The sequence below is a fragment of the Corylus avellana genome, chromosome 3 (genome assembly GCF_965113065.1).
Source record: "Corylus avellana chromosome 3, dhCorAvel1.hap1.2, whole genome shotgun sequence".
NCBI lineage: Eukaryota > Viridiplantae > Streptophyta > Magnoliopsida > Fagales > Betulaceae > Corylus > Corylus avellana.
In genome coordinates this window covers 669,872-1,229,145 of record NC_142492.1, presented here as the reverse complement: position 1 = coordinate 1,229,145, position 559,274 = coordinate 669,872, and the positions used below count along the sequence as shown (strand labels likewise).

Genomic DNA, 559,274 nt, shown 5'->3' with positions numbered 1-559,274 from the left:
AATTTTTTCCTATAAAAATTTAAGGCCTCTAAAATAAGGCCCCAATATAATAAACTCATTGTAAAATAAGGTCAATTAACCCCAAAAAAAAAAAACAAGTATGCACATCAATTTTTTGGGCAACTAGTTAAAAGTTGGGTTAAATACCTCAGACCCCCCTGGGGTTTGTTAACTTTATTTTTTTTCCCCCTAGGGTTTCATTTTTATTACAGGAGGTCCTTGTGGTTTTGATAATAGACCAAATTAGTCCTCCGTCAGTTGACCGTTAGTTGACTTAACGAAATTCCACGTGGACCAATCAAATGTTGACACGTGGCACATATTTAATTTTTTTAATTAAAAAAAAAGTATTTTCGAAAAAAAAGAAAAACAATTTGGGGTGGCCGAGCCACTCCCTTGGCCATTTGGGGGTGGCCTTTGGCCATGGGGTGGCCAATGGAGCCTAGGGGGTGGCTGAAACCACCCCCAACCGAGCCACCCCCTAGGAGCCAAGAGGATGGCTTGGCCACCCCCATCCAGCCAGATGGGGGTGGCCGAGCCACCCCCAATTGTTTTTCTTTTCTTTTTTTGTTTTTTTTTAAAATACATTTTTTTTTTAATTTAAAAAAAAAAAAAAAAAATTAAATAGGTGTCACGTGTCAACATTTGATTGGTCCACGTGGAATTTCGTTAAGTCAACTAACGGTCAACTGACGGAGGACTAACTTGGTCTATTATCAAAACCACATGGACCTCCTGTGATAAAAATGAAACCTTAAGGAGGAAAAAATAAAGTTGGCAAACCTCAGGGGGTCTGAGGTATTTAACCCTTAAAAGTTAACCTTAAACTTAAAAGTCATGAAACAACAATGGGAATGAAAATAATAATAATATTATTAAAATAAATATTATTTAATTAATATTTAAATATTAAAAAAAATAAGGTCAAACTTCAAAATTTCGCCTAAGGCCCCCAAATACATTGAGTTGGCTTTGTGAGATTCACCTATTGAAAATGAGTTTGAGCTCACACGTGAGGGGAGAGTGTTAAAGAAATAATTAAGTGATTACATTTACTTCTTCCTATAAGCTTAAGCTTTTGGAATAACTGTTAATTTAACATCTGTCAGCTATAAATTTTGGTCGAGAATTGGGATTTTTTAGGGTAGTACTCTTCGAGTGGTGTAGGGCGCTGAAAAAAGAGGGAGAAAATTTGAGCTAGTATGGACATCTAATTGATGAGAAACTAGGGGGATTTTGAACTCTCTACATTGTTGGAAGGTCAACCATGTCTAGCGAACTCTGAATGGTGCGGCCCAACGGCTTGCAAAAGAAGCATTAAACCCATCAAAATTGATTCTTTTCTTTCAGCATAATGGATAGTGGATAGAGAGCAAGAAAGACACATAAAATTTGAAGAGGAGTTAACGTCGTTGATTACCTTAAAAAACTTAAATATGGTATTTGCCGGATCTTTTGTTGATGCGGCCAATTCTTTCGTGGCTTTGAAGACACCAATACTCCCTCTGTTTTTGAATGATCATCCTTTGTTTCCAATTTTCTCGCCAGAATGATAGCATCTTGAACAAATTAACGTGCTATATTATTAGAATAATCGGCTACTTAAAGGATGTGATTAGAAATATTAAAATCTTAGGTCAAAATTTTTTTAAAAGAAAAGGGATGCAGGTGCTTTTTTTTTTTTTTTAGGAGAATCTTTCATATTTATTCATTGAAAAAAGATTAACAGCATAAAGCTTTGATAAATTATATGTTCTAGACAGACTCAGTCTAATACATAGGCAGCTCATATCCCAACTTTTTATTTTATCGGCTATAAGAGCAAAATTCTCACGCCGAAACTAATCTTCCTTGACCCAAAGATCAAGACAAAAACCTTCATCCCAACGATCCACATATTATATATGTGGATCTTGGTTTGACGAATAAAATACTTTTTCAAACCAAAAATTAAAAACGCTTCATAAAACATTTTAACAAATAAAGCTTTAGTAGTCGGTTCAATACATGATGATTGACTTTAATACCGTGTTAAATCACGATTTGTCTCAAAAACTTAAGCTAATTATTTAACGGGGAGGATGTAAAATGGCATTAGATAGTTCAAAACCCAAAAGAAATACAAAGTTCAAATCTTATTCCAATTTCCAACTAGGTTGTATATATATATACTAGCTATCTGCAGAAGAAGGAATTTGGTTGATGCTGGAGCTTGCTTATTCAACAGGCTAGGGAGTATAAGCAATTGGAATCAACTGCAGATCCTCCTTTCTTCCAACTGTGGCGCCAGCAATATCAGTCATGTCCAAATCTTCAGGCTTCATTCCATTGGGAAGTTTCCAATCAAAATGGTACAAAAGCAGAGCAATTGCATACTCAACAATGACAAGGCCAAAATTGGTGCCAGGGCATACCCTCCTTCCAGCTCCAAAAGGAAGATATTCGAAATTAGTCCCCTTGAAATCAAGAGAGCTATCAATGAATCTCTCTGGCTTGAAACTCTCAGGGTCGGTCCAATATTTGGGGTCTCTTGAAATTGCCCAAGCATTAACAATAACCTTTGTTTTTGCAGGAATTTCATACCCTTTAAGTTCACACCTCTCACTAGATTCTCTAGGGAGTAAAAGAGCAGAAGGAGGGCGGAGTCGCAGGGTCTCCTTAACAAGTAACTTCAAATATTTCATCTCATTAACTGCTGTTTCATCAATCACCCCTTTTGCGTTGAAGACTTCCCTCACCTCAGCTTGTGCCTTCTTCATCACTTCTGGATTTTTCATCATTTCTGACATCGCCCAGATTATGGTTATGGCTGATGTCTCACTCCCAGCAGCAAAAATGTCCTGAAAATGGTCAGAAAGTTTGAGTTTGAGTTAATTAAGCAGTTATAACCAAAAAGAAGAAGAAGAAAAAAAAAGAAGCTTTTTAGTTGAGCAATAAAAAGAAAGTGCCCTTTACAAGTTGCTGATAAGTTGAGATAGGGAAAAAAAAGAAAAGAAAAAAAAAGCATGGTACGAGAAGAAGGGTGAATATAATTACCAGGATTACAGCCTTGATATTGTTAAAAGTCAACGAAAATTCAGTGTCACCGGCCTGCTCATGAAATTTGAGGAGAACATCAACCAAATCTTCTTGATCTGCTGCTGCAGCAGCCTCCCCTGCTTTTGCTGATGCTGCCTTTGCCATATGGTCATTGATGATTTTTTGCATTATGCTATCAGCCTCCTTGTGCATCGTCTCAAGTCTAGGCCTCACCCCACTGATCACATGAAGAACTTTAATAGAAGGAAAGAAATCTGCAATATTGAAACCTGCAGCAAACTCGATAACTTCCTTCACAATCTCTATGAATCTCTCTTGTTCTTCACACTTCTTACCAAAAGCCGCCCTTGAAGTAATCCCATAAACTATTGAAAACACTACGCTGGAAAGATTGACAGTAGATCCAGCTTTTGAACCAATCAACTTTATGAGATTTGACAGCTCTTCTTCTCTGAGTGATTTGTAAGATTCAACTCGTTTTGGACTCAAAAGCTCAAGAACACAGATTTTTCTAAGCTGTCTCCAGTAATTCCCCAAGGGTGCAAAGCCAATGTTGGTAGAATCATAAGACAAGATCTCTGACGAAAGAACAGTTGGTCTATTTGCAAAGATTGCATCATGGGTTTTCATCACTTCTTTTGCATACTCTGCAGAAGTAACAACAAGAGTGGAAACTTCTCCTAGGCGAAGCATCATCAAAGGTCCATGCTTCTTTGCCAACTCCCTCAACGCACGATGGGGTGGGAGGCCTGAGGCAAAGTTGTGCATGTTTCCAAAGATGGGAAGCTTCCATGGCCCTGGGGGAAGGCTTAAAGAATCGTGGGTTTTGAATCCCTTCCATATTTTCAGCACCATTAACATGAAAATCAAGAAGGAGAAAAGGATTGGGAAGGATAAGGCTTCGAGTTCCATTTTGGAAACTCTTTTTTTTTTCTGTTTTTTTTTTTGATGTTTTAGGAGAACAGATAAACAGACAATAACAAGAGATTTCTTCTTGCTTGGTTCGAATGTTATGCAGTGTAAGCATATTTATAGCTCAAAATTAATGACTAGGTAGCAAGGGACGGAGCCAAGAAATTTTATGGGAGGGGGCCAACCAAATTTTTTTTTATAAAAAAAAATTATTTTGGTTGTTTTTTATGAACTAAAGACTACCGTAAGGGTCAAAAAAAGTGAACATTTGAAAGTAAGGGCAAAAAATAAAAAAACTTAGTAGGTATGAGCCAACAAAATTAAAAATAGGGCCAATTTTTTTTTTTTTTTTTGAGGGGGCCAAATAACTAAAATTAAAACTTTAACTTTACTTTTTTTAATTTTTTTATTATTTTTTTTACTTATAATATTTTTTTTCCTTAATTTTGGGGGGACCATGGCCCACCCCGGTCCCCCCCTCCCTCCGTCTCTGTAGGTAGCTATCCACGTCGATCCCTACAAGGGTGAATATTTTATTTTTTTTATTCCCCATCAATATATATAAAAAAATTCAACAAAGTCGGCCAAAGAAAATGGTCGTCCATATTAGTTCATGCTCACATCAAAATTTCAAGCCATACATGATACATCAACTTATCAACACAAATTTTACTAAATTTAATTATTTAATTAAATTTTAATAGCATAGTTTATTTTTGAATTTAAAAGCTAATATGACAAAACATCGACGACAGTCATGACATAAACCTTATACACTAGCAAATAATATATGACAAAAAGTATAATCAAGTTTTTAATCCAACTCATTTCAGTCCTGAGACAGCACCTATCATTGGTTTGGTTTGTAACGTATGAAATTTCTTCACTATATATATATATATATAAAACACACATTATCACTAAAGAAATTATTGATTTAGACCCTAAGTTGTGACAAGTATGAGTAATTTTAGAAGTCGCTCTTGTGTCCGTTAAAAAATGACGTGGCTTTTAAAAATCATCATTTGATCAAAATTCAATAATAATTAATTATAAGCTTAATTGTGATTTTAAGAGTCACATTATTCTTAGAAGGACACAAAAGTGACTTGTAGCATTACTTGACGAGCCGTGTATATCTTGAGTAATGCTAGAAATCAGTCTTGTGTCACTCTTATATATATCCCACAAAAAATGTGATTTTAAAAGCCACCTCATTTTTGGAGGGATATAAGAGAAATTTTTAGAATTACTCGTATATCTCAATCATAATAGCAATAAAGATTAATTAATTAATCAACTTTTATTGGAAGAGGAGTGCTAGGGAGTCAAACAAATGAACCTAGAAAAATTTTCAAACTAACGTGAAAAGGGCTTTTAAATTATAAAAATGCAATTTCCTCTTCCTTGTCTGCCACTCACAGTCGGCCACGTCATTTTGAAAATTTTTTTGGGTTCATTTGTTTGGCTCTCTAACACTTCCCTTATTGGAATAACTTGCTCAGTTTTGAATACACCAGATAAAACAAGTAGAAATAAAGCTAAAGACCAGGTTAAATGAAATATTCAAAAAGCGTTATATTGTTAACAACCTTCTCTTTGATTTAAGTTTCAAATATTTGCAATTTGTATTTCAAAGCCAAGTATATATCTTATAATTTGTTATAAATAGAAGTATAGACAAAGTCGTCATTGAGGCATTACAAAAACCTATCACCTTTATTATAACTTTGAATCCAACAACCACATCTATATTTGGTTCTTTAGCACATGATATGTCTCATTTTTAGTTAAATGTATCTTATTTTGGCCACCACCATATACATACACAAGTGTTATTTCTCCGTTTCTTTATAGTAAGAGTAATATTAAATGTCACCCTCATGTCTTCTTAAAATTGACGTGGCTATTAAAAGTATCATTTGATTAAAATCTAATAATAATTTATCACAAATCTAATGGTAATTATAAGAGCCACATCAATTTTAAAAAGACACAAAAAATAAAATATAAGTATTTCTTTTATGATTACTCCTATAGAAACAAAATCTCTTTTATAAAGCAATATGTAGTGACAAAAAAATGCTCTCAAAAGAACAACAGAGAACAAAATAAAAGAAGTCAAGAATATTCACGTTAATTAATTACTAGATTTTAGATTTGAAATAATTTTATTGAATTCATAAAGGTAATCATGAAAATGATTTACTTTGCGTCATATATATATATATATATATATATATATAGTTTCAAGATACATCTGTATCACTAGAGATTTACTCATATTCTTTCAAATTTTTTCACAGTGCAGACTTTTCTTTCTCAAATTTTGTAGGCAACATAAAATTAGCGAATATGATTGAAAAGTTTAACTTTAACTAAATAAATTAAATTATTGTTAATTTATATACTCTTATACTCACATTTTGATATAACTAAAACTCGATACATATCATAAAAACTCATTTGACAACGACAAGCAAATCTGACAAATCTGACATGTATACGGTGGTTGTATAATTGTTCCAAGCATGGCTCACTCGACAACAACTAATGAAAGACCCCACCAGAACCAAACAAGTGGGAATCTCCCTTATGGCTATTTTTGGCATTACCAAGGTTGAAGTTAGGAAGTTTCAACTTTTTGCGGCACTTATTTTGGATATTGTTTGGAGATGTAGGAACCTTCTTATCCATGAAGGATTCGTCTTAGGTGCGGTAGTTTTGAACTACCGCACCATGCTGTAGCCAAAAACGACCCAGTTTAGGGTCGTTTTGGACAATAAAAAAATAATATTTTAAAGTAATAATATAAAATTAATTAAATATTAAAAAATTAATAATTAAAAAACTAAAATTATTAAAAAAATAAAAAAAAAAAACTCATCGTCTCCATCTTCTTGTTGTTCCTCTTCTTCTTCTCCGGCTGGTTCATTTCTTTTCTTTTCTCCTTTGCTTTCTTTGAGAGGGAGAGAGAGAGAGTTGACGAGAGAGAGACCCAAAGACGGAGAGCACGAGAGGGAGAGAAGGCGAGATTTTTAGAGAAACAGAGGGTAGAGAGAGAGACGGAGCTATGAGAGAGAGGGTAGAGAGAGAGACGGCGCTGTGAGAGAAATTGCAGAAAAATTTTGATTTTTGATTGCTGTTCTTGGCTGGATTTGGGTTTCTGATTAGTGGGTTTTTCTGTACATTTTTGTTTATGTAGCGCAAAGCGTAACAAAGCCGGCTCTCTCCCCCTTTGGCCAGTATGGGGTGGCCGAAACCACCCCCTTGGGGTGGCCGAAACCACCCCCTTGGGGTGGTCCGGCCACCCCCAAAACCCAATTTCCTCTCAGAGAAAGCAAAGGAGAAAAGAAAAGAAATGAACGAGCCGGAGAAGAAGAAGAGGAGCAACAAGAAGATGGAGATGATAAGTTTTTTTTTTTTTTTTTTTATTAGTTTTAGTTTTTTTATTATTAATTTTTTAATATTTAATTAATTTTATATTATTACTTTAATTAATTTTTTTTTATTGCTCAACTGGGGTCGCTTTGGGCTACAGCATGGTGCGGTAGTTTTGAACTACTGCACCTAAGCCGGATCCATCCATGAAGGGGTGCAGCCTATCCCCAGTAAAGTCTTCTTTGAAGTCTCTAGCTCTTTTAATAAGCATCTTTCAGCTTGGTCAGAGATGGCTCTTCCCTCTTTGTGGATCCCTCCTGTTGCTGGTTGGATAAAAGGCAACTTTGATGTTGCTGTGAAGGGATCTTTTGCAGTTGCTGCTGCTGTGCTTAGTGATGAAAAGGGTGCTATTGTAGGTGCTGCCACGCAGAGGTTAAATTGTCTAGATGCCCTTCAAGGAAAGGCCCTTGCAGCCTTGCTGACCACTCGACTGACAGCCTCTTTTGGTTGTAATTTTCTTTCTTTGGAAGGAGATGCTCTTCTAGTGGTGTTAGCTATTAATAACCCTTCCCTTTTCTCTTCTTGGAATTTTGCTAATTGTATTTCTGATATTAGTGTAGTTTTAGCTCATTTTCAAAGTTGGAATGCTTTGAAGGTTTCACGTAGTGCCAACTTTCGGGCACATACTCTAGCTAAATGGGCCGCTTCCCATCTTGTTTTTGGAAGCATTCCCACAGGATCGCCTATTCTCTCTTCCATCCGGATCAGAAATGGGAAAGATCCTCCCCTGTAGTCTTTTTCCTTCATTCAATTAAAAAAAAAAAAAAGTGGGAATCTCAACGCTGCAATATATTTACATGATCAGATAAATTTGAGGTTTGGTAACGTGATATGGGATCGCCCTCTCCATGTTTGTGGCTTAATGCAAAAGGCTATTTTTTATTTTTTTTTTGATACGAGAAATTACATAAAAATAAAAAACAAGACGGGTTAAAGCAATAGGAATAACCAATAAAGGCAATAAAAGTATGCAAAGTTTCTTAAACGGAACAAATTGCGGACAAGCAAGGAATATTGAGAATGAGCATAACCGTCTTGAGACCTTTTAACCATTTTCGGATCCTCAATGAAGGGAATCCAAATAAAAGCATAACCCTCGAAATACCCTTTAACCTTCCTTAAATCTCATTTGGATAAACAACACAACCGTAAGTAGTCGGTTGAAGGGGGATAAGTTTTAGAGTGTGAAGAATTGAGTAATGTTAAGAATAAGATTTTTGTCTTCTGTTCATTTCAAGGTGATGCGACTTTTAAAATTATTATTGGATTTAAAATGGATCACTATTGAATTTTGATAAAATTATATTTTTAAAAGTTACATTAACTTTAAAAAAAATAAAAGAAAAAATAATATATATTTTTTTTTTTCTAGCATTACCCCTAAAAAAACCAGGCAAATGGGGATTGGACAACCAAGGATGGATCCACGTACCTACCCATACAAAAAAAATTCAAGGAAGCAAACAAAACATGAGGCGACCTTTCCAATTTCTTTGCATTATTGAAAAAGTTTTAGGGTTATATATATATATATATATAACAAAATTTTAATTTGAGGAAGATATTGCAAATTATGTGATAGTGAGGATAATATTATAGGTGCTATAACAGATTAAAATGAAAAATAAAATAGAGAAAAGGACAGAAAAATCAGGGACAGCCAGTAGCCACATAGAATAAACTATTTACGAGGTTTGGTACAAATGCTTCCGTCTTCGAGGGGTGGAAATTATTAGAAGAAATTTCACTAATAAAGTATCAAATATTAAAAAAAAAAATTAAAAAAAATGGTGAAGAACACTTGAAATACCAAACCGAAGTACGTACACCTAAAGCCTACCTACCTCATAAAAATATTATTAGAAAACCACAAAAAAAAATCAACTTAAAATTATGTTTAATTAAAATATATAGATATTTTCAAATCGGGATAATCATAAATAACATCCAATAATACATTTAAACTACCCTGACAAAAGTTCAATCATAAATTTATCTTCTAAGTTCAACTAACGTGACAAATTTAACACGTCAATAAAGTTTATTCAAAAAACTAGTCAATTTTCATTTAGTGCCCATCAATTTCACAGGGTCCGCCAACAAAATTCAACTATACATTGCACGAGCAACACATTGAAATGGTGGCATTGCCCATGTTGACATGTCACTAATTAATAACGTGGAAAAAAAAGTGGATTATTGTAGATACAACAAAAAGTCCCCTTTTTTTTTTGTAGTGTTTAGAAAAAAGGGTTTCACACCTAAAATCAACTTTGAAAGTATGAAAAACTTCAACAAAGCTCGCTATCAAATAAGCAATGGAGATCAAATGAGGCCTCAAATTGGTTGAGAGGCACCCAAAAAACTAGTCAATTTTTATTTAATGCCCATCAAGTTTCACAAAGTCCACCCACAAAATTCAACTACACATTGCATGAGCAACACATATTGAAATGGTGGCATTGCTCATGTTGATACGTCACTAACTAATAACGTGGAAAAAAGTGGATTATTGTAGATACGTCAAAAAATCCTTTTTTTTTTTTTTTATTGTAGTGTTTAGAAAAAAAGGTTTTTCACCTAAAATCAACTTTGAAAGTACGAAAAACTTCAACAAAACTCGCTATCAAAGAGGCAATGGAGATCAAATGTGGCCTCAAATTGGTTGAGAGGCACCCAAAAAACTAGTCAATTTTCATTTAATGCCCATCAAGTTTCACAAAGTCCGCCCACAAAATTCAACTACACATGCATCAGCAACACATATTGAAATGGTGGCACGGCGCATGTTGATATGTCACTCTCCTTTGACCCAATTTAAATGGTTATGGTCACCTTAATAATATAAGGAAAAAGAAAGAAAGAAGAGGATAAATATTAATAATATAAGGGAAAAAAAAGAGAGAAAGATAAATCGAACTGATAATGAAATGACTGATTGTATGTTTATGATCATGACCGAACATTTTTTATTTATATAAATCCATTGCTAAAGTTTGAAAAGATTCTTATAAATATTATTGCAATTTGAATAATGCATTGCATTAATCACATTTTGGGTCAAATGTGTAATTTCTAGAGTGAAATTTTATGCTGGTTAAGAAAAAAATGATTTTGAAGTAAGATTTTAAAGTAATACTATTTTGGGTCAATTTATATATATTTGTAATTTTAAAAGTGCGATTTAAAAGTGAAAAATTGAAAATGTGATATTTAAAAACACAACTAAGTGTTTGGCCTTTAAATCGTACGCACTCCCTTATTTGCGATTCCAAAAAGGCAAATGTGTCTACGTGTTCAATTCACAATTTTTTTTAAAAATTTAATCTCAAACGATTCACTAGTAGACTGTTATATGATTATCATTCTACTCGAATAACATAAACATGAAAATTAATTTTTGGATTAACAAGGGTTTTTAAAAAATGAAAATTAATAGCTGATTTTTATATTACTTTACCCTAATTATATAAAAGTCGCATAATAATCTACTTCAAAATTTCAAATTTCACATAATTTTCAATGGTAAATGCTATTTAGTACTAATATTATTGTTCTCTGTTTGGTAAAAGCCTTTGTGCTTTTTTGGCATTTTTTTTAACAAAAATTGATTGATGTGAAAAAAAAATTAATAATATATATAGGGACAGGCTTACCTGCGGTAGACAAAACTACCGCATATCTGCGGTAGTTTTGTCAGAAGGCTGGGATTTTAAGTTGGGCTTTTTTAACTCCAAAGGCTAACGTGAACTTTAAAAAAAAAATGCCGTTAAAAACAAACGTTTTGGCCGTGAACACCCATCCAAATAAAAAACCCGAACATGTAAAAGATTCAAAGCGATGAAATCCAAACAAAAAACCCACTGGATCTGCTCGTTAATCGCGGCCTCACACTCGTCGGAGTAGTTCTTGCGAGAAAGCGAGAGGTGAGGGACGGTGGGATGAAATCGAGCTCCTTCTTGGCCTCCTCGAAGGGTTGGAACACGACGCCAGTGGGCGGAAGGTCGTTCGGACCCTTTGACCCATCCAATACTTTTTCTACACAAATCCTTGGTTTTGGGTAGAAAAAGAAAACAAATCTGGTCAGTTTTGGGTAGAAAAAGAAAAAGAGAGAAAATAATGCAAAAGAAAACAGAGAAAATAATGCAGAAAATAATCAACCTTTGGAGGAGATATGCGGCTGGTAGAGGTTCAATCCTAGCTCCTTGACCAAGATCCTCAGCCCTGGTGGCTACTACAGCCAATGGAGCGCTGGTTTTGGGTATGGTGAGAAAAAAGAGAGGGAGACGGTTTGGGTAAAAAAAAAAGAAATTGAAGTTAACGGAATTTTTTACGGCTTTTTTTTTTTTTTTTTTTAATTCCACGTTAGCCTTTTGGAGTTAAAAAAGCCCAACTTAAAATCCCAGCCTTCCGACAAAACTACCGTAGATATGCGGTAGTTTTGTCTACCGCAGGTAAGCCTGTCCCATATATATATATATATATTTTATAGTGATTTTTTTATTTAAATAGTAATAAAAAAATAATTAATATAAAAAAATTAAAAGATTGAGAGTTAAATATTTTTGATGAATAGTCTTTCACCGTCACCAATCATGCCATTGTTCTTTACAGTGGCGACAACTGTTCTTGTCATTATCCACACAGTTGTCACTTATCCCTACCATCACCATCACCATCCAATGTGAGTAGGATTCTGACAAAATGTAAGCTGAATAATCTTATATGAGCTCAATAATCCAATTAGCATTTACAATAATATAATAATCTAATTAGTCACAATATAATCATTACACCTACCGTATTATTTTGATTTCTTCATTTTTTTAAAATATAATTATCTAATTTACAAAAGAGCAATGCTATTGTTTCTGGTACCGGTTTCATATCGGATCTCTGGTCATGTTATAAGCAACTTCTTTAGTATGTCAGCCGATGTAAAATTATTGTATAAAGTAGCATTAATCTTTATAAAAATTTAAAGAGAATAAGTAATTAAATTTGTTGGAGACCGGTATTGAGGGTTTAGAGGTGGGTGAGAGAGCCTAGGAGGTTTAGTGTATTGAAACAAGAGTTACAATAACTCGAGAGACAATAAACTTAAGAGTTAAGAGTTGCAAGAATTCAAGAAACAAAGTTACAATACTCTATTTATACAGAAAGAGTATGAACGTTATAAATATTTTCTATTTTTACATTAACAACAATAAACTTATTTTATAATTTACAACTTTTGTCTCTTGAGTTAAATTTTTTGTCTTTTGAATTATTGTAAGTCTTGTCTTAATACGGTGATAGATGACGGACGTTGAGTTAAAACGAATGAAAAAATCTCTAAGATTGATTTGAATTAAAAATACAATATTTTTCATCTCCATTGTAAATTCCATCAATTTGAAATTTCTAATGTTAGAATATATGTAAAATATATTATATTTTCCATATATTCCATAATTATGGAATATATGGAAAATATAATATATTTTACATATATTCTAACACTGATATTGAAATATTCTCTATTTATGGGTTAAATGTAATTATATATTGAGATTGTAATCAAATCAAGGAGATTTGATTACTAAACTTGTATTTAGACATTACCCTATAAATAGGGACCTTTGTATTGTAGACAAATTAAGTTAATGAGCACAATGTAGCTCTTAGGGGTATTCTGAGTGGTGGACGTAGGTGTCTAACACCGAACCACCCGAAAGTTTTTTGTGTTTATTTTCTCTATATTGCTTCCGCATATTCCCTCATAGAAAGTGGCTCTGATACCATGTTGAAATAATAAATATGAGAGAATATGCGGAAGCAATATAGAGAAAATAAACACAAAAAACTTTCGGGTGGTTCGGTGTTAGACACCTACGTCCACCACTCAGAATACCCCTAAGGGCTACATTGTGCTCATTAACTTAATTTGTCTACAATACAAAGGTCCCTATTTATAGGGTAATGTCTAAATACAAGTTTAATAATCAAATCTCCTTGATTTGATTACAATCTCAATAGATGATTACAATTAACCCATAAATAGAGAATATTTCAATATCAGCATAATTATGGAATATATAGAAAATATAATATATTTTACATATATTCTAACATCTAAAATTCCTAAATAAATTAAATTATTCGTCGAGACAAAAACATAATAAATTGTGCCCATAAAAGGAATAAAAAAAAAAAAAAAAAACCCACAAAATCATTGTAGGTAAGCGTATGAATCTCCAAGATGGATCTAGAAGCAAAAATAGTCGTTTTTTCTACCATTTAGATAAAGTCAATTGACCATTAGCGGTAGACCAAACCGACAACATATTCGTTCAATGATCCTCTTGATTAATGAAAATGACAACTGTTTTTTTTTTTTTTTTAATAAAAAAAAAAAAGAAATTTGCCAAATAAGTTTTAATAATTCATAAAGTGGATGCAGAACTTTCTCAGCAAACAAACATCAACCAAATGCTTTCATAAAGGGAGGCCAATACTATTCCTGCCACGGAATAGTCTTAATTAATGATATTGACCCTAATCTTCAATCCTAAGAAGAAGTAAACAGAAATGTAACCCCCTTTTTCCTTCTTCTTCCTTCTTCTGTGTTGAATAGGATAAAAAAAATAATAATATATTTTTTTATTATAAAAAATGGATATTTTGGAAACGTTGAAAAAAATTAACGGAATAAAATAATTTAAAGAAATTGAAAGTTAGAAATCCTTAACGAAGAGATTTTAAACTTTTAAGGAGGTTGTGTCAAAAAGAGTGAAAATTCAGGGAAAATATTTTGAAGTTTCCCCATATTTTGAAGTGTTCATCTTCTAATATTTTTGTTTATGTAATACATTTACATCTATTTCTTTTTATAAAAAAATAAAAAATAAAATAAAGAGAAATTAAAGGGCTCATTTAGAATAATAAAGTAATTAGCATTATGGACTTGTATTTAGGGGATCCCGATCCCTTGGAATTCTTAGGATTTTATTAGTAGTGAGAAACGTGATAGGATAATGGTTCTTTTTTTTTTTTTTTTTGACATATCCACACAAGGGAATGAGGAGGGAGGATTCGGACTAGTGACCTCCGTTTCATTAAACGTAATTTGCAGCCGATTGAACTATCTCTTAGAGATAATAATTCTTAGATAAAAATAAATAACTACGGTCTAAAATTTCACAAACTAAAAGTCCCCAAAAAAAAAAAATTTCAGGATCCGAATTGGTGTTTAGGGTTAGGTGAATGATATTTTGTCGCACATTGCTGCTGCCAAAGAGGTGCAGGTACGGCATCATGTCAATCCACGACCACTTTGAATTAATTATTCAGAAACAAAACAAAACAACCAGAAGAAAAGTAAAGTTTAGACGTATTACAATTTCTTGGTAGACCCTTCTATTTTTGGATCTCATTCCAGAATCAGCCATAAACAGTTGAGCCTCTTAATGGCCGGCCCTGAAAACTTTGAATCTTCATCTTGCCCCAAGTTAAACCAAATTTCCTTATTGGAGGAGGTCAAACCCGACCCTAACATTTTATATGATCGTAAACACGAAACGAAAGAGATAAGGTTAAAAGATTTGACGGTTAAAATTGATTTATATAATATTATACTTATATTATACGAATTATTCCACTCATAACTAGGGTCATCCCCTCAAATTTTTTACAAATTTACTTAAAATATACCCATTTTATAAATTTATCTTCTCAAAATAATATTTTTATCCCCCAACAGAATATTTGTGACGCATTTTTATTCATTTTTTTTATGTTCCCCTCCAAATAATATTTGTGTCCCCTTTTAATTCTTTTTTTGGTTTACTCCCTTTTTCAACATAAAAAACATAAAATATCCCATTTATTTTGTTTCCCTTTTATTCTAGTTCGCTTTTAACTAGAAGCTCAATTTGGTTTGAAATTTTGATTGAATATAAAAAAGAAAAAGTTAAATGATTTGTGTTATTTGAGTGGCTTTTAACCAACAATCAGTTACTATTATTTGGCTTGACTCTTAGCATTGTTGTTATTTGAAACTTCAGGAAATTGTTAGAAGAAAAAAAAGAGTATACACTCAAATGTACCATTTTTCTTGAACCCTATAGATCGTGTTTAGTTTATTTTACTAGTTATTTATATTATTATGTGTTTGTGATGCCATGCGATTAAATGTAAGACTTTTATACTTTTATTTTATATAAACACACACAAATTACACGCATATAAAGATATTATATGTATAGATCGTGTTTAGTTTATTTTACTAGTTATTTATACTATTATGTGTTTGTAATGCCATGCGATTAAATGTAAGATTTTTATGCTTTTATTTTATATAAACACACACAAATTACACGCATATAAAGATATTATATGTCTCTATGTGTTTTTAAATTTATATAAATGTGTCCATCACCCCAAAAAAAAAAAAAAAAAAAAATCATAGTTCCGCTCTTGCCCGTAACAAAACATAAATGAAGAAAGTCAGGTTTAGTTTATATAAAATAAGGAAATATTTAAGGTCATGATAATAGACCGGCCACCGGCGTCAATGTCCGACCTAACATTAATAAATTATTGAGTAGTGTGTTGATGCACGCCAGACAAATTTTTTTTTTTTTTTTTTAAATAAATTAAAATAATAAAAGCGTAAGTTCTATCACTACTCAGGCAAATTTTTTTTTTTTTTAAAAAAAAATAAATTAAAATAATAAAAGCGTAAGTTCTATCACTGCTCTAAATTATTATGGCGTTGGGTGTTATGCGTAGGGAAGGGTGCAAAACCATTCTAGGGAAAAGAAATGCTTTTAATATTTGTGCAAAGTAGAAAAATCCAGCTACTTGGTTCCGGTTGGTGCGGTGGCCTTTTGTTTTCTTCCTATTTTTAAATTAAAGTAACTATCAAATGTAAAATAAATAAATAAAAATGGATTAACAATCAGTAAAATAATAGGACAGGTGTATGTCACCTGTTCCACACTTATTCGGATTGCTCGTATATCCATACTTTATTACGTTAGAATAAGATAAATATTTTATAAAAAATAAAGGAATATTATGGCTCTTTTGGGTATTATTTTGATTCGATGTAGATATTATTTAAAATAAAAGAAAAAAAAAAAACTTAAAACACACTGGTACCTCATTTTATTTTATTTTTTAAATAATATACACGTAGAAGAAACCTAACGGTTAAGAAAAGAAAAATAATAAAAAATATGAACGTTATGATAAGATAAAGATTAAAAAATATGAATATTAGAGAAAGAATAAAGAAATGGTTAAAAATAAAAGTAAATAATTAAAATGAGGTTGAGTGTGCTTTTAAAAAACCAACAAAAAAAAAAATAATAGTTAGGTAAGATAAATAAATGTTGTTTGTTAACTATTTTAATTAATAAATTTGGTGTGACGCTCTAACCATACATATACGGTCTATCATCACTAGACTAAACTAATTATTTTATTTTTTAAACGTTGTTGACTAACACGTACGTTCGTGTCAACAACGTGAAGTACAATGCAGATTCTGTGAGTCTGCTTTGCGTATTTCATATTTTGGTACTAAACTGCAAATATTAAAAATATATTTCGGCAAAGACCGTGGACCGGACCGGACCCTTCTCTGCAAAATTGCAAACAGGTGTCAGTCAGCAGTTGACCAATGATTGGTCCCCACTCCACTAATGGCAACACAAAAAACGTAGTAAGAACGCGTGGAGTTTGTGTTTTTGTGCAAAATGGTCGTAACGTGTTTTTGTTGAAAGTGTGTAAAGTGCGTGTTAAGTGGGGTTTTCAATGTGTTTTGTGGAGAAGAAGGATTCAAAGCTTTGGGTTCATGGTCTTCAATGGTGTTTCAACTTTGAAGGAATGACTAATATCATTATTTAGTAAATTGTTGTGCAATTGAGATGAAAATGATGTTACCAAAAAAAAAAAAAAAAAAAAAAAGATGAAAATGAGCTTTTGAATTAGTAAGAGTATGTGGAATGAATAAATTACTACTTATTTTAAAACTTTAAGCAGAGAAGAATTGATGAATTCAATCATTTAATCAATATTTTATCAGTAGTGTTGGAGTATCATGGTATTAAAAACAAAAGTTCTAAATTCAAACTTTCTCTTTGTAGTTTGAGCCTATACGGGGGAGTGTTAAAGTAATGATTAAATTTACATCTACCTGTAAGCTTAAGCTTTTGAGATAACTGGTAATTTAACATGGTAACAGAGCCAAAGGTTCTAAGATCGAACCTTGACTCCGTCATTTCACCCCCCATTTTCAATTAAATACTCTACATGTTGGGCTTGAGGGCTTCACCTATTGAAAATGAGTTTGAGCTCACACGTGAGGGGAGAGTGTTAAAGTAATGATTAAATGATTACATTTACTTCTTCCTATAAGTTTAAGCTTTTGGAATAACTATTAATTTAATATCTGTCAGCTATAAATTTTGGTCGAGAATTAGGATTTTTTAGGATAGTACTCTTCGAGTGGTGTAGAGCCCTAAAAAAAGAGGGAGAAAATTTGAGCTAGTATGGACATCTAATTGATGAAACTAGGGGGCTTTTGAACTCTCTATATTGTTGGAAGGTCAACCATGTCTAGCGGACTTTGAATGGCGCGGCCAAACGGCTTGCAAAAGAAGCATTAAACCCATCAAAATTGATTCTTTCCTTTCAACATAATGGATAGCGGATAGAGAGCAAGAAAGACACATAAAATTTGAAGAGGAGTTAACGTTGTTGATTACCTTAAAAAACTTAAATATGGTATTTGCCGGATCTTTTGTTGATGTGGTCAATTCTTTCGGGGCTTTGAATACACCAATACTCCCTCTGTTTTTGAATGATCATCCTTTGTTTCCAATTTTCTCGCCCGAATGATAGCATCTTGAACAAATTAACGTGCTATATTATTAGAAGAATCGGCTACTTAAAGGATGTGATTAGAAAAATTAAAATCTTAGGTCAAAATTTTTTTAAAAGAAAAGGGATGCAGGTGCTTTGTGTGTGTGTGTGTGTGTGTTTTTTAAGGAAAATCATTCATATTCATTAATTGAAAAAAGATCAAGAGCATAAAGCTCTGATAAATTATATGTTCTAGGCAGACTCAATCTAATACATTGGTAGCTCATATTCCCAACTTTTATTTCTCGGCTATAAGAGCAAAATTCTCACGCCGAAACTAATCCTACTTGACCTAAAGGTCAAAACAAAAACCTTCACCCCAAAAATCGCTCATGAAAGCAGATATAAAGAAAAGTCAAACCCTTATTAAAAAACAACAAAAACACAATAAAAAACCAGCGGATTGAGGTAGTGTAGCATAAGCAAATGGATGGCCAAAGCAAACTGGATTGATCAAAAAAAAAAAAAAAAAAAAAAAGAGGAAGGGGTAAGAAAGGAGAGGGGAGTAGGGGGGAGGGGAAAGAGGAGGTAGCACAGTTTTTTCTTTCTAGGTTTTCTCTAAACCTAGGGCCGGCTTCTTTGTTCACTTTGTAGGTGCTTTGTGTTAGGGTGAATGCTAATGACAAATACATAGCTGTTTATTTTTTACTTTTTGCAAATCAAATAGGCTAATAACAACTTTTAGCACCAAAATTAGCTCACAAACATTGCAGAAATAATTAAATCAAGCACCCACAAGCAAGATACTAAATTTTTACAGGGAAAACTCTTCAATGCGAAGGAAAAAATCATGACACTTAGTTCAGTTGAATCTTTTATTATCAACAGTAATGGGTAAAAGTGGAGGAACCTAATCAGATAAACCAAAATCTACTTGGATCTCAATGACGTCATTTTGGGTAGGAAGAAGAAAATATGCAGAATCAGATAGTGCAAGCACTGCTTAGAAGGAAAAAAAGATAGTGCAATTAAGCACATATTTCCAACTCTCAGATAGTAGTAGCTATTGCTCAATCAGAAGGCTTGGACTATTTTTCCATTTGATGTGATTGAAGCAATAAAGAATTTGTTTGCAAATGGTGTAAGCTTTTGGGAGAGGTAAATGTAACAATCATTACACTTGTTCCTAAGGTAAAGAGAAAGAGAAATGGAAAGCTAGATGCACTTTGAAAGTAGACATTAATTATGAAATTAAGAGAATTAAGTGTATGACTCTCTTAATTGGGTTTCATCATTCATTGAGCTTTATAAAAAATTCTATGAAATTTTTAAATTGATTAATCATTTTAAGGTGTTAACGCAGATGTAGCTAGCGATTTTTCCTAAGTTGTTACAGCATTACTAACGTTCCTTTGTCTACTTGGGTTCTTCAAAGGAAAAAAAAGATTTGCGTCAGGGTGATAAATTGTCACCTTATCTCTTTCTTATATATAATGGAGGTTTTGACAAAGTTAATGACTAAGGCAGTGGAGGGAGCAAGTTTGTTCAAATTTCATCCCTAAGTACTCAAATTTACATATCACTCATTTTCGTTTTGCAGATGATTTCTTAATGTTAATCAGATGATGTGAAATCTTTAGCTGTTATTATTAAGGTGTTTGATCAGTTTAAGAGGCTAACAGGAAATATTCAGAAGAGTACTATTTTTCTATGTTGGAGTTTCAAATGAAGTATGTTAGGTGTACAAAACTCTGCTTGTATAATCTCTTCATCACCTAAGTATTTGGTGTGAAAAAAAAGATTTATATTTTGTAGTTTTTATGCTTATCGTCAGATGAACGTCATGACGTTCCTTGTTTGAAGCTCTAAAAAGCTTTGCGGCGCTCAATTGTTAGATGGCCGTCAAGTAACCGTCCTGACATCGAAGTCGTAATAAGTTTTGAGTAATGCTATAAAAAGGACTAGAGAGTTCTCATATTTAACACATCTCTTTTATATTTTGAGATGCTTGTTTGCATTTGTTTTTTAATTTGCAATTGAATGACTTATGTTGTCCAAGTGGAAGATTGTTGTATTTATTTCTTTCGTTTTTTTGGCTTGGGCCATTTTTGGACACAGAAAAGAAGCCCATACTCTCACCTATATAAAATAAAGTTAGCCCAATAAATTCTATTATGAGTACTAGATTCCTCCACATACAAAATACACTGTTTCTTTCTCTGACAGCTACCAACACAGAGGAAATCAAGCTGCTTAACTTAACACATCAATGAAGGGCCACAACAACTGAGGTGTACTTGTTTTTAACACAACTTCTTACACATGATGTGAACTAAAAGAGAGTAAATTTTTCATAAATCTCACAGTTCATGCCTGTGATTACTCAACTGGCAAGGGATTATATATAATTAAGCAATTGGAATTAATTGCAGATCATATTTTGTTCTTACTGTAACTCCAGAGAACTCAGTAATGTCCAATTCTTCATGCTTCATTCCATTGGGAAGTTTCCTGTCAAAATGGTACAAAAGCAGTGCAAGTGGAACCTCAACACTAACCAGGCCAAATGCCATGCCTGGGCATATCCTCCTTCCAGCTCCAAATGGGATAAACTCAAAATTAGTCCCCTTGAAGCCAATAGAGCTATCAATGAATCTCTCTGGATCAAAACTCTCAGGTTCAGTCCAATATCTGGGGTCTCTTCCAATTGCCCATGCATTCACAATGACTTTAGTTTTGACAGGAATTTTGTACCCATTAATTTCACATTTCTCTCTGCACTCTCTAGGAAGTAACAGAGGAGCAGGAGTGTGTAATCTCAGGGTCTCCTTAACAACAAGCTTCAAATATTTCATCGCATCAATGGCTGTCTCATCAACTCTCCCTTTTCTGTTAAAGACTTCTCTCACCTCTGCTTGTGCCTTCTTCATCACTCTTGGATGCTTTATCATTTCCGACATTGCACAGTTCAGGGTTGTGGCTGATGTCTCACTCCCGGTGGCAAAAATGTCCTAAAAGGTGTTAATCAATCACCACTTATCTCAAAAGTTTAAGTTTATGCTTATAGCAAGAGATGAATTTAATCATTTAATTTATATTTCATCACACCCCTCACAATGGAGCTCAAACTTCAGTGTTTGAATTCAGAACATCAGCTTTGATATCATGTTAAATCACTGCTTATCCTAAAAGCTTAAATTAATAAGAAGAGATAAATGGATTGATGAAGAGGTTTGAATGGAATTATGTGGAAGTAGAAAAGCATGATATATCAGCAGAAGGTGAATGAGATTACCATGATTACAGCCTTGATGTTGTCGTTAGTTAAGGAAAACTCACTGTCACCATGCTCCTGAAATTTTAAGAGAACATCTACCAACTCTTCTGCTGTTGCTGCAGCCTCTCCTGCTCTTGTTGTTGCCTTTGCTTCTTTGTGTTCATTGATCACGTTCTCCATTATATGAGAAATACATCTGCAATATTGAAACCTCCAGCCAACTCAATAGATTCCTTCACAATTGATATGAATTTATCTTGCTCTTGGCATTTCTTTCCGAAGGCAGCCCTGGAAGTAATGCCAAATATTGTTGAAAACACTTTCTGGGTAAGATTGATTGGAGATCCAGCTTTCGAAGCAATCCATTTGATGAGACCTGACAGCTCTTCTTCTCCAATTGGTCGGGAAGATTCAACGTGTTTTTGACTTAAAAGCTCTAGTATGCAAATTTTTCTTAGTTGTCTCCAGCAATGACCATATGGTGCAAAGGCAATGCTTGTAGAATCATAAGACAGGATGGTTGAAGCTAGGATACAAGGCCTTGATGCAAAGATGGAATCATGGGTTTTCATCACCTCTTTGGCAAGCTCTGGAGATGAAACAACAATGGTGGAAACTTCCCCCAGTCGAACATGCATCAAAGGTCCATGTTTCTTGGCTAAGTCTCTTAATGCACGATGGGGAAGAGAGCCAATGAAGTGGTGCATGCTTCCTATTATAGGTAGCTTCGATGGCCCTGGGGGTAGATTTAAAGTGGATCTCGTCCCTTTTTTCAGGACCATTATAAACATCATGATCATAAACAGGATTGGGAAGGATAACAATTGGAACTCCATGATATGTGACTTGGAGGGTTACTGCTCATAATGGTGACATTGCATCTCATATTTATGCATTCTGTGAAGCCTTAGTTCTAGTTAGAGCATCATTTGTAAAATATTCTTTTCTTATTTTAAGTACTTTGGTTTTCGACTTTCTAGGTTGGAAATATTCTCTCCTCATAATTTATGTTTTGTCTTCTACTAGGTTGTAATCTTGCCACTTTCTAAAAGAGGAGCTTCTTGTGTTAATGCTATCCTTGCTATTGAAAAAATGTGATTTTTACATGCTCAAAGAATACATGTCATTATTATTGATTAGGTTGGAAGAAATCCTTTTAAAACCCAATTTGAAGAAAAACTTTATCCTAAAAGGAAATGGACGTCAATCTCACTACACTTTAGCAGATACAACGTCCACTTCACACTATTTTCATCCTTCTAGTTCTATAGGAGAAGCCGCTGAACAATTATTTTTATCGTCTCATTAAACTAACGACATTAAAAGTGACTATTGACTTGCACCGTATCCAGTAAGTTGTGCCAAAGTGGCATAATTTTCCCATACGATGTTGCTGGTGAAGCATGTGAGGGTATGTATATTAGGAGGTATGTATATCTCGCACATGAATGGTTATCTCTTATCATATATATATATATATATATATATATATATATATATATATATATACACATTAATGTTGAAGTGATGAAATATTTAAATACACGAAAATCAAGGGATATAGCTGCAAAAAAACATTTTACAACATCCAATCCCTCTCTCCCCATATTTGTCTTTTAATGCCTTTCAACATTCAAAATTCTTTTTTTATGCATGCCTTCTAGATTTTACAACCTCTAAATCACTCCACGTCTCTCTCTGTTTTGTTTATTTTATATATCATTCTTCAGGTTAATTAGTGTGTTTTTGTTTGATTTCTATTTCGTAATTGAGTACTATTTATATTCAATAATAGCACAATCCTCTGCAAAAAATTGTAATGGGGCTTATTTACTGTATTTGCATGTTCATATTTTTTTTGAAATTGCATAGGATTAAATTAAGAGTTTTTGAAATTTAAGGAGTCTTTTCAAAACAGGTGGTAATTCAAGTAAAACAAAATAGCTGCTGACGTATGCTGCTGGTTTTGGGACCATAGAGAGATCCTGACATATGCTGCTGGTTTGTCTTTGGCAGAACAAGATAGCTGTATGATGTTTTTAATGTACTTCACCTAGGCATGTAGCAGTTCTCTTGCTTCATATGTCACCAACACCCTATAGCATTTTTTAATACACTGGTCACCTTTATTAGCAATGCATTATTTAACTCAAAGAAATCCCATAACACATTGCAATAGATTTGTACATGATATGGCTATGATAAAGATCCAAAGAGCAATGAAACATCTATATATCTTCCATTCTTGAGCATAATTATTCAACTGGCAACCGGATAATATGGAGTGGGAATCAAGTGCAGATCTGCTTTTCTTCTAGCTGTGAGGCCTGAGGTCTCAGCCATGTCCATGTCTTCATGCTTCATTCCATTAGGAAGTTTCCAATCAAAATGGTACAAAAACATTGCAAGTGCAAACTCAACACTGACAAGCCCAAATGTCATCCCTGGGCAAATCCTCCTCCCTGCTCCAAATGGGATAAATTCGAAATTTGTCCCCTTATAATCTATAGGGTTATCAAGGAATCTCTCTGGATCAAACTTCTCAGGTTCATTCCAATATTTGGGGTCTCTTCCAATTGCCCAAGCATTAACAATGACTTTAGTTTTGACAGGAATTTCATACCCATTAATTTCACACCTCTCTCTAGATTCTCTAGGAACTAGCAGAGGAGCAGGAGGGTGTAATCTCAGGGTCTCCTTAACAACCAACTTCAAATACTTCATCTCATTCATGGCTATTTCATCGGCCTTCCCATTTCTATTGAAGACTTCTCTCACCTCAGTTTGTGCCTTCTTCATCACTGTGGGATTCTTAATCTTTTCTGCCATTCCCCAAGTCATGGTTGTGGCTGATGTCTCACTCCCAGCACTGAACATGTCCTGAAAGGGATCAATGAAGTTTGAATCATGCACTTCCAAAAAAAAATCCCTTTAAATCAATAGAAAGAAAGATATCTGAGTGATCACTCCAAGTAGGTTCTGAGAGAAAGAAGAAAGAGAACACAAGGAGATAAAGATTTACGGATTGTTCGGTATTAGACACGTACATCCATCATTAGGGAAGAGCTCAAAAGAACTATATCTTACTCTTATTTTTTCATGAAGTTTATGATACAAAAAAACTCGAATTTATAGGATAATTGGGGTCAGTGAAGATAATGATAATTATGGTAATCAAATCAAAATTCGGTGGAAGTACAAAATCATGATATCAGCAAAAGGTGAATATAATTACCAGGATTACAGCTTTGATGTTGTCGTTAGTTAAGGAAAACTCACTGCCACCGTGCTCCTGAAAGGTTAAGAGAACATCTACCAAATCTTCTATGGCTGCAGCAGCCTCTCCTGATTTTGTTTTTGCCTTGGCCTCTTTATGTTCATTGATGATGTTTTCCAGCACGCTGTCAGCTACTTGATGCAACCTCTCAAGTTTTATCCTCATCCCATTGATCAGATGAAGCAGTTTCACAGAAGGAAAGACATCTGCAATTTCGAAACCTCCAGCCACCATAAAAACTTCCAGCACAGCCGACAGGAATTTGTCTTTATCTTTGCATTGCTTACCAAAGGCTGCCCTTGCAGTAATGACAGACATGGTTGAAAACAATTTCTCTGTAAGATTGATAGAAGATCCTGCTTTTGAAGCAATCCATTTGATGAGGTTTGACAGCTCTTCTTCTCTAATTGGTCGGAAAGATTCAACACGTTTTGAGCTTAAAAGCTCTAGACACAAATTTTTCTTAGTTGTCTCCAGTAATTGCCATATCGAGCAAAGACAATGTCTGCAGAATCATAAGACATGATTTCTGAAGCTAGAATGCTAGGCCTTGTTGCAAAGTTAGAATCATGGGTTTTCATCACCTCTTTGGCTAACTCTGGTGATGAAACTGCAATGGTGGGAACTTCTCCCAGCTGAAGATACATGAGAGGACCATGTATCTTGGCAAGGTCTCTCAATGCACGATGGGGAAGAGAGCCAACCAACTGGTGCAAGTTTCCTATGATAGGAAGCTTCCATGGCCCTGGGGGTAGATTTGAGGTTGAGTTGGTTTTGGATGATCTCTTGCTTATTTTCAGTGCTGCAAAGATAAAGAGAAAGAAGGTGAGCAGGATAGGAAAGGGGAACATTTGGAGCTCCATGTGAGGAAAGTAGCTAGTTAGAGCTGTGGATGAGAATTACTGAACATTTGGAGCTCCATGCGAGGAAAGTAGCTAGTTAGAACTGTGGATGAGAATTACTGCTTCTCTCATGCATCCATATTTATGCCTTCTGTGGAGCCTTGGTATCTTGATTTCTGGTTTGTCTTCTACTTGATTGGTATCCTAAATTCTTCCTACTAGAAAGAGCGGCATATTGTTGATGCCCTTTCCCGGAGAAATGCTACGTACACTTTTAAATGCTTACTCTTAAGTACACTTCTTGATATGATAGTAAAAATTACCATCAAATCTAAAATTTAATAGTGATTTTCACTGTAGTGCATGTAGCATTTCTCCATTCCCTGGCTACTTTGTCTTTGTTAAAATTTTTATTTTCTGTCTTTCAAAGTTTTTACAAATTTGCTTAAAATATACCCATTTTATAAATTTATCTTCTCAAAATAATATTTTTATCCCCCAAAAGAATATTTGTGACCCATTTTAATTCATTTTTTTTATGTTCCCCTCCAAATAATATTTTTGTCCCCTTTTATTTCTTTTTTTTGTTTACCCCCTTTTTCAACATAAAAAACATAAAATATCCTATTTATTTTGTTTTCCTTCATATTCTAGTTCGCTTTTAACTAGAAGTTCAATTTGGTTTGAAATTTTAATTGAATATATAAAAGAAAAAGTTAAATGATTTGGGTTCTTTGAGTGGCTTTTAACCAACAATTAGTTACTATTATTTGGCTCGACTCTTAGCATTATTGTTATTTAGAGTTTCACGAAATTGTTAGAAGAAAAAAAGAGTATATACTCAAATGCACCGTTTTTCTTGAACCCTATAGATCGTGTTTATTTTATTTTGCTAATTATTTATACTATTATGTGTTTGTGATGCCATGAGATTAAATGTAATACTTTTATGCTTTTATTTTATATAATCACACACAAATTATACGCATCTAAAGATATTATGTGTATCTATGTATTTTTGTATTTATATAAGTCTGTCCATCTCCTTAAAAAAAAAAAATCATACTTCCGCACCTTCCCGTAACAAAACATAAATGAAGAAAGTCAGGTTTAGTTTATATAAAATAAGGATATAGGGAGTTTGGTCCCAACCGGCGGAAGATGGTGGACAGCGGCAGGTGAGTATGATAATATTTAAGGTCATGACTCATGATAATAGACCGGCCACCGGCGTCAATGTCCGGCCTAACATTAATAAATTATTATGGCGTTGGGGCTAATTAAATAATAAAAGAGTTTTATGCGTAGAGGGAAGGGTGCAAAATCATTCTAGGGAAAAGAAATGCTTTTAATATTTGTGTAAAGTAGAAAAATCCAGCTACGTACTTAGTTCCGGTTGGTGGCCTTTTGTTTTCTTCTTATTTTTAAATTAAAGTAACTATCAAATGCAAAATAAATAAATAAAAATGGATTAACACTCAGTAAAATAATAGGACAGGGGTACGTCATCTGTTCCACACTTATTCAGATTGATCTAACACTTAGCAACTCCAATCGAGGCTCTCCTACACTCGTATATACATATTTTATTACGTTAGACTAAGATAAATATTTTTTAAAAAATAAAGAAATATTACGATTCTTTTGAGTATTATTCTGATTCTACGTAAATATTATTTAAAAAAAAAAAAACCTTAAACACACTGGTCCCTCATTTTATTTTATTTTTTCAATATGAACGTTATGATAAGATAAACAATAAAAAATATGAATATTAGAGAAAGAATAAAGAAATGGTTTAAAATAACAGTAAATAATTAAAATGAGGTTGAGTGTGCTTTTGAAAAACAAAAAAAATAATAATAATAAGAGTAGTTAGGTAAGATAAATAAATGTTGTTGGCTAACTATTTTAATTAATAAATTTGGTGCGATGCTCTAACCATATATATACGGTCTATCATCACTAGACTAAACTAATTATTTTATTTTTAAAACGTTGTTGACTAACACGTACGTTCGTGTCAACAACGTGAAGTACAATGCAGATTCTGTGAGTCTGCTTTGCGTATTTCATATTTTGGTACTAAACTGCAAATATTAAAAATATATTTCGGCAAAGACCGTGGACCGGACCGGACCCTTCTCTGCAAAATTGCAAACAGGTGTCAGTCAGCAGTTGACCAATGATTGGTCCCCACTCCACTAATGGCAACACAAAAAACGTAGTAAGAACGCGTGGAGTTTGTGTTTTTGTGCAAAATGGTCGTAACGTGTTTTTGTTGAAAGTGTGTAAAGTGCGTGTTAAGTGGGGTTTTCAATGTGTTTTGTGGAGAAGAAGGATTCAAAGCTTTGGGTTCATGGTCTTCAATGGTGTTTCAACTTTGAAGGAATGACTAATATCATTATTTAGTAAATTGTTGTGCAATTGAGATGAAAATGATGTTACCAAAAAAAAAAAAAAAAAAAAAAGATGAAAATGAGCTTTTGAATTAGTAAGAGTATGTGGAACGAATAAATTACTACTTATTTTAAAACTTTAAGCAGAGAAGAATTGATGAATTCAATCATTTAATCAATATTTTATCAGTAGTGTTGGAGTATCATGGTATTAAAAACAAAAGTTCTAAATTCAAACTTTCTCTTTGTAGTTTGAGCCTATACGGGGGAGTGTTAAAGTAATGATTAAATTTACATCTACCTGTAAGCTTAAGCTTTTGAGATAACTGGTAATTTAACATGGTAACAGAGCCAAAGGTTCTAGGATCGAACCTTGACTCCGTCATTTCACCCCCCATTTTCAATTAAATACTCTACATGTTGGGCTTGAGGGCTTCACCTATTGAAAATGAGTTTGAGCTCACACGTGAGGGGAGAGTGTTAAAGTAATGATTAAATGATTACATTTACTTCTTCCTATAAGCTTAAGCTTTTGGAATAACTATTAATTTAATATCTGTCAACTATAAATTTTGGTCGAGAATTAGGATTTTTTAGGATAGTACTCTTCGAGTGGTGTAGAGCCCTGAAAAAAGAGGGAGAAAATTTGAGCTAGTATGGACATCTAATTGATGAAACTAGGGGGTTTTTGAACTCTCTATATTGTTGGAAGGTCAACCATGTCTAGCGGACTTTGAATGGCGCGGCCAAACGGCTTGCAAAAGAAGCATTAAACCCATCAAAATTGATTCTTTCCTTTCAGCATAATGGATAGCGGATAGAGAGCAAGAAAGACACATAAAATTTGAAGAGGAGTTAACGTTGTTGATTACCTTAAAAAACTTAAATATGGTATTTGCCGGATCTTTTGTTGATGTGGTCAATTCTTTCGGGGCTTTGAATACACCAATACTCCCTCTGTTTTTGAATGATCATCCTTTGTTTCCAATTTTCTCGCCCGAATGATAGCATCTTGAACAAATTAACGTGCTATATTATTAGAAGAATCGGCTACTTAAAGGATGTGATTAGAAAAATTAAAATCTTAGGTCAAAATTTTTTTAAAAGAAAAGGGATGCAGGTGCTTTGTGTGTGTGTGTGTGTTTTTTTTTTTTTAAGGAAAATCATTCATATTCATTAATTGAAAAAAGATCAAGAGCATAAAGCTCTGATAAATTATATGTTCTAGGCAAACTCAATCTAATACATTGGTAGCTCATATTCCCAACTTTTATTTCTCGGCTATAAGAGCAAAATTCTCACGCCGAAACTAATCCTACTTGACCTAAAGGTCAAAACAAAAACCTTCACCCCAAAAATCGCTCATGAAAGCAGATATAAAGAAAAGTCAAACCCTTATTAAAAAACAACAAAAACACAATAAAAAACCAGCGGATTGAGGTAGTGTAGCATAAGCAAATGGATGGCCAAAGCAACTTGATTGATCAAAAAAAAAAAAAAAAAAAAAAAAAAAAGAGGAAGGGGTAAGAAAGGAGAGGGGAGTAGGGGGGAGGGGAAAGAGGAGGTAGCACAGAGGGGAAAGAGGAGGTAGCACAGTTTTTTCTTTCTAGGTTTTCTCTAAACCTAGGGCCGGCTTCTTTGTTCACTTTGTAGGTGCTTTGTGTTAGGGTGAATGCTAATGACAAATACATAGCTGTTTATTTTTTACTTTTTGCAAATCAAATAGGCTAATAACAACTTTTAGCACCAAAATTAGCTCACAAACATTGCAGAAATAATTAAATCAAGCACCCACAAGCAAGATACTAAATTTTTACAGGGAAAACTCTTCAATGCGAAGGAAAAAATCATGACACTTAGTTCAGTTGAATCTTTTATTATCAACAGTAATGGGTAAAAGTGGAGGAACCTAATCAGATAAACCAAAATCTACTTGGATCTCAATGACGTCATTTTGGGTAGGAAGAAGAAAATATGCAGAATCAGATAGTGCAAGCACTGCTTAGAAGGAAAAAAAGATAGTGCAATTAAGCACATATTTCCAACTCTCAGATAGTAGTAGCTATTGCTCAATCAGAAGGCTTGGACTATTTTTCCATTTGATGTGATTGAAGCAATAAAGAATTTGTTTGCAAATGGTGTAAGCTTTTGGGAGAGGTAAATGTAACAATCATTACACTTGTTCCTAAGGTAAAGAGAAAGAGAAATGGAAAGCTAGATGCACTTTGAAAGTAGACATTAATTATGAAATTAAGAGAATTAAGTGTATGACTCTCTTAATTGGGTTTCATCATTCATTGAGCTTTATAAAAAATTCTATGAAATTTTTAAATTGATTAATCATTTTAAGGTGTTAACGCAGATGTAGCTAGCGATTTTTCCTAAGTTGTTACAGCATTACTAACGTTCCTTTGTCTACTTGGGTTCTTCAAAGGAAAAAAAAGATTTGCGTCAGATTTGCGTCAGGGTGATAAATTGTCACCTTATCTCTTTCTTATATATAATGGAGGTTTTGACAAAGTTAATGACTAAGGCAGTGGAGGGAGCAAGTTTGTTCAAATTTCATCCCTAAGTACTCAAATTTACATATCACTCATTTTCGTTTTGCAGATGATTTCTTAATGTTAATCAGATGATGTGAAATCTTTACCTGTTATTATTAAGGTGTTTGATCAGTTTAAGAGGCTAACAGGAAATATTCAGAAGAGTACTATTTTTCTATGTTGGAGTTTCAAATGAAGTATGTTAGGTGTACAAAACTCTGCTTGTATAATCTCTTCATCACCTAAGTATTTGGTGTGAAAAAAAAGATTTATATTTTGTAGTTTTTATGCTTATCGTCAGATGAACGTCATGACGTTCCTTGTTTGAAGCTCTAAAAAGCTTTGCGGCGCTCAATTGTTAGATGGCCGTCAAGTAACCGTCCTGACATCGAAGTCGTAATAAGTTTTGAGTAATGCTATAAAAAGGACTAGAGAGTTCTCATATTTAACACATCTCTTTTATATTTTGAGATGCTTGTTTGCATTTGTTTTTTAATTTGCAATTGAATGACTTATGTTGTCCAAGTGGAAGATTGTTGTATTTATTTCTTTCGTTTTTTTGGCTTGGGCCATTTTTGGACACAGAAAAGAAGCCCATACTCTCACCTATATAAAATAAAGTTAGCCCAATAAATTCTATTATGAGTACTAGATTCCTCCACATACAAAATACACTGTTTCTTTCTCTGACAGCTACCAACACAGAGGAAATCAAGCTGCTTAACTTAACACATCAATGAAGGGCCACAACAACTGAGGTGTACTTGTTTTTAACACAACTTCTTACACATGATGTGAACTAAAAGAGAGTAAATTTTTCATAAATCTCACAGTTCATGCCTGTGATTACTCAACTGGCAAGGGATTATATATAATTAAGCAATTGGAATTAATTGCAGATCATATTTTGTTCTTACTGTAACTCCAGAGAACTCAGTAATGTCCAATTCTTCATGCTTCATTCCATTGGGAAGTTTCCAGTCAAAATGGTACAAAAGCAGTGCAAGTGGAACCTCAACACTAACCAGGCCAAATGCCATGCCTGGGCATATCCTCCTTCCAGCTCCAAATGGGATAAACTCAAAATTAGTCCCCTTGAAGCCAATAGAGCTATCAATGAATCTCTCTGGATCAAAACTCTCAGGTTCAGTCCAATATCTGGGGTCTCTTCCAATTGCCCATGCATTCACAATGACTTTAGTTTTGACAGGAATTTTGTACCCATTAATTTCACATTTCTCTCTGCACTCTCTAGGAAGTAACAGAGGAGCAGGAGTGTGTAATCTCAGGGTCTCCTTAACAACAAGCTTCAAATATTTCATCGCATCAATGGCTGTCTCATCAACTCTCCCTTTTCTGTTAAAGACTTCTCTTACCTCTGCTTGTGCCTTCTTCATCACTCTTGGATGCTTTATCATTTCCGACATTGCACAGTTCAGGGTTGTGGCTGATGTCTCACTCCCGGTGGCAAAAATGTCCTAAAAGGTGTTAATCAATCACCACTTATCTCAAAAGTTTAAGTTTATGCTTATAGCAAGAGATGAATTTAATCATTTAATTTATATTTCATCACACCCCCTCACAATGGAGCTCAAACTTCAGTGTTTGAATTCAGAACATCAGCTTTGATATCATGTTAAATCACTGCTTATCCTAAAAGCTTAAATTAATAAGAAGAGATAAATGGATTGATGAAGAGGTTTGAATGGAATTATGTGGAAGTAGAAAAGCATGATATATCAGCAGAAGGTGAATGAGATTACCATGATTACAGCCTTGATGTTGTCGTTAGTTAAGGAAAACTCACTGTCACCATGCTCCTGAAATTTTAAGAGAACATCTACCAACTCTTCTGCTGTTGCTGCAGCCTCTCCTGCTCTTGTTGTTGCCTTTGCTTCTTTGTGTTCATTGATCACGTTCTCCATTATATGAGAAATACATCTGCAATATTGAAACCTCCAGCCAACTCAATAGATTCCTTCACAATTGATATGAATTTATCTTGCTCTTGGCATTTCTTTCCGAAGGCAGCCCTGGAAGTAATGCCAAATATTGTTGAAAACACTTTCTGGGTAAGATTGATTGGAGATCCAGCTTTCGAAGCAATCCATTTGATGAGAGCTGACAGCTCTTCTTCTCCAATTGGTCGGGAAGATTCAACGTGTTTTTGACTTAAAAGCTCTAGTATGCAAATTTTTCTTAGTTGTCTCCAGCAATGACCATATGGTGCAAAGGCAATGCTTGTAGAATCATAAGACAGGATGGTTGAAGCTAGGATACAAGGCCTTGATGCAAAGATGGAATCATGGGTTTTCATCACCTCTTTGGCAAGCTCTGGAGATGAAACAACAATGGTGGAAACTTCCCCCAGTCGAACATGCATCAAAGGTCCATGTTTCTTGGCTAAGTCTCTTAATGCACGATGGGGAAGAGAGCCAATGAAGTGGTGCATGCTTCCTATTATAGGTAGCTTCGATGGCCCTGGGGGTAGATTTAAAGTGGATCTCGTCCCTTTTTTCAGGACCATTATAAACATGATGATCATAAACAGGATTGGGAAGGATAACAATTGGAACTCCATGATATGTGACTTGGAGGGTTACTGCTCATAATGGTGACATTGCATCTCATATTTATGCATTCTGTGAAGCCTTAGTTCTAGTTAGAGCATCATTTGTAAAATATTCTTTTCTTATTTTAAGTACTTTGGTTTTCGACTTTCTAGGTTGGAAATATTCTCTCCTCATAATTTATGTTTTGTCTTCTACTAGGTTGTAATCTTGCCACTTTCTAAAAGAGGAGCTTCTTGTGTTAATGCTATCCTTGCTATTGAAAAAATGTGATTTTTACATGCTCAAAGAATACATGTCATTATTATTGGTTAGGTTGGAAGAAATCCTTTTAAAACCCAATTTGAAGAAAAACTTTATCCTAAAAGGAAATGGACGTCAATCTCACTACACTTTAGCAGATACAACGTCCACTTCACACTATTTTCATCCTTCTAGTTCTATAGGAGAAGCCGCTGAACAATTATTTTTATCGTCTCATTAAACTAACGACATTAAAAGTGACTATTGACTTGCACCGTATCCAGTAAGTTGTGCCAAAGTGGCATAATTTTCCCATACGATGTTGCTGGTGAAGCATGTGAGGGTATGTATATTAGGAGGTATGTATATCTCGCACATGAATGGTTATCTCTTATCATATATATATATATATATATATATATATATATATATACACATTAATGTTGAAGTGATGAAATATTTAAATACACGAAAATCAAGGGATATAGCTGCAAAAAAACATTTTACAACATCCAATCCCTCTCTCCCCATATTTGTCTTTTAATGCCTTTCAACATTCAAAATTCTTTTTTTATGCATGCCTTCTAGATTTTACAACCTCTAAATCACTCCACGTCTCTCTCTGTTTTGTTTATTTTATATATCATTCTTCAGGTTAATTAGTGTGTTTTTGTTTGATTTCTATTTCGTAATTGAGTACTATTTATATTCAATAATAGCACAATCCTATGCAAAAAATTGTAATGGGGCTTATTTACTGTATTTGCATGTTCATATTTTTTTTGAAATTGCATAGGATTAAATTAAGAGTTTTTGAAATTTAAGGAGTCTTTTCAAAACGGGTGGTAGTTCAAGTAAAACAAAATAGCTGCTGACGGTATGCTGCTGGTTTTGGGACCATAGGGAGATCCTGACATATGCTGCTGGTTTGTCTTTGGCAGAACAAGATAGCTGTATGATGTTTTTAATGTACTTCACCTAGGCATGTAGCAGTTCTCTTGCTTCATATGTCACCAACACCCTATAGCATTTTTTAATACACTGGTCACCTTTATTAGCAATGCATTATTTAACTCAAAGAAATCCCATAACACATTGCAATAGATTTGTACATGATATGGCTATGATAAAGATCCAAAGAGCAATGAAACATCTATATATCTTCCATTCTTGAGCATAATTATTCAACTGGCAACCGGATAATATGGAGTGGGAATCAAGTGCAGATCTGCTTTTCTTCTAGCTGTGAGGCCTGAGGTCTCAGCCATGTCCATGTCTTCATGCTTCATTCCATTAGGAAGTTTCCAATCAAAATGGTACAAAAACATTGCAAGTGCAAACTCAACACTGACAAGCCCAAATGTCATCCCTGGGCAAATCCTCCTCCCTGCTCCAAATGGGATAAATTCGAAATTTGTCCCCTTATAATCTATAGGGTTATCAAGGAATCTCTCTGGATCAAACTTCTCAGGTTCATTCCAATATTTGGGGTCTCTTCCAATTGCCCAAGCATTAACAATGACTTTAGTTTTGACAGGAATTTCATACCCATTAATTTCACACCTCTCTCTAGATTCTCTAGGAACTAGCAGAGGAGCAGGAGGGTGTAATCTCAGGGTCTCCTTAACAACCAACTTCAAATACTTCATCTCATTCATGGCTATTTCATCGGCCTTCCCATTTCTATTGAAGACTTCTCTCACCTCAGTTTGTGCCTTCTTCATCACTGTGGGATTCTTAATCATTTCTGCCATTCCCCAAGTCATGGTTGTGGCTGATGTCTCACTCCCAGCACTGAACATGTCCTGAAAGGGATCAATGAAGTTTGAATCATGCACTTCCAAAAAAAAATCCCTTTAAATCAATAGAAAGAAAGATATCTGAGTGATCACTCCAAGTAGGTTCTGAGAGAAAGAAGAAAGAGAACACAAGGAGATAAAGATTTACGGATTGTTCGGTATTAGACACGTACATCCATCATTAGGGAAGAGCTCAAAAGAACTATATCTTACTCTTATTTTTTGATGAAGTTTATGATACAAAAAACTCGAATTTATAGGATAATTGGGGTCAGTGAAGATAATGATAATTATGGTAATCAAATCAAAATTCGGTGGAAGTACAAAATCATGATATCAGCAAAAGGTGAATATAATTACCAGGATTACAGCTTTGATGTTGTCGTTAGTTAAGGAAAACTCACTGCCACCGTGCTCCTGAAAGGTTAAGAGAACATCTACCAAATCTTCTATGGCTGCAGCAGCCTCTCCTGATTTTGTTTTTGCCTTGGCCTCTTTATGTTCATTGATGATGTTTTCCAGCACGCTGTCAGCTACTTGATGCAACCTCTCAAGTTTTATCCTCATCCCATTGATCAGATGAAGCAGTTTCACAGAAGGAAAGACATCTGCAATTTCGAAACCTCCAGCCACCATAAAAACTTCCAGCACAGCCGACAGGAATTTGTCTTTATCTTTGCATTGCTTACCAAAGGCTGCCCTTGCAGTAATGACAGACATGGTTGAAAACAATTTCTCTGTAAGATTGATAGAAGATCCTGCTTTTGAAGCAATCCATTTGATGAGGTTTGACAGCTCTTCTTCTCTAATTGGTCGGAAAGATTCAACACGTTTTGAGCTTAAAAGCTCTAGACACAAATTTTTCTTAGTTGTCTCCAGTAATTGCCATATCGAGCAAAGACAATGTCTGCAGAATCATAAGACATGATTTCTGAAGCTAGAATGCTAGGCCTTGTTGCAAAGTTAGAATCATGGGTTTTCATCACCTCTTTGGCTAACTCTGGAGATGAAACTGCAATGGTGGGAACTTCTCCCAGCTGAAGATACATGAGAGGACCATGTATCTTGGCAAGGTCTCTCAATGCACGATGGGGAAGAGAGCCAACCAACTGGTGCAAGTTTCCTATGATAGGAAGCTTCCATGGCCCTGGGGGTAGATTTGAGGTTGAGTTGGTTTTGGATGATCTCTTGCTTATTTTCAGTGCTGCAAAGATAAAGAGAAAGAAGGTGAGCAGGATAGGAAAGGGGAACATTTGGAGCTCCATGTGAGGAAAGTAGCTAGTTAGAGCTGTGGATGAGAATTACTGAACATTTGGAGCTCCATGCGAGGAAAGTAGCTAGTTAGAACTGTGGATGAGAATTACTGCTTCTCTCATGCTTCCATATTTATGCCTTCTGTGGAGCCTTGTATCTTGATTTCTGGTTTGTCTTCTACTTGATTGGTATCCTAAATTCTTCCTACTAGAAAGAGCGGCATATTGTTGATGCCCTTTCCCGGAGAAATGCTACGTACACTTTTAAATGCTTACTCTTAAGTACACTTCTTGATATGATAGTAAAAATTACCATCAAATCTAAAATTTAATAGTGATTTTCACTGTAGTGCATGTAGCATTTCTCCATTCCCTGGCTACTTTGTCTTTGTTAAAATTTTTATTTTCTGTCTTTCAAAGTTTTTACAAATTTGCTTAAAATATACCCATTTTATAAATTTATCTTCTCAAAATAATATTTTTATCCCCCAAAAGAATATTTGTGACCCATTTTAATTCTTTTTTTTTATGTTCCCCTCCAAATAATATTTTTGTCCCCTTTTAATTCTTTTTTTTGTTTACCCCCTTTTTCAACATAAAAAACATAAAATATCCCATTTATTTTGTTTTCCTTCATATTCTAGTTCGCTTTTAACTAGAAGTTCAATTTGGTTTGAAATTTTAATTGAATATATAAAAGAAAAAGTTAAATGATTTGGGTTCTTTGAGTGGCTTTTAACCAACAATTAGTTACTATTATTTGGCTCGACTCTTAGCATTATTGTTATTTAGAGTTTCACGAAATTGTTAGAAGAAAAAAAGAGTATATACTCAAATGCACCATTTTTCTTGAACCCTATAGATCGTGTTTATTTTATTTTGCTAATTATTTATACTATTATGTGTTTGTGATGCCATGAGATTAAATGTAATACTTTTATGCTTTTATTTTATATAATCACACACAAATTATACGCATCTAAAGATATTATGTGTATCTATGTATTTTTGTATTTATATAAGTCTGTCCATCTCCTTAAAAAAAAAAAATCATACTTCCGCACCTTCCCGTAACAAAACATAAATGAAGAAAGTCAGGTTTAGTTTATATAAAATAAGGATATAGGGAGTTTGGTCCCAACCGGCGGAAGATGGTGGACAGCGGCAGTTGAGTATGATAATATTTAAGGTCATGACTCATGATAATAGACCGGCCACCGGCGTCAATGTCCGGCCTAACATTAATAAATTATTATGGCGTTGGGGCTAATTAAATAATAAGAGTTTTATGCGTAGAGGGAAGGGTGCAAAGTCATTCTAGAGAAAAGAAATGCTTTTAATATTTGTGTAAAGTAGAAAAAATCCAGCTACGTACTTAGTTCCGGTTGGTGGCCTTTTGTTTTCTTCTTATTTTTAAATTAAAGTAACTATCAAATGCAAAATAAATAAATAAAAATGGATTAACACTCAGTAAAATAATAGGACAGGGGTACGTCATCTGTTCCACAGTTATTCGGATTGATCTAACACTTAGCAACTCCAATCGAGGCTCTCCTACACTCGTATATACATATTTTATTACGTTAAAATAAGATAAATATTTTTTAAAAAATAAAGAAATATTACGATTCTTTTGAGTATTATTCTGATTCTACGTAAATATTATTTAAAAAAAAAAAACCTTAAACACACTGGTCCCTCATTTTATTTTATTTTTTCAATATGAACGTTATGATAAGATAAACAATAAAAAATATGAATATTAGAGAAAGAATAAAGAAATGGTTTAAAATAAAAGTAAATAATTAAAATGAGGTTGAGTGTGCTTTTGAAAAACAAAAAATAATAATAATAATAAGAGTAGTTAGGTAAGATAAATAAATGTTGTTGGCTAACTATTTTAATTAATAAACTTGGTGTGATGCTCTAACCATATATATACGGTCTATCATCACTAGACTAAACTAATTATTTTATTTTTTAAACGTTGTTGACTAACACGTACGTTCGTGTCAACAACGTGAAGTACAATGCAGATTCTGTGAGTCTGCTTTGCGTATTTCATATTTTGGTACTAAACTGCAAATATTAAAAATATATTTCGGCAAAGACCGTGGACCGGACCGGACCCTTCTCTGCAAAATTGCAAACAGGTGTCAGTCAGCAGTTGACCAATGATTGGTCCGCACTCCACTAATGGCAACACAAAAAACGTAGTAAGAACGCGTGGAGTTTGTGTTTTTGTGCAAAATGGTCGCAACGTGTTTTTGTGGAAAGTGTGTAAAGTGCGTGTTAAGTGGGGTTTTCAATGTGTTTTGCGGAGAAGAAGGATTCAAAGCTTTGGGTTCATGGTCTTCAATGGTGTTTCAACTTTGAAGGAATGATTAATATCATTATTTAGTAAATTGTTGTGCAATTGAGATGAAAATGATGTTACAAAAAAAAAAAAAAAAAAAAAAAAGGATGAAAATGAGCTTTTGAATTAGTAAGAGTATGTGGAATGAATAAATTACTACTTATTTTAAAACTTTAAGTAGAGAAGAATTGATGAATTCAATCATTTAATCAATATTTTATCAGTAGTGTTGGAGTATCATGGTATTAAAAACAAAAGTTCTAAATTCAAACTTTCTCTTTGTAGTTTGAGCTCACATGGGGAGTGTTAAAGTAATGATTAAGTGATTAAATTTACTTCTACCTGTAAGCTTAAGCTTTTGAGATAACTGATAATTTAATATGGTATCAGATCCAAAGGTTCTGGGATCGAACCTTGACTCTGTCATTTCAATCAAAAATACTCTACATGTTGGGCTTCTAGGGCCGGCTCAATGGCTAGGCCACTGAGACCGCCTAGGGCCCCCTGTTAATAAGGCCCAAAATTTTTTTTAATAAGGCCTAAATTTTTTTAAAAATTTTATTTTAAGTTAAGGCCTAATTTTTTTATTTTTTTATTTTTTAAATAAGGCCCAAAATTTTTTCCTATAAAAATTTAAGGCTTCTAAAATAAGGCCACAATATAATAAACCCATTGTGAAATAAGACCAATTAACCCAAAAAAACAAGTATGCCACATCAATTTTTTGGGCAACTAGTTAAAAGTTAAACTTAAAAGTTATGAAACAACAATGAGAATGAAAATAATAATAATATTATAAAAATATAATAATATTATTAAAATAAATATTATTTAATTAATATTTAAATATTAAAAAAAATAAGGTCCAACTTCAAAATTTCGCCTAAGGCCCCCAAATACATTGAGCCGGCCTTGTGGGCTTCACCTATTGAAAATGAGTTTGAGCTCACACGTGAGGGGGGAATGTTAAAGTAATGATTAAGGCCTCGTTTGGTTCGCGGATTGTCTAGTCCATTGGAAAAGGATTAGCTATCACTGGGATTAGCTACCACTGGGAATAGATTAGCTAGTCCTATTCCTTTGTTTGGTTGTAACGTTGGAATAGATTACCTAATCCTATTCCTTTGTTTGGTACAGTGCAATATGTTGGTGAATGAAATTGTATTATGATCTTATTTTCTAAAATACCCTTATAATATAAATACAATTTATATTATTAAGGACTTTCATTCTTTTTTTTTTTTTTTGAAACATAAACAATTTTACTATAATTTTTTTTTTTTAGTTATGTCATGTATATATAATTTTATATATATATATATATATATATATATATATATATATATATATATATATAACTGAATTAAAAATCACACTAAGAAAGTATAGAGAAAGAGAGATGGAGAAACAGAATTAAAAAAAAAAAAAAAAAAACCCTAAACAGAATCAAAGAGAAACAATACAAAGAATCAAAAGAAATAAAAAAAATAGAAGAAAAATAAAAAAAACTCAGAAACGTTTTGGGTACATATATATACACACACACGCTTGAACAGGTATGAATAACCTGTGTTCAAGCGTGTGTGTGTATATATATATACGCTTGAACAAAGGTTGTACGCTTGAACATAGGTTATATATATATAATTGAATTAAAAATCAAACTGAGAAAATATAGAAAAAGAGAGATGGAGAAACAGAATAAAAATAAATAAAATTTTTTTTTTTTAAATTTTTTTTTTTTTTAAAAAAAAAAAGCCTAAACAGAATCAAAGAGAAACGATACAGAGAATCAAAAGAAAAAAAAAAAAAAACAGAGAAACGTTACAGAGAAAAAAAAAAATCCAAGAAATAGAGAGAGAATGAAATAACCAAGAAACAAAGAAGAGAAATCGAAGAGAAGAGAAGGGGAGAGAGATCGCTTGCGCAGAGAAGAGAGATCGTTGCTCTTTGAGAGATGGAGATCGTTTTGCAGAGTCTCCTTGAGAGATGTGGGTGCTAGAAGGGTGGGGTTTTTGTGGGCAATTTACACGATAATTTTAATCCCACAGGAAATGATTAGCTAAGCCACTCGTTTTTTAGTGGCTTAGCTAACCCCGTGTATATAGGATTAGTAATCCCATGGGAATAACTATTCCTAGGAATAGAGTGTTACCAAACAAAGGACTAGCTATACCTAGTGTTAGCTAGTCCAATCCAAGGGTCTAATCCGCGAACCAAACGGGGCCTAAGTGATTACATTTACTTCTTCCTATAAGCTTAAGCTTTTAGAATAACTGTTAATTTAATATCTGTCAGCTATAAATTTTGGTCGAGAATTGGGATTTTTTAGGGTAGTACTCTTCGAGTGGTGTAGGGCGCTGAAAAAAGAGAGAGAAAATTTGAGCCAGTATGGACATCTTATTGATGAAACTAGGGGGGTTTTGAACTCTCTACATTGTTGGAAGGTCAACCATGTCTAGCGGACTCTGAATAGCGCGGCCAAACGGCTTGCAAAAGAAGCATTAAACCCATCAAAATTGATTCTTTCCTTTCAGCATAATGGATAGCGGATAGAGAGCGAGAAAGACACATAAAATTTGAAGAGGAGTTAACGTCGTTGATTACCTTAAAAAACTTAAATATGGTATTTGCCGGATCTTTTGTTGATGCGGCCAATTCTTTCGTGGCTTTGAATACACCAATACTCCCTCTGTTTTTGAATGATCATCCTTTGTTTCCAATTTTCTCGCCAGAATGATAGCATCTTGAACAAATTAACGTGCTATATTATTAGAATAATCGGCTACTTAAAGGATGTGATTAGAAAAATTAAAATCATAGGTCAAATTTTTTTTTAAAGAAAAGGGATGCAGGTGCTTTGTGTGTGTGTGTGTGTGTGTTTTTTTTTTTTTTTTAAGAAGAATCTTTCATATTCATTCATTGAAAAAAGATCAAGAGCATATAGCTCTGATAAATTATATGTTCTAGACAGACTCAAACTAATACATAGACAACTCATCTTCCCAACTTTTATTTCTCGGCTATAAGAGCAAAATTCTCACGTTGAAACTAATCCTCCTTGACCCAAAGGTCAAGACAAAAACCTTCACCCCAAAGATCACTTATGAAAACAGATCTAAGGAGAAGTCAAACCCTTATTAAAAAACAACAAAAAAACAATAAAAAACCAGCGGATGGAGACACTGTAGCATAAAAAAAAAAAAAAGGAGGGGTAAGAAGGAAGAGGGGAGTAGGGGGAGGGGAAAGAGGAGGGAGCACAGTTTTTTCTTTCTAGGTTTTGTCTAAACCTAGGGCCGGCTTCTTTGTTCACTTTGTAGGTGCTTTGTGTTAGGGTGAGTGCTAATGACAAATACATAGCTGTTTATTTTTTACTTTTTGCAAATCAAATAGGCTAATAACAACTTTTAGCCCCAAAATTAGCTCACAAACATTGCAGAAATAATTAAATCAAGCACCCACAAGCAAGATACTAAATTTTTACGTGGAAAACTCTTCAATGCGAAGGAAAAAATCATGAGACTTAGTTCAGTTGAATCTTTTATTATCAACAGTAATGGGTAAAAGTGGAGGAACCTAACCAGATAAACCAAAATCTACTTGGATCTCAATGACGTCATTTTGGGTAGGAAGAAGAAAATATGCAGAATCAGATAGTGCAAGCACTGCTTAGAAGGAAAAAAAGATAGTGCAATTAAGCACATATTTCCAACTCTCAGATAGTAGTAGCTATTGCTCAATCAGAAGGCTTGGCCTATCTTTCCATTTGATGTGATTGAAGCAATAAAGAATTTGTTTGCAAATGGTGTAAGCTTTTGGGAGAGGTAAATGTAACAATCATTACACTTGTTCCAAAGGTAAAGAGAAAGAGAAATGGAAAGCTAGATGCACTTTGAAAGTAGACATTAATTATGAAATTAAGAGAATTAAGTGTATGACTCTCTTAATTGGGTTTCATCATTCATTGAGCTTTATAAAAAATTATAGGAAATTTTCAAATTGATTAGTCCTTTTAAGGTGTTAACGCCGATGTAGCTAACGTTTTTCCCTAAGTTGTTATAGCATTACTAACGTCCCTTTGTCTACTTGGTTTCTTCAAAGGAAAAAAAAAGATTTGCGTCAGGGTGATAAATTGTCACCTTATCTCTTTGTTATATATAATGGAGGTTTTGACAAAGTTAATGACTAAGGCAGTGGAGGGAGCAAGTTTGTTCAAATTTACATATCACTCATTTTCGTTTTGCAGATGATTTCTTAATGTTAATCAGATGATGTGAAATCTTTAGCTGTTATTATTAAGGTGTTTGATCAGTTTAAGAGGCTAACATGAAATATTCAGAAGAGTACTATTTTTCTATATTGGAGTTTCTAATGAATTATGTTAGGTGTACAAAACTCTGCTTGTATAATCTCTTCATCACCTAAGTATTTGGTGTGAAAAAAAAAGATTTATATTTTGTAGTTTTTATGCTTATCGTCAGATGAACGTCATAACGTTGCTTGTTTGAAGCTCTAAAAAGCTTTGCAGCGCTCAATTGTTAGATGGCCGTCAAGTAACCGTCCTGACATCGGAGTCCTAATAAGTTTTGAGTAATGCTATAAAAAGGACTAGAGAGTTCTCATATTTAACACATTTCTTTTATATTTTGAGATGCTTGTTAGCATTTGTTTTTTAATTTGCAATTGAATGACTTATGTTGTCCAAGTAGAAGATTGTTGTATTTATTTATTTCTTTTTTTTGGCTCATAAATGGGTTGAGCCATTTTTGGACTACAGAAAAGAAGCCCATACTCTCACCTATATAAAATAAAGTTAGCCCAATAAATTCTCTTATGAGTACTAGATTCGTCCACATACAAAATACACTGTTTCTTTCTCCAAGAGCTACCCAACACAGAGGAAATCAAGCTGCTTAACTTAACACATCAATGAAGGGCCACAACAACTGAGGTGTACTTGTTTTTAACACAACTTCTTACACATGCTGTGAACTAAAAGAGAGTAAATTTTTCATAAATCTCACAGTTCATGCATGTGATTACACGTGACAAATTTAACACGTCAATAAAGTTTTTATTGATATGACACTCTTTGTCACGTCACTAATTAGTAATGTGAACAAAAGCAGGTTAGTGCAAACACGTCAATTTATTTTTTTGTAGTGTTTAGAAAAAAAGGGTTTGACACCTATAATTAACTTTGAATGTATGAAAAACTTCAACAAAGCTCGCTATCAAAGAGGCAATGGAGATCAAATGAGGCCACAAATTGGTTGAGAGGCACCCAAAAAACTAGTCAATTTTCATTTAGTGCCCATCAATTTCACAAGTCCGCCCACAAAATTCAACTACACATTGCATGAGCAACACATATTGAAATGGCGGCACTGCCCATGTTGACACGTCACTAATTAATAACGTGAAAAAAAGTAGATTATTGTAGATACGTCAAAAAGTCATTTTTTTTTTTTTTGGTAGTGTTTAAAAAAGGGTTTTACACCTAAAATCAACTTTGAAAGTATGAAAAACTTCAACAAATCTCGCCATCAAAGAGGCAATGGAGATCAAATGAGGCCACAAATTGGTTGAGAGCTACCCAAAAAACTAGTCAATTTTCATTTAGTGCCCATCAATTACACAGGGTCCGCCCACAAAATTCAACTACACATTGCATGAGCAACACATATTGAAATGGTGGCACTACCCATGTTGACACATCACTAATTAATAATGTGGAAAAAAGTGAATTATTGTAGATACGTCTAAAAGTCTTTTTTTTTTTTTTTTTTTGAAGTGTTTAGAAAAACGGGTTTCACACCTAAAATCAACTTTGAAAGTATGAAAAACTTCGACAAAGCTCGCTATCAAAGAGGCAATGGAGATCAAATGAGGCCTCAAATTGGTTGAGAGGCACCCAAAAAACTAGTCAATTTTCATTTAATGACCATCAAGTTTCACAAAGTCTACCCACAAAATTCGACTACACATTACTTGAGCAACACATATTGAAATGGTGGCATCGCCCATGTTGATATGTCACTAATTAATAACGTGAAAAAAAGTGAATTATTGTAGATCCGTCAAAAAATTCCTTCTTCTTTATCTTTATAGTGTCTAGAAAAAAGAGCTTCACACCTAAAATCAACTTTAAAAATATGAAAAACTTTAACAAAGCTCGCTATCAAAGAGGCAATGGAGATCAAATGTGGCCTCAAATTGGTTGAGAGGAAGTCAATTTTCATTTAATGCCCATCGAATTTCACAAAGTCCGCCCACAAAATTCAGCTACACATGACATGAGCAACAAATATTGAAATGGTGGCACGTGTTGATATGTCACTCTCCTTTGACCAAATTTAAATGGTTATGGTCACCTTAATAATATAAGGAAAAAAAAAAGAAAAGAAAAGAAAGAAGAGGATAAATATTAATAATATAAGGGAAAAAAAAGAGAGAAAGATAAATCGAACTGATAATGAAATGACTGATTGTACGTTTATGATCATGACTGAACATTTTTTATTTATATAAATCCATTGCTAAAGTTTGAAAAGATTCGTATAAATATTATTGCAATTTGAGTAATGCAGTGCATGAATCACATTTTGGGCCAAATGGGTCAAATGCATTGCATTAAAATCATTTTATGCTAGTTAAGAAAAAAATGATTTTGAAGTAAGATTTTAAAGTAATACTATTTTGGGTCAATTTATATATATTTGTAATTTTAAAAGTGCGATTTAAAAGTAAAAAATTGAAAATGTGATATTTAAAAACACAACTAAGTGTTTGGCCTTCAAATCGTACACTCCCTTATTTGCGTTTTTCGATTTGAAAAACGCAAATGTGTCTACGAGTTCAATTCACAATTTTTTTTAAAAAATTTAATCCCAAACAATTCACTAATAGACTGTATTATGATTATTATTCTACTCGAATAACATAACCATGAAAATTAACTTTTGGATTAACAAGGGTTTTTAAAAAAAGAAAATTAATAGCTGATTTTTATATTACTTTACCCTTATTATATAAAAGTCGTATAATAATTTACTTCAAAATTTCAAATTTCACATAATTTTCAATGATAAATGCTATTTAGTACTAATATTACTCTTTTCTGTTTGGTAAAAGCCTTTGGGCTTTTTTGGCACTTTTTTGTAGCAAAAATTGATTAATGTGAAAAAAATTAGGAAAAATTTCAGAAAGCCCCCATGAACTTTCAGCTAATTTGAAAAAAACCCCTGAATTTTCAAAACTCTCATTTAGGCCTCCTGAACTTTGGTTTTCTCTCACTTTGAATTCTTTTAACATTAAACTACGTCATTTTGTGTCATAAAATTACAACACTTACCCAGCCCAAAACGACGTAGTTTAATGTTAAAAGGGTCCAAAGTGAGAGAAAACTAAAGTTCAGGGGGCCTAAATGAGAGTTTTAAAAATTTAGAAGGAGGTTTTTCAAATTAGCTGAAAGTTTAAAAGGGTTTTCTGAAGTTTCTCCACAAAATTAATAATGTTTAGTATGAAAAAAAAAATATATATTTTATAGTGATTTTTTTTTATTTGAATAATAATAATAAAATAATTAATATAAAAAATAAAAACATTGAGAGTTAAATTTTTGGATTAATAGTCTTTCACCGTCACCAAACATGCCACTGTTTTTTACAGTGGCGACAAGTGTTCTTGTCATTATCCACACAGTAGTCACTTCTCCCTACCATCACCATCACCATCCGATGTGAGTAGGATTCTGACAAAATGCAAGCTGAATAATCTTATATGAGCTCAATAATCCAATTAGCATTTACAATAGTATAATAATCTAATTAGTCACTATATAATCATTACACCTACTGTATTATTTTGATTTCTTAATTTTTTATAATATAATTATCTAATTTACGAAAGAGCAATGCTATTGTTTTTTGCACCGGTTTCATATCGGCTCTCGTGTCGTGTTATAAGCAACTTTGATATTGAGGGTTCAGAGGTAGGTGAGAGCCTGAAAGGTTCAGTGTATTGAAACAAGAGTTCCAATAACTCAAAAGACAAAGAACAGAATTGCTAGAATTCAAGAGACAAAGTTACAATACTCTATTTATACAGAAAGAGTATAAACGTTATAAGTATTTTCTATTTTTACATTAACAACTATAAACTTATTTTATAATTTGTAACTTTTTTTTCTCTTGAGTTAAGTTTTTTGTCTTTTGAATTATTGTAACTCTTGTCTTAATACGGTGGTGGGTGACGGGGTTGAGTTAAAACGAATGAAAAAGTCTATAAGATTAATTTGAATTAAAAATACAAGATTTTTCATCTCCATTGTAAATTCCATCAATGTGAAATTTCTAAAATTCCTAAACAAATTAAATTATTCGTCGAGCCAAAAAACATAATAAATTGTGCCCATAAAAAAAAAAAAAAAAAAACCCACAAAATCATTGTAGATAAGCGTATGAATCTCCAAGATGGATCTAGAAGCAAAAATAGTCGTTTTTTCAACCACGTAGATAAAGTCAATTGACCACTAGCGGTAGACCAAACCGACAATATATTCGTCCAATGATCCTCTTGATTAATGAAAGAGTCAACTATTTTTTTATTTTTTTAATAAAAAAAAAAAGAAAGAAATTTGCCATATAAGTTTCAATAATTCATAAAGTGGATGCATAACTTTCTCAGGAAACAAACATCAACCAAATGCTTTCATAAAGGGATTTCAATACTATTCCTGCCACGGAATAGTCTTAATTAATGATATTGACCCTAATCTTCAATCCTAAGAAGAAGTAAACAGAAATGTAACCCCCTTTTTCCTTCTTCCGTGTTGAATAGGAAAAAAAGTAATATTATAAAAAATAGATATTTTGGAAACGTTGAAAAAAATTAACAGAATAAGATAATTTAAAGAAATTAAAAGTTAGAAATCGTTTTTTAAACTTTTAAGGAGGTTGTGTCAAAAAGAGTGAAAATTCAAGGAAGATATTTTGAAGTGTTCATCTTCTAATATTTTTGTTTATGTGGTACATTTACATCTATTTCTTTTTATAAAAAATAAAATAAAATAAAGAGAAATTAAAGGGCTCATTAAGAATAATAAAGTAATTAGCATTATGGACTTGTATTTAGGGGGATCCCAATCCCTTGGAATTCTTAGGGGAATTCTAGTTTCTAAAATTTCAGATCCAGGCCATCTATTTTCATTAAAGAGCCATTATCCTGTCACGTGTCTTACTACTAATAAAATAATAAAATAATAATGGGACACGTGTATTTTATTATTTTATAATAAAATAATAAAATATTAATATCATTAAATATTTTATTAGTACTGAGAAAGGTGGTAGGATAATGGTTTTTTTTTTTTTTTTTTGACATATCCACACAAGGGAATGAGGAGAGAGGATTCAAACTAATGACTTCTGCTTCATTAAGCGTAATTCACAGCTGATTGAACTTCTCCTTAAAAATAATGACTCTTAAATGAAAATAAATAACTACGATCTAGAATTTCATAAAATAAAAGTCCCCAAAAAATTTCAGGATCCGAATTGGTGTTTAGGGTTAGGTGAATGGTATTTTGTTGAGTAATGCTACGGAGCAGCATTATATCAGCAATCCGTCCGCATTTACCTTGGGTTAACCCAACCTGGGTTAACTATTTAATATATATATATATATATATATATATATATATATATATATATATATATATATATCAAAAACTAAATCCACACGTAAAAGTAAACCCACACGTAAAGCTTATTTCATTTTCCGTCCCTCTCTGCAACATCTCCCGCCTCTCCCACCCTCTCCCACCTGCACCGGCCCTTTCCCCTTTCCCGCCCACTACTGTCGCCGCCCACCACAATGGACGAGTCCCAGCACGAAGTAGTAGCGCCGCTACCCACCATGGCCTTTTCCCCTGTAAGAAACTCTTCTAAAACTTGAAAAAACTTTTTTATTTTCTTGTACAATAAAATTTTTGTGTGTTTGGATGGAAGAAATTGCAAAAATTGTGGTGGAAAACCTTTGGAAATGGAACTTTTGAACTTATGTACATACCCAAATCTGACGCCCATACTGAGTGCAGAAACAACAATAATTTGTTTGCCCTTAACTTGCCCACCCTCAAAACTCTCCACCACTAATTCAGGGGCACCCCTAGGATCCTTCAGCTATTGACGTTCGACCAGCAAATTTGTTGCTGCTGTTTCAATCTTCACTGTTTAGAGTCCTTAGTAAATTAAAACCTAGATGAACAATTGAACAAAGAAGGAAAATCAGCCTTCAAGTCTTTCAAGAACAAGCTCAGAAAAGAAGAAGAAAAGAAATTCTAGAACAAAGAAAGAGAAACTTACTTCAATCTTCAAGTTCAAGAATAAAGAAGGAAGTGCCCAAAAAGAAACAAGAACGAAGAAGGAAGAGTGTTTGGGATGTCTTAAAGTCATTAAGGAGGTGTTTGGCAACAGCCTTGACCCAGGCCTCAACACTGTGTTTGTCTTTTTCCTTATATGTCTTTACACTTTTGCCCTTGATTTTATTTCTCCCAAACAAGTCCGTGCGCAGCATCCGTTTATCCCCAGCTTCTCAAAATCCTCCAGCCCGCTCCCCATCTCCGTGGCTTCTCCTGAACGACTAAACCCATCCCCCTGCGAATATTAACAGCTGCCGTTTCACCCCCCACCCCTTCCGAAAATACAGCCTCTCGTTCTCGTTTCACCGTGGCTTCGGATGTGAGCTCTGTTTCGAGCAGAGGGAAAATCAGCGCGCGACAACAAGGTAAGAGCCTGAATTTCCGTTTCTTTTTCTCCCCCTATGTCGTTCTTTTTTGAATTCCTTTCGCTTTGGTTGCTTTTTCCTCAGAATTTGGGGCCATTGTTTCTGGCGTTTCGGTTGCTGTTTGGTGTCTTGTGAAGGTTCAAAAATTTTAGGGTTGGTTTCCATTGTAGTTTAAACGGGGTTATACCCATTGGATGAGGGTTTTTGTTTGGAAATTTCGGATGTGTTGTGATTTTGTTGATTTTGGGTTTCAATTATTGTGGTTGGTTGTAATGATTTCGGTTGTTGGTGCTATATTGTACCTACATTCAGTTTTATGATAGGATTTGAAGTTGTTGATTTTGGGTTGAAATTGGTGTGGGTTTAATTGTGATTTTGGTTGTCCATTTAGCTAGATATTTGAAAACTTGGAACCTGTGATTTGTATTTGTATTAAAGGAATGAAAGGACGCATAGCGGAGAGGTCGTGGATTTTGTGCAATGCTTGATTCGTTGAAATTCTTGCTGTTCTCTATGTTTTTTGTGCCTGGCCGTGTTGGTTTGGCTGGTGGTGGAGGAAGTTTAACAAATTGGTTCGAATGTGGTGGTGGAAGAAGTTCATGGTCTTCAATGGTGTTTCAACTTTGAAGGAATGATTAATATAATTATTTAGTAAATTGTTGTGCAATTGAGATGAAAATGAGCTTTTGAATTAGTAAGAGTACGTGGAACGAAGAAATTACTATTTATTTTAAAACTTTAAGCAGAGAAGAATTGATGAATTCAATCATTTAATCAATATTTTATCAATAGTGTTGGAGTATCATGGTATCAAAAACAAAAGTTCTAAATTCAAACTTTCTCTTTGTAGTTTGAGCCCACAAGGGAGAGTGTTAAAGTAATGATTAAGTGATTAAATTTATCTCTTCCTATAAACTTAAGCTTTTGGGATAATTGGTAATTTAATATTGTATCATAGCCAAAGGTTCTGGTATCGAACCTTGACTCCGTCATTTCACCCCCCATTTTCAGTTAAATACTCTACGTGTTGGGCTTGAAGGGCTTCCCCTATTGAAAAGGAGTTTGAGCTCACATGTGAGGGGAGAGTGTTAAAGTAATGATTAAGTGATTACATTTACTTCTTCCTATAAGCTTAAGCTTTTGAAATAACTGTTAATTTAACATCTGTCAGCTATAAATTTTGGTCGAGAATTGGGATTTTTTAGGGTAGTACGTGACGGTGATGCTCTTTGAGTGGTGTAGGGTGCTGAAAAAAGAGGGAGAAAATTTGAGCAAGTATGGACATCTAATTGATGAAACTAGGGGGTTTTGAACTCTCTACATTGTTGGAAGGTCAACCATGTCTAGCGGACTCTGAATGGCGCGGCCAAACGTCTTGCAAAAGAAGCATTAAACCCATCAAAATTGATTCTTTCCTTTAAGCATAATGGATAGCGGATAGAGAGCAAGAAAGACACATAAAATTTGAAGAGGAGTTAACGTCGTTGATTACCTTAAAAAACTTAAATATGGTATATTTGCCGGATCTTTTGTTGATGCGGTCAATTCTTTCGGGGCTTTGAATACACCAATACTCCCTCTATTTTTGGATGATCATCCTTTGTTTCCAATTTTCTCGCTAGAATGATAGCATCTTGAACAAATTAATGTGCAATATTATTAGAATAATCGGCTACTTAAAGGATGTGATTAGAAAAATTAAAAACTTAGGTCAATTTTTTTTTTAAAAAAAATAGGATGCATGTGCTCTTTTTTTTTTAAATTTTTTTTTAGGAGTATCTTTCATATTCATTCATTGAAAAAAGATCAAGAACATAAAGCCTTTACATCAAAGAGCATAAAGCTCTGATAAATCATATGCTCCAGATAGACTCAATCTAATACATAGGTAGTTCATATTTTCAACTTTTATTTTCTCAGCCATAAGAGCAAAATTCTCACGCCGAAACTAATCCTCGTTGACCCAAAGGTCAAGATAAAACCTCCACCCTAAAGATCACTTATGAAAGAGATATAAGGAGAAGTCAAACCCTTATTAAAAAACAACAAAAACACAATAAAAAATCAATAAATAGCTAAGAAAATTTAAAGTCTATTCTGGGGAAGCAATTTAGATCTCTGCTATGGTTTCATCTTTAGCAGAGAGTGTCGTCAGAGGGGGAGAACCCCTGTTCTCCCCCTTCCCCCCTCATCCCCCTCATCCTCTTCTCCCGCCGCCCTAGAGTTAGCCTATTTACTTGATGTCTCTTGCTCTTTGGGCGTTTTCTTCCTCTCCCTCCCTCTCCGCCCCTTTTCTGATTTTAGGGTTTTTTTCGAGGCCGATCTTCCGCCCTTTTCCATCTGCCGTGCCGGTTGCTGGGTCGGGTTTAGCTCTGGTTCGTGTCGTCCCTGCTCGATCAACCGCTCATCGCCTGGTCCACCCGACGCGTGCTCCACCACTTTGCTACTAGGATTCGCCAGTGCCCATCACACCTTTTGCACTGGATCCGTCTCTCCGGATGTGGTTCGATTTCGGTTCTCTCCGACTGTTTTTTTATTTCATTTCGGGTTGTTTTATTTCCTTTCCTTTATGTCTGTCTTTTGCTGTGTATTTTGTTGTGTTGTTTTTGTTGCATTTCCTGTTTATCACACTTTGTAGGTGATGCTCTTGGGGGATTCATTCAAACTCCCTCCCAGTTTGTTTTGTGTGTGACGCCAATTTCCTCCACGCCCGCTATGCCGCCCACCGTCCGTTGTCGGGTCTTTCCTCGTGTCCCCCCGCGATGAGCTTCAACACCACCTTCAGCATCTGTTTCCGGCCAGCACGCGATTGGCTTCCTTCCGGCTGCCGTTTCCCGCTTAGTGTGATTCTTCGGTTTTTTCCCTGTTATGTTGGTTTCCATTTGTTGTTTGACCCTTTTTTTCTATTCTGATTGTATTTTTGTTTTAGTCCCTTTATTTCCTTGTATGCTTTTATTTCCTATTTTTGCTTGTAATAAGGCTCTATCCCCTCTCGATCTGCATGCGTGATGCCGTCTGGGTTATTTGCTATGGTCCAAACTTTTGGGTTGTGGATGTAAACGGTATCCTGGCTTTCGGGTCGAAGAGGAAGAGTTTCGGTTGGGGGTTTGTCTACCCTCAATTCCGATGAATAAGCACTACATATGCATTAGTTTGAGTTTGTTTAGCACAAATCAATTTTTTAATATGAAGATTAGTCATGGGTTAGTAGATTGGTTTTGGGTCTGGAATGTAATACGTCATCTGTGACGCTTGTAACCTTGTAGTTTTGGCTATGGTTGCTTGTAAGAGCTTTATGCTCATGATTTCTATGAATGAGACTGATATGGAATCCCTTTAAAAAAAAAAAAAAAAAAAGCTAAGAAAATGAGCATTTGAATTAGTAAATTGTTGAATACCTTAAAAAACTTAAATATGGGTCGTTGATTACCTTAAAAATATGGTATTTGCCGGATCTTTTGTTGATGCGGTCAATTCTTTCGAGGCTTTGAATACGCCAATACTCCCTCTGTTTTTGAATGATCATCCATTGTTTCCAATTTTCTCGCCAGAATGATAGCATCTTGAATGAATTAACGTGCTATATTATTAGAACTAGCACATAACCTTAATATTTTATATTATTTCTCTCAAAATCAACCTTAATATTTTTATTTTTTACATTACATCAATAATTTTTTATTACTATTCAAATAAAAAAATCACTACAAAACAATTTTTTTTTTTTTTTCACTTTTTCATACAAAACATTCTTACTTACTTTTTTTTTTTTTTTTTTTTTCTTACATCAATCAAATCTTCTACAGTTTCGGTCCGCTTCATTTTTCAAGTTCTTTAGCAAACATAGCCTTCAATATATGAACAACAGGACTCAATGATTACAGGGCTTAATTAAACAACTTAGAACACTTTTTTCTATCTGAGGAATTCATCACCAACACAAAATACTAAACAGAAGTACAAGTTTTTTGATCTAATAAGTGATTTGCATGTGCTGTGCTGCATGCATTTACCTCATTTTGATCATAACTTTATTTAATTTTATGAACAAAAGCTGTCGATCGACATGACAATTTTGCTGATATTCTTCTTGTGATGAACTGTAAAAGAATATGCCATTGCAATTTGGAGCTTTATGATTATGACAGTATTTTCTGTCTCAGTAGATCTCCAGATAAGCTTTGCAAGGCAGCTTTATGTTTAATCGAATACGACAATTGTTTACTTTCCCATAATGGAAAAAAAAAAAAAAACAAAAAAACAGTTTAACTTGTACATATTATATATGTGGATCTTTGTTTGACGAATAAAATACTTTTTCAAACCAAAAATTAAAAACGCTTCAGAAAACATATTAACAAATAAAGCTGTAGTAGTCGGTTCAATACATGATGATTGACTTTGATACCGTGTTAAATCACGTTTTGTCTCAAAAACTTAAGCTAATTATTTAACGGAGCAGATGTATCATGGCATTAGATACTTCAAAACCCAAAAGAAATACAAAGTTCAAATCTTATTCCAATTTCCAACTAGGTTGTATATATATATACTAGCTATCTGCGGAAGAAGGAATTTAGTTGATGCTGGAGCTTGCTTATTCAACAGGCTAGGGAGTATAAGCAATTGGAATCAACTGCAGATCCTCCTTTCTTCCGACTGTGGCGCCAGCAATATCAGTCATGTCCAAATCTTCAGGCTTCATTCCATTGGGAAGTTTCCAATCAAAATGGTACAAAAGCAGAGCAATTGCATACTCAACAATGGCAAGGCCAAAATTGGTGCCAGGGCATACCCTCCTTCCAGCTCCAAAAGGAAGATATTCGAAATTAGTCCCCTTGAAATCATGAGAGCTATCAATGAATCTCTCTGGCTTGAAACTCTCAGGGTCAGTCCAATATTTGGGGTCTCTTGAAATTGCCCAAGCATTAACAATAACCTTTGTTTTTGCAGGAATTTCATACCCTTTAAGTTCACACCTCTCACTAGATTCTCTAGGGATTAAAAGATTAGAAGGAGGGCCAAGTCGCAGGGTCTCCTTAACAACTAACTTCAAATATTTCATCTCATAAACTGCTGTTTCATCAATCACCCCTTTTGCGTTGAAGACTTCCCTCACCTCAGCTTGTGCCTTCTCCATCACTTCTGGATTTTTCATCATTTCTGACATCGCCCAGATTATGGTTATGGCTGATGTCTCACTCCCAGCAGCAAAAATGTCCTGAAAATGGTCAGAAAGTTTGAGTTAGAGTTAATTAAGCAGTTATAACCAAAAAGAAGAAGGAAAAAAAAAAAAAAAGCTTTTTAGTTGAGCAATAAAAAGAAAGTGCCCTTTACAAGTTGCTGATAAGTTGAGATAGGGAAAAAAAAGAAAAGGAAAAAAAAGCATGGTACGAGAAGAAGGGTGAATATAATTACCAGGATTACAGCCTTGATGTTGTTAAAAGTCAACGAAAATTCAGTGTCACCGGCCTGCTCATGAAATTTGAGGAGAACATCAACCAAATCTTCTTGATCTGCTGCTGCAGCAGCCTCCCCTGCTTTTGCTGATGCTGCCTTTGCCATATGGTCATTGATGATTTTTTGCATTATGCTATCAGCGTCCTTGTGCATCGTCTCAAGTCTAGGCCTCACCCCACTGATCACATGAAGAACTTTAATAGAAGGAAAGAAATCTGCAATATTGAAACCTGCAGCAAACTCGATAAGTTCCTTCACAATCTCTATGAATCTCTCTTGTTCTTCACACTTCTTACCAAAAGCCGCCCTTGAAGTAATCCCATAAACTATTGAAAACACTACGCTGGAAAGATTGACAGTAGATCCAGCTTTTGAACCAATCAACTTTATGAGATTTGACAGCTCTTCTTCTCTGAGTGATTTGTAAGATTCAACTCGTTTTGGACTCAAAAGCTCAAGAACACAGATTTTTCTTAGCTGTCTCCAGTAATTCCCCAAGGGTGCAGCGCCAATGTTGGTAGAATCATAAGACACGATCTCTGAGGAAAGAACAGTTGGTCTATTTGCAAAGATTGCATCATGGGTTTTCATCACTTCTTTTGCATACTCTGCAGAAGTAACAACAAGAGTGGAAACTTCTCCTAGGCGAAGCATCATCAAAGGTCCATGCTTCTTTGCCAACTCCCTCAACGCACGATGGGGTGGGAGGCCTGAGGCAAAGTTGTGCATGTTTCCAAAGATGGGAAGCTTCCATGGCCCTGGGGGAAGGCTTAAAGAATCGTGGGCTTTGAATCCCTTCCCTATTTTCAGCACCATTAACATGAAAATCAAGAAGGAGAAAAGGATTGGGAAGGATAAGGCTTCGAGTTCCATTTTCGAAACTCTTTTTTTTTTTTTTTTTTGATGTTTTAGGAGAACAGATAAACAGACAATAACAAGAGATTTCTTCTTGCTTGGTTCGAATGTTATGCAGTGTAAGCATATTTATAGCTCAAAATTAATGACTAGGTAGCTATCCACGTCGATCCCCACAAGGGTGAATATATATTTTATTTTTTTTATTACCCATCAATATATATAAAAAAATTCAACAAAGTCGGCCAATGAAAATGGTCGTCCATATTAGTTCATGCTCACATCAAAATTTCAAGCCATACATGATACATCAACTTATCAACACAAATTTTACTAAATTTAATTATTTAAATAAATTTTAATAGCATAATTTATTTTTTAATTTAAAAGCTAATATGACACAACATCGACGACAGTCATGACATAAACCTTATACACTAGCAAATAATATATGACAAAAAGTATAATAAAGTTTTTAATCCAACTCATTTCAGTCCTAAGACAGCACCTATCATTGGTTTGGTTTGTAACGTATGAAATTTCTTCACTATATATATATATATAGTGAAGAAATTTCATACGTTACAAACCAAACACACATTATCACTAAAGAAATTATTGATTTAGACCTTAAGTTGTGACAAGTATGAGTAATTTTAGAAGTCTCTCTTGTATTCGTTAAAAAATGATGTGGCTTTTAAAAATCATCATTTGATCAAAATTCAATAATAATCAATCATAAGCTTAATTGTGATTTTAAGAACCACATTATTCTTGGAGGGACACAAAAGTGACTTGTAGCATTACTCGACGAGCTGTGTATATCTTGAGTAATGCTAGAAATCAGTTTTGTGTCACTCTTATATCCCTCCAAAAATGTGATTTTAAAAGCCACCTCATTTTTGGAGGGATACAAGAGGAATTTTTAGAATTACTCGTATATCTCAATCATAATAGCAATAAAGATTAATTACTTAATCAACTTTGATTGGAAGAGGAGTGCTAGGGAGCCAAACAAATGAACCCAAAAAATTTTTCAAACTGACCTGGCAAGGGTTTTTAAATTAAAAAAAGAATACAATTCCCTCTCCCTTGTCTACCACTCACAGTCGGCCACGTCATTTTAAAAATTTTTCTGGGTTCATTTGTTTAGCTCTCTAACACTTTCCTTATTAGAATAACCTGCTCAGTTTTGAATACACCAGATAAAACAAGTAGAAATAAAGCTAAAGACCAGGTTAAATGAAATATTCAAAAAGTGTTATATTGTTAACAACCTTATCTTTGATTTAAGTTTCAAATATTTGCAATTTGTATTTCAAAGCCAAGTACATATCTTGTAATTTATTATAAATACAAGTATAGACAAAGTCGTCATTGAGGCATTACAAAAAAACTATCACCTTTATTATAACTTTAAATCCAACAACCACATCTATATTTGGTTCTTTAGCACATGATATGTCTCATTTTTAGTTAAATGTATCTTATTTTGGCCACCACCATATATATACACAAGTGTTATTTGTCTGTTTCTCCATAGTAAGAGTAATATTAAATGTCACCCTTATGTTTTCTTAAGATTGATGTGACTATTAAAAGTATCATTTGATCAAAATCTAATAGTAATTTATCACAAATTTAATGGTAATTATAAGAGCAACATCAATTTTAAAAAGACACACAAAAAAACATAAATCTTTCTTTTAACATTACTCCTATAGAAACAAAATCTCCTTTATAAAGCAATATGTAGGGTGCATTTGGGAGTGCATTTTAAAAAAAATAATCTGCGGTTTTAAACCAAATCGAAATTTTATGGTGTTTGGGATTGCAATTTTAAAAACACAAATTTTAAAATCGCAAAAAAATCTGCGATTTCCATAAGCTGATTAGAGTGTGCTTATTTGAAAAAAGTGTGAATTTAAAACAAAATCATGATTTCTATTAAAAAGATATTTGACGCAATAGTTACATTTTTTTTGGGTGGGAATAAAAAAAATACCAAGAATATCTACCTAAAATATATTAATACCCTTATTTTCTCTTCTTTTTCTTCATCCTCTGTCTTGTTCATCATTTCTCCGCCCTGTAGCAGTATGCGTCGCTGTTGTCCATCTCTCTGCCCCTCTACCAGGTAAGAATCTCACCTTAATATTTTCTTTTTCTCCATATAACTCATTTCCTTTTGTAAAACTTTCCACAGTTTGGTGTTTGATGTTGTTTTATGCGGTTTGTATGATAACTTTGCCTTTTTATATATTCGTTTATGTTTTTCGGCCATTTCTGCAGAGTAAAGTTGTGATTTTTTTTTTTTTTTCAAAATTTTATTTAAATTACCGTGCATGCATAGTGATTTGCAATCCATCACAATATAGCCCGATCAGTTTGTGGGCTGTAAACAGTGCTTATTATTTATGTTTTAGGCTAATTTTTAATGCCCTTTTAAGTTTTTTTTTTTTTTTTTTTTGTGATTTATCAAGTACTAATTTAAATTATTGGTAAATTATGTAACAATTAAATTTGATAAACATTATTAGTTTAATTTGATGGATTGTTCTTCTATTTTTTATTATATGTCTGTTTGGAATATGTTTCAAGAAATAAAAAATACAAAAACAAAAAAGCGTATAGAAACAAGTAATATAGCAATATATAATTGCTAAGTAGAAAACTCAAAGTTAATGTCAAATTATAAGTCATACTTTTGTTTGCATAGGTGTTAAAAATAGAGGCTTATAGACAATGTTAGTTATTTTACTGTTATAAAGAAATGCTCTTATTGCTAATTTGGTCATAAAACTGCAATTATATGCTAATGTTATCCAAACATTCAATTAATAAAAAAAAAATGTAATTTTTAGCATGTTTTACCAAACGCCTGTACGATTTTAAAAACACAATTTTTAAAATCGCACTTATTGAAAGCCAAGTATATATCTTGTAATTTGTTATAAATAGAAGTATAGACAAAGCCGTCAAGGCAGTACAAAAACCTATCACCTTTATTATAACTTTGACTCCAACAACCACATCTATATTTGGTTCTTTAGCACATGATATGTCTCATTTTTAGTTAAATGTATCTTATTTTGGCTACCACGATATATACACAAGTGTTATTTCTCCGTTTCTTTATGGTAAGAGTAATATTAAATGTCACCCTCATGTCTTCTTAAAATTGACGTGGCTATTAAAAGTATCATTTGATCAAAATTTAATAGTAATTTATCACAAATTTAATAATAATTATAAAAACCACATCAATTTTAAGAAAACAAAAAAAAAAATTTAAGTCTTTCTTTTAACATTACTCCTATATAAACAAAATCTCTTTTATAAAGCAATATGTAGTGACAAAAAAATGCTCACAAAAGAACAATAGAGAACAAAAAAAAAAGAAGTCAAGAATATTCACATTAATTTCTAGATTTTGGATTTGAAATAATTTTATTGAATTCATAAAGGTAATCCTGAAAATGATTTACTTTGCGTCATATATATATAGTTTCAAGATACATCTGTATCGCTAGAGATTTACTCATATTCTTTCAAATTTTTTCACAGTGCAGACTTTTCTTTCTCAAATTTTGTAGACAATAATAATTGTTCCAATCATGGCTCACTCGACAACAACTAATGAAAGACCCCACCAGAACCAAACAAATGGGAATCTCAACGCTGCAATATATTTACATGATCAGATAAATTTGAGGTTTGGTACGTAACGTGATATGTGATCGCCCTCTCCATGTTTGTGGCTTAATGCCAAAGGCTATTTTTTTTTTTTTTTTTTTTTTTTTTTTATGCGATACGAGAAAAGGAAAATGAGAAATTACAAAAAAATAAAAAACTAGTCAGGTTAAAGTAACTGGAATAACCAATAAAGGCAATAAAAGTACGAAAAGTTTCTTAAACGGAACAAATTGTGGACAAGCAAGGAATATTGAGAATGAGCATGATTGTCTCAAGACCTTTTAACCATTTTTGGATCTTCAATGGAGGGAATTGAAATACGAGTATAACTCTTGAAATATTCTTTAACATTTCTTAAGAGTCTGTTTGAGATTGTGTTTGAAAAATAGAGCTTTTAAGTCAAAAAGAATTTTTAGGCAAAAGCTTCATTTTTCAGCTTTTGCCAAAAGTATTTTTTTAGTCATTTTTAGGCTTTTTAGACATTTAAAAGCGCTTTAAATTTTTTTACTAAACGAGTACGTTTTTTTCCAAACAGGTTTTTCTAGTGTTAAAAGCACTTTTAGATCCCTCAAACGCAATCTCAAACAGACTCTAAATCTCATTTGGATAAGTAACACAACAGTCAGTAGTCGATTGAAGGGGAATAAGTTTTAGAGTGAGAAGAATTGAGTAATGTTAAGAAGAAGATTTTTGTCTTCTGTTCATTTCAAGGTGATGCGACTTTTAAAATTATTATTGGATTTGAAATGGATCACTATTGAATTTTGATCAAATTATATTTTTAAAAGTTACATCAACTTTAAAAAAATAAAAGAAAAAAAATATTTTTTTTTCTAGCATTAACCCTAAAAAAACCCGACAAATGGAGATTGGACAACCAAGGATGGATCCACGTACCTACCCATACAAAAATAATTCAAGGAAGCAAACAAAACATGATGCAACCTTTTCAATTTTTTTGCATTATTGAAAAAGTTTTAGGGTTAATATATATATATATATATATATATATATAACAAAATTTTAATTTGAGGAAGATATTGCAAATTATGTGATAGTGAGGATAATATTATAGGTGCTATAATATTACATATATTGTTACTAGATTGAGTAGATATACTCATAATCATGGTATTGAGCATTGAGATGCTATCTCTAAATTGTTGAGAAACTTTAAAGGCACAATTAATTTTGGTTTGTCATGTTGTGATTATCCTGTTATATTGAAAGGATATTGTGATGCTAACTGGATTTTTGATTCAGATAAGCAAAGCCTACTAGTGGCTATGTGTTTACTCTGGCTAAAGGAGTTATCTTTTGGAAGTCCTTAAAAAAGAATTGCTTAGAAAGGTTTACTATGGAGTCAGAGTTAATTGCCTTGGAGAAGGCAGGAACTGAAGATGAATGGCTAAGAACCTATTGGTTAATTTATTTGTCTTTATAAGCTAACACAGTTCCACCTATGTGCTTATTGTGATTTTCAGGCTGCCAAAGCTCGAGCAAATAATTTATAATAAGAAAGTGCACAATATTGTAAGGCAGCTTATTGAGACCGGTATATGTCCATGGACTTTGTGAGGTCATAAAAGAATTCTATAGATTCTTTGACCAAGCCACTAGCAAGAAGGCTAGTGAGAGAAGCATCGAGGGGGATAGGACTGATACCCAAATCATGACACTGTGATTGATACCCAACCTCTGTGATTGGAGATCCCATGAATGAGGTTTAATGGGAAACGAAGTCACAAGTGAAATGAGGTATGGTACTGTCAATTTATGTTTATTAACTATCTTGTTGAAAAGATTAGTTATGAGTCAATCCCTATGGTGTAAGACAGTACAAGATGCAGAGTGATTAAGGATGAGCTTAAAGCTCTTAATGGATCCATAGTCTTTACCTTTAAAAAAAAATAGGATGCATGTGCTCTTTTTTTTTATTATTTTTTTTTAGGAGTATCTTTCATATTCATTCATTGAAAAAAGATCAAGAACATAAAGCCTTTACATCAAAGAGCATAAAGCTCTGATAAATCATATGCTCCAGATAGACTCAATCTAATACATAGGTAGTTCATATTTTCAACTTTTATTTTTTCTCAGCCATAAGAGCAAAATTCTCACGCCGAAACTAATCCTCGTTGACCCAAAGGTCAAGATAAAACCTCCACCCTAAAGATCACTTATGAAAAAGATATAAGGAGAAGTCAAACCCTTATTAAAAAACAACAAAAACACAATAAAAAATCAGTAAATAGCTAAGAAAATTTAAAGTCTATTATGGGGAAGCAATTTAGATCTCTGCTAAGGTTTCATCTTTAGCAGAGAGTGTCGTCAGAGGGGGAGAACCCCTGTTCTCCCCCTTCCCCCCTCATCCCCCTCATCCTCTTCTCCCGCCGCCCTAGAGTTAGCCTATTTACTTGATGTCCCTTGCTCTTTGGGCGTTTTCTTCCTCTCCCTCCCTCTCCGCCCCTTTTCTGATTTTAGGGTTTTTTTCGAGGCCGATCTTCCGCCCTTTTCCATCTGCCGTGCCGGTTGCTGGGTCGGGTTTAGCTCTGGTTCGTGTCGTCCCTGCTCGATCAACCGCTCATCGCCTGGTCCACCCGATGCGTGCTCCACCACTTTGCTACTAGGATCCGCCAGTGCCCATCACACCTTTTGCACTAGATCCGTCTCTCCGGATGTGGTTCAATTTCGGTTCTCTCCGACTGTTTTTTTGATTTCGTTTCTGGTTGTTTTATTTCCTTTCCTTTATGTCTGTTTTTTGCTGTGTATTTTGTTGTGTTGTTTTTGTTGCCTTTCCTGTTTATCACACTTTGTGGGTGATGCTCTTGGGGGATTCATTCAAACTCCCCCCCAGTTTGTTTTGTGTGTGACGCCGATCTCCTCCACGCCCGCTATGCCGCCCACCGTCCGTTGTCGGGTCTTTCCTCGTGTCCCCCCACGATGAGCTTCAACACCACCTTCAGCGTCTGTTTCCGGCCAGCACGCGATTGGCTTCCTTCCGGCTGCCGTTTCCCGCTTAGTGTGATTCTTCAGTTTTTTCCCTGTTATGTTGGTTTTCCATTTGTTGTTTGACCCTTTTTTTCTATTCTGATTGTATTTTTGTTTTAGTCCCTTTATTTCCTTGTACGCTTTTATTTCCTATTTTTGCTTGTAATAAGGCTCTATCCCCTCTCGATCTGCATGCGTGATGCCGTCTGGGTTATTTGCTATGGTCCAAACTTTTGGGTTGTGGATGTAAACGGTATCCTGGCTTTCGGGTCGAAGAGGAAGAGTTTCGGTTGGGGGTTTGTCTACCCTCAATTCCGATGAATAAGCACTACATATGCATTAGTTTGAGTTTGTTTAGCACAAATCAATTTTTTAGTATGAAGATTAGTCATGGGTTAGTAGATTGGTTTTGGGTCTGGAATGTAATACGTCATCTATGACGCTTGTAACCTTGTAGTTTTGGCTATGGTTGCTTGTAAGAGCTTTATGCTCATGATTTCTATGAATGAGACTGATATGGAATCCCTTTAAAAAAAAAAAAAAAAAAAAAAGCTAAGAAAATGAGCTTTTGAATTAGTAAATTGTTGAATACCTTAAAAAACTTAAATATGGGTCGTTGATTACCTTAAAAATATGGTATTTGCCGGATCTTTTGTTGATGCGGTCAATTCTTTCGAGGCTTTGAATACGCCAATACTCCCTCTGTTTTTGAATGATCATCCATTGTTTCCAATTTTCTCGCCAGAATGATAGCATCTTGAATGAATTAACGTGCTATATTATTAGAACTAGCACATAACCTTAATATTTTATATTATTTCTCTCAAAATCAACCTTAATATTTTTATTTTTTACATCACATCCAATAATTTTTTATTATTATTCAAATAAAAAAATCACTACAAAACAAAATTTTTTTTTTTCACTTTTTCATACAAAACATTTTTACTTACTTTTTTTTTTTTTTTTTTTTTTTCTTACATCAATCAAATCTTCTACAGTTCCGGTCCGCTTCATTTTTCAAGTTCTTTAGCAAACATAGCCTTCAATATATGAACAACAGGACTCAATGATTACAGGGCTTAATTAAACAACTTAGAACACTTTTTTCTATCTGAGGAATTCATCACCAACACAAAATACTAAACAGAAGTACAAGTTTTTTGATCTAATAAGTGATTTGCATGTGCTGTGCTGCATGCATTTACCTCATTTTGATCATAACTTTATTTAATTTTATGAACAAAAGCTGTCGATCGACATGACAATTTTGCTGATATTCTTCTTGTGATGAACTGTAAAAGAATATGCCATTGCAATTTGGAGCTTTATGATTATGACAGTATTTTCTGTCTCAGTAGATCTCCAGATAAGCTATGCAAGGCAGCTTTATGTTTAATCGAATACGACAATTGTTTACTTTCCCATAATGAAAAAAAAAAAAAAAAAAAAAACAGTTTAACTTGTACATATTATATATGTGGATCTTTGTTTGACGAATAAAATACTTAGTAGTCGGTTCAATACATGATGATTGACTTTGATACCGTGTTAAATCACGATTTGTCTAGAAAACTTAAGCTAATTATTTAACGGAGCAGATGTATCATGGCATTAAGATAGTTCAAAACCCAAAAGAAATACAAAGTTCAAATCTTATTCCAATTTCCAACTAGGTTGTATATATATATACTAGCTATCTGCGGAAGAAGGAATTTAGTTGATGCTGGAGCTTGCTTATTCAACAGGCTAGGGAGTATAAGCAATTGGAATCAACTGCAGATCCTCCTTTCTTCCAACTGTGGCGCCAGCAATATCAGTCATGTCCAAATCTTCAGGCTTCATTCCATTGGGAAGTTTCCAATCAAAATGGTACAAAAGCAGAGCAATTGCATACTCAACATTGGCAAGGCCAAAATTGGTGCCAGGGCACACCCTCCTTCCAGCTCCAAAAGGAAGATATTCGAAATTAGTCCCCTTAAAATCATGAGAGCTATCAATGAATCTCTCTGGCTTGAAACTCTCAGGGTCAGTCCAATATTTGGGGTCTCTTGAAATTGCCCAAGCATTAACAATAACCTTTGTTTTTGCGGGAATTTCATACCCATTAAGTTCACACCTCTCACTAGATTCTCTAGGGAGTAAAAGAGCAGAAGGTGGGTGAAGTCGCAGGGTCTCCTTAACAAGTAACTTCAAATATTTCATCTCATTAACTGCTGTTTCATCAATCAACCCTTTTGCATTGAAGACTTCCCTCACCTCAGCTTGTGCCTTCTTCATCACTTCTGGATTTTTCATCATTTGTGACATCGCCCAGATTATGGTTATGGCGGATGTCTCACTCCCAGCAGCAAAAATGTCCTGAAAATGGTCAGAAAGTTTGAGTTTGAGTTTGAGTTAATTAAGCAGTTATAACCAAAAAGAAGAAGAAGAAAAAAAAAGAAAGAAGCTTTTTAGTTGAGCAATAAAAAGAAAGTGCCCTTTACAAGTTGCTGATAAATTTCACACAAAGGACTTTTACTTTTGCTGATAAGTTGAGATAGGAAAAAAAAGAAAAAAAAAAAGCATGGTATGAGAAGAAGGGTGAATATAATTATTACCAGCATTACAGCCTTGATGTTGTTAAAAGTCAAGGAAAATTCAGAGTCACCGGCCTGCTCATGAAATTTGAGGAGAACATCAACTAAATCTTCCTGATCTGCTGCTGCAGCAGCCTCCCCTGCTTTTGCTGATGCTGCCTTTGCCATATGGTCATTGATGATTTTTTGCATTATGCTATCAACCACCTTGTGCATCGTCTCAAGTCTAGGCCTCACCCCACTGATCACATGAAGAACTTTAATGGAAGGAAAGAAATCTGCAATATTGAAACCTGCAAAAAGCTTGATAACTTCCTTCATAATCTCTATGAATCTCTCTTGTTCTCCACACTTATTACCAAAAGCCGCCCTTGAAGTAATCCCATAAACTGTTGAAAACACTACTCTGGAAAGATTGACAGTAGATCCAGCTTTTGAACCAATCAACTTTATTAAATTTGACAGCTCATCTTCTCTGAGTGATTTGTAAGATTCAACTCGTTTTGGACTCAAAAGCTCAAGAACACATATTTTTCGTAGCTGTCTCCAGTAATTCCCCAAGGGTGCAAAGCCAATGTTGGTATTATCATAAGAAATGATCTCTGAGGAAATAACAGTTGGTCTATATGCAAAGATTGCATCATGGGTTTTCATCACCTCTTTTGCATACTCTGCAGAAGTAACCACAAGAGTGGAAACTTCTCCTAGGCGAAGCATCATCAAAGGTCCATGCTTCTTTGCCAACTCCCTCAACGCACGATGGGGTGGGAGGCCTGAGGCAAAGTTGTGCATGTTTCCAAAGATGGGAAGCTTCCATGGCCCTGGGGGAAGGCTTAAAGAATCGTGGGTTTTGAATCTCTTCCCTATTTTCAGCACCATTAACATGAAAATCAAGAAGGAGAAAAGGATTGGGAGGGATAAGGCTTCGAGTTCCATTATGGAAACTCTTTTTTTTTTTTTTTTCTTTTCTTTTTTGTGTTTGATGTTTAGGAGAACAGATAAACAGACAATAACAAGATATTTCTTCTTGCTTGGTTCGAATGTTATGCAGTGTAAGCATATTTATAGCTCAAAATTGATAGCTAGGTAGCCACCCGTGTCGATCCCCACAAGGGTGAATATTTTATTTTTTTTAGTCCCCATCAATATATATAAAAAAAAATTCGACATAGTCGGCCAAAGAAAATGGTCGTCCATATTACTTCACAGTCACATCAAAATTTCGAGCCACACATCACCTTATCTACACAAATTTTACTAAATTTAATCATTTAATTAATATTTTAATACATATAATTTATTTTTGAATTTAATAGCTAATATCGCATAACATCGACGACAGTCATGACATAAACCTTAAGGACTATCAAATAATATATGACCAAAAAGTATAATACAGTTTTTAATCCAACTCATTTCAGTCCTGAGACAGCAAGTATCGTTGGTTTGATTTGTAACGTATGAAATTTCTTCACTATATATATATATATATATATATATATATATATATATATATAACACATTATCACTAAAGAAATTATTAATTTAGACCCCAAGTTGTGACGAGTATGAGTAATTCTATAAGTTCCTCTTGTGTCCGTTAAAAAATGAGGTAGCTTTTAAAAATCATCATTTGATCAAAATCTAATAATAATCAATCATAAGCTTAATTGTGATTTTAAGAGCCACATTATTCTTGGAGGGACACAAAAGTGACTTGTAGCATTACTCGACGAGCCGTGTATATCTTGAGTAATGCTAGAAATCAGTCTTATGTTACTCTTATATCCCTCAAAGAATGTGATTTTAAAAGCCACCTTATTTTTGGAGGGATACAAGAGAAGTTTTTATAATTACTCGTATATCTCAATTGTCAGATTAGGTGACTTGAATTAGTTCATCAACCTTACCGTGGGCGCCAAAGCATTACGGCATCCCATACTTTTTGACTTGTTTTTCTCTCCCACATGTCCATTTTGCTCTCCATTGATTGAGCTTCCGCTAGAAGCTTTGTGAAAAGGCTGGCTTTGTTTTATTATTGAAGCCATTCGGTCATCAAGGAGGAGAGGCAGAAACTTTAGTTGAGAAAATAGAGACAAAGAAAAACTGAAGTTGCCGTGAAAAGGAGAGAGACTTGTGCTGTAGAGAAAAAGAGATACACCATTTTTTCTTCATTTTGATCTCACTTTTGGAGTGCTGAAATGCTTAGAGAATTTTAGAGAATATTTTTCTCTTTTGTATCTAATTCTCTTTTGAGTGGGATTGGGGTGTATTGGGGCTTTTGGGTTTGAGTGGTTTTGTTTGTACTACTCTTTGTACTCCACTTTTTGTTAGTGAATTTCTCCTGGATCGTCTCCGCCAGTAGATGTAGGCTTGTTAAGCCGAACTACTTAAATCTTGGTGTTTTGTGTGGTTGTGTTAATTTTTCTATTCTATACTTTTCTACTTCTTTAGTGATCTTGGAATTTGCATTTGTCACAACATCAATCATAACTGCAATAAAGATTAATTAAGTAATCAACTTTTATTGGAAGATGAGTGCTAGGGAGCCAAACAAATGAACCCAGAAACATTTCTAAACTGATGTGGCAAGGGTTTTTAAATTTAAAAAAAAATGTAATTCCCTCTCCTTTGTCTGCCACTCACGGTCGGCCACGTCAGTTTGAAAATTTTTTTGGGTTCATTTGTTTGGTTCCCTACCACTTCCCATATTGGAATAACCTACTCAATTTTGAATACACCAGATAAAACAAGTAGAAACAAAGCTAAAGACTAGGTTAAATGAAATATTCAAAAAGTGTTAATTGTTAACAACCTTATCTTTGATTTAAGTTTCAAATGTTTGTAATTTGTATTTTAAATAGAAGTATAGACAAAGTCATCATTGAGGCATTACAAAAAACTATCACCTTTATTATAACTTTGAATCCAACAACCACATCTATATTTGGTTCTTTAGCACATGATATGTCTCATTTTTAGTTAAATGTATCTTATTTTGGCCACCACCACATATACACAAGTGTTATTTCTTCATTTCTCTATAGTAAGAGTAATATTAAATGTCACCCTTATGTCCTTCTAAAATTGACGTGGCTATTAAAAGTATCATTTGATCAAAATCTAATAATAATTTATCACAAATCCAATGGTAATTATAAGAGTCACATAAATTTTAAAAGAACACAAATAAAACATAAGTCTTTTCTTTTAGCATTACTCCTATAGAAACAAAATCTCTTTTATAAAGCAATATGTAGTGACAAAAAAATACTCACAAAAGAACAATAGAGAACAAAATAAAAGAAGTCAAGAATATTCACATTAATTACTAGATTTTAGATTTGAAATAATTTTATTGAATTCATAAAGGTAATCATGAAAATGATTTACTTTGCGTCATATATATATATATATATATATATATATATATATATATATATCGCTAGAGATTTACTCATATGGGGTTCTTTCAAATTTTTCCACAGTTCAGACTTTTCTTTCAGATACATCTCTGTTGTTACTCATATGGGGTTCTTTCAAATTTTTCCACAGTGCAGACTTTTCTTTCAGATACATCTCTATCGCTACTCGCTAGAGATTTACTCACATGGGGTTCTTTCAAATTTTTCCACAGTGCAGACTTTTCTACTCAGATTTTGTACGCAACAAGCGAATATGGTTAAAAAGTTTGACTTTAACTAAATAAATTTAATTATGATTAATTTATATAATCTTATACTCACACTTCAATGTAACTTAAACTTGATACATAACATAAAAACTCATTTGACACGACAAGCAAGTCTGACATGTATAAAGTTGTTGTATAATTGTTCAAAGCATGGCTCACTCGACGACAACTAATGAAAGACCCCACCTGAAGCAAACAAATGGGAATCTCAACGCTGCAATATAATATATATTTACATGATCAGATAAACTTGAGGATTGGTAACTTGATATGGGATCGCCCTCTCCATGTTTGTGGCTTAATGCAAAAGGGTTTTTTTTTTTTTTTTATTCGATACGAGAAAAGGGAAATGAGAAATTACATAACAATAAAAAACAACGAGTCGGGTTAAAGTAACAGGAATAACCAATAAAGGCAATAAAAGTATGCAAAGTTTCTTAAACGGAGCAAATTGCAGACAAGCAAGAAATATTGAGAATGAGCATGACTGTCTCGAGACTTTTTAACCATTTTCGAATCCACAATGGAGGGGATCCAAATAGGAGCATAACCTTCGAAATACCCTTCAACCCTCCTTAAACCTCACTTGGATAAACAACACGATCGTCAATAGTCAGTTGAAGGGGGATAAGTTTTAGAGTGTGAAGAATTGAGTAATGTTAAGAAGAAGATTTTTGTCTTTTGTTCATTTCAAGGTGATGCAGCTTTTAAAATTATTACTGAATTTGAAATGGATCACTATTGAATTTTGATCAGATTATATTTTTAAAAGTTACACCCACTTAAAAAAAATAAAAGAAAAAAAAAAAAAACCTTTTTTCTAGCATTACCCCTACAAAAACCGACAAATGGAGATTGGACAACCAAGGATGGATCCACGTACCCACCCATACAAAAATAATTGGAGCAAGCAAACAAAACATGAGGCAACCTTTTCAATTTTTTGCATTATTGAAAAAGTTTTATATATATATATATATATATATATCACAATTTTTTAATTTGAGGAAGATATTGCAAATTAAAGTAATGATTAAGTGATTAAATTTACCTCTTCCTATAAGCTTAAGTTTTTGGGATAACTGGTAATTTAATATGGTATCAGAGCCAAAAGTTCTGGGATCGAACCTTGATTCCGTCATTTCACCCCCAATTTTCAATTAAATACTCTATGTGTTGGGTTTCACCTATTGAAAAGGAGTTTGAGCCCACACGTGAAGAAGAGTGTTAAAGTAATGATTAAATGATTACATTTACTTCTTCCTATAAGCTTAAGTTTTTGGGATAACTATTAATTTAACATCTGTCAGCTGTAAATTTTGGTCGAGAATTGGGATTTTTTAGGGTAGTACTTGAAGGTGATGCTCTTTGAGTGGAGCAGGGCCCTGAAAAAAGAGGGAGAAAATTTGAGCCAGTGTGGACATCTAATTGATGAAACTAGGCGGGTTTTGAGCTCTCTACATTGTTGGAAGGTCAACCATGTCTAGCGGACTTTGAATGGCACGGCCAAACGGCTTGCAAAAGAAGCATTAAACCCATCAAAATTGATTCTTTCCTTTCAGCATAATGGATAGCGGATAGAGAGCAAGAAAGACACATAAAATTTGAAGAGGAGTTAACGTCGTTGATTACCTTAAAAAACTTAAATATGGTATATTTGCCGGATCTTTTGTTGATGCGGTCAATTCTTTCGGGGCTTTGAATACACCAATACTCCCTCTGTTTTTGAATGATCATCCTTTGTTTCCAATTTTCTCGCCAGAATGATAGCATCTTGAACAAATTAACATGCAATATTATTAGAATAATCGGCTACTTAAAGGATGTGATTAGAAAAATTAAAAATTTAGGTCAATTTTTTTTTAAAAAAAATAGGATGCATGTGCTCTTTTTTTTTATTATTTTTTTTTAGGAGTATCTTTCATATTCATTCATTGAAAAAAGATCAAGAACATAAAGCCCTTACATCAAAGAGCATAAAGCTCTGATAAATCATATGCTCCAGATAGACTCAATCTAATACATAGGTAGTTCATATTTTCAACTTTTATTTTCTCGGCCATAGAAGCAAAATTCTCACGCCGAAACTAATCCGCCTTGACCCAAATGTCAAGATAAAACCTCCACCTCAAAGATTGCTTATGAAGAGATTTAAGGAGAAGTCAAACTCTTATTAAAAAACAACAAAAACACAATAAAAAATCAACAAACAGCTAAGAAAATTTAAAGTCTATTATGGGGAAGCAATTTAGATCTCTGCTAGAGTTTCATCTTTAGCAGAGAGTGTCGTCAGTTCTCCCCCTCCCCCCTCATCCCCTCATCCTCTTCTCCTACCGCCCTAGAGTTAGCCTATTTACTTGATGTCCCTTGTTCTTTGGGCGTTTTCTTCCTCTCCCTCCCTCTCCGCCCCTTTTCTGATTTTAGGGTTTTTTTGGAGGCCGATCTTCCACCCTTCTCCATCTGCCATGCCGGTTGCTGGTTCGGGTTTAGCTCCGGTTCGTGTCGTCCTCTGCTCGATCAATCGCTCATCGCCTGTTCCACCTCGACACGTGCTCTACCACTTTGCTACTCGGATCCGCCAGTGCCCATCACACCTTTTGCACTAGATCCTTCTCTCCGGATGTGGTTTGATTTCGGTTCTCTCCGGCTGTTTTTTTGATTTCATTTCTGGTTGTTTTATTTCCTTTCCTTTATGTCTGTCTTTTGCCGTGTATTTTGTTGTGTTGTTTTTGTTGTCTTTCCTGTTTATCACACTTTGTGGGTGATGCTCTTGGGGGATTCATTCAAACTCCCCCTCAGTTTGTTTTGTGTGCGACGCCGATCTCCTCCGTGCCCGCTGTGCCGCCCACCATCCGTTGTCGAGTCTTTCCTCGTATCCCCCCGCGATGAGCTTCAACGCCACCTTTCGCGTCTGTTTCCGGCCAGCACGCGATTGGCTTCCTTCCGGCTGCCATTTCCCGCTTAGTGTGATTCTTCGGTTTTTTCCCTGTTATGTTGGTTTCCATTTGTTGTTTGTCCCTTTTTTTCTATTCTGATTGTATTTTTGTTTTAGTCCCTTTATTTCCCTGTACGCTTTTATTTCATGTTTTTGCTTGTAATAAGGCTCTATCCCCTCCCGATCTGCATGCGCGATGCCCTCTGGGTTATTTGCTATGGTCTAGACTTTTGGGTTATGGATGTAAACGTTATCTTGACTTTCGGGTCAATGAGGAGGAGTTTCGATTAGGGGTTTGTTTACCCTCAATTCCGATGAATAAGCACTACATATGCATTAGTTTGAGTCTGTTTGGCACAAATCTGTTTTTTAATATGAAGATTAGTCATGGGTTAGTAGATTGGTTTTGGGTCTGGAATGTAATACGTCATATGTGACGCTTGTAACCTCGTAATTTTGGCTATGGTTGCTTGTAAGAGCTTTATGCTCATGATTTCTATGAATGAGACTGATATGGAATCCCTTGAAAAAAAAAAAAAAAATCAGATAAGAAAATGAGCTTTTGAATTAGTAAATTGTTGAATACCTTAAAAAACTTAAATATGGGTTGTTGATTACCTTAAAAATATGGTATTTGCCGGATCTTTCGTTGATGCGGTCAATTCTTTCGGGGCTTTAAATACGCCAATACTCCCTCTGTTTTTGAATGATCATCCTTTGTTTCCAATTTTCTCGCTAGAATGATAGCATCTTGAACAAATTAATGTGCTATATTATTAGAACTAGCACATAACCCGCGCTATGCGCGGGATTCTTCATTATAATTTAATTTTAAAACTTAAACGCATCCTATCTTACTTTTCATTATAAGTTAAAATAGGTGTGTAAAAATACATACTAAAGGTTATACACTAGTAAATTACTGAACATGTATTTTTTTTTATTTTTATTTTTGAAATGTACCATACATCTACTTAATGAAAAGTATAAAAGAAAAAAAAAAAATAGTAAGAATGACACTTGAATTCTGATGATCAAAATATTAATAGAAAAATAGCTGGAAACTCTGATATTGTTGATGTGATACTTATTATATTGTAATACAAATAAAACCCAGAAAGTTCTAATAATTTTAGAAAAAATAGAGAGTAAAATAAACAAAAGCTTCCCTCTTCTCTTTAATACAAAATAAAACACACATTTCACTCAATATTTAATGCAATCAAATAAATTTCTTTCAACACTTCCAAAAAAATGCTAGAAAATTCGAGTAAATCAAAAAACGAAAAAAAAAATATATAATAAAATATAAGACCTCAATATTTTTGTTCTCTCTATCTCTCTTTTTTTCCTCTCTCTCAACGTCTCTCTCTCTCTCTCTCTCTTTTTCTCTCCAAGTCGTTCCACATCTCTCTCTCTCTCCTTTTTCTTTCCTCTCTCTCCATGTCTCTCTCTTTTTTCTCTCCAAGTCTTTCACTCTCATTCAACATCTCTCTCTCTCTCTCTTAATTTCAAAAAAAAAAAATCTCTCCCCCTCCACTCTCCAACATTAATATCTCTCCTCTTTTTTCTCTCCATCTCTAGATTTCTCTTTCTCCACTCTCCAACATTAGCAAAAACATCTATTGGCGTAAAAATTCAACTTGGAGGTAATTATTCTTCTTAACCTTTTTTTTTTTTTTTTTTTCAGACCAACAATGTTTTAACATATTCTAATTTATGTAAATTAAACTAAAATTAAAGGTCTTATGTTTTAGTTCATTTGAATGTTTGTGGATTTTTTTTTTTTTTTGGTGTAATTTACTCGGATTTTCAAGTATTTTTTTAAGGTTTTTTTTTTTTTTTTTTTTTTCTCTACTTTTGAAAGCAATATTATTTTGCTTATTTTTCTTTTAATATTAGGAATTATATAGGTTTTATTTGTATTAAAATAAGATAGATGATTTATTTGATTGTATTAAATCTTTATTGAAACATCAATTTTTTTGAAAGACTAAACCGATTTTTTAACTCATTATTTAAAAAACTGAACAGTTAAAAATTGAACGGTTCATATTTTTGTTCTCTCTCTATCTCTCTTTTTTTCCTCTCTCTCAACGTCTCTCTCTCTCTCTCTCACTCTCTCTCTCTCTCTCCAAGTCATTCACTCTCATTCCACATTTCTCACTTGAACTGGTTCATATCTCTCGCTCTCTCTCTCTCTCTCTCTCCTTTTTTCTCCTCTCTCTCCACGTCTCTCTCTCTTTTTTCTCTCCAAGTCTGTCACTTTCATTCAACATATCTCTCTCTCTTAATTTCAAAAAAAAAAAAAAAACATCTCTCTCCCTCCACTTTTCAACATTAATATCTCTCCTCTTTTTTCTCTCCATCTCTATCTTTCTCTTTCTCCACTCTCCAATATTAACAAAAACATAATCTATTGGCCTAAAAATTCAAGTTGGAGGTAATTATTCTTCTTAACCTTTTTTTTTTTTCCAGACCAACAATGTTTTAACATATTCTAATTTATATAAATTAAACTAAAATTAAAGGTCTTATGTTTTAATTCATTTGAATGTTTATGGATTTTGTTTTTTTTTTTTTTTGTTTTTTTGTTTTTTTTTTTGTGTAATTTACTCGGATTTTCAAGCATATTTTTAAGGTTTTTTTTTAAGATGCGTTTAAGTTTTTTTTTTTTTTTTTTTTTTTTTGACTGTAGTTTAAGTTTTAAAATCAAATATAATAAAGAACCATGCGCAGAGCGCGAGTTATATGCTAGGGTATCTATGTATAAATAGATACATAGATACTTCTTCTTCATATTTGTAGAGGTAACCAAAAAGAATTTTCCTTTAAAAATGCTTCTTCTTCATTTTTGTAGAACACTTATCATATCATTTTTGGATTTATCTTTGTGTATCTATATATAAATTTTTCACGACTGTAAATTAATTATTTTTATGTTCGTTTCTCTAGAAAGTTTCATTGTATTGAAATATAATAGGTATCACACCAATAAGATTCTATGTTTTAATTCATTTGAATATTTTATTAGATTTTTTTTTTTTTTTGATTTACTCGAATTTTCTAGCATTTTTTGGAAGTGTTGAAAGAAATTTATTTGATTGCATTAAATATTGAGTGAAATGTGTGTTTTATTTTGTATTAAAAAGAAGAGAGAAGCTTTTGTTTATTTTACTCTCTATTTTTTCTAAAATTATTATAACTTTATGGGTTTTATTTGTATTATAATATAATAAGTATCACATCAACAATATTAGAGTTTCCTACTAATTTTCTATTAATATTTTGATCATCAGAATTCAAGTGTCATTCTTGCTATTTTTTTTTTCTTTTATACTTTTCATTAAGTAGATGTTTGGTACATTTCAAAAAAGAAAAAAAAAAAAAAAAGAATACATGTTCAGTATTTATTGGTGTATAACCTTTAGCATGTATTTTCACACACATATTTTAACTTATAATGAAAAGTAAGCACCATAAAACTTAGGTCAATTTTTTTTTTTTTTTTTTTTTTTAAAAAAAGGGATGCAGGTGTTTTGTGCGTGTGTGTGTTTTTTTTTTTTTTTTTGAGGAGAATCTTTCATATTCATTCATTGAAAAAAAATCAAGAGCATAAAACTCTGATAAATTATATGCTGTAGACAAACTCAATCTGATACATAGGTAGCCCATATTCTCAATTTTTATTTTATCGGCCATAAGAGCAAAATTCTCACACTGAAACTAATCCTCGTTGACCCAAAAGTCGAGACAAAAACCTTCACCCCAAAGATCGCTCATGAAAGCAGATCTAAGGAGAAGTCAAACCCTTACTAAAAAATAACAAAAACACAATAAAAAACCAGCAAACAGCTACACAGCTGAGGAGAAGTAGGCGAAGCGCACTGGCCAACACGTGGTAGATAAGGGCGGATGGAGGCAACACAACATAAACAAATGGATGGCCAAAGCAATTGGACTAGTCGAAAAAACAAAACAAAAACAAAAAAAAATGAAAAAAGAAAGGAAAAAACAAGAAGGGGAGGGGGAGGAAAGAGGAGGGGAGTAGGGGGGGAGGGGAAAGAGGAGGGAGCACAGTTTTTTCTCTCTAGGTTTTCTCTAAACCTAGGGCCAAGTTCTTTGTTCACTTTGTAGGTGCTTTGTGTTAGGGTGAATGCTAATGACAAATACATAGCTGTTTATTTATTTATTAATTTTTTGCAATTCAAATAGGCCAATAACAACTTTTAGCTCCAAAATTAGCTCACAAACATTGCAGAAATAATAAATCAAGCAAGATACTAAATTTTTACGTAGAAAACTCTTCAATGCGAAGGAAAAAATCATGAGACTTAGTTCGGTTGAATCTTTTATTATTAACAGTAATGGGTAAAAGTGGAGGAACCTAATCAAATAAACCAAAATCTACTTGGATCTCAATGACGTCATTTTGGGTAGGAAGAAGAAAATATGGAGAATCAGATAGTGCAAGCACTACTTAGAAGGAAAAAAAGATAGTGCAATTAAGCACATATTTCCAACTCTCAGATAGTAGTAGCTATTGCTCAATCAGAAGGCTTGGCCTATTTTTCGATTTGATGTGATTGAAGCAATAAAGAATTTCTTTGCAAATGGTGTAAGCTTTTGGGAGTGGTAATTGTAACTATCATTACACTTGTTCCTAAGGTAAAGAGAAAGAGAAATGGAAAGCTAGATGCACTCTGAAAGTAGACATTAATTATGAAATTAAGAGAATTAAGTGTATGACTCTCTTAATTGGGTTTCATCATTCATTGACCTTTATAAAAAATTCTATGAAAGTTTCAAAGTAATTAGTCATTTTAAGGTGTTAACGCAAATGTAGCTAGCATTTTTCGCTAAGTTATTACAGCATTACTAACGTCCCTTTGTCTACTTGATTTCTTCAAAAGAAAAAAAAGATTTGCGTTAGATTTGTGTTCGGGTGATAAATTGTCACCTTATCTCTTTGTTATATATAGTAATGGAGGTTTTGACAAAGTTAATGACTAAGGCAGTGGAGGGAGCAAGTTTGTTCAAATTTCATCCCTAAGTACTCAAATTTACATATCACTCATTTTCGTTTTGCAGATGATTTCTTAATGTTAATCAGATGATGTGAAATCTTTAGCTGTTATTATTAAGGTGTTTGATCAGTTTAAGAGGCTAACAGGAAATATTTAGAAGAGAACTATTTTTCTATATTGGAGTTTCTAATGAAGTATGTTAGGTGTACAAAACTCTGCTTGTATAATCTCTTCATCACCTAAGTATTTGGTGTGAAAAAGAGATTGATATATATTTTGTAGTTTTTATTCTTATAGTCAGATGAACGTCATGACGTTCCTTGTTTGAAGCTCTAAAAAGCCTTGCGGTGCTCAATTGTTAGATGGTCGTCAAGTAACCGTCCTGACATCCGAGTCAAAATAAGTTTTGAGTAATGCTATAAAAAGGACTAGAGAATTCTCATATTTTACACATTTCTTTTATATTTTGAGACGCTTGCTAGCATTTGTTTTTCAATTTGCAATCGAATGACTTATGTTGTCCAAGTAGAAGATTGTTATATTTATTTCTTTCCTTTTTTGGTTCATAATGGGATGGGCCATTTTTGGACACAGAAAAAGAAGCCCATACTCTCACCTATATAAAATAAAGTTAGCCCAATAAATTCTATTATGAGTACTAGATTCCTCCACATACAAAATACACTGTTTCTTTCTCTAACAGCTACCAACACACAGGAAATCAAGCTGCTTAACTTAACACATCAATGAAGGGCCACAACAACTGAGGTGTACTTGTTTTTAACACAACTTCTTACACATACTGTGAACTAAAGAGAGTAAATTTTTCATAAATCTCACAGTTCATGACTGTGATTACTCAACTGGCAAGGGATTATATATAATTAAGCATTGGAATTAATTGCAGATCATATTTTGTTCTTACTGTAACTCCATAGAACTCAGTAATGTCCAATTCTTCATGCTTCATTCCATTGGGAAGTTTCCAGTCAAAATGGTACAAAAGCAGTGCAAGTGGAACCTCAACACTAACCAGGCCAAATGCCATGCCTGGGCATATCCTCCTTCCAGCTCCAAATGGGATAAACTCAAAATTAGTCCCCTTGAAGCCAATAGACCTATCAATGAATCTCTCTGGATCAAAACTCTAAGGTTCAGTCCAATATCTGGGGTCTCTTCCAATTGCCCATGCATTCACAATGACTTTAGTTTTGACAGGAATTTTGTACCCATTAATTTCACATTTCTCTCTGCACTCTCTTGGAAGTAACGGAGGAGCAGGAGGGTGTAATCTCAGGGTCTCCTTAACAACAAGCTTCAAATATTTCATCTCATCAATGGCTGTTTCATCAACTCTCCCTTTTCTGTTAAAGAGTTCTCTCACCTCTGCTTGTGCCTTCTTCATCACTCTTGGATGCTTTATCATTTCCGACATTGCACAGTTCAGGGTTGTGGCTGATGTCTCACCCCTGGCGGCAAAAATGTCCTGAAAGGTGTTATTCAATCACCACTTATCTCAAAAGTTTAAGTTTATGCTTGTAGCAAGAGATGAATTTAATCATTTAATTTATATTTCATCACACCCCATCACAATGGAGGTCAAACTTCACGGTGTTTGAATTCTGAACATCAGCTTTGATATCATGTTAAATCAATGCTTATCCTAAAAGCTTAAACTAATAAAAAGAGATAAATAGATTGATGAAGAGGTTTGAGTGGAATTGTGTGGAAGTAGAAAAGCATGATATATCAGCAGAAGGTGAATGAGATTACCATGATTACAGCCTTGATGTTGTCGTTAGTTAAGGAAAACTCACTGTCACCATGCTCCTGAAATTTTAAGAGAACATCTACCAAATCTTCTGCTGTTGCTGCAGCCTCTCCTGCTCTTGTTGTTGCCTTTGCTTCTTTGTGTTCATTGATCATGTTCTTCATTATATGAGAAATACATCTGCAATATTGAAACCTCCAGCCAACTCAATAGATTCCTTCACAATTGATATGAATTTATCTTGCTCTTGGCATGTCTTTCCGAAGGCAGCCCTGGAAGTAATGCCAAATATTATTGAAAACACTTTCTGGGTAAGATTGATTGGAGATCCAGCTTTGGAAGAAATCCATTTGATGAGACCTGACAGCTCTTCTTCTCTAAATGGTCGGGACTCGGGAAAGCTCTAGTATGCAAATTTTTCTTAGTTGTCTCCAGTAATGGCCATATGGTGCAAAGGCAATGCTTGTAGAATCATAAGACAGGATGGTTGAAGCTAGGATACTAGGCCTTGATGCAAAGATGGAATCATGGGTTTTCATCACCTCTTTGGCAAGCTCTGGAGATGAAACAACAATGGTGGAAACTTCCCCCAGTCGAACATGCATCAAAGGTCCATGTTTCTTGGCCAAGTCTCTTAGTGCACGATGGGGAAGAGAGCCAATGAAGTGGTGCATGCTTCCTATTATAGGTAGCTTCGATGGCCCTGGGGGTAGATTTAAAGTGGATCTGTTCCCTTTTTTTCAGGACCATTATAAACATCATGATCATAAACAGGATTGGGAAAGATAACAATTGGAACTCCATGATATGTGATCACTTGGAGGGTTACTGCTCATAATGGTGACATTGCATCTCATATTTATGCATTCTGTGAAGCCTTAGATCTAGTTAGAGTGTAAAATATTCTTTTCTTATTTTAAGTACTTTGGTTTCGACTTTCTAGGTTGGAAATATTCTCTCCTCATAATTTATGTTTTGTCTTCTACTAGGTTGTAATCTTGCCACTTTCTGAAAGAGGAGCTTCTTATGTCGATGCTATCCCTATTATTAAAAAAATATGTGATTTTTACATGCTCAAAGAACACATGTTATTATTATAGATTAGGTTGGAGGAAATCATTTTAATCCAATTTGAAAAAAAACTTTGCCCTAAAAGAAAATGGACGTCAATCTCACTACATTTTAGCAGAAACGACGTCCACTTCACACTATTTTCATCCTTCTAGTTCTATAGGAGAAGCCGCTAACCAATTATTTTTATCGTCTCATTATACTAACGACATTAAAAGTGACTATTGATCTACACAGTATCCAATAAGTTGTGCCAAAGTGGCATAATTTTCTCATACGATGTTACTAGTGACACATGTGAGGGTATGTATATTAGGAGGTATATATATCTCACACGTGAATGGTTATCTCTTATCGTGTTCGTGTATATATATATATATAAGCCAAGTTTTGACTTAAAGAATGCTTAAAATTGAATATCATAAAAAAGTGTGTTTAAGTAGAGAGAGATAGAGAGACGTACGTGGGTAATTGCAGGGCTTGACAAGAAAAACATAAACAAACAGTAGATTCTATGATTCATCATAATCGACATCTATATATATATATATATATATATATATATACACACATTAATGTTGAAGTGATGTAATATTTAAATACACGAAAGTCAAGGCATATAGCTGCAAAAAAACATTTTACAACATCCAATCCCTCTCTCCCCATATTTTTCTTTTAATGCCTTTCAACATTCAAAATTCTTTTTTTATGCATGCCTTCTAGATTTTACAACCTCTACATCACTCCACGTCTCTCTCTGTTTTGTTTATTTTATATATCATTCTTCAGGTTAACTAGTGTGTTTTTGTTTGACTTCTATTTCGTAATTGAGTATTATTTATATTCAATAATAGCACAATCCTCTGCAAAAAATTGTAATGGGGCTTATTTACTGTATTTGCATGTTCATTTTTTTTTTAAAATTGCATAGAGTTAAATTGAGAGTTTGAAATTTGAGGAGTCTTCTCAAAACAGGTGATAGTTCAAGTAGAACAAAATAGCTGCTGACGTATGCTGCTGGTTTTGGGACCAAAGGGAGATCCTGACATATGCTGCTGGTTTGTCTTTGGCAGAACAAGATAGCTGTATGATGTTTTTAATGTACTTCACCTAGGCATGTAGCAGTTCTCTTGCTTCATATGTCACGAACACCCTATAGCATTTTTTAATACACTGATCACCTTTATTAGCAATGCATTATTTAACTCAAAGAAATCCCATAACACATTGCAATAGATTTGTACATGATATGGCTATGATAAAGATCCAAAGAGCAATGAAACTTCTATATATCTTCCATTCTTGAGCTTAATTATTCAACTGGCAACCGGATAATATGGAGTGGGAATCAAGTGCAGATCTGCTTTTCTTCTAGCTCTGAGGCCTGAGGTCTCAGCCATGTCCATGTCTTCATGCTTCATTCCATCAGGAAGTTTCCAATCAAAATGGTACAAAAACATTGCAAGTGCAAACTCAACACTGACAAGCCCAAATGTCATCCCTGGGCAAATCCTCCTCCCTGCTCCAAATGGGATAAATTCGAAATTTGTCCCCTTAAAATCTATAGGGTTATCAAGGAATCTCTCTGGATCAAACTTCTCAGGTTCATTCCAATATTTGGGGTCTCTTCCAATTGCCCAAGCATTAACAATGACTTTAGTTTTGACAGGAATTTCATACCCATTAATTTCACACCTCTCTCTAGATTCTCTAGGAACTAGCAGAGGAGCAGGAGGGTGTAATCTCAGGGTCTCCTTAACAACCAACTTCAAATACTTCATCTCATTCATGGCTGTTTCATCGGCCTTCCCATTTCTATTGAAGACTTCTCTCACCTCAGTTTGTGCCTTCTTCATCACTGTTGGATTCTTAATCATTTCTGCCATTCCCCAAGTCATGGTTGTGGCTGATGTCTCACTCCCAGCACTGAACATGTCCTGAAAGGGATCAATGAAGTTTGAATCATGCACTTCCAAAAAAAAAAAAAAAAAATCCCTTTAAAGCAATAGAAAGAAAGATATCTGAGTGACTCCAAGTAGGTTCTGAGAGAAAGAAGAAAGAGAACACGAGAAGATAAAGATTTATGGGTTGTTTGGTATTAGACACGCTCGTCCATCATTAGGGAAGAGCTCAAAAGAACTATATCTTGCTCTTATTTTTTGATGAAGTTTACGATACAAAAAAACTCGTATTTATAGGAAAATTGGGGTCGGTGAAGATAATGATAATTATGGTAATCATGATATCAGCAAAAGGTGAATATAATTACCAGGATTACAGCTTTGATGTTGTCGTTAGTTAAGGAAAACTCACTTCCACCATGCTCTTGAAAGGATAAGAAAACATCTACCAAATCTTCTATGGCTGCAGCAGCCTCTCCTGATTTTGTTTTTGCCTTGGCCCCTTTATGTTCATTGATGATGTTTTCCAGCACCCTGTCAGCTACTTGATGCAACCTCTCAAGTTTTATCCTCATCCCACTGATCAGATGAAGCAGTTTAACAGAAGGAAAAACATCTGCAATTTCGAAACCTCCAGCCACCATAAAAACTTCCAGCACAGCCGACAGGAATTTGTCTTGATCTTTGCATTGCTTACCAAAGGCTGCCCTTGCAGTAATGATAGACATGGTTGAAAACAATTTCTCTGTGAGATTGATAGAAGATCCTGCTTTTGAAGCAATCCATTTGATGAGGTTTGACAGCTCTTCTTCTCTAATTGGTCGGAAAGTTCAACACGTTTTGAGCTTAAAAGCTCTAGCACACAAATTTTTCTTAGTTGTCTCCAGTAATTGCCATATCGAGCAAAGACAATGTCTGCAGAATCATAAGACATGATTTCTGAAGCTAGAATGCTAGGCCTTGTTGCAAAGTTAGAATCATGGGTTTTCATCACCTCCTTGGCTAACTCTGGAGATGAAACTGCAATGGTGGGAACTTCTCCCAGCTGAAGATACATGAGAGGACCATGTATCTTGGCAAGGTCTCTCAATGCACGATGGGGAAGAGAGCCAACCAACTGGTGCAAGTTTCCCATGATAGGAAGCTTCCATGGCCCTGGGGTAGATTTGAGGTTGAGTTGGTTTTGGATGATCTCTTGCTTATTTTCAGTGCTGCAAAGATAAAGAGAAAGAAGGTGAGCAGGATAGGAAAGGGGAACATTTGGAGCTCCATGTGAGGAAAGTAGCTAGTTAGAACTGTGGATGAGAATTACTGCTTCTCTCATGCATCCATATTTATGCCTTCTGTGGAGCCTTGGTATCTTGATTTCTGGTTTGTCTTCTACTTGATTGGTATCCTGCATTCTTCCTACTAGAAAAAGCAGCATATTGTTGATGCCCCTTCCCGGAGAAATGCTACATGCACTTTTAAGTGCTTACTCTTAGGTACATTTCTTGATATGATAGTAAAAATTACCATCAAATCCACAAAATTTAATAGTGATTTTCACTGTACTGCATGTAGCATTTCTCCATTCCCTAGCTACTTTGTCTTTGTGTTTGTTAAAATTTTTATTTTCTGTCTTTCAAAGCTTTAGTTTAGACCTCAATTATGAAATAGCTCAATTAACCAAACAAACGATTATTAAATTAATCGCCACATATATTACCACCACAATGAGAGTAAGCAAAAATAAATAACACAAAGATTTGGTGAGGAAGTATAAACTTTTTTGAGTAACTCTTCGAAAAGTAAAACCATTATAGGAGCCAGCAACTCCAAATGCATCTACTATAAAAGGCTTATGTTGTAGGTTTTCTACTTATAAAAGACTTATGTTGTTACCGTCATAAACTTGGTTGATCATGCACTAGGGTTTCGAGTGAAAAAACTACATATTGAACGATGGATCAAGCTACTCCAAACTTCAATTCTTGATGTTTCTTCAACCGCATTTTGATCCCGACTCAGCCTAAACCTAAGGCTTACTAACTAAGCATGTTCTGACACTAAATTTGTCAACACTAAAAACCTTAACAGGTTTTTTTTTTTTTTTTTTGGCAAAACAGAAATATTAACTAACAACCCAAATACTAGAAACACAAAAACAATATTCACATTTATATTACATCAAAACACTTTTTCAAACAAAAAAACACCCCCTTAAAACACATTAATAAAAATAAAAAAAAAAATAAAAAATTAAGAGTATATTTGTTAAAGTGTTTGGGGGTGTTTTTTATTTTTTATTTCAAAAAATATTTTTAGGTGACATAAAGTGAAAACAAATTTTCTTTGAAAAAAGAGAATTATGTATATTGGGCTGTTTGTTAAGATGAACAAAGTAAAACACAGACAAGACATCACAAAAAAACACTTCTGCCGGTCTCAACTAGCTAGTTGCGAGTAAGACCTTCTTAATTTGAGGTGAATGTCTTGTGGCACTTGTTCTATGCATCCTAGCCGTTTGTTATAGTAATCCTGAGCATGAGGGTCCCTCCAATTCCAAATAGAGAAGGGCAAGTAAATCTTACGATCAATTTTTTACTCCTATGCATAACAATAATTAAAGCCAACAATTCATGATTGGTTTACTCTTTCCAAGGTATTAGAAGATGGTAAGCACACATACAATATTGCTATACTAATTATACACTCAAATTTGCTTTAAATTAATTAATGATTAAAATTGAATGAGCATTAATAAAACTTATTGTTTTGTCTACTGTTCTTATATTGGACTCAGTGGCAGAGCCATATGAAGGCCAATGATGGTTATGACCCCACCAAAAATAAAAAGAAACTGAATTTTTAAAGAAAATGTTATGTCATGCATTATTATTCTAATCGTACCAATACCAATAATCTTGTAGGTTACATTTTCTAATCAAGATTGAGCCACCACTGATTGACTTATAGGTACTAAACAAATTCTTTTTAGGGCACATAAGACCCACTTATCATTAAAGCGATTATCATGAACACTAGCTTGAATTGTTGCGACAAATTAATTTTTTATCCCGATACTAATTTATTATGACAAAATAATTTTTTCATATCACAAAGAAGCAGAAAAGAACAAAATAAAATAAGTCAATCATGCTAAATACCAAGATTTATGTGGTTTAGCTTAACAAGCCTATACCTACAAGCAAAGACGACTATGAGAAAATATCATTAATAAAAAAAATTAAAAAAAAAAAAAAAAGAGTAAAAATAATAATAAAGAAAAAAATTACTAGAAACCAAAGTCCTAATATACCCAAATCCACCTCTCACGAGTGGCTGCTCTGTCTCTCTCACCATCTCACAATATGGCTCAAGCATAGTAAGAAACTTTGTTGCGGGCGGCTATCTTCACTGTCTCTCACACTTGTTCAATGAATCGCCGAAAAGAATACTCTTTACAGAAGTGAGAGGCGGCTAAAAGATCTCCTAATTGTGGTAGGAGAAGGGAAACACGCCACTGCTCTCCTTCTTGAAAGAAAGAAGAAAAAGAGCAAACTTGGAGCCCACGATGATCAAAATCAAGTCACACCTGACGGCACACTAGACATGAATGTCATTAACGGTGTGGTCAATTTGGTAGCTCTCTGAAGTTTTCACAAGAAGTGACGGCTTGTGCAGATTTCATCATTGGCTGCCAACATCTATTTTAGTTTGTGTTTGTTGGGATTTTGAAAGGGTGGGGAATCCAGCTCATGAGTGGCTTTCTGATCATCTAAAGCTTTTAACTGGCTTGAATTTAGCTTCTTTCATAGTCTGCAACCTTTTCAAGCCTAATCTCTGGAGCCTTTGGTGATGAACATACTGCGATTAAACAATCTTTACTACATAATGCAAATGCGTCGAGGATGTGGGAAATGAATTTTGTGAAGATGACTTTACCAGGAGAAACAAGAAACAAGTTGGGAAACTGGCAGAAATTTTTTGTTAAGTTTCAAGCAAACTTAATTTTCAAACGCTGTCATACATTTCCACGTAAATTTGCAGCTCTTTTCCTCCATAGCCTTGGCAATTTTCAGGTTCTGCATAATTTAATTTGCATACTCTTCTTCCCTTCTGGAAAAAATCACATAAATCCCAGTGTAATCTCAATTGTGGAGGGGAGAAGCAAATGGCTCATTTTATACACCCATAATTTTCTCTGCTTCAACTACCTCTCCTCCTCATTCTCTCAACTAGATGTCAGGAGAGTACTTGCATATATGCCCCAACTGCTTATATCTACATGGTTTCTACTTCCATCATAGGCGGATGGTGAAAGCTAAACAATCTCACAGTAGTCCTCTTTGTTGCAGTGATTTGCACACGTCTTCAGTTTATCACGATCTATAGTCTATACCCTTCTATTCAGACTAAACCTTTCCCCAAATCTTCATCCATGATGGTGAAAACCTTGACTTGGCACAAGTAAAGCTGGACTACTTCCCCCAGCAAGTAAAAAAGTGGAACTTCCTTTATTGCTTCTCCAAGACACTTTGATATACTACCAACAAAAAAGAAAAAATCAACAAACAACTTCAAATACAAAACACTCAAAACTACTTGTACGTTTATATAAGTCACAACACTTCTCAACCAAAAAGCAAAATTATCAAACGAACCTAGAAAAAATGGAGATGGGGATAGGCACGACCATTCACAATCACAACAAGCAACCCACTTCACCAAATTATGGACTTCAAAATTGGCTAATCTACGTAAATGACAGACCAGAAACACCATATCCTTCAGAATGGGACATATATCATAAATCGCAGACTCAATAAGCCAAGAGGTTTTTCAACCCTGTTGCAACCTGACCTTATAACTGAAAGTGAATCGCCTTGGAGAATCATGCTATTCACAAGTACTCAGCCTTTGATTCACAAAATCACATCCTGATCATAAGAAAACAAAAATAGTACTAATAATAATTAAGATAATAATAATAAAAAGAAGAATAAAGAAAGCAGGAAACCATCCCATAACAAAAGAAAAAAAAAACTTTATATAGCAGCACATGATCACAGACAGTCATGGCAGGTTGTAATATTACAAACATAAAACAGCCCTTCAACATAGATACATTAGCAGCTTAAGGGTACCCTGTTTGCTACTAGGAGAACTTCTATTCTCACTTACAACACAGACAAGAAACCCGGGTTATAAGAAGCTAATCAGAATACAAAAGGAGCATAAGAAAAAAAACTGAGACATGCCCCTAAATAACATAGTCAGACCACTCATGTATATGTGAAGTATGGTCCATAGTTAAACCAGGAATCTTATCAAGCTTAACTGGGTTGTCCTTCCCCCCAACCAATCTAGCTGGGTTCCCAACCGCTGTTGTCCTAGGTGGAACATCCTTAAGCACAACCGAACCAGCCCCAATTTTAGCCCCATCCCCAATCCTAATATTCCCCAGAATACAAGTCCCTGCCCCTATCAACACCCCATCACCAATCTTTGGGTGCCTGTCCCCACAAACCTTCCCAGTCCCTCCCAATGTCACATTGTGCAAAATTGACACATTGTTCCCAATCACAGCCGTCTCTCCGACCACCACACCGGTGGCATGATCGAGCAATATCCCACGCCCAATCTTAGCTCCCGGATGGATATCCACCGCAAAAACCTCAGACACCCTGTTCTGAACCAATAAAGCCAAGACCTTCCTGCCTTGTGACCACAGCTTATGTGCCACCCTATGTGCTTGGCAAGCAAGAAACCCTTTGAAATTCAAGAAGCAATGCACGTAGCTTATACAAGCAGGGTCCCTCTCCTTCACTGCTCTCAGATCATCCTTCACGGCCCCCGTGATTTCCACATCCCCCACAAGTACCCCCACGAAAAGATCGAAAAGGGTACCGCTAGGAAGACTCGAATTGCTCAGTTTCATTGAAAGATGATTGGCCAACGCGCTCTCCAATGAACTATGCGACCAGATCGAATTGTAATAGTAATTTGTCAATATGGGTTCCTGCTCCACATCGAACCGAGCTTCTTCTTTCATTTTCAGCCATAGATCAACGATGTGTTCATCTTCGTCTTGATCAGCCTCGTCTATGTTCGTATCCGGGCAAATGGGTACGCAGGAAACGTGTCGGCAGAATTCCACGTAGTTGTATTCATTGTCGTCGATTTGAGACCTGTTTGGGTCGCGGGAAACTGGTTTGGGTTCAGTTATGGAGGTTCTTGAAGCTCCAACACAAGCGGCCATCAAATTCTTGTGGTGTTTGGGGACCGTGAAAATCGGTGGTAAAGTGCGGGGACGAAAATTGGGCGAGGGAACATTTGGGATTAAGAGTAAAGGGGAGGTCTTGTTATATAAGGAAAGGGACAAGCGGCGACCCAAGACCAGAACTTTCATGGAAAATTATTCAAATTTTCTCGGGAAATTTTTTGTGTGTATGAAAATAATAAGATAAGAAAGTAATATTGTTTATTCGGATATTCCGTCGAGAAATGCGTGTCGCATGCAGTAAGAGGGAGAGGATTTATAGAGTTTCAAGGAAAGCGTGGTGGACCATCTAAGAAATTTTTATTTTTTTTTATTTTTTTAATCTTTTTTATATGCCAAATTAATATTTTATAAAACATATTGTAAAACACGCCAAGTATTAGAAGGAGGCTTAATGGCTGCTAGTGAAAAAAAATCTTCTCCATTTTATATAGGCAGGTCGGTTTCACCTTTGTGTATTAGGCTTTGGAGAATCCCGCCACCCGAAGGGGCGGAATTAGACTTTTAGGTATAAGGTGAGCAAAATTAAAAAAAATTGGGGGAGCAAACTATCAAGGGGTTATAAGGCCTATCTACTCCAGGTGTAAGCCCTTGATGGTTGCTTAAAGTAGACGAGCCTTATAGATCTAGCGAATGCTATGTATATCAATAGCTTCCCAATTTTTTGAGCTGACCTAACTATATCCATGAAAATTTTAACCAGTAGATTAATTGCCAACAAGTTAGCCCTAAGGGCCAGCAAGGGCTAGGTACACAACATGTGGTTACAAAGTAAAAGAAATTTCATATCAATTGGGACAATGAGAAAAGGGAATAAGAATAAAAGAATACATTTGAAAGGTCGTTTGAGTAAATCATATGCCCCATTCCACTTCCAAAAGGATGTTGTAGGGTGAGTACACTTTTTATTTGAAGTATTTTATAAACTTGCGTGTTAGTTTACATAACACTTATCATTTTAATTATTAAATAATTAAATTTTCATATCAAATGATATTTATGTTGTGCTACGCATGTAGACTGATACGTGAGTTTTATAATGAGTTATAATTAAAACTCAATTACTTTTTAAATTATCACAAGAGTTTGTAAAGAAATTTTAATAAAAATTATAAAACTCTAAACATTTTTTATACAAAACATACATGTTCCATTTTTTATTATTATTATTTTTTTTTAGGGAAATGATAATCACTTCATTCAAAGAAAAATGAAAAATTGATTTTATAATTACATAAAAAGTACATGAATAGATAATATCTCATTCCATTTTCGTAAAAATGTTTTAGTAGGGACATTAAAAGCATCAACTTTTTTTTTTTTGGGTAATGGGCAATTATAATATTGGAACAAAGGACAACAGTTATCTCCCTTAAAAAAAAGGGGACATCAATAATGGCTTAAGATAGTAACACATCCCAAGTTACAATAAAAAAAATAAAATAAAATCATACTCTAATATTAGAGACCGTGTAAAAGTTGATACGTATACGCAAGTTGTTTACTCTATTTCCTCGTAATTTCAGCTTTATTTGGTAATAATTTTTTTCTTTTTTTTTTTTAAATAAAAGCAGTAACAAACCACGCAAAATACATAACTCTCACAATTATTTTTATATTTATGTTACATCAAAACAATTTTTCAAACAAAAAACTTCTTCTATAAAGTATTAACAAAATCAAGAACAAAAGTTCTTAAAGGGGACACAGGTTTTATAAAGAAGGATTTAGATTCCATATAATGAGATTTTGTATAATTCTGTGAGATTTTATTCGGGCTCAACCTACTCAAATGGATGTTCAAATAAATTAAGCAAGTGAAATTCAAGCAAGCTCTACAACAAGGTAATTTTCTTGCAAAGAATTTATGTCCTTCAAAGAGGGCCGTCGTGGAGTGGAGTAGACCAATTAGCTTGTTTGAAGTTTGAAATTTTCTAAAACTTGTTTGTTATTATTGATGCTTTATCAGAGTTTCTCGAAGTTATTTAGACCATTGACTTTGCTCACCAAAATTTTACCCCACGGTCATGGGGTGGCCGACCATCCCCAATGGGTATATAAAAAACAACTTTTTTAAAAAATTTGATTTAGAAACAATTTATTGAACTTACATGTATTTAAAAATACATGTAAATTAACTCAAAAAAAAAAGTGCATACTAAACGGCCGTGACGCATGAGATGACGCGGCGCTTTGAAATTTCTTTTTAATTTGTGGATGATGATTTGATCGGACGGACGGAAGACACGGGTTTGGCGGCTTGACTACGTTACAGAAAAATGGTTGACTTTCTTACGTAACCAATTACGTCTTGATTTACGCACGTGATAGGGAATTAATAAGCCATCTTTTACTATTTTCTTACTTTTGGGATTTGGCACCATTCATGTCGACATAATAACAGTAAATTTTTAAACAAAATGACGAAAATACTTTATTTGGAAATGTTTTTTTTTTTTTTTTTTTTTTAAAGGTGGATTTAAAACATAAAAAACAAGAAAAAATCACTTTTTTTTTTTTTTTTTTAACATCAACAAAGAAATTACGACAAATTACAAAAGGCTGGACAACCCAACAATAAGCCTCAAATTGACCAAATTAGTGTAAGTAAACAAAAATAAAAAGAGAATGCATCAAATAAATAACGTGGTATTATTGATTCTTGGCACACTGACCAAGAACCATGGCCACCAATTAAGGTGGTTTGACATGGTGCACCAAAGATGGTGCAACCAAGAGCACTGCAACAACACACCTGAAGGAGTGCCACAGAAACATAGAAGACACTGATGACGGTCAAATTAAAGCCAACGAAAAAAAATACTAGCACAAAATTTAAAGAACACCGCAAAACGATTTGCAACCAGAACGAGAGAGCACCATAACTGGTGGTAAGGGCATCCAAAGCCCTAAAGCTACAACAAAAACAAAGAAACATACGAGGAAAATGCAAAAAAAACACCAACAAGATTACAAGAAAATTTAGAAATAGTATTAAAACAAAAAATAAACCTCAAAAATAAAGACACCAACGATAAAGAAGATGGAAGATAGAGCATGCAAACCACTTGCCGGCGCGTGATAAAATCGTTAAACTAAACGGACCAAGATACACTGACAAGGCGACGACCCCAAAATCCCATTCACGGGTTCCTTTATTCTTCACTATTCCTTAAGAATCGATTCTTGCTTTTAAATAATTTTAATCTAGAAAAAGCGATATTTTTCTTATTAATTGTTTATAAATTTTGAGCAAATATAACAACATGATGCCAACACATATCTTTCTCTGCCTCACACTTATTGCATTTCTACTTCTTTTTAAAAGTATGTGTACGGAAAGTTGATCAATTTATTCTAACCGAATTTAATTATTTATTTAAATTAATATTTTAACAAAAAAGACATCCACACTTAAAAGTATGTTTCTAGATCACACAATATGTCTTGAAGAATGATAGAAGAACAGGGAGACCTGAAGGTATTACAGGAACAGGGAGAGCTACAAGCATGCTGACTGAGGCAGTGAGATAATGAGAGTAAGGTGATAATTCATATTCATGTGTCGGGTTTAGATCGTGTGGAAGAATGAGTATAAGATTACTTAGGTAAATCATAATTCGGTAATTTTGTTCAACCTAATCTGATCCTTCAACCATAATTCATTAATTTCTTGTCGAATTCGTGGGTTAAATGAGAGGGTACCTTAGAGTAGTAAGATTATCTAAAGGGGGATTTGTGTTTCTCTGCATTAAACGCTCTCTTACAAATGTATACACTGAGATTTCATTTGAGAGAGAACTTCTGTTCTCTAACAATACAAAGAAAACCCAAATACCAAAGAAGCAAAAAATTGTGAATGGGGCTTCAAATAACATAATCAGACCACTCAACAATATGTGAAGTATGGTCCATGCTTAAACTAGGAATGTGATGAAGCCTAAATGGGTTAGCCTTGCCTCCAATTACCAGTCTAGCAGGGTTCCCAACTGCGGTGGTTTTTGGTGGCACTTCTTTCAGCACCACTGAACCAGTCCCAATCTTGGCACCCTCACCAATCCTAACATTCCCCAACACATTACTCCCTGCCCCTATCAACACTCCATCTCCAATCTTTGGGTGCCTGTCCCCAGCATCCTTGCCAGTCCCTCCCAAAGTCACATTATGCAGAATTGACACATTATTTCCTATCACTGCCGTCTCTCCAATCACAATTCCCGTGGCATGATCGAGCAATACCCCGCGTCCGATCTTTGCCCCCGGATGAATGTCGACCGCAAACATCTCGGATATCCTGTTTTGGATCAACACTGCAGAAGCCTTCCTGTCTTGTAACCATAGCTTATGTGCAGCCCTATGCGCTTGGCATGCAAGAAACCCTTTAAAATTTAAGAAACAGTGCACGTAGCTCATGCATGCTGGGTCCCTTTCTTTCACAGGCTTCAGATCATCTTTTACAGCTCCCATGATTTCATCATCTTCCATGAAAACACCAACAAACAGATCAAAAAGGGTATTCATGGGAATGATAGAGTTGCTCAGCTTGATTGATAGGTGGTTCGCCAGCGCACTCTCCAGTGAATTATGAGACAAGATTGAACTGAAATAGTAACTGGACAGTATTGGTTCTTGCTGCACATCTATACTGGCCTCTTTCATTTTCATCCATATATCATTTTTTTCCCCCCTTCAATTTCTTTGACGATGATTCTGCATGTTTGATTTTGTTTTTCTTGGTTGTGGCCAGAGGGTGTGCAGGAAAGAAGATTTATAGAACTGGGCCTATAGAATTTCATGTAGTTGTACAGGGAACTTTCTCCATGGGATCGATCTGAGCGGTGGTTTAGTGTTGTTTCGGACCTTTCGGTTCTTGGGCCGCCTACACAGGTTGTCATAGGTATGTATGGCTTGTGGTTGTACCTGGTTTTGATGGGTTCGAGAAGGATTGGCAAACCAAGGAAACAACCAGACATAGAGAGAGAGAGAGAGAGAGAGAGAGATGTGGCTTGGAGAATTCGATTTACTCTTATGGCCATATATAGAGGTAGAAATTGTGATTGTAATTGATGAAATTGTGCAGGGAATAAAGAAGGTAAATGCAAAAGAAACGAAACGAAACGAAAAATTCAATAGGGAAAAAAGAGACAAGAAACTTTAGGAATGGATTCTTTTTGTTGATTATGACATAAGAGGATATAGAATATTTCATATCCAAAATGCTCTGGGTCTCAAATATATTATGGTAAGGGCATCTTCAAAGGTATGAAGCTTCTCATTGCACATTCACACACTTGTGGTCTTACAATCTTGGACTAGTTAGCTACACTGAGGAGAAAACGGCACATCGTTTAGTTTTACATTTTCTCGCCCTTATTTATTATTATTTTTACTAGCACAGCATCAAATTCGTATTACAGTCCACTAAACAGCATTACTCTATGATTAGATGGGATAAAATTTTCCTTTAAACTGGACTCTAAAAAATTCCTCTAACTTAATCTGTCTCACAACACATTATTCTTACATGGGTAGATGTGAGTTTGAAATTGAAAGAATTCTTTCAACCCAATTTGAATGAAGACTTTGTCCCTTTAGATGGGGTTGCTTTTTCTAATTTGCAGTTGAAGCTAAAATCCAAGTAATTGTGCCTCAAACGAAAGAAAGGATTCAAACCAATAATGTCCATTCGTTATTTGGATAAGATTTTGGGATTGAAGAAGAACCCCATCTTTCATGACTGTTAGGAAAATGATTTTGTCAATCCAGAGTAAGTGCCAATACAAAGGAGTACTAGAGAACAACATAATAATACTTGGAGTATGCTTCACGTCATCCTAATAATCGGATGTCTTCTTATACCTACAAAAATAGAAGAAGCACTACTTGTGTGGAGTGGAATGAGTTTTTGTCAATGGAAGAGGGAAGAGGTGGGGAAGAAGCACTTCTTTTTCAGTTTCAGAATTCTACTCATGACTTTGGCAAGACTAGCATGCGCGCCAAGCTTCTCATCTTTTTTCTTCCTTTTACAAGTAAACTAAAAAAGTAGTTGCACTACTCAATACAAGATGTCATGCATTTGGTTCTTCTCATAATGTTCTTACAAGTCTCCATCAAAGACAACTAATGCAAACGCAAGGAAATGAGAAAGAGAAACTCTATATGCCTTTTCTCCAATTTAGCATCAGGTCAGCGGTTTCAATTTTCTACAGGATATTTTGCTTACAGGAAATCCAAAAAAGAAACTTTTGGGAAAGGTCCAACTGTTCAATGATGTTTCAGTGGTCACCCCTCTGCATGGTGTAAATCTGGACGATGCCATTCTCTAAGAGATTTGTTCTAGGAAGAAATCCAGCACCTTAGGAAGAAAAGATCGAACACGAAACTGTAAGAACAATTACGATAGCTAGAGAAACAAAGAAATTATTGTAATTCATTGGAATAATAGCAAGGTGAAAGAGCAAAAGGAATGAGATGTATCGAATACCTTATTTCAAAATCAGTCAGTATAACCATGTCATAAACAATAGGATAGAATACAAGCAAGACGAGAAAAGTATTGGTGTAAGGATGAACTTGATGCAAGAATATTGGTGATTGTATGCAACAAAGAATTATGTCAACAAAAAATATTTGGGCAAAAATGTGCACTAGCCAATTCTGATGAAGAACTAATGCAACAGAAAAGGAGCTACAGCCCCACAGAAATTATAGTCAAAGAATGACGATTTGGCCTCTCAAGTTAGGGGATATCAATATATCTTCAAGTTCATTGTCTCAGGATGTAACACATCAGCCAGGAAAGAAATACGCAGCCAAAAACTGTCAGGACACTGAGCAATGAAAATGGCAATTTTTGCTTCTTTCATCTCTTCAATATATCATATATGTCTAGCTGATGTGTTGCGTCCAGAAATAACAAACTTGGAAAATCAGCATCCCCTAAATTAAGAGGATCTCAATCCAAAAAATCATATCTGGAACCGAATGGGATTTAGTAGATCAAACCCAGTATATGCATAAGAACCTAAGAAGTAAAAAGTAATAAACACATGAAGTGCAGATAAAGGCGATTATTGGGACAGACATTATGTGAACTTTTTTTTTCCCCCACCCATCATTAATCTACATTCCAATCAAGCACTTTATTTCCATTACAAAGAAACCACAAAGTGTGGAATCATGGAGAGGAATCACCCGATGTAGGGTTTAGGGTTTTAGTGTAGAAAATTAAGAACCACGAAAAGGGAAACTAAAAATAAGGGCATCACCTGCTCCCAGGAGAAACTAAAACAGCATATTTCACAGGTCAATAATAAGTATTCTTAGAACATAGAAGCCCCATCACTAAACTATAAAATTAAGTTATATGATATAAATATACAACAGCTTCAAAGGAAACATTTCAGGAGGCAATAAAAGTTATTTTTCCTTGGAAAAATATTCAAAGAGAAAGATGAATTATCCAATTCAAAACTAACACCAAGCTCTTCTATCAAGATAGTAGTATACTTACCAAACACCCAACTACTCCTATCTTTAATGCATGGGAATGTCAAGAAACTTGTTGCAAAAAAATTACAGAGAGTGATGGATATACATTATGAATGAAAATTAAAGTTAAGGGTGATAATCGAACTAAGAAAAGAAATTGTCTATCTCAGTCTCTTATTTGTCCAAATAGCAACCTACAAATTACAGCTTATCTCAGAGTTTAGAAATTTAAGAACTTTACCTACGCTGCAGCACTGTTTCATCAGAGCTTGACCTCCACATCAACACCAGCAGGAAGATCAAGTTGCATTAAAGAATCAATTGTTTGTGCAGTTGGGTAAAGAATATCGATAAGGCGCTGGTGGGTGCGGATCTCAAAATGGAACCTCGCATCCTTGTGCACATGTGGGGATTTGAGCACACAATAGATTCTTTTCTTGGTTGGTAATGGAACAGGACCCATGGTTTTTGCATTGGTAGTCCTTGCAGCATCCATTATCTGCTTGCAGGAGTCCTCTATTAATGGCACCCAGTATGATCTAAGTTTAATTCTAATTTTCTGCTTTGGTGCCATCTGCAAACAAAATGTCATTTATAGATAATCAATAGTCTGCTAGAAATGTAGAAAAAGGATACAAACACAACATTTATTCTGATCAGTCACATTCAAAATAGTGTTTAGTCAGCACTGCGGCTTCATTGTTGTTGGCCTTGTGGATGGTTTTCAACAACTTATCATGCTCATTTGGCCATTCCAAACTGTCCTTGATAGACAAGCAATAGTGAATGACGTGAACTAAATCTGGGAGGGGGAGCAACTAAGAAGCCCCTTGCCTCAAGTAAACACATTTTCCACCTGCCACGGTGTTGGATGATAAAAGAGGAGGTACCAGTTGTAAAGAGACTACATTATGTATTGGTTGACAGTTACATGGAGAACTCCATTCCGGAATCAGACAGCTCAAAGGAAAGTTACAAGCAACAGTTACGTGGTAGGAATGGCAAAATTGACCAATAAGGATCTAAAAGAACATTCCCAGATAAACTCAATTAACCTCAATTGTCTGAGAAACATTATTCACAAGAACAAGGAAAAAAAAAAGGGTTCTCTCAACTCCAAATTGTAATCTGTAGCAACTAACTCCTCAGAATGATCAGCTTCCTCTTCAACACATTTGAAAAATATATTTACAATACAAGTAATCAAAAAAAAAAAAAAAATCTCTTTATCCCAAACCGATTTCTGTAGCAGTGAAAATTATTCTCATGAAATAACCTTAGCCGCTGCTTCCAGAGGTCAGAGGTTCACACAAATTGCTCAGATTCAAAGACTTGTCATCCCAACTAACCCACATTGCCCCAGCCAATCAAAGTTGATTTTTTTTCTAGTGAACTTTTCTTGTTTTCCTAGATTAAAGATAAACTAAAATCTAAAACTTTCACAATTTTCTCCTGTCTTCTTTTCTTGTCCATGTGTAAGAAATATACCTTTTCTGCATCTGCACCGATACTGATAGACGAAGTACTGGGACTCTCGGGACCTTCAACCTAAAACACCAATAATTACTGTTAAATTCAAAGCTATAAAGCATGAAAAATAAGCTCCCTTAGGGTAGTTGATAAACCGCACTAAAGAAAAGATTTTTACTTTCCTATACCAAATTTTCTGAACAACCAAACATAGAAGTTGCTTTGCCAGAAATGGAAATCCAAATCCACTAACCCAAATAGTTCTATTAAGTTCAATTCAGGTCAAAATTCGAAAAAATAATAAGAATTTATTTCCTTTCCCCACATTTTCTCTGGAATCAAACAGAGTACAAGCAAAAAAGCCAAATGCGCAAAGAGATGCAAACCTCAAGGGTTGAAAATTCAGACCCATCATCTGTTTCTGGAGGTGGGTCTAGGGTTTCAGGGGGGTCCAACACTTCAGGAGCAGCATAAACCCTAGTAGATTGGAGTGAGGGTTTAAGGGCTTTGAGCTTTAAGGTTTTAGCAGAGCAGAAAGGGAAAGAAGAGAGGTTTGGTTTGGAAGGGAATGGACAAGAACTGGACAGAGGAATTGAAGGTATTAGGGTTGCAGAGAATGAAGAAACTGCCATTGAAGAAAGCTCTCTCTTTTGCTGTGATGGGGTGAGAGTCTCTCTCCTTTCACTTGCTCTGAAACTAGAACTGGAATTATCCAAATATTTTTTATTTTCTATTTAATTAAAATATGGTTTTCATAATTACATAATTGCCCTTAGGGTTTTGGGGCCGGTTGGGAAGTCCAAAGTCCAAAGCCCAAATCCAGGTCTGCTTCAATTTGGGCTTCATTGGTATCGAAAATGATAAATGAAGAGACATACTAGCATGCCTATTTTTTATTTGATTTGGCTTTGAATCAACATTAATTAGCCAACAAATGTAAATTAATTCTCTACAAAATGGTGGCAAATGATCTACATTGGAATCTTATAAAATCTAATGGTGATTTTTACAGTCACGTCACGTAGTGTGTAACTTTGTTCTTTTTTTAGGTTGCAGTGTGTAATTGGAAGTACTTAGAAGTGCATATAGCATTTCTCTTAAATAATTAAATCAATAATTTCTTATTAGTTTAAACTTTTAACAAAAAAGGCGATTTAATAGTGAAAGAACAAAAGTTTCGAGCTCAAACACGGTCTCTTTCATTTTACCTTCTATTTTAGTTAGCTTAGTATGAATTACATATAATACGTACAGTTTCATCTAAAAATTAGATGCGAGACTTACCTGTTCAGACATGTGAGTCTTGTAAATGCCCACATTACTTGTAATTCACGTCTCATAAACTACAGGGTGGACTCTGTTGGCAAAACGTTTATGTTAAGTTTTACTAGCTAAATGAGACAAGTTGAATGTGTATATATAAATATTAATTTGTAGAACAAGGTGTTTGATGAGAATATATTACTATGTTTTCACCATGATGGGGTGTAGGGATGGGGACCTGGGGTGTGGAATTCTATAATCTTAGCCGGCAAAAGGATTGCAAATGGGGTCCAAGAGATGGATTAAAAGGGAATTTTAATTAAATACAGTATCTGAGAAAACAAAAAAATTATTAGGTTGGAAATTATAACATACTCTTTTGGAATAATTTGAAAGGAAAAAATGGACTGACAAAATTTTCAAATGAAAAAATGCTTGTCATCATGAGCATTGTTCAAGCTGGGTCTTTTCAATTTATGCCGGCTTAATAATAGTTATTTCTATACCTTCAAACTACCGCCTAAATTGCAACATTTTCTCAAATTTTAAAGAGTTGCAATGTCAATCCCTTCAAAACTATTTAACCTCTTTACTTAACGCCCTCCCTTAAGGTTCTTTGTTAAATACAACGAAAAATGGGTCACGTCGTATACACATTTTCTACAATGAAAATAATATCATTGCATCAAATATCAATAAATAAATAAACATTGTGGAGCCTCCATAGCCAAGTTAGTTTTTTCTTTTTTTCTTTTTTTTTTTTTTAAAAAAAAAAGAAAATTTAATCTTACTACATGATTGTACTTTCACACATCTCATATCAATTAGAGTGATGTTAGAATGTGTGAACGTGTCAATATCAATCCGCCTTTAGTCAGTTAGAGTAATGCTAATCCAATATCAATCCAAAAACAAACATGTCTTCTTATCAGTTAGAGTAATGCTAGAATCTGCTAACGTGTCGGAATCAATCAATTTTTAATTTTTTTTTTTTTAAAAAAAAAAAAAGCCGTTGGAATAATATGGTAAGAGGATAAAAATGGGAATTATAGTAAATATACTCCATCCGTTATCAGCAGGAAGACTTTGGATGGCATTCATAATTGGATGCACATGTACTATTTACCTCTCTAGAAGGCCATGCATTGCTTACAATGAATGACAAGAAAAAATGATTTAAGAGTATGGCACATTTTGAAGAAGATGGAGCGTCTATCCCATTATTTCTCTTCAACTCTCATGATCACCTTGTAACGTAATGCTTTTGTTGTGTTACCAACATTTATTATTAATCCTATCAATCAATGGTCCGTATTATAATTACTAAGCCAATTATTAAATAATTAAAATTTAATTGTGATTGACGCGGCTGTTAATGATAATAACTGCTGAGTCCGTTTGTAAGTTTATGGTGACACTTACTTACCGTATTAACTACTAAACAATTAAATTTGATTGTAGCTGATGTAGCAACAAAACAACTAAACTACTAAACATGTTAACAACAAATTTGATCATTTTGTAAGGAGTAGTAGTAAAAGTGTAATACCCCAAGCATTTTCCTTCCATTAAGGTACAAGGAATAAGATTTAGGGTCAAGATTTTACTTTGTTGCATCTAACATGAACCCATATGGTAAAGTTTAAATTGCGTGACATTATACATACCGTTAGATTGTGACTCAAGAATAACTTGTAGTAAAACATTTAATTAAATGGGTCGGGTAAGGATTGTCCTATATAATATTATATATACTCATACTTCGATACAACCCGAACCAGACACGCGAAATTTAAAGTTGACAATTTTTTACGCAACCCACAAACAAGACACAGAAATTAACCGATTAGAATCGAAAAATCTAACCCGTTTAATGAAATTGATCGAGTAAAAGTTGACTTATATAATCTTATATTCTTTGAATAGATCCGGTCCCACCAACATGAATTTTCACCCTAATTAAGTTAAATGCAACAAAATGAATCTAATTTTGTTTTCAAGGTAGGATCCCTCAAGATTAGGCATCCTATTCGGGTGATGGGAAATGTTTATTTTGTACATCAGATTAATAGGGTCGTGTTAAATGCAGCAGTTTAATAGGGAAAGTGGGCACCCCCAACTTGCGTGCGTAAACTGTCATATGAAGCATTTTGAAAATCCAATAGCAAAAAGAAGAAGAAAGAAAAAAAAAACCAACTGTCAACGCTCATGGAAAGACAGTGCTTTTATATACAAACAAATACATTTTGAAAATCCGAGGAGGTTTTTGTTTTTCAGTTTCATCAGCTAAAGAAGCATAACCGCTCTTTTCACTTGAGTTCTCTTCAACTACTCACTAATAAAGTGAAGAGAAAAAGAAAAAGAAAAAACAAACCACCTTCTGCATGATCTAAAAAGCCACAGAAAAAAAAGAAAAAACTCTCAATTAAACAGTAAACTGAAATATATTGATGAGAGTCTCTTTGAATTCTTTCAAGATTAAGCTCCCATACAAATCATCATCTTTGTATTATTCATCCTCCATCTGCAATAACTACACCGCTTGTTTTTATAGCTTTTGCAGACACTAGCATGATTTCTTATTGCTCTTCTGAGGGCTGGACTCTCATAAGGATTGCAAGAGACTCTGCCCCACGCTCCCACATTTATTACATTCACCTCTTTCACACCCCTCCAACTCCAAAACTTGTAACTCTCGAAATCTCTGACACCCACAAGGAAAATAACGTTGTTTGGATTGAGAAGGGCATGGATTTTTGCATTGGAGTGCTTTGAGCACACTGACATTGGAATCTGGAAGCTGAAAAAGGGTCATCATGGGTTTGTCCGTTTTCAGTGCTTTTGTTGTGGCTTTCTTGGTGGTTTTTGATGGTATTCAAGAGGGATATGTGGAAGTTGAAGCTTATCCCAAGAATTATATCAGTTGGGATGATATGAAATTGGATGTGCATAAGGCAGGATTGGACATCAGAGAGTTTAATTATGAGCGAAGCCGGGTCATTGTGGTCGACAAGAATGGTGAGGGAGATTGTCTAACTGTTCAGGGAGCGGTTGATATGGTTCCAGAGCATAATACAGAAAGAGTGAAAATTTATATTCACCCTGGAATATACAGGTAATGTGTAAGATTTGATCAAATACCAGTTACAGATGTTCAACTTTTTTAGTCATTATTTGGTGAGTTTTGGTTGAACATTTTCAGAATCTGGGTATTTAGTATTTTGATCTCATTTTTTCCATACTAGTTTCTGTTATTTGTGGGGCTGAGTAGGAACAAATAGTGGCTACGTGGGTTATAAGTGGTTTTCTGTTCTCTCTCTCTCTCTCTCTCTCTCTTTCACATGATCATTCTTGTTGTTTGTGTCTTGTAAGAATGGTTTTGAGAATTCTGTATTGAATTGTGCTCTGTGTTTCATATGGAGAATTCCCCTTTCTGTTCATAGCAAATGAGTCATTTCCTAATTTCTTTTGTTGTTGTCTGTTGTATCCTCTGCTTTAGGAGTCTGTTGGTGTTGTTACTACCCACTAGTTGGTTGCTTGAGTTTGTATAGTTGTGTTTAATTGCATTTTTAGATCATACGTTTTGAACCTCAAACGACCGTTAATGGGATGGCTTATCATCCAAAAATTAAAAATTTAAAAAAAAAACTTTGTGTGAATATCTATGAATAAATGGTATGTATAAGGAACTTAGTGTATATTCTGTGATTAATGCTAAGTTCTATCATTTAATGAGAATCGAAACATATCACATATTGTTGTATCTTTCTAGAGAGAAGGTATTTGTACCAAGTTCCAAGCCATATATTTCATTCATAGGGAGCCAGAATCAACCGTCCGATACAATAATTACTTGGAATAATAAAGCATCCGATAAAGACCAAAACGGGGCTCAACTTGGGACCTACAGATCAGCTTCTGTAGCCATAGAATCGAATTACTTTTGTGCAACTGGAATCACTTTTGAGGTAATAACCAACTCTCTTCATTCGTTTTACAGCATCAAATAACTCAGTATAAAACTCACATTGGTTACTGCAGAACACAGTAGTTGCAGTGCCTGGAGGATATGGAATGCAAGCAGTAGCACTCAGAGTAGCTGGTGATAAAGCAGTGTTTTATAGAGTTAAGATTTTGGGAGCACAGGATACTCTCTTAGATGATATTGGATCTCACTACTTCTACAATTGTCACATTCAAGGAAGTGTGGACTTCATCTTTGGAACATCAACATCACTCTATCAGGTAAAATGCCTGTAAATATTGTTGAGACAAGCCATTGCTGATCTAAAAAAGCTAATTTTCACTATTATATCATTACAGTCGTATGACAGTTATTTAATAGATTGCTAAGTACCATTACTCAATATTGTTTTGTGAAGAAAAATCCATATCTAAGTTGAGCCAACTCTTGGATATTTCTTTTATGATTCTAACAGTTGGAGTGGGTGCTTGGAAATAGGACTGTGTCATTCAATCAACTGCTCAAAATTGGGGAGCAATTGCAGCCCATCACAGGGATTTACCAAATGATAATACAGGGTTCTCTTTCGTGAATTGCACAATTATTGGAACTGGCAATATCTTTTTGGGACGAGCTTGGGGAAATTATTCAAGAGTAGTATACTCATACTGTAATATGGAGAATATCATAATTTCCCCAGGATGGAGTGACTGGAAGCAACCATCAAGGCAGAAGTATATATCCTAATTGACTAAAACTTGTAAGGATCTTTACCTTAGATATTGTAAGGATCTAACTGAGAAACTGAAAATTTTTGGATATACAGGACTGTGGTGTTTGGGGAATACCAGTGCAGGGGCAGAGGAGCAGACACAAGTGGTCGTGTGCCATGGTCGAAGTCCTTCAGCAACGAGGAAGTTAGGCCTTTTCTGGACAAGAAATTCATTAGTGGAGAACAATGGCTTAGACTGTAGTGCTTCTTGTCTCACGTAGCTTGTTCATCAATTTTGATTTTTTCTCTTACCTTTTGCTCTTCTTTCTCTGTCGTAAAAGTAGAAACAACAGGGGTATTCAAAATGGTGTATGCTAAAATTGTATCTAATTGACATTGTAGTGAAATATGACAGTACATGTATTCTTCTCACTTTGATGCACTTAGTTACTTACTTTGATGCACTTAGTTACTTGGTGTTTACTTTTAAGATTACGGCAATAGATACTGACCCCATGGTTGTGTCTATGCGGGGGTCGTGTCTATGCGCGAGTACATTCAACAACGAACAAAAAATTATTCCGGCGCAAGTCAAAAAGTAATGCTAAAAATCATACTTCCATCTTATTTTGCCGACATGACATTGCCAATCAATCCTGAAATTATTATTATTATTTTTTTTTTCCTTTTTTACAATGACCAATCAAAGAGATAACAGTTAATTCGCACTGCTACATCAGCAAAATATAATAAAAAGTACTATTGAAAGGTCTGAGCAGATGAAAAGAAGACAGAAGAAAAAAGTTTTTTTTTTTACTTACGGGGAGTCGTCTACAAATTTGATGGTACAAGGAACAAGTAAGAAGCACATTAGGTGAGTCAATCTAACTCATTTGGAGTGCTTCTAAGCAAGGGAATTTAAATTCTAATACACTCATATTGAATACCAGTAGCCATCATACGATTCTAAACCTCAAACCTGTACAACTACAAAGGCTACAAAAGTCGAGTCCAAATGCAATGAACAAAGGCTACAAAAGTCAGAGTCCAAATGCAATGAGCTTCTTCCCCTACACCCGTGTAACTATTTACAAGCATCCAAGCAACAGACTCAACCAGTCAAAATCAACCAAATATACTACCACCCTCTCACCATCATAAATTAAGGCATCAAACTGCTACTGAAATTTCTTACGCTGCCAGTTCCATGAGTTCTAATGCTTTATAATTCTGCCCGGAATTGTCAAAATTCTGTGTGTTATCACCATTCTCACCATCATTGTTGTGTTTGTCATTATCATCATTACCTTGGACATCATCTACATTATTACAACTGTCATTTGTGTCAACACCATCAACCTCAGTTCCTCTGTCATTTAATGATGGTGATTTCTTATCAATGGCCCTATCCATATCTTCAGTAAGGCCTTCCAAACTGGCAAATGCGGGTAAGTCGACTTTTTCATCTTCAACAATATTTAATTTAGTACTGCTAGGAACTTCAACGTATGACATAGAAAAACTAGAATTGATATCCTTGACAATGTTTGAGGATGTGGAAAGCTTAGCGTCCAAGCCAATATTTGCAGAGATGGCTGAGAGTATGTCAGGCTTTCCCTGTACATCAACCCACTGGTCCCCCATCCAATCTTTGGATTCTCTTAGATCCTTTTTGGGTATATTCAATAGCAAGCTCTCACCTAACCACCATAGAAGTTGCATTACAGAGGGAAAAAGGGAGGAAAAAGAAGCAAAAAGAAAATGAACATGAAGCTTCACAATCATACCAGGAAAGTAAATTTGCATAGTACCATCACCAGTGTCATCCAATCCAGTTACAACTCCTTCCCACCAGCCATCACTCCACCATGCATCAACTGGGGTCCCAACCTCAAGAGCAAGGTCTGATTGCTCTTGAGGAGGAGGGGCTGGCCTAATTGTAGGGCGACCCGGATGCCTCATGCCAAGTTTATCAGGCATTGCTATTCTTAAAGCATGGATCCATTCCTACAAATTGGAGAACATATTAACTACTTTTCAAGATAGGAATTCTGGATTCAAAAGAAAAATAGGAGATACACAATACTTCATAAAAAATAAAAAATAAAAAGGATAGGAGATATAAGTAAGACGTGTTAGAGCTGACAATGCTAGATTGCAACTCATTACTGGTCAACAGAATTTTCTTTAAAAATTAAAACAAACTACAAACAAAAAATACATTTATAGTTCCGATTAAAAAGGGTTAATCAGAATTAAAATCTAAAAAAATCTGGCATACCTAAAGTAGACATTTAGTCCACTAATATTGTGCAAAAGCTATGACTTCAACTTACTTTAGTCATAAAATTATACCATGAATGTAAATAATTTATTTCTTATAAAGGAAAATTCAAATGCAAACCATTATTTTGACTCCTCTATTTAGAGATTCAACCATATGGAAAATATAGTAGAGAATGATCAAATGCTTGAGCATACCTCAAGATTGCCACATCCATCTTCATCCTGCACATCAGTGTATTGAACTTTCAACTGCTTTCGTGATACCTGCAAGACTGTACACCTGAACCAGCAGCCTCGGATGCCACTATCTTGGCAGAGCAACTCTATCTTTTCATCAACCTTAAATAGTGGGGTATACCAAGGGTGACACTCAACATGCTTTAGGGAAAGCAATCTTCGGCTGCCTGACAGACCATAATCTAAATTCATGTAAGGTTCATACGTTACCATCTGGCGAACTCTACCAGCATTTCTGACCCCCGAATGATCTGCAAGAAACCTGGGACACGCCCTACCACTTCTGGTCCTCTTAGCTCCCAGCTTTATATTGTCACCTGGGCTTAACTGTTCAGCTTCTTCCCCAGTCAGACCATGGCATATAGACTCAGGCCTGGGGAAGGGATCAGGACCCAAACAAGAGAGAATAGGTTGATCAAAATAGCCTCGCAATTTGGTGAGGTCGAAAGGCTTCACTCTGTTACCTCTGAACTGCCGATAGCAAAGATGTATTCTGGCTAATAAAGCATGAGGAAAAGAAGCTAAACATTTTTCATAATGTTCACGGGTTAAGACTGTGGCAGGACCATCTACACACTCTGCACTAATGACTTGTGCATACGGAGTGATGAAAACTTCTTTTGGGTGAGGATTTCGTATAGGAATTATCCCTTTGACTTCCTGATTGTGGTGAAACCACCTTACTTTCACCTTTTTCTGACCCCTCTTGTCTTCATACATATCTTCCAGATAAGCAAGATAGTGATTTTCCCCCTTAGCCATTACAAAGACAAAAGATTGAATCTGGATATCAGGGAAGACGAGAAACTGTCAGAGGAAAAGAATGCCAGTACAAATGAAGAAAAAGAGAACCATTTAAATGACAGTCACTCTTAGCAAGTGAGCTTTACACCAAGAGGCACACCTCAAGGCAATGCTCAAAAATAAAGCAGACTATTCGAATCAAATCCCCTTAGGGCATGCATCAACATGTCAAAATTGGATGAGTTGTACATTTCTTGCTATGAAGAATATGAGGTATGTAGTATATCAATAGGAAATTAGAATCTCTTTATTGCTGAACGTTCTGACTCTATTTTCATTCTACTGATTTAACCTGAAAATTGAAAATGTAGGTTTTTGAAAATGAGATGTGAGAGTTAAAGCAAGAAGGACCATGCCTTAACACCTCATCTCTTAACTTTTTAAACACCCCATATTTTGTGTTACCTTTAAATTAAATGGTAGAAGCTTACCGCTATTGTAGTCCCATTCCTGCAAAATGATGGGTAATGCTTGAGCTGTTTACCACATTTCCATGCAACACCTGACCAAACAATGTCTGGATGGTGTCCCTTGAAACTCCTTGCAAGACGGCCCTGATACACAGGTGTCAGATAAACATTGAGAGCATTGGTTAATAATTATATAGATACATGGCACTAAAAAAAAAAAATTACCGTATCGTCTGGTCCTTGAGTTTGTGCAACACCCACTCCATCCATTGGAGATTCCAGAGACCCAAAAGGTTGTGTTGACTCGTGTTTTGGGGATTCTGTCATTGAAAATGGTATATGAAATGTAAATGTTCCGGAGAAGACATTCCAACTATTTGAATGCTAATAAATTAACCTTAACTAGTAAATGCAACTAATAATTTGAAGAATAATCATCTTGATATGAATTTTAGCAAACTATATAAAAAATTTATACAACCACCTTATTTTTCAAAATCAAAAATCAAAATAAAAATCTCTGGCACTGAATTAAGAACTCATAATGCTCCAGCTTGATTGACATTTCGCTCCTTTTACCCATTACATCCAAGACCACAATGTGTTGCCTTGCCTGAACTAAGCCTGAGCTTCACATATGCTGACCAAAGTATGTTACTTATTAATTTATTCCTCTTAATAAAAGCTACATATGATTCATGCACAAAGCAATACAATTTCACAATACAGATGGAGAAGAACGTAAACTTCCTAAGACGGGATTTCTTGTAAATTGTGACAGATACTACCATGTTCCATTTGAATGACCTTGTATGGAAAAAGCTCTATCACATTCACATATGTATAAAACGATTAAGATAGAGAGAAGAAAGGGAGGGGAGGAGATGTGGCGCAACCTTCTCCAAAACACAGATTATAGCTACTAGAATTTAATGAACTCCAAGCTTGATAATGGCTCAAAAGAGTTGCATCAACAGTGTGTTGTGAGAAAAGATGATATCATGAATCAATCACTCAAGCAAGATAAATATATTTGTATTTATCAAAAAAGAGCAAAAACAATAAGAAAATTGCAATACCTATAAAGAAGACATTGTGACAAATATGGAGGAACAAGGGCAGAAAGTTACTTGCATGTGACTATGTGAGGACCCATAAGACAAAAGGCATACAAGACAAAAAACAGAAAGAGTGTGATTTCTAGCATCAAGGACCACAAAACACACCAATTTTGAAGTAAGTTGTGGCAATGCTTGCCCACCTTATGGCTTACTAAATTTTCCATGTTTTTCTTACCATAAATAGAGACAAACAGTGAATGGAACATCTAATAAGCTGTATAGCAAAAACCTAATATTAATGATATCATATTTCCATGGGTACTCAATGAAAATAACCTTTCTTTTAATATACCTCCTTATCATTCTAACATATTCTTGGCCACTCGTGGAATGTTTTGAAATCTACAGGAATAAGAAAGTGTAGGAAACCCAAATATACAAAAGGGGCAACACATACCAGACCGATCTCCATGTACTTGCTGCTTCGATAGCATAGACGTAAGCCAGTCCACAACCTCTCTTCTCGACCGCCATTTATAACCAGCATGGATGGAACTTTCCTTGCCATAAACCTGCAAGAACTCCTCGGCAACAACATAGAACATGTGCCTAACACTTCTCTCAGTTCCCACAACAGCAAGGACGGATTCCCCACCGGAATCCTTCAGAAAATAGTGAACCACACGATTTCCACGCTCCTGCGATACAAATTCCTCTTTCCACTCCACAAAACAGTGACTATTTCCAGTCATTTTGCACAAGGAGCTAACAGGAATACAGGACACCAGAAACCCACTTGAAACCCAAATCACATGGCTGAAGTGCCCAATAGAGACAGCAAAGGGTTCAAATCCAACTGCTTATGCTGCCTAATAAGCAACACAACCAAGGATTCAATCCTTAGGGTGAATCACCCCAGGAAAACTCGAGCTCAATCTGCCAAAACGGCAAGAACTCTAGCCAAAAAATACCGGGTATATCATCAAACTGACCAGAATTTACAAAAGCCCATAACTTGAGAATCAAAAAGCAGATCAAAAAATCCCAGGTCCAAACCCTGAAGATGCCCCAAGTAAGTGGGATTTGACTCAACACATCAAACCCAAATGATTTAGTTTCCTTCAACACCCTCACAAGTTGCACCAATTCCAAAGGGTTCTACCATTTATTCAAAGCATAAATTTCTATTAAAGCCTAAGAACCACCAAACAGGAGAATTCTAACAACTCAGAACTGGGAATTTGACCAAATTGTCCAGAACCAGAAAAAGACCGGAGCTTTGAAGGTTTACAAGCAGATCAGAAACCCCAGAGTCACAAAAAGTGAGTCAGGGCTTGAAAACCCCCCAAGAGGCGCAAATATGTGTCTTTGGCTGCGTTTTTTGACCAGAGAATCACCACAAAGAAAATGAAATTGGCATCTCAATTTAAACCAAAAGACTAAAACTTCAGCGGGCTTGTCAAAGTCTTAATGCTTGAAAAGAACCTGGTGGTGGTGATGGTGATGTTTAAATTTTCCAAGAGAGAAGTGGGTACAAAAGGTTTTGTGCCTCTTTTGGTAGGTACAAGGGAGAAGAGAGAAATGGAAAGGACAGAGGAGGAGATGAGGTAAGAGAAGAAGGAGGAGGAGAGTACCTTAAAAGGGTCTTGGACATGAGAGGTGAGAGAGTTGCAGGTCCTTGGAAATGTGCATCCCATGCAGCTGAGCTGGTGTATGTGAAGGAAGAACAGGGGAGTCAGGAGTGGTAGAAGAAGAATAGGTAAAACTATTTGTTTACAGATTTTTTTATTTGAGGCCCTTGTTTGGTATTGATTACTCAAAAGTGGGGGCTGACTCCATTTGGGTCCATGGGCTATGTACCATTTTTTTTTTTTTTTTTTTTTGGAAGTGGTCTATGGCCTATCTAACACAGTCAAAATTTGGTTTATTTATTTATTTTTTTTATTTTTTTTACTTGCTCTTTTTGTGTATGTAAATGTAAAGAAAAATCACACACAACTCTCTCAAACTAACATCTAATTTGTAACGTCTATATCGATCAAAACACTCTTTGAATTTTATAAAATGGTAAAATTAGTCCTCGAACTTGTAAATTTATAGGATAAGTGTTTCTATTCACCTCTTGTTAGGCATGTTTGCCATCTATACAAAAAAAAACCACATAAGACTTATTAAACATTGTCACGTATATATCTTTTCCTTATTAGCATATCCAAAAAAGAATAAGAGGGAGGAGCGGGGATGGGGAAAATCTCCTTTATAGGTCGTGGTGGAGTTTTCTAATGACCTACTCTCATTCTAGGCAAAGGTGACTCATGGAAAACCTCCCGCCCACGAAGATGGTCATGAGGGGTGGGGGGAGTCATCTACAACCCATCTTCTATGTTAGGTGGGTCACAATGGCCTTCCACCCCTCACGGCTACCTTAGCAGGGCAAGAAGGAGGAGGTTGCAAAGGTGGGGATCCCTTGTGACCCACCCTCTCCTCCACGAAGTGGGTTGCAAGGGACTTTCTCACTGTGCATATAATTCACCTGAGGACAACTCACCCTTCGAAGGGTGGTCGTAAAGGGAACTCCTCATTTTTATGAAAAATGAGTACTACATTAAATAGTCATATGACGGTTCACATTTTAGTGATTAGCGTGATAAGTATCACATGAATTGTCATGTCAATGTGTAAATGTGATAAGTGTCATATAGACTGCTACGTGAAAACTCACATTTTAATGGTTAATATGATAAGTGTCATATAGAATGTTACATCTATTTGTAATAAAAACTGTAGTAATTAATTTAGTTGTTATATTTTTTTTTCAATTTGACTTAAATACTGTAAAAAAAAATTACAATATACAGACAATAGTATTTTCAACGGTCAAGATCTTATCTACCCACACGTTGACTTTTTTGGAAGACAAAAGGGTACAATATTTGAGATGCAAGCTTTACGTGCGGTGATGATTTACGTATTATAAATATCCACGAGATCATGGTGTCCTACAAAATTAATGGGAATGGGGGTACCCCATAGCATGCCATCTGCTGGTTCCCACTTCCCACAACCAATTTTTATTTATTTTTTTTATTTTTTATTTTAAAAAAAAAACATATGTGAAAAAAATAGAAGAGGAACCAGGTGAAGATTAAAATGAATGCTTTTATTATTATTATTTAAAAGAAAAATAGTAAAAAGGGCAATCAAAGGGGCTACTTTAATTGTATGTGACCATAGTAAGTGGCTACTTTAATTGACCGTGACCATAGTATTAGCTAATTGTTGAGCTATAGTCAGACTCAACCTCATCATAACGTCAGTAAAACCCAATGCCACTAATACTAATCAAATTTAAAAAATTTTATTGAAGAAGTCAAACACTCACCCTACTACTTGCCAAATCATTTAAACATTGCCTTGAGACCACTTATGGTTAAAATGAGGATTGCAAATTACATTCTCTTACTAGGAGTTCAAGTGACTATTCTCGAGGAGATAAAAACAATTGGTCAAAGAGCTCCTCAACTTCAAAGTTCCATTTGTGGTGTGGGAATTTTTATTTTTTATTTTTAATTAAAAATGGTTATATATGGGTATTTATATACATATGAAGGGGGAACAAATAACGGGATTACGGGATTCAAATTCATAATTTAAAGTACATTTTGCAAACCAAAAGTGTAAATATAAACAAAATCACAAAAAAATGAATTGTTTTAAAGTGCGTTTTAAAAAAATTGCAATTTGAAAACATAGAATACAAACGCATCACATTTTAAAGACTAAACTGCAATTTTAAAAGTTAAACTATAATTTTACAAAACGTTTAATTAACCTTTGAAGTAATCAGTCCCTTAATGTTTATTTTCGTTAAAAATAAAAAATAAAAAATAAAAAAATCAGCCTCATAATGGCTTCCTTGGCCTTATATGTATGTCGTTTGCCATTATACTTTTCTGCCTGGTGCCTTCAGGCTTCAGCAGCCCCAAGGCCCCCAACCGATGATGCTGGATGTACAAGACAAAGAATCAACTTCTTTCCCTGCAACAACTATGCAAGTCGAATAGAAACCTCTGCATCACAAGTCACAACTGTGTTGCCAGAGATTCTCAGAAGCCTTTGCATGCCTTTCAGGAGGGAAGACAACTTAATGGAACAATGATTCAGCACTTTAGAGAACAGTTGAGGAGATTTATGCAGCATTGCTGCAACAGCATCGAAGAATAGATCAATGGCCCATTATTGATCATTTCAGCTATCTACCAGTCATATGGGTTCTACACTGTTTTCCCTTTTCATGCATTTACAACTCTGATAGAATATACTATTAGAAATGCTATAAAGCCAAACAAATGAACCCAAAAAATTTTCTAACTGACGTGGCAAGGGTTTTTAAATTAAAAAAAAAAAAAAAAAGTAATTCTCACTCCCTTGTCTGCCACATCAGTTTGAAAATTTTTCTAGATTTATTTGTTTGGCTTCCTATCACTTCTCATATAGTATAAGGCCAGACCATGTGCATAGATCAATAAATAGAACACATATATGAGCAAAGGCTTGATTCTAACAATACAAAGGAAACTTATATATGTAATTCCCATGAAGATAGACATAACAAAACCAAAAAGTACATTGGCAGAATTAACTGTTTATCCAATAACAACTTTAACCAAAATGTACATTGGCAAAGTTAACTGTTTATCCAATGACTCAGAAGAATGCCCATGGGAGATTGTTGGCCAATTAAAACTTTTACCTCTCAAGTGCCACGATTCGGTGCCTGGACCGACACTGGTGGTCCATGCGAGTATCTCCACTGGCCACACGCAGAGCATTTATCCAACTTCACACTGTTTTCCAATGTACAAAATTTACAGGACCAGATTTTATACTTGGTACGAACATCTTCTGGCTTTTGTGTGCTACAAAGTTCACATATTGGAGCCAACGGCTGCAGTGATACACCATTATTCACATGCAAAACACTAATGAGTGTTATGGTAGAAAGCCAGTGCGGGTTAAAAATCTTTTGGCTGCTTAAATACTTTACTAAATAATGTAATTAAACCGTAGAAGAAGACGAAATGGAGCTTAAGAACCAGAAAAAAAAAAATACAAACTCAAGTGAGACTTAATCATCTAATTTCTCACCAATCACTTGCCCTATCTTCTCACAATCTCTAGATTGCTTTCCATTTGCATAAAATTTACAACAAAATGTTAATAGGTTTGACAATACAAAGGATCTTTCGGTTCTGCAAGTAACTCCCAGGAAAGAAAAACAAAAACAAAAGAAAAAGTTCTACAACTAACTACAGTCCACAGACATCATGAACCCAGACTTTTCAATTGGTTGTCAAAACCATAAGAAGTTTCCTCTCTGAAGTATAATACAATATCTGTAGTATAAACTCTCTTTAACACACATCTATTGAGATTCTTGTTTTTATGCATAGGTCACAACAATGTAAACGAAAAACCTGCACTTATCAAAGGGTTTGTTAATTACTATCAACCTGAAATTAAGTGATATATCCATTTCCTACTAAACTTTCTCTAAGTATTATAATTTATAAGTGAAACCCTTTCTTCTACCAAAGTTGGGCTGCATGGAACAAATTAACCTGATAAGGTACCCAAAAATGAACTTTGAATGAATATACTATTATATATCCTAAAGGATATATAGAAATAATATCCATTCCATAAATAAATGAATAATGAAGTAATATTATGTAAAAAACACTTACCGAATTCAATAAAGTGCATGTTCTACATTCCCACATAGCAGGTTCCTCTGGATTCAATGTTCTATCACACATTGTATTACGACTGAGGACCGGCTCAGAAGATGGGCTGGACAAATCCACAACAGATTCTCGCTGACAAGTAGACTGAGGAAATGAGGTATTATCTGATTTGCAACTTCTCTTTTGAGATCTAATGTCATGATCAAGCATGGAGCCAGAGCTTGAAGCATCCATGGATAAATCAACAAAATTGGATTCCAGATGATCATTGGAAGATTGACGAAACAAGCTTTGATCTAATTCCTGATTTCTTTTTCGAGATACTGCATCCACAGCATTTGCACTTGAACCACCATCTACTCTTGAGCTTCCTCCACTTTGCTCCTTATATAGAAGGTCCTGTAAGATATCAGAGCTACTTTCTTCGTCCGCAGAAGCTTCCCAAGACTGAGAACCACACCAGATATCATCCTGTAATCTTCTTTCCGCAGCCATTGCAGCAGCTTGTATTGGACTAAGTGCAGCCATAATAGTGCTATCACCACCAAGACGTTTGGGTCCAGATGGGAGAAGAGATCCCAAACGCGTTCTCTTTTCTGCAGCCGCTAGTGCAGTTTGGCGGAGAGATGAAAGAGGAGGTTGACGGGAGAAACCACCCAAGCGCCTCCCAGGAAGATCAAACCCCTGTCCTGTGCCTGTTATTCCCTTGGCCATCAGCTCCTCACATTCCTGTACATAATCAAAAGCATCATGCATAATGCAACAAATGATCCTCACTAGGGATTGGACACATGATCATCCACGCATGAATGGAGCTCAGTAAATGGCTGCAATTACTTTAACCACATTAACGTAAAATAAAATATACCTTTCTATAAAGGGCTATAGATACAAGTGAAATCTTTTAGTTGCTTAAGATGCACAAAATACATTTAACATTTAAAAAGGAAAAAAATCCCCTCACAAGCAATGAAACATCTATTGTTAACTGTTATAAATGAAAGGGAAAATTAGAAATACCTTTCTAAGTTCATCCCAAAGCATGTAGAAGCTGGCATTGTGAGGGCCATGGGCGTTGTGGCAAAGCTCATGCAGCATTGTATCAAGAACTTGATCAAAAGGGAAGAAATCCCAATCCCTGTTTGGCCTCCGAAGCCTCAGCTTCACATTCACCCCACCTCCCACATTCAACCCCAGAAGAGACGGATTCTTCGGACTGCCAATTTATTTATTCATAATTATCATTCAATATGGAAGACAAAACACTATAAACTTAGATGAAAATCAAACCTTAAGAGCCTCATTCGATTGCCAAGAAATCACACAAAATACAATTGCAGAGTAATAGAAACAGTAGAATTATGGGGAAGCTTGAGACAGGAGATAGAAAATCAATAAAGACTCAGCTTGATTAATGAAAAAAATTGACAATAATAAAAGCGAAACCAAATGCACCATTAAGTAACAGTCACATTCTAGTTTAGGGTTTTTTTCACTCAATTGAGCCAATTGGCTTAGTAAAAGTTACATTCTTTTTTGGGGCAAGTTCCAATAAAAAAATTAGGCCTCTCTTTAAAGAAAACAAAAACACAAACAAAACAAAACAAAAAGGCAACTCATATCAAACTCAGTATATTATTCTCTAATATTTTCCCTTTCTCGCAATAAAAAATAATGGAATCCTAAAGATAAAATAACTAAAATATTCGTCTGAGCACGTATCAATCACATTTAAACAAAAAAATTAAAATTAAAATTAAGTGTTAGAACAGTTTCCAGAAATTTATTTTCCCAACATAAAGCAACTTTGAAATTATAACATAATGGGGTTCCAAGAACTATTATGAATTCCCGATTTTTCATTTCTTCTTCTTACCTTTTCCCTTCTTTTCCTACAATTTCTCGGGAACCAATCAAACGGAAAAGCAGAGTATAAACAGAGGAAAAAGTTACCAGAATTCGGAGAGAAGTTTGACCCTCCATTTGTGTTTACGCATAATGGGCTGGACCTGCTTCGCTATCCTCTCTAGAATCTTCCTCGCTTCGTCTTCTCCAGGCTTTTTCAGGGATTTGATTTCCCAGACCTTATTGAGATCGTCCAAATCCATCGCCACAGAATCGAAATTTCCAAAAAAAAAAAAAAAAAAAACCCAAAACCCCAGAAATCGTAAAACCCTGAGTATTATTTTTACCAGTGGATCATGGTGTTCATCTCCACCGGTGACTTTTGAGACTTGAGAGAATGGGAAAGTATTTTGGGTTTTCTTTAGGTTCGAGGTTGGCGGGATTTGGGTGATGTTTTTAATCACACGTGGGGACGAGGTTCTCTTTCGAAGTAATGCTAAATACTATGAGCTTTTTCATATTTTTATTTTGTTTGAATATTAATAATAAAAATTGATTGAGGTTTTCATGGAGGCGAAGGTAGATGGAGAGGTGGTGAAAATAAGATGACTGATGATATGATCAAGATTATAATTACTGCACCCCAAAGAATATCTAAAATATTGCACAAACTCTTAATGAAATGGACCAAAATCGTCGTCTCTGGTGGATCTGGTCACTTTTAAATATAAGGATAAAATTGTCATTTCATATGTTTTGGACAATTTTCTCTTATATTATAAAGGACCGTCTCTTCTCTAATTCATTTGACTCAGATAGGATCAAAGATTGCCAACCTTTTACTTTTTTATTTGTTAGGAAAACACATTTGCCTCGTTTAACTACTAAACAAATGTTTTCTGAACTAATAAATTTTTACAAGATTTTTCAAATTATCATTTGGGTTGCAATGTCCCATTTTACACATAATCATGCTAAAAATAACTTTGATAACAAAAATTTAGAGAAAAGGGAAAAAAACATTATTAAAAAAAAAAAATCTCCTGAATTTTTATCTCTTTTTTTTTTTTTTTTTAATTGTTTTGACTTTTTTTTCTTTTTTTCTTCTAAATTTTTTGTCTTTTTGGCAAAAGGGGACAGGAGAATGAAACTCATGTCGTTTGATACTTCCAGCTTTGTTACAACCTCGATGTGGTCTAAAATTATGAGTCAAAATATCACTTTTCAACCACCCCCTAATCCTTCCAGGCTTGAGATGTTAAATGGTGACTATGAATTTCATCATTTACTACTATTAATCAAGATGACAGAGAGGGGGCATGGAGGCTCTCATTCACACCAAAAGTATTACAATACCTATTCATAGGCAAGAGATAGAATCCATGTACTTTCTATACAAGGAAAATCATATTTCATCTCACAACTATTTCACTCTCCTGATGTGGCAGTGCCAAGAGAAACTATTACATCTATGGGTAGGCAGAAACCTCAACAAAGGGCAAGAGAGCACGGCCGATGATTTCTTATAGTTTGTAAAGCCCCCATTATACATTGCTCTGTCAATTGGAAAAATCAATGATAAAAATAATAACAAAGGGTTTGACCAATCTATCTCTTCATGAATTCTGATTCTATGCCCTTACAAGACCTATGAACAAGATTTAAAGTAGAAAGATGCTTAGTACATGTATTATATATTCCATGTAATATGATCAAGAAAGTCTCACATATATTTATCTTCTTTCATGAAGGTAAGCCAAGAGCAGCAGTCTTCCCACAAAGACAACCAATCAAGAAGCAGACAGGCATCCGGTTCAGCATGGTCTCAAGTGTCCCAAATCATGACAACAGCAATTACGCCAACGCCTAACGACACCGCCAATAATTTGTAATAGGGTGTGTCAACTGCAATGGTCTTCTGGGGTATATAACCCTTTGATAGTAGATGGTTTACGGAGACATAGATGAAAACTCCACATGCTATACCCATTGATACGGCAAAGATCCAATCTGCCACAGCACCCTGAGTGGTGGAATCTATTATGATTCCAATGGCCAGACCAATTGGGCTTGAAATGGCAAAGGCAAAAGCATAGGCTACACATGATAAAAGGGGCCGGTTCGGCACCATACGAAGGAGAGCAATACCCATGGCAATGGCTGCAACTATCTTGTGCAAAGAGATTGTCCATAAAGCTTTCCAGGCTTCGGCTTTTGTCTCTGCAATTCCAATTGCAATGCCCTCAAAGACAGAATGGAAGCATAAGGCTACGATCAACAAAATGCTATCCCCAAGTGAATCAGCAGCTGCCACAGAGTGGTGTGGGAAGTGCCTCCCGGTGCCATCATGGGCCTATTAAGGCATACAAGCAAATATCGACTCAGAAGTCAGAACCACTAAAAAGATGAATCTCAAAAGAAGAAGAGGTTGCCTCTCCTCTAATGCTAATTTGAGATGTAGGAGTATATCTCTCACCTGATATCCTGTTTGTGCACCGTTATTAATATTTTTCCCTTGCTCAACTCCACCTGAAATGAAGGAAAAAGTTGAATAACATTATCAATCAAATTCCCATAACACATTTACATCCTGTGTTTGGAATTAATGAAGGGGTTTCACATTTATTTGGATTCCTTTAGATTCATCTACTTCTTGCTGAGATTTTTCAGCTAGTCTTGTAATAAGATTACATTCACTTGTGTGATTTAGTAAACTTATAGTTATCCATTCCAAAATTCTTTTCATCTTAACCCCTTTGGGAACCCTAAAGAAAACCATCAAAAATATCCAGAATCAAATCTAGCAGACAACACTGCTTAATTCCTCTCCCTTACAATAATGGCCTTCTTTCTTTTATAAGTAATTTGATCTAATAAAAAAGGGTAGACAGACGCAACCCAAGTTACAAGAGAAACACCAATAATGAAGCAGAAGAGAAACACAAATCAAGAAACTCCAAGACATTAGAAAAGCGAGAAGAATTGTATGCAACCATCCAAACATAAAGAGTATTGAACACATAGGCTTTTATCTCTGTCACTGTCCACTCACAATAGTGGTCTTCATATCTATACTAAACCAGAAAACCTGTTTGCTCGCTATGAATTAAGAAAAACTAGTTATAACACACAATACACCTTTTTCCCAATACTAATCTTAACTTTTCGTATGCTAAATCCAAGACAAAATTTACCTTTTGAGAAAAAACAAAAAACAATTATATATTTCCAATAAAAAATCGAACCCAACAGACCAATTACACCCATGAATTAAAATTGAATTGATCTGTTGCAAAAATATATCGAAATAAGTAAAAATTCACCATTTTCCTAAAGAATATCAGATAAAGCAAATGATTGAAGAATTGGGCTTTCTTGAATCTTTTTTTTTTTTTTTTTTTTTTTTTTTTCCGCACAACAAAATTAACCAGCTTTTCCCCAATATTCATCTTTCACAATAACACAAACAACTGTATACTTGCAATAAACAATCAACCCAACAGTTCAATCACACCCATATACTAAAAAAGCATTAAATCTCTTGCAAACATAAATTGAACAAACTAAATCCCCATTTCCAAACGACAATCAAATATGTTAGGTGTGACTTGCCATCCATCAATACGGTGGGCCCAACAACATTATTCCTTCTCTAATTAGGAGAGGTTTCTTGCTTCAGTCGATTTCTCCTACTCCCACTCAATATTGGATTCCTTGTCATTCTTGGACTTGCATTGAGAGGCTTATGACCGACTTAGTCACACTATAAAAGAGTGTCTTGTTTATTGAGGAGGAACAAGCCGAAAAGCTTCACAAGAGTGTGTGCCAAACGTGAATATATGTGAGCACCAAAGGGAGGAAAAAAAGAGAGAATTTAAGAGGACGTATAAGGGCTGCCACAGTGTTTTCTTCTTGGTGGTTTTTGGAGGAGCAAAAAACAAGTGATTAGAAGAAAAAGGTGATGCAGAGTAAGAAGAAAATAGAGATCAGTCGCCATCTGTTCCAGTAAAAGAAGAGTTTGTACACATGTCTTTTGTATTCTATTTTGGAAATAATAATTTCTCTTGTGTGATAGTGAGATTTTGGTATATTGAGACTTTGGGATCTAAGTGATTTTCTCTCTACTATTTTTTGTACTCATCTTTTGATAGTGAATTTTCTCTGAGCCGTCTCCGCCAGTGAATGTAAGCTTGTTAAGCTGAACCACTTAAATCTTTGTGTCGTGTGTGATTGCTTATCTTTGTTATTCCGCATTCTTCTTATTTTTCGCATCTCACAGGTCTTGGGAAATATGATTAATTTCCTAAACAACTGGTATCAGAGCTTTTGGTTTGAGTGGGAGCAATGGCAGGTGAAGAAGGAAAGATGAGAATAGAGAAGTTCGACGGCAAAGATTTTGGGTTTTGGAAGGTACAGATTGAAGATATTCTTTCTGTGAATGATCTTCAGCAACCTCTTTTGGAAGAACAACCCGACGACATGGATGATAGTGAGTGGGCTCTGCTTGATCGTAAAGCCCTAGCAGTTATCAGGTTATCACTGTCAAAATCAGTTGCACACAACGTTGTAAAGGAGAAGACCACAGTAGGTCTAATGGCGGCTTTATCAAATATGTATGAAAAACCGTCGGTAGGGGTGGGCAGATTAACCGATTACCGATTAAGGATGGTTCAAGTGCAGAACCTAAAGTTACAGAGCAGGAACCGAAGAAGTCTGAGTTTGTTAACTTAGATGAGCTTTTTGAAAGTACAATGCAGAAAGAGAAACAATTCGTGGAGGTGGAGCTTGATGAACAGTGTTCACTCATGGATGAATGTGATGATGGGGAATCTTCAAGAGATACACAGCACTGGAAAAAATCTTATTCTTTAGCAAGAGGCAAAGAGAAACGTGATCGAAATGCAACAAAGAGGTATGGCTTTGAGGATATGGTTTCTTTTGTTCTGATGGCTAGTAGTGGAGATCCATCGTCTGTTCAGGATGGTATGCCGAAAGAGGTGAAGTCACTACAGAGTGGTAAAGCTTGGGAATCGACAGAATTACCCAAGGGAAAGAACGCTAAAGAATGCAATTGGGTCTACAGGAAAAAAGAGTCATCAGAGAAAACTGTATGGTCTACGGGACTAGTAGGAAAGCATGGTGTTATGTCTAAACCAAGTCCTATACACAGTTCAAGAGGCGCTTGGACTTGAGTGACACTTATGGAGTATGATTGCTCTTAGGGGCTGAGGTGGAGACATCCGGAGGAGATACGTTTTGCTACTTTATGGAATTCAAGTCAATGTGGAGATTGTTAGGTGTGACTTACCATCCATCAATACGGTGGGCCCAACAACATTATTCCTTCTCCAATTAGGAGAGGTTTCTTGCTTCAGTCGACTTCTCCTACTCCCACTCAATATTGGATTCCTTGTCATTAATTCTTGGACTTGCATTGAGAGGCTTATGACTGACTTAGTCACACTATAAAGCAGTGTCTTGTTTATTGAAGAGGGACAAGCCGAATAGCTTCATAAGAGTGTGTGCCAAACGTGAATATATGTGAGCACCAAAGGGTGGAGAAAAAGAGAAAATTTGAGAGAATGAGGTACAAGGGCTGCCACGGTGTTTTCTTCTTAGTGGTTTTTGGAGGAGCCAAAAACAAGTGATTAAAAAAAAAATGTGCTGCAGAGTGAGAAAATAAAATAGAGATCAGCCGCCATCTGATCCAGCAAAAGAAGAGTTTGTACATCTGTCTTTGTATTCTATTTTGGGAATAATCTTTTGTGTGATAGTGGGATTTTGGTGTATTGGGACTTTGAGATCTAAGTGATTTTCTCTCTACTATTTTTTGTACTCATCTTTTGAAAGTGAATTTTCTTTAAGTCGTCTCCACCGGTGAATGTAGGCTTGTTAAGTCGAATCACTTAAATTTTTGTGTTGTGTGTGATTGTTTATCTTTATTATTCCACATTCTTCTTATTTTTCGCATCTCATGATTCTTGGGAAAAATGATTAATTTCCTAACAAAATAAAACCTTGAAGCTAAGGATCAGCAACAGCAGACCCAACACCGTTTCCCTTACCATAGACAAACGCATCCGCCACCATGGTCAACAAGTAGCCGGCGCAGGCCAACATGAAGGCGAAGGGGTACTCCTTGGTAGTCAAGTCCTCGAAAGTCTCATTGGCATCGCTGAGAAAGTGCATCATCGCCGTGCCCAGGAAGACACCCCCAGCAAACTGCGTTCCCAGCGCCAAGAACCCCTCGTTCCACTTCAAAAAGTAGGGGGAAACGCCCCCAACAAAAGTGGCCACAAAAATGATAATGAAACACCATATCTTGGCCAGTATCAGAGGCCTCGCCCGAAGGTCAATGTCCTCGCCGCTCGAGTCACTGTCGCCGTCGCTGTCGTCGTGGCCGCTGTGAGCCGAGGTGGAGAGGAGGAAGAAGAGGAAAAAGAAGAAGAAGCAGGAGAAGAAGAAGGGAAGGGAGCGAGCCATGATGGGTTGGGACATTGCAGGGATTTTGGTAAGAAAAAAAGAAGATATTTATAGAGGTGGGAGAATATAGAATAGTTGTACTACACAGAGGTGAGAGAAAGAGAGAGGCAGTACAAACTGAAAAGATGACAAGCTTCCCTTTGCAAGCCTGTGTACTACAAAACAAATATAAATGGAGAGATTAGAGGAGAAGCTTCCGTGGGAGAGATTAATCAGATGGACCCAACGTCCACCTCCCTCGCTTTCACAACCAGCATTCAAGAACTAATTTTCTTTTCTTTTTTTATAAAATAAAATTCAAAACAATTATTGGATTTTAAGAAATAATAAAATTGGTCCTTCGACCTTTTAAGTTTAGAAGATTACCCATCTACCTGGTGGCAGCACGTTTGTCAGATGTATATATAAAAACAAAAAACAAAACAAAAGTTATGCCATGAATGATGAATGCATCTTTGCCATATTAAATTATTAATGTATTTATTTAAAAAAAAAAAAAAAAAAGTGGGTGGTGGAGAAGATCCCCTCTACATGTAATATTAGGATTCTTTGGAGACCAACACCCAACTCCACGGAAGTGGCTAGTGAAAAACTCTACCTTATGACGACGGTTTCGAGGATGGGATGGGATTGGGAGGAAGTGGTTGCGGGGGACTCTCACCCCACAACCACCTCCATCTATCCAGCGAAGGATGGATCATGGGAGTCCCTCGCGACTCACCTCAGTGCAGGAGAGGGTGTGCCACAGGGGCATTGGGGTGGGTTGCACTTACAAGGACACTACCAAGAGTCGTGATCCATCATCTTTTTGTTTCGAATGGGTTGTGAATGGTTTTCCAACCTCTAACCTTAACAAGGTGGGTTTAGGGTTTAGTAGCATTCTTTAATGACAGGAATAAGGATTAGGGTTTAGGCTCCGTTTACTTCGATGTAAAATGGTTTCCAGAAAATGATTTTCGTATTTTACAGTGTTTACTTCGACGTAAAATAGTGGTCAACGGAAAATATTTTCCTTTTGACCGAAAATTCTTCTTTAATTTTAGGAAAATGGTTTACGGTTTTGAAAACCGTAAACCATTTTCCGACTATGAGCATCTCATTCTTAAATTGATGGATCTTGCCAAAACCCGCCTAGTACCTTGTCGGGACTTGACCGGGTCCCACTCGGGACGTGACCGGGACCCGCCTGGGACCTGAGCGGGACTTGACCGGGAATCGCCCGGGACCTGCCGGAGACTTGACCGGGACCCGCTCGGGACTTGCCCGGGACCCCGGAGTGACCTGCTCCGGACTCGCCCGGGACATGACCGGGACCCGCCCAGGACCTACCCGGGACCCTCTCGGGACCCGCCCGAAACTTGACCGGGACCCACCCAGGACCTGCCCAAGACTTGCCCGGGACGTAATCGGGACTTGCCCAGGACCTGACCGGGACTTGACCGGGACCCGCCCGGGACCTACTCAGGACTTGACTAGGACCCGCCCGGGACCTAACCGGGACATGACCGGGACCCGCCCGGGACTTGACTGGGACATGACCGAGACCCACCCGGGACCTGCCCGGGACCCTCTCGGGACCCGCCCGAGACTTGACCGGGACTCGCCCGGGACTTGCCTGGAAACCGCCCGGGATGTAACCAAGACTTGCCCGGGACCTGACCGGGACCTAACCAGGACACGCCCGGGACCTAACCGAGATCCGCCTGGGACCTGACCGGGACTTGACTGGGACCCGCCCGGGACCTGCCCGGGACCCCGGAGGGACTTGCCTGGGACCCTGGCGGGACCTGCCCGGGACCTAACCGGGACCCGCCCGGGACCTGACCGGGACTCTCACCGGACTTGACCAGGACCCGTCCGGGACCTGACTGGTCAAGTCATGGGCAGGTCCCAGGTAGGGCCGGCAATTTTGACACGACCCGCAAACCCGACACGAACATGACACGAAAAAATAAGTATTGGGTTTAGGCTAATCGGGTTCGGGTCGTAATCGGGTCTACCCGATTAAGACCCGAAAATTTCGTGCTTGACGGGTCGACCCGTCTGGTCTGGCGGGTTGACTCGCTAGACACGATTACTGTGCGGGTCTGGCGGGTCGACCCGTCAGACCCGGATTTTTTATTTTATTTTATTTTTCTCTCTTTGTTTTTCTGCCTTGCGACCCGCACAGACCCAGATTTGTTTTTTTCTCTCTTTTTTTTTTTTTTTTTTTTTTTTTTCTGCCTTGCGACCCGCCAGACCCAGATTTTTTTTTTTTCTCTTTTTTTTTTTTTTTTTTTTTTTTTTTTTCTGCCTTGCGACCCGCCAGACCCAGATTTTTTTTTTTCTCTTTTTTTTTTTTTTTTTTTCTACCTTGCGGTCCTGCGGACTCCTCACCTCACGTTTACACTAACTTACAGACTTTAAGGCCTTGTTTGGGAAGCAAGATTTTCCAACTCAAACTGAAATTTTTTCTAAATTCATGTTTGGCAATTTTTTAAACTCAATTCAACTCAACTCAAAAAAATTTAACTTAACTCAAAAATTTTCATCCAAATTAATAAAAATTATAAATAAAGATTGAAAAAATAAATAAATAAATTTAGGGTAGCCGAAACACCCCAGGTGGTGGTTGGGCCACCCCAAGCCCAACTGGGGTGGTCCGACCACCCCTTAATATTTTATTATTTTTGTAAACTTCTTATTATTATTTTTTTAATTAAATTTAAAATATATAAAATATTTTATTATTATTTCTATCAATGTGACATATGTTTCATTTATAGCCTTAGGATATCTCTCAAGAGAGATCCTAATTATTAATTGACATATTTTCTAATTATTTGACATATTTTCAACTATTATAGAGTTGGCTCGGTTGCCTTTATTTTATTTTGTAACTTTTCCCTCTCCCCTCTTCCCCGCATTGAAAAAAAAAAAAAGGGGTGGACCACATGAAGACGACACAAATCTCAGCCCCAATTGTCTCATTTATGAGCTTCACATGCATGAGGACAGTCCTTTACAGCTAATTGGGGCTAGATATTTTTGAAGCCAAAGCAACGTGGGTACAAGAAATTCCAAAATGGAACCCCACCTTTTAATAACTTCACAGCAAAGCTGGGTCTAGGCCAAATTGGAACAGTGACTTATTGTCTACCAGTCTAGCCAAAAAATTGGGATGAGGCAAAGAGCGTGGCTTAACCACTAATTAAAAGGAAAGAGAAGACAAAGTCATAACAATGGAGCTCATCACAATTGTCGCTATCTGAAGGGTTTTGGCTTCAGTCCAATGAACTACAACTGCATCATTTCCCACCCCTAAGGAGTAAATCCTGGATACCCGATCCTATCCGCAAGAACCATGTATCAGGTAATTCAAGAGAACTCCGAACCTGGATGTCCAAGCCTATGGCTCATCCAATTGTATCATATCATAGCACGTCTAAGAAATATATAAAAGAACTGCATTAACCAGATCATGTAACAGTCAGCTAGTCAAATGAAATCTTTTTATTTTTACCAAGATAATTCATCTGTTCAGTTCTAACAAAAATTCGCCAAGGGGAAAACGAATAAGTATCCAAAAGAATTATATGCATAAGAGATGGTTCAAATTCATTATAACATGTTGATTTCTTGTAAAAGCTCCTTTCGGAGTCGTTCTTGTCGCTGGTGGGGAATGGCAAATAAAAACTGGTTTTCAAGCAAGTAAATTACAACCCTGTTCTTCTGAAGGATAAACTACTTATCAACCAGTAGAAACTTCACTTGATGTAATCCAAAATTCTGTTCTCCGAAAAGAAAAAGAATATTGATGCAAAAAAATGCAAGGTCAAATGCCTGGAAACAATTTCCTTCATGGTGGCAATGAATTTCATCATTTAATACTACTAGCTTAGAACCCGCGCTATGCGCGGGATTATTCATTGTAATTTGATTTTAAAACTTAAAACACATCTTCATTGTATTTTTTATTATAGGTCAAAAAAATTGTGTAAAAAAATCTATCATGCCTATTTCAATAATAAAAAAAATAAATACAAAAGGTTATTCAATAGTATATTGTTGAACATAGTGACACAATTACATATAAGTTTGCATGAATATATAAGTCACATAAAAATATACTATCATAAGAATCATATATAATTTTATTTTTAATCCATATAAATTAAAACATATTAAAAAAATTCTCATATGTGTAATTTAAAACCAGCTAGAATGAGTTAAAACATAAGACCCTTAAATCATAAGACCCATAAAACATATTAAAATATTTATTCTCATATGAGTAGTTTTATTTCTTTCATCAAAGTAAGAGATAAAAAATCGTAGAAGGAATATTGGAACACAAAAAAAACATAATGAACAACAAAGTCAATTAAATTTACAAAAGAATAATAAGAAATTTGAATGAAAAATAATATATAAATTATAACAGAAAATAAGGAAAGAGTAACCCTAAACCCTATAACAATATATTAAGAATGGTAGCAAAACTGAGAGTAACCCTAAACCCAATAGGTTTTTGTGTAATACCTATTATATTTCAATGCAAATAAAACTCATAAAATTCTCGATATTTAAAAAATAATACAAAGCAAAATAACAAATCTTTTTTTTTTTTTTTTTTTTTATGGATACACAAACAACAAAATCTTTCTCGCAATATTTAATGCAATTAAATAAATCATTTCAATCTTCCCTAAATCTAAAAAATAAATTAAAACAACCTGAATTCGTCCCCATATGTGTAGTTTAAAATGAAAAGCATAAAGAAAAAAAAAACGAAAAAGTAATAGAAAATTAGATAAAATAAAAAATAAAAAAAAGGCAAGAAAACATGAATTTTGATTATCAAAGTATTAATATAAAATTAGCATAAAATTTTAATATTTTTGGTGTAATACCTATTATATTTTAATACAAATAAAACTCATAATTCTGAACATTCAAAAAAGCAAAAAAAAAAAAAAAAAAAAAAACGGAAACATATTCATCTCTATTTAATCTCTAATTAAAAACGGTGTCTGGTACAAAAAAAATTCTCAAGAAACAAACTAAAGATCATCAATTCACAATTGCTAAAAATGTATACATAAAAGCACAAAAATACATTCATTTCGAATATCTCATACCTTAAATCATAATTCGGAGTCACATATATTTCCATGAAAATCTTCAAATAAACTTTGTGCAACCATCAACTTCTATAGGAAAGAGTTTTGAAACGTTGTTGCCGTATAAGGAGAGACATGAGTTTAGAGTGAGAGAGATAAATGTGTGTTAATAAAAAGAAATATTGTTGGTGTGAAAAAAAAAAAAAAAAGGTTATAATTTCATTTATATTATTTGTTTCCTTATTTGATTCGGACATTAATAACACTTAATTTATTGAATAATTTATGTATGGAAAACTCTTGAAATATAATCAACACAATTAATTACGCTAATTAATGACCAGACGTAAAAATAAAAAAACGGTTCAGATATTAAAAATATGGACATGTGTCGCAATTCTAAGTACTCTCAAATATTAAAAAACATAGACACATGTCGCAATTCTAAGCACTCTCTACGTCAAAACTCGACTTTTATATATAATGATAGTTAAATATATTACAAATAAAACGCCTACATTTTAATATAAAATTTACAAAAGAGAAATAATCAATTTGAATAAAAATAATATATAAATTTGAAATATATATATATATATATATATATATATATATATATATATATATATATAAGGGACACAAACGAAAACAGAAAGTAAGAGAAGATAAAAAGAAAAATAGAGAGAATGAGAAAATTTAAGAACCTTTTGTTTTCTTCATTAAGACAATTAAATATATTACAAATAAAATTCATAGGTTTTAATTGTCTCACAACATTGATATATAAAGGGAGAAAATTTCGGAACCTTTTGTTTTATTCATTAAAATAATTAAATGCATTACAAATAAAATCCCTAGGTTTTAAATGCCCAAAACTTGTTCATTCTTTAAAACGCCACGTGTCGCAATTCTAAGCACTATCTAAAACATGGGTTCAAAATACGTGTCGTAATTTTAAGCACTCTCTACATCAAAACTCGACTTTTATATATTAATTAAAGAGATATATATTGTTACTCTCTACGTCTACGTCAATCCTGATCCAACTTTTTTGCCAAATTCTCTTCCTTGAGAGTAACTATTTCCCTGATTCTAAGAGGTTATTGTGTTAGAAAATATAGTTTTTTAAGTTAGAAATAGTTTTTTTTAGAAAGAAAAGAAATTTCAATTTTAGACTTTAATAGAAATATTATAAAAGTCTAAAAATCCATCTTCCTTCCGTATTTATCCCCCAACTGTCACGGAAAATGATCTTTTTCATTTCAAAATTTTTTCATTTTTCTTATTTAGTATATTTTAAAGGGTAGTATTGTCCAAAAATTTTAATGATAGTAATACATTAAATATAATATCATTCAAAATGTATTAAATAAAAAAAATAAAAGAATTTTGAAATGGAGATTATCCTATTTCAACCGGCACCCAAACCATGTGAAGAAATAAATACAGGTCACTTTAATTTACTGGCAAGGGGAGACAACCAACTACACCGACAAATTAAGTTGGTCAGCAGTCACCACCAATATTCATTGCAAAAATAAATGAAATGCTGTCAAATGGTCCTTCACTGCCAACCCCATTAAATTCTATCTCAATAATCTCTATCTGTGATTTTCAATCTACTGATAAAAAAAAGGGTGTTTTTCCTCTCATCAAAAAGTTTCAGAATCTATGAATCCTTGTTTAGTTTGAGGGAATTCTCAAAATTCAACTGCCTCAAACTTATAAGTTCAACATATTGCTGCTAGCAATGGAACGTGGAAATTTAGAATTTATTGTTTAAATTATTTTGTGATTGAGAATTAAATTAACAATCAACTTGTATTAAAAAAAAAAAAAAAAAAAACTTGTATTGAGAAGGTTTGAATTGGGTTTAATTTGTTTTTATTTTGGTTAAATTATTTATTGCACTGGTGGATCAAATATATTAATTATTTTGGTTAAAATTATTCATATATATATATATATATATATATATATATGAATATCTATGATAATTAAATATATTACAAATAAAACCCCTACGTTTTAATATAAAATCTACAAAAGAGAAATAATCAATTTGAATAAAAATAATATATAAATTTGAAAAAAAATATAAGGGACACAAACGAAAACAAAAATAAGAGAAGATAAAAAGAAAAATAGAGAGAAAATTTGGGAACCTTTTGTTTTCTTCATTAAGACAATTAAATATATTATAAATAAAATTCATACGTTTTAATTGTCTCACAATATTGATATATAAAGAGAGAGAATTTCGAAACATTTTGTTTTCTTCATTAAAATAATTAAATGCATTACAAATAAAACTCTTAGGTTTTAAATTCCCAAAACTTGTTCATTCTTTAAAACGCTACGTGTCACAATTGTAGGCACTCTCTAAAACATGGGTTCAGGACACATGTCGTAATTCTAATCTCTCTACGTCAAAACTCGGCTTATATATATATATATATATATATATATATATATATATATATATTTTCTTCATTAAGACAGTTAAATATATTACAAATAAAATTTCTATGTTTTAATTATCTCACAATATTGATATATAAAGAGAGAATTTCGGAACCTTCTATTTTTTTCATTAAAATAATTAAATGCATTACAAATAAAACCCCTAGGTTTTAAATACTCAAAACTTGTTCATTCTTGAAAACGCCATGTGTCGCAATTTTAGGCACTCTCTAAAACATGAACTCAGGACACGTGTCATAATTCTAAGCACTCTCTATGTCAAAACTCGGCTTTTATATATATATATATATATGATTAATCAAGATGACAGAGAGGGGGCATGGAGGCTCTCATTCACACCAAAAGAATTACAATATCTATTCACTGGCAAGAGACAGAATCCATGTACTTTCTATACAACGAAAATCACATTTCATCTCATAACTATTTCACTCTGCAGATGTGGCAGTGCCAAGAGAAACTATTACATTTATGGGTAAGCAGAAACCTCAACAAAAGGCAAGAGAGCACAGCTGATGATTTCTTATAGTTTGTAAAGGCCCCCTTATACATTGCTCTGTCAATTGGAAAAATCAATGATAAAAATAATAACAAAGGGTACGGCCAATCTATCTCGTCATGAATTCTGATTTTATGCCCGTACAAGACCTATAACAAGATTTAAAGTAGAAAGATGCTTGGTAAATGTATTATATCTTCCATGTAATATGATCAAGAAAGTCTCACATATATTTATCTTCTTTCATGAAGGTAAGCCAAGAGCAGCAGTCTTCCCACAAAGACAACCAATCAAGAAGCAGACAGGCATCCGGTTCAGCATGATCTCAAGTGTCCCAAATCATGACAACAGCAATTACGCCAACGCCTAACGACACCGCCAATAATTTGTAATAGGGTGTGTCAACTGCAATGGTCTTCTGGGGTATATAACCCTTTGATAGTAGATGGTTTATGGAGACATAGATGAAAACTCCACATGCTATACCCATTGATATGGCAAAGATCCAATCAGCCACAGCACCCTGAGTTGTGGCATCTATTATGATTCCAATGGCCACACCAATTGGGCTTGAAATGGCAAAGGCAAAAGCATAGGCTACACATGATAAGAGGGGCCGGTTCGGCATCATACGAAGGAGAGCAATACCCATGGCAATGGCTGCAAATATCTTGTGCAAAGAGATTGTCCATAAAGCTTTCCAGGCGTCGGCTTTTGTCTCTGCAACTCCAATTGCAATGCCCTCAAAGACAGAATGGAAGCATAAGGCTACGATCAACAAAATGCTATCCCCAAGTGAATCAGCAGCTGCCACAGAGTGGTGTGGGAAGTGCCTCCTGGTGCCATCATGGGCCTATTAAGGCATACAAGCAAATATCGACTCAGAAGTCAGAACCACTAAAAAGATGAATCTCAAAAGAAGAAGAGGTTGCCTCTCCTCTAATGCTAATTTGAGATGTATGAGTATATCTCTCACCTGATATTCTGTTTGTGCACCGTTATTAATACTTTTCCCTTGCTCAACTCCACCTGAAATGAAGGAAAAAGTTGAATAACATTATCAATCAAATTGCCATAACACATTTACATCCTGTGTTTGGAATTAATGAAGGGGTTTCACATTTATTTGGATTCCTTTAGATTCATCTACTTCTTTCTGAGATTTTTCAGCTAGTCTTGTAATAAGATTACATGCACTTGTGTGATTTAGTAAACTTATAGTTATCCATTCCACAATTCTTTTCATCTTAACCCCTTTGGGAACCCTAAAGAAAACCAACAAAAATATCCAGAATCAAATCTAGCAAACAACACTGCTTAATTCCTCTCCCTTACAATAATGGTCTTCTTTCTTTTATAAGTAATTCGATCTAATAAAAAAGGGTAGACAGACGCAACCCAAGTTACAAGAGAAACACCAATAATGAAGCAGAAGAGAAACACAAATCAAGAAACTCCAAGACATTAGAAAAACGAGAAGAATTGTAAGCAACCATCCAAACATAAAGAGTATTGAACACATAGGCTTTCATCTCTGTCACTGTCCACTCACAATAGTGGTCTTCATATCTATACTAAACCAGAAAACCTGTTTGCTCACTATGAATTAAGAAAAACTAGTCATAACACACAATACACCTTTTTCCCAATACTAATCTTAACTTTTCGTATGCTAATCCAAGACAAAATTTACCTTTTGCGAAAAAAACAAAAGGCACAAAAACAATTATGTATTTCCAACAAAAAATCGAACCCAACAGACCAATTACACCCATGAATTAAAATTGAATTGATCTGTTGCAAAAATATATTGAAATAAGTAAAAATTCACCATTTTTCTAAAGAATATCAGATAAAGCAAATGATTGAAGAATTGGGATTTTTTTTTTTTTTTTTTTTTTTTTTTTCCCACACAACAAAATTACCCAGCTTTTCCCCAATATCCATCTTTTACAATAACACAAACAACTGTATACTTGCATTAAACAATCAAACCCAACAGTTCAATCACACCCATATACTAAAAAAGCATTAAATCTCTTGCAAACATAAATTGAACAAACTAAATCCCCATTTCCAAACGACAATTAAATAATACCTTGAAGCTCCGGATCAGCAACAGCGGACCCAACACCGTTTCCCTTCCCATACACAAACGCGATGACACAATCCGCCACCATGGTCAACAAGTAGCCGGCGCAGGCCAGCATGAAGGCGAAGGGGTACTCCTTGGTAGTCAAGTCCTCGAAAGTCTCATTGGCATCGCTGAGAAAGTGCATCATCGCCGTGCCCAGGAAGACACCCCCAGCAAACTGCGTTCCCAGCGCCAAGAACCCCTCGTTCCACTTCAAAAAGTAGGGAGAAACGCCCGCAACAAAAGTGGCCACAAAAATGATGATCAAACACCATATCTTGGCCAGTATCAGAGGCCTCGCCCGAAGGTCAATGTCTTCGTCGTTTGAGTCGCTGTCGCCGTCGCTGTCGTCGTGGCCGCTGTGAGCCGAGGCGGAGAGGGTGAGGAAGAGGAAAAAGAAGAAGAAGGGAAGGGAGCGAGCCATGGTGGTTGGGACATTGCAGAGATTTTTGGTAAGAAAAAAAGAAGATATTTATAGAGGTGGGAGAATATAGAATAGTTGTACTACACAGAGGTGAGAGAAAGAGAGAGGCAGTACAAACTGAGAAGATGACAAGCTTCCCTTTGAAAGCCTGTGTACTACAAAACAAATAGAGGAGAAGTTTCCGTGGGAGAGATTAATTAGTTGGACCCAACGTCCACCTCCCTCGCTTTCACAACCAGTATTCAAGGACTAATTTTCTTTTCTTTCTTTTTATTTTTTTATTTTTTTTATAAAATAAAATTCAAAACAATTATTGGATTTTAAGCAATAATAAAATTACCCATCTACCTGGTGGCAGCACGTTTGTCAGATGTATATATAAAAACAAAAAACAAAACAAAAGTTATGCCATGAAATCATGAATGATGAATGCATCTTTGCCATATTAAATTATTAATGTATTTATTAAAATAAAATAAAATAAAATTTTAATTTTTTTTTTTAAAAAAAAAAAGGAAGAAGAAAAAAAAAAAGGGTATGTGGTGGAGAAGATCCCCTCTACATGTAATATTAGGATTATTTGGTGACTAACACCCAACTCCGCAGAAGTGGCTAGTAGAAAACTCTACCTTGTGACAATGATTTCGGGGATGAGATGGGATTAGGAGGAAGTGGTTGCGGGGGACTCTCACCCCGCTACCACCTCCATCTACTCAGTGAAAGATGGATCATGGGAGTCCCTTGCGACTCACCACATTGCGGAGAGGGTGTGCCACAAGGGCATTCGGGTGGGTTGCACTTACAAGAACACTACCAAGAGTCGTGATTCATCATCTTTTTGTTCTAGATGGGTCATAGATGGCTTTCCAACTTCTGACTTTAACAAGGTGGGTTTAGGGTTTAGTAACATTGTTTGATGACATGAATAAGGTTTAGGGTTTAAGTCTTCGATTTCAAATTATTTTATTTTAGTTTTTGGTTGTGGCTGGTTCTCTTATTTGTTTAATAAGTTTTAAAATTTTTATTTTTGAAGTTCATCACTTTTTTTTTCTTTTTTTTTTCTTAAACCAAAAAACAATCTTTCGTACAAGTACTTAAAGGTTACCTAAAAGCTTTATCTAACTCAATTTTATTTATAATACTAAAATGCCATTTAAATTGAAGAAAACAAATTGATATTGACTCAAATGTTTGGAGTCACTTATGGAACGACCTTATATTCAATGAAGAGCTGAATTATGAAAATTCCTCGTTAAAAAAGTCTTATATTCAATCAATATTGAACTATTTTCTTCATCAATATTATTATTGTTATTATTATTATTAAGATTTCATATTTCTTTATGTGAGGGAAATTTATTATTATTATTTTTTTTTCCAAGAAATGGAGTAGAATAGATAATTTGGTTGAAACGTGACGATCATCTGAAGTAGACAAATTGTTAATTAACGAACTATCATCATAGATTGCATGCCACGCTCTTCTATCGTCGCCTGAGCCAATTGCTTGCTAGGTATTAGTTGCTACAATCATAAAGGCAAGGCAAGGAGTGGTTAACATTCATGATTCCGAGTCAAAGTCTTCCGATTAAACAAAACAAAGTCAACATGATTATCCACCATGCCCCGTCACCAACCCCACGAATTTTCCTTTTTTTTTTTTTTTTTTAATAAATTATTTTGTCTTATCCAACAAAAAATTGTTCCAAACATTCTCACATGTAATTTAAAATCATTAAAATGCTTCTAAAAATCATGTATTTTAATAATATGTTAATATAATAGGCTAACCTAAATGAATTTTTCTTAACTTAGATTTAGAGAAAAACTTAATCTATATGATTCAATGAATCATTGACATATGGGCGACAATTGGGTTCAAATCGTATTGTGACATGATACAATAAAGGTCATCGTATTGAAATATGATATAATAAATGTCAATCATAACTTGACTAATTTAATTAAACGAATTAGACTTCTCAATCTAATCAGCTAATTTCTTTTTGAGTTCGTATCGAATTTACATTGTAAGTTATTTTAAAAATCACCAACCCAAAATGTCGTGTACAGGGTTCGAATCGTATCAAGATATTAATATAATTATATAAGCCAACCATAACTTACTAGTGTTAAAAATTCGTATCGAATTCGCGAATCATATTAAAAATTATCAGCCCTACACAGATGGTCGGGATTTTAAGAATAGTAAGTATGAGACAGTTTTCCTCCAAATTTGGTTGAAAAAATTTCTTTCAACTCAATCTATAAAAATAACATGTTCTTTGAATATATGAGATGCACGTGTTTTTTTTAATAGAGTGGATAAAGTCAAAATAAATTTTACTAAAAATTTATGTGCATCTCACATATTACTAAAAAAATAAACACGGTTAAAAGAAATTTCTCCAACCTAATTTAAATTTAAAAGAAAACTTGGCCGATAGGAATGAGGACAGTCCTTTACAGCTAATTGGGGCTAGATATTTTTGAAGCCAAAGCAACGTGGGTACAAGAAATTCCAAAATGGAACCCCACCTTCTAATAACTTCACCGCAAAGCTGGGTCTAGGCCAAGTGAGAACACTTGACTTATTGTCTACCAGTCTAGCCAAAAAATTGGCACCCCACCTTCTAATAACTTCACCGCAAAGCTGGGTCTAGGCCAAGTGAGAACACTTGACTTATTGTCTACCAGTCTAGCCAAAAAATTGGCATGAGGCAAAGAGCGTGGCTTAACCACTAATCAGAAGGAGAGAGAAGACAAAGTCACAACAATGGAGCTCATCACAATTGTCGCTATCTGAAGGGTTTTGGCTTCAGTCCAATGAACTACAACTGCATCATTTCCCAACCCCCTAAGGAGTAAACCCTGGATACCTGATCCTATCCGCAAGAACCATGTATCAGGTAATTCAAGAGAACTCCGAACCTGGATGTCCAAGCCTATGGCTCATCCAATTATATAATATCATAGCATGTCTAAGAAATATAAAAAAGAACTGCATTCACCAGATCATGTAACAGTCGGCTAGTCAAATGAAATCTTTTTATTTTTACCAAGATAATTCATCTGTTCAGTTCTAACACAAATTTGCCAAGGGGAAAACAAATAAGTATCCAAAAGAATTATATGCATTAAGATATGGTTCAAATTCATTATAACATGTTGATTTCTTGTAAAAGCTCCTTTCGGAGTTGTTCTTGTTGCTGGTGGGGAATGGCAAATAAAAACTGGTTTTCAAGCAAGTAAATTACAACCCTGTTCTTCTGAAGGATAAACTACTTATCAACCAGTAGAAACTTCACTTGATGTAATCCAAAATTCTGTTCTCCGAAAAGAAAAAGAATATTGATGCAAAAAAATGCAAGGTCAAATGCCAGGAAACAAAATTACACATCTCTTGTTAGGTTGTATATTGCAGTTCAAAATCTTTAGCTGAAATGGCTTTGGCTAGCGAGAAAATTGGCTTCATACCTCCAATAACAGTGCCTTATATATTTCTTGTTTCCCAAATTGTAAATCAAGTCCTACAATTTCCTTCACCTGTTTTTACATCATTCTGGTCTCAACGTTTCCAGAAACGACCATGCTGCTTCTGTTCTTGCATTCGCCTGCAGGATTTGGTATGACAATTATTTCTTCACTTGCTTCATAAGAAAATTCCGATAACTATTATCATATCAAGTTAAACGGCCCCCCACCCCAACCCCAAAACAAAGAAAAAACCCAACAAACAAAATCGGATAAGTTTTTACCTCTGGTAGTCTTTGGAACGCCTCACAAATTCTGTTGGGATCTCACACCCTTGATATGATGCCAGTACTGGTCTGATATCAGATGGACTGGTCCGCGCGACAACTGCGCAAAAACCAGGCAGATGATTCTCACAACGTCAGCAGTTACTCAGCAAACTTGCTAATTGAAAACACTAAAAGAATATCTCATTCAATATCTATGGAAATTGTAGACTGCTTACATTCAAGGAATGGTATAAAATCCAAAAGAGCTGTATCATTTGCGTCACTCTGCTTCCATGGCTTTATAGGAACACAGTTCTCATGTTGAAGGCAACCTTCCAGTGCATGGCCACTCAAGTAAAGAACCTTTGCAGGATCTCTGTTAAGCTTTGAAAGATCCTGCCAAGAGAAACTACATCTTATTATATCTACTACTCCATCTGGTCTAGCATCATGAGGAATGGCATGAATTCACTGCCTGAATTATTTCTCTCAGCATATCATCCACAAAAGAATAGTTGCCAATTACTTTCTTTTTTTTTTTGATAAGTAACGTAGTATATATCAAAAAAAGCACAAAGCGCCTCTAAGTACACAATAATGTATACAAAGGAACCCAACCAAACACCCTAACAAACCAAAAAACCCAGAAAAACCCAATCAAACCAAACACCCAACCAAAAGGGTAGTTGCCAATTACTTTCCCTATGCATTTTATACACAATTTTTGCAGCCATTTCAAATTTTAAAAAAACTGATGTTAAAACTTAACACCAGTTTAATATTCTCATCTTTTTTCATGGGTGAGCTCTTGACCTCTAACCTCAAGTCACATAGCATCAGGCGACTGAGTTGTAGCTCATTGGTAGATTGGAATCTCATAAACCTATATTAGAAAAAATAAGTCTCCTTTCATAATGAAATTCTCCAATATGAACAGAGTTTGATAGCGTACTTATCAAAAAAAAGAAATGCACATAGCAACACCCCATTTTTTTTAAATTAATAATTCAATAAAAAGGGATAAAAACCCTAACACATGATGGAGATAAATCAGAGAGAAAATTTTGATTATTCTGCAATCCAATTTGACGCATGAGTAAGTTACTACAATTACAGATAGTTGCATACAGCAGAGGCCCCTTTGACAGGTGGTACAATATGCAAAGTAAAAATTAGGGCCTGCGTCTAACATTATTAAGTCAAAGTCAGAACCTTCATTCAGGACAATAAACAACAAACACGCTATGAATTACTCATTTTTCATCAGTTATAAGTTGCTTAAGCAACATATGATATCTCATGGCCAACCTTGATCATATATTCATATGTATTGTGGAAGTTTTTACTTAATAATGGAACATTTAAAAAGGAAAAAAGAAAACAACTGAATACAAGACATTGCAATATAGCAATACCCTACATGATGATAACATGAAATAGGCAAAAAGCTGAAAATAACAAATAATTTCAACTACACGATAACAGATAGAATTCACAGATCCCAATCATCTTGAAGCCACTCATGCAAAGAATAAGACATAATTCAGTGGAAATAATATGAAGTCAAAAATCAACTTGAACATACTCTGTAATGCTTCCCGTTCTGGTACATAGTAGCACCTTTGGATAGCCTATATCGAATGCAATGCTTGGGATCCAGCCTTTCAACAACAGGGTCTACAAACTGCACATACCAATAGAAAGCAAGATAATGATAAGAATTATAGAGATAAGAAAAAATCGATGACCAAGAATAGGGAGTGAATAATCCGATTACCATACTCTGCTCATCAGAATAAATAACAATTTCATAGAATTGAGCCAGATGTTCCAAGAAAGCATCTACTCCAGGTCTTTTGAAAGTTTGCCAGCCTTTCTCCCGCTTTACATACCACAAAGATAACAAACATTGAGCAACTTCACAAAAAAAATCTTCAATACATAATTGAGTATGAGAAGGATCTTAAGAGCTGAGGCACTTCTTATAAAATGAACAGACAGGGATAAAATGAAACCAATACTTATGAACATTGACATTACATATGAAGTAAACAAAACACATCAAATGACTTGTAGGATAATATCAACTACTTTCTCTGGTTTCTTGAAGAGCTTCCATTTTCAAAAAACTATTAAAAAAATAAAGGAATACTGGCCCTACCGTCCAGTCATAGTGAATTAGTGTCTCTTGTAGATCTAGAACAAGTGTAAAAACATGCCGCTCTGCAGGATGCAAATCTGGAAGAAGCTTCTCTGAGTATGGTTCAGAAAAACTCTGTCATGAAGCAAGAGAACTTGCGGTTAAAAAAAAAGTAAGAAGACAAACGGATCGAATACATTTTGGGATTGAGTACATGATTAGAAAGAGTAGAATATCACAGATCAAAACCAAGCATGCACCTGAACTTGCTCTTCGACAAGCCTCCTCAGATCCAAGTAAAGTTCAATTGCCTTAGCAGGCACTGAGATGTTAGACATAAAAAGAATCAATGTAGATATCAATATCTGTTGGTTTTTGACACCCAACTAGTGACAAATGCCAACCAAACTCTGTCAATGTTTCGCAAGATAGGCATGGGTATAAGTAGTGTGACATTTACTTGGCTTCATTCCATATAGATTCTTCACTTGCTATTATTAGACAATGAACAAGGTGCTCATCAATCAGAGGGCAGCTCCATTTTTTCTGGATATTAGGTATCTAGCTCATAGGATTTTTGGGGAGGGTGAGAGCTATACTTGGAATAAAATGGAGCACACAAGATGCCCCATACACTCTTTTTGTAATATTAATATTTTTCACGCTGACAATTAGGCTGTGGATTTTGTTTTTTTTAGTGAATCAAGCTTAAAGTCCAGATCCCACCAAAAGGACAACTATTTACACAAAAAACTTTCCTTTCTTCAGGGAAAAAACTAGGCTCCTCTAAAGTGAGCAAAAAGCTACCCCACCCACATGGCAAAGCATCAACAGGCCAAAATTTGCTATAGATTGATGGTAACAAAGTATATCAGACAAAATTAACTTTAACTTGGAGCATAGCCAATGACAAAATCTACAAGAGAACTAATACTCCTCCTGCTGCCACTACTCTAAACATTTGGCTACCAGCCAAACCGCAGCCGCCATTGTCTACATGTAATCTCTACATCTTAGTACATGTCTTTTTTTTTATATATAAGTAATTGGCCCCAAGGGGAGAGGGAATGATAGATTCGAACTAGTGATATTCTTAAATATATCCTAAGTTGATATATGGTGTCAAACCCATCAACTCCCCATTATCATCAAATTACATCTACTCCTAAATTTTTATTTTTTATTTTTTATTTTTTAATGTCGGGGAACCTCTCCAAGGCAGGGCCCTTTGGACCCACCCCTGCAGAGTAAACCCCGGTCCCGTGCACCGCACCTTTGGAAGTTTCCCTACACAGAACTAGTTAAATTGCTGGCTTTTCACCAGGGAGTGTGGTCCCAAGAAATTGTTTGCACCCATGAGGTGTTGAACCTTGGACCTTAAAGAGAGCAAACCTTAAGACCAAGTCCTCCACCACTTGGGCCAACCCCTTTGGGTTCTACTCCTAAAATTATTACTCTTCGACTTTGAATAAAAATATGAATCTATGTTGCTAGTAAAAGAGACTCAAAGAGCACTAATGGAATTGTACTTCAAGATCATAATTAGAAAAATATAAACAACTCTCGGCAGTATGCTCTCAGGAATAAACCATCCAATGACAGCCAACTTATATGGGATAAGAACATAAACTTCAGATAGTGGAACACATAAATACAACACAACAGGCATAAGTAATTATCTGAAATGTGACAGACTGAAACATAGTTCGGGGACCCCTACCTGTCATTGAAGCAGAGTAGAGCAACGCTTGAATTTTCTGTGAAAAAGAGATTGATGACAAAATGTTACTCTTCTGACATCTCGTATCATATTGTAAAATGAACAGAGTCACAGACAATCGGTGAAGCTAACCCAATTTCCAGTAAGAAAATCCCTTTAAGTTTTACTTACCTCAACAGCAGGCGCATCTTCTGGCACAGTGAAATTTGCAGATGATCGTAACGCTCTCGTCTTCTCCTCGATTTCCTCAGAAGTGTACGCTGCAAAATAGATCCCAAATTTTCACAGTTCTCATTATCTCATTCATCCCAAAATGCCAGACCCACCACGCCAATTAGCATTCGCTAGTACTTTTCACTTCAAAAGCAACAAAAACACGAACAAAAACAAAAAACACTAACCAAACGACCCTTTCGAGATCAAAATGACACCCCCTCATTGAATCACAATTTTCTTGCCCTTCTCATTCAACACCAAAGCATAATTCAGAATAATTAGAATTCAAATTATCAAAGAATCAATTCGATCATTAATGTTATAACTTTCATCTGGATCAAACGCAAATGCCCAGAACCAAAAAATGACACCGTATTAGCTAAAGAAAAGCTCGAACACAAACCGTAGGAGGCGTATCCGGCGTAAGCAGTGGCTGCGGTGACGCCTCCGATTATACCGTACTTGAGAAACCTCAAACCCTTGTTGCTGCTCGTAGCGTTCGCTTCAGAAGCACTCGGAGAAGCATTACTAGCAGCTGTGCCATTCGTAGTAGTATTCGAAGAAGCGCTAGCACTAGCACTAGCAGTAGATGTAGCAAATGACGGCGCTAGTGGCTCTTTGGGAGCGCCCGATACGGCGTCGGAGCTCAACAGGCGTCGATGGCGCTTGGATACGAAAGAGACGATGCGTGATCGGATAATTCCGGATGACATTGTTAGGGTGTTTGGGGATTGAATTTTGTGAATTTGCGTCTCTCTCTCTCTCTCTTAGATCTCTGTGTGTGTTAGGGTTTTGAATCAGGGTTTTGCGCAGAGAGAGGGTTTTGGATTGGGGGTGTTTGGGACTTAGGGGGCCTATCACTCGACGAGGGTTATATGATTGGAGGGTGTTTGGGAGTCGGTGTGGGGCGGTTCTAGTCCAAGAGTGGAATCCAGATAAGTCACCGTTTGGCTGCCGCCGACTTACTTTATTTAGGTGGTTTTTTAGACCAATTTGTCTTAAGGTGTTGTTATTATTTCTATAATCTCAAATCCATAGTTCTACTAAAAATTATCATTAAATTTGTGATATATCATTATGGGTTTTTAGATTTTTTTTTTTTTTTTTTACCTTTTTTTTTTGACATATCTATACAAGAAGAGAGAAAGGAAGGAGAAAAATTCGAACTAATGACCTATGCTTCAAGAGGCGTAATCTCCAACCGATTGAACTGCCAATTAGAGACGATGTTTTTTACTATCACGTCAAGGAGCATGCATTTGAAAATATGAGAGTAAAAACATGTGTGACATTACTCATTGTTAATTACATTACACCACCCCAGTCAAGGGCGGAACTAGGATTTATGGAGTGGGGGAACGATTTTTTTTTTTTTTAATACATTAGGATGACAAACTTAAATAAATTCAAAAGCACATCGATACATATAATCTCCGTGTATGTGTGTTTGTACGTGTTTATATAAAATAAAAGCATAGAAATCATAAATTTAATCTTATGACATCACAAACATACAATAGTATAAACAAAAAGCAAAATAAATTAAACATGAATTATTGGGTCCAAGAAATATGTACCTTTGAATATGTAGGGAAACTAAATGAATGGAGGTGAATTTTATTTTTATTTTTATTGTTTCATGTTGGAAGAGAGGGCAAAACTTAAAAATAAAAAATAGAGTGGGACACAAATATTATTTTGGAGGGACAAAAGTATAATTTTGAGGGGTCAAATTTATAAATATGCATAGTTCAAGACAATTTTTAAAAAACTTATGGGGACGAATACCTATGCCTTGAAAATCCTTTTAGATCATTCATATCCGGCTAGATAAATATTATTTTATTTTATTATGTTTTCTTAAAAGCTATAACATTTAATTTAGATAATGAAATAGATTCTCCCATCTCAATCAAACAAAATAAAATTGTCAAGAGGATCTTGTTCCTATCGACATGACAAGAACTCATAATTATTACTAATTTATTTTTTCTTTTTTCTTTTATTACATAATTAACAAGTAATTATTTGTAGTTTGTTCTCCTTCCCTTTCTGCCTTTCTAATTGATTATGGAAAAAAAAAAAAAAAAGAAAAAAAAAAAGAGTATCTTATTTTGTTGTTATATTACCGGCAACCACTTAGCTTTTTCCTTTTGCCCATGATAACAACTTCATCTAAAATACGTTAAATGTTTTTGTTTTTGTTGCTTTTGTTGGTGAAAGGTGGAGTAGAATATTTTTTTTTTAATCTTTTCCACAACAAAAAATGGACGGGGAAACGAACTTAGAACCTTTTTAAAGGTTTATAGGGTTTGTTGTTAGGCAGAGAACTAACTTTCATGGTGTGCCCACCAAAACAAAAAGGGAAGATGATAATGCAAAGAGTCAAAATCACAACAAAAAGAACTTCTCAAGTTTAGAGTCGTGTTATACATAATGAATAATCTTCGAGAACCGTCGATAAGAGACGTGGGCAGATTATAAAGTGTTCCTAAGTGATAAGTTCTACATAGATTCTTTACTATACGAAACTAACTAAACTTTATAATTGATAGTATATATTTGGCTAGCGTTTTTCTAGCCGTGACAAATAGTATAAGAATTATGGTTGTTATCTATATATATATTAAAAAATATTCATACCAAAGTGATTTTTATGTAATGCTTGTTTTAATTTTAGTGGAGAGAACTATTTCCTCAAGTTGGTTTTGCTTCCATGATAAGGAAACAAAAGGTGGCTTTGGTCCTCTTATATATGATTCATGCAATACTCAATTACCCCAAAACAAATGAGAAAAATGCTAAAGTATTTTGACCACTTTTACCTTGTGGCATGCTTGATTCTATAATGACTCTATAAGAGCATATATGTAACGATTTAAGGAAAATGCTAATTACATTTGTATTATAAGATTAATTTATATGTTTTTGGATATTTTATTTTGTGTTAGAGAGGAAAATCTTGAAAGAATGTTGTGGAGAAGAGAAGGATTTTTGTTATTATTTATTATTATTTTTGTGGGTCTTTGGGGATTAAGTACATATAAAAAGAGGTATACATATAATTGAAGGCATAGTGAGGCCTTAAGCATACCACATGGCAGGGTATGGAGTCTTTCCACATGTTTTCATCACCATAGGGTGTATGATTGTAGCTAAGCTGTTCCAATTACAATCATCCACGTGTTACCATTAAGTAAATTATAATTCAAAGCTTCCATAATGAGAAGATTACAATTAACAGGAAACAAAGAATATAACTGACATGCTTAAACCTCAAGTCTGTGATAATCTAAATCCAGAAATTCTAATCTCACTTGATTAACTTCCAACCACCGCTCCACAAGCAGATGTTTCAGTGTTTCAGCCACAAAATGAGAGTCTATGGCCTTGTATGATATAATTTGACTCTTCCACCCACCATATCAACCTCACATTTTATGGGGTTATGCTTTGGGATAAACACATATGGACCGAGATTTTCTGAAATTTTTTACCCAAATTTTAGAGAATTCAAACAGGGAATAAGAGAGGGGGTATGTTTTGGGATATTCGAACAGGTGAACCCCACACTTTGAAAAGTTTAGAGACTTGCTCAAATTTTTTAAAATTAAGGCAAATTTCTATGAAATTCTTCGAGTATGCTCACACTTAAGAGGTTGGGACCAAGTACCATATGCTTGTGAAATAATCTGTATTGGATTTAGATTTCTTGAAACTTCATGCTCGAATTTCAAAGAATTCGGGTAGGAAATAAGAGAGAAGTGCAGGTTCCGAAATATTCAAGTGAACCCCATACTTTAAGCCATCTGGAGACTTGCTCAAACACCTAAGAACTTACACCATTTTCATTATTTGCTTGAATTCTTTAAAATTAGAGCATGAAATTTCAAAAGATCTAAATCCCAACACATGCTATTTCACAAGAATATAGTAATTGGTCCCAACCTCTAAGAAAATGACACCTCTCAATAATAAAGCTAGAAAGCAGCCAAACTGTATTTAGCAAAATGAGAGTCTTTACCAAAAAGGGTGCCAGCTAGAAAGTTTAAAATAGTCAAGTAAATGGGAACAACCCCTCCATTGGGCAAGTGGCAGCCTTGAGAAATGACACAACTCCTCAAAGGGCAGTTTGCTGCCTTGGCTCTTGGGACACCCATTTAAGGGATATCTGTGTGTACACCCACCCCACACCACACACCACACACCCTTGTAAATCTAAGATTTGAGCTCCTATATATAAATATATGAGAAACCCTCAAACCACAACCAGCTTAGAAATCTTTCAAGACCCCCATCAAAGCTTAAACACCTTTCCCAATTCACATCTTCAATATTTTCCAGGGAGCTGCTTCTTCAGCCAGAACAGAGAGGAGAAGAAATGGATCAAACTGAGTACCACAGCAAACAAACCTTGACTCAGTTGGTAAACATTCAATTTCTAAAAAAGATCACACAGTTGCTGGTCTCAGTTTCTGTGTTTTCTTACTTCTTTTCTTACCCATCTTTGTTTTCTTTCCTCCAATCTTTCAACTTATACTTCTCTACATTCCCTTCCCATCTGTTCTCCCACACAATAGACAAAAACTGCATATTTCTCCTATGCAATGGACTCCTAGTTTTCCTTGCTAAATACTCTGGCCTAACAAGTTCTCTGTCCGGGTCTAATCATAATGAAGAATCCTTCAAAAGTGCTGGAGATGGTTTGCAACCCGAACCATTGATAATATTGGAGACCAAAGAGGCAATGTTGGATAAGGAGGCTTTGGTGGAAACCATTGGTTCTGCAGAAATTGTTGCTGTGGAACAACATGGAAGAGAAATGGACCATTTCATCAAAGAAGTCGAAAAAGAAACTGATAAGTCAGTTGTGAAGCAAGGAGGAAGAGGAGAAGAACAAGAACATGAAGAGCAAGAAGAACAAGAAGAAGGAAATGGGATGTTGAGTACAGAGGAACTGAACAAGAAATTTGACGATTTTATTAGAAGGGTGAAGGAAGAAATAAGGATTGAAGCTCAACAACAACTAGGCATGGTTCAGTAATCCCCCTTAATTATCTGTTTACTCACAAAATTATCAAAAATCTGTAGCTCCAATAGTTGTTCATCACCCTTCTTCTGTTAGCCGTATGTGAAATATGTACTCTAGGAAATCTCTATTCTCCTGTTTGTTTCTTTTTCCTTGGAGGGGAGGGCAGGAAGAAAGATCTGTTTGTGGTTTGTGGTACATCAATGTTCATTGCAATGATATTATTACTAATGGGAAGCTTTATCCTAATTAACCTCGATTAGGATTTTCACTGCTTTTATTATAAGTCATTTATAGACGGATGTGACAACATATATCATGTCGGCCACTAAATAATTAAACTTACTTATAAGATTTTGTTGCTTAATTTTTTCATAAATAATGATGGATCATAAAAAAAAGCATTAATATCTCAACCATTTTTTATAGATAGAAATCACACTTGGTAAACTTCTAAAAATTGCCCTACCATAAACAAGTGATTCGTTAACAAATGTTTCAGATTTAGAAGCTATATGGGAATTTCATGTGCTACTTTTAAGCACATAATTAACTCATCAGCTTAAATGTCATATGGTTTCCAACCCCCATTTTGACAAAAACAAAAAAAACAAAAATGCTTGCAATTTAAGCTAGGCACACTAGTGAATATGATGATGGTCAAAAATATTCATTAAATTGTTGAATTTAATATTTTCTATTAGCCGAAGCTTTTAGGAAGAATGACCCTCTCCATTTCAACCCAATTCTTTATATTAGAAGGGTAAAATTGCTAAGGAACAAAAAAAAAAGAAGGTGAAATGACAATTTTACCCTCTTAAATGTAAGGAACAGGCTCTTTTCCATTTCATTTGCTTTTAGGACAAATTGTGATTCAATAAGTTTTGAGACAATAAGTGATTTAGCATGATATCAGAACAAAGGTCTTGAGTTCGAACTGCACAGTTATATATTTCACGTGTTAAATCTGAAAATAGTTTAAACCCATGTGTGAGAGGCGAAATGATCATAATCGATCCAGTTCGCCATTTGATTCAAAACCGGATAATTGACACAAGTTAACCAATCAGAAATTGCTTAGTTTGTGGTCTATGTTGTTGGAAGACAACTAAAAGAGTGCAGATGCACAAATCAAAACGTATGGATCTCATCGTATGAATGCTCTTTAATGTGGTCTTTATAGGTTTTGAAATTAAGGGATTTGAAAGGAGTGGTTGGCTTGGCTATTGCCCTCATATTGCTATCATTATAATGAAGGAAGAGAGAGGCCCATATGAAAATGATGCTTACGTCCATATGTGTTAAATATCAAAGAGATAGCTACTTTAAGCTACGGAAAAAGATTAACTTATTTGGGACAAAGTTTCGGTTGTAGAAAAGTTTTCTAACCTAATTTATTAAGAGTTCGGTTGCTCACAATGTGGGCAAAAAGTTTGACTTTAACCAAAATCGTGGGCATTTTTAAAAAATTGTGACTTGTAAACATTTTTTTTTTTTTTAAAAAAAAAAATGTATTTTTTGAACCGTAGCTTGTAGGTAAAGAAAGTTGCAATTTTAAGGTTAAATCACGATGTTGCTAAATACTTAACTCATTTTTAAAAATCGCATTTTCAAATCGCATATTTTGAAACTACAAATTCAAACGGACATATTTATGCTTAAAAATGTATGTGAGATTCAGAAAGATTTTAACTTAATAAATTGAACTAAAAGAATTTCTTCCATTCCAATTAAAATATATATATATTATCCTTGACTTAGGTTTTTTTTTTTCTAATAAAAAAGGCGGGCGAGGGAGATCAACTATGGCTATTTTATTTAGACATGATCATAATAATACCTACCCACTGAGAGTTGCAAATGAGAGGCTTAAATGGTGAGAACCGCATGTGCTTTTTCAAATCTAATTGAGTGACCCAATCATATTAGAACATTAATAAAAATTGGGATAGTTTACACTAATCAAACATGAAGATTTCTATTACGAAATTCAAACTCATGTCTTAGTATCTACCAAATCACTTTGGAAATTAATTTCATTGAGCCCTTATTTAGGTTGTTGTTTGGCAGTGTGAGGTGCTATAAGTTTCAAAGTCTTTATCTGCATTAATTGCCCGAGTTGAAGTCTTCTTCTTCTTAACACAATAAAGACAAACAGAAGGTTAGTAGGAGTATCCATTAAGATTCATCAAACTTGACTTGCTCTCACATAAAAATTAGAATCCTCTCTATTTCATTTAAACTGGATAATATTTGGTTGGTTATAATGGATGGTATTTTTGTCCTCTCAAAAAGTAAAAAGACTAAAATACCTCTCAACTATAACTAACTAGATATTATCCAGTTTATTTGAACCGAAAAAAATTATGTTCCCTCCCATATAGTCTTTTTCTTCATAGAATAAAGACAAATAGAAGGCAAGTGTGAGCACATATGCCTTTTCCTCCTGAATATGATCATTTCCATTTCACGTAAAATAGGGAAAATTCATTCAAAATTCAAAATTTTGTTTTGTTATATATATATATATATATATATATAATTCATGAAATAAAATCTGAATCATAAAATAAATCATTTCCATTTTCACTTGAAATTTCAACCTTAATAGACTGTGGTTGTGTTATTAGTTTTCATTGAATGACGTTTATGTTACCCTCACACGGAATTTCAATACTAATAGGATTGGAATACGATCCTCCTCATTTTAAGTGAAATAAAGAAAAATTATTTCATGGCCAATATTTTCTTTCACATATCGAACCATGAACATGATGTCCAATGATGGACCCAGGAGGACTGGGAGTGGCTTTGGTCCCCCAAATCATAAGGAAAAAAAAAAATAGGCAAAACAAAAAAAATTAAGGTAAAAAAAAAAAAAAAAAAATTAATGTTTTTATTGCTAATTGGTCCCTCCCAAAAAAATTTTGGCCCTTAGTCCCTCCCCAAATTAAAACCTGGGTCCGATGATGTCATAATGTGAATATATAACTACATTATTTAAAAAATTTAACCATCTGCATAATATTTGTTATATTACATGTAGAAGATGCAATGTATCTTAGGAACTAAAAAAGGAGAATCGAATCAAAGAAAATAACTTTAGGCTTTTTCTTTTTTTCTGATAAATGTAATCCGTCGCCATTCCTATCAAAAAAGATTGAAGGAATATATATATATATATATATTCCTTCATTCGCTCTTATTTTTGTCCTCTTTTGTAATATTAAATTTACTTTTTTTATTTATTTAAAATTTTAAAATAAATTGTGATTTAAAATGATATCAAAATAAAAATTCTATGTTTGACTTCACTTATTGAAATTAATTTAGAAGTTTGAGTCGACACACAAAAGAGAATGTTAAAATAAATAAATTATTTTTTATTAACTTAATCCTTCAAAAAATCGATAATTTAACATTTAGCCACCTGAGGATGAGATATCATCATATCAACAACTTGGATTGGATGAGACATTTTCTCGGAGCCAAACACCCTCTCTCATATATGTATATATAGTTTGATTCCCACAAAAGAAAAAGAACAAGAAGAGATGGAAATGAAATTCACTAAAATACGTAATCATCTGGAAACCTCTTTCAACCTATTATTGTAATTTGTTCATGTCATGGAATCTCTCCTCCCATTTCCTCATGATAAAGAGGATTCCCACTTACCAAACCAATGCCAAGTGTTGGTGGTACGTGGAGTGACTATTTTATTAAAAAAATAAATATTTATTATTAGAAACTGAAGAAACTGAAATAAATAATCATTCATATTTGTTAGTTTTGGTTGTCATGCACACTTTCAATTTACATTTTTTTTTTCAATTCACGCCAAGCAATAATTTGAACATATGATATGGAGAAAGAGCTTCATATATATATATATAGTTTCATTGTTCTAAATCAAAGTAGAACACCAAGTTAAAAGCTTGAGGAAAAAAAAAAAATTATTGTCAGAAGAAAAGGACATAAAAATTATTGGGTTTTTCATTAATGAAAGGGGTTGATTGAAGTTGGCCTTTACAAGCTAAGTGGTTGGTACATGTAGCCAAAAAAATCCATAAATTCTTTACTGTTTACACTCAAATCACTTTTATGTGGTTGGGAGCTGAAGAGCTTTCATTTTCATATAAATGGATGAAGAGCTTTCACTTTTCATATAAATGGATGAAGATGAGAAAGCCGCAGGCTGTCTCCCAAATGGGTCATCTTTCTTCAAAGTGCAGCCAGTCTCATTTAATTTAAACGAGCATATATGCTTGCATGATTCTCACGCAGTCACGCTCTCTCTTTAGAGGCTATAATCCTATCATAGCCTATAGGAGGGGACATCAATGGGGGAGGGTGGGTGAAATCTACAAGGACCCCTCCAAACTTAATGGGAATAATAGCAGAGAGAGAGAGAGACCATAAATTACATGTCTTCAAGTGAAAGCACATAAGATATGATGATACATACATGCATCATGCATGCAGTCATAAAATTATCTTCATTCTTGTATGGGACATTGAAGCAATCATTCAATTTAAACAACCCCCACAAAGAAAAAGGAGGAGAAAAAATATATATATAAAATTAGCCTTGGTGGTTGTTTTTATTTGTTATATGTTAATTTTATAGGTCTTAAAAATAATTTAAAACATCAAGTGGTAAGTAAAGTTTTAGTTTTTCAAACTCAAATCTACTTGTTTTCATCATCCAAGGTATGTCTTCTCGGGAATATCTACAATGTCGTGCTCCTTTTACTGCTTCTTGTGTTGGAGATTTTGTTTGTTTTTGAGTTTTTTGTTTTGATTTTTTGTTCTTTTTGTCTTGGTCTTTGGGTCGACGACGTGAGTTATCTCTTGACCTTGAGGATTATCTCTTACGACCGGAAAATAAAGTTTTGAGAATTTGGACTACCCGTGTCTTAAATTTAGTCTACCCAGAACAAATATATTTCATAATTGTATTTATATATGGGTTAGTGGAAGCTGAAGTCATAGATAATACTTAATTGTAAGAATTTTTTTTATTGTATTTATGATTTTGTAACATTATAGCTTTTAGATATGATTTATCAGAGCTTTATGCTATGTGATGTAAGAGTTTTATACTCTTGATCTTTTATCATTGAAATCTGACGAGATTCTCAATAAAAATAAAAAATAATAACTCTTCACTCCAAACTTTGTTATTAATTTTCTCATTTTTAATTAAGATTGATTTAATGGTAGATTGAAATGTCACTTCAACTGAAATTATTTTTAAAAAAAATGATGAAAAAAAAGCTAAATATTATATCGGACAAAGTTTTCCTCCAAACTGGGTTGGAGGAATTTCCTTAAACCTACTCTATAAAAGTGACATGTGTATCTTTTTTTAATAACATGTGAGATGCACATGAGTTTTTTATAAAATTTATTTCAACTTTGTCCCTACTATTAAAAAAATATGTGCATCTCACATGTTCATGAAACACATGTCACTTTTATAGATTAGGTTGAAGGAAATTCCTCCAACCCAGTTTGGAGGAAAACTTTGTCCTATTATATCTCATGCAAATTAATTAACCTTAAAATTATCGCCTTTAATGTTGGAGTGACAAGGCAGACGCAAATTACGTCAAGTTTTTAATGCCGCAATTAGATTATCTTTTCTTCACGCCACTGCATCTTTGCTGTTACCGTAAGCTTAAAAACCTTACGGTAATCTTAAAAACCTTGAACCCTATACTCCAATCTCCAACGTTAATCTACGCATTTTATATATATATTTTTTAAGAAAATACAAGCTTGAATTAAAACCCCAAAATAAAAAACTTTATACATAAAAACCCAAAAAACTTCTTTGTACTTCAGAAGATATGAAGTACACGATACGATCAACCATTCTTAACCCAGAATTAAAGGCCAGTGCCCTCCCAACAAGGGATTTGACTACGTGTTGCCACCTCCATATGGTTATATATCCCAAGATCTATGTGATTATAACTTGTTATTCACATCCCTTTCTGCATCGATTATATTCTTGAAAGTTCCCTTATTTCTTATGCCCGGGCAAGAAATTATAACTCTACAAAATATATTTGTATCCTACAATTATCTCACAATGCTAATATGTCAGTCCCAACAATTCCTTCAAATTTTACTTTTTAAAACAAAAATTGATCCAAATATTAGCATTGTAGGATCATTATAAGATTAAAAAAAAAAAAAAAAAAAGTAGTTTTCAGCATTACTCAACAACAATTGAAAGGAGATTGGAATCCAAACCAAAAAACCATTGTTGAACCATCAGGTACAAGGAATCCACATAGAAAGCAATTGGCAACATCAATTGAATTCAATGACGAGCTTGAAACATTAATAGGGTGACTTCATGTACATCTCAAGCAAGTTGGAGGTTCAGCAGAGATATATATACACATCAACTTAGTTTTGTCTCAATCCCCCTTCCCCACTTTGAATAAAAAAAAACCTGTCAATCCAGTTGGGGACCATCAATAAACCAAGTAAATGTTTTTGGTTGCAACCAATTTGACAGTAACTAGTGAAATCACAAAAAGCAATTGAATCTCTCATGTATCCAGCACCTCACACACCAACTTCATACATTGATGTGCATCATCAATTATCATCACATCTGCGCGCAACGGTCATAATTGCTGTCCATTCTGGGTGGCGAGGGTCTTAATGGGCCATGAAACATTGGCGGTGGTGCTGTCCGATACATTGGCGGTAGTGGTGGTGGATACATTGGCAGTGGCGGTGGCGGTGGTGGTGGTTGCCGATACATTGGTGGTGGTGCTGGCGGAAGGTGGCCGTAGCTGTCATGCCATGGATAGTCAAGCCCTCCATATGGTTGATAATCATACCCTTCCAACTCTGGATAACTGTATGGAGAAGGCAGCCCATTTTCTCCATAATAATAGCCTACTCCCCTCACCTCACCATCAAACCCAATCCATTTGACCTCTGCATGTTTCCCATACCTTTCTAGTGTCCTCAAAACAGCATTTGGAGTTACTCTCCCAGTAACTTTCACAGTCCCTTGTTCAGCATCTATGGAGATATTATAACCTCCTAAGGATGGAGAAAATTCAATAGAGTTATGCTATACAATATCCCAACTTGTGTGATAGAGTAATATAATATATAGGGATTGAATTCAGATTTTTTATAGGGACAAAGCATAAATAAGGGCTAAACCAAATTTTGATAGGGATAAGTCTAATTTTTAGGCCAATAGGAAAATTTCAAAACCGAGGAGGAGCCATGGCATTTGATCCCCCCTCCTTAGATAAAGTTTTTCTCTAAATTAGGTTGAAGGGACTACCTTCAACTCAATCTATAAAATGACCATGTCTCCCTTAAGTATGTGAGAAGTATGTGCTTTTTTAATAGCATTAACAAAGTTAGAGGAAATTTTTATTTAAAAATTATGTGTTTCTCGCATACTAAGAGACACATAATAATTTTATAGACTAGATTTAAAAGAAGTTCCTAAAACCAATTTTTTTTTTTTCTATTCTCCTACAGCCCAGTTTGAATGAAACTTTTGTCCTATTTCTTATGAAAATAGGAAATACGAAGGGAAACTTCATTTACTCAGCAATTTTGCAATCATAACCTTAAATTTTAAACATTTTGCTCAAATGTAGGTATACCAACCATTTATCCTTTCAATTTTGGAGACATCTTGCTCAAATGTAGGTATACCAACCAAAAAAAAAAACCTAAAATAAATTAGACCATTAACCCATGGTTGACCGCGGGTTTGATGACCCATGGCCATGACCAAGCCGTGAGTCATGTGACCCACGGCCAAGGCAAAGCCGTGGGTCATGTGGCCCACGATCATAGAACATCTAGGTTTTTTTTGTCCTTTCTGTCTTATGTTTGTTTTATTTATTTTTTTAATAAAGAGTAAATTTATATTTTTATAAATTTTACATGGTATACTGTTTGAACATTCTGCAGTATATGAACAACTTGTGAAAATTCATACAAACTCAGTCGGTATTATATATTTCTTTCATTTTCAACCTAAAATGGCCACCGCAATCCCAATTTTTCCATTAGTTTACATATCATTTTCTTGCATATTGTTCATAAAAGAATTTCCCTTTTAGTTATTTACTGAATAATATAAAGATAAAAAAAAACTATGATAATCAATTAAAGATGCAATATGAATTGGAAAATACCATGGAGACACTGCAAGACTTCCATCACCTTTCTCCTACATGTCTCACACTGTGAATTCACTTTCAGAACACAACTCTGCAAAGACAAGATAACATAAAAAACAAAATCATATAAAACGAGAACGAAAATAAATTTGTTAAACAAATACAACAACAATGCAAAATAGAAAAGATTAGTGTTTCAATCTAACCATTTCCGCAGAGTGCTCCATTGCAGCAACCTTTGATGGAGTTCTCTCTTGCTAGGCGGCAAAAATTATATATTGCAACTTTTAATTTATTTCAATGGGTGTCTGGGATTGAAGGAGAATGAGAATTGTTTTTACCTATGAAGAGATTAATCCCAGAAAGCTTTGAAAAAGTGCGTGCCTTGACGTTCATTTTCAAGTTACTATTCTGAGAATATATTCTCCTTAAATATATATTACATATTACATTGCTATTATTGTCCTAAAATATTATCAATAATATATTATTGATATTATTAAATATATTGTCCTAAAATCTCGCCCTTGGCAATCCATAATACATATTACATTGATATTATTTTCTCCTATTACTGAATATCACAGAATAAGGACCTGGTGTTTTATAAGGAAAGGATCGTAGAAAGTGATTATGATGTATAATTTGATAGTTTTGTAATTTACTTTTACTTTTCTTCCTTTTTTAGCTTGGGTCCAATCGCCGGTTGAGATTAGGACACATATTTCTTGTCTCTTGTCATGGGATACATCCTACCCTACAACGGGACACATGTCCACGAGTATCCGAATTTGACCTTCTTACTGGCAATATTAACATGCCCATCCAACATTTAAATATACAGGTCCCACATGAAGAGTGTAATTAAATGCACAATTTTAAACAATAAATTGCAATTTATTATGATTTTATCAAATGCTTAACTTATTTTTTAAAATTACAATTTTTAAACCTCACATTTTAAAATTGCAATTTGCAAACTCAAACCACCGAAATCCATTTGCTTTTTTTTAAAACTGTTTTTCTGAAAGTATTAGCCATATGCTCAATAAATCGCGCAATCACCCTGTGCAGTCATAAACGCATAACCTACTGCGAGTTACCGATATGCATTATGCAGTAACATTGGAATATCCCACACTGCTTTTATTTATGGAATTGTGATACTAAAAGTCTAAAAGGTGCCTTCCCCCTTAATTATTCGATTTTCCATAAATAAATATTGGAATTAAAAAGTAAAAAAATTAAAATCTTTATTAACTACAAATTTGCTTCTGTTAGCGTAGTTACAACGAACTAAGGGGACCAAAAACAAAATAATGCAAAGAAATAGTTTATGGGTTGATGAAAAGTTAAGCCATTGATTAAAGAATAAATAGGGGAGCAAGTAAAATGGAGATGAATCATTTCATGATCCATATTAGATTTTACAACATCTAACGACATACATGGTGCCACATTATTTAAAATCTTAACTAACGTGACAGCGTAGACAATAGATAAACCATTAGATGCTTTGAAATATAATATGAACCATGAAATCGTTCATCTCCGAGGATCCTATTATGTCATTAACCTACCCTATAACGACACACAAATGTATTGTATTCATCTCAAAACATAACTCAACCTACCTACCATTAGGGTCTTAATTTTTTTTCCCCCAACAGCCACTCATAGGTGGATCAGGATCCTCTCCATTCCAAGTGAACCCTTAAACCACCAACTCTTAATCAAAGGTTGTCAATAATTTTACAAGAGTAATGATTTCGATATGCCAAATCCGAACCCTTAAATCCTTTTTTTTTTAAGGTTATTTATAATTTGTTTTAGCAAACATTAAAAGATGGCCCATAACTATGGTAACATTGTTTGAACTGATTATGTTTCGAATATTGCAGAAAGAATATGATTGTGCTCCCAGATGGTAGCAGATACAACCGAAAATATCAGATGAGTTAAATGTGCACTCCACCTTGAATCTTAGATGGTATGTACTCTTTTGACAAAAAGGATAGTGAATGCACAGACAATGCTTCAATCTCGAATTTCACTCCTCTTTGCAGCATCAACTCTAATTCCAACCTTTCATGGATTAACAAAAAAAAATACCACTTAAATAACTGCGTGGTCCAGGCAAACAATGATAATAGAAAAATACCATAAAATGTCACAGAATTTTACCTCCATTTTGGGACTTCCCTTTGCAGGTAGCATCTATTTAACATGGCTTCAATTTTCCTCCTATCTGACAGAAACAACAGGAACCTCAGTAGAAGGCAACAGATATAAGTCAATCTGAAACACCACAAGTAAGTCAATCTTTCACCTTGTGCTGTCAGAGGAAGGAGACACTGCTGTGGAAGACAGTATTTCTCAGAATCTGAAGGAAAAGCTCCAAGCCAGCATACCTCTGGACAGCGCAGATACTTTGCATCATAGGCCATTTGCTACCAAAATAAAAGAGTAAGAGAAGAAAAAAGGGTCAAGTTGCATTAAAAAAAAAAACCTCGAACTTCACAGAAATTAGGCAGAAAGTTTACATGGCTCTCATAGGTTTCATATAGGCAGTCCTAGTTGCCAGTTTACATGCTGTTTTGCTTGCTCGAGCGAATAAATAAACAACATTATCATAAACTATTTAATAAACCTAACCATTGAACCAAACCGATACGTGGTCAGAATGTCGAAGCCGTAGGGATCACAATCTACCAAGCAATAGGCAGGTAAACACAACTTGTCAATGAGAAGCCGCAAAAACCTATTTGATACAAATTCATATATTCATAAAAGCCCAAATACATATAGCAAAACAAACTGATTGAGCGACATATATGGCCATATACTGAGACTTGTTGGAAACTGCAAAATGGAAATTTTTACCTTCTCGTGGGGATATCTGGATAGCCTCTTCCCTGTCAAAAAGATACAGTCAAAAAGGATTTTGAGACCGGGAAATGACTTAAGGAAGAGCTTACTGTGATGACAATGCAACGGTGTGCATTGCAGAATTGATCATTTGCTAATCGCTCGAATACTGCATGTCATTAACGGTCCAGTTAAAAGCAAGAAAATCAGGAATCATGCTTCATTTCAGTATTGCCATAAAAATTGCTTACCCGATTCCTTCTCCACAACTAGAATGTAGTGAGCAACACTAACAATATCTATGTAAAAGAATCAAGGAGAATTTCACTAGTCTATGATCAGCCTGCATTCTCAATCATATGTGACGTTTAGTCACAAATATTATAAACAATCTATGCCCATAATGCTTGGGAAACATTAGATAAAACCTTCAGTTGATATCCAACTATGCCTGCAAAGAATATATATTGGTCTGAATTGTCCCATATATTAGTATCTAACAATTTGGATACCTTTGACTTCTTCAACGTGAACAGGAATGGGGTGGGCCTGCAAGAGAACCCAACCGGCACATATTTTAGTCACTGACACAATTAATTCATCTAAACAGTACCCATTCTTACCATGTTAGGACGATTTATGCAATCAAATTTCCTTCTGTTTTCTAAGAATCTTATCCACCCCATCACCAACCTGAAAGCGAAATAGTGGGATCAACGAACTTTAGCAGTTCAGCACAGCTTATAAAGAAACTACATTGAAATTGACATAGCATATTACTGGTAGCTCAGGGAAAAAAAAAACGACAGCATATTATGGGTCGGCAGTGTAGTGGAGAAAACTCCAAATTGAACCCCCCCCCCCCCCCCAAAAAAAAAAAGAAGTGAAGTTCTGCATTGGTCCCCTTCACAACTACATTATTTTAAATGACTTGAACAAAATTCAGTCTTGGACCTCTTGGTGGAGACTAATGAAATGTACATAACTGAGGGTAGATCTCAAAATTCGATGACCATCAGATATAATTAGCTCAGCATATATAGCATAGACTGCTTCTGTGAATGTCATATATCCTAAAATTTAAAACTACCCATTTTAATATTCATCTAGTCAAATTTATACTACGTTTTAGTGGCGATGAAGAACCTACACTGGCATGGAATCATATAATCTATTCTCTGATCAGTAATACATATAGAAAATAGGCAAACAACACTTGAGTATAAACTAATGACTTCCGTTTCATGAGATCATCCCCAACTGATAGTGTTATCCCTTAGGGCTATGGAATGAGAATTCAGATAGCAATGAGTATGATTGTTCTTATCTTACAAGGACTGAGTGTGATCTCAAGTACCTACCCTTTCCCAACAGAAACCTGCCAAAAGAAGACAAAGGATGTAAATGTTCCAACAAACTTAAAAATGATAAGTGATAACACAGTGACAAAGGTTCTATGAGCGTTTAACTACTTAAATCTTACCCCCATATGTTAGGTATATACCATGAAGGGTTTGTAGACTCCAGGGAAAAAAAGTATTATACAAATGAAAAAGAAAGCATATAGACAATACCTACCACATTTAGATTGTGGCGACTGCATTGCATCAGGATACATATGTCATTGATTGCCCGGTCTACAACTGACTGTTCTGGCTTGCAAAATAACCAGAAGAACTTGAAGAAAGCGAGGATATCAAGCAGAAGAAAACTGACATCCATACTAGAAAATATAATATCTACTTTAAAGTACAGATTTGTGCAAAATATCTAAGCACTAACTTATGCCGTTCAACATAACTGACAATGTTACAAATGCAAGCCTGAGTACATTCAAAGATGTCTAATTATCTCTCATAACTTTTTCCTCATATTTATGCATGTGACTTTCTTCAATATAAAGTGATTTCACAAAGTCTAAAATAAGGGGGAATGCTAAAATTTGTAACACTGAACATGCCTTTTTAAGATTCCAAGTCAGAGCAACAGGGAAACTTCAACATAAACTCACAGAAGACTAGAAGTTCTACATTTTTATGTTATAACAAGAAATATTATCTGTTATAACAAGAAATATTATCTGACATTGGTACCAAAATTAATTCAGATTTACCTGAAAATACAGATGGATGCATGTAATATATATCTCTCTTAGACCCATGCCTATTTTCTTGCAGAAGTTTCTGAACAATCAACAGCACTCTAAGCAAGACATCTGAAAGAGACTTAGAAAACTCATAGTCATTGAAGGACCTAATAAGTTTTATTTGTTTGTGAGGCAGAGAGTTAGTATATTCCATTTAATTCAGGACTCACGGCAAGGTTCATATAAATTTAAGTCAAGGTCAAGCACCTACTCACCCAGCCTGTGTACATGGCTTTCCCTTCGAAGTGTGAGAGTTTCCTTCCCATTCAACAAATCAGTGCTGCAATAGCTGCATCAACGACAGTAATGCTTAAACTAAAACCCACCGATTCTTAATGAGTTTCATGAAAGTAACTGGTAACCTCATCTTAATTTTACTTTTGCTATGAACTCCAATTAGAATACCATCTATGCACATTTCTGCACCAATCACTAAACAACTGCATAGAATAACAATTATCCACGCCCAATGGTGCTGTTTTTTTTTTTTTTTTTTTTTTTTGTGACATAAAACCTCAACAAACCAACCTCTTGTCGTGTACAAGGTCACTGAGTAAACTCTAGATACTCTAGGCCTACTCCTAATCATGGTATCGGTCCAGCAATTCTTAGGAAAATCCCGGTTCTCTCTATCGTCAAGCTTTCATTCCTCAATCGACTATTTTGTTCCTTCATATTTGGATGAGAGAGAGTAATGTAGAAAACTTCATGGGAGTTATTGCACGAAGATTATATGGCTGGATTCGAAAGAAAAGTTCGACAGAAGAGCCATTTGAACGGGCATGCACTACCGTTTGAACAAGTGCAGCAGCAGCAAATTTAAGGTTTCTTTTACGATTTCAAGTCGTTTTAGGATGTTTTAAGGGCTATTTTCATCCTAAGTTATGACTAGGGTTTCATAAAACTGATACATTTTCGGTTCCATGGAGCTAGACTAGTGAGCTATTATGCTTTCTTCAAAGGATGGCTGCTTCCAAGCCCACCACCTGGTTGCCATCGCTCAATCACTTCCTTTTCCATTAAGTGATTGGTTAGGGAACTATTCTCGTAAGATGATACACACTAGCTAACAGTCCACCTGGTGCTACATCATAAGCACATTGGGAACATAGATAATTGCAACCATATACACATAAAATGACCGCTTCTGGTAATCTTGGAAGTCTTAAAATGTGTTATTTGCTCCAATTAACACCAAAAGCTCTAATAGCATTGCTATTAACCAACATTATCGCCGAGTAGTAGGTAGAATTGTTTTCTTTCATCATACATTAGGCCGGCTTCTTTAGCCAATCTCAAACTATCGCTACTATCACTATCCGTTGAATTTTAACAACCAAAATAACAACAATTCTTTCGCTATAAAGCAATAACCAAATGCATGTAATCCTACATTTCCTTCTTCATGAAACAGTTATGGAGATAAACAACTGCAGAAGTCTCTAGGTGAAGCATTGATATGACTAACATACATGATGCATTTTTCTTAAAATTATTCATGCATTTCAATTTATGCAACTACCTAATTCCGTTATATGCACGAACAGTTCGTCAAAAAAAATTAAGCGATTCAATTAGGCGCTGAAAATGGATACATTTTTTTTAGCTTGAACGATATTCTATAAAAGCTGCCGTTCGATCTTCGACTAGATTTTCATAATCCAAATACGATCGTTGAGGGAAGAGAAGAGAACCGAACCAGATCGCGTTAGGATTCGTGCAGTAATTTCTGAACCGGTCGATGAGAACAATCGGCGACCGTCCGTTGCTCAGATCTTCCACTATAGTTCGTGTGAACTCTGAAAATCAAAGAAAAAATTTCTTGAAAAATCGAATTGGTAATTGGAATGTGGTTGGAGAGTGTGAGAGATTCAAGGATTTTTGAATTTGAATTTGAACTCTTCGGCTTCTGACCTCTGATTTTTCGTAGCAAAACGCTGCGCTCTGAGCTCGAACGCTTTCCCTCCATTTTTCTTATCCAAGAGTGCGGCTACGATTTTGTGGGTATTTATAGGTAGGCCCGGATCATAATCTTGGCAAAACGGTTGTTACAAAAACGACCGTCCTTTTGGTCAAGGATAAATATTTAAACTACATATCGTTTATAAGCTTTTTGAATCGAGTCGAATTGAATATTTGAATGTTTAAGTTTAATTTGTTCAATTTTGTTTGAAATACAAGTCGATCTTGACCTTATCACCGAGTTAAATAATCTTTCAAATCTAATTTATTTATTTTCCAAACGAATCGGGGTTTGTTCATAAGTTCGCACGCTCAATTAACTTAATGATTTCTTATATATATAAAGTAAATATTATCATTGGAGCTAATTAGATCAATTAATTTGTATTTATAAACTTATAAAAATTAACATTACCAAATGTTATATTTGTAGTAAATCATATATAATTTTTTTTATCAAGAAAATGACTATCTATCTATATTATATTTTTATAACCTTATCTAGAATATTAAACAATCTAAAAGTGAAATACCATGATGGTGCCCCTTTAGTGGATTGATTGAGAATAGTTTACCTTAATTAGAAACACTCAAGTTCGTGTGTTTTTTTTTCCCTCACCAACTATAATTTTCCATGAAAGAGATACTCACATGTCCTAAAGCACCTCAAAGTTGATGATCCAACTTTATAAACCCATATTTTAGTTTGAGTGATAAGGAAACTTATTGCATGCTTAATTGTCACAATTATGATCAACTTGTGTATGTCACATAACAGGTCTTTTGGGAAACTGGATAGGGACATAGTGTTGGAGGTAAAATGGTAAAATATTATGTGTTTCAACCCATTAAGTAACAATATAAGAAACTAAACCCTACCGTAGCTCAATCGGCTGGGACTATACCTTATGAAGCGGAGGTCACTAAACAATAATGTTGGGAAAATAAATCACTTGACCCCACTCAAACAATTCATTACCTGAAAATTAATTGCATAACTGCACTACTAATCAGACAATTTAAACCTGTCACGTGACAAGCATCCAAAAGCCATATTCTAGAGTCTCTCATCTTAAAAAATGTTACTCTCTCAAAAAAAATAAGGAAGATCGATGAGATACGCTTTCTCTTTCTAAACTTTTTTCACGCTTAGTTATTTTGTCAAATACTGTACTAACTTAAGCATCGGAGTGTTACAAATTCTCAAAAACCGGCAAATTTTCACTCACCATTTTCTCTTTTGTTTTGCAAGAGCCTTGTCGCTGGTCGTATCGTCTGAAAATTGCTTCAACAAGTAAGTTACAAGCACCGGCAGCTTGCCAAGCTCTGTATAAGCTTGCTTGTGAAAATGGGTATGGCCATTGCTATCAAGTGAAGCTTCCTTTGTATTTTCCAGCTTAATTTAACGAAGTACGGGAGAAGTGGGAAAGTTCCTTTCAATAAACAAACTATACTTGAAATTTTGCGGGAAATTGCAATTAACGTCCCGTTCTGCCACCCAGCTAGTTTAAATCATTTGCCGCTCAAATTTTCTCTAACTGATCAGGGCAAACCTCCTTCATTGGTAAGCCAAACTTCAGTTCCAACTTTTTCAGCATAATTTTTTTCAAAGTTGAAAAGTTTATATAGGTAGAGTGTTGTTAAAGTTACTGTAACTTTTATTACAATTCCTTACAAACTTACGTGATAGTCCATGTGATGCTTAACATATCAACCACAAAGTAATTCATGTGGTGCTTTCACTCATGTAGACTGTCACATGAATTTGTAAGGGAAATTATAGTAAAAGTTGCAGTAGTCTAAGTATTTTCCATATAGGTAATGCTTGGTCATTGTTGCTTCACACTTCAAATAATTAAGGGTGATTTTGGTTTTTTCGTTTAAATCATGTTGTAGCAGAAGTAGTTTCCCTAGAACTCTTGAGAATAAAGCTTGCCTGTGTATTTGGGGCATCATCAAACTTGAAAGAAAAAAAAAAAGAAAAAAGAAGTAGAACATGAATTTGTGTAGTTAGTGGCAATTATGATAAGTGTACGTAGTTTAAAGGGTGAAATTTTGTGGTCTCAAGAATGTTGTCTATCTGAACTTGTTCACAGTTAATGCAGGAAAAGAGGGATATGAGCCTATATTCTTGACAGAAACTATTATTGCAAGTTAAAGGTTTAAACATTATTGCTTGTAATTGTTGTTTACTTGATTGATTGAGGATTTGGAAGCAAACTCTAATGCGTCCATGCATATGCAGGTCTTAAAAGAGTTGCTGGATCATCACAATGGCCTGCAATGCTTCTGAAAAGGCTGTGCTGTCAGAAGTAGTAGAGCCTACACCCCAAGAAAGTAAGACAAATGCTCTTAAGAGAAGAATATATGGCTGTTTTAAGGGTGCTCCCCTTGCAGATTCTGTTCCTGCAGAGGCAAAAGCCACCTCCCCAACTCCTCTTTTTGGATCCATTTCTGTGAAACTACACCCAAGTATAAAGCAAGTAGGCATGTTCGTGGGCATCTACATAAGCGTGGGATCCATGTGCTTCTTCGTCCTCAGGAAGCAGCTCAAGGGGAAGTCAACAAATGGACTTGTTGACTCTATTTATTTCTGTATTTCCACACTGACCACAGTTGGATATGGAGACCTTGTGCCTGATAGCATCCTTACAAAATTACTCTCCAGTTTTTTTGCTTTTGCAGGAATGGGTCTTGTTGGACTTGTCCTGAACAAGACAGGAGACTATTTTCTGGAGAAACAAGAGAGAATGTTTCTGAAAGCCATGCACCTGCATAAAAAACTTGGTCCAGATGAATTTGAAAAAGAGTTTGATACCAGCAAAGACAGAAGACTTGCATTGACAAACTTTTTAAAGCTAATTATCACTATTTCAGGGCTTGTAGTTTTTGGATTACTCCATCTAGCAGTTGTTGATGAATTCGATTTTATTGATGCAATTTACTGGATTTCTATTACTATCACCACCCTGGGCTATGAGGATGAAAGCTTCAAACACACAAAAGGCCGTATTTTTGCAGTATTTTGGATGTTGTCAAGTACTGTATCTTTAGCCCAGTGCCTCCTCCAAGTTATTGAGCTAAAATTTCAGTGCAGGCAAAGGGCATTCGTCAAGAGATTTCTCGCTCAGAGGATGACAAATGTAGATCTGGAGGCTGCAGATCATGATGATGATGGGGTTGTAGAGTAAGTTGAATTTCTTCAATTCAGATGTAGTTTTTGTTTGTGAATTGTGGGATTCTCTTAAACTTTCTTTTTCCATCTTCATTTCCATAGGGCTGCTGACTTCATCTTATCTAAGCTCAAAGAGATGGGGAAGATCAGCCAAGAAGATATTTCACTTGCAATGAAGGAGTTTGAAGCCCTTGATCAGTCAGCAGCTGATCCAAAGGCTCCTGAACCATCCCAAACAGAGAAGAAGTGAATTACCTACTTATTAGTAACAAAGCAGCTTTTGAGTATTGATTACTACGCTTGCTTGTGAAACAAAACAATAAATGTGAGAGCATTACTAAGAACTACTTGTAAGTTTGTAATATCATCTTTCAGTATCAATGTCATGATTTACTTTGTCTATGTAACAATTTCATCAATTTGAAGAGCTTTCTCCCCATGTAATCTTATAAAATAGGTCTTTGCTTCACATGTGAGTGTCCCTTCCTTGTATAGTACATAGATAAAAAATATGTGTCCAATAAAGATGAAACAGAGAACAGATTTGTGTTGCAGATTTCTGAGCAATGCACTCAAATTACACTTCATGATTTAATCAATAATGGATAAAGTTTTCCTTCAAAATTTCCTCAACTTAGTTTATAATTCTCGAGTACATTTTTAATAGAATTAACGGAGCATGTAATATCTGTTGAAGTTCACCGGGCAGACCCTTAACAACCACAATGCAATTTCCAGCCTCTCATGGAAAAAGCTGTAGCCATTAACAACCATAATGGTGTCTAAGCATTGATACTCTCAAGTTGCTTAGGGCTAGTCTAATCTGAGTTCCTCTCAAGCATTCGATTTCTGAGATTCTGATTTCTAGGAACAAGATACTAAATAAGAGTCTCTACATTTCAGTGTTTGATAGCTACCACATCCAAGGTAGTAATTTCAAGGAATGAGATACCAAGGTAATTACAACTATCCAGAAGTGCTAGGCACATCAGCACTATCACTTCAAAACGATTAGTTAAATTTCAATTGGAGCTCACTAGAATCATATATAAACCCAATCTCATCTAGTAAGAAACTAATGGGACTCAACACCCATGAGCTATAATCCACCCACTTTATGTGACTAATCATATTTTCAATGTAAAACTGAGGTGTTACAGTAATTGTATGAAGTGTTTCTCTTGAAGTGTTGATTAAATAATTACATTCATTTCTTTCTATTAGCTTAAGTTTTTGGAACAAGTTGTGATTTAACATGATATCAGAGCTAAAAGTCATGAGCTCGAACCTTGACTTCGTCATTTACCTCCCATTTCAACTAAATATTTCACTGGTTGGGCATCACCTATTAAATAATTAAAAGGAAGTTTGAGTCCACATGTGAGAGAGATTAAATTCATCTCTTCCTATCAACTTAAGCTTTTGGGACAAGTGCTGATTTAACAGTTTCGATGTTTGTGTTTGGTTAGAAGATGATTTTCCTGGGAACACCACCAATTCAAAGCATTATTCCAAGTACATTTCTCCCAGATTTTTTTTTCTCTTTGGAAAGTGTTATACCTCCCACTCCCAGTTTGCGTAAGAGAAATGAAGAACACAGTGAACCTAAATTTTGAAAAAATATTGGAGAAAACTTGTTTTTCTTATTAAGAAGTGCAATCGCAAGAGCTATTCAAACCCACAGGCGGGGAATCTCAAAAAAGAATACCTTTCTTTGGTGGGCATCAAATTCTTATTAGAATATGTGGGAATTTGATTCCCATGGGCATCAATTGAATTTTTACTAAAATTTGAACCAAACACAGTAATCTTAGTTTACCACTGAGATTTCTAGAAATGACCATAGATTCCATGAACGAAACCGCCCTTAATGTTTTTTAGATTTTATTTCCTTGTGATACACAAGTTACAGCTACTTATCTATGGAAAATATCTGGACTATTGCTTTTGTTTTCTTTATTCTATAGGAAATTTTGTCAGTTAGCCCCAAGAATTACATAAAATTTCTTCCTACAGAAGTATCTCTATGCTCTTCCTACCCTTACTCTCTTCACGCTTAGGCCTCCCTCTCTCTCTCTCTCTCAGTCTCTCTTTCCTTGTGTATGTGTGTGTGTGTTGAACTTCCTTGCTCAACTCAAGTACAAAGGTTTGAACTTACTTTTTATTTCAGTGAATGTAAATTATTATTTTTTTTTGGAATGATGTTTTATTACTGATATAATTTGCTGCAATCCTTCCTTTTTGTTCTTTATTAATCATTGTAGGAGAAACTATGTTGTATACTTATATTTGAATACTATTCTTTTAAGATATCTGGAAATAAAATGCGGCTCTGGAACTTGGAAAAAATATTAACAAAAATTTAATATAATTACTTCAACACACTGGAAAAAGAACATGAACTGATGTTTGGTGGAAATTATGTTTATAGTTTAGAAGCAGAACTTTTTGTCTATCACAAAAAACAAATGCTCAAGTTTTATTGTCATAAGAATGTTGTCTATCATGTACCAATAATGGTATTTTTTAAAAAACACTAAAACTTTATTGCTTAAATGGTAATTTAACAGTTTCAATGAAATCTGAAAGTAGTATGTAAAAACAAATTGGCTTAACATGGCTAATTAGAATCTCTGATGCAACTGCATGCTGCAGAGGTCCTCTTTTGCTGAATCATTTTAATGGCCTGCAACAATACAAAACTGAAAGAACCCTTGCAATCAGGTTCAGTAACTCCTACACCTCAAACAACTATGACAGATGCTCCTAGGAGAAGAAAATCTTGGATAAGTAAAAGTGCTTCATTTGCTCATTCTGTTTCTATGGAGACAATTGGCAGTGTTCCAACACCTGGGAAACTAGATCCAAATTTAGTGCATGTAGCCATATTTTTGGTTGTCTACTTGACAGTAGGAACTTTGTGTTTCTACCACCTGGGGCCCCAGATGAAGGGAAAGAAAACAAGTGCAATTGTTGACACATTCTACTTCTGTATTGTGACAATGGCAACTGTTGGATATGGAGACCTTGTGCCTGATAGTGTCCTTACAAAACTACTCGCCTGTGCTTTTGCCTTCACAGGAATGGCTCTGGTTGCAGTAGTCATGAACAAAGCAGCAGACTACCTCATAAAGAAGCAAGAAGATTTAGTAGTAAATGCTTTAAATATGCAACTAGATGTTGGTCCAACTGAGATCAGAAAAGAGGTCAGGACCAAGGGAGTGAGATACAGGTGTTTGTTGGTCTTTATACTTCTTTTGGTGCTCATATTTGTTGGGACAACATTCCTAGCTACTGTAGAGAAGTTGGACCTTATTGATGCATTTTATTGTGCTTGTGTTACCATCACAACCCTAGGATATGGAGATCAGAGCTTCAAAACCAAAGGCGGCCGCATTTTTGCTGTGTTTTGGATACTCATTAGTACTATTACCTTGGCTCAGTTTTTTGTCTACATTGCTGAGCTAAACACTGAATCCAGACACTGGGAATTGGTCAAGAGGGTTCTTAGTAGGAAGATGACAGAAGCAGATGTGGAGGCAGCAGATCTTGATCAAGATAATTCTCTACAGTAAGTTGGTCTCTTTTACTCTGAACATGAGCTGAGCTCTCTTATGATTATGAGTTTTACTCTTTCTCTGCTGTGAATTCTAGTTTCCTTAAGAGAAGATTATTTTTGCCTATAAATAAAGGTCATATCAATAGGTTTATATACACACTTTATATTGTTGTTGTTTTCCTTCCATAGGACTGCTGAGTTCATCCTGTATAAGCTTCAAGAGATGGGCAAGATTAGCAAAGATGATATTTCACTTGTAAAGGAGACGTTTGAACATTGTGATGTTGATCAATCAGAAACCTAGACAGCCTGACATAATATTGCTTCAGTCATCTCAAACAGACAAGTGACTTTATCAATGTGAAGACTTCTACACTTAAAAAGTATTGTAAGTGCTACTTATATTTGTAACCCCAACTTTATACTTATAAGTTATAAATCAATGTCATATTTTTGCTTTATGGCTAAACAAGTTCCTCAATGAGAAGCACTTTCTCCCTATTTAATCCATAGATTTGCTAAACTATGTCTTTTCAGACCATGTGGATGTCTCTTTCCTGTAAAAAAAACATATATCAAAAATGCTTTATGTATCAAAGCTGAAACAGACGATAAAGCTTAACTAATTCATTATGCTGACTATTTGTGTCATGGAACTGCTCATTTGCTAATTGTTGGATGGAGTACTGCTCTAAAATCCAAACAAGCATAGTAAAAATAAATAAATACGGCTGCGCTCCAAGTTATTTTGGTTTGGCTTAGTTCAGTTACGGTTAGAATTGGATTAGTTGGAACTGGGATACGTGTCCAATATCAGAATATAAAAGACACGTGTTTCAATCCCAAAGAGTTCAATTCTAGTTGAAACTGGACTCAAGCCAAATCCAAGAAACACCAATTTTAAGGATTTAGGGAAAAAAAATAAAATTAAAAGATAAATATATTATAAGTCCCTGAGTCATCCCGCAAAAAAAAAAAAAAAAAAAAAAACTCCGTAAGTTTTTTTTTTCAAAAATTTACTCAATGGTTCAATCGAAATGCCAATAAAATTCCTATCGTCAAATTTTTTTAACTGCCGTTAGATTAGTTGAAACTCACCGTTTTGCCACGTCAACATATCCAATTTTTTATTAATTTAATTTAAAAATTAAATCTAAAAAAAAAAAAAAAAAAAAAAAAAAACAACGTTGATGGCGAGGAAGCAACCAAACAGATCAAACCATCTCCGGCAAAGATCAAACAGATCAAACCATCTCGATCTGTTTGATCTTTTGATCTTTGGATCTTTGGATCAGAAAAGGAAGACCAACTTTTGAAATAAGGATTTAATTCCAAAAAAGAATTTAAAGTAAAGTATGAGAGTTGTATAGTAGTCATATACTAGTCTATTAAACAATTTTACTCATTTAAGTAACATTGAATAAAAAAAAAAAAAAAGTCAAAAGGAAGAGTAATGATTATAATACTACTCTTCATACTCATTTATCACATTAATTAATATGGCGTGTTTTAACTAATTAACCATTTATATTTTATTTTTAGGTGATGGATAAAATAACCACTTAAATTTAGTTGTTGTAAGGAAATAAAGTTAAGGAATATAGGAAAGAAAAGTCAAAAGTAAGAGTAAGTAAAAAAAGTCAAACTTAGTAGGAAACCAATACAAAGGAATTCAGATAGCGTATGACCAGATCTTTATACGGAACCGGGCCTACTGGTTAAACCCAGCTGGTGCAGCTTATGATCAGATCATCATCATTTTGAGGTAATTGGAAAGGAAAAATGAATTTAGTGCAAAACTGAGAAGTGGGCGAATGAGACAGATGATCCAGGGAGTTTTCAATGAATTTTCTACTCAGTGCTCAACTTTCTCTTTGACAACCGCTTGAAAATTTAACAGTTAATCCCGCTCCGGTAAGTCCCCCTCTGTATCTCTTTCTCTGGAACTTTCTTGTTAGATGTCCAATTACTGAAGCTTCTGAGTTTAACACCACCTTTTCAAGGAAACCCATTTGGGTTTTACTTTTTATGGAAGCCGATTCAAACCTTGGTTTACTTCAATGTGTGTGTGTGTGTGTCACTTCATTTAAGGTATTCTTTTCTCGGTTTGAGTTTGAATTTTTTCTTTTCTTTCTCATGGTTAAATGTTTGAATGATTATTGCTGGAATTCAATGCTGTATATATGTAGAAACCTGTTACTGACTGACTGTGGAACTTTTTTTAGTCAAGTGTGAGGATGTAGCTTGATCCAATCATGTGAAGCACTTGGACTCAGACCCAGTTAATTATTTCAGTTAAGTTATAGATCATGATTGTGTCAATTAAACAATAGAAATTCTGAATTAGCTACGATGGAAGTTGCTCTGTATAAATCATTACTTGTTTAATCAAACCCATATTGTTAAATGGACAGATTTGGTATCTTTCAAGGGATTGCTCTTTCTCTTGAATCGAACCGGCAATGGTTTTAAAACATTTGGTTATGAGTAATGCTACTCTTCACACTCATTTCAGCCACTTAAAACACATTATATTAGGCGGTGTGAAATGGGTGTGAAGAGTAGTATTACTCCTAGGTTATATTAGAGTTACCATTGTTCAAAGAACTGTTGTGTGAATCCTGAAAATTGTCGCTGTAACTTCAGGGCAGAACATTTTGAAAATGAGCCTGAAAGCGGAAAATATTAGAATTGACTGTTTGTCATAATTTGGATGAAGGGGGAAAAAAACATTTTGCCAAGTTAGCTTTTCTTTTCCTTATGTCCCTCTTAACCAGATGGCCCTTCTTTCTCACTATTGTATATTTTATCTCTGACTCCATTGTGATGTGAGCTTGAAAGCTGTTATGATTAAGATAGAAAAATAGAAGTAGAGCATGCGCAGAAATTAATCGAACTAGTTTAAAAGCTGAAACTTTATTTTCTGAATAATTCTGTCTAGCTGAAATTGATTATGAACAATGCACTGATAGTAGTACGTGAACTGCTTTTACATTTCAAATGCTAAACGTTGATGCTGGATCTTGCTGTTTTTGATTAAAGTAGTTAATGAACCTTAGCTAACATGGCTGGTTTGAACCCAAATGCAAGTATACAGGTGCCTAAATACTGGCCCTCTTTTGTTGAACTCGTTTTAATGGCCAAAGATGGTGTGGAAAAGCCCTTGCTGTCAGGATTAGTCAATCCTACAGCTCTGCCAAGTAAGAAAGATGCTTTGAAAAGAAGATATCGCCATTGTAAAAGTGCTCCTCTTGCAGAATTTGTTCCTGTAGGGACAAACGGGATTCGCCCAATTCCACGTTACGAGTCCATTTTTGGGAAACTACACCCAAGTTTTAAGAAAGTAGCCATATTCTTGGCTGTATACTTAGGTGTAGGAACTGTAAGCTTCTACCTTGTCAGGAACCAGGTAGAGGGAACGAAAACAGATGGAATTCTTGATGCTGTGTATTTCTGTGTTGTGACAATGACCACTGTTGGATATGGAGACCTAGTGCCTGATAGTGTCCTTACAAAACTACTTGCCTGTGCCTTTGTTTTCACGGGAATGGCTCTGGTTGGACTAATCCTGACCAAAGCAGCAGATTATTTGGTAGAGAAGCAGGAAATATTACTTGTTAAAGCCTTGCATATGCGTCAAAAACCTGGCCCTGCTGACATTCTGAAAGACATCGAGACCAACGGAGTGAGATACAAATGTATAACAGTCTTCATCCTTCTTTTGGTGCTCATAATAGCTGGGACAATCTTCCTAACTACTGTTGAGAAATTAGACACTGTTGATGCATTTTATTGTGTTTGTGCTACTATCACAACCCTAGGCTATGGAGATAAGAGCTTCTCAACTAAAGCAGGGCGTGCTTTTGCGGTGATTTGGATATTGGCAAGTACTATTACCTTAGCTCAGTTTTTTCTCTACATTGCTGAGCTAAATGCTGAAAAAAGACAAAGGGCGCTGGTCGAGCGGGTTCTTACTCGGAGGATGACGAATGTAGATCTTGAAGCAGCTGATCTTGATGATGATGGGGTTGTTGAGTAAGTTATCTCATGTCTGGTTTATTGTTGGAGCACATCTTTCTTGAAATGGTCTTGTTTCTGACTCCTTATTGCTGATGCTTTCTCCACTAGCTCTCTAAAAAATACATAGTTTTTTTTTTTCATCTCAGTGTTCAGAATGTTTAGTCAATTACTAAAGCTCTCACACTCCTTTCTTTTCCATAGTGCTGCCGAGTTCATCATATATAAGCTGAAAGAGATGGGGAAGATTAGTCAAGAAGATATTTCACTTATAATGGAAGAGTTTGAAGATTTGGATGTTGATCAGTCGGGAACTTTGTCAGCATCTGATATAATGCTTGCTCAATCATCTCAAGCAGAGAGGTGACCTTACCATCACAAAATGCTAATTGGTTTTTATGACCATACCATCAAGAAAAGGTAATTGTTTTGTATTCATGTGAAAAGGGATATGAAATACCTTGTAAAGTTTGTAATATCAACTTTTGAGCATTAATATATCATATTCATGGTTTTTGACATAATCAATAAATTTTTAGCCCAATACTTAATTCAATTGACGTTTAGTGATGAAGTTCATTGCATGATGATTCTTCTGCAATTGCATCTTCCTGTACTTCTTGGGCACAAATTGATGACCATATTAGAATCATTTGATCATTGAGATTTTGGGAGATTAAAGATCAGTCCAAATGATCACAGAGAGGTTTTGTTGTTTATCAGTTGTGAGAGCCATCTCTTGTCCATTTCCTTATGCTCATAATGTCACAGATGATAAACTTTTTGCCAGTCTGATGAATTAGGCCCCCATACCCATACTGTCCAATTTGTAGATTTTTTACTTTTCAGGATCTTGAAGAGAAGAGCAAAGGACGTGCACTTTCTGGATATTCATCTGAAGATGGAAAAGGTATTGTCATATCACTTTTTTTGGTTGAGGTACGCTTCTGTTGGGCAGATTGACATCTCTAACAATTTGCTATCCAAATTGTTAGTAATTTAAATAATAATTGTAAGAGAGCCTGTATGAGACCCACATGCCCGAAATTGCTAGCAAATTTGGCCAGACAAACAACAAATTGCTACAGATTCCAATCGTTGTTAGGCTTAGCTCAAGAAAAGAGGCTTCCAAGTCTATTTCCCATGCCATTCATGTTCTATTCGATCTTTTCTTGGGAAGGATTCTATGCTTGTGTTTGCATTGTATGAGCATTTTATGCTTTTATTGCATGTTTTGGTCTAGATTTGGTAAATCCGTCATCCTGCTTCATTGTTGCCATGCCACTCACTATAACTAGAAAGGGACTCTTTTGAATTCATAACTCTTTTAGGACTCTTCAAGCCCAACTACAAAGCATTTGTGTCTTGCCATCAAAATTTCAGCACATTAAGGGACAAAGTTTTCTTTCAAACTAAATTAGAAAAAAATATTCAACTGAATGATGTATATCCTTAGAGTATGTGGTTCGCATATGCATATTTTAAAAAGAGTAAGCCAGTAAGATTACACCTATAATTCTCTTACAATTTGTCGACACTGTCAACGTATGATTGGAGCCACGTCAGTCGCTAAAAAAAATTATGATACCCTCCGACCACTATCAATAAGTTGTGAAAGAGTTGAAAGTCTAATATTTTTCTTTCGGTAATAATAAACACAACGCCGGCGTGCATGAACAGTTCATGCACGCTAGGCAATTTTTTTTTTAATATTAAAATGCACGCTAGGCAATTTTTTTTTTAATATTAAAATATTATATAAAAAAACTGCCTAGCGTGCATGAACTGTTCATGCACGCCGGGGTTGTGTGAATCACAACTTTTTTTCTTTTAAAAAATTGCATGTTTTAAAAGACGTGTCCATTTAATAGGTTGGATTGAAAAAATTAATTGTTTTTTTCTCAATTTGGTAAAAATTGGGGCAATTTTTTTTTTAATATTAAAATATTATATAAAAATAAATTAAAAAAATTGTCTAGCGTGCATGAACTGTTTATGCAAGTTGTGTGTTGTGTGAATCACAACTTTTTTTCTTTTAAAAAATTGCATGTTTTAAATGACGTGTGCATTTAATAGGTTGGATTGAAAAAATTAATTATTTTTTTCTCAATTTGGTAAAAAACTTTGTTGGCATTAAAGTCAATATTTATACAACAACTGAATTAACAGGATCTTAATCTTCTAGATGCGAATATATATACTGTGATGATAAAATAATGATTATGATTTGAAAGGCATCTTTTTCTTTGTTGGCATGTCTTTTTCTAGGTGCATATGCAATCAACCCATAGACAGACCAGAAGACAAATGCGTTTGGAATTTTTTTTTTCCTTATTTTTATTTTGATTTAATTAATAAGAATGGATTAAGGTGATAAAAGTAAAATGAATTTTGAATTTTTTGCAATTAAAAAATAAAATAAAATATATTTAATACTATGAAAAAATGAGTTTGACAGGTGAGTGAAAGGACCAGCATATCCAATAAAAACACGCCCCAAAAAAGTAATTTTGAAATGAATGATTGTGGCCCCGCACAAACAAACAATCATGCTACATCTTGAAGTATTGAGCAACCAAAAGATTGTGGGACCCATGACCCACTCAAGAGGAGGCACAGTACGAGTGTACACCTTTCTAGGTTTTTTTTTTTGTCTAAATTGGATTTTGAAAAAAAAAATTAGAATATATATTATTATATGATAATTTTGTTAATATGTTTTGAATTTTTTTTTTTTTGAAAAAAAATATTTTAATATAGTATAAGAGCGCTTTATATTTTAATTATTTGTTAATATTTGTGTTTAAAATATTAATAATAATAATTTGGAGCCGATTGTTGGGCACTCAAATTCCTAAAAATTGGTACACCAATGGTGGTAGGCCACGTGGTACTTGCCTAGATTTTAACATCCATAATTTTTTTAAGGATAAAGTTTTCTTTAAAATTGGGTCGAAATAATTTTTTTTAATCTAGTCTATAAAAATAACATATGTCTTTAAACATGTGAGATAAATATATTTTTTTAATAGCAAGAACAAAGTTGAAATAAATTATATTAAAAACTTATGTGCATCTCACATGTTATTAAAAAAAAAGACACATATCACTTTTATAAACTAAATTGAAAAAAAAAATTTCGACCCAATTTGAAAAAAACTTTGTCATTTTTTAATGGCACATACTGTCGCCCAAAATGAGTGGTCATTGTTAATAGGTTAAAATCTCTTAGGAATCTGTGCACACCTTAAACTGTGTTAAGAATTTGATTCAGATAACTGTGTTGGTCGGTAATTTTTCACATGATCCGCATTATAACATGAAATTAACCCATTAGATTATTAGAGTTAAATAGGTTGACACATTTAATTAAATAAATAAAGTTGAAATATATATATATATATATGTATATATATATATATATATATATAAAATGCCTTGACACACGATATTTATGACTTATAATTTTAAGTGACAATTTTTAACACGGCCATGAACGCAACATGAATTCAAGATTAAAATTAAAGAATTTGACCTATTTAATTAAATAGGTTGAATCCTATATCAAAATTAATTTTTATAATCTTATACTCATAACATGACACAATTCTAACGGGATACGAATACAAATACCATCCCTAACTTTACATAGCCATTTAAATTACTATAAGAGAGTACTATGGGGCCGTTTTGACAAAGGCCATTAATGGTTCCATGCTACTCCTTAAAAAAATTTAACTTTTTTATATTTTTATTTTTTATATTATATCAATCATTTTTTATTATTAACTTTTAAAAAAAAATCGCTATAAAATAAAATTTTTTTCACTTTTTTATACCAAACTTTTTTTTTTTTTTTTTTTATATATTAAATAACTTCTCTAAAGCAAGACCTTCAGACCCACCATTACTGAGCCTTTTTTTCACCCCGATCTGTGCACAGGCATTTTTTTTCCCTTTTTATTACTGCTCAATCATATTCTGAATGGCGTAGCTATGAGGTGTCACCCACTCAACAGACTCACTTGACCAACCCAAAGACCAAACATTACCGGCATCAAACAAAAACTAAAATAGATTCACATTTTCTAAGCCTATTAAGATATGTTTTAAAATACACTTAAAATATATATATATATATATATCGGATCGGTCAATAAGAGTAAATTAGAAAAAATTACTCAAATAATATCCGACAAAAATAAAAAATAAAATAAAATAAAAAAGGACCCAAATATCATTGAGAAAATTATTCGCCCTAAATTTACAGTTCACATTCTATCAACTACGAAACGAAATGAAAAGACACGAAACAAGAACAAGAACAAAGACAAAAACAAAAAAAGGGTTAGAAATATTACATAGGTTTTGATGGTCTCTACTACTCCTCGGATTTGAAACACTCTACGGGGTGGTCAGATTGGCCGGCAACGTAGTGGAGGAGGCCCTCGCCGGTCTTGGAGTCGCCGGTGGACGGTACGGAGGTCCTGCCGAAGACGATCACGGCGAAGAGGAAGAGAGCGGTGGAGAGGCAGAGGGGCCAGAAGTAGGCCAAGATGGTGAGGAAGCTTGGTATGAAGACAACTAAGAGGAGGATGAGAGAGAGAGTGAGGACGAAGAGGATGTGGAACCTGTAGTGGAGGAGCTTTTCTGGGATCTCCATGACTTCCGCCCTTGGAATTTGGATGATGGAGGATTTTGTAAAGGGAGAGGGAGAGAGGGGGATTGTGGGAACTGGGAAGAGCCGGAACTCGGAAGGCTAGTCTGTCTCTCTCTGTGTGTGTGCGCAGAGATTCTCTGAGGGGAAAAGTTTTTCTTTCTTTGCAGAGTTTGGGTCACTTTTTTGTCTTGTTTTATGGTGGATTTAACTTTACTAAATTGCCCATCTTCACATCTTGTGTTGTTTTTCTTTCCTTTTTTTTTTTTTTTTTTTGCTTTTTTTATTTGTATGTTATACCTTATAGCGTTGGCTATAATTTATCAGAATTTTATGCTATCTAATGTAAGAGTTTTATGCTCTTGATTTTTTTTAATAAATAAATATGAAAGATTTTCTAATTAATTAAAAAATAATAATTTAATTTGAAAGAACTTTATCAATAATTTATAGAAAAAAATCTTAGCTTCATAACAAAATATTATTGCATACACTTTTTCTGCATATAAGAAGAACAGATCTAGGCCCTTTATTATGTGAAAATCCTGAAAATCGTTTGATATCTTCATTGAAATGTTATATGATATTTACTAACTTTTTATGCTCCAGAGTCAATGGTAAGATTTGAAGCTCGGTTGCAAAATTTCTTGAAAGCTACATGCAAAAGAAAGTAACGAAAAATCGAAACACGTGTTACGAGAAAAAAAATGGATGGTTAGGATTGAAAATTGGAGAATCTTCAATTCTCCCAATAATGAGAGGGAATCCTAATCCGCATGATTTTGTATAATATGTATGTTTATGGTTTATTAATTATGAGAGAAAAAACCCTAGTCACCATAGAATCATTCTAGTGGGAGGTAATAAACGAAGTTTTCTTTCCTCTTTCTCCAACTATTTCATTTTTATTTTTATTTTTACAGCGGTGAGTTTTGCGATGTTCATCCTCTGCATGGATTTTTGTTTGTCTTCTCTCTATATTTACTTTCAGTAGAGATTTGCGATTTTATTTTATTTTTTTTTCTTTTTGGTTTCGATTCCCTTTAGTCGTTTTGCAAGTTTATATATTTAAGATTGCTACTCTAAAAGTCTAGTGTAAACAAAACCTTAGAAAATGACTAAAGGAATTCAAAACCCAAAAAAAATAAAAGACTTCACCACATCCCTGTTGTAAACAAATTTAGAGATAAGACAAACAAGAACCGTTGAATGCCTGAGCATCACTAGACTCACCATTATATTATTCAGAAAAAAGTGAATAGTTGGGGAAGGATTCTTCTGTCCTCCTATAATGGTTATTTGGCTTTAGTTAAGCATATTTGTAAATTGATGCAATTAAAGGGAAGTGCTTATAAATTATGGATTACATAAGTAATGTTAATTAGTAGAATGCTATATGATTGAGATACAATTAGAAAAATGGAAAAATTACAGTTTACTCCCCCCCCCCCCCAAAAAGTTGACAGTGTTTTTCAATTTGAACACTAAAGTTTTAATTTTTGCAATCCACCCCCACAAAGTTCTAATTTTTTCAATTCGACCAATATTATTCCAAAATTCTCATATTGCCCCTAATTTTTATTTTTTATTAAAAAAAAAAAATTTGGGGGTGCAAAAAGGGACAAATGGCCAAAGGAGCCACCCCGATTTTTTTTAATTTTTTATAAAAAAATAAAAAATTATGGGCAATATGGAAAATTTTGGATACAATTTGTCAAATTGTAAAAATTTGAAACTTTTGGGGGTGAATTGCAAAAATTGAAATTTTGGTGTTCGAATTGAAAAACGCTGTCAACTTTAGGGGGTAAACTGTAATTTTTACTAGAAAAATTAAATAATGCTATAAGGAAGACCTATGTCCTCTTTGTGTCATAAAATTGATGTAACTTTTAAAATTACCATTAGATTTATAATAGATAATTATTAAATTTTGATCAAATGATAATTTTAATAGTCACATCAACTTTAGACACAATAAGAACACAGGTCTTCCTTCTACCATTACTCGTGATATAAATCAGCGATTATTATTTTGTTTACAAATGCTGATTTAAGGGTTAAAAGCTAAATTGTTGAAAGATTAAAAGTTTTTACATGCATTTTGAAACACATTCTCTATTAATCCCATTACAAGTTTTAAAGACAAATATCACCAACCGAATTATTATTATTTTTGGACAAACTAGAAGAAAAATTTTGTTCACCGGTGAATCAACCATTTTTACTCCATTTTTGGTGAAGAGAAAATGGGGGTGTTAAGGTAATTTTGTAAGAAAAAAAAATAATAATGCACAGATACCGTTGGCCACTTCACTGCAACTGTCGGCTAATTTGAAAATGAAGCTCGTTTGGCTTTAACCAAAGTTTTTGTAAGTTTGTGGGGAAGATAAGATCCAAAACATGGTGCGGTAATTCGAGGCCGAAAGTTATTCCAACTCAGAATGATTATATTCCAAAACCTTTCAAATTGTTTTTTTTTATTTTTTTTATTTTTTTTTAAGGTAAAGTTCACTTAACTATTCATCAAATTATCACTTTAATGACAATTTACTCCTTAAACTATCATTTGCGACAATTTACCCCTCGAAATCATCAAAACAATAACAATGTACTCCCAATTTTACAAAAATTCAAAATTACCCTTACTAAAATAAAAATACTAAAAAATATTTTTCATAAATTTAAGGGTATTTTTGTCTTATTGAAAATTATATATGGGTAATTTTGTTATTTTGCTAGCATTGGGAGGTACATTGTCATTGCTTTGATAGTTTGGATGGTAAATTGTCGTAATTAATAGTTTAGAGGTAGATTGTTATTGAGGTGATAGCTTGAGTAAGTTAAGTGAACTTTACATTTTTTATTTATTTATTTATTTTTATGTCGGTGTCCCTTCATGAATAATGTTGGAATCTTTTTTTTTTTTTTTTTTTTTTTTTTTTATGACTCGGGGTTGATAACATTGATTTAATTAATGATTATATTTAAAATTTTGAAATACTTAATAATTTAATATGATATTAAAACAGAGATTCTAAGTTTTATGCCATCTTCACTATATTGTAAAGGGAACAAAATACGGACATCCCGTAAGTTGCAAAGGGATTTTCGAGCAACCCTACAATCATGTAAAACACACTTTAAAATGACTAGTTAATTTAAAACTCATTATAATCATTTATAAAATATAGAATCACCTAATAAAACTTAATACGGTGAATGCTTTTATAATTTACACACTCAATGCAAATTCGGGTAATGGGTATTACATTTATAATTTATTTTTTATTTCAGTTAAATACTTTACACTATAAACCTGATTTATTGAAGAAAAGTTTGAACTTGCACGGCGGTAATACCGTGATTAAGCTTTTAGGATGCATTAAACCAAAAAGAGATGAAAAGGGTCCATTTTGCTGAGATCCAAAGTTTGTGTGCTCCCTGGATTTTTAGGTAACATCACAAATGCTATGAGGAATAAGAGTGGATTGGTTTACATTAAGCATATCTTACCTTAAAGTGACGGAAACGGATCCTCGAGCATCTTGTCAGCATATTTAGAACGGTAAAATTGTCTATTTGTATGAACAAATGTTAGGGACAAACATACTCTTATAAATGCATTAACCGGATCTCTCCATATCATACTTCTTCTGAAGTGACATGTCTATAGACATTAAAACCACAATGAATGACCGTTGAAGTTGACACCTTCTGTTTGGTTTGAAACTGCGTCCAATTGGCCCATGCAGCATCTTGAAAAGTTCTCATCACACTTGTATAGATGTGTTGCACATTTCTGACTCATCTTCTCATTTTTTTTTTTTTTATTATTTTTTAAAAAACATTTATTCTATAAAGAATGGACACATGCTTTCTTACAGGATCTAGAAGAGAGGTTTTTTTTTTTTTTTTTTTTTAGGCAAACTCTTTGTAGGATTATTGACATGATCTGGACCCTTCATTTAAAATGAAGGGTCCAAAAAAATTGTGTTGATCTTATGAGTTACCAATAATAGGACCGCCTATTTCATGAAAACTAATCGAAACAATTGAAATCCGCCACATGATAAGCAACCAATAACCATTTTCATAAATATACACAGAAAGGTTTAACCTAAACTTTCTTTAAAAAGTCTAACTAACTATTTTTCAGAAATAAAAGATGAGTGTTATATAAATGTTATAAATACTTTCAAGTGGATATTCACCGGTATAACAATAAAAATTCACAATTAAATTATATTATACTTGTACTTTCATTTATTATTTCATCTAATAGTAATTTCCAAGTTAGTACTCGTGAGAGTGAACACATGAATATGCATAAGGCATTGTATAAAGATTAAAGGGCCACCGATCACCACCTTAAACACCAAATCAAAATTAAGAGTATTTTCAGCAGCTTCCTCGTCATATTTCCTACATTTAAGGATCCAAATTATTTTTTACTTCTCTATGTCAAAATACACTCAAATAACTTCTCTTATATCATTTAATCATTTCTTATATCATTAAAATATTTGTTTTTTTTTTTTTAAAAAAAATATTATATTATATATATGAGAGGAGAGAGAATCGTAAAAGGAGAAAGTAGAGAAGGGAGAGAAATGTTTTTTTTTATTATTATTATTTTAATAATCATAAGGATTGCAATAGTGAAATCTTATACTTTGGGTTCCATTGTAGCAATTTTCATGGTTGAAGCTCATTTAAGGAATCTACTGTGGAATCTTTTTTGCGATTTTTTGGACATATTCCCTACACGTACGAAACTGACTACCTTATAGGAAGTCTGCTGGGAATGTTATAAGATTATAGATTTATTAAACTTTCAATCATTTTATTAAATTAAATGATTTATATAATTTAAATTAAACAGTAAAATAATGTAATTTGAACCATTAATTTATAAATAATAGTAAAGGTATGCTTAAAAATAAATATATTAGAAAAAAAAAAGTGTAGTAATTTGAAACTTTTAGGTCCGATGCCTCGGGTTCGAAACTCCAACAAACAATGGCACCCGTGAGAACCACAGGCGGTATTGTTGTTGCTGCTGCAATCTCCATCTTCTCCATGGTCATGCTCTCTCACTTGCTCAGCTCCAAAAAGACCATCTTGCGCCTCTCAAAGAAGAAGAAGAAAAAGGCCAGAAATGGCCTTGTTGATGCCATTGGCAACACCCCCTTGATTCGCATCAACAGCCTCTCTGAAGCCACTGGTTGCGAAGTATGCGATAAAGCTATCGACTTTTCAATTTTCCTTTGATTTTATCACCTGGGTTTTCTTTGATTTTCGCTTGTATTTATTTTTTGGTTTATTTATTTATTTATTTTTATTTTTATTTTATTTTATTATATTGGTCTCGTTTACTTTTCGTTTCGATATAATTTTTATGTGCCAAAGATTAAAGGAAGGAAAAACTTTAGCTTTTGTTTGTGGGGTTGTTCAGATTCTTGGGAAGTGCGAGTTTTTGAATCCAGGAGGGAGTGTGAAAGATAGAGTTGCCGTGAAAATTATTGAAGAGGTAAATTACTATTACTTTTGATTCTTTGTTTAGATGTTGGGAAAATAGGAAAAAGAAAAAGAAAGTTGAAAACAAACTAGAATATGCAGCCAACTAGGCTTAATATAAGCATTTAGCTTCGTTGAGAATATTCTGAATACTTTATTTTTACAAAACCACCAGGCAGAAATTAGATTGCTTTTCCTTTCCTGCATCCAAAGTTGAAGAAGAAGCTATTTTAATTTCACTTACTCTCTTGCTCGAATTGGTAACACTACGAATCTCGAAATTGTTTTTTGAGTGCTGGTTTCTACGCTATCTTAATTGGTTGAAGTGGTATTTTGCTTTGTGAAATGATGGAATAATGCTAAATATGAGTGAAAGCTCTGGTAGGTAATGAGCAATTTGTGATATCAATGCCTAGTTGTATAGTACCAAAGCAAATTAATTATTATTATTATTGTACTACATTTTTATTGTACAACTATCCTACAATGTTAATATAACAGTCCCAATAAACCTTTGGACTTTTCTTTTTAATCAATCCAAGGGTTGGTTGGAACTGTCACTTCAACATTGTGAGATAAAAATATGGCTTTTAGCCTAAGATGTTGTGTTTGTTGATCATTAGTGTTGGTTTTATTTTATTATGCCTTCCAATTTGTGGCTCTATGCAGGCTTTGGAATCTGGGGAGCTAGCTCAAGGTGGAGTTGTTACTGAGGGGAGCGCTGGCAGCACTGCCATCAGCCTTGCTACAGTTGCTCCTGCCTATGGATGCAAATGCCATGTGGTTATCCCTGATGATGCTGCTATCGAGAAGGTATATATAGAATGTATCTTCAATGAGCAGAGTTCCTTGACCAGTTACATTCTCTTATTGCTGCTACAACGTTCAAGATTTCATCTATATTATTGACTTGTGTGGGAATATCTGCATCGTAGGCCATTTGATAGCAGCACTGCATATATAGGTATATTTGAAATAAATAATCTTCCTTGAACAATGATGATCATGCCTTGCTTCCAGTTCAACATGTTAAAATTGTTTCGTTCTCTTAGCATCTTGCGCAAGAATATCTGCAACATAGGCAATTTAGTTGGTTATAATTGTGCTGCAAGAAAGATTAAGAAAGAATTGTCTTCTATTCTTCTCTTGACATATTATAGTAGTCAGTTATCCACATATGTTTTCAAAGGTAGCAATCCAGTGGGTTGTAGGTGTCTGAACAGTGAAGCATTTTTAGATTTTATTAAAAATGTTAGCCTGGTGCAGAAAAGTTGTAGGATATCAATGACTACCTGCTTAGCCACTTTTGTATTATGTAGCATTCTTTTGCCGCTCTTTGATGAACTGCAACATACTTAATTTTGTTTCTGTTTTGCAAATATATCTCAGTCTCAAATACTTGAAGCCCTTGGAGCTACTGTTGAAAGGGTAAGACCCGTGTCAATTACACACAGAGACCACTATGTCAATATTGCACGGAGAAGAGCACTGGAAGCAAATGAGGTGGCATCAAAGCATAGAAAATCTGACCAAATGGATGGCAAACCCGTAAAGCAAATCAATGGTTACACATCCGATGAAGAGAAACAAAGTTCAGCTTTATTGAATAATAGTAGAGGTGGCTTCTTTGCTGATCAGTTTGAAAATCTTGCAAACTTCCGAGCACACTATGAGGGTACCGGGCCTGAGATTTTGGAACAGACTGGCGGTAATTTGGACGCATTTGTAGCAGCTGCAGGCACAGGAGGGACTGTGGCTGGTGTTTCCAAGTTTCTCCAGGTCAATTTATTTTCCCCTCAATTAATTTTGTCATTGGTATTGTATTAAATTATTCAATAAATCCCTTATTACATATATTCAACAGGAAAAAGTTCCAAACATCAAGTCCTTCCTGGTAGATCCTCCTGGTTCTGGTTTGTTCAATAAGGTAACAAGAGGGGTGATGTACACTAGAGAGGAGGCTGAAGGTCGCAGATTAAAGAATCCGTTTGACACAATAACAGAAGGAATTGGAATCAACAGGTTGACACAGAATTTCTTGATGGCAAAACTTGATGGGGCTTTTAGAGGCACAGACATGGAGGCTGTTGAAATGTCTAGGTCAGTGATATGCTTTGCTGAGAGCTCAAAATCAAACTAATGAGAACAAAACTGTGCCAGTTCTACCACGGGGTGTTGCTTTGCAGATCCTACTGTACTGTGCTCTAATTTTTCTTTCAGAATTTCAATTTGATATTTGTCAGATGATGGAACATAAAAGAACCCTCTTTTCACCCGTTCATTTGGCTACAAAACAAACTAATCTTTGTGAATTTTTGCCATGCCTGCTTGAACTTTTATCAGGTTTCTTTTGAAGAATGACGGGCTCTTTCTTGGAAGTTCATCGGCTATGAATTGTGTTGGAGCTGTCAGAGTGGCACAGTCCATCGGCCCTGGTCACACTATTGTAACTATTCTTTGTGACAGTGGGATGAGGCATCTGAGCAAGTTTTACAATGATGAGTATCTGTCTCAAAATGGATTGACACCCAAGGCAACAGGATTAGAGTTTTTGGGCATCAAATGAGTTAGTGTAACCTAAAGTTTTGACTCTGATGTTTCTCATCACTTCGATCCAAAGTTTGACCGGCCCAGCAGCCCTATGCAGTTGTATTTCTCCATCAAAGTTCTATATTTAAGGGAGTAATGGTACTTTGTACTAGATTTTCATATTGGTTGTTGTGTTGTGTTTTAAGTGGCTAACACTTTTATTCTTTTAAGTAACTTACATGAGAAGTTACTTAAAACACAATACGTCAACCAGTGTGAAATCTAGTGCGAAGAGTCAAATTATTCATATTTAAGGTTGATGGTGAAAGTGAAAGCATGAGTGTTTATCTCTCTTGGCCATCAGAGATGTCATCTGAATTTTTTAGGGTGACAACTTGCTGGACCAGTAATACTAGAGCAGGATTAGACACATTTCTTTCTGTTAGGATAAGTGTATAGAACTATACAAGGATGATTAAAATCATTTTGTCAAGAGTAATGAGTCAACTGCAATGATACCAGTTATATATAATTTTTGGGTCATTCAATGTATTTTTGGCTCAAATTCACATGAATGATTAAGAGTATTTTGTCGAGAGAAAAAAAAAAAAAAAGGGGGGGTTCACTGGAGGGATAAATGCTAAGAGCCATTGTGAACCGTGAAGCCCTCTTGGCAACTAAACTCTGCCTGTTGATGTGCCTAGAACGGTTGGATATGCAATTGCGCAGCGCAGTTGCATTGTGGTTTCAAGCTCCTATTTTTTTCATCATTTACATCTTTAAAGGACGTGATATAAGTATTGCTTTGCATCCTTAAATGAACATATGAGCCCCCAACTCCCACGATTGTCGTTAAAGCAATTAGCCAAAGAGGATTGAACTATTGAGAATATTATTATAACTAACTGCATCCAGTCATTTAGCTGTAAAGCTTTGACTTCAACGATTGGGTTTAGAGCATGTCAATGTATAGATTTAAAACTATACAAGTTACTTTAATTCGACCAATTTAATTAAATACATCAAACCTCTCAACTTTAATTTACTAATTATATGTTTAAATCATGATGAATTTGCAGGTCATAAAAAATTTGCAACCCTAATTGTCGAGTGTCAAAGTTTAAGTCATGTCGAAACAGATATAAGACTATATAAGTCAACCTAAACCGGACCTACTTAATTAAACGAATCAGACTTTTCAACATTAATTCGCTAATTTTGTGTTAAATTCATATCAAATTCGTGGATCATATAAAAAATTGTCAGCCATGTTACCAACTTCTCCTTCCCTTCAAAGATTGTTGGATCTGCTTGCAACTTGCGCACGGTTTTGTGTATATGCTAAAACATGTATTCACCATTACTCAATCCGGGCACGACATAAGCAATCTTCAGCATTGATACATAACTAGGTGAAGTTCAAAATCAGTGGCAAACAACCAACTGTAACTAAAATCATCTGTAGCAACTGAGCAATCAAAGGCCCAGTTGAAAATTTATTGTCAGAATGCATAACATTAATAAGTTTAGTCTTCAGAGACTGAAAAGAGGAAGCTCAAAATAGCCTTCTGCCAAGTTGGAGAAGCCATCAGAGAGTCCACTCACTGGGGATTCCGCTTCTCAAACTGAGACTCATGGCAATGTGGGTCTAGCCAATCCCTGGAAGAGCCCTTCACGTTGGCAGTTGATTTGCCACCCCCCACAAGTTCTCGCAGACTTTCTAACTTATTCTCCCGACCTGTCCCACTGGTCCTCCGATCTGCTTCCTTCAATTTCAGTTTGAACTTCTGCTTACGACCAGCAGAATTCAGCTCCTGCTGCTTTGACTGTGACGGGGGCGCCCCGTGCGGCCCTAGGTAGATGTTCTCTTCTTTTTTGGCCTGCACAAGTGCAATTAACTCACTTTTCTGCAATCTTTCCTCATTTTTAGAGTTTAGGATGCTTGCAGCTAACCTTTGGAGAAGGAGGTTTTGAGGCTTCTACTTCTGAAACATCATGCCTATGTTGATCAGGGTCCCCTATTTCCAGGCTTGGGATCACAAACCCATCGGTGTCTAATGCAATAAAAGCCAAATATCCATGTCAGTATATCAGAAACACCTCAAAAAAAATTTATAGAAGTTAACACAGATGACAACAAAGAAGCTGGTATAATTAATGGTGATGGGTCACAGATAAACAGGTCACAGAAAATTTTAAAAACAGCTGCTTGCTTATTACCATTACCATCATATCTACATCACTGTTACAGTAAGTAATTTGAACTACCAAATCCATCCGTGAAACACAAACTACCAGGGATACCACAAGGTCAGAACTCTGTCAACCTCCCTCCCTAGCTGCCTCCTGATTGCCATTACCATCATATGTGCTTCACTCTTAGGAATATGCATCGAGAACAATCACATATTGACAGATGATTCTACATAATGCAAAATATATTGGCAATCATGGCCTAGAGTATGCATCTATGCAAGAAACATGGCTCGTTTGATAACGCTTTTTAGGGTAGCTTTTTTCTTTTTTTGCTGCTTACTACACCCCACATCCTACTACTATCTCATTATGCTGACGTCACATTGGCAATCACCCGTTAGATCATACGTTGTTAAAAGGACAAGAAAAAAAAAAATCCAATGGTAGATTGACAATGCCACGTAAGTATAGTGAGATAGTAGTGGGATGGGGGTGTAGTATGTAGCATTACACAAATCACTCATAACTACTTTCGCCCCTTATGCCACATCACAACCAAAAAGCAAAAAGCACACTGTAAAAGGTTTTGGCAATCAAACCTTATATTTATGATGTTCCCGTCAAACTGACAACTATAACCTAAACTACCTATGTTTGCCCATGTTAATTAAGTCATTTAACATTTTGCAGATATTCCCATTAAATAAACGTAATTACTTCAGAAGTGTATATAGATAATTAGTAAGCCACAATTCTCAATCTATATTATGTGATGGAAATATTGAAAGAAAACAAAATTTGAACCAAACCATTTTCTTAGTAAATTCAGATAAAACTGAACTCTGTTTTCAGATTTGTATCTAAGTTCCTTGATCCAGCTATATCAATATCTCAGATTTTTTTTTATTGGTTAAGTAAGAATTATATTGGTACATGAGATATGTGCCCATACGGCTACTACAAACAATATTAAGACTTCAAGTCTTAATTTTACAATTAAATATTTCGACTTATCTACATTTCGTTTGTTGAAGCAAAACTCTTTTGCAAATTGAAATGTATAAAAATTAATGCCCACAACCAGAAAAATAATGGTGAATGATACCAATTCAGCAGTGATAAGGTCAAAATGACAAACTTGAGCACAATGGAATCTAAAACTCAGAGATCACATCAAATAAAAAGTTCCCAGTTCATAATCTTCACGCAATACCAAATCAGAAAGCCTCCAGTAAAAAATTAACAAAACCCACAAACTAAAACCCAAATCACAACTTCAATGGCAATGCCACTACAATGAAAACGACATGCATAGTGAAATCAAAGATACCAAATCGAATACTATTCATAAAGCATGACACAGTAGGATATAAACAATTATGTCCAATGGGGAAACCCCGAAAAAACTTCCGACTTTCCTTTCATTTTCCTACACCTTCTCAGCAACCAAACAAGGGATCACTGACAAATTTTTTTTAAAAAAATGTGTTACCCCACTCATCTTCTTCAACTGGAGGAGTGGTTGGCGCTGGAGACGGGTCCATGGAACGCTGATGATCATGGATTTCAACGGCCCTCAGGGCGTTAAAGCCCAGAGAAAGATCACACAGCAAATCACCACCCACACGAATCCCAAGAAAACCAAAAAAGCTTGTGCGAGTCTCACACTGAAAACCCAAAGCTGAGAGCTTTATAACTAAAAGTCTAAAAACCCAAAGACTCCCCCCAATTTGGAAGAAGAAAAAACAAAGTCATCCAAACCCTAACCCTAGAATTAATCCTCCAGAAACTTTTATTTTCTATTTTTTTCTTCCGGTTTTGTCTTTATACCCGAATTACCCCTCTTATTCCGTTACGTTGGTTAAAGGATTGAGGGTGACTTAAGTCATTTCATGAAAAGGTAATATGGGAACGTGGCATGGTAGATCATGTGGGCTGAATATATGATTATCATAATTAGATTTGATAATAATTATGAGCATGAGGCTAATGGTGGTCAATGTCGGAGGTGGTACCCACATGTAATTTCCCATTATTTAAATCCAACGGTGGAAAATGCGGAATAGGATCTCAACATTTCAAGCAAAGTCTAGCGGAACCATTTTATTGTAGAGTAATGCTTCATACTTAAACTTTATTCTACTTTCATACAATGTTATTAATATTCATAAGTTTTTAAATAAACATTTATTAAAAATTTAAGGGTTAATGGACATGTGGTAGATAGCACCATGTACTCCATTAGATACAATAAAATAAAATCATAACCATAAAATAAAGAGGATCTTTGTAGAAAAATTTGAGAATACGATCCTCTCAATTTTAAGTGAAACGGAGATGAATTATTTTATAATCAAGGTTTTATTTTTATTGTATCTAACAATGTATATAATATTTCATTATTTCATGATAAATATATTGTAGCGTCATATACAATTTTTAAATGACATAGCATCATATATATATATATATATATATATATATATATGAATCTTATCATAAAGAATGTGTGTCTGAGTTTAGTAATTATTATGGGAATAAATCTCCTTTTAGTCACCGACAGATTTGCGTATTCGCACTTTCACATCTGTTTTTTTTTTTTTTTAATTATTTTATTTTAAAAGATATGCAACCTAACTTGAAAAACAATCTTATATTAGAAAAATGTCTAAGATCCATAGCCTCCTCCACATTCTCATCTAGATTTTCATAGTCATGCCCCTTTTTACTTACTTCATATCCAAATGCGACGTTCTCAAAGAGTAGCTCAATCGGCTGGAGTCACGCCTTATAAATCAGATGTCACTAATTCAAATTCTCTTCTTCCTTCTTATGTGCGAACATGTAAAAAAAAAAAAAACAAATGCGACATTCATTCACTAAGCCTCAGCCCTCAAACATCTCTCTCGTTAAACATTGCGGTGTTACCTTTTTCGGTGGCTTTAGTCCAATTATTATCAATGTTATCCTTCTTACTTTGGCTCACAAGTTCTCTTATCCCCAACGGTCATTTTTTTTTTTTTTTTTTTAAGGCAGCCAATCCTTTGGAGTATTGTACTACCTAATAAATTGTCATTTTAAGCTAACCATTATTTAGATTGTATACTAAAAATCTATTGGAACGGACCATTTATTTGGACGGTTTCCATATATTTGTAGGCTTTAGATTCCACTAAGCTGCATCACTATCTTTTTTATTTTTTTTATTCTCTTCCACTATACCCTTGTATTGCTTAAAAAAAATGTTTTTTTTTTTTTATTCTCTTCCACTATACCCTTGTATTTCTTAGATTGTATATTAAAAATCTATTGGGTCGGACCATTTATTTGGGCAGTTTCCATATATTTGTAGGCTTTAGCTTCCACTAAGCTGCATCACTATCTTTTTTATTTTTTTATTCTCTTCCACTATACCCTTTAGACGTGCATGGCATGAGCCTTCATGTGACGCTCGCTCAATGATATTTTAAAGTCATTATTACGATTTCTTTTTATAATAGTTATGAGAGGTAAAGTCTTTATGTTTTGGATATTTGCTGCTATTTTGGTCGGAAAGACATTGAGTAAAACTTAAGGAAAAGACAAATGCTACTATTTTACATAAGCGTAAATGACATATTCCTATAAGTAAATGTTCAGAATATTATAGTTTTTTATTATAACTTTCTTCATAAATTTATGTGGCTGTTTAAATAGCATTTATCATATTAGTTATTAATTAATTAAATTGACAAGTCAGAAACAGAAGATTGAAATCATAGATAGCATTTGATTGTAAGAATTTTTGTTTATATCCGTGACTTTGTAACCTTGTAGCATGTGGTTATGATTTTGCAGAACTTTATGCTTTGTTCTGTAAGACTCTGTAAGAGCATTATACATATGATCTTTAATCAATGAAATCTTTAAATTTTCGTTCAAAAAAAATTATAACCGTCTTCTACCCCAAACTATCCATGATCCCACTCCTCTATGAGACTGGTTGTACCACCCCCAATAGCTCATAAGGTAGTAACGATCACTCTTAGTGGCTTTTGGGAGTGGTCACGACTCATGACCACCCTGATGGTTCAAGAGTGATGCAACCACCCCCCAAGTCAATGTAGCACCTCGTGTAAATAAGTATGAAAAAATTGAGAGTTATAAATCAATAATAATAAAATAAAAATATATTTTGGTGAAATTAGATAGAGCACATCGAGACTTGTATGCCATTTTTTTTTTTTTTTGAAAAATATGAAACTTCTATTTATGAAATTTCATGAGCATAAAGCTCTTACATCATAAAGCATACAGTTTTGAAAAATCATAGCAAAAAACTATGAAGGTTACAAAGTCATAAAAATGACTTCAAGTTTCCGCTAATCCATGTAAAATTACATTTAAAGAACAAATCTGCTTCGAGTCGACTAGATATAGGACATAGATAGCCTAAATACAAAACAAAAATAAAAAACAACTAGAAACCAAAAATCCAGCCGTGAGAGTTAAGCTCCCACATCAATCTACTCTATCTTCAACTCGAAGGCCATGACAAATAAAATAAAAAATAAACAACAAAAACCCCACAAGCTGCCGCGAAAGAGCATAACATCGTAGACATCCATTTGAAAAACATATATTGGCCGAAGAAGATAATCAGATTTAAGGTTTAAGAGACTAGATTTAGATTTAGATCTACAAATTAGATCTAAAGCAACTCGCTAGAAACGGAGACCGGTAAAACCTATAAAGAAGACACCAAACACTGCTACCGTGAAAGGAAAAAAATGAAGATTTAGATTTAGATCTTCCTTTCTCTTCAGACTTGTATGCCATTTGATCTAAAATGAAGAAAAAACATTATAGATTAGTGGCCTTAGAAATTCGAATAAGGGGCATGCTATGCAAATGGAGCAAGACGGTTTGAATGCGATGACCAGAAGGGCACATGCACGGAAAAATATTGGGTAGTCAAGATTAGAATGCAAGAAAGCGCGTTCCAACAAAAAAAAAAAAAGAAGAAATTTGTTTGAATGAGATGCATCTCCACGTGTCATTACATGTTGGAGTGTTAAGTGAAGATCAACGGTCCAAATTGTCTACATGTAGGAGTTATGTGAGATTTGACGCACATTTATTGCGATATGAAGTATTGCGTTTGAACGGGGATAAAATGTCATTCGAATGGGGTCACATTTTGTGCGTAAATCCAAGAGTTTAAAACATAGAACCGAATGAGGACATTTTCATTTTCTCCTTCCAAGGAATCAGCTTGACCAACGATCGGAGGGTCCATGTAGCACTCCAGGTCGGTCACGGAATCCGAGGCACAGATTAATTACGATAGCTACGTGCTTTTATTGCTCTTTGAAAAGTCCCAATAATGGGAAAGAGTGGATTTGAAGGAGAGAATAGGATTCACACGGATTGAATCCACTGAAATTATTATTTATGGAATTTCTAGGCCGTATGTTTTTTATTTAAAGGTTATTGTTATGTGACATATTTCACTACTAATAAAATAATAAAATTTTATTATTTTATTAGTAATAGAATACGTGACAGAATAATGACTTTTAGATAAAAAATGAACGGCCTAAATTTAAAATTCAAGAAATTGAAATTTCTTAAGAATTTAAGTAAATCCTGATCCGATTCACACGGTTTAAGATCGATTTATTTTCCCAAAAAAAAAAGTCAAACGCGTGAAAGACACTTCCTCCGACCTTTCAGCCAACAAGTCTGTGTATTATTTATTTCCTTTTGCTTGCAGTTTGTTTTGGACTTTAGTCTTATTTTTGTTTTAATGTTGTTATTTTCTTTGTGTTTAAAAGTCTTTATGTCCGTCTTTTGGGGTTTGGAGAGGATTGCGAAACTTTTATAATTTTGTGCTCTTTTTAAAATTTTTTGGTTATGTCAATTTTGACACACCATATATTACGGTGGTGGTTTATTTTCTTGGTCTTCGTGCTAATAAATCTAATGACGCTGCCAACTTTGAAAATGGGCTGGGGTGACTTTTTGATTGAGTTGCCCGATCAATTATTGTAATTTGTAGTTTTTCTGTTAAGTACTAAAAAAAAGCTTCTTGTGTTTTGAAAGTTGTACGAGAGATTTCACAAATACTCTCCTTCCCTTCCCCCACTCCAATGAAGCTTCATAGCCACAACTTACGTGCACTGCAATGCACGGCATGCCTTGGAGTCATTCTTCTCTTTTCTGCTGCTGCCGCTGCTCCAACAAACGATACTGATCGTTTGGCTTTGCTCAAATTCAAAGAATTGTTACCCATTGACCCATTTAACGTCTTCCTCTCTTGGAATGATTCCATCCACTTCTGCCGCTGGCACGGAATTACATGCAGCCGGAAGCATCAAAGAGTTACGGCCTTGGACCTACGTGGCAATTCGTTAAGTGGATCAATTTCACCTTTCATCGGCAACCTCAGCTTCCTTAGGGTGGTCAACCTCTCAGACAACTTGTTACAAGATGAAATTCCACGACAAGTCACTCATCTATTCCGGCTGCAGCGTCTCAATCTTAGCAATAACTCATTGACAGGGGAAATTCCAAGCAACTTCTCCAACTGTCCTGAACTAAGATATATCCACTTTTTTAGGAACCAGCTTATTGGGAGAATTCCCATTGAGCTCGGCTCATTGTTGAAGCTCGTAAGCCTTGATGTTTTCCAAAATAACTTGACAGGAGGCATCCCGCCTTCTTTGGGGAATATTTCTTCGCTCCAAAAACTCGACCTTTCGCTCAATAATCTCGTGGGAATTATTCCAGATGAAATTGCTCATTTGCAAAGGTTAGTTTACTTTGGAGTTGTGGTCAATAATCTTTTTGGTACGTTCCCGTATTCCCTTTACAATATATCAACTTTGAAGATCATTTATGCCGGAGAAAACCAACTTAATGGCACTCTTCCATCCAACATAGGCCTCACTCTCCCTAATCTCCAAGTTTTTGGCATCAATCCCAACCAATTCTTTGGTCCAATCCCAGTTTCACTATCCAATTTTTCTCGTATGGAAAAACTTGGTCTTTCCCAAAACCATTTTGTGGGACAAGTTCCAACTGATCTAGGAAACCTGCTAAATCTCCAGTGGCTAGATATTGGATTGAATAATCTTGGAAGTAATTCATCCAAGGACTTAGATTTCTTAACATCTTTGGGAAATTGCACCAAACTGGAAAAGCTAGATTTTTCTGAAAACAATTTTGGAGGTAGTTTACCCAATTCTATAGGAAATTTGTCAAAGCAACTCAGCTTTTTAAATATTGGTTTCAATCAAATATCTGGAATTATTCCTGCAGCATTAGAGAATCTCATCAACTTAACTACCCTCTACATGGGGGAAAACCTCTTCACAGGCACCATTCCCACTTATTTTGGCAAGTTACATAAGCTGCAAGCATTGGTTATGTTTGGAAACAGATTGTCGGGGCACATACCATCCTCTCTAGGTAACCTCACTCAATTGGCCCAATTGTATTCATATGAGAACAAATTGGAAGGGAGCATTCCATCAAGTTTAGGAAGCTGCAAAAATTTGCAATTCTTATCAATTTATGAAAATAACCTTAGTGGAGCCATACCCAAAACGATTCTTTCTTCCCAATTACTAGGACTCTACTTATCACACAACTCCTTGACAGGCACCCTACCCGTGGAAGTAGGCAATTTGAAAAATATTTTGCACTTGGATGTCTCTGAAAACAATTTGTTTGGTGAGATTCCTACAGCCATTGGAGATTGCTCGAGTTTGCAAAAACTTTACTTGGAGGGTAATTCATTTGAAGGAAACATACCTCTATCTCTAGCTTCCTTGAAAGACTTTCACTATGCAGATCTTTCACGAAACCATTTGTCGGGAACAATTCCTAAAGATCTACAAAATGTCTCTGTTCTACGGCATTTGAATCTTTCATTTAATAATTTGGTAGGCGAGGTGCCAATGGAGGGAGTATTCCAAAATGCTAGTGCAATATCAGTGATAGGAAATAAAAAGCTTTGTGGAGGTATCCCAGAACTGCAACTGCAAGCATGTGAAATATTCAAAGTTATGAAGCGAGGAAAATCTCATGTATTCAAATTATCTGCCATCATTGTTAGTGGGGTTTTATGTTTCCTTCTACTTTCATCCTTTCTTGTCCTTCATAGGAGGAGAAAATCAAAAAAAGAATCATCTTCTACACTCCCCAAAACCAACAAACTTTCAAATGTTTCATACAAGGAGCTTTATCAAACGACTGGCGGATTTTCTCCTAACAATTTAATTGGATCCGGTAGTTTTGGCTCTGTATATAAAGGAATTCTTGAGAAGGAAAAAAAGACAGTTGCTGTGAAAGTATTGAACCTTCAACAAAAAGGAGCTTCCAAGAGTTTCATGGCCGAATGCAATGCGTTAAGAAATATACGACATCGTAATCTCGTTAAGATCTTAACTTGTTGCTCCAGCATGGACTATAATGGCAATGAATTCAAAGCTCTGGTTTATGAATTCATGGCAAATGGAAACTTAGACAAGTGGCTGCACCAAGATAGAGACAATGAAAATCCACCAAGATATTTGAATCTTCTTCAAAGACTTAATATTGCAATTGATGTAGCTTCTGCACTACATTATCTTCATGATCATTGCGAAACACCAATCATTCATTGCGATTTAAAGCCAAGCAATGTTCTTCTTGAAGATGGCATGATTGCTAAAGTAAGTGATTTTGGTTTGGCAAGAATCCTCTCTACATCAAATGATGTTTCTCAAAATCAAACTAGCACGATTGGAATAAAGGGTACTATTGGCTACGCTGCTCCAGGTACATAATTACTTTGATCTTAAATCCTTTAATTCATGATCATTAATTTTGATCAACTTAAAAAAATTCACAAGTTTTGATTGTAAAATACATACTTTTTCACATATTTTCTAAAACAATCAAATATATATGTAACTTTGGAATATGATATGAATCCCAACTCTTTTAAATTACGTATTAAACAACTATTATAATCGTTGTCATGTTAACTGTGCATATGAAATGTATGAATTGCAGAATATGGAATGGGTGGTGAGGTATCAACACAAGGAGATGTTTATAGTTATGGGATTTTTGTGTTGGAGATGTTCACAAGAAAGAGACCCACTGACAAAATGTTCAAAGATGGTTTCAACCTTCATAACTTCGTTAATATGGGATTGCCAGAAAAACTTGTGCAAATTGTGGACCCAAATCTTCTCACGAGAGAAGTAAATGAATTGGCAATTGCAATTGAAGAAGATGGCCACAACAACGATGGTCACAGTGATACTGAGATAGCAGAAGAAAGAGTCCATGTTATGAATTTAAGCCAGATGAATTCTAATATGCAAAAGTGCCTACTTTCAGTTTTTAAGATAGGCCTTGCTTGTTCACTAGAATTGCCGAGAGAAAGAATGAATATGGGGGATGTCACCAGGGAATTATGTCGGATCAAAAATGCTTTTCTACAGGTTGGGCTCCATGAATAAGAGCCTATTGTAAGGTAAGGTACTACAAATTTCTATTTAGAAGTTTAGCCAATGGTAGACAATTAGACTTTCTAATGATATTATTAGGATCAAAACATTCACCTAATTGGTTTTCCGGCCACCTTATTTTAGCATGAATTGGTATTTGTTATGATTAATTGTCCGAATTGCACACAATTCAAGCAGCCTCATAGAGAGGGCAAGTACATGGCCCAATCACTCACGACATGTGTTAGGTGGACCCTAAACTCCAAGCTGCCTGGGGTATGTAGGCCCCACACCTATACTCGTGGTGGCTACCCAATACAATTTGTGCAACCAATTATAAGATATCCTAATTCTTTAAGTCCGCAGATAACCCTATAAGTGAATTAATTTTTTTTTTTTGTTTCTTGTATCTGTGAATTATCTAAATGTTCCAACATGAGAAATATACTAAACTTTTACTTTTGTAGGGAGACGGAGCTTTGTGAAGAAATGATCAAATTGCAGAAAAGTCTTCTTTGTAATGCCTTTGTTGAGCAATGACTTGGCTGTTTGTGCGAGTATGTATTTTGTTAGAATAAATGAAACCGAGTTTTGGTCTAAAATGTTTAAGACAATATTTTTCTTATAAACATGTATTTAAGCATGTGGAATATTAATGCACCAAAATGTATGAGAATAATGTCAGGAGCTATTATTTTATGAGCCCAATAATTCTTCTTATTCTTTTTGTGGTGACTTGTGCAACCTCAATGGACTTCCACTTCCTGAAACGAAATACCATTACGTACGTTTGAATGGGGATAAAATGCCATTCGAATAGGATCACATTTTAAGGGTAAATTCAAGAGTTTAAAACTAGAACCGAATGAGGACATTTTCATTTTCTCATCCCCTTGTTCAATACACACAGAGGGAGATAGAGATCTCGAGAGAGTGAGGGAGAAGAGAGAAATAGAGAGAGAAAAGAGAGAGAGCTAGTGTAACGCTGAGACAAATAAAAACTAAGGGAAATTAGAAATTCAGAAATAATAGAATAAAACATTAAATTAAATAATATGACTTGGTGGAATTGGGACCCACTTTTTCTTTTTGTATTTTGTTTTATTGTTTAGTGTTGTAATATTACTTACCCCCACCCCAAAAAAAAAGAAAAAGAAAAAAAAAAAGATAAATTCTTCCAATAAATGTACAAACAAAATTGGAACATAGTTTGTACATCTTTTTGTACAAAAAGATTTAGAATTAATCCTCCAGAAACTTTTATTTTCTATTTTTTTTCTTCCGGTTTTGTCTTTATACCCGAATTACCCCTCTTACTCCGTTACGTTGGTTAAAGGATTGAGGGTGACTTAAGTCATTTCAAGAAAAGGTAATATGGGAACGTGGCATGGTAGATCATGTGGGCTGAATATATGATTATCATAATTAGATTTGATTATAATTATGAGCATGAGGCGAATGGTGGTCAATGTCGCAGGTGGTACCCACATGAAATTTCCCATTATTTAAATCCAACGGTGGAAAATGCGAAATAGGATCCTCAACATTTCAAGCAAAATTGAGACAATATTCATAAGTCTTTAATAAACATTTATTAAAAATTTAAGGGTTAATGGACACGTGGTAGATAGCATCATGTACTCCATTCGATACAATTAAATAAAATCATAACCATAAAATAAAGAGGATATCCTCATTCGAAAAATTTGAGAGTACGGTCCTCTCAATTTTAAGTGAAACCGAGATAAATTATTTTATAATCAAGGTTTTATTTTTGTTTTAACTAACTATATACATATATAATATTGGTGAATATGTTGTAGCATCATATATATATATATATAATATATATATATATATATATATATATATATATACAATCAAAATAAATGAATCTTATCCTAAAGAATGTGTGTGTGAGTAATCTCCTTTTAGTCACCGACAGATTTGGGTTTTCACACTTTCACATCTGGTTTTTTTGTTTTTAATTATTTTATTTTAAAAGATATGCAACCTAACTTGAAAAACAATCTTATATTAGAAAAATGTCTTAAGATCCATAGATCTTTTTACTTATAGAGGCCTTTTTCATATCCAAATGCGACGTTTTCAATGGATAGTTCAATCGGCTGAAGGCACGTCTCATGAAGCGGATGTCACAAATTCGAATTCTCATCCTCCTTCCCTTGTGCAGACATATCAAAAAAATAAAAATAAAAATATAAGCCTCGGCCCCCAAACATCTCTCTCGTTAAACATTGCGGTGTTACCTTTTTCGGTGACTTTAGTCCAATTATTATCAATGTTATCCTTCTTACTTTGGCTCACAAGTTCTCTTATCCCCAACGGACTTTTTTTTTTTTTAAAGGCAGCCAATCCTTTGGAGTATTGGACTACCTAATAAATTGTCATTTTAAGCTAACCATTTCTTAGATTGTATACTAAAAACCTATTGGGTCGGACCATTTATTTGGGCTGTTTTCATATAATTGTAGGCTTTAGCTTCGACTAAGGGTGCGTTTGGGAGTGCGTTTTTAAAAAAATAATCTGCGATTTTAAACCAAATCGCAATTTTAGGGTGTTTGAGATTGCGATTTTAAAAACGCAAATTTTAAAATCGCAAAAAAATCTGCGATTTCCATAAGCTGATTAGAGGGTGCTAATTTGAAAAAGTGCGAATTTAAAACAAAATCACGATTTCTATTAAAAAGATATTTGGTGCAATAGTTACATTTTTTTTGAGCGGGAATGAAAAAAATACCAAGAATACTCACCTAAAATATATTAAAACCCTTATTTTCTCTTCTTTTTTTTTTCTTCATCTTCTCTGTCTCGTTCATCCTTTCTCCGCCCTGTAGCAGTGTGTGTCGCTATTGTCCATCTCTCCGCCCCTCTACCAGGTAATAATCTCACCTTAATATTTTCTTTCTCTCCATATAACTCCTTTGCTTTTGTAAAACTTTCCACTGTTTGGTGTTCGGTGTTATTTTATGTGGTTTGTATGATTACTGTGCCTTTTTTATATATTCGTTTACGTTCTTCGACCATTTCTACAGAGTAAAGTTGTGATTTTTTTTTCTTTTCAAAATTTTATTTAGATTACCGTGCATGCATAGTGATCTGCAATCCATTATAGTATGCAGTGATAAATCACTGTACACGCACAATAATGTGATAGTGCGTGTACAGTAACCGTGTGAGGCTTTTTCTTTTAAAAAAAAAATACTGTACAGTGACCGAGATGATGATTTTTCTCAGGTCACTGTAACAATTTGTGATGGATTTTTATTTTTATTTTTTAATGGGTATTGCACTTTAACAGTTTGTGATATTTTTTTTTATATATTTTTTTAATGGGTAATAAACAGTGAAATTTGATAAACATTATTAGTTTAATTTGATGGATTGTTCTTGTATTTTTTATTATATGTCTGTTTGGAATATGTTTTAAGAAAAAAAAATACAAAAACAAAAAAGCATATAGAAACAAGTAATATAGCAATATATAATTGCCTAAGTAGAAAACTCAAAGTTAATGTCAAATTATAAGTCATACTTTTGTTTGCATAAGTATTAATAATAGAGGCTTATAGACAATGTTAATTATTTTACTGTTATAAAGAAATGTTTTTATTGGTAATTTGGTCATGAAGCCGCAATTATATGCCAATATTATCCAAATACTCAATTGATAAAAAAAATACTTTTTAGTATGTTTTACCAAACGCCTGTGCGATTTTAAAAAGTAGCGATTTTAAAAACACAATTTTTAAAATTGCACTTATTGAAATCGCACTCCCAAACGGGCCCTAAGCTGCATCACTATCTTTTTTATTTTTTTTATTCTCTTCCACTATACCCTTGTATTGCTTTAAAAAAAAAAAAAAAAAATAGAAAATGTTAGTACATTTTATATTAGACGTGCATGGCATTTGCCTTCATGTGATGCTCAATGATATTTAAAAGTCATTATTATGATTTCTTTTTATAATAGTTGTGAGAGGTAAAGTCTTTATGTTTTGGATATTTGCTGCTATTTTGGTCGGAATGACAATGACTAAAACTTAAGGAAAAGACAAATAGTACTATTTTACATAAGCGTTAGTAAATGGCATATTCCTATGAGGAAATGTTCAGAATATTATAATTTTTTTTATATATATTTATGTGGCTGTTTAAATAGCATTTACCATATTAGTTTATAGAAACATATAATAAGATAAATATAAAAAAGAATAATATTGAATAAAGGAAAGAGAGAAAGACACATAAATTAAGGTGGTCCGGCATATAGCTTATATCCACATACTAAAGCCTGCTACATATTTACTTGATGTATGATTTGAATACATAGCTCTATTTATAGAGCTTTAACATAATTTTAAATACAAAACAAATCCCTTGAATTAAGGGTAATTAATAACAAATCAAATCAATAATAATCACAAATCAAATCGTCATTAATCAAAAGGATTTAAATCCTTTACATAGTTATTACTTAATTAAATTGTCAAGTCAGATTCTGAAATAAATAAATAAATTGTCAAGTCAAAACAACAGTTATAATTGTCTCTCTACCCTCAAACTCTCCATGATCCCACCCTTCTATGAGAATGGTTACATTACCCATGTGGTCACAATCTCTCAACGGCTTCGGGGAGTGGTCATGATCACTCTAATGGTTTAAGAGTGATGCGACCACCCCCAAATCAATGTAGTACCCGTGTAAGATAAGTACAAAAAAACTGAGAGTTATAAATCAATACTAATAAGGTTGAAATAATAAAATAAAAATATATTTTCGTGAAATTAGATAGAGCGCAATAAGACTCGTGTGGATTTGATCTAAAATGAAGAAAAAAAATTATAGGTTAGTAACCTTAGACATTCGAATAAGAGGCGGGTTGTTCAAATGCGGCAAGGCACTTCGAATGCGAAGGAATCTCTTCGTAACAAGATGGGCATAAGCATGAGAAAAGATTGGGTAGTCAAGATTGGAACCTAATGAAGTGTGTTCAAATGGAAAAAGCAATATGTTCGAACGAAATGACATTTCCATGTGTCATTACAATGTTGGAGTGTTAAGTGAAGATCAATAATCTAAATTGTCCACAGGTATGAGTTATGTGAGACTTGACACACATTTATTGCGATATGATGTATCGCGTTTGAACGGGGATAAAATGTCATTCGAATAGGGTCACATTTTACGTGTAAATCCAAGAGTTTTAAAACGTAGAATTGAGTGAGGACATTTCATTTTCTCCTTCACTTGTTCAATACACAGAGGGAGATAGAGATCTTGAGATCTTGAGAGAGTGAGGGAGAAGAAAGAAGAGAAAAATAGAGGGAGAGGAGAGAAAGTGTAACACCTAAGACAAATAAAAACTAAGTGAAATTAGAAATTAAGAAATAATAGAATAAAACATTAAATTAAATAATATGACTTGGTGGAATTGGTTTGAATGGAGTTCCTCTTTAATGATTCCAGTCAATTTCAATTTTAGTGCAATCTTATCTGCTGTAACATCAAAGACCTCTCGATCACTATTGTTGTTTAAGAAACTATTGAATCTGATTAATGTTTTTTTACCTTTTGTCTTTTGTTTTACTGTTTAGTGTCGTAGTATTATCTTAACCCCCCCCCCTCCCCACACACACACAGTCTTTTTGTTTTTGTTTTAAGTATTTGATGAGTTGCAAGTAAAAGTGCACAAGCGCCAATGTCGGTTGATGATGCCCTGTTTGGTTTAACAAGACTTTGATTGCCAATGTCTTGAAATTTCTTGCATACATAATTACTTTAGGTGCACGAGGAAATGATTAGGCCAGGAAATGTTTTAAGGCAGAAAAGTAGGAAAAAGTCTATCAGCTGCACTTCTTTTTGCTATGCATTTTGGGTTCCCAAAAGTATTATTTTTTTTTAAAACATATGATTTTAAAATTGAACAGTAATTTTAACAACTGTGTTTTTATTAATTGTATTTAAAAGAATTAATTTTTTACAACTAAATAATACGGTTAATACCCTTGTATTGTATATAATATGGAAGAATGTATGTAGTTTTCAAATGCAGCAAATACTTTGCATCTAGCCCTTTTATCAGCCCTGTTTGCTTGTGAGAACATAGGAGTAATCGCACCTGACAAAACCGGCCAAAAGGTCTCTTCATGGTAATGGGTTTCCATTAAAAACTTGGAGGACATTGAGACAGAAAGTAGAGCAAATTATTACACTTTGATGAATGATGGGATTTATTGCAGACAATGGAAAATGGGTCATAATTACTGGGAACTGTTGCCTTTTATAATTGGATTTCTGAGTTACTGACAGACTTGCAGGTTGCTATTAATTCGAGTCAAGCACTAAATTTTATTTCTCCAGATATTCTGTCTCGAAAGCAATTCACATGTTCCTGTAAAGTGCCGAGAAAATCAAAATCTGCTTCATTGATGTTTGTTTACATGGAAAATTTGTTTGATAGAAAAGGTGATTTGAAAGGAAAACTTGGAAGTTACCCTTTTGAGTACATTTAGCAAAATACATTTACCTTTTGCTAGTGGCTTTTGTTTGGTTGCATAAAGAAGAAAGTGAAAAAGTAAGGATTTTTTCCCCCCTTCCTTCCAAGTACTGTATATAGATTATTGATTTCTCATTTCTGTTGATGGGTTTTCTTTGAAGGGTCTCATAGTATAGTGGCATGTGGGGAGAAGAGATGTGCTGCACATGCATTTGGTAATTCCAAGGCATTGAGTTTGTAAAATGATAATGGAAAACAAGCGTTTTGCTTTCTTCAAGAGAATCGGTTGCAGATAAGAACAAACTCATTAAAGCTCATTATCATAAGGCTACATTTCTCCTTGGAAGCTCAGATCAGGTAAATGGAAGCCGATCATAATGCTGTTTTGATATGATCCTCCTCCTACTTTTGATTGATTCTGCAGACAAAAAAAATTTAGCAGAAATTGAAAAGTTTTGTCTACTTCTTGCTGTCCAACCCTTTTATCTGTTTCTACTAGTTCTTGTTATGTCAATGTTTTTTCCACCTCATTTGATGAACATATGAACATGGGTAAAACAGCTGTGAATCAAATCCTTGCAATTTTGGCTTACTTTCTTAGTTTTGGCTTCTTTCCTTTCCTTTTTACCCTTGCAATTTTGATTCTATCAACTATATTGCTCATTGTCACATTCAAAAAGAAAAAGGTGATTTTGGATGAGAAACCAGTAGAAGATGAGGAGGGTCTCATCTGTGAGCAGAAAAACCTCCCTGGAAAAGGAGTTGGAGAGACTCTTCATCAACCACCATTAGAAACAGCTATCCAGACTGAGGTTGTCCTACAAAATGAAATTGAATCAACCCATGATGCTCTTGTTGCATCAGACAGTGAAAGTAGCAATGATTCTGTAATGGGTGAAAAGTTTGATCTCAATTTGATTTGTTCCAACTATATGGAACAAAATCTAGCAATGTCAGATGTTTCAGCTTCTGATGAAGATGATGACGATAGCCTCATTGAAATCTGCCTTCCTGGCAGCAAGTCTGGTGGCCTAGATGAAGAACCAAAGCAAAAGCTGCAGTCAAATCTGCCTGATCTCTTGCCTGAATCAATTTTCGAGCAACAAGGCTTATTGGAGCTCTTGGCAGAGATCAATGAGATGAATGAAGAAGAGAATTTGATTGAGATTGATCTTGGGCTCCATCCAGTGTTCAGGGTTAACGATTGAAGCATGAGTGTCAATAGTTCCAAGTTTTGATCTCAACAAAATCATGTTAGGAGCTGCTAGCTAGGGTTTAGATCAAGTCATCAAGGGATAGGTTTTTTTTCTTTGTTCTTTGTTCTTTTTTCTTTTTTAAGTTGTGCTGCAAATTATGGAAATTTCTGCTTTATTATGCCTTTTATAATCCCTTTTTAAACACTGAAGCATCAAAGTTCACCTTTACTATGCCTTTTTCTATATATATATACATATCAGGAGGCATAAACAAAATATAGTAGTATTTCATCTGTGGAGGCTTTTGCTTGGGATGGAATCCCACTTGCCTTTGCTTTTGAATGAGATCTCAATCTGCTTTGTTCTTTTGTTCTTTCACTTTCACTTTTTCATGTGTTCTTCCTGTTTGTTTTTTGGGGGAAAATATGTTTTCTATTTTGTTAGATGCAGAGCAGTAGCTTGCTTATCATCAAGAAAATTTGCTAATAATGAAACAAATGAGGCTGGTGAGTTTAGAATTTTCCCTGGGGAGTGGCATTTTGGAAAATAAAAAATAAAAAAAATGTTCTCTCTTCTCAAAAACAAAATATCAATAACAATTCTTTAAAAATAAAAAGTAATCTCATGTCAATTACACAACAGACACTCAGACAGACAAACAAAATCAATAACTTATATGCAATCGAAAATGTTTTTGCCCTTTTTTGGTTTAAATGCAAATTTAATACCTATGCTTTGGACCGTTATCAAATAACTACATTAATTTCAAAAATGATCATACGTGGTATTTGATGTTAACGTCAAGTACCACCTGTGATACGATCTGAAACCAAAGTACTAACTCTAATAATTAGATAACTACTTGATAATGGTCCAGAGCATGAGTTAGACAGGTGGGCTAGGCTCCTAGTGGAAACACACTGGCCCTAATTTTACCCAAGCCCTAAAGTCTGTTGCTTAAAAGCCCCAACATTCAAGCCCAGCCCATTGTTTACCCCTTGATTGTGTTAAATTCTCAATCGGGTCGGACCCAGAGGGACGGCCCTTTGTCCCCTAGAATTTGTTTGATAACACCTTCCCTTTGTTTTTTTTCTTTTTTTTTTTTTTTCTGTCTTTATAAATACAAAAAAAATCAACAAATTACCCAAAACACAGCACACTTACAAAATACCTATAATTATTTTCACTTTTATTTCACATCAAAACACATTTCAAAAAATTAAAAAAAAAAAAAAAATCTAAAAGGCATTAAAAAACAAAGCCGTTTTTAAGAGTTTCTTTTACTATTAATGATAACTCTCTTTAAAGAAACTTTTTCAGTGCAATCCCATCCTTCCAAATAAAATTTCTAATTTCATCATTGATATCAATCATATCTCAAAATCATTACGACGAGTAATCAATACACGTATCTTCACCAATCAATCATAGTTGTCGACTATTCTCACCATCGACCTTATCTTTCTTTTTGGTTTTTTGCAACGAAGAATCCCAACAATCTAACTTTTGATCAAATTTAGAATATATGGTAATGGTATCGTGGAATAATGGTTTTGAAAACAATTTTTTTCTAAAATTCTGGTAACATGTTTGTTTTCTTCCTTTTGATTTTATGATATGTATTTGATATTAATGGATGGGGAATGTTATTTTAATGTTCTCCTGGTATCCTTTCAACTGTGATGTGGCTTTTAAAATTATTTTCCCTAATAGATGTATTATCAACACTAGCAATTCATTTTTTTACAAATGAAAATCTACCTATTTATACACTAATGGCTTATAACAAATCTAACCAAATATCCTTCCAATTTAAAACATAAAACATTTTTTAAATGTGGATTTAAAAATTTATAATTTAAATTAAAAATAGAAAACAATTTTCATGTATATCCAATTCGGATATGCTTGACATTAGGCAAACCCGTTTTGTCCGATCGGACCCTAGTGCCTAGAGGCCGTTTGGGTTAAAACCGGTGGGCATTTGTCCGCTCGGACCCACCTATGGCCCCACACAGTTGGGGTCCCACCTGTGCGAGATGCTCACAAACTTTGGAACCGAATATCAGCCTCCGCCGTTGATCTCACAGATACCCTCCACACAACATCTCAGCGGTCAGTTCTTTCTCCATTTTCAAACTACCACACTTGCTTCTGACACACACACGTCCGACGTGGCATTTCACCTGATTTTAAATCCGGATTTGAAGTCCGAAGTTCGCGAAATACCGAACCTACCCCCGATTTGCAAGAGAGAGATCGAAAGGGCAAAAAAAAAAAAAAAGAAAAAAAAAAAGAAGTACCCAAAACTCTGAGCGAAAGACTGAGAGAGTTCAGAGAGTCGGAGACTTTCTCTGTTCGAAGCTTCAAAATTCACGAATCAAAATATCCTGAAACATCTGTAAGTTTCAATTATATAATTTTTCTTTCAATTAATTTCACTATATTTTGTTAATTTGTAGTTATTTTGGTGTTTTCGTTGTGATCCGGTGTGGAATTGTGTTTCAGAGCTAGGGTTCCGAAATGGTTCTTCGTAAAAAGTTGAAATTTTTTGGCTTGTTTTGCTGGGTTTTTACTGTTTTATTTGTGGACTTGGTGTTTGCCTCTGTTTGGTTGCCGAGAAAATGTGGGAAACGCAGAGAGATTCTGAGCTTAGATTCGGGATTTTTTGCTATTTAGGTCCTGAGGAAATTGAGAGCTTGGCTAAACCATGGTTAATGTGGCTGTGAGGCCTGGTTTAGCCGAGTTTTACATTTCTTAAACCTGCATGCTAGTTACATATTTTTATTTTTATTTTTGTTTATCTGTTTTATGTTTTGTTGGGTTTTTAATTTGCCATTTTTTTTTAAAATATTTTTTGTTGGCTTTGATTTGTTTATTTTGACTCTGTTAATTATCAAATAAGTTATTGTTCCTCTCTTTTTGATGGGTCTATTCAAGTTTCTGACTTTCTGTAGATCTTGTTGGAGTTTTCAATTTGTTAAGCTATCTATAGTTAGACTTTAATGCATTATATTTGCTAGTATAATACCTTTGGGAAATTTATGTTCTTCTTTGGAAGATTGTTGCTGCAATTCAGTTTCGCTTCACTGTAGCTCATTTCCTTATTTATTGCCTCTCATTGTAATGTTTATGTTAAGTTTTTTTTTTACTCTCTGGGTCTTTTGTTTTGGGCAATTGTACTCCATTAGAATTTAATCATGTAAAAAGAAAAAGAAATTCTGTTCAAGTTTACATTTTGTGCAGTAGATTTTTATTTGAGAAGTTTGCAAAACTTCATGTACGGAAACATGGAAACTTGCAAGTCAAGTCCCCACAATCTTGGCCATAGAAGTGATTTTTAACGGTTACATTTTGTACACTGCTTGATTCATGACCAACGTGGCAGTATCTTTGGTTCAAAGGGCAAAGATTGCATCACAACTTGAGGGAGCCAGTCATGTAAAATGTTATATCAATAGAATCTGAATTTTTTGTTTTCCTAAATCTCAAAATATAGGTCAGTGCTACGAAATGATAGATTTTATTCAACTATTCTGCTCTATGGACTTGAACTTTGGCTGATTGCGTATTTTTATTTTTTGATAAGTTGATTATGGGTGACGAGAATACGGTGACAGTGGCAAATGGGGCTAGCCTGCCAGAGAAAAAAGATGAAGTTGTGGCCGAGAAGAAAGAGGAGCAAAATGGAGTAAAGGACATGGAAGAAGATAAGAACGATGATGAGAGAGTTGAGGCTGCAAAAATGGACGAAGACGCAGAGGCAAAGGAAGACAAGGAAAGTGAAGAAGAAAATAAAAAAGAAGAAATAGAGGAACCGAAAACAGAGGCAATGGAAGAAGATGCTAGTCCAAGTGAAAAAGAGGTGATTGAAGAAAAGGATGAAGTCAAAGACGAGTTAGAGGAAAAGATTGTTGTGGCAGAGGAGAAAGAAGACAAGGATGAAGATAAGGCAGAGAGTAAGGCGCAGAAGGGGTCGAAGAAGCGTGGGAAAGGGAAGAGTAGAGAGAAAGTAGAAGAGAAGACAAAGGAAGTTAAAGAGAAGACAAAGGAAATTAAAGAGAAGAAGGAGCCAGAGCCAAGGACTCCTGCTATTGACCGTCCTGTACGCGAGAGGAAATCTGTTGAAAGGCTGGTGGCCTCGATTGAAAAAGAAGCTGTGAAGGAGTTCCAAATTGAAAAGGTGTTTGTTTAATTATTATTTTTTTAGTCTTCAAAATTTTAATTGCAGTTTTCCTGAGAAATTGTTTTGACAGTTTACCTTTGAATTTGTAGGGCCCTGGTACCGCACTGAAAGATATACCTAATGGTAGGTTCCTAACCTCTGTTGATTACATTTCTACTGTGTTATGTACAGTTTTTTTTTTTTTTTTTAAAACCTGACATTAAGTATTTGTGGTGCTTATTGTACATTATTTTTATTTTCTATATTTGATCAGGCTCTTTAATTTTCTAGATCTCTCGGTTTTAGGAGGAAGATCAAGTGATCTTTCAGTTCAATTTTGAACTTGTAATTAATAGGCTTGATCTTTGGGTAGTAGAAGTGATACTTGAGAACACATCTTGAAGTTCTTATGAACTTATTGTACATTATTTTGATTTTCTATATTTGATCAGGCTATTTAATTTTCTAGATCTCTCGGTTTTAGGACAAGTGATCTTTCAGTTCAATTTTGAATTTCTTGTTAATAGGCTTGATCTTTGGGTAGTAGAAGTGATACTTGAGAACACATCCTGAGAAATCTATATTTCGTAGATTCTATAAATGTTGCTGAGAACCTTATGGACAGGGCTTCTATACTTTAGCAAAGATACCTGGAGGGACAGTAATTGTATAGTACTTGAACAATGCGCTGACAACAATCTTGGCTTTTTTGGGCAAGTTTTTGAGATATATAAGGACCAAATCAGCTGAGAGTCATGGTGTGAATATACAATGTCTATGGAGCAATAATTGAAATAAGTGAACCTGAATATGTTTTCTGCTTCAGTGGCATTCAAGTTATCAAGAAGAAAGACTGATGACACTTTCAAACTGCTTCACACAATTCTCTTTGGAAGAAGAGGGAAGGTAATTCATATTCTGAAGACTTTTGTGTTTATTCTGTTAATACATTTGGCTTTATTTTTTCCACTTATCGAGTTGGTGACGAGGATGTACTTTAGGCAATTTGTGATTCATCTCAGATGTTCCCATTTGACTTTGCTGATCTTGCTTTAATGAAAACTTAAGCACTCTTGCTTTTGCAGGCACTTCAGGTCAAGAATAACATATCCCGGTTTTCTGGTTTTGTATGGCATGAACATGAGGTAAAAAGATTATAAATATAAGAAAGAAAATCCTCCATTTGTGTGTACAAGACATTTTTCCAGATATAACGAAGATTTTTTGTTTGTCATGTTTGACATGTGATACCAAGTCATAGCGTGGCAGACTTGATCTTTCTGAGGTTCCATCATTGCAATTTGCAATTTTTTTCCCTTTATTACAGGAAAAGCAGATGATCAAAGTAAAAGAGAAACTTGACAAGTGTAATAAAGAGAAGTTGTCGGAATTCTGCGATGTGCTTGACATACCAATTGCCAAGGCTACTACCAGAAAGGTTCGTTAATTTTCTACTGTTGCATGTTCAGTCTGGAATGTACTTGCTAAATAACTTTGCCCTTTTCGGCCCTATTTTATGCATTGATTCAATTGCTAACTGAATTAGGAAGCCTTTGGTTGGTGGAAGTTTTTCTGTTATCCTTATCAAATTGGTTAATCTAGAGATTATTAACTGCCCTTTTGTGTGTGCCTGCAAGCACCATGCAAAAACAGATTAATCAGATAGCTTCAGTGATTTGTCAGTTTAACATACTCTGTGCTGGCAGGGTTTTATCTCAATTTGAATATTTTCTACTGAAACCAATGCTTCTGTATATATATATATATATATATATATATACACTACATGTTTTTAAATTCTAGTTTTGATGCTCTTTGAAGTTTCACATGTCAATCGATATTGTTTTAATGAGTTTAAAGTACACATGCAGGAAGATATTGTTGCAAAGCTGATAGACTTCTTGGTGTCCCCTCATGCTACAACTACTGTGCTACTTGCTGAAAAAGAGAAGGTTTGCTTACGTAAATGCTAATTTTCGACTGAACTTCCTTTTTTTTTTAAAAGAGTTGCTTTCTATCTATGGGATCTTCATACTTTTTTTCTTTAATGATTATCAGTCAAGTAAGGGCAGCAAAAAGCGGAAAAGGGTGGCCAGAGGAAGTTCATCAGCATCTGGAAGTGAAGCTTCAAAACATTCAGCAAAGGTGTTATTCTCAACTCGTTAAGATCAGAAAATGATTTGAGTTAAAAGCAGATTATATAATTGGTAAATCACTGTCTTCATTGGGTGTTTTCTAACTGTAGTAAACAGGGTGGAATGTTTATTTCGTCTTTTCTATGTTGGATTGGACTTTTTTCTCTCTCTTTTTTTTTTTTTTTCTTTTTTACTTCAAAAAAAAAAAGAAAATGAATAATAGGGTATTCCTATTAGTGTGTCAATCTTGTAACGGTGTAGTATAAAGTACTCTTTTCCTTTTGCATAGTTATGTTTTTGATTATAATCATGTTCTGGATTCAAAAATCCTCCTACCATGTGCCTGACACATACCTAGAAATAGGATTTTGAAGGGGGGGGCGGGGTGGGGGGGGCCTTTGATATATCCTGATGTTAGGGCCTTCGATATTATCCACTTTTGGCATTGCTTTTATTATCATGAAATGATCCTTAGCCTGATGTATATCCTGTTTTTATGCAATTTCTGAAACCTCCTATCACTGGAGTTAGTGGAGGTCTAATTCCTCTGGAGCAGCTAAACTAAAATAAGCAGATAAACAGGTGAACTAGAAAGAAACAGAAGACTGAAAACCGATATATTTATCTGTCTCTTTGTATATCCAGAGAACGTTTGTACCATTTATGCCTCTCTCTTTTTTCTGTTATGTTTTAAATAGTTTAATATATGTTCCAGAACCGAAGAAAGGCTGAGGATACAGAAAAAATGGAGAAAAAGAGTTCACTTGAGGCAGATGAAGATGATGAGTCTGAAGAAGAGGAAAGAGAAGAGGAAAAAGAAGAGGATGAACAAAATGAAGAGGAGGAAAATGAAAATGGTGTCGCCGAAAAATCTGAGGATGAAATGCCTGAGCATTCGGAAAGTGAGGAAAAAATTGATTCTGAAGAAGAATCTGAGGAAGATGTGAAGAAACACAAGCGAAGTTCTAAAACATCGTCTAGAAAGAAGGAATCTGCCAGGAAAGCCAAAACCAAGAAAATCACAGTTTCAAATAAATCCAGTACAACGCCCAAAAGAACACCTAAGAAATCATTGTCCAAACCCTCGAAGGTTGATGATGACAATGATACAAGTCCAAAGGTGTTCTCAAGGAAAAAGAAAATTGAAAAAGTAGCAAAAGAAAAGGCTTCAACTCCAAAGAAACCTGCCTCCAGGGAGAAATCTGGTAGAAATTACAGCCTCTTTGTTGGTATTATTTTTGTTTTTATGGTTTGCTTGCCTATTTTTTTATGGTCTTTCTACTAATAGGAAAAACTGGAAAAATGGTGGTTTTTCTTAAAATGTTATAAGTTTGGAAATTGTCATTAGTCAACTTGCTTAGCTTTTTGCTAAAAGATAAGCTCTAATTGTGAACTTAACTTTATTAAATAGAGCAAGAATATAAGCCTATGTATTATTCTCTTTCGTAATCAGCAACACTAAACATTTGTTGGTATTTTTTTTAGGGAAAAAGGTTGCTAAAGGGAAGGACAAGGTCAAGGAGGAGAAACTCAGGCCAAATGATAATGAATTGAGAGATGCAACATGTGAAATTCTTAAAGAAGTTGACTTTAATACGGTAAGCTGCTGAGATCAATACTGTCTAACAAATGTAATAGAAGTCAAACGAGATCTTGAGTAAAATTAGTAATCATGTTGACCTCTTCTATTCACCCTTCAACAATGAAGCATTGCTGGACATGCCATTTTGGCGCTTTATTCTAGTGCCTTCCTCAAAGCTTATTGTGATTGCTTTTACATTCTTCACAAACTACCCACAAGTTCTGTAGGTGAGATTGTTGGGTTCACATCTTTTGGAGTCATTAAACAGCTAATTTTACCTGGATATATACATGTACAAGTACACACATAGATGTATCAAGCTATGCATCTATCGATGTGTATTACTTATCTGGGCTTTGTACATTCTTGTCTCCATGTTGTTTCTTTTTGCAGCATCCCAAAGCATGTTTCTCTTTTTTTACATTTATGCATGTGCGGCTTCAGTATGGGCAAAAGTAAGAAGGAAAAGATAAAGGAAGCTGGTATTTTGATTTCTGGGGTAGTGAAGAAAATTAGAAGTTGGTAATTTATAAGATGCTGCAATATTGCTAGATTTCTTTATTTCCTACATCTTGGCAATCGTACTTAGAGGAAAACAATTAGTATTCTGGTTATATCTCATCATATTTATTTGAGATAAAGGCTTAATTGAGTTTAGTTTCTTATTGATCTTATGATTAACGGATTTGTATCATCCCAAAGTAAATTGTATTTTTTTCTTTTTTTTTTTCTTTTTTTTTTTAAATTTTGCAGGCCACTTTCACCGATATTCTGAAGCTACTTGGTATGTTATCTTTGAATTTATTTTTACTATGGTATTTTATGATTTCTTGAATTGGCAAATATCAAATGGAACCAGTCTATGACCATAGCTTTAAAAAATGTAAAACTCAATGTCATGATTATATGTTCATTCAAGCTTTTGCATATTTTGGTGTTCTGAAAAATAAGAAGACAACAACTCTCATCTGCTGCACTATTTGGTAAATTGTGCATACATTATCAAAGGTCATCTGTTGGGTTGTTAAAATACTCCTCTTAATCCTCGTTCCTGTAGGTTGTACATTTTGCTTTTAATTTTCAATTACTTATAAAAAATAAAAATAAAAAATCCTCATTCCTGTATGATCTAGGAAAAGGTCAATATATTTTGATTACTATTGGTTATCATCTGAAGTAGTAGAAACCGTTTGAAATAAGAACCTTCGAATTCATGGACTGAGATTGATGAACCCATCTTAGAATTTCATTCCTTGTTGGCTAACAGAATTTTGACAAATTTTCAGCTCGAAAGTTTAATACGGATCTCACCCCAAGAAAGTCATCAATAAAGCTCATGATCCAGGAAGAGCTCACAAAACTAGCTGATGAGGCAGATGATGAAGAAGATGGAGAAGGTGACGCTGAGAAAGATGAAAACCAGTCTGCTGGCCAAGAGGTGGAAACCTGAAGAATAAAATTGAACATGACTGCATGGAAATAGTGTAGCTATTTATGTATTCCTTAGTTCCTGTTGTTCACATGTACTTTTTTACTCTTATCGCCGCAAAAAGTTGGCTGTAATTTATTGTTAGAATTCTATTTGCCGGAAAACAAACTAGTAATTGTTAGAAATTAGCAGAGGACTGGAGCTGTGTTGTAGGATTGCGGCTTGTATGTATGCATTAACATAATTTGTAGGAATCTTCCTGTCTTTAATATAATTGACCCGTTTTGTTCATTTGTTAATGTTTTTTTAGAGTAATTTTTGTTTTCTTCTATTTTTTTAGAAAGTATTCGTGTGACAAAAAAAAAACAGTTTCGAGTGTTTTGTGTTTTGAAGTGTCGATAAAAGTTGTTTTATACGACGCCTTCGGAGGTAATTTGTTTTGAGAGATGAGGATAGAGATTTTAAACAATTTTACTGTAAGATCTTTTATAGAGCTCACTTCTTTTCAAAATCCAACGAAGAACAAGGTATTTAGAGTGTAAAATGACTCTTTCTCTCTCATTTTTTATCTAAATTCCACGAAATTTGAGCAGGAAATTTCAGGGAATCCCCATCCCAACTATAAAGGCTTGGCCGGCTAACTCTGTATATTTGTACGGACGAACGAGCTGCTACATATTTTTTTAATGGTTGCAGCGTTGAACTTTTACATAAACAGTGCCAAAATGTCAAAATCCTCTAGTTGCGACAAATTGCTCCACTTAAAGAGTAGTGGAGCACTAATCTAAACCCTAGTAATCAAAGGCCAAAATAATTTGTATACTAATTAGAGAGATAGTGGTGGATGGTATATCATTTACACGTGTTTAGCACGTGACAAGTGATGGTTTTTTGGAGTTCTTAATCATTGTACCAGCTTGGGATTTATTATATCTTTCATGGCCTCCTCTATGCAGTTTTTTGGAACTCTGTTTCTAATCAACATAACTTGTCTCCCAATACATGATGAAGGCCAAAGGTAGGGGATAGACTTCATTGAGTGCCTTCTTTCTATTCTCAAGAACAATTAAAAAAAAAACCACGCCTATAAAACGGAGGTCATTAGTTCGAATTCTCCATCCCCCTCTTGTGTGGACATGTCAAAAAAAAAAAAAAAAGAACATTCTGATGGAGTCTAGTAAAGGTTCAAAGGATCTTGTTATTTATTTAGAAATCCTTTTAGGATAATATATAATTCATAACGGTTAAATTAATTAAATGATTAAATTTAGGAAAAATTTCATAAGATTGCCCTGAACTTTTATTCGTTTTTACACTACCCCCCAAAAAATATATATATAAAATTAAGGGTATCGAACTTTCAATTTCTTTCAATTACCCCATTATGTTAGGATTTTTCGATAATTTTTTGTCAAAATACCCTTGTTTTTTTAATAATAATAAAAAAAAAACAAATTGCAAAAATATTGTATATATATATATATATATATATATATATATATATATATATAAGTTCAAGTCTTTACATCTTTTTTATAATAACAAATAGAAGTATTTTGGAAATTTTGACAAGATTTAACAAAAAATTCTAATGTTAATGGGTAATTGAAATATCGATATCCTTAATTGAGGGTTTTTTAACTTTAGCGGTACTTGCAAAATGCGTGGAAGTTCATGGAGGTTTTGTTAAATTTTTTTCCTTAAATTTATTGTTTCCTATCCACTTAAATGCTTTGGGGATAAATAGTAATTTAATATAGTATCAGATCAAAGACTATAATACCAAATATTTCTTCAAATTGCTGAACCATATGCCATTCTTTTTTCTCCTATTTTAGCATTCTAGCTAGTCAAAATAACATTTGGCTATCCGGATGAGAATGCCCTAACTCCAAACTCAAAGAGTTTGAGTCTAGACAATTAATGAAATGAAACTCTGATTCTACACGCTTTTTTATTAGCTTAAACTTTTAAGATACGCAATCAACAGTAGAAAATGAAAGGTCCATTATAGCGTGACCCCATAAAAAAGTGTACACAGAGAGATTCACTTAATCTGCACAATTGTCTCTGTTTTAAACATGGGAGCTTTGGCACCATCATTGTTTGCCTCCATGGCAGGGCATCGTGGGTGTGACCACAAAGCAATGTCACCAGACACTCGCCTCAAGGGTTAAAGTTGCTATTTACCAAATGTTAAACTACAAATATACTTTATTTTATTAACATATAACATCAACTTTTTTTCTCTATTTTATATATGTTTAAATCTTTATTTACCCAATCAAAGCTCTTTGGGACAAAACACCTCCAATTATTCTGTGAGAACTCTGACCAATTTTCTCTTGAATTCGTGGGTACGAGGTAGGTTTTGATGTTTCATTTGACAGGTTAATGTTTCATATATATATATACACATATATTTTTGTTTTTTTGTTTTTTTTTTAATGTCTTGGAAGTAGAATAATTCAAACTCATGCATCATATGACTATTTTGTTTTGACTGGAATCCCCTTTAGTTGTTGAAGTTGTCATTTTCATGGTTTCACAATTGTAAAAGGCTCACCAGAAGTGTTACTATGCAACCTAATTTACTATTCCAACAACTGGGATTAAACAAGAAAATTAAGGAGCCAATCTTTTGGAAGATGGAAGAAATGAGGTAATAATAATGTCTAAATATTATAAGTGGGGCATCATTTGTAATTTTTGGGCTATGTAAATATTCGTTTGCAAAGAATGCGCAAGAAAGTATTGTTAAAATATTAATTTAAAAACAACTTTTCACATCGTCTTGTAAGAGTGTTAAATTAGAGCGTTGGCCTTTTTTTGTTTGCGTACGTAACACTCCAACTATTCTTTGATACTCATCTTATCTGTGCTGACTGATTGGAGTTTCTTTCCAAACGCACGTATGGTATAACGGGACTCTCACACAAATAATAATAATAATAATAATACATAAAAGATTACGTCATAAAGTAAAAGTAATAATTAGGTATGAAGAAATTCATATAATCACCTCAAAAGCGTTCAACCGAGTAAACCAATTTAGTGGTAACAATGCGTTAAGGCTTGACTTTTGACTCTTGCACAGTTTTAGCATCATTTTCACATTCTTGTGTTCTTTTACCTTTTTTTACTTTTATTTTGTTTTATTTTATTTTTTGGTTTTGTGTATTTGTTGTGGTTGAAAATGACAATTAACAAAGATTACAAAACAAAGAAATAAAATAAAATAAAAGCAATCCAGGTCGGTCAGACGGACCACGTTCCAGATGCCAAATCGACGGTCCATACAATCTCTCTCTCACTCGATCGGACGGTGCTAAATCCGTCCGTGCAAACACTAACTTATCGGCAAACAACGGTCCAGAACCACCCACGTGTCGCTGAGGATAGACGTTATTAACTCCAATGATCCAACGGACCCAACTCATTCGCTCCTAAACTCTCTCACTGTCTCTCTCTCCCTCTGTCCCTCTCTCTCTCTCTCTCTGCGTGCCGGCCGATCAACTCCGATTCATTTCTCAATCTCCTATAAGAGCCGACACCCTAACTTTCGGGAGATTTCGCTCCAAATCCAAAGTTTTGAGCTTTATGAATCAAAACCGTAGGTTCTTCTTCCTTTGTTTCCGAAATTCTCTTCCGAGTCACCGAATTCGAATTCCTCAGCTCAAATTCATCGACTTTCCCGCCATTAATTCTCATTCTTGTAGAAGAAGAAGAAGAGGAACTTGCAAATCCTTTCCTTGAAGAACTTGCAAATCGTTCTTCAAATTGCTTAAATATGTGAAAATTTTCTTCAAGCACGCTAAAAATTCCAACTAAAAAAAGTCTTCCATTTCAGAGTAAAATCTGTCGGATCAAAACTTTAAATTTCCACTCATTTTCACGAATTCCAGCCAATCAAAAACCTCAGAATCGTTCTTCAATGGCGGACTCCGACAACGAATCTGGCGGAGGAGGGACGGGAAACTTGTCCGCGAATGAGATGTCGCCGCGCGAGCAGGACCGGTTCTTGCCGATCGCGAACGTGAGCCGGATCATGAAGAAGGCTCTGCCGGCGAACGCGAAGATCTCCAAGGACGCCAAGGAGACGGTTCAGGAGTGCGTGTCGGAGTTCATCAGCTTTGTCACCGGCGAGGCTTCCGACAAGTGCCAGCGGGAGAAGCGCAAGACGATCAACGGCGACGATCTGCTCTGGGCCATGACCACCTTAGGCTTCGAGGAGTACGTGGAACCCCTGAAGGTGTACCTCCAGAGGTTTCGGGAGTCCGAGGGGGAGAAGACCATGGTGGCGCGCGACAAGGACGGCCCCGGAGGCACGTCGTCCTTGTCGACGACGGGTTTGGGAAACGGTGGTGGTGGTGGTGGGGTATATGGGAATAGTATGGTGCTTCAGGGAGGACACGTGTACGGCTCTGGTGGGTTTCATCAGATGGCTGTGAGTGGTCCTAGTGGTGTGGGGTTTGGTGGGTTGGGGAAAAGTGGGACCGGGTATGCAGGGCCCGGGTCCAACACGGGTAGGCCTAGATAGTTGTCAATTATTGAGGAAATTAATAAATTAATGTGGGACCTATGGAGAGCATTGTAATTCAAGTAATGATATTATTCGTATTTATTTATTACGCTAATGTGTTGTGTTTTAAGTGATTAATATGAGAAGTCACTTAAAATACGTTATGTCAGTCAGTGTAATAAATAAGTACGAATAATATCATTACTCTATTAGAGCTTTTTACTGATAATGTTTTTTTTTTTTTAGGATTTTGTTTTGTGATTTGGGGTTTGGAGTGAATAGGGTTTCACAGTTTTGAGTGTGGGTGGGTGGGTGTAGGTAGTTCATGTTTAATTTATACTTTAGTAACATTGTGCAATGTTGAATACAATATAGTTTGGTAAAAAGTGTTTTGTGATTTGAATTATTTATTAATGTTGTTGAAAATAATGAAAAATTCAAGCTAAATACAGAAAACAATAATACAAATATGTTGGCAAATATAGTTGGATTTTATGAGTTCCATGAATTGAAACGTGTGCAACTAAGATTTATAACGTTTAGTAGTAATTATATGGTTAGCAATTGAGACTACCCTTATGGTTTTTAGGGTTCATCTAGTGCTTTCTCAAACTATACATCGGGGCGAGTCCCATTGATTCTATCCTAGTTAAAAATATAAATTTATGTCATATAAGCTAATAACGGGTTCTCCTCTCCAATGGAACTCGTTTAGATTAATTAGCAAGTTAGAGTTGGGTTATGTCCAAGTTTCACTTTAAGCTTATCATCAATACCAATTTTACCTCGAAAATTGGAAGGAACGAAATTGAGTTAATGTCCAAGCCCTTGGATTGATCAACATGGACTGAAAGATTGAGATCTCCGTTAATTCGTTGTTCAAATTGTTAGGATAACAATTATGAGAAAGTTTATATGAGATTCACCTGCTCAAATAAACTTTGGATTGTCCAACCACCTATCTAGACAAGTAAATTCCATATGAACTTTCTTAAAATTATTACACAAATTGATGGAAACCTCAACTTCTAGAACTTTAGGTCGGTTGGGGTCTATTATGAAAGAGACGCACAAATTCTGCCTATGGTAAATGGTCTGTAGCCACCTTTCATAGGAGGCTTGTGACTGAGTCAACCCCAACAGTATGCTGCATAGATTTTATTTGTTTGTACTAGCAACTAAGTGTCTTCTCTAATGGTGCATTTCCAAGGAAATGTGGGAGACAGCATGATAGCCAACCATAATTCAACTATTTAAATATTATCCTTTCTTTACTTGATGCTTTCTCTTGGGTAGTATCTAAATTGCCGCATAGCAAATAACATTTACAAGATTTATAAACCGCGACATGAAAACCTATGTTGCACTTCTTACCATACACGTCACTAAAATGTGAATTGTTACTATAAAATGTGAACGGCTGCCATAAAATGTTCCAACTTAAAGGAGTGCCACGTGTCTCCTCTCACTAAGAGAGCTCACACCAAGTATCCATTATGACACCATACAAACTACTCATCGGGGCAAGGCACTTGGCCCTCTAAGGCCAAGAACCATTTCACATGCCTCAGCACCATCCATTTTCAGGTCTAGCTTGATTCAACAGGTGAATCAATACACGTTCCTTGGCGAATTTGAGCTCTCAATCAAAGGAATAATTAGAATTATAATAGCAAGATTTACAACAAGTTGGGATGGTGATAAGACATCCACAGCAAGTCCCAACCACGAGATTGGTCGTGTTCTTTTACTGCCTGAAAACAGAAAAGTAACACAGACAGCATATTACTTCAATCCTTGTATCTGGAGTACACAAAAACTGGAGTGACAGCAATCTCCATATATGATTCCAGGTTCCAACACACCAGAATGCTACTTTGTCAGATTTCCAAATTGGCAAAGTTATTCCCAGAATAAAGTGAACATCACATCCATGGAGGTCTGTCTGATGGAAGTCTCTCAATGAAGGAAGAAAAAAGAACCAGAATACCATAATAGCATTGGGAAAAAATAAGAGGAAAGAGGCAACAGTATGCACATTATCAAAATTTGATCAACTTCAATTAATAGTTATATACAAAGACTATTACAATATACAATTCTCTGGGTTGAAATGAAATGATTGCTTTAAATCAATGGGTTAGTTCTCTACATCTTCACAAGAAAAGAAAAGAAAAGAAAAAAAGGCATGGTTAACATGGTATACTCAGGAACAAAAAGGGGTCAAAAGGATACAACAACTACACAATCAGAACAGGCACATTACAAACATCCTCTGAGCTAAATCCTATTACATCACCATTCATACATCAAGTCTAGAAAAATCTGCCACATTTTAGACTTCAGCAATGTCAAGCCATAACATCATCCACAACATCGGTCTCATCAAGTGCTAATTAACTAAAACATAAAAGAAAAGGAAGCTAAAATCTTAAAGAAAAGTTCCGACTTCAGCATCAATGTAGGCAAAAGAGTAAACACCATGCAGTCTCTCCCATGTAGAAGTTAGAAGCCCTCTTTTTATCTCCAAGGCAACCCCGGAGTTCTGCTGAAAAGTTTCGGTTCCCCATGATCAAATGTCCTTCAAGCTATGAAGAAAGAATTAGGCAAGAAATGTTTGCAATTAGCATGCCGATTCTTAAAATAGCAATAAACAAGAAGACAAGCAACAACAATGTGTGTGTGTGCACGTGCAAGCATGCATGTGACTGGTCTATCCAGAAAAGTTGCATGTGATTGCAGAGCACCTTAACTCAGGGGAATGCAGAAGCAGACTATGAGCAATTCTTCAATTTGAAACTGTCACATCAAACCAACAATCATCATAGTTTGGCACATTAATTGCCATTCCATGTCCCACGTGGGAAAAAATCCTTTTGACATAGAAAAATCATGTCTCAGCTAAGAGACACAGAAACGTCGGAAATTATGTATAAAAATAGCTAGAATCTTGTTCATAGGAAACATCCATAGACAACTGTGTCTTAACCCATAATAAACATAAGAAATGAAAATGAAGTTGCTTTACTGTATCTGTCCTAGTAAGACATGCATGAGTATCTACTATAGACATTACAATCAAAAGCAACATTACCCCCCCCCCCCCCAACACACACACACCCACACTCACACAAAGGGAGAAGGAAAAAAAAAAACACGCATTAAAAAACGAAAGAAAAAAGAAAATCTTTTTGCTAAAACAAGTATATGATCTTCCCCGCAACGAATCAAGCCTATGAGACGAGAAAAAATGGGGACAACTAGATCCAAAGGAACGCATAAAATGCTAACTAGATCTGACTTCCATGATCAACATTAATGTTAGCAAGCACTCCACAGAAGCTAGAGCCTGGCAACAAATAAAAAGTAATGCCTTCACTGGCAGCCTGTGACATAAGACACCTGTACTGCACAGTAAGCTTATTCGGAATCCATTCTAGCATACTACATACAGTGGCCAACTAACTTTAGTTGACATACCTGATACTAAAATGTTTACTCTGGTTTACTCTATAAAGCCTGATGGAAATCCAGTCTACTCTGCTTAACAGGCCCATGGAAAATTCTGAACTGGCAATTTCACTTTAATAACTAATTTCAGCTGATTGAGTGATATGTGAACAGGGATGTCAAGAAAGACCTTAAGCACTCTCAGCAGCCTCTCTCAGATTTTCTCTAAATTTAAGGAACTAAACAAATTTTTGTTTCCCTATTCCAATACATTCCAGAATAGCTTCTCTTATGTTTTTTTATACCATTAAAATATTCTTTCTTTACAAAATGCAAGTTTTCTATGTACCCTCACCTTTTTTACAAAATCCCAACACAATCCTCAATGAAAGGCAAAGAGAACGGAGAGGAAAGAGGAGAGAAAAATATTTTGTGTTAAAATCTCCATGAGTGTGATTATTTCTTCTCCTCAACAACCTATCAAGTTTAATATTCTAATTTTGAAGTCAGCGATGTCATGGCTTCTACAAGTGACAAAGATTTTTACAAATCACCTTGCCCTTGGTGACAATAATGCTAAATTCTTTAAGTATTAGAAAATTGTGTCAATCTAGTAGAAGTTATGAATTTGGAACTATCGATCGACATATTTGTTCCAAATTAACTATGGTGCATAAAAATGTTCAATTGGTGAAGTAGTGATGATGAATGATACTATAGCCACAAGGAAAAGGAACTCGCAAGTGCGGGATGTGCCAAATGATAAATGTAATGATAGTAAATAGGTACAAGAAATTAGGAAAGAAAAAGAAAAAACATGAAAACAAAATAAAGTCATAAATGCCAGTGAAACCTTAAACAACCTCTCAATATCTTTAACATTTTACATAAAACACTCGTTACAATTAAGGTACTTAACCAAACTAAACCCAAAACTTAAGAATTTGTACTTATTATCAAACGGAAGAAGGCATAAACATTTGAAAAATGTATTAACTTGACAGCAACTAAAGCAAAGCCGCTTGGGATGAAATCAAACTTAACAAACAGCGCAATCTTTCTAAGTCATAGCTGAGATACTTTTTTTTTTTTGGATAAGTAATTATAGCTGAGATACTAGATGAGACAAACTAAAATTTAGTAAAAGACACGTGTCTGATTTGTGAGGCCAACAAACAGAACTACTTTTTTCTACAGTTTATTGCAGTGACAGAAAACAATACGAATACAACAAAAATGGCATCAAAACCTTCCAAAATGAAAGACTAGCATCAATATCAGGATATGCATATTGCCAAAAAAAAAAAAAAAAAAAAATTGATAGGTATATATTGCAAAATATTTAACTGGTTCAAAAGCCACAAACTACTTTTTCTGCACTTATAGCAGATACAAATGTAAGAAAAACAACACAAAGTAAAGAAGAAATAGCCAACCAAAAACTCCAAGAAGCAGAGACTAGGATTAATATGAGCATATTTATAACGCACAACAACTTGACCGGTTCATAAACCATGAAAGTATGAGTAACAAAGTACAGAATGCACAACACATGCATGCCACAATTAGAGCAAATTCATAACTCATAACTCCTCAACAAATAACACGCAAAAAGGAAAAAGAAATTGAAATTTAAGTACTTACATTTCTTGACGCAGCAATAAAGCCACACTTCTGTGGTAAAGAAGCAATCAAGAAATTTGAGGCAATGACATGAGAACAGCAGTTCAGCAAATCAAGGACCCATGAACACCACTTGAAGGAGAGTCCAAATAAGCATGATGAATTTTTGTTTCGTTTCTGCCTCTTTTGCTTTTTTGATTGATAGCATCCAAATATAAGAAGCATAAGATTCAGTTACTCAGAGGTAAGCCTCCGCCTCTTCCCATAATCAGCATCCTTTGATCTTGAACGATGTTCCTCCTCTTGTGATAAACGTGACTTGCCATGAGTCCTAGATGAACGGCCCCTTTCCCATTCATCCTCATGATCCCCTTCACGGTCCCTGTACCTATGATGATCAGTATACCTCTCTCTGTCTTCTCTGTATCTGTCACGGTCACGCTCTCTATCACGATCCCTCTCACGGTCACGATCACGCTCTCGAGACCGTTCTCTGTCCCGATCACGCTCCCGAGAGCGCTCTCGAACAATTTCTCTATCATCACGATGCCTTTTTTCTGACCAGTCATTGTCATTTCCCGTATCTTTTTCTCTAGGCATGTCCCTATCATAACCTGGATCCCTATCATCCCGATACCTTCGATCAGACGACGCAGACCAGTCCCTTTCCGAACCTCTATCTTTTTCCTTCATGGCATTCGGCCAACCCACTCTATCATGACTGACCTCACCATATTGATGGTCGGATGCAGCTTCCTCCCCATAACTAGACTCCCCAGCTCTACCACCACCATGCTCCTCACCACCCCATCCACCCATACTAGGATCTGACCACATTGCCATGTTAGGCCCATCAACACCAGCCGTGGGCATCATTCCCATTCCATTCATGGGCATCCCTCTTCCAAAGAATGCTGGATTCACATGAGGGGCAACTCCAGGCAAACCAACACCTCCCACAGGGGGGAACGAAGACAAAATGCCTGAGAATGGAGGCGTTGGAGCACCAGGAAAGCCTCCATAGCTACCCATTCTCCCCATAGGCCCACCAAATGCAGGATCAAAACCCTGACCCATCATTGACTGAGGATGTAACAAAGGCGGGGTTGCACCAATACCCTGACCAAACCCATTCCCACCATTCCCCATTATACCTCTCCCTCCCATTCCACCACCCCTATTCCTCATTGGTCCACCCGGCCCTCTATTCCCCATTCCCCCCTGTGCATTACCTCTCCCCCAATTCCCTCTCCCATAACCTCTATTACTATCCCCACCTTGATAATTCCCACCTGTTGCAATGTTGTTCCCACCAGGCTTACCCCCAGCATCATTATTAGGTCCCCTCCTCACCTGCGTAGACTGTGTCGTCTGTTGATTCCTATTCACCTGAGCCTCCCCCATTCTCTTAACACTATACGGCGATGCAAACGCAACAACACATGGTCTCCCATTAAACACATGCCCATTCATTCCCTCCTTACACGCCGTGGCAGCAGCAGGGTCATAAAACTCAACCTGGCAATACCCTTTCGACTTCCCACTCGCTTTCTCATCAAAAAACTTCACCTCCTTCACTGGTCCATACTTGCACAACTCTGCTTCCAGTTCCGCATCAGTCGTCCACCAATGCAAATCACCCACAAACAATATTGTCCCCCCACCACCACCACCACCTCCTCCTCCTCCTCCAACACCACCACCTATACCACCTCCTCCCACCATAACACCAACACCACTACCACTATTCCCAACCCCATTTACACCAATCCCATTCACATTCCCTCCTCCTCCTACTCCAACACCACCACTTTGCCTCACCAAACCCTCATTCCCCACATTCCCTACACCACCACCATGTGATAGCTGCCCTCGACCAATCCCTTGAGCGCTTAAACTACTATTATTATTCCCACTCTGCTCCTCTACCTCATTCACCTGACTCTTACTCATCATCCCACTTTGCCCTAACTGAACCCTAATCCCACCACCACCCGATCCGACCGGCCCTTTCACCTCATTCCCTCTAAACCCTTGATTACTCTGATACCCAGAAACCCTAGCCTCACCACCACTCCCCTCAACGACACCGGGGATCGAAACATCGTGCACCTCCGGTGCCACCCTAGGAGAAGGTAACTCTACCTTCTTCTTCTCTTCCTCATTACTAAACCCTACTTCCTCGCCCTTTTTCAAAGACTGCAAGAACCCCTCCCCGACATTCACGTCGTTGTACAAATCCTCATAGTCGTCGTCCTCCTCACCGAGGAACCCTTCGTCGGCGACCGCCGAGATCGCCTCGTTCCGATGGAACTGATCCATCTGATCAGTACCCTCTCCGTACCCTCCATCACCCTCGTCCATGGTTTCGTTTCGTTTCTTTTAGGGTTTTTGACAGAAACGTTCTTTCTTTCTTTCTTTTTTCTTTTTTCCTAAAAGAAGCCTACTGTGAAGAGTACTTTCAGGGATCAAATGGAAGCATTTCCCAAAGCAAAAACAAGTAGATTGGGAACGAGATCTTACCAGGTAGAATAGAGACAGTGCCTTTGTGTGTGAACGAGACAGAGAGAAACCCTAATCTGGAAAGTTGTGAGCAAACGTGTGAATTTTCTGGGTTTTTCATTTCTTTTTCTTTTTCTTTTTCTTTTTCTTTTTTGCATGATGTAATCTACTTAATCCGATTGGCTAACGTGCGCTTGTGTGTGCGTGTTGCGCATACTCAACCCGTGTCTTTGTTCGGGTTTGGGACCGGTAAAGCCCGGTTTCGTGAGAGTTTAAGGTTGTGTTTGTCAAACAAGACACTGTTGACACTTTTTGTAAAATAATAATAATAATTGATATAGAAAAGTGAAAAAAATTATATTAAAAAGTAAAAATAATTTTATTTAGTAGTAAATTTTTTTAATTAAATAGTAATAAAAATTAAACAAAAAGTAATAATATTTTTATGTTGATTTTTTTAAAAAAAATAAAGTGAATATTATTTAAGATGGGGGTGTTGTTTAACAATTCCGTGGAACGGTAGAAGAGAAACAAAGCTCCTTTCACATTTTTTAAATCCCATACATTGTTTTTAGGAAAAACAATGTATTTTATCTTGTAACAAATAAATTCATATATTTTTTAAATAAGTTTTTTTTTGGTATGTCTCTACAACAAAATGAATCCTTCATACAAATTCCAACAAAAGTTTTTATAAAATTACAATTTTACATTTAAATTAAAATTTATTTTTTTAAAAAAAATGGTTTGAGGGTAACTAAACTACCCACAAAGCGCCTTGGGGTGATCGGATCGGTCACCCCCAAACCAAGTTTTCCTTTTTTCTGGATTTTCTTTTAATTTTTAATTTTTTGTTTGATGGTGAAATTATAATTTTATAATTCCCAACTAAAAAAATAAAAAATGATATGGAGACAGAAATCTATGAAATTACGTAATTACCCGCATTTCTTTTATTTCCATTCAATTAGACGGAAATTAGTAACAGAGTGTTTGAATTGAAAAATTTTGAAATATTAAAGGGGTACATTGCCAATTTTTAAACATTATGGTTCGAATTGAAAAACCCTTGAAACTTCAAGGGGTAAAGTGAATTTAACCCTTGTAAACATTTTAATAAGATATACATAATTATATTTTTGGGTAGCCTTTATTTGTTATTTGAGGAAAAATGAACGAAGAAATATTAAATTCAAATTTTGTTTGTAAACTATAGTCTTAAATTGACAATATTGAAAACAATGGTCTAACACTAAAAGGCACAATCCGTAATACACAGGGGTTTGAAAATTTTCCCCTTGATTGAATTGAATTTTGTTTCAACTAATTTCTTGCTAATCATATCAAAACAAAAATATAATGTCTTGTCAATTGATTAATTTCATGTCATGGTATAAATTGTTTAATTGCAAAAACCATGATATGATAAGGTATGGACTTATCATGCTTCAATCCAATAACTCATCACTTGCCTATTATATTAAACTCACATCCAAATTACATAGTTTAAGTTTGCCATCATAACATTGATGCAGTTGATTGCACAGTTAAATTCAATTAACGAACGCCTACAAAAATAAGCAGAGACAATCATAGACTTGTCGGAGCTTGCCAAGGGGAAAAACACTTTCTAATGATCATGTCAGCAAAGAAAATACTATAATGCTTATAAGGAGAGTTAAGATTTTCTCGTGATTTTGTATAATTTACATGACCAAACTTGTAATGAATTTTTAAATTACCATTCATATAGTTTATGTAATAAAACTTGTAATGGATTATTAAATTATTGCCCTCACATGTAAATCTGCTTCAATAACTCATAGTTGAGAAATAATGAAACATTTTGTTAACAAATAACAATAACATAAAGTAAATAAAAAAAAAGTAATAAGTAAATTATGAAATTTAACATCTTGCAATCATGTAATTCAATAGGACAAAAATAATACCAAAAAAAAAACAAAAATTACTATTTTGTGTGGGCAAGGTTAAAGTTACTGGGCCCAACCTTCAACTTCGTACCTCTTGCATGTGATTCTATCAATTGTCTAATGAGGTTCAGGTTTGGCTACTGGAGCCTTCTTGTGGGGGGTCCAGTCTAGGTACGAACCTACGTCAAGTGGACAAATGGAGTAGAAATGCTGCCATTTTTTTTTTGAAAAAAAAAAAAACAAAAAACAAAACAAAAAAGATAAGTTGAAGACACTAACCCTGATTATTTTAGTCGAACGTGATCATAATAGAATTTACTTGTTGGTCACTGCTTATGAACGACCTAGACAACGAAAACCGTCAAAAGTAGTTGAACCATAAGTTAATTAAGTTTCATTGGACATCGGTGAAAACCAAAGTGACTAATACTAATTAAGTTTTGCAGGTGATATCCTTTGCAAAAATTTGAACATTCGCCCTTATTTGTGTCAAACGTATTTGGAAAATTTTTTGGACCATTGAACTACTGCCGCTGGTGATAAATGCTACACCCTTTTATTTTCACATTTTGTTACTTCAACATTTCGTTTTAACATTAATTCATCCAAATTTAACCCAAGATAAAATTATATTATTATAATTTCAATATTTTTATTTTTAAAATATAAACTATTTATATAATTACAAGTAAAGTGTTTAATTAAAATTTGAGAAAATCTATTTACAAAAGAGTCGACAGAAGAGAACAAATAGCAATAGAAGCACTCAATGATACCGGTAGGTAAGGCCTGTGAATGGGTCAACCATTGTGAGTCCGACAACTTAACCGGCCCAGCAAGTCGCGTCCTTCCAAGTAACGGCTAACTCCACCCGCTATAGCCTGTCATACCCCCTCCACCATCCCCAACGGTCACATTTTCCTTGACATATTGTAAAAAATCACAACGTTTAGTTCCGAAACCCCTCCCTATATAATTCTCAGTTTCTCCGATACCTTTCCATATTCATCGGAGATCAATCACGAACACTAAAAACACAAAGATTGGTTGATTTCTTCACACGTCGAGTTCCAAAGATGAGGCATAGGCTTGCTGTTGTACTTTCTATGTTTGTTTTGTGTGTCTCACACTCCGGTGTGGTACAAGCAGACAATGCGCCCTCTCCTTCGCCAAAGCCAACACCAACAAACTCACCCTCTCCGTCAAATTCTCCGGCCACTTCTCCGACCTCTTCTCCTGCCATCTCTCCGGCGACTACTCCGACACCCACTTCAAACTCTCCGACTACTTCTCCGCCTACGTCTGCTCCAACAGTTTCTCCACCGGCGTCGACCCCGCCGGCAAAATCCCCGTCAGTTTCACCACCAGTGTCGACCCCGCCGGCAAAATCCCCGTCGCTTTCACCTGCCAAATCTCCGGCTAATCCCCCGGCCACATCTGTTTCGCCGACTCCGAGCCCGGCGACAAATGGGTCACCTCCGGTTTCGTCCCCTGTCCCGGTTTCGTCTCCGGCCACCACTCCGGTCAGTACCCCGGTAACGGCTCCCGTCCCAGCGAGTTCCGCCACTCCCGAGGCTTCGGCGAGCATTCCATCGAGTTCGGCGACTCCGGGTGAGGCACCGGTAACGCTTCCATCGAGCGGTAGTCCGCCGAGTCCGGCGACGGCAAGTTTGTCGCCTGATACTGCACAAGGTCCGGTTGGTGATGATTCGGGTTCTGATTCAATGTACGGGGGGGCTCGGATCATTTTGAGTGGCTTGAGTATCGTGGCCGCTTTGGCTTTCTAAATTTCTACTCTCTTTTTTTCCACATTATTCATATTTATTTGCTGTTGTCACCAGTATTGTTTTTAGGACATTGTTGTATTTTTGTTGAATGATAGATATTTGTTTAGTTTTATTATATTATTAATTTGGAATTTTTGTATCAGTTCGTTCGATAAATATGTTGGAATTAATTGAGAATTTAGTTTGTTTCAGTTTAGTATTTTCTTTTTATGGCATGATCTGATAATAATAATAATAATTTTTTTTTTTTCAAATATAACCAGTTGTATTTTTATAAAGAAAAACGAATTAGGATCCAGAGTACTCAATTTGAACTAGAGAATATCCCGTTAGTTATAGTAAACCTATTTTCGTCCCCTCAAAAAGTGAAAGATAAAATTACTCTTTTACTATAGCTAACTGGATATTACTCCTTCGCTAATATAAACAACGTTCTCTTTTATACCAATATTTTGAGAGAACAACTTTTGCTAAACCTTGCGTAGTTTTCATCAAAAGCGAGTAATGTTAAAATAAGGATTATAATTTTTTAAAATGTAATGTGACTTTTAAAATCATCAATAGATCAAAACTTAATAATAATTATTTCAAAATCAACGATAATTTTGAAAGCCATACCATATTTGAGATGACTCAAAAAATAATAATGTGTTTTAAAAATAAAAGAAATTAGACTTAGCTCTCTCAATTTACCATCCCATTTGTAATCCTTTATGATCTTTCTCAATTGGTCTAACCCCCTACCAATCCACCAGAAGGATTGTGCCTTTTGCCCTTTTAAAAAAAAAAAACAAACAAACAAAATACCCCTAAAGAAGTTTTAGAAGACAAAAATACATTTCAAATCAAAATATATAGCCAACAAAAGTTTCTAGACCCATGATGTGACCATGGGTCACCAACCACAACCATGCCATGTGTTAATTAGATACTACACCATTCGAACTCAATAAGCGTAATAAAATTAAAATTTTTTTACAAGACTTACGAATTCGACATAAACTTAGTATGAAATTAATGAGTCATGGTCAAATTATTTAATCTATTTAATTAAATAAGTTGAGTTATTATTAATTTATAGTCTTATAACAACGTCTTTAAACGGCACAAACCCAATAAGCAGATATGAATTGTCATTTCTACATGAGAAGTGCTATACATTCCAAATGTTCTTTCAAAAAGTTAGTTTTCAAATGATGTGTCACAATCTCATAAGTAAAGACGGAACTAAGAAATTTTATGGGAGGGGGCCAGCCAACTTTTATTTTTTATTTTTTTTGGTTCTTTAGATTTTTTATTTTTTTTTATTTTTTTTATCAACTAAAGAGTACTATAGGGCCAAAAAAGTGCGCATTTGAAAGTAAGGGTGAAAAAATAATAATAATAATGGGTATGGCCCCAAAAAATTAAGAATAAGGCCAAAAAAATTTGTTGGGGCCAAATGACTAAAATTAAAACTTTATTTATTTATTTATTTTACTTATTCTTTTGGGGGGCGATCAGCCCCCTCCCTCCGTCATTGTTTATGATATTTATTATTTGACATGTTCACACAAGATGAGAGAGAGAATTCGAACTAGTGACCCGATTGAGCTATCATTTGAAGACATTGTTTATGATATTTATTATTTTGAAAAATGTATTACAAACTCATAATATAGTAACATATAATTTGAGAACAAAATTTTCATATGTTTAATGCACTCTGTGGCGAGAGAGATGATATTTAAAATTAGTGTATTTACAAAACTCAAAAACTAAGAATAGCGACCCTGATATATAAAGGCTGATTGAGGCCTAAATCATATATGACTACTTGTAAGAATAGCGACCCTGATTCTTTTGCGTTCTTATCCTTTTTGGATAAGCCAGCTCCACGTCGGACACACAATAATTAGTATAAAATTGACAATCTTCACATGTAGAGTCTTTTCGTTTGATGTATTTTTTTTTGCTGGTCGTTTGATATATATATATATATAAAATCATTTAATTAATATAATAATTTTAAAGTATACACCATTTAAAACAATCAAAATACATTTCTTACTTTTAGAAAAAAAAAAAAAAAAAATCCACGATGACATTTTGGCGTATAAAATGGTAATAGATATTCTAAGTACTCAGTGCGCGGGTGGCAACTGGCAAAAGATCAATGGGAATGATTGAGAGTGGAGGAGTGGCGTGCAAGTGCACGGGAAGGAGAAGCTACGGTTTCAGAGAAGCGACTTTCCATGAAAATAGAATCTTTCTGAGTAATCTCCGGAGCGTTTCGATGACTCCTCTGCTCCTAAACGGCCTCTGTTGTACTCGATGGCCATCTGTTGCTGGTACAAGAACCTGCATTCTCAGGTCACCGCACACTTACTTTCTTTCTATTCTCTTTTTGTTTGCTTCTAAAATCTGTTTGGCTGACAGGAAAAGAAGATAATGTTTTGAGTTTACGTAATCTCTGATGCTTCCTGAGGAAAAAGAAAAAAGGAAGGAAAGTTTTCGACTTAAGTGTGAGTTGTGCTGGTTTTGGTTTCTGAAACTAGAGGGGAAAATTCGGCTAAAGTTAGGTAATGTTGGTGTTAGGCTCAGTTTGGTTCCTGAGAAAACGTAGGTAAAGAAATGAAAATGTTTTTTTTTTTTTTGGTTTGAATAATTGAACTGTCTAGCTTTGTTAAGCTTTGTGTTAGATTTATTGAGATGGGAAAAGAAAGAGGAGATTAGACAAAAAGGAAAACACCAGTTCCATAGTACCATATGCATTTGGTGGTGAAAATTAAATAGGATTAAGCTTGAAAATCGGATACTCTCCTAAAGTAATCTAAATAGTTGTACTAGTTTCAAGCTCCGAAAAATCTATTGTTTTGTTAGGCAACCGAATGGAATTTCTAGGAAACAATTTACAAGTGTGTTGTTGCTGTTTGATTGCAGACGTACAAAGTAAAGTGAATTGAGAAGATCCTTACACTGAATACTACATGATATATGTCTTGCAGCATGGATGACCGAGAGAAATCAAGATCCACGATGTTGGAATCATCTAGACAAAAGAGGGTCCCCCTATATGTGATGATGCCTGCTGACACATTTGGAATTGATGCTTCTGGGAGTCCAAGGATCAGAAAGTAAGTTTTATGCCTTTTAATTGTGAGATATTGGATACAAATTGATTTTGTGTGTATACGCATGTGCACATATCTGCGGTGCACCCATGTCGTAACTTCAATTTTCCTATTCTCGTTCTCATTCTCATTCTTAATCTTTATTTTAATTTTTAATGACTTCTAATATGACATGTATTACAATCTTTAGTGTCTCACATCGGTTAGATGTAATTTTAACCATGTGTATATAAGCTCTTGGACATCCTCTCTTTGTAAACAGATTTTTAAGGTGAGTTTTGAAGTTTGTATCATTTGATATTAGAACAATCAACACGTCGAGTATAAGATCGGATGGAGCTTGTCGGGTATGGGATTGAATGGCTTACGACTTTGTGGCCGAGTCCTAAAGGGGGCGACCTATAGGCTGAATCAAAATGTCTTAGTATTATGTATGAGCATAGTGTTAGATCATTGAATATTGATAGAGTGCTATCGCTAAAAAAGAATGGGCTACCAGCATGGTGGTATGTTACCATCCTAATTGTCCCACATCGGCTTCATGTAATGTTAACCATGTATATATAAACTCTTGGGCACCCTTCACAAGCTGGTATTTAAGGGTGAATTTTATTTTAGATTTGTACAGTATGCCTCTACATAAAGTAGGAGGAGCCCTCGATATTAGTTTTATTTTCTATAAATAAAAAGAGGATGTCCACTTATCCAAACGAAAAAAAAAAAAGGAAAAAAAGAAAAGAAAAAGAGGATGTTCTTCTAATAGGCTTTAGTTACCTATCTTGATCTCTTTCAAATTTAATTCACAAGCTCATGTTCTTTGATTTCTCTCGATATAATCTTATATTAAGGTTTTCTTTAGAATTTCATCGGTGACAGAGAAATATTTTATATATTCCTCCTCTTTTTTTTTTTTTTCTTTTTTTTTCAGAATCAAGGCCATAACTGTATCTCTAAAAGCACTCAAGTTGGCAGGTGTCCATGGAATTGCAGTTGAGGTTTGGTGGGGAATTGTAGAGCGTTTCTCTCCTCTTGCATACAATTGGTCTCTCTATGAGGAGCTTTTCCAACTGATATCTCAGATGGGGTTGAAGTTGCACGTTGCCTTGTCTTTTCACTCAAACAGGCGTACATCATCTAGTGGAAGTGGAGGTGTTAGTCTTCCCCTGTGGATTCTGGAGGTTTGTTGTTAAAATTTGTCACTCAGCTTTAATGTAAGTTCCTCCGCCTGATGCATACCGGTAATCATGGCCCTATTTGACAGTTTGATGTTTAAATTTCCTTAAGTCAAAGTTATTAGACCAGTGGGATCTCATGATCCATTGTACCAAAGTTGTTAAGAGTTATTGGTTTAATTTTCGGATAGCAACAAAGAATGGTTATAGATAATCCAATGTCATCATTTTTCTTTAGGATCCCTTTTTGCCCATGTTATTTTTTCTTCTGTGTTCCTTTTAGTGGACTTGATTTTGTTTTCGGATGTATATGAAGTTTTAAATGAAGAGGTAGAAGAGATATAAATTGGGCCTTTAGCATATGTTATTGCTTATGGGACCTGAACTTAGATTACAGAAGCTAATGCTTTTTATTCTTTTATTTTCTCTTTTCCAGATTGGTGAACACAATAAAGATATATACTATCAAGACCAAAATGGATTTTCCAATGATGCTTATCTTACATTAGGAGTGGACCAAATTCCTCTGTTTTGTGGCCGGACTGCCATCCAGTGTTATGAAGACTTTATGTTCAGTTTTTTTAACAAATTTGACTCCTTCATTGGAAATGTGATAGAGGAGATAAGTGTCGGTCTTGGTCCTTCCGGAGAACTTAGGTAAAGCTATAATAGAACCACAAGTATGGAGTTGAAGCTACTATAAGTCTATAAGAATTTCATACGGATTGTTGCGTGCAGGTATCCGGCCCATCCTTTTGGTGATGGCAGATGGGAGTTTCCTGGAATTGGTGAATTTCAGTGTTATGACAAATACATGTAAGCTAAAACTCTTCTGCCTGAAAATAGTAAGTTGATTGATCTTCAATTTTGCTAATGACAGACTTGTTCTGTTTTAGGATGGAGGACTTGAGGATGGCAGCAGCCCAAGAAGGAAAGCCTCAGTGGGGAGACAAGGGCCCACAGAATGCTGGTTATTACAACAGTCTCCCATCTGGGGTCCCTTTTTTTGGCGAAGGAGAAGAAGGCTTTCTTTCTGATTATGGTCGGTTTTTCCTTGTATGTATCCTATTTAAACTAGCCTCTTTTAATATTTCCATTTCAAAATTCTTTGTTGTCAAAGCCTTGTATGTTGCGCAGATTATCTTGAACAAAGGTGGGATTCAGTGTTGTTAGCTGTGCAAGACTTTTATTTGGGTGCATTTGTTCAACTTTGGCCTTGAAAAAATGTATTGTGTGAGCAGTTAGACGAAATCCTAAAAGATCTAATGTGAACTTAGGAATAAGCAAACTTTCTTTGAAGGCTGATGGATCATATTAGGTGCGCATGAAGAAAAAGCGAAAAAGCATTGGTGTCTACTGTAATGGTAGATTTGAAATATGGTTTATCATAAGTGACATTTTTTTCCAAACTAAGAAAATCAATTCACCATAGAACTCTATGTAAAGAAAACAATTTTTTTTTTTTTTTTTTTGAGATATGTGATTGGGCAATATGTCCTTTGTTTCTTTCTTCATGTGGTAAAAACATTTATATTAAGGTCATAGATTTGTTTTTTTTTAGCTGGCGTCTAAGGATTATGAAATCTGATTCAAGTATAATGTAGAGCACAAGTAAGCTGACAGTGGCGTAACTTTTCATAGGAATGGTACAGTGGTAGGTTGATTCAGCATGCAGATGCTATTCTTGCAAAGGCAGCTAATATGTTGAAGAAGTATCAAGAAAACAAGAGAACTACTGTTATATTAGTGGCTAAAATTGGTGGCATATATTGGTGGTACTGGACATTTTCACACCCTGCTGAACTTACTTCTGGTTACTACAACACTGCTTATAGGGATGGTTATGATCCTATTGCTCTGATGTTGTCTCGTCATGGTGCTGCATTGCACATTTCGTAAGGATTCTAGACATTATGTTTCTTACTGGCATTTTGTTCATAGAGCAGTCTTATGACTCTGGATTTTCTTGCTTCTTGTTACTATGCATAATAATCTTCTGTGGCATGCTCATATTTGAATCTTTCATCATAGCTGCTTAGAAATGTTGGACAGTGAAACCTCACCAGCCTATCTTTGCAGCCCAGAAGGATTACTTGAACAGGTATGGGACTTCTCCCTGACACATAAAATCTATTTCTGTTCTTTGGTTGTGAGAAATTTATTATACAAGTCTATTGAGTCTAATGTTTTTTTGTTGCTAAACTCCTCAAATATGTTTTGACTAACAAATCTGACATCCATTTATCTGATTCTGATTCTGATTCATCTAAGTGGATGGCTATAATTTGTATACACACACCCACACTGGCCTTAAAACATTTTTGAGCCACTGAGCTTGGGGAATGCTGTGTTAACTGCATGACTAGTTGATTTCCCTGCAATACACCTGTCTTTTCTCTTATCCTTTTTCTTTTGCCTGCAATCATATCATTCAATTGCTTATGTATAAACTTTATATCCATTACCCTTTCAGTTGAGTTCAATAATATCAATGCAGATACGGACTGTTTCAAAGAAAAGGACAATACGTTTGATTGGAAGAAATACCAATGAACAATTTAACAAGGTGGTTATCATTCTTTTCTTGACATGATTCTCGGCTTCCTTCAATTCTTTGTAACCCATTGTTGAAACTGCAGCGTGTCTCTATTTGTGTTGTAATCAGGTTATAACCAATAAGACATGAATTTTCTGTAATTGAAGTTATAGAATATCACTGATTTGGGTAGTGTCTTGTTCAGTCTTAACTCTTTTTTCTTCTCCCCTTCGATTCCCCTCTTCACATGTTGCCTTTTCTTGCAGGCTGGATTATGTCAAATATATGCAAACTGTTACCATCCGAAGGCAGTTGTAAGAGCATTTACTTTTTTCAGAATGAATGACAAGATTTTTAGGGTTGAAAACTGGAAGAACTTTGTCCCCTTTGTTAGAAAGATGAGCACAGGTTTGTAAAATACCTCTAAACCCAATTTTTAACCATTCACTAAAGGTAGTCCCACTTCCCTAGGATTATGTAAGCGTTTGTAACTTGCTAACTTATTGAATGATCTACCTTTTTATTCAGATTTAGTGTATCTGGAGACCTGAATTTCGATAATACTGGACAGTTACTCAAAGCAACAAAATTTTTATTCAAATCTCAAAAAAAAAAAAGAGGAAAAAAGCTAGGGATTTCAGTGCCTAAATTTTAGCCTTGCTTGCCTTTCTGGCAATCAAGACCTTCGGCAGATGGAGTGGCAGTTGTTATATGTGAAGCTGGTCTTGGTTGTTGCTCGTTGCTCTTATGTAGCTTGCAGGAGTTTCTTGCCCAGAAGGTGTAATTAAAGCCCCTTTCAGCATCAGATCTCCATCTGACCTCCAATTCCAATTCTTCCACTCCGCATATTCTGAGTATTCATGTTTAGTCACCCAGGAAAGAAGTACGCATTGGCATAAGTTTCAAGGGTTTGGATGCAGGTAAAGTTTGGCTATGAATCTGGTCAATCCTAACTTGATGCTTGTCCTTCAGAACTCCAACTAGCTGAGTTAGGCGAAGGCTTCACTTCTTTTGATATTAAGTTTCTATTTACTTGCTTTTCTCTTTTAGTTTGGAATTTTCTTATTTGGTCCATTGTGTTCCAACCAGGAGAAAGAATTGTGTTGTTCTCATGGCAATTCATGATAGTTTGGTATAATGAAAGCTCACAGTTTATTCAAAATGGCTTCTATGTTCTGTTTATAATTGATAAATAATAATGATATAGTTTTGTATCATTGACTTGCAGAGCCTCATTATTAATTAAATGGTGGTGATCAAGCCTTGTTACAATTTCACACAGAACATGGAGGATTCTAATTAGATTTTACAGCATCTAATATTGTAAATGTTGTCTTACCATGCACACCATTAGATGCTGTAAAATCTAATATGAACCATGAAATAATTTCTCTCCATTTCAAGTTGTCAGATGCAATGAAGACATTCCCTTGGCTATTAATTGTCAGATCGGCACTTCCACCAATTGCGTACCTCCATGCCTACACTTGCAACAATTTGAAAATCAGAATTTAGAAATTTGTTTGTTTCCTCATGAATCTATGTCGTTTCCATTTTGTTTTCTGCTAGATTGATAGTTCATCTAATTACCTCGGAATTCTTTGCACCAGACCTTTCCTAAAGAAGTTGAAGGCAATGGTTACTTGCATATTTTTTTGTCATCAAGGAAATCATCATTATGACCCATGAGCATGACTTCATTTTGGTGCAGCATGTAGTTGCATATCTCTTTGCCTTCAATAGACTGCATAAAATATCACAATTTTATCAACGGAATAGAAGGATGAGATAAAACATGCGAGAAACTTAGCGGATCCTTGTAAAATGCAAAGAGTCAACGAGCTAGTAACATTCAACAATATAAATTTTAAAACAAAGACTCTGCCACCTAAAAATAAGTAATAATAAACTAAAAGAAAGCTCATTTATTGTTTGTCTGTTTATCTTTCATTTTTATATAAAAGAACAATAATATCTACGTAAAATAGTTCTGAGTGTCTTAAGTTTTGATATTCGCTTATATTTTTTTCTTCACATCTTATTTTCCTGTGTATCATTGTTTTTTTTTATTTTCAATTCATACATCATAAAATCAAAATTAAATTTTAAAATTATATCACTCTATCAATTGAGTTATCTTTTGAAGAGATATTTTAAAAGTTCTTCTTGGAACTTATTGTGGCTGTAGAATTGCCTAAAAATGAAAAGAAAGGTTCCATTCAGAAGGTTGTTTACTCTTCTTCTTTTGTTTTTTGTGTATTTGCTCAGAAATAATATTAATAATAATAATCACTTCTTCTTTTTTTAACGTGTTGTTACGATCTCAATGTTCATTTTAAAATAAACGGTCCAAGTATATTCATCTTTGGAAAAGATATATATATATATATATATATATATATATATATATTTCTCAATTTTCTTTCTGGATCTTCTCTGTGTGAAAGTTTTGCTCTTTCCTCCTTTCGTAATCACAAACCAATCCTCAAAAAACTCTCAAGCACATGGCCGCCATGTGCAACCTTCTCTACCCACCAAACCCAGCTCTCAAGCGCCTTCACTCGCCCTACTTTAAATCCTCCTTCTTCACCCACCCACCTTATCTCACTCCAACCAACTTCACGACCAAACCCAGAACTAGAAGAAAAGTAACTGTTCAATCCAACGGCAGTAACTCAGCTGACGTCCCCGACCGCTTAATCTCAGCCGTGTGTTACTTCTACCCTTTCTTTGATGGCATACAGTATGGAAAGTATGTTATCACCCAGTTCGCTCCCATGCAAGCTCTCATCGAACCTTTGGTACCAGCTATTAGGGTCTTTAAGAGCTTCCCCTTTAATGGGTTTTTGGTTTTCTTGACCCTTTACTTCGTGGTTGTGAGGAACCCCAATTTTAGTAGATACGTGAGGTTCAATACCATGCAAGCTGTTGTGCTTGATGTGCTGCTGATTTTTCCTGATCTTCTGGAGAGGAGCTTCAATCCCAAAGGTGGGTTGGGCCTGGATTTGTTGATGAGCTTGGACAGCACTGTCTTTTTGTTCCTTCTGGTTTGTTTGATTTATGGGTCTTCTTCTTGCTTGCTGGGTCAGTTGCCCCGATTGCCCATTGTTGCTGATGCTGCTGATAGGCAAGTTCTTTAATTCAACACCCATGGCCATTTGGTTCTCATTTATAGCTTTTGTAGCCAATTGTAATTTGTTTTGAATCAAGTGTTATAGATTTTTACAGTTCAATGTACTTAGTCATAAAAGGAAGAAATTTGTATAATGAATTGCTGTTTTTGCTGTGCCACTATGTTCGAGTTTTAATCGAATTATGGAAATTCTTCATTTTGTAGTAGATTATTGATTTGCACGAGATATAATGGGAATTTAGGAAAGACCCTTTCACGTTGATGGTTGATGTTAGTGTTTTAAGATATTTGAGTTGACTGGACATAGGATATTGTTGTGTTTTTTTGGCCACACTTGAATGGTCCTAGCCTCCTCCTAGGGGAGCCAAACTAAGTTTTTCTGTTATGAGCCAATTCACGTAGTTTCGTTTTGAAGTGGTGTCTCTGTATTACTTTGGTAGACAATCAATGACAAAGGAAAAGGTTATGCGCATATATTTATATTCATTAGAAAAGGTTATGCACATATAACAGGAAGCGTTTGTACCCAAGGAAAAGAGAACCGATTAGAAGATTGTTATCAGTTGTATTGCTGAATTTCATCTCAATCCTAGTCTAGTGAGCAGCTGTGGATACCATATGGGAAGGTTTCTTCTGCAGTTTACTGGAGTTGAAAGATTTGGCATGTTGGTTGGTATTGGTGCCTCATTGGTTGAAGAGTAAGGTCTTACATTGAGGAACCTTATAAATGGGCTTTACAGTAGCTACTGTACAAGAGTTATGCTATTTTTTCACACCTATTTATCACACCCATTTCATACCGGGTGATATAACGTGTTTTAAGTGGCTAATTTTTTTTTTTTTAGTGGCTGACATTGAAAGCCACTTAAAAATGCCATATCAACCGGTGTAAAATAAATGTGATAAATAGGTGTGAAGAGTGGCATCAGCCTCTACAGATTTCGTCACGACTCAGTCCTTGTATAGCATTACATATGTTACCATTCTAGATTGATTTCCCTTGTGTTGCTTAGGGAAGCCTTGGGTGTAGGGGCTATTGCCCACCTGGTGATTTACATGACACAATGGAGTGCTAGCCGCTAGGTCCCTTGATGAGCTTCATATGACACGAACTTTTGTGATTTATATATCAGAAGGCATGAAACTGTGGTTGATAGAACTCTTTGGCAGAGAACATGTTGATGTTGGAGATTGTTGATATCAGAATTGATTCAGAATAAGGACATTTCAACTAGTGTTTAGTGAACTCTGGTCCATCTCGAGGTGCTGTGATGGTGTAAGCACTTTAGAATTGAATGAAACAGAAGTTTACTTTTCTTTTGGCTAGTACATCATCCCCATTAAAGTGTATGAACTACGTATCAAAAATCAATCATCAGACAAATAGAACGAATGTCTTTATGCCATAGGTAAAAACAACAGAGTCTACTAGTTCATCTAAGTTTTGGAGCTCAGGATATTTAACTTGTTTCTTCTGCAGGTCATTCAAGAGTTTTAATTTATCAACAATAATAAAGAATTTTGTACACAAACTATGCTTGAATCCTCCTGCATTCATTCACACGTTGTGATTGAATTGTTTGTTAATATTTTTGTTTTAAAAAGAAAAAACCATGGGGGATCCCACTCTTTCCCATCATTCATTCTAGCTAGATGATCAAGCGCTGGTTATTGATGTTAGAATTTAAAATAAAGAAAAGAAAAAAAATTCTTGGAATGAATTTACATATCCCACCCACCACCCACCAAAGCAGCAAGTATGAATTGAAAATTTAATTCATAAGCTATCTTCTAGAATTTATTTAACTATAGCTTATGAAGTCATTTTCCACCTTTCGGTTGGTTTGACTATGTGCATGAAAATTGGTTGTGAATGTGCTTACCACCATGATAATACAACAACATAAGAAGACTTTGTAAAAGATAAATAGACTGTTGAAGTTTTTTTTGTCATTGTTGTTGTGTTTTTTTTGTTGTTGTTTTTTTTTTTTTTTCTTCATATCATTATTCTTTATAAGTCTATCTTTATTCTTAAAGAAAAATGGGATAAGCATAATCCTCTTCAATTCACTATTCAAATTGTAGGCAATTTGAGCAACCCTCATAGAGAAGGATTTTGATTCACTGAAATTCTTAGGGGAATTTCAGTTTCTGAAATTTCAGATCTAGGCCGGTCATTTTCTATTTAAGGGTCATTGTTCTGTCACGTGTTCCACTACTAATAAAATGCTAAACTTCATTCAAAATGCCATATAGATGCATTACCAAAAACCCAACTGAAGAGACAACTTCAACTTTTTTATTTATTTTTTATTTTTTATTTTATTTTTTATTGTATTCTAAAATCTTTGCATTGCTTGATCAGCTAAGCACCCCAAAGACCGGATACAGGTAATTTTTTATTAAATTATTTTGCTCACAGAATGTAAAAACCTACTTCTTTGTAGGTCTCATAGATTATTTACTCGCAAGAGATAAGAAAAAATAGAAACCAAACATTCCTCGAACAACTAATTGGTTTTGCGGCAATGTCAAATACTTTGGGTTAGGCTTGTAGCGTCATCGCTGACTTGAAAAGCTCATCAATATGAAATATATTGTTACGATCTTAAGTATCCCATATTGATTAAATGCAGTTTTACCGTGTATATAAGCTCTCGAGTACTATTATCTTGCAAGTTAGTTTTCGAGAACGAATTTTATCTGAGGTTTGTATAATTTGGTATTAAACCTACTTCACAGATTACGTTTTAAAATGCACTTTTAAATGATTCATATTTTGTTTAAAAGGCCTAAGAAATCATAGGGCCAAACAAGACTCTAAATTACCTCTAAAAAAATAATTAGTCCTTGTCCAATTGTTTGCATAAACCTTAAACAAAACAAACATGAATGACTCTGAAGACCTTGGCTCCACCGATTTTATAATTTTGTCATAGTCATCAATTAATCTAGAATTTGTAATTCTATTATCTAATTAAATTAATTAAGTTAATATAACCAAGCCACGAACCGTTGTCGGTGGAGGATACTGCCGACGTAAGATGATCGATCAGCAGCTGTGCACGTGGCACTCTTCTGTACCGCTGTGCCCAGCCTGGCAATACTTGGATTTGCACCCAAATGTCCAACCAAGATGGCTCAAAAAGCCCTCCTGTTTGAGAGAAAACTACAAAATTGCCCCCACCTGAAGTTTTTCCCCTCTCTCGTGCCATTTGGCTTCGATTCGCCGACAAACCAGTCTGACAACTAGTCAGTCAAATCAACGGTGCCAAGATTCTTTATCTAGCGGTCAATAGTTTAACGGTAGTGATTTCTTTTGTTTTTTATGTTTGGGTCATAAAAGGCTGTACAAAGAGCACACAGCAGACGATCTTTGTCAGAAGGTAAATGGGTCCCATAATCTCCTTTCGGACCCACAGTGAACCCACTTTCCAGCGGTGTTGATCAGCTGATATACCATTCTTGCGGTGTGGGCTTGGTGTATTCTATAAGCACTCCTTTTCTGTGTTTTTCTGATAAAAAAGATGGAAAAGCCACGTGATTAGCTTTCACAACGGCTTCTTTACTCATCTCTCAAAGCTTCATTAGATTATTCACCAAGTTAAGCAGCTGTTCTGTTTGCACAAAGGCACGCCCTTTTTTGCCGGCTCAAGTAATTGCACCTTTGTCTAATATTTATGGTTCATATGGACCCTTTTTCTTTCTTTCTTTTTTATTTTTAAAAATTTATCAATTTTGTTATTCGAATTACTAATAATTAAACTAGCGGTGCTCCAACACGTCTCGAGCAACACACTTACTTGTTGGGCAGGCTCTTTTACATTTGTAGCAATTCGAACAGTAAATATGTGAGAGTTCTTATAAGGCTCACTTATCTTAACAGACTTTGACCCATTTATTGGGATAGAGGAGACTCATAAAGGGGATTCAGATCCCCTTAATTCTATAAAATATGAGATGTTCAAATTTTAAAATTGAAGCCCTCCATTACATTTAACGGTCCAAATAAATGCAGAAGTTTATGTGTTATCGAAGCAAGTGATCAGTTTGGCATGATCTCTATCCTCATAAAAGTTATCTTACCTTTGCTGTTCAAATTGTTGGAGATTCATATCCAAATTTTGTTTTCTTTCATTTAATTTAGTCTATTAAATTAATATATATTTTAAAAATATGTAATTTTCATCTATATTCTTAATAAAAACATGTTATTAGCACATATATTTTAAAAGGGAAAATGATAAAGGCATAACTTAAACTCAACTTTAGCACAACTTTTCTCTTTAAGTTTTTTTTTTTAAAAAAAAAAACTGCATGTGAAGGAGAGAGAGAGAGCCCCTAAACTAGAAAGAGAGAGACATTTGGTCTAGAAGTTAGGCCAAAGTTAAATTTAAGTTGTGGCTGTATCACACCTCTTTTAAAAAAATATACATAAAAAAATCAGATACATATGCTTTATGTATTGCATATTACGCCATTGACGCCCCAATTAGTGAAAGATTAAGTTTTAGAATTAAACAAATAAGATTTGTCACTTTCAACACATGGGGCTACCCCTTCATGTTTTATTAATGGGAGTAGGATCATAGTGGGGACGTGGAGTTTGTTTGTCTCTACTCGTTGAAGAAGAGAGATCTTCCTAGAACCGACATAGATTTGAGAGTTAATTAATCTTTAATTATATACGGAATCACAATTGATTTCGTTTTTTTTAAAAAAAAAAAAAAATTAATTAATTAAATTTGTAAGGACTTCATTAACTAAACGGTCAAGTTGAATCACAATTGATTTCGTTTTTTTTAAAAAATAAAAATAAAAAATAAAATTAATTAATTAAATTTGTAAGGACTTCATTAACTAAACGGTCAAGTTAAGCCGACAAAGATAGTGCTAATAAACTAAATATTAATAAGAGAACAAAGAATAAATTTAAATAGCATCCTACGTATACTCTTTTTAAAGTATTGGATTCAATTTACCAATTCAAAGAAAGGAATTTCAAAAAAGAGAAAAAAAAAAGGTACCAGAAGTGGTTGATCATAAACACATGAAAGCAACTGCAAACCTCCAATTATAAGCCACTAATGCTATTAATTACATTTTTACTTTACAATTATTTCGTAATGATAATGTAGTAGTCTTAATTAACTTTTCGATCAATCATTATTAAAAGAAAATAAAAATTTTGAAGAGCGGGTTGTAAGCACAAAGGCTTGGTTGAAGGCTTTGATCCCCCCAAAAATGTACTTTTTATGATATAGACTCTCAAAAATTAATTTCCTCTCTTAACCTTCTTTTTTTGTTTTTTAGTTTTCGCTTATAATTGGTTGTAATTGTCACATCAATATTGTAGGATAATTATAGAATAAAAATAACGATTTCTAGCATATTTCTCTATTCCAATTATATATAGGAAAAAATACTTATTTAGTTTAGGGAAATGTTAAGTGTTTTTCTGGTCTTAAGTGAATATTATTTTCTAAAAATCAGGTCAGAGAAATAAGAGGTTTTTTTTTTTTTTTAATAAATAATATTCACCTAGAATTAGGAGAATACTTAACATTTCCTTCTATAGAGATTATTTTGGACAGATAGCTTAGCCCCAAAATCTCTAAGATACTTTTGATACCCAAGAGATTAGATTGATAGAATTGCAAACCAATAAACTAACAAAGAATGCTATATTTTCTAAAAATATTATCTTAAAAAACACTTATCATTTTTCCCTTCGACAAAAGGACATATTAATTCACCTCACAAACCAATTACCGATTGATAGGGAACTTAACCAATTGTGAAATTATAAATATATATATATATATATATATATATATATATGAAGAGACCAACATAAATAATTCATATTAACCCCTAAAATGATTAATTTAAATTATGTATAATCATTAATCAAAACCAAAGCGCAAATATCACTTAACCCCAAAAAGAGACAAACATAAATAGGCCCCGTGTGATCGTGAAACAACGAAGTCCCTAACGCCAACACAAACGTCACACGCCAAACACAGTGGCTCGCCTGTAATTTAACGACACCCCGAGCCTCATTTCTCTTCGTGCTCTCACTCTATTTCCACTGTCTCTTTCCTTTGTACTCCCTAAAAGCACACAGATATCACAGTTCAGCTTCGCACTTCTCATCTCCGAAACGCAGCGTTTCCCCGATCCAAAAGCGACAATGCAGCTCCGGCAATATCCGGCCAGGACCGCCGGAACTCTTCCTTTCCTTCTCCTCCTCGTCCTGGCCTTCTTCGCCACGGCCCACGCGCACAACATCACGCGCATCCTGGCCAAGTTCCCGGAGTTCTCTACCTTCAACCACTACCTGACGGTGACTCACCTCGCCGGTGAGATCAACCGACGCACCACCATCACCGTCTGCGCCGTCGACAATGCCGCCATGTCCTCCCTCCTCGCCAAGCACCTACCGCTCTACTCCCTCAAGAACGTCCTCTCTCTACACGTCCTCCTGGACTACTTCGACGCCAAGAAGCTCCACCAGATCACCAACGGCACAGCCTTAGCCGCCACGCTCTTCCAGGCCACTGGCTCCGCTCCAGGCTCCACCGGCTTCGTCAACATCACTGACCTCAAAGGTGGAAAAGTCGGTTTTGCCCCCGAGAACAGTGAACTAATCGACGCCTACTTCGTCAAGGGCGTGGAGGGAATCAAATATAACATCTCCGTCATCCAGATCAGCAAGATCCTCCCGTCCGAAGTGGCCGCAGCTCCCACTCCGGGCCCCGCTGCCGTAAACCTCACCTCCGCCATGTCCGCTCACGGCTGCAAGGTCTTCGCCGACACGCTGCTGACCATCCCCGACGCTGAGAAGACATTTCAGGACGGGGTTGACGGAGGTATGACGGTGTTCTGCCCTGTCGACGACGTGTTCAAGGCATTTCTGCCGAAGTACAAGAACCTGACGGCCAGCGGGAAGACGTCGCTGCTCGAGTACCACGGCGTTCCGGTGTACCAATCCATGGCGACGCTGAAGTCCAACAACGGCGTTATGAACACGTTGGCCACCGACGGAGCGAAGAAGTTCGATTTCACGGTACAGAACGACGGCGAGGACGTGACGCTGCAGACAAAGATCGTGACGGCGAAGATCACCGGCACGCTTCTCGACGAGGATCCCCTTGCGATCTACACGATCAACAAGGTGTTGCTGCCGAAGGAGCTGTTCAAGGCCGAGGCCCCGACTCCGGCTCCGGCGCCGTCGCCTGACGAGGCAGCTGACGCGCCAAAGAGTAGCAAGAAGAAGAAGAAGGCAGCTTCGTCGCCGGCTGACAGTGCGGACTCGCCGGCCAATTCCCCGGATGAGGATCCAGCGGATCAGACCGCGGACGAGAACGGAGCCGTTAGATTTGACGGAAAGGGATTCGGATCTTTGGTCCTCTGCGTGTGGCTACTAGTGGTTACAGTGCTGTAAGTCTTTTGTTTTTTTATTTTTTTAATTATTTTTTTTGTTTTTACTTTTTCTGAGGAACCAAATAATTGAGAGGACATTGTGGAGTAATTTAATTAGCTCTGTAATATGGAAAAAAAAACAAAAAAACAAAAATTGTCTTATTTTCTTATATTGTTTGTATTGTGTGGATTTTTCTTTTTCTTTTTTCTTTTTCTCAGAGAGAATTTCCTACATTTGTAACTTTACTTTTATTGGTGTATCCTTGATGAGATTTTATGATTAGCCATAATTGCTGGAGCTTGGAGATTTATTTATTTGTGCGATTCTCTTCTGAGCTTTTGCCAAATGTGAATCTTTTGGGCAAAGGTTAAAACATACTAATTACTTTGTACTTGTGTTTCTTCTCGAGTTTTGAACACTTTTAGCATCTCGGTTAGAGGAAAAGCAACCCAATCTATTCAATTGTTGATCATCTTCCATCACATGATATATGTCAGTGAAAAATGCTTTACTATATCGCTACCCAAAGACACTATAGGTGAGTAGGAGATTTTTCATTTCACGTGAAATCGAGATAAACTATTTTATAGTCCGGATTATTTCTTAAAATTGTCTTTGAATGCTTCACATGATTACATCTACTAAATGGAATAGGATGTTCTCAGTTTCTTTTGAAATAAAGATAGTTATTTTATGGTTAAGATTTTATTCTTTTTAATCTACCGGTATATATAATGCGACGAGGTAATCTCAAGGGGTTAGCTCAATTGGTAAGAGATTTGGTTTTTGTGGTAATTCATGAGGTCTAAGTTAATCTCTTTGGATCCAAAACAATTTTTTGACGCTGGTCCGCTGAAAAAGCCCAAGTATTATCCCATCCTTATGGAAAAGGCGCTTTACACGAGTAGGTTTACCTAACATGTAGGTGTACACAAAATAAAATCTTACACTATAAAATCTGAGAAAAGGTGCATGTGATGGTAAATTGGTGGGGTATTTGAGGAAGGAAAAGGAGTACATTTTGTTTCTTCTGATTGACATTGTATGAGAAAGCAATCAAGCCTGGGAGACACAAACTGTGATGGTAGTGGAGAGTCTGGAGACTTCTAATAAGAAAAAAGCATAATGTCCCCTTTCATAGACACTGTGATTCACGCGCATCCTGTCCGGATCGTAAAATTATTCTGAATTATGATGGAATATTCATATATATATATATATATATATATATATATATATAGCACCAACTTAATTAACGAAATGTTCTCCAAAGTCGAGAATTAAATTTGGATGAGGGTGAAAAAGAAAAAAAAGAAGTAAAGTTAGTATTAAAATTAGCTTATTTCTGATGACCATTCATGTAGTTCCAATCGATTTTACTTTAGTAATTACCCAGGGGGTCAGAGTTGTTCTCATATGAAAACTCATATATTTCTTCCTAGTGGTATATGCCTACATATTTCGATAGAGACGATTCATAAAATTGGTTATAATAATACATACACCATGTAGATTTCACTTTAGATTCAAACTTCGTTGTTGAAGTTACGCAACAATAAATAGTGCACTTTTTGGCACCTTCCACTTTCAATGCATCACTTAAAGCTGGCGGGCGTCGAAAAATATTAGAAACTATATTTTTATTCTGCATCATTGATGTATTAGAACACTAACCAGCAATCAAACTATTGCAACAAGAAAAAAGATACGCGTTGCTAATGCACGACGACTTTCAAACTCGTGCGCTCGCCCGTCACTTATTGAGCGCACTAGTCGCCTATTTGTTAGCGCAACGACTTTCTATATATATATATATGTCTTTCATTTAGTTGAGATACTTGTCATATCAATGACCAAAGTTGAAATACATGTGATATTGGCAAGGAGTAAAGAGACAAAGAAGCAATTCAAAAATCTTAAGGAACCGCAAGAAACCCCCATGAAAGACAACCAACACTGCCAGGTAGAGGATAACGTGGAGGATAATAGATTTGGGACAAGCCTCTTTCTGCTACCTGACACACTCTCTCTCTCTCTCTCTCTTACATCAACTCGCAACACATACACCGAATGCATTATCATCAAATTTTTAAAAGATTATAATTTTAAAATTTTTACTTATATTAATCTATCTAGACTTACACCCATCAACAATACACTACTTATTTAAGACAGTTAATTTATTTTTTTATATAATATGTAAATTTAATACGAAATTAACAAATTAATGTAGTTAGATTTGACCCGTTTAATTAAATGAATTAGATTTAAAATAATGATACTCATGTCAAATCCGACATGCAAACGCAAATAATTATCTTACAAAAGTAGAAGTGCTGCTAACAAGAAAGAAGGATTTATTAGAAACTATTTCAAATCAAGAAAATATATGTGTTCTCTCATCTGTGTTAGACCTGAAAACACCATGCACACAGCTTACAACAAAGCAGCGAATGAAAAAGCTGATATCATGCTGGGAAATAACAAGATTTGCAGAGAAGATGAAGCAGAAAAGTTGTTATAAGGCACGTATTCGTAGGTAGCGGGAGGAGGGTATCCGTAGGTAGCCGGAGGAGAGTATCCGTTGGTAGCTGGAGGAGGGTTTTGGCAACACTGAACAACCGGAGTTGGCGGGCATCCTCCTTTAGGCTGCTGTGGTGGTGGTGGTGGCGGTGGCGGTGCTCCATATAAGGGAAAGTCAGGAAGCGGTGGGGCTGGCGGCAGCGGAGTTCCATATGAAGGATAGCCAGGGACAGGTGGGGCTGGTGTGTGGCATGGATACTGACAGATTGTGCAGTTCAGACAAGCAACTGGTGAAGCCATGACATCCTTAGAAACATCCCCCGACTCTGAACAACCATGGTTGAGCAGAGACAGCCATATTGCTATAAGAAACAAGACTTTTGCTAAAACCATACTTCTTCTTCTTCTTCTTTCCCTCTAGAAAGTCAATTTTTACAGAAGAAAATATAAAGGGAGAACTAGAGAGGCTGCACCTTAAGAGCTATAAAGGTTTTCAGATGACTCAACAATACCCTTGTTCAGATTTATAACCCCCAGTGCCCTGTTTTGTTTTGGACCTTCCACCTTTCTCTTCTGCATTCCGGATTTGATGCCGCATGGCATACCATCTGTCATAATGATGTACAAGTTGCATATAACTACATACAAACGACATAATTTCTTTTGAGTAATGTTTCATGCTACACCTCCATCTCATTCGACCACTCTCGTCTCATTGAGTTGATGTAATAATGCTCAATATGTACTTGATCACTCCCGTCTCATTGGGTTGATGTAATAATGCACAATGGGATTGATATGTAGTATGTAGCATTACTCAATGCTCATTTCTTTCCTCATTTTCATTTTTTCTTTAAATTATTGAATTATACTTATTTTAAAAATTTAAACTAATAAGAAAGATTTGATCCATGCATTAATAATAAGAGGGCCTAATATGCGTAATATTTAATTAAAATAAGAGGTGAATGATAAAAACAATGTTTAAACTAATGGAAAAGATTTAAATAATTTCTTTTTAAGAGCCTTACATCACCCTGCAGTGCAAACTCTCATGTGCTAATAATAAACGTTCCTGATTTATGTGATGGAGGTAGAAAATTAGAAGAACACGAAAACAGAAAAACCAAATGCACTCTGAATCTGATAATAGAGCAAAGAGGAGCATTTTATTGATCAGAATAATCAAATAATATGGGTAATAGGGAATTGATACAACAAATATCAATTCTATTCTCATCTAGGCCTGATCAGAAGAAGCTAGGTAGTTGTTCAGATCCCGGCTGTTCAAATATAGACAGCTCAATTTGTCATTGAAAAATGAAGTTACAGGTATCTGTGATAATCCAGTGTAGTCACCCTGTACCTTTGCCAAGCATATGTCAGTAATGTACTTGAAAAGCTCGTGCTGCTGGGCAAAAGGTTGAGCTGCATATTCCTCAAACGGCATCCACTAAGGAGAAAAAAATGTTGACCATGCCAAAAAATATGTATCAGTCAGTTATGGCATGCATTGTGAGAGCAGGCTCATTCAAATTATCAAAACAAAAAGCATTAATGGCTTGCAGCATGAGTATAGGGGGTTCCAAGTGGCTGATCTCAGCATGGTCTTTTTTAAAAAAAAATTAAAAAAAAAAAATGAAGTAAATAGCTGACACCAAACTCAAAGTTTTCATCTAGAGCTCACCTGTGTTAAGCCCTGTTTTGGCAACCATGGGCAGGAATGTTAAGTCATATTTCATGCATAAAAATAAGCTCTATTTTGGCAGCCCAAAACAGAGGAGGAAAGGAACCAAGCCATTTATGATCGTTTTTCCATTTCTTTGGTATTTTCATTTTGTAACCATATTCTAGTATCCTAAATAAACATAGACTAGTAGAAATAACCAACCATTGTTCTTGTCACCCGGAAGAATTACTTTGGAATTCTTTCTTGAACTTATTGGCTATTTAGGTTTTCAATTTGATATTGCCTAAGGATCTTCTTGGGGAAAGTTTCCTTTAAATGCAAGGCATTGACACCTACATGTACTGTGCGTGTGTGGAACAAAGGAGTGAAATTTCTCCCTGCTTTGAGCTCAAGTGTTTCTCATGTTAATTTTTTTTCCGGCATTATTAGTTCTCCTTTGTCAAAGACAATACTTTGAAACCATATGGGCACCAAGTTTGTTGCTGGGACAAGCTTGTTAGCAAAAAAATCATTCATTTACATTGTCAACCAAGAATTACCTGGGCTGCCTCAATCTCGAGTTCTTGCGTCTGAATGTCAAAGGATAGAGGACGCATCATGCAAATGAAAAATAGATCTGACTTTTCAAAGAACATCTTGTGTGATTGCCTGAAAGATAAAAAAGAAAGGGACACGAATGCATGAGGATACTTCAGAAAAATTTGTAACTACTTCAGATAGGCCACAAAGTTTTAGGTTCATTAGCGTAGATATTTGTCGAAAGACATAGCAAGATTGAGCTGAATGCCGTCTAAACCATCAATGCCAGCTTGTTGATTTCAGTTGTACTTCCATAAAATTTTATAAGTAGGACTTTTGTCCCCTTCTATTCCCCCAAAATGGATGCGGCTTTTGAAATCACTAATGGATTTGAGATAGATATATTACAGCATTAAAATCACCCTTGGATTTTACTTTCATATGCAATATATCACATTCTATAGCCGCTAATATTAAATACATGTTTAGTTCAAAGACATATTTGGGAGAATAAAACCTTTATACCTGAATGCCAGTATCTCCAGAAATTCCGTTTCAATCTGAAGCAGTAAAAACCAGTCTGTTTAAGAAGACTATCATACCAGCACATAATTTAGAAGGTACTAACAACATTTATTGATATATATTCAACACTTACTCCTGTTTCTTCTTCTACTTCTCTTTTGGCTGCCATAAAAATATTCTCACCCTGTAGATTGAAGAGCTCCTTTAATGATTGATAACAAAATACATTTAGTTTTCAAATAAAGGAAAAGAATCTTGGTTAAGTACATACCTCATCAACAGTCCCAGTAGGGATTTTCCACACACCTGTTCCTTGGAACCTACCACTCTTTTCCTGAACTACAAGCACCTAGCAAAGAGGGGGTGCGGGGGAGAGAGAGAGAATCAAAATCAGCAATAGAGGAAAAAAGGGTTGACAAATCTCAATTAAAAACAAAGACTGACAGAACTACCTATAAACAAAAGCTGACTTTGAGAAGGAGGATGCTTTGTTGGGTTAAACCGATAATCAAGAGAAAAGAGAATGTCAAAAAAATAAAAAAAGACAAAGAAGTGTCCAAGTTTCTAAAACATCATATCAACAAAGTGAGAGCAAGCTACACTAAGCTGCTGTATATGGATATTAAAGATCTTGTTAGATTGCTTGACACCATTAGATAACCGCATTGCTGATAGATACCACGTAAATTATTTCCATTAGACAGAAAACCTTAAAGCCCCATTTTTTAGAGTCATGCTATTTATCTTTTCCAGCAACGAAAAGAACTCGGTATCACAAAAAGTTTTTGAATTTCCTTGCGAATGTCAGAACCAGTGCTCAAAATTTCAATCTCTTGACAGTGACCAATGTTTAAATGCCCCAGGGAGGACATTTTCTATGAGATACTGTATGTTTATCCACAACGATTAGGATAATATTAGTAAATACAGAGGAAGTACCTACCTCTCTTTTATCATTCAAAACAATAGCACCAATACTGACACGGTGTGAAGCATTTGCAGGAATAGTACTAGTGGTTTCAGAAATCCAGCAAACCAGCATCAGGTAATTTGGCTCGGCATGGTGGTACCAAAACCCCTCCTGCCACCATTATAATAGATGCACACAGGGAAATCAATATTCAACAGAACAGATGCATCAATCAACAACGCATGAGATAAAAACTGATCATCAAATTTGAAGTATATGTTTGATGAACTACCTAGATATTAAAAAAAGAAACAGAGACAAAGTTCTATGTTCAAATTTATTTTTTCAGAGTCAAAACAAGTGTCAACAGGACTCTTCTTTAGTGTCCCAGAACCTTTACTCAATCATGTTGGTGCTTCTAGACCTCAATTAGATAACTAGCTCACGCAACACCAAAACCTCAATTAGAAAAAAAGAAAAGAGAGTTAAAACATGAAAAATAAAATATGAAGTTTTCTTCCTTTGAATCTTTCTAATATGTTACACATCTCATTACGTAGCAGATCCAACACGGTCAGTTCACTTAAAGGTACACGCACTGAGGTGCTTATGGTTATAGGGCAATTTGACACCCACTTCTTGCAACTACTTGTTGTCACCACAAAGCAGAAAATAATTACCCCAACTGCAGGTTCAATCAGATTTACAAGCCCAATGGGCAGCTTAATCCAGATGCCCTTCTTGCCCTGTGAAGTAGATTTAAAAATTAATCGGAGCTGACAACGAAAAAAGCCTTTATTTTCATCAACAGATAAGAGTCTGTGTAGCTGACAACCTACTCGGTAAAAGGGGAAAAAGAAAAGGTAAAAAGCATGCTATAGTGAAGATCATAAACTAACCATTATTTTAAAACTTGAGCCACTTCATCCTATTAGATCATTTTTTTTTTTTTTTTGGTGTCAAAATCCACTTAAAAGTTTAAAACCATTGGACTTGTTTTGAATAAAGCATAGGACCTATTATGCAAATGAGATATACAGGGGAAACAAATGCCACCCAAAAATTGAGATAATTTAGATAGCCTGGGTTTACCGACATGCAAGAAGTAAACTAATGACTAACAAACGTATACCAGTTATAAGTTATCATAAAATCAGATAAGCAAATTTACAGTCAAACAAGCAATTGAACAAACTTTCAGACCATTTATCAAGTAATGCAACGTCGAATAAGAATGACAACCTGTTGCCTCCACCTAGAGATTGAAGCTCTGAGAGAAGTAACAAAGACCTCAGAGTCCATGGCCTCCTCCATGTCCACAATGACTCCTCCATGGTTATCATTGGTCGCTGGAAGCAGTTCAGCATGCTCAGTCCCATTTTCCAACACTTGGTCCAGAACCAACATGGTTCCAATCCACAAACAAAGTCCCAAATAAAATAGAACAACCTGAAAAAAAAAAAAAAAAAAAAAATCATAATTTATTGGAGATATACATACCCAAGGCACACCAGCTTAGTCCAAGAATAATGCTATATTAAGAAAAATGTTAGGTGTTTTCCTGGTTCTAAGTAGATATTATTTTCTAAAAATAAGTTGAAGAAATAAGGGTACTTTCTTTTTCACTTGTTAAAAAAATAATATCTACCTAGGACCCGAAGAATACCAGGAGAACACCTAACATTCATTAACCATCTACTCTTATTGTTTATAAATTATACTCGATGTGAGATTCCATCATATGTGAAACTCCAATATAATCCACTCAGACACACCCCAAAAACAACATATTTTCAGCTCCTTGACTGAAATTTTCCTCAAACCAAACCGAAACAAAATCAAAAACTTTAAAACTGAGCAACAACGATAGAAATGGAAAACAACAATAATAAAGATGTTATTGTGGTTGTTATTTCCCTCATCACAGCTAGTGACTAAATAGCAAACGAAAATAATTGATAGATTCCGATAAAGTGCTAAAACCTAAATCACAATCAAAGAAGCTTAAATTCTCATAAATTACGGAAGAAAAAATCACAAAAAAATAAAAAATAAAAAAAATCAGAGTAACATTCTCTATTTTAAAAACTCGCCACCTGAAAGGCTTAGTTCCGAGAGGAAATCAGAGAAATTAGGGTTCTGAAGCAGAGCAATCCAGAGCCAGCCTTCGTTTTCTGTGTGAAAAACGACTGGCTCAGTGTTTGTTTACAGTGAAGCACAGAGCGCTGTGCCATCGGGCTATTTATAAGGACGAAAATGGTGGGTGGAGGGAAGCGGGGAAAGGTACTCTGCGACGGGTGCGCGGTGACGTAGATCCACTTATTTTTTGACCACCAATGGGATCTCTCCAAGGCGCCATGTGGGTCCCGCTCCTTCTGCCGCCTTCTGATTTTGCCCACGTGGATGGCGTTGACGGAACAGAGGGAATAGACCACCATTAGTAAGTGCGTGCGAGGAAGAGTAGATCACGAAGGTAGATGGCGTTATTTACCAATATTATCCTTATCATTCGGAATGATGTGTGAGGACAACAGCGTAATTTCATATAGCCAAATTTGAGACCGACCCCCATATTCAATTTCTTTAGGGAAAATTACAGTTTACCCCCCAAAGTTGTCAGCGATTTGCAATTCCGCCTCCAAAGTTTCAATTTTTACAATCCACCCCCTTAAAGTTTCAATTTTTTTCAATTCAACCATTCCATCAGTCAAAACCGCTTTGACTGACGGAACAGTGATCACGTGCGACGCACGTGATCACTTAAGGCATTTTAGTACCGAAAATGCTCCTCGAATATTATTTTCCACGTTCTGCTGTCAACCACCTCCGAATCTCTTCCATTACAAATCTCCCATTCTTCTCCCTCCATGTTCTGGTGTGCTGCAAGCTCTTTAGAGATTCAACGGTAGATTCTCTCAATCTCTGCGCCACTTTCGTTGCTATTGTCTTCAAATTTTGTTAGTGTATCATTTCCTTCACAAATTTGTCCAATATTTTCGGAATCTATCTGCTTTTCCATCAGGTATTGTTTTTCTTAAGATTTGAAGCATACCCATCTGGTTTCTTAATAATTTATGTCATGGGTTGCCTCCACAGTGTTGTTGCCCCTCTCCCTCGCCGTTGCCTCCAAAAGGAAGAAGATTGATCTTTCCTTGGCCAAATGGCCCAAATCTCACAAAAATGTTGGGATTTTGGCCAGATTCAATCCCAAAACACCTTGGAAACGACAATGGAACTACCAAATTGAAACAATTAAATCCAAGAACCGAAGTCCTTACATTTCATGCATAAACAACCAACCGTAATTCAAAAAAAATCTCAAATTTATCACAACCCAGTACAATGTGAATGATCAAACATATGATTCTAACATCTATTAACATAAATCAACCATCAATTCCGATAAATTAATCTTCTTTGTCGTTGTCGGAGAGGGATCAATCTTCTCTATCGTTGCCGGAGAATGACCTTTGCCGGAGAATCCAAGAATCATTCGTTCAAATGAACAGGGGAACATAGAAACAAAAACGCCTTCTTCCCAAGACTTGCTTTGCCTCTTCCTGCAAGGCCCTTCTCACTCATTCTCGTTTCTTGTTGACCAATAGCAGATCGATCGGTTTGGCATGGAGAAGACGAGGTAGGTGGAGAAGAGGAGGTAGGGATGGGGGCATTTTGGGAAAAAAACAACCAACAGTGATCACGTGACTTACACGTGATCACTGTTCCGTCAGCCAAAGCGGTTTTGACTGACGGAATAGTTGAATTGAAAAAAATTAAAACTTTAAGGGGGTGGATTGCAAAAATTGAAACTTTGGAGGCGGAATTGCAAATCGCTGACAACTTTGGGGGGGTAAACTGTAATTTTCTCATTTCTTTAAATGCATTAAGGGCAACCTCAACATCAACAGTTGTGCGCATAAAGCCTTGAGCATGCAAATGTGTGGGATCGGGCTGTCACATTTATACATTACTTACAAATTTGACATATCTATTAAATAAGTTATAGTTAGGGGTCCGATCTATTTAATTATGAAAATGTTACCTACATTATCGAGTTTATATTTTTAACGTAATAATAAAAATTATTATCATATCAAAATTTTAATAATAATATATTCAAATTTTTAATATTATGCTTAAAAGTATGTATTTGAGAGTGGTAAACATTTTTTCTTTAATTATGAGTCTAGATACAATTCACTTTTAAGTAAATAGATGGAATTAAATATTGAGTATGACACAAATTCGACCCACTCAAGTTTTGGAGGGTAGTTATGAGATTTCGTGATTTTTTTTTTTTTTTTCTAATTAAAAAGGTAGGAATGGGCGACCAGTATAATTTTTATCTTTGGGCGTGATCATCAAGGTTCCCAGTTTAAGCCATAACTACTGTTTTGAAAGACGAGTTCATCACCACAACCCCATCAAAGTATAAGTTGATAAAATTCCTTCTTAGTAGCATTTAGTTCGCAGATTATTATTGTAAGCGAATTCGAACATGTAAACCACTAGAAAGAAAAGAAATGAGGAATTGAACCTTATTCATGTTGCTTTAACTCCACGGGTGAAGTAAAACAGCACGCTGACGTGCCACGCACACCAGTGTAAACTTTTTTTATTGGCGTGCTAGCGTGCTCTATATCACGGTCCTAACTCCACTATCACCTTGGTGTACCCCAATAATAAATGTTGGAGTGACTGGCAACTCCCTTTGTAACTACAATTAAACGGCGGACTTTTCAGGCGTATTGGTCACGTTGTGATGAGGAGAATCTTGACCGTTTGTTTGTTTGTGAATTGTGAGGAGTCTTTGAGCTTCTAGTTCTAGTACTACTACTGTTGATAGTTTGAATAATGATTAATTATGATTTATTATCCAGTCAAGTCCATGAAGTTTGAATTTCTGAATTTTCAGTCATAATCGGTGTTCTTTGTAGTTTAGTGAAGCTTATTTCTTTTCCCGAATAATTACTCATTTGATAAACCCTAATAAATAATAATGTGTTTTGAATACTGTTCTTTGTTTTTATTTTTGTTTATTGATAGAAGATTTAAAAGGTTTAGCATGTTTGGAATGTGATTGAAAAATAGAGCTTTTAAAGTAAAAAAAAAAAAGCTTTATTTTTAAGTTTTTTTCATAAGTTTTTCTTTTTTTTAGAGTAACAAAAAAAAATATTCTGAATTTTTTAACAACTTGTTGTTTGACACAATTTTTTTATGTACTAAAAATACTTTTTTAAGCACAGTAAGATGATTTTAAATGGGCTTTTAATCAAAATTAACATTTTTCAATCTTAATTCTCTATTTTTATCTAGGAGTCATTGTTCGATTAATACAAGATAAAAAAATACAAGTAAATACTCTTACTATTAAATACCTTTGCTCTAAAAAGAGATTGTTCTTCTTTAATAGAATATTGAAGGAGAAAGACAACAAACAACAAAGACATTAAAAAAAAAAACTGGAATTTGATTCTTTCCATTTCAAATAAAAATAGAGAATACCCATTTCATAATCAATATTTTATTTTGTTGTATCTAACAGTGTGCATAATATCACGTTATGAATAAGTTGTCATGTGGCATCATATCGTTAGATGTAACAAAATACAATATTAATCACGTCATTTAAAAATTTAAAATAATGTAATATCTTTTTTTTTAAAACAATAATCTTTAAGATTTCATTAATAGAAGATCAATAGTATAACAACTCTTACATCACAAAGCTATATATATAACATAGCCAACAGATTATGAAATTACAAAGTCATAGCTACAATTAGAAAATTCTTACAATCAAATATTATCTATGACATCAGCTTCCGCTAACCTATATACAACTTCAGTTATGAAACAGATCTGATTCGGACAGACTAAGAGTCTGTTTGGGATTGCGTTTGAAGGGCTTAAAAGTGCTTTTAAGACTCAAAAAGCCTGTTTGAAGAAAAAAGTACTCGTTTGGTAAAAAAATTAAAAGAGCTTTTAAGGGTCCAAAAAGCCAAAAAATGGTCAAAACGCACTTTTGGCAAAAGCTTAAAAATGAAGCTTTTGCCCAAAAGCTCTTTTTGACTTAAAAGTTCTATTTCTTAAACGCAATCCCAAATAGGCTCTAAATATAAGATATAAGTAGCCCAAAGTTCCAAAACTTTATTTTTCGGACGTGAGAGATAATCTCTCACATCAATCAACTCATCCTCAACCCAAAGGTCAGGAAAAAAAAACACACTTTTTCAACGCAAATACCAGGACAAAAGAACAAAAATAAAATCAAAGCTAAAAAAAAAAAACAAAAACCCCACCATTAGCAGCAGCGGAGGAGCATGACACTGTAGACATCTCCGAGAAGGCACGCTCATTTAGTAGATCTGACGAAGAGGAATAGATTTGAGTATGAAAAACTAAATGTAGATCTAGATCTAAAATAATATAATATATTGTACACCATTAAATACAATAAAATAAAATCTTGAACATAAAACGACTCGATTCAATTGCCTAGTCCAAACCAAAATGGTTGGTAGCCCACACCCAAATGGTTGGCAGCCCATGATGGGGTGGGATTTGATTTCACAAATGTGGAGTTAGGGTCCAAGTGCATTGTAAAAGTTGTAGGCCAGAAAATCAAAAAAGTCGTCGCAGATGGGACCAGGAAAGGAATTTGATTGAACCCCATTATGCTTGCCACCGGGAAGCACGAAACGCTAAGGTCTTAAGCCATATGTTCACAACTATCATCACCTTTGAATAACTGTCGAGTAATATTTGAATTCTATGGATATTCAAAGTCACACAGCTCCTATACATTCCCACTAATATCATCTGGTTCCTATTAAGGCTTTGTTTGGCAACCGGGTCAGATGCCTAGATACTGTTTATGCATCTGACCATCCCAGAAAATTTGAATTTTCAACTTTTTTCTCAATGCAAATTGACGATTTTACCCTCCTTCCAATTTCTTCTCTCTTGTTAATTTGTTGTTTTTTTGTCCCGTCCACAGTCGTCAACGAAGGAGAGCATGCGGAGGGCCATGGCGTGGTGGAGGGGCACGAGGGAGTAGAAGAAGTTGGCGGCGGCGAATAAGAGGCATACGGCAGAGAGGGCGGTGACGGAGCCTGTGAATCGGGCGGTTAATCGGGCGGCGCCTCCAGGGAGGGAGATGGTGACGGAGAGAATGGACTCGAAGAAGGAGCAGATGGAGTCGAAGTAGAGGAGGTAGAGTACGGAGAGGACGCCGAAAAGGAGGGCATGGAGTAGGAGGAGGAACACCAGGGTCTGCCACTACTCCACGTCGTAGATCTCATAGATCTGGCTCTAGTCTATGCTCGTCGCCGTTTTGCCCATTCCTTGCTTTTCCTTTCCTTTCCTTCTCCAATCTAATGCGAGAGATTCTATGGGTAATTGGATAGCGAACCTGCCAACTGGGAAAACAAATTATGGGTGAGAATTCGGGAAAGTGTGTGAGCGAGTGAGAAAAAAAAGTGAGAATTTATTCTTTCATGGGAAATTATTAGAGTCGTTAAGAAATTATAACTGAAAGGCAGAAAATGGGGTAACGCATTTTCTTTCAAAAAATTCCTACGTTTTCTCGGCAAACAAACAAACCCAGTAGTAGCGCAAAGTGTTGGATTTTGTAATTTTTGTTTATACTTACAGTGACGAAGCTTGCGAATTAGCCCACGGTCTGAGATCCAGTAACTGCAGAGAACTTTATGGCAATCCCAACACGGAAAGAAAGATCAGGGAGAACAGAACCGAGAGCTTAAAGGGGAGAAGACAACTCGAAACTATGATGGAGAAGACAACTTGAAACTATGAGAAGATTGAGGGCAAAGCCGTGAGTTAAAAAACAAAAAAGAAAACGAAGGCTAAAAGGGTAATTTCATAAATGGGTTGCTGATGGGTTACGTTTACAAAGCACCCTTACTGAGAATGTACAGTATCTAGCCACTCTCCACCCGGTTGCCAAACACCACCTAAAGGACCCTTTTGTCTTTATTACTGTAGCTAACAAGGATTAACGTAATATATAAAATTTTGAATTTTTTGTATTGAAAATTGAAAACATTTTGTTTTGTAGTGATTTTTTAAAATTTTTTTAATAATAATAAAAAATGAATGATATGATATGAAAAGTGAAAACATTTTTAATTTCTTTGAAAAATAAAGCGTGAACAATGTCGAGGAGAGGGGAACAGGTTGCCAAACGGTGCCATACTATGTTTTGGTAAAAGATCCATTTGTTAGTTAAGATTGTTAAATCATATAGAATATGTGTTTTTTAGACATAGAAAGATGAAAATTAAAAGCTAAATACTTTTTTTTTTTTTTTTTTAAAAAAAAGGAACTTAAACTCAAACTTTAAAAAAGAAGAAAAAAAAAACAAACTAAGGGGTGGAAGTGCCACCCCAAGCATGTTTGGGGTGGTGGATCCACCCCCAAAACTTGCATATTTTAAGCCTTAAACAGTGTTAAACATGGGAAATAAAGAGTTTTTTTTTTTTTTTTTTTTTTTTTTTTTTTTTTGGAGTTTTTGAGACTCCAAAAGCCATATAAGTAATAAAAATGCAATTATTTGGAGATAAGAGATGATGAACAGTATATCAATCTAACACTAGTCGACCCATTAGAATGATGCCAAAGGTCGATGGTCTAGTGCTATTGTAACGGTGTTGACTGGGGGCATTTGCAATTGTGATGGCAGTGATGCCACTAGGGTTTCGACTGCACAAGGCTGCAATGACAGCGGTCTTTGTAGATCTTTGTTACCGTCTCGTACAGCACTTGGAACGGCCCGAATCCTTTATGGTTTCTTTGCCTATTGTTTGGTTCCTTCCAAGTATTGCCTTTGCTTGTTCCGCTTGTTTGTTTGATTCCTTGTAACCCTTGTTTCCATTATTATTGAAGAAAAAAAAAAAAAAAAAAAATTGCCTTTGTAGATCCATATGGGTTTGATGTGTTGCCTGCTATCTCAAGTCCAGTGAAGAGGAAGTCATGGGCTTTCAACCAGGTTGGGATCCTTACAAGCCAAACCATTCACCACAACTGCCAAACATGAAAAAGAATCATATAAGCAATGTGTTTTACCACGGAAAACCTATATAAAACTTAGGGAAACTTCAGAAAGCCCCCCTGAACTTCCAGTCATTTTGACAAACCCCCCATAAATTTTCAAAACTCTCACTTAGGCCCCCTGAATTTTGGTTTTCTCTCACTTTGGACCCTTTTAACGTTAAAGTCAAATAATTTGACTTTTTATATTCATTTTGCCCTTCCCTAAAACTACGTCGTTTTGTGTCCTAAAACTACAACACCTACCTAGCCCAAAACGACATCGTTTTAGGCATTAATTTCTTTTATTTTTATTTTTAAAAGCAAAATTAAAAAATTAAAAAAAAAAAGGGGGGGAAATCGGGGTGGCTTCAGCCACCCCCTTGGCCAAAATGGGGTGGCCGGACCACCCCATTTTTGGCCAAGGGGGTGGTTGGAGCCACCCCCTGGCCGATCTGGGGGTGGTCGAACCACCCCCATGGCCAAGGGGGTGGTTCGGCCACCCCCTTGGCCCAAAAAAAAAAAAAAAAAAAAAGGGGGTTGGGGTGCATTTGGGGGTGGCCGGACCACCCCCAAGGGGCTGGGGGTGGTTTCGGCCACCCCATACGGCCGGTATGGGGTAGCCGAAACCACCCCAGCCCCTTGGGAGTGGTCCGGCCACCCCCAAATGCACCCCCTCCCCCCCCCCCCCCCCCCCCCCCCCCCCTTTTTTTTTTTTTGGCCTTTTGGGGGTGGCCGGACCACCCCCATGGCCAAGGGGGTGGTCCGGCCACCCCCAGACCAGCCAGGGGGTGGGTTAGCCACCCCGGGTTTTTTTTTTTTTTTTTTTTTTTTTTTTTTCCTTTTTTAAAAAAATAAAAAAATAAAAATTAATGCCTAAAACGTTGTCGTTTTGGGCTGGGTAGGTGTTGTAATTTTAGGACACAAAACGACGTAGTTTTGGGGAAGGGTAAAATGGGTATAAAACATCCAAAACGACGTAATTTAATGTTAAAAAGGTCAAAAGTGAAAGAAAACCAAAGTTTAGGAAGCCTAAATGAGAGTTTTGAAAATTTAGAGGGGAGTTTTTCAAATTGACTGAAAGTTCAGCGAGATTTTCTGAAGTTTCCCCTAAAAGTTATAAAGAGAATAAAATCAATGAAGAGTAGAATGTTAAAAGCAGGAGCGTAGAAGAAACGCATGGAAAAGAAAATCAAGAAAAAGCTACACAATATCATCAACACAATGGCGTTAATATGATTCAATGGATCACATCTCATTTTATAATGGGCCATGGTATACCCAAGAGTGAACCCCCCTAGAAATAGGCCCATTTGGCTGGCCCAAGTCAGCTCACTTTCTATAAGCCCCGTAAATCAACTGAACCCAACCATGCCAAGAGAGACGGGCACACGGATGATAAAGAGAGGCCCCATTTACAATATCTAAGCCATTTTTACCTGGTAATGCCTTTTTATTCTTGGGAGCTAATGAACATATGCATAATATAGAGGGATTCACATAATCAAATCAGTTATCTCATAAATTCCTTTATAACCGACAAAGTGCCGGAAAACATACTATAAAGAAAGGGGGAGGTAATACATAATTCTTACCCAATACTCTTATTCTTCAATTTTTCTTGAGCTCATTTTATTTTCAAATAAATACCGACTTAATCATCACAGTAATCCTATTAACCCTGACAAGACAATTGATGCTTGACCTTTCTTTATCTACAAATTCTTTCGACTTAGGATTTAGCATCCAATCAATTGATTGTTCAGATCCGTACCCATTTCATCCCATCCTGGAAACTATCACACAGATTGATAGATAACTTGTGAATCCCTTCATTTTCCTAATGAATCGTTTGCTTAAAGAAAAGGGGACAAGTTTCCACACAGGCCATTGAGTCATATTATGGGCACACATAAAAAGTCGTAAATATTACATAATTGCCAATAAAAGAAAATAAAAAATAAAAAAAAGTAGAGGAACTAAATTGTCTTTTAGAATCTTCTCTCCCTCTTTTTTTTTTTTTTTTTTTTCTTAATTGGCAAGTATACTCTCTGAATGACTTAGTAATTGACTAGAATTTATCCATATAATTCTATAATTAATTATGAATACAAATTTTTTCTTTTAAAAAAAAAAAAAAAAAAAAAAACCCAAATTAAATATCATGGGCACTGTGGTAATCTTGCAAATGTGAATGAATGAAATTCTTTCCTGATATGCAGGGGAGGCCAGTGCACGTTTTGGATGTTGGGGTCTCCTTAAAAGAAGCCAAAAAAAAAAAATAGAGACGCTCCTGTGAGCAGTAGAGGGAGGAAAATAAAAGGCCTCACTCTCCCACCTTTATTTTGATCAACTTTGTCGAGGGGGAAGAGAGAAGGTGGTGTAGAAAGGAGCAGAGTTTTGAGTCAGTGACACCATGTCTCTGGGGTACGCAGAGAAGCTTTCGTTCATAGAAGATGTGGGCAACGTTGGAATGACGGAGCATTTCGACCCACCTCACGTTTTGCAAGAAAAAGTGGGGGGGTTTTTTCTTTTCTCTTTGCCATTCACATTCTTGCTCTTTTGGGTCATCTTTTGTGCTTTTACTTTGCATGTTGTTTGTCGTTGTGGCTTGGTAACTTTAATGATCTTGTGGCACTGTGATACCCCTGAATGTAACTTAGTCTTCTGTGCTTAAACTTGGCGAAAGTATGGTTCTTTTTTGTGCTTCTGCAATAGCTTGCTGTGGGGCTTTGTTATGTGTGCTATTCTGGCTGGTTTTATGAGATCTCATATCTGGGTTTTTACATTCATATCTACTAGAATTGGATTTCACTTGATTTGGTGGTGATTAAGCTGAAATTTGTGTACCCATTTCTGGTTTAGCGACAATAGATATGATGGTTAGGTAGCAATTGTAGTTTACTTGTGTGACATTCTTGATCACCAACATGCTTCTCATGGGAAATTGCAAGGGTCGCGTTATTTTTTCTGGGATGCCAGTTTTTTGAGAAGTAAAAAAAAAAAAAGATCCTCTGAGATAGTTGAAGGATTCTGATGGAATGAACAGTTCTGTGGGACTTTGGATGTTTAAGAAATACATGCCTAGGATTGTGGCATTTATAATTGAATTTTGTAGATAGTTGAACAATTATGCGCTCCTTTGGTGTATGTACTCTAGGTATATCAATCATGAAGATAACAGGAGGGTAGTAGTGATTAATCATCGAGTATGTAATAGAAAGATGACTTTCTTGTTAATAAAGTGAAAAATGATGCAATAGAATTATGGATTTAGACAGGTGGGATGAGTAAAAAGGTTTAATGATCCTCCCCAACAGAATGCAGTTGGATTTAAGAGAAGAAAACATCTGGTGTGAACTGTTTTTTTGGGCAATGTATGGAGAGAAGTATGCTTTTTTGTTTTTTGACGACTCCAGATATAGTTGTAAACCTAGGATTCTAATACCTGTTCTCCCCATTTTACATCATCTTCTTGGCTACCAAAAACCCCGAGGACTCTTGGAAGGTGGGAGTATCTTTGTTCTTTCTCCTTCAGTTTTAATAGTGATGCAGCTGTTGGTGGATCTATTATGATTTATATTCATCCCAGTAGGAAATCCTTCCCCCCCCCCCCCCCCCCCCCCCCCAAAAAATATTACTATTCATGCCAAGAAGAAGATATTATGCTTTCTAGATGCTAATTCAATTAACCTTATTGCAAATTTCTTCACTTTTGTGTTTTTGGCCCTCTCAAGGTTTTCTTCCTGTGTTTATTGAAATAAAATTGCTCAATTCTTCATGTGTTTTCTAGTTATGCTAATCTTGACTGGGTTTTTTCCCCCTCTTGGCAGATTGAACGACTTGCCATGATGATAAAAAAGGTTTGAACTTGCAACACCTCACTTATCTCATTGATGATAGATAAATCCTTGTTTTGAGATTTTATATTGATCAGTGTCTTAAAATCATTTGTTTCTACTTGCAGAGTAAGCATCTAGTGGTGTTTACAGGTGCGGGAATATCAACTTCTTGTGGTATACCTGATTTTCGAGGTCCCAAGGGAATATGGACACTTCAGGTGAAAATTGTGAATTCATATAGCCCAGGAGTTTAATGAGCCCCTTCTTCTTTTTGCAAAGCACATTAGTTTAACAATCCTTCCTCCCCTGCCAAAACCACTTCAATTGAACTTAGAAAGGGCTATTTCAATTTAACAAACAGCTCAGTGAAGTGTTTAACAATTAATTTCTGATCTGTTACAAAATTTTGTGTTCTTAATGATCCACATGTGGGGATTTATTTGTTCTTATTGTTAGAATGTTAATTATTAGCTGATGAGCTGTCCAAATGAATTATATATGTGTTTGGAAAAAAAGATGAACACGTTCCTTTAATTTGTCTCAGTCGCTGCCATTCTTTGTTGTAGTCGCTTCTTATGTCATGCAATGTGCACCTTACCATCGTCTGTTTTAGCAGTCACCAAAATAATTATCTCATGGTAAATCCCTGTGTGGTTATTCTGATCCTGAATTATTTGTTACAGCGTGAAGGCAAAGCCTTGCCTGAAGCATCACTGCCATTTCACCGTGCAATGCCGAGCTTGACCCATATGGCTTTGGTTGAACTAGAGAAGGCTGGTCTTTTGAAGTTTCTTATAAGTCAGGTATGGTTACATGAGTTCATTTTTTAGCTATATACTGATATTATCCCATTTGGAGATTCTTTAACTCGAACTTTGATTAATGAGTGCTTAATCTAGTTTCATTCTGCTTAAAATTTGTTTCCTTCTTTTGATGCTCACCCGAGCCATTACTTCATGCTATTAATTGTTCTTTCTGAGAATATTTTTTTTGTCCCATGACTGAAATGGGCTGCAAGGAGTGTTCATATGTTTTTGCTATTTTTAACAACTCAGACATACTACTGAGACTATGTTTACATTATGGATTTTTTTGCTTACCTTGGGTGCATACATAATTCTTTCTTCAATCATGCTAAGTGCAAAATAATGTCAAATGGCATAAATACTTTATCCATTTCTTGTGTCTTTTAGCATTGCATTCCATCATATGAGTCATTACGTAGCATTATATTAAAACATATGGGTTTACTTTTCTGATATCATTTCCTATAATTATTACATTTAAATGCTAGAATGTTGATGGACTCCATCTTCGGTCTGGAATTCCAAGGGAGAAACTTGCTGAGTTGCATGGGAACTCCTTTATGGAAGCTTGCCCTTCATGTGGAACCGAGTAAGGCTAGATATTTTGGTTGAAACTGATTTCGTAATTACATTGTGTCACCATTCTTTGAATGTTTCTCCTTTACTTATTTGGGGCTCATTGTATTCTACTTAGTTGATATTTGGTAGTCACTTCTTGATGCTCTTATTATGATTTGCACCTGTCTAGGTACATGCGGGATTTTGAGGTGGAAACTATTGGTTTGAAGGAGACATCAAGACGTTGTTCTGATGAAAAATGTGGAGCAAAACTTAAGGATACAGTTCTGGACTGGGAGGTACTATATTCTTTATTTTCTTTGTTTCATTTTAGTTGAGGTTCAAAGTTAAAAATTATAATTGGTGTATAGTGGGTTGCTTGGTTGTGGCTTTTCAAACTAATTGATTTGTTTGTAATGCAAATATTTTAAATGCTAGGAAAGGCAAGTTAGACATAGATCTTTTTAGGGTTCATAGGAATGTAAAATTTAATTCAAATACGAAGCAGTGACCTCAAATTTTGATATTAGTAGACAATGGAATGACCTTTTTAAACTAGTTTGAGACAAAATATATTGTTTCTGAAGCTGGATTATGGACCAATTTAATTCAACTTGAATCTCCTAATATCAAATAACAAACATTTGATTGTAATTGTCATGATTTTATGCAGGGAAGCCTTATCTTCTTGTACTTACTCTATGGAGTAGTTTCCCTAACTAGGTATCTATGAAATTCATGAGTAACAGCTTATTGTTGGACAGTCACGAGGAATTGTGAAAATAAAATTTTTCCTGAGCTTTGACATTGTGCCATTTCTTTGAAACATTATAAAAGCTTGAGTTTAGACCGTGCGTAAAAGTTCATATTTGAATTCTCCATTTTTTACCTAAGCTATGAAATCTAGTTTGAGATACATGAAAGTAAAAAGGTTGCCAAAGTCCCATTGACATCTTTCATTCCTGAAGATCTTTTTATCCACCCTGAAGCCAATAAAGCATAATTAGTAGTCTATGTTAAATGCTCTTTTCCCATCATTTTAAATTTATGTAAAGGTTTGTATAATATTGTAGGTAGGAGAAAGATGAACGTGTTAGTCCTATTTTAGTTATTGAATGGAGTTGTTGTCATGCCACATTGGTTGTTAAGTTATTATCATGTAAAGAGAGATCGAACTCATTATTTTTATATGAAGCGACAATAGTATATATCATGTATAGCAATGGATAGATGTTTTGGTTCAACAATTAGATCATTCAGAGAACATTCTATAGTTAAGTTTGAAGAAAAAATTGGACACCAGATACTCGCAATGCTTGCAACAAGTCTGTATAGCATTTGTTTTGTGGTTCTTATGCAGGGGGAGGTTTTGTGTGTTGACCTATATAAAATAATCTACTGGCTAAAAAATAGGGAAGAAAATTGGATGGTACCAATGGCTAATTTTTTAAATTTCTTCAAAGCACATTTCACTGAGAAATCTCTCGCTCTGTCTCTCTCTCCATACAGGATGCCTTACCCCCAAAGGAGATGGATCCTGCTGAGAACCACTGCAGGATGGCTGATGTTGTATTATGTTTGGGGACGAGGTAAGAGCACGGTTCTTTACTTGACAGTACTACATCCTCTTTTTCATTCTCAACTTGTCTTGTATGAGAAATTCTTAAAACTGGACCCCATGATCAATTATTTTGTTGACATCCTCAGTAAACTTGATTGAAGAGCCATTGAGCTCCTGTTCTGAATCTTCTTCAATTCATGTTTTTTTTTGTTTGTTACGATTGTGTGCATGATTTCTCCATGCAGTTTGCAAATAACTCCAGCATGTAACCTTCCTCTTAAATCACTCCGTGGTGGGGGAAAGATTGTAATTGTGAATCTTCAGGTACTTCTTCTTTGTTCCAAATGTGTTCACTACTTACTCAGACAAAGAAAAAATTGCATTAAAAGCTCAATTACTTCCAACAAAAGCTCGAATGTGCATGAGTGGTTGAGGCTTGCACATATAAGAAACTGGTGCAATATTGAATTGTTACTCTCTCTACTTTTTCCTTCATGCCCGTTCAATATCTTTGAGATGGCAGTTTACATATATGCTTAGGAATCTATACTCTAGTTGCCTAAAGTGTGCTTTCCTGAAATTTACAGAAAACTCCCAAGGACAAGAAAGCAAGTATAGTGATCCATGGGCGTGTAGATAAGGTATTGCAATTTATGTCTTTTGAGTGAGATTTTTCTTGTTCGCTTCTCCCCTGTCGCTCTGAAATAGTGAAAATAGCATCAAGTGGCATTGTTTGAAATTTCTTTTACCTAGCTGAGGTTCTTTTGCCCGCTTAAGTCTGTATATAGGATGAATGTCTTAGCCTTCAGTCTTGGTAATAAAAATATATTTTATTTAAAGTTGGTCAGGATGCGAACAATTTAAATGTATTTAGATATTAATTTCTCATTATCAGGCATATATTCTGGCTTGACTTGGCCTTCTGCTATGTATAATTTATTTATTTGAAATAGAACAGGTTGTTGCAGGTGTCATGGACTTACTTAACCTGCAGATTCCACCATTTGTCAGGATTGATCTTTTCCAGGCCATTCTAACTCAAGCCTTGAGTATAGGTAACTTTATTTGGATTTGTAATCGATATTCTTAAGGATACACTCAGTGACATGAACACGCGTATTACATATGTGAAGCAGATCTGTTATCCTTCTAATGGGCCCATTTTTAGGCTAGTGTCTGACTTTGACAAATTTAAGTGGCAGCGATGGGCTTAACTTAACAATCTGCATATTTTACTGGATGAGTAGTTTGACCTTGGCTTCGCTATTAGATTTGGTGGTGAAGCCAATCCTTGGCATTGGGGGGTCTGGCTTTTATGAGCGTGTGTTTTGTGGCTTATTTTCTAATGCATATCCCATCATGATGAAATCTGTCTCTCTCTCATTGGGTTTTCTTTCAACAGACATAAGAACTTCATTTAAAGACTTTGAACCAGGATTTTTAGTATGTTAACTTCACTCAATCTGACTGGGCTAAAGGATAGTGGCAGCATTTTTCTTGTGCAATATATATATATTGAATTCCTGTTCTCTGTCATTAACCCCGTGTGTGAGAAATGGTTGTGTTTCCTTATATTATCTCTAATTCTAGTTCTTAGACATTATTTTTGAAGCACAAAAAGCAAGGAGTTACAGGACTGACTTCTAATTATTTGAGGATTTAGTCTTCTAGTTTTCTTATATAGTTTGCCTTCTTGGACTACAGATAAAAAATATGTGAACTGGACCCTCCAAATAGCAAGTATACATGGACACAGAGCTCCATTGCCATTCGTCAAATCTGTTGAGGTGATTTTATGTTTAGAAATTCATGCTGCTTCTCATTTCCCTTGAACAAGAATATCCGTAGTCTTTTTGTAAGTTTCTGTGGGAGTCCATATTTTAACTCCAAAAGGGAGGCTGCAATGACCTCCACAAGCCCATACTTATAGTTTGTTTGAATACCTTACTGCAAGGTCGATTGCTTGTCATTATTAACAAGAAATCTGTTTTAGTAATAAACTGTAAAATCAAAAGGCGATGACCCTTGCTTCAAAAAATTGACTAAATATCAAGAATGGCTCACTTTTATAAGTAGTATCCCTAGGGTAGCTATAGGGTGGTTATGATATCCTGTGTCACATGAGATATTTTAATTACCATGTCATTTTGTTCTTATGTAGCCATTTCTTCCTACTGGGGTTAACCATTCTGCTGCATCGCATCCAGGTTTCCTTCTTGGACAAGCAGGATTATAAAGCAGCTATGTTACATGTGCAACCGTTTCGGCTAAAAAGGTGTCTCCAATGCTATCCCATGTTGTGTAGCACTTAATTGTGCTGGGTTTTGCCAATATAAAAAAGAAAAAGAAAAAATGCAGATGAGTGCTATTATATCTATACCCGGCGCTCTCTGTTAGTGATTAGTTTCTCTGATTTTCTTTTTCATTTCTCCCCCTCCTAGGCGCTCTCTGTTTATACTTCCCGTGTATATGGGTTGCGCGCCTCTGCTCTTTTTTATATCATGATTACTTATCAAAAAAAATATCTATACCCGGCAATTTTGAGTGTCATAATGTTTTCTACTGTATATAGTTCCCACCAGGGATTCAAAAATTTGAGGTAGATAGGGGACCGTATATGCTTTTAAGCTGCCATAAGCTTTCAGTATCTAATATGGAATTTCTTCAAAATGAGAAAATTTGGCGTCATGGAACTTATTGTATGTGATCAGTAACTGATGCATGATCCTTGCCAGTGACTTGGATTTTAGTCAAGTTGCTTGGCCTTTTATGAACAAAGTGTGAATGGTTCCAATTGTTGATTCTTATTTCTGTGAATTCAGCCCGAGGAGATAGGAGTAATAGAATGGGATATCACATGGGTTAGCAAGTGTGCTATCACTGATAGGTTGGCTCGCATTATTTAATTTCTTGCTGCTTCCTTTTCTTCTTACATTGTTGTTATTGATATGTGTCAGGAGAACCATGCAGACGAAATCATTTGAATTGGGTTTAAAACTCAATTTCAGTGATGGTTGTGGCTGTCAGTCTACTGAAATTAATATCCCCATTGATTTTAAGGTGAGAAGATAGATCTGTTCTATTTATTTCGTCATCTTTTATATTAATTTTTTGTTGGTAATTTTGTACACATGCACTCGGTGGTACATGATTTAACTTGCATGATAAATCAATGCTACATGATGCTGATGGTAGTTTACAAGGCACTTCCTTCAGTTTGGATAATTGTTTATATTTCAGCAAACTGTAAGTCATTTTATGGCTTTTCAACTATAATATTTTTTATACTTATCAAAAAAAAAATATATATATATATATATATATATTTTTTTTTTTCGACCACAAAAAGCTTTTCCTTTAGCAGGAAAATATAGATAACATTTTCAAGACAGATATCTCTTTTGTATTCACAATCTAGTTGACGATTCTCAAGCATGCTACAAATAAAGTAAATTATTTTGAATAACTTCTGAACTATGCCATGCTGTTCGCCAGATGCGCATCAGCCTTGCTTTTTTCGGCAACTGTTAGTTTGTGCTTGTTTCTCAAAACTCATATAGGAGAAAGCAAATATGTATGTGTGTGTATGTCCGCACACACATACATAAGGCATGTTCCTACATATTTCTGTATGTACATGCATTAAGATCGCAGATGATTTTCCATATGTTGATTGACATTTGACCAAGATATTCTAGGTGGACTGAATAAAATGCTCATTTTGTTCTCAAATTTGTACCTTATAACTTTGCAGGTTTCAACTGACTGTTTTAATCTTGAAGAAGAAGCCGTACTTCAAAAGCTTCGAGACACGGCAATTCAAGATTTGTGCTGCGGGCAGAGTGCAGTTATTGAGAGAAAGGCCATCTTGACCCCGAAAAGTGAGGTTACTGTCTATGCAATTGTAACAAACATTGTTCAGCACAGTAAAACCTCCAAAGCCTTAGCTGATTCTCTCAGTAATGGCAATGTTAAAAGGCGAAGAGAAAGTTTAAATGGGACCGGAACATCTAGGAAGCGGTCAAAAGGGCATACGCGGAAAGTTAGATCTTAGAGAATGTAAGGTTCTGATTTGGGTTTTGTAGATATGTTATTCATTAAAACTAACAAAAACTATAGTTTGACTCTAAAATGCAGGGACTGGGTGAATTTTGTTAGATACTGCACTCAGTCTCCCCAGCTATGGATAGGGGAAGTGTTATTATTGGTTGCTGGGTTAGCATAATTTACTTTTGTAAGTTTGATTTTTGAGATCATTTAGTGTTCCATAGTGAGCATCTCATATTATCTTCCCTCTCTCTCTCTCTCTCTCCATCCTGATTTCAATTAAAACATGTTACTGTTGATTACTGATGTTATAATGGGAATGATTTGTCATATAACCAAATATTAGCACACAAGAATCTGGAAGTTGCTTGGTCAACATCTTTTCTGTAATGAAGAGCACACCTTGACCCTCCTTAAGCCATGGTTTTATTTTGATTATTATATTTTTACCAATAATAGTTCAATCGGCTGGGAACCATGTCTCATGAAGTGGAAGTCGTTAGTTCAAATCCTCCATCCTCTTCTTGTGTAGACCTGTAAAAAAAAAAAAAAATTAAGACAATATGTGATAAGCAAAACATCACAATGGGCTTAATTTCAAGGGCCATTGGCTTAGTTTCTGAATAGGATACCCCACTGTATCTACCATTCCTACTGGTTTCCCTTGTAGTAATCAAATAAATGGTAACTGGCATAACTGCGTTTTTAACAAGTGTATCCTTCTATTACCCTTATGACCATGCAAAAACTTCAAATTATGGTAACAAAAATACAATATGTTGGCAATGCAAATTGTAAAATGCATGTAAGAATCATATGCTTTAACTATACATGTAAGTTTAATAGACCATGGGAGTAATTTCTTTTACATCAACTGGGGTGTGATAAAAGTGAGATGAAAGTATAGTTTATAACATTACTCTTTAGTTTATCGTGCTACCTGTCCTTAAAAAAAAATAAAATAAAATAAAAAGTGGGCCAAAAAAAAAAGAAGAAAAGGAAAACAAATGAAACGCACAAGGGGGAGAAGGGATTTTTCAAATCTTATGGTGCAAATTTGAAATTTTAGAACTTGAAGTTAAAAATGGTAAAGTTGTTGTCCCAACTCAATTCATAAATGCATTACTATTACTTATTAATAGGTGTTAAAGACATAATATGTACAATCATGGCAAGTAAATCAATCAATGATTCTCCATTGAACATATATATTTTACAAATTAAGGAAAAATTGGCATTAATCCTTGTGAAAAACAATAAATTATTTATATTTTGAGCAATATTCTTTCTCTCACACGAATTATAGATCTCATTATAAATTAGATCCATACGAATTACTATCATGCATGCGGATGAAAAAAAAAAAAAAAAAAAATTCTGTTAGAGAACTAAAATAAGTACTTACAAAAAAACACGACACATATGAAAATGTTACAATAATTTTTTTTCAAAGTGAACTAATTAAAAATTTAGCAAGTTTCAAAAATACATGAGATATCAATAGCTTCCCATTTTAGTTAATGATTTTATGACAAGTTTATATAGATATGGAAATAATAACCGTTCACTTCAAGATAAAATGATAAATAAATAAATAAATATATATATTAATTCTCGAGTACTTGGGAACCAAGGAGAAGTCATGAAATATTATAAAGTATCATTCCTTCCCAATAGTAGTAATTATATTACCATTTTTGTCTCATCAGGCTATAGAAGAAAAGAAGAAATAAGAAGAAAAGAAAAGAAGCTAGCTCTTTCATTCTCGGAAACACCCTTGCTAGATCATTTTTGCTTGGCATTCTAAAAAGAAAAGAAGAAATAAGGATAATCAAAGAAATCACACTTCACCACATTTAAGAATAACCATGGTTCAACCGGATCAGAATCTCCAGCAACAATTCGAATAATAAATGTGAGAGAATCTTTATAGGCTCACATGCCCAAACAGGTAGGTGGACTGTTCGAAACTTGTTCAGAAAAGTGAGCCCCATAAAGACTCTCTCACATTTATTGTCTAAATTGTTAGCAATCCGAACAACAAAATTAAGCCAAATAGTCTCTCTACTAATGTGTCAAAAATTAATTGGTTTGTGTTAATGAAAGATTGGTGATGATAGACAGGTGCCATTAACCAAGATGAATTATTGCAGTATCAGTCACCAATGCCCTATTATTCAAACCAACAACTCATGGTATTGACAAGCCACCTGTTGGTCCCGGTAAAGGCAACCCTCTTGGCCAATCACAGAGGCTGTTACAACCGGCAATACTGGGTTCCTCGTTGAAAACGCCGGTACGCCACTTGGACTCCACCACCACAACTCTATAAAACCCCCCATTGGAGTGCCCATTCAAGAGACAGGCTTTGCCAACAAGCAACAAAAAAGGAAGAAGAAGAAGCAGAAGTTGTTTCACAGAAGAAGAAACATTAATGGAACGTGGGGTTGGGTTCCATCGCTATCGCAGGCATGCAAAATCAAGCTCTGGTAAAGTATACAAATAATATGCTTTCTCTTCTTCTTCTTTTTTTTTTTTTTTTTTTTTTTTTTTCATTATGTATATGTTGCATGCATGGATAGGATATATATTTTATCTGAAAAATTTTGTTTAACGGGCTTCTCTGATTTTTTTTTTTTTTTTGCAGTATATGAATGTTCTTGCATTTTTAGTTAGATTCAACCTTGGTTTTTGCATGCACATGTATACTATTCCACCTTAAGGCTCCATTTTTTTTTTCCTTTTATTCTTTTGCCGTTTGTAAAGGATCTATATATGCAGCTTCTCAGGGCTATCTAGCTTAATCTTTGGTCAAGATTTTAACATTGTTTCTTGCTTATTGCATGAAATAAAAGCTATATATATATATATATATATATATATATATATATATATATATAGAAAAAGAGGAAAAGGAAAGGAAAGAGGAAGGGTAATCCATATTGGCCACCTTTTGACCACATGATGATCTTGTTTTTCCATTGACTATAAGTCTATAACGCTTGCTCGAATGGTTGCTGAACAATGGTGTGAGAAGAATCATTTTCTGTTTGTTCTATTTTTCCTTTTGAATATTTTCATTGACGTGGCATGCATGCAGGACTACCCTGCAGGTGGGTCCATCCCATGAATTACATTAATAGAAATTAATATTAATGAAAAACCATTTGGTTCTTAATTTCTTTCAACCCATAACAATATGATGAAAAAATAATTTGAGTTTTCTCTCAAGCTTTGCTGATCTCATTTTTGCATAAAAAAAATCTCGATTCTTAATTGATTTTTTCACCATTGCTTACATTTACTGATGATCAGTTTGATAACACTTTTTTCTTCTCTATCTCTTTTATTTTCTTAAAAACAAAAACATCTAAAACACAAAACGTAGTATTGACTTTTATGGGAGACAAAGACATGGTGCACACAAGGTTTCAAAGTTCAAACTTTGGTCTCATTAAAGATGTGAAAAAAGAGAAACATTGAGGAGGGGAAACGGTTTTGAATGAGAGAGAGAGAGAGAGAGAGAGAGAGAGAGCCATTTAAGAGTGGCCTAGATTACCAAGCAGATTATATATATATATATATATATATATATATATATATATATATATATATATATATTACAAATTACAAGCAAAGAACATCTGAAGAAAAGCAGTAAAAACACTTTTTCTGAGTCATGGTGGCACGTGGGTCATGCAAAAGGGTTGTTCCACTAGCTAGGAATTTGTCTGGTTTCTGGGTTGGCTTGAGAAACAGACAAAGTTTTAGCAGAGGAAGATGCTTCTCTTACATAAATGCCCTCCACCCTTTTTGTTTAACTCTCTCATTCTTAACTCAGCTGTCACCTAGCTAGCTAGCCCCACTGTACTTGATACTACAACCCAATTCCCTTCCCTTCTTTGATTTTTTCCTTTCTTTTTAGTAATTTATTTATTACATCTATACTTTGTTTTAAGTAACTTTTTCCGTTAACCACTACCGTTGTGAAATGAGTATGATAAATATATATGAAAAAATCATTTATATGCTATTTTAAAAGAAATAAAGGGTATTTATGTTATGGTTAAGACTTAAAATTGATGCTTCTAACGGTATAGATGATCTTTTATTATTTAAATTTTTTAAAAGACATACGAACATTGATTTCATATAAATCATTAGGCGCAGATGATTTCATATATAATTTATAAAATAGATATATATTATCCATTCCAAAGATCCTATTAAAATATGAAGACATTCTTGATTTGCTAATGTTATAGCGGCAGTAATATTAAATTCATCCCGAGCTTATAATTTATATATTTACTAGAAATAATAATTTAGCATGACACGATGGCAACTAATCTTAAATATAACTCTAACTTTATTTATCTCTTTTTTAAAGTTAAGATTCCATGCATTAAGTATCGTTTATTAGGAGGAAGTATTAAAATATTGATTATTTCCTAGCAATTTAGGGATTTGGATTCTCTATATCTCGAGTCATTTCATTTCATAATTCATATGTATTAGATTTTACATTTTAGACTTTTGGAATAAGAGTTAAAAGATTCATAGTTCATGTGTAGGTATCAATAATTTTGTTTTCATATTTTTACGAGCTCTTTCTAGATAGAAATTCATAGCAATTCAGACAAAAAAATGTGAAAGAGCTTCTGTGAGGCTCATTTGTCCAATCATGTCTCAGGCAGCTCGTTTACTTGTTGGGATAGTCATATCACGTAAAAGTTCACTCACATTTACTATCTAGATTGCTAATGATCTGGACATCAAATTTTTGGAGATTTGAATGCGACTCTTCCCTTTAATTATAATATTATTTATTTCAGCTTCGACCATGGTGTTGCCTAATGACTCAAACAACAACACTACTTGTAATGGCGATCAGCAAGCTCCGCCGCCGCCGCCGCCATGCATGGTACGTGAGCAAGACCAATACATGCCCATAGCCAACGTGATACGCATCATGCGCCGCATTCTACCGTCCCATGCAAAGATCTCCGACGACGCAAAGGAGACAATCCAAGAGTGCGTGTCGGAATACATCAGCTTCATCACCGGGGAGGCGAACGAGCGGTGCCAGAGGGAGCAGCGGAAGACTGTCACTGCCGAGGACGTGCTTTGGGCGATGGGAAAGCTGGGTTTCGACGACTACATTGAGCCGCTCACTGTATACCTCAACCGGTACCGTGAGGCGGAGAATGAGCGGAACACTTCGCATGGGGATCAACTGCTTTTTCTTAAGCGTGGGATGGAGATTAATCATCATGGCCCTATTGGGATGCCGCCACCTTATGGGTCTGGGTACCCAATGGGCCATTTTTCCGGGATGCTTGATGCTGCTGCTGCAATGGGTGGAGGGGGGTACTATAGGGATTTGGCTGGTAGCGGAGCCTCCTCCACTGCCCAGAATGCTTCGGCCAGCTTTGATCCTTTTGTTCAGTTCAAATGACGAGGAATAAGATGTGGCATGGGTAGCAATCCTTTTGTTATATGCTATTATAGTTTAAGATTTTTCGATGGATTTTATCCCATCACATATTGGGCTCATCTCTTTGCTTAATTAAGTTATCTTTTGGTCATTTTTGGTCGCTCTCTGCTTTCATCTCAGTAAAGAGTTAAAATGGAACTCTAAATTTTGATGGGAGTACTTAAAAATGGTTGTGAAATTCAGCTTGGTCCCAAATTAATTAAGGCTTTCACTTTTTGAATCAACCTGCTAATCCAATACAAAATTAACAGGTTGGAGTTTGACCCGTTTAATTGAAGGTTAAATTAATCAAATTATGATTGACTTATATAATTTTATACTCATACCTTAACATGATTTGAACCCGACACGCGAATACAAATTATCATCCCTTAAGTTAGCCCTTTGATGAGAGGACAAAGATCATCACTATTTCATTGTCAAGATTTAAAGTTTGTGCATCAGTATATATAATTTTAAATTATTTGTTTTTTTCTTCAAAACGTGTCAATATTAATTCTTCAATAGTGACCACAAAGGTTCTTTCTAAGAAGATGATATATATATATATTGTGTTAATCATATAAATTATAGAATGCCGTGTAGAAGGCACCGGATACCCTCATGAAGGCTTGGAATACAAGAGTCAAACACTCCTAGAGAAAAAGCTCAAAAGGACGACTTTTCAAGAGTTTTCTGAGTATTTACTTGCATGCAATCAAATGAGATTTCTACCTGAAAGATACGATATATTATGGTTTTTACTTTTTACAGATGGAGATCAATGGTATACAACAGTCCCAATAGTATATGATGATGAAAAGCTCATCATTTTTCAACTGCGATTCAAGTACAAATGCTGCTCTCTTATATAATCTATCACTTCATCTGCTGTCAGATATTTTATCGACAACCCTCTCGAAATGCAGTCCCTGATGATGCACATTCAAATTATTAAAAAAAAAAAAAAAACTTTCTTCATTAATGAAAGTTATCAGTTTTGAATCCCCTTTAGTATTGTCAATAAACAATTACTGTTTACCTTACTCTTGTTGAGCTGATTTGATTTGGAATAAGCTCATCCGCGACTTTAATGTTACCCTGCAAAAGCAAAACAAATATTAGAGTCAATGCGTTTCGGATGGACCAACAAGCCTTGGAGTGTGTAAAGCCTTGGAGTGTGTAAAGCAGCGATGAATTAAAACAGTTGAGTCAATAAAAGCCCCCAAGGGAAGGTCCTCTACACCTAAGTATTCAAATTCTGAAGACAACTGGAAATTTGGACCAGTTTAACCATTTTTGAATAGTTTCCAGAATTTGGTCAAAATGCAAAAATGTGGACATTTGATATGTGCATACAACAAGGGACATCCATAGTAGTTCAAAGTTCAAACAACACAAAAAAACATGGGAATGAATGAAATGGTTACCCTGTATTCATTCAGAATTTCATCATCAGAAATAATTTTCTCAACATCTTGTCCTTCTCTGCGAATGCAAACCACGCCATAATCACTGCATATGGCCCTAACCTGGAGAACAATCAAAAGATTTGTTGATAATTATAATCTACTGCAATGAGTGACGGATCAATTCGAAGAGGTTTGACCCATATCTCCTGAAGACATCATATCTACATACCAAAGAAATCCAACTTCTCGATAACTTTACAATGCATTTCTGTTCAAATATATGCTCCTAATAATGAAGAACATTTAAATAAATCCTTCTACTCAAACTTATACACTACCATCCTATGTATTATGTAATTTTCATTTTGAAATTCTCATAAACTAAAGAACTAAAAACATCCAAATCTCAAGACAGGTCATTGCCTTTCATGGTAATGCAGAGTAAAATGACAGTAGTCTTCCAATATCAAATCGCTCAAATGAGATGGCTATCCCATGATAAGCACCTACTACATATGAATCATTATATGATGAGAGTACATACCTGGTCAGGAATCCAGACTTCAGGAATGCCAAAAGAATGGAGCAGATCAGAACCACAGACAAGCATAACCTTAAGGGATCCTACAAGGAGCAGGAGAAAAGCAAGTTAATGCCATTCCATTTAAACCAAAAATGAAACGCATGTGACCCAGGTCAGAACCGATATACGTTAAAATGATCAATCAAAGATATTGAATACAAAAATAAAGTCAATATCAGTAATAACTAATATATTTTCAATCTAAGGCAGATAGGAAGCTACCCCATTAGGGGTAGCCTTTCCCTTCTCCTCCTCCAAATCGCTTTCCTCCCATCCGTTGAACCCAACGTCCAAGACCTCCCCCTTTTAAATGGCTTTTTCGGCGACAGATCCCTCCATGTAAATCCAAATTTAAATTGACAAAGCATTCCTGATAAATCTCCTAATATAACAGCCATCCAATTTTGTTATATGTAAATGTGCATGTGCTCATGTGTATATGTGACAGAAGGGTAATATTCAGGAGGATGTAATCACAATTGTGTAGCCGAATCACTCAAAAGCAAAGAAAAGATACCACTTTTGCTTAACATACCTCTGGATACCACTCCACCCTCGCATAAAATACTCTTCACTCTAGATAAAACGGTTAAAGTGCGTTGAAAGGTAGTTTGCCTTGCCTGTAACAAGGATTTAGAACTTCCAAAATTAGATTTCAAACTTTGCAAACATAATGAACAAAGACCACAGTAGATTTCTACGCTTGTGAATGAGAACACAATATATCAGAATGAATCACAATTCTATTGAATCAAGCATCAGTGCTAAATTCCAAGAAATTTGTAAGAATGAGCGTGAGAGGGATTAGGAGAGAGTAATTTACCTCCCATGGATCAACCATTACAAATTCGGAATTTTTGCAGGCTAGATGACACAGCTGTATACGATGCTCAGCAGATAAAAGGCCCTATACAAAAACTCAAGTGACAGCTTTGTCAGACCATGTTGATGTTTGGTCACAGAAAAGTAGGGGTATATCACTTAACAAAGGCAGAATGATGGTTACTAAAACATAGGATAAATTAGTAGAAACAAATTCAACCAAGTAACCGATGCAATGATGATATGAGATAATTGTCAATCACGATTCTAACAATGATTGTTGAGTATCAGCATCCTCTTCCATGGAATTTTTTTTTTTTTTTGATTGGTAAGTTACACACACCCGGTGGGACTTGAACCCACGACCTCACCCTCCACCTTCCTACAAAGGGAGGAAGTACCATTTGAGCTAAAGCTCATTGGTCCAGGGGAAAAGTATTTTAAGGGGGGAAAAAATAAGGTAAAAGGAAGAAGAGGTTCTCCAATATGAGTAATTTCTGTTGAAGAAGTCCACTGAAAGCAGCACATCAATTAGACAAGGATCCAGAGAATTACTCCAATTAATTTGAAAAGTACCTCTCCATGTTTGCATTTGCGAGTGTGTGTATGAGTGTCTGAGTGTCTATAGGTCTTTCAGTTTTAATTTTTCTATACAGGAAAATGGCATGCATTGGGAGGGGGAAGCTAGGGTTGTTAGATTGTTAAAAAAACCCGGAATAGAAATTGATGAGGTCCTGGAGAAATTGAGATTTGTGACAAACTTCCTAATATGGCCTTTTGCTTTAATGGTTTAGAATATGTTATGTAAAATGTGCATCACTATCCAATTGCTCATGAAAGCTTGTTTTACAAATTATGTGTCTATCAATATGCTAAAAACAACATACCTCTTTCTTGTATGCATCATTAACAGGTGACATATAACCTCCAATAACACAATAGCCTTCTGCATTCAATGCATCTCTTGCCAGCTCTAAGAATAACATTGAAACTAATCAAATTGACAAAATGCCTAAGAAAATAATAAATTCCTACAAAGTCAAATTTATATATATGCATGTATGTATATCACTGCTAATACTTCCCACAAATTTCATCATTTGTTAACATGAATTTTAGACATAAGCTCATGATGTCCCAACTAGCAAGAACTCAGGTCAATAATGGTATGCATGAAAGAGTCAGTTTATAAGAAATGAAAAAAGATACCATCTTGCTAAGGCACCATATTCAATATAAAAGGGGAAATGCTTTTATTATTTCGAGAACATGTTTTTAGCAACAAACACCTTCGCTAGCCAACCCAAGACAGCAAAAGATAGATAGGAAAGCATGTGAGTTTTTGAAAGGAAAAGCAACTATAAGTCAATTAGTTCATTATGCTAAGCAGATTTCATTGAAGACTATTGAACCTGTACATCTCTGTTTATTATTTTGTTTCTTGTTTCATATGCATGAAATAATATCTAGCACTTATTATCTTTGAAACTACACTATTGCAACGCTTAATAGATGGATGACTTCGCAGGTAATGCCACAAGTAATTATTATGAGTTATGTTCAAAACTCAGGACATACTTCTGATTAAAATATGTTTTTACTTATATTCCTGCCATGAAGCCATCAAAGTCAATGAGGGTTCAAATATTCATAAATAACATAATTCCAAACACGATTTGATCCATAAGTTGAGTAATATTGGTAAAAAGCACTGCAACTTACATAATCAACTCTTTGTCATCAGCAAAGTATTACAAGTACATGTTTTGTAAGGACAAACCAATATGTATGCATGTATATATGTTTTGTTATAACAATAAATAACAAAGTTGTACATTTAAGTTTACATTTGTAACATTCAGCAACTCCTGCAATCTGTTCTTTTTGAGAGAGCATCAATTATGTGACATCCGAAATGGTTGTCATTCGACAGTTGGCTCAATCTTGTATCAGCTAAATTATAGTTCTCAAAAAAAAAAAAAAATCTAACTTGTACCTCCTCCTCTCATAGAACAACGGAGGGTGAGGCTGTGGGTTCGAGACCCAAATTACTGATCCGAAACCAAAGCCTAACTTCTCTTTGTTTCATATGAAAGGAACAAAAAAAATTCATGAATCGTAGCCTAGCCTGTGTTTCTTTTTTACTTGCCCAACCTTGATTTACCATTTCAAAACACTATATAAAAAAAAAAAAAAAAAAAAAAATGCCATGATCTAGTATAAGCAACAAGAGTATCAAAAGCTTCAAAAAATCGAGTTGATTTAGTTCCTCTCTTGACAAATAACACTACCACCAAAACCCATGATCCATCTCCCAAAGAAGGGTCCAATTTGCATAAACATAAAACAGGAAACTATGACCACCAAAATTAAGAGACAAAATTCAGTTACACGAGAACTTACCAAACATGCGTAAATGCATGTATGTAGGAGGATTGAAGCTTCCCGTCGCTACTAGAACTACATATATCTTCTCCCTAAGTTTAAAATAGAGAAGTTACCACATTTTTACAGAAAAAAAAAAAAAAGCATATCATACAAACAAAATTACCATCCATTACATTAAAGCAAGGTGTATATGTATTACTATTTGTAACAACAAACAACAAACAAAAAAATCTTCTTTTTTTTTTCTTAAATCAAATATGTTATTGAGACTAGCAAATGAAATTTATTTCTTGTTTCAAAAAGTATTTGACCATGTAATACTTACTTGGCTGTAGTTCCTGAAGAAGCGTCCTGATCAATCAATCCTAAAGCTAATTTGGAGAACGGCAATGGAATATCCATGAAACCTATGAATACGATAGTCAGGGCGAGAGAGAGAGAGAGAGAGAGAGAGAGAGATTTGAGATGTGGAATTGGAACGTGTATGTGGGTATATGAAAGAATGAGCGAGAATTGGAATTCCACGGTGAAAGAGCGCGGGTCTGTGACTGTGACGGAGATAGTCAGATAGAGTGAGAGAGACGGAGGTGGACCGACTGACCGAGTAACGATCACTTGCGTGAATATTAAAATGAGTTAAATGTTAGGCCAGTCCTAACAGGCCACGTCATAAAAAGCAAACTAAAATAAGAACCGTTTTCCTATCCCAACATAATCAGATTTTAGCTTTTCATGTAATATTATATATTTAAAAAATTATTTTTTTCTAAATATATAAATGGTACTTTTGTTATTTGGGTAGAAAGATGGAACATTGCAACCTTAATGGTAAATTGAAAAGTCCATTGCAAAAATTGAAGCATTAGGGGGACCTTGCAAAAAAAAAAAATTTTAAGAAAAAAAAAAAAAAAAAACAGAGAAGGAAACAAAGACAATTCATGCAATTTTGCTTTTGTTTTGTTCTTACGATTGCAAAGACTAAACATATATTTTGAATTCAATCTGATTTACCATTAAAAATTCAATAATCAATAAGTATTTCATGGATCGATATAAATATTACCTCCCTCTACCCATGGTCATCGAGGTATTTTTTAGCCACGCGTGACTCGTTGGTGGTGGCGGATGGGACACGTGAAGGTGTGTTGAGTTTTTGTTATTGTATGTTAGTTATTTTTAAATAATAATGTATTATCTCTAGATCTACCTTTAGTAGCGATTTTATGGGGATAAAGTTTTATTCGTTTTCTTAAGTCTTGTTTTCACAAATTTTTAAGAATAACAGAATTGGTTTTCGGTCGGTCCTTTATTTTTTTATAGTTCATTTCCTGTTAGCAAATCATAGGTCGATGATAGATGGGTTATCATGCATAAAGAATAATTGTCACTATGGTAGAGACAGCAAAGGGGAGTGCAATTGATAAAGCACTAGTAGCGGAGATAAAAAAGCTATGAAATCAATGACCTGACAGCGGATAGAGACGTGATTCGTTGAAATTTGCTGTAGATCTGAAATTGATTGGGTTAGTGACTTTTCGTAAATATAGTCTTATAATAGCCCAATAGCTTATTGAGTATGTCATAAATAATATTTGAATTGTGAAGACTCCGAATTGTATCTTTGGCATTATACAGATCACTTTGCCCTATTTAATTGTTATATCAATGAAGAGATAATTCCTTAAAAATAAATAACTAATACCCTATTGCTTTGGTTGTTTAATTAGTATAATATATCACACATATATCACATTATAATTAAGTTCACGAGGACAATCAAGCTACACCAATTTATGTCAATTTGGAATAAACTAAGTTTGAGGAAATTATTTCAATCCATCATCTCTATTTTACTAGACTCATATGCTTCATTACTCATTAGTCTTTAGATTTTTAATTCTTTTTTTTTAAACGATGGATAATTTAAGAATTGATAGGTATTGTCATATCAGTCGAATGAGACAGGGTTGAGATAGAAGTAGAGTATATACATTGCTTTAAACTGGCAAATTTACACGCTCTAAGAATAAATCTTAGTTTAATTGAAAAAAATTAAGAAATGCTATATAGTATTCTCACGTGTTTATTTCTTAGCATTATCTTTGTTATTTTGTTTTTTAAAAACAAGTGGATGTGAGTGACGGTGAATGTGTCACATAGATAAGAATACTAAGAGATGAACACTTAAAAATGCTGAGTAGCATTTCTAAAAAAATTATCCGATACAGTTGGAAGGGAAATTTTGCCTTAACAAAAATAACAAAAATAAAAAATAAAAAAGGTTTGGGCAAATTGAAAGATTAGGATGCAAAAAATTGAAAACCAAAGGCCCTAAGTGAAAATATGTTTGCAAGAAAAGGATCACATAGCAATTAAAAAAAAGAAAAGAAAAAAAAGAAAAAGAAAATCCAGATTGGCAACATAAAACTTTTCGTACCGTTCCAAAATTTGAAATCCAAGCCGCGCGAGACGCTCGCCCATCCCCACCGTTCATTGCAGACCCCGAACCCCTCTCTCTCTCTGAGAGTGATTTTCATGGCTGTTCTCTGAAGAAGAAGAGGAAGAAGAGATGTCGACGATAGAGAAGCTGTTCGTGCAGATCTTCGAGCGGAAGCGGTGGATCATCGACCAGGCCAAGCACCAGACCCATCTCTTCGACCAGCACCTCGCCTCCAAACTCCTCATTGACGAAATTGCCCCTCCTCCATGGCTCTGGACCCCTCCGCTCCACTCCCACACCTCGGATCCCAATGGTAATTTCACACCTCTCCCGCAAAGCTATCATGTCCAATCCATTCAGTTTCTTTTGAATTTTCTTGTAGTTTTTTCAATTTTTTGGATAGCGTGTTTTCTCGTAGTAATTTTTGGATTCAGTCTGGATTTCGTTAATATATATATAAAACGAAATTCATTGGAGAGAGAACAAAATAGCTTTGAATAGGAAGCATAAAGAGATAGAAACCAGGCACAAGAAACGATTTAGTGGAGGCTTCTGTGATTTGGACTTGGAAATGTACATTTTCTTGTTAACCAAACAGAGGTTAAAATGTTCCGGCATTGCTGTCATATAACATTTATTTGCTATGTTTCACAATTTTTTTAAATTTGTAGTTAGATAACTGTTAAACCTTTCGTCTTAGCGTACTATGAAGCCCTAAAAGATTGCTTATCTGGCTTCATTACGCTGGAACTTGACTGCTAGTTGAGAAGTAGACACACAAGTTATAGCTCAAGCTGGGATTACATGAAATAGTGTTCACTTGGAATTTGGACTGTGTTGCATGTAACGTGGTTTTGTGTTCATTTTGATTTAGGCATTAGCCGCCTCCCCTAAGTTGAACTAACGAACCAAAAATTCTTCGAAGATTGGTAATTCAACTAATGTAAAGATTAGGTAACAGCGTTAGAGAACTAGATGTGCATGACTTCAGTACCATGACATGTACACTATCTTCAATCACTTAGAAATTTAATGTTGGATAATGGTTTTGAAAAGTGTTTTTTGGTTTTGATTTGAAAAAGTATTTTGATGTGATATAAATGTGAGAAATGTATTTTGCCGGGGTCTATATGTGAAAAGTATTTTGTGTTTTTAACTTTTTGTTAATGATTTTGAGAAAAAGTGTGTTTTTGGTTGTGTTTTCAAAACCATTTCCAAAGGAGACCTTAAAGTCCATGGATTCATGATGATCATTTTTGTCATTACAGAGTTCAATAAAGAAGAGCTCATTTCGGGAGTCTTGCTCCCACGTCCACAACCTGTCATCCCTTATTCCAGTAGTCACTGCTCTCTGTACAACAAACCGGTTTTTGCACCTGATAATGAAGAGTTACGAAATGGTATGTGTATGCAAGTTAATGCTTCGGACAAAGGCCCTGATGCTGGAGATAGGCCATCATCTTTGCCGCAGTGTTCTGTCAGTGATGCTGGATGTGCCTTTGACTGTGTCCATGAGCTGGATCATACCGCTGTCTCTCCTCTAGATCGATGGGAGAAGGGAATACAAGACATTTACCATGATCCAGCTCCGTCACTGGCAAGGGTTCAAAGGTCCAAGTCAAGACAAAGGGCTATAGAGCTTCGCAATAGCGGAAAAGCAGCCAAAAGCTGTTCAAGGGATGAGAATATTGTTGATACTTATGCTGGTGGAATTTCAGGGTCAGCAATTTCTTCCCTCCAGAATGACCATGTTGGTGAGTCGGTGTTTGTCAATCCTGTTGATACCACTACTGGTAGTTGTGCAATGGGAGAAGTAAAAGTAGGTGACTGTCGGAGCAAGGTAAATGGCAACGATATTTTCTCAGTTAGAATGACAAGATCTAGAAGCTCTAGCCAACAACTCAGCTCTTTGAATGTGGGTAACTCTTCTTATATTTCAGGCAAAGATGGTGGTATAATTGCAGATTCTATTGCCAGATCAAATGAGCAGTCTAATCATGATAAAGAACTATTGGAATTAGTTGGAATTTCTCGTACCATGAATGAAAGTAGTGAAGGGAAAAAAGCAAAAAGTGGAGATGATCAGAGCAAGGACATGGGAAGCAATGTTTACCTTGGAAGAATAACAAGATCTAGAAATTCCAGTCAACTGCCTAACTGCATGAATAAATCCACAAATCCGGATAGCTCTTGTGACAATGACAAGGTAGAGGGTCTTAGCAATCCCAAGGACCGTTGCAACAGTGTAGATAAGTCAGTGGAATTGATCAAACCCTCTCCTATCACTGATGACAGTTGTGGACTAAAAGAAGAAGTGATGGACTGCCATAGCAAGGAACAGGAAAGCAATGCTGATTTTGGTAGAATAAAAAGATCTAGAAGTTCTTGCCAGTCATTCAACAATGTTAATGGTAGTACACAGGCAGAGTCTGTTGGCAAATCCACACAACCACCTCAGTCTCCAAGTTGGATTGGAGGAGTTGCCGCTTTTCAGAATGTACAGGGACCTCAAATGAATGAAGCAAGGTCCTTGCCAAGTCAAGGAGATCAATATTTATGTGGGGAAAATGCAAGAGAACACTCAAGTAAGGGGAATTCTGAAGTGGGACATGTTGCCAGAAATTTAGAGTCAGAGGATATCAATAGCATTAGAATAATTTCAAAAGCTGTCTACTCCAGTATCTCTGATCAAAGAGTTATCCGTTCCAGATTTTCTGCTTCCAGCAAGTCTAACAAAGTTCAGGGTTCTCAAATGTCTGTTGGAAGGTCTTTGCCAAGTCAGAAGGATCAAGAGCCATGCACAATTAATTCAGCATATTATTCAGACAAGGAGAATGTTGCTGATGAGTATCCTGGTACTAATATAAGGGGAGAAACTACTAGTATCATTGGAGAAATATCAAAACCTCTCAACTCCTCCCAGGCGTTGGGTTGTAGAGTCACACGCTCGAGATCAAATGCCTCTAACAAGCCTCCACTTGCACAATCTTTAAAAAGGTCTGAAGGAATTGACGTTAAGGAAGTGTCAGGCTCTAAAATAGAAGTCCTGCCTTGTATTAGCAACAGTGACACTGTTGATGTGGGGAGATGTGCTGCAAATGTTGCAGAATCTGAGGTCGACTCTGATGAGCTTGTTGATGCTCGTTCTGGTTGTCCTGGGCCTAACTTGGATGTCGCTAGCCTTAGAGTTGGATCAGAAGCTTTCGTCTTGAGACCACCCTCTGATTGTAATATATTTGTGAAGCCCAAGCAACTTAATTTTGATGCTGTGGAAGAGTCCATTTTGAATGGAATTTCATGTCCTACATCCGAAAAGGAAATACAGGGAAGATCATCTGAGACCTTTGCTGATCTTGTAGATGTAACAGATAAAACGGCGTCTGTTAGTTACCAAGCTAAGTGCAGCTCATCCCCGGAGAAGCCTTTGCTGAATGAGCAGGAAGATTTGTGCAAAGAAAAGGAACCTCGAAGATTTTCATCTGAAGTCCATGTGGAGACATATGAAGCCAGCAGAAGTTCAAATGGGAATGCTGCATCACCAATAAAACAAACATCTGAGGTTCCTAACGAAGAAGTTACTCATATGTTGCTAGAAAGTAACAATTACAAAGAGCAATGTTCTTCTGTAGATCATTTATCTATCTCGCAAGTTGCCTTTGAAGATTTGATTGGAAGGCTGCCAAAAATAATGGGGTCTAATCTGTCAAATGCTAGTGCGGATACAGGGACGGATCTTTCCTTGAAGAAGGTTGTTGTCAAGCATGATGATGGACAATCTACCAAATTGGTTTCCGAAGACAGTAAACTTGATGGTGATTTCTCTGGTGATCCTGGACAATCAACAGATGCTGACTATGCTATTATTAGTAAATCTGGTGTTTTTAAAAATCCAGATTCTACAGTCGAGCTTCCTTTTGCTCTTTTGGCGGATGAAAAAAAGGGTAATTTCGTGCAGCAGATCATAGATTCAGGCATTTCTCAGTGTCAAAATGCGGACTCCTTATGGAGACATATGCATGAAGAGAAACCTGTAGTCTGTTCAAAATCAACTGAAGACGAGATTGCAAAGAATGCCATGCCAAGAGGAAGTTTTAGCTTTGGCTTGGAGGATTCCTGGCCTCAGCATAAGCGAAGAAAGATTGAGGGTCAACTTACTGACGTCCTATCTGCTTCACCAAGCTTGAGAGAGGAGGGGGTCAAATTGATTAACAGGGATTCTATAACTGAAAGCCTGAATGGTGCGGAAGATAATCCAAATGCTGTCCTAGAAGCTCAACACTTCTCCTTATCCGATGAGGAGGATGTTGCACAATTAGACATCAGTGAGGGGCTACTTGAAGATATGCATCAAAATGAGGAAGGCCACATGATTGAGGGTTCTGAATCTTCACCTAGGATGCAAGTTGAAGAGGTACTTGTTTTTCTGTTGTACTTTCTGAAACTTTTTAGGTTGCTTTATGCCAGGTCAGAAATTGCAGAGAAACATACTGAACCAGGCCAGTGTTTGATTTGATGTTTCAATGTCATACAAATACCAGGTTAGGTAGGTCACTTAGAAAATATTGACCTGATCAGATGATCTTAATCTTTAAGTTGAAACACTCAAACTTTGCAGCTAGCTCTTTCATTGTTTCTGGGCTGAGGAAATTTCAGCTCATATTTCTGATAGAGATGTTCGATATTTACATTCATCCCCAACCCAACCCCCCCCCCCCCCCCCCCCCCCCCCCCCCCCCCCCCCCCTTTTTGACAATTTAGATAATTAAACAAAGGTAGTGAATGAACCCAAAAACCTTTGAGACGACCAAAAAGAGCATGGGTAGATGCGGTGAGGAAACATATGGCTTTAGCCTAGAGCTGAATGGCTAAGAGGATTCATGTCTCAACCCCGAGTAGTTGGGATTATGACTTTGTTTATCTTAGATATATTTATAGAGATGGTTCACTCTAGATGGTATACTTTTATTTTAGTCTGTCATTTAAGTAGATCTTAAATCACCAATCCTCTGTTCATTCCTACCATGGTCCAATTATGAATGGATGGAGTTTGTTTGCCCAAATTATGCATGTCTCACACTTTGTTTTATGGCAAATGCTCCTAGGTTCCAAACATATTTTTTCTTGTACCCCACAGGTTGCTTATTGCTTTTGTTAGGGCTATTGTGATGTGTGATAAGTGTCGAAAATTTGTCTGACAGGTTGAGCTTAGCTTGGAAGGTAGGGGAGGAAGTGCAAACATGCCTTTCACTTTTATGGATGATGGGTTAAGGGTGTCCTTTATCTCAAGTTTAATTAACCAGGCTGCTGGTGATTCTCAAGGTTGTTTCACAGAGGAAGTGGGAGTGACTGATCCAAAAAGCGAAATCGTTGATGCAGGGATACAATGTTTTGTAGAAGAGAACCAAGTTCCTACACAACTTGAAGATAAATTAGGACTGGCAATTACAGAACATTTTTGTAGTGAAAGAACCCTGCAAAAGAAGAGATCTAATTTGGAAGGGAATGACAAGTTTTTATGTTGCTCAGTTGGTTCTCCACATAGCCACTCCTTGGATTTGACTCAGGCTGATGGCGCCATGCCTGTGTTTGAGGGGTTCATCATGCAAACAGATGACAAACAGCCATGCATTGCTGGGGAGGGAATTAGCTTTGACAAATTCGACTTATCAGATACTGCAATAGAACGTGCTAGTATTCTGGAGCAGCTTTGCAGGTCTGCTTGCATGAATTCCCCATTATCCTGTTCTTCAACCACGTATCATTCACACACAATACCAAGCCTGTATCAGTCTGTTCCAAATGGGCTTCTAGAGGGCATGAACCTGAGAAGCACTTTTTCTATGAATGATACTGGCAAGCAGCTTTCTAGTAGTTGCTTGAGTGAGGAAGTTGACTGTTTTCATGAAAGGTCCTATTCTGATTGCATACCGAAATCTAGTTGTCAATCTGCTAGGAATACAAGGAATCCTTATTCATCTCCAGTTGGGAAATTCTGGGATAGAATCACATCAAATTCTGGCAGTTCAGAGAAGCGAGCAAGCTTAAATCCAGAACTTCCCTGCATTAATGAAGAAAATGAGAATGCAGATGAGGTAGCTGAGACTTTCCCAGAAGGCGTTTGTTCAGAAATGGCGACTAGATCAGTAAAAAGAGAACCACTTGCTGACATTACAGAAAATCCAAACCCTCCTGCATCAGTTTCGGAAGTGGAGATATATGCTGACAGATGTAGTCTAGATTCTGTTAAAACAGAATTTAGCTTTACTGGGACTCATACTAGGGTCAAACAGAAGCTTGGAGACCAACACGGTCGTGGGGAAAGATACGCAAATAAGGCAAAAGAAAACCAGAATGTATCAGTTGGAGCAAATGGTGTTAAGAGGGCCACAGAATCATTTCATAACAGGTTCAGTAAGCCAAAATTACCTGGAAAAACCAGTATGAGAAAAGGGGGCCCTAGCTACTCAGAGAAGGAGTCCAAGCCTAACAATATTGTCTCCAATATTACTTCTTTTATTCCACTTGTTCAACAAAAACAAGCAGCTTCTGTTGTCACAGGTAATTTCTTCTTCCTCCTTTTCTTTTTCACAAAGACCGCATTTTCTTTTCTCTGACAAGTAGTTACCCAAAAAAATTAGATCTCCTCATTTTTTTGTATTTGGATACACACATATCCTGATGCTCAAGTTAATGTATAGAAAGAAGATTCCAAATTGATTTTGCCTGGAGTACGTACTGTTCAATTGGTCACGCAACTTCATATTGGCTACCTTAACCGTGACCATAAGAAGGTCTGAGTTTTCAGTTCAAACTGCTTTATTGAACTGAATTTGTGTGGTCAAATTGATGGCATGTGTTTTTACTTCCTAGGCAAGGCTTATGCCATTAAAGTCGGGCTATATAGCTTTCTCGTCTCTGGAACTGAAGAGCTATTGCCAAGATTGATCCCTCTCTCTCATTATCTGTTTATTTCCTATAACGTTTCATAAATTGCATAAATCGGGCTATATAGAATTCTTTGCCATCAAGCAACAGGATCAGCATTGCCATAGGCCTCAAATTTTCCCAGTAAATTATGTCTTAAACAATATTTGTTGTAACAGAGAGTTGGATGCTCATACCACTATTCTTAAAGATCAATAAAGTTAATGTCAGAAATCATTGATGAAATAGACTATCCTGAAATGGTGAAATCTTTAGGAGCCCTGGAATGAATGGTTTGGACATTTTAAATAATGCCTGGCTTGAACACTTGGTTTGACTTGAAGAAATGCAATTTTTGTTTTATTTAATAATGGGAAAGTATGCTGACGCTGGAATCCACCTTTTATTTCTCATATGCTTATTAACGGCTTCCTCTACAAAATTGTCTAAGAAGCTGTAAGTGCAACTGTCTCTGATCATGGTATAGAAGATTATGGTTGCAATGAGATTCTATCGGTTGTTTAATTATACTCTAACGTGTTTGCTGAAAATCGTTTTTTTTTTTTGGTGGGGGGGGGGGGAATTTCCGTAATGATGACATGGTATATTGAAACTTCTTGTGCTTCCTCTTAGGGAAGAGAGACATCAAAGTGAAAGCCCTGGAGGCTGCTGATGCAGCCAAACGTCTTACAGAGAAGAAAGAGGTTGAACGTAAAATGAAGAAGGAAGCTTTGAAACTTGAGCGAGCCAGATTAGAGAAGGAAAATTTGAGGCAGTTGGAGTTGCAGAAGAAAAGGAAAAAAGAGGAGCACAAGAAAAAAGAGGCTGATATGGCAGCAAAGAAAAGGCAGAGGGAAGAAGAAGACAGGAAAGAGAAGGAGAGAAAAAGAAAGCGTGTTGAGGAATCACATAGGCAGCGGCAAGAACATGACGAGAAGTTACGTGGTGAGAAAGAATTGAAATTCCAAACAAAAGTAAGACGCCTTATGCTCCTGCACTATGATTCTATCTGCTTGCCGTTTTAGGAATGACATAAATTACTGGTTTGTCTGCTATAGGATACAAGAGCAAGAGCAAATGAGAGGAAGGAATATAAGGATGAATCAGATAAGCATAAAAAGATGGAAAAATTTAGGGAATCTGACAATCTCGGGAAGGTTTCAGAGACTGAACCCAGGCCTACCAGGATTCCATCAAGTGATGCCAGAAAAGTGAGCGCTCTACTTGGGGTTTCTGAGTCTTTGGATGATGGTGGCAATAATCCAAAGGTATTTTGTGGTACTTTTTCCATAATTTTTCTCTGTAGAGTTCATCTTCATATATAATAGAAACGAAAAATAGTTGCACTTGATTCTGAGGTGCAAATCAGACAGCAAGCAAATCTGTCAGATATAAGATGTTAGAATTTCTCGTTATCATGCTACTTTCCAGATTACTCTTCCTGGTAAAAGAACTTCATTTTAGTAAAAGTTTAAATAGCTTAATATAATTGTTTATCTCAAACACGTTGTCAACCATTCTAATATATTTTGAATATATTAAGTTGCATGTACGGCTTCCTGCTGAGACTTCCCACACTGTTTTTCAGGTAACGAGAAATTTGGACAAAGTAATAGAAAATGATGTCTTGATTGCCAACGCAAATCAAGAACAATCATATGATATTTCTCCGTACAAAGGTTCAGATGATGAAGATGAAGAAGAAGACGATGATGTACCAAACAGTAAAGCAATCCCTTCATGGGCCAGGTGTGTAACTCAATTTTGTTCTCTTAAATGAAATATGGTTTTCAAACTTTAAAGCACGCAAATCCCTTTACATGCATATGCAGCTGAGCAACCCTGTAATGACGTCTCTTTCTGCGTGCCTTAGCAAAATGTTGACAAGTTCGTGTTTTCTCTTTTGCAGTAAACATTGCGTGGCTCAAGTTGTTTCTTCCCAGCAAACAGTAAACCCAGAAGCCATTTTCCCCCTAGAAAGCTTTTGCAATATAGCTGAAGGTAATATATTTTTCAATAATTTAAAGCTACGAATCAGCTATCTCTTGACTGAAAAACAAATATATGCTTCTGTAGTCCTATTGCCTCGAAAGCATCAGTCGAAGTAGCTGACAAGAGAATGAAGATGGATTTTAAATTTGCATGTCTTAAGTCCTTTGGCATGAGAGATTTTGTCAATAAAAGGTGTGGTTCCTTTATATTTTTATTTCATTTTCTTTCCCTCTAGAATGGAGCATCATGTCTTCCTTTAGCTTTCCTTGTCTTCACTTTAAATAAAGAGTAATTTTAGTTAGTAGACTGCTATTCAATTGTTATACCATTAGGATGATGTAGCAGTGAAAATCAACTCTTAATGTTTTTTTTTTTTTTTTACACAAGTATTGATTCAAAGACTTTTCATTGCCAAATCATAAAGTTGTATGACAGTCGTATAATAGTTTACTAAATATCATTACTCTTAAACAAAATACTCAACAAACTGATTTACTTTTCCCCTTAATGTGGCAGATTTTGCAAGAACATGCTGTGGAGAGTTTAGGAACAGGTTATTTCTCCAACACTATTGTAGTTGGAGATTGTTGAATTTAAATGGTGTATATACTTCTTTTGTCATTTTTATATTAGCCCTTTAGCAACCTGACCATAATTTCTAAGTTCCATGCCTGTGGGAAGGGCTTTTGCTGAGCTTTGGACAGCTAATTCGTTTTTCAAGCAATTAGTCCTCCTGCTCCTCTTCCCTTCCCCCTTCCTCATCCCCTCCTTGCTCAGAACTTACTCTTCTGATATTAAAGCCCCAGTACTAGCAGTTCTACGGAGTCTAGATATAATAAGTTTCTGACCTTTAGATGTACCTTTCTCAGTTGATTCCAACAGTGGCTCATTCTCTGAGGCCAAAACCAGAAGACATTAGTCCACATGGAACTGTAAAGAGAGTGAGTTTCTATGTATTTTATTATAACATGTTCTTTAATGGAAATTCAAATTGTTTTTTCCAGAAATTCAGGGAGCCTCAAGTTGTTTTAGATACAAGTCTGAACTTATTAGAAAGGTGAATTTGTTGAATGGAGTTGGACAAGTAATCTTTGGTGGATTATTTGCACTCAAGTACAGTGGGCTTGGGTGCATTTTTCAGTGGATTTATTTGAAGTTGGAGATGTTGGAAGCTGGCAAATACAAGATAAAGAATATGTCAGTCTTATCAACAAATGGAAGGATGGGATAAGGCATGCAACAAGCTTTGTAGACTCTTTTGACAAAAATTTCCTACAAGTCAATTTATAGGAAGTTCTTACAATTAGCCTTTAAAAATAATGTCTCCTAGCATGTGAGAATTACCTGCTTCTTATTAATGCTATTAAAAAAGATGAGTAGCACGTGCTATTTAAAATATGTGCTTATCAAATGATAAAGAATACGTGTCATTTTAAAAGTTGTATTGTATGAATTTATTAGAAATACGTTATGTTAATAGATGCTCTTCGGTCCACTTTTACATGCATTTTTAAACTAACATATGCTAGTTCTATTAAAAATATATATGAGAATTATGTATTTTAAAAATATACATCAATTTAACAATCCAAAGAAATTCTTTTAACCCAAGAAGGGTGGGAAAAAGATTTGGACTTAGAAAAGTACTAGATTTAACATATGTAACGGCTATATGACGTGTGAATGCATGATTTCCCTTTTGAAATGATGGATTTGGATTCTGGACCCGAGATCACATGGCCTCCTCTTGTCATCACCGAATTCAACAAAGAAGCTCTGACCCAGTCTCGAAAGCACATTGTCGTACCGAGAATCTTTCCATGTTGCCGTTTAAATTCCAGCTCCATCATTATTATCTAGGATTCTAGGCCAAAAACTCACTGTCCATAATTTCTAACCTTTTTGTAAAGGTCAAAAAATTGTGGAATTCAGTGCCACAACGAGATCGCCACGTGGCAAAGGAATAGTGCTGCCTAGCCACCCAATTGAATAAAGTTCTAAGCTCCTTTTTTTTTTAGCAGTAGTAGTGGGCTGGTGAGGAATGTGGATTAGCACAAAAATTTAGGCAAAACAACAAAAGGGAAGGGATAAGATTAGAAAGATGAAGATTGTTTGTTTGCTGGGTACACTCTGTAATATTATTGGTTGAGATTCAAATTAGTACTTAAGTACGGAGAATAATTTCTCCATTTCAAATCTAATTAATGTAAATATGAGGGGCAAAATTAACTCAACGAAATGAAAATGAGATAATTCAAATGTTTGGAGTTTAATTATTGAGAAATACTATACTGTTTAGTGTTTTTATGATCCTACGTAATATTATTTTTTTTAAAAAAAACTTATTCCACCAATTTCTCAAAATTTTTAATAAAAAAACAATATTTATGTAGGATAGAAAAGTATCTGAAAATTATTTATGGTTTATTATAGTATAGTGGTGGGGCTAATTGTGGGTTTACAAAATATCCTACAAATTCAATAACTTCTTACTCTTAATAATATTACCCGACAAAAGCTTCACTCATGGTGAGACCCACACCATAATCAGTATTTAATCATTCAATCTGAATCTTTGACTCAGCCCTCCAACACCTAACCATCATGACCGCCACCCCCTCAAACGGTGCCGTCCCCACACATGTCTTGATAGCCGTTACAAAACCCTAATATTCAACACCCCCTTCAAACCGACCAACGCGCCCATTTTCTTCCCGTTTAAACACCATTTTCCCACCCACTTTTCTCTCTCTGTATTCTTTCTCTAATAGTAGAATCTCTCTTTCTCTCTCTCTCTCTCTCTTCAAAAATCCATTTCCTTTTGGTGAACAATCTTGGTTCAATGCTCTTCAACTATTGCTCCACAGCCATGCCTCCAAGAAAGCTTCTTGTTTTCTTGACGACGTTCCTCGTTGCTCTCTTCACCTTTTCAGACCCTTCTTTCGCTGCAGCCAACAATGTCAGTATCGATTTCCCATATTTCACACTCCGGAACCTCACTCTCCTCGGAGACTCCTACCTCCGGAACGGCGTCGTCGGGCTCACCCGGGAGCTCGGCGTGCCGTCCTCAAGCGCCGGCACCATGATCTACAACAAACCCATCACGTTCTTTGACTCGGACTCGAATGTAACGGCTTCTTTCTCCACAAGATTCTCCTTCTCCATTACCAACATCAATCCGAGCTCGTTTGGTGACGGATTAGCATTCTTTCTCTCCCCAGATAACCAGACTCTCGGCAGCCCAGGAGGGTACTTGGGCCTTGTTAATTCTTCCCAATTGACCAAGAACAAGTTTCTGGCCATCGAATTTGATACCCGGCTTGACCCGCATTTTGACGACCCGAATGAGAACCATGTCGGGTTGGACATCGAAAGCCTTATTTCGATCAAGACCGGCGATGCAATGTTGCAGGGGATTGATCTGAAGAGCGGGAATTGGATCACAGCTTGGATCGATTACGTCAACGGTAAAAGAAAGCTTCATGTTTCCTTGAGTTATTCAAGCTTTAAGCCGGAAAACCCAGTCCTGAGTGTGGATATTGATCTCTCCGATTATCTCAAGCCGGTTATGTACGTGGGTTTTTCAGCTTCGACGGAGGGGAGCACCGAGCTTCATTTGATTCAGAATTGGAGCTTTAGTACTTTCGGGTTCGTTCCGGCGAGGCCGAGATTAAGTCCTCACAATGTGTCGGACAGCTCAGTGACGGTGAAGCCAGCAATTCCTGTACCAAGCTCTGGCAGTAAACATCACAAGAGGATTGGTTTCGGTTTAGGGATAGCCGGTCCGGCCTTCTTTTTTGTGGTTCTTTTGGTTTTCGGTTACGTCTCGGTCAGGAAATGGAGGGGCATCAGAACCCAGATGAGCTTCAAAGCAGAGCTGCTTGCAGGGCCAAGAGAATTCAGTTACAAAGAGCTAAAGTCAGCCACAAAAGGATTTCATTCCAGCAGGATTATAGGTAATGGGGCGTTTGGGACAGTCTACAAAGCCCTTTTTGCCTCATCAAGATCAGGAACGATTGCTGCAGTGAAAAGATCCAAACATTCCCACGAAGGTATTTCCCAAAAGTTTAAGTAAGTAAATTGTGGAGTTAGAGCCCTCTTTGGCGGCTTTTTGGACTCTTAAAAACACTTTTAATTTTTTTATTAAACGAATATTTTTTTCTTCAAACAGACTTTTTGAGTGTTAAACGCACTTTTAGGTGCTTCAAATGCAATCTCAAACAGGCCCTTAGGGTTCAAACTCATGATTTTCGGCTCCGATACCATGTTAAATCACCGCTTAATTCAAAAGTTTATGTTGATAGGAAATGATGAGTTTAATCATTTAATTTATATTCTAACAGGTAAGACCGAATTCCTTGCCGAATTGTCTATTATAGCTAGTTTGAGGCACAAGAATTTGATTCAGCTCCTAGGTTGGTGCGTTGCTAAGGGTGAGTTGTTGCTTGTTTATGACTTCATGCCTAATGGGAGTCTTGATAAGATGCTGTACCAAGAATCTGGTCAAGCTACTTCGTTGAATTGGTCCCATAGGCTTAACATTGCGATTGGATTGGCTTCTGTTCTGACATATTTGCATCAAGAATGTGAGCAGCAAGTGATTCATAGAGACATAAAGACAGGAAATGTGTTGCTGGATGGGAGCTTTAATGCGAGGCTGGGTGATTTTGGATTGGCAAAACTCATGGATCATGACAAGAGCCCTGTCTCCACGCTTACTGCTGGAACAATGGGATACCTTGCACCTGAGTATCTTCAGTATGGGAAAGCAACTGAGAAGACTGATGTTTTCAGCTATGGGGTGGTTATTCTTGAGGTGGCTTGTGGAAGAAGGCCAATTGAGAGGGAACCGGGTAGTCTCAAAATGGTGAATTTGGTTGACTGGGTTTGGGGATTGCATTCTCAAGGAAAGATCATTGAAGCAGCTGATAAAAGATTGAATGGGGAGTTTGAGGAGGAAGAGATGAGGAAGCTGTTGCTGGTGGGATTGAGCTGCGCAAACCCGGATAATGTAGAGAGGCCTACTATGAGGAGAGTCCTACAAATCCTTAATAATGAGGTGGAGCCACTCGTGGTGCCAAGGATTAAGCCAACTCTCTCTTTCTCTTATGGCTTGCCTTGTCTTGATGACATTGTTTCAGAAAGTGAAGAAGAAGAGGAAGAAGATTCTGAGAGCTCCATCTCTCTGTCTGAGATTAGAGTCTGCTGAAGGAAGAATTCCTGTTGTCTTGTGCGAGAGCTAGCCCCATCTCTCTATATGATAGTTCGATTCTTTCATTCTTTAGCTTTATTGTAGTATTGTCATTCTGTAGTTTTTCAGCAAATACCAAATAGAGTCTGTAGGAGTTCACTGGCCTGAGTTCAAAACTATTCCATTGAACTTTGTTGTTTCTTCTGTATCTGAGATACAAGAAACTTTCTTAAATGTTTCAATTGTGAAATGGTACTCTGCTGTAACTCATCTTTGTTAGCAACCACATAAATAGAAGTTATAAAACAGTTTCCTCCAAACTGGGTTGGAGAAAATTCCTTCAAAGTTCACGATTTGATGGAATGATAACTAAACTCATAATTGTAATCTAAATTGCTCATAACTCCAACTTTGCCACCAGCGATTAGGGATAATTTGAATGAGTTATACAACTTATAACAATTTACATCAGTATAAGAACAAATTACAAAGCGTGCTTATCAGCTATATAACCCAATTAAACTCCAAATCAATCTTCTCCAATATCCATATGGAGAAACCCTTTGAACAAAGCAAAGACACACCAGAAATATATGCAATCAGGACTCGCAGATCCAGCATTCAGTGTCATGCTGTACAAAGCATCCTGCTGCCTCAGTATTTGGCTTGTGCAGCCACCCACCCACCTTGGATCCTTGGTCACTAGCCCCCTTGTGTGATCTAATGGAAACTTCTTATGCTCTGCTTTCGATTACAGCTAATCATATGATGATCACAACACGCTCTTGAATTCAAATAATAAGTCCCTCAGAAGATGGTGCAGGAGCCTGATACTTCAAGAGAAGTTGATTTCTCTCCAAATTGACCATTATGTTCCAAATACAAAAGAAGTAACAGTTCATTTTACAAACATTTGAAGCATGTGGGTCAGTTTAGAAGAATCTAGTAAACCAAAGTTCAAGTAGGTAAAATTTTTGTAAAGAAAATGCAGTGAAGGATGATGGACCTGCAAATTAACCTGAATTGAACCCTCCTAATCATCCTCTTAAAAATTAAAACTTTAGCTGTATAATAAAGTATATATAATGGATATAAAGCAGATGGTATCATCATTCTTGAGGAAATATATCTTACAAACTGTACTACTTGTCACCACATAAACCAAAATGATACTACAGTACTGTCATTCTTGTGATTCGGTAGTACTTGTCACCGGTTCTAATCTACCAGGGTCTTTTCTCGTACACTTTCGTGGTGTCAGACAATATTCTTCCTAGTACCAGCCAAAAGATTTGGAGCCTAGCTTATGGACTGTGCCTCACTTTGTAAAATTCTAAATTGGCCTTCCTCGAGAAAAGAAGAAACTTTATCAGTTTCTTGGTGGATCCAGAAAATCACATTTTGTAGTAAGCTGTAGTACTGTACATGTCCTTTTTAAGGATATCTTAGTAAATGATCACCTATATATGAATGACTTCTATCTTGTCATTAAGAGATCTAAGAAGAGATAATTAGATTGAGTTAAAATAATTTATTTTAACCCAATTCCGAGAATAAAATAATGATAGTTTTGTGACATCAAATATAAGGTTCAAAATCTACCCACCATTTCAAATTTTGCAATACCAAGTGTGGAGAAAAATCTTACATTGCCGTTTGATGAGGATGATCAGAAGGTGGTGGCCCGATCACTAATTAAGGATATAATTAGTGCTGCATGTGAAATGGAAGTGATGGTGACAGAAGAAGAGAAAGCACACTCCCAACAAAGACAAAGACTCTCTTTAGCCAATGGCGGGTTGTGCTCTCTCTCTTCTGTCAACATACATGATGCCTCTCATGCCTCCATCAATGCCATTGCAGGCATATATGCATGACATGCATTCTTCAATTCATCACTGAAATGGAAAACCATGAAAAATGCATGCTTTAGTATGACATCACATGCATGCATATATATGTGCAGCATTATCTATATATCTGGCTAGCTATAAACCGAGCATATATAATGCATGTATATATGTTCCCATATATATATAAAGGAATTGATTGGAACAGAGACATAAAAATAAAAGCAATTGCGTGTGGATAGAAAACTACATCATGAACAAAGTTTTCAGGACACTAATTATGGCAAGACAGACTGAAAAAAGAGAGAGAGAAAAAAAAAAAAAAAAAAAAAAAAAAAAAGGAGAGCTAGAGTACCTAATGGGTCTTATGATCCATCAACACCATTGAATTGAAAGTCACATCCATAAAACCATGTTTTTTCTTGAAACTGAGATCTTTTTGTTGTGCAATACATCAGGAATTTACATGATTTTCATAGGCTTATATGGATGAAACGATCATAAAGAAATTCACTAACCAAATAAAATAGTAAAGAAAAAGTAGTTAAAACCCGGAAATCTAAAGCTTCAATATACTCAAATCTTTAGCCCTAAGATAAATAACTTTCAATTTTCCTTATTAAGTGGGTTATGGGTCTAGGTCTTGTAGAAAATGGGCTGCCTTTTTTCCCCCACTTGTAGACCAAGTTGAAAAGTAATAATTAACACACTCTTAACAAACTGCATTGTCTCTAGCATCGCTTTTTCAAAAGACAGCTCTTTACTCGGAGGGATTATAACCACATCCTCACTCTTTTTCTTTTCATACTAAGATCTACACACACACACACACACACACACACATATATATATATATGTATATATATATATATATATATATATATATATATAATATGTTAAGTAATTGCTCTAACAAGAAATTGAAAAAATAAAAGTGGAAATAAGCATCAACTTGCCTTTGTATACAGCTGTTCGAAGCTTCTCCCATGAAATGATTATTCTTAGATCTCAGAATATATATATAGGCTGTGTGTGTGTGTGTGACACAGAGAGAGAGAGAGAGAGAGAGAGAGAGATGGGTTGATCAAAACAGAAAGTTTCTCTTCCATGAAAGTATAATTTGTGAAAGAAACACATCCTAGCTAATATTATCACCAAAATGTATATGATTTTAGTTGAAGAAGATGAAGCTGAGACAGAGAGAGAGAGAGAGAGAGAGAGAGAGAGAGAAACACAGCTTGACATTATGATCAGCAAAACAGATGGCTTGTTTGAATATATATGAAATGTTTTAACAGATGATGATAACCAAAGCACACACAAATCAACAAAGACGAAGCTTGAGAGAGAGAGAGAGAGGCTGAAAACTCTTTAGCTACCACAATAAAACAGTAGGAGGTAGGGCTCCTCTTATAGAGACCCCTGGCCACCGGCTACAACCGACGATGCATGGACTTTACCGGCTACTGCGAGTAAAAGTGGTCCTCTATTTAATTTCTATATTTGTTCATAATAATTTTTCTGTTTCCCCACATTTAATTTGAGACTCTCCCCGTCGGTCTCACATTTATTTACCAATTAACCTTGTATTTCTATTTTTTAAAAATAAAATAAAAGCCTTTGATTGAAGGATATCCTTAATTGTAAATTAATAATTATCAAATCATAGTTTTGTGATTATGTCTTACTTCTCAATATTTAGGTTGAACCCTAATTAACATGGTTTTGAGGTCAGATTATCACCCTTAATATATAAGAAAATGATAAAGGTACAACTTAAAGTCAATTTTGGTTTAACTTTTTTTTTTTTAAAGTTAAAATAAAAAAATTAAAAAAACAAAAAAAAAAAAACTGCATGTGAAAGAGAGAGCCTTAAACTAGAGAGAGAAATTTGGTCTAGAAGTTTGACCAAAGTTGAGTTTAAGTTGTAACTGTATCAGACATCTAATATATATATATATATATATATATATATATATATAAGATTTGATACAGACACAACACAAACTCAACTCATGGCTAACTTCTTTCCTACATGTAAAAAAAATTTGAATTTTAAATCAAACAAATTGTCTTTTTTTCTCAAATTTTCAGAATCCCAAAATTCTCTTATATATATATATTTTTTAGATGACACGTATGAGAGAAGTTGACCATAAGTTGGATTTGTGTTGTAACGTTAACATTTTCCTATATATATATATATATTTGGGAGGGTGACCGTCTATAGCAGGTAAATCCAACCAGGAAAAAAAAAAACAAAGAGTGTTGATTTGCAGTGCGACCAGAGCTGTTTCACGCGTGCCATGGGGGGCATGGATGTGGACGTGTGATTTAGGGTCTTATGAGGCTACCCTGCGATTGTGACATCTGGAGGACATGCAGGCCCGCTATAATCGTCTGCTCACAAAATAATATATATATATATATATATTTATTGTTGAAAAATTTAATTCTCATTAATTACATTTATTACGTTTACACCCAATAATTTTATATATTCCTCTCATATATATTTCACTCTCATATTATTTGGGTAGTTGAATTATTTTTTTAATTTATTTTTTTAATAAAGGTTGATTTAGGAGTTTATAAGATCGATTGCCACATCAGTCAAGTGATATAAGATGAATATGTAATATAATAACATTACTCAAAAATATGAAATATTACGTCACCGTCTACGCAACACTCAAATTCTGTAAGAATAAGAATTTTTAAGCATTTTCCTAAAACTTTTGGATGTTTGGTTGGAGAAGAACAGTTAATGTGGTTGTGGCACAGAGCTAGCCAAATTTTTAAAAATTATATTTTTATTACATCATTATTTTATCTTGTTGATGTAGCAGCGTAAATACTATCACGTGCGTTAACAAAATAAAAAATAAAAAATATGGTTTATAGCATTACTTTTTTACGCTATTTACGAAGTTTTATATGAATTGTACGTGAGAGTGCAAACATCTAGATCTATTCTATCAACTCATCTTTAGCGTGGCATTTAGTTTTTCAAAAGCGCCGGTGGATATTCATAATTAATCAAAGATATAATAGAATTACAATGCTCTCTTTATGGGGAGCCAAGAATTTGGTTGCCCAAGCCCTTTTTCTAAAGGGCGGCAAGTGCATTTAGTGTGAGTGGGATTTTTGGTTCATTTTTAGGCCAATTTCAAATAAGAACTCATTGAATGCAAGAAAAAAGATAAAAAGTGAGGCACGCTGGAATTTTGGAAGATCACATAAATCATTTTGATCAACAGATTCGATTCGAAAATGTATGGAGTATTACAATTTTTATTATAATTTCGTTTTATGTATGAACTTTATAAGTAGTTCCCGTGGTTATCACATTGTGACACATGATTGAAATAATTTAACAATAAAATTTGATAGGTAAATTTAGTTTTTTAGTAGTTGACATGAAAAGTACCACATGAATTGAAGAGCCCGTTTTATCCAGATGTGGTGTAAGCCCTCATATTTACAGCATCCAATAATAGCTTGACACATCAGCTTGAAATACAAGTTAGAATACACACTAAAACAACGAGTAATGCTATAAGTCTTCTTAGAGTCCTTCAACAGTCATCCAAAATGTGATGTGGCTTTTAAAATCATTAATAGATCAAAAGTCAATAAATTACATCTAAAATTCAATGGTGATTTTAAAAGCTACATCACATTTGAGATGACTCTAGGAAGACTTTAGGAAGACTTATAACATTACTTTTAAAACAACCGATCAACAATCCATCATTTGTAATCAACAAAAGTTGTGTTGCTCTTCTTCGTCTTTAGAAACCACCAGATCCACCCACACCAGCCTCCCCAGTCAAATGCCGCTGTTGAAATCAGTCAAAGCTACTGCACTACCTCCTCCCCTGCATAAAGCCCTCGATTGTGAATTTGTGATCTGTCTCTCACTCTCTCTCGGCTTCTCTTAAGACCCGTTTGTCAACAAAATCAGTTTCAAATGTCGATGTTGTCTTGAGAGGAGATCTGTGATCGGGTGTTTTTGACGTAAACTACGTTGGTGTAAAGGACCTAGTTTACACCAAGTTCTGATTGAAGTTATTTTCTACGAAGTGCCATGCTAATTTATAAAGAAATTATAAATAAAAATCATAGTACATGTAACGACACAATTTCTGTAAGTGTCCTCGACTTTCAACATGAGAAACATCACACTTGATTTATAGTGCTATTATGCTATATAAAGTGGCCTAGCAAAAGAAAAAGAACAGTAAAAACTACAATAACCAAGTTGAGATTATGCCTCCATCATCTCGCTGGTACGGCTCAATTGGTAGGCCAAGGCTTCCAAATGGAAGAAGAAGGAAAAACAAACACAAAAAAGACATCAAAATACTTGCTTTATAAAATGGTTGTCTTCTTTATATCAAGCCAATGTGGGATAACTTTTCCTCCATACACTTCATTAAAGGAATAGGATCATCTTCGGTCCATAATGGACTAAAGAACATTCAGTTTATGACTAGGATTTCTTCTTAGAAATCCTAAAAAGAAATCCTACCGCCACAAATAGGACATTTGTCACACTACAAAAATAAAATAAAATAAAATAAAATTTCAGATTAAAAAAATAATTAATAAATTAATAAAAAAAATAAAGGGTGACTAGCCACCCCATCTTGGCCATAGGGGGTGGCCGGACTGCCCCATTTTAGTTGGGGGTGGCTTGAGAGCCACCCCTATGGCCGGCCAGGGGTGGCCAGACCACCCCATGGTACTTGGGGGTGGTCCGGGCCACCCCCAAGGGCCAAAAGATTTTTTTTTTTTTTTTTTTTTTTTTAGATCTGGCCCTTGGGGGCCATGGGGTGGCCAAAGCCACCCCCCAGCCCCAACTGGGGTGATCTGGCCACCCCTTAATTTTTTTTTTTTTTTTTTTAGATCTGGTCCTTGAGGGCCATGGGGTGGCCGAAGCCACCCCCCAGCCCCAACTGGGGTGATCTGGCCACCCCTTAATTTTTTATAATTTTGTTTTATGATTTATATATATATATATATATATATATATATATATTAATGGGACAGATGTCCTATTTATGGCCTCAGGATCTCTTTAAAGAGATCCTGACCATTAACTGGATATTCTCCAGTCCAAAATGGACTGAAGATGATTTTGTTCTTGGGTTTTCCTCCATAACTTTATATTAACTTTAATACAGGAAAATCTTATCTACCAATCAATGAACTTAATTTTTTGAAGATAGAAAAAATAAGTTTCATAATTATTTAAAATATCATAAATAAATTGTTTATTTAATAAATCATAACAAGCAATGTGTAACTTGGCAGGCTGCTCAATAGGCAGCAAGAGGAATATAAATTGATTTTGAATTCTTTGTTTAATTGGAAACCCAACCATGTATGCCAAAATATAAATGTAGTAGTGCATCTGCTAGCTTTTAAAAATGTCATAAATCAAATATGGATAGATGAAATACCTAATTGTATTTGTAATATTGTTCAAACAGAGCAAATTGCTTCGACTGATTTTGATATAAGAGAAGTGAACTATTATCCTAAAAACAAAAAAAAAAATTAAAGGGCAGCAAGAGGGTATGCCATATGCAATGACAGTTACCAAATATAGAACACTTTCAGGCTCCTCTGTGATTCACGTGGTTACCTTAATATTTCCTCACTCAAATTGATGTCACTCTGGAAAGTATCACAACTGTACATACTTGCAATCAACTCACCAATCTCAATTCCCAAACATGCACGCGCAATCCACTTTTTATTTATTTATATATATATATATATATATATATATATATAAAATTGATGTATGATATTGTTACGTTAATCGTAGTTAAATTTAATATTTTGTGATCGACTTAATAAGTAACATGTGAATTATTATGTCAGTTTGTAATAAATTTTTAATAAAAGTTATAATACTCGTAACAGTACTCAACTTTATTTTACTTGTCATTAAAATGAATAATGCTATACTCACTCTCATTTCTTTACATAATTTGTTCACACCTATAGGTACACGTGGCTTTTAAAATTACGATTGGATATGAGATAAATCTTTATTGAATTTTGATTCAATGATAGTTTTAATACAGGTGTAAAAAAATAGTGTAAAGAAATGAGAATAAGTGTAGCATTTCTCTACTCTCTTTATTACTAGTAACATTGTGAGTGTGAAGAAATGCTATAGTCTAATCTTGAGATTTATTAAAAAAATCTAACTTATCAATTTCTCTTAATTATTTTACCAGTTATATATTGTCACTTAATCTGTAAATTAATGACTTTATAGGAAAAGTTGCATTAATTTTCCCTACATTTTTTTAGTGAATTAAGACAATTAATCAATTCCTTTCCAAAACTAATGTTTCTTGAATCATCACGCCAGTTGTAGTGGTAGTGGTCTCCACCTTCTTGGTCTTGGATGTGGAAAGAGTCAAAACACAATTAACTTCACACCGGCCCCATTGATTTATCATATTTCCATTTAACCCATGTAACGTCTCTGCTACAAATTCATGCATGCACAGCCACAGGACCACAAGAGGCAAGCGAAAGAAACCCGGTAGATATATATTAATATAATTCTTCTTTCAACTTTCCTCAGTCAAACTGACTGATCACGTCACAAGATCGGAAAGATCGTGGCCGTCCATTCAGTTGATCATAAAAATGTTGGGACTGGGGACCACCACGTACATGCACGTGGCCCCCTCCCCCGTACGAGGTGGTGGTCGATCTACCACTACTAGTACCAGGTTTAACTTCCCCACCACCCCCACTTCTTGCCCACGCGAGCAATAAGTAACTAACTTTAACTGCCACGCCACTTCCCTCCCTTTCTATTACTTCACTTCGCTGAGACGGCTGTGTCATTAGCATTATTGGAGCTGTGCTACGATCAATTAATAAATGGCTTCTCCTTCAGTTGCTAAGCTCTTCAACTATGGCATGCTCTCGACATTTTTAATTACCACTTTGGTTGCTGTGTCTGTGTCTTCGTTTCAGTTCCAGGTCGGCGGGGACAGAGGTTGGATCAATCCCGCCGGAAATGAGACGGCGGAGGATTACAACAAGTGGGCTGAAAAAAATAGGTTCCATGTTGGAGATGTTCTTTGTAAGTTTATAGAATTTCTCATATTTCAGATAAAGTTCATCTAATCCAATTCATTAATTAAATTGACATATATATATATATACAAAATGTAGTATTGTTAATGTGATTCTCACGTGCATTATAAAAAATGTACGTAAAAATTACATGCATTTTGAAGACATGTCAATTTAATAGACTAATTTAAAAGAAAACTTTGTTAATTTCTCTTAAAATATTTTTTACCTAAAGCAATCTACACAAACTTGTCTTTTATTATTTTGTTTTTCTGTCTTCTAGATTTCGAGTACCAGAATGACTCGGTGCTGGTAGTGAACTACACAGATTACAGAGATTGTATTGTGTCCAATCCAATCTCTAAATTTGAAGATGGAAATACAGTTTTACGTATAGACCGATACGGGTTTTTCTACTTCATCAGTGGGCAGCCCGGTCACTGCGACACCGGTCAGAAACTGGTTATCCGTGTGATGGTGCAGTCAGCTGAAGTTCAGACCCCAGCATCTTCACCTAAAGAAAATGGTGATTCAGGCGATGATGGTTGGGATTCTTTCAACTGGGGGCCGCCTTCAATGAATTCTACCATCAAGCTGTCTGTTGCTTCATACTTTTTAACCATTCTGGGGGGCGTGCTGGTTATTTTCTATGTTTTCATGTAGGATAGGATAGATGATCCTATATTATGGTATTTCTAGGAGATTAATCGTTGTCATTTTCATGGTTGTTTTCATCCGGTTTAGTGGTGTTGTAGTTGACTGATGATTGCCTTATAGAGCATGATATATTATATATGCCTTGTTTGGAAGTAGATTTGTTCTTGCATGTCTTTATTTTCAGTACAAATTCATATGCAAATTTAGGATTAAGTTATATGAAAAAATTCAAAGTTTCACATGATGCTGTGGCTACAATTTGGACAGTCAGTGCTGCAATGGAACTATCAATCTAAATAGCACTTAAAAATGTGGCAAAATCGGCGCCTCTAGATGTAAACAGTAGTGAAACTGTCCACACCTACCTCCTCCTAGAAGGCTGGGAAAGTATTCAGAGGTGCGAGCTTCTCCAGATTCGTCTTTGGATGCATTCCCTTGACAGTAGAAAGGTCCCCTCCCCTTGGTCCTCTCCTCCCATCTTACTTACAAAAAAAAAAAATGCAGTTAAAAATAACAAAAAATATAAGCTAGTTTCTGATTCACAGTATCACTTACCACTACTCAAGATATCTTTCCATCTAAATGGTGGTTTCATTGTTTCAATCAAACTGTGAACCATTTAGTCGATGTAGCTGAGTCTCTGCTTGCAAACCCTTAATGCTGCTCAGTTGCTTGTATATAGGGCTTTAAAGCCAAGTCCTGGCTTAGAAGCATTACCTATTAGTAATCGATGAGATGTTGTATTTTGATGATAAAATGAAATAACCAACGAGCTATTAAATTGTGAACTTACATCACAAAGTTGCATGACTCAAAATATTCTCCCAGTTATGATAGCAAGCCCCTCCCCGGCCGGAGAGCCTCCAGGACAAGGAGGCTGCGGTCAACCATCCACTCTCGAGATTCAGATTGATCAATCGAACTCCACATCCTACCAGTTCGCTAAGCAGACTCACTCTACCAAAGGGCAACAAAGGCTGGAACTATTCCTGCTGAAAACAAGGACCTACTTCTCATCCTAGGAGTTAGCAGGTATCTCGCTAGATATGCTCTTTAGGCACATGAACACACATGGATCACATCTAGACAAATAGAAGCAGGGCAGCGAGCAATGACACGAAATGTGCACCACGGTGGGAAAAAAATGAAAAGGCAGTGTCGATGCAAATTCATAAATTCATTTCCTTTGCTTTTGCTGTTTGTTACATTTCTAATGCTAACATTTGTATCACTAAGATACATTGCTTACAGGGAAAAAAGGTATAAATAAATTGAACTAAAAGATTCAGCCTCTTATGCCAAGAATTACAAGTTATTAGTACTAACCTGATTGGCTTCAGCTGTAGATAAAGAATCTATGATCTCACAATGGCCGGATAATATATCTTTTTCCACATTGTGCTCAGAATTTTCAGCAGATTTAGGAACATTACGTATTGCATTGTCTTCTCTAAAACTTCCATTTTCTTGGCTCTCCACTGCTAGCTTGGGTTCTATCACTTGAGTCTTCCATTTAATACCAACCGCCTCTGCCTGATCGGCAAACAAGACTTCAGAAATGGGTGAGCTGCAAATATCTTTATAAATTTCATAACTAGCAGCACGAGTGTTTCCACCTTCCAAAAGTTTTGCAAGAGGATGCAAAACTGAGATAGGACCATCACTTCTCTCTAAAGTTTCCTTTAGAACCAGAAAGTCAGAGACAAACCCTGCCTTGCTGAATTGAACAAACACTGCAGATTCATCTAAGTGGTAGACAGAAGTTACAGAGGTTGGGCTGAAGACTTTAGAGATGCATTGTCTTATCTCCTGTGCCTTGAGTTTGGATGGGAATCCCCAGATTAAAATAATGTTCTCAAAAAGAATCTTTGAGTATTGCTTTTTGGGATACTTAGTTCCCAAAGGCTCTTCAATCTTACCAGTACTTAAATCAATAATGTCTCCATTAGTCCAACTGAGATATAAATGGTTAATTTGCTTATAGAGCTTTTCATTATGGGCTAAATTTTCAGACGGCAAATGCAGTTTAAAATCAATGCCTAGATGACTGCAAGCCTGGGCAAAGATACATCCCGTCATAAAAGCATCATACCCAGCTTCATGCTTGGCTCCAGAGTTCCAGTTGGAGGTCCTGCAAATATGTTCACTACAGGTATCAACTCCTCAGCTTGGACAAGAAAGACAAGTAGCAGGCACAGGACTTCATTATTTGACAAATTATGCCAAGATGAAACGGAAAACATTTTTCACTCTACCGTTTTTAAGTCTTGAAGAAAAAACTGGTGATTGACACACATGGAAGCTGCATGTGCCAACTATATACGTCTCAATAAGCAGATAGTAGCATATACCATGTTTATGTAATATTATTGTAACTTGTGGCAATCAAATAGAATAAAGCACGACCAAGATATACTTTTAAGGGCAAAATGGAAAGTGAACCTTATATCATCCACTTGAACCTCCACTTGCACAGGTTGGAGAAAAGCCAGCCCCTTGCTTTCAGAACCAAAAGCAATTTGTGAACACAAGCGAGCAAATGCTGACGATAGAGATGTGCTGGACTTATTCATCCGTTGTTGGAGTACATAATTGGCATTCAAGAGTAATTTGGTGTCAACGATGTGAGGAAAGTACTTGTTAATGGAGGAGACAAATTCTTCCCCAGTCAAAGGAAGAGGACCTAAGAATTTGCTGTATACATGTGCAATATCTGTGTAATGGAAAGAAACCATCTTAGTAATACTAAATAATAGTAATAACCTCTTCATGAAACTTCGAATGAGAGTTGTACCCAGAAAGCAATTGTGACCAACAATCAACTTCTGCTCTGAGGAAAGGAGGTCAATAACTTGGCGAAACCCAATTGCAGATTGGATTTTCATCTCCGCTCCTCGGCGATGCTCATCTTTCACCTCTTTCTGCAAAAGATTAGGATACAGAAAATTATAATTTCCTGCGAGGTGTATAAGATTACATGAAAATAGATTTAATATTTCTTTTTCTCCCCATACCCACTTTCAGCACCATCAGGACCATACAAGAGATGCCAAAAATCTATGCCCTGATACTTCATATTTCAAATATATTTTTAAGAAAATTCTCAGTTCAAAATTTGAAAATCTTAGTTCAAATTTCGAAAATCTTAGCCAGCCCAAACTTGAAAAGGCTAAGACCTCCTTGAAGGGAAAAATGAATTAAGATTACAGTTTTAGTAATTGAAAACAATTTAACCAAGTCAACATATTAATTAGTCTTTCATATCAGAAGAACATTTGGAAATTTTACTTTCACATGTATGTGTACATCACTAGATTTTTCCCAAGGACATATTATCTTACCATAAGCAAGTCTATGTCATCCTTGGATTCTGTATACACTACTAGTTGTTGTGAGCAGAAATTCTCACCAGTCACATGAACATAAGTAAGATCTTCGAAATGCTTGTTAATGACCTGCAAATTTTCAATTTCACATTCAGCAAGATAAGGCCTTGTGCAAAAGCATTCTATTCTTTTACAATTTTTCTTCTTCTAATAAGTTAAGTCATTGACTTAAAAAGAAATAAAGGTTGCAACCCCAGTATATAGGAAGTATACAATAGAAACATGCAAAAAGAAAAGCTAGCATCTAAAATACAAAGGATTCAAAAATTCCCATGACAAAGAAAATAGATGAGTGTTAGTTGTAAATTGCAAACCAAACTTACATTTAGAGAATAAAAAAGGGGTTACAGTTTTCGAAAGTCAGGCTCTTGATAAGTTAAAACGCAGTAGCAGATCTTATCAGGCTATAACTATATAGAATTAATATGCATGCAAATCCTAGTAGATTACCAGTTAACACTGCATAAGACAAAAAGATGTATTACCCAGACTCATAGCAAAGTATTCTGTGCATAATGCACTAAGCATGATCTATCATGAAATGGCAAAACATAAGTACCAACTTTCAGTCCTGCTGAGCCACCAATCATCCAAAATGCTCACTATCTTGCATACTAAATAAAGTTAGAATTGAAATTGAGTTAAGAATTTTAATGTCTTATACATTGGTTATTAGTATTTTAAACTGGCTTAGACAGAGCAGACTGCGATATGTAGAAACAACTTTGTGTTTCTTGAACTGTTTTCTGGAGACTGGAGTAGACAAAACATTTTAGACTTATAAATCACATCTACATTTTTTTTTTCTGCGTACTTTACTTATCAAAAAAAAAAAATCTTCAGCTAAGGATATAAAAAAGGAAAAACAAGAAACATTTGAGATAGTATACCATGTCAGACACATGTAATTTTCTATTTATGTCATGCCTCATAGTAAGCCCTTGACCAACTAAATACAGTTCAGACTTCCTAATGCACAAGACACACGTGCGAGCGCGCACAACCCTTGGGCTATGCTTGGGAGAAGTCTAGAACTAGGTTAACCTGACTGATTTAAGTGTTACTTTGTTTTTCAGGGAATATACAGCTCTACCGAAGTCCACCTCTTCATCAAAACATGATGCTAGAAACCAAAAATTCAAAATCAGGCAACTCCAAGCTAATTGAGATTATAATACCTTACCCATTGAATTAACTTAAACTGATGAGAAGTAAACCCAGTCAGACTAATAGCTGGCCGCATCTTAAAGAAAATGGTTTGAAATTGTTGCTTTGAGTCATTTGAGTTCCACTGAAGTTGGAACCCTCCATTTCTATCCCGTAATAACCCATCGCACCATTCGCGGAATCTGTTCTTGATTCGTTCAGTGAACAGAATGTCAGCCATGCGGTCCAATCGTACATCTCTAACTTCTTTCAGGTTGCACCATGTATCTGATAATGTATCCTCGTATGCCCCATTCAAACGTCTTAGAGCTTCATGTTCTTGTTGTCTGGATAAATAAGATATTCCTGAGAATATCCAAGATTAAGTTCTCAAACCGAAAGCATATAAAAAGCATGATGAAATAACAAGGTAGAACTACATGTCTCGTCGGTATGACATAATTAAAAAGAACAGAGCTTATCAAACTGCCCCAAAACCACACACCCCCCCCCCCCCCCCCCCCCCCTATCTCCGCAGTTTTCCCATCTTGATCAACAATATTATAACTGGAATTGCTTTTTTGGTTTTTACATTCAAACCTAAAATTCTTTACATGACAAAATTAATGTGTTAAGCAAACAAAGCACGTGCACCAATTACAAAAAGTAATTACAGTTAAAGCTTAAGGTACAAAAGCAAATACAAAAAGGCAAGACAAAACTACCTTCATATATGCATGCGTTGAAATCAAACTGGTATCTAGCTAAGAAGTCAATTGACGTGGTCTGGCAGAGAAACTCGTAAGAGGGGCCATCGACCGGCAGCTCTTGACGCGGAAACACATAGAAATTGTGCCTGTCAAAGCACATTAGCAATGTCTGTCAATTTCATCAACTATTATTTCTGGACTAGCACGATTGATGCTAAAAACAAACTAAAATGAGCTTGCCATTTCCCAAACCAATGGCCTAAATTCTGTGCAACCTAATAGAAATCATTATATCTTGCTCGGTTCCTACACTCCCTTAATCCATCGAACCTAAAATTTTCTTTTATTTTCCGAGCAACCAAACAGAGCACATTTGAGCTGGGCGCGGAACTTACGGGTGAGCTACGAAGGAGTGGGTGGAAGGGTCCCAGCGGAAGGGGCAGACGCCGAACTGCAGGACGGCGAACTTCTCGGCGGAGTCCTTGACCTTGAGGTAGCGAACGTCGGAGCGGTCGAGCTCCAGGGACTCGCGCCAGGGCGCGCTGGTGACGCCGCTCATTTCCAGGTCGATGGCCACGAAGTCCGCCGCCCGCAAGTGCTGCCGCAGCTCGGCCAGCGCCGGCTTGAAGTTCGACTTCGTCACGTGCTTCAGAGGAAACGCGGCGCCGGAGGGTTTAGGTGACGAGGTTGAGAATGGACGGGCTAGGGCACGTGAGAGCGCACGTGAGAGTGCCATCCTGGTGGCACGGTGGTGCGCGTTCATTGCGGGCTAAAGAGCGAGCATAGTTTTCTACTGGTGCTGAACGGGGTTTTAGAGAGCAGGAAGATGGGACTCTGGGGACTAAAATCTACCACAAACGTCGTCGTTTCATGACATGTAACGTCGTCGCTATTATTTTTTTTCTTTTTTTGGACATAATTAAAACTTCAAATTATTTCAATTATTTATTTAATGGAGAAATGAGCATTTACTTGGTCTCAGAATCAAATAATTAACAACTAAGATCTCAAACCAAACTGGGCAAATTTAGTGAGTTTTCTTCCAAATTATGTTAGCCTATTAAATTGACATTTATCTTTACAATATGAATTCTCACGTTCATTTTTAATAAACTAGGTTAGAGAAATTTTCTCCAACCCAGCTTGAATATAAACTTTGTTCAAAGCACGTAGAGTTTAGAAATAATTTCTCTATACAAAACTTTGTCAAGCTAATGATTACAAATTATGCATTTCATAATCAGACTTCAAATGCTCCTCTGATTTGCTCATCCATATTCACACTTTCCTTGCGGTGCCTCTTCTATATGAAATACAAAAAATAACGCTAGAAACTCATCCCACAACTATTTCACAATGCCAACGTAACAGTCACAACCAATCCAAGGATTGGTTGAGACTGCCAAATCAGCACTATGAGATAAAAATATAGTTTCTAGTATTACTGAGCGGAACCGTGATAAAAATATAATTTCTAGTATTACTCAGCGGAACCGTGTTGAATCAAACAAGCCTTTTGGCTAGTCTGGACACTGTGTTCTTGCTTTATCATGGGTTTGGTTAAGCAGCTGTGTCTCAAAAACTGAATGATTATGACGAAGGTTGTACTCCACATGAATGCTTTGACTCCATAGTCCATGGTCTTGGGGAATCCAGGAATATAAGTCATGCAGCAAGCAGAAGAAAGGGCCATCATAAAAGCACGCATTAAGTACATATTTTTGGTTGTGTGCAGAAAGAGGACTTCTTCTGAATGTGAAATTTATCCTGCAAACGGTAGAATTGGTCTCTACATTTCCATCGTTTGTCAGTATTTGCAATAACTAATCTGAAATACATGTGCTGAATTGCCAGGGTTACTATACTTACATCTGATTTATAAATCTCGAACTAGACGAGCTGCAAAGGCCCCATCAAGCGAATGTTTTACCGGGTCAGAGAGATAGAAACCACGTTCCGTTACAAAGTCGGGTGGTACATATCTGTCAACTGGATCCATGGAAAATTCCTGAGACCCAAGAAAAATAGTGGAATTCTTTAACCAGACTTTTCTGTCAACTTCATTGTTCATTTTCTTTTGGGCTTCAGAAGTATATTTTGAGTTTGATCAATTATATGAGATTCTTCTTCAAAGCATTTCGTTTTCAAATCAAAAATAGATTTGCTGGTAAGTTCAATATCATCCTTAAAAGAGTATTCTTCTATGGGTTTAGGGTTTTAACATGGCACAGTAATTAAAAAGATCATGTGAAAGACCTACTGGATGCCTGAGAAGAAATGCAGCCACCCTCTCTTCATTCTCTTCAGGATCTATGGAACAGGTACTGTATATCAAAACTCCACCAGGCTTTACCAATCTATAAATGCACAAGTAAACCAAATAAACAAGAACACATTAGTTGATCAAGGGAAATGAAATCTGCTCCTATACACACTACATGTAATAATTGTCAAAGGTCCAGGGTGGGGGGAGTGGAGTCTGCTAGATCCATTCACAATTTGAACTTCATAAATCTCAACAAGTTTATTCAACAGCCAGTGCAAAAGAAGCTTGAGGGTTTCAACCTTGCATTTAGTCAAATTGATATTCAGCTTTAATGAATTCATTTCAACTCTAAATAAGCAAAGCACAACAAAGAATGAAGTTCAAAGCTTGGAAGTGTTTAACAGTGGTAAACATAAGAATTTTTCGCTTTTAGAATATTGCAGATATCTGAAGGGGCTTTACATAGTTTTCTCCCAATAAGCAAGGTTCATGTTGGCCTTAACAAAAACATGTGTTTTCATGTTGGTGCTGTGAGTCATTTAGAGAGAAAGAGAGAGAGAGAGAGGGGAAGACTATCTGGTCATACACAGATGCTGCATTGAAGAGCTCATCCTGTAAATTCTTCAGTTGTTCAATGTCCTCTAATTTCCTGTTCCAGCGTAGGTCTGCTCTCTTCAACAAAGCCAAAGAGGTAGAAACATTTAGGTAGTCACAAGCAGTCAACAATTAGATATATATTAGAAACTCGACACAGAAACAACACATGGACATACGCATGGTTCATATACTACCTTTGAGAGAACTCCCAATCCGGAACATGGAGCGTCCAGCAAAACCTTATCTCCCTTCACTGGATTTTTCTCCTGTAAAATGAAAAGAAATAGAAGAAGAAAAGGAGCATGTGAGAAATTGCAGGTTCCAAAAGAAATTCCAGCTTTACATAAGGTCTTATGATAATTTACAGCAAAGGTACGAAGATCAGCATGGATGGTGGTGATGACACTATCTACTTGGTGCAACTTGGCTGTCTCTTTAACGATTCTCAACCGGCCTTCATTTAAGTCAATTGCAGATACCATACCTGAGACACCATGAGGCATCTTCATTATCATTCATAATTGCTCAGAAGTGGAAGCCGAGAAAAGAAATTTTAAAAATCATTGTCTTTTAGGGCAAGTTATCCCACCATTCTGATATCAAAAAAGTCCAATTATCATCAAAATAAGATTTTAACTATTTTCTTACTACTGCAAATTATAAAATTATCAACAATCAAAATAGCCAAAAAAATCAGATTATCTGAAAACTTGAACTTGAGCTTTAAGGAGGCTATCTTCCAAAGAATACCCTGGCCACTTAATTGGGATGCCATGTAAAGAGTCTTTCCTCCTGGAGCAGCACAACAATCAATTATTCTCTCACCCGGTTGAGGATCCACAACAGAAACGACCATTCCTGCAATGAGATTGTAATATGGTATTTTGAGACAGCAATATACAAACTCCAACATACTTGTATTTTAAGACTAAAGCCCAATCCTTTTATCTTTTGCCTACACAGTACCTGAGAATTGAAACAAAGTAGTGCATGGTTTAATAAAAATACAGTAAGTGTATCCATGAATGTATCTAAATATGTAAACACAGGCACTGTTGGTCTTGATGAGATTATCAGGCAGCCATTAATCTATCGAGATCATCATATTGGCCAAGGCCACATGTGCACAGAAGAAAATATTTATGATTGTGGTGGAAACCATAATTTGACTCAGGCCTAAATGAAAGTTAGGATAAGATGACCTGCACTCTCATCCTGAACGGAACATAAACCATCTTTGAGTAAGCCAGCTGTTATGACAACCTGAAATGAAGAAATGCGCATGATTAAGAAATAAACACATTGTTGTTGTGGCAAAGAAATTTCAGCAACTAGCAACTGCATGGTAACAATCCTAGTCGCCATCAACTTGACAATGTAGCAGGGAGAGGACTCTTGGCCCATTTAAATAAATATATGGTTGTTTGAAAGAAACCATATATTGAACTTATACCTGTAGCCCAGTTTTAATACGGACAAAATCATCCAAATGCAAAGAAAGCTCATGTGGAACCTGAAGTTCAAGAGAAGAAAATCAATGGTAAGTATGTCTAGCACCAGGCACTCCAAGACAAGTAATAAAAGATAAAATACCATGCTCTCTCTGAGTGTGTGTTGCATGTGCATGTGCAAGTGCATCGGGGAGAGAGAGAGAGAGAGAGAGAGAGAGAAAACAGGTCCTAAAATGAAGATTAAGTAGTTGTAAATCCAAACTTTAAGGAAAACGGCCAATCAAATCATTAGTCAGGGGGTAATGCTACACAAAGTGTTTTGCGTAAAAGCATCAAGGGCTTTCAACATTTTAAAGGAAATGTTAAAAAGATAACCAAGCACCTTCAACAGATTTAGCTGCATTACAAGGTCAGCTCTTGAAACGCCTTTCCCACTGTTTGCCCTGACATTACCATCAAAAGAAACAGCTATTATATCTGGTTTCACATCAAATACTAAGCAGGAACAAAATATTGCAGCAAAAAACCTCAGGCTGAAACTGGGATCACTGTTGTTCCAGGTCATCAATCTAATGGCTTCTTCTTGCCCAACATACTTCGTCCATCGCCTTACCATCCACTAGAAAGGAGAATACAATGAACACTAAGAGAATGCAAATCTATTTTATTAGCCTTTCACTTTAGGAGAGTAAAATACCATTTTATCTTCACATTGTTTAGAAAAAGAATGAGTTTGTATGTTGTAGAATAAAGCATGCTTCTTACCAACACAGAAAATCAAATGGGAGGGCACAAAATGCCTGGGCAATGAATTATTGACAATTTGTTCATAGAACATATGAAGCATTGAATCATTCATCTAGGCAACCCTTTCAACACTTTCTTGTGAATAACAAGGAATGTTGATCATAGAGTTAATCCAGAACTTGGGCCTTTTGTCCAATGAATTGGTCTCCATGAATGTGGTTTAAAAGTATGGTACCTTGAAAGTTCAGGTTAAACTTCAGTCACATGCAATATTTTTCTGACTTAAGGAAGCTAATAGAAGTTTACAACCAATCTTTCAGGTACACCTATAAAGTTAGCCAACGATAATTCTTGTTTCCTGGAGGTATTAAATCTTGAATTCTAAAGAAAACTGCAAACACTCAGCTGTATTGATACTCAAGAGAATATTATAACGGTAAAATGTAACTCCTCAACAGCAGTCCCTTAGATAAATCAGGCTGTGTATTTACTAGGTGGTGATCCCAGGTTATATAACATTTAATAGAAGTGGTAAAAAATTGCAACTGTGTACTTACAACAGGATGAGAGTACAGAATAGCAAGAGTACGTGCTTGTGCACGTTCATCACCCTCCACTTTGGGTAGAGGAAGAGAGTTGTTTTCCTGCAATGCAAAGTTCAGGGGATTCAATAAATTCCTAACAGTTACCACATAATTATAGCATATATGAATTGATAATGGCAAACCTTAAGCAAAACAAGCTTCCGCAGAATCCCATTGACCAAGTTACCAGCACCAGGTCTTAGGGCAACCTTTGCAAGCCTCACATTCTGCAATTATATTTAAAAGAATGTGACAAAATAAAATGAGCAATTTCAGGGAACATTTAAACCAATAGTTACATAAAAAAAGGGTGAAGATTTGGAAGTCATAGCGACAGGAGTGAAACTAGGCCACACTCAACTTGACATAAATTTGTTACATTCAAAGGTTTGAAATTTATGATAGGTGCCACATAGGAGATCTTCATGTCAAAATCAGAATGGAAACTCATGAAACAATCACATCTTTCACAAAATACGCTAATCACCAAAAAGCGTGGGCAAAGAACAATTGGGTTTCACGTATTATTATTGAATCTAAGTCCTAAAAACCGACACCCAGCACACACCATCACAGCAAATGCTCAGTCTACCTATACCAACCTTTCATTTTTTAAGAACGAAAATGATAACCAATCTGTAGCTAAAATAAATTAGAACAACCAACTGCAAGATTACTACATATTATCTTATCTGAAGTAAATAATTAAATGTAAGCAGAAATTACCTCATCTACAACAGCATATTGTGGCATATCGAGCTTGACAATCTCATAGAAACCTATTCGGAGAATCTGGAACCAGAGATAAAAATTGTAATTTATTGAGATACTTATGAGTAAAAGATCACGCTGTCCAAATATATTTCCAAAGAATCTTGGGAATGGTTTGGATTCACAGATGAAACCCCCAATTTGATTCAAAAGCATTCAAGTGGGAAGTATTTTGAAAAATACAAATGAAAAATAAGTCTATATAATATAAATGATTAGTACGTGTCCAAGTTTAGAAATGTACAAATTTAGGATATATTTATAAAATCGGCCTTTCCATGCAAGCCCACTCAATTGTACTGTAATAATGCCTGTTGTTACATCATAGTTGACAATGCATGCAAACAAGCCAACAAGAATAAGCAAAAATACCTGTAAGAGAAGAGGCTCCATTCTTCTAAATGTGCTCTCATCATGGCATATAGAACAGATCAAATAATCAAGAAATCTCCTCCAACGGATGGTGCCCCCAACAATATCTGTAACCTATATTATTGTTGAAGACAAATTTTTAAGAAAAGGTAGAAATGGAAGAGTTTAGTTGCATGATAGATTTTGCTGACTAAAAGAGAGTATTATGATCTCACTTTCACTCAAAAACATCTATGCAAAATGAACCCATTAAGTGAACATATAATGTCAATATTTTCCTCCATTATTCCTTGAAAAAGTGAAATGAGATTAGGGGAAAAGATCTTGATGTGGCAGACTCAACCTGCCATTGCATAAGTCATTGTTTAGAAGAAAAAAAATCCAACGGTTGATTAGGACTGCTACACTAGTATTGTGGGATAGTTATGGGATAAAAATGTGGTATATAACAAGTCTCAATTTAGAATATTAATAGAATTTTTTATTTTTTTTAATATACAGAGAACAGATGAGGGATAGGAAATAACCAATCTAAGATCACGGTCATCTAACTCCCGGGTACGAAATCCGAGAGTTCTTTCAACATATCCCATCTCGTTATCACCAGAACCCTTCCCTTTCTCATTCAAAAGGTCAGCAAAAGCACCACCCAGCTCTATTCTCATCAACCTCACTGCAGACACTGTATAAAGCCAAAAACAAATTGACATGAGAAATCCAAACAAGCACAAAGATCTGACAACTATTCTTACAGCCTATTACAGACGCACCGCTTATGTGATATTCCCAAAGCTAAGCGCAGTTTAACAAATTATTGATTAACCACAGGAAGGCACATAACAAAAACACCAAAATCCAATTCTATCATCCACTAATAGTACAACATACACAGAGACACATAGAAGAGCTGTATTACCTGCCCTGTGAGGTGAGACCTCCGAATTCAGCTTCTGCGTCTTGCTAGAGGGCTTGTGAGAACCTGAAAAAATCGAATTTTTCAAGTCAATCACAGCAAACTAGAAATGAGTTAAACAGAAGTTACACTCATACTATTAAACTCACGCTCCCCTGATTTCCGAGTTAAAAAAAAAAAAAAAAAAAAAAAAAGGATTGAACCACAAATAAGCGCAATGGCTGCATTGCACTCGTTTACAAGGACGCCTATTGCTTTCCTTACACTTTCTCAGAAACCAAACGAAAAAAAAAGTTCACTTTTTCTCAAATAGCATAAAAAAAAACGAAACCCAAACTCATACTACTAAAACACACCCTCCCTTAGTTGCTGAGAAAGAAAACAAGAATATTGAACCTCTACTTAGAGCAATGGTAACTATTATGCTCATTTAAGTGGAGGCTTTTTCGTTTTTGGTTGTCAAAGGGAACCTCGAATTTTTCCAGGAACCAAACAGGGAGGTCTTAGCGTTTTACCTTTCCTAGGATTGTAAATAGGTGTCTTCGGCTCCCGGGTTCTCTTGGCGAACTTCAGTGGCTTTGTAGAAGCCTTGTGGCGGGTCTCAGCTGCAGAGAAACTTACACGGAGGGACAGCACGAGCGCCATTGATGCTCCAACTTCGACTCTCCTACAGAAAGCGGTCGTGTTGGATAAAATTACGAAACTACACCCACTTAACTTAAGGGGATAAGATGATAGTGGGGTTTGTTTGGGAATTGGGTTTACTCTACTCGCCCTATGGGACAGGTTTGCCCTCCGCACCCACACTGTGTAAAGGTTCCTTTTTTAAGGTCCTTCTGGCTTGTTTTGCCATACGATCGATTGAATGGCTGCGTCGACTGTGGAAGTACCAGTCTTCACAGAAACTAACTTGGGCACTCGCATAGCAATGGCCGTCCCTCCAGATATTACAGCAAGAGATTTCAAGAGTGAGCGGAAAATCTCACACCCATTATCCTCTTTTTGTCAACTTCTTTTCGTTTCTCCTCATTTACAGTTAAAAATCAGTTTTTTATGTCAATCTGTCATGTACCCTTTGTTTATTCTCTCCATTCTTTCTTGTATTTTCAAATACAATAACTGAAAAATCAGGAGAATTGTTCTGGGTGGTTGCAATTTCTTGAAAAACTTTAGAGCTCTTCAAACACCACACACCCCACGCCCCCCCCCCCCCCCCCCCCCAATGTTTATACATTGTATTTAATTGGCTGATTTGTCTTATAATACTAACAGTTGGCTTATTTGAATTGGGTAAGATTTATTAGTTTCTAACATTCCATTAAAATGCAAACAGTGGTGGCACTGGCTCAGGTTAATTGTGGGTAGTGGTATTCGAGTAAATCTTTTTGAATAATTACTCATATGAGGCTATTTACTACCAATCATTTTCAGCTATTTGAGGTTTCATGGTGGAGATCCTAGTAATACGTTTTTCTTTTCTGTTTGCTTATCATATCCTGACCCTGTATAGTATTTGACAAATTTCTTCTTACAATTCATGTGTTGGGAGATGTCATTTAACTTATTTTATCTGCCATTCTCTAGTTTATGGAATAACAAATAGTCCCAAATCTGTCTGTAGGAGAAGCTGAAAGAGTGCACTTCAATTGTTTCCCAAAATCAGGAGAGATCATGATCAATGGGTTAATGGTGATCACTTGTTATTTTGTATTTTTTCTCAATAGCCATTTCTTGTTTTCAATTATGTTACCGAATTCTTTTCTTTATGATATTCTTTATTATCAGGGATGCTTCTAATTCTGTTATCCATCTTCTAGTAGGTGAAGCGAAAATCCCACCTTTACCATCTGCCTGAGTCACTGCCTATAAAGTATGCTTTCCAGGGTAAGAAAGGTGCATGGTTTCTGCATGTTCAAGCTAGGCCTTTGAGTGATTTAAGTGGGTCGGATCTACCCAAGGGCGTGGCTAGAAAAGTTGTGCAGCATATGTACAATGGTAGCAAAGATACTGTTTATTTGGAACCACCAAACTTGCTTGCAAGCATTGGTGAGACTGAGACAGGAGGAGGAGGTAAGAGAAGGAGTTTGGCAGGATCAAACTGCCTTAAACCTTTCCAACAAGAGCTTCTCAGCGCTGTCTCTCTTCCAAAGGAAAAGACAAATAAGAGAAGGAAGAAACTTCATCATTTGGAGTGCACAGCAAGGGAAATAAAGAGAAGATGCAATGGTGGAAATGAAACTCCTGGTGTTACTGCCAAAGAGAATTCTGGCTTTTGTGCATCTGCAGATGAAGTTGAGCCTAGAGAAGGATTGAGTTCCAACCCAATGGTGGAGGCCCCCAGTGACATTTCATCAGAAGTAATATCAGTTTCAGGTATCATCAAGAGATACTTCCCAAGTTCCAATGAGGTGAGCAGTTTTGGCAGCCCTTTAAGCTTTGATGTCAATGTCACACAAGGATCATTTCAAGGTGAGATGAAAGAACAATTAAATACCAGAACAGATGATAAATGCTTGAGCGTACAAGTTGATGTTGTCCCAGAGTTTACAGTCAAAACACCCCCAAGGATCTTGCCACCGCCATCGCTGGCTGCTCGAACTCCAGACTCTTTGAGGGCTAAGCGCGAAAGATCTCGAGTTGGGAAACGGCTCGTTCTGGCCTCATCCAGTCTTAGGATTTCTGGGAGTAAGCAAAAACCTGCAATTTCTTTATACAGATACAGAGATGGAAAAATGTTAGAACCCAATTTATCTTCTATGGTTAGGAATTTAGTCTTCGACATGAGTGACAGTGATGATTGACACTACTTGGAGGCCTCCTGGCAGACCATCAAAGTTGTACATTTAAATGTCATGCTCAATGTGGGGAGGAGGAGCTACTTTGCAGCAGCCTCATGGTTGGCATAAGCTGTCTGCTGAGCAAGCGACAACAAGGGTGAACCATCAGTAATTCTTTCTATAAACCTGGACAAACAACTGCTCAACAGCAATGGCATAAACTACTGACGACATTTGAAGCTACAAGTCAGTTGTTGTGGGCACTACCATACTCTATCCCAACACCAGGCATTGAATAAGAAAAGGCAGGTGAAGGAAGAAGTAAATTGCTCACAGTACATGGCTGCTTGATACATTACAGAGCTATTGCTTATTGTGCAGTCAGTTGCAGTTAGTCTTTCAATTGGGCTGTTTCCTGTTCTTTTAGTTGGGCTTTCAATTGGCCTATTTCCCCCAATCCCAAGTGCAGCTTCTTAATTGTTAAATTTTTTGAGAAAACTCACAAAAAATAGCCATGTAACAAGCTCTTTACTATATTTCAAATTTAATTATTGTTAGACAAGCTCTCCAATAAATAATTAAAAAAATAATATTTAACCATAGTAGAGAAAAATGTTAAGATTTTGATGTTTGGTTCATTTTCAAAGTGACTCTCCAATTTTATTTTATCTAAAAAATAATAATAATAATTTCTTCTCAAATTTAACTTTTGTACGAAGAATGGATGGTTAAAGAAGTGGAGATTATTTTCCCACCCCAAGAGGAAATGAATGTAGTAAGCATGAATTGGGCCCAAAGAAATGAATCATATGCTTAATTCTTTGCCTTTTCCACTATGATGGAGAGAAAAGGATTCTTTTAAGGAATCTGATTTCCCCAAAGGAACAAGAAACTTGTGGCTTGGTTGAGAAAGTTCTCAATGCTTTATTAAATCATGTCTCTTGGTCTGCAGTATCTTATGGACAGCCAGTGGTAATTAATTATAACTTGTGGCTTAGTTGGTTTTCTCCTATGAGCTTGTTTGGAATTGTGTTGAAAAAAATAATTTTTTTTCTTTTTATACAAGAGTCTGAAAATAGCTTTTTAGAAGATTTTTTTTTTTTTTTTTTTTTTAATGAACCCAATTTTTTATTTAGCAAAACTTTTATGTACTAAGAACTTTTTTTTTTTATACTCTAAGCAAAGTATATTAAAAAAATTACTTGTTTTTTCCTTTTCCGTTGGTTGATGCCATATTTTCTTATAGAGTAATGCTATACACCCTATTTGTATCCCAATTTATTTATGTGACATTGTCAATATATATATATATATATATATATATTTATATTAGTGAGGGTTAATCCACCATTGACAAACCCTTATTAAAAAAACAAAATCAAAAGATGGATTGGCATTGCCAAGTCAGCATAATAAGCGATTAGTGTGATACATAATATGACTGTATATAATATTTGAGTAATTCTAAAATACTCAATTCACATCTCACATCCATTTTACTGGATTGATGTGGTAGTATTGATCGGCCTTTATTGGATGAGAGTTTTATCTTTTGTATTCCTTTTCTCACATGGGGAGCTTTGCATTGCATTTGTTAAAAAGGGATGTCAAGGGGTAAAAGAAGTCGCTGCCTTCTTTTTCTTTGCTTTTTTTATGAAAAGATTACATACCATAACAATCGGCATTGATGATGTGCAGGGGTACCATTGCATAATAAATAAATTCCTGATTCAATTTGCAACTTTCAAGGATTTCACCTTATAAGATAACAATTATTATATAAAAAGTTAAATACTAAGAATTATGAAAGATATTTTAGTAATTTGGTTCAATCTTTAATAAGGCTAATCCAAAAGATTCAAACTTCAAAATTCTCATTATTAATGTTTGCCTTTACAATTATATTCCACACGTCCCAATGGGTAGCTCAATTGGTTGGAGACCACGCTTCATGAAGTGGATGTCACTAGTTCGAATTCTCTTTCTCCTCTTTTGTGCGGACATGTAAAAAAAATATATATATATATTACACACTGTTTAGGCTTCCCTTTTTGCGATTTTCTGATCTAACACAGTTTGCTTATGATGAGTCTTTAGCTTTCACCCTCGATCAATGTCGTTGAGTTTTCCATCCCAAGTATAATGCACACAAATATTATTACTCGGACAAAATTTCTCTAAACTAGGTTATAAAAATTATCTTCAAGCCAAGGTGTCCAAAATGCATTTTAAATATGTGCAAATTTAATAGACTAAAATAACAATTTTTATTATTTTTTATTTTTTATTTTTTATTTTTTTATCTTTAAACATTTATTATTTATGATAACTCTTCCTATAATCGTTGAACATTTGTGCAATATCCACACGACCACAAACGTTAGGGGATTTGCCGTCTTGAGCTTAACAATAGATGTCCTTTGAAGGCTCTCTTTACATTGATATTAGCTCCAAGCATTTGAAAATGGCCGTTGGTTTTCTTTTTTAACTTAATATTCATTGTCTATTTTTTCTTTTTCTATTATCTTTTCTGTCCAAAAAGCAGATAATTGTTCTCTGTGTTATTAGTCATGGAATAAAGTTGTAGTGGGGCATCCTTTAAAACTTCATGGCTAAGAAAAGCCCATGTTGATGCACATACCATTTTTTTTTTTTACCATGTCTCTAAAACTTTACACTTTACCCGTCCTTTTTTGACATCCTCTCTTTACAAGTTAATTTTGATTCGAATGTAGTTCGTTGATTATGATATCGAATGAGTTGTAGTTTTGTGGTTGAATTATTAGGTAAATATCGATAGAGTGGGTCGTTGTGGATGTCGGCTATGGAACGTAGTGATTAAGTACAATATTAATCACGTGTATATAAGTTATTGGTCACTCTCCTCTTATGAGCCAAGTTTCAAAAGTTTATGCAAGTTAACATTTGTAACTCAGACTTACAAATTATCAAAATTTTCTTATGTCATATTTGATCGTTAATTTTGGGTGGAAAACAGTGTGTGACGGATATGTAACACCGAGCCATTCTCTCGTAAAAATTTGACCCCTATGTTGAATTGAAATTTACCGTCTTAAAATTACTTTAAAAAAAAAATAATAATAATTATGGCAACAAAAGGATATGCACAACAAGTGTTGTAGGTAATCTATCATTCATTTTACAATAATTTATGGAGTTAATATTGGTACTATGATTTTTTTTTTTTAATAAAATAAATGGCAGGAAAATAATGGTGAAGAAACTTGAGTTTTTCTATATCAACAGAACATAATGCACCTTCTCAGGAAGGCTATTAAGAAGTCAACTGTTAACAGTTCTTGATAAGTTAAACAATAAATCCAAAAAGGCTGTAAGAAATTGCAATTAATTAGTAAGAAAACTTAATTAATGTCAGTTAAATCTATTTTTAGTTCATTGGGAACTTTATCAAATATCAATCTTCACCAAAAATAATATTTTATTTTGTATTATCCAACCCAACTCAAAACCTATATGGAATTCACAAAAAACTAGCTTTTTTAAAAGTTAATTTTATAATATAGATTTTATTTTATTGTATTTAACCATGTATTAAAATTTTAAATGAGGTAACATTACATACATTTTTAATTTCTAAAAAAGAAAACACAGCTAATTAACTCCAACTGTAATTATAGAAAAGAATAATTTACCACAATTTTTTTTTTTTTTTCAAGAAATTTTATTTCCTCCCTTCTCTCTTTCTTTCTCTCTCTCTCTCTCTCTCCAAATATCTGTAGTTTTGGGTGTGAAATTCTCTATTCTCTTCTCTTCTTCATCTTCACCCACATATATGTATATATAAATAGAGCACTTGGTTTCTCAGTTGCAATTCTTCTTCAACTCTCTCTCTCTCTCTCTCTCTCACACAATCAAAACCCTAATTCCCGATCGCAAAAACCTTGAAATCCTCTTTGTTTTCGTTCCAAGTCCGTCTGATTGTGGATTGGAATCATATTTCTAGGATCCGATCGTTGCGAATAGTGACCGAAAGCCATACTTTTTTTACTTTTATCTACTCTTCTTCGATTTCGGGGTCTCTGCTTTTTCGATCGATTCTCGGTTTTTGAGGATTTGATCGGTTTCAAGAAGCGGTTTTGGTTCGTGAAATGCTTTTGATTCCAAGATGAAGTTGAAGAGGAGGAGGGCATTGGAAGTGGTCAGCATATCTACCAATGAGAAAATATTCGATTGCATAAATAATTGCTTCTATTACAATTTGTGTTTTACAATCATTTTCTCTTTTTTATATGCTTTTCCTGAAATGTTGGAGTACAATTAGTGTGTTGGTATTGGGGTTTATGCAAAATAATTTCTTTGCCCTAGTGTTCTTTTATGTTTGCGATGATCTGATTGTGATTTTGATTGCTTAAAGATTGTTGTTTTACTGCTTTTATGGTTCTTTCTGTGCTTTTGGTTGTCATGCTCTGTTTGGTTGCTTGAGAAATTCTGGGAAACGGGTCAACAAAATAGTGTCTTTTCTTTTTGTTTATTATTGATGTATGTGAATTTGAAAATATTTTGTTTATTGAACTGAAAACTAATGCGTCATTGGGTTTTTTGTTCATATTGGAAAAAAAATGCTAAGTGCTTAGAAATTTTAGTTACATATAATTCCATACTAGCCCATAAGAGTATTGATGTTTAGAAACTTGATTTTTGGATCATTAGTTGTTCAAGTTGAAAGCGTCTTTTCTTCTCCTCATTAGAACACTTGCTCATTATTTATTGCTTGTGGCCAAGGTTGGATTGTTGTTCAATGAAAGAACTAAATGGCCCCACGATTTATGAAATTCAGCTGTTCTTTTTTCTGGATGCTTAGAAACTGCTGAAAAATTGGAAAAGCAAAAAAGCAAAAAAGTGAATATTGTGATTGTTACTGCTAGCGGACATGCCAAGAGGGCAAAAAAAAAAGGAAAAAAGAGGAGAAATTGTTGTTAGTGCTAGGTGAAATCAAGAAAACCTAATTTTTGTAGGACATGTAATATGTTCTTATGTCAGAATAAAAAAGGTGCATGATTTCATTTTTGTTTCAATTTTAAATATAAAAATAATCCTTTTAGAAACAGAAAAATTTATATTCAATAAAAGGGGAGTCATTCATGCTTATCTAGGAGTGTTTTTTTAAGGTTGTGGCAATCATTACTTCTCAGTTGATAGTCAAAAATCATTTTAAAGGATCTGGCAATGAAAGTTTTGTGCCTTCAGGTTTTGATATTCAGAAAGCCTTTAAGAATCTCTGGCAGTGAAAGCTTCCTGACTTTAGACTTTGACATTGTGGAACCATTTTTAGTGGTAGGCAAGTGTTAGCACAGGGGTATATAATTCCAAAAGTGCCTTTTTATTTAGTTAATCTGTTTTTGATCTTTAATTTGTTGTGTCTATCTTGGTACAATGTAAATATGTTATCTAGTACCGTGGTGATGCCTACATGTTTACGAACTAATTTTTTTCCCTATAATTTGTCTCAGCCCCCAAAAATTAGATCCTTCATCGATAGCGTCACTGCTGTTCCACTCGAGAATATAGAAGGACCTCTCAAAGGTTTTGTTTGGGAGTTTGATAAGGTGACCTTTTTCACCTTTCATGTTATAAAGTTCTGGTTGCTGTGTTGCAGTTTGATTTATGTGTATCTTGGTGGTGCAGGGAGATTTCCATCATTGGGTGGATCTTTTTAATCATTTTGATTCATTTTTTGAGAAGCACATCAAAGCGAGGAAGGATTTGCAGGTTGAGGATAATTTTCTGGACTCTGATCCTCCCTTCCCAAGAGAAGCCATTATTCAAATTCTCCGTGTTATAAGAATAATTTTGGAGAATTGCACGAATAAGCACTTCTATAGTTCTTACGAGGTATGTTTATGTTCCCCTTTCTTTAATATACTTGTAGTTTTTGTTTTTTGGATTAATACTAGGTGTTAGAATTGTCAATTCATCTGTATTAATGTATTTTGCTTATATCCTTTGTTTGGTAATAACTGCTTCCATAATGTGGTTTAGGATTTTTCAGAGTTTTCACTTGAAGCTTTGTTCTTCTTTTACCTTCCCATAAATTTTACACGTTTTGTTTGCATGAAATTGCAGCAGCATCTTTCTTTACTGCTTGCTTCAACCGATCCGGATGTTATTGAAGCTTGCCTGCAGACTTTGGCTGCTTTTTTGAAAAAAACTATTGGCAAGTACTCCATCAGAGATGCTTCTCTGAATTCAAAGTTATTTGCTCTTGCACAAGGTTGGGGGGGAAAGGAAGAGGGGCTGGGATTAATTGCAACTGCTGTGCAGGATGGTTGTGACCCAATTGCCTATGAGTTGGGTTGCACACTTCACTTTGAATTCTACGCATCCAGTGAGTTATCCAGTGAACTCCCTGCTGGAGAGCTTTCAACCCAAGGCTTACAGATCATTCATTTGCCTGACATCAATGCTCGCCTAGAGACTGATCTAGAGCTTTTAAGCAATTTAGTTGCAGAATACAAAGTACCTGCCAGTTTAAGATTTTCTCTATTGACAAGATTGCGGTTTGCAAGGGCTTTTGGCTCTATAGCTTCTCGGCAGCAGTATACCTGCATTCGATTGTATGCCTTCATAGTTCTTGTGCAAGCAAGTGGTGATGCAGATGACCTAGTTTCTTTCTTTAACACTGAGCCCGAGTTTGTCAATGAGTTAGTGTCATTATTAAGCTATGAAGATGCAGTTCCTGAGAAAATTCGGATTTTGTGTCTGCTTTCTTTGGTTGCTCTTTGTCAAGATAGGTCTCGCCAGCCTTCTGTCTTGGCTGCTGTCACATCTGGTGGTCACCGTGGCATCCTATCCAGCCTCATGCAGAAGGCCATTGATTCTGTAATCAGTGATGCTTCAAAGTGGTCTGTAGTTTTTGCTGAGGCGCTTTTATCTCTTGTCACTGTTTTGGTTTCATCATCTTCAGGTTGCTCAGCCATGCGCGAGGCAGGATTTATCCCTACTCTCCTACCTCTCCTTAAAGATCCAAATCCACAACACTTGCATTTGGTTAGCACAGCTGTACATATTCTAGAAGCTTTTATGGATTACAGTAATCCAGCTGCTGCCTTGTTCAGAGACTTGGGCGGTTTGGATGATACCATCTCTCGTCTGAAGGTGGAAGTGTCACATATAGAAAATGGTTCCAAGCAACAAGGTGAAAGTTCTGATTGTAGTGGGAGTAAGGAAGTAATTGCAGGCACCTCAAGTGAGCTAGATGACATGCAGCCTCTTTATTCTGAAGCATTAGTTTCTTATCACCGGCGATTGCTGATGAAAGCTTTACTGCGTGCTATATCCCTTGGAACTTATGCCCCTGGAAATACTGCACGTGTTTATGGCACTGAGGAGAGTTTACCGTATTGCTTATGCGTAATTTTTAGAAGGGCAAAAGATTTTGGTGGTGGGGTGTTTTCACTTGCTGCTACTGTCATGAGTGATTTGATTCACAAAGATCCCACTTGTTTTCCTGTCTTAGATGCAGCAGGTCTTCCTTCCGCTTTCTTGGATGCTATAATGGATGGTGTTCTCTGCTCTTCTGAAGCCATATCATGCATACCTCAGTGTTTGGATGCTTTGTGCCTAAACAACAATGGCCTTCAGGCCGTTAGAGATCGCAATGCTTTGAGGTGCTTTGTGAAAATATTTACTTCAAGAATGTATTTGCGTGCACTTACTAGTGATACCCCAGTATCCTTGTCTAGTGGACTTGATGAACTAATGCGCCATGCTTCCTCATTGCGTGGGCCTGGAGTGGATATGTTGATTGAGATCTTGAATGCCATTTTGAGAATGGGATCTGGTATTGATTCTTCATGCTTGTCAAGTGATCCTTTGTGCTCTTCTACTCCCGTTCCCATGGAAACTGATGGTGAAGAGAGGAACTTGGTTCTTTCAGATGATAGGGAAGCATCCAAGATGGAAAGTTCTGAGCAGACCTCTGAGCCATCTGCTGATTCCTCAACAGTTAATATTGAGTCATTCCTCACTGACTGTGTGAGCAATGCTGCTCGTCTTCTTGAAACTATTCTTCAGAATGCTGATACATGTCGTATATTTGTAGAGAAGAAGGGGATTGAAGCTGTTCTGCAGTTGTTCACTTTGCCCTTAATGCCTCTTTCGGTCTCAGTTGGTCAGAGTATCTCCGTTGCCTTTAAGAACTTCTCACCACAGCATTCTGCTTCTCTTGCTCGGGCAGTTTGTTCATTTCTGAGAGAACATCTAAAATCAACAAATGAACTCTTAGCTTCAGTTGGAGGGACTCAGCTTGCTGTGGTTGAATCTGCACTGCAAACAAAGGTTATGAGATATCTTTCCAGTCTTGAAGGCATTCTGTCTCTTTCTAATTTTTTATTGAAGGGGACTACTAGTGTGGTATCAGAGCTTGGCAATGCAGATGCTGATGTATTGAAAGATCTTGGGTGCACGTACAGGGAAATAATCTGGCAAATTTCTTTGTGTAATGATTCCAAGGTGGATGAGAAGAGGAATGCTGATCAAGAACCTGAGAATTCAGAGGCAGCTCCATCAAATGCTGTTGGAAGAGAAAGCGATGATGATGCAAATACTCCAATGGTGAGATACATGAACCCTGTTTCTGTCCGGAATGGTTCTCAGTCCTTGTGGGCTGGAGACCGGGAGTTTCTGTCTGTAGTTCGTACTGGAGAAGGTTTGCACCGTCGTAGTCGACATGGGTTAACACGCATAAGGGGACGGACAGGCAGGCATGTGGAGGCTTTGAACATTGACTCTGAAGTTTTGTCCAATGTACCGGAGACATCTTCTTCCCAGGATTTGAAAAAGAAAAGTCCTGATGTCCTTGTTTTTGAAATTCTTAACAAGCTTGCTTCAATGTTCCGCTCTTTCTTCACAGCTCTTGTCAAGGGATTCACATCGCCAAATCGTCGTAGAGTTGACTCAGGGTCGTTGAGTTCAGCTTCGAAGACCCTTGGAACTGGCCTGGCTAAGGTATTTCTTGAGGCTCTTAGTTTCTCTGGGTATTCTACTTCTGTGGGACTTGACATGTCATTGTCAGTAAAATGTCGATATCTTGGGAAGGTAGTGGATGACATGGCATCAATAACATTTGACAGCAGGCGACGTACTTGTTATACTGCAATGGTTAATAATTTTTATGTTCATGGTACCTTTAAGGAGCTACTGACAACATTTGAAGCTACAAGTCAATTGTTGTGGACACTACCATACTCTATTCCAACACCAGGCATTGAACAAGAAAAGGCAGGTGAAGGAAGTAAATTGTCTCACAGTACATGGCTGCTTGATACATTACAGAGCTATTGCCGTGTGCTCGAGTATTTTGTTAATTCTTCCTTACTTCTATCTCCGACCTCTGCATCCCAAGTGCAGCTTCTTGTGCAGCCGGTTGCAGTTGGTCTGTCAATTGGGCTATTTCCTGTTCCAAGGGACCCAGAAGTCTTTGTTCGTATGCTGCAATCTCAGGTTCTTGATGTGATACTTCCTGTTTGGAACCACCCCATGTTTCCCAATTGTAGTTTGGGCTTTGTTGCTTCACTTCTTTCACTTGTTACGCATGTGTACTCTGGTGTTGGAGATGTGAAACGAAATCGAAGTGGCGTTGTGGGGACTACGAACCAGAGATTTATGCCCCCACCTCCTGATGAAGCTACTATTGCCACCATTGTTGATATGGGCTTTACAAGGGCAAGAGCAGAGGAAGCACTGAGGCGAGTGGAAACAAATAGTGTTGAGATGGCTATGGAATGGTTGTTTAGTCATGCTGAGGATCCTGTACAGGAGGATGATGAACTAGCTCGGGCACTTGCTCTGTCTCTGGGAAGTTCATCAGAAACATCTAAAGTTGATACTGTTGACAAGTCGATGGATGTCCTGACAGAAGATGGGCATATGAAGGCACCCCCTGTTGATGATATTCTTGCTTCATCAGTGAAACTGTTTCAGAGCAGTGACACAATGGCATTTCCGTTGACAGATTTGTTTGTTACACTTTGCAATCGGAACAAAGGAGAAGATCGTCCAAGAGTGGTATCTTATCTTATTCAGCAGCTAAAACTTTGCCCTTTGGATTTTTCTAAGGATACAAGTGCATTAAGTATGCTATCACATATTATAGCATTGCTTCTTTTTGAGGATGGCACTACACGGGAAATTGGTGCAGAGAATGGTATTGTATCGACTGCAATAGATATTTTGACCAACTTTAAGGCTAGAAATGAGACAGGGAATGAGCTTCTGGTCCCAAGGTGCATTAGTGCTTTACTGCTTATCTTGGATAACATGTTGCAGTCCAGGCCCAAAATTTTCTCTGAGAGTATGGAAGGAACTCCAGCAGGATCTCAGCTGGATTCATCAGGAGATCATGCTTCCTTATCAGATCCTGCATCAGTTAATGACAGAAAACCAGCTTCAGATGCCCATGAGAAAGAATCTGGTGCACCATTTGAAAAAATATTGGGGAAATCGACTGGCTATTTGACTATTGAAGAGAGTCTTAAGGTGCTACTAGTGGCTTGTGACTTGATAAAACAGCATATGCCAGCAGTGATAATGCAGGCTCTTCTGCAATTATGTGCTCGCTTGACGAAAACACATTCTCTAGCCTTGCAGTTCCTTGAAAATGGAGGTTTGGCTGCTCTTTTTAGTCTTCCAAGAAGTAGTTTTTTCCCTGGATATGACACTGTTGCATCTGCTATTGTCCGGCATCTCCTTGAAGATCCTCAGACACTGCAAACAGCTATGGAATTGGAGATACGACAAACTTTGAGTGGGAATGGCCATGCTGGGCGTGTTTCTGCACGGACTTTTTTGACATCAATGGCACCTGTTATCTCTAGGGATTCTGTGGTTTTCATGAAAGCTGCTGGTGCTGTTTGCCAGTTGGAGACATCTGGAGGTAGGACCTTTATTGTGTTAGCCAAGGAAAAAGAGAAGGAAAAAGACAAATCAAAGGCATCTGGGGTTGAAGCTGGATTATCTTCCAATGAGTGTGTCAGGATTTCTGAAAATAAGATTCATGATGGATCAGGTAAATGCTCCAAAGGCCACAAAAAGATCCCTGCCAATCTTACTCAAGTAATTGATCAACTTCTTGACATAGTCTTAAAATACCCTTCACCAAAAAGCCAAGAGGTTGGTGTGAATAATTTATCTTCTATGGAGGTTGATGAACCCGCTACCAAGGTAAAGGGTAAATCAAAGGTTGATGAGACAATGAAATTAGAGTCTGAATCTGAAAGATCTGCAGGACTTGCTAAGGTGACTTTTGTCCTCAAGTTGTTAAGTGATGTTCTTCTGATGTATGTACATGCAGTTGGGGTTATACTTAAACGGGATTTAGAAATGTGTCAACTCCGGGGATCTAATCCATCAGATATTCCTGGAAATGGTGGTGGAATACTTCATCATGTCTTACATCGGTTACTTCCACTCTCTATTGATAAATCTGCAGGACCTGATGAATGGAGAGGCAAATTGTCTGAAAAGGCTTCATGGTTCCTTGTCGTTCTGTGTGGTCGTTCTGGTGAAGGCCGTAGACGAGTAATCAATGAACTTGTGAAAGCCTTATTCTCATTTTCAAACTTAGAGAGCAATTCTACTACGAGCATTTTATTGCCAGATAAGAAGGTTTCTGCTTTTGTTGATTTGGCGTATTCTATTTTGTTGAAAAATTCATCCTCCAGCAACTTACCTGGTGGTTCTGGGTGCTCACCAGACATAGCAAAAAGCATGATAGATGGAGGAATGGTTCGCTGCCTAACTAGCATTCTTCAAGTGATTGATTTGGACCATCCTGATGCTCCTAAAATTGTGAACCTAATACTTAAGTCTTTGGAAAGTTTAACAAGGGCTGCCAATGCTAGTGAGCAAATTTTTAAATCTGATGGGACGAACAAGAAAAAATCCATAGGGTTAATTGGAAGACCCGATGATCAATTAACTGCACCATCAGCTGTTCAAACCGTGGAGCATAATCAGACTACAAACGGACAGGAAGAAGTCAGAGATGTAGAGGGGAATGAACAACAGGATCAAGGAAATTCTCATGGTGAAGATAATCATAATGCAAATCGTAATGAATCTGTGGAGCAAGATATGAGAATAGAAGTGGAGGGGACAATGGCTACCAACCCACCCGTGGAGCTTGGGATGGATTTCATGCGTGAGGAGATGGAAGAGGGTGGTGTTTTGCACAACACTGACCAAATTGAGATGAATTTCCGTGTTGAGAATAGGGGAGATGATGATATGGGTGATGAAGATGATGATATGGGTGATGACGGAGAGGATGATGAGGATGATGATGAGGGGGAGGATGAGGATGAGGATATAGCAGAAGATGGTGGTGGCATGATGTCTCTTGCTGATACAGATGTGGAAGACCATGATGACACGGGCTTGGGAGACGACTATAATGATGAGATGATTGATGAAGAGGATGATGATTTTCATGAAAATCGTGTCATAGAGGTTAGATGGAGGGAGGCCCTTGATGGGCTGGATCATTTGCAGGTACTTGGGCAACCTGGGACTGCAGGTGGTCTAATTGATGTTGCAGCTGAACCTTTTGAAGGAGTTAATGTGGATGACCTTTTTGGTCTTCGTAGGCCCTTAGGTTTTGAACGCCGCCGTCAGACAGGTAGGTCTTCCTTTGAGCGTTCTGTTGCGGAAGTAAATGGTTTTCAACATCCTCTCCTTTTAAGACCATCCCAGTCAGGGGATCTGGCCTCAATGAGGTCATCAGGTGGGAATTCCAGAGATGTAGAAGCTTTTTTGTCATCTGGGAGTTCTGATGCAGCACATTTCTACATGTTTGATTCTCCAGTTCCTCCATATGATCATGTCCTAAGGAGTCTCTTTGGTGACCGTTTGGTTGGGGCAGCACCCCCGCCTTTGACCGATTATTCTGTAGGTATGGACTCCTTGCAGTTACCAGGACGAAGAGGGCCTGGTGATGGTCGGTGGACTGATGATGGTCAGCCTCAAGCTGGTGCTCAAGCTGCTGCTATTGCACAGGCAGTAGAGGAACAGTTCATTTCTCAATTGCGCAGTATTGCTCCTACAAACAGTCCTGCTGAAAGACAGTCCCAAAATTCAGGAGTGCAGGAGAAACAACCAGATGCCCTTCCATCCAATGATAGTGCCGTAGTGGCAGAGGGTGCTAACACCCACTGTCAACAAAGCGAAGGGCAGCATCAAGAGAATGGCGATGAAACCACACATCAAGAAGTTAACCCAATGGTTGAGAGTGTAACCTGTGGAGAACAAGTTAATCCAGAATCCATTCTTGAACATCCAGGCGAATGTTTACAGGCACATGATCCTATGATGATCCAACCATTTTCACTGAACACTACACCAAATGGGCATGATAGCATGGAAATTGGTGAAGGAAATGGCACTGCTGATGAGCAGGTAGGGACAATGCCAGAGTTTGTCAACTCATCTTCAGACTGTCATGCTGATCTACAATGTGATAGGGGTTCTGAAGCACGTGCAAGTCTTCATGATGTGCCAGTTCAGGCCACTGGTAGTGGTGGATCTTCAGGAACAGATGACCAGGCCAGTAATCTAGGTCTGGCAATTTCTGGTTTGCAGACACCTAATCTAGATGATTTTCATGCTGCTTCTGTTCGTGCAAGTGTTGATGTTGATATGAATAGTACTGATGCTGAAGGAAATCAATCTGAGCAACCTGTGCCTGCCTCTGAATATGATACAGATGAGCCATCATCAAGGCAAAACACACTGGTTGCTCTGGACACTGATCAGGCTGAGCAAACTAGTATGAGTAATGAGGTGTCTGGTGCTAATGCTATTGATCCCACCTTCTTGGAAGCACTACCTGAAGATCTTCGGGCAGAAGTACTAGCTTCCCAGCAAGCTCAGTCTGTTCAAGCTCCGACTTATGCACCACCTTCTGCTGAAGATATTGATCCGGAGTTCTTAGCTGCTCTTCCCCCAGATATTCAAGCAGAAGTTTTGGCCCAACAAAGAGCTCAAAGGGTTGCGCAGCAGGCTGAAGGACAACCAGTTGACATGGATAATGCTTCAATCATTGCTACTTTTCCTGCTGATTTGCGTGAAGAGGTTTGCGTCTTTAACTTTCCTTTTAATATGTGTATCGAGATGTGATAACTGTTTGTCCTTTTTATTCAATTCTTATAGTCCTCGTCTTTTGCTTGTTTTAGGTACTTCTGACTTCATCAGAAGCAGTTCTGTCTGCGTTGCCCTCTCCATTACTAGCCGAAGCACAAATGCTAAGGGACCGAGCAATGAGTCATTATCAGGCTCGCAGCCTTTTTGCAGGCAGCCACAGGCTGAATAATCGAAGGAATGGGTTGGGTTTTGACAGACAGACGGTAATGGACAGGGGTGTTGGAGTTACGATAGGGCGGAGGACAGGTTCCACCATTGCAGATAGCTTGAAGGTGAAGGAAATTGAAGGTGAGCCACTTTTGGACGCTAATGCGTTGAAAGCTTTGGTTCGGCTCCTGCGGTTAGCTCAGGTAATGCCATGTTCCATTCTATTGTTCATTTGGCTAAATAAACGGCTTTAGTTGGGACATATTTGTGTTTTCCTTACCAAATTTTCCTGCAAAAGTGGTTTTTTTTATTTATTATTTATTTTTATTTTTATTATTATTATTTTTCAAATAAAAGATGGAAAATGTATGATAATTGAAATTAAATATTAGCTCTTGTATGCAACGGAATCAACAGAATCTATGTTGAAGGTTGGTTCAAATAACGGAAAAATTTACATTGATCTGGTAAAGGAATTATGAATTCAGTTAGTCATTAGGTTGGACTCTCAACTGATGATCTGGACTTTATGAATCATCACTTTATGAATCATCACTTGTTGTGGACAAATCCAAAAGAAAAATTATGTAAGGAAAGAGGGCAGAATTGTTCTAAAATGCAGAATGCCTATTTTCTTAACTTTGTTGAGAAATTTCAGTATTTTTGGAAATTCTGTAAAAAAGTGACCCTGACTAAATATGGTACTGCAAGTTACTTGGCAGTGAGATGTGTGTGTGCTTGTGTACTGTATTATGATATCTGGCTAATTGTTTTCTTTATGTGGTTAGCCCCTTGGCAAAGGCCTCCTGCAGAGACTCTTGTTAAACCTATGTGCACATAGTGTTACAAGGGCAATTCTAGTGCGTGTTTTGCTTGATATGATTAAGCCTGAGGCTGAAGGATCAGTCTGTGGATTGGCAACAATTAACTCTCAGAGGCTTTATGGTTGTCAGTCAAATGTTGTTTATGGTCGATCCCAGTTGTTGGATGGTAAGACTTCATTTGATGTCACCGGAACCATCTGCTTAATTTTGTGTTTATGTATTAATTTTTTATTGTTAATGCTATCTTAAATTTTGTCTCTTAACAGGTCTACCTCCACTGGTCTTGCGTCGAACTTTTGAGATTATGACATATTTGGCTACTAATCATTCTGCTGTTGCCAATATGTTATTCTACTTTGATCCCGTACTTGTTCCAGAGCCTCTAAGTCCTATATGTATCGAAAGCAAGAAGGATAAAGGCAAGGAGAAAATTGTGGAAGGAGGATTTGCATCAAAACCTTTGGGAAACTCTCTGGATGGGGATGTTCCATTGATACTGTTGCTGAAGCTTTTGAATCGACCACTTTTTCTACGCAGCACTGCTCACCTTGAGCAGGTAGAACTGATATCTTGGTCAAGTGATTTCAAAATAGCTTAGGCACTCTCTATTTCTATTTGTATATATTATTATATTAGCTTGTTCCATAACCTTGTTATAATTAAATGCAATAACCTGGAGTCCATCTTGTTTTAATTTTTATATTTTTTTCGGATATTTTTTCTAAATACTGCAGGTCATGGGTCTGCTTCAAGTAGTTGTTTATACTGCTGCATCAAATTTAGAGTACCAGCCTCAATCTGAACCAACAACAGCGAATTCCCAGGATTTGCCGGTCGATGAAGCTTCTGGTGACGTCCAGAAAGATACTCCGTCAATGGAACCAGAGTCTAAGCAAGAGGATAAATGTGCCGGTGCTGAGTCGTCCACTTCAGATGGAAAGAGGAGCATTGATACATATAATATCTTTTTACAATTGCCCCAATCAGAACTTCGCAATCTGTGCAGCATTCTTGGCCGTGAGGGGTACTTTTAATGCTCTGAATCTTATTTCTGGATGGTTTAGATATTTCTCTTTACTATTTATTATTTTGTAGCCCGTGTAACTCTCTTTAGGGTTCGTTTGCAAAATCGTAGTGTAGCCTTTAAAATTGCACGTTTAAAAAAAAGCACTTCCTTACATGCGATTTGAAAACTTAAAAAATCTTTGTTTTCAAATCGCAATCTCAAACAATCCATTTTCTTTGATTTAGTTTGAAATTGCACTTTTTATCTATGAAATCGCAATGCCAAATGCATCCTTAATGTCCTGCTAACCATTATGATACTTGAATTTCACTTCATCTATGTTTCCACTTCCTGTCTGGATTACTCTCCTTTTTAATTCTTCTCTTTTGCAGTATTCTCCCTCTCCTTTTTCCCCTTAGTTTTGTATTAATTCAGATGAATGAGTGACTAATCTGTTCTATTAACTTACTTAGGCTTTCAGATAAAGTTTATATGCTTTCCGGTGAGGTGCTGAAGAAGTTGGCTTCAGTTGTTGCACCCCATCGAAAGTTTTTTACTTCAGAGCTTTCTGAATTATCCCGTGGATTGAGCTGTTCAGCTGTCGATGAGCTTGTCACTCTGCGGAAAACGCACATGCTAGGTTTAAGTGCTGGTTCCATGGCTGGTGCAGCAATCCTGCGTGTACTACAAGCACTCAGTACACTCACTTCACCTAGCATAAATGAGAGTACAGGACTTGAGAGTGATGGGGAGCAGGAGCAGGAGGAGCAAGCTACTATGAAAAAGTTGCATGTCGCACTTGAGCCATTGTGGCAAGAATTGAGTGATTGTATAAGTGTGACTGAGACACAGCTGGGTCAAAGCTCCTCTCATACCATGTCAAGTATAAATGTTGGGGAGCAAATCCAGGGAACCTCTTCTTCATCTCCTCTTCCTCCTGGAACACAACGACTCTTGCCCTTCATTGAGGCTTTCTTTGTTTTGAGTGAAAAGCTACAAGCAAACCAGTCTATCATGCAGCAAGATCATGCCAATATAACTGCAAGAGAAAATGAATCTTCTGGGAGTTCAGCCTCTTTAACCACAAAGTGCAGTGTTGATTCTCAGAAGAAGCTTGATGGTGCCATCACATTTACAAGGTTTGCTGAGAAGCACCGACGGCTTTTGAATGCTTTTATTAGACAGAATCCTGGTTTATTGGAAAAATCACTTTCAATGCTGCTGAAGGCACCAAGGCTGATCGATTTTGACAATAAGCGTGCGTATTTTCGTTCAAGAATTAGGCAGCAGCACGAGCAGCACCTCTCTGGCCCATTGCGGATAAGTGTGCGGAGGGCTTACGTTTTGGAGGACTCATACAATCAGTTGCGGATGCGTCCCACTCAGGATCTAAAGGGACGATTGAATGTGCAATTTCAAGGTGAAGAGGGTATTGATGCTGGAGGTCTGACAAGAGAATGGTATCAATTACTGTCAAGGGTTATATTTGACAAGGGGGCATTACTTTTCACTACTGTGGGAAACAATGCAACGTTCCAGCCAAACCCTAATTCTGTCTATCAGACAGAACATCTTTCCTACTTCAAGTTTGTGGGCAGAGTGGTAATTTCTTTGGGACCACCAGTTCTGATATTGGTTTTATATTTTGTATATTTTTTCTTTTGGTTATCATAGATAGTTTTTGCAACTGTAGTCCAAAGATTTTTTACAATTTTTATTTTTATTTTTAATTGCTGTGAAGGTTGCAAAGGCATTGTTTGATGGGCAGCTTTTGGATGTCTATTTTACTCGATCATTCTACAAGCACATACTTGGTGCCAAGGTGACTTACCATGATATAGAGGCTGTTGACCCTGATTACTACAAGAATTTAAAGTGGATGTTGGAGGTCAGTGGGTTCATATACTTGCAATCCAGTGTCTTTTTCTGTTTTTTTTTTTTTTTTTTACCTCTGTGGTTCTACTGACATTTTGCTATGGCTGTTGTTCTGTTTGGAATGTCACTTTTTGTCTCATTGTCTATATCTGACCTTTTTCAGAATGATGTAAGTGACATTCCTGACCTGACATTTAGTATGGATGCGGATGAGGAAAAGCATATCCTTTATGGAAAAAATGAGGTATGTAAATTACAAGTTATGATCTGTTTCTTAAATTTTATAAAATTTGGTTACTCTTCAAGCTGCTTTGCTTTTGTAAATCTTCAGAACTTTCATTCTGACATTCTTAAAACATGAGTAATTTTTCAAAGATTACATTAAGTTGTCTGAAGTAATATCTTCTTTTGTTGCTGTTTTTTTTTTTTTTTTTTTTTTCTTGAAAAGGTTACTGATTATGAGCTTAAACCCGGAGGAAGAAATATAAGGGTTACAGAAGAAACAAAGCACGAGTATGTTGACCTTGTTGCCGGACATATCTTGACAAATGCCATCCGTCCTCAAATTAATTCCTTTTTGGAAGGCTTCAATGAATTGGTACCACGAGAACTTATCTCTATCTTCAATGATAAAGAGCTTGAGCTACTTATAAGTGGGCTTCCAGAAATTGATTGTAAGTTTGGCTTTCCCATGCTGTCATTGAATATTTGTTCTGTTCTTGTGCTCTACTTAAAGGTATCTGATTGGTGTCATTGCTTTTGCAGTGGAGGATTTGAAGGCCAACGCGGAGTATACTGGCTATACAGCAGCATCTTGTGTTATTCAATGGTTTTGGGAGGTTGTTACGTCTTTCAGCAAGGAAGATATGGCAAGACTTCTGCAATTTGTCACTGGAACATCCAAGGTAATTTATTGCACTATACATGAAATGGTAGTTTGATGCACAACATAATGTAAGTGGACTTGTAGGTTTTGCATGTATGTGACTTTTATTTTCACCCGCCCCCCGGGTTTTGTTTCACTTTTAAAATTTATAAAATTCTCCTTTGCATTAATGTTAGTTGTCATTGATTAAGATGTGATGTTATGCTTAACATATGTTCTTTTGGTGTCCCCATGACCAATCTTTTGTTTTGCTTTTTTGTTTTTTAACCGTCTTTCTTTCTTTCCCGTGAACCATGACTTGACAATGTGGGTTCAGTTCCAAGAATTTGTCTTTGAATGGCAAGGACAGAAGTTTGCTTATTTCAACTAACTAGATTTTTATCTTGTTTGGATAATGCATTGTCTTCTTGTTGTTTCCTCATCTGAAAATGTTATCCTTTTTGCGTGAAGTTGTGCTTAGGGAATAGGAGAAGCTAATGTCTCACTGCTGAACATGATGTATCATGCTCCTATATCTGAAACGCTTTATGTGATGTATGCCTTTTAAGTGGTGCAAATTTTGATTCTCAGCACTGGTTGGCCCAACCAAATAGTTGGGGCAAGGGTTTTTAAAGCTGGTTTAGGGTTTTTGTTTTGGTTGTAATCATGAATTGTATGTTTGACTTTAAGCCACTGCATATTTTTGATAATTCAGGTTCCTTTGGAGGGTTTCAAGGCTTTGCAAGGTATTTCTGGTCCTCAAAGGTTTCAGATTCACAAGGCATATGGAGCTCCTGACCGGCTGCCATCGGCACATACATGGTCTGTGTAAAGATATATGCATCCTTTATCTTTTATAGCCAGATGGGTACTTGGAATCAAAGTGGGCTTAAACTAACTAATTCACTTTTCCCCCCTCGTGCTGCAGCTTTAATCAGCTTGACCTTCCCGAGTATACCTCAAAGGAACAGCTTCAAGAACGCCTGCTACTTGCTATCCATGAAGCCAATGAAGGGTTTGGCTTTGGTTGACCGAAGTTTGACGTGATATTGTGGCCCCAGCAGTGCCAGCAATCTGCCTTTAAAATTGCCATGTACATGTCAGTTAGACATCCTTTTTCATTATTCTATCTTTTAAAATTTCTAATTCATCATCTGCTTGTACTGCTACTATATTATGTATTCAATCTTTTTGGCCTAATAAGGCAAGTTCTCTACAAAATCCCTAGCGATTTTGGTATTGGACATTGATGTCCTAGAGAATAAATCAGCGCAAGAAAATTTTATTTTAATATTTTTTTGTGCTTGGTTGGATCTAGAAAACAATGAGTGGGAAGGAAGGGTTAGGTATTAGATTGCCTGGGAAGAAAGCTAATCCAGTAAGACAGTTTCTAAGTTTTCTTTCCTTCCCTCATTCTGTTTAACAACCAGGTGGGTCAAAATACTGAGTATACTTGCATCGCGCTGTGCGTGCCTGGTGTAGCCTTGGTCCGTATCGCCCGTGTTGATGGTTTTGATTACTACACCATTGATCTTATTGCCGTTTCCTTTATGGTGCAGGTAAAGGAGACTGCCCCAGGTGGACAATAAAAAATTCAGGAGATGGAAGGCCAGGAACTTTTTTGAAAGCATTATTTTCTTTCTGGCAGCCAGTTCTTTTTTCTTTTTTCTTTTTTTTTTTAAATTCAATTCAACAGTTGATAATTATGCTTTTGCGGAATGGTGGGCTGATCAGTATCAATTGGCTAGAAAATGTTAATTCCTTGGATTCTTGCCATGCCAACGAGTACTGGGGAAGTGTACAAAATGTTGATTGACATATATTTTCATTGTTCATAGTAGGTTTTTTGTTCTTAGATTATAGCCTTATGAATTAGCTTCTGTAACCATATAGCAGGGTATGTATATCTAATGACGTAAATTGTAGCCAGATTCTCTCTTCCTTTTGCTTTACTTGAATGGTTAATTAGATTTTCTCAACTTATTAGCTTGTAGCTGGTTAAACCTATCCAAAGATTGTGGACTTGTTACTACCGAGCACTTTGTGTTGTAAATCTTTTAGACCTGGTTCTTTTTTTTTTTTTTTTTTTGTTCTCAATTATGAAACCCTTTGTACTTTCCCACTGGTTGTATATTGATTCTTGGGCATGTTTTGTTCTCCTTTTTAAAACATGTGAGTAGTGTTAAACGATTTGTAGCACAACATGGGACCTAGTACCTATTGCTGGTGGTTCTCAAATGATTTTGAACTGGCCGATTTATATATTGGGAAAGGAGGAAAAGGAATTACATGTACTACCATTAGTATATAATCGGGTTAACTACATTACCCTATTTTAATTATCATTTTTTTATTGTGAAAAATGGTAGCTTTTGAAACAGGCTCTTTCTGAAAAAGCTCTTGCAAAAATGCGCTTTTGCTACCCTCCCAAACCTGGTGTCTCCGCCACTAGCCTCCTTAGGCGGGTGTTAATTCTTTTCTACTTTTTCATCAGGGTTTTGGAGGTCAGATCTACATCCATTCATCACTTTTGTCATCTACACATCTCTTCTTTATTTTTATCAATCTACTTTCTGCCGCCCTATGGTTCTTGTCTTAGCGGGTGTATCACACTTGTGACCCCTACCATGAGTCTATTATCTTTTACAATAAATCTATGGTTTTCTAACTCTTTTTTAAAGATCTCATTTTGAATCGCGGAATGACAACATTGTAATCACAATAATATATTGGGGAGGCATTACAAAATCTAAAAATTGGAAAGGACATTACAAAAAAGATGGTAATTAGAGGATTGTAAATGTGTAGTTCCCATGTATAACCAAAATATAATATCCTTTAAAACTTGCCTCGCCTTGGAGACTCTATTATCTCCAAAACTTGTTGCTAATGACTCAAAAACAAAGATTCGTTCAAGAAGACAACTTTGCATTTTGGGGTAGGTCCAAGCTTATTATAGACTCTTTGGATCAGGAGCCCGCATACTGCACATCACAATCTCAACTTTCCTTTTTGAGTCCATTTCTAATCCCTTGTAAATACCCATTACCTGGGCCCAAAATTGGTATCAATGAAATTCTCTGGACTAGTTTTTTACTTCTTCCTATAACTATAATTCCAGAGTAATGGCGCGATGTTGAGGAGTGAGGAACAGAGGAGCCACTGATGTATTCGTGTTTGAGTTCTTCATCAGCCAGAATCTCTCTAATTTTCCACAAATTATCAAACTTTAGACGTTTTTCTCACATGGGTTTCTCTAGTTTTAGCAGAGAAAAGAATTTACACACTTCTCGCAGCCAAAATGAACCTCTGCAGAAGCAGAACACACAAACCTCCGGTATGCCTTTCTCTCTCTCTCTCTCTCTCTACACGTATGCGTGACTGTGCTACTTGTGTGTTTTTATTGTATATGTTTTCTCATTGAAAGTTTTGGTTTTGGGGAACAGGTTCAGAAATGGAGAAGAGCATATACGCAATTCTTACTATAGACCGTTGGGAGTCACTGAACCATATGGAGTATAGGTTGGCTTCACTTAGACCTGTTCATGGAAGGCTGGCCTTGAAATTCTTCAACTGGGTCATCAAGCAACCTGGTTTGGAACTCAACCATCTTACCCATGTACTCTGCATCACAACCCATGTACTTGTTAGAGCTAGAATGTATGACCCTGCAAAATCAACTTTGAGGCACATATCACGAATGGGTATTGGGCCAAATTCTGTTTTTGATGCTTTTATGAATACATACCCTCTTTGCAATTCAAGTCCTGCAGTTTTTGACCTTCTAATTAGGGTGTATGTTAAAGAAGGGATGGTTGGAGATGCTGTGGAAACTTTCTATTTGATGGGTTCTCGAGGATTTAGGCCGTCAATTTTTACCTGTAATATGATTCTAGCTTCTATGGTGAAAGATCGGGGAGCTGGGTCGGTTTGGTCTTTTTTCAAGGAAATGCTTAGCAGGGAGGTTTGTCCTAATGTAGCTACTTTTAATATATTGCTAAATTGTTTATGTGTGGAAGGGAAGCTTAAAAAAGCCGGTTATCTGTTAAGAAAGATGGAAGAGAGTGGTTATATTCCAACCATAGTTACTTACAATACTTTGCTGAATTGGTATTGCAAGAAGGGGAGATACAAAGCGGCATTTGAGCTGATTGATCACATGGGATCTAAGGGTATTGAAGCAGATGTATGTACATATAATATGTTGATTGATGATCTGTGTAGAAACAACAGGAGTGCGAAAGCTTATTTACTGCTAAAAAAGATGAGGAAAAAGATGTTATTTCCTAATGAAGTGACCTATAATACTCTGATCAATGGGTTTGTTAAGGAGGGAAAGATTGAAGTTGCTACTCGGCTTTTGGATGAGATGTCATTGCTTAATATTTCACCAAACTGTATTACTTACAATGCTTTGGTCGATGGGCACTGTAGCAGGGGTAATTTTGAAGGAGCATTTAGACTTTTGGATATGATGGAAGAGGGAGGAATGCGACCTAATGATGTCAGTTATGGGACTCTTTTAAATGGGCTGTGCAAGCATGCCAAGTTTGACTTAGCGAGCAGCATCCTGGAGAGAATGAGGATGAAAGGGATGGTGGTTAGTTGTATTGCATACACAGTAATGATTGATGGATTATGCAAAAAGGGGTTGCTTGATGAAGCTGTGCAGTTGCTCTATAAGATGTGCACAGATTGTGTCAATCCTGATGTTGTCACATTTTCAGTGCTCATAAACGGATTTTGCAGTCTCGGGAAGATAAAAAGTGCAAAGGAGATAATATGCAAAATGTATAAAGCTGGACTTGTACCAAACAATATCATATACTCTACATTAGTTTATAATTCTTGCAAGATGGGGAACATTGCAGAGGCATTTAAAGTCTATGCAGCTATGATTCGCAACGGGCATGAAGTGGACCATTTCACATGTAACGTGTTGGTTACTTCTTTATGTGGGGTTGGAGAACTCGTAGAAGCAGAAAATTTCATGCATCACATGAGTAGAATTGGCCTTGGTCCTAACTCTGTAACTTTTGATTGTATTATAGATGGCTACGGAAATTTGGGTGATGGGTTAAAAGCATTTTCATTGCTTGATGAAATGATTAGATTAGGTCATCACCCAAGTCCTTTCACATATGGGAGTTTACTGAAAGGGCTATGCAAGGGGGGAAATCTGGGGGAGGCAAAGAAGTTTTTGAATAAACTCAACTGCATTCCCTCTGTGGTAGATACTGTTCTCTACAATACAATACTTGCTGAGACATGTAAATTGGGGAATTTGTCAGAGGCAGTGGTCCTTCTTGATGAGATGATCCAGAATGGTGTGCTACCTGACAGTCATACATACACTATCCTTCTTTCTGGGTTCTGCAGGAAAGGCAAATTGGTTGCAGCTATCCTCTTGTTGGAAAAGTTGTTGCAAAATGAAACTCTATCTCCAAATCTGGTACTGTATTCCTGTTTAGTTGACGGCCTTTTCAAGGCCGGACAATCAAAGGCAGCCTTATATCTTTATGAAGAGATGGAGAACAAAGGTCTGAGCCCTGATACTATTGCACTTAATGCAGTTTTAGATGGATACTCAAGGATGGGAAAACTGGTGCAGGCAAATGATGTCTTTTCTACTATGAGGAGCAAAAGTTTGAGGCCTAACTTGTCTACATATAATATTCTATTGCATGGATATTCAAAGAAACGGATTTTATTGACATGCTCTAGATTGTATAGTGCTATGACCAGGGCAGGTTTTCTGCCTGATAAATTAACATGCCATTCTCTTATTCTTGGACTTTGTGAGTCTGGTATGTTGGACATTGGTATCAAAATGTTGAAAAAAATGATAATGGAAGGTGTTATAGCTGATCAGTTTACATTTAACATGCTTATTACCAAGTGTTGTGAAACTGGTGAGATGGGGAAGGCATTTGATCTGATTAATATTATGAATGTTTTTGGAGTTATTTCTGATGTAGATACGCAAAATGCGATCTTTAACGGACTGGTTAGAAATTTATCTTTCCAAGATTCCCATATTTTTTTGCATGACATGTTGGAAAAGGGGTTCATCCCTAGGTGTAAGCAGTATATCACTCTAATTAATGGTATGTGTAGAGTGGGAGATATAAAAGGAGCATTCAAGCTTAAAGACGAGATGGGAGCACTAGGTATCAGTTCCTGTGATGTTGCTGAGAGTGCTATGGTTAGAGGGCTTGCACGATGTGGGAAAATTGAAGAAGCCATGCTGGTTCTTAATTGCATGCTCCAGATGCAACTCGTTCCAACTACTGCAACATTTACATCTTTGATGCATGTGTTCTGCAAGGATGCTAACCTTACAGAGGCCCTAAAGTTGAGAGGCATTATGGAAAATTGTGGTGTGAAGCTTGATGTTGCTGCCTATAATGTTCTCATTTCAGGACTATGTGCTAATGGTGATGTTGTGCCTGCATTTGAACTTTATGAAGAGATGAAACAAAAAGGTCTATGGCACAACACCACCACCTATACTGTTCTTCTCGATGCCATTGTAGCTGAAAATAATCTTGTCAAGGGAGAAATGCTTTTGAAGGACTTGCAGGAAAGGGGATGGATATCTTGGGATTGGGGTCGAAGTACACAACAATTAAATGAGGGATTGATCATTGCTATGGAAAAAATAAGTTTGTTGAAGAAAAACAGAAGGAAGCCAAAAAGAAGTAGGAAAACAATGTAATCTGAGTTGGTACACGAGAAATAACCTTTCTTTTGGAGGTCTGGGAGATAACGCTGACTTTGGACTTCCATTACAATTGCAGTTGTTATACTCATGATACTGGTACTTTTTTAAACTGCTTCAGTCCCTTATCTTGTGGTTCACATTCTATATGTCGTATCCTTTAATTCTGTTTCCTTTTAATGTGTTTCTCATTTCCTTATTTAACTAATTATCCATTTTTGTTTATTTTAGGTGATATGCACTATACTTCATGCTTGAATATCATGGGAAATATAATACAACCTGCGTTTGATGATAGAGAGGGTTTTACTCTTTGATGTGTTATGTTGGTTGTTGAAGCATTTAGATACCGTCACATAAGATCAACATTTGAGCTGAATCTGTTATTGCCAACATAAGTTGTGTGACTTTCACTGTAAGTCGAATTGTTTCTATAAAAGTATGTATGCATGTTTATGTAGGAATGACAATTCATGTTTGCATGTGGGTTCAGTTCGTGTCAAGACATGAGTATAAAACTATATAAGTCAATTTTAACTCGAACAATTTAATTAAACAGGTCAAACTCTTCAACCCTAACCCACTAATTTCGTATTTGGTTCTTGTTAGATTTGCGGGTCATGTAAAAAATTGTCATCCTTATATTTATAGAGCAAGCACCCAGGGAAAGCATAATCACGTCTGCGCTATTACTTAAAATAACTAATCAAGTTACAATTTGAGCTCCTTAGAATTACTTATAAACCTTAGTCTCACCTTATAAGGAACCAATGTTGGATTTACTACTCATGAGCACCTTTATAATTTACCCACTTAATATGGGTAATCCACCCACCCAATGTGGGACTAATTTTCTAGGGCGTCACATATGGTCCCTTAGTTTATTTTATATCTAAAGCCTTTAGGGTCCCACATGATAAGTATCTGCATATTGTGGCTGATGTAGAGAAAAAAATGGAAAATGAAGTTTTGGCTTCATCATCTCAATTGTAATCTATGGATCAAATGGGCTGTAAGAATTCTAGTGTCCAACCATAATAGTAACACTTTCGGGAGATGTTTTTATTACTGGTTCTTTGCCTTTTAGAGCAATTTTTGTGATGGAGCTACAACATGAATTAATATTTGTGATTTTTAGTCACAGATCAGAGAAAACAACAAATAAAGTTTGTTCTTTTATTGGTAATTTGAATTAGGAAGAGTACAATATGTTAAAGGTTAATCTTAGATTCTTTTTGTTGTAATATAATGTTGATGGGGAGTGCATTAATGCCTTAAATCTTTTTCATTTTTCCTGATGTTATGTTAATTTGTTGAAATGATTGCACAGTTCGATTTGGAGAACATGAGTTTTGTTGTTGATAAACCATCAATCATCTTGACATACCATAAAAAAGCAATCAGTGGTCTTGTTTGCTGTTCCTTGGTTTTAACTTCTTTCTAATTCTGAGTGCCACCTCAGATGATATCCATTTGCTCCTGATCAATTAACTTTTGACAGGGTTATGTTGCTCAAAGAAAGTGCAAAACACAGCTAGCATTTTGTGAGGAATGGAGGATGAAAAGCCGCTTTTGGTCATCAAAAAGTTATCATCGTAAAGCTGAAGTTTTAAGTCTCAATTGAGGTTACTTTCTGATTGCAAGTTCCACTAAAACCTGATGAAGATATTCAGACAGGATATTAAACTTACTTCCAAAGAATATTCCAAAGAATATATCAAATTTCCTTTTTTCAGATGTTATGTGAAGGAATGTGGGTATGATTTCATTTCTGTTATGCGTGCATGCTTTCTCATCTAAACCTTTTCTCTCTCTCTCTCTCTCTCTCTCTCTCTTTTTAATCTCAATTTTTGCTAATCCATGAGTATCTTGGTTTAGATTTGTTTCTCACCAATACTGCCAAAAACAGAACTAGAAGATGGAGCCACAGCAGCCAGTGTCAAGCAATAAGGAGACATTTCTTCACATGCTGCTTGGGGGAATTCACTGGGAGGTTCAGGATTTTTGTGAGCACTGAGCTCTGCAATGCTGTCCATTGGTTGGAAGGTCAGGACAAAAAATTAGTGGCACGTAATAACCAATCTATAAGTTGTTCTCAGGCTGAAAATACATATTTTGTCAATGTAAATTTTTTCAGGGTCATGATTTTTTTCTTTCTCCCCAGGTATTTTGGGAAGACCAAGATTGCTTGCAGTATAGATAGCAGCCCAAAAGAGGTGGATGAAGCAACTTGATGGTAAAAGAAGTTGGCCCTACGAGGGAACCAGAATAGTGGTGTGTCTAAAATTTAATGTTATTATTAATAAAGCTGGCTTGTGTAGTGAGCATTAGGCCCTCAATGTGTTGAATCTGCACCCTGTAATGGAGGCAGGAACTTGGCTGTCTGTCATAGAACTTGTCCAGGGGTTCCCTTTTACAAAATAAAATAATGAAAATATAATGCATTTGCTGCTGCGTGGCATACAGAATCTAACAATTTTATCACTCAAGGCCTTGCTTCCACATGCAAAAACCATGGTCATGTTTGTTTGAATTTATTGTCTTTTGTTTTCTGTTCTCAAGACAAAATATATTAACAAACAACTCAAAACACATCAAGCTTATCAAAATACAAAAATAGTTTTTACCTTTATATCACATTAGAATACTTTTAGAGGAAAGAAAAAAAAAAAAAACCCAAAACCCTAGAAAGCAGTACTTTATTGAGCAGTATTAGCATATATAAATTTTAAATTTTTTAGAGAAGAAATGAGAAAAGAATTGATTGATATGATATAAAGGTGGCTGTGGGTTGATGTGACATAAAAGTAAAATAAGTTTTAAATTTTTTGTAAGTAAAAAGCGAAGAAAGTTGTTTATTAATGTGAAGAAATAAGTTTGATTTTTTTTTTTTTTTTTTCTTTGGATAAAAATGAAGAAGGTGAGCGGGTTAAGCTTCAATAATCAAAATCACATATCTCTCCGAGGACAATGTTTTTCAGCAAAACCAACATCATATCTAAATGCATTTTTTAAGTCTGGAAAGATGTGATGGCTTAGGTTGAAAACCCATGATTCACTGTGGCATATTTTGCTTGTTTCTGTTGTAGGAATGTACTTAAAAAAAGGTGGCATACTTTAGACTGAATGGGATAAGGGATTGAAAAAGAAGAGAAGATGAGCCGAGCCCACCTTCAGCCTCCATGGCCTGAAATCCCTTACACTGCCCCCACTACTATGGCACCACAAGAACTAACCCAATACCTATCCCTTACATCCCACAACCTATAATATTCCACAACATGCTCAAATAAGAAAACAACCCGCCGAATTAAGCCAATAAGCATAAGAAAACTTTAATTTGAAGAAAACAAAATAAAATAAAAATACAATAGAAAGTGAAAATTTGGTTATGTTGACAAAATCGAATGGGATGGGTCAAGGAGATAAACCGAATGAGAGCGTTTAAGTGTTACAAGGCAGAACAACCCATTGAGATTGAAACATGTGTTTCTTGTGTCCTGTTTTGAAATAGATGTCCCAATCTTAATGGATTTAGTTCCAATTAGACCTTTCAAAAAATAAGAAACCTAATATTGAGTTGGATTTGAGTATTTAGGAATTGTGTTTTTGATATTGGTCGATCAAACGTTGCCTGTTATTGACTCTCATTGCAAACAGTCGACTCAGCGAACGCCAATTAAGCTTTTTAAAATTTGGTAATGTTAGACTTATAACTCATTTACAACTAGTTGATATATGTCAACATATGATTGAAGTTACATCAATCTTCAGAAAATAATAATAATAATAATAATATAAATAAATAAATAAATAACAATCTCAAAATTACATGTCAACACGTGGCAGCACATAAAATATTTATTGTGTACACCTAGAGGTGATCCGTAGGTCCCCCTTTTGGTAGAGGATGTGAGTCTCTAACTAAAATACTTTCATTAATTAAGATTAAGACATCGAAAATCCAAACTGTTAAAGGATTGCCAGCAAGTACTCAATGTGCCCACTGCCTCGGTGCAACCCCAACAGCACCGTTTGCCAGCTCACCACCACCGTTCCGTTATTAATTCTCTCTCTCTCTCTTACTCCACGTCACGGCTGACACTGACTAACGGCGGCGTCACACCTTTCATGTCCCTGTCAAATATAACGCCGTTGAATCAAAACCGTTGGCCCTAAATATTTCTCCGTTTCACATGGTATAAAGGCCCATTTCTGGCCCAACTCACAAAGCTCCTCATCACCACCCTCTGTGTCTCTCTCTCTCTAAAAGACTCTCTCTCTCTGGTTTTTCTTGCTTTATAGCTCTGTAGTCTTTTTCTTTTCCCAGAAAAGTTTCTCTCCCTCTCTCTCTAGAATTCATGTCGGTACGTAAACTCTCTCTAAAAATAGTAATTTTTTTTTTGTTTGGTATTAGAAGTTCTTTGTTTTATTTCCTGTGATGCTTTTTGTGCTCGATTCGATTCGATTCGATTGTTGATCGATTTGAGCTTCAGTTTCGGTTGGTTGAGATTGGTAACGGATTTGATCATTTGGGTATTTTTCATATTCTTAATTTAAGGTCGAAGGCGTATTTGATTAATTATGTTAAAGTTGAGCAATAATTCTGTATGTTCTCTGAATTTTTACCAATTATATTAGCTTCTTTAGTGGCCGTCCATGAATTATAAATCAATGATTTGTGTATTTGAATTTGGAATAACTGTGTATTCAATTTCCTGTTGTTGGAGGAAATGGAATCTTCTTTTAGAGATTTATTACACAAATGAAAAGAAACAAAAATCAAAGAGAGCATATAAGGTGTGTAGAATGTTTTTACACAGAGAAAAAAAAAAATGGTTTTAGGAAAAGGAAAGATCTTTTGGGTCAGTCCGTTTGTGTCTGTGTTTATGTGAAATGTCAAAAGTTTAAATATATATTGTAAAAGTAAACGAGTTTATGTTTCTCTGAAAAAAGTGATTATGTTAACGACTTGATTGGAGAATCTGTTTTGCTATTCTGAGGAGCTTTGTATTGATCTAAGACATGTCTGCAACATCGTGTGGGAGCTTTGTTCTAATGTATGTTTACCTGATTAGGAGTGACTTACTAGTACTTTCGAGGTTTTCTTCTATGATTGCTGTATTTTTTTTTTCTTCTTTTTTTCATTTTGTATATGGGATTTCTTTGATTATATATGTAATTGTCTAACATTCACCCCCACCCCTCCCATCACTGCCAAGTTGATAAAAAAGAAAATGTATCTTTGCTGACCCAGCAAATCCTTAGATGGTTATTGGACCGCAAAGTTTGTGCTTAATTCTGCGATTTGTTATCTTTGGTCTTTATCATGAATTCAGTAAACTGGGAATAAGTTGATCACGATTGATTTTATAATCCATAAGTTGCTACTACTTCTTTCACTTCTTTTTTCTTTTTTAGTTAGTACACCCGAGCAATTACTAATGATATTTGGATTCTGGAATGAACAAAAATGACTTAAAGACATGAAAAACAGCAAATTGCCATGGGTATGGAGAACTATAGATGTAGTCGCATGGCACTAAAGTCAATGAAAATTACGTAATATCTTGTTTAAATTTTTCACTTTGTGTCGGAGCGGGTTATTTCAAGTATGCTTTTACTCAAAATCAACCCAAAGTGTATAGTGGGATTGTGCCGATCGATTAATGCATTGAATCAAGTGAAATTCCAGTTTATTAGAGTTCACCTAATCATGAGGTAGGATGAGTTGAATGTGCTACCTAGTTGGACACCTTACGAAGTGTATAAAGCTGTAGCTATTTTGTTCATTGTATGATTGCTCAGTCGGGTGAGATGACTAATGCAATATTGAGAGGACCTGAAAGAATGCCTCAGATGAGGCAAAGCTTTATGGCATGATTATGAGGAAGTATTGGAGTGTTATGACTGACCAATTAACGTGGATGAAGGTAGGGACATAGCAGAATGAAGGTCTGTCCTTTTATGTACTCGGGTGTCTAGAATCTTGGGGTAAAATACTGCTTGATTAAGGTGTCTGTCATATGCTTTGCTTTTACTTATGGACGAGTGTGTTGTGTAGTTAGCTGCTTTCATGGGAAATTATCAATTAGAAGCCTATTTCAAACTTGTTGGGATCAATATTTAATTATCATTGGTGACATACGACTAATATGAGCATCTGACTTTGTTATAGAATGCTTTTCATTTGGTAACTGGTTGCTTGAATTGTGGCAATCAGCCGCTTATATATTCAAATTTTGTGTATGATTGCATAAGAGTTTAATTCCTTTTTCGAGTTAATTTTCATTGCACCATTAGCAATATCATTCTATTGCTTTCATATATGTGCTTGTTTGCATCTTACTGTGTTTTAGTCCTCCATGTTGGATGGAGAATGCTCCATATCATCAGTTTTCCCCCTTAGTCTCCAAATATTTTCTTTAGTTTTGCTAATTAAGTTCAGTTCCATCAGAGGAGAAGAAAATTACTTGGGTTGAATTATGTGGCTTCTGTTTCTAATTGTGATAGGGTTAATTCTATGTTCCATTTCTGAAGTTCATCATTGGAAGGAGAATGAGGATTTTAGTAGTTCCCTTTTTGGGTACATATTTCTCAATGACAATTTGCATAACGTTTGTACACATGGTTACTTTTTTTTTGTTATGCGGCTGTCCTCTGCCTTTCACAGTTATCAGAATCGTTAATAGGAACTTTTTTACCTTTCTGTTTCTCCAGCAGGACAAGGGTCGACCACTGCCAAAATTTGGTGATTGGGATGTCAACGATCCTGCTTCAGCTGAGGGATTTACTGTGATTTTTAATAAGGCTAGGGATGAGAAGAAGACGGGTGGCAAACCAGAGTCACCAGGAAAGGGTGATCCTCAAATTAAGCCTGGAGTGGATCCTGGCAAGCCTCAGCCTGTAAGATGCTATTTGCTTTCTTTATTTCTAGAACTGAAAAATGGATGATTCATTTTTGCCACCCACTTTTTGTAAAAGCTAATATGTGATGTGTCATGATTCACTGGTTTTCAGAAAAAATGGTTTTGCTGCATTCAAGACCCACCTACACAATCCTGATAAGGTCCTTCCTGTGTGAGTGCTTCAACATAAGAGAGCATGTTTTTCTGTAACTAGCTCCACCATATTTGCCCCAAAGAAGATGGGAGCTGTAGAGCCATGGTGGCCTCTGCTGGAATCAATGTAGTGTGTGCTGTAAAACGATTTGTGGTGAGGGAATAGGTAAAGAAGACAAATACTTATTGTATCTATATGCACTGATGTTGTGGTTTATTTATTAGAAGCCAGGCTATTTCTTCCCATATGTGCCTTGTATTACGCTAGTGCTCTTCTAGTGCTTTGCTTGTGACGTCTGTTCTCTTGTTATTTGTATTATCAAATTGGCCTTGATTATGATATGATTTTTTTTTTTTTAATAAGTAATTATTTTCATTATAAAGCGTAAAAGAACACGCAATCTTAGTACGCATGATGTTTACATGCGATAACCTTCACTAATGATTCAAAGAACTAATATTCTCAAGCTTTGAGTACTTAGGGGCATTTTACCCTTTTTGATATATACATTACTTGGCAAAAAAAAAAAAAAAAAATGGAACTGATATTCTCGAGCTCTTCTACGGACTTTTCGTGATCTTCAAAACATTTTACATTATTTTCGCTATGATTTCTTCTTAAATAACTTTTTTTTTTCTTTCTTTATTTTTGGTGGGGAGAACAAATAGTACTGTGAACAGACAAAAGTCAAGGGAAATAAAGTTGAAAAATTGGAATACGTCATCACCCAATACAGGGTTACCACTATTTTGCAAACCTTTAAAGTGGGAGAGGAAAGAGATGACCTTAGTAGCACAAAGTGTGCTAGTCAAATAAAAAAACAACCTTACGATAGTGTTCTTATGCGCATTAAGCACTCAGATTCTTGCTTTTGTGATTTTATTCCTGCCATAAACCGATTAAGGGGCAAATAAAGTTTTTCTCTAAATTGAGTTAAAAGAATTTTTTTTTCTAACAGCCTCTTAATTTAACATTTGTCCTTAGAGCAACTCAAAACTCAACCCATTGGCTTCTCTTGTTCTCGAAGAAATGAGGATTTGGACAAGAGTTCTGTTGAAAGTCTAGCTCAAATGAACTTTTATATGGTAGTTACAAACTTTACGTAGAATCCACCATTGAAAACCAGTTTATAAGAGGATGATGCCCAAAAACTTATACACATTATGATTGCACATGAGTCATGTAAAACACTTATAAAGTAAGTTTCCTCTTATTCTAGGGTTGGTCTGACCTTTACCCTTTGGAGGGAGAGGGGGGCCTGTAAGGGTTGGTCTAACCTTTACCCTTAGCCAACATAGTCGTTTGTTTTCTGGTTATACTATACTACTGTGTAGGGTGAGATCCCCGTGTGAAGCTACCCTTCTTCAAATACACATTGTTCTATATACTAAAAAATGAAACACATTTCTACGGCCTTGTTATTTCCATGCGTCATTGTTGCCAGTCAAGGACTTTGCTTATTGCAACAATGAACTGGTATAAAATAACCAATGATATATGGATGCAGCCTGTGGCTAAGGGTTGCCTTTGGTGCATAGATTGGTCAAAATGGCAGCTAATCTAATGTACGTCCACAGTTGAGCTGAAATACATGTATTTGTGCCTCCAGGACACTATCACTTCAAGGCAAGGCTGCCAAAGAGTAAACAAAACGGTCTCTATGCATGTTGTTTTGTCCTGGAGTAATCACAAAAATTCAAAAAGGCAAACAAAAGCCTGAAGGAAGAGTCTGGCTTCATGATTCTACAAATTGATAAATATCCTATGGCAATTCCACATCTAAACTCTGGACGTCCCAAGCTTCCGCTCAAACAGCCGGCGCAGAAGGTAAACTTGGAGAATGCTAGCACCAATGAGTGCTGCTGATTCGAAAAAGGCCTTGTGAACAGCCCTCTTGCTCATTCCATCATTTACTGCATTTCCCATTGAAACGGCAAGGTTAGGTTATGAAATGAATGACAAACTAATTCATTATAAGTCTATCTAGCAAATGCTTGTGCAAAGAGAGAGAGAGAGAGAGAGAGAGAGAGGGTGATTTCATGTTCATGCCAACAATGTTTGCACATGAGTGCATGGGCGTGTGGTGTGTACAAACTCTTAACCAAATGGATTAACATCGTATCTATTCAAGTCAGCAACTTTTTTACTCAAAACTAAGAAGGTTTCCTTATGCAGCACCTACAGTATGATGCAATCTCATGACAGAATCAAGCTTGAAGACCTCCGGTTAGTAGGGAACTAAGAGATTCCTTAATATTGTGAAGGGCATGGCAGATATGATAATCAAGTAACTGAACTAATCAGAGAAATCCTATTAGACCAAATCAAACTCCTACTACTAGAGATATCGTTGAAGATGAAGACAAGGAAGATAAACATTAAGCGTCAATAGAAGAACACTCATGATAGAACTCTAGTGTCAAGTGTAAATAGAAGAACACTTCTGATAGGACTCTAGTATTCATCTAGGGTTTAACTTGTATTGTTATTATAGAGTTTAAGTTAGAGTTGATAAGTAACTCAAGTTTGATTATATATAGAAACATTGCCATACCGGTTGAGGTAGGCAGTATTACACAAAATCCTATATGGTATAAGAGCTATTACACACGACTAACGTCAAAAAAAATTTTTCCTGCTTCCTTGGCTACTTCCTTCACCACCTCTTCCACTACACTACCTATAACATCTGCTGCTCCCCACAATCCTTTGCACGTCACTAAGGGGCGGACCTACAGCACACCTTGGGGGGTCCATGGCAACCCCAAGGATTTCTAAAAGCCTTGCAAATTTTATTTTTTTTTTAATTTTTTTTTAATTTTTAATTTTTATATATATATATATATATATATATATATATATATATATATATATATATATTATGTCCTTAAGGGCCCCAGCAAAATGAAATTTTTTCACCCCAATGAAAACTTTTCACCCCAGCCACGTTTTTGTGTTGAGCTTGCTTGCAGGATTTCTGCATTGCAGGTCCTATTAGCCCAGGTTTTCAATGTAGCTATCACCTTCTCATCTGTAATTTGCATTACAGATTTTTATACCATGCATCTTCTATTTAATACCATGTTGAAACTTGCTTGCTTGGATTCAAAACTTGCACATGCCAACTACACCTAGCTGGCAACACATTGAATCCTCTTTGTTTTTTTCGGCTAATTTAATTTTACAAAAATGCGCGCGCACACACACATAAGGGACTATATATATATATATATATATAAAAGTTCGGACTCCCCAAAGAAAAAATCCTAGTTCCGCCCCTGACGTCACTCACCATATTACCCTCTCGCCCCTGACGTCACTCACCATATTACCCTCAAACTCACCCGGGATAACTATACCTTTTGGAAGGTTGTTGTTGTTCCTTTTCTCGAAGGCCATGATCTTATCGGGTTTTGTTGATGGCACGCATTCTCAGCCACCAAAACTCACTGCCTATTCTACATCTGGCATGCTGGTTGCAAATCCAGATTTTCAGACTTGTATCACCAAGATAAGCTCCTCATAAGTGCCCTTATTTCCACTTTGTCCTACGGGTTGTTACCTCATGTGGTTGGTATTTACACCAACTGTTCACTTTGGCTTACTTTGGAGAAGTTATTCTCTTCTCACCCTCAAGCGCAATGTTTGTATATATAATCAAACTTGAGTTACATATCAATTCTAACTTAAACTCTATAATAACAATACAAGTTAAACTCTATATGAATACAAGAGTCCTATCAGGAGTGTTCTTCTATTTACACTTGACACTATTCTATCATGAGTGTTCTTCTATTGACACTTTAATGCTTATCTTCCTTGTCTTCATCTTCAATGATATCTCCAGTAGTAGGAGTTTGATTTGGTCTAAAATGGCAATCAACTATCTGTTGGATGGAAAGCAGAAGAAGGCCAAAAAGGGGGTTCGTTTCGCTCCAAGAGGTTAAAGTTTCAAAAGGGTTTAATCAGTTGGACGAACAGATCTGGCACATATTCCCTAATTGGTTTGAAGCCAAGATTCTTAGCATCCAAAAGTTTGAAGGAAAATGTGATTTATGAAGTCCAAAGGGAATGAATGAGGAAAAAAAGATACAAGCATCAAACCATTTTAGGACCGTGCTTTACTTCTATTCAAAGGAATTCAGAGTTCCGACTCATACCTATTGCCTGACGTTCAGTCTGTGCCTCTAGCCAATGCTGTTCAAACTGAATATTGTATAGAGCTTCCTCCAGCTTTGATATCTGTTCTAATAAGGGGTTGAAATGCTCTGCAGGCATGCACAAACAAAGCCAGTGAGTCCAAATCCATAATTCTAAGGGCTTGAAAAAAACATCAAGGACTGAGAATATTGAAGAATGGTTCACCATCTTTTGCATGCGGATCGTAGTATGTAAAATGGCTAACATGTATATCAAAGTCAATTGTTTCATGATAGGGAGACTTGTTAGCGAAGCAAAAACGGTGGAGTCCCTTGTGATGAGCCACAAACTCAAACTTCTCACTTGTCTTGTCACGAAAATCATGAACCTGATCGCCAGTAGGTCCTTTCACCTGAAGATTTCGACCAGGTTGTAGTATCAATGGTAGCTTTCTCAGCAAGAATAAGAAACAATAAGGCATAAAACAATTAGATTTATCAGCTTACCACAAGATCTACGCCATCTTGAGCATAATGCCAAGCTCCATCAACCTTAATTACAACAAAAGATACATGGACCGTATCCCCTTCATATTTGACATCATGAGAGAAGCACTCTTCCCTGTCAATCACAAACCTAATCCCAAACACTACTTGCAGGGTTGACAAAAGTACCAGCAACACAATTGCAGCAAATTTTGGTAACCCAGCTATCATCTGTAGATTACAAAGTGATACTTCTTAGTCATAACAAAGGATAAAACTATGGCCCAGGGGGCAGAGTTCATGAAATCCCATAATGAACCAAAGCACAAAATTTTTCTCAAAGGAAAACTTTTTTATTTTTATAAGTAATGGAAATATCATTACACAGGATGTACACAATAGAAAACACCTAGCTAGCTTGAAGGAGAACGAAAACATATTATATAATCAAATGAAGAGTAATAAAAATTAACTTGAAACAAACTTAGGGTGCGTTTGGGGATTGCGACTTCGCAAGAATAATCTGCATTTTTAAAAGATATCACAAAACATAAGGTGTTTGGCATTGCAATTTAAAAAGCACTTAATGTAAAATATGAAAAAAAAATCTACGATTTCTATAAGCAGACTAGGGGATGCATATTCGAAAAAGCGCAAATTTAAACTAAAATCACGATTTTGCATAACAAATATTTGATAACGCCTTTACGATTTTAAAAAGTAGCAATTTCAAAAACGCAATTTTTAAAATCAGACTTATTGAAACTGCAATCCCAATCGGACCCTTAAGAACGAAAGCATATCATCATACAATTTTCTCCAAGATTGCACAAAATCCTATAACTTCGCTTGAAAATTTTCCAGAAACCAATTTCAACCAAGATGAACATAGAACAGAAAGAAAAAATTTTCCCAGAAAATGAAAACAGAAGAACAAATTTTCCCAGAAAATTTCTAGATTCTATATTCTATTGGATACATTATATAAGAACGTAACCATAATGATCCACAATTAGCAAGGCGGAATTATATAATTCCAATAACAAAATTGAACAAATAGATCGATTTCTCATAAAAAAATCTAAGGAAAAATAACAATATCTCATTTCATGTACTGTTTGGTCGCTAAGAAAACAAAGGAAAATAAGAGAGATCCCAAGAAAATCATTATAATTCAACCCACCCAAGAAAAAACCATTCTTTTGGAATCACGAACACCTAATATATTGTAAATGACACTACAGGTGCACCTGATCGTCATCCACAAGTCAAATTCAAAGCCATCACAGATCATGAGATAAGCAAGGATAACAAGGATTCAACTGGAAGATAGAATTTATATTAAAAAATTTACTTGAATTATTCTTTCATTTTCTTTTCTTTTACCTTGCTTTCTCAGCAACCAAACAGAGCATAACAGAATCCGACAAAAAATACAAAATTTGATCAAATTGAGCTGCAAACAAAATTATAGAGGTGACAAATTTACCTTTGAATTTGAACTATTTGATTGAGCCCAAAAAAGAAAAAAATTGGAACAGTCTGATCTGATAAGCTCTATGAGATTTGTTTTGTACTTGCAAGAGATCAAACTGTTTGAGATGGTCGAGGTTTAGGTTGTCGTAGCAAGGGATTCTCTGTCCCTCGCGTGCAAAGGGACGTTTTTGTAGCCACACGATCAGACACGTGTTGTCTGATCTTGTGGGTCACGGAGTTAGGGTGTAGAATGGGTCAGGATGTGCTTCTTACCTTAATTTATTATTATTTTAAATTAAATAATAATTTTAAAAATTAAGTTAATTTTGAGATAATAAAAATAACAGTACATAGCATTACTCCGGATGAACAATGGACTTCTATTGTTTAGTTTGACTAATATATCATGCATGTCACCAATAATCCAAAACAAAAAGACAAAAATATTATTAATAACGATTGGGGTTAAGTGAGATATCAAAAAAAACTACAATTTTTTACTACAAACGGGGCAAAATTTTATTGTGGTAATCGGCCACCCCCTCTGGCGGTTTGACCCCCTCCCCCCAAAAAAATTTAATATTTTTGTCTTTTTTTTTTGTTTTATTTATTTATTTGTTTTTATCCAGTAATGATATGTATCACCTAACTAGACACATGTCATTTTATTATTGGTGTTGATGTGGCACATTAACGATTTCCGTCAAAATTTTGAATAAAAGTTTAGAGCGGAGAATTATTTGCCAAACATCTAGGAGTTTTAAACCATTTTTGTACTAAAAAAAACTTATTGCAAATGGGTGCAACCATATAAATGGACTGATTTGTAATCAACCATTTTTCATGTTTAGTGAATTTTTGACATACCAATTCATTTACATTTTAATTGGTGGAAAGAGATATGATTGGAAATAAATTGAGATTCACAATTTTTTGTTGTAGACGTTAAACAAAAAAAACTAATTAAGTATGCTTTGGACAAAAGAAACTCATCCAACCGGCTCGTCCGAACAAGCTTTAGACCTTGTTTGAACAAGCTTTAGACCTTGTTTGAACGCTAACGTCTCCTCTTGATTTTTTCATGAATCCGAACGCAATTTGGTTTACATTAAATGATAGATCGACGGACTAAGTGTAATTTTCTTTAAATCTCGTGATCCCAAAATTGCCTTCTTATGTTTAGATACATCAATTATCGCATTTGAAATGAAATCATTCCATTTGCCATTTTTTTTCCTCACAACAAATGGCTCTAATATCACATTGTCAGAAATCAAGAGGGCCAAAGCCTAAAACACACTCAATATTCTAAGGAAGATAAGTGGAGAAGAGGATAAACACATCAAAATAATTTTTATTCCACTCACTTGAGAACACTGATCACTAGAGTACATATATAGGTATTTATTTCAAATAAATCACATACATGAAAAAATTCCATATAACTCCTAAAACAATAATTCTCTATATTTGACATATATTTATTTTCCAAATTGACTTTTCGACCAAATACATGCATACAAGACACTGACAAGATTATCAGTAGAATAATGTAAAACTGATACAAGCAAATAGGGCAAATGCAATTGATTTGACTGCTAGGGAGCTTTGTATCTTGCCCTTGTCCTTCCTGAGGAAAAGGGCCTGGTACAAAGGCAAGTTGATGAGAACCAGAAGCCCACACAGAACAGATTGCAGAGTCAGTGTCTTATAAACTCTCATGATACCCTCACCCAAGAATGCTTCTTTCACAACCCCAATAAGGCAAAATAAGTTGAGCAATGCAACTGTTGATAAGATGGTGACCATTGGAGAGGAGATTCCAAACTCCATTATATCTTTCTCATATCTTTGAGAAACATCTTGGTCAGCTACCTTGGCTGAGATTATGAATCCTGAATCAGTAAATCCCAGTAACTTCAAGATGGTGTCGATCACAGCAAAAAGATAGGAACTTGTTCTCTTGTAGAGCCACATCCTCTGGTCATTCCACCATCCCAGAATCGTGCCACCAGACCATAAGAACTCGGCCAAGCCATAAATGTGCATAACAATTATCACATATGCAAAGGGTAAGAACCATGGGCTCGAGATCTGAATAGAAAAAACAAAACTTGATCACACACACACACACAAATAAACATATATATTGAGCATATGTGTGCGAGTGTAAAATGATTGAGTCTTACATTAAAAAGATTTCACAACCGTGAGTGGTTCCTATAGTATAATTGGGCCCAAATAACCTATAGGTTGAAGCTTTTGGGTTTAGTAGTGTCTCAAAATGTTATATTATATTATCACTGAAAAACTCCCCAATATGTCAATTTTCGTAACAAGTGGTATCAAAGCCGATAGTGGTTTATGGTGTGGCAGAATGGCGCCGGCACAAACAAGGATTCCTAGAGTAGGGACAGCGTGGGAAAATCCACATAGCCCACAAGCAATCTTGGAGACGACACATAAGATTGATAAAAGAAAAAGGCTTCTGTTTGAGGGAGAGTACAGCATTGTGGCAAACTCAAACTTAAGAGAGATTATTGTGTGAGTGTAAAAAAAAAAAATCCATAGAGATAAGCTTTAAAGTTTAATAGTGTCCCAACATACTATATTGTGGTCTCACTAAAAAACTCCTCGAAATGTCAATCTTCCTAACAATACACATATATATAATGCATCCACAAGTCGACATGATGCAAGGAATCGTACCTGTGGAAACAGAGGAATGCCTTTGAGGAGATAAAGTGAAGGGATGACAGAGTAGTATAGTACTGCCAAAGAATTAGGGGCCCAAAGGCAATAGACACAGTATCCCATTTGAAGGCCTAAGCTAATCTTTCCATGTGCAAACCATGCAGGACTATACTTGGATAACAGAATCTGCAGATCACCTTCGGACCATCTCTTATGCTGCACAAGTACCTCAGGGAGTGTTGCCGGAACAACACCTAAGAAAGCTTTCCTTGATGGATTGAAGTAGACTGATTTCCATCCCCGGCATTGGATTGATAAACCTGTTATGACATCTTCAACCGGACACCCATATAACAAACCCATCTGCACTCAAACATCATGAGTAAATTAATGAAGCCCCACTTAAGAATGTCACGGATGATGCCTCACACAAGATTACATGAGACTGCTTGAACAAAACAAGATTCAAAAAAGATATGCAGTGCACGGTGGACGCTTGAAATGCATTTGATAAGAGAGAGTTCGAGCTTACACAAAAAGTTGCATTTGAAGTGAACGTATTTTAAAATCGTGTTTTCAAATTGCACATTTTGAACTCGCAAACCCAAATGATTCGTTATCTTGTGCGACATGTCTTACATCAGAATGTGTGTGTGAGAGAGAGAGAGAGAGAGAGAGAGAGACCTCTTGGCCCCATTGAGTGTTTTTGTCATAGGTACAGCTTGCAAGACCCTTTAATTTTTCTTCTAATTCATGTACACTTTCTTCCCTCTTTCTTTCATTTGCACTAGTGCTCCAATCACCCTTATATCCCTTACTGAACTTCCTCCCACATAGAGTGTCTCTTCTGTGAAAGCATCCACTACCAACATATAGAGGGCCTCCATAACCATCCAAACCATGGAATTCCACCTTTATCACCAACCATTAGCAAACTTAATCAACATAATATCAAATTTTACCAATCAATAAACACATATATACTGCCTAAATAGATTTTTAAAAAAAATTTCTCACCTCAGCAATTACTCTCATTGAACTACTGTATATTTCATTCTTTGTAATGTTCTCATAATTCTGTGGAAACTGCACGAAAGCAATCTCATGGCCATTCTCTTCATCCATGAAAAAGCAAAGTGCATCTCTCACAGAATGTGAATTGTTTGAGTACATATCACAGTCCACATTAAGAATAATCGGCCCGTTGCTAATCTTTGATGACACTCTTATCTGCACATTGAAGCATATTATATGTTGAGCTAATTAATTAGCTGTTTACTGCATATTCTTTGAGAGAGAGAGAGAGAGAGGAAAAAAAAAAAAGGGTGTCATTTTGTCTTCAAGAATGTACATTACCAATGCATTCATAGCTCCAGCTTTGAAGTTGTGGTGATGCTGGGGTCTCTTCTCCCGAGCCAAATATACCAGAGTTGGCAACACAATGCCATCTTCATCTGTGGCATTGGGGTCTCTCCCATCAATTAATATCTGCAAAAAGAAATAAAAAATAAAACACTCAAAACAAAAAAGATTTGCTTGAAATTGCTTGTTCATAGTTGTAGCAAAGGTAGAAAACAGAATGTGATGATGCAGTAAGGTACCTGAAGAATTGTGTCATGGTCACGTCGAGAAGAATATGAATCCCACTGAGAGAATTGTTTGTGCTTTAAGCGTACTTCTTCAGGGATTCGGCCTATTTTCGCTGCATTTTCGATTCTGTTCTCCATTTCTGCATATAATTTCTGCAAGATCAGGACTAGAGATTAGGCAGCCATTACAATGACCAATGTGTCAAAAATTCAATCGTGACAGAAAATCGTGGAGGGACTGATATTTGGCCTTTCAAGAGGACAATTTAACAGATGTGGGATAATTTAATTAGTAACTCCTAAGTGAAATTAACAATTAGTACTCCAAACATATGAATCGAGGTCCCATGACTTGAAATTAACAATTAGAATGATGTACATAGGCTAGAATATTGAGATCAAGAAAGAATTTAGATTAAACCTTTAAATAATCAATCAAAATAGTTGAATAATATTTTTAGATTTCATATATTCAAGGGGAACTGAGATATTGGATCTTGATTTATTTTTATTTTTTTTTGTTAACCCCAAGTGTACTGTTTTTCAAGTATTTTAACACTCCTCTTATCTATAGGCTTGAATTCTCTTCAACAAACGACACCCAACACATGAAATATTTAATTAAAAATTGAGGGTAAACCGTAAAATTCGAGGTCGAACTCAATGCCTCTATTATGATACCATGTTATTATGATCGGTACCTTTCCAAAAAGCTTAAGCCAGATAAAATTAAAGCTAATTATTTCAAATGCGTCATGGATGACTTCTCTATTGGAATAATTGTAGTATTATTACTCTATTATTATGTTACAGGTATCACTTTTCCAGCCACCCCTTCATTTTAAAACATGGACCTTTTTTTCTTTTGGATAAGTGCATGCATATGGGCCGCATATTATATTATATATCTTCTAGGCTCAAGCTAGCTAAAGAATTATTTACCTTGATGACGACCAACTCTTTAGCTTGATTAGCATCGAGTGGGGCATCCCTTGAGATAAAATATGCAGCTGGTGACCTTGGCTCCACTCTGAATTTCTTGCAGTATGGCAGCCAATGCTTGGCAAACTGAGAGGCTTCTAGGAGAGCATAATAGGTGACATCTGAGCCACCATCATCTGAAAGATAAACACTTAGTTTCTCCGATGGATAATCATACGCCATTACCGATAAAACTGTGTTTATCACCATCAGTGGCGGCTCCAGCACAGGATCCGCCGTGCACACGAATATGTCCACCCCCGGCATATCCTTTCCATATCTGTTTCCCCATAACATCCACAAATTTTTTAAAAAATATTAAAAATTAATAATTTCATGAAATGCATAAGGAACAACATATAAATGTAAGTTTACATGCATACATGAACTTAAAAAAGCTTTATTTAGTAAACTGTTGTTATACGACTCTCATATAATTGAAATACTACAACAGTATGCCGAACAATTGTATAATAGTATTATAAATATTTATCTATAGATTGTTGTACAATTTCATAAAACTGGGATGATTTGACCGTAAAAATTGATATTTGAATCACTCGATTTTACAAACACTTGCTGATTCAAAATGCTGATTTTCACTTTCACATCATTTCAATTGTATGATTCTTATAGTCAGAGAGGAAAGGGACATGAACCTCTGAGAGAGCCTATCCTTGAAGGTGTGTCTATAGGCACGGTTCCAGCGGTGGGCTTGAGTGAGAATCCAGTAAAAACCGAACCAGAGCTCAGCTCCGAGCAACCCAAACCAACCCCATCTACCATTTCTTGGTATATGGCTCACTCTGTACACCCATATCAAGCATATGCCCAACAACACAGACGCTGCAAAGAGCCTATAAATGGCTCTGCCTTTGGCTCTCCTCGTCTCAAACAGTGGATAATACCCATTACTTCCCATCTCTCTCCCAATGTCTCTGTTCTGTGCTTTTACGATCAGCTGCTGATGTATTGCGGTGGTACTTATAGTAATTTAAGGAACCTTGTCGTTTTGCCTGCTATAGACTTTGTCCGAATGTAATATCTACGGTCAAGGATGATGTCTTCAGAATGAATTCAGAAATATATTATATTATAAAGTCGCCCAATTACGGTGATGTCTGTCTCATCTAACGGTGACTTCCGCCCCTTAATGATTGTTTAATAGAGAATATTTAAGAGTGAGTAATGATAGGTGTATCTTTTTATTTTTTTAAATTTTTTTAAAAAGTTAATGTACTTTTTTAAATTATTATTAAATTTTATATGAATTATATTTGAATTTTGATTCAATGGTAATTTTGAAAGTCATATCAGCTTTAGGAAGATAAAAATATAGTACCTAACATTACTCTTTAAGAGTAGTTAATGTTACGTTCCAGAAAAATAAATTTCTTAATCTATCCGTAATTGGATGACATGAATGGCTAGAAAGTAATTTCCCAGTTAACATGTAATGGGAAATTACATAGAGTAATGCTACATCAATGGAAAAGAGAGAACATCGAAAAATAGTTTACGAATATGTGAAACGTAAATATCTCGTGAAAATTATTTTCTTAATCAACTAAAACATTTTTTGATCTATCAATATTTTATAGTAGAATTGCCATAGGGTGCTACAACAGAGTCTTTACTTACCCGATTCGTGTGAGAGGTAACTTGTATAGGTCTAGAGTTTGTCTTTTAAGAGTGGGTGCATGAAGTGGTCATGCTGTAAAAGTTTTCAAACAGTCAAAAACTAAAAAAATATAAATATTTTACACTATAACAAAACGAGCCTAAATTAATCATTTTATATCGACTTTAAGTTTTTTAAATAAACAATTATTTAACATAATATTATAGTCAAAGACACCGGAGGAAATGTATATGTTTAAGATTTACGTGATTTTGATTTAAATACATCAAAAATAAATATACTAACAAAAAAATATAAAATACAAAATAATAATTAAGAAAAACCATTTAAACCAAAACTAATTAAGTACACGTAGGGGATGACATTGTTATAAAAAGGTGGCCGGAAAAAGAAAAAAGTTGCCCTTTTGGATCCTCGCGTGTTCGGCGGAAGCAGTGGAAAGGCAGGTGGGCAAGTCAAAAATGTTTCGGCCGAAAGACAAAACCAACTCGCTCCAATTAGAACTGGTTTGGGAAAAACCAAACATACCCCCACCCCCACGTAAGTTGATGGCTGCAAGTGACATCAACGTGATGTATTATCACAAGGCAAAGAAGGGATTATAACCTAATTTATTCTCTATAGAAAATGGTGATATAGGTTCATTCGGCCCTCGGGCCCAACGATGCTCATTTTATTCTTCGATTTTAATTGTGTTTCTCCGTAGATGAGAACCTGTACCTTGCCATGTCACCATTACGACAAACAATATGATTACTCCTCTAAGTTCTAACTATCTCTGATAGTCATATTTATCAATCACTACCCATGTCACAACAATCTCATCTACCACACGCCCATATACAACGTTTCATATTGACAAGATGTTCCCCAATTGATTGTAGCAAGTAAATTTCTAATATTTTCATTACTTTCTTACTTTTTATTTCCTCCAAAAGTCTCATGCTGGATTAGGTATCACTTATTAGAGTGCTCATTGTTGCCTGTTGGTACATCTAACCAATCACCTTTGCCTATTTTATGTCTCTTCACGAGTTTCCTTGGTTTGACTACTAGCGCGCGTGCAATCAATTGTATTAACTATTAACCTAAAATATCTTTGCTTTGTTAAGGAAAAACAAAGGAGTATTAATTCATTATTGATCTTGATCAATCATATATGATCTCATTCGAAAACAAAGAGGTACATCAAGTCTATGTTGTTAAAAGTATTATAGTTTTTATTACACGTATATTACAAACTAACGCGGTAATCAACAATATATAATACTTATACCACGTTAGCCACCAAAGATGAATTACCACATGATAGTTCATATAACATTTATCATGTCAACTACTAAAATATAGACGGACACGTAAAAATGAAAGGCATCAAACAAGCCAGTGAAGCTAAAACGATAGACTTGAACATAACTGAGGATGGTATCCGGCCCTTATCATGGCGGATAAAGAGCGCTTGGTACACTGGTATGTTAACCATGACTAAAAGCAGGGCAAGAATAAGTTGTAGGATCAATTGCTCTAACGCCTTGAACCGATCGATTTCCATGACAATCTTTGTGATTCCCCCCAATAAAGTGAAGAGATTTAGCATTGCCAGAGTTGCTACAATGGTGGACATGATAGATGAGCTTCCAAACTCTATGACCTCTTGCTCATACCTTCTTGAGACATCCTCTGTGACCACCTTAGCTGTGATGACAAATGTTGTTTCAGACAGCCCCAATTGCCTCGAAATGGTGTCAATGAGAGCAAAGAAGTATGAAGTAGTCCTTCGGACCATCCAAATTCTCTGTGAGTTCCACCAAGCTTTGAGTGTATCACCACAGCTCAAGGCCTCACCTATGCTGCAAACACTCCTGGCTAGAAAAACATATGCAAAAGGCAAGAACCAGAGGCTCGTAACCTGCAAATTAATATAAGAGACTAATATATGAATTTACTATATTGTCAAACAGGAAACATATCATAAGAAAGCAATACTTTTTTCTGATGTAAGAACACGAACAAAAGCATCTACGTCTTTTGATCAAGAAAAGGAGTTCAAGAACACATGCAATTATGAAAGACTAAGCATTCAGAGGCGTTCGGCTGCAAAACTTGTTGGGACGGGAATGCAACCAAGCCTTTTGGGAAGTCTCCCAGCGTAACTCGGCTACAACATCGTTCAGACACGAGATTGCAATCGAGCCTCTTGAAAGGTCTCTCAATCGTAGTCCACCGCAACACAGTCCAAACGGGACTGCGACCGAGGGTCTAAGTAGCCCTCAGTTGCAACCCGCGTTTGGACGGTGTTGCGGCCAAGTTGTATTGCCCTAGGATGCCGTATTACATCACTTTCTCTATGCTTGACCAGTTGTTAGGTAGTTGCTCACAAGTTTGAGTTTTAGACAAACTATATATGATCAATGTGAAAATTTGTGTTTAATAAACTAATTTGAGGGGATTGGAGATGCATGCATATATAGAAATTTGTCTCTAAACTATGTGCATGATATGCAGGAATTCTAGCTCTTATGATATCTAGTACGCACAAATACATATATAATTAAAATTAAGAAAAGAAAAAAAGAAAAGGGCAAAGATTTAAACCTCAGGGAACAAGGAGATGCCATGGAGCAAGCAGAGTGGAGGAACAATCACATAATAGAGAGTTGGCAAGGAAATTGGAGCCCACAAAAGATAGACACAGTATCCCGTCTGGGCACCCAATTTGATCTTCCCATGACCATATATGAAGGGGCAATACTTGGAGAAAAATATTTGAAACATGCCTTCGCTCCACCTCTTGAATTGGACAAGAACTACATCTAAGGTGGTTGGAGCAATACCCAAGAAGGCCTTTCTATCTGGATTATAGTAAAGTGATTTCCATCCCCTGCACTGGATAGCCAAGCCACTTACAATGTCTTCCACCGAGCACCCATATATCAATCCCATCTGCATAATTCAGAAGAACACCGTTCATCCCAAAAGCTCAAGTTAATAGTAGTACACATAGAGAGATGGGGAGACAGACAGAGACCTTTTTCCCCCACTGAGCGTCTTTCTCATAGCTACAATTAGCAAGAACTTTTGATGCTTCTTCCAATTCATTAGAAGTTTTATCTGCATTCTTTTTGGCTTCTGTTTCCCATTCTGCTCTACAATCCTTAGAGTACACCTTTCCACAGAGACTTTCTCTTCTATGGAAACATCCAGTGCCACAATACAAAGCCGCATCATATCCTCCCACACCGGCAAGCTCAAACTACATACACACACATTTATATATATATATATAACCAAGAATTATGGTACGAAATTTTTTCAATTATTGAAAACAAAAAGCATGTTCTTAAATTACCAACTTACGTCTATATCTATCTACCTTATTAACTACTGAACAAGAACATCCATAAATATCGTTCTTGGTTATATTGTCATAATTTTGTGGAAACGACAGGAAACCGATTTCATGGCCTTTCCTTTCATCCATGAAAAAACACACTGCTTCTCGTACTGTATCTGAATCATTTGCATACATGTCACAGTCCAGGTTGAGAATCAAGGGGGCATTGCTTATCTCTGACGACACCCTTATCTGCACATTTTAAATAAATATATTTTGTCTTGAAAATACTAGCAAAAAATCAATTATATATATATATATATATATATGAAGATTTAATATTTTACACTGAAGGTGAAAGCTTATTTATACCAGTGCATTCACAGCTCCAGCTTTGAAGTGGTGAGGCCATTTCGGTCTCTTTTCTCGTGCCATGTATACCAGTGTTGGCAGTCGCCTTCCATCAATATCCACCACAGCTTTATCCCTTCCATCAATGATAATCTAAGAAATAATAATAAAAAAGACAAAAATTAATTTAATGGGATTAATTAAGAAATGTGATAAACTAAATTAATCATTTTTTTTAAAATGGTGGATTAATTACCTGTACAATTGATTGATGATCCTGCTTCGTCACTTTAGAATTCCATTCAAGAAAACCTCTATGATGGTCCCTCACTTCTTTTGGAATCTTGCCTATTTCAACAACCGAGTCGATCCGATTTCTCATCTCTTCGTATAGTTTCTTTAAAAATACAAAAAATACAAAAATTAAAATCCTATTCAATGGATCTAGCTTGTCACTATATATATATATATAACCACGCCATGCATCGTATTATTAATATATTAGCATCTATCGTAGTTGCTACTTTATATTTGATATACACATAAAAGCACGTGTTAAAAATATTATATAATCCACAAATTAGATATAAAAAATAAAATAAAAAAATAAAAAAATTTGTAACTTGTAATCTACTTTTTAATCCTATAATTTTGTTGATGTGTCAATATCGACTAACCTTTTAAATTTTTTAAATTATTTTTTTAACAATGGCAGATTCAATACTTAATTAATTGGCGCTATCACGTTAATAAAGTAATTTTTTTAAAAAAAAATAAAAATGTAATTTCTAGCATTTTTTATCATTCAAATTTTGTATCCTTTTAATCGAACTATAATATAATATAAGCTTAGCTAATTAGATATGTCATGCATGATTAACTTAATTACCTTTATACCCAACCATTCTTGAGAATTTGTGATGTCTTGTGTCACGTTTGAATGGTGGGCAAAGTATGCTGCAGGGGACCTTGGTTCGACCATGAATTTTCTGCAGAAGGGTATCCAGTGCTTAGAGAAACTAGCTGCCTCTAGGAGAGCATAGAATGTCAACTCCGACCCACCATCATCGGAAAGATAAATGCTCAGCTTCTCCGGTGGATAGTTGTAGGCCATGGCTGATAAGACGGTGCTGATCACCAACGTTGGTGGCTCTATCTTCGGATCCGCCGTGCAAACGAAAATGTCTGCACCCGGTAACTTGTCTTCGTATCTGATCACATCACATGCAAATTAACAAAGTATTCAAACTTATGAAAATTTTGTTAAAATATTAATTGAATTAAATTACTCTGAGTAAAAGAGTCGATATATGGTTTCCTTACATTTTCTAATTAATATCACGGCCGACAAGGGGCCCACTTATGAAAGAACCCAACAAGCAACAACCATCGATCTCAATCATTACGCATGCATGTGCATATAATATATATATATACATAAACTATGTCGTTTTTTATGAACAGATCTTCAGGTTCATGTTTCTTGGTATCTTGAGATTAGAGGCTAAATTAGTAAAATACTCAATATATAAGCTTTTTTCTATTTAACCAAGAAAAGAAAAACAAACTTTTGAGAATTAAAAAAAGTACTAGTTGTTAGAATAATAATTAATTATCATTTCTCTCTCTCTCTATATATATATATTGCAAAATACATAATCTTGAAGGGTACTGAACTTTTGACTCTAAAATTTATCTTTTATTTCAATTAAATATAACTATATAGTTAATTTCTTTTTCATTAACAAATTAAAAAGAAAAACAGAGATTAAAGGAGAAGAAAAGAGCAGGAAGTTGCACTCTGATGAGCCAGTAGTCCCCATGACTTCACCTTAACTAGCTAATATTACCTGTCGGAGAGCCTTTGTTTGAAGGGGTGATGGGAAACAGGGTTGAGACGAACAGACTGGGTGACAATCCAGTACAAACTGAAGCAGAGCTCCGCCATGAACACGCCGATCCAAGCCCAGTATCTCCCTGCAGGCTGATGATGATGATCATCATCTTCTGCTGCTGCTGCTGCTGCTGTTGGGATGTGTGTCAATCTGTAAACCCATGTCAAACAAATACCCACAAACACTGTGGAAGCAAACACCTTATACGCTCCTCTAAATCTCCCTTGCTTTGTCTCAAACAATGGAGCTGCAGCTGCGTCTTCATCTCCACCACCTTCCTTACCCATAGCTCTGTGGCCTGCTTGCGTGTTTGTGACCACTGACCAGGTCCTTGCAATTGTGTGTCTACTAAAAGATCTGGATCTCACCCAATACTTATTTATTTATAATATATATAAAGACATTTCTATAATAATAATATGTCTTTATCATAAAAACTTAAGCTTTTTGTCTCATCGTGGTGCATGTGAGAGATTCTTCAAAAGCAATAATATTGTAATATTAATGAAGCGGTTAACATTCTAATATGTCAATGCATTAATCATCAATCATCATGATTCATAAAGACCTTTTATGTTCCACTACCACCTAGCTACTTACTTTTTTAAAGAATTATTTTATCTTTATTCTATAATAAGAGATTCAAAGTATAAAGCTCTTATAAAAAAACATAACCAAGCGTGATATAAGTTTCTGAGCAAAATATCGACGAAACCGGCCCAAGCGCGAAGAGAAGCCAAAAGACGAGATGGTAAGGACAATTGCTACTATTACTGAATCTGAACGCTGCTGCTGAATTCCAAAATTAAACCATAGCAAAGAAAATAAAAGAAAGAACTAAAAACGGGAGGAGGGAAATCCATCCCTTTATAGAGAGGATATACTTACTTTTGCTCCTTCTATATATATATATATAATTTTATTATTATTATTATTATTATTATTATTTTTTGAGGTTTTCCAAAACCTCATCGAGGCTTGGGATGGCCTTTGGTGTGCCTGAGGTTTTGTCCGGTCGTTTTAAAAATATATGGCCCTCTTAAATATGCCAACCAGTCAAAAACTTAAAGTTATTAATTCCTAGGGAATTTCACCAGCCCCCACCTTATGCGTTGTTGTATGTCTTGTTATATTTTTTGTGTTGTTGCTTTCCGCCTTCAAATCGTAGGGTTTTAGATTCTTTGTTTGTGAAAGGAATTCTATTTTCGTTGTTTGTTTTAATTTTAGTATGCTCCGTTTTCTTAAAAGCCGGTCTAAATATAAGTTTTTAGGGTTTTCTTAATTATTCTCCATGGTTTTACTTTTACCCGTTATAGTATGTTGCAGCTTTCGTTAGTTGCATTCGTGAGTGACTTCTACATTTTTGGTATCTTTTCATGGCATTGAGGTGCTATTTGTTTGTCTAACTTGAATTTTTCAATTGTTAAGCTTGTATTTGTTTTGGTTTTCTCATGTTTTTTGTCCAGTCGTTTCTAACACAAACAATCTTCTTCCTTAATTCACTCTCATCGTTTTTATTAAATTATTATTTTGTGCTTAAAACTCTTATTCTGTCAATCAAAGGCATTAATTCAGATTGTCAACCCGTCACATGCGCTTCACATGCTATCTTAAAATGACAATGCGTTGTAGGTGATAGAAGAAAAATGTAATTGCCCCAAAAATTTATGAGTTTTAAAAACTTTTAGTTGGGGGTGATTCCCTCCCTAGGAATTGTAGTGGCGGCCCAAATCATTTATTTGAGCAACTAGGGTAGTACAATCTAAGCAAATCGACCCCTTAATAAATAGTTTAGATTAGACTTTTCTTTTGATAAAACCTTTAGTGAGGGGTGATCTCCTCCCTAACAATTATAGTAGTGGCCGAACCATTTATTTGAGCAATTAGGGTAGTACAATCTAAGCATATCGACCTCTCAATAAAGGGTTTAGATTAAACTTTTCTTTTCATAAAACAAAAAAAAACAAAATGAATACCTCACAATCGTATGGGCCACCCCCCCACTTGAAGGGGATACATCAGTCCCCTACGACTTTCCTCAAGGTGTTGGCGATGCCGTGATGGCCCAATCATCTTTCATTGTCAGGAGAGTATTCCACATAGGCGAAGTAGCGGAGGTGGGGAGGATCAGTCTGCAAACACACGTAGAAGATTCGTTATGATGAAGTTGACGACTTGGCGTTATTGACTTGTTAAAGTTGACTTTGTAGAGGTACCGTGTGGATCTCCATTATCACGTCTAATTGATGGTGATATTGATTTGATGCTATCTTTTATTATTTTTCAGACATATATATATATATATATATTATTTATTTATAAAAATTAAAATTAAAATATTTATATTTTTTATATCACATCATTAATTTTTTATATCAGATAATTTACTATTTATTATTATTCAAATAAAAAAATTACTACAAAATAATTTTTTTTTTTAATTTTTAGTATTACTTTTTAATTTTTCTATACCAATAATTAATTTTTTTTTTAATTTTTTTTATTATAAACAGTACCATAAAAACTTGACATTGTTTAACAAATAAGGTCAAAAAATTGGTCTTATATATCTTGAGCAAAAACCAAGAAAATGACTGTATAAAGTAGTACGAACATCAAAATATAGGGTGCAAGTGCGGATATGACCGTCATAAATTAGAACATGACCTTTAAAATACCCTGAACTCTTCTTAAATAATAATAACAACTGCCCCCCCGATTGTGGTTGTTATTGTCTTCCTTTTTTTTATTTGTTTCTTATTGTCTTCCTACCTTTTATTTATTTTTATTTATTTATAATCTTCTTTTCCTTTTATTTTATTTTATATTTTTTTTAAGCATACATATCCAAATGAACAATTTTCCAACTGTCGGGCTTGGGAGCCGACACATCAGCATGATAAATCCCCGCCTGTCACTTGAGACTTGAGAGTTTAGAGCTCTACTACCCAAAGCATCACAAACTCACAGAGTCACAGTACACTAGTACTCTTCAATTCCTCGACCTTCATAGTTCATACACCAAACATGGCAGCCAATGAAGAAGCCAAGGGAAGCCAAGAAGGAGGGCTGCAGCAGTAGGGCCATGACGAACACAAGATTACTACCATATCACAACACTCACACTCAGAGCATCAACATGTTCGTGGGGCTTTGACATCGGACTGCCAAAGAGACCACGGAGTGGAAGACTGTGTCGTCGACGGCTCCGATGATGTTGCAGATAAATGTCCGGCCGGGATGAGCCAACAAGCAGACCACTTCAAATGCCTCCACTTCAAAAAGAGCTCTACTAATTAGCAGATAATCAGCCGTTGTATATATTTGGGGCTTGTTTAATTAATAATGGTTTTTTGCAAATTCTTTTTGTTTATTTTTTTTATATGTGATATAAAGGTGAGGAAGTGTGTTTTTTAGTTTATATTTTAAAATTATTTTGTTTTTTTAATTATTGTTAATGATTTTGTGGCCCACCAAACGACATTCTTAATAAAGACATTCGCATCTCGTTTACTTTATGTTCCATTTGCATAAGTATTATACTTGGGTCCAACCAAGACTAATAGCCCGCCAATTTCGTAGGCCTATGTAGTTATAAGTCGGCCCATGGAGCTCTTAGTTAGTAGCCTGGTATGTGATTTCTCATTATATGGGCCCTAGAAAGGCCCTTCGAGCTTTGATAAACCAAAAAAAAGCCCAAAGATTCTTTGGAAACTTTACTTTAAATTCCTAAACTACTGCACGTTTTGAGAAGACCTTAAAAATTCAAAAACTCTCAATTTATACTCCTGAACTTTCAATTTCAATTAATTTACCCCATCCGTTAGTTTTAGCCATTAACTTCTAACGGAAATGCCTAAAAATACCAAATTAACTTTTGATTTTCTTTTTTTTTTTTAAAAAAAAGAAATAAAATAAAATTAAGGGTAAATTTTGAATTTTATAAAAAAGTCAGGGATATAAACGTCATTTTATCATTTTTAATGTTTAAAATCCGACAAAGGGGGTAAATTGATTGAAATAAAAAGTTCAAAGGTACAAAATTGAGAGTTTTTGAATTTTTTAAAAGGTTTTTTTAGAACGCGCAATAATTCAGAGGTTTAAAGTAAAATTTTTTCAAAACTAAAAGTAGCACCAATTCCTTGTCATTTTATGTATTAGACTACATCTAAGGCATAAATTGTCATTTAACAAAAATAGACACATTTCCCAGTAAAGGAAAGGGTAGATTCTCGAATTTTTCAACAAAAATCTGGATGTCCTTTGAGTCATAAACAATCAAACATGATAAATGCCAGAGAATCTCGAGGATTTGCAGAAGAAATTATAAGAAAATTTCCTAAACCAAATGCCTACGCAAAGGGGTAACTTTATCATGTCATGGCCCCATTTATATTGTAACTTTATATCCAATCGATACCGGCAGGTAACTTTAGTATGCCAGCTCTGCTGTTTGTTCACCCAGCCAGGAAATTTATCTTCTTTATAATGAGTCAGCTGGTAGCTATAAAGGTTCAAGGTACCTACCTAGCAATTCACCAGTTTCAGAAAAAACCTGACACAATAATTGTAATACTAATCTACTAACTGTTGGGAAAAAATGTCTTTTATTATTATTATTATTATTATTATTATTTTTTTCCAACTACGATAATAACTTGTTACGATGATTTGGCGTTACGCAACAAGACAATACGTTCAAATGCTGAGTAAACATGTTGATTGTGCTCTCTTGTGACACTTGTTGGAATTCAATTGGGTATTACATGGCATGAGCGTTAAAAGATTAACTAAACTTTAGGGAGTAAATTGACAAAATTTAAATCTTAGTAAGTGATTTACAAAAGGTAATTAGACATGTCATAGACTTCTAGGGCATTTTTCCCAAAACTGTTACATTGATGGGTTTTTTTAATCAAGGCTCATGTTTTAGCCTGCCAAGTGCCAAGTTGTCTCTTGCTTGTCAGCTTGTGCATATAGATTCAACAACAATTTGAAAAATGTTGACCCATCTGGCAATTTTCGGATCTACGTACGCCTACTTTCAACCACTTACTTCGTCCCTAACTGCTTAGGTACTATACCATCCTATGGTGCTGCTAATAGAAGGAGCTTCTCAATGTATTTTCAACTCTTGATCCCAATGAAAAGAAGAAAGAGAAACAAACTAAGAATGTTTTCAAACACGACTTAGCTAAAAATATGCTCTAAAATTAACACTTAAAGGGGCACTCAAAACCTTCGAACTCTAAAAAGAAAGAATGGAGATCAGAAATAATGCAGAAAGTATTCAGTAATATATATATATATATATATTAGTCCAATTTGGAGGGCAATATATATAAGATGAAGATTATCCAAAGTCCAACCTAAAACGTACGTTATCTATCTCTTGGTAGTTTACTGAAAATGATGTCTTTGAATGCAACCCGTGTGAGAGAGGGACGTGAAACAGCAAAAGCCCAAAAAGGCAGACTATTCCATGCCCATTAACTTAACTAAAACCAAACTTTTTCGTTCTTTTTTGGTCTTCGTCACCGCCCAGATGGTGCCCACCTGCTGACGTGTTTACTCCGCCCAAAAAGACCCCCCCACCACTTTTCAATCAAACTTGGGCTACAATCCTGTGCTGTATACCCCCTAAAACTTCTTCATCTTTGGCTAACTCACATCAGCAATCTACCAAACGACAGATTTTTTCTCTTATTTTTTTCCAAACGAAGTATTGAGCTATATATATATATTTTATATAGAATTTAATTTGCATAAAACAAAATTTACTTTAATTTAAACATTTTTTGAATGAACTCAAAAAAAAAAAAAAAAAAAAAACATTATTTGAATGAACAAACTTAGCATAGCCAATATATAAGTTTTAAGTTCAAGTAAAATTTGTCTTAAAAAAAAAAAAAAAAAAAGTTCAAGTGAAATTACAAGTTTAATTTATGTGACTTTCTATTTTTCTTTCTTTATTTTTATCTTATAAAATCTCAATATTTTAGAATTTTTTTATTTGTAATTTTTTTTTTTACCATAATTAGGGCCTTAATTAAAGAGCATTTACTAATATCTTTACCATAATTGAAGCTTTAAAAATTGTTATAAAAGGAAACTCAATTATATTGCTACTATTTGGGGCATGAGGCAACGCTTGTCATTTGGGGCTTAAGCAAAGGGAATGTGTTAGAGAGCCAAATAAATGAACGTAAAAAAACATTTATCACGTCAATTTGAAAATTTTTTTGGATTTATTTGTTTGGCTCCCTAGCACTTCTCTAAGCAATGAGCCGGCCATGCAATTTACATTTTGTTTTAATAGTTGACGTAATAAATATCAAGTAAATTAGCGCATATTTTTACAAATAATTGACCTTTTTTTTTTTGCAACGTACAAATTGGACAAATATGCCTCTTCAATTTTGAAAATTAAGGGTAAATTTGTCCAAAATGTACAACACAATGCCCACAACCTCGAGAGAGTACACATGATTAATATCGCACCAGATTTTTCCCGAACTCTCTCTCTCTGTTTCGGAAACTGACTCGCTGATATAGAATTTGTCTCGAACAGCTTTCCAATTTTCAAACCCAATTTCTCTCTCTCTCTCTCTTACACACACACACACACTCTCTCTCTCTTACCGTTTTGATTCTTTCTCAGACGCCATTCAAATACAAAACCCTAGAGCTTGATTCTCCGTATCTTTAAATTCGTATAATACCACTATCTTGTACGTTGAAGATTTTCGGCCTATTTTGTCTCGGAGCTTTTCTTGCCAAGCTGAGAAATTTTCTCGGTGGGCTTTCCTGTTTGGCGCGTTTAAAGTCAATGGGTTCTTGACCTCTGTCAGAAGCATGAAGATCGGAGAAGTTGGTCGAAGAAGATTGTCTCTGATTACAACATCGTGTTCGGTGCTACTGTAACTGTAAAGGGTACTGTGGCTGTTTTTGACTTTGACCCCTTGGATGATCTCTAGGGTTTGATTAGGCTTTCTGGGTAAGTCTGTTCTTTGTGCTTTTGCGCTTTTCAAGCTCGAACTTTTGTTTGCTTAAAATCATTTCAGTTCTTGTTCTTTTTGTTTCTTTATCTTCGGTGTTGCTTTTTTCAGCCAATTTTCAATTTTCGTATTTTCTTTGGTCTGGAAATAAGTAATTTCTTTTTTATACAGAAGTTCAAGGTGTCGAATTTGGTGGTTCTGTGCGTTTGTGTGGAATAGTTGACACATAATTTAGTTCTTTTGCTCGTGGAATAGTTTTGGAAACTTGTGGCAGAAGTAGTGAGCAATTGAAATGCCTTCTAAATGTCTATGCGTTATCTTTTTTGTTGTATAAAGTTTAGAGTTTGGGGGTATGGTAGGAGTCTAATCGCTATGCGGTTTTCAAATTTTGTAGAGTTTGATAGTTTCCCATGAGATTTTCGGTTTTCTGCTTGATGTGGAAAAGGGTGATGAGATAACTGCCAACTGATGGACAATTTTCGGTTTTCGTTGTTGCGCCACTACATATTTACATTTTCTTTTTCCTTGTGATATGTAGCATATATTTTTGGAAGGCTTATTAACAAGCTTAGGTTAACGGATTGTTTACAAATTTCTTTGTCGGCAACCAAGTATCTTTTATCACTTAGTCTTTGCACTTGACTAAATACAATCTGCTTCTCAAGTATAAAATTAATTATTTGATGTTTTATATCTATTTCACGGTTGATACATAGTGTTGAGAAAAACTAAGGTGTTTTTTGAGGGGAGGCAGATCGTTTGCTATTGTTTGATGGTTGATTTAGGTTGCAATAAGCAAGGGCATGTCTGTGGGGTACGTTGCAGAGATAGTCTTATAAAGCTACCAATGGTTTTGCTTAGTGGGCTGGGGGCATGTTATCAATTTATCTGGTATCTAGTAACTTACTGGGAGCTCATGTATCGACGCTGGATTGCTCCCCACGTAGCTATGCCAGGTTACAGGATAGGTCCTAGTGGGGAAGTTATGGATACCTTTCCATACCATATGAAGGTTTGGCTCATCCGAACTAAGTATCTCCAAATTTGAGAATGTGTGAATGACTGTATCTATCATAACTTTTTCGGGCCCATATGTTTGTGGCCAGGGCTTGGGCATCTTGAGAATTGCATCTTCATTTGTAAATGTATATTTATAGTGATGGGAAATGGGATGAAGTTTGGATATGTTGTATTTCTTCGACTAGTCTCGATAATATCCTGGCTGAGATTGACATGGCTCAGGAATTTTTCCAGGTTGGAGAGTGGTTTCTTTGAAATCAAGTTGCTTTGTAAATTGGTAGATCCTGTTTTATTAAGAGCTTTATGATTTTTCCATGTATGGACATATATTTTTCCTGTCTTATTATCTTGTTTTTAGCCTTAACATGGTGTCCGATTTCTTTGTAAATATAGATGAGAATGAATTTGGGGTTGAAGTTCGATTTCTATAGGCTGGGACATTGTTTGATCTGTTCTCAACTTCTTGTGGTCACTGGCCATCTTTTTTCTTCTTTCTTCCTCCTTTAAATGATCTCAAAATTAACTTTTTTTAAAACTGCTTTCAGCAGGTGAGTTTCACAGAAACAAGCAATAGATAAAGCAGCATGGTTGCAAAAGCCTCTCAAAATGCTACCAACTCTCCTAGTCCTAAAGTGGAGGTGGGAGAGATAGACACCAGTGCACCATTTCAATCTGTTAAAGATGCCGTTACCCTATTCGGTGAAGGCGCATTCTCAGGGGAAAAACCTGGCATTAAGAAGGCAAAACCACATTCTGCTGAGGTATTTGTGTTTCTTCTATATTCCAAGATTTATAAAGTATACATGTAAGACCAATACCAGTTTGGTTTGAATTAGTTAAATAATCACTTCCTATATCTCACAAATATTGGGAAACTTGATAGCATTGAATATAGTGGGGCCTGTGTTCAAGAGTATGGCTAAAAGTGGTCTATTGTCTATTCTTCTTCTTGATTGTGTCATTATTCCAGACGTAGTACTTACACAGTTAAGCCTGTTTGAGGTGAATGATACGATACACATATACTAAGTGGCTAACAAATGTTTGGACCTTTTTGCTATATTTCCTGTGGATGTTTCCCCTCCCTCCCTTCTCTTCTTTTGGATGATGTTCGTAATTTGGATAGCAAGGATTTGTACTCAAGATTGAAGGCACACACACACACACACACACAGAGAAAGAAAAGAATCAAGAATCAATAGTAAACAAATTGAGAAGCATCTATAGCCAGTCTGAAAGTGCTATTTGAAATATTTGATGCGCGCCTGTGTCTGTTATGCATTTGCTTCAGCTTTTGGTTCTTGTTTTAGAAATTGCTATTTAGTGAAATAAATTATGAGAAAACTGATTATATTTCCAATATTATCATAAGTTGCAAACTTGTTTATTTAAGGTTCTGTATGACGGATGCAAGTGAGGGCCTTGTCGCTACTGAATTAAGAGGGAACTTGTGTTTTTAAAGGGTCTAGGGGAAAGAGTTGTGATAGAATTTCCTTGCTTAGGAACTTGAGCAAATTTTATTTTCACCATTAAAATTTTGTATTATCCAGGCACTCTTAGTTATCGTAAGATAGTATTTACTAGAGATTTTTGTACACTGGGACACTGCTAAGGTTTACTCAATCGTGTAAAGCAAGTTATGCAGTTACTTTTTGAGTTTCTAGAACTTGTTTATGATTTTTTGGTATTTCATGCAGAGAGTACTGGCCAAGGAGACACAGTTTCACCTGGCTCAGAAAGAGCTGAACAAGTTGAAGGATCAACTACGGAATGCTGAAACTACTAGAACCCAAGCCCTTGTAGAGCTTGAAAAGGCTAAAAGATCAGTCGAGGAGTTGACTAAGAAGTTGACTTCACTTAGTGAATCCAAGGAATCAGCGATTAAGGCAACAGATGCCGCAAAGAATCAGGCAAAGCAGCTTGAAGAAGCAAACTCTGACAACCTTATTGGAACTAATGGTGCTTGGAAACAAGACTTAGAAAGTTCAAGAGAGCAGTACATGACAGTCATTACTGAACTTGATGCTGCGAAGCAAGAATTAAGGAGAATCCGTCAGGACTGTGATGCGTCCTTGGAAGCAAAAATTGCTGCCTTCAATCAAGCAGCTGAGGCTGAAGATGCAGCCAAAGCAAACATGGAGAAATCTAGTGAGCTCTCCAAGGAAATTTCAACTGTGCAGGAATCAATTGAGCAAGTGAAGCTCGCAACTTCACAAGCTCAGCAAGAGCAAGCAAAGATTTTTTCTGAAAAGGATGTTCAGAGACAGTCTTATAAAGCTACCCTGGAAGAGTCGGAAAAGAAATTGCTTGCTTTGAAGAAAGAGTGGGATCCTGAACTCACCAGAAATCTTGAAGCGCAGCTGGCTGACACAGAGAATGAAATTGGGACTCTGCAAAAGCAAATGGAAAATGCAAAGGCTTCAGATTTAGATTCTGTGACAACTGTCACTTCAGAGTTGGATGATGCTAAGGATTCGCTACATAAGGTTGCAGAAGAGGAGATCTCCCTGCGAAACTTGGTGGAAGCTCTCAAGGCAGATATGGATAATGTGAAGATAGAGCACTCTGAACTGAAGGCGAAGGAAGCAGAAACAGAGTCCGTTGCTGGGAATTTGCATGTCAAGCTCCATAAAGTTAAGTCTGAGCTTGAGGCATGCCTGTTGGAGGAATCTAAGGCAAGAGGTGCTTCTTCGGATTTGATATCCGCACTTAACCAGCTTTCTTTAGAAACTGAAAATGCAAGGCAAGAAGCAGAAGAGATGAAGACTAAAGCAGAGGAGTTAAAGAACGAAGCTGAAGCTACCAAAGTTGCATTAGAAGAAGCAGAAAAGAAGCTTAGAGTTGCTCTGGAAGAAGCTGAAGAAGCAAAAGCAGCAGAGGCAAGGGCCCTTGATCAGATTAAGGTCTTGTCTGAGAAAACTAATGCTGCACGGGCATCAACGTCTGAGTCTGGTGCCAATATCACAATATCGAGGGAAGAGTTCGAGTCTTTGAGCCGTAAAGTTGAGGAGTCTGACACATTAGCAGAAATGAAAGTGGGTGCTGCTATGGCTCAGGTAGAAGCCGTTAAGGCTAGTGAAAATGAGGCCCTCAAGAGGTTAGAGGCAGCCCAGAAGGAGATAGATGATATGAAGGCTGAGACTGAGGCAGCTTTGAAGAGGGCAGAGATGGCTGAAGCAGCCAAGAGAGCAGTGGAGGGAGAGCTTCGGAGGTGGCGTGAACGAGAACAAAAGAAGGCAGCTGAAGCTGCATCTCGGATTTTGGCTGAAACTGAGATGTCGACAGAATCATCCCCCCTCCACTATAGGGTTCAGAAGCAGAACATACCAGCAAATATTATCGAGACCCGAAAGTTGGAGAAGGGGAAGACTCTTGTTTCAAAGAAAGTGCTTCTGCCTAATATTAGCGGCATCTTTCACAGAAGAAAGAACCAGATTGAGGGTGGATCTCCTTCTTACCTGCCTGGTGAGAAACCTGTGTAATTTTTGTGTTTACCAGACCTTTGTGCGAGTATGAATGATTGAGAGGGGGAACTTGTTTGATTGTGTGTATATTTGAGACTGATGGAATTAAATTTCCGTGCTCTAGTCTGTTTTGAAGAGAAAAAGTGAACCATCAAAAGAAGAGTTTGGCAGCATCTTCAGGGAAGTGTGATTCTGTAAATGGGACAAGCTATTAGGTTATTCGTCTGAATCTTTTCAGTAGAAATCTTAGCTTTGGCGTTTGGTACCATCAGCATTTTTCAGTAACTATCAGGATGGATCAAACTAATCTTGTTTAGAAGTCGCCTTTCACATGCTTCCTTTGAAAATAACGTTCAAGCAAGAACCGATAACCAGTTTGTTCAAAAGGCTACTTCTAAACCAACCCCGCACTAAGATTTTTGCCTTTTGAATGAAGCTCATAGTAGTATAGGATGCTATGGTCTATTTAGTTTAAGAGTAATGTTATTTTTTTATACCTATTTATTACACTCATTTTATATTTATTGACGTAACATATTTTAAGTTATTTTTTATACTAATTACTTAAAACATGTTAAGTCAGTCTGACATTAGTCGGTAAAATGAACGTAAAAAATATTATTTGTTTGATTGTAGTCCCAAGATTTAGATTATTGCATATTTAGATCGTGTGAGGAGCCTTATTCCAACTACTAGGGTTTGATAAATCAAATAGATACGAATGGGATAATGTTTTTTTCAGCTACTTCGAAATAAAATTTTCAAACTCCTGTCCATTAACTGATCATATGATTTTCATAAGCATATAAGAATTACATGCCCTAAGTGCATATGGTAAATTTTTATAGCTTAATTTGGAAGAAAACTTTTGCATATTTTTTAATGACAAAGAAAACCGAACCATTGATCAAGAAAACCTAACCATTGATCATCCCCTGTTTCTCTCTGTGCAAGGGAAAAAAAGACGAGTCTTATACACACGTAACACACACAAAGCATCTGATACTTGGTATGACTATGTAGTCAAAGAGTGTTGCCAACAGAAAGAAAAAGAAAAAAAAATCAAAGTGTCAAGAAATTACCCCCTGCCTGACACGTGTCATCCTCTCCAAAACAAGGACCAAACTCCACCAGCACACATCTTCCTAGTTCCCACTCCACTGGAACACATCCCCCCCCCCCCTCCTCCATTTCTCTCTCTCTCTCTCTCTGACAATCCTCAAACACACGCAGACAGAGAAACAGTCACTCTCTAGCTTTCTCTCTCCCTCTCTCTCTCTCTCTCTCTCTCAGAGTGATATGGCGAGCAACAGAGACAGAGACGAAGCTCTGACATTCACAAACCCGTCGTCGTCGTCGTCCCCAATTACAGTCTCGGACCCACAGGACAGCTTCCTCACCGACCCCACTTCGCTCATCGGCAGCGCCTCCGGGAGCTTCCAGAACGAGGGTTTACTATCTGCCGACACCACAACCAGCGACGCCGAGTTCGGCTTCTCTCGCTCCGACTTCCGGACGAGCCAACTCGCCGGCACCGTCGAGTTCTACCAGCGTCACGTCTTCCTCTGCTACAAGAACCCCAAGGTCTGGCCCCCCAGAATCGAGGCCTCCGAGTTCGATCGGGTGCCGAGGCTGCTCTCCGCCGCTGTGATGGCCAGGAAGGCTGATATGAAAAAAGAGGTTTGTATGTCTGTCTGTGACAGTCTGATTTTGTTGGTTTTAGTTTCGGTTTGATGAAGGTTGGTCTGCTCTGTAGAATGGTTTTGTTTGAGGGGTGATTTGGAGCCTTTTGGTTTCATTTCTGATATGGGTTCATTATCAATTTAGTGAATTGAAACGGGTTTGTGTGTTTTGAGGATTGGTTGTGTTCTAGGGGTCAAATGGAGGTTTTTTATTTCACTTTTGACTATGGGTAGATTTTGAATTTGGTAATTTGAAATGGGTTTTCTGTGCTTTGTGCATTACTTGTGTGTTGGGAGTTATTTGGAAGTCAGATTTTTTTTATAAAAAAAAAAAAAAAAAAAAAATTATGGTGGGTTGGTTGTGAATTTGGTAGTTCAGTTGGGTTTCGAGTGTTTTATGAATTGGTTTTGTTCTGGGAGTCATTTATAGGGATTTCTGATTTGATGTTCATTCGTTTGAAGTTGCTGTGGATTTATTTGTTTTTAGGGGTTTGAAGTGGGGTTTTTGGCGTCTGTTAGATTGTCTGTGTTTCTGGAGTGATGTGAGGATGTGGGTTGTTTGGGATTTAGAAGATTGGTAAGAGGGTTACAACGGAGGTTGCGTTTTGGGAAAATTTGGGGATGACTGATGCTGTGCTGCAAAAAACATATTTTGGTTCTGAATGATGCATTTTTTTTTTTATAAGTAATAATGCATTAAAGAGCTGAATGATGCATATAGTTGACTCTTTTAATATTATATTAGTGGAACTGTTTAAAAATTGTAAGGTTCTAGTATTGGGTTTTAATCGTAGGATCTATGGTTTAGTTTGTGGGGGGGCTATAATGAGAAGGAAATGGTTATTTAGATCTGGAAATAAATCAAAACAGTTATGCCCCTTAAGTTATACAAAATAAAAGGGATATTTGAGTTTAAAAATATTAATCTAGATTACAAATTACAACACCAGGCTTATTCAGTCTGAATTGTGTCCATTTTCTTATATTTTCAGTTTCTGATCTTTTTGTCTCATCAGCGGAGTTAAGGAGTGCCTTCTATATCATCAATCCACCAAAATTCTGAGTGCTTGGTTTTCAGAGTACCTATTTTCTTCTACTATTATTTCAAGAAATATTGAATAATATCTTTGTAGATATAAACATTAGCAATGATATTAATAGTAATTGTTAACAAATTATCATAGCTGAGTTCTGGCAGTTTACTTCATATAAGGTATATACATAGCAGCTGTGGTATCTTGATTACAGTTTCAGCTAGCCTAATAGTGCTGTTTCAAATAATTATGTAAGACATTTTCCAGCTGTCTGTCATAATAATCATGACTGTGAGGCTAATCTAGTGTAGGTGTGGCGTTATTTTATTTATTTGGATATATCATCTGCTAGTTGACAGTTTAGTACCTAGATTCAAGAAATTATGGTAAACGTGGCAGCAAATTATTGAATTTTATTATATGACTATTTATATTTGTTTCATATAGAGAGTAGTAATAATGAGTATACACCAGCATTTGAGTTAGGCAAATTAATGAAATTATGTGATATTGTAAGGTTTCTATTTAGATGGTGCATAATTCTGTTGCTTGAACCTTGGTGTTGCCCAGATTCCTGATATGCATGGTTCTTTGCTGCGTAAATAGTGTCATACATGTTGCTTGCCAATTTCCTAACCCCACCCCGCCCCACCCCCCTGTTTTGTGGTATAATATCAGCTCATGTTAATCTTCTTTCCTTGTCTTTAGACCCGTTTGACAATATGTGAGGGACATGATGGAACTGAGACATCAAATGGGGATGTACTAATCTTTCCAGACATGATCAGATACAGGTCAATTACATTCTCATTTTGGTATTTATTTATATGTTTTTCCTCCCTGCAAATTTAGTACTGATTGAGTTTAGTGAAAAATGCAGGAGATTGACACATTTTGATGTTGACACATTTGTTGAGGAAGTGCTTGTGAAGGATGGTGAATGGCTTCCTGGAACTCCTGAAACACTAAAAGTTTCATATGTTTTTGTATGTTCTCATGGATCCCGGGATCGCCGTTGTGGAGTTTGTGGACCTGCCCTTATCAGTAGATTCAAAGATGAGATAGAATTCTATGGTCTTCAAAAAAAAGTGTCTGTTAGCCCATGCTCACACATTGGGGGCCATAAGTATGCAGGAAATGTTATCATATTTAGATCAAATTTCAATGGAGAAGTCACTGGGCACTGGTAAGGATCAGCATGTTGATTGATCTGTTTTTACCAGTGAATGTTTTCAAATTTTCTTTTTTTTTTTAAATTTATTTATCAGGTATATTTGTTTTCTTTCCCGAAAGACATTATTTTAGTTTATTGTTGATATGGAGTTATCTGGGAATTTTAAAAAAATCTACAGGTATGGTTATGTTACTCCAGAGGATGTACCTGTATTGCTTGAGCAGCATGTTGTGAAAGGAGAAATTGTAGATTGGCTGTGGAGGTAATGTTTTTGTATCTTCCCTTATTATAATTTGGACTGTAGGGTTCCTTTCGAGGCAGTTTGCATTTCTTGCATTTTATCCATTCACTCTAGAAGCAGACTACAGCAGAGCTGAATCCACTTTCGATATTGGTTTTAGCTGTATTTTAGGACCTTATAGGAAGCTTTCTTGGTTCATGTAATCAGAATGCTGGACGCACAAATTTTTTGTTGATTTAAAGAAAAATGGTTTGAGAATTGGTGCTTTACTTATATTTCTTCAAGAGCAGATATACATGAGTTCACCCACCCTCCTTGTTTTTGTATTGCTACACATTTGTGTCATATATGTGTCGGTCCTTATTTTTCCCTCCCAAGTTTGATTTAATTGTAAATGTTGACTAGGATTTAATGAAACATTTGATCCTGTGTTCAGGGGTCAGATGGGTTTATCAGAAGAAGAACAGAAGAAATCCCAAGAACTAAGGTTCCAGTTGAATGGCGAGATAAATGTTGGGGAAAACACTGAAGAACTGACACGAACACATATGAGTGAGACATACACTGCTGCCTGTAGATCTCAAGTTGAGGTAATGGGGTGTTGCCAGGAAAATGGGAACTCACACTGCTGTCGGAACCCTGTGTTACCGGAAAAGCTCGATAATCTAGATTCCAATTCGGGTGGTGCAGCAAAGGTGATGGCCGAAAAGAAGAGCAGCAAGAAACTAAATTCCAGGGTCAACAGTGGCAAAGGTACACGCAAAGTTTGTACCATGCCAACATGGTTTGAGAGCTGGGAACGTGAAGATACTTATGCAGCTCTTGCTGTTGTTTGTGCTGCAGCGTCAGTTACCATAGCCTATAGTTGCTACAAACAGTTGAGATAAAAATTAAACTTCAAATTCAACCCATGTTTTCTTCTTTTCCATCTGTATAAGATATGGATGTCACATCATGTTGTAATGCCTCTTCAGGAATATCCTTTGATATAGAAGGGTAAAGAGTTGGAGAAAATCATTAAACAGATGTGTATGGTGCTGGATTTCCCTTGGGGGCACTTAAAACTCTCTTTTTATCTTGTTTTTTTGTCTGCTGTATGTCTAAAATATGTGTAACTTAAATATCTGATTTCTCAAAATTTTGCCACTACATTTCCTTTCAAGAGCTATTCAGTTTGCAATATTAATCAGATTTTTTAGAGCATATTGTGCGTCTTCCTAACCATGATATTCAAGAGGATGTCTTGGATTTTTTTTCCATGAGCCGCGAGGATTTTTTTTTTTTTTTTTTCTAGTAAAAAGGTTGGAGGAAAAGATGAATCGTAGTTATTTTATCAGGGCGTGACCGTAGTAATATTGTAATACTAACTTGCGAGAATGTCTTTTGATTGTTGGAGATTTTAGCTTTTGGACTTGTTTTGAAAACTCGTAACCATAAAAGCTTTGGCTTCGGTTATGGCTACATATGTGACAAATGATCACTAAACACATACCATTGTAATAAGATGGTAATTTGTACTTGCATGTCAGTCAACTTTTAACTTATTGTAATAGGGTGGCAATTTGTATTTGCATTTCAGTCAACTTTAACTTACGAATTTTGTATCGAATTCATGAGTCGTATAAAAAATTATTAGTCTCAAATGTCATTTCGGTTCAGGTCGTATCAAGACACGAGTATAAAATTATTTAAATTAATTCTAACTCGACTAATTTATTGAAACATGTAAGATCCATCAAATTTGCTCCTTTAAACTTTCCTGCATGAGACTTGCTCGGTTAACTCAAACAATTATCTAAACTCATAAAAGCTTACACTTGTCGCATGCTTCTTTTATATCATCCACCAACGTGGTAACGTCAAATTACACCAAGTTAGCTTTGTCCTTAATAAACCTGCATCGAGTTGATGCAAGAAAACATTTTTAAGGTCTGATGGTTGGAGAACAAACTCTCACTCTCATTGTAGTCGTCAGAGTGTTCAGCCAACTTGGCATCGGGTTTGAGTGCCATTGAGGACTTGGCAAGAGTCAAATTCTCCAAGGTCTCAATCATAGCCTACTTTAAGGCCATTCAGTGAGTTGGAAAGGCCATTCTGATTTTCTAACTTGTGTAACTCAGTTTCTATGGTTTTAGTGATCATGGCGTCTTCCGGATCTGGCTCGGGAATATTTACATGGACCGAACCCTGTCTGATCGGTGAAACGGACTCCATAAGAGAAGCTTGCTGCTTGATATAACCATAGAGCTGTTGATGGAATGCATGGTCTAAGGAGAAACAATTGTCAGTGTTCTCATTTCCACAATGCCTGGACGATCCAGAGCCCTCTCTTCTACAAAAATGTGGGAGGGATCCATAATCCATTATCTGGATACAAGTCAACAGAGTTATTGTCAAATAAATGGAACATACAGATGAAAAAGAGTAATAGATTTCAGTGTACACTGCTGAGGCACCATGGGAGAGATATTACATGTTGAAGGCAACTGTAGCTCATAAACATTATGGGAGTAGAAAACAAACAACTAATAAGTTGCATTCAAGGAACAGGAAAATTTCCAAATTCACTTCCCAGAGTGATTGGCGGTGATCAAGTTTCAACATCATGATATAATCAGAATGGAAAGCATGCTTACCTTCAGTAACTCATCTCTCCCACAACCCTGAAGAACCTGGATTTTCCGCCTTGTCCTTTCTTGCACAAGAGGCTTTACAACCTACCAATGGTTCAAGCATTAAGGATTTTGTTGCACAAGAAGCAAACAAACTTTTCGAAACACGAAGATAGACACAAACCTTCCAACATGCTGAAAATACATAGGGGGCATTTACAACATAATATGTATCTGTCTTCTCTGGATAGTTTAAGTCATCAATTGTAGATATAACGGACAAAAGCTGCATTAAGATTAAACAGAGAGTGCCAAAAAGTGTCAAATATAGTCTCCAGAATGAGTTTAGGCAACGTATTAATTTGGTATTAAAATTGAAAACACTCTTATACTTCAGATGGCCTTATTCAGTTTTGAACAAATCAAATTTCGAGAAAAAAAAAAAAAAAAAAAAAAAGGTGAATCCACTCCACAGGTAATTACCATTCTTTTATCTATTTCCTATGGCATCATATAAGAACTTGCATATATTGAATGTATTGATACCTAATCGTTGAAACTATCCATCAAAAAGAAGGAATATCAAATCTAAATGAGTATTAGTTGCACAACCCAGATGTTCATAATAAAGCTTTCCTTTTTAAGAACAAAAAGATGAAGTTGGCTATTATTTGCTATATAATAAAATATTAAATGCCCTTTCAGTCCCTGGCTTTTAACGACTTTATTTTTTCTCACTTAAGTTTCATTTTGTATCATAGATGGTACCTCTTGTGGGTAAATACAAAGATGGTACTTCAGTCAATGAAACTAATGGAACCATGTCAAACCAATTAAAATATGCCATGTGTCCTATGCCTTAACAAAAAATTAAAATTTAAAAATGAAGAAAAATAGAAAATATTAGAAAACAATTAAAAAACTAAAACTAAAAAAAAACTAAAAAATTGAAGAAGGGTTTGCTCAAGTCACCTTTTTGAGCCAATGAAAGTGGCCAGCCACTCCCTACAGCCGGTATGTGGGCAACCGAAACCACCCCAGTCCAAAAGGGAGTGGCACCTACAAGGGCCTTGGGAGTGGTTCGGCCACCTTCAGACCAGCCTTGTGGTGGTGGCTTTGGCCAACCCCACTATCACAAAGGGGTGGCTCATTCTTTAAGTTTTAGTTTTTTTAATTGTTTTTTAATATTTTCTATTTTTCTTAAATTTAAAGTTTTTTTTTAAAAAAAAATTTTGTGTTGAGGCATATGACATGGGGCAGGTTTTGATTGGTTTGACATGGAATTATGTTAGTTTCATGGACGAAAGTACTATCTTTGTATTTACTATTTACTCATAAGAGAAGTACCACCTATGATACAAAGTGAAACCTATATGGAAAAAAAAAATAAAGTTGTTAAAACTTGGGGACCAAAAGCGTATTTTTAACCCAATAAAAAAAATATATACGCCCACCACTAGAGTTAATAGATTAAGGACGTTCTTTTATGGAAAAGATCTCTGGTTAAAAGAAAAGACAAGTTAGAGACTTACAAAATACAAATAGATACCTTTATTTGGTTCAGTGCCGAAAGCTTTAAACCAGTCATGTCTAACACTTTTAGACAGGCACCAATATGTCGTCCTTGCTTCTTTGTTGCAGAAGGCTACAACAAAAATAAAAATCAGGAAATAGGGAAGGTTACAAGTTATAAAGATGATTAAATAATCTCAAGTACGTGCCAGTACAACACGATCTCTGTACTCGTTCATCTGGATGTGAGACTGCACATAGTAATGCACCTAAAATTGAAGAAAAAAAAAGAACTATGTAAGTGACAGAAAATCCTAATATTAAATGATGCATATAACAGTATTAAATGACTTAACAAGTTGACAGTGGAGCATATTTGATGACCATAAGTACAGTCATGTAGTTGCAAGTAATTACTAACATTTATTCAGAAAAATCATTATATTCCATATTTCCTAGGAGCATGAAACAGAAAAATCCAGTATGATGAATAGGATAACCAAGTACAATCATTTATTAGGAACGGAATCATTTGAAATACTTCAATTGGCATATTGTAAAGCACACAAACAAATCTCACACACATTCCATTATACACCAAATTGCAGTCCAACACAAATTTGTACATGTGAAAGTTAAGGAGATTTAATATAGCGAAGATCCTTACAGATGCTTTGTCAAATGTACTGAGCCCAACACCAAGAGCAATGACTGGAAGGCCCTGGCAACAGTTGGCAGAAAAATGAAAGAAAACATCATAAGAAAGAAAACATCATAAGTAGGAATGCAGGGAGTGAAATAATAATCATAAAAGACTAAGGGCCAAGAGTTTATTAAATTGTAGTGGCAAAATGACTTTTGTGATGCTAGACCAGCTCGAGCAAGTTGGCTAGGACAGCACAACAAGGACATAGATTAAAGGCTGTGATAATTTTACGTAAAAATGTAAAAAACAGGTATACCTCTTTTGAGTAACCAGACAACCCTACAAGTTGAGAATCTCGCACTGCTCTGTACAAATCAATTGGGATGATAGGTTTCTGTATAAAGAAACAAAAGAATTTTGTAACGTAATGAATCCTTACAGGGTTGCTTTACCAATATAGCTTCAAAATATTGCTATTCAAAATAATTGAAGACTACAATCCATGAATGGGATGCACAAAAAAGGACATAGCACCATAAATGCAACCATAAAAGTTTACTTTTAATCTAGACCAAATTTTACTAAACCAACAAATACTACATTTACTTGCAGTACTTATGTTAGATGCATAAGCATTATTGTAACTCAGTATGACAAATTTTATTTTATTTTATTTTTATTTTTTTTAACTTTTTCAGCCAGGGTTAAAAATCAACCTTGAAATAACCCCAGAAGTGCTAATTAAGGCTATACAAACTTGCCCTAGACATGCCCATAATATGACTCGCGATTGATCACTTTTATATGCTCTTGGCCCTGAACTGAGGCACCAGAAATGTCTTGAATGCTGACTATGTAGATGCTGCTAATTAAGGCCATACAAGCTTTCCCTAGACATTGCCTATAGTATGGTTCACAATTGATGATGAATATATGCTCTTGGCCCAGAACTGGGGCACCAGAATTATATTGAAAGTATAAATACACAAATTATTTCTTAATATATACTTCTACAGTATATATATATTACCATTCATCGCCGATTTTTATCACATGCACCATAAGTGCTAAAAACAGGTTACTCAAGTGTACCCTAGAAGTTTTATGTATATGATTCATGTGCTTGAACTGCAACTTAAAGCAAAACAATTGTACTCAAGAGAACAGAAAATTTTACATTCACAAAATAAAATCAAATTTCTTTTACACAACGTGCAATAGATGTGCTTTGTTTACGTTAGTCCAGATGGTCAACAGTTTGCTGCTTCACCATAGGTTTACTTCCTTTTTTTATAACTTGCTGGTGCATGGAGAAGTGGAGGTTTTAACCATTTCATAGAGCTTCTTAAACCTCACTTCTTAGTTATTATAGTGTCATCCAATGCATGCATCATCAAAGGTTTTTTTTTTTTCTTTTCTTTTCTTTTCTTTTTTTCCCTTCTTTTCTCCTTTTTTTTTTTTTTTTGGAGGGTGGTCGATGTATATGTTCAGGACATGTGTGACAAGTAGTTTTCCATCTCTTTTATATCAGTTTCTCATCTCTATAAATCTCTAATTTTACAGTCCATATGATGCTTATCACAGATGCAGAAAAAGAAACAATATATTGATTAAATGCAAGAATTCGTCGAACAAATGAGAAGTACAAGCATCCAATAGAGAAATTTCAGTGAGTGCCTTTAGCCACAGAATTTTGTTTTTAGCTAATAATACCATAGCGATATAACTCACCGCCAGTATTTGGTCAATCTCATTTTGTATTCTCCACTGTAAACAATCAACCAACTGGAACAGATTTGCATGGTCAGTAAAAACAGAAGTAGCAAGAGTAAATGGCACTTAAAGGAGAATATGAAGTTTTCCGTGCAACAACTTAATAGAGAAGAAGTGAAATAAACAGATCTAACCATTTTATGTGCTTTGGCAACATTCCAGTCCCTGGCTTTGAGAAATCGGACCAATGTTTCGGTTGGATAACCCTGGTGCATATTCTGGAGATCAAAGTATGCGCTTTAAGTTTACACATCATGAATAAAAGAATTTCAAAACATCCAAATTGCCCACTTCAATTCACTGAAGCAGCACAAAATACAAATAACCAAAAGCACAAGATTTCAAAATTATTGTTAAAACAAGAGGAAAAAACAACTTGAACTATACTACAAACTTGCATTCTTCCTCTAATGCACTTAAATGTGATTCGCCATCTTAAACTTTGTCCTCCGAATTATAGATGTAAGCTAATATTCCATTTGTGAATGGGAGAAAGAGAAGGAGAGAAGAAAAAAAATCGAGCTGCAAAGTTGTGAGAAAAAACCAGCATTCGACTTTGATTGAAACTCGACCTGAAGATTGCATTAAAAAAATGAAACTATTATCTTAGCCAAACTCCTCTCAGCTCTACACAAAATGCAAATCGAATTATAAAGATCAAAAAGGGTTCAGCCAATTCAGACAATTCAGAGGGAACCCAACATCACACCAAAGCACAATGCATCAACAACTACAGTCAAAAAGCTTATCTGCCCCAAAGTGAATTGGCCAAACTTCACAGTGACAAATCCATTTATTAAAAGGAAAACATATGAAAAAGCAAGATCGAAGACCCAGATCGAATACAAAAGAATTCATTATTTAACAGTTTCTTACTCAGAAAGTAGAACATAAATAACATAAAAGGCCATCCCCACAAAATACAAGAAACGGCAAATTTGATTTCTTTGGGCCAAGTTGAGTAGAGGGTTTTCTGTTCTCAGGTAGCAAATACTTAAAAGCTACACATCTCACAAATAATAAAAATTTTCCTCGACTACCTTTTTTTCTCAGCATCCGAACAGAGACAGATCAAAGAACTAAGAAAGAAGAGACTAACCTTGAATGTGTTCTTCAGTGACTCATCTACTGCAGTATTTAAACAAACAACAAACAACGAAAAAAAAAATTAGCAATTCAAAGATCAAAGAAGAGGATCATAGAAACTCAAAGTTGGGTTTTTGAAGCTCACCCTCTTCCATTAAAGACTGAAACTGCTTGATCGCCTCCTCATTGGCAATACCCATTTCCCCTTCTTGCTTTCTAAAGCGTAAATTAAGAATCGATCAGAATTCGTATAAAATACAGAAACTTTGGGCTAAATTTATGAAAAACCCAACTGGGTCTGAGTTTTCGGATCTTTTCAAGCTCTCTCTCTCTCCTCCCTTTAGAGCTCCAACTATGAGAGAGAGAGAGATGAGAGTGCGCCCTGAAAAAATATGGGTTTATATTTGTTTAAATACACATCCTTCTCCTCTAGAAGAAAAGGCAAAGGCAACCTACTTTTGGCAACTTACTTTCTCATTTCTTATACATTCTCTTACTTTTTACCTCATGTTAATCATTTTATTATTATTATTTTAAAAAAAAAAATAACTATAAAATAAAATTTTTTTACCCTTTTTTAAAAAAAGTATTCTTATTTTTTTCACGTCAATCAATTTTTACTACAATATGAAACCGAAACCGAAACAAAATCGATTACAAACCAACCTTTGAAGCTTTTGTTGTAAACTTTCCTTCTTACATGTGTGGTTAAAAGATAGAAAGAGTATACTTACAAAACAAAAAAGATAGAAAAGAGTATGAATGAACAAAATTTGGAACAAAAAACACAGGAAAGAGTAGCTGGATTGTGCTACTAATTACTCTTAGTTAGCTGGATTAGTTGGTGAGTTAAATTTCACACTGGATTTTTCTCTAGATTTTGTTTTTTTTTTTTCTCTTTATTTTTTTAAATTTAAATAAATAAATTGAATTAATTTGATGGGGGATGATTACTTTGTTGAATTCATGTATAAGACGGTTTAAAATTATTAGATTAAGACATTCAACAAATTAATTTCTTGGACATTTTACTTAATCCGAGTTTTAAACTTCTAAATATATAATGGATATAAGGGGATAACGAATATTTCAGCCAAATTTAGTAAATTGTTTAGGAAGTTGAACTAGATATTTGGGCATGAATATCACGTGGGCTTTGAATTTTTGCTTTTAATAGGAAAATAATTGGAATATTACAACGTTTATTAGAATCTTATATAAATTAATGCTGTAATTCGCATGAACAAATTAAGCAATAAAATTTAATAAGTAAAATTAATTATTTGATGACTGATATAATAAGTTCTTGAGGTTATAATACTGTTTGTAATACTCTTAAGGACTTGTTTAGGATTTTGATGGGTCTAAAAGTGTTTTTAACACTCAAAAATTCTGTTTGAAGAAAAAAATTTCGTTTGGTAAAAAGATTAAAAGCGCTTTTACGGTCCAAAAAGCCTAAAAATTGCAACAAAAAAAAAACATTTTTGGTAAAAGCTTAAAAATCAAGTTTTTGCCCAAAAGCTATTTTTGACTTAAAAACTTTATTTCTCAAACGTAATCTCAAATAGGCTCTAACAAAACTTCTAAAGAACGTGCATGACTATTTTAAATATAGAAGAATATTGGAAGCATATAACTAATGATTATATCACAGTTTTATTCAAAAACATTCTATTTTTACTAAGGAAATAGTCAAGGTATTACAACTTTTATTATAATTTGTTTACAAATTCATATGGCAATGAAAATGAGTGTCATGTCATTTTAATGGCAGGAAATGACGTGATAAGTATCACACAAATTATTACGTTAGTTTCTGAATGTGGTAAGTATCCACACGGATTGTCACTTAACAATTTATATTTTAGCAGTTGATGTAGCAAACCGTCAAATTAATACTTAAGAATTTGTAGTAAAAGCTATAATAATCACCACAATGCACGTTTACCCAATTCAGTGCAAAAAAATTTGATGCCAAAAATGTCGCTTTACTATGATTTCATGACCAAAAAAATGTGTGAATACATTTTTCAAACTAAAGAATAAGGAGTAACTTGTATTAGGGCCACTTGGATATGGATTTCAACTTTCAACCACCATTCACGCAGCCAAACAAGAGAGACATGATGAACTTGCCCTAATTTAAAAAGGAATATGTGCTGCATTTTGTTCTTTCTCGTGTGATTTTTCTTTTTGTTGGGTGGTGTTCTCATGTGAATCTTTCACATGTTTGAGATGTATTTTCCATGTTCTTCCCAACCTCCAATGATTCTCTTTGTAGCTTTCAGAGCATCCCTTGGGCTCCATTCTGTCTGTTGCGTGTTTATAGCCATTTTCTTGCTTAGTTGCAAGTTACCCCCCTCCCCCCATTTGTTCATGTATTTGCTCAAAAAAAATGAAGTGAAATGGAGATGATCCGGTATATATATATATATATATATATATTTCATTTAAATTTTTTAAATAATATAATAATATATACATCATTAGATCTATAAAATTTAAACTGACTTATAAAATGAATAATCTCCATTCCCTGATTTGTAAAATAAGGAAACTGGATCAAATATAGGAGAGAATGACTCGTATGATTAGTTCATACCAAATTTAGGGACATGATTTCCTCACAACTAATTTGTTGCTTATTGGAGTATAATTTGCCCAATTGTTGGTGAATTATATCTTCTTAAGCAAATAGCAAACTTCAAACGACTTTTACAAATTATTCCAATTATAAAAAATCTTCCTCTTTTACAAAACCCTTTAAGAGAGTTGAATTGATACCACAAAGTCTGGTCAAATGGCCACATCAAAGCCTACCATAATACTGCCAGGGTGGGTGAAGACCAGAGTGGGTGGAATGTACAAATTCTAATAGGTGGAATGTATAAACCAGGCAATACTGATTTGAAAGCAATTCACTAAGTTTTATTTTTTATTTTTATTTTTTTTATTTTTTTTTTTTAACTAAAATCCTATGAGATTGAATTATATATAGTAGAAGAACTGCAAGAGACAATATCTACTATTTTTTTTCTTTTCTTTTATTTGGAGTTTTTGATATATATGATTTATTTGTTTCTTTCGGCGTAAAATATTTTTATAGAAGAAAAAAAAAATCATATTTTTTAGCGCGTAGCGTGGTAAAATAGTGGTCAACCTAAAAATATTTCCAGCATAAACTAATTTACCGCTCTCTCACGCTTTTGGGCAAACAATTATGAGAGATCAAGTCCCTTATGAAACTTACTTGAAACGGGTGCTTAATTATTATTATTATTATTATTTTAATCAATTATCACGATGTCGGCCAGTATATGACTATGTTGACTCTTCCAATTTTAACAGTTACTAGAGAACAAGTAAAATAAGATTGTAGAACAAGTTGGGGGATGATTTTCTTATAAATTATTTAATTATATACATTATGGAGGAAATATCTGAAAATTTTAGCACAAAAATATCGATAGATGATCATATTTTCTAAAACATCTTCAAATCCCACTATTATAATAAATTTTATGAACTTTATAATTATGGAGGAAATATCTGAAAATTTTACCACAAAAATGTCGATCAATGATTCACATTTTCTAAAACATCTTCAAATCCCACTATTATAATAAATTTTAACTTTTTTTTTAATATTTGACGGTTAACATGTTTCTTTCTTATGTTTTCAAGGGGCAGTTCAATCAGTTGAAAGTCACGTTTCATAAAACAAATGTCACTAGTTCAAATTTTTTTTCTCCTTTCTCTCTCTCCTTGTGCGAGTATTTTTTAAAAAAAAAACACGTTTATTTCCAAATAAAGAAGTGTTAGGGAGCCAAACAAATGAACTAATTTTTTTTTTCAAACTAAGAACTTTTATAGAATGTAGAGTTTCGTAATTTGAGAATGTAGAGTTTTTTTTATAATTGTTGGGAATCCTGATCCTGGATTTGAATCATTTATATTTACGGTGTCTGAATTACTAGCAATTTGACCAACCCCATAAAAAGTAAGAGATGGGTTATCTTGAGCCGCCCCTCACTTACTTGGGCAACTCGCAATCTCCTACCCTATAAAGGTGTCTAGATTAAGTTAGATAAATTTTGGATTCCCCTTCCTTCTTAAAGTTTAGCTTTAAATATTTGGATTAACATGTAGAACTTATTTAAACTAAAAGCAATAATTTGAATGGATAATAGTATGTAAATTTTGTTGACTTGCAAAATTCAACAATATATAAAAATTTTGACCATAAAAAAAAAAAAAAAAAAGATTTACGGAGAGAAATTAATGCAATAATGGAAAGATATAGGACCACAAAATAATGATACAAGATTTCATTAACTTTTTCTGTTGATAGTGACGTGTTAACTATTCCTTTAAAGCAATTCGTATGATGTCAACTGGGATGCTATTTCCCACCACAGCTTAAAAGGAATTATTAAAAAACAATTTTTTTTTTTTATAAAAAAAAAAAAAAACATATTTGATAACTACCGAATATGCCATGCGCTAGTGAATATTCCAATATGTCAAAGAGATAATTTAATATTGACTGACCTTTTCAAACAAGCGGGGATAGCTCAGTTGGGAGAGCGTCAGACTGAAGATCTGAAGGTCGCGTGTTCGATCCACGCTCACCGCATCGATGTTTTTGCTCCAGTGCCAAGCCCAAGCCCAGCCCATTCATATAGCAGCACATTTCACTTGGTTTCCATTTTCCATTTTTTTGGCAAATTGGTTAACGCATTCAGTCATGTTTCCATGCCATCAAACCACAATGCTCTAAAAAATGGAAAATTATTATTTTCATTTCATTTCATTTCATAATATATAGTTAGTTAGTGTATTTTAGAGGGGTAAAATTGTCTAAAAAATTAAAATGACAATTTTACCCATCTAAAAAACACTAATCAGATACAATCTATTTCATTTGAAATTGAAAAGATTATATTCCCTAAAAAATAAATGGCTGCTTTTTTAATTTGTCCACATGCACCATTTGTGATACTTTGTAAACCGAGGGAGCTATTTGATTTCAAAGCAAACCAGAGATACTAGAGAAGTTTCCTCAACAAGAAAAAAAAACAAAGAAATTGACTTACACTCATATAGTACAATACTTTTGTTCTCCCATAACCAACAAATTGTGCCATACCATTTGATTATTCATTCATCTCTCAATAAATCAGAATATATGTGCTTTAAAAGTTAGAATGATACAGGTATGACTATGGATGGTTCAATGGCTTAAGTCATTCCTCACAGGAGCAGAGAGCATCATGAACTAAGAACATTTGACTTCTGCAACACAAATTTGAAAATGTTTCATAACAACATAAACATATTGTCATTATGGATGTAAAAACCCTAACTTTCACATAATCAACATTTCAGAAACTCTACATCTTTCTCAAGCAAAAAAAGAAAGAAAAAACAAAAACAAATAGCAGATTGGTTCTGAAAAATAACTAAAAGAAATCGAACTCTAAATAATTTTTATCAGCTGCAGAAGCAGCTTTGTCACTGGTGGACGGCATAGGGGCTGGAATTCGCTCAATCTCTACCGGCTTTGGGATCTCTGGTGGGCTAGCACACCGAATCAAAGCCCAATTTACGCCTTCGAAGAAGGGATGCTGTTTGATCTCTGTTGCTCCTCGCTTATATGCCAACCTATGTTGTGGCTCTTTCACTAATAAGCCTCTTATCAAATCCCTTGCTGAAAAGCTGACCACTGGTGACTCTGGGAACCGCAATGGTTGACCCACAACATTGAACAAAGTGGCCCGGTTCCCCGATCCCTTGAAAGGAGTCTTACCAAACAAGAGCTCGTATAGAAAGATCCCGAAAGTCCACCAATCAACAGCACTGCCATGCCCTTCACCTTTGATAATTTCGGGTGCCAAATACTCATGGGTTCCAACAAATGACATTGAGCGAGCATTGGTTGGCTCTGCAATAAGCTCCGGCAATGGACTGACTTGGTTTCCCATTTCATTCTTGGGTTTCCGGTCTTTCTTGGATTTGCTTGAAAAAAGACGAGGCCCAAAACATGTCGTAGGCGCCACACAAGATGGTTGGATACAGGAGGGCTCAATGCAAGCTGGTTGGACACAATAAACCGGGTTCCTGCGCAAGGGTTCTGACTCAAGTGCAGAAGACTTGACTAGTGTTGGACTCACAGCACAGCGGAGGGAAAGGTCGAAGTCAGAAAGCATTATATGTCCATCTTCCCTCACAAGGACATTTTCCGGTTTGAGGTCACGATAAACAATTCCAAGCATGTGGAGATACTCCAGAGCAAGGAGAATCTCTGCCACGTAGAACCTGCATATTGAAGGTTAAGAGATAATAACAATGAAAATCACAGCCAATTGTATGCAAGGCAGCAAGATTATTGGTTTGCAACAATTATGTGACACAGGACTGACGAGTGCAATCACAGAGAATTTCCTCTTGCTATGTAATTATTCTATATCGAGCATCACAAAAAACCAAAGCATATTCTTGACATTCCAGCAGATAAAAAGAGTCAAAATCCTTTAGATATTGTATTTGGTTTCAGTGGAGGCAAAAAGCCCAAGAGAACATAGGACAAAGCACAGGTCCAAGTGACCCCAGTATCTCATTCTTTAACAAATGCTCAAGCCTTAGGAGGGAATTCTAGAAGAAGAAAAACAAATGGAAGCTTACAAATCTCATTGACAAGCTAGTAAACTTACACCCTTCTCAATAGCTGGATCGATTTTGCATGACAAGTCAGAAGTTTACAGCAGTTCACAAGCCACTTTCCAGAATGACTTTATTGAAGTCTCAAGGGGAAGGTGATTCTCAATGCATACGGTAGGTCAGCCCGAGATTAAGGCCAAAGCTGTAGAAAAGCTTCTACTGCTTCCTCACTAGGGTTCAATACTGAATTTTTTTTAATGGGCATTGTTTCTTCTTCTTATTATTTTTTTAAAAGGTGGAAATACATAAAAGAGAGGTGGGTTCAGTTATCTTTGAAACAGGCCAAACAAAATTAGGGTGCTAAAACTTCATTAATCAACTCCTTCAAACTGTAATCATAATTTGTTCTCTTAATTCTTCAGTTAAAAGAAAAATGATACAAAGGACTTGTTTTGGCTATTTAGTATGATACCGTTGTAGTAACCTGTGTTATAGCTTTTCGTGTTATTTTATACAGTAGCACATAAATGCTAGGCCTCTATGTACCAAGAACCACTAACCCAAAAAGCCAATGATTTCATCAAATTTTTCACCATTGTGCTGGTTCATATGTATTATATCTGTTTATTGCACTAGACATCTTTAGCATTACCAAAGTGCATTCCAGCAAATGCCCTATCAACACATTTGACAAAGCAACTACAAACATCTCTCCTACTGATTGGGCCATTGGGACAACCACGTCATTATTATCCTCACAATTAGCCCAAGCAGCACAATGTCCTCCCTGTCATTCCCTCTAATGACAAATGAAACTGTTTTGCTTGATTGAAAAATTAAATGAAGAATTAAGCAGACTATCCAATATCCGGGAGATGGCCATTTCTTTTAGCAAATAGGATAGTCCAGCTTGGAAGAAGAGAAAGAAAGACCACCTCTGAATAAACTATCATGTAGATAGCCAATGAAGGTTAAAAAAAAATTAATTAACAGATCTTCTAGATGTATAGGGTTTTAACATTGATTCCTATTTTATTTGAGAAACACATTAACTCTAGAGCTTGTTATCACGCACATGCACAATTGCTCCTCAATGCCCAATATGCACAACACCTAATAAAGAAAAGAAGATTTCCTCCAAATTGATATTTAATCACTCTATATAAATTTATTCATACACATAACAACATTTCCTAGGGAATTTACTGGAGCCCATGTATATCTCCACCTGAAAAGATTTTGTTTGCATGAGTAGTTTTTCATCATATTATAGATCAGCGAGATAAAATCCAAATTTTATTCCACAGTATGAGACTAGTAGGTACTCTCATAAAAACTGAAGGTCCAACTTTTAACAATACGTTTGGAATAAAGCAAGATGACAAAGATTTTTTTTTTAAAAAAAAGAACTAAATCTTAATATGAAAGCATGAACCCCAGGACTAACAAAAACAGTTAAAGAAAAATTTATGTGCCTCATTTGAACCATATCGATTCTGAGTAGGGACAAGTTTCTTACTTTACTGCTTGTTCAGAAAAATGCTTCCCTGGTTGCCTCTGCCGAAGTGTGTGCAAGTCACCACCAGGGCAGAACTCCATCACCAAACATGAAAACTTTTCTGACTCAAAATGGTTATATAAGGTCGGGAGGAAGGGATGGTCTAAAGATTGTAGTATTTCTCTTTCTGTCTGAGCCCGAAGCAGTTTTTTACGGTTTGCTAAAGACTCTTTATCCATAATCTTCAATGCAAAATAACACTTTGTTCCAGTCAACTCCGAAAGATACACGCTTCCAATATCACCACAACCCAACTTCTTAAGATGTCTAAAATGGCCCATACCCAATACACCAACTTTTGCTCGGACAGCCTGTATGGCTTCCCATCGAATGTCATTTGCCTTGTGAGGTTTGTTGATACTGCTACTTAAGGTGCTACAAGTGCTTTCGTCGCTCACGTCACTGCTTGTGCTACCTCTGCAGATACTACTCTTCCCACTCTCAACAAAATCGGCTCGATCACTAATTTTGGCACTCCCACTTGTCTTGGCAACACTGTTGGTTCCATCACTGACTTTAGCCGAAGCTGGGCTAACTACATACTCTGATGGTTTCTTTTCTTGATCAGCCCCACCTTCTAGTGAACTCTTAGTCTCGTTCACTGCAGGTCTTAGATAAGCTGGCACATGTTTTGGCTCACCCAACGATAAACTTGACTCTAACTTTCCAGCTAAAGAACTACTGGACTCCTTTTGATGAGAACTCAGCGATCTTTTTTCCTCTTTGGTTTCCACAGGAACCTGCTTTGATGCTACTTCTTGCACACTCTTGGATAATGTTCTTGGTGTCACTGGCTCCGATTTGCTAGTCTTCGTAATCTGTAATGGTGAAGGCCTACGGAAATTTCCTTCTGTTGTTTGACTACCAATCAATTTTCTCTGTTTTTCCGGAGAAGTTCTGGCACCAGATTTTGACGCCATCGACAGAATGCAGACTTGTCAAATAGATCAAATTGAACAAAACCCATCACTCATCCCCCAATTTCACCACATGACTCCCACCATTGACAGTTCCAACTATTTCCATCTCCAAGTCCATCAATAGCAGGGCAAAATCTACAAGACACCAACAAAAGAGATCACCACCGTGCAACATACATAAAATGCTTGAATCTAAGTTGTCAAATCCATGCTATAATCTAGGTCAGACTAATTGAAGGACACTGTTTGAGCAAAGAAAAAAAAAAAAAAAACATATAAGAGAAATCTCCATGTGCAACATACATAATATGCTTGAATAAAAGTTGTCAAATTCAGACCATAACCTAGGTCACACAAATTAAAGAACACTATTCAAGCAAAAAACAGGAACATAACAGAGAATCACAAACATTATTCACCCGTATATCTACATGATCCATGTATTGGATCAAAAACCCAAATTCATGCAACATCCTTTACAACAGCAGTAACGAAGTAAAAAGTCTATGCTCTAGTAGCTTAGACTTTAATTATTTAACTAACAATAAATGAAAAACTTGTTATATAACCGGAAAAAAAAAAAAAAAAAAAAAAGAGAGAGAGAGAGAGAGATTGCACGCATACCCAGATCACAGCTCAAACACTATCAAGAGACCAACCAAGAAATAGGCTGAAAATTTACAAAATCGAAAAACACCATCATCTACCTCAAAATGCCAACCCTTTTTTCGAGAAAAATAAAACTTTCAAGAGGAAAAATGTCATGGATCAAAGAACCATAGAAAAGTGAGAGAGACTCAATGGATTACCACAAAAATGTAGATTCTTCATAGCTCTGGATACACAACAAAGGCCGAAAGAGCAAAAGATAAGAACAAAGTAAAGAGGAATGATACAGATCTCCAAGAACAAAGACCCACCTCTTTGGATCCAAGAACCCCACAAAGACACAGGTTGCTAAAAAACAAAATAGAGTGCAAAGAGAAGCAAAAACCCACTCAAGCAAAATTAGAGTACCCAGTTGAAAAGTAAAGAGAAAAGAAGCCCAAAAGAGTACCTCAGAGAGAGTCTCAAAGATCAGAACTTTGGGGGGTCCTTCGCTTTAGCAGAGTGGGAAAAGAGCACTCACTCTCCACTGTAGAGAGAGATAAAAGAAACCAATGTGTGAGAGCTCCTTCTCCTCAAATGTGTGGAGAGAGAGAGAGAGACAGAGAGAAAGAGAGAGACAGAGAAAAAGAAGAAAGAGAGAGAGAGAAAAGAAAGAAAATTGCTTTGAGTGTGTTAGAAAGAGTTGGGTGTCTCTGTGGGCTACCAATCCATGTATTGTAGAGAGAGAGAGAGAGAGAGAGAGAGAGTCAAAGTTAAAGAGATTTTCTTTTTTTTTTTTTTGGTTCAATTATTTCAATGTATTTTGTTCCCAAACAGAAGGGTCTGAGTCAACATATGGGCCTCCAAAGGCTCCAAGTTGTCCCCTTATGTTTTCTGCTTTTTGAATTTCCCATTTAGGGCTTCAACTTTTTTTTGGAATGACCATTATCTCCCCCTTTGTTAACATTTCTGATTTCCCTCTTCTTCTGTTTTTTCTTTTTCTTTTGTTTCCTGTTGGGGTCCTTGCCTAATGCCAAACATTGAGTTGTCCATAAATAGCCTACTTTTGCCTCTCTTTTTTGGTCATGTATAATCAAGTTATGGGCAAATGGTCCATGATGGTGTTGAGTTGACGAGTGGTTGATCAAGATGAACGGCCAGGATGATGGGTTATTGAAAGGTCAAGCAGGTGGGGTTAGCTAATTATTGGGTTAGGGTTTGGGAGTAATGATGGATAGAAATTATGCTTACTTGCCATTTTTACTTTTCTTTAATAATAAGAGCCAAAACCCAAGTATTTATCCCATAAAGAAACCAAATCCCAAATATTTATACCACTATAAATTCTTTACAAACTAACATGGTAGTTTACGTAAGTTTCACGTGAAAAAAAAAAAGAAGTAACAAAATTTGACCGATAAATTTAATTGTTTAATAATAAATGTTACGGTAGATTACCACGCCAATTTATAAGAAATATGTAAAAAATTGTAGTACCCCTAACATCACTTAAATAAGTGTACTATCCAAAGACCTCCAAATGGTCCAATTTTCTTGAGTAGAAAATGAGTATTCCAGTGTTAGTTTTATATGATAATGACTTGTTTTAGGTATATTGGCAAAAAAGAGGAAGATGAACATGAAAACAAGAAAAGGCTAATGGAATGAGAGAAAGGAAAGGTTATAGCCTTGTTGGGATTTCCTCAATTGGCCTGTCACGAACAACACTAGGCAGGATTTTCCACAACCATTTTTGGCAGAGCTTTTATTCCTTAACAGGATGAAACCAGGCAGAGAAGGAATCATTGAAAAACGTGTGCAAGTATCTCATTTCAGAAGTATTTGTACAAGCAAGTAAGACGAAATTTCGGATCTTCAATAATTTGTTGTTCACGTCGTTAGCAATTCATACAATAAATATAAAAGAATTCTAGGAGAAGGACCTCCAGAGTAGGGAAACCCCCGACCACACCTGTGACCCTTGCCACCTCAAGCAATGGGACCAACAAGAGGGCTCGTGTAGTAAATATAAGATAATTTTATGAGAGTTCACCCGCTCTAATCAAAATCTGTTTTGGCAAATAGACTTCGTATAGGCTCTCTCATATTTGTCGCACAAATTATTAACAATTTAGACAACAAATTCTTAAAAATCTTTATATTCCACTTAACCACCACAAAATCCAAATTAAATTCCAACAATATCTAGATGGGGTGAAGTGAAATTGTAGCCACTCATGCCCTTCAACATAGTTCTGTCTGTCTAGGAATGTTTCAAAAGAAACCCAACAGCTCAATCTTTCCAAATTGATTTGATTCTTTACCTCTTTGGCAAGCATGGACAGCATAGTTATTGCAATAATTCTCCATTTCCCACAACCTCAAATGGAAGATGAGTAATTTTCTTCATAAACGTTGAAATCATATCTCTACTCTATGGTTGGTAACCAAATTGCTTGTTTACCTAGAAAATTATAAGGCATAGATTTTTTGAGATATTTCTTAGTCTATATTTGCTGGAAATTCCAACTTAAGAAGTACCCTTTTTTTTGGGTTATTTCCAAATCAATCAAGTATACTGAAGACGCATGGCGACAACATCTTGACACACTAATCATAGATAGCATGCAAATATTAGGGCAACCAATTTGCTGATAATTCCATAAGCATAAGCAAGTTTTCTGGAACTTGATTTGACCCTTTGGTTTGATCATCGAGTACTAGTTTTTTACAAGCTGAAAGTGACAATTTACGTGTTTCATATCATCCACTAAACAATTGCATTATCTATTAAATTTTATTGCTAATTTTTTCACCTATATGACACAATGTGATATTTATGTAGACCGCTACGCAAGTTTGTAAGGGAATTATAGTAAGAGTTGTAATATTCCATGCATTTTCCTTATTGGTATACTTTTATACCAAGTTTGTTAAGATGTTACGTGCTCATGAAATGCCTGTGGACAAAATCGGTATTTAGGGTCCATTTGGGTTTGTAGTTTCAAAACGTGCGATTTGAAAACACAATTTTTTAAAAACACAATTAAGTGTTTGGACTTTTAGTAAAATAGTGATTTGAATTTTAAAATCGCAGTTTAGTCTTTAAAATTGTTTGTTTCTAAAAACATACCACCTTACCTGCAATTTTAAAACACACATTTGTTTTACATTTCCAACCACAATTCTTTTTAAATGCACTCCATCTTTAGAAGATAAAAGAATGACAAAAGTTCTACGTTTAGCATTACTCGTTCTACATATTATACATATTTGGCATCAAATTTAGTACTCTGCCTACACTGCTGTCCTGCTTAGCATTTTAATCTCCCTGCCAAATTTGGTCCTTCTAAAAGTGAAAATTGTTAGCTTTATATGGTAATGACTCAAATTGCTACTTTCCTTTTTCTTCTTCTTAAGGCATGATTAAAAAAAAAAAGAATTGGGACTGACATTAATTCGTTGATTGAATTGTAACTTGCACAATCCGTGAATGAGAGAATGTCTCATGGAGCTCACCTGATTACTTGCTTGTTGGACAAGTAGACCTCATCAGGACTCTTTTTCAATAAACTGCAATTTGGACAGTCAATTGCAGAGAATTCGGATCGAATGAAAAGAGTAGCGAAAACCTAGTTGAAGATTGTGGCTTTTATAATATAATATATTTTTTTGGAAACAATGTAGAGGCTTTTAAGAAATATGATAGAAGATAAAAACAAAGTAGAGCCTATATATGATTTATTTGCATAATAGGGCTAGTGAGGTGCCAGAGAAACAGGATGCCTTTATTCCTAATCTCCAGGCTTGGCCACATGGTCACATAGACATCAATTACAAATGGAACTGTGCAGTGACCAAAAAATTTTAAAAAAAATAAAAATAATTCTTTCATCAGTTTAAGAAATATATACATGCACATTACAGAATCTTTTCCATCAAACCCTAAGACTTCTTGTTTATTTTAAGACTGACCATTACAGTCTCCTGCTACAGTGGTCCCAATCGTCTAAAGCTTTCACAATTTGATGTATATGGTGGTGTTTGATGATCTGGCATAGAGATGGCACATGTGGCGCAATGTGATTGGAGCAGTTTGTTCTTTTTACACGTGGCAAATGGCTCGCTAACGGGATAGACAGAAGGAGTTTTTTTATAAAATCAGAAAGCCCAATGACCAATTTTATCATTTTTGAAACTTCAATAACTATACTCATCAAAAGCTGGTGGACCAATTTTGTAATTACTTAATCCTACATTTTAAGGAGAAGATGCTACAAGATCCAAATGAAGATCTCCACGACAACATTCAACGACTCTGCCAATGGATCACAGGTTTTTAGGTCATGTGATTTAATAACTTTTATAAATTTGGAAACAACCCCCCAAAAGTTATGTTATTGTAATAAGCCCAGATGAGCCACAACCGCAATGCAAACACGTTTAAACTGACATATGTCCTTAAACATATAATCTCCACATGCACTTTCAATCTTAAAATCACATGCTCTATTAATCTTAATAAGAAATGCATGTGAAAATTACATGTGCGAAGAACAAATGTCAATTTAATAATCTAGAATTAATGCATGATTACTTCTCACAATGAGTTAACACACATTGCAAAATAAACGGGTGACATTTGTCCTTAGAGCATGAAATTTTCACACGAAGTTTCAATCTTAGAATCACACACTCTGCCAATCTTGTTAAAAATGTGTGCGAATTACATGCTCGGTTAATATTTCAATCTAGTATGTCACCTTTCCAAGATAAAAACCCTAGATGAATCAATAGGATTATGATACTTTAACCATCATGACAATACAGAAGAGCTGGAGTCCATGCACAGAGATCTATTTAAATCCCATCATTAGCTTTTTCCCTGGCTGTGCTGAATAACCTGAGAAGCACTAAATAGGACATTCATACAAAGTATCATTCAAGCCTGCTATGCCTCAGGCTGAGCAAAAGCTAACATGATTTCGAGCATATATTCATTAAGGAAAGTGCATTAATTGTGCAATCTTTATTTTTGCTGCCATGATTTGAAGGATTTATGTGAGTTCCTGAGAATTGAGTGACTAAGAATTAGCTGGGGTTATGAGCAGATGGGAATCATTCTGTCTATGACTATGAAGCCCAAAGCAAAACATTCAAGTGAACACCAACACACCATAGATCGATTGTTCACTACAATGAATGTAAATTTTATCCAAACATTCAAGTGATAAATAGCTTTTTATATTTTGAAGTTAGAAGAGGAAGTTAGAATGAAATTCATGAAGATTCAAGAAATCATGAAAAAATAGCTTTTTATATTTTGATATAAATATGTCAAACATCAGTAATCAACCATGCATAAATAGTAAACTAGATCCTCTGCAGTCCTCTCTACTTCATTCTCTTTTAATTATCTGAAGAACAAAGCATATTAAGAGAGATCAGAAATCACACTTTCACACTTGGTTTCCAAAATCTTCACAGCTTCAGTAAATAGTACATCAGGAGGTAATGCTCCAGCCGATTCAACTGTAACTGTAGAGCAAGAGGAAACAAATAAAATTTAGAACTGATCTCAGAATCTTTATACAATTAACAAATATTGAACCCGAACCATGTTCTGTACATACTGAAAATTCAAGAACTATGTATGATTAAATGTTGTTGGAAGTCAAAAAGGTGGAATCATCATCAGTTTCAGTGCCTAACATGATTATTGTTGTCATTGTTTCAAATGCAGAGATAACTTGTGTGTGTGGGAGAAAAAAAAAAATTTATAAATTGTATTTTATTGAAACTGAAGATCTAGGAGGCCCTTGTTTGGCATTGATCCAAGTTTAGCTGTACCGGAACTTTTTTTTTTTTTTTTGTGTGATTTGGCACCGGGTATCTGGAGCTTTGCTCCGACTAATCCCGAGGGTGCACAAACCTTCGGTAAGGAGTTTTCCGCAAGTGCACCTCAGTTAATTCAAGGGGCAAACCTCCAGTCCCATGGCCTCAAGAAGCAGTTTGCATTCAGCGGGTTTCGAACCTAAGACTTTGAGGAGCATACTCAAAGTCCCAGGTTGTCCAACCACTGAGCCAACCCCTTCGAACTTTTAAATCACCTTCATCACTTAAAAGTAAACAGTTACAGCCCTATATTCATTTTAGTTTAAAAAGTGAATAAGAGTTGCCTTGTAATGCGCAGATTTGCAAGCTTATACAAGTAATCAGGCTCCTCTCTAAACAACAATACACATTTTCCTCTTTTTCTTGACAAATGAACAAGAACAATTATTCTGAAGTTCGAGTGTTTAAAATCATTCTCTAAGCCCAATGGGATCTTTCCACTGTCCTATTAGCAAGATGGTTTGGCTGTCTTGTTTTTCTTTTTGGTGTGTACTAGTATCCAACTTCATGGTATGGAGTAGATGATAATTGAGGTAATTTAAAAGGGGACCACATCAACATGAATCATCTTTATGAGGGGAGACGATGCAATTTGGTTCAAATACCATTGATGTACCTATTCATTATGGGAGGCATACGCGGACCCACATGGATCCCACAGTATTCACTGCATCGCAGAAGACAAGGCCCTATTTAAGAATGTTTTGTAACAGGCAACTTTCGTTCGACTGAGTTATGCATGAGTCTTTTACACCATTAGTTAAGCATTTTTCAGATGACTAAAAACATGCAGTAAAACAACACACCTAGAACCTTGTCAAATTACGTTCAAAGAAGGAATCAAGGGGATTTCATTCTCAAGCCTCAAGACCTGCCAGAAAGCATGTTATTGGAGTAACCCTATATAGAGACAAAGCTCTGGGCCATATTTCAATTGCTTCCATCTTGAATATAAGATGTCTGCTGTAACTCGATGATTTCAGGCAGCAACCTGGTGGGATGTAAGCAACGACTTCCTTTGAGGTAGAATATTACTTTTCTTTTGCATTCATTAAACAAATAAGCGACCATGTACCAATTAGGTGTTACTATCCTACTATCCTGAGAAATGTTGCATTGTTGCCTTTTTTAATTAGTGCCTGGCAATTAACCCACCCACTAAACAGAATATGAAACCATCAGCCCCATGGATATGGGGGTGGAGATTCCAACTGACCCAAAATTCATAGGCAAAATGTCCTGCCTAGCTCTAATTAATGCATGAACACCACAATACTTACATATGAAATGATCCTTAACACGACGTAGTGACACACGTTTCTCCCATTCTTCTCCTTCTCTGATGCATTCTCTACACAAAGTGCAAGCTCGTGGTTGGGAGACGGTTAATCTTTTTTTACCTGCCCAACAGACAAATCATCAATTAGGAAAGTGAGTTCTCCCAAAGAAACGGGAAAATGTGATTGCATGTAAAGCTTAATGACAAGACTACATCCACTATTGGGACAAAACCCTTTTTTTTTATTTATTTATTTATTTTTTATATGAATACTATTGGGATAAAACCTGCATTCTATTTTGCATTTATAACATAAAATCCGTTGCCGTCAGTCTGTATAATCTTTTTTTTTTTTTTTTTTATAGGTTATCAGTCTGTACAATCTAAAGCACCTAGAGAACAATTTTTATTTATTTTTGATAAGTAAAGCACCTAGAGAACAAATGTCAAAGAAAGAAAAAGAACACCTCACCATTGGCAACATCTTCAATGTCAAAAACTCCAACTGGGCATTTACTTTTAAGATTTTCAGCCACCTCATCTTCAACCTCTTCCAATAGCACAACCTGAATAAAGTAAACTATTAATACACCTGCTCCTCAGAAACCTTCATAGTGTCAAGATGCAACCCTAAATAAAATATCATCTCACCTCAGGAAGCATCCTATACCAAGCAGTTGCCACCGGCGACCACTTTGCATGTGTTTTACCAATGCCTTTAACGGCATGTACTTCAAGTTCAATTTCCTACAAAAGATGGAACACTTTTTTTTTAATAAGTAATCGAGATATAATTAAAAGTGTAAAGCGCACCCAAGTACATTAAAAGTATACATGAGAAACACCTAACTAGAAGAAGAAGGAAAAAAAAAAAAAAAAAAAAAAAAAAAAGAGCTAGAAAATCATAAAAGCCAAGCTTCAAACGAGATACAATTGCAGTTGTCCAAAGATAACTAGTATTGAAAAAAAAAAAAAAAAAAAATAGGCTTTACCTCACCAGGGCCAAGTTTAGCAATAATAATATCACCAAGTTTTCCCTTAAAGCCAATTGGATTGTCGGAAAATTCTGGTAGAGAGTCTTGGGGGCAAGTAAATTCAGTGTAGGTTTTTGGTTTCGAGGAGGAACTTGAATTCGAGTTTTCTGATTCCAGAAGCTCGGACCCATTAGGTAACCACTTCAAGTCACTTGCTTTTACTGCATTGTTCATTGCATCATCATCAAAAATAACCACCATTAGTAAAAAAAAATAATAATAATCAACTTAAGTTTTGAGAATAAAAAGCTAAAAATATCATCCATAAAACACAAGAACTATACCTGTGCGACGGAGATGTTTCTTTCGTTCACAACGAACATGGAGTTTAAAAACAATGGAATTCCTTTCGTTCAGTGGATTACCATCTAAGGTTGAAAAGAATAAGAAAATACACACTCAGTTCCTTAAAAATGCAAGGGCAAGCAAAACGTGGTATTATCTGTTCCGTCAAAAATTGGACCACTATGTCTATCTGAACCTAACCTGCATATTCAAAAAGCCTCGGATCAACACTGATCGGAATGAGCCCTAATCTGTGGGCAAGAACTTCGTCTTGGATTGCGGATGTATTATTTGCAATAAGAACTTTTTCAATAGCCATCGTTGGAACCTGCATGCAAAACAACCCAAGCGAATTCACCATTACCACTAATACCACATTGTAAACTAAATACTTGTCTGCATATAAAATCCCAATATTCAAGAGAAGGTGCAACATAGTACATGTTTACCCATCATTCACATATAATCAGCATGTTCTTCATCATAGAAGTGCAAATGAAGCATAAGAAAAAGGAAATAGATTTCTTCCCCTTCCATAATCTAAATTAAAAAGAAAGTGACAGAGATGGATGAAGATAATAGAAATAGGTTCACATATAAACAGCATGGTATTTATCATAGAAGTGCAAATGAAGCATAAGAAAAAGGAAATAGATTTCTTCCCCTTCCATAATCTAAATTAAAAAGAAATTGACAGAGATGGATGAAGATAATAGAAATAGGTTCACATATAAACAGCATGGTATTTATCATAGAAGTGCGAATGAAGCATAAGAAAAAGGAAATAGATTTCTTCCCCTTCCATAATCTAAATTAAAAAGAAATTGACAGAGATGGATGAAGATAATAGAAATAGGTTTCTAATCAATTCAACTGAGTACTACCAAATCATAGAGAATTAAATATGAAATCAGGCATATTGGAGTATTTTTAACATTAATTTGACAGAATCGTGCATAAATATCACAACCTCAGAAATGAGGATTCTCCGAAATGCATTGGCAAGTGCTGGATCTACACCAATCATATCAAACTCCATGTCTTCATCTGAGTATCGAATCACTTCAACTCTAAATTTGTCGCGGAAATGGTCCAATCGAAAACTATTATCTACTCCAACAGACGCAAAAGCACCAGAATATTGTATTGTATCTGTCTACATACACCAAGGTCAAAAGATGTAAGAAACTAAGCAAAAAAAAAAAAAAAAAAAAAAGAACAACCAACAATTCCAAACACTCACACTTCTGACCAGTTAGAAAGGAAAAGTGAAAAACATAAAGGGCTATAATTCAAGGTTTCCTGTTTACATCACTTGGTTCAATTATGCTAAAGGCAGAGGGATAAAGTCTTGTCTTTTCAGTTCCAGATAGTTTTCCTTCTTTTTTTTTTTTTTTAAAAAAAAGGAACTTTAATAAAACTTCTATCTTACTCAACCAACTAAGCTTATACTTGAATTAGCTTGTTCTTTCATTCCGAAGACTTCTGTGCGGTTACAAAGAAAAACTGAAAAAAAAAAAAAAAAAGAAAAAGAAAAAAAAAGGGCTGTAATTCTGGGTTTCCTGTTTATGCCACTTCGTTTGAAAAAGAATAAGAAGTCAGCTAAGCTTATAGTTGAATTACTTTGGAGGGACAAATTTTATATTTTCAGACGAAATCATTTTTAAAAAAACGAACCTTAATCCGAAGTTCTATTTTAGTCAACTAAGTAAGCATATAATTAAATTATGCAGGGCAGTGGGATCAAGTCTTCTTCTATCAGTCGCAAATAATCTTTAAAATAAAACGAAAGAACTTTTTATCCAAATTTCTATTTCACTTAATACCTCCTATGAAACAGCAAACAAAAGAAATTGGTACAACATTGGAAAAAACATGATTATACATATTACCATAAGGCTTAACTGCGGCTACATACATGTATATATACATATACATAAACAAGTACTGCCACAGAAAAATTAAACAGATGCAGTAATTAAACCATTTAATTAATATTCCTCAAAAAAAATTAAGAGGGAGGTTAATAATTTATAAAACGAAGAGAACCCATAAAGTAGAGTTTGAGGGTGTTTCAAATTTCACACCAGACAGAGAAAAAACAACAATAACAACAACAACAATAACAACAACAGGACCCAAAAACAAATAAGAGGTATTTATGAAATTGGAAGAAGACCCAGAAACAAATAATGGGTAGTTACGAAATTGGAAGAATTTGACATGTAAAATAGCAAAAAGGATTTGTAAGAGTTAGAGGAAAACATGGTTGGGAGCGTCAGCGTTGCAGAGGACGCGGGTTCTCTGGAGCTCCACGTGCGGTGGGAGTTTCATAGGCACATCTGGAAGACTCATTATGTAATCCAGTCCTCCTTTCGATTTTTCTCCTCCTGACTGAGACTCAGACTCAGACTCAGACATTGATTCTGCTTCAGTTTCTTCTTCTTCTTCAGACATTCTTTCATCTCGCCTGGCCATTCTTTTGGTGTACTTTTCTATCTCTCTGTCTCTCTTTCTCTGCGTGTGTGTGTGTGTGTTTTTTTTCCTTTTCCTCGGGGAGGTTTTAGTTGCTAGGGTTCTAAGGTTTAGCGGAGAGGCTAAACTAAAGAGATGGGTGTTGAGGGTTTTAAGGTTTAAGGGTTGCCCAACAAGAAGTCAGAGAGAGTGAGAGAAAGGCTTCGAGGGTTTTAAGGTTTAAAGACTTCAAAGGGTTACCCGAAAAAAAAATAATAATAAATAAATAATAAAATAATAAAATAAAAATAAAAATAAAAATTACAGTTTACCCCTAAAATTGACAACGTTTTTCAATTCGAACAATAAAGTTTTAATTTTTGCACTCTATCCCCACAACGTTCCAATTTTTTTTCAATTCGACCAATATTATCCCAAAATTCTCATATTGCCCCTAATTTTTATTTTTTATAAATAAAAAAAAAAACAAAAACAAATTTGAGGGTGCAAAAATTACCGATGGCCAAAGCGAATTTTTTTTTAAAAAAATAAAAAATTATGGGCAATATGGAAAGTTTTGGATACATTTGATCAAATTGTAAAAATTTGAAACTTTGAGGGGTGGATTGCAAAAATTGAAACTTTAGTATTCGAATTCAAAAACACTGTCAACTTTGGGGGTAAACTGTAATTTTCCCAACATTTAAAAAAAATAAAAAAAAACTCCTTAACCCACTCGCAAACAAACTCTTTTAAGAGTTGGAAACAAGATCGATGAAGGGTGAGACTTACCCTCTCCTACCATGACTACATTTCTATTTTACTTTCTTTTCCTTTTTTTTATTTTATTTTTTTTTAATTTTTTATTTTTTATGGTTCATTGCATTATTAAAGTTTTGTGAAGATATTTGTGAGGAATGGACCATGATAGAGGATAATGGCCCCTAAATGAAATAAAGTAATATTTTTCCTTTATTTTTAGTGGATCCTAGATTTGGAGTAAAGTGTTATAAATTTCAAAATTTTAAGCATTTATGGATATTTTGGGCCGTCTCTTTTGGGTTCCGTTTTTCAAACCCAACTCATATATTTTTGAGAAAAGCCCACATACTCCCTTTTTCTAACTCATATATTTTTGAGAAAAGCCCACATACTCCCTTCAGAAAAAACTTATATATATATATATATATATATATATAGAATCTAATGGAGGGTATACATGTTATTTCTTAGTAAATATGTTATCACATCATTTAAAATTTTAAACGACGTAAGACCGTATATACACCTAAATGCAACAAAGCAAAATCAAAATAAGTCCTCTAAGTAAAATTGAAAGGATCCTATCATGCAGAAAATGGGGGTTAATTTAAAGTTATAGTGCTAAGCAATTTATGCAATTAAACACAGAATTACCACCAAAACAGCACACTGATGATACTAGGGTAATAATCAAAATTGATTCTTTACAAACATTTGAGAAACAAAGCCTTGTTAACTCAAATATGGATCCTACATTCCAAAACTTCATAAAGCTATGGCTGTTTTGTACTTTGGAGTTTGTATTGAATGTGGATTTCCCAGGAAAAAAAAAAAGGGGCAAAGCTTCAAATTTTTTCATATAACCGAATCCTAAAATTGCATATAAATTTGTATTGAAAACAAAAACAATAACAAATTTACTTCCAAATAAACAAAACCTTTAAAACTTGTAAAGACCAAGAAGTGCGAGCTATTACAAGTTTTCCCTTCCACTGATGCTTACAAGAACAAATTTTGATATCTTTTTTCTTAGCAAAACAAAATTGGATATTATAAATACTAAGCTGGAGATCATTACAGTAAGGTTGAAGTAACCCCTTGATTATCTTGTGATCACATTGCAAAAGCGTGCATGAGCTTCTCTGGTGAACACTCCCCCTGTTAATACAGTAATGCAGGCAGTTTGTACCAGAACTTAACCATTAGTAATTTATCGACCATGATTCATGTATTGCCACTAGTCGCTCCACTTCTTCCACTACTCGCGTGCAGCCTTCTTATTTTCCCTCAATGCTCTTCTCTTCTCTTCCCTGCAAGTGTTTGAGAGAAATGAAGATTTGGTTGTACAAAGCAGACAAACAACACCCTAATTTGTGTGAACTTTAAACCTACATTATAAAGGATGTATAGAATGCAATTATTTTAATGGATGAAAGAGTTTGGTGAAACATGGAGACTGCTGTTACCTTGCTTTCGAGATATTTTCTCTTGATTGGGATTTCCTTTTCTCCTTCTTCTCCTCTCTTGTTAGGTATTTCCTTTTATACCCTTCTTTGGCAGTTGTATGTGCTTCTTTTTTGCCATTTTCAATAACACCGTCTTCCAAAACCTCTTCTTTTGTAGTGTCAAATGTCAATTCCACAGCATTATTTCCACTGTCGCCCTCCACCGTTTCTAACGGTTCATCAGAATGTTCTGCAGCTGGCTTTGAATTGCTAAATTTTTTCAACTGCAAGAAATTTTTGTAAAAAATAATAAGATGGAGAAATCAAAGTTACCCGCAATAAACTGAAGTGCAGGGACATTACATAAACTATCCAGAAAGTCAGGTCCAAAATACTAAATTTGGACAGAGCGACTTTCAAGAAAACCCATTCTGGTTGAAGTTGTCATTTGTTGCAACAAGGCTAAACTGCAGGACATTCATGTTTTCTGTATCCAACTCCAAGCCTAGACTGTCAATTCCCCAGCATTCTTGCCGCTAAGTTTGTTTTCCTTTTCTTTTTCTTTTTTTGGCGCAGACATTGATATAATTGATAAGAGTACTACTTCCTTAGGGAAAATACAAACTATATTTACCAAACTGAAGAATTAAGGGTAAGATTTTGAGTGGTTAGAAGCACTGATAGTACGGGCCTGTTACGTAAAGAGATGTTCTAGTGGTTGACAACTTTTGCATTCTATACTTTGGGATTAGATAACAAAATAATTGAGAAAGTAGAAAGTTTAAGCAATCTCAGAAGTACTTGAAGAGCTACAGCAAAGGCCATCACTTATATTACCTGTCTATGGAGTCAAGCAAGCTAAAGTTAGGAAGCTAAAGAAGTAAGAGTCCATCATTTCAGGCAGGTGCTTGGAATCACAAATTCATTTCCTTTTGCCAGGTGTGACAAATTTAGGTGCACATGGTGCTTACAGAAGCATTTGAATTTTGTTTTATCAAAGGTGTGGGCCGTGTGGCTTCTCCAAAACCCCCCTCCCCACCAACCCAACACACGCACACACTAACAAGGTTTGCGATTAGGGAAAAAAATGTTTGCTTTTTAAGAAACAACATTATTTTCAAAGACTGGTACCTACCTTCGCCACAAAAAAGCCATCCATATTGTGAACATGAGGATAGAAACGCCTTGTCTTTTCCAAGGATGGGTGAAAGCGTTGTTCCCTAAACCTAATAAACCTGGTAGACAGGAAAACATAATTAAATGTGGATATTCACAAGGTTTGACAGCAGCTATGGTGCACAAAATTGACAGATTATTGTTACCCTGGACGTCCAAAGTCAAGCCCACAAGACACCAATTTAACATTCCTCTTCTTGAGTGCATAGTCAACAACTGCTTCATTCTGCAAGATGTAACTTTAGGATGGGAAAGAAAAACAAAGGGGAAAAAAAGAGCAAGCGTACTTGGAAATCCTCAAGATTGTCCTTATAAACAAACCTCAGCAACCATTATGGAACAGGTGGAGTAAACAACGAATCCACCAGATTTTGAATTGGCATCCACCATATCAATGGCCGCAAGAATCAATTGCTACAGAAAAAAGAATACAGCTTGAGAAGAGCTTCACATGCTAAAGCATCTGAATGGCAAAGAAAGAGGGTAATTTTGCCACCTTTCTCTGGGCAAGTAAAAAATGTCACAACTAGAAACTTTTTGGTGCACTTCAGTTTCAAAATATTAGGGTATATGGAGCACTGAATAGTATTTCCATTTTGATATTTTGGCATTAAAATTTTCTACTTTAATGCTCCGTTTGTTTCGACATAAAATGATTTTCAAAAAACATTTTTCCATATTTTCAGGTGTTTGGTGCGATGGAAAATATTTTTGGTTTGACCGAAAAAGCCACTTTAATTTTTAGAAAAACCGTAAACTATTTTCCGAGTTTGAGTATCTCATTTTCAAATTGTCAAACCGAGCTAGAACGTCACTGGGACTTGACTAGGGAACAGTATAAAGTACAAAGTACAAATTCACCTTCTGCAAATGTGCACATTTCTTAATTTCTTCCAAGCTTTTAGTGTTCTTAACAGACTCATCTTTAGATATGACCTGCAAAATAAGTACAGATCACTTAGTTTTGTAAAATAGTTAATGAAAGAAGAAGTCAAACAAGGAGAGTAAATAGTTGAACATCACCCCAATTACTTACCCCAGTCCCACTGCAAGGGGCATCCAGCAAGACTCTATCAGCTGTATTGACACCCAAAACCTTGGGGAGCTGAAACAGAAGAATGAAAAAAATAAAAACTAAAAAATCTTATACACTAGTCGAGTCCAAGCCCTTCTTCTTTAGGAAAAGCAATGATAATATGCTGTGAAGTAATTTCCATGTCTAGCATGCTTAAACTTGTAGATAATCAGAATGTTCCTATCATCATACATAATAAAGCAATAATAACAGTGAAGTAATTTCCATGTTTAACATGCTTAAACTAATAGGTAATCAGAATGTTGCTATCCCCATACATAATCATTACGCATTTCAATTAATTTGAGAACCATTTTGCAATAAAAAGAAATTTTTTTTCTATTCCACAAAATTAACTATGCAACATTAACAAAACAAACGTCCAGGCTTTGATAAAATCAAGCATTCCTCAAAACATTAACTTTCTAAATTTTATGCAAGAACCATGCAAAACAAAAATCAAACCTCCTTTCCGTCGTAGTTACAAACTACAGTGTTCGTCACCCCCATTCGATGTAGATTTGCAGTGAGTGACTTAAGCCTTGGTGCCTTCATCTCATTTGCGATAATTATTCCTGGTGAAATGGCATCAGAACACCAGAAAATTAATGAAATAGAATTATGGAACTTCTACATGAACTTAACAAACAAGAAAAGAGTGGTCACGGCAGCACAAGGACATCTTAACAACAAAGCCTTATGTATCTTTTCCTTTCAGGCAATATAAACACAGTTGACCCTCTCATAATTAATATAAACACAGTTGACCCTCCAGGAATAAACTTTGTCTCGTGTAGATATCTAATGTTCCTGTTAATTTTCAAAAAAAAAAAAATCTCACAGCTATTAGTATATTAACCATTAGAATAAAGTACTGTGCTTGTTTTTAAATACTGCAGATTTAACTGCCTTTATTTAAAATGTATTCTTTTTAAAAGTAAACTGTGCAACTAAGATGATCGAAAAATACTTCAAAGCTCATAATTAAAGAAAGTTACATCCATGAGATGAAAGTAAGTAGTTGAGGCATGAAGAAGAACAAAGATCAGTATTTTATAGTTGCCAAAAATTAAAAAAATAATAATAATAAATAAATAAAGATTCTTAGGGGTTAGATTATAGATATCTTGCGTCATATTTCTCTATGACAGATTAAGACCTTCATAACACATTAATCAATTAAAATAATTAGATATTACCACATACCACTATTTTTCATAAGAGCAGCAATGTATGTTGTTTTGCCACCAGGTGCAGCCCTGCATGAGGGTATAATTGTTATAAAATCAATAGAATGTAGTGATAATTATACTAGCAGAAGAATTGTATAAACATTCTGACTATTTTTATTTTCATGTTACAGTAAACATTATGAAAGTTTCAGACACTTAAGTTTTTGACACAAACAAAGTTTGTGCGAGAGAGAGAGATGCACGCAAGTTGTACATGTAGATGAGATTATGTGTCCCACATTTCAGTTACTTACTTTACTGATCCCTCTGCCTGAGGCTTAAGCAAGTAAGTAGTTCCACAATAAGCAAAAGATATTACATCTGTTTCACTCTCTTTACCTGAGATTGTGTCAAAAGCGTGACTACAATAGCACAGATTTGCAACACAAAGAACTTTTAACTTTTAAGTGGAGCTACAAGTCACCCAGGCATTTGCAAAGAAGTGCACAGTTTTGCATAAAATCCAGATACCACATAGTTTGTCTGAAAAACAACACAAAATAACAGCTAAAAATTTCATCTTTTAGTATGACTTACGCCATATCAACGATCCGTTCCCTTTCTTGAGGAGCAAGGGCCATGATAGGCAAAAATGAGCTTGCACTTTGGAGCTGTGGAAAAACAAAAATTAGAGCCCTAAGGACACCACATAGAATAAGTGAAATGAGATACAGTGTCAGTAGAATGTTAACAAATGAAGCCACCTACCATGTAGAAACCTGCCATATATTCAGGAGTTGCACCAATGGGCACTTGTGAATCATATACAACCAGTCCAACCTGCAATGGCCATATCAGTACCTATTATATTATCAAGTATAAGATAAGATTGAGAGAGAACAGAAAGTAAACAGATAAACCACTCCTTACTTTTGACCACTTGCTTAAGGGATCTAGGTTCACTCCTCTGTTAATCAGAACATCCGCCAAATCCCGCCTCCGTGTCTAAGTTGAGTCAAAACAATATTTTATAGTATCGAGAAGAAAAACATAAAGTAGTCACAGATAAGATCTAGCAGCATACAACAGTTATGTCACCTTTAAAGTATTAGTTCGTAGACATATGGGTCGAGGCTTCTCAAAGGCTTCAATAAGTTCCAGAAGTTCAACAACTGGGAACATCTGTAACAGAGCGCACAAATCGTTATATAGAAGCCCAGAAACACAAGTTTTTTTTGTTGGGGGAGGAGGGGGTTAGAAAACATAGATACAATGATTACATGGGACAAGAGAGAAAGAGAGAGAAATGATCACCCACCTCGACTAAAGCCCCAATTAGGAAATCATTGTAGCCATAGTATGAACTTAAATCCTTCTTAAGCTGCTCAATGTAATCCTTCCGTGTTGTGCCCTCTTGCTTCAAAGCCTTAAAATTTGAAAGCACTCGAACAACTGAAGGAAATTTTAAAATTAAATTTGAAGAAAAACAAAGCAGAAGAACTTTGAAAATAGTAAAAGATAAAAACAAACTAAAAGAAATATTACTCACTCTCTTTTATCCTCCTTTGGAGATTTGAAAGATCAGGGGGCCCACGTGCCTCTTCATCAAGTTCCTAAGTTATTTTAAAAATAAAATAAAAGCATGGTAGAAGATTTCAGCCGATCAAGACAGAAAAATCAATGAAATTGTCAACTAATTATTTTACAAATCATAACATGGCAACGAGAATAAACCTTCTTGGTAGGTAATCTGAATTCATCAGATTCCTCTTTAATGTTGAGCTGAATTTCCTTCTCTGCGTCTTCTTCTTCTTGAGCCCTTTCTGCATCAATAGCTTTTGACTTCTTCTCGATATCAGATTCATCTGAATCTGACCCCAAGTCTGAGCCTGAGCCCGAACCTTTCTCTGCATCAATAGAATAAAATAACTTCAAATAACTAAATAACCAAAAATTGAAAGAAAAAAAATATACGAGAACCTTAACATATGAGAATCACAACCTTCATCATCACTTCCTTGTAGGAAATCATCAGCTAACGGATCATCCCCATCAGAAGAAATTTCTGAACCAGAACCAAAATCTTGCTCATCTCCATCAAAATCCTCGTGTTCCTCTACTTCTTCATTCATACTATCAGAATGGTCGGAAACATCATCTTCTTTTGTGTGTTTAGCAGTAAAAAACTCATTCTTTTGCTTCTTTTTAGGTGGAGGTTTTTGTGACTTAGCACCCTTTTTCTTATTAGCACCCATTGCAGCTGTGGAAACAGAGTACACATTCAAAATGGCAAATATGCAACAACCCATCAAACAATTTTACACAAATAATGATACTATCAACTGAATCAGTTAAATGGGTGCAGAATGAACTGAGCCAAAACGAATATTGGGTTATTCGAGCTCCAAGCTCCGCCCCAGCTTGGCTTGACAAAAAAATTGTTAAGCTAGGAGCTAAATGGATTTCTCTCTCCATGACTAACCTAATTCAAATAAACACATGACTAACACCACACCAAGCGCAAGCACGCACACACACACACACAACTACATAAGCAGAAATAGTAAACTCCAGCAGTTGATGGATTCTGACACACATTAATCAGCAATATATGCGACGAAAAGCTCCAATTTTGAAATCATGGAAGGCAAATTTTGGCGCAAAATCAAATGCCAAGCTCAACCAAACAAGTTATAACTAAATATACACTTTCAAAAGGAACTAGGCTGAGCATGAGCAGCTTACCTGGTCGTATTTCACACAGAGAGGGAGACAAGAGAGGGTTTCACGGTTTAGACGTCGTCGTCTTCTTCTTGGTCGGCTAGGGTTTAGGGTTTATGAGCGAGAGAGAGAGAGAACAAATTTCCCAAAGTAAAAGTAGCAAAATTTAATGGAAATATGGGCTTTTTTTTGGGCCGTATTGACAGGCTTGGGCTTTCTGCTTGACTTTTTCTGGATCCATAAGTCTGATACAGGCTGCAAAGATTGAAAAAGAGAAATTATGAGTGGTTTGGGCTATGACTGCTCTTAGCCGTTAGGACTAGTACTCTTTCTTCTTTTTTTTTATTATTATTTTTTAATAAGCCTGACATTTATTACGTTAATTACTAAATAATTAAATTTTGTAGAAAAAACTTATTACTTCATTTTTTTAACATGTAGCACCATGTGACACTCACCTAAACTATCGTGTTATTTTGTAAATAACTTATAGTAAAAGTTAAAGCAAATTTGAAAATGTTAACATTGAGTCGTGAACAAAATAAGGTAAGGTGACATCTTCCACACATAATAATAGATTTTTAATAACAATTCAAGCAATGGAATAGAGCAGTCCTATGGAAGAGATAACAATGCCAATAATATATGTAATTTGTTGTTTCTTGGTCCAAAAATAAAAAAGGTAATTTTTACCTATCTATGAAATATTATTTTCCATTAAGCCACCATCAAAGATATTACTACTTATTTGGCTTTACCAATTAGTACAAAATGTAAAAGAGTTTTACCTTCAAGGTTCATAGACCAATTTGAATGGATTTGATCAATAGATTATCCATATAAGTGGGTGAACTTTATTTGGTTCGTTATTAAGTGAGATATGACTTTATTAATAATTATAAGAAACTTTAATTGTAAGTTAACTAGTTCTTTTAGAATGATAGCGCAAATGTAATTACTCATTTCTCTAAGTAGTAACGAATGATATTAAAGCCATGGTCAATGAGTTTTATAAATAGTGTGTCATTTATTCTCCATCAGCCAAGTGGTTTGTTTCATAGATCAGTAAGTGTGGGTTAGAGAGGGGAGGAGAGATAGATAGGGTTAGATGCTGACTTGATCAGAGTCGAAATTTGCCATACTCCAACTTCTAACCCGACGACGATAGTCAAAAGTCGAATCAACCCCTAATTCAACTTGCACCTTAAAAGGATGCCGAGCAGAACCAATCCCAATAACGTCGACTTGAAAATGGGTAACCAGTCTAGCGGCTACAGCAAAAAGGCATGTCATGACCCAAAATCTCCATCCTAGTAATGAATCATGATGAACAATCGCCAAAACCATCATGATAATCATCAAACCATACCACCAATGCCTTTGCATAAACTTCTCTTGAGCACAACCATCATTGTATGCCCTTTGCTGAAAATCAAATAGAGGAAACTGTGTGTATAACTGAGGAAAGAAACCCTAAATCCTAAACCCTAATCCTATCACCACCAACCAACCAGAGAAATAAAAATGATTGCCATGATTGTCATCATATCTTGATCACAATCATGATCTTCACCAACAGTTGTAAGGGCATAGATTGCATTGCTGAAAACCATCATATCTTTGCCCATCTCTCACCACATTCTTTTCTGTCAGTATGGGTAAAAGTTTGGCAAATCAACTGGTCATTAAGAGCTAAATTCCGAAATTTCGGCTGAGGCAGGATGGGGCATGGTGGACCAACACTGTATTTAACATCTTCTAAAAGTCATCCTACTGACTCTAGGGGTGCTGCTTGAGCCCATATTTTTAGCCATCAACTTACTTCTTCATTGTCTCATTTGCCACATTGGGGACTCTTTTTTTTTCCCCCCTTTTAAAGTAAACTCTTTTCACAATCTTTTTTCTTTGTTTGAATGAATTAAGAGTTTTATTAGGGTTTCAATTATGAGCCCTAAAGGTTGAATATATTATCCTTTAAATTTTTAATTTCATTCAGTTCTTATTGTAAGCCTGTACAAGGCACCCTACATTCAATTCAGGGTTGATACAAAATAGTGTCGTTTGATAAAAGTATACTTTCCTTAAACATTTGTCGTTTAATTAGGAAGTCTAAGGTTTTTTCGCATCACACTGCCATGAGAGTAGAGTAATGCTAGAAAGAATATTAGAGTTATCTTAAATATGATGTGACTTTTAAAATCACTATTAAATTTGAGATAATCGTTATTAAATTTTGATTTATTGGCGATTTTAAAAGCCACTTCATATTTGATAATAGTAATAAAAACAATTTTTTCTTTTTTTTTTTTTAAGAAAAAAGAGAAGTATATACTAAAACAACCAATTCATTACTTTTTGAAAAAGAAGCAACGTCTCCAAGGGGTAGCTCAATTGACTAGAAATCACGCCTCATGAAGCGGTGGTCACTAGTTCGAATCTCCCTTCCTTACTCTTGTGTGGACATGTCAAAAAAAAAAAAAAAGCAACAAAATAAGGAAACACAATGAAAAGATGGAGGGATTCAAGGAAGGCAGTGAAGCAACAAATGATAATCTATTACGAGTGATAATTAGTATAATTAATTAGACAGATAAACATGATTAAAGAGAGGGTATTATTCCTCATGTTGTTGATCATGGTAAAGAATAAAGAGATATTTTGGTGAGCCCCTTGGTTACCATACGATTGCCCTTCACGTATCTCACACGCAAGAGATCCCTTTGTCAAATCTCGGCAGTGCAATCACCATAAAAGATTTGACTAAATTGATCATATTAGTCCCCTAAATTCAAGCCCCAACTATCTCCATAAAAGCTTAATTAGCTGTCAAGCAGCTCCATTCCTTTTGAGGTCTAATATCAACCTGGCTCTCAACAGCCAAACCTACCTAATTCACTATATATATAAATAATATGGTTAGAATATGGTTGTGTGTGTTTCTTAATGTTTTTTTTGGTCTGGATTTGGATCATCTTATATTCTCATATATTCTAAAATCTGATTAATCCATTTCATGCAACGGTTTAAATAAGTTCAGAAATTTGTGTATCTGAAGTAAATGGATTTGACATATTAAAAACTAAAATTAATTACCTTGATAACACGATAACACACAAACTTCTGCATTTGTTTAAACCATTAAATGAAATAGATGACTCATATTTTATAATATGAGGGGATCTCAATCCTTTTTATCTTGTTTTTTGTTTAGAAAAGAGTGTAATAGTTTTTAGTGTTTTGAGAATAATTAAATTATTTTGTGACGTAAACGGAGTGTTTTGCACATTCGAATAGGAAGCAAACACCTGAGCTTAAAATATCAAAAAAGTATTTTAACATTTCACACCAAATAATTTGTGTTTCTCTTAACAAAATACTCATTGACAAAACTACCAACAAAATTACTGGAGCTACCGTCTTAGTTGGTTTTGAAGACTCCGGTGTCGGAGGCTCAGAGGTGAGCCGTGGGCGTTGGGATTATTTAACAACACGTGCATGTAATATTATAGGCATCATGTGTGTGTATATATATATATATATAATCTTAATAAAAAAAAATTATATTATGAATTATATTTGTAATTTAACTTAAAATCTAGCTGATAGCCCCCATATGTTTAGGAGATTCTGGACAAAAGAATCTCCCAAATTTATCGTCCTTTGTTTGCGTGTGTCGGGGGAGAATACACCCCCCACCATAAGGTTGATTTGTTTGGCCTCTCAATTAAGACAAAGATTTTCGCCTGTAATCCAAAAAGTTTAAACTTGAATTTAATATTTTATTTAAGAATCTAATTATTTAATTAAACTTTAATTTAATTTAGACATTTTTTTTTTTAAATACCGACATAAAAACCAGTTAAAACAAGTCATATCACTAGTGTAAAATGGATGTGACAAGTGAGAATGAAGAGTTCATTTTTAGAGTATTGCTATATATTATTCTTTTGGCCTTATTTTATCTGTCAAAGTTGATGCGGCGTTTAAAATTATAATTAAATTTAAGATAAATTATTATTAAATTTTAATCTAATTGTAATCAGTTTTGGAGATAAAATAACATATAACATTTACTCTTTTTACAAATCAATATTTAGAAGCGAAATGTAGCTATTAAAAAAACACATAAGAAGCTATATTATTTACGTGTTGAGAAATGCTTATTTTCATTCTATCGTCCATCTTTATTGGGTTGGCATGGATGAAGCAAGTAATGTTTGAGACCATCACTTTTTCCCAAAACTCATACGGGAAAAAGTGATGTAGGATGGTTAAAAGGTAATTTTGCATTTAACATTTATTCATTTATATTACCATCTCACACTGATGGAGCATGTCAACTTAGCGAAAATATATTGGAAATGGACGTCATAATATAACAAACAAACATTTATCATTACATACTAATAACACGTGTCACTTTTTGAGGATACTTGTCCAAAAAGTAGGAGATATATATATATGAAATGAAATATGAGCTACGTCCTTTCCCACGCTCTGTTTTATCACAAATAATCGCTTATTCATAAGGTATGAAAAACAGAGTGACATCTTTGCCTTAATTAATTTCCATATACTACTTTATTTTATGTTAAGGCAATTTTCTCCTTCTTTCTAAATAGTCGGATCTTGTTAGCATGAATACAGATTGAAATGCATGCAAGATTAGCAATAATAAAGAGCCGTAGCGGGTATATTCAGATTCTTGAAAGATTCATAGCGAAAAAAAAAGGTCCCCCTTTTTTGCCGGTCAGTTTAGTCTTGGATTAGTTTCGTTGCTCGTCCAACGAACAGCTAGATCCTATCTGGGTCGCTTTGAACCATAAACTACTAAAGTTTCTGCTTAAAAATAGAAATTCTTCACGTAAATTTTGGAAAAGACGTGTGTACAGTCTGTAACATTGAATGCAGGCCTGTGTGCATCACACAATTGAATTGTGTGTGTGTGTGTGTATATATATATATATATATATATATATATAGTGTTTGCGGTTGAAGGAACTGAGGGATTTGGCATTTTTTGTCCAAGGAGAAGGAGTGAGCCATGACAGGTTACGCTGATGATGGAGTCCCTGCAAAATCGTCTCCGAAGCATGAAACCAACATCGACCTCACAGGTAAGCCTCCCTTTCAAGATTCATCAAATTCTTTGTTATAATTGATGAATGTTTGATGCATGAGATGAACTTTATTGCATAAACATGTATTACATTTCTTTGTTTTCTTATGATTATTTTCCTGCACGTGTGCATACATAATATGCAGAACAGGGGATATTTAATTCCATAGAATGAATTTGACATTCAATGAGAGATAGATGACACGGGTCTGAAATATTATCAAAGTTGCTACAAAAGAACCCACAATTATGATTCTTTTTTCCTGAATGATTTCTTTTTTTCTTTTTTCTTTTTTTTAATTTTTTGTTCTTGTCATTTGGGTTGAAGCAGGGGATGAAGAAGAAAACGATAGCCCAATCGAGCAGGTTAGGCTGACGGTTTTACCGACCGACGACCCAACACAACCGGCCTTAACATTCCGAACATGGTTTCTTGGGACAATATCATGTGTCATCCTTGCTTTTGTGAACCAATTTTTCGCGTACCGCCAAAATCAGCTATCGATTTCCTCAGTCTCAGCACAAATTCTTGTGCTCCCAGTGGGGAAGCTAATGGCTGCTTGGCTTCCAAAGACGGTATTTCGAGTCCCACTCACAAAATGGTCTTTCTCACTCAATCCTGGGCCCTTCAGTCTGAAAGAACATGTTTTGATCACTATCTTTGCCAGTTCTGGAGCCGGTGGGGTCTATGCCGTTCATATTCTCACCAGTGTCAAGGCTTTCTACCACAGGGGACTCCATCCAGCAGCAGCCTTCCTGTTATCACAAACCACTCAGGTATTTTTGTTCACAATATGAATATTTCAATTAGACATGTTTTAATAAAAATAAAATAAAATAAAAAAAGGCCTTATCTCGAGTTTCTACGTTAGATGAATGCGAGATATTGAAACCCGAATTCAGAGAATATCAGCCATCAATGTCTTTACACAGTGGTTCTTTGTAAATTTTTATCCCATATGTTTTGCAGATGCTTGGTTATGGATGGGCTGGACTGTTCAGAAAATACCTTGTTGACTCTCCTTATATGTGGTGGCCTGCAAACCTTGTCCAAGTCTCTCTATTCAGGTACTTGCATCCTCTTTCCCAGCCTCAAAATTCTATTTAGTAGATTCGTATACGACTCTTATACAATTGGGTACTGATTTTTACTGCTCGTCATCTCAATTATTTCCGTCTGCTTAATAGCAATTCTATGAAATAAGTTGGCCTTGCTTTTTGTTGCTCTGCATTATTTCCTCAGATTGAACAAAGTTACATGTGAAATACAGGGCATTGCATGAAAAGGAAAAGAGACCAAAGGGAGGACATACAAGGCTGCAATACTTCTTCTTGATTTTTGTAACAAGCTTCGCTTACTACCTCATCCCAAGCTATCTTTTCCCTTCAATATCATATCTCTCCTTCGTTTGTTGGATTTGGAAGGACTCCATCACTGCCCAACAGATTGGTGGAGGCGTCCATGGCCTTGGACTAGGCTCGATGGGGTTTGATTGGTCCACCGTTGCTGGCTTCTTGGGCAGCCCTTTAGCCACTCCTGGATTTGCAATTGTCAATACTTTAGTGGGATTTTTTGTGTTTGTCTATATCGTTAACCCCATTTTCTATTGGACTAATGCATATGACGCTAAGAAGTTCCCTCTCTTTTCCTCTCACACTTTCGACCATGATGGCCAACGCTACAACTTAACCAGAGTTCTTGATCAGAAAACTTTCGGTATTGATTATGAAGCTTACAACAGTTACAGCAAACTTTATCTAAGTATCTTTTTTGCCCTCTCTTATGGCTTGAGCTTCGCAACTCTAACGGCTACTATTTCACATGTTGCCCTCTACAACGGAAAGTAAGCTTCTTGACATCAATTAGTTCTATTTCTTTCTTTCTTTTTTTGGACTGAGCAGAACAATTTCTTTTTTCATGATATTCTTTGTTTTTTTCTTCTTGTGACTGAGCAGAACAATTTGGCAACTGTGGAAGAAGACAACAACTGCAGCAAAAGATCATCTCTCGGATGTGCATACAAGGCTGATGAAGGCGAACTATGAACAAGTCCCTCAATGGTGGTTTCAAGTCATCTTGCTGTTGATGGTGGGTCTTAGCTTATATGCTTGTGAAGGTTTCGGCCAGCAGCTCCAACTCCCTTGGTGGGGACTTTTACTAGCCTGTGGCATTGCATTGTTTTTCACCTTGCCCATCGGAGTTATTCAAGCCACAACAAACCAGGTATGTTCTTGCAATCATCTGCATTTTCTGCATCTTTTAACGGACTACATTTCTCAATAAACCGTGTTAATGTTAATTGCAGCAACCAGGGTTAAATGTGATTACAGAGTTGGTTATTGGGTATCTTTACCCAGGGAAGCCTCTAGCTAATGTGGCTTTCAAGACCTATGGCTATATTAGCATGTCACAAGCACTCTATTTTCTGAATGACTTCAAACTAGGTCATTATATGAAGATCCCTCCAAAATCCATGTTTATCGTACAGGTTGGTTCATTAGTTTAACAGTAAAATTTATTTGATTTTTTTTTAAATCCACAACCCTACCTACAAGAGCTGTGTTTCGGTTGAGTGAAGACTCGAATAACTGATCTTGTGAACCTGTGGTATTAACCAAATCAAACGGGTCGACACTTGCGGGCAAATTTTTTTTATTTGAATTCATGTTCACAATGTTGGTATATAAGGATTGATATTTTGTTAATTTGTATTCTCAGTTAGTTGGAACATTAGTTGCTTCAAGTACCTATTTCGCCACAGCATGGTGGCTTCTCACAAATGTTGAAAACATCTGTGATGTAACATTGTTGCCGGAGGGGAGTCCATGGACATGTCCCGGCGATGATGTTTTCTTCAACGCTTCGGTCATATGGGGAGTCATAGGCCCGCTCAGAATGTTCACAAGTCAGGGTATCTACCCAGGGATGAACTGGTTCTTCCTCATTGGCCTCCTAGCCCCTTTTCCCGGCTGGATACTTTCCCGCAAATTCCCCAACATAAAGTGGTTTAGGCTTATACACGCGCCTATCATCCTTGGAGCTACATCCGCCATGCCACCGGCTAGAGCGGTGAACTACTTGGCTTGGGGAGCCGTCGGAATGTTCTTTAACTTCTATGTTTACAGAAGGTTCAAGGGATGGTGGGCTAGACACAACTACATCTTATCTGCTGCTTTAGATGCTGGGGTTGCCTTCATGGGAGTTATCCTTTTCTTCACCCTTCAAAGCCGGGATATTATCGGTCCAGCCTGGTGGGGTTTGGACAGTGATGACCATTGTCCATTGGCTATTTGCCCAACGGCACCCGGGATCCAGGCCGAGGGGTGCCCTGTTCTATGAGATGTCTTCAAGAAATCCCCATGACCAAGGGTTAGGTATTGCACATGCTGATAAAGGTCAAAGGTGAAGCTGTAGAATTAAAATATTTGAAATATGTTGCTTCATTTAGGGATAACGGGTTTTATAGATGTTTTTTTTTTTTTTTAAATAATATTTGTAATTAAATAAGATTTCTTATTGTTATTAATTCAAAGATAGGACAATTATTGGTTTGCCTCATCATATGACTGAATAATTCTTTGATATAAGATGCAACTCATTTAGAAACGATACAAAATAGCAAATATAATGTTCACCATGAGGACTTATCAAAAAATAATAATAATAATAATGTTCACCATGAGGAGCCTCAGCCACTCCCTACCAATAATCCCTGCAAGTACAAGAACCATCTTTGAAACAATGGAACCGATTCCTGTCTCTCACAACTATCTCTCGATCAACTATCTCTGAGATGAGTTTAAAAGCAGCATGGCAGTCTTCACAAACACGAAGATTCTTCATAATCCTAATTGGCCTTCTGGATGGTGTTTTCATCAACCCGAAAGCCAGTGCCAATTTCTCACTATGGCGAAACAGAAATTTCTCCTTCTCATTCTCTTCTATGTCCAGTAGTACAACTGAAGTCTTTGGCACGTATCCTCTTAGCTTTATTTTTTGAAGTAGTTTTCCCCACATCTGGAATATCTCCTCAGCTTGAGGATGGGACTCGTCGCCGGCAGCAAACTCATGCAGCACTCCGTCTACCATGATTGAACTCCACCCGGGTGTTTTCTTCACCCCGTGATCTTTCATAAACTTTCTCACTTTTGCAGTGTCTTCCCACCGTTCTGCTTCTGCATAAATGTTTGACAACACCACGTAGTATCCATCATTAAGCGGATCCAGTTCAGAAAGGTGTCGGATTGCTTCCTCAGCCAGCGCAATGTTTTTGTAAACTCTGCATCCACCAAGCAAAGCTCCCCACACAACCCCATTGGGTTTGATAGGCATGTTCATAATAAACTCGTAGGCTTCTTGAAGAAGGCCTGCGCGACTGAATAGATCAACCATACAACCGTAATGCTCGATTCTGGGAATTATCCCAAAATCTCTAGTCATGCTCCCAAAAAATTCACGTCCCTTGTCTATCATTCCGATGTGGCTACAAGCATGCAATAGTCCAATGAAGGTTACATCATTTGGCTTCACCCCTATCTGAATCATCTCAGAGAAGAGTCTCAAAGCTTCCTCAGCTTGCCCATGCATTGCAAGCCCAGCAATCATGGCTGACCACGACACAATAGTTCGTTCTTCCATTTCCCCAAAAGCTCTACGAGCATCTGCCAAGCATCCACATTTGAGATACATATCAATCAAAGTATTAGAAATATGAACATTTCTCCTAAACCCACTTTGGTTTGAGTACTCATGAACCCTCCTTCCCAAATCCAAGGCACCCAAATCAGCACAAGCTGCAAGAACAGCCACCACTGTCAACTCATTCGGCCTCATACCTGCCTCTTCCATCCTCATAAATAAATGAATAGCCTCCTTAGGCTTCCCACATTGGACGTAGCCTGCAATCATTGATGTCCATGACCTCACACTTCTATCGGGCATCCGTGAAAACAAATCATAAGCTCCCTCAATATCTCCCCTCTTCACCAATTGGCTTATCATTATATTCCACGTCACTACATCTCGCTGCGACATTTTCTCAAACAACAGCCGAGCATCCCCTATCGCTCCGCACAAAGCATACAAATGAACAATCATGTTTTGCAAAAACAAATTCGACTGCAACCCAAGTTTCTCCACATAACCATGAACAATTCTACCATTCAAAATATCCAATAAATTCGTGCATGCCTTGAGAACAAAAGAACAAGTGAAATTATCAGGAAAAACATCGAACTGGCGCAATTTATAGAAAAGCAAGATTGCATCAATAGGAGAATCGCCTTCTGCAAAGGTTCTCAAGCACGAATTCCAGAAAACAATCTCAGGCTTTTCCTCGCGCTCAAGGATTCGTTGGGCGTAAGCGAAACTAGGTGTGAGAGCGCAAACAAAGGCGGCCCGAGAGAGAGGGAGAATGGAAAGGGGAGTGTTGGTTTTGATGAGGTGGGCATGGACTTGTTTGAGCTCAAATGGGGTGTTGAAGTTGTAGAGAAGGTCAGGTGTAGGGTTTTGTGAAGTGGGTGAGTGAGCGTTTCTATGGTGAGGAAGAAGGTGGAGCCCTGAGGATGGAGAGCAAAGCATTTCTATTTGCTAAATTAACAGTTTTTTGAATTGAAAAAAACAGCCTCTAAATTTCATGTATGCATCCAAAACATTTGCAATTGTTTCACAATATAGAAACACATCACTGCTTTATAGCCTACACCAACGCCATGCGATAAATTCCTGCAATGAATTCAAATTCAGCAGAATATCACAAGCCACCTACTATCCAACCAAGAGTCAAATCATAGAACATCTAAATTCATATGCAAACGTTGATGCAGATTTTGAATGGCCGGACCGGAGATAGGGCTCATGTAAAACAAATAAAAAGATAGCACCACCGGCGTAAGGGCTGTTGAAATAGATTTTTAGACCGTCAGACGAACTCTGCAAAAAGCCCCAATATCTTCTTCAAAATTTTTTTGCTTATACGATTATCCACAAATTTAATAGTTAATTTATTAAATTTATAAAAAAAATATAAAAAAAATATTGGAAAAAATGTTAGAATCTAATAAAAACTCTACATTTTACCCATAAAAGTCCGTGTGACAAAATGCCACATCATATATTTTTTGTGGAGAGAAAAAGACAAAACAAAAATAAAGATAATGTGACATCTTGCTACATGGACCTTTTAGGGCAAAATGTGAAGTTTTTATTAAATTCTAATAAAAGGAAAATGTTAAGGTCACAACACAAATCCAACTTATGGTCAAATTCTTTCCTATGTGTCATTTTTTTAATTAAAAAAAAAAATTGAGAGAGGATTTTGGGATTCTGAAAATTTGAAAAAAAAAGACAATTTGTTCGGTTTAAAATTCAAAACTTTTTTATACGTAGGAGAGAAGTTGGCCATGAGTTGGGTTTGTGTTGTGTCCGTATGACCGTATCAAACCTCCTAATAAAAGGAAAATGTTAAGGTCACAACATAAATCTAACTTATGACCAACTTCTCTCCTACGTGTCATTTAAATAAAAAAAAATTGATAGAGAGGATTTTGAGATTTTAAAAATTTGGAAAAAAAGACAATTTGTTTGGTTTAAAATTCAAATTTTTTTTACACGTAGAAGAGAAGTTGGCCATGAGTTAGATTTGTGTTGGGTCCGTATCAAACCTCCTAATAAAAACTCCACATTTTGCCCATAAAGATCCATGTGACAAGATGTCATGTCATATTTTATGTTGAGGGAAAAAAACAAAACAAAAAAGAAGATGACGTTTCATATTGCCACAAGGATTTTTGTGGACAAAATATAGAGTTCTTAAATATTGGCACCAATTATTTCTCCATGTTTACTGGGGTGGTCCCTTGGATACTTGCCACTTAACAGGCTTATAGGTCTTTAATTATTTAAGCAGTTGGGCGGGCTTAGGGTAATTATTTATTGTTTAATCGGCAAAAAGTTAGAAAATTAACAAATTTAGCCATCAAAATTTTTCTTAATTTGATGCAAACAAAACCCGGTCTGCCCTCGGAGCAGATACTTATAATGATCTCTAGCATAATAAACTTGAAGTTCTTACGCCCTTGGCCTTGCATTAAAAACCATTCCATGGGCAAGTATAATTAGTGGGTTAGGGTTAGACCCATCAACTCAAATTCATTAATTTCGTGTTAAGTTTGTGAACGGTTCGTAAGTCGTGTTAGAAATTACAAGCTTGAAATGTCGCATATCGGGTTCAGATCGTATCGAAACATTAGAATAAGCCTATTTAAATCAACTAATATTCGACTCATTTAATTAAACAAATGAAAATTTTCAATCATAATCCACTAGTTTTGTATTAGATTCATAACAAATTTTCAAAACCTAATTACAAGTTACAACGCATCTACCTGAATGCAAACGCACATTCAAAAACAGCCACATTTTCAACTGAAAACGATTATTACTATTAATGGAAAATTAGTATAACAGCAAATTCTCATATACCCAAAAAGAAGAAAAAAAAAAAAATCAACAACAACAACATAAATTTTTAAAAGATCGAAGTATTTCACTTGACAATTTCATTCTTAAAACGACTAATAGTAGGCTTTTAGGATTCCAAACATACTTCTTCAGTTTTCCACCGACTTTGGACACTTAACGGCGGGAAAATTTCAACCCAGTCGTTGGCTTTTATAATCCCTGCAAACGACACAATCTGCTCCGACCGCCTTGATTAGTTAGAACCGACATTGGCAACTCCTACTTCAATTCGAACTCGATCGCCAACGGCCTGAAAATTTGGAAAGCACCGACATTCATTCTAGCTTATAAAAGTCCCACTCACCTCACATCCTTTCCTTCAGTACTCCTAGATCCTCCAAGAAACACAAACCCTTTGTGTTTCCTTTTGTTTTCTCTCGCTTTGATGGCGGGTCTTCCTCCAATGCCCTGCAAATCCAGTTCACGGGTTTTTCCATCCGATCAATCGGGTTTACTTTGCAAACCCGAATCCGGGAATATCAAGGCAGCCATGAACATGTATGATTTTTGGATGGAGAGCATGAGCATCCCAGACGCCGATGAGATGATCAATCTTTCATCGGCCGTAACATCCGATGAGATGAGTTCCTCTTCCTCTTGCTCTGAAAATAATGGAAAGATTAAGGAACCCATCTTCTATAATTTTTTAGCAGTTGCGGAGAGAGATGATGTTCAAGTCGGCAAAGCTGAAGGAGTAGTACTTGCAAGCAAGAAGCCATCTAAATCGGAGGAGATTTCGTTGGATTTGAAGTTGGGTTGCGCTTCTTGCGTCACCACAAAGAGGAAAGCATGCGAAAACTCTGCGAAGCTCACTCCTCCTCCATCCAGAGCTCGTGGGATCAAAAGGATGAAATATAATTGCCCCCGGAAGTTTCATTGGAATTGAAGCTTGGGTTTGATCCCTGGGTTATCAAGAAGACGATTCAAACAAGCGATGTTGGGGACTTGGCGAAGCTCTTACTGCCAGCGGGATTGGTAAAGCAGCATATTTTGCCGATGTGGGATGCAGAAACCATTGAAAAGATTAAGGATACTTTAGGAGTTGTTGTTTGGGATAAAGATACAAATTCCGAACACCAAATGGAATTCAAACAATGGAAAAGTGGGAGCTATGTCCTCATCAAACAATGGACCAGCAAATTTGTGGATAGAAGGAATCTGAGGAGGGGTGATGAGGTCGGACTTTATTGGGATCAAACCAATTCAAGATTCAATTTTAGCGTTCTCAAGCAGCTTTGACCATGGAAGCTTCAAGGCTCTACGTACATTTTTAGCTTTTATATATGTAAGGGATGTATAGTTTTAGTGGGCCTTTTAGTATAATAGGTGTTGAGAGTTGGAATTGTGTAGCTGATTATGAATGTGGGTTGTATAAATATAAGAAACCCAGTTCATTAGATGTAGGAAAAATGATTCGAGTATTTTAGTTGCTTTCATTCGGAGAGTGAGTTTCTCGAACAATCTGTTTATCAATACAATTTCTATATCCATTTCATCATCATCTTTCCATTATAATCCTATATCTTTCATATTCCATATACAATATTCCATTATAATCCTATATCATTTATATTCCATATACAATATCCATACATATTACAGATTACGAATAAAAGAATAGAAAAACCCATTACAATATACAATCCATGTATTTTTTTTTTCTCTCTCTCTAGGCAATGTTTGTTTATTTTTTGAAGTTGTAAAACATAACTAGTTCTGAAATAAATTGGCAATTATTGTAAAGTCTGAAATAAATTGCTAATGAAATAAATGCTCTAATTTTGTGTTCTCGATCTGTTTGGATTAAAGGAGAAACCAAAGGAAACTTTCAATCCTTCATTCGTGATTCCTTGATATTGCACCATTCAATCTGTTGGGGTTATTCACGCTCTTTTTATTTGCAGCTTCTTTTCCTCGTCTCTCTTCCTCACCGATCCAAAAACTCTTTGAGGTGGTGGTCCTGTGACTCGCCAAGTTAAAGATAGTCTAGCCATCCTTATAAAACTTCTTTAACGTGAACCAGCTTCCAAATTTGGGTGCGATCCAACTACATATTACAATTATTCACTAAGGTAGGTGCATTTCGTCCCATAAGTTAAAGCCAAACCTTCTACATTGACAGTAAAAACACACTTGAATGCAAATGTCTTTCTACTAATAATCTTACTAATTCTTTTTTCCTTTTCTATGGCAGTCCTTGAGCTTTGTTAATTGATACCAATAGAACAAGATTTTAAAAACAATTAAAGCCAAGCCCCATTGTTTCGATTTAAAATGTTTTATGGAAAAAAGGTTTTTCTAGCTTGTTTTTAGTATTTGATGCAACATAAAATATTGGTCAATTTGAAAATACTTTCAATTGACCAAGAAAAATGAAATACTCCAAAAATAAAAATCTTTTTAAAATAAACAATATTTTTAAAAATACACCTAACTTCTAAATCAAGGTATGTTAATTGTATTTTCGAAGAAAAAAAAGACGTGGGCAATCGATCACTATTGTTGACCCCACGATGGTGATTAGAGTTTCTCGCATTCTGAAGACAGAAACCTACACTCTTTTCTCGAGGTATAACCCTAAAACCTTTTTTTCGTTATTATTATTTCATCAACCGTCATTTAAATACAAGTATGCCACACAAAGGTCCTTTCACGATTCCGTGCCCAAATTGCAAGAAATATGGGTAGGCAATTGCATTGAATATTAATCCCACTCCTGAATGCTTATTTTCACGCACTCTCATCCTCTACAACTCCTTACCATCGTCTCTCTATCTTCCTCACAACTCTTCAAATTATATGAAAATATAATAAATAGTTTGTGATTTTCTATATAATACTCCTCTTGTGCGGACATGAAAAAAATAAAATAAAATAAAACTTTTTTGAACCATTTTAAGCGTTACACTTACAAACAAACCGCGAAAAATAGCCATATATATTTGACAATTTTCCATACAAGCCAAGCCACAAAATATTTTTTGAACTATTTTCAGATTACAAACAAACAGCAAAAATAGTCACTTTTTCAAAAAATATATTTAGCAAAAATAAAATTTCAAAAAAAAAATATTTTATGCCAAAACCAACTGACCAAGTTTCAAGAAAAATATTTATATCATGCAGCTTTGGAATTTCTCACTGTATGTTCGTGAAAGCTATACTGAGTTTGCAGGTGTTGGGTTTCCAATTTAATTCTGAAAACGACTAGTCGTAGGCTTTTATGATTCCAAACTCACAACTTCAGTTTTTCACCGACTTCGGACTCTTAAACGGCGGGAAAATTTCAGCCTCAACGTCTTATATTTATGTCCGAGTCGTTGGCTTTTATAATCCCCGCAAACGACACAATCTCCTCTGACCGCCTTAGTTAGAACCGACATTGGCAACTGCTGTTAGCTTCGAACTCTCCAACGGCCTGAAAATTTGAAAGCACCGACATTCGTTCTTCCTTATAAAAGTCGGACTCACCTCGCATATTTTCCTTCAGTACTCCAAGATCCTCCAAGAAACACAAACCCTTTTTGTTTCTTTTAGTTTTCTCTTGCTTTGATGGACGGTCTTCCTCTAATGTCCTGCAAATCCAGTTCGCGGGTTTTGCCTTCCATTCAATCGTGTTTACTCTGCAAACCCGAAACCAGAAATATCATGATGGCCATGGCCATGTATGATTTTTTGATGGAGAGCATCCCAGACGCTGATGACATGGAATCGTCGGTTTCTTTTGAGGCCATAACATCCGATGAGATGAGTTCCTCTTCCTCTTGCTCTGAAAATAACGGAAAGATTAAAGAACCCATCTTCCATAATTTTTTAGCCGTTGCGGAGAGAGATGATGTTCAAGTCGGTGAAGCTGCAGGAGTACTACTTGCGAGCAAGAAGCCATCGGAATCGGAGGAGATTTCGTTGGATTTGAAGTTGGGTTGCGCTTCTTGCGTCACCAAAAAGAGGAAAGCATGCGAAAACTCTGCGAAGCTCACTCCTCCTTCATCCAGCGCTCGTGGGATCAAAAGGATGAAATATAATTGCCAGGAAGTTTCACTGGAATTGAAGCTTGGGTTTGATCCCTGGGTTATCAAGAAGACAATTCAAACAAGCGATGTTGGGGATTTGGCGAGGCTCTTGCTGGCGGCGGGATCGGTAAAGCACCATATTTTGACGATGTGGGATGCAGAAACCATTGAAAAGATTAAGGATGGTTTAGGAGTTGTTGTTTGGGATAAAGATACAAATTCCGAACACCAAATGGAATTCAAACAATGGAAAAGTGGGAGCTATGTCCTCATCAAACAATGGACCAATGAATTTGTGAAAAGAAGGGATCTGAAGAGGGGTGATGAGGTCGGACTTTATTGGGATCAAACCAATTCAAGATTCAATTTCAGCGTTCTCAAGCGGCTTTGAGCAATGGAAGCTTCAATTAGCTTTTATAATCCATGTTTTTTTTTTTTCTCTCTCTGTGTAGGCAATGTCTGTTTTCTGTTGATGTTTTAAAGTTGTAAAACATAAGTAGTTCTTCAGCCTTTTCTTGTTGGTCAGGGAAAGAAAAACAGAGGAAAATTGGCTATTAATGTAATGTCTGAAATAAATTGCTGATGAATTATCATTCCACAAAAAAAAAAAGCTGAAATAAATTGGGTGCATTCCAACAAGTTACACAACACTAGGGCTAACAATGTTTTACAAAACCGCAAACTTAATACGAAATTAACAAGTTGTGGTTGAAATATTTTACATTTTTAATTAAATGAATTTGATTATAATTGATCTATTTAATTTTATACACATACTTCAGTACAACTCAAACTCAACGTGTGAATATGAATTACCACACCGTAATTCATGTTAAAGGTCTTCGACACAATTAAGGCAACTGCATTGCTCTACATCGTGTATATATCAAGATGTACTGCATTAGGCACTGGCCATACCCAAAAAAAGAAGGGTTTTGGAAGGAAAAAAAAAAAAGAAAAAAAAGTGGATTCCCTCAAACTTGGCAAGTTTGTATTGGGATCAAGATGATCTCTTGATTGAGTTTCTGATCCTTTCAATTGGCTAGATCCCATTACTTGAATTAGGATAATGCAAGAATCCCATTGACGACACCTCATGCCTGCCTTGGCCAGTTACAAGAAGACAATTATAACGATGAAAAGGGCACAAAAATTAAACATTCCTACTCTGTAATCATAAATTTCGGCTGAAGTGCTTTAAAGCCTTTAATTAAGAAACCCCTCAAAATTTAACAGTAGATAATACATTTTCAATTGATACATAAACCAAGAAACTTTCTCAAAAGTAAAACAAGCGTGGGTACATGGTCAACCTAATTCTCAGATCAACTTAGCCATGTCACCAACACCAGCTGATCGATTTAGCCTTGTCATCCCAACATAAGAAACTAACATCATTCTGCTGCAGTACAAAATGTTTGGCAGAAAAGCTGGAACCTAAGCAAAAGATTACTTGAAGAGTTCAGGATTCAGCCAGTCCCTGCATATAACAAAGTAAATTGCATTATTACAATTTCAATTAGTAACAGTGAATCACATGACAGCAGAAATTGGTGGGAAAAGGGAGAAGGAAGATATGGATGTGCGGCTGTTACTTGCTGATGTCATCAAGGTGGTCATCAAAATCTACAATATCCTTCCACTTTTCTGTTGAAATATAATCCAGTAGGACTACATTTGCTGATGGCTCCCTAATGGTCAGCTGGCTGCCTCCATCAGATCCAGCCAGCTTCCAATTCTTTGATGCATCCCTTGTGTAGAGCTGATTTACATGAAAAAAGAATATATAAAACCTTCTTTGACAGATAATAAGAGATTCTGGGACAACATGCTGAAACTTAACAACCAACGGAAAAGAAAACTTCTTATATTCTAAGATAACTAGATGCTTCATAAGGAAGAAGACGAGAAAGTAGCAGAGATGACTTTTTAAAGCAGAAAAAAGACCACCAATATCTGCATCAAGGACCAACAGCAGGAAAAAAAGAAAGTAAAAAAGTGTAGAAGAGTAGGGGTTTTATTGATCAAGCTAATAGAAATTACATAGCATCAAAATTATTGCCATGTCCTTTGAAAACTCTAATATATAAATCCTCACAGCAATTTTCCCAAGTCCAAGCTTCTTGGTAACTGACATAAAATTAGAAAAGCGATTCTGTTAAGATCATATTCAACTAATCAAGGAAATATCAGGATGAATTGATTACACGAAGACGAACATCTTGCTATGGTAATGACTATCAAGCCTGCACTTAGAGACGGTCAGAAGCAGACCTTCTACATATCAGAACTCAAAGAAGGATCGGTATATTTTTATTATGCAACGGGCAGTTTTGTTGACACATTCCTGTTGAGAATGAAGAAGAAAAGAGACTCTTGTGAGCATGTTCACAACGTGGTTCAATCATCCACAAATCATGAACATTAGTCTTGCCAAAAATTGGGAGAGTTTTTAATTTTCTGTATACAATTATGTCGACAACAACTAAGGGGTAGGTGGTGTATTGCCAATTGTGGCAACAGCATACAGCTTTGACAGTAAGCAACTATCGATCTTATCTTAATTTGAAAGTCACTAGGGTTATCCACTAGCTTCTCTCTTCTAATGTTCATTCACCAAAGTTATGGGTACAAGCAAACATACATGGTGGGTGTTTGGTGTCGTGGGAGGGAAGAGGCAAGTAGAAGAGAGGAGGGTGACTGAAGCACTGTGCCATGAAATTAGCAACTTTCAGCTTCTTTTTCCTCCAAACACATCTGCACTTATGCTTGAAGGCCAGCTCTTTTTCTATACTATGTTAGCAGGTGGAGTTCTGAGTTCTGCTGCTGCAAGCATAACTGCAGCCATCATATGAAGTTCATTCTAAACACTTCTTGAGAACAGAGTGAAGCGATTTCAAGGAGAATACAAGTAGACAACATCTTCTAGGAAGTCACTTTATTAAAAACATATATATTATAGTTAATTTACACATGTCATGTATGCATGTTACCCTACCATTTCCCATAAATTTTCCAGTAATGTATCCCCTACATACCCGACCCCTAACTGCAGCAATAAAATTTCATATATGCACACAAAAAATTTGCATTGCTTCACAATATAGAAACTCATCACTGCTCTGTAGCCTACACCAACTGCAATGCTCCATTGTCATGCAATAAATTCCCGCCATGAATTCAAATTCAGCAGAATATCACAAACTCTACTATCCAACCAAGAGTCAAATCATAGAGCGTCTGAATTCATGTGCAAAAATTTAGATAATTAAAAAATTTAACCACATAATTTTCCATAACTTGATGCAAACAAAAAATTCACAGAACCTGATTGACCCTTGGAGCAGATAATTAAGCCAATCTAAAGCATAATAAACTTAAAGTTCACATGCCCTTGCATTAAAAACCATTGCATAATTAAAAAGGCAAATTGAACATCTTTACCAATGCCAAGAACAAGAGTACCAACCTGCATTACAGGGCTCCGGTCCTTACCCTTAGGTAAGGCTTCAAGCTTTTTGTTATCCAACTGCAACGAATTAAAACATGTAGTAAGAAAAAAAATTCAAAACCCATCACAAGACACAAGCAAAAACTCGATTACAACACATCTGCCGATGAATACAAACTCACATACCAACAGAATAGCAGCTTGTGGAAAGTACCGGTAGATGTGATCACCGATATTCTTGGCCACGCCACTGAGCTCATAATCATCAAACCTCTCGTTGGAATGAAAATAGCCCACGATGTTCACACCTGTAGCAGCATAATGCTCCTCTATCTGAAAACCAATCAAGCAAGCATTCAAAAGAGCCACATTTTCAACTAAAAACGATTCCCAGAGAAATATTCCTCTTAAAGAATCAAAGAACTATATTTCACGTGACAAACAGAGCCTTGGAACCTCTACCATACATACGTGCATACATTTTATATTCATTACAATGAAATTGAATATCCCTTAACTACACAATATGAAACAAAAATAAAAATTTATCCATATAAATCATTAACAATTCCCAAGTAAGAAAACATTGTTCGTATCGACGTGAAAATTATATAACAGAAACATTTCCATATACCCCGAAAAAAAAAAAAAAAAAAAAAAAAGACATAATTTTTTAAAGAAAACGATATATTTCACACTCACAAAACACACAGCCTAGAGCCTCTAATATATACACACAACAAAAATTACATGAAATTGAATAAAGAAATTGAAATGGATTTTCAGGTTAAACCTAAACAGAAAATTAAACCTAGATCACGAGAGAGAATTATACGAGGATGAGGGAGATCTCGAGCTGGGGGAGAAGGCCGACGTGGGAGTGGAAGAGAGGGACGGAGTCGGTGATCTCGACGACGTCGTTGTGGGCGGAGGAAGGCCGGCCGATGAGGACGGCGTTGACGGCCGAGGACTTGTGCTTCAGGGCGTGGAGTACGAGCTTTGCGTACGCGTTCTGCGCGATCTCGTACCGCACCTCGCCGCCCATGACTCAGTGAGTTCTTGAAATTATCGCTGACGTGAAATAGATTGGCAGGAACTCTCTGACTATCTGTACCACTTGATTCGACTCAAAAGCGCGAGAGAGAGAGAGAGAGCTCAGATGGGCTTTCAGTGTTCGCTGACTCACTCGCATATTTGCGGGAATCTTCTCAACGTAGATACCCAACGACGTCGTTTCTTTCCTTGGTTGTTTCTACATAAAATGTTAAAGATACTACTTAAAAAAATAATAAAAATAAAATTATACGAGATGAACTAAATTAATAAGAGTTCAGCTCCTTCATTAAACAAGCCTGAAAATTTTGTTCAAGATATCTTTGTTTAATAAATGAATTGATCCCAAGTCAAGTTATGAGTTATATTCCTAAGCTTATTCTATTCATTTACACCCATAACAAAACAAACTAAGCATTGGATTTTCAAATCTTATGAAGCTTAAACGAGAAGAGAAACTTGCAAAGTAAAAATTTGATAATGGCCTTTAAATGTTGAAAATTGGGGAAGTGGGGGGTGTGGGGGGGGGGACTTCTTGTTTAATTCAATTCATTTTATTTACAACGCCGTTATTTGGAGTCATTAATGTTCTTCTTTTTCTTTTTTTTTTTTTTTTTCCCTTTAAAAGGTCATTTGAATATAAGTATCTTATAAATAAAACTAGACTATATGTAGATAATAAATTTTAATACGAATCATCACTAGATTAAAGTGCTCTAAGGAGTATGTTTATAAGAAGGGTTAAATACTAAATATTGCTCTGGAGTTTTGTTGCTTTATTTTTTTCTCTCTAAGGTTTGATTTAACAGAAATTCACGTGAACCAATCAAATGTTGACACGTGACACCTAGCTAAAATTTTTTTTAAATTAAAAAAAAAATGTATTTAAAACAAAAAAAAAAACAAAAAAAATTGGCCACCCCTGGGCCATTTGGGGGTGGCCGAAACCACCCCCAACCACCATTGGGGGTGGTTTACCCCCTAGGCTCCATGGGGGTGGCTCGGCCACCCCCAATACCCACTGGAGGTGGTTTCGGTCACCCCCAATTTTTTTTTGTTTTTTTTTTAAAAAAAATTAAGTAAGTGTCACGTGTTAACATTTGATTGGTCCACATAAACTTCCGTTAAGTCAACTAACAGAAGACTAATTTGGTCTATTATCAAAACTACACGGACCTCTTATAATAAAAATCAAACCCTAAGAAAAAAAAATAAAGCAACAAAATCCCATAAGGATATTTAGTATTTAACCCTTTTAAGAATTAGTATCCACCCTCTGCTCTACTCACACATGCGGACATAATCGGTTGTCTTCACCCGGTTTTTGTGTAATTATCTTATTTTCAAAAAAAGTGAAGAACAATGAACTTTACATTAACAAATTTGAACAAATTTGATCCATCGATTATGATGGCCTGTTCAACTTTTCAATAATCTTGAAAGAGACTCCATTTATTGTCTATTAATTTGTTCCGTAAGACGTGTGAAACCTCCTGGCTTCTTCAATTCTTCTTCTCCATTTTTAGTGCAGATTATACATATTATTCAGCAATTGATTTGTAAAGTCCTGAACTCCACAATCCCGACCAATGCACATTGCTTGCATTAAATACAAATAATAAAAGGCTTACTAGGAAAAGCCTGGAGAATATTTGATTAAAGGCTAAAATTTATTTTCAGAAATTCTAAGGTCCTAAATAGAACACATGTCCCATTACTAAAATAATAATTTATAATTTAAAAAAATTAAAAAACAAAATAATAAAATAATAAGGAATGGCTAGCCACACCATTGCCACCCTAAGTGGTCGCCGGCCACCCCATGGCCCTTGGGGATTGGCTTAGCCAAATAAAAAAAAACAATAACAAAAACAAAAAAATGATCTAGGGTGACTAGCCAACCCATTTTTGCCCCAAGGGGCAGCTTACCACCCCTGGAGTGACTTCGGCCACCCCAAACCGGCCGATTTGGGTTGGCTAGCATAGCCCTTACGGCTGATCGGCCACCCTCAAAGGCCCAAAAAAAAAAAAAAAAAATTATGGGTTTGCCCATGGGTGGCTTCGGCAACACATTAGGGCAAAATTGAGGGGCCAACCACCCTAGATCTTTTTTTTTTTTTTTGATTTGGCCCTGACCCCAAAAGCCATGGGTGGCTTTGGCCACCACGGGGGCGGCCAGCCATCCCATAGGGTGGCAATGAGGTGGCCCCTTATTATTTTATTATTATTTTTTTTAAAATTTTTTTTTAACTATAAATAGTATTTTATTATTAGTTGAGGAGTGAGACATGTGTCCTATTTAGGGCCTTAAGACTTCTAAAAATAAATCTTAACCTTTAACTGGATTTTCTTCGGTCCATTTATAACCGGAGAGGATCCATTTCCGTCAAATCTTGGGCTAACCAATAATGAATGTAAATTGTAATTTTGGAGATGCTAAAAACCACAATTTTACTCTCACTTTTATCCACTTCCAATAACACCATAATTTATCCCTCGCTAATGCAACACTAACAATCAACAATTGGATCTTTTTTTAGGGGATTTTTTTAACAGTAAGGGTTGATTGATAGTGCTACATCAACAAAGAAGGATAAAAGTGTAGTAGTATATAGCATTTCTAAAGAAAAAATAAAAATTAAAAAATTAAAAAATTAAAAAAAAAATCCTAGAACTACTTGGCAATACCATATCAACAAAGTGAGATAAGCGTGTTGTAAATAGCATTACTCCAAAGAGTAAATCTAAAAACAACTCTTATACAACTCCTATACAATTGGGCTGATGTAGTGTCCCCCTAAACCATTGAATTTAATATGATTTATGAACCTTTTTTAATAAAAGTTGATCAAATGGTTTATGAGCACTTCACATCAATCCAGTTATACACCAGTTACATAAGAGTTAAGCCAGTTATACATGAGTTATATAAGAGTTAGGTTTAAACCATTTCTATACTAAAAATTAAAAGCATTATATCTGCAAATCATCAGTACATAAAATGGAAATCCCAACAGAAAGTTAGCATTGTACTATATTTACACAAATGGATATGCCAACACTTTTTTCCCCAAGAACAGATCTATACCAAAATCCCACACCCCAACATCACTCTGTATTGTACGCAAAACAATCAGCCGCACAAGAAAACTCATATGGAAACTGATAGATTATGCCAAACCACAATTGCCTGCATATCTAACGTCTGTCTAATAGCACATCAACATTCTTGTTAAGCCGAACTAAGCCATCAAAGAACTTTCTATCTGCATAAATCACTCTAAAAGATCCAAATGCTAAAGTAAATAACAGCTAAACAGATATTAATAGCACAAGAATGCCTATCTAGATCAAACTAAAGTAGATTATAAAATAACACCACATAAGATGGCTATAGTCTAGTAGTCTACATAACAGGCTAAATGAAATTAAACTAAAACATGACTTCAATAATAGACATCAAGGGCTAGTCTGAAGCAATCTATAAGTTTATCTAAGCCATACAATAGAACAAAGTCTAGTAAATCTCTTCTGGTCTTTTAAAGCTTTCCCTCTAGCAGTAAAAGGAGACCTCTAGTAGTTGTGAGAAAGTGCCTATCAATGCACGAGAAACAAAACTAGAGGAGCCTGCGTGTACTTCTAGGGCAAAGCTTAAGCAACTTCATGGAAAACCTTCATTTCTACCTCCCATAAGGAAGATGCTACTGTCTTTCAATTCTACCTCGCATAGGGATGGTACCGACTAGTGCCACTATAGCCTCCCCTTCCATACAGCCCACCTGCTCCACCATAACTAGGGCCAGGCCCAGAGTCATAACCAGCACCATAGCCTGAACTTCCATAACTTCCATAGCCTTCGCCACCTCGACCATATCCACCTAAACCACTTCCATAACTGCCACCAAAACCGCCACCATAGGGTCCAAAGCGACTAGAATAACCAAGGGAAGATTCACTTCGATAGCCACCTAAGCTACCAGCTCCAAAACCCCCATAACCACCACCACCAAATTCGCCACTACCACCACCATAACCATATCCACCACCAAGCCTACTGCCAAGACCTCCTGGTGTCCTATAGGGACCAGGACCAAACCCTCCATCAAAACCTCCATAAGAACTGCCAAAACCACCGTAGCCATCATTGAAAGAACGAGACCTAGAGTTGCTACCGTATGCAGGAGCAGGTGGTGGGTTTGAGGCTTTCTTTGGTTCAGCTTTCTTGATCTCCACCTACAACAAAGCAACTTAGTTAACCTAGGTTCTGCTGCATAAACTAGCATGATAGCCCTCTTTCCTGAGAAGATCTATACCTGTAACAACCTCCATCTAGAATTAGTAACAGTGACTAAAGTAATTTCTTTGATTAAATACCTCAAAACCAAGCAAATAATAACCCTTAAAATGCATGTCATAAATATAAATGGAGAATGCAATGGTGCGTGCTCCATGATAAACAGGGATTGGTTTACATGCTGATTTCTTGGAGTCCACCTAAACAAGCTCACCTGGGTACCCGCCATATCAATCATATTTCCATTTGATAACATTTCATCTACAACTTCATCACTATCAAAAATTATGAATCCAAAGCCTCGAGAACGGTTGGTTTCATGATCGCGTATGATCTGGTGTTCCACCACTTTCCCATACTTAGAGAAGAAATTCTGGAACTCATCTGAAGAATTAAAAAAGCAAATTTAAAAAGACATACTATGCAAGCTAAAACGGAACATGCAAAAATTTAAAACTCTCACAAAGTAAACAACAATTTCCAATCAAGACATAACACAACAACATAACTTAAAAGCCCTACCTTCGGTGACTGATGATGGAATTCCACCAACAAATATCTTCTTTGTTTTAAAATCCTTTGACTGCCCTTGGCCTTTCGGAATAGTCCTCTTAATCTCAACCTGCTCCAAATTAATTTAATGAAACTTATATTTTCAGATGAAAAAAAACAATGCACCTCATACTCTATACAAGTGAGTAAAATACATTTTGAATGGCATACAAACCACCATTAACACAACTATACTATATAAGGAGAGAAAATTTCCCATATTATACTTTTTGGGGGACTAATACATAATTCTCTTTAATCTAAATAAATGCCCTAGACTACAGGCCATCAGACCCTAAGTTGTCTCATAGTGCCTGTCAGAGCAACAACCAATCTATCTATTTTTCATATAACAAACATAAATGGCCCACGTCCCAACTTTATACAATTAATTAGTTGGACTTTTGCAGATTACAAAGATGTCATTACTAATCGCCCAATAGCGTGTAGTTTTGGAAGAACCAAACAAAAGATAAATGACAAATAATTGTCACTAGATTATTTGTTGTCCCAAATACTCCAAGCGTGAGCTTAATGGAGGTAAATAACTATTTTTTTTTATAAGTAAATCAATCTTATAAGGCTAGGGAAAGAATTATCCTAAGGCCAGTAAGTGCAATTTTTCACTATAGAATTTTCTTTTCTGCGTTTGTTTCACAACAGAAAAGAAGGGAGGAACGGGTAAAGCACATCCCAATTTTAACCAAGAGACTGATCTGCAGGTTCTACTATAAGAGAAACATTACAGAGACTCTTCTACCTGTTTTCCATTGATGATATGGGTGTCTTCAATGACCTTGTCAACTACTGAAGGATCAGCATAGGTGACGAAGCCAAACCCCCTTGGCTGATTAGTGTACCGGTCTCTCATTATCACTGCATCTGTTATTTCTCCATATTTCTCAAAGTGGTTCCTAAACGTCCCTGATAGTTTCAAAAATATTGCCAAAAATAGGCACAACAAAAAAGAACGTATAAGCCAGCAAAATAATTAAAATGACGAACAAAACGCCCAGTTTACTAGAGTGCTACGGCACCTAAGCTATTTAACTCAACTTACATCCATGGTGATAACCAATCCAAATGAAGCAACTAGTCAAATGGTAACTACCCGAGCGAAGCAAAGAAAAAGTCTAATTCACCTTACATGGACCGCATAGATGTTTATCGCACGTATTTGATTCAGCTATTTAACTCAATTTATTCAGATCAGACGATTGAAGCAAATTAAAACTAACTAAAATTCATCACAACCATAAGGGTATAAATTGCAATTACACATTATAGCCATACACAACTAGAGGCTTTCTCCTATGCTTAAGGTAGATAACTCTCTTCTTCAAAATGCATCTATAAATTTGGTGAAACATATAATATATTTGAAATTCAACTTTCAGAATTTTTTTTTTTAATTTTTTTTTATGAAATAGCTTTTTAAAATTGAAATTTTCCATTGAAACAAATAAAGCCTCATAAACGAGTACTTACCAAAGCTCGTTTCTTTGTGCAATCCACCAATAAAAATCTTTCTGCGTTTCACAAAAAAGATCACAAAATGTTAGAATAACACCAAAACAGATCAAAACCAAAAATTCGTCTCCGAAACGCAGGAGACAACAGAAATCATGCAGAAAACTCTACAGATCCAAAATCTTCCCATCCACTTCTCTTTTCCTCACAATTTTCTCTGGAACCTAACTACACCGAGGCAGAGCAAGAGAGAAAGAGAAACGTACCCCGGACTAGCGCCATCGCCAGAGTGTGGATGATCGCTCCTTGATTTCGAACCCATAGCGTGTGATTTTGGATTTGGAATTTCCCGAGAAAGCGAGAGAGAAAATTCGAGAGATCGTGAGCTACTAAAAGGTTTGCGACAGGGGATAGAGAAAGGAGGGTAGTTAGGGTTTTGAAGGGTATGCGAGTGGAGAATATATAAAGAGATGTTGTGTATTGTGAAACGTCCACTTTGCCCCCGATGTAAGCCCAATTCCGCACGTCCTGTTCCCGCCACCTCATATCATATCGAACTTGATAATGGTTTTGATTAGTAGTTTTAATTTTAATTTTTTTATATATAAAAAAAAAAATTGTTTTAATTTTGATGCAAGGGTAATGTTATATACCTTATTTTCCAATGTATAATGTTTTAAATTAGAGAAAATTACAGTTTACCTCCTAAAGTTGATAGCGTTTTTTAATTTAAACACCAAAGTTTCAATTTTTGCAATCTACCTCCCAAGGTTTCAAATTTTGCAATTTGACCAATTGTATAAAAACTTTTTATATTGCTCCTAATTTTTATTTATTTAAAAAAAAAATTAGGGGTGGCTACAATCCGGCCATTTTTGTACCCTCCCAAATTTTATTTTTTTTTCATAAAAAAAAAAAAAAAATACAAATTATGGGCAATATGGGAATTTTGGGATAATATTGGTCGAAATTAAAAAAATTGAAACTTTGTGGGAATAGATTGCAAAAATTAAAATTTTGGTGTTCGAATTTAAAAATGCTGTCAACTTTAGGAGAATAAACTATAATTTTCCCTTTAAATTATTTCCCAATGTAGAATTTTTATTTGAAGTGAGGGGTGAGATTCATTTGTGAATGTAAACCATACAGAAGAAGGTTAGAAGTTATTGAGTCACTCCAATGAGTGGGGAACATGACATTTACGGGAGTATTCAAATTACAAAAGTTTTGTAAGTAAAACAATCAGTAACATTAACTATTTTACAGTAGATGTCTTTGGAGTTTGTTGGATCCCATGGTAGTTTTACCACTTGAAGAGTTATTTAAATAAGTTTACATTTTGTTAGCAAAATTGATTTGTCGGTTTGTTTTATATTTGCTTAAATTTTGTTATTAATATTTGTAGTGTTTGGCTTTAAAGTTGATAACTTTGTTAACCATTATTTTATTTAATGAATTAGGATTTATTACAACTCGGGGTTTAAATCATAATATTTACTTATAAATTAACACTATTGACGTCTGTAATTAGACTTAAATAATATTATTCATCTAACTTACCATAAAAGTGTCCAAAAGTAATAGTTCAATTAGTTGGAAACTAAACTTCGTGAAGTAGATGTCATTAGTTTGAATTTGTTATTTCTGAGCTCTTTGAGGACAAAAAGTTACTTATAACAAAAAAAAAATAAAATTATATACCATAAAAGAAGTTACTCTTATGTAAGGTTTTATATATTCTTGATAGGCTACTCCTCTCTTTGCAGGATACCAAATCATACTTGTTGATGCAATTTTTGGTCTATATTACTGTTTGCAAACAATATTTTTTCATGGTTGAGCTATATATAAGCATAATTTCTGTACGTTAATGAAATTCCTGCAAAATAAAAGCACAGTCAAGAGTCTTCGGTTGGGGCCCCGAAGACCTTTCGACGCTCAAGTTAGCATCTCATATATATGGGTAAAAATATATAGTTATGATATGTCCTAAATACTCAATATTTTGTGTGTGTAAAGTGATATATATGAAAGGGAAAGAGATGCGATGAAGAAAGAACAGTCTCCTGGAGAGGAAGAGACGTGAGAGGGAGAAGAGAGTCCTAGAGAAAGGGAGACCTTTCTCCTTTTATAGGCCAATGGGGACACGTGTCACCATATGAACGGTCTATGACAAAATGGTAAATTAATATAAATAGGTGGACATATTTTATCCCTAACAATACTAATAGACATGAATGGAACAAGGGGGCCAGAAGGTAATGACCTCTCTGGTTTTGAGTTTTTTTCTTTTGAAATATATATATATATATATATATATATATATATTTATTTATTTATTTTTAAGAATTTCGAAAGCTATAAGGAACACTAAATGAAAAAGTATCACAACACAGTTTAAAAAGATTAGTCAAGTTACAGCTAGAAATTCACAAAATCACTTATAAATGTCAAAAGAACTATAAGATAAGAATTACGACTCATAAATACCTTTTATAAACCTAAATAACATTAAACAAAGTTTTTCTCCAAATAGGGTTGAAATAATTTCCTTTAACTCGATCTATAAAAGTGATATGTGTCCATTTTTTTTAATAAAATGTGAGATGTACATTTTTTTTAATAAAATTTTTTTCAACTTTACCTATGCTATTAAGAAAACATGTGCAACTCACGTGTTCAAATGACACACATCACTTTTATAACTAAGTTAAAGAAAATTGATATAACCCATTTATCCAATGTTAAACTAACTTTCAAGAGGGTCAACAATACTTTGAATCTTCCTTCCTCATCTCCTGGTCAATTACCCACCCATAAAAGAAAATTTTGTTGGCCTTGTCGCCCACAATTTATTATTTTATTGGGCATGTTGGTTTGCCAAGAATTTCAAGAGTATACTATTACTATACACCATGCTTTATCCAAATACGCCAATAATTGATGTGATAATGTTAATACGCCTTTTATCTTTTTTAATAAGGGGCAAACGCAACATAAATAAAGTATAATTTTTAGTATTTTTTAGATTCCAATAGTAATTATTTGAAAATACTTGTCCAAGAGGAATGCTATATATTATATATATTTTTTTCTCTCATAACTATTTTAAAATATCGATATGGCAGTCGCAACCAGAAATAATTATAAAATGAAAATATAATTTATAGTGTTACTTATTTTCAAAAATTTTGGAGAAAACTTATGGACCAAGTAAATACAATATTGGAAAGGAGAATACTATGTGCTTTCCTAGTCATAGGTAAATATTATTTTATAAAAAAACAAAAAAGAAAGTGACATTTATTTATCTTACTTGATTTTTAAAAAACAATATACACCTAGACCAGAAGAACCCTAAGACAGCACATAACATTTATCTAAAAAAAAAACATTTTAGTTAGTTATATAAGTAATTACTTGAGGATCAATTATTTATTTATTATTTTTTTTTATCACCAAAAATAAAAAAAGCCAAGCACCAAAATTATAAAACAAAGAAAATAGAAAAAGAAAAAAAAAAAAAAATTGAATAACAAAAACCCTATCTTCTTGTTACCTATATATGGCGGTACCAAAACAAAATTAAAATTAAAATAGAAAAGGGCAAAACACCATAAATCTTAAACAATGAATCTATAACATATGTCGTATCATGTGGCACCTATATGAACTACTTTGTTAATTTATAAGATAATTTTAAAAAAGAAGAAGAAGAAGAGAGAAACAAGAGACTGAGAATTATACTAATTATTCAACTAATTATACTAGAATTTATATTCATTGTATTGTATGTATATAAACTCAATCTGTCGACTCTTACATTGTTTCGCCTTGTGTTGTCTCAAACACAACAAACGAAAAGCCAAAGCAAAACTAGGAAAGAAAATAAACAGAAGCGGCATGGCGGCTGTGGCTTCTGAGGGAGGAGGGGGTGGGGGAGAAACTAGGGTTTCGCAGTCGATCCCTGACCATATGAGAAAGACGATCGAGACCATCAGGGAGATCACAGGCAAGCAGCACAGCGACGAGGAGATCTACGCCGTGCACATGGAGTGCGCCATGGATCCCAACGAGACCGCCCAGAAGCTCCTCTATCTGGGTATTTTTACCAGTCTAGCTATCTATGTTGTGTCTATCTGCATTAGGGTTTTGCTGCGTTGGGTGTGTTTCTGTGCATTAGGGTTTTGTGTATGCGTGTTTTCTAGGGGCTTGGAGGGCGTTTCTTGGGTTTTCATATCGGTGGGGTTTTCTGGTTTTTGGTTATATGCTAAAGGTTGTGTTTGGTGGCTTAGAAAAGAAGGCAAAGCCGTAATTTTTTAATGAACATAGCAAATCAACTGCATTATGGTGATCGAGAAGAAGTATAAGTATTCTTTTATCATTTATTTGGTTTGTGTTTGGTTCCTGAGAAACCGAGGGAAAAAAATTTTTCTTTCTTTTTTACTATACTTTTATCGGTGGGTGGGGGAGTGGGAAAATTGTAATCTTTAGTGAACATATCAAAGCAACTGCATTATGGTAATAAAGAAGAAATAGAAGTACGTTAACAGATTATTAATTTGATTAATGGTTGGCTTTTTGGCCTCCTGAAGATAATGTGCGTATTGTTTGTTTTGGCAGATACTTTCCATGTGGTGAAAAGGAAACGAGAGCGGAGGAAGGAGGTAAGATATCATTGTCCTTGTTTATTAGCTAAAACTAATTTTTTCCATGGTTCACTGAGAAAGCTCTCATTTAGCCTTAGTTTATTAAATTTTATGATTTAAGATGCAGCTCAGTGTAGCTCATTTCAGATAAATAAATTATCTATTTGCGATTTTTGTCTCTTAAGTAGGTTAATTTTCACTGGGGATTGGTGGTTTTTAAAACTTGGATTTAAAGATCTTGTTTTTCATTGTTACCAACATGCTTTAACCCTCAATATTTATTAATGACACGAAAAGATAACTCTTAAATTTATAGAAAGAGAAATACTGTCTCTCCTCAAAATATACATCTGTTGTTTCATGTAACATGTAGTCACATCTTTGGTTTGGTCATTTTTTCGTTTGTTGTTGTTGGACTGAAGGTGAAGGTGGACATTGAATCATCAGCTGATGATTTTTCTCCACACACACATACATGTATATTGATCAGAAAGGATTATTTGATAAATAATTGATCAGAAAGGATTTCTTGATAAATAATTGATCAGAAAGGATTTACAATTGACCATTATTAGTCTGACTTGTTGTCTATGCTGAAATTATTTGGGCGTTCAATTTCTGGACATATATGCACTTGCTATCTGAGACCAGTCTCTTTCATGGCAATTCTAAAGTGTAGTTGGTTACCTTACTTTATTTGTGTGGTTGGTTAGGGATACAAGTGTAGTAGATTATGTGGGTGATACCCTGAGAAAAAATTATGTGGGTGAAAATCATGTCTAATTTGGTGTTTCAAGCTTGCGGGCGGACTTTATGCTTAGTTGCTTGTACTGTTGCAGAATTTGACCAGCGGAAAATCTGAAGGTTCTAGATTCACGCAGGGGCGATTGGGTAGGGGTGGTCAAGGTAACTGTTCTGATATATCTTCTGGCAAATTCACTTTTGATGATTGGATAAGGATTATACCATATGCAATGCTTCTCTCTTTCCTTTCTTTATTATTTCCTCTCAAGCAAAACCTCCAAAGGTCCACCTTGTTTAAATATGTGATGGTTTCTAGTGCTGAAGTTTAGGGCCTTCTTCCTTATCCATACTGCTTGAGTAGAGATTCCCGTAGTCCATGATCACCCTTTTTAGTTTCTGAGTTTTGCAACTAAGAATTTGGGATGTTATGTTGCTGGAATTCTTTTGTTTTTATTCCTTTTTTTTTTTTTTTTAAAAAAAAAAAACATTTCCCATGCGAAACTTCGGGGCCATCTTATCCATTGTAGCATGGTAAAATATATAAAATTACGACGTTATATAGATATGTATATGTATTGATTCAAAATTTAGGTCTCTGTGGGCAAGACTTTCAAATAACTTGCGTTGCTGTAGACTTTTAGAAATCCACTGTTTTTCTCTTTTTGTTTTCGATGTATAGATACTAAAATTATATCGCTGTTAGGTTGCATTTTTTCTTTTCTCTTCTTTTTGATGAATTTTATGTTATTTTGTCTGACAAACTTCTCTTGTCAGATTATAGTGGTGGGAGGAATATGGCCGTTAGAAGGGAAAATGGTATCAATCACATCACAGAGAGGGGAGGCTCTGTGCCAGTTGCTCAGAAAACCAAAAACAATGCTGCTCCTTTCCTGAAAAAGTAATTGTTCTATCCAAGTTTGGTATTTTGGTGTTTTTTGGTTTTCATACCAGTTTGCTTTTTTCTAATTCCACTAATCAATATCTCTTGAAATAGACACATACAAATATGAATTTCACATACTTATCAAAAAAAAAAAAAATGAATTTCACATACATGTTTTTATCATTTACAGAGCTTCAGCTGTCATACCAAATGGCCCCACAAGTCTGTCGAATGGTAGTCTGACTCATGGTCCTTCCTCCCAATCATCTGTGGGTGGTCATGTCCCAAAAGGTAGTTCAGCTGTCATTGCAGCCTTTCCTCCCACGGGCTCTGCAGTTAAGCAAGGAAACTCTACATCAGGTTCTGATAAACTGTCTCCTTCTGCTCCTCCAGCAACTATGTCTGGTGTTTATTTTTCTGTTTTGGATCCGGTTCTGATGCCAGCTGTCTCCCAACAACCTGGCGCTGTAGGTACAAATAAACATGTAGGGAGCCCAAGTTTAGATGCTGAACCAAATAATCTTCAAGGAAACAAACAGGTTTCCCCAGATGTTAGTGACTTGGAGTTGTCCAAGAATGAAAAAGCAGCCTCAAAAACTGTGAGCTCCATGCACAAAAAAGTGGCACCAAGCAAGTCCCAGGTGGTTCAAAAGAATAAGGTGTCTGAACCTTCACAATCTTCTTCTCCAGTTTCTGATGGTTCTTCAGATTATGCTACTCAGTCAACAGACGAGGCTGTCATCCCTAAAGAAGGTACTGTTTTACTAGTAGATTTTTTTTTTTAGGCTACTTGTTGCATTGTTGTAAGGAAAAAAGAAATTTGATGTTTTACTTATCAAAAAAAAAAAAAAAGAAATTTGATGTCATCATTTATCTTGCACATGATGTACATTTTTGAATTTTCCATGCTGCTAACTACACATGTAACTTTCCCATAAGGTTTCATTTGAATTGTTCTTTGAGTCCTCCAAATTTGTGAAGTTTTAATACTTGGTTGCAGTAAAAATGCTTATATTTCTGTACTTGCTTGTGTTTCTGAAACAGTGATCGCATCTGAGGTTGCAGCTACTACAGTTGAAGCCATCTCTCAATCACCAGCTGAGTCGTATGTTAATGACAAGCAACATGTTACCTTTCCAAATCATTTCCAGGTCTCTGAAGTTATGAAAAGAGGATTGACCTTTGGAAGCTTTGATTCTATTTTTGAATTAAGTATGAAATCTGTCAGCGGCACTGGTGGCAACAATAGCACTGTATCTGCGGTTGAGTCCTCTCAGGAGAGTGATGAAACTGCTAAAGAACCTTCTAGGTTGGTGAATGTTTATTTTGTAGCTTAATTTTTGTTTTATGTCCAGATTTGGAGCAGGCTCTGACTTCGCTCCATTGTTTGTGGATGGTCTTCCACAAGAACGTGAATGTAGGAAGGTTCCCATCCTTGGTGGATAACTGCGAATTATGGTCATGGAAAATGGTCGCCTTTTTTTTTTAAAAAAAAAAAATTTATCTTAAAAAAGAGGGTGGGGGTTGTTTTGTTTTGCTTTTCATTTTACTTCTCTAATTTACATTTTAAAAGAATTCTGGTTTGCTTTCTAAAAAAACTTGAACTAACCATGCTATTTCATATTACATGCAGCAACCAAGTTGTATCCTTAGATGCACCAGAAGATTTTCTTGATCATCCAGAATCTGTGTCTGAGACTGTACTCGAACATGTTCCTCCTTCAGAAGGCAATGGTTCATCTAATGCAGACTCAAAAGATGATCAGATGAAGCAGGAAATATTATTGCCTCAAGAAGGCCCCCAAAACACAACTGTTCAAAATGCACCAAACTACAATTTTGGTTTAGTGCCGACCATGCTAGGGAGCCAACATGTACAATTTGAAGGATCTGAGTCTCAGGCACAGGAAACTTCTCGCTTTCCAAACTTTGTCGTAAGCTCTAAACCCCGTTGCTCTCAGTTATTCTCATATCCAGCTTTTTCATGTTAATTTGTTTGTTCCTAGTTATTGTTGGAGTCCTGCTATATGCTTCTTGATTTTGTTACAATTTCTCTTTATTTTAAATTCATTTTCTGTTGCCTTCGTTAATTGTGTTAGGACAGTTAGGAATTTTACTGTCTGCTAGTTAAATGTCTGAATAACTGGGCCTCTGTTCTTATTGAAGTTTTCGAACTTGCATTTTGATACTGCAATTGGATGTATTTGTCATGTGTGTTCATGCATTTTTATCTATCAATTCGTTTAAAATGTTTTAGAATTGGTTGTGTATTGGGAACAATGTATATTTGTCAAATTCAAGATGAAGGGCAGTATTTTAGTATCATGACCATCAGATTTTTTTTTGGTATTGCAGTGCAATATTCGTGGGAAAAGTAAGAATCGTCTTGTTGGGAGTGATGGTGTTATATTAAATCCTAGATGGGCTAAGATCTTTCATGTATATAGTTGCACAGAAAGTTTTAGGATCAGCATTTGAGTATGCATTTATTTTCATTTTAATATCATTTTCTTCTTTTTATCGAAATTTAAATGCTCTTGTATGCTTCTGATTCTATGTCATATTGTAGGGTGGGAATTCTCCGGCTCTGTCCAGCCGCAGTCCAACTCCACCTATTCAGAGCTCTGTGCCTCCACAGTCAGTTCCTTTTTTGAGGCAGCCTTATCCTCTAATCCCATATGGCCCCTACTACCATCCATTCTATATAGCACAAATGCATCAGTATTTAGGCCACAATGGGTTTCCCCAGCAGCCTTCTACTGGCAATGTATATCTAACTCAAGCATCTGTACCTGCTGCTGGCGTTAAATCATCTCTGCCTCAATTGAAGCCCGGGGCAAATGCAGGAAATCCAAATCATATGGGACTTCCGTTTGCTGGTTCATTCATAGCTCCCCCTGTTGGTTATAGTCCTGGTTCAGCGGTGACCTCTGGAAGCTCTACTGGTATTGAGGATCTTGCAACATCTCAGTTGAAGGAAAATCATATCTACACGACTGGCCAACTGGTTGGTTTTCTTTCATTCTTTCTCAACTCCTTTTTTTTTTTTTTTTTTGTGACATGTCCGCATAGGGAGGGGGATTCGAACTAGTGACCTCCGCTTCATTAGGCGTGATCTCAACTCTTTTTTTTTTACTTTGCATGGACATAAAGTTTTAGCATATAGAATACTACTTTTCGATGGGGCTTGTAATCTCAGTTGTGTGATTTTGTGTCATTTTTTTTAGTAAGTAATTCAAATTTATTAAAAGCACGCAGGGACGCAATCCTAGTTGCCATGTTTACCTCACAAAGTTTTATATCCCTTCACACAATGTTTTCTTTTGGGTATTTTTGCAGAATGAAGGTCCAGCTGTCTGGATTCCAAGCCAGGAAATGTCCAACTTGCGACTCAATTCTTTGTACAACTTACCCCCTCACGGACAGCATGTGGCTTTCCCACCCGCACAGGCTGGTCATAGTGCCTTTTCTGGAATCTACTCAGGCCAGCCGCTCGCTGCTTCATCTCCAATGCTGCAACACTCACAGGCCGTGGCTGGAGCTGTTGAAACAGGAGCACCTCCATCTGGTGTTTTCCAGCAGCCTCAGCATGCACAGATGAATTGGATTAGTAATTTTTGATCTGGCATTAGGCTTCATTGTAGAAATAGATGATCCTTGCGGATCAATTCTGGGGGAGTATGAAAAACTAGCCTGAGTGTAAATATGAGATGCAGAGCATTTTGTGGGGGAGAAAGGTCGAGGCGTTTTTGAGTTAGTTTTTTCCTCATCTATTTTCTAGTCTTCTATTTTGGCTAGTGAGCATCAGCTATTTTCTTAGACTTAGTAATTTCTTAAAGATGTTCTTATAGGGAACTAAGAGGTGAATAGAATAGGTGGGATTTACCAATTTTTCCTTTCTCTTGTCTCACCTGTATATTACATTTTGGTCGAGCATGGAACCTTGGATTATACAACTGTAATTGTTATAGGAGAACAGGCACTTCTATTTTGTTTTAATTGGAAAATTCAGATTGGTGTTGGTTACAAGATTGATTCTTCCTTTTTATTTTTCTCCTTTTTTTCTTCTGCTGCTGGTACAGAAAGAATATAGGAGTGGAAAGAATTGACTATGTTATGGGAGTTCTTTTAAGGGATTCTAATTGTTCATTGTCTTATCCTAGTAGCTAGCTTGACTGTAGTTTTCAAGCACCGATTGGATAGAAATGAAGGTATTATATTGATAATTTATTGGTTGGTTTTTAAAGCCAATTCCACACTTCAAATAAAAGATTATTCTTTCCTCTAACAAAGTTTTCTTCCAATTTAGGTAGAAGGAAATTCGTACAATTGATATTTGCGTACTTAGAGCCTGTGAGAATCTCATGCATCTTTTCAATTCGGTCTTTCCTCTCTCTTCTATCCTCCCAATTCATTATTGCTTCTATAAAATTGTAATGAACAAGCTGTAATGGTCCTCTCTCTTCTATCCTCCCAATTCATTATTGCTTCTATAAAATTGTAATGAACAAGCTGTAATGGGAAATGGGTTAAGTGAATCGACCATGATTATTTTCCTAGAATTATGTTCAAACGGATTTGCGATGTCAAAATTGTGATTTTAGAATGTATAATTTGATTTTTAAAAATACAGTTAAACGTTTGGTAAAATTGCAGTTTGGCTTTTAAAATCACAATTTAACCTTTAAAATTGTGCGTTTTCAAAAAATACCACCTTGCTTGCAATTTGAAAATGCAAATTTTCTACATTTTCAAATCGCAAATTTTTTAAAAGTGTAATTCCAAACGATCAATTTTTTGCAATTTGATTTAAAATCATATTTTTTTTGTTTATGAAATTGCAATACCAAACGCACCCTTAATCAAAGGGAACTTAATCCATTTGAACCATTGCTCTTGTACTCTTTTATCTCACATGACAAGAATGGCGTCAAGGTACTATAGTTAAGTTTAATTGTCTCATTGCAGTGAGCAGCACATAGTTGGATATTTTCTGAAAATACAATAGAATCTGTCTGAGTTGATTTACTGCAAAATTCTAGAACTTAAAAAAAAAAAAAAAAAAAAAAAAAAATCCAAATTTCAGAAATAAAATTGGACAGAATTTACATCCCATGCAAAGAGTTAATTATGATTCCTAAGGTTGAAATGACATAGAAGGATATGCCAAGGCCCTATTCTCATTCACAAAAGAATTATGTTATTAGCTAATTGCTTAATTCACATTTTAGACAACATTTGAAGCATCTTTAACGTCCGACTCTAAAAAGCTCTCTCTATCGTTTGGTTTTGGTCTCGGAGATGGTAAGTTCTGCTTACTCAAACTTTCACCCGATTTCTGAAAGTTCTGTGATGTATATACTGTCATTCCACAAAGAGCAACAACAGCTCCACAGATGCTTATGGACCCTGGATCTGAATCAAAAAAAAGATAGCCTCCAAACATTATCATACAAGTCTTGAATTGTCCTAGAACAACATGAGAAGTTGCCGATGTTGCCCTGCATACACAACAGATGTCAGCAAATAAAAGAACTTGTCCTTAACATTCCATTACTGCAGATTTTTACTTCTTTGTATGGCTACTAATATGAAGGAAACAGAAATGTAATAGTGTCTCACCCAAGCGCCAAAGCTCCCGACCATTGAAGGAGAAAACCAAGTGCAGAAGATATAAGAACAGCTGCAATGCTATAGAGATTCCACTTAAATTTTAGCACTCCTGGTGGATCCAGCCATGGCATCAGTGCTAGTAAGAAGAAAACCGTAGTTGGAGTTGTCTTCCACATCAACCTGCACTCAAGAAAATGTTGTTTGCATAAAAAGTAAAACTATTTAGTAGACTGTCATACAACTTGATGATGTTCGAGTGAAAATCAAGGCCGATTTTCACTCAAGCAGTGTATTAGACAATGCTAAATCTTCTGGCCAGTGATGCAAAGGCAGAGGGTATACTACTTACGCAAGAGCAGTCCAATGGCCTTGCTGCTGCAAGTTAGACCACAGGATTTTATTTATGGCGCTTGGGATTATCCATGCAATTGCAACCAAAGCACCAAACCAATTGAACTCCAAATCTGTTACAGTTGCTACTGCCACACCTGCAGAGACAACAGCCAGAGCCAAAACCTGCACAAAAATGGAGTGCTTCATGTAAGTTTTAAACTGAAAAAAAGTATGGAAGTAAGAGAGAGAGTGAAGAGTTTTAGCTCACCTTCTTGAAAGAAATGGTTTTCCTGAAGAAGATGAACTCTGCAAGAACAATGGTAGGGGTGACAGCAATTTTAGCCATTTGGTAGAAACCAACACTGCCCATTAGCTGAAGAGTGAGAATACAAGACAGATTGAGATCAATTGGAATTTATAAAGATGTAAAACTATGGATTAGAACCTGTTATGCTTTAGGCTGGTATTGGCAAGGCCAGAGGCAAAAGCCATGACAGTCCCCAACGAGAAGAGAGAATGCACGGGAGTTGTTTTAGAAGGTGGGGAGACTGGAAGCAGTGAGAATGCCTTGAAAATGGCAAGTAGAATCCATGCAGTAATGTAGTGGATTAATGTGAGAAAAATTGGGAAGTTAAATCCAATTCTCCCCATCACCTGTAAAAGCATACGCATATATATATATACCACTTGAAGTTAAGTAAATCAACTTGTAACAATCATACAAAAAACATATATATATATATATATGGCTATTTCGAGGGAGCCGTGACATTTTGTTTACTTTGTGAATAAACGTTCTTTAAATTATACAAATGACCCTATTGATAAGGTTTAATAACCCTCAGAATTTATGATTGCATCACAACTAATGTAAGCCTGATTGTACAAACAGAGACAAAGTTTCCAGAAGATCAAGAACTTATGCAGCTTGCTAAAGCTGCGAAAGAACACAAACCACCACATATAATTAAGAAGAGAAAGGGAAAGGCACTGACCAATTTGTTTGCCATAATAATGCCGACAGAAACCATGAAATTAAATATCATTGCCACGACCGGCCCACAAAATCTTTGCTGTTGGCGCTTAGCACCTTCGGAGGTTCGTAGCTCATTGTAAAGAGAACTTCTGAGTTCTTCCAGTGCTCGACCTGATAATTTGGAGTATGAGAACCAGATTGAATTCAAGATCATGAGAAACCAAGTAATTAATGAACAAATGTATCTTTTTTTTTTTTGGTTGAAAACATTCATCGTTTCCTTCGTCATGGAAAACTTCTTGTTGGCTAATGGACTAAAATTAACGGTTCATATGAGAATCATATCACAGAAAAGAACTACCCATTTGCTTGAATTGATTAAATAGCAACAAAATCTACAATGATGATCAAGGAATGCTATAATAAACTAAAGAAATAAAAACTACCCACTTTGAACAACTCCACGAGTAGCACGATGAAGGGTGACTGATAAGCCATTTCAAAGGAAAAAGAAAAAGAAAAAGGAAAAGGAAAAGGAAAAGGAAGCTCCTAAGAATTCAACATAACCACAGGACAAATGAACTTTTTCAGGGATAAAGAGATTTTGAAACTAAATACAAAACAAATAGAAAATGAGTCAAATGACATGATAATGCAGGCAGCCCAGGAAGAAGATTGAGTAAAACCTGCTTCGCCTGCATCGCTATCTTTCCTTTTGATGAACTTTCTGGCAGCTTTGCCAAACAAAGAATCAGAGAACCCCATAACAACCCAACAAAAAGCATACGTGGGAATATCAGATATTAATCAAGCTGCACAAATAATAATATCATAATGCCTAAACTAAACCATAATTTTCTTGATAGTGAAAGGAAGAAAACGATTTCTATAAACGACAAGAATTAAGGAGCTCTGTTTAATTTGAAAGTCTATACAAAACAGAGTCCTATATACATTTCTACAACCATTTGTTATTTTGGATAAATCTTCTCATGTTAATCCTATATACATTTTTTTCTCTTTTAATCTCCATGAACTAGATGGGTTTCGCGAGAATAGCACTCGCATTACAATACTATGATGTTCACGGATTTACGGAGAAGCTAAGGAATATCATTTAATGTAATCAAGAAAGAGTCAAGACATATGTGCGTACGATGAACGTTTACAGGCATTTAGGTGAGTGGTGATGATATTATGTAGTCGTCCATATATAAGGAACAATGAGGTCCCGCATGTTTTGATCATGTGCCGTCCATTTGAGCATCAAGGGCTGTCAGCAGATCAAGAAATTGAGTTTAATTGAAAAAGACTTGTTGGGAATTAGTTTTAATGGTTATTTAAGAGACTTAAACAAATTGCTGATAATTACATCTGATGGTTATTTAATCTATAACCGGGACCCATTTGTTATTTAAAAAAAAAGAATTGGACTGGTATAAATTGCTGATAATTAGTTTTAACTTTTTAAATTGTTATTTAACCCATAGCTGGGTCCTGTTAATTAGTGGTAGATCCATATTCTTATGGATAAATTAGTTTTATCTTTTAATCAAATTTATTAAAATAAATTATAAAATTATCTTAAAATACTGATGTAGCAGTCCAACCAATCCTTAGATCAGTCATTGTTAAAAAAAAAAAAAAAAATTGGTTGAAACTAACACATCATCATTATAAAATAAAAATGTTGTTTTTTTAACATTAATCAATTGATAAAATTGACAAATTACATGCATACTACATTTTTATCTCACGTTTCAATAATTCTTCTTTTATATGCTGACGACAATATTACAGTGAAATCTAGTTTGAAAGAAAACTTTTGTCCTTATCCCAATGCGATTGTATGGATGGTACCTGTTATTTTTGAAGAGATTGCTGCTATTCTAAGAAACAGAATTATAACAGAAGTGTATATCCAATGAAAGTGCCAAGTGTCATCCCAAGAATTGAGGTTATACAGGAGAGGTTGTTAGGGAGAAATGAATGAATTGCTACCCTCCTCGACGGCCCAACAACCGAGGCCCATAGTGGTTAGGGGAGCTTAACGTCATTGTCAAATTTGATGAAACAAGAGTGCATGTCAAGCAAAATTCTACCAAAAAGTTAATATAACAGATAATAATAATTCATTATAATAATAGCAGATAATATAACATAATAAATGTTAAAGTAAATATTAAAGCATAATAAAATTATTATTCGTAATAGTATATATTTAATACAAACTTAAACCTACATTATTTGAGCATGTAAGGCACTTCATCGGTTCATCCTTCCTTTTTAACGCCTCCCATCTCCTTTTGCTTAAGGAACTCAACAAGTCCTCCAAGAACAACATCAGCATCGTCGCTCTTCAGTAATTCTTCTGCTATTGTTGCAGGAGTCACCTCTACTTTCTCTAGCAAGCTTTCAACCTGTTCAAAGGAAGGGTGGCTTTGCACGTTTAGATAATTGGAGGCTAAGATTCGGAACCCATTAAAAGTGCAGAACGACAAGTAAATGTGCATGTCCATTCGACCAGGACGTAACAATGCAGGATCTAGTCGCTCTTTGTGGTTTGTAGTAAACACTATGATTCGCTCGTCCCCGTTACCTGACCACAAACCATCCATGGCATTTAGTATCCCTGAGAGTGTCACCTGCAAAAACAAAAACACAATAAACCAATATCCATTTAGAAAATAATGTACATTAATATTCATTCCAACAAGAGATATGGACATACTAATTACCTTCAAGAACATGGGATCTACATTAACCGCTTTTGATCGATCATGGACCACTTTGTTGCAGTCTATGTCCTCAACAACAATTAGGGAACGACTCGACGTTTCACGCAAGGCACTCATCAGTTCAGAATCAGAGGAAAAAGTGGCGAGGTCCAAATTGTAGACATCAAACTTCAAGTAATTCGCCATAGCTGCGATCATACTCGATTTTCCAGTTCCAGGAGGGCCATACAATAAATAACCACGCTTCCATGGCTTGCCAATCTTTTTGTAGAAATCCTTCCGCCTTAGGAACCGATCAAGGTCATTGATAATACCCTTCTTCAACTCAGGTTCAATGGCGAGTGTGTCGAATGTGGATGGATGGTTTAGAGCCAATGGTGTCCATGATCTGTTATTATTAATCCTATTGTAGATACTCATCGTCTTCCTTCCCTCTTTGATGGCCTTGTATGTGCTTAAGACATGAGGCAAGTAAGAATCCATGACTTTCTTCCTATCCTTTTCAGAGAAAGTTAGCACGTACATGCCCTTCAATTTCGGCGGATTATTCTGATTTTGTTGCCGACCAAGCTCATCTTCCTTAACGCAAAATCTCCAGTTTACCTTGATTTTGTCAAAGACATCCTCAACAGCTTCTCCATCTTGGATTGCCATTGCTATCTCACCCCTCACTAAGTTGCCCACTCTAAGATTCTTGTTTGCATGAGTAATCTTAGAATGCAGGTATTCTTTGGCAGCAACATAGAGTTGGTTACGACAGTTATCCCAGGACTCATCGATGGTGAGCGTGACACAAGAGGCGATGAGACGAGAGAAGAAGCGCTTTAATATTGAGAAGACGAATGTTCGAAGACGCAGCGGTAGAAGTTGATTGATGGCGGTTTGTAAGATCATGATGGATGTGGAGAGGGCTGCATAGGCTTCGAACCATGATGATGTTGTGTTCTTCAGACCCGATATCATGATTAATGATGGGTGTTTCTGTTTTTAGAACAATATGGGTAGTATTCTAACAATTAAATATGGCTTTTGTTGATGAAAGAAGGCGGTTTTGGTTCTTGTATTCATACTAAGATGAAAGCGTATTTACATGAATGAACTTCATGCAATTTATGTGAGTCATGCAAAATTGAAATCAACTTCATGCAATGTATGTGATTCATGCAAAATTTGGATTCACCTCAACACTTAGTTTGTCTCTAGTGAATTTATAAAGATAAAACAAATCCTCATTCACTTCATTATTATTATTATTATAGAAAAGTACGTATCGAATATAGATATATAGAACAATTTTGTTGTGTATGTAAATGAAATTTATTTTTCTTTATTCATATACGTAAAAAATGAAAAATAAAAATTATACATTTTCATATTCTTGGGCGTTTCTTCATAGAAAAAACATCTGATGTTTTGATACTTTACCCAAGCTGATAGCTGGACTGCCAAAAGGCTATTAAAATAAAATTGAAGGGGCCGAAAGTTTATAAAATTAATGAATTTGAAGACACATAGCCAATGAAAAATATTGATTTAACATGAATTTTTGCGCTTATGAACTAAATGACGAGCACTTGCAAAATAAGAAAAATATCATTAGAGAGAGGCCGACCAAGAGTCTGGTAAAGGAGTTATCTAATAGGCAAGTGACTCTTATGCTTTTTCAGCTTTTTGATTGAGTGGGCTCTTGATTATTTATTTCCATATCAGTTGTCCATCATTCCCATGTCCAACCTGGCCTTCAAGAATCTTGCTTTTATTCGCGGTTAGCATTATTCTACCTCTTTTGGATTAATAAAATCTTTCGAGCGTTGTTTTTAGATTGCTCCCCCGTTTTGGGTTATTTCGCCGGCCCTTTTCAAGTTGCCTCCACTCTCTTAGGGGTTGGTCATTTCATTGATGCTAAGCTTGGAATTAGGTCTTTTCATACAAGTGCAGACCCAACTGTTCTGTCATTTTCTTGGAGCAAAATTTACCTACCTGGATCTGGTTATATCACCAACTACAGTTACAAATTAGGTAAAAAGTACTCAAAGGAATACGTGGAATCTTTTGCCCTTCCCACTTCACAAATGTATACAATCAGAATGTTTAATTGTTCTTAAAATTTTGTACAAACTACATAAAAGTAATAATATATATTATTATTTGTTTGGCCAAGTATATGAAGAAGAGTGGATGAGACCCATCAGAGTAATAATGTGTACTGAATTGAAAGAACGATTTCAGAGATGATCCTGAAGGCGTTGCTCTAGGTACTCATTTTCCTTCCTTATGGCATCCAGATCAGCTTGTAGTTTGTCTACATTTAAGCTACGGGATGCCATGGCTGCTAGCTTCTTTTCATGCTCAGCTACTTCTCTTCGTACTCTGTCAGTGGCCAGAATTTTCTCAGAGATCTGTTCAAATGACTCGTGGAAGCTGGTGAGAAGTCTATAAGCCTGTCGCCCAACTGGGTCTTTCTTGGCTTCCCTGCACATTCATGCTTCCTTTCAGCCAACAAGCTATATATATGGCAGTAAAATACATCTATCATCCAAGTTTGCGACAATTATGTCATGAATCGTGATAGAGTAATGCACAAATAGGTCAACTTCAGTAAGGACACTACTAAGACTAACAATTTTTAATACAACCTACGAACCCAACACATAATTAGTGAGTTAGGGCTAAAAGATTTGATCCGTTTAATTAAATGGGTCGGGTTAGGATTAACCTATATAGTCTGATAATCATGCTTCAATAAAACTTGAAATCGATACAGGACATTTAGGACAGTCAGTTTTTTGCATAACTCGCAAATCCAATACAAAATTAGCATATTAGGATTGAAGGGTAACTCATTTAATTAAAGTATTTGATTAAAATTGACCTAACTCATGCTTCGACACAACTCAAACTCGACACACAAACAAGAATGAATTACGACCCCTAAACACTACATTGTGGCTGCAACAAGCAATCTGTACCTGAATACTATTTCATCTACGACGGCATAGGTTCGATGAAGGCGTTCTTGGATAGAATTACTCTCTAACTGAAGCTCCCTGGTCTCTTTTAAGATCCGATCTATGTCAGCATCCTGTTTCCGACTGTTTTTTGTTATTTCCTTTATCCGATGTATATAGGAACTCCTAGCTGCCATTTTATGCTGGCTCTCGAGTTCTGCAGAAAGTTTAGAATGCTCCTCATCCCTGTCGAATGACAATGCAGTTGCATCAAGAACAAGCAAAGTAATTTACAGAAAATGTGAAAAGATCTTTCGACAAGCAAGTGCAAAGATAAAAGAAAGAAAGAGAGATAAATAATAAAAGAACATGTCTTTACACTTCAGAGGAAGCAAGGGAGTGTAAGGATCTTTCTAAAGCCAGAATTATACCTCTTTCCGATTTCAGACAGGATAGACTGCTTTTCCAACTCAACTTCTCTCAACTTTTGGAGCTTTTCTTGAGCTTCTGGGCTGTTTGCATATAGAGACTCCTCAAGACTTATCTTTTTCTCTTCCAAAGACTTTCTGACAGCTTCCCTGTGAAAGATTGTTTATGTCAGATCGAAATCAACACTGCATCTTTATGCTAGCAAAAAGTTGGTTCTCCTTTCAAATGTATATTTTAAATTATTCTAAAGTAGAAGATCTTCTGGCGGTGCCCATTCAAAATTAGAAAAAAGCATATTTGACCCATGTCTTTACTGAAAAAAAAGTAATATATGTTTTAATGAAAAAAGACAGCTATTTCCTACCACTCTGACTCCAACTCCCCAAGATTACGCTTTTTAACATCTACTTTCTCATTGAGCTGCTCAAGGTAGAAGTCAATAGGATGTTCGTCACCAAATGACATTTCTGCTGCTGCCCTTAACAATTCCAATTCTTCTTCAAGTTGCTGTAATCCAGAGTTCTTTGCTGTAACCTCCCCCGTAAGCACTTTTTCTTGATTTTGTATTTCTTCAGTCTCATATCTTATCTGGTGAAAAAAAATAAACATCAAATAAAGCCCTTTATCCAGATTTTATTCACAGAATGCTAAGAACAAAATTTTTTATTTTTTATTTAAAAAAAAAAAAAACAAATATAATTCAGATTCCAAATTAAGCTTTTGAATGCCCTTCGATGCTTCACATTTCAAATTGTTGTTAGAAACTAGATCAGGTCGACTTCAAGGTTTGTTTCCTAATTTCATTTTAACAAGGCCATCGAGATAACTGTCCAATTCAGACTAGTTCAAGTAAAATACCTTGGAAAACTGCTCTCTAAAAGAAACTCCTTTCTGTTCAAACACTAAAACATCATTTTTCCAAGCTGCAGTTTCTACATTTCCCGATGTATCTCTTCCAGCATCCACCACTTCTTCAGTCAAATCCTTCCCACTTAATACACCAGTAAGTGTGTCCTTGCTGAAATCTCCTGTCCTGGAGCAGAATATCTCATCAACAGCTGTTTCATCCATTTTTTGAGGAACAAGATCATCATCATAGAGTCTGTCAACAGAGGCATCTTCAGGCTTGGTCTTCAACAACTCTGGCACTTCAGTCTTCAGTCTTAGATCTTTCAATCTAGCTCCAACTTTCCCAACGCTAAAATCTACCCCTTCATTATCACCCTTCTTTGGCCAGTCCTCTGAAGGCCTTTTTAGATCATCTTCTTCTGTTCTTCTAGCATTGACATCCTTCATATCAGCAGTTCTTCCATGTTGAGATAACTCAGAAAGCCTCTCCACCAGGAATCTGACCAACTTATACAAGTCGTCTTCAGATGGATACAGGAACTGCCGTAAGCAACACATATAGTCTGTTTCTAAGCATAATTTCAAAACAATAAGCAGAATGATAACCATTAAGAGAAGAAAATGCAGCAGATGCAGCATAAATAAGCAACCAAAAAAAAAAAAAAAAAGCAGAGATAAAAAGAAAGATCCATTCACCACAATGATCTTATAGCTCCTCTATCAAAAGAAACTAGTGAGTGCCAAAGTTCACCGACCAGAAACAAACATTGGGGACAAACCGACAAAGTTCAAGTGACACATTGAACCACTAACATGGCAACAGAAGCATAAATGTGAAAGCTTTTAGAACAATCTCTTATGTTAGCTTCTACTGCATGTACCGGTGGATATATGTACATTAATAAAAAGAAGTAGCCATTATCTCAACAAAGATGCACAAGCCCATTGCTTTAAACACTTAAAATTTTGAAAATTGTAGAACACACTCTCGATGGATTCCTTAGATGGTTGTTGTTACATTAGATTTGTACACGCTAATTTACTTCTTTTTTTTTTGATAAGTAAAAAAGATGTATTAAACAAAGAGCAGAAGGGCGCAACCCCAGTACACGGGGAGTATACAAGAGAGCGACTAAGGGAGAAAAAGAAGAAGAAAACATAAAAAGGAAATCAAGAAAGCTGATCATTAAGGGCGCTAGCCAACCAGTCCAAGTGAAAAGGGTGTACAAGAAAAAGTGTATAAGGTCATCAATGTTCCTAGACAAGTCCTAAAGAGGCTTTGACTTAGATGGTTGTTGTTACTAGCATCAACCAACAAACTAACTTTCTGCTGCAAAACAATTGACATTATGAACTACAACATGCATCAAGGCCCATCCAAAACTAAAAGTTTATAACAATTGAAATTTCCTATAAATCCAAATGCCATGTTTCACTATGCCAGTTTTTCAAGACAAAGTCAACTATTTTCCTTTAGCCTTTCTTTTTTCGGTAGACAAATAAAAAGCTCAATAAACAGTCATCTTTCATTTTTCTTCACTTTTTCCTAACATTTTTCTGAGCAACCAAACACCGACCCAAGACTCAAAAACCCAACATCACATTACATGACATCCAAAATCCAAACTTTAAGAAAAATTAAACTTCATAAAATCCAAATGCCACGTTTCACTCAGGATCCAAACAAAAATATCAATAAATAGTAAAACTTTCCTTTTCCTTCCCGTTCATCTCACATTCTCTGGGCAACCCAACACAACCCATTACTCAAAACAACACTAATTTCTCTCTTTGACTGACCTTGTGGAAGCTCATGTCTCCGATGTAACCCAGACTCTGAATCCGGGAAGCGATGTCCGTACAGATCTTGAACTGGTCAGCCACGGAGCCATCGGGAAGAGAGGTGGGAAACGACGCCGTGCGGTCGAGAAGGTTGAGGCACTGAGCACATATGGAGACCAAGGTGGTCGGGTTCAGGTCTCGGACCGATGAAACGCTCGCTGGGATCGACACCCCCGCCTTCTCCAGCGTGTTCACAAGTATCTCCTGTGACTCTTCCATTCGTTTCCCTTTTGGGTGGACTTGGAAGAAGTTGAGGATTCGTGGGTTTCTGCCTTTTGTGTGTTCTGTCTACTGCGTTTTTTTTTTTACTTTGGTTTGCGGAACCAACGAAGTGCGTGTTGTTTGTAGCGAAAGAGCTTTCCTTCCTCTTCGTTTGGGTGGAAGGAAAATTCACCAATCTTTCTCCATTAAATTGACAATTTTCTTTAGAAGATGTAAAAATTATTACATGCATTCAAAATTGTATAGAAAGATTACATATTTTAAAGCACATGTCTTAGTTTAATAGATTGAATTAAAATATTTGGAAGAAAAATATACCCTATAAAAAATTCAACAATTTACTAAACATTGTTAGCGTTGGTGAAATAAATCATGCGACTCCGCTCAAAATAATTACACAAGTCCATTAGATAATTTCTATTACTTGAAAAATAATTGCACCATTAATCACGTAATTTTAACTCGTCACGTGACAAGTATTTAAAGGCCATATTTAGGAGCCTCTCACGTTAAAAAGAGTCACTCTCTCTAAAATAGAGGAAGCTTAAATATGCTCTCTTTAACCCTTAAGTTTTTTATATTGTTTTCTCTCAAACACTATATTAACTTAAGTATTAGAGTGTCGTTGAGAAAGGTTTCTCAGAGATCGACAAATTTCTAGTGACAATTTTTTCTATTTTGCAAGTGGCTTATCGCCAATTCAACTGTCTAAAAATTGTTAAAAAATTGTTTCAATAGTTAAGTTGATATTTATCTTTGTTATAAAGACTCATCCATATTTAGTATTTATAAGTTTTATCGACTCAATATTTTATTATATTTTGTTGTATTTTTAAAAACAAATATTGATGTGATAAATTTTCAATTACTTAATTTAAGCATAATAATTAGGAATTGAGAATCTATATATATAATAAAATAGGAAAAAAATTCTAAAATAACTTGATCTATCTCTTTTAATCAATGTTTAACTTAAGGTGTTGTGTCACCCTTGTTGTGGTTTAAGGATCTGTGATATCTCCATCGTCTTTTAGACCTAAATAAGGCTTAAATGATTTAATTAAAAATAATGAATCTAAACGATTTAGTTAAAATTAATAAGTGATTATAAAATCATCTTAGACAGTATTGAGAATCATGACAAATCTCTTGCACAACCACCTAAATTGCTTAAGGGTTGAGCTGCACTGCCTACAAATCATTAAACCCAATGAGAAAAACTTAAGCAAATTCTGAACAGAAGGAATTTAGAGCTATTTTTGTATATTTGATTTTTTTCTTCTTTTTTTTTTTTTTTTTTTCTTTCTTCTTTTGGTATGCTGTGCATTCAAATTCTGCACACACCAATATGCACCCTTTTTATGTCCTTACAAGCTTTAGGACTTTGAGATACACAAACCATAGAGTTCTATAGCAATATCTACTTACAAATGCTACCGTCAATGTTAAAAGGTTACTTATTTCAAAAGTTTAAGCCGATAGAAAAGGGTATTAGAGGAGCTGACTCTCAAATGTTCTATGAGTTGGGCTCACACATAAAGGAGAGTATTATAATATTAATTAAATAGTTACATTCGCTTTGAAAACAAGCGGTGATTTAACAAATAGCGGAGAATTTATAGTCATGTTCTTGGCATGTTCCCTAAGCAAGTTATAATGGCTGCAAGGGCATGTGGGAACTGAAAGCAAGCCTTTTCATACTCCTTAACAAGGCATGGAAAGTACGTGGCTCACCAACCTATATGCTGCCTCAATATTACAGGCAAGCTTTTGATTTCTCACAGTTAAGTCACTAACACAATACAAATTTGATTCACTTGTGGTAAGATAGTTTAAGGTTTTAGCTACCTGATCTGGGTGCTGCCTAAGAACATGGAAATTAGGAGAGAGGAAGAAACTGAGGACAGATCATTGTCACCCCCAATAAAGGGATCTATGCAGATTGCTGGGAGTACTGGTTTTGGTCACAGCATTGAGTTCATGTCACAAGCATACCTCAGAAATAGGTACTCAGAGATTGATATAGAAGATGTGAGCCCTGATACCAACAAATATCACCCTCTTCCAATATTTCTCAAGGTACTAAGTCTGTCTAACTCTCTCTATATTCCTGTTTCATTTCTTAGCTACTTAAGCAATTAAGCCGTTGATCTATAAGCTATACTACAAAAAAAAGAGAAAAAAAACACGATTTGCAGCGTTTCAAAGACGCATTAATTTTCTATCGGTGTTTTGTTTTAATCATTGTTTGGTTGGTGCCATTAATACCAGTAGCAAGAATCTACTTGTTGATTCAAAATTTCATTTGAAGAAAAAGCAAGTTTCACTAAAATTGCTAGACATATATTTTCTCCACCTCTTGGTAATGCAGTTTGAAGATGTGAGGTATAGAGTGAGACATAGCCAAGCTTCCTTCAACAACCCGGTGAAGGCAGTTGTGTCCAAGGTAGCTACACAGCTGAACATGGAGCAACACAATCAGAAGCAGATACTGAAGGGTATAACTGGAAGCATTGGCCCTGGAGAAATACTTGCTCTGATGGGTCCTTCTGGTAGTGGAAAAACAACCCTGTTAAAAGTGATAGGAGGAAGATTGGTTGACAATGTTGAAGGAAAAATCACTTATAATGACATTCCATATAATGCAGCTGTTAAGAGGAGGTTAGCCAACTTCACAGAGGCTTTATCCATGGCTTCTTAATAAACTCTCAAAGGTGTAGGTGATGTGTTAATAACTTTGATTTTATACAATTTTTTCTTCCTTACAGGATTGGATTTGTCACACAAGATGATGTGCTCTTGCCACAATTAACAGTGGAGGAAACATTAGTTTTTGCTGCATTTTTAAGGCTTCCAAGCAACATGAATCGACAACAAAAATATGCAAGGGTGGAAAAAATTGTGAAGGAGCTAGGCCTTGAAAGGTATGTGAGTGTGGCTGGAGATCCTCTTGATAGATTGTAATCAAAGATTCAAGAACCAAGTTTTTTTTTTTAAAGGTATTTTTAGGAACTGTTTCTCTAAATGATCTCTTGTATAACCATAGATGTCGTCACACAAGAATAGGAGGAGGATTTGTAAAAGGAATATCAGGAGGGGAAAGAAAAAGAACCAGCATAGGTTATGAAATTCTTGTTGATCCGTCATTATTGTTGCTCGATGAACCAACCTCAGGCCTCGATTCCACCTCGGCGAATAGACTTCTGATAATTCTTCATGGACTTGCTAAGGTTACCATAACTAAATGCATTTTCAAGTGCCATACTCCCAAAATTTGGAACTTTGTTCTAAAGACTGCATTTCATGGTCTACAGGCAGGAAGGACAATAATCACAACTATCCACCAGCCATCAAGCAGAATGTTTCACATGTTTGACAAAATTCTGCTAATAGCAGAAGGCTACCCTGTCTACTATGGGAGGGCTAGAGAGTCTATGGAATATTTCTCTTCATTAAGATTCATCCCAGAAATACCCATGAATCCTGCAGAGTTCTTGCTTGATTTAGCAACTGGTCAAGTGGATGACATAAGTGTCCCTGGAGATTTATTTGAACCTCAAGGATCTCCTGACTCTGAGAAGGCTGTAATCAAAGTAAGAAGTTGAAATTTATATGCATGTCTTCAGAATTCTCACTGTTTCTTTCTCCCCTCTCAAAAATCTGTTTGTCTATAATATTAGTTTCTACAACTAAGTTACAAAACTCAGCTGGAGCCAAAGGAAAAAGAAGAAAATCACCGAACCGCAGACACACCAGAGCATCTTCAATTAGCCATTCAAGTAAAGAAGGATTGGACATTGGCTTGGTGGGAGCAATTCATGATACTGTCAAGGAGAACCTTCAGAGAGAGGTGCACGGATTATTTTGATAAGCTAAGACTTGTTCAAGCTCTTGGAGTTGCAGTCTTGTTAGGCCTTCTATGGTGGAAATCTAATATTGACACTGAGGCTCATCTCAGAGATCAGGTAAGTTACTCTTACTCCATTTTACAGGCTTTCAAGGTTTAGCTGCTATTCAGTCATCACTTTTATATCTAACTATTCAGGCTGAATCTTCATAACCATATTGCAGATTGGTTTAATGTTCTACATTTGTATATTTTGGACATCATCATCCCTTTTCGGAGCAGTATATGTGTTCCCATTCGAAAAGATCTATTTGGTAAAAGAAAGGAAAGCAGACATGTATAGATTAAGCGTATATTATGTGTGCAGCACTCTGTGTGACATGGTGGCTCATGTTGTCTATCCTACGTTTTTCATGATCATTTTGTATTTCATGGCTGGCTTCAACAGAACTGTCCCCTGCTTCTTCCTGACATTATCTGGGATACTGTTGGTAGCTATAACAAGCCAGGTAAGTAAGATCAATTCCAATGCTGGGTTTATCTTGCTTTGACAGTTAAATGAATCTCTTTCTGTTTCTAGGGGGCAGGAGAACTATTTGGAGCTGCAGTTATGAGTATTAAAAGGGCTGGAATGGTTGCTTCTTTGATACTAATGTTGTTTCTTCTCACAGGAGGTTACTATGTCCAGGTATACACATCTGTTAGCACACATTCAATATGCATACTAGCTAGTTCAGATGCATTGCTTCTGGCTTATTTCTATACTGGCTTCACAAATTAAGAAAGCAAAAATAATGGTCTGTTTATAAATTCCCATTCTCAAGTTTCATGAAGATTTGCACCAACCCCAACTCCTTGGCTTGTTGCCTAACCTAAGCAGCTAAGCTTGTTGAAAACTATTAATATTTTAATACTTCTCTTCACGTATGGACTCAAACACCCCCTTAATAAATGGTTCTCAACACTTAAAATATTTAATTAAAGTGAAAGGTGAATGACAAAGATAAGGTTCGAACTTAAGACATTTATTCTTATACCAACACATGAGGAAGAGTATTAAAATATTAATTAAAATCATTCAATTTATTGCTTCTTATTCGCTTAAACTTTTGGAGTTATTGGTGATTTAACAGTAACAGCAGCCAACTCAAGGGTAATATTGGCCATTTAGTGTAATATTTGCAGATGAGAGACAATTGGAGACTCATACATAAGACTCTCACAGAATGTTTTACTTGCAGCATATACCAAAATTCATGCGGTGGTTGAAGTTTTTGTCGTTCATGTATTATGGGTTCAGACTTCTCCTGAAGGTGCAATACTCTGGAGACCAATTATATGATTGCCAAAGCCAAGGAGGGTGCAGGCCTCTGCAGAGTTCTCCTTCTTTTGACATGGTGAACCTCGATGGTGGCTTGCAAGAAGTATGGGTTTTGTTGGCCATGGCTGTTGGTTACCGGCTGTGTGCTTACTTTTGTCTTCGTAGAAGAATTAACATGTGCAGTCTTTGAACAGATGTTTCACCTCATCTTTCAAAAAATAACAATAACTTCTGAGAAAGCTCCATGTTTCTCAAAACTTAATATAGCTGCTTGTACTATGATCATGACCTTCAATCTCTCACTTGAAGAATCAACATGTGCAATCTTTGAACAGTTATGTTTCACTTCATGTTTCAAAAAAAAAAAAAAAAAAGACAGTAACTCGTGAGAAAACTCCATGTTTCTCAAAACTTAATATAGGGTTGTGCTATGATCATGACCTTCAATCTCTCATCACTTGAGTTTGTGCTCTCGTACCAATTGTTAAGACTGTTGGATTCTGATATGATTCTCGTAACAAATAGAACATGCTGGTGATCAAAAAATCTGAATCAAAGTTTTAAATAACCAAAGCCAAGGAACTGCCCTCTATTAGAATATTAACTTAATGAAAATCAACCATTTTTCTCATCAGAGTCAAGATTATGAATTCAAACCTTATTTTCATCACTTATTAAGGGGGAGTTTTAACTCACATGTAAGGGAGTGTTAGAATATTAATTAAATAATTAAAATTAACAATCTTTTATCAGCTTAAAACTTTTGAAACAAGTGTTAATTTAACAACCTTCGGAACTCGAACAGTCCACAAGTTGTATCCTCTCTGTTTCATCATATTTTTTTTTCTCTCTCAAGGCCTAGCTATTATGTGACATTTGCAGGCATAAAGACAGCTTATTTGGTAACTACAAAGATAGGAGTTCACTCTTTACCATATTGATAAAAGTAGAAGGAAATGTCTTACCAAATACCATTTCCTTGAAAGAACTACTTTTCTCAATGTGGAGCCCGACTATATTCTGCTTTATCATAGAATCGGGTAAAAAAACGGTGCTAATCAAAGTACTTAAATATAGGTAGAGTCCAAAAAAAAAAATTATATATAGAGTCTAGGGACCACTACTTTAATTTTGATAATCTTCATAGGAAAATGTTTGAACTATTACAATTTTTATCACAATCTAATTACAAGTTCTTATGGCATTCCGAGTGAGTGAATGCCACCTGATACGTGGGTGAAAAACTTGAGCAATAAATTTGTCTAGTAGATTTACTTATTTAGTGGTTGATGTGACCATTTATATGAGTGTCACATGAATTGCCATGTGTAGTCCTAGCAGTGCCCATGATCATATGAAAAATTCACGAAAATTTATGACCATAGTTGTATGATAAATAAGGTATTAGTTGTTCTAAGGAGTAGTCAAATTGACTAGACATTACACCTTATGAAGCGAATGTCATTAGTTCGAATCTTTCTCTCCCTCTTATGTGGACATATCAAAAAAAAAAAAAAAAAAGGTATTAGTTGAGAAAGCTCCATTCTTGCACCGTTCTAGAGACTTGTTGGTAAGCTAAGCATGACTAAAAAAAAAGGGACCTTATTGAGAATCTAATACTCTGTCCAAACACATCAAGTTTGTAGAGAAATAAACTAGAGCCAAAAATGACCACCAAAAGAGATTTAGATAAACATGCAGTACATGACTTAAATCTTAATGATTAATAAAACAATAAATTTTTTTAGTAAGCCCTTGACTTTATTTTATCTTTGGTAGAAATCTAGAGACATGATTCTTGATGAGATTTCTTTCAATTGTTTGTCTCGATTACATAGTAACCAAACAGACAATTGAAAGAACTCTCCATAGGGTTCATTTGTCCAAACAGATCTCAAACACCTGGCAGGACAGATCTCGAACACCTGGCGGGTTGATAGGCCTCTTAGAATTGGAGCAGGAGTCAAGTCCCCATCCGAAGATAATTAATTTGTTACTGCATGGTTTGCTGAGTGTCGAATAAAGAGGGAGAGGGAGAGGGAGAGGGGGGAGAAGAGTAATGACATTTTGGAGAGGGACCAGACCCCACAAAACAGCAACAACTTCTCATTCATCATCTTCTATCAACCTCTTTTATATCCAAAAAGAACTCTTTCCGAGTCTGACACACCACACCACACCACACCACACAGCTTCAGCAGAATCCGAATAAAATCTATCTCCTCTCTCTGAATTGCCTTCACTGAATTGCCCTTGTACCAGACAACATTGCAGGAAACATTAACCTTAAAACAACAATCTCTCTCTTTCTGTCTCGGAAACTGAAGCCTTTTTTTTTTTGGGTTTAGCCGAGGAAATCTCTGAAACTGACACTGAAACAGAAAGTCAGAGAGTGGGAAATGGAGTTAGTTCCATACTCGGACCCAAACTCCAAAAACTCAAGCTCCCCAACCCCACCGTGGCAAGACATGTTCCGATCCGCCTCCAACCGCAAACCGTCCGAAACCCCATCCCCATCACCACCTCCCCAACCCAACGCGTCGCCGTCGCCACCACAAACTCGGGCGCCACCACCACAAAACCCAGATCACACACTCTCCGGGGACCCCCAGGTCCGGCTCGCCCTCTACATCGCCATGGCCCACGCCGGCGTCGCCTTCGCCATCTTCATCCTCTACTTTGTTTGCAAAGTCCTCGAGCAGTATCTCCGCCCCATCCAATGGGCCGTGCTCTGCTCCATCCCTCTCAGAGGCGTTCAACAAACACTTGTCTCCTTCTGGTCCGAACCCCTGACACTAGGCCTCACAGAAACCGTTCTCGCCGTCCCAGTTGCGATTTTCAAAGTTTTCGTTGACACCCTCATCGAAATTCGCCTTCTTTGCTTCCGGGTCATTCTCAGAAAGCCGAAATCCGACACCCCGCGACGGTTCCGTAGTGGGTTTTCGAAGCTACTTCGGTTGCTCTTGTCGTTTGGGATGTTCATCGTAGCTTATGAGAGGCTTGGGGCTATTGGGTCTTTGGCGTTGATCGGATTAGGGTTCCTGTTCAGCTCCAAGGGGGTGGATTCCACAATGTCGGCCGTGACGTCGTTTCGGAGCAATAGCTTTCGCCGTAGCGCGATCAGTGCGTTTTTCACTCGTGGGGTATTGAAGAGGTTGAAAACCATTGTGGCAATTGGGCTTATTTTTGGAATGATTGTTGGGTTTTTAACTGGGGTCATATTCTTCTCGTACAAGATTGGCGTTGAAGGAAAAGACGCCGTGATTTCGTTGAAACTACACGTCGAAGAGAGCAACTATGCTGAGAGGATTGGTGTGAAGAAATGGATGGATGAGAATGATGTGCCTGGGATGGTGGATAAGTACACTACTCAGTTCTATGAGACTGTGTTTGATCAGGTTGATAGTTTGGCAATGCAGTATAATATGACTGAGCTTGTGACCGGGATTAAGCATTTCGTGATAAGGACACCGGTTAACTCTTCGGTGCATTCGACAGCTTTAGTTAGTCCTTCGCCATATGAAGAGAAGCTCTTGAGCTTGAGGAATCGGATTAGTCAAAGGGAATGGGGGCAGATATATACAGAATTGGATGATATATTTAGGGAACTGATAATCACAAGGGAGGATTTGGTCGTGAAGGCTAAAGAGTTTGCGGTTAAAGGTATGGATGTGTCACAACGTGTGTTTGCAAGTAGTAGAACCGTGTTAGGCAGTGGTGCAAAGTTTGTATTTTCCATTGGAAATTCAATACTCTCTGGAGCGGTGGAGGTGTTCAATTTTGTGTCTCAGTCAATGGTGTTTTTCTGGGTGTTGTATTATCTGATCACATCGGAGTCTGGTGGGGTGACTGAACAAGCTATGTGTATGGTTCCTATGTCAAATTCGGCGAGGGTTAGATGTGTGGAAGTTCTGGACAAAGCGATTTCTGGTGTGCTTTTGGCCACTGCCGAGATTGCATTTTTTCAGGGATCTGTCACTTGGCTTTTATTTAGACTATACAAGATACATTTCGTGTACATGTCAACTGTGCTTGCATTCATCAGCCCTCTGTTTCCAATTTTTCCAGCTTGGTTTGCCACAATTCCAGCAGCTCTGCAACTTTTGGTGGAAGGCAGATACATATTAGCCATTAGCTTGTCCATTATTCATCTTGTGCTTATGGACTATGGTGCATCGGAAATACAGGAGGATATACCTGGTCATAGTGCCTATCTTACAGGGCTTAGCATCATTGGCGGAATGACATTGTTCCCTTCTGCACTTGAGGTAATATTTATCTTTTATTTTTGTTTTCCTTCTTACAGCATTATCATGATTTGTGCTTTTAGGTATTCTCATTGCAAGTTTCTTCTTTAGTCAATCTGTGATTGTCAGCTCCTAATGCAATCTTAAAGTATATCTCCCTTGGTTTGTTTTCAATAGACATGCAGCATGCCTATTAGATAATTGAAGTTAAGCCACTTTCTATGCAATGAACTTGGAATTTTGTTTGGAAACTGGAAAGATGCAGCATCATTTTCCAAATGAGCTGTAATTGATGTGCAGAAAGCGTGTTAACCAATTAAAATTGAATTCTGATGATAAATGTGGTTTGCTCTTTAGAAAATTGCCTACTTGAATTAAATGAGTTCCAAGTTAGTTTGATTACGATCATGTTTTCTTCGTAGTGAACTAAATTTTCATCTGGAAAAGTGCACTTTCAGATGAAAAAGCTACAAATGACTTTGCTTGTAGTGAAAAATTCACGAGTCAAATCTCTAAGTACAGACGGTTTTCTTATAGAGTATGATGACCCAAGTCTACTTAAGACCCCTTATTCACATAAACTTGCAGCTCTCCTTTCTTTGGTCATACCTGTATTCTTCTGCCAAATTTGTTGATTTGTCTAATGAAATTGATGAAGTTTGGTTATGTTTGTAACTGATGGTTGCTTGTTTGCTTGAACTTTTATCTGTTGTTAAAGAATGGGTGAAAGAATTATCAACCAAGTGTTTGTTTAGGACTAGTTTCCTTTTTACTGAACTCTGTCTTTCTGTAAATTTGCTCCCTTTAATGAACAAGGGTTAAATGGCCTCGTATGATCATGAAAACAATCGTAGGACTTTGTTAATTTAGATTTATATCCTTAAATCACAATTTACGTGCTCATGCTCATATTATTCTGCCAATGTGATTGTTTTTTTTTTCAATGACAAATTCATGATGTTTAATTTTAGTCTTTTTTTTTTTTTTTTTTTTCAAATTAAATTAATGGCATCTGTTTATTTTTGTTGTTGTTGGTAAGTGGTCTTATTTGTAGCTTCTGTGCAGAACTTGTCATAATGTTCTACTGATTATGCTTGCTGGTTTGTTTGGACTTGTGTTTATTGTTCAACAGGGAGCAATTATGGGTCCTCTGATAACTACAGTTATGATTGCTCTTAAAGATTTGTATGCAGAATTTGTTCTGGAAGAACACAAGGAGAAGGACAAGTAGATTGCAACAAAGCCTTTGCCAGCTCTTACTTTGTATTTATTTGCTAGGAATGGAATGGAACACACCACACAGTTGATGCAATCACATGATTCTTTGACACTTTCAGATTGGCTCATTTGGGATGTTGTTTTTACTTCCAAGCCTTCCTCTTTTCCCATTTGTTTTAACAATAGATGGATCATTGTATTCTTTATGTTTTTAGCAGCATGGTAGAGCAAAAGTTGTAGAGTGTTTATCCATGTAACCATGTAAGAATTTGGCTTGTTCTTTTTGGAACATGTAAAATTTAGTGTGATTTTTCAGTGTGTTTAAATGGGCACTTAGCACATATAATGCATACAACACCAATCGAGCTCTTGATGTTTTTCAGTGTAAAACGAGATAAAGGGGAAGATCCAAAACTGTTGCAATTTCACATATTTCAATGTCTACCACCTCACCAAACAACAAGAGCCTTTGATGTGATTAAGTTATGGCAAGGTGCTTGAGACAACATTAGGAAGCTATTGGAAACTATGGCATATTAAAACAAAAAAAATACAGTATTGAGCATCAGAAGGCAAGCTTTGAGACTTCTAGCCCCATTAAACGGCCAAGTATTGCAGACAATACAATTGCAAAGGCAATCAGTATATGCAGCATACACTATATATCACCCAATTCAAAAGATCAAAAAGCACAAATAACATCCTCACAACCATATTATGCATGGTTAGTTCATGGGCTCCAACAAGCAGAGCTAAAACATATCCTAGACTTTCAATGGTATAATGGGACATTAATTAAAAAGAAAGAAACCCCTAACTGAGACTCACCATTCGTAGCTTCTCTTCAGCTCTTTCCTTCTTTATTTGCTCAAGCTCAAGTATCAGAACTGCTTCGTCATCCTCATCATCATCACTAATACACATAAAAAACATTAAAAAAAAAAAATAGTGATGAATCCCAAAGGTATATCATTGCAGGCAAATGCTAAAACACAAATGAGCAATTCAGTCAATAGGAAAACGGGTTGCGATTGAAGTAAAACATGCATATGAATACAATTTTTAAAAAGAACTTTCTCAAACTAATATACGTATTGGGAACCAATTACAATTTTGCAATGTCATGCCCCCTCCCTTTCTCTTTCTAAAAGCAGTTGCAAATGCTCAAGTACAGTAGAAAGGAAATAATCAAAACGTAAACAGAGAGCACAAAGACAACCATTGTTGAATGAGTTCCAATACTGAACAAGGCATGCAGAAGCCGAGAATCGGCAACAGTAAGCAAGCCTTACTTCTCTTCCCCTTTTCCCAAAAGGAGATGACTTCCCCTCCTGCGATCTCTGTCTTCTGGAACAATATACATTTAATTCAAGTAAAAAGGAATAACGAATGCGTTGCAACACACAATCAACGCATCTAAAATAACAACTTGAAGGATTGCGATATTCTTCTTCTTTATTCAGAAAAATATTTACATCGATCACGCAACTTTAGAATTTCTCAGTACTGTATGTCTGTGAATGCTAGATTGGGTTTGCAGCTTGCTGGGTTTCCAATTTCATTCTAAGAACGACTAGTCGTAGGCTTTTATGATTCCAAACACAAAAACTTAAGTTTTCCTTTTCCACCGACTTCGGACTCTTAAGGGCGGGAAAATTTCAACCTCAACGTCTAATTTTTTATGTCCGAGTCGTTGTTGGCTTTTATAAATCCCCGCAAACTCCTCCGGCCGCCTTAGTTAGAACCGACATTGGCAACTCCTCTCCTACTTCGAATTGTACAAGGGCCTTATAAAATTCCCACTCACCTCACATCTTTTCCTTCACTACTCCAAGATACTCCAAGAAACCCAAATCCTTCCGAGTCGTTGTTGGCTTTTATAAATCCCCGCAAACTCCTCCGGCCGCCTTAGTTAGAACCGATATTGGCAACTCCTCTCCTACTTCGAATTGTACAAGTGCCTTATAAAATTCCCACTCACCTCACATTTTTTCCTTCACTACTCCAAGATACTCCAAGAAACCCAAATCCTTTTTCTTTCTTTTAGTTTTCTCTCGGTTTTGATGGCGGGTCTTACTCAAATGTCCTGCAAATCCAATTCCGATCAATCGTGTTTACCGTGCAAACCCGAAACCAGAAATTTCATCATGGGCGCCGTATATGATTTTTGGATGGAGAGCATCCCAGACGCTCTTTCATCGGTTCCTTTGGAGGCCATAACATCCGATGACATCAGTTCCTCTTCCTCTTGCTCTGAGACTGAAAATAACGGAAAGATTAAGGAACCCATCTTCCATAATTTTTTAGGTGTTGCGGAGAGCGATCATGTTGAAGTCGGTGAAGCTGAAGGAGTAGTACTTGGGAGCAAGAAGCCATCTGAGTTGGAGGATGTTTCGTTGGGTTTGAAGTTGAGTTGCGCTTCTTGCCTCACCACAAAGAGGAAAGCGTGCCAAAATTCTGCGACGAAGCTCACTCCTCCTTCATCCAGCACTCGTGGGATCAAAAGGATGAAACATAATTGCCAGGAAGTTTCATTGGAATTGAAGCTTGGGTTTGATCCCTGGGTTATCAAGAAGACGATTCAAACAAGCGATGTTGGGGACTTGGCGAAGCTCTTGCTGCCGGCGAGATTGGTAAAGCAGCATATTTTTCCGATGTGGGATGAAGAAACCATTAAAAAGATTCAGGATGGTTTAGGTGTAGTTGTTTGGGATAGTGATACAAAATCTGAACACCAAATGGAATTCAAACAATGGAAAAGTGGGAGCTATGTCCTCATCAAACAATGGACCAAGCAATTTGCGCTTAGAAGGAACCTGAAGAAGGGTGATGAGGTCGGACTTTACTGGGATCAAAGCAATTCAAGATTTAATTTCAGCGTCCTCAAGCAGCTTTGAGCATGGAAGCTTCAAGACTATACATTTTTAGCTTTTATAATCCATGTCTTTTTTTTTTCTCTCTCTCTCTCTCTCTAGGCAATGTCTGTTTTCTGTTTATTTTTTTTTATAGTTGTAAAACACAACTAGTGATCTTCAGCCTTTTCTTGTTGGTCAGGGAAAGAAAAAGAGAGGAAAATTTGCTATTAATGTAAACTCACAAATATATAAATTGCTTATGAAATAAATGCTCTGATTTTGAGTTCTCTGTTTGGATCAAAGGAGAAACTTTCAATCAAGATAATGACTTTCAATCCCTTACAATTGTTAAATGCATAATTATTTACCTCATATAAAAGCCATATAACAACAAAAACATGTACATGTACAAAATGCCACATTAGCTTGACAACTAACCAAAAGAAACAGGCGGCTCTACCCCTATCTATCACTTGGGCGTGGCTTAACTTCTTTTGCACGAAAGAGTGAGTTTCACCATCCTTGAAATAAGTTTTGGGTATGGTTGAATCATCTTTTTAAGAAGTTTTCAGAGTGGCTCAGACCACCACAAAAACTGTGGTAAGGGTTGGCCAGACCACTCTTCACTTAAAGGTGAGTTAAGTCATCTCCAAAAACTCTCTAATGAGATGGTATGGGCACTCTTCAAGTTAAGGGTAGTTTGATCACCCAAAAAAAAACTCTCCAAGGATGAGTCATGGGGCGGTACAATCACATATTACAATTATTCCCTATCGCAAATGCCTTTCGAATTCGTCCCATGAGTTAAAGCCAACTTTCTACTAATAACATTACTAATTCTTTTTTTCCTTTTCTCGAGCCGTCTTTGAGCCTCATTAGTTGATACCAATAGAACAAGATTTAAAAACAATTATATAATTATTATTTTATTGGAAAAAGTTCACATACTTCCCTCAAACTACCATCTAATTGTCAATGTCCCCCCAAACTTTCAATTGGGACAATATACCCCCCAAACTACCAAAACATTGTCAATGTCCTCCAATGACAAAACTACCCTTAGTAAAATAAAATAAAATAAAATAACTAAAACTGAATTTTTTTTTAAAAAAAAAAAACTCCAAGGAAAAGCGAAATTAAAAAAAAAAAAATCCTTTTTATAAGAAAAAAATTAAAAAGTTTTCGATTTTTTTTTTATATAAAAATTGAAAATTTTCTTTTTTATTTTTCTTTTATAATTTTTTTAAATAAAAACTTCTGTTTTAAGAAAAAAAAAAGTTTTAAAAAATAAACATTTTCGTTTTTTTAAAACAGAATTAAAAAAAAAAAAATCGTATTTTTTTCTAAATAAAAATTTCCATTTAAAAAAAAACTAAAAAATTTTCGTTTAAAAAAATAAAAATGAAAAAAAAAAATCGTTTTTTTTTTAAAATAAATAAATTCATTTTTTAATTAAAATTTTCGTTTTAAAAACAATTAATTTTTTTTTTATATTTTTCAAATTTATAGGGGTATTTTTGTCTTATTGAGAAATATATAAGGACATTTTTATCTTTTTGTTAGCCTTGAAGGGGACATTGATAATGTTTTGGTAGTTTAGGGGGGACATTGTCACAATTGAAAGTTTGGGTGAACATTGTCATAATTAAAAGTTTTGGGAGAACATTGTGAATTGAGTGGTAGTTTAAAGGGGTATATGGACTTTACCTTATTTTATTCTAGTAATTTTTCTTTGACCATCCTATACCAATTAAAATCAAGCCCCATTTATTTCGGTTTAAAATATTTTTTTTAAAAAAAGGTTTTTATTTTTTGGTGTATTGAGTGTTTGACCGAGCTTAAAATAACCTTACTAATTTTGTTTTCCTTTTCTCTAGTGTCCTTGAGCTTTATTAATTGATACCAATAGAACAAGATTTTAAAAACAATTAAAACCAAGCCCCATTGTTTCGGTTCAAATTATGGAAAAAGGTTTTTCTTGTTTTTGAGTGATTGATGCAACATAAAATATTGGTCAATTTGAAAATACTTTCAATTGACCAAGAAAAATGCAATACTCAAAAAATAAAATTCTTTTCAAAATAAACAATTTATAAAAAAATACGCATGAGTTCTAAATCAAGGTATGTTAATTGTATTTTCAAAAGAAAAAAATACATGGACGATCGATCACTGTTGTTGACCCCACGATAGTGATTAGAGTTTCTTGCATTCTAAAGATAGAAACCTACATACTCTTTTCTTGAGGTATAACCATATATAAAACCTGTTTTTTCGTTATTATTATTTCATCAACCATTATTTAAATACAAGACTACAAGTAGGCCCCACAAAGGTCCTTTCATAATTCTGTGCCCAAATTGTAAGCAATATGAGTAGGCAATTGCATTGAATATTAAATTTCGCAAAAACCTTTTTGTGCAAAAACACATCAAACGGCCGAGTGTTGGAGACAACACAGCAGCAAAGGCAGTCAGTATATGCAGCATACTGTATATATAACCCAATTCAAAAGATCAAACAACTATTGCCAACATATATTTCATAATCCAATTCTGAACAATAACCAGATCCATATCCAGCACAGCAATTTGCTATATTTTGGTACATACAATCATTGCATATCACAGTGCTCAGAAAGAAAAAGAAAAAGAAAAAAAAAAAAGTTCATTCCATATCACAAGTTTCTCTAAACTCCAACATTGCTCAGGCTTCTACCCTTAAGACTTGAACAATATACTACTTCATGTATTTGTGCAGGAATTTCCGGTGGAAGTCATTCCTGATGGTGTCATTAATGAAGCGCTTTGGAGTCTTGGTTTCACCACGGGCCTGATTCTTAAACACCACGTCATCATCCCACCTAAGCCAATGAATGCATGCAAAACAATGCATTAGAACAAGACTACACTAAAACTAAAAATTATTAAGAAAGCTCGTACATTAGATCACAAAATTCAATCTTCCTGCCACTAACCTTCTTTTCACATTAAAAGATGTTGGATTATTGATCAGTGGGTTTCCCCGAAGAAGCTCTGCTTCCTTAACTTTAAGCTCTTCCTCGCGCTGTTGTCGCTCCTATAGACAGACGCACAAAGCATATTTGTCATAACTACTGTAGCCAAAGCCATAGATACATAAAGGTGACGAGTATACAAATTTTAGAAGAAATCCACTGCAACGTGTACTCATCCCCTTCTAAACAAAATAACTCCCATACTCTCAGTGATGTAAGACACCAGAAAACAACTACTTTTGACCAGCCAGCAGCAAATAACATCCTCAAAACCATATTATTCATGGTTAGTTCATGGGCTCCAACAAGCAAAGCCCAAATATATCCTAGACTTTCAATGGCATAATGGGACATCAATAGAGAATAGAGAAACCCCTGAGAATGAGACTCACCATTCGTAGCTTCTCCTCAGCTCTTTCCTTCCTTATTTGCTCAAGCTCAAGTATCAGAGCTGCTTCGTCATCCTCATCATCATCGTCGCTTTCATCACTAATAAATATAAAACACATTTAAAAAAAAATAGTGATGAATCCGAAAAGTATATCATAGCAGATGCTAAAACACAAATGAGCAATTCAGTCAATAGGAAAACAGGTTGCAATTGAAGTAAAACATGCATATGAATACAATTTTAAAAAGAACTTTCTCAAACTATACGTATTGCTCAAAGAAAGTAGGAACCAATAATTTTGCAATGTCATCCTCCCTCCCTTTCTCTTTCTAAAAAGAAAAGAGCCTAACCCATCAGTTGCAAATGCAAATGCTCAAGTACAGTACAAAGGAAATAATCAAAATGTAAACAGAAAGCACAAAGACAACCTTTGTGAAATGAGAGGCATTAATTTATTGCATGCCGCCTGAGTTCCAATACTGAACAAGGCAGAAGCCGAGAATCGGCAACAGTAAGCCTTACTTCTCTTCCCCTTTTCCCGAAAGGAGAAAACAAAATGCACTCTATAAGTTAAGATCCTTTATTCAATTCAAAAGTTCATCACTTATATATATATATATATATATGGGCCTTAGCACATCCAAATTTAATTACTTGAAACAACTCAGTGATCAAAAGTAGACTACAGTTAGATGTATTGGCCAGGCCAGAGTAATAACCTCTCATCATCACTTTTTACATCCACATCAGAATCATCGGCATCTACATTACGTGGAACAATACGATCTTCGGCGTCCCTCTTTGTCCCTGTAAAAATTAATGATCTCTGTAGTTAATAGACAACTTAAAGTATATATTGGAATCATTCATAAATTGATATACACATCAGGATCAGGGGATTCAGTAAATTCACCTTCCAATAGGAGATGACTTCCCCTCCTGCGATCTCTGTCATCTGGAACAATATACATTAATTCAATTAAAAAGGAATAACGAATGCTAGCAAGTGCGTTGCAAACACAATCAACATTTCTAAAATAAGAAGTTGCAGGATTGCAAAAGGCTGGTAAGATATTCTTCTTCTTTTTTCCTTTTCTTACCAATATAGGACTTATCCTTTGACGAGAAATGCCTCCGCTCACGGTCTTCAAGCTCGTCACGGAGGTTCCTCTTCTGCAACTCATCCTGGGTGTCTTGCCCTTCCTTTCTGAAGGTGCATACAACAATCAGAAAAATTTTCACACATTGTCATGAAGGAGAAACACTTGCATGCATATGACCATAAATGTAGAGTAGAATACCGGAATCTCTCTTCATTTATGGACATTTGAGATATAAATGAATGGTCAGGTATATAAGATATGAAGAACAAAAAATTGAAATCTCACACACATGAAATATATATCACTACCAAAAACAAATGTAATATCTTAAAATCTTGAACCAGCCTATCACTAATGCACAAACATTAAAAGAATAAAAAAGCAAACATTTTAGACCAATTCCTATCTCTTTTTAACTGTTCTACAACATCGCAGATTTCCTCAGCTAACAATGTATTTGAGATCTCCTCAGAACTAATAATTCATTCAGCAGAAACATTGAATCTCTGTCAGGAGATTAAACAGAAATACACATATTTTTGCCACTGACTCATAAATGACGCAGATTTCCAAGTTATGAAGTTCCCCCCCCCCCCAAAAAAAAAAAAGAGGTTACAGACAGATGTTAAATATACATGTGTAAGTGAAAAAGAATTTAGTGGTGTTTCCAATATTCTACCCAGTGATCTCACTTAAAAGATTTCATAAGGTGTTTATCTCCTCAACATCAGAGGACCATTACAAATAACTCAAATTGCAAAAATGCTCAAGCTACTCATTTTAAAGAGTATAAACTGCTAAAGACAGGTATCTAGCAAAACAGCACACAATGAGAAAGAAACTTACCTTGGTTTTAAAGCTGTATGAGACGCAAGGTCCCTTGACGAGAATTTCTGGGAGGGACCAAAAATCCGAGTACCGCCTTGCTCGTTACCACCTTTCGCAGGAGCCCATGTGGGTCGAGCCGCAGTTGTCATATCTCCTCACAGCACTCACGTATACCTATCAACACACAACACCACAAACTATACTTCAACAAAAAAACCTTTCCGAAAATATCATATTGACAGTTGACACTTAAATGCGCATTCACGGTATAAAGCATAAACTACAATCACCAAGAAGACCAAGATGATTAAGCTCAAAATCCACAATCGAAAATTAAAAGATTTACAAGCTAAACCAACGCCTATTACAGTTCTAATCACAAGGGTATTCCGCTCAAATTACATTATTGAATCCATTCAAAGCAACCAAAAGAACAACCGAAATTACATAAAGAAAGAAAAAGGCACAAAACCCCATTTCAATGTTTGGATTTTGCGTGTTGAAAGCTAGGGGTCAGCCGTGAAGCGAGTAAAATTTACATTTTTAGGTTTTTCCGAACTTGCTTTTCACGCCAACCAAACAGAAAATTACTCATGAATTTAGGGCAAAATTCGCATGAGAAGCATAAGAGATTGAAGCCGTAATTATTGAGAGATTAGGGTTTAAGTTTTCACCTTTCACTGTTCTTCGAATTCGATTGGTCTCCGATCTGAGAAGAGAGAAGAGAGAAGAGCGAGCGAGAGAGAAAGAGAGAGAGAGACTTAAAAGATGAATGGGTCGGTCGATGGGTGACGATGGGCTGGGTGACCCGTTAAGCCCGGACGGCTGAGCAAGAAGGCCTGGTGATGGTCCTTCGGCCAGGAATAAAGCTTTTGGGCCATGCTCGGGTTTGGAAATTTAGGCCGGGCCGAACCCAACGTAGAGATAAATGCTACATTTTTATTTTTTTTTGAGCTAAAATGTGGAATTTTCATCGATACTCAAAGAGGAAGTACAGATTGCTCTAGAGTCATGAGCAAGGAGTTCACCGCATCAACGACCATCTTCGCATCTCCCACAAACTAGACCTGTTCGTAACCCATGTCGCTGCATAACTAGGTAGCATCTAGTGCTGCGATAGCTTCTACTACATTCTTACTCTCACACTCTATGCATATTTCTAGACGTGATAATGAAAAATACTATTAAATTTTGAATAAATCATTATTAGAATCAACAACCTTATTTGAAACACTTTTCTTAAATTAAGAAGTGAAATATAAATGATTTATTTAATAATTTAAGTTAGACTTCAATATCTAATAGTATATATATTAACACATAATAAATTTAATACTACCTCATCTAAACCTTTTAAGTGGTGTGATAGTATATATGCCATTGGATGCAAATATATATATATATATATATATATATATATATATTAACTGTAAAATAAAATATTATTATTATTAGTTTTTTCTAATTCCTATTTGAATTACTTAAAACTGAGAAACTTAGAGATTGCATGATTAGACGTTTATGAGTTGATAGGAAGGACTAAGTACCGAAGATTTGCAAACCAACTTTTTGCTTTTCATAGTTTGAATACTACTTTGTCTCAAAGAATAAATATGGATAGCATACTCTATTTGTCCTTTTTTACTTTTTCCAATTTATTTTAAGTTTTTTTTTTTTTTAAAACAATAATATTGGGAAAGGAATACAAATAAAAGAGCAAGGAAAATAACCAAAAGAGTTGTGCTAGCTAGGCAGCCCATTTTGGAGCAATATGTGCTCTACTATTGGCTTTCCCGTAAATCTTTGAAGCTTTCGATTATGGTGCAATGGATGTATTCGATTGTGGCAATAGACCCTTTTGCATGACTATTTGTTTAAGTTTCCTTCTAATTTGTTTCAAGATGTTGTAACTTGTAAGTCACTCTTAAAAATTAACATAGCAATTCACATTATAATTGTTACGTCAGTTATTATAATGTAAATTGCCACGTGACAATTTATATGATACTTACCATATTTACAAATTGACGTGGCACTGCACATAACACGTTTTTTTTTTTCTTTTCTTTTTTCTTTTTTCTTTCTATTCATACGAGAGAAACAGGGAAAATGGAAGAACAAACAAAAAACATAAATTACAAAGGAGGGTCTTTGCAGATTGTCACGTGACAATTTACTGACACTTATCACGTTTAAAAATTGACGCGACACTTCACATAACACATTTTTTTCTATTCATATGAAGGAAACAGGGAAAAGAGAAGAACAAACAAAAAACACAAATTATAAATGAGGGTCTTTGTCACTCCTAAGTCTAAGAGAAGAAAGAAAATGAGAATTATTGAGAATGCTTCCAAACACTGAGTGAGAAGCGGTTTATTTAGCAATCGAGTGTGCCCGAGAGTTGACATATCTAAAGACTTTAGAAGCGGTCCAAAATGAAATAAAAGAGAGTTGATGATGACAGTCACTAATGATTGGAGCACATAGCCAATCTGTGAAAAAGGTGACCTTGATTGAAAGCTAGAATGGTGATGAGCGAGTCACCTTCAAACAAGATAGAAGAGCAGCCATAAGACAAAACCAGTCAAATGCTAAGTAGGGTTGTAGAAGCTTCACCAAAAAAGACATCCCAAGGTGGCAGCCTAAGAGTACTGCAGGTTGCCATAATCCAGCCCTCATGATTGCTAAGAACAACAAATGCCACACTAAAGCAAGAACGAACAGCAACATCACAGTTAACTTTGAAAGAACCAAAAGGAGGGGGGGCTCAGGTTGTCGGCTGAGAGGACTCCTCCTTCCAAGCCTTCATGTGATTTTGGAAGGTGAGGTAAGTGTCATGTAATAATAGTATTACTTCAAATAACACTTGTAATAATTTGTGTGACATTTATTTTTATAAAATATAAATTAACACATAGATTTATTAAAAAAAAAATTGAAATAAAAGTTTGACCCCTAAAATTGTCCTTACGTGGTATACATTCCTTCTGGATGTGACTTCTTTCCCTAACAAAAAAATGCTGGATCTCAGCATGACACGTTGCCCTGGTTACCGACCTAGACGGTCAAATCTCAGTCAAAAACGGAATCATTGAGCTTAATTAAATTGTATGGATCACGTAGACTGCATTTTCAATTTTCTAGAAATAGACCATTTCTTTCATTAACACGTTGCCAATACGAGTCGTGCAAGAAACCTACACATTTGTAAACTTCTAGGAAATGTAATAACCAATTATAAAAATACACGTATTTAAAGTTGCTTAAACAGCCCTTGTCGACATTTATGTCGCGGAATGACCCAAACCCTATATTTATAGGACATGGTTTTTTTTTTTCGGCCTCAATTTATAAACCTGTCATATATTTTTTTAAAAGCTGATTGTTATATATTTGAAACAAAAAAAATATGTAAATTCAGTTGATGTGATTTATTTGATTTGCAATTAATTTTTTATAATTTCAAAATGAATTCTGAAATTTTTGAGTTGTCTTAACAAATTTTGATAATATGACATGTCATAACTAATCAAATTATGGCATGTGTTTTATCTAAATTAGGGTGCGTTTGAGATTGCGATTTTGTAAGAATAATCTGCGTTTTTAAAAGATATTGTAAAATGTAAGGTGTTTGGCATTGTGATTTAATAAGCACTTAATTTAAAATAAGAAAAAAAATTGCGATTTCAATAAGTAGACTAAGGGGTGCTTATTTGAAAAAGTACGAATTTAAACCAAAATCATGAATTCGCATAACAAATATTTAATAAAAAAAGTATTTTTTAACATGTTTTATCAAACGCCTTTACGATTTTAAAAAGTAGAGATTTTAAAAACATTATTCTTAAAATCGCACTTATTGAAACCGCAATCCCAAACGAACTTCAATAGATTGAATTAGAATCGCACTTATTAGTGTTATAGTAATGGAATATATTAAGTCGGTGAACGGAATTTGACTATAGCGATTAAATTGTTTTTTTGGTATATCTCAATGACCTCTTTTAATACCACATGAATTGAAGCTAATTGTAAATCAAGTAATTAAATCATAGGGATTGATATTGAATTTTATATATATATTTGAGCACATATTTTTCAAATAATTTTATTAAAAATATAGATTGAATTAGAAAAAATTTCTTGAAACTAATTTGAAGGAAAATGAGTACATATCTAGAAGAGAAATGCTAGATGTTCTTCTAGTGTTCTCCTAGTATCATTTCAACTGTGATGTGACTTCTAAAATCACCAATAGATTAAAAGTCAATAATGATAATATCAAATTCAATGATAATTTTAAAAGCCACATCACAGTTAAAAAATATAAAAAAAATACTAAAAAAACACCTAATATTTCCATATCTAAAACTTCAATTATATTGGCGAGAAACATGTTGAATGGAATTGGACAAATCGTTGTCTTGCCACCATCCAATGACCAATGTATCCAGACATCAACAGGCACGTTTGGTGGGACAAAAGAGCTTTCAATTCTTGGGGCTCACACGTGAGAATTTCCGATTAAATTTTAGCTTCAAATTGACTGTGATGATTTTGATTGAAGTACAGGTCAAAATCTAATATCCTTTTAAAAAAATCTAAGTGTTTTTTTTTTTTTTCTTCTTCTTAGCTTTTTTTCTGTCAAGATAGGATTGAATTCATAGCTATCCAATCCATACTGGATTGAATTTTGATTGAGGTGAAGGTCAAAATCCAATATCCTTTTCCCCTCTAGGCTCTTCTAAACAATTCTTCATAATAACATCAAAGTGATCTAAGGTTTTTTTTTTTTTTGCTTTTTAGCTTTTTTCTGTCAAGATAGTATTGAATTTTGATTGAAGTTAAGGTTAAAATCCAATATCTTTATCATTTCTTCTAAACAATTTTGCCTAATTTAACAAAATAAATTATGGGTTTTTTTTTTTTTTTTTTTTTTTGTTGTTGTGCTTTTTAGCTTTTTCAGTCAAGATATGATTGGAGCTATAGTTATCCAATCCATACTGAATTGAATAATACCCAAACTTATTATTATTATTATTATTTTGAATTCACCCAAGCTTATTAATTAAGAAAATGCTGACATACTAATAACCTAGACGATCCTGCAAGTTATGTTAATTGATATTTTAAGCCCTAAATATTCCACCTGTGTAATAATAACTTGGACCAATTATTTTAAATTGAATGGCCTAGGTTTTGTCATGTTATTTAAAAAACTTACAAATCCTCTCTTTACGGTTACGGTTGCTACTCCCACCAACCTCACCGCCACGCTATCACTTAGGGACATAACCACGTACTACCCCCCCTAAGCTCCAATTCGTTCCATATAATTTTTTTTTTTTTTAAATATATAAATTATTTCAAAATTAACTTTTTATCTCCCCTCCCCAGGACCCCAACCCCAATTTTTTTTTTTTTTTAGCTCTCCCAAACCTAAAATTATAATTCCACCCCTATCACAACTAATAGTATCACCACCATCACCACTATTGATAATTTGAAAGTGGTCTTCCACCCCCTTTCCCATAATATTGGTCTTTGAGGTGGTCCAAACAACCATTATAAAAAGAATGATTTATATTAGAGTTATTGTACAAGATACAATATCTAGAATATTGCACTAAAAAAAAAAAAAAACATCAATCAAAGGATAATGAAAGTTTTAAGTGGTAACACATGGCTTGTTTCCAAGAGATCTGAAGCTGACATCTGACAAGCTCTTTAGAAATTATCATACTCAGGTAAGTTTTAGCCACTTTATAATTGATATGTGTACGTTATGTGAAGCAGATCAAAACCAAGTGGCTCAAATGCTCCAAATTCCAATAATGCTAGTAATGTCAACAAAATTTGTTCCTAAAATTAATACCTCTCTAATTGTTGTCCTTGATTTTCTTAGCGGACGATATTATATCAATACCTTTAATCTAAACCGTTAAAAAAATTGTCATATCATTATAAAAATGCCCATTACTGTCTCTCTTTGCTCTTCGCCCGCTCCCACCACCATTAAGCTGCTATCTATAATAATGTCTTTTGTGTTGTTCCATCACATAGAGCGGCCAAACCACCCTCGCGTTTTAAGGTCCATCATGCTGTTTCTTAAATTTAAGACCATCTAATTGTTGTCCTAGATTTTCTCATAGGACAATGTTCTGCCCTACCCAAGGACAAGTGTCCCAACTGCAGGAAATGGCATGGCCAAAATCAATATGTAATACAAATGAGGGACCATGGCTAGGTGGATTAGGTGGCCAACCGCTCACCATAAAATCTAAAGCAACAGTACCCGCCAGAATTCGAATCAACTTATTTATTTTCTATTGCATAAACACAAATTAGTAGACGTAATTATCAGATAATCTCTTTAAGTCTTATCCAATTAAAGTTCTAAGTGAAAATAACATAACTTTAATATAATGAAATATCTTTGCTTTTATTTCAATTTTCTATTTGGGAGAGAAAGAGAGAGAGAGAGATTTGCAGTTGAAGAACAAGGTTGCTCTCTCAGCTTTGCTTGCTTAAGAAACAATAGCCAGAGGGAAGTTAGGCCAACGGTTAACTTCCCTCCAAACCCTCTGATTCCCTTGGAATCAAAGCAAAGCTTTTTGCAGTTGCTTCTTGGTCACCATCTGATACACCCAACTTCACCTTCCTGACACACTCTTCACAACCATCTTACTCTGCCCAATCCCTCTATAAACTGTTGAATTCCAAGAACTTTTGTTCATACTTGAGGTCCATCTAAGGATGCCCATAAGAGATTCTGACATTTTTGGTGGCAAAAGCGACCAGCTGCAGCAGGCCCAGTTGAGTTCTTTAGCTGGGGTGCTTGAATTTTTCAATGTATTGAGCTGTGGGCTTTCTGGGATTTTTGGTTTCTGAATTTCGGGTTTTGGCTTGCTGCTGCCCCACCCAACGGGTACTTTTTTCATGTTTGCTTCTTTGAGCTCTCTCATGAATGGTGTGACGCTCTGAATTATAGGCTTTCAACCAAAACCAACTGCTCAGCCACTTTCTTCGTGACTCAACCGCTGGAATTCCGATTTCTGTTAAATTCACACAACAAATAGTCATTGTCATTGCTTGGCATCTCGTTCTGCTATATCTCTGTTAGAATATATTCTGTTATTCTGAATATATTCTAACAATCTCCAAATGAACACCCGGTACTTTTTTCCGCCGGACTCCTTGTGCAGTTCCGTCGGCGCGGTTTCATTTTCGTCAAATCCTCCGGCAAGGGAAGATGGTGGGGCTGTTGGCAGCCGACACAGGCCTTCTCGTGCTCTCCCTTCTTCTTTCTGGGCAAAGATGGCGATGAGGATCTCTAGAGCGAGGTGGTTCACCTTCTTAAGAAGAGTTTTCCACTACCAAAATGGATCAAGATCTGATCTTGGCTCCAATCCTTTCAATTCAAGCACTTGGATGTTGCTGGAGTTTACAGCTTTGGTTGTTCAAATAAGCTTCACAACATTTACTCTAGCCATTTCCAAGAGGGAGAGGCCTGTTTGGCCTATGAGAATCTGGATTGTTGGTTATGATATTGGGTGTGTGCTTAGTCTGCTCCTACTCTATGGCCGCTACCGGCATCGTCATCTGACTCAAGGAGATGGTTTAAGCCTTCCCGATTTGGAACAGCAGAGGGGCAGCGAAGAATCCAGGTATATCTTCAACTCCTATCCTATCAATCACTTTTATCCTAAACAATCATTAGTAATTCCCATGGTGACAGCTTTTCTGTCGGAAATCACTATTAGAATTTTTGGAGCTAGCGACGAAAATATCATGCAAATTTTAGGGGTTACAATTTGTGTAGGGGTGTTTGATTTGGGCCATAATGAGACATGAGTATCAGATTCTATAAGTTAATTTTAATCCGATCAATTTAATTAAACGTGTTAGACTTCTCAATCATAACCCGCTAATTTTGTATTAGATTTATATAGGGTTCGCGAGTCATGTTAAAAAAATTTCAGCCCTAAATGTTAGGTGTTGGGTTCGGGTTCGGGTCATGTCGAGACATGTACATAGGACTATATAGATTAACCATAGCTTGACCCATTTAATTAAATAGGCTAGACTCTCCAACCCTAATTCCTTAACTTTGACTTTGAGTTGAGTTTGCATTTGGTTTGCGAATTGTGTAAAAAATTATGAGCCCTAATAAATGTTGGGATTAAATTTGAGTTGGACAGAAAAGCGCTCTAAAAAAGTAAGAAAATCATATAATAGTAAGAAATTATGCAAACAGCTTAGTAGTTATGAATCTTATATATCTGGCTAAATACTAAATTCTAAAAATGATTACTGTAATTCAGATAGTGTGGTTACGAAGACATTGTATTGGCGTTTGTTGAGTTCTGCATCGATTATGTTGTAGGGCCATCTGGGTTATACAAATGATTAGGAAGAGCCCAAGCTCGAGCCCTTAATGAGAGGACTTCAATGGGGCTCACTTGTTTAAGCAAATGTTCAAGCAATTCTTTTTTAGATAGATGAACCTCATCGGAACTCTTTTCTTGTTGGCTGCAATTTAGTAATCAATTGCAGGGATGTTGGTCCACTGCGCAAATATAACCAACACATCTTTGGATTGTAACAAGTAATATAAGAGTATAACCTGATAGTACCATATGGTTTGAGCATATTGTGTCCTTGTGAGAGATTTGAGTGATGGATGTTGTACTACAAGATTTATGAGAACATCAAATATGTCAAGTAACTTAGACAACCTTTAAATTCTAAGTATGATGGTATTTATCCAAAAAGAAGAAAAAAAGTATGATGGAAGCAATGCATAAATGATGAAAATCATAATGAAATCATTATAAGCTGCTTGCTTTTACTGTTTTAATGCACATAAACAAGTGTTCATTGATTTAATGTAAATGGTGGGTACAGGATCTCACATTTGATGAACAAATGCCGGACTTCACTTGAGCTGTTCTTTGCAATATGGTTTGTGATGGGCAATGTTTGGGTTTTCGACTCTCGCTTTGGGTCCTTCCCTCGAGCCCCAAAACTTCACGTGCTCTGCATCTCCCTGCTGGCTTGGAATGCCATCTGCTACTCCTTTCCATTCCTACTGTTTTTGCTGCTATGCTGTTGTGTGCCACTGATTAGCAGCCTCGTCGGATACAACATGAACATGGGATCAACTGATAAGGGTGCATCTGAAGATCAAATTTCCCAGCTTCCCAGTTGGAGATATAAAGAAGTCGACACCAAGTTAGAGCTTGGCAATGATACTGTCTGCAATCCCAACTTAACAAACGAAGATCCAGTAAGTCAAATTTTAACTTGCAGATAGCTAATCTTGCCTAATAATAGATAGATTAGTAGAGATTAGTAGATTGTGATGACGTAGTAGTAAAATCAGTTTTTACTACTACTTCATTTCAGTCTTATAGCAATTTACTAACTAGCATTTTTCAACTGTTTAATTGGCCTTGCACAAATGAATCTTAATAAAAACTCAATGCCTCTTCTCAATGCTTAATTCAACAAGTAGATGCCAAGTGAAAAAGATGATATTCTGTTAAAGTTTATCTGATGAGGTTGTTCTGTTTTCTTGTGGTGGGATTGACAGGAATGCTGTATTTGCCTAGCTAAATATAAGGACAAGGAAGAATTGAGACAGTTGCCCTGTTCCCATGTGTTTCACCTCAAGTGCGTGGATCAATGGCTCCAAATTATATCTTCATGCCCTCTTTGTAAACAAGAACTAGAGAGGTAGAAAGCAAGATAATCACTTAGAAGCTGAAGTTTTTATTGGTCTTTCTTTTCATTGTTATTTTTTTTTTTTTCAAATTTTCTCACTTTAATTTGGTGTGATTTATATGTATTAACATGGTTACTCGAGTGAGTATTGCTTGTACAGTGGAGGTCACCAGTAACCATGAATATACTGAAGTCTACTGTCTTTGAGTATACACAGCAGGATAATGATGTTGGACTCCTTGCTTCCTAAAGGTAGCGGAGTCTATTACCCTAGCTACCAGGATACATCAACACTTGTATATGATTTTTGATTTTCATTAAAATGTGAAATACATGCACTAAATAATGATTGAGTGCTTATTCTATATATAAATTTATGCTCTCTTACACAATGTTCTTCATTTTGTGCACACTTAGATACAGCATCTTTGCCAAATTTTATTGGAGCATAGTGAGTGTAAAATACCTCCCCAAACCCACCCTTTCTAAAGTAGAAGTGACAATTCATATTTGTATGTTGAGTTCAGATCGTATCGAGACATAAGTATAAGACTATATAGATTAACCTTAACACAGCCCACCAATTACATGTTAGGTTCGTGGGTCGTGTCAAAATTTATCAATTACGAGTTATGTAAAAAATTGTCAGTCCTACTCTCAAGAATAAATAATTCTGTTAAGAAAGGGAACTTAGATAATTCAAAGCAGGAATGAATATTTTGTTAAAGATAGCCATGTCCTCTGACTCAATTCTCAGCACCACCTACAAAGTCAATGCCTGTTAAAATGGGACCTTGTGACTTAACATGACTAATTAATCTACTCTGCTCTACAGAAAACTCAAGGTATCATCGTTTTCTTTGCTTTAGCTTCAATTCTATTCTTTTCTCTTGGGAGCTGGTCAAATATATATATATTTAAACAATTGTTTGCACTAATGATGGAAAAAATGGTTGTTAGGTGGATTTTGTTAGCACCTAATTCTACATGAGTATGCGTGTTCTGAGTGCAGTGTGTAAAGGCAACTGCATTTTCAACACATTTGACTTTTTAAGTTGCTGGCTGAGGTTATGTTTCACGTTCATCTCACCAACCCTAGTAGGCTAGTTGTACAAGTAGTGTGATGGTAATAGTAATGAAAAATGTTAGACCTCCATTCTCTTTACAACTCTTTAAGAATTTGTTTACATGTGTTAGTATGTGATTGGACAATGTTAATTTTTTTTTTAAATGTCTGATGATGCTCTAATCACGTTCTAACGCATGTCAGTATGCTTGTAAAAGATTCATAAATGGGTTGTAGATCTAGCATTACCCAATAGCACAAATGGTGATAATTATAATCTAGATATGATCGACAGGAAATCACAAGTTCCCAACTGTAAGATCTTGAAAATTGTGATATATCACCTCTATGAGGGTATTAATCTCATGGAGAGACAACTTGTTAAGGGAGAAGTTACTAATTAAAACTCACCACCATTGCATCATTTAATAGATGTAATGATGTTTAACACATACAATCCCTAAAAGGGTTGTGTCCGTTCATGGTGAACAAACATCTCCCACGAAAAAATCTATCACCATGAGAGGTTATGATACGTGAGAATGCACGCTATTATAGCTTGATCACCCATCACGTTCCTTCCATAATGACACCACCAAGCAACATATAAACCTCAGAAACAATGTGTCTTAATGAATTCTTTTTGCAAGGTGTTTGTGAAGAGGTGTTATCATGTATTCTTTAAGGTAGAGTTTTCAATATAACCAATAGTTTTGACTTGAAACTTTACTTTCATAATGTTTTTGTAAAATCTGTCTTTAGAACCAGTATTAAGAAAAAAAATTGCAGGTCTTGATCTGACCTGATCAAATTATTCTGATTTCTCTAGGATATTCATACTAGAGAAATTGTTGATATAACAAATACTCAAAAGATTTGTTGTTTGCTTACTGACTTCATATAGAAATTTCTAGCAAATTTCTAGGATACTCTAATGTTTACTTCTAGCCAAAATATAGGGTAGTTGTTAGTGTGTATCACAGTTTGGTAAGAATAGAAATTTCTATCAAATTTGGTTGGGAGAATTTTCTCTAACCTAATTTATAAATGAATAATGTTATTTAATCAAGACGGCTATGCAATTAAGATGACATAGTAGTGAAAATCAGTCATTAATTTTTTTTTTTAACAAGTGCTAATCTAATGGTTACTTTTGACTTCCACATCATCAAATTGTATAACAGTTATATAAGAGTTTATTAAAAATCATTACTGTTTGTAAATTTTTTTCCACATATCCCTTGGTATGTGAGGATCGAGAAGCATATAATTTTTTGATTGAATTGAATAATGTTATTTAATAAACTTTTATTCAATTATCTTATAATTAAATAATGTGACAGTAAAAATTAAGTTTTTAATTGTAGTAGGTAATGTTTCTAAATTGGACTTTGCACGTATAGTCCTTCAACTCCAAGGCTTCCATCTATAGAAATACACCATTGCAGGTCATTTTTATTTATGCTCTATTGCCAAATTTTTGACAAATCTCGAGTCAAACTCATTTGGTGCAGTAGTAGGATGCCACGTGTATGGCCGTCGGTGACAGCCCGTCACCCGTTACAAAAGCACGGAATTAAAGCGGCTGTTCATCGTAATATCTTGGGTGTCGTTTAAGTTAGAAATAATGTTACGAGTCTATCTTATGTCTCTCTTGAGTCCCTTAAAAAATGATGTTGCTATTAAAATTATCATTAGGCTTATGATTGATCATTATTAAATTTTAATCGAATGATAATTTTAATAGCCACATTATTCTTAGAAGAAAAAAAAAAAAAAAAAAAAAAACTTTTAGAATTACTCAATTAGGAAGGAAAGTCGAGGTTAACTGTTAAGCGTTGACTTGAGCCAGTTGGCGAGAAAAACGAGTGCTTCCCTCTCAAGAATAGTACTAGGACGGTTAATTCGTGTCCTCTATCGCACGACGGGATTTAGATTACTAAACGACCTCAAACAGAGATGAAAATAACAATCATGCCCCTGCTTCCCTCGGGTAAGAGGACATGAAGGTGAATTGAAGAATTTTTTTTTTTCTGGTATTTTTTGGTTTCCCATTATAGAATGTGGCAAGTTTGCAAATTTAGACCAAATTGAAGGCCACTCTCACGGTTGCTCGTACAAGTCGCCAACTACTACCAGCTGATTCGACACAAGCGGCGAGTATAAAAAGAGCTGCAACAAAATCTCCGCCACCACTTGAACAATACGGACCCTTCTCACTTTCACCTGCGCTCTCTCGCTCGCTCTCTCTGTGTGCGTTTGTTTGTTTGTGAAGAAAGAAAGAATGGGCGAGATAAGGTCGAAATTCTTGGAGGTTTACTCGGTGTTGAAAGCGGAGCTCCTCCATGACCCGGCTTTCGAATTCACCGACGATTCTCGCCAATGGGTCGAGCGGGTAAATCTCCATTTCTCTCTCTCTAATGTTTCACACGCACATAAACGTACACGTTGTGCATTTTATTTTGTATATTCGTGGTGTGTGATTGCCGATTGGATGCTTTGATTTGAGGCTATTGGGTTTGAGTGTTGGTGGTGTTTTGTTTCGGTTTGGTATGTAAATATGTGACCTTGGGACACAAATTATGTCTATTCTGTGTGATTTTGATGCCTTGGGATAAAGCTTTATTTCTTCAAGAAAAGAAAAGTTCGATTTTTGTCACTTGTTTTGCGAGTTCTCATTTGATTGTTTGTTCGTTTACTCAACCGAGCTCATGGTTGTAGTACTAGGTGTTTGTTGGCCTTAGATCTCTGAAATTTTAGTGGAAAGGAATTATAAATTTGGTGAAGTTAATATTTATTAAAGAATACGTGGGTATTGGATAGTTCGCTAAATTAGGTGGGGTTTTTCAGCCGGGTGTATAAAATATAGTAATGTTATGGGTTGTCCTTAGTGGTCCGAGAACTTGGTGTTATGGGTCAAAGAAGAAAACAGAGGAGGATTGTGCAACTACTAAGAATCTAAGATGAGAACTTTAATTGTATATTAAGCATGATACAGAAAAAGAACCATGGATTCGAGACGGATAATTAGCGCGGTAGATGGCATGAAGTTGCAAGATTCAATGAACTTGAAGCTCATTTATTCTTGGGGATAAATTAATGGAACTACATTTTGTGCAACTACTACTTCCCCGTTCTAAACATTGATTGTTTGTACCAAATATGGTTTCTTTTGACACCTAATATGACAACAAGCTGTTCTCTGGAGATTTTTCTTTTGCCATGCTTGGAAACCAATAACTTTAATAATGGTGGAACAGGATGGCCTTTGTGTAGTCTATTATAGTTGCATGGATGCAAGAGCAATCTTTCTTGTATTGTTTTTCGGGCATGTTGAAGTGCAGGCATCATAGAAGCTGTAAACCAAGAAAAGCCGTTGCCGTGTGTGTGCGGATGTGTTTGTGCTGTGAGTGTGTGCATGCACATAGATGTCTCTTCATATTATTCTAATTACTCTATTCTTGGGCTTAGACTATGTGTGTGTGCCTGCTCATGCACATGTGGCCTATGTGTGTATCTGTTCCAATGTATTTTGCAATGCCATAAGCATCTACCAGCATGTATTCTTTAGCGGTGTACCACTTCTCTCCTTCCCTTTAAAAATATGCCCATTTGTACTAGTCCTGATTGTGTCTCTGTGCCCCATTGTTTGCAGATGCTGGACTACAATGTACCAGGAGGTTTGTACTGTAATATGATAATATAAGAAATTGTACTCTTTGTTCTCGTGACCTCTTTGTGCTAAAGCTTCTGCCCTCCAGAGAAGAGGAAATAGTTTTAATTGGATTGGTTATTGGCAGGCAAGTTGAACCGAGGACTATCTGTCATTGACAGCTACAAGTTACTGAAAGAAGGAAAGGAACTAACTGATGATGAGGTTTTTCTTGCATGCGCACTAGGTTGGTGCATTGAATGGGTATGCCTACAATGTACCTCTTTGCTCTTTTGGCTGATCTTGATTTTATCACTCATGATAATTACCACACCAGTTGTTTCACATTGGTTGCATCAAAATTTAGTCCCGTCTTAACAAAGAGTCTTGCAGCTTCAAGCATATTTTCTTGTTCTTGATGACATCATGGACAATTCTGTTACACGCCGTGGCCAACCTTGCTGGTTTAGGCAACCTAAGGTGTGAAGTTGTAGTGAGAATGAATGCCTTCCTTCTTACCATAAAAAGCGCGTTAATGGTTTTTCCTAACATCTGCAATAACTCATCATAGGTTGGTTTGATTGCTACAAATGATGGCATAATTCTTCGTAACCACATTCCAAGAATTCTCAAGAAGCATTTTAGAGAAAAACCTTACTATGTGGATCTGCTGGATTTATTTAATGAGGTGGGCTTATCTTTGTATATATTCTAAGGCAGGACTGGTGAGTTTCCTTTCTGACCAAAGACCAATCATGATATCATTTATCTATATCCAGGTGGAATTCCAAACAGCATCAGGACAAATGATAGATTTAATTACCACACTTGAAGGAGAGAAAGATCTATCTAAGTACTCACTTCCTCTGTAAGTAAAATTTGAGATGGTTGTGATGCCTATATGATTTAACTTCCAATAATGAGTTCCTTTTTGTGTCCTTAACAGATGAAATATTTGTATTCTCATGCAGGCACCGACGCATTGTTCAGTACAAAACTGCTTATTATTCATTCTACCTTCCAGTGAGTAATTTTCTCATTCTATGTTCATAACTCTTGTTGCTAAGTCTGATTGATATTTATCATTTTTGTTAAACCAATTAAGGGAGGTTTTTTTTTTTTTTTGTTAAATTCCATTTAAATGATTCTCAACTGTTGTTTCTTCAGAGTAAATCTGAAAATCTGTTGATTATTTTCCTGTGAACTTGCTGACTGCTTGTTGAAGTTTATTTCCACATGAAACTGCTCATTTATGGAACTTTTGGATATTGATGGCCATGTTTTATAGGAATTTCGATCCCCCCCCCCCCTCAAAAAAAAAAAGTTTTTGAGCCCCCCCCCTCCCCCCCCCCCCCCCCCAAAAAAAAAAGTTTTTGAGCCCATTAAACAGTTTGACTCAAAAATTCATAAGAATATTGCTAACATGCTCATAGGTTTATGTTCTTAAAGGCCTAAAACCATGTCACATAACCCTTACCTTTTTATAATCTTAATTTTTCTGTGTCTTTTCTAAGAAGTGCTTATTTACGTCCAACCTTAGTGAATCTGCTTATATGTTTTATTCTTTTTGCTCATTCTGCGTATCCAGGTTGCTTGTGCGTTGCTTATGGTGGGTGAAAATCTTGAAAATCATATTAATGTGAAGGACATTCTTATTGAAATGGGGATCTATTTTCAAGTACAGGTAATTGTATATTGCACATGAAAATCATTACATTCATTTGGTTGCCAAAAGACGGTGTGAAGACAAAGTATTTATCAATTCCAAACTCAAAACTATTACAGCCAAAATTTGTATTCTTTTCCCATGTCTTGTCAGTAATCAAACATGCATATATATTTTTCTGGTAATTTTCCAGAGGTTCTCTGTCAGTGTTAATGATATTTAAATGTGTTGTGTAGGACGATTATCTGGATTGTTTTGGTGCTCCTGAAGTGATTGGTAAGGTATGTTATGTGATGTACTCATACGACTCTTGGTAATGAAATTTCCATGAATGTTGATTTCTTTGTTCTATTAAATACTTAAGACACCTTACTGGTGGCCTTTTGAACCATCAGGTTGGAACAGATATTGAAGATTTTAAGTGCTCTTGGTTAGTTGTGAAAGCACTAGAACGTTCTACCGAGGAACAGAAGAAACTATTATATGTAAGCCCGCAGCTTCATCCAACTTAAAATTGTATGACGTTTTGGCATAACAGTTAATAGACTTTTATATGTCATGTTTTGTCATCAGGAGGTTTATGGGAAAGCAGATGAAGCTTGTGTTGCAAAAGTGAAAGAACTATATAAAGTTCTTGATCTTCAGGTTTCTCTCTCTGCCTCATCTTTCTTCTTTACATCTTTTTGGAGCATTATTCATTATTAAGAGAAATAGAAAAAAGAGAGATCTTTGTTGAACAACCCCAAAATGGCACTATGGAAAAATATTTGAAAAAATCTCAAATACCCGGCATTTCTTGGTTAAACTGCATACACTGGAAATGGGAACCAGACCTTTCAAATTCAAGTTTAACCTGAGGTTATTTTGTAGGGTGTTTTTGCGGAGTATGAGAGGGAGAGCTATGAGAAGCTTGTAAAATTCATTGAATCTCATCCAAGTAAAGCAGTGCAAGCGGTGTTAAAATCTTTCCTGGCAAAGATTTACAAGAGACTGAAGTAGGAACCGAGGCAGAAGGTTCAACAGAGTTGACATCCAGTCTTCTCACCATTAGCATTTGTTCACTCCCATTAAAGTGTTTGTACTATATATGAAGATTTTCTTATTATTGGTTCTGTTTATGCTTCTAAAATCCTCTCTCTGTCTCTCAGAGTGGAAAATCAATCCGCCAAATGGGTTGGTGAATCTCTGTAATCAGATGGTTGTAGAAGGTTCTAAATAAATTTTGCATTAACAGTATTCATTCTTCAGGAGGAATAGGATCCTATCTATTTTATAATTAAGATTTAAAGTTTGTGTAACTAACAATATATATGAAGTCAATGTTAGTTGTCTTTTAAATAATTTAAATAATTTGAAATAATGTAAACCGTTAGATGCACCAATTATAAATCTTGACCGTTAAATTGATACTATTCATTTCATTTGAAATGAAGTAGATCCTTATCTCGTTTCAAGATCAAGCACTAGAACTTGTAAGTAACATTCACATCCGCTCAATAAATTTGTTCTCTATTTTAGATAAACAATCACATTTTTATATTTTAGCTATAAACCTTTTCAAAGTATTTACATCACACTCTTTATTATAACTATTTTCACTACTTCATTTAAATATCATTTTTTAAAGGTTTCTATATTTTTTTATAGGAAGGAGAGTAAATGTTGTTAAAGATTAAAAAATGTTTTGTTTTGTTTTTACATTTGGTGAGGATGTATTGAGAAGAGAAAGTTAAGAATTGACGGTTTAATGGTATTCTATATTATGTATAAGAAAATGGATAAAAACTTCTTACAAATTAGGTTGTAAGAGAAGAGAAGATAAAAACTTCTTACAATTCCTCAACAAAATCATGCTCCATATTTTCTAGGCATAAAACAAGAGAAGATTACAATTTAATAAAAAACTTTATTGAAAGTACTATAATTTTTATTTATTTCTTACAAATTTACGTGACAATTCACGAATTGTCATGCCAACTACATTAAATTTACTTACTAAATTTTGTTGCTTAAGTTTTTGTCTTTATGTGCCATGTGTTACTCATGTTGACTCGTACGTGAGTTTCCAAAAAGGTTGTAGTATACCTGCCCTAGGCATTTTCCTTACGGCAGACAACTACGGTCCCTCTATTTTTAAAACGACATACAGTTTAGGCGCAAATTGAGACCATATTACGAAACGGCTTCCCCCGAAACGGTTCGGCTATATTGGAATTTGGAGCTAGAAACTAGAAAGGACTTCATCAATTATAAGATTCCAAAACCCTTCTCTCTTTCTCTCTCTCTCTCTCTCTCTGTCAGAAACCCTGTTAAAGGTAAAATCTCTCTCTCACGAAAATTGATTTTAGCAATTTTTAATTTAATTAGTTATAGTTTTAATAATTGTCCACTATATATGGCCAATCCAATTCACTGTTTGGTTGCTGAGAAACTGAAGGAAAACAAAAAGGAGTGCTAATATTTGAGGTGATGCATTTGTGATTTTTTGATAAACAACATTAAGCTTGCAGCTAAAATGCTACTCCAATCTTATAGACGGGTTAAAGTTTCTTACTCAATTAATGCAGGGGTTAATTTTCCTTCTTGAGTCAATTTCTTTCCTATCGAGGAGGACTTGTATTTGAGAAGTGTCTGGAATTTGAAGAAAATGGTACCTTTTTTTGGGGTGGGGGGGGGGGGGGGGGGGGGAATTTTTAACTAGTTTGTATTAGATGATAAATAGTTTGTTTTAGATATTTGAAGAGGATTAGTAGGGAGTCTGTGGTAGTCAAAGCAAATGGTACATTTTCGTGTGGGTTTTATTGTATTTGTATGAGTTTTTGAATAGGGTGTTGGAGAAAGGGGGGAAAATGTATGGAAGAGCAGGGCTTGAAAGATTTAGAAAAGCTCAGACATTGGAGCCGTTCTCAGTTGCTTCTAAATCATCACACAAGCAAACAACAGAACCTTTGGTTTCGTCCATCCACCCCCAACCTTCTCATCAGGAAACCCCATTCAAAAACCGGCTCCATGATCCTCAAAAACCCGTTGGACCTGAAGTCACGGTGCCAGCGGTGCCAGGGCTACAAGTGACTCAGGTCGGAGGGAGTCTCTCAACTTGGCAGCCTCCTGATTGGGCAATAGAGCCTCGGCCTGGTGTGTATTATCTTGAGGTGTTGAAGGATGGAGAGGTCATTGGTCAGATTAATCTGGATAAGCGAAGGCACATCTTTGGGAGACAGTTTCCAATGTGTGATTTTGTGCTTGATCATCCATCTATATCACGCCAGCATGCAGCTGTTGTTCCTCACAAGAATGGAAGGTTAGATGTATTTCCTTCACATATTTCGTTACATTTACTTTGAGGATCATGATGACCATGTTAAAATTATGCTTGAAGCGTATTCTATTTGAATGAGGTGTGCATGTGGAATTGTCAGCAATGATGTCCATGTTGGTCATATATGATACACCTGGCAGTGTCTCTCTTTTCATTTCATGTTCTCTTTCTATGTATGTGATGCGTGTTTGTGTGTGTGTCCTTATAGTTTCCAAATTTGGGCTGTTTTTGTTCAAGTTTGCAGGCATTTACAGGACTTTATATCTTGCCTGCAGCATATTTGTGATTGATTTAGGGTCTGTTCATGGTACGTTTGTTGCAAATGAACGCCTGACAAAGGATAATCCTGTTGAGATTGAACCGGGTCAGTCTTTGCGGTTTGCTGCATCAACAAGAACTTATATACTGAGAAAGAATATCAAAGCTCTTTTTCCTCCTCCTCTGCAACCTGCAGAGATCAATCTACCTCCTCCTGATCCATCTAATGAAGAAGCTGTTTTGGCTTATAATACAGCTCTCAATAGGTATGGTCTGGCCAAGCAAGAATTATCAGCCAAATCTAGTGGGAATTTGGAAAGCTCATTTGATAGGAATGATGACAGGCAGGGATCCAGACCTGCCAAAAAGACTAGGAAACTAAGGGTTACTTTCAGAGATCAAGTTGGAGGAGAGTTGTCTGAAGTGATTGGCGTTTCAGATGGTGCACATGTTGAAACCGAACCTGGTCCAGGTGGTGTAAAAGAAGGAAGCCTTGTTGGTAAGTATGAATCACTTGTAGAGATTACTGTTATTCCAAAGGGGAAGGAACAGGGCTCATCAAGGGAAAAAAGCATCACCCAGAAAGGTGTTACTGATAGATTACAAGAAGTTTTGAACAAGGTCAAATCAACTCCAAAAAGTAATGCAATTTATGATGATCTTTACGGAGAATCGTTTTCAGGTAAAGTGGGTTCATCCTGGGCTTATGCTTCTGTTCCTCCTGGTGATGGACAACGTTCTTCAACAAAAGATGGAGAATTTTCTCGTGACTCAACTGGGAGATCTAGTACAGGACATGATGATGATGATGATAATGATCTGTTTGGCGATTAATCAAGGTGCAAAGGTCCTGAAGAGGTTGACTATTTTTTGGAGGCGTGTGGTTAAGTGATATAGTTTCAGTATTATCAGTTTAGGGGCATTTGTGAAGTTATATTCCTTCTGCATGTGAAATATCTCCTCGCTACATTTTGCCACAGGGTTTGAAGCCCTTGTTCAGTACCTTGAAAGGATAAAACAGATTTTATGAAGAAAGGCTTTAGTTCTAGTTGCCCTTTTGTGTAGCTGGTAATTGTTCATAGACTTGGTTACTTATCAAAAAAAAAATTGTTCATAGACTTGGTTGAATGTACGTAACTAGTTCTTCCATTTGATTTTGTCCCATCACGTTCTATTGGAAATATTTACTCTTACTCTCCAGCCTCCACCTTTTTTTGGTAAGGTTCACTTCAGAAATTTATTTTTTTATTATTTTTATTTTTATTTTTGTTAAAAAAAAAAAAAAAAAAAAAAAAAAACTCAACACAGTTATTTTGAGAAAACACAACTAGGTGTAGAGCTTACTTCTTACTTCTATATAGAGCGGTTGTGTGACCATACTCGGTGGAAGAGAGGGGTTGACTGCACGATCACCCTGTTCTGGTAGGGGTGGCTGTGCGACCACCCTGGACTTCTTGTGATGGTCACACAATTATCCCTATTCTCCATTAGACATGGTTCTCTAATTTTATTTTTATTTTTATTTTTTAAAAAAACAATTTTTAAGTAATAATTTAGCTCTTATATTTAAAAATTTAAGCATCCTTTTTTTTTTTTCCCTCAAAATATATCCCTATAAGGTGAGAAAAGTTTTCTAAAAATACTTTGTGTTTTAAATTGTTTGTCAATAATTTTAAAGAAAATAAAATTTTGATTTTGAAAACAGAAAAATATTTTCAAAGTCGTTATCAAACTAGGCCCAACTATTTTTAGCATCATAACATAGCAAATAGAAGGATTTATTTATAGCCAATTTCAAAGCAGAACATATTCTATTTACACAACGGGATCCATCATATTATTGACACCAAGAACAAAAGGATTGTATTGTGTAACCGACTGCTATTTTTTTTTTTTTAAAAAAAAAAAAACAAAAATAAAAATTGCTAGTATGCTCACAAATTCGACATGATCATACGTTAAATAAAGTCTCCAAATACAAATACACAAAGTTTTCTTTCTTAGTCTATGAGATATGTCATTAGAGAATGTGATTTTTACTTGCTTTATAGAATTGATGTTTGTTGTTTGTAAGAAAGAAAAAAATTTCAATTTCATTGATAATAAGGTCTACGAGTCCTGAAGGAAACAAGATCCTCTCCATTTACTTAAAATGGAGAGGAACCATTTCATGATGCATATTAGATTTCACAGCATCTAACGGTATATATGTTGTCTACGTTGTCACGTCATTTTAATTCTTTAAATGATGTGACACCATGTATACGGTTAGATACTCGAAAATCTAATCCAAGTCATGAAATATCCCATCCCTATTTCAAGGCCTCAACAAATGAGTGTATTGGGCCAAATCATCAGCAAGGTACAATAGAAAGATAGTATAGGAAAACATGGTGGCTATTAACAGACATTTTTTGTTTTTCTCCGTTGAAGAATGGAAATTAGTGGCTACAAATTGTTGATTAGGTGTCACCACAAATTAGCCAAACAGAATATAAGTGTTGCCAGATTTGGGTACATATTTCTTCCTTAGAACTCCTCAATTCCTCCCCTTATGAGAGAGAGAGAAGTCAATTCTTCATTGTGAGAGAAGGAGAAGAAAATCAATTTTCCTTCTCACCCTGAAAGCAATTCGTATCAGCCAGGGAGAGTTGTTATTTTCAGGTAAATTAGTTATTCTCAACATTCACAATGTCCAATACTCCTAACCTTGAATTCTTTCGATTTATTTATTTTATTTCTTTAATTATTATTATTATTATTATTTTTTAAGTTTTACTTTAAATGAATAAAGCTCACCCAGATCGTAGCCAATTTAGAGGCAATTGAGAGAGGATTCCAATGAAATCCACGTGTCCAAACAAGTTTTAAGCAGTTTAAACATCTCTTTCATGCGAGGGTCGAATAAGTTGCAATTCAACCAATGAATTGTTGCGATATAAATTCTTTGGTGTTATCTTTGAATAGATTAGTATTGCTGAAATTACATTTCTTTGTTTTCTAATCAAAAGAAGATTAATGTGGGTTAATGTCTTAATCATGCTGCAATGATCACCTCCCATTACCGATCCTCATTGGGTTTCAATTATTTGATACATTCCCTTTTAATTTATGTCTATCTACATTGAGTACGTTGTATCGGGTTTATTGTTGGGTTGCTTAATCATTTTTTCAGTGTTTTGTTTAGTTTTTGTCCCCTCCCATGTTCCTTGTCATATCTCATAAAAGAAAAAAGAAAAAAATCCCCATTAGGTACTTTTTGAAGACTATTTAAGTGTTTATCTCAATGCTTTTGCTGGTTAAAAATGCCAATATTGGGCTCAATTAGAACAGAAACCTTATACTTAATTCCCTTCTCATTCACCAAATCAATCAAATTATGCTTTGTTGTTCCTTCGAATACTTAAAATTATTAAGGACATATGTTGAAGAATACGTGTTTTTCACATACATTTTTTAAGAATTGCCTATTTTAAAGACATATGCATATAAGGATTACGTGCTCTAAGAACATATATCTGTTTAATCAACTGAGTTGGAGAAATTGATCATTGTGCTACTATAGAAAACCACATTTGACCCACATGTAACAACTTACGACGTAAATGTTGATTTGATTGGTGATGTCTTGCATTTTTCTCAAGGTTGCAACAGAGTAATATCAATATGGAAGAAGTGGAGCAAAAGCCCCCAAAGATTAACTTAAAGCCGGTGAACCCCAAGATAAACATACCAGAAATTAATCTGGATGATCTCAAGAAGCACCCCCATTTACTTGTGTCACCGTCGTTAAAAGAGACCAAAGCCAAACAAAGTGCAAGGTGGAAGAATTGTCTTTGCTCACCCACTACACATGTTGGGTCCTTCCGGTGTCGGCACCACCGGAATTCTAGCCTGCACCGTGGAGGTTCCGTCGGCTCCAAGCTCTCCGAGTTGGCTCATAAATCGGGGGCCGTCAGTGGCTCACTACAAGCACAGTAGCTTTCTATATGTCATGGGGTACCAAAAGTGGCATACTGTATGGTTTTATATTCATAATTCTCCTACTTTCCTGCACATTTCATTCAATTTGGTTTACTCTATATATATATATTTGAGCTAAGCACCTAAGTTCTTTCATCTCAGTCAAATGCTGACTTGTATCCTGTAAGATAATCACATTGCATATTTGAGTATGAAATGAAATTGTGCCTTGCTATTGTTATTATGGTAATGCTATATTATCTACCTAGCATTTGCACTTTCATGGCCAAAAGATAAAAGAAGGCAAACAAACTTTGATCATTTGCCAAATCTAACAAAAAAAAGGTCACAACTTCGTTTAAAGAATGGCACTGAAACTGTCAATTGGCGAGTTGTTCAACAAGTAAACTTGTTTTCTACCATCCTCTCTCTTTTGTTTGCGTCTTGGAGGCTAGATCTACCGCGCATCATCCACCATCTCCTCCGTCACCCACACGCCTTTCCATCATCGTTGTAGGCTTTGTTCCATCCACTCTCTGTGTGCAACCCACGTTACCATGGCGTGCTTGAGCTACACACAAACATTTTTTGTTTCTTACAACAAATCTTTGGCTCCTCTCCACCTTCTCCTCCAAATATCCATAATCGATGCCCCTCTTTTGCCTACGGAGATTTTTAGATCCATACACGATGTTTACTATGCGTCCAATGTTGCTCACCTCCCTTGACAGACATCATAACGATGTTCTTCTATGGTGACTCTCATCCAATTATTATCAATGTTATCCATTTTATTGTGGCTGTTGGTAGTTGTAGGCGTTTCTTCAGGCAACTCGTCCATTAGACTGCCTTAAAAATTACCGAATTTGATAGCCCTTTTCTTGGACTATATGCCAAAAACTATTGGGTCAAGCCATTTATTTGACCAATTTTCAGATGTTAAATTTTATTTTGCACTGTGATATTTGCATTAGAGTCTATGTTGGGGTGCCACCCCATACTTTTGCACTATCTTTTATTTTATTAATATAACGCTTCAAAAAAAAAAAAAAAAAAAAAAGAAGAGAGAAGAAAAATGTCATTCTACATCAAAGCCATGACAAGTGAGCATAAGACAAGGCACTTGACATATATATTGGACAAATGAAAGTTTAACATGATATGAGAGCAGTTAAGGATGAAACTAGGGAGTCGGGGAACATGGTCATCTGACTCATCTTTGATTTTGTCTTTGAGAGAGATTATGCTTATGGTCAGATTTAAGTTCAAGTGTTCCATAAAAAAGAGAGAAAAAGTGAAATTAAATATGGACTTGAGCCATATTTAATTTTTTTTTAGAGTACCTGAGCCAAATCTCTTTGATAGCAATGATCTTAAATTTGAATTTTATGTCCGCAATTTACCTCTTATTTCAATTATATATTTAATATTATATGGCTGATCGTACGGTTATTCTTACCTACTAAGAAAGAGTGAAAAAAAAAAGAAAAAAAAAAAGAAGCATGGATCGTCCCCATTGTTTTTGGGCTTTAATGTTGATCGGGCCAGGACCGACCCAGATACCATACTTTCAGTCCATAGTTCAGCCCAATTAGTATATAGAAGATAAAAGTAAATAAATAAGACTAATCACTCATGACCGCCTTGTATTTCTCATTCCTTGTTTGGTTGCTCAGAAACGCTGAGAAAGAAGAGAGAGAAACGAACCCGGAACTTCGAGTCTTAGATTCTTCTTCAAATTCTTTCTTGTTTCCCATCATTTCGGACCCCAAGAGGAAAACTCACCTCCCAATTTGCGTATAGTTGGAGTATTTGGTTTCTTGAGGTGAGCTAGTTTTCAATCAATTCGCAATTCTACGTAAAATTTCTCCTGTTTCTCCTGGGTTTTCTCGTCAATCAAACGCAACATGAACATTTTTTTTTTTTTTGAAGTTTTAGATGCGTATTAGAACATCATTACCTTAATTCACAATTTGTAAGCTATTTATTTGGTAATGTAATAGAGTGTTTCGTTATCAGAAAGTTAAATATTTTTATTGTTTAATGTTTCCTGATTGTGAAAATGGGTGATCAATGTTGAGCTAATGTACTGGGTAATTTGTGTTACAGATTTTCTGTATAGCGTTCTTATAGATTTTAGTTGGATTCTACAATGCCATGACACTGGTTATCTCAATAAAATTTTTGATAAATTTGGAAGCTTTTGATGAGATTATTCGTGTATAAGAGCATAAGACTAAAACTTGTCCTATTTATTCATGACTCTGCTGCAGCATGACGATTGCTCCCAATTTTTTGGATGCCTAGTTATCGGTAATATGAGTTTTATAGCAATGTTATTTTTCATATCACAAGCAATTTTAGGAAGTATAAAATTGTATGTGAATGTTATCTGTCTTTAATTGTGGACTAATATCTACAATGTTATCTGACTCTGTAGTGCGAATCTAAAGAGTAACCAATTTAAGGTTTATCGCCAGTTTTTTTTTTTTTTTTCAAAGTTAATTTCATCAGCCTTTTAACTCTTAATTGTTATCAGATGCATTTTGCTCTAACACAAACGGCTATTTGTTCAGGTTGTTGCTCCACAAACATCAAGTTGCCAATGTTGACTGCAAATATTGTGGCCACCTCACCTCAATTTCAACTGGGTATATATCATTACGTCCTTCCTGTAATTTACCAGAAAATTATATTGAGTTAATATGTGTTCTTTGTTGTCTAAAGCTGCAAAATAGGACTTTTTCTTTGACCTAAATTAGAGGATACAACAAATGACTGGGAAATCTGAGTTAGATTGTTCTTCCAGTAGATCAACGCCAAAAACTTTGTAAACTACCTCTACAGTCTGTACAATGTGCACATCTGGGCATGGGTATGGATGTAGGTTGTGTGTATAATAATCTTGTTGTGCGATTTGGTATGGTCAGCTGTGAATTTATGGGGCTATATTTTTGGTGATGCAGCGAAGTTCTTTGACCCATACACATTCACTCAAATGTAATCATTGATCACAGAAAGCTTGAGAGAAACTTGATTCTTTTATTCTTTTTTCCTTTTTTTTTTTTTTTTTTTTTCAGTTTGAAAGTTACTACTGCTGTAAGTTCTTGCCGGGTTATTATATTGTGCCAATGCTTTTGTTGTTCTTCTCTTCTGTAGGAGATCTTATATTATGCCACAACTACTTGAACACAAGCCATTTAACAATTTGTTGTGTAAATATGACATGGCAACTTGAAGCTGCAATAATCTTGGTTCCTTTTTAGCTTTACCCAGTGATTGAATCACATATGTATATTTAAATCCAACCAACCCAAAGGATTAGTTTGATCAAAGTCTCAATTGGACAAAATTAACTTGCATCTGTTTCATCTCTGTCATCATTCCTTTTGGTGTCAGTATTTGGAGGATAAGATTTGTTGGTCTTATTATTATTATTATTATTATTTTGAATAAAGATCTTCTCCTTGTCCTACTATTTCACAAGTCTATTCTTTGGAATTTATTTTTTTGGGTAATTTTTAAGAGAGCTTTTAGGTTTTGATTTTTTAATAACGCTACTCACCAGTTGTATTTTTGTATACAGTGAAAATTGAGGGTCAATGCAAGGCGCATTCTAAGCTTACTGGATCTAATCCAGTGAAGTCTTTCATTCCATTTCAAAGGCTCGATGGAAAATTGCAAACACTAAAGGTTGCTCCACCTAGACCACTGGGGCTTGGAGCCCAGTTTTTGCCTTTTGATAAAAGAAGACCTATCATGCATTCTACTCGAACCCAGTCTGCTTCTGTCATATGTCATTCCACTTTGGTAAGTTTATTCTTGCATATCTCCCATTACTTGTCATGTATACTTTTCTTGTGTCATATTGTGATGGGTTTACTCCTTCAATATCAATTATATGTTCAACCTAAAATCCTACAGATTACACATCTGTTAGAATGTGAAAATAGGGAGTAGTGGAAGTCTTATTTGATTCATTGTTACCTTCATATCAAGATTCATATCAACATACATTGGGGACAGTATTACCTGTTACATGAGGTGGTAGCCCCTTATAGCACTTTTGCGGCAAGCATAAGTTTCAGAGCTTTCGAGGGATGGTTATGTGAGTGATTTTTTTTTTCTTATATCTAATCCACTTAATAGTTGTCTTAGAATCAGTTAATGATCAGCTGATTTAGGAATTTCTCAGAATGCATGTATATCTAGTTGGCTTTCATTTTGGTTGAGCATATCTGTGATATTAGCATTATGCTGCTGCAACGATTCCTTGCGATTTAGTTATGTCACGCATCACTCTTTAATGAATAACATAGACCAGCAGTTCGAAAATCCTTATAAATGTAAATCAAATAACGAATGAACCTATGATAGATGCCCATGCTAAACACACATGGACATTTCCTTTTATGTTCTCCTCATAGATGTTTGGAAATGAAAGTTAATAAAACGTGGGATTTTAAGCCCTGTTGATATTGCTCTGTTTGTTATTTTTTTTTAAACCTTTATCTTTGGTTTCTTGTGCAGAATGCAAGATGTGGTGCAGAGCAAACCCAAACTGTTACACGCGAGGCTCCAACAATTACTCACCTTCCTGGTAATAGCTATATTGTGGATCATTGGTTCTGCTTCAGAATTTATTTAGTCTTCTGAATTTCTTCCAAGTGTTGTTTCAAATGGCATATAATGGTTTTCAGGCAAGGAAAAGTCACCACAACTCGATGACGGAGGGTCTGGATTCCCACCCCGTGATGATGGTGATGGTGGCGGGGGAGGCGGCGGAGGTGGAGGCAATTGGTCTGGTGGATTCTTCTTTTTCGGCTTTCTCGCTTTTCTGGGCTTCTTAAAGGATAAGGAAAGCGAGGGGCCTTATCGTGATAACAGCAGGAGAAGATGATGGAAGGATTTTTGGGGGTACTTCATATTGTAGTTCTAAGTTTTTTGCTTTGTATTCTTTCTTTACAACGTTGCTCGCATAAAAGTTGATGGGCTTGAGTTTAAAACATGCCTTGCCTACTATGAGTTTAAAATATTGATTGCATGTCTATTAATGATCTATCTGTGTTTGGGGTGGTAGACTGTGGAACTAGCATTATAAAATATAACCTTTGTTTATTTATTATAATTATAATAAATATATTATTATGTATTAAAATATATTGTCATGATTAGTAGTTTTATTATTCTTTAATATTTATTAACATTTATAACATCATTTATTTTTTTTATTAATATAAATAATTATTATTGTTATAATGAGGGAGCTCAACATAGGCAGCAAAGAAATGATGCAAAGTCCTCTTCTTAAGCATGTCTATTAAATGTGCCGGATGGCAAATTTTATTTATTGAAATTGTTAAAAAAATATTTTCTATTGAGTATTGACTATGTCTTTTTAAATATCATAAATCATGGACTTTCGCTTGATTCGCTCCCTTCAATTTCATTTTAGTAGCCTTTTGGGCTGCCGCAAGTCTTCCATTTGTCCAGGTTTCAGCCTGGGTAAACTATCAAGATTCAAAACGTTGAATGTTTTTTATTGGAGAAACTTCACTAAGGATTCTCAAATTTCTACCCGTTTTGAAATACTCCTCCTGAACTTCAAAATCTCTCAATTTAGTCCCCTGAACTTTCAATTGCTCTCAATTTGGACCCTTCCGTTAATTTTAGCCGTTAAAAATTCAAAAAAAGACTAAAATATCCCTGATTTTTGTTTTTTTTAAAATAAAAAAAAATGTTTTAGAAGTTGGAATTTTATACAAAAGTCAGAGGTATAAACATCATTTGACGTTTAAAATCTGACGGAGGGGTCCAAATTGAAAGCAATTGAAAGTTCAGGGGACTAAATTGAGAGACTTTGAAATTTATGAGGGGTATTTCAAAATGGGTGGAAGTTTGGGAATCCTTAGTGAAGTTTCCCCTTTTTTATTTAAAGAAACACCCAGGAATACGAGTGCATAATTTAATTTTCTTTATTCTTACATTTGCACAATTTCGGCCATAGTGAGTAGTAACCGATGCTGGCCAAAGTCACTATTGTTCAAGTCTCGGCCATAGTAGCTGATGCCGACCATAGCTATTGAAATCTAAGTTCTGGTTATAGGAACCATTAAAGATCATAGTAGTTAGGGCCAAAATCAAATAATTGTCTCGGTTTCAAAAAATGTCACAAATAGTACCTATCGTCAAGCGAAATACAAATCTGTTACTTTCATCCAAGTTTTATCTAATTTTTTAATGAAACTCCACCACTTAAAAACATGACACATGTTCCTTACACTACATATTGTGACGTCCCACATCGCCTGAGTATGGAGATGAGGATGTGCTTAAATGTATACTACACATTTAATGACAACAACGCGTTTTGAAGTCGTGATGGTCAAGATCCTATCAGAACTCCGCAGTTAAGTGTGCTTCTGCGATAACAGTACTAGGATGGGTAACTTCCTAGGAAGTCTGGTTTGGGGGAGCCAAAAGCAAACAATATTGTGTGTCATTGGGGTGGGGTATTACACATATTTAAGCAAACTCAGCATATCACATGTGGTACCTATGTTTTTAGTGCCACGTGGATTGCAAAAAAAAAATAAAAAATTAGCAACTCCAATTTTTTTAAAAAAAAATTGACCAAATCGATTCAAACCCCTTTTTATCCCCAAATTGATTGAACCCAAGTTATGAGTTGAGTAAATAAATATTTAATTGAGTAAGAGAAAGGAAATTGATCAGTAATAATTTTTAAAGAATTTTTAAGTAAACCATAATATAAAAAAATAAAAATAAAAATAAAAAACCCGCGCGTGGGGCTTATTAGACTATGTGATACGTTTCGAAACCACGAATCGAAAGAAAGGGCGGTAAGAAGGCGCCAACTTCCTGTCTCTCCTATATATAAACTACTCTCTCTGCTCTACAACAACGGTCGCCTTCTATTCTGAGCTATGGCCTGGCCTCCTAGCATTCCTTTTGCATACCATTCCTTTATACTATTCGTTTTGTTGTTGAGTTTCGGTTCCCGGAGCTGTTACGGGTTCGGGTCGCAGTTCGGCTTTGACTTCCACCACCGGTACTCGGACCCGGTCAAGGGAATTCTGGGTGACGAGGGGCTCCCGGAGAAAGGGAGCGTAGAGTACTACGTCGCTATGGCACACCGAGACCGCATAATTCAGGGCCGCCACCTCGCCGTCAGCAATGATCAGTCGTCGCCGTTCACTTTCTCCGGTGGAAACGAAACCTATCGCATCGCCTATTTGGGATAGTAAGCCCGTACCTGAGTTCTTTGTTCTTTTTTCTTTTTTGGGCAGTTTTTTTTTTTTTTTTTGAATTTTTAGTGGGTTTTTTAAGATTTGGATGATGAGTACTGTTTGGTTGCTGAGAAACTGGAGGAAAAGAAAAGGAGATGAGAGTTTTTCTGTTTAGATACTCAAATCACGCGCTTTTGGACCTGTTTCTTTTGTGGTCTTTTTTAGCGGATTAAGTCTTGCAGGCCTTAATATCCCTCAATTTACAACCAAACGTATAATTCTCTGGCGTTTCTTTCATATTTATTATTGAATGGAAAATATAAGCTCAGAGCATGTCCCTCAATGAATTTTTTTTGGATTTTCCCTCAATTTTCTTGTTTAACAAACAGGAGATGAAGGTTTTATTATTGAGTTCTTCTTCTACTAAGTACTATTTCTTCTTATTTTCTTGGTGTTTCAGTTTGCATTATGCCTATGTTTCAGTGGGGACGCCAAGTTTATCATTTTTGGTGGCATTGGACACAGGCAGTGATTTGTTCTGGCTACCGTGTGATTGTAAGACTAAGGGAGGTGGTTGCATGGATAGCATTGGAGGGGTATGTTATTAACATTGGATTTTTTTTTTTTTTTTTTTTTTCTAATATTAACATTGGATTTTAATATCTGTTTATTTATTTATCTTGGTCTTTAAATTAACCACGCCCTTGCTTAAACTGCTATTCAGAATTATGTGTGATTTTGTGATATTAATATACTATTGTTTGACTCTGATGTGTCTCTAATCTCGTCAACATGCTTAAAAACTGTCATCTAGACCCTCAATTAATTTGTTGGATCTATCATTATCAAGCATCTTTGTAGAATGAGAGTTTGTAGATGGAGGGGCCGGAATGAGGTGATTGGCAGTGTCACCAGGGGCGGAACTAGCAATCATAGTTTGGGGGGTAAAAGTATAAAATAAAAAAAATAAAAAAAATTGGGGGACATACCCAAGCCCTCATGTAGGCCCGCCCTGAGTGTCACATCGGCAAATTAAAGTTCACTATAATCTTATATTTGATCTATAAAATCGTTATTTTTAGGCTGGACTTATGTTTTCCATGTATTTAGTTGTTTTATATATGGATTGGTGGTGAAAGAAACTTTAGCTAAAGTAGTCCTGAATTACTTACTTAATCCTTTTGTCCGGCAGGTATTACTCAACATCTACAGCCCTAATAGTTCATCAACAAGTGAAATATTTTCCTGCAACAGCAGCTTATGCACACAAAGCCAAATTAGTCAATGCAGCAATTCGGGAAGCAGTCATTGTACTTATACAATTAGGTATCTTTCAGATAACACTTCAACTACTGGGATCTTGGTGGAGGATGTTTTGTACTTAACTACAGATGATGATCATCTAAGGGGTGTCACTCCGATTACTTTTGGGTAGGCTATCTATCTTTCATTGCGTTGCCCTTGTGATCAGATTTGTTCAGCAAATTATTGTGATCAAACCATGTTACTCTGTTGCAGTTGTGGTCAAAGCCAGACTGGTGTATTTTCAGATGGTTTAGTACCAAACGGTCTATTTGGGCTTGGTATGGAAGATGTATCTGTTCCTAGCACCTTAGCAAGAAATGGGCTAGTTTCGAATTCTTTTTCCATGTGTTTTAGACCTGATGGGTTGGGGAGAATCACTTTTGGAAATAATGGCAGCTCATTCCAAAAAGAAACACCATTCATTGTTAACATTGGGCAATTACAGTAAGTTTGAAAATGCTGATGGGAAAGTTTTGTTTAGTTTGGCAACAAAAAGACTTATATTTGACCGAAATCCCACGCTACTTGTACTGATTTTTCCCTTTGGAACTTGTTTATCATCAGTCCAACTTATAACGTCAGCATCACTCAAATAGCTGTGGGGAGAAATTTTTCTGAGCTGGGGCTTAGTGTAGTCTTTGACTCTGGTACATCGTTTACATACCTAACCGACCCAGCTTATACTTTTATTTCTGAGAGTGTAAGTGCTTTAAATAACATGTTTCATTCATGATATCATTAATTAATTGGGAATTTCATTTAAAAAGAAAAAGAAAAAAGCATATGAATATCTATGATCTATGTTATTGTGCAGTTCAATTCCCAGGTCCAAAACAAGCGGTATCCATCTGACATCCAAATCCCCTTTGAATACTGTTATGAATTAAGGTTATAAACTTATAGTCTATATCTATTCCTATTTTGTATTAGTTTTTTCCCCTTCCAACTCTGGGGTATTTATTGACTTCCACTTTATTTACAGTCCAAATCAAGTCTATGAAGTTCCTAGTGTGAATCTGACAATGAAAGGTGGAGACCAATATTTTGTCACTAATCCAACAAATGTGGTCGACACTGAGGTGTGATCTGGTCTCAGGACTTGATCTAGCGCTTTAATTTTCCTGTTCCTGCTTGAGTTAAAGCTAAAAGTTGACGTTGTGTATTGTCTTCAGGCAGGAAATGGTGTGTATTGTCTGGGTCTTCTCAAAAGTGAATATATAAGCATCATTGGGCGTGAGTATCTCTCTTTATCTGTAACTTTGCTTATTTGCTGAGAAAGAACAACCATTTGCATGCTCATTTTAAAACCTTTTTGCATTCATTCCTCCTTACAAGTACTGTAAATGAGGAATGAATGCAAAAAGGTTTTGAATTTCAATGTGAATTTTTTTGGCTCCATATATATATATATATATATTTATATATCACTGAAACCCATTATGTATCCTTACATGATGAATTTATTTATTTTGATCCAGAAAACTTCATGGATGGTTATAGCATAGTTTTTGATCGTGAGAGGATGGTATTGGGTTGGAAGGACTCTAACTGTGAGTGCAGTTTCATCTTGTATTTCTTTGAAGATTGAATTTCAGTGTGAAATTATTTCTTCTCATGGTAATTTATTTAATGAGACTTGGTGCATGTTCATATAAAGGTTATGACGATGAGAATTCCACCACTGTAGCTGTCAGCCCATCACACTCACCTGCTGCTTCCCCTGCTGTTGCAGCCAATCCTGAAGCCAATCCTAGTATACCTGTGGCACCGGCACCTCTATCGGGCCATTCACCCAAGTTGCAGTCTCTTACCTACGCACTCACAATGCTTCTTGTTTCGTTTTTTGTCATTGTTTGATCATTCTGTTAAGAATCCTCTATTTTCTATTATTAAATAATTAGTCCTTTTCTTACTAGGTTAGGATTTCTTTTCCTACCCGGATTAAGGTTATTAACCCTATTCCTATTAAGATTAGGTTTATTTTCTACTCTATAAAAAGCAATGTTAGTGCCTTTAGGTCAATCATCCAATAACAATTTCAATCAATTGCTATAAGCAAGACCTCCTCGAGTAGGTCATATCTTTCTTTGTTTTTCTTTGATTTTCGTTGATAAGAACTACGATTCTTACCACATTCCTTCTTATTTGGAAAAATTACACAAATACCCTCTTGAATTTTCACGTGTTTTGAAAAAACTTCTTAAAGTTTAAAAACTCTCAATTATATTTCACCATTCGAACTTTTAATCTGATGCAATCTACCTCTTCTGTTAAGGTTTGGTGTTAAACATGCATTAAAGTAAATGAAATGACCTTTATACCCCTGAAACTTTTATAAAATTTCAAATTTACCATTAATTTCACATTAAAAAAAAAGAAAAAAAAGTTGAGTGTATTTTGATATTTTCCATAGCCTTCGTTAGGATTTAATATCGAATCCTAACAGATAGGGTAAATTACATAAAATTAAAAATTCGAAGAGGTGAGAAATTAAAAGTTTTTAAACTTTGGAAGAGTCTTCTCAAAACGTATAAAAATTCATGGGGGCCTTGATAAAGTTAACCATTTTTATTTTATTAGGGCTTTTTCAACCCGTATACCTATGATGGTCTTTTTCTTATTTTGCAAGTGCTCGTCATTTAGTCCATACGAGCAAAAATCTGCATCAAATCAATATTTTTCATTGGCCATGTATCTTCAAATTCACTAAATAAACTTTCGGCCCCCTTTAATTTCATTTTAGTAGCCTTTTGGCCCACTGCAGGCTTACAATTTGTTCATCTTTCAGCTTGGGTAAAGTACCCAAACATATCGGATGTTTTCCAAGAAACGCCCAAGAATATGAATGTACATTATTTACATATATTAATAAAGAAAAATAAATTTCATTTACATATACAAAATTGTTCTATCTATCTATATTCGATACGTACTTTTCTATAATAATAATAATAATAATCAAGTGAATGAGGATTAATTTGTTTGATCCTTATGAATTCACTAGAGACAAACGAAATGTTGAGGTGATCAATCCAAATTTTGCATGAATCACATCAATTGCATGAAGTTGATTTCAATTTTGCATGACTCACATAAATTGCATGAATTGAAGTTCATTAATCATGTAAATACGCTTTCATCTTAGTATATATATATATATATATATAGCACTGCTTCTTCTTGGAGTTCCAGTTGAATACAAGAACCAAAACTGCCTTCTTTCAACAACAAAAGCCAATAATTAATTGTTAGAATATTACCCATATTGTTCTAAAAACAGAAACACCCATCATTCATCATGATATCTGGTCTGAAGAACACAACATCATCATGGTTCGAAGCCTATGCAGCCTTCTCCACATGCATCATGATCTTACAAACCGCCACCGATCAACTTCTACCGCTGCGTATTCGATCGTTTATCTTCTCAATATTCAAGCGCTTCTTCGGTTCTGATGATCAATATGACACGCTCACCATCGACAACCGCTGGGAGAGCCATTGTAACGAACTCTATGAAGCTGCCAAACAACACCTGTCTTCCAGGATTACTCATGCAAACAAGAATCTTAGAGTGGGAGTAGGGTGGGTCGACTATGAAATAGTAGTGGCCGTCCAAGAAGGAGAAGCTGTTGAGGATGTCTTTGACAACATCAAGATTACCTGGAGATTTTGCATTGAGGAAGATGCTTTTCGACCATCTCATAATAAGCGTATGTATGTGCTAAGTTTCTCTGAAAATGATAGGGAGAAAGTCATGGGTTCTTATTTGCCTCATGTCTTACGCACATACATGGCCATCCAAAAGGAAAAGACGGAAATGGAGATCCACACATGGGATCGGGATGATAGATCATGGGAACCATCCCCATTAGATCACCCATCCACATTCGACACACTTGCCATTGAACCCGAGTTAAAGAAGGGTATTGTCGATGACCTTGATCGATTCCTGACGAGTGAGGACTTCTACAAGAAGGTTGGAAAGCGTTGGAAGCGCGGTTATTTATTGTATGGCCCTCCTGGAACTGGAAAATCCAGTCTGATTGCGGCTATTGCAAATTACTCCAAGTATGATGTCTACAATTTGGAGCTCTCCGCTTTTTCCTCCGATGATGAACTGATGATAGCGTTGCTTCATTCGCCCGGTCGTTCCCTAATTGTGGTTGAGGACATAGATTGCAATAAAGCCGTCCATGATCGATCAAAAGAAGTTGGCGTAGATCCCAACTTCTCTAAGGTTAGTAAGCACGTCCAGAAAACAAACATCCTAAGATCTCTATTGTGTTGTGTTGTGTTGTGTGGTGTGGTTGGAGCTAATGTTGCATTATTTTCCCAATTGATCCATATTGGTTTGTGCTGTTTTTGCAGGTCACACTTTCAGGTCTACTAAATGCCATGGATGGTTTGTGGTCAAGTAATGGGGATGAACGAATCATAGTGTTTACTACAAATCACAAAGAACGACTAGATCCAGCATTGTTACGTCCTGGTCGGATGGACATGCACATTCACTTATCCTTCTGCACCGTTAATGGGTTCCGAATCTTAGCCTCCAATTATCTGGATGTCCAAAGCCACCCACTTTTTGAACAAGTTGACCTCTTGCTAGAGAAATTAGAAGTAACTCCGGCAGAAGTGGCAGAAGAATTACTTAAAAGCGATGATGCTGATGTTGCTCTTGGAGGATTTATTGAGTTCCTTAAGCAAAAAGAAATTGAAGGAGGTAGATCAAAACATTGACCACAATCGAATTGGTATGAGTAGTAATTTTATTATTGTTTAGTATTTACTTTTAACATTAAATATTAAATATTTATTGCATGAAAGTGCTCTTTTTACCACTCTTGATCTGAAAGAAAAAAAGAGTGAAAAATCTCCTAAACATTAAAAAACTAAAAAATGGGTAAACTCCCCAACAATATATCCAAAACGAAACAACAGTGCAAAGTTACAAACAAACAGTAAGAAATGAGACAAACAAGTGTCTCAGTCCTCTTAATAGGGCCGCATATAGCAAATAACAGAAGCAAAAGGAAAACATATTAAGACAAACCTACCCTTGAACTGCTAAAAACCCCTCTCTATTGATCAAAGAATATAATCTTACATATCATTTTTTTTATTATTATTAAAACATCTATTAACCGTGCGACCCATCGGATGCCAAATTTTATTATTGGAATTATCAAAAGATAATTAATTTTAATGGCTATGTTTCTTCAAATATCAAATTCGGACCCTTTAATTAGGGTGCCTGAATTGCACTGAAATTCAGATAGACTAGAGTGCGGGAGGATGCGAAACTCACCTCCACAAAGGAGACCAATAAACAAAGACTACTGTGTACTTTATGCTTTCATAGAATGGGCTAAGAAATTGATTCCTAATCAGACCTTTAAAGATATACAAGGGTAAAAACTATAATCAATGAAAAATTACAACCAGTAATTCAATAAGTAAATGAATTTCTGAACTACGTTAATCAAAATTTTAATGAAGGCTCGTTTCGTTGGACCGGTCCATGCTGTCTTCGACATCTCAAAATTGCCATAAAATTATAATAGCTGCTCATTTCGTTGGCCTGGTCCAAGATGTCTCGGACGTGGCAGAATTTCCGTAATAGACCTGCTTCGAGGATTCATCCCAATAAGCCTGAAAGGGAAAGACGGAAAAAGGAAATCAAGCAAAATCATTTTTTGCGTGTATTCTGCATAAATAGAGGGTTAAAATCTAGCATCTAAGGAAAGGCTTGGAAAAAGATTAATGCTACTATCCACACCCATTTTACACCGGTTAATATAGCGTGTTTTAAATAGTTTTTTTCTTTTTTTTGTAACTTACATGGAGAGCCACTTAAAATAAGTTGCCAAACAGAATTCAAACATTCAATGAATTTGGTGATAACCATAATTTGCCATTCCCTGACCAAGACTTCCTCCTAATGATTCTTGGTAAAGGTGTAAGTTCCATAATTTGCCATTCTCTTGGTTGCACTTCCACGCTGGTAAGGGGAAGGCTTGAACATACTTGTTTATCACTCCACCTTAAGGTGTGTAGTAACCTTGGGATTCGTAGCAATTTAGAAAACTGATTTCATTACTCTCAGAATAAAGAATCAATTTGCATATAACATATGAACACAACTATCATATATACCTGCCATCCTGATAGAAGATCTCTTGAGAGTTCTATCAAATCAGGCTGCTGGTTTCCATCACTATGTGCCTCTGGAGGAGTCTTTGCAGCTTCATTGGCTAATTTAGCTCTCCTGCGCTTAACCCGCTCACGCCTATATAAAAAGCGAATACCACAACACATGAAAGTCAAAGTAAGATAAAATCAATAATAAATTAGATGTGCATGCATCTCTGCGTAGAGAGTGTCCAAACTCAAAATCCAAAGTGGATGGAAAAAAATTTTGATAGCCATGGAAAGGCAAAAAAGGCAAATAATAGAGGTAGAATATTCATGAAATTCAATTGAACTAACAAAGTAATAATATTATCTCCGGTGTTGCACATTCACCTAACAATTTCATGAAATGGAAGATTGTAAAAATGGATTTTAGGACCCATACCAATCCCCGCCTAGAGGCTGAAAATTAGCATTGTCTTTGGCCTCTCCACTGGCAATTTGCCGTGCACGCCATTCCTGCAATCAGAGGAACAAGTAAAGAACAAGTAACAGCAAAAATTACAGTAATTCATTGATATATGTTCCATGTGCAGACCTCTATTTCCCTTTGTCGCTTCCTCTCTAAGATCTCATAAGCATCTTCAGGTTCTTTCTCATCTTCTAGCAACTCCTCTTTCGCTGCCTTCCACTGATATAATAAATAAATCAATGATAAAGGGTCCAAAAAAAGTAGAGAAAAAGGGAGAGCAGGGGGGAAGCACTTGTACTGATGCAGCTTCTTAAACATACCTTATCCACCAAACTGGAGACTTTTTTATTAGACCTCAAGGATGGGGCAACTGCAGTTGTACGTTTTTTACTGCGCAAAACTGATAAAGAGAAAAATAAGTCCGAGTAATTTTATAGATGCATATTGAACCACACAAAGACGTGTTTAGCATGCAGTTACTTCACATCAAGAAAGGCACCGAGTAACTAAAAGAACTTGCTACCACAGACAGGGAGAGGGTGGGATAAGTGAGAAAAACTGAAATTAAGGTTAAAAACTTTTCATCAATGCAACATACATGGGATGTGTGTGGTCCAACAGAAAACTTCAAATATGGCATGACTTACTCCCAAAAACTAGTAGAAAAAGATAATTTCACAAGTAAATAAACACAAGGTATTAAAGCTATATATTCCACATCCAGGCCATGGCCTTGGATACCTGCCAGTACACCATCAACATAGATACAGCATCCATCAATAGTCTCGGTAGAAACATCACTAACTCGCAAAAAGAATTGAAATGATACAATCCAATGAGAGTTCCTTACAAATACTAAATCTCCCCTAAACCAGTAATCATACTTTATCATGAATATAGTGAATTAATAGATTCCTGTCTCCCTAAATTCTTTCCATTTGAGAACCACATAGGTATCCAAGCAAATTGCAGTTATAAATGTATGGTAATCAGCCAGGGCCTTATACAACAGCCCTAAGCTTACAACCAAGTTTGAGGCAAGATCTCATGAAAAGCAGGACACGTAATGACCTAGGAACTCAATAAACTTACCCTTGGATTGAACCTTGGTACCCATTGATGTGGCAGCAACAGCTGCAGCAGCAACAGGATCAGTTGGTGGCACAGAAAAACTCTCTTTCCCTGATATGGTTGCAGGAGCTTGAATAGAAGCTGAGGTAGAAGGAACCTCTACAGATGCCTTCTCACCCCCAACAGCAGAAATATTGACATTCACATTTAGTGATGAATTATGGCCCACTCCCACAAAGGGGTCGACAGATGCAGCGTGTTCAGCAGGAAGGCTGTCATAGCTAACAGAAGCCGACTCACTCAGAAACCCAGAAGACTCGACACCACTAACCACAGGTACAGAGGGGATTGTTCCAGCTTGAAGCTCATAATAAGCAACAGGCTGAATAGGGTTAACTATGACAGTGGCAGTCTGAGTATATGTATTAGGATCAGTGCCATAATAAATTGGTGCATGGGGCACAGCAAATTGAGATCCTTCAGCATGTCCATACAAATTACTGCTTGGGACTTGAGCAACTGAAGGTACATGATATTCAAAACTAGAATCCGGATATGATAAATTATATTGCCCAGTGTAAGAAAGAGGTTGCTCTGTCTCTGTGTAGGAAGGAGGAGGATATGAGGGTTCAGGCGGTTCATCAGGTGGGGGAGGAGGAATATGTTCATTATCAGGCGGGGGTGGGGGAATCCATTCCTCGTCTGGAGGAGGGGGCACAGTAAACCCATCCTCTGACACCAAAGACGGATAATCTGTAGGTAGATTCGGCTGAATTGGATGCTCTAATGGAGGAAAATCACTAGGGTTCAATGCAACCAATGTACTTGTGTCGCCTGAAGAAGTTGTATCTTCAACTTCCATGTCCACGTCCATGTCAACATCTTCTGCAGCATTAAACTTATGCTCATGAGTTGATTCATCACCCAATTCAGCCCCACTGACTTGTTCACCAATTCCAGCACCACTTCTTAAAACTCTAGTAGGTGAACTTAATGAAGAACCATGTTCAGCATTTACAAGAGGTTCCTTGTTGTGTGAAACTTTCTGGACTACCGTTGATGTGTAAACATAAGTAGGAACATCAAGATTTTCAGAAGTAGAAAGAACACCTTTAGTTTCTGTTCCATTTGCTTCAGGCTCATGGCCCATGCTTTCCTGCAATTTGCCCTTTCCACTGAAGGCAGAAACATTAGTTGCCTCAACTTCATCTATATGTGCAGATTTAGCAATCTTGGAAACTTCATCATTAATCACACTTTCAAGCCGTTTCAGCTGCTTTTCAGAATGTACCCAAAAAGGAAGCAAAGATGTGCCATAGGATGAAAGTGACTTTAAATCAGAAAGTCTAATCTCGATTTCCAAAATATACTTTGAGATCGTGTCATGACCTTGTAGGTGATTGTCAGACCTGAAACACACACACTTCAGTTATTAGAAGGGAAAAAATATATATATATATATATATATATATAGGAATTTTATAGGAATTTTAGAATCTTCTCTCTTTTTTAGAAAAAAATAAAAATTTCTGACTATCTAATAATTAGAAGTAAATGCTAAGAGCAAATAAAGGAGAAAAGCAAAAGCACGGATGCCTTACCCATTAAGTGACTTCAGTCTCTGTAACAAACACTCACTCTGTTGCACAAGATGAGAAGAAAGAGCAACCCCGGAGTCATGTCCTTCAGTAGCTACCATATCATGCATATGCTTCTCAGAACCAGCTCTTAATTCTCTTGAGTTGACATCAGTGCCCCAATTTGAATCTTTCCAAGCCTCATTCTTGTATGCTTCACTGCAATCATCCATCTGGTACCCATGTCCATAAACTTCTATTCCCTGAGGAATCATATTGGCACCCATGGTCCCTTCAAGTGGGTGAGCAGCTGAAGAACCACCTAATATTGCACCTGAAATGATGCTGGGCTCATCCATACCCACAGGAGCAATCTCTGTTTTTTCAATAACAGTAGGGATTGTCTGACCATTGGTTAATCCAGTTGCCTGAACTAAAACATCAGGTTCTTCCCATGAAGTCTCCCCAGTTTCAATATTCCAGTAATAATAACGGTTACTCTCCTCATGCATTACTATCTTCCAGCCTAAAGTAACATCACCAATAACTTGTACATCAGATGTTACAGAAATGGAGTTTTGTTCTGTCAAATCCACTTCCTTTTGTAAATCACCCGATATGGTAGGAGCACTGTCTTTTTCATCACTTCCCTCCAGATTCTGGGAAACATCAGGTGGAATACACTCCTGCTCCCTTTCCTGTTCAGAAAGGTCTTCACCAACATTGACCTCCAGATCTTTATAATCTTCATCAGGCAAATGCTTAACCTGATAAAAAGAAGCACACACTTCTTAGCATTCCAAGTAAAATAAATTACAATGACAGCATGGGATTTGTTCTTTAAACAAAACACATAAATCTAGTGCATAGCTTCTCTTAAATTAAGAGATTCAACTCATTAATTAATGGATATACTAAGCTTCTCTAAAACAGATTTAAGAAATGGATATACTAAGACTCTCATAAGTGCTTCAATTGATACATGTGATCACATGAACATAATCTCCAATAATCATGATGCTAATCGGATTTTCACATATGGCAAAACTTCATGGCAATTAAGCAGTGGATAATCTTCAATAATCACAATTTATAATAGAGATTAGCAACGCTTTTTAAACAGATTATATCAATGAATATACTAAGACTCTCATAAGTGCTACAATTGGTACATGTGATCACATGACCATAATCTCCAATAATCAGGACGCTAATAGGACTTTCACATATGGAAAAACTTCATATGTGTGTTTTGTGTGTGTGTGTGTGTGTAAAGCATATTAGAATATTAAATGAGTAAAGCCTAATAAGCAGTTATGTTCAAAGCGAGCATGCTAAAAGGCTTGCCCTTGACTCATGGGAAGAACCAAACAGTAGATCCCTCACAGCCTGAGTGAAAAAAGGTAGAAAAGAGTCCATTAATTACCTCATCCTTAGGTGAGGAACTTTCCAGAGTGGCATGATTATGTTCTTTATTTGATTCCTCGTCCAATTCATCATCACTATACTGCCCAAGCAATAGCAGAGGATTCTGTGGTTGCTGACCTGAAGACAAAATATTAGCATGTCAGATACAACCAATATCATTAATTATCTAATTATTATAACCAATATATCTGAATCCAAACAAACATATTCCCAGGAAATTCAAGTAATATTGAAGTGATTGCTGTCAATATCAGAAAAACAAAAGGTTGTGTAAAAAATGCAATAAATCGAAATTCAACATGAGCAGCTATCGTCACAGCCACCTGTTACACATTGGATAAAACTGTCAGTGGTACGTAAAGCAAATAAAGCCAGAAACATACGAACCGATAGAAAAAAAATTCTGTCGAAACCTCCAAAATGCTTTGATGCTGCCAAAAAGGGCATAATCGATTAGGAGTCATTCATAATATCACTGTGGCCGGGCCCAACCTGATCTGAGATGAATGCTCCCAAGACCACAGCCACCCTACAGTCTGAAAACAATTTCTTGGGCCAAACAACATAACAAGTCTTGTACATATAGTTCCATATTTCCACCAAAACAATGTTGAGCACTCAATTCCTTTCTACATAGTCCTTTTGAAGAAAACCGACGGAACCCACCTGAAGAAGTTGGTGAATTGGGTAACCCATCACGATTGTTCGTATCTTTATCACCTCCGTCTTCATCATGTTCAGTGGATCCACCCAAATCTCCTAAGGAAGTCCACAAAGATTGCAAAAAATTATAACCACAATCTACTTTAACTGGACACAAACCAGTGATTTCCCACAAGTACGAAAGCATACAAATCATCAAGCTGACAAGAACCGATATTTAATACAACAACTCCACATCATAACCAACCACAATTATCAATTGTTAATCAAGTTCACAACACTAGTCTGATGCATAGTTATTTCAACACCTATTCATATCTAGCTCTTATCAGTCTTCAATTCGCTTATAGGTAATATATCAAACTTACAACTGAACCAAAGATTTTCCGCAAGGAATCTGATCAATTGCTAATAAATGAAGCCCTATTTTCCTGAAAACCCCAATGATAGCCCCACACACACACAAAAAAAAAAAGGTGCTTCCTCACTCAGCTAAATAAAAAACTAGCTCTTCATCGAAGAAAAACTCCAAACCCTAAAACAAGAAAGCAAACAGATATAAGCTTCACAATAAACATACACGAATTTGAACAGAAAAACAAAACCACAAACACTGAAAATCCAAACAAATCCTAAAAAACTAAAAGATGAATAGCATCATAAATGTATGTGTGTATATACCAGAGGGTTCCGCGAAGAGATCGAGCTTGACACGGCGACCGGCGTTGCTCTGAGCGGCGAGGCGGCGCTCTTTTCTCTTCCCCATCCAATTTCACCGATTTCGGCTGTGTTTGAGAGCGCGATTCCGATACGATAACGATGATTTCGTTTCGACGTTTCGTTCTCTGATTTCGAACCTCCAGAAATTATATTCCGCGGCGCACGTTTAGGATTTGGGCCAAACGCTTGCCGTCTCATTAGGCCCACAAAGCTCCACACTGTGTGGGGCCCTTGGTCTGTCGCTTGGGCCTTGTTAGCTTGCCCTTGAAATTGGATTTGACCACGGGCTGGACTTAGGTCTTATATCTCCTAATAATGCTAGGTACCATCTTTTCATCCACTTAAAACTGATCTAACTTTTAACGGTAATGATAAAGGGCACGCTGGCGAACATAAATAGTTCATGCACGCCAGCTAAAATTTTTTTTTTTTATGCACGCCAGCGTGCCTAAATCATTACCCAACTTTTAAAATTACAATTTGATCAAAATTCAAGTATGATTCATCTAAAATTTAATAGTGATTTTAAAAGCTACATCAGTTTCAAGAGAATTTTAGGAAAATAAAAAGATGATATCTAGCATTACTCTATGTCTCCAATTTTTGGAAATGCTCAATTTAAAGTTTTCAATTTCTCTAACTCAATTTAATTTATTAAGCGGAGATTTATTTTTAATTTTAGATAAGATAAGTCTCTCATTGTTCTTAAAATTTAAAACGTTTTAGATTTTATCTTCTAAATACCTAGCAGCATACACAGATAAATACAATAAAATAAAATTTTGACAATGAAATATATTCTCTCAAATTCACTTTAAAACGGAAATGATCACATTTCCTAACTGGTTATGTCAAATTTACTGAAGCCACTAACCATGGCGAAATTTTTTAGCTCTCAACCTCTCAGGCTTGCACACATGGGTCCTGACGGAGATATAATTTTAGTTATAAGGGAACTTAAATCTTAGATTTTAAGAGAACTTAAACTTTTTTAACTTTTAAAGAAACTTAAAACTCTTTTTCAAATACAAAGTTTGAGATTAATTTTGTAATTTTCTCTTTATTAATTCATCAGAGAATGCTAGGTATTCTCCTGGTGTTCTTCCCGTGTCCTCCTGACACCAAGCATTTTTCTAATTCATCACCCTTTAAATATTGAACTAAACGAGTACATGAATCAAAATAGAAGACTTTAAGATAAATTTTGACTCTAACATAAAGATAAACTCATAATCTTATTATGAGATAAACTATAAACTCGTACTTCTAATAAACTAAGGCAGTAAAGACTTATTGCCATAAAACACTGCACCATAGTGCTGCATACTCAAACTCTTAATTAAAATACATACATAATTGTCAACATGACAGATATATTATCATTATATCATAACAGGTCCCTTGGCTTGCAGGGGAAAAGCTTGATGTAGATGGGAAATGAGAAATGCCGAGGTGGCATTGGGCCATTGGCAAAATGGATGGTGGACATCTCATTCATTTCCAAGCCTAGCTTTTGTCATCCTTCATAGAAAGTGAATATGGTCCCGAAAGCCAAACAAGGATGAATGAGAAGTGGTTTTCAGAAAAAGATGCCACTTCTTAGAATTTGATTAAAGATAAGAATCTTTATTAACAATCCACATATTTCTGAAACCATCGCATTCTAATTTAGGTTTGTTGAGTGAGGGGATGAAGCATAATTATCCAAGTCCAAGTCTACTTTGATCCAAGTTAATTTAAATAGAGAATATTTAGAGTAGAGGCTGCATGTTCTATTCAAATAGAGAATATTTAGAGTCCATGTTTAAGTCCAGTGCTACTGCATGCAAATAATTAATCTCAAACTTTGTGTTTGAAAAATAGTTTAGGTTTTCTTGAAATCTAAAAAAAGTTTAAGTTCTCATAGAATTTATGGTCTAAGTTCTATCATAACCTAAAATCTATCAAAATAGGTAAGAAGAAAAAGCCTGATCTAGCTTCTTTTCTAGTTGAAAGGCGTGTTACAAGATCGGCTATATATTCAGGTAACATAGTAACATACACACTATTTTTAAGGAAAAAATTTCACAAAACCCTCTGAACTTTCACGCGTTTTGACATAACCTTCAAAAATTTAAAAACTCTCACGTTCACCAATTGAACTTCTAATTTAATGTAATCTCTCCCTTGGGTTTTAAAACAAACGGTAGAAAGGATAAAATGACCTTTTTACCCCCTTAAATTTTTTATAAAATTTCAAATTTATTCAATTTTTGTTTAGAAAACGAAAATTGGAAGGCATATTGATATTTTTCATAGCCTCCGTTCGAATTCAAAGTGATAGATTGAATCAAATTAAAAGTTTAATGAATAAAATTGAGAGTTTTAAACTTTGAGAAAGTCTTTGCAAAATGCGAGAAAATTCAGAAGTCCTTTGTAAAGGAAAGTTTATCTATTTTTAAAATTTCAATTGTTTTCTTGGAATTAAATGGTTTAAATTTTGTTACATTATTCTTAAAATGTGGTAAGTATTGAGGTAATGAATACCAAGTTGGTAGAAAGTAAAAACCTTAGCAACAAAGTGGAAGCCAGTTTTTGGATTCGTGAAACGGCATCATTTAACTTTCGTGTGGCAAAGTGATTGTTTTCCAATCAACATCTTCATGTCACGTGGCGACAAATTAGTATGCTTTTTTAATTATATATTTTTAATTTTGGTACCGCTGTCAATAAACAGTATATATATCCAGCTTGAATTCTCAAATCCACTTTCTCTTCAATAACATTCGTCACCTGGGCTCTTGGATTTGATAGAAGCACCGTGAGGTGCACAGTGAGGGTATCAAAATCCATCAACTCGTCGCAGAGCTCTCCCTTCTCTCTTCGTGAACAGAGGTGAGCGCTTGTTCTCTTCTATGCTCAACCGTTTGGCTGCCGAGAAACGGTGAGGAAAAACGAAAGCAACTTTGGTTAACATTTGTTTCTTTCTGTTTTAGTTCGCTTAAATCGTCGGAAAAAAAATTTAGATGCTTGAGTTAATGAATTGGAGTTAAAGTTATGGTTTTTTTTTTTTTTTTTTTTTAATGCTGCTTGTGGAATTGAATGATCGGATCTCGGATCGGATCATATAGATGTGCTTTTTTTGGTATCTAGACCGGTATGGATGATTGTAGGAGTTGAATAGTAGTGGATTCTTAATATGTGGTAATCGTATTGTTCATATTTTTGTTAATCTGTGGTATCAGTGGAATTCACGCCGTAATTACGCCTAAAATTTCAATAATTAAATCTAGCTAATGCGTTCTTGGGCATACAATGCCATAATTCTAGGTTCTAGTGGAGTAAATAAAGAAAAAATGTGGGCTTTTTTCGTTGTTTTAGTTGAATCCATGTCGTTAGTAGATCAGTTTTTGCATACGTGAATGTAATTGTGTGATTCAATTCTGGGTTGGAGTAATAATGAAAAAAATTATGGGTTTTGAACTGGAGATGAGAGGGAAAATGTTGCTAAACATTATGGCGTGGAAGAGATTTTGAGTTTAGGAAAGATTGCTATAAAGTGGCTTATTTTTGTCTTATAGGTTGTCTAACACAATGCTAGCAACATTTGGATTTGGACACATAGACAATGGTGCAAGCTAGGGTCTAGGTTCAAACGGAAGACCCTGGTAATTGTTTAAGGTAGGCGAAAGGCTAAAGCCTTGCTTTATGGGGATTCTGTAATGCTTAGGCCACTTGTGGTACAAGGAGCTTTTTAAGTTGTACGAGAGAAAAATCTGTCTTTGTGATGAATTTCAAAGCTATCCCAACTTTTGTTGTGCCTGTTTCCAATGCACTTGAGTAGCTGCTGAGGATTGATACATAACTTTGGGTCACTTAGAAGGATAGATTGATATCTCCTTCTAATCTCTATAATGCAAGCTCTCTGACTGTATTTTATGAATTATAGTTCTAGAAAATTAAACTTTTGTTCCTGCTATATTTGGATAATTTTAATTAAATTTCAACGCAGTAAATTACATTCTATAATTAAACTGTCACATTGTACATTAATAGATATGTCCATGTCCTGACTGAAATATGAGGCACTTTGTCCTGCTGTTCTGCAGCTATTGGAAGTTATATGTTTCATGTATGATTGAGGATATCTCGCTGTCTCAGATGGCATTGAACATTTTACTTTCATTCCTGGAAACAGATCTCCTCTGGGTCAGTTTTTCTACAACTTTTGGCATTTGGACTAGGGATAGCAGAAGCTGGAAATGGTTAAAAGGTCGATTCTGGTCTTTGCCTGCATATGGATCCCTTCTTGAATAGAGTGACCTAAATAAAATGTCTAACCATTTTCTCTGTTGAAGCAGGTATGGAGTGTTTTGATTTGCAGAAAATATCATGTTGCAGTGCATAGAGGGGTTTAAGCGTTTAGGTGCTTCCATAGTTCGGTGTTGTGATCTTGATTTATATAAACAATCACGAGGCCTCGAAGATCCAGAACTTCTTGCAAGGGAGACAGTGTGTATGCTATCAACCCGTTGTTTGTTTTTCATGACATTAATTATCTGTAATATGTATTTCAGCTAATGGATGTGTACAATAACTGATGAGTACTTATCTTTGTAATTAATGCCATGTAGTTGAGAATGGCCCTTGTATGATTCGGTATTGTTTAACTTTGTGCTTTCAGTTTGTAGAACTAAATAAAATAGATATAGAATCTTATGTACTTATAATGTCTTTAATTAACTATGCCTTCTTCTCTTCTTAAAAGAACTATAAAGCCATTCTACTGAAGATTATTGTCATCTGTCTTACTTGGATGCAGTCAGTGTAAGTGAAATAGAGGCACTTTATGAGCTCTTTAAGAAGATCAGCAGCGCCGTGATTGATGATGGGCTGATTAACAAGGTTTGTATGTGTTTTGTACAGGCCATTGGACAACTTATGCTCTAGGCATATATTTGTTTACATATTTGGAGGGGACATGCGTTTGTGGTATTGTTCCTTAATGTGAAATTGATAATCCCTCCTTTTCCATATTCACTTTATAGCTTGTCTGATATTTTGTGTCATATACCTTGTTGCAGGAGGAGTTTCAATTGGCGTTATTCAAAACAAACAAGAAAGAGAGCTTGTTTGCCGATAGAGTAACCTCCTTTTTCTTTGTTCTTTTGTCTTCCTTAACGAACTAGTTTACTGTTGCGTCTATTAAAGCCTACTTCCAAGTGTTTAAGCCATTCGTTATGTAAACACTCGGCTGTTGTCCATGTATTATTGCAGGTGTTTGACTTGTTTGATACAAAGCACAATGGAATACTAGGTTTTGAAGAGTTTGCTCGTGCTCTCTCCGTTTTCCATCCAAATGCCCCTATTGATGACAAGATTGAGTGTATGTGATTTGTAATTTGGTAGTGTTCATTGTGAATTTTCCCTCCCATCTCTTGAGTAGATGAATTGGCATAACCCTGACATGAATGGATTTCATAGTAGAGTAAATTTTAAGATCATTTCCAGATTTTTAAATTATTCTACTGCCTAGTTCCTTTATGTTAATTCCGCAATGTCTTCTTCCAGTTTCTTTTCAGCTATACGATCTCAAGCAGCAAGGTTTCATTGAGAGACAGGAGGTAATATTGTCCTTAAAAGAGTAATTTTTGTGAAGTCTAGATTTGATTACTCAAATTTTTTATGTTCTTTCTAGGTGAAGCAAATGGTAGTGGCTACACTTGCTGAATCTGGGATGAATCTTTCGGATGATGTTATAGAAAGTATTATTGACAAGGTGCTCACTCAACTTTATTAATTACCTTAATGTTGTGCTATAACGCTCATTATCATTGTCGCTTGTCACATTGGGGAGATCCATGGCCTGTCTTTGTTCATTGCAACAATATGTGCACATTGTTAAAGTATTACTCTTCTGAACTTTGGAGCTTATTTTTCAGACCTTTGAGGAAGCTGATACCAAACATGACGGAAAGATTGACAAGGAAGAGTGGAGAAGCCTTGTTTTGCGGCATCCATCCCTTCTGAAGAACATGACCCTTCAATACCTGAAGTAAGTTCTGAATATAGTGTCTGCCTTTTCTTCTCTACTATTATAGAATTGTTAGTACAAATTTGTTACATGACTCGTCTTTGTCATTATGTCTGTGCACTCAAAACATAACTAACCCTAGGTCGGACATTTGGAAATCTTTTCTTGGGTCACCTCATGTATGCAAACTAAGGATCCTCTCCATTTCATCATTTCATGGTAAGAATTTAATATTGTTGTATTTAATGGTGTAAATGATGCCACGTGATAAATAAATAATGTTGGCACACCATCTAAAAAATTTAAATGATGTGGTATTATTTACACCATTAGATTCAACAACATTAAATCCTAACCATGAAATGTCTCCTCTCCATTTCAAGTTCTATTTCACTTGAAATGGAGAGGATCCTTGCCGGTGATTCTGTTGCAAACATAAGTACTTATAAATGATGAACTCCGAACTTATGATGGATCGATGTGATTGTAGTTTTGAATCTACAAATTGATGCCATCTATCTGTTTCTGATTACCTGTGTTGCCTTGCCCAACTTAAACTATGTGAATGATTGTCAGAAGTTACCTTGTCTTTAACATTATTAGTCACTCATATTTATCTATGCATGCCAAATTTCTGAGTACCATTTATTTCATTTCTTTGAACAGGGACATCACCACAACATTCCCAAGCTTTGTGTTCCATTCACAAGTGGATGATACCTAAATTCATGATTTGCACCGAGACCAGTAAGACTTTGTTAATCATGGTTGGTTTGTTTGTAGACACTATGGCCCTCACATATGTAATGAGGCCCGGAGAGAGTTTTTATATCATTATGGTTTTCGTTGTTTCTTTGGGGAGTTTTGGTTGTGTGTATTCAATGACGGGATTTTCACTTCCTTGGCATTATAATGTGGGCTTCTATCTTGCGACTTGATACGGCTTAAGTCCGGATAGAAATTTACTACAAACTGGTTTGTAGCTAATTCATACAAACTCATCTAATAAGTTGACATGTGCCCCACAACTATTAAAAAAACATGTGAGAAGCACATGTTAAAGGACATGCCAATTTATTAAATGAGTTTGTAGCAAATTTTTGTCCCTTACGACCTGTTTAGATTTTATATTACTTCATTCAAGTAAAATCGACATCACTGAAGGCTGGTGGAAAGCAAAATGATGAAGTATGACTGCTGTTTGTTCCTCAACTTAAAGATACCTCAAGATTTTTTCACTGCACTGCCCCCTTCTCTTCTTATTCTCAACCAAAATTTCTTCCATTCTGCTCTCTCCGAAAGGAAACACAGCTTCAAGGCAACTCCAGCACCCTGAAAGGCCCCAACTCTATTGTGCCATGTACAGCAAGCATTACTTGTGATGATCACCGTGATTAAGCGCAGATTGGGGCATCTTTTCATAACTTTCTCGGCGGTGGACTTAGAGCGGTAGCCACTCACACCATCTGATCCTGTGAAGTATCAGCCACTCACACCGACTATGAGGTACTCCACGGTCTCAAGCATCTTTCTGGTTTGGTGGGTGTGTGAACAAACTAACTAGGTTGAAGGCTGGAGAGTGGAGACTATGATAAAAAACCAAGTACGTGATGGGCTTGTTCTACAGTTTGCAGTGGTAGGGTCTCAAGCATCTTTGTATTTACTTTGTTCCCATCTATGTGTGATTCTAAAATAGAGAGATCCCACCTCTCCTGCTTTGATTAAAAAAATAGAAAGAGCTAGAGAGAGAATTTGATGGACTGATTAATATTAGAGAACAGAGGGGAAGGAGGGTTTGCAGGACTGGTTAAGAGCTAGGGAAAAAGAAGGGATTTTTATGGGGTTTTATATAATAATGTTGATGGCTGGAGATTAATCAATTAGTGATTGATTGAGATGAGAGAAAAGCGGTGGTGGAGTTGCCATGAAGCTCTGCATTTGGTTTGAGAATTGCTTAATCGCTTGCCCCCAGCTCTCTGCGATGTTGTTTTTATGTAAATGAAGAGATATAAAGTTAATTTTTTTTTTTTATAGGAGATCTCAATTTATATTTTGTACATATACATAAACAAGGAGAAAATCCATGTGTTATGGTGGTTTTGAGAAAGATTCTTAAACATGAATCTTGGGATTAATACTGTAGTATTATTGTTTGACATGGAAGCCCCCTCCGCGTGAGTTCTGCAGCCTTGACTAATTGTCCCTAATAAGGTAAAGAGATAAATCATCTATGCTCCTTTCCCGTTGCTTTGCCATATGCCAAAACCAGAATGGAAGATATTCTGGCTGTCAAAAGCATAATCCATTCCATCGTATTTCTAAACGGAAGGAAGGAATAGATTCCAACGCAGCACCTAAACTACCCCATTCGGACTCTGCCTAGGCTACGCCTTCGGGTACAAGCGACAAATATTTTCCGTGATTCTCCAGCGGGCATGATTCCTAGAGTGGAGGACAAGCAAACAGAACGAACAACTTTCAATTTTTTGTATATAGATTCTAGAAACTTAAATTCAGGCAGGCTCATGATTAAAGAGTCCATGCGATACCCGTGTAGAACTCATGCTGCCAGGCATTGAGGTCTCGGATGAACCCACGATTCTCCTTAAAGCCACGTATAAATAGCTACTACTTCCCAATTCCAAACAGAATTGAGTCCTAATAATGGTTAGGATAGATAGGATCAGACAACCAAAAAAGAAACTAGACATTAATAACTAACATCATGGAAAACTGTGAAATTCCCAAACAAAAGATAATCCAGAAGGATTTGCAAAAATTGTTCAGATAAAGAAAATATATGTAAAAACGCTAATAAGATTAAGATAAAAAGAGAAACTAATCGGGTAAAAGGGGTTTGGTTAATTTAATCGACTTCCTCCATCTTGCTGCCTTCAGCATCAGCTTCAGCTTCCTCCAATGGGGGCATGTCCGCATCGCCATCACCAGCTTCCTCATCGATGCTCAAACCAAGCTTCAGCATCCTGTGGATCCTGTTGCCAAAGGTGTTGGGCTCGTCCAGGCTGAAGCCAGAGGTGAGAAGAGCAGTCTCGAAGAGCAAGAGAACCAGGTCCTTCACAGATTTGTCGTTCTTGTCAGCATCGGCCCTCTTCCTGAGCTCCTCCATAATGGGGTTCTCAGGGTTGATCTCCATAGTCTTCTTGCTGGACATGTACCCAGCCATGCTGCTGTCCCTCAAGGCTTGGGCCTTCATGATTCTCTCCATGTTTGCTGTCCACCCATACTCACCAGTCACCAAACAGCAGGGAGAATCAACAACGCGATCAGACACAACGACCTTCTCAACCTTGTCACCCAACACATCCTTGATCACCTTGCAGAGTCCCTCAAACTTCTCCTTCAGTTCTTCACTCTTTTTCTTCTCGTCCTCACTCTCATCAAGCTTGAGGCCTTCCTTGGTGGCTGAGACAAGTTTCTTGCCTTCGAATTCCTTGAGCTGACCAACAGCATACTCATCAATGGCATCCACCATGAAGAGAACCTCAATGCCCTTCTTTTTCAGCTTCTCAAGGAATGGGGAGTTCTCTACAGCCTTCTTGCTTTCGCCAGTGATGTAATAGATGTCACTCTGGCTCTCCTTCATCCTGGTCACATAGTCCTTAAGACTGGTCAACTCATCACCACTCTTGGTGGAGTGGTAACGGAGTAGCTCAGCAAGCTTTGTTTTGTTCTGGGAATCCTCGTGGATACCAAGCTTGAGGTTCTTAGAGAAGGCCTCGTAGAACTTGTTGTAGTCTTCTTTGTTCTCAGCGATCTCAAAGAACATGTCAAGGCATTTCTTGACCAAGTTTTTGCGGATGACCTTGAGGATTTTGTTCTGCTGAAGCATCTCTCTTGAAATGTTTAGGGGAAGGTCCTCAGAATCCACAATACCCTTAACAAATCCAAGGTATTCAGGGATCAGCTCCTCACAGTTGTCCATGATAAAGACTCTGCGAACATACAACTTAATATTGTTGGGCTTCTTCCTTGTGTCAAAGAGATCAAAAGGTGCCCTCTTAGGAACAAATAGGATAGCCTTGAACTCCAGTTGGCCCTCAACTGAGAAGTGCTTCACAGACAAGTGTTCTTCCCAATCATTAGTAAGGCTCTTGTAGAAAGCAGCATACTCTTCCTTCTGAATCTCCTCAGGCTTCCTCATCCAAATGGGCTTTTGTTTGTTCACCAAGGACCACTCATGGGACACCTCCTTGACCTTCTTCTTCTTTTTCTCTTCTTTCTCCTTCTCTTCATCGACTTCCTCAACCTTTCCTTCCTCGTCCTTCTTCTCTTCCTCATCTTCGTCATCAGAAACTTCCTTCTCTGTGGTCTTCTCAATCCAGAGAGAAATTGGGTAGCTAATAAACTCAGAGTGCTTCTTGATCAAGTCCTTGAGCCGTCGCTCCTCAAGGTACTCGAGCTGGTCTTCCTTAAGGTAGAGAGTAATCTTGGTACCCCTGCCAAGGCTCTCACCAGGATCACGGGTAACAGTGAATGACCCACCAGCCTGGGACTCCCAGACATACTGCTCATCATCATTGTGCTTCGAGGTGACAATAACCTTCTCAGCAACAAGGTAAGCAGAATAGAAACCAACACCAAACTGTCCAATCATACTCACATCAGCCCCAGCAGCAAGGGCTTCCATGAATTCCTTGGTACCAGACCTAGCAATTGTACCAAGATTGTTCACCAAATCTGCACATACACAAATTACAAAATAATGAGTGACACAACCAAATTACAAAATAAGATATTAATGACTACAAACTGCTGCTATGACTTACCAGCCTTGGTCATGCCAATACCACTGTCAATGATGGTCAGGGTGTTGTTTGCCTTGTCAGGGATAATGTGGATGAAGAGCTCAGGTTGTCCATCGAGCTTGCTCTTGTCAGTCAAGCTCTCAAATCGGATCTTGTCTAGAGCCTAAATATGGTCAGGAGTAGAAGATTCAGAATAAGGTTACGAATGCAAAAATACTCTCAGAACTGGACATCTCAGTAGAGTGCAGACTATAGAATAACATGTAGACAGTGCAGAGAGCCACAAATAGTAACACTACAATCTTGATATATAATTAACAACTTTCAACATAACCTACACAGTGCCACTCAAGGTATAACCACCTCACCAAGCACCTCAATCAAATGCATAGAATCCAATTGTCGTAAACGGAACTTCAGAGAAACAAAGTGATGCATATGACCAAAACCAAGAAGGCACATTCAACACGTTACACCAGCAACCAGAACGCATATATAAACATAAGCACAGATCTAAACCTTGAGTTAATGATATCAAAACGATCCTACTGTATATAATTCTTAAAATCACGATTCCAGTCAATAATTATCAAAATCACTCTTGAATATACGAGACTACGACAGAGCAATATCACTAAACCGTAGACTACGTCAGAGCAATATCACTAAACCGTTCTACGGTAAAAAAAATCTTAACAAATTTCCAAGAACCTCCACTGATACAAAAACGAACATAACACGCAAATAATTGAATTGCAAAACAGAACAATGCACCAAATAATAATCCTTCAACTTTTCTTCTATAATTTTCCAAATATCAGCTCAGCAAAGAACAAATTCGAAAAGTTTCAAAATCTTTCGAACGGAGTGGATCCAGACTACCCAAAGAGCACATAAACAAATTCGAAAACAGCAATAATTTAACAGCATGTCCACAATCTACGCATTTAAAGTACCAAAATAGCCAACGACAACAGAGAACACGTTGTACAGATCAAGAAAAATATACGAAACGAAAAGATGAACTTGTAAATCAAGAACTGAGACCTAAACCACTAATATCAACAAGATCAGAGAATCCGTAGCACTAAATCGAAACTAAACGATACAAGTCGACATTCAACCAAAAAGATCAAAAACATTTCGAACGAGAAACAGATCACGGAGTTAGAGAAAAATACATACATCAGAGGCGTTGCTGATGAGCTCACGAAGGAAGATCTCCTTGTTGCTGTAGAAGGTGTTGATGATGAGACTCAACAACTGGTTGATCTCGGCCTGGAAGGCAAACGTCTCAGTCTCCGCCATCTCTCTCAGAAAATACCCTAAAAACTGGTAGAATAAGAAGAAGAAGAAGAAAAGCGGAGAGTCTCTGAAAAAACGAAAGGGCGAGAGAGGTAGTTGCAGGCACTGAGCGAAGCGAGGTTATATATAGAGGACTTTGCTAGGGTTTCTAGATCCTTCTATTTATTTTCTATTTTTTTAACTTTAAAGAAAATATCGGACGGTTTGCGGGTTCGTGGTGGTTTCGGAGTTTTGATTGGGTTACTGCGGGGGTTTTTTAAGTGTTTCCTTGTAATTGGGGGAGTGTTCGCATATGTGACGTTTGAAAAGTAAGAGGGGTGTTGTTTGTGTACAGGCTCACGCTGTCAGTAACCTGGGCAGGATAAGAGGCATAAATCTTTTATTTTTATTTTATTTTTTTGTAATAATTAAGATAAGAGGCATAATCCCTTTTGTAAATTGATGTAAAATCTTTCATTGCTTTTCAAAATACTCTTCAAAATTGTTTAAAAGAAAAATTAAACAGATGACTAACAACCCATCAATCATGGAACTAGGGTCTTTGATTCAAATGAACGGGAGAATATCAAGTTAGTTATAATTGATGTGTATTTTTGTCCTTTCAAAAAGTTAAAAGACAAAAATATTCCTCCACTATAATTAACTAATTATTTTTCCGTTCATTTGAATTGAAAATGATCATGTTCCTCAATCATGAGCCATGGTTCAAGTGTTCAACTACCCTCTTGATACTTTCTTTTACCATATTTTTGGATGATTTTATTATCACTAAAATAAAATCCGAATTATTTTTTAATTGATTGTAAACATTTTAATGTCAAATGCTAACGGAGTATTAATTTATAACAATGTGATGATTTAATGGGGAGCCAAGTATCACATTTTAAAGTTTAGTGATTTAAGTGCCAAAATAATGATAGTTTTAGGCTGGTAATTGTATTTTTCAGATAAAAAATTACAATTAACTTTTACCAAATTTTGGGATGATTTTCTATCAAATATAATATATTTTTAAAACGAATATTATACATATGATTTAATGGTTAGGTATTAGCTTTTAATAAAACAAATGGGTTCTATTTACAGCAATAAACTAGTCGCACTGTAGAGATTAATAACAGTAATGTAATGGCTAATAGAACTTGTTGGTACAATAAATTTGCTTAATGAATGTGATTCTCTTCATTTCAAATGAAATTAATAATATTTATATTATGGTTAAAATTTAAAATTGGTACATCTAACGGTAATGGTATACATATTTTACATTATTTAAATTTTTTTAAAAAATTATTATTATTATTATTATTGTTAACGGAAATCTGAGGATTTCATTTATTAAAGATCATGAGCATAAAGCTCTTACAGAGCATAGTAAAAAGCTGTTACAGCACAAAACATAAAACACTGCAAAAATCATAGTCACATGCTATGAGGTTACAAAATCATAGATACAAACAAAAATTCTTACAAATCAGGCGCTATCTATGACTTCAATCTTCCGGTAACCTATGTATAAATACAGTTAAAGAGCAGATATGCTCCGAGCAGACTAGATCTAAGACATGGGTAACCAAATTTCATAACAAAATTTATTTGAATCGGTCATGAGAGATAACCCATCACACCTAATTATTTAGGCCATAAGAAATAACCGCTCACACATAATTATTCATCATCACTCATTTGAGCAGATCTAGAGAGAAGAACCTTTTATTCAAAACAAAAATACAAACAAACAACCAGCAAGTAGCAATAACGGCCGAGAAGGAGATGAATGGCACAACACGGTGGAAGGTGGACGAACGCATAGCGAAAAGACCAAAGTTGCTGATCTGGTCGGAAAACACCTACAAACATAAAAATAAAAAAAAATAAAAAAAAAAAACATATACATTTTATTTGAAATTGAGAAATTATATTCTTTAAGCAAATTTATTGCATCAACTTTAAATATTGACAAGAAATCCTTGTCCTTTGCGGAAGGCCTAATTTAAGCATCCAAAATCTCTTTAGTCAAGTTTTCTTCTTGCGGATCCGACATCCTCAGAGCTCTGAGTAGCGAGTACCAAAGGCACCATTTGGTGTCGTGAGGGTTACATGTATCAAAAGCAAAAGTCTCAACGTGTAAAATGCCCCACACATCATCCCGGCTTGGCACAAATTCATTGGCCATCCGAAAATCAAGGAACGGTCTAGATTTGCATCTTTATGGGTCCCAGGAGTTCCACACCACACAAACGTTCATGCTTTATATACTACCCAGTCCATCTACTTATCTAACCAAGACCTTCTGAAACTACTAGCTCGCATTCTTTTGAAAATGGGAGCTCTTCCATTCCAAACCTTAGCTCACTTCCCATATGCTGCTTCCATATCTCCAAGGTATAAACTTCGCCTTCTTCTTTTTGTTATTTTTATTAGCATTCAGTAATCATAGTTGTGTTGTTGTAGTTATAGACAAATATTCAGCTATTCATGCAGTAGTGTATTGTAAAGCTATGGTATTCATACAGAACTAAAACTCAGAAGTCATTATTACCATTTTAGCTTATCAAATTTAGTGGCAGGAGAATTTTCTGTTCATTGTTCTTTTTGGAATTTCTGGTTGTAGCCTGTAGGGGTTTGAACAAAAGCCATTTGTCATTTGGGTATGCTTTGTTTTCATTTTGTTCTAAGGGAATTTTATTAGAGATCTGTAAAGATAGGGGTTAAATTTGTGGTCATTTGGCATCTGGGTGTGCTGCATATTTAGGTCTATTGTGTTGATTATGTAATTCTTGGCTCATTCTAACCATGGTACCCTCTCGTTGGTTTGAAAGGAGGTGGGAAGAATCACCAAAAAGTAAAATCGAATGTTGTTGGTTACAATTTTGACCAAATTGATAGCAGTTCTGATGAGCCTTTTATGTCATAAAACATAAACTTGAGGTTTCTGACCTTCTGCAAAAACATATGGTAGCAGATACAAGGTCATAATGTTTGATATTCACATGGTATTATGTTTTGGAATGGCCTTTATATTTCAATATCATTTAAAGAAACAATAAAATACTTTCTTCTGAGTAGCATATCTCTTAACCATGTTTTATTTTTCACTTACCAGCTGTATAGAGAATGAACAACCCAAGAATGCTTTGGCTAAAAATTTGCATGACAGATTTCCCTCACTAACTGTGAAAAGATTGCCAAGAAGGCTGCTTTTGCAGTTTATGGGGTTCAACCCCATCCTGTTATGTATTTATCCCGTTATTGCTGCACCAATGCCAGAGATGAAGGAACCTGAAGTTATTCGGTGAAATATTTTTAGTGTTCAATTTTTATTTTTTCTTTCACACACTCATAAACTTGAATTTATTCTCAAGCTTGGAAGCCAGAAGTTTGTCATGAGACTCCCTTCTTTAAAACTGTATCAGTTCTCATATGTGATTATTGTTTGGGATTTGAAGCATCCAGGACCTTCAAGCTAGCCAGTGGCGTGAGAATTCAAGGTATAAAATTAGAAAGTTCCCACATTTATTTATGCTCGAGAAAGATATTAAGTGTATTTAATATATTTTTTTTTTGGAAGAACAACTTAAATGATAGTGTCTTAACCATTAGATACAAAGACTCAGTTATAGTTTGTTAAATTACCACTTGTCCAAAAAATTTAAGTTGATGGGAGGTGAATTGATGGAAGCAAGGTTCGAATTTAGGACTTTTGCTTTAATACCATGTTAAATCACCACTTGTCCCAAAAGTTTAAACTCATAAGAAATGGTAAATTTAATCATTTAATTTATATTCTAACATGGTTTTTATGCATAAGAAGTTCAGTTTCTGTTTGTTGCAGCCATTTGACAACTCAGTATTAGTTTAGTCACTAATTTAGAGAGGCACTCACATGAGTTTGTTTTATATTGCTCCTGAAAAAAAAAAAAATGCTGTGTCCTGTTGCTTGATATATTGGCTCACATCTCCTCTGTATTATTCATGCTTCTTGAAATGGATGAACTTTTAAGAGATTTATTTACTTGAACTGTTGATAGCCATCTAATGTTTCCAAAACAGAACATTTGTATATGGAACTGATTCACTAACATCCCCATTAGATAAGAGAACACCATGCTGTCAACACGACAGGGATCTTGAACATAATTAGTGTATTTATTCCTGAATTATGCACTAACATTCTGATTTCCCATTTCTAGAGATTGTTGAAGGGGAAGGACCAGAAGCCCGTGAAGGAGATCTGGTTGAAGTTAATTATGTATGCAGGCGTACAAATGGATATTTTGTTCACAGGTAATTGTATACATTACAATGTGGTTATTTATGGAATTACTGTAGAGGATATGAGTCTTGATTTCTAAAATTAATGATCCCAAGTTAAAACATTGTAAAATTTCATGCATAGTTACATCGAATAAAAGTAGTATCAAGTTTTTTTCTTTCTTGCACTTGTACCAGTTGATCTGACCAACTTCTATGATCTCTTTTTTTGAACTGGTGCTTTTTTGTAGTACTGTGGATCAATTCAATGGAGAAAGCAGACCAATTACACTTCCTTTGGATGAGAATCAGGTTTGTTCTTGTTTCATTTAACGTGTAGAGGCATAAATATTTTGAGAAAATGGTTTATGGAGATTCTCTAGTGGTCAATTGACTAAACTGTCTCTTTCTTTTTCCTACTGAGAACTAGGACATGGTGTAGTGAATTTAGAGTGTCCTTATGGCGAAAAAGAATGTAAATGGATAATTTTTGTACATCATTATTTATCATTTGAACAACCATTCGTGATCACATCTTCATGCTGCCATTGCTGGAATTGATTCCACTCTTCTTGTTATCCCCACCATTGTTATCGATCGCATAACAATAGTCCAAGTGAATAATGCAATCTTCGTTAAGTGACTGCTTCAGGTGAATTATGAGATATCAGATCCTTCACCTCTATCCTACCACATTCCCTTTAAAATCCCCCTTCCCAAACCACCTTTTCACTCCTTGTTGGTGCCATTTCCATTCATGTTCAGTGCATGTCAATTGAAACTCCCTTATATGTACTTCACTTTTCCTATTCTTCCATAGACGCTACATTAAATAGGGGGAAAAGAAGAAGAAGAAGAAGAAGAAGAAGATCAACTTATTAATCCTACATATAGAGGTAAAATTATAAAATCATTGATGAGATATCAAGCACATTGTTCAGAATCAGAAGAAAGTTCCAAGTATCTCCATACATTCATTTCAAATATTTATTAGAATCACTGCTAGCATGTATCCTAATTGTTTATTTATTTACTTTTTGCAAACATTAAATCAGGTAAGTCATATAATACATAATTTGCTTCTCCTGACAGGTTATAAAGGGCTTGGAAGAGGTTCTGATTGGCATGAGGGTAGGAGGTATTGCAATGCCCACTTATCACTTGGTTTCTGACTACTTCTTGATATTTAATTTCACCCAATTTTCCTGTACACTATTCTCTTACTGTTAGTTTTAGTGGTTGATTCGGATTCTGATGGTTTCATTTTCAGGAAAAAGAAGAGCTTTGATACCTCCTTCATTGGGATATATTAATGAAAACTTGAAGCCAATTCCTGAAGAGGTTACACTTATTATACTTATCTATTTTTATTCTTTTGTTAAATATCTGAAGCTTCTTGCATTTTCATTCATAATATTATAAAGACATCAAGGAAAAGTGTTCATATCGTACATGGATTTAATGTAGTGTTGTTACATATATGGCTGTTGGTTGCAGTTTGGTCCTCGACGTAGCCTTTTGTCCCATGCAAACGAGCCTTTGGTATTTGAGATCCAGCTCCTGAAAGTAATATGAGCTCTTTTAGGATTCTACATATATTAATTCAATTCTTCTGTGAAGATTCAATTTTTCTTTAGCACCTTATTGTTTTATTTGGATCTTCCAAGCCGTGGAACCCATAAATATCTTGAAAGGAGAACATTTGTCATCTCAAATGGAGAGTTTAGTTGATCGTAGTTGAAGACTGTAGATCTGTATTCAAGCAATGTGCTAATTTATGTGCTAATGTGTTGAGATTAGTGTATTTCACGAAAGAGTTCAGAACCACTATTATTTTTGGCTGTCACAATCCACTAAGTGAATTTAATCGTGTGAAATTTTTATCTGAAATGGGGGGACAAAGTTCAAGCTTATGACCATATGGGAACAAATACAATATTATGGAATATGGACACTTAACTATATGAAAACTCATAGGGGACAACTCAAAGAGACACTTCACCACTTTCTACAATAGGAACACTTGTCCACTTCTTTCTAACACTCAACCCCCTCAAGCCCAAGCTAGAACTTATATATTATATAAGTCCAACTTGTAACAAATGAATTCTTATTTACACGAAAACTTTGTCAACACAAGTCTGCAGGCCAAAATACCATCCAATTGGTTAAAAAAAACAAAGAAAAAAGAATAGGCCAAAAACACCTAGAAACCGGTCATCAATTAAAAAAAAGTATTGAATCCGCCGATTCAAAGAGAGAGATAGCTATTTGATGAGATCAAGGTCTTCTTTGATGAGACAAAGACCGCTCCGAAGAGAGCAGGAAAATCTAAGAATACAAGAGTCAGAGAGATATGAGACTGTAGGGGAGCTGCCTC

General features: G+C 35.6%; 67 protein-coding genes, 1 long non-coding RNA gene, 2 other non-coding genes and 11 pseudogenes across 105 annotated transcripts; 39 read left to right on the top strand and 42 right to left on the bottom strand.

Annotated features, from left to right (window-relative positions):
- Positions 1-2,079: 2,079 nt before the first annotated feature.
- On the bottom strand, positions 2,080-3,951 carry LOC148586664 (cytochrome P450 71D11-like). Its single transcript, XM_088514761.1, has 2 exons — positions 3,037-3,951; positions 2,080-2,840 (listed from the first exon to the last, which is right to left on the bottom strand). The coding sequence occupies exons 1-2, from the start codon at positions 3,949-3,951 to the stop codon at positions 2,229-2,231; spliced, it is 1,527 nt and encodes a 508-aa protein (XP_088370887.1). The 3' UTR covers positions 2,080-2,228.
- Positions 3,952-20,622: 16,671 nt separating this feature from the next.
- On the bottom strand, positions 20,623-22,356 carry LOC148586663 (cytochrome P450 71D11-like; annotated as a pseudogene).
- A 1,423-nt stretch (positions 22,357-23,779) lies between these two features.
- On the bottom strand, positions 23,780-25,660 carry LOC132174601 (desmethyl-deoxy-podophyllotoxin synthase pseudogene; annotated as a pseudogene).
- Positions 25,661-31,427: 5,767 nt separating this feature from the next.
- LOC132176360 (cytochrome P450 71D11-like) lies at positions 31,428-33,162 on the bottom strand (annotated as a pseudogene).
- Positions 33,163-34,578: 1,416 nt separating this feature from the next.
- On the bottom strand, positions 34,579-35,163 carry LOC148586662 (cytochrome P450 71D10-like). Its single transcript, XM_088514594.1, has one exon. The coding sequence runs from the start codon at positions 35,158-35,160 to the stop codon at positions 34,579-34,581; it is 582 nt and encodes a 193-aa protein (XP_088370720.1). The 5' UTR covers positions 35,161-35,163.
- A 366-nt stretch (positions 35,164-35,529) lies between these two features.
- On the bottom strand, positions 35,530-36,458 carry LOC148586661 (cytochrome P450 71D9 pseudogene; annotated as a pseudogene).
- Positions 36,459-54,089: 17,631 nt separating this feature from the next.
- Positions 54,090-55,945, bottom strand: LOC132175413 (cytochrome P450 71D11-like). The gene is made up of 2 exons (XM_059587363.2): positions 55,009-55,945; positions 54,090-54,811 (listed from the first exon to the last, which is right to left on the bottom strand). Exons 1-2 carry the CDS (start codon positions 55,921-55,923, stop codon positions 54,200-54,202), a joined length of 1,527 nt encoding a protein of 508 aa, XP_059443346.2. The 5' UTR covers positions 55,924-55,945; the 3' UTR covers positions 54,090-54,199.
- Positions 55,946-64,231: 8,286 nt separating this feature from the next.
- LOC132175441 (cytochrome P450 71D11-like) lies at positions 64,232-66,131 on the bottom strand. The gene is made up of 2 exons (XM_059587392.2): positions 65,193-66,131; positions 64,232-64,953 (listed from the first exon to the last, which is right to left on the bottom strand). Exons 1-2 carry the CDS (start codon positions 66,105-66,107, stop codon positions 64,342-64,344), a joined length of 1,527 nt encoding a protein of 508 aa, XP_059443375.2. The 5' UTR covers positions 66,108-66,131; the 3' UTR covers positions 64,232-64,341.
- Positions 66,132-77,682: 11,551 nt separating this feature from the next.
- On the bottom strand, positions 77,683-79,402 carry LOC132176263 (cytochrome P450 71D11-like; annotated as a pseudogene).
- A 1,583-nt stretch (positions 79,403-80,985) lies between these two features.
- Positions 80,986-82,809, bottom strand: LOC132174602 (premnaspirodiene oxygenase pseudogene; annotated as a pseudogene).
- Positions 82,810-86,579: 3,770 nt separating this feature from the next.
- LOC132174805 (serine acetyltransferase 1, chloroplastic) lies at positions 86,580-88,048 on the bottom strand. Its single transcript, XM_059586487.2, has one exon. It carries the CDS (start codon positions 87,962-87,964, stop codon positions 86,816-86,818), a length of 1,149 nt encoding a protein of 382 aa, XP_059442470.2. The 5' UTR covers positions 87,965-88,048; the 3' UTR covers positions 86,580-86,815.
- A 3,654-nt stretch (positions 88,049-91,702) lies between these two features.
- Positions 91,703-92,816, bottom strand: LOC132176293 (serine acetyltransferase 1, chloroplastic pseudogene; annotated as a pseudogene).
- Positions 92,817-93,865: 1,049 nt separating this feature from the next.
- On the bottom strand, positions 93,866-97,490 carry LOC132176328 (Ribosomal protein S10p/S20e family protein). The gene is made up of 4 exons (XM_059588504.2): positions 97,183-97,490; positions 96,815-96,874; positions 95,568-95,900; positions 93,866-94,190 (listed from the first exon to the last, which is right to left on the bottom strand). Exons 1-3 carry the CDS (start codon positions 97,426-97,428, stop codon positions 95,589-95,591), a joined length of 618 nt encoding a protein of 205 aa, XP_059444487.1. The 5' UTR covers positions 97,429-97,490; the 3' UTR covers positions 93,866-94,190; positions 95,568-95,588.
- Positions 97,491-100,875: 3,385 nt separating this feature from the next.
- Positions 100,876-103,280, top strand: QRT1 (Pectin lyase-like superfamily protein). The gene is made up of 5 exons (XM_059585618.2): positions 100,876-101,174; positions 101,832-102,027; positions 102,101-102,304; positions 102,522-102,757; positions 102,850-103,280. The coding sequence occupies exons 1-5, from the start codon at positions 100,876-100,878 to the stop codon at positions 102,995-102,997; spliced, it is 1,083 nt and encodes a 360-aa protein (XP_059441601.2). The 3' UTR covers positions 102,998-103,280.
- A 235-nt stretch (positions 103,281-103,515) lies between these two features.
- LOC132173935 (Agenet and bromo-adjacent homology (BAH) domain-containing protein) lies at positions 103,516-109,298 on the bottom strand. Its single transcript, XM_059585617.2, has 6 exons — positions 107,991-109,298; positions 106,698-106,792; positions 106,494-106,616; positions 105,217-106,041; positions 104,523-104,742; positions 103,516-104,435 (listed from the first exon to the last, which is right to left on the bottom strand). Exons 1-6 carry the CDS (start codon positions 108,283-108,285, stop codon positions 103,927-103,929), a joined length of 2,067 nt encoding a protein of 688 aa, XP_059441600.1. The 5' UTR covers positions 108,286-109,298; the 3' UTR covers positions 103,516-103,926.
- A 2,089-nt stretch (positions 109,299-111,387) lies between these two features.
- LOC132175063 (zinc ion binding protein) lies at positions 111,388-115,816 on the bottom strand. Of its 3 annotated transcripts, XM_059586874.2 has the most exons (5): positions 115,234-115,815; positions 114,301-114,496; positions 113,281-114,009; positions 112,287-112,481; positions 111,388-111,735 (listed from the first exon to the last, which is right to left on the bottom strand). In XM_059586874.2, the coding sequence occupies exons 1-4, from the start codon at positions 115,386-115,388 to the stop codon at positions 112,290-112,292; spliced, it is 1,272 nt and encodes a 423-aa protein (XP_059442857.2). In that variant the 5' UTR covers positions 115,389-115,815; the 3' UTR covers positions 111,388-111,735; positions 112,287-112,289. The 3 variants fall into 3 exon arrangements, with proteins under 3 accessions (XP_059442857.2, XP_059442856.2, XP_059442858.2); XM_059586873.2 differs by lacking the exon at positions 111,388-111,735 and having other exon boundaries at positions 111,986-112,481; positions 115,234-115,814; XM_059586875.2 differs by lacking the exon at positions 111,388-111,735 and having other exon boundaries at positions 112,390-113,135; positions 115,234-115,816.
- An 806-nt stretch (positions 115,817-116,622) lies between these two features.
- Positions 116,623-121,760, bottom strand: LOC132174603 (zinc transporter 11-like). The gene is made up of 3 exons (XM_088514248.1): positions 121,191-121,760; positions 117,602-117,654; positions 116,623-117,478 (listed from the first exon to the last, which is right to left on the bottom strand). The coding sequence occupies exons 1-3, from the start codon at positions 121,621-121,623 to the stop codon at positions 116,951-116,953; spliced, it is 1,014 nt and encodes a 337-aa protein (XP_088370374.1). The 5' UTR covers positions 121,624-121,760; the 3' UTR covers positions 116,623-116,950.
- Positions 121,761-129,553: 7,793 nt separating this feature from the next.
- On the bottom strand, positions 129,554-132,327 carry ZIP11 (zinc transporter 11 precursor). The gene is made up of 3 exons (XM_059587860.2): positions 131,792-132,327; positions 130,670-130,722; positions 129,554-130,546 (listed from the first exon to the last, which is right to left on the bottom strand). Exons 1-3 carry the CDS (start codon positions 132,249-132,251, stop codon positions 130,019-130,021), a joined length of 1,041 nt encoding a protein of 346 aa, XP_059443843.2. The 5' UTR covers positions 132,252-132,327; the 3' UTR covers positions 129,554-130,018.
- Positions 132,328-135,367: 3,040 nt separating this feature from the next.
- On the bottom strand, positions 135,368-140,901 carry TIM50 (Haloacid dehalogenase-like hydrolase (HAD) superfamily protein). 2 transcript variants are annotated; one of them, XM_059587728.2, is made up of 10 exons: positions 140,474-140,898; positions 140,026-140,114; positions 139,855-139,891; positions 138,395-138,456; positions 138,156-138,269; positions 137,772-137,876; positions 137,580-137,678; positions 136,231-136,390; positions 136,010-136,112; positions 135,368-135,865 (listed from the first exon to the last, which is right to left on the bottom strand). In XM_059587728.2, the coding sequence occupies exons 1-10, from the start codon at positions 140,781-140,783 to the stop codon at positions 135,820-135,822; spliced, it is 1,125 nt and encodes a 374-aa protein (XP_059443711.1). In that variant the 5' UTR covers positions 140,784-140,898; the 3' UTR covers positions 135,368-135,819. The 2 variants fall into 2 exon arrangements, with proteins under 2 accessions (XP_059443711.1, XP_059443712.1); XM_059587729.2 differs by having other exon boundaries at positions 135,801-135,901; positions 140,474-140,901.
- A 3,353-nt stretch (positions 140,902-144,254) lies between these two features.
- Positions 144,255-145,356, top strand: LOC132176011 (uncharacterized). The gene has a single exon (XM_059588113.2). It carries the CDS (start codon positions 144,452-144,454, stop codon positions 145,112-145,114), a length of 663 nt encoding a protein of 220 aa, XP_059444096.2. The 5' UTR covers positions 144,255-144,451; the 3' UTR covers positions 145,115-145,356.
- Positions 145,357-152,089: 6,733 nt separating this feature from the next.
- ATSPO11-1 (Spo11/DNA topoisomerase VI, subunit A protein) lies at positions 152,090-160,265 on the bottom strand. Of its 2 annotated transcripts, XM_059587154.2 has the most exons (17): positions 160,211-160,265; positions 159,996-160,095; positions 158,512-158,585; positions 158,264-158,365; positions 157,729-157,802; positions 157,512-157,528; positions 156,774-156,843; positions 156,663-156,699; positions 156,402-156,449; positions 156,261-156,319; positions 156,166-156,197; positions 155,938-156,043; positions 155,612-155,732; positions 155,467-155,530; positions 155,258-155,367; positions 153,298-153,373; positions 152,090-152,173 (listed from the first exon to the last, which is right to left on the bottom strand). In XM_059587154.2, exons 1-16 carry the CDS (start codon positions 160,263-160,265, stop codon positions 153,342-153,344), a joined length of 1,101 nt encoding a protein of 366 aa, XP_059443137.2. In that variant the 3' UTR covers positions 152,090-152,173; positions 153,298-153,341. The 2 variants fall into 2 exon arrangements, with proteins under 2 accessions (XP_059443137.2, XP_088370721.1); XM_088514595.1 differs by lacking the exons at positions 152,090-152,173; positions 153,298-153,373 and having other exon boundaries at positions 155,278-155,367; positions 155,467-155,526.
- Positions 160,266-161,757: 1,492 nt separating this feature from the next.
- On the top strand, positions 161,758-163,902 carry LOC132175242 (two-pore potassium channel 1). Of its 2 annotated transcripts, none has more exons than XM_059587115.2 (3): positions 161,758-161,822; positions 162,504-163,445; positions 163,536-163,902. In XM_059587115.2, the coding sequence occupies exons 2-3, from the start codon at positions 162,532-162,534 to the stop codon at positions 163,681-163,683; spliced, it is 1,062 nt and encodes a 353-aa protein (XP_059443098.1). In that variant the 5' UTR covers positions 161,758-161,822; positions 162,504-162,531; the 3' UTR covers positions 163,684-163,902. The 2 variants fall into 2 exon arrangements, with proteins under 2 accessions (XP_059443098.1, XP_059443097.1); XM_059587114.2 differs by lacking the exon at positions 161,758-161,822 and adding an exon at positions 162,355-162,418.
- A 1,586-nt stretch (positions 163,903-165,488) lies between these two features.
- Positions 165,489-167,436, top strand: LOC132176361 (two-pore potassium channel 1-like; annotated as a pseudogene). Its single transcript, XR_015911774.1, has 3 exons — positions 165,489-165,579; positions 166,089-167,004; positions 167,182-167,436. The product of XR_015911774.1 is annotated as a two-pore potassium channel 1-like (transcript).
- Positions 167,437-168,704: 1,268 nt separating this feature from the next.
- Positions 168,705-172,253, top strand: LOC132176351 (two-pore potassium channel 1). Of its 4 annotated transcripts, XR_009439511.2 has the most exons (5): positions 168,705-168,906; positions 169,218-169,286; positions 170,090-171,027; positions 171,214-171,429; positions 171,859-172,253. XR_009439511.2 is itself a non-coding variant. In XM_059588531.2 (4 exons), exons 3-4 carry the CDS (start codon positions 170,129-170,131, stop codon positions 171,374-171,376), a joined length of 1,062 nt encoding a protein of 353 aa, XP_059444514.2. In that variant the 5' UTR covers positions 168,705-168,906; positions 169,218-169,286; positions 170,090-170,128; the 3' UTR covers positions 171,377-171,565. The 4 variants fall into 4 exon arrangements, 3 of the variants coding, with proteins under 3 accessions (XP_059444514.2, XP_059444515.2, XP_059444517.2); XM_059588531.2 differs by lacking the exon at positions 171,859-172,253 and having other exon boundaries at positions 171,214-171,565; XM_059588534.2 differs by lacking the exons at positions 168,705-168,906; positions 171,859-172,253 and adding an exon at positions 168,932-169,083 and having other exon boundaries at positions 171,214-171,565.
- A 2,975-nt stretch (positions 172,254-175,228) lies between these two features.
- On the bottom strand, positions 175,229-175,844 carry LOC148586660 (uncharacterized). The gene has a single exon (XM_088514946.1). The coding sequence runs from the start codon at positions 175,670-175,672 to the stop codon at positions 175,391-175,393; it is 282 nt and encodes a 93-aa protein (XP_088371072.1). The 5' UTR covers positions 175,673-175,844; the 3' UTR covers positions 175,229-175,390.
- Positions 175,845-180,642: 4,798 nt separating this feature from the next.
- Positions 180,643-183,829, top strand: LOC132174758 (Pyridoxal-5'-phosphate-dependent enzyme family protein). Of its 3 annotated transcripts, none has more exons than XR_009439370.2 (6): positions 180,643-180,898; positions 181,122-181,196; positions 181,853-181,996; positions 182,573-182,962; positions 183,048-183,377; positions 183,527-183,613. XR_009439370.2 is itself a non-coding variant. In XM_059586424.2 (6 exons), exons 1-6 carry the CDS (start codon positions 180,686-180,688, stop codon positions 183,747-183,749), a joined length of 1,281 nt encoding a protein of 426 aa, XP_059442407.2. In that variant the 5' UTR covers positions 180,643-180,685; the 3' UTR covers positions 183,750-183,829. The 3 variants fall into 3 exon arrangements, 2 of the variants coding, with proteins under 2 accessions (XP_059442407.2, XP_059442408.2); XM_059586424.2 differs by having other exon boundaries at positions 183,048-183,283; positions 183,527-183,829; XM_059586425.2 differs by lacking the exon at positions 181,122-181,196 and having other exon boundaries at positions 183,048-183,283; positions 183,527-183,829.
- A 1,264-nt stretch (positions 183,830-185,093) lies between these two features.
- Positions 185,094-187,677, bottom strand: LOC132174939 (Na-translocating NADH-quinone reductase subunit A). Its single transcript, XM_059586699.2, has 3 exons — positions 187,401-187,677; positions 185,666-185,766; positions 185,094-185,592 (listed from the first exon to the last, which is right to left on the bottom strand). The coding sequence occupies exons 1-3, from the start codon at positions 187,450-187,452 to the stop codon at positions 185,314-185,316; spliced, it is 432 nt and encodes a 143-aa protein (XP_059442682.2). The 5' UTR covers positions 187,453-187,677; the 3' UTR covers positions 185,094-185,313.
- A 4,362-nt stretch (positions 187,678-192,039) lies between these two features.
- LOC132174605 (LRR receptor-like serine/threonine-protein kinase EFR pseudogene) lies at positions 192,040-195,976 on the top strand (annotated as a pseudogene).
- A 5,793-nt stretch (positions 195,977-201,769) lies between these two features.
- LOC132175686 (uncharacterized) lies at positions 201,770-203,338 on the top strand. The gene is made up of 2 exons (XR_015911765.1): positions 201,770-201,992; positions 202,076-203,338. It is a non-coding gene; the product is annotated as an uncharacterized LOC132175686 (transcript).
- A 2,040-nt stretch (positions 203,339-205,378) lies between these two features.
- Positions 205,379-212,712, top strand: LOC132173969 (DEK domain-containing chromatin associated protein). The gene is made up of 12 exons (XM_059585677.2): positions 205,379-205,511; positions 206,700-207,293; positions 207,386-207,419; positions 208,102-208,181; positions 208,361-208,420; positions 208,603-208,713; positions 209,147-209,227; positions 209,334-209,420; positions 210,126-210,615; positions 210,896-211,008; positions 211,746-211,776; positions 212,279-212,712. Exons 2-12 carry the CDS (start codon positions 206,706-206,708, stop codon positions 212,440-212,442), a joined length of 1,839 nt encoding a protein of 612 aa, XP_059441660.2. The 5' UTR covers positions 205,379-205,511; positions 206,700-206,705; the 3' UTR covers positions 212,443-212,712.
- A 3,130-nt stretch (positions 212,713-215,842) lies between these two features.
- Positions 215,843-217,053, top strand: LOC132175495 (nuclear transcription factor Y subunit B-3). The gene has a single exon (XM_059587460.2). It carries the CDS (start codon positions 216,356-216,358, stop codon positions 216,959-216,961), a length of 606 nt encoding a protein of 201 aa, XP_059443443.2. The 5' UTR covers positions 215,843-216,355; the 3' UTR covers positions 216,962-217,053.
- Positions 217,054-219,119: 2,066 nt separating this feature from the next.
- On the bottom strand, positions 219,120-224,663 carry LOC132174722 (RNA-binding (RRM/RBD/RNP motifs) family protein). Its single transcript, XM_059586369.2, has 2 exons — positions 222,038-224,663; positions 219,120-219,531 (listed from the first exon to the last, which is right to left on the bottom strand). Exon 1 carries the CDS (start codon positions 224,378-224,380, stop codon positions 222,251-222,253), a length of 2,130 nt encoding a protein of 709 aa, XP_059442352.2. The 5' UTR covers positions 224,381-224,663; the 3' UTR covers positions 219,120-219,531; positions 222,038-222,250.
- Positions 224,664-227,226: 2,563 nt separating this feature from the next.
- LOC132175461 (uncharacterized) lies at positions 227,227-228,430 on the top strand. Its single transcript, XM_059587414.2, has one exon. It carries the CDS (start codon positions 227,529-227,531, stop codon positions 228,237-228,239), a length of 711 nt encoding a protein of 236 aa, XP_059443397.2. The 5' UTR covers positions 227,227-227,528; the 3' UTR covers positions 228,240-228,430.
- Positions 228,431-230,355: 1,925 nt separating this feature from the next.
- On the top strand, positions 230,356-236,104 carry BAM4 (beta-amylase 4). The gene is made up of 11 exons (XM_059586763.2): positions 230,356-230,591; positions 231,227-231,355; positions 232,281-232,530; positions 232,961-233,181; positions 233,263-233,340; positions 233,421-233,580; positions 234,166-234,419; positions 234,556-234,625; positions 235,022-235,090; positions 235,327-235,468; positions 235,589-236,104. The coding sequence occupies exons 1-11, from the start codon at positions 230,395-230,397 to the stop codon at positions 235,609-235,611; spliced, it is 1,593 nt and encodes a 530-aa protein (XP_059442746.2). The 5' UTR covers positions 230,356-230,394; the 3' UTR covers positions 235,612-236,104.
- A 1,386-nt stretch (positions 236,105-237,490) lies between these two features.
- On the top strand, positions 237,491-238,396 carry TIC20-V (TIC 20-v-like protein). The gene has a single exon (XM_059587800.2). It carries the CDS (start codon positions 237,565-237,567, stop codon positions 238,198-238,200), a length of 636 nt encoding a protein of 211 aa, XP_059443783.1. The 5' UTR covers positions 237,491-237,564; the 3' UTR covers positions 238,201-238,396.
- A 5,723-nt stretch (positions 238,397-244,119) lies between these two features.
- Positions 244,120-245,977, top strand: FLA1 (FASCICLIN-like arabinogalactan 1). The gene has a single exon (XM_059586343.2). The coding sequence runs from the start codon at positions 244,390-244,392 to the stop codon at positions 245,641-245,643; it is 1,254 nt and encodes a 417-aa protein (XP_059442326.1). The 5' UTR covers positions 244,120-244,389; the 3' UTR covers positions 245,644-245,977.
- A 3,338-nt stretch (positions 245,978-249,315) lies between these two features.
- LOC132175402 (nudix hydrolase 10) lies at positions 249,316-253,983 on the bottom strand. Of its 2 annotated transcripts, XM_059587349.2 has the most exons (9): positions 253,886-253,983; positions 253,032-253,238; positions 252,470-252,535; positions 251,823-251,960; positions 251,151-251,228; positions 251,013-251,063; positions 250,880-250,914; positions 250,375-250,483; positions 249,316-249,598 (listed from the first exon to the last, which is right to left on the bottom strand). In XM_059587349.2, exons 2-9 carry the CDS (start codon positions 253,194-253,196, stop codon positions 249,386-249,388), a joined length of 855 nt encoding a protein of 284 aa, XP_059443332.1. In that variant the 5' UTR covers positions 253,197-253,238; positions 253,886-253,983; the 3' UTR covers positions 249,316-249,385. The 2 variants fall into 2 exon arrangements, with proteins under 2 accessions (XP_059443332.1, XP_059443333.1); XM_059587350.2 differs by lacking the exon at positions 252,470-252,535.
- Positions 253,984-263,116: 9,133 nt separating this feature from the next.
- SRT1 (sirtuin 1) lies at positions 263,117-271,899 on the top strand. Its single transcript, XM_059584742.2, has 14 exons — positions 263,117-263,355; positions 264,674-264,703; positions 264,808-264,900; positions 265,366-265,485; positions 265,977-266,077; positions 266,237-266,345; positions 267,556-267,635; positions 267,853-267,931; positions 268,195-268,248; positions 268,566-268,662; positions 269,312-269,394; positions 269,815-269,882; positions 270,565-270,667; positions 271,362-271,899. The coding sequence occupies exons 1-14, from the start codon at positions 263,257-263,259 to the stop codon at positions 271,659-271,661; spliced, it is 1,416 nt and encodes a 471-aa protein (XP_059440725.2). The 5' UTR covers positions 263,117-263,256; the 3' UTR covers positions 271,662-271,899.
- A 2,125-nt stretch (positions 271,900-274,024) lies between these two features.
- LOC132173704 (nuclear transcription factor Y subunit B-9-like) lies at positions 274,025-277,239 on the top strand. The gene is made up of 2 exons (XM_059585279.2): positions 274,025-274,143; positions 276,490-277,239. Exons 1-2 carry the CDS (start codon positions 274,089-274,091, stop codon positions 277,110-277,112), a joined length of 678 nt encoding a protein of 225 aa, XP_059441262.2. The 5' UTR covers positions 274,025-274,088; the 3' UTR covers positions 277,113-277,239.
- Positions 277,240-277,739: 500 nt separating this feature from the next.
- Positions 277,740-282,909, bottom strand: NMNAT (nicotinate/nicotinamide mononucleotide adenyltransferase). Its single transcript, XM_059585278.2, has 9 exons — positions 282,661-282,909; positions 282,351-282,424; positions 280,835-280,920; positions 279,949-280,032; positions 279,661-279,745; positions 279,087-279,166; positions 278,561-278,662; positions 278,173-278,231; positions 277,740-278,062 (listed from the first exon to the last, which is right to left on the bottom strand). The coding sequence occupies exons 1-9, from the start codon at positions 282,735-282,737 to the stop codon at positions 277,966-277,968; spliced, it is 744 nt and encodes a 247-aa protein (XP_059441261.2). The 5' UTR covers positions 282,738-282,909; the 3' UTR covers positions 277,740-277,965.
- A 1,895-nt stretch (positions 282,910-284,804) lies between these two features.
- WYR (inner centromere protein, ARK-binding region protein) lies at positions 284,805-295,018 on the top strand. The gene is made up of 9 exons (XM_059585277.2): positions 284,805-285,088; positions 286,044-289,186; positions 289,974-291,333; positions 292,333-292,673; positions 292,758-292,967; positions 293,288-293,448; positions 293,609-293,700; positions 293,776-293,883; positions 294,208-295,018. Exons 1-8 carry the CDS (start codon positions 284,905-284,907, stop codon positions 293,805-293,807), a joined length of 5,523 nt encoding a protein of 1,840 aa, XP_059441260.2. The 5' UTR covers positions 284,805-284,904; the 3' UTR covers positions 293,808-293,883; positions 294,208-295,018.
- A 1,422-nt stretch (positions 295,019-296,440) lies between these two features.
- LOC132175488 (Concanavalin A-like lectin protein kinase family protein) lies at positions 296,441-299,147 on the top strand. Its single transcript, XM_059587451.2, has 2 exons — positions 296,441-297,743; positions 298,035-299,147. Exons 1-2 carry the CDS (start codon positions 296,534-296,536, stop codon positions 298,898-298,900), a joined length of 2,076 nt encoding a protein of 691 aa, XP_059443434.2. The 5' UTR covers positions 296,441-296,533; the 3' UTR covers positions 298,901-299,147.
- An 8,503-nt stretch (positions 299,148-307,650) lies between these two features.
- On the top strand, positions 307,651-308,511 carry LOC132173429 (early nodulin-like protein 6). The gene is made up of 2 exons (XM_059584933.2): positions 307,651-307,855; positions 308,132-308,511. The coding sequence occupies exons 1-2, from the start codon at positions 307,651-307,653 to the stop codon at positions 308,509-308,511; spliced, it is 585 nt and encodes a 194-aa protein (XP_059440916.2).
- Positions 308,512-308,699: 188 nt separating this feature from the next.
- On the bottom strand, positions 308,700-314,546 carry AHG2 (Polynucleotidyl transferase, ribonuclease H-like superfamily protein). 6 transcript variants are annotated; one of them, XM_059587820.2, is made up of 10 exons: positions 314,143-314,546; positions 313,763-313,893; positions 313,075-313,403; positions 311,847-311,960; positions 311,300-311,426; positions 310,948-311,218; positions 309,832-310,636; positions 309,299-309,587; positions 309,061-309,204; positions 308,700-308,987 (listed from the first exon to the last, which is right to left on the bottom strand). In XM_059587820.2, the coding sequence occupies exons 1-8, from the start codon at positions 314,508-314,510 to the stop codon at positions 309,582-309,584; spliced, it is 2,151 nt and encodes a 716-aa protein (XP_059443803.2). In that variant the 5' UTR covers positions 314,511-314,546; the 3' UTR covers positions 308,700-308,987; positions 309,061-309,204; positions 309,299-309,581. The 6 variants fall into 6 exon arrangements, with proteins under 6 accessions (XP_059443803.2, XP_088370734.1, XP_059443802.2 ...); XM_088514608.1 differs by having other exon boundaries at positions 309,299-309,494; XM_059587819.2 differs by having other exon boundaries at positions 309,061-309,222; positions 309,299-310,636.
- Positions 314,547-315,426: 880 nt separating this feature from the next.
- LOC132173372 (NOL1/NOP2/sun family protein / antitermination NusB domain-containing protein) lies at positions 315,427-322,148 on the bottom strand. 3 transcript variants are annotated; one of them, XM_059584858.2, is made up of 18 exons: positions 321,964-322,142; positions 321,452-321,514; positions 321,063-321,217; positions 320,536-320,649; positions 320,119-320,184; positions 319,536-319,619; positions 319,366-319,452; positions 318,589-318,680; positions 318,444-318,504; positions 318,064-318,123; positions 317,813-317,873; positions 317,361-317,468; positions 316,976-317,094; positions 316,805-316,876; positions 316,600-316,685; positions 316,008-316,104; positions 315,617-315,755; positions 315,427-315,536 (listed from the first exon to the last, which is right to left on the bottom strand). In XM_059584858.2, exons 1-17 carry the CDS (start codon positions 322,091-322,093, stop codon positions 315,624-315,626), a joined length of 1,587 nt encoding a protein of 528 aa, XP_059440841.1. In that variant the 5' UTR covers positions 322,094-322,142; the 3' UTR covers positions 315,427-315,536; positions 315,617-315,623. The 3 variants fall into 3 exon arrangements, 2 of the variants coding, with proteins under 2 accessions (XP_059440841.1, XP_059440840.1); XM_059584857.2 differs by having other exon boundaries at positions 315,427-315,755; positions 321,964-322,148; XR_009439318.2 differs by lacking the exons at positions 315,427-315,536; positions 315,617-315,755 and having other exon boundaries at positions 316,013-316,104; positions 316,600-316,678; positions 321,964-322,144.
- A 45-nt stretch (positions 322,149-322,193) lies between these two features.
- On the top strand, positions 322,194-324,761 carry LOC132173374 (ubiquitin-protein ligase). The gene is made up of 3 exons (XM_059584859.2): positions 322,194-322,416; positions 323,070-323,137; positions 323,269-324,761. Exons 1-3 carry the CDS (start codon positions 322,314-322,316, stop codon positions 324,247-324,249), a joined length of 1,152 nt encoding a protein of 383 aa, XP_059440842.2. The 5' UTR covers positions 322,194-322,313; the 3' UTR covers positions 324,250-324,761.
- Positions 324,762-328,007: 3,246 nt separating this feature from the next.
- Positions 328,008-345,156, top strand: UPL1 (LOW protein: E3 ubiquitin ligase-like protein). Of its 2 annotated transcripts, none has more exons than XM_059584856.2 (16): positions 328,008-328,405; positions 329,718-329,813; positions 329,893-330,099; positions 330,334-338,334; positions 338,436-338,753; positions 339,339-339,540; positions 339,641-339,930; positions 340,109-340,398; positions 340,854-341,982; positions 342,122-342,268; positions 342,419-342,499; positions 342,704-342,929; positions 343,021-343,160; positions 343,836-343,942; positions 344,049-344,219; positions 344,680-345,156. In XM_059584856.2, exons 1-15 carry the CDS (start codon positions 328,373-328,375, stop codon positions 344,149-344,151), a joined length of 11,370 nt encoding a protein of 3,789 aa, XP_059440839.2. In that variant the 5' UTR covers positions 328,008-328,372; the 3' UTR covers positions 344,152-344,219; positions 344,680-345,156. The 2 variants fall into 2 exon arrangements, with proteins under 2 accessions (XP_059440839.2, XP_059440838.2); XM_059584855.2 differs by having other exon boundaries at positions 330,331-338,334.
- A 1,099-nt stretch (positions 345,157-346,255) lies between these two features.
- LOC132175633 (PPR superfamily protein) lies at positions 346,256-349,934 on the top strand. Its single transcript, XM_059587636.2, has 2 exons — positions 346,256-346,457; positions 346,567-349,934. Exons 1-2 carry the CDS (start codon positions 346,286-346,288, stop codon positions 349,836-349,838), a joined length of 3,444 nt encoding a protein of 1,147 aa, XP_059443619.2. The 5' UTR covers positions 346,256-346,285; the 3' UTR covers positions 349,839-349,934.
- A 1,671-nt stretch (positions 349,935-351,605) lies between these two features.
- On the top strand, positions 351,606-352,287 carry LOC132175634 (uncharacterized). Its single transcript, XR_009439451.2, has 2 exons — positions 351,606-351,887; positions 352,006-352,287. It is a non-coding gene; the product is annotated as an uncharacterized LOC132175634 (long non-coding RNA).
- A 1,784-nt stretch (positions 352,288-354,071) lies between these two features.
- NOI (RPM1-interacting protein 4 (RIN4) family protein) lies at positions 354,072-357,239 on the top strand. 2 transcript variants are annotated; one of them, XM_059587053.2, is made up of 3 exons: positions 354,072-354,208; positions 356,565-356,747; positions 356,862-357,239. In XM_059587053.2, the coding sequence occupies exons 1-3, from the start codon at positions 354,203-354,205 to the stop codon at positions 356,904-356,906; spliced, it is 234 nt and encodes a 77-aa protein (XP_059443036.1). In that variant the 5' UTR covers positions 354,072-354,202; the 3' UTR covers positions 356,907-357,239. The 2 variants fall into 2 exon arrangements, with proteins under 2 accessions (XP_059443036.1, XP_059443034.1); XM_059587051.2 differs by having other exon boundaries at positions 354,073-354,208; positions 356,562-356,747.
- Positions 357,240-358,412: 1,173 nt separating this feature from the next.
- LOC148586659 (transmembrane emp24 domain-containing protein p24beta2-like) lies at positions 358,413-363,160 on the bottom strand. The gene is made up of 5 exons (XM_088514194.1): positions 363,018-363,160; positions 361,550-361,759; positions 361,269-361,455; positions 361,064-361,171; positions 358,413-358,816 (listed from the first exon to the last, which is right to left on the bottom strand). Exons 2-5 carry the CDS (start codon positions 361,757-361,759, stop codon positions 358,683-358,685), a joined length of 639 nt encoding a protein of 212 aa, XP_088370320.1. The 5' UTR covers positions 363,018-363,160; the 3' UTR covers positions 358,413-358,682.
- A 1,177-nt stretch (positions 363,161-364,337) lies between these two features.
- On the bottom strand, positions 364,338-369,203 carry LOC132173712 (cellulose synthase-like protein E1). The gene is made up of 8 exons (XM_088514193.1): positions 368,928-369,203; positions 368,230-368,548; positions 367,300-367,440; positions 367,055-367,186; positions 366,716-366,928; positions 366,383-366,610; positions 365,714-366,061; positions 364,338-365,098 (listed from the first exon to the last, which is right to left on the bottom strand). The coding sequence occupies exons 1-8, from the start codon at positions 369,188-369,190 to the stop codon at positions 364,544-364,546; spliced, it is 2,199 nt and encodes a 732-aa protein (XP_088370319.1). The 5' UTR covers positions 369,191-369,203; the 3' UTR covers positions 364,338-364,543.
- Positions 369,204-371,096: 1,893 nt separating this feature from the next.
- Positions 371,097-375,839, bottom strand: LOC132174942 (cellulose synthase-like protein E6). The gene is made up of 8 exons (XM_059586706.2): positions 375,446-375,839; positions 374,485-374,806; positions 373,852-373,992; positions 373,617-373,748; positions 373,284-373,496; positions 372,939-373,163; positions 372,506-372,853; positions 371,097-371,819 (listed from the first exon to the last, which is right to left on the bottom strand). The coding sequence occupies exons 1-8, from the start codon at positions 375,775-375,777 to the stop codon at positions 371,250-371,252; spliced, it is 2,283 nt and encodes a 760-aa protein (XP_059442689.2). The 5' UTR covers positions 375,778-375,839; the 3' UTR covers positions 371,097-371,249.
- Positions 375,840-382,065: 6,226 nt separating this feature from the next.
- On the top strand, positions 382,066-387,240 carry LOC132175755 (weak chloroplast movement under blue light protein (DUF827)). 2 transcript variants are annotated; one of them, XM_059587797.2, is made up of 3 exons: positions 382,066-382,487; positions 384,057-384,269; positions 385,206-387,240. In XM_059587797.2, exons 2-3 carry the CDS (start codon positions 384,093-384,095, stop codon positions 386,988-386,990), a joined length of 1,962 nt encoding a protein of 653 aa, XP_059443780.2. In that variant the 5' UTR covers positions 382,066-382,487; positions 384,057-384,092; the 3' UTR covers positions 386,991-387,240. The 2 variants fall into 2 exon arrangements, with proteins under 2 accessions (XP_059443780.2, XP_059443779.2); XM_059587796.2 differs by having other exon boundaries at positions 384,054-384,269.
- A 913-nt stretch (positions 387,241-388,153) lies between these two features.
- LOC132176323 (uncharacterized) lies at positions 388,154-392,193 on the top strand. The gene is made up of 5 exons (XM_059588496.2): positions 388,154-388,652; positions 390,397-390,482; positions 390,569-390,874; positions 391,041-391,124; positions 391,540-392,193. Exons 1-5 carry the CDS (start codon positions 388,272-388,274, stop codon positions 391,988-391,990), a joined length of 1,308 nt encoding a protein of 435 aa, XP_059444479.2. The 5' UTR covers positions 388,154-388,271; the 3' UTR covers positions 391,991-392,193.
- Positions 392,194-392,909: 716 nt separating this feature from the next.
- LOC132175521 (Sec14p-like phosphatidylinositol transfer family protein) lies at positions 392,910-399,133 on the bottom strand. Its single transcript, XM_059587491.2, has 11 exons — positions 398,878-399,133; positions 398,746-398,774; positions 397,781-397,864; positions 397,605-397,658; positions 396,190-396,267; positions 395,895-395,948; positions 395,437-395,496; positions 395,265-395,360; positions 393,900-394,001; positions 393,740-393,820; positions 392,910-393,470 (listed from the first exon to the last, which is right to left on the bottom strand). Exons 1-11 carry the CDS (start codon positions 398,930-398,932, stop codon positions 393,150-393,152), a joined length of 1,014 nt encoding a protein of 337 aa, XP_059443474.1. The 5' UTR covers positions 398,933-399,133; the 3' UTR covers positions 392,910-393,149.
- Positions 399,134-403,295: 4,162 nt separating this feature from the next.
- On the top strand, positions 403,296-403,368 carry TRNAF-GAA (transfer RNA phenylalanine (anticodon GAA)). The gene has a single exon. It is a non-coding gene; the product is annotated as a tRNA-Phe (tRNA).
- Positions 403,369-403,907: 539 nt separating this feature from the next.
- Positions 403,908-409,199, bottom strand: LOC132175954 (serine/threonine-protein kinase D6PKL2). 4 transcript variants are annotated; one of them, XM_059588050.2, is made up of 3 exons: positions 408,928-409,199; positions 406,912-408,005; positions 403,908-405,050 (listed from the first exon to the last, which is right to left on the bottom strand). In XM_059588050.2, the coding sequence occupies exons 2-3, from the start codon at positions 407,868-407,870 to the stop codon at positions 404,195-404,197; spliced, it is 1,815 nt and encodes a 604-aa protein (XP_059444033.1). In that variant the 5' UTR covers positions 407,871-408,005; positions 408,928-409,199; the 3' UTR covers positions 403,908-404,194. The 4 variants fall into 4 exon arrangements, with proteins under 4 accessions (XP_059444033.1, XP_059444037.1, XP_059444034.1 ...); XM_059588054.2 differs by lacking the exon at positions 408,928-409,199 and adding an exon at positions 408,791-408,870; XM_059588051.2 differs by lacking the exon at positions 408,928-409,199 and adding an exon at positions 408,680-408,782.
- Positions 409,200-413,756: 4,557 nt separating this feature from the next.
- RPAC43 (RNA polymerase I subunit 43) lies at positions 413,757-419,616 on the bottom strand. Its single transcript, XM_059588055.2, has 9 exons — positions 419,217-419,616; positions 417,922-418,107; positions 417,153-417,279; positions 416,951-417,034; positions 416,625-416,827; positions 416,284-416,379; positions 416,105-416,198; positions 415,634-415,753; positions 413,757-413,996 (listed from the first exon to the last, which is right to left on the bottom strand). The coding sequence occupies exons 1-9, from the start codon at positions 419,427-419,429 to the stop codon at positions 413,893-413,895; spliced, it is 1,227 nt and encodes a 408-aa protein (XP_059444038.1). The 5' UTR covers positions 419,430-419,616; the 3' UTR covers positions 413,757-413,892.
- A 1,380-nt stretch (positions 419,617-420,996) lies between these two features.
- LOC132175117 (26S rRNA (cytosine-C(5))-methyltransferase NOP2B) lies at positions 420,997-427,875 on the bottom strand. The gene is given in 19 exon segments (XM_059586949.2): positions 420,997-421,430; positions 421,432-421,477; positions 421,634-421,896; positions 422,748-422,847; positions 422,935-423,014; positions 423,110-423,202; positions 423,650-423,724; positions 423,825-423,893; positions 424,329-424,438; positions 425,070-425,122; positions 425,633-425,706; positions 425,804-425,875; positions 425,966-426,040; positions 426,134-426,217; positions 426,354-426,487; positions 426,585-426,648; positions 426,770-426,942; positions 427,038-427,295; positions 427,781-427,875. Coding segments are annotated over 18 exon segments (1,857 nt in total). The 5' UTR covers positions 427,291-427,295; positions 427,781-427,875; the 3' UTR covers positions 420,997-421,391.
- Positions 427,876-432,251: 4,376 nt separating this feature from the next.
- Positions 432,252-436,328, top strand: OPT1 (oligopeptide transporter 1). 4 transcript variants are annotated; one of them, XM_059587278.2, is made up of 8 exons: positions 432,252-432,286; positions 432,786-432,873; positions 433,207-433,652; positions 433,846-433,943; positions 434,147-434,719; positions 434,832-435,099; positions 435,182-435,364; positions 435,595-436,328. In XM_059587278.2, exons 2-8 carry the CDS (start codon positions 432,801-432,803, stop codon positions 436,213-436,215), a joined length of 2,262 nt encoding a protein of 753 aa, XP_059443261.1. In that variant the 5' UTR covers positions 432,252-432,286; positions 432,786-432,800; the 3' UTR covers positions 436,216-436,328. The 4 variants fall into 4 exon arrangements, with proteins under 4 accessions (XP_059443261.1, XP_059443264.1, XP_059443263.1 ...); XM_059587281.2 differs by having other exon boundaries at positions 432,256-432,286; positions 432,792-432,873; XM_059587280.2 differs by having other exon boundaries at positions 432,257-432,286; positions 432,789-432,873.
- A 119-nt stretch (positions 436,329-436,447) lies between these two features.
- LOC132174880 (pentatricopeptide repeat-containing protein At4g21065) lies at positions 436,448-438,800 on the bottom strand. Its single transcript, XM_059586614.2, has one exon. It carries the CDS (start codon positions 438,454-438,456, stop codon positions 436,576-436,578), a length of 1,881 nt encoding a protein of 626 aa, XP_059442597.1. The 5' UTR covers positions 438,457-438,800; the 3' UTR covers positions 436,448-436,575.
- Positions 438,801-445,579: 6,779 nt separating this feature from the next.
- Positions 445,580-449,044, bottom strand: EMB2731 (ER membrane protein complex subunit 8/9 homolog). The gene is made up of 5 exons (XM_059586423.2): positions 448,697-449,044; positions 448,048-448,194; positions 447,880-447,939; positions 446,006-446,172; positions 445,580-445,890 (listed from the first exon to the last, which is right to left on the bottom strand). Exons 1-5 carry the CDS (start codon positions 448,904-448,906, stop codon positions 445,860-445,862), a joined length of 615 nt encoding a protein of 204 aa, XP_059442406.1. The 5' UTR covers positions 448,907-449,044; the 3' UTR covers positions 445,580-445,859.
- Positions 449,045-451,991: 2,947 nt separating this feature from the next.
- LOC132175472 (RNA-binding (RRM/RBD/RNP motifs) family protein) lies at positions 451,992-455,674 on the bottom strand. The gene is made up of 6 exons (XM_059587427.2): positions 455,497-455,674; positions 455,249-455,289; positions 454,521-454,684; positions 453,731-453,830; positions 453,423-453,592; positions 451,992-453,147 (listed from the first exon to the last, which is right to left on the bottom strand). The coding sequence occupies exons 1-6, from the start codon at positions 455,550-455,552 to the stop codon at positions 452,632-452,634; spliced, it is 1,047 nt and encodes a 348-aa protein (XP_059443410.1). The 5' UTR covers positions 455,553-455,674; the 3' UTR covers positions 451,992-452,631.
- A 3,374-nt stretch (positions 455,675-459,048) lies between these two features.
- GIP1 (GBF-interacting protein 1) lies at positions 459,049-465,535 on the top strand. Of its 3 annotated transcripts, none has more exons than XM_059587571.1 (10): positions 459,050-459,332; positions 459,854-459,897; positions 460,719-460,785; positions 461,398-461,521; positions 461,697-461,866; positions 461,978-462,259; positions 462,572-462,815; positions 463,140-463,440; positions 464,076-464,513; positions 464,846-465,535. In XM_059587571.1, exons 1-10 carry the CDS (start codon positions 459,134-459,136, stop codon positions 465,125-465,127), a joined length of 2,151 nt encoding a protein of 716 aa, XP_059443554.1. In that variant the 5' UTR covers positions 459,050-459,133; the 3' UTR covers positions 465,128-465,535. The 3 variants fall into 3 exon arrangements, with proteins under 3 accessions (XP_059443551.1, XP_059443554.1, XP_059443553.1); XM_059587570.2 differs by having other exon boundaries at positions 462,551-462,815; XM_059587568.1 differs by having other exon boundaries at positions 459,049-459,332; positions 461,697-462,259; positions 462,551-462,815.
- A 1,076-nt stretch (positions 465,536-466,611) lies between these two features.
- On the bottom strand, positions 466,612-469,393 carry LOC132175879 (Nucleotide/sugar transporter family protein). Its single transcript, XM_059587963.2, has 7 exons — positions 469,115-469,393; positions 468,448-468,599; positions 467,898-468,106; positions 467,721-467,814; positions 467,469-467,635; positions 467,129-467,299; positions 466,612-467,007 (listed from the first exon to the last, which is right to left on the bottom strand). The coding sequence occupies exons 1-7, from the start codon at positions 469,191-469,193 to the stop codon at positions 466,734-466,736; spliced, it is 1,146 nt and encodes a 381-aa protein (XP_059443946.1). The 5' UTR covers positions 469,194-469,393; the 3' UTR covers positions 466,612-466,733.
- Positions 469,394-470,701: 1,308 nt separating this feature from the next.
- LOC132174608 (AAA-ATPase At2g18193 pseudogene) lies at positions 470,702-472,129 on the bottom strand (annotated as a pseudogene).
- A 1,092-nt stretch (positions 472,130-473,221) lies between these two features.
- Positions 473,222-477,557, bottom strand: LOC132175618 (coiled-coil protein). 3 transcript variants are annotated; one of them, XM_059587617.2, is made up of 6 exons: positions 477,193-477,557; positions 475,402-475,932; positions 474,908-475,131; positions 474,546-474,692; positions 474,136-474,360; positions 473,222-473,638 (listed from the first exon to the last, which is right to left on the bottom strand). In XM_059587617.2, the coding sequence occupies exons 1-6, from the start codon at positions 477,451-477,453 to the stop codon at positions 473,392-473,394; spliced, it is 1,635 nt and encodes a 544-aa protein (XP_059443600.2). In that variant the 5' UTR covers positions 477,454-477,557; the 3' UTR covers positions 473,222-473,391. The 3 variants fall into 3 exon arrangements, with proteins under 3 accessions (XP_059443600.2, XP_059443601.2, XP_088371004.1); XM_059587618.2 differs by having other exon boundaries at positions 475,402-475,955; positions 477,193-477,280; XM_088514878.1 differs by having other exon boundaries at positions 475,402-475,961; positions 477,193-477,260.
- A 1,771-nt stretch (positions 477,558-479,328) lies between these two features.
- ABCG26 (ABC-2 type transporter family protein) lies at positions 479,329-482,814 on the top strand. Its single transcript, XM_059584872.2, has 9 exons — positions 479,329-479,535; positions 479,828-480,117; positions 480,225-480,380; positions 480,503-480,686; positions 480,771-481,049; positions 481,137-481,421; positions 481,528-481,812; positions 481,884-481,991; positions 482,545-482,814. Exons 1-9 carry the CDS (start codon positions 479,329-479,331, stop codon positions 482,812-482,814), a joined length of 2,064 nt encoding a protein of 687 aa, XP_059440855.1.
- A 1,854-nt stretch (positions 482,815-484,668) lies between these two features.
- LOC132175714 (transmembrane protein C9orf5 protein) lies at positions 484,669-488,407 on the top strand. The gene is made up of 2 exons (XM_059587736.2): positions 484,669-486,892; positions 488,004-488,407. The coding sequence occupies exons 1-2, from the start codon at positions 485,024-485,026 to the stop codon at positions 488,100-488,102; spliced, it is 1,968 nt and encodes a 655-aa protein (XP_059443719.2). The 5' UTR covers positions 484,669-485,023; the 3' UTR covers positions 488,103-488,407.
- Positions 488,408-493,455: 5,048 nt separating this feature from the next.
- EMB2769 (Cwf15 / Cwc15 cell cycle control family protein) lies at positions 493,456-497,063 on the bottom strand. Its single transcript, XM_059586580.2, has 8 exons — positions 496,957-497,063; positions 496,301-496,456; positions 495,452-495,558; positions 495,265-495,306; positions 495,071-495,158; positions 494,353-494,449; positions 493,922-494,022; positions 493,456-493,807 (listed from the first exon to the last, which is right to left on the bottom strand). The coding sequence occupies exons 2-8, from the start codon at positions 496,429-496,431 to the stop codon at positions 493,684-493,686; spliced, it is 690 nt and encodes a 229-aa protein (XP_059442563.1). The 5' UTR covers positions 496,432-496,456; positions 496,957-497,063; the 3' UTR covers positions 493,456-493,683.
- A 5,670-nt stretch (positions 497,064-502,733) lies between these two features.
- On the top strand, positions 502,734-506,371 carry LOC132176265 (RING/U-box superfamily protein). Its single transcript, XM_059588423.2, has 3 exons — positions 502,734-503,952; positions 505,193-505,574; positions 505,881-506,371. The coding sequence occupies exons 1-3, from the start codon at positions 503,450-503,452 to the stop codon at positions 506,025-506,027; spliced, it is 1,032 nt and encodes a 343-aa protein (XP_059444406.1). The 5' UTR covers positions 502,734-503,449; the 3' UTR covers positions 506,028-506,371.
- A 2,764-nt stretch (positions 506,372-509,135) lies between these two features.
- Positions 509,136-513,631, top strand: LOC132174738 (farnesyl pyrophosphate synthase). Its single transcript, XM_059586394.2, has 12 exons — positions 509,136-509,472; positions 510,733-510,757; positions 510,878-510,993; positions 511,123-511,209; positions 511,301-511,417; positions 511,509-511,597; positions 511,701-511,752; positions 512,318-512,413; positions 512,632-512,676; positions 512,791-512,880; positions 512,969-513,040; positions 513,266-513,631. Exons 1-12 carry the CDS (start codon positions 509,362-509,364, stop codon positions 513,392-513,394), a joined length of 1,029 nt encoding a protein of 342 aa, XP_059442377.2. The 5' UTR covers positions 509,136-509,361; the 3' UTR covers positions 513,395-513,631.
- A 1,451-nt stretch (positions 513,632-515,082) lies between these two features.
- Positions 515,083-517,121, top strand: LOC132175055 (protein phosphatase 1 regulatory inhibitor subunit PPP1R8 homolog). The gene is made up of 2 exons (XM_059586862.2): positions 515,083-515,696; positions 515,990-517,121. Exons 1-2 carry the CDS (start codon positions 515,245-515,247, stop codon positions 516,804-516,806), a joined length of 1,269 nt encoding a protein of 422 aa, XP_059442845.1. The 5' UTR covers positions 515,083-515,244; the 3' UTR covers positions 516,807-517,121.
- Positions 517,122-521,580: 4,459 nt separating this feature from the next.
- Positions 521,581-524,994, top strand: LOC132175053 (uncharacterized). 2 transcript variants are annotated; one of them, XM_088514795.1, is made up of 7 exons: positions 521,581-521,760; positions 522,209-522,248; positions 522,376-522,403; positions 522,512-522,586; positions 523,522-523,745; positions 524,466-524,535; positions 524,636-524,994. In XM_088514795.1, exons 4-7 carry the CDS (start codon positions 522,541-522,543, stop codon positions 524,833-524,835), a joined length of 540 nt encoding a protein of 179 aa, XP_088370921.1. In that variant the 5' UTR covers positions 521,581-521,760; positions 522,209-522,248; positions 522,376-522,403; positions 522,512-522,540; the 3' UTR covers positions 524,836-524,994. The 2 variants fall into 2 exon arrangements, with proteins under 2 accessions (XP_088370921.1, XP_059442844.1); XM_059586861.2 differs by lacking the exons at positions 522,209-522,248; positions 522,376-522,403.
- Positions 524,995-526,882: 1,888 nt separating this feature from the next.
- Positions 526,883-530,347, top strand: LOC132174611 (aspartyl protease family protein 1-like). 2 transcript variants are annotated; one of them, XM_088514747.1, is made up of 10 exons: positions 526,883-527,199; positions 527,646-527,755; positions 528,340-528,616; positions 528,704-528,934; positions 529,055-529,190; positions 529,305-529,378; positions 529,473-529,569; positions 529,663-529,723; positions 529,969-530,040; positions 530,148-530,347. In XM_088514747.1, the coding sequence occupies exons 1-10, from the start codon at positions 526,883-526,885 to the stop codon at positions 530,345-530,347; spliced, it is 1,575 nt and encodes a 524-aa protein (XP_088370873.1). The 2 variants fall into 2 exon arrangements, with proteins under 2 accessions (XP_088370873.1, XP_059442227.2); XM_059586244.2 differs by having other exon boundaries at positions 527,646-527,781; positions 528,378-528,616.
- Positions 530,348-531,788: 1,441 nt separating this feature from the next.
- LOC132174613 (AAA-ATPase At2g18193 pseudogene) lies at positions 531,789-533,233 on the top strand (annotated as a pseudogene).
- A 586-nt stretch (positions 533,234-533,819) lies between these two features.
- On the bottom strand, positions 533,820-540,705 carry LOC132174927 (WW domain-containing protein). Its single transcript, XM_059586680.2, has 10 exons — positions 540,518-540,705; positions 539,840-539,932; positions 539,172-539,290; positions 537,770-538,512; positions 536,190-537,577; positions 535,418-535,497; positions 535,224-535,316; positions 535,071-535,144; positions 534,650-534,782; positions 533,820-534,145 (listed from the first exon to the last, which is right to left on the bottom strand). The coding sequence occupies exons 1-10, from the start codon at positions 540,600-540,602 to the stop codon at positions 534,062-534,064; spliced, it is 2,892 nt and encodes a 963-aa protein (XP_059442663.2). The 5' UTR covers positions 540,603-540,705; the 3' UTR covers positions 533,820-534,061.
- A 2,592-nt stretch (positions 540,706-543,297) lies between these two features.
- LOC132173974 (calcineurin B-like protein 3) lies at positions 543,298-547,505 on the top strand. 2 transcript variants are annotated; one of them, XM_059585685.2, is made up of 10 exons: positions 543,298-543,430; positions 544,734-544,808; positions 544,897-545,051; positions 545,358-545,440; positions 545,620-545,679; positions 545,813-545,921; positions 546,107-546,159; positions 546,234-546,314; positions 546,478-546,590; positions 547,236-547,505. In XM_059585685.2, exons 3-10 carry the CDS (start codon positions 544,928-544,930, stop codon positions 547,291-547,293), a joined length of 681 nt encoding a protein of 226 aa, XP_059441668.1. In that variant the 5' UTR covers positions 543,298-543,430; positions 544,734-544,808; positions 544,897-544,927; the 3' UTR covers positions 547,294-547,505. The 2 variants fall into 2 exon arrangements, with proteins under 2 accessions (XP_059441668.1, XP_059441669.1); XM_059585686.2 differs by having other exon boundaries at positions 543,298-543,479.
- Positions 547,506-549,254: 1,749 nt separating this feature from the next.
- On the bottom strand, positions 549,255-552,752 carry LOC132173973 (heat shock cognate protein 80). The gene is made up of 3 exons (XM_059585684.2): positions 552,521-552,752; positions 551,357-551,498; positions 549,255-551,267 (listed from the first exon to the last, which is right to left on the bottom strand). The coding sequence occupies exons 1-3, from the start codon at positions 552,641-552,643 to the stop codon at positions 549,436-549,438; spliced, it is 2,097 nt and encodes a 698-aa protein (XP_059441667.1). The 5' UTR covers positions 552,644-552,752; the 3' UTR covers positions 549,255-549,435.
- A 1,931-nt stretch (positions 552,753-554,683) lies between these two features.
- On the top strand, positions 554,684-558,721 carry LOC132173968 (FKBP-like peptidyl-prolyl cis-trans isomerase family protein). The gene is made up of 8 exons (XM_059585676.2): positions 554,684-555,025; positions 555,747-555,935; positions 556,097-556,131; positions 556,834-556,927; positions 557,146-557,206; positions 557,987-558,032; positions 558,165-558,235; positions 558,392-558,721. The coding sequence occupies exons 1-8, from the start codon at positions 554,964-554,966 to the stop codon at positions 558,467-558,469; spliced, it is 636 nt and encodes a 211-aa protein (XP_059441659.1). The 5' UTR covers positions 554,684-554,963; the 3' UTR covers positions 558,470-558,721.
- Positions 558,722-559,274: the final 553 nt, after the last annotated feature.

Coding starts and splice junctions, on each gene's coding strand:
- LOC132176011 (XM_059588113.2), top strand. CDS start 144,452: ATGGATCAAACTGAGTACCACAGCAAACAAACCTTGACTCAGTTGGTA.
- LOC132174939 (XM_059586699.2), bottom strand. CDS start 187,452: ATGGACCCGTCTCCAGCGCCAACCACTCCTCCAGTTGAAGAAGATGAG. Junction 185,767..187,400: donor AGTTGAAGAAGATGAGTGGG/GTAACACATTTT, acceptor TTATTGCATTAG/ACACCGATGGGTTTGTGATC. Junction 185,593..185,665: donor CAAAACCTCCTTCTCCAAAG/GTTAGCTGCAAG, acceptor GCACTTGTGCAG/GCCAAAAAAGAAGAGAACAT.
- NMNAT (XM_059585278.2), bottom strand. CDS start 282,737: ATGGATATTCCATTGCCGTTCTCCAAATTAGCTTTAGGATTGATTGAT. Junction 279,167..279,660: donor GGGTGGAGTGGTATCCAGAG/GTATGTTAAGCA, acceptor TGCTCCTTGTAG/GATCCCTTAAGGTTATGCTT. Junction 278,232..278,560: donor AAATTCTGAATGAATACAGG/GTAACCATTTCA, acceptor TTGCTTTTGCAG/GGTAACATTAAAGTCGCGGA.
- FLA1 (XM_059586343.2), top strand. CDS start 244,390: ATGCAGCTCCGGCAATATCCGGCCAGGACCGCCGGAACTCTTCCTTTC.
- LOC132173968 (XM_059585676.2), top strand. CDS start 554,964: ATGGGAGCTCTTCCATTCCAAACCTTAGCTCACTTCCCATATGCTGCT. Junction 555,026..555,746: donor GCTGCTTCCATATCTCCAAG/GTATAAACTTCG, acceptor TTCACTTACCAG/CTGTATAGAGAATGAACAAC. Junction 557,207..557,986: donor TTCCTTTGGATGAGAATCAG/GTTTGTTCTTGT, acceptor TTCTCCTGACAG/GTTATAAAGGGCTTGGAAGA.
- BAM4 (XM_059586763.2), top strand. CDS start 230,395: ATGGGAATGATTGAGAGTGGAGGAGTGGCGTGCAAGTGCACGGGAAGG. Junction 231,356..232,280: donor GGGAGTCCAAGGATCAGAAA/GTAAGTTTTATG, acceptor TTTTTTTTTCAG/AATCAAGGCCATAACTGTAT. Junction 235,091..235,326: donor CCAATGAACAATTTAACAAG/GTGGTTATCATT, acceptor CTTTTCTTGCAG/GCTGGATTATGTCAAATATA.
- RPAC43 (XM_059588055.2), bottom strand. CDS start 419,429: ATGGCCAGGCGAGATGAAAGAATGTCTGAAGAAGAAGAAGAAACTGAA. Junction 415,754..416,104: donor CATTGAAGATGTTGCCAATG/GTGAGGTGTTCT, acceptor TCTGTTGGGCAG/GTAAAAAAAGATTAACCGTC. Junction 413,997..415,633: donor TGTTAAGGATCATTTCATAT/GTAAGTATTGTG, acceptor CTTGCTCTACAG/TTACAGTTGAATCGGCTGGA.
- LOC148586659 (XM_088514194.1), bottom strand. CDS start 361,759: ATGATAGCTGGGTTACCAAAATTTGCTGCAATTGTGTTGCTGGTACTT. Junction 361,172..361,268: donor CGATCCGCATGCAAAAGATG/GTGAACCATTCT, acceptor GCATGCCTGCAG/AGCATTTCAACCCCTTATTA. Junction 358,817..361,063: donor GACTGAACGTCAGGCAATAG/GTATGAGTCGGA, acceptor TGGGAAATGCAG/TAAATGATGGAATGAGCAAG.
- LOC132173973 (XM_059585684.2), bottom strand. CDS start 552,643: ATGGCGGAGACTGAGACGTTTGCCTTCCAGGCCGAGATCAACCAGTTG. Junction 551,499..552,520: donor TCATCAGCAACGCCTCTGAT/GTATGTATTTTT, acceptor GACCATATTTAG/GCTCTAGACAAGATCCGATT. Junction 551,268..551,356: donor TATTGGCATGACCAAGGCTG/GTAAGTCATAGC, acceptor GTGTATGTGCAG/ATTTGGTGAACAATCTTGGT.
- LOC132173429 (XM_059584933.2), top strand. CDS start 307,651: ATGGCTTCTCCTTCAGTTGCTAAGCTCTTCAACTATGGCATGCTCTCG. Junction 307,856..308,131: donor CCATGTTGGAGATGTTCTTT/GTAAGTTTATAG, acceptor TCTGTCTTCTAG/ATTTCGAGTACCAGAATGAC.
- ZIP11 (XM_059587860.2), bottom strand. CDS start 132,251: ATGGCTCGCTCCCTTCCCTTCTTCTTCTTTTTCCTCTTCCTCACCCTC. Junction 130,723..131,791: donor TGCTGATCCGGAGCTTCAAG/GTATTATTTAAT, acceptor CCTTCATTTCAG/GTGGAGTTGAGCAAGGGAAA. Junction 130,547..130,669: donor GTGCACAAACAGAATATCAG/GTGAGAGATATA, acceptor ATGCCTTAATAG/GCCCATGATGGCACCAGGAG.
- QRT1 (XM_059585618.2), top strand. CDS start 100,876: ATGGGTTTGTCCGTTTTCAGTGCTTTTGTTGTGGCTTTCTTGGTGGTT. Junction 101,175..101,831: donor ATTCACCCTGGAATATACAG/GTAATGTGTAAG, acceptor GTATCTTTCTAG/AGAGAAGGTATTTGTACCAA. Junction 102,305..102,521: donor CATCAACATCACTCTATCAG/GTAAAATGCCTG, acceptor GCTTGGAAATAG/GACTGTGTCATTCAATCAAC.
- LOC132175413 (XM_059587363.2), bottom strand. CDS start 55,923: ATGGAACTCGAAGCCTTATCCTTCCCAATCCTTTTCTCCTTCTTGATT. Junction 54,812..55,008: donor ACATCAAGGCTGTAATCCTG/GTAATTATATTC, acceptor GACCATTTTCAG/GACATTTTTGCTGCTGGGAG.
- LOC132174880 (XM_059586614.2), bottom strand. CDS start 438,456: ATGCTTTGCTCTCCATCCTCAGGGCTCCACCTTCTTCCTCACCATAGA.
- LOC132175055 (XM_059586862.2), top strand. CDS start 515,245: ATGTATGGAAGAGCAGGGCTTGAAAGATTTAGAAAAGCTCAGACATTG. Junction 515,697..515,989: donor GTTCCTCACAAGAATGGAAG/GTTAGATGTATT, acceptor TCTTGCCTGCAG/CATATTTGTGATTGATTTAG.
- LOC132176328 (XM_059588504.2), bottom strand. CDS start 97,428: ATGGCAGTTTCTTCATTCTCTGCAACCCTAATACCTTCAATTCCTCTG. Junction 96,875..97,182: donor CTGAATTTTCAACCCTTGAG/GTTTGCATCTCT, acceptor TTGGTGTTTTAG/GTTGAAGGTCCCGAGAGTCC. Junction 95,901..96,814: donor TCGGTGCAGATGCAGAAAAG/GTATATTTCTTA, acceptor TTTTGTTTGCAG/ATGGCACCAAAGCAGAAAAT.
- EMB2731 (XM_059586423.2), bottom strand. CDS start 448,906: ATGGGCGGCGAGGTGCGGTACGAGATCGCGCAGAACGCGTACGCAAAG. Junction 446,173..447,879: donor ACCGGAGCCCTGTAATGCAG/GTTGGTACTCTT, acceptor CATGTAAATCAG/CTCTACACAAGGGATGCATC. Junction 445,891..446,005: donor CACCTTGATGACATCAGCAA/GTAACAGCCGCA, acceptor TGTTATATGCAG/GGACTGGCTGAATCCTGAAC.
- LOC132175755 (XM_059587797.2), top strand. CDS start 384,093: ATGGTTGCAAAAGCCTCTCAAAATGCTACCAACTCTCCTAGTCCTAAA. Junction 384,270..385,205: donor CAAAACCACATTCTGCTGAG/GTATTTGTGTTT, acceptor TATTTCATGCAG/AGAGTACTGGCCAAGGAGAC.
- ATSPO11-1 (XM_059587154.2), bottom strand. CDS start 160,265: ATGGAGGGAAAGCGTTCGAGCTCAGAGCGCAGCGTTTTGCTACGAAAA. Junction 156,320..156,401: donor AGTTGTGGAGAAGGAATCGG/GTAAGCAATTTT, acceptor AATGACATGCAG/TATTCGAGCGATTAGCAAAT. Junction 156,198..156,260: donor ACCGTTGCATTGTCATCACA/GTAAGCTCTTCC, acceptor TCTTTTTGACAG/GGAAGAGGCTATCCAGATAT.
- LOC132174722 (XM_059586369.2), bottom strand. CDS start 224,380: ATGGACGAGGGTGATGGAGGGTACGGAGAGGGTACTGATCAGATGGAT.
- UPL1 (XM_059584855.2), top strand. CDS start 328,373: ATGAAGTTGAAGAGGAGGAGGGCATTGGAAGTG. Junction 329,814..329,892: donor TTGTTTGGGAGTTTGATAAG/GTGACCTTTTTC, acceptor TTGGTGGTGCAG/GGAGATTTCCATCATTGGGT. Junction 338,754..339,338: donor GGCTCCTGCGGTTAGCTCAG/GTAATGCCATGT, acceptor TTATGTGGTTAG/CCCCTTGGCAAAGGCCTCCT.
- TIM50 (XM_059587728.2), bottom strand. CDS start 140,783: ATGTCATCCGGAATTATCCGATCACGCATCGTCTCTTTCGTATCCAAG. Junction 137,877..138,155: donor TAATTCACTATGACTGGACG/GTAGGGCCAGTA, acceptor TGGTATGTAAAG/CGGGAGAAAGGCTGGCAAAC. Junction 137,679..137,771: donor ATTCTGATGAGCAGAGTATG/GTAATCGGATTA, acceptor TGGTATGTGCAG/TTTGTAGACCCTGTTGTTGA.
- SRT1 (XM_059584742.2), top strand. CDS start 263,257: ATGTCTCTGGGGTACGCAGAGAAGCTTTCGTTCATAGAAGATGTGGGC. Junction 266,346..267,555: donor ATACAGTTCTGGACTGGGAG/GTACTATATTCT, acceptor CTCTCCATACAG/GATGCCTTACCCCCAAAGGA. Junction 268,249..268,565: donor TCCATGGGCGTGTAGATAAG/GTATTGCAATTT, acceptor GAAATAGAACAG/GTTGTTGCAGGTGTCATGGA.
- LOC132175879 (XM_059587963.2), bottom strand. CDS start 469,193: ATGGGGTTCTCTGATTCTTTGTTTGGCAAAGCTGCCAGAAAGTTCATC. Junction 468,107..468,447: donor TTATTATGGCAAACAAATTG/GTCAGTGCCTTT, acceptor ATGCTTTTACAG/GTGATGGGGAGAATTGGATT. Junction 467,636..467,720: donor AAACCATTTCTTTCAAGAAG/GTGAGCTAAAAC, acceptor ATTTTTGTGCAG/GTTTTGGCTCTGGCTGTTGT.
- LOC148586664 (XM_088514761.1), bottom strand. CDS start 3,951: ATGGAACTCGAAGCCTTATCCTTCCCAATCCTTTTCTCCTTCTTGATT. Junction 2,841..3,036: donor ATATCAAGGCTGTAATCCTG/GTAATTATATTC, acceptor GACCATTTTCAG/GACATTTTTGCTGCTGGGAG.
- LOC132175618 (XM_059587617.2), bottom strand. CDS start 477,453: ATGGAAGAGTCACAGGAGATACTTGTGAACACGCTGGAGAAGGCGGGG. Junction 475,933..477,192: donor GAGACATGAGCTTCCACAAG/GTCAGTCAAAGA, acceptor TGCTTACGGCAG/TTCCTGTATCCATCTGAAGA. Junction 474,693..474,907: donor GGGGAGTTGGAGTCAGAGTG/GTAGGAAATAGC, acceptor AATCTTTCACAG/GGAAGCTGTCAGAAAGTCTT.
- ABCG26 (XM_059584872.2), top strand. CDS start 479,329: ATGGAAATTAGGAGAGAGGAAGAAACTGAGGACAGATCATTGTCACCC. Junction 480,381..480,502: donor AAGGAGCTAGGCCTTGAAAG/GTATGTGAGTGT, acceptor GTATAACCATAG/ATGTCGTCACACAAGAATAG. Junction 481,992..482,544: donor CAGGAGGTTACTATGTCCAG/GTATACACATCT, acceptor TTTTACTTGCAG/CATATACCAAAATTCATGCG.
- LOC132174611 (XM_088514747.1), top strand. CDS start 526,883: ATGGCCTGGCCTCCTAGCATTCCTTTTGCATACCATTCCTTTATACTA. Junction 527,756..528,339: donor TGATTGTAAGACTAAGGGAG/GTGGTTGCATGG, acceptor CTTTAGCTAAAG/TAGTCCTGAATTACTTACTT. Junction 529,191..529,304: donor ATACTTTTATTTCTGAGAGT/GTAAGTGCTTTA, acceptor GTTATTGTGCAG/TTCAATTCCCAGGTCCAAAA.
- LOC132175488 (XM_059587451.2), top strand. CDS start 296,534: ATGCTCTTCAACTATTGCTCCACAGCCATGCCTCCAAGAAAGCTTCTT. Junction 297,744..298,034: donor ATCCAAACATTCCCACGAAG/GTATTTCCCAAA, acceptor ATATTCTAACAG/GTAAGACCGAATTCCTTGCC.
- LOC132174603 (XM_088514248.1), bottom strand. CDS start 121,623: ATGTCCCAACCCATCATGGCTCGCTCCCTTCCCTTCTTCTTCTCCTGC. Junction 117,655..121,190: donor GGCGGATGCGTTTGTCTATG/GTAAGGGAAACG, acceptor CCTTCATTTCAG/GTGGAGTTGAGCAAGGGAAA. Junction 117,479..117,601: donor GTGCACAAACAGGATATCAG/GTGAGAGATATA, acceptor ATGCCTTAATAG/GCCCATGATGGCACCGGGAG.
- LOC132175954 (XM_059588050.2), bottom strand. CDS start 407,870: ATGGCGTCAAAATCTGGTGCCAGAACTTCTCCGGAAAAACAGAGAAAA. Junction 405,051..406,911: donor TTTTCTGAACAAGCAGTAAA/GTAAGAAACTTG, acceptor TTCAATATGCAG/GTTCTACGTGGCAGAGATTC.
- LOC132175472 (XM_059587427.2), bottom strand. CDS start 455,552: ATGGGTTCGAAATCAAGGAGCGATCATCCACACTCTGGCGATGGCGCT. Junction 454,685..455,248: donor GCACAAAGAAACGAGCTTTG/GTAAGTACTCGT, acceptor TGAAACTATCAG/GGACGTTTAGGAACCACTTT. Junction 453,148..453,422: donor TTGATATGGCGGGTACCCAG/GTGAGCTTGTTT, acceptor GCTTTGTTGTAG/GTGGAGATCAAGAAAGCTGA.
- LOC132176323 (XM_059588496.2), top strand. CDS start 388,272: ATGGCGAGCAACAGAGACAGAGACGAAGCTCTGACATTCACAAACCCG. Junction 390,483..390,568: donor CCAGACATGATCAGATACAG/GTCAATTACATT, acceptor TGAAAAATGCAG/GAGATTGACACATTTTGATG. Junction 390,875..391,040: donor GGAGAAGTCACTGGGCACTG/GTAAGGATCAGC, acceptor AAAAATCTACAG/GTATGGTTATGTTACTCCAG.
- LOC132173969 (XM_059585677.2), top strand. CDS start 206,706: ATGGGTGACGAGAATACGGTGACAGTGGCAAATGGGGCTAGCCTGCCA. Junction 207,294..207,385: donor AGGAGTTCCAAATTGAAAAG/GTGTTTGTTTAA, acceptor TTGAATTTGTAG/GGCCCTGGTACCGCACTGAA. Junction 208,182..208,360: donor TCTTTGGAAGAAGAGGGAAG/GTAATTCATATT, acceptor TTGCTTTTGCAG/GCACTTCAGGTCAAGAATAA.
- NOI (XM_059587051.2), top strand. Junction 356,748..356,861: donor ATCCTGGCAAGCCTCAGCCT/GTAAGATGCTAT, acceptor ACTGGTTTTCAG/AAAAAATGGTTTTGCTGCAT.
- LOC132173974 (XM_059585685.2), top strand. CDS start 544,928: ATGTTGCAGTGCATAGAGGGGTTTAAGCGTTTAGGTGCTTCCATAGTT. Junction 545,441..545,619: donor ATGATGGGCTGATTAACAAG/GTTTGTATGTGT, acceptor ACCTTGTTGCAG/GAGGAGTTTCAATTGGCGTT. Junction 545,922..546,106: donor TATTGATGACAAGATTGAGT/GTATGTGATTTG, acceptor GTCTTCTTCCAG/TTTCTTTTCAGCTATACGAT.
- LOC132173372 (XM_059584857.2), bottom strand. CDS start 322,093: ATGGCGCTCGTGCTGTCCCTCCGTGTAAGTTTCTCTGCAGCTGAGACC. Junction 321,218..321,451: donor GGTCTCACCTCACAGGGCAG/GTAATACAGCTC, acceptor GGCTTTATACAG/TGTCTGCAGTGAGGTTGATG. Junction 316,686..316,804: donor GATTGGGAGTTCTCTCAAAG/GTAGTATATGAA, acceptor GCTTTGTTGAAG/AGAGCAGACCTACGCTGGAA.
- LOC132175402 (XM_059587349.2), bottom strand. CDS start 253,196: ATGTTGGTTCTGGACCAAGTGTTGGAAAATGGGACTGAGCATGCTGAA. Junction 251,961..252,469: donor TGATTGAACCTGCAGTTGGG/GTAATTATTTTC, acceptor TAATGGTGGCAG/GAGGGGTTTTGGTACCACCA. Junction 251,229..251,822: donor TTTTGAATGATAAAAGAGAG/GTAGGTACTTCC, acceptor CCTCTTTGCTAG/GTGCTTGTAGTTCAGGAAAA.
- LOC132175441 (XM_059587392.2), bottom strand. CDS start 66,107: ATGGAACTCGAAGCCTTATCCCTCCCAATCCTTTTCTCCTTCTTGATT. Junction 64,954..65,192: donor ACATCAAGGCTGTAATGCTG/GTAATAATTATA, acceptor GACCATTTTCAG/GACATTTTTGCTGCTGGGAG.
- LOC132175633 (XM_059587636.2), top strand. CDS start 346,286: ATGTATTCGTGTTTGAGTTCTTCATCAGCCAGAATCTCTCTAATTTTC. Junction 346,458..346,566: donor GCAGAACACACAAACCTCCG/GTATGCCTTTCT, acceptor TTTGGGGAACAG/GTTCAGAAATGGAGAAGAGC.
- LOC148586660 (XM_088514946.1), bottom strand. CDS start 175,672: ATGGAGATCCCAGAAAAGCTCCTCCACTACAGGTTCCACATCCTCTTC.
- LOC132174738 (XM_059586394.2), top strand. CDS start 509,362: ATGGGCGAGATAAGGTCGAAATTCTTGGAGGTTTACTCGGTGTTGAAA. Junction 511,418..511,508: donor TGCTGGATTTATTTAATGAG/GTGGGCTTATCT, acceptor ATCTATATCCAG/GTGGAATTCCAAACAGCATC. Junction 512,881..512,968: donor AACAGAAGAAACTATTATAT/GTAAGCCCGCAG, acceptor TTTTGTCATCAG/GAGGTTTATGGGAAAGCAGA.
- LOC132175495 (XM_059587460.2), top strand. CDS start 216,356: ATGGCGGACTCCGACAACGAATCTGGCGGAGGAGGGACGGGAAACTTG.
- LOC148586662 (XM_088514594.1), bottom strand. CDS start 35,160: ATGACTTGGGGAATGGCAGAAATGATTAAGAATCCCACAGTGATGAAG.
- LOC132175053 (XM_059586861.2), top strand. CDS start 522,541: ATGTTGACTGCAAATATTGTGGCCACCTCACCTCAATTTCAACTGG. Junction 522,587..523,521: donor CTCACCTCAATTTCAACTGG/GTATATATCATT, acceptor TTTTGTATACAG/TGAAAATTGAGGGTCAATGC. Junction 524,536..524,635: donor AACAATTACTCACCTTCCTG/GTAATAGCTATA, acceptor AATGGTTTTCAG/GCAAGGAAAAGTCACCACAA.
- AHG2 (XM_059587819.2), bottom strand. CDS start 314,510: ATGAACGCGCACCACCGTGCCACCAGGATGGCACTCTCACGTGCGCTC. Junction 313,894..314,142: donor CACTCCTTCGTAGCTCACCC/GTAAGTTCCGCG, acceptor GTGCTTTGACAG/GCACAATTTCTATGTGTTTC. Junction 311,961..313,074: donor AGTTTAAGTTAATTCAATGG/GTAAGGTATTAT, acceptor GAAAATTTGCAG/GTCATTAACAAGCATTTCGA.
- LOC132174942 (XM_059586706.2), bottom strand. CDS start 375,777: ATGGGTAAGGAAGGTGGTGGAGATGAAGACGCAGCTGCAGCTCCATTG. Junction 374,807..375,445: donor AAACAAAGGCTCTCCGACAG/GTAATATTAGCT, acceptor TGATGTGATCAG/ATACGAAGACAAGTTACCGG. Junction 372,854..372,938: donor ACGCTCAGTGGGGGAAAAAG/GTCTCTGTCTGT, acceptor TGAATTATGCAG/ATGGGATTGATATATGGGTG.
- LOC132173712 (XM_088514193.1), bottom strand. CDS start 369,190: ATGGGAAGTAATGGGTATTATCCACTGTTTGAGACGAGGAGAGCCAAA. Junction 368,549..368,927: donor AAGGATAGGCTCTCTCAGAG/GTTCATGTCCCT, acceptor ATGGGGAAACAG/ATATGGAAAGGATATGCCGG. Junction 366,062..366,382: donor ACACTCAATGGGGCCAAGAG/GTCTCTCTCTCT, acceptor GTTTGAGTGCAG/ATGGGTTTGTTATATGGGTG.
- GIP1 (XM_059587568.1), top strand. CDS start 459,134: ATGGCGGCTGTGGCTTCTGAGGGAGGAGGGGGTGGGGGAGAAACTAGG. Junction 459,333..459,853: donor CCAGAAGCTCCTCTATCTGG/GTATTTTTACCA, acceptor TTGTTTTGGCAG/ATACTTTCCATGTGGTGAAA. Junction 462,260..462,550: donor GGCTGTCATCCCTAAAGAAG/GTACTGTTTTAC, acceptor TTTCTGAAACAG/TGATCGCATCTGAGGTTGCA.
- LOC132175521 (XM_059587491.2), bottom strand. CDS start 398,932: ATGGGTATTGCCAATGAGGAGGCGATCAAGCAGTTTCAGTCTTTAATG. Junction 398,775..398,877: donor TCAGTCTTTAATGGAAGAGG/GTGAGCTTCAAA, acceptor TAAATACTGCAG/TAGATGAGTCACTGAAGAAC. Junction 395,949..396,189: donor TGTCTGGTTACTCAAAAGAG/GTATACCTGTTT, acceptor AACTGTTGCCAG/GGCCTTCCAGTCATTGCTCT.
- LOC132173704 (XM_059585279.2), top strand. CDS start 274,089: ATGGAACGTGGGGTTGGGTTCCATCGCTATCGCAGGCATGCAAAATCA. Junction 274,144..276,489: donor GCATGCAAAATCAAGCTCTG/GTAAAGTATACA, acceptor TATTTATTTCAG/CTTCGACCATGGTGTTGCCT.
- TIC20-V (XM_059587800.2), top strand. CDS start 237,565: ATGGCCGCCATGTGCAACCTTCTCTACCCACCAAACCCAGCTCTCAAG.
- WYR (XM_059585277.2), top strand. CDS start 284,905: ATGTCGACGATAGAGAAGCTGTTCGTGCAGATCTTCGAGCGGAAGCGG. Junction 293,449..293,608: donor GCAATCCCTTCATGGGCCAG/GTGTGTAACTCA, acceptor TCTCTTTTGCAG/TAAACATTGCGTGGCTCAAG. Junction 293,701..293,775: donor CTTTTGCAATATAGCTGAAG/GTAATATATTTT, acceptor ATGCTTCTGTAG/TCCTATTGCCTCGAAAGCAT.
- LOC132173374 (XM_059584859.2), top strand. CDS start 322,314: ATGGCTGCGTCGACTGTGGAAGTACCAGTCTTCACAGAAACTAACTTG. Junction 322,417..323,069: donor TACAGCAAGAGATTTCAAGA/GTGAGCGGAAAA, acceptor ATCTGTCTGTAG/GAGAAGCTGAAAGAGTGCAC. Junction 323,138..323,268: donor TCATGATCAATGGGTTAATG/GTGATCACTTGT, acceptor ATCTTCTAGTAG/GTGAAGCGAAAATCCCACCT.
- LOC132175714 (XM_059587736.2), top strand. CDS start 485,024: ATGGAGTTAGTTCCATACTCGGACCCAAACTCCAAAAACTCAAGCTCC. Junction 486,893..488,003: donor TGTTCCCTTCTGCACTTGAG/GTAATATTTATC, acceptor ATTGTTCAACAG/GGAGCAATTATGGGTCCTCT.
- LOC132174805 (XM_059586487.2), bottom strand. CDS start 87,964: ATGAAAGTTCTGGTCTTGGGTCGCCGCTTGTCCCTTTCCTTATATAAC.
- LOC132176351 (XM_059588532.2), top strand. CDS start 170,129: ATGGCCAAAGATGGTGTGGAAAAGCCCTTGCTGTCAGGATTAGTCAAT. Junction 171,028..171,213: donor GATGATGATGGGGTTGTTGA/GTAAGTTATCTC, acceptor TCTTTTCCATAG/TGCTGCCGAGTTCATCATAT.
- LOC132175063 (XM_059586874.2), bottom strand. CDS start 115,388: ATGGATTTGGACGATCTCAATAAGGTCTGGGAAATCAAATCCCTGAAA. Junction 114,497..115,233: donor AAACTTCTCTCCGAATTCTG/GTAACTTTTTCC, acceptor ATAAATTGGCAG/TCCGAAGAATCCGTCTCTTC. Junction 114,010..114,300: donor TTTGGGATGAACTTAGAAAG/GTATTTCTAATT, acceptor GATTATGTACAG/GAATGTGAGGAGCTGATGGC.
- LOC132174758 (XM_059586424.2), top strand. CDS start 180,686: ATGGCACCCGTGAGAACCACAGGCGGTATTGTTGTTGCTGCTGCAATC. Junction 181,197..181,852: donor CCGTGAAAATTATTGAAGAG/GTAAATTACTAT, acceptor GGCTCTATGCAG/GCTTTGGAATCTGGGGAGCT. Junction 181,997..182,572: donor ATGATGCTGCTATCGAGAAG/GTATATATAGAA, acceptor AATATATCTCAG/TCTCAAATACTTGAAGCCCT.
- LOC132173935 (XM_059585617.2), bottom strand. CDS start 108,285: ATGACTGGAAATAGTCACTGTTTTGTGGAGTGGAAAGAGGAATTTGTA. Junction 106,793..107,990: donor AGTACATGGAGATCGGTCTG/GTATGTGTTGCC, acceptor TTTCAATGACAG/AATCCCCAAAACACGAGTCA. Junction 104,743..105,216: donor ATGGATGTGGCAATCTTGAG/GTATGCTCAAGC, acceptor TCCAATTTGTAG/GAATGGATCCATGCTTTAAG.
- OPT1 (XM_059587278.2), top strand. CDS start 432,801: ATGACAGGTTACGCTGATGATGGAGTCCCTGCAAAATCGTCTCCGAAG. Junction 433,653..433,845: donor TGTTATCACAAACCACTCAG/GTATTTTTGTTC, acceptor TATGTTTTGCAG/ATGCTTGGTTATGGATGGGC. Junction 433,944..434,146: donor GTCCAAGTCTCTCTATTCAG/GTACTTGCATCC, acceptor TGTGAAATACAG/GGCATTGCATGAAAAGGAAA.
- LOC132174927 (XM_059586680.2), bottom strand. CDS start 540,602: ATGGGGAAGAGAAAAGAGCGCCGCCTCGCCGCTCAGAGCAACGCCGGT. Junction 537,578..537,769: donor AGACTGAAGTCACTTAATGG/GTAAGGCATCCG, acceptor TGTGTGTTTCAG/GTCTGACAATCACCTACAAG. Junction 535,317..535,417: donor TCTCCAGTTTGGTGGATAAG/GTATGTTTAAGA, acceptor TTATTATATCAG/TGGAAGGCAGCGAAAGAGGA.
- LOC132175242 (XM_059587115.2), top strand. CDS start 162,532: ATGGCCTGCAATGCTTCTGAAAAGGCTGTGCTGTCAGAAGTAGTAGAG. Junction 163,446..163,535: donor GATGATGATGGGGTTGTAGA/GTAAGTTGAATT, acceptor TCATTTCCATAG/GGCTGCTGACTTCATCTTAT.
- LOC132176265 (XM_059588423.2), top strand. CDS start 503,450: ATGAACACCCGGTACTTTTTTCCGCCGGACTCCTTGTGCAGTTCCGTC. Junction 503,953..505,192: donor AGGGGCAGCGAAGAATCCAG/GTATATCTTCAA, acceptor TGGTGGGTACAG/GATCTCACATTTGATGAACA. Junction 505,575..505,880: donor ACTTAACAAACGAAGATCCA/GTAAGTCAAATT, acceptor TGGGATTGACAG/GAATGCTGTATTTGCCTAGC.
- EMB2769 (XM_059586580.2), bottom strand. CDS start 496,431: ATGACAACTGCGGCTCGACCCACATGGGCTCCTGCGAAAGGTGGTAAC. Junction 495,559..496,300: donor CATACAGCTTTAAAACCAAG/GTAAGTTTCTTT, acceptor ATGCACCTTCAG/AAAGGAAGGGCAAGACACCC. Junction 494,023..494,352: donor CTGAGGAGAAGCTACGAATG/GTGAGTCTCATT, acceptor GTCTGTCTATAG/GAGCGACAACAGCGCGAGGA.
- LOC132175461 (XM_059587414.2), top strand. CDS start 227,529: ATGAGGCATAGGCTTGCTGTTGTACTTTCTATGTTTGTTTTGTGTGTC.